The 547,102-nt window shown below is 43.6% G+C and overlaps 6 protein-coding genes, 1 long non-coding RNA gene, 2 other non-coding genes and 3 pseudogenes across 18 annotated transcripts; 6 read left to right on the top strand and 6 right to left on the bottom strand.

Moving 5' to 3' along the window:
- Positions 1-6,257: 6,257 nt before the first annotated feature.
- PDLIM4 (PDZ and LIM domain 4) lies at positions 6,258-20,474 on the bottom strand. The gene is made up of 7 exons (XM_056124467.1): positions 20,317-20,474; positions 14,836-14,987; positions 11,404-11,485; positions 7,649-7,827; positions 7,302-7,462; positions 6,680-6,797; positions 6,258-6,580 (listed from the first exon to the last, which is right to left on the bottom strand). The coding sequence occupies exons 1-7, from the start codon at positions 20,407-20,409 to the stop codon at positions 6,376-6,378; spliced, it is 990 nt and encodes a 329-aa protein (XP_055980442.1). The 5' UTR covers positions 20,410-20,474; the 3' UTR covers positions 6,258-6,375.
- Positions 20,475-70,383: 49,909 nt separating this feature from the next.
- On the top strand, positions 70,384-112,785 carry P4HA2 (prolyl 4-hydroxylase subunit alpha 2). 5 transcript variants are annotated; one of them, XM_056124643.1, is made up of 17 exons: positions 70,391-70,543; positions 70,969-71,090; positions 80,633-80,763; positions 82,295-82,391; positions 83,851-84,002; positions 91,274-91,411; positions 94,357-94,596; positions 97,209-97,402; positions 98,132-98,308; positions 102,389-102,459; positions 102,637-102,736; positions 107,490-107,543; positions 107,958-108,017; positions 108,067-108,132; positions 109,876-109,944; positions 110,312-110,408; positions 112,222-112,785. In XM_056124643.1, the coding sequence occupies exons 3-17, from the start codon at positions 80,676-80,678 to the stop codon at positions 112,290-112,292; spliced, it is 1,674 nt and encodes a 557-aa protein (XP_055980618.1). In that variant the 5' UTR covers positions 70,391-70,543; positions 70,969-71,090; positions 80,633-80,675; the 3' UTR covers positions 112,293-112,785. The 5 variants fall into 5 exon arrangements, 4 of the variants coding, with proteins under 4 accessions (XP_055980618.1, XP_055980616.1, XP_055980615.1 ...); XR_008793888.1 differs by lacking the exons at positions 107,958-108,017; positions 112,222-112,785 and adding an exon at positions 109,205-109,417 and having other exon boundaries at positions 70,384-70,543; positions 110,312-110,377; XM_056124641.1 differs by lacking the exon at positions 107,958-108,017 and having other exon boundaries at positions 80,657-80,763.
- Positions 112,786-143,511: 30,726 nt separating this feature from the next.
- Positions 143,512-144,092, bottom strand: LOC130032993 (60S ribosomal protein L9-like; annotated as a pseudogene).
- Positions 144,093-201,624: 57,532 nt separating this feature from the next.
- Positions 201,625-214,009, bottom strand: LOC130033061 (myelin protein zero-like protein 3; annotated as a pseudogene).
- Positions 214,010-215,381: 1,372 nt separating this feature from the next.
- CSF2 (colony stimulating factor 2) lies at positions 215,382-217,953 on the bottom strand. The gene is made up of 4 exons (XM_056124758.1): positions 217,792-217,953; positions 217,654-217,695; positions 216,886-217,011; positions 215,382-215,492 (listed from the first exon to the last, which is right to left on the bottom strand). Exons 1-4 carry the CDS (start codon positions 217,951-217,953, stop codon positions 215,382-215,384), a joined length of 441 nt encoding a protein of 146 aa, XP_055980733.1.
- A 48,153-nt stretch (positions 217,954-266,106) lies between these two features.
- ACSL6 (acyl-CoA synthetase long chain family member 6) lies at positions 266,107-333,395 on the top strand. Of its 5 annotated transcripts, XM_056124241.1 has the most exons (22): positions 266,126-266,264; positions 270,836-270,921; positions 283,537-283,757; positions 287,612-287,726; positions 288,213-288,277; positions 288,449-288,550; positions 289,002-289,101; positions 289,580-289,758; positions 290,703-290,735; positions 291,834-291,885; positions 298,764-298,837; positions 300,995-301,072; positions 302,247-302,381; positions 302,767-302,901; positions 304,131-304,226; positions 305,510-305,582; positions 308,072-308,160; positions 309,260-309,376; positions 312,267-312,410; positions 314,742-314,843; positions 315,740-315,811; positions 332,638-333,395. In XM_056124241.1, exons 3-22 carry the CDS (start codon positions 283,563-283,565, stop codon positions 332,773-332,775), a joined length of 2,094 nt encoding a protein of 697 aa, XP_055980216.1. In that variant the 5' UTR covers positions 266,126-266,264; positions 270,836-270,921; positions 283,537-283,562; the 3' UTR covers positions 332,776-333,395. The 5 variants fall into 5 exon arrangements, with proteins under 5 accessions (XP_055980214.1, XP_055980215.1, XP_055980216.1 ...); XM_056124239.1 differs by lacking the exon at positions 270,836-270,921 and having other exon boundaries at positions 266,107-266,264; XM_056124240.1 differs by lacking the exons at positions 270,836-270,921; positions 300,995-301,072 and adding an exon at positions 300,861-300,938 and having other exon boundaries at positions 266,107-266,264.
- Positions 333,396-333,992: 597 nt separating this feature from the next.
- LOC130032721 (uncharacterized) lies at positions 333,993-335,225 on the top strand. The gene is made up of 2 exons (XR_008793880.1): positions 333,993-334,588; positions 334,859-335,225. It is a non-coding gene; the product is annotated as an uncharacterized LOC130032721 (long non-coding RNA).
- Positions 335,226-340,191: 4,966 nt separating this feature from the next.
- MEIKIN (meiotic kinetochore factor) lies at positions 340,192-416,882 on the top strand. Its single transcript, XM_056124757.1, has 13 exons — positions 340,192-340,330; positions 340,471-340,537; positions 340,852-340,936; positions 343,617-343,677; positions 347,496-347,609; positions 350,113-350,232; positions 354,480-354,519; positions 370,458-370,525; positions 377,246-377,316; positions 388,780-388,860; positions 399,506-399,625; positions 405,772-405,889; positions 416,642-416,882. Exons 1-13 carry the CDS (start codon positions 340,192-340,194, stop codon positions 416,671-416,673), a joined length of 1,116 nt encoding a protein of 371 aa, XP_055980732.1. The 3' UTR covers positions 416,674-416,882.
- On the bottom strand, positions 366,078-368,722 carry LOC130033000 (nucleolin-like; annotated as a pseudogene).
- On the top strand, positions 404,123-404,316 carry LOC130033184 (U2 spliceosomal RNA). The gene has a single exon (XR_008793910.1). It is a non-coding gene; the product is annotated as a U2 spliceosomal RNA (small nuclear RNA).
- Positions 416,883-424,312: 7,430 nt separating the features above from the next.
- Positions 424,313-545,238, top strand: FNIP1 (folliculin interacting protein 1). Of its 2 annotated transcripts, XM_056124237.1 has the most exons (18): positions 424,313-424,476; positions 468,770-468,896; positions 489,652-489,786; positions 496,128-496,228; positions 496,409-496,483; positions 499,277-499,368; positions 506,671-506,754; positions 507,884-507,955; positions 509,440-509,575; positions 514,246-514,447; positions 518,004-518,089; positions 523,669-523,815; positions 524,801-524,970; positions 529,384-530,800; positions 531,528-531,696; positions 531,910-532,107; positions 541,972-542,087; positions 542,612-545,238. In XM_056124237.1, exons 1-18 carry the CDS (start codon positions 424,385-424,387, stop codon positions 542,688-542,690), a joined length of 3,498 nt encoding a protein of 1,165 aa, XP_055980212.1. In that variant the 5' UTR covers positions 424,313-424,384; the 3' UTR covers positions 542,691-545,238. The 2 variants fall into 2 exon arrangements, with proteins under 2 accessions (XP_055980212.1, XP_055980213.1); XM_056124238.1 differs by lacking the exon at positions 506,671-506,754.
- LOC130033252 (U6 spliceosomal RNA) lies at positions 519,173-519,279 on the bottom strand. The gene has a single exon (XR_008793953.1). It is a non-coding gene; the product is annotated as a U6 spliceosomal RNA (small nuclear RNA).
- Positions 545,239-547,102: the final 1,864 nt, after the last annotated feature.

The raw sequence follows: 547,102 nt of genomic DNA, 5'->3' as shown, positions 1-547,102 counted from the left end.
TCAGGATGACTCGAGTGAACAGTTTGTAGACGACAGACAATAGGCAGATTGGGCGATAGTTGCCAATGTCGTGGATGTCTCCCTTCTTGTATAGTAGTACAGTCCTGCTGGTTTTCCATTGGGATGGAACCTTGCATTCAGACAGGTAACGTGTGAAGAGCCGAGCCAATGTATTGATGAGTACTGATAGTAAGAAACAAAGAGCACCTGGCCCAGACAAGATCAGACCTGAACACCTGAAGAACTTACCATCTGGGGAACATAAAGTAACAAAATAGGAGACTAACACCCAAGAATGGCCGAGATTAGTACCAGGAATTTTGCTCCATGGCTTAGAGACCAGCCACACATGCTAGGGGAAAAGGGAGCTCAGATAGAGAAGGAAGCACCAAATAAAGGGTGTTGGGAGGATCCTCCCAGGATGGGAGATGCATGCTGAAAGTAGACTATAGACCAAACATGATTGCCACTCAATGCTTCTTTTGCAAACCACAACACCCAAAAGGAGAGAGAGAAAAGAGGGGAATGCTCTGCCACAGAGGCAGGGTGGGAAGGGGGGATATGGGGGGTGGGAGGGATACTGGGATCGGTGGTGGTGGGAAATGGGCACTGGTGGAGGGATGGGTATTTGATCGCTGTATAATTGAAACCCAAGCACAAAAATTTCTAAGTCTACAACTATACCTTATGGTGTCTCACTAATAAAAATTTAAAAATTTTTTAAAAAGTCAAATTTTAAAAAAAAAGAACTGGCAAGGACAGGTCTGGAACAACTGGACGTGGAGATGAGAGAGGAAGAGGAGGTAGGAACTTAGAGGTACATGAGTTGGAGAGAAGGTAATGAAGAGGATTTGGGATATTTTGCATATTGTGCCATCCCAGTGAGTGCACACAGTCTCTCAGTCTCTGTCTCTCTCAGTGTCTCTGTCTCTGTCTCTCTTTCTCTTCTTCTCTCAGGACTCAAAAAAAGTTGGTAACAGGAGCAGCCAGGACATTCCATTTACAGGATCATGACCTGATATTAGGGGCAAGTTATATAAGATAGGGAAAGCAGGGGGTGGGGAGTGGGGGTGGTAGTGGGTCACACATACCAGAGTTTATGATTAGGTCCTGTGGGCACCAGTCAGCCTTGCTTAATCCAAGGCATTAGGGACATCTTGATTTCACCTAGCTTCTTATTTCTTTCTTTTTCCTTTGTTTTGGCGTCACACCAGCAGTGCTCAGGGGTTACTTCTGACTCTATAGTTAGGGGTCACTTCAGGTGGCCCTCAGGGACTATATGTGGTACCAGGGATGGAACCCAACTCGGCCACATGCAAGGCTAGCACCTAACCCTTTGTACTGTCTCTCTGGCCCCCACCCATCTTCTTCATTCCATGCCCTGAGTGAGGGTTGCCTGAGGCCTGAATCTGCTCCTTGGACTATTCTGGGGAATTTGCCAAGCAGAGATAGATCAGCACCCTCCCAAAGTGGCCTGGTCAGAGTCTCAAGATCATTGGTAAAACACTCAGCGTCTCCAAGTGAAGAATGAGCACTGGCAATTGTCTTGAATATTCCTGACACTGATAGCTACGCTGTTTCTCAACCTTTCTTAGTGCATCTATAAAGTGAAGGGAGGACTCAGAAGGAGAAAGATCAGTTCCCTGAGGCTGTTGGAGGGATTAGTTGCTATTATAGTGATTGTCCGACCCGTGGCGCTTCTGAACCATGTGTAATCCCATGGAACCATGCCTGATGGCTGAGAATGCCATGAGGAACAGTAAGGCACCCTTATGCTAGCTAGCTGCTTCTGTGGGTAAAGGAGCAGGTGTGTGGTGTGAGCCTGGCTGAGCAGGTGTGAGTGGGATGCAGTCTTACACTGTATTCACGGCTGGGCTGAACAGAGTTCTGAGTCCATGTGGCTCAGGCCAACCCTAGACACTGCAGGAACAGAGGAGGCCTTTGGTGGCTTCTGGGGTTTCTAACTTTTGTCTTCAGCCACAAAGGCTCCATGTTAGAGAGGAGAAAAGATAAAACTTGATTTTTGAGAAAATCCAAATTGAGTTTTTCACCTGTGGTAGAAAGGACACAGGGACAGTCCTTAATCTGTTAGAGGTGGGGGAACCTTTACTAATCCTAATTCCTTTCCAGACCTCCACCTCCACTAGAGGCTGAGGAACAATGCATGGGAACCTATTAAATATCAGCTCAGAAAATGTGAGCTCAGGAAATTAACCAGAGGTGAGAGTTGGGCATGAAGCAGATTCAGAGACGAGCAGTTGTTGCCTAGGTTCGAAGCTGTCCTGGATGAAGCTGGAGGGCAGAGACGCGGGGTGGGGGGGGGGGGCCCGGGGAGGGGAGGGGGGGTGAGGGCAGGTGTGGGCAGTGAACAGAGGAATGTTTGACTCTGTGCCTGTGGCCTGATCTTCTGGGCATCACAGCACCTTGGGCATCAAGGGCCAAGGTGGGCCTATGGGGCTGGGTCCTTGGCCAGGGAGCCTCTGGCTTCTCCTGCCTACCAACTCCCCTTCACATGGCTTTACTACCAGGGAAGTAGGTAGGAGAATGAAGTTCGTCACATAGAGCAGTAAGACGAGGGACTGTTTTTACTCCGAGTTTCTTGCAGGGAAGGGAGGCAGCAGGAGCCTGGGAGAGGCTACAGCCCAGCACGACTGGGTTGGGGGCCAGGAGGCGGTGGTGGGCAGGGAATAGAAGCTGAGACTCAGTATGAGAGCAGCAGCAGCTCTCCTTGACAAGAGGCACAGCAACAAGAACTGCATTTGTTGTTTGTTTGCTTTGTTTTGATGCCATGCCTGGAAGTGCTTACTCCTGGCGCTGTGCTCAGGCTTCTCACCTAGAGGGGCCCGGGGGCTCCTCATGTGGTGCCAGGGTATTGAATCTGCAAGACAAGCGCCCTACCCACTGTATTCTGTCTGGTCCCAGGAATGCATTTTGAGAAGCTCCCTTTGGTGTTGTGTGGAGAAGGGACTAAGGGGCACATGGGAGATGGGAATGCGGGCAGGGCCTGGAAGGCTGAGGGCCTGGATGGGGGCAGGGCCCTGGAGGCAGAGCGAAGTTGGCTGGTTAGAGATTAGTTCGTGATAAAAGTAGTCATGCCTACTTCTACCTTTGCCCCTTCCCGTCCATTCTCTTTACAGCAGCTGGAGTGATCCTGGTTAAAAGAGAAACACCCAGATCACGCTGCTCCTCTGACTTCTTATCTGAGTGAAAGCCAAAATTCCTGTCAGTGGCTCATAAGGTCAACGCAGCCAGCGCTCTCGCTGCAGTTCTGTCGATGGCCCCATGCTCTGCTGCTGGGTCTTCCCAGGTCTTAGATGGTGAGCACTGGTCTTCCTGACCCAGCCTAGGCATCTGCTCCTTTGCCTGCAGTGTACTTTCCCCAAAGACCCACACAGACACACCCCAAAGCCTTGGTCTCTGCTTACATGTCAACCCTCCTGTGAGATCTTTCCAAATGCCTCTGGCATCCCAAATGGTGCCCTGAGCACCACCAGGAGAAATACCTGCGTGCAGAGCCAGGAGGAACCCCTGAACAGCATCTGGTGTGGTCCCAACCCCCTCTCCACTAACCCCCTCCCTAAACTCAGAGGTCATGTTTCTTCTTTAAGGTTAAGGTAACACTTCCTCCCCAGGCTCTCAGGCCCAAGCTGGACTCTCCTTCCATACACTAAGGTGACATATACTGGGAGAAGCCTATTCTGAATATCTTGGAAGAAACCTATCAGTCTGAAATTTTTTGCAGGGGATCCTGACCAGATCCTGGGTCTGGCATGTCCTCCTTGACTCTATTGGTTCTGTCTCAGACATAGGACCTTGGGCCACAGAGAACTGCCTCCAGGCTTTTCAGGCTCCACCATGTGTGGGTCCTGACAGGACCCCCAGGCAGCAATTGGAGCTTGAAGCAGAGATCAGGCTGGCCGCACAGGCCTCTCAGCTCCTGTCCCTCCTAGTCTGTGTCCACCCAAGGAGGGCTGCTGCTCTGGTAGTGGCACCAGGTAAAAGCAGAGCTTTTGGGTTGGCAGGTGATTTTTCAGTGCCAAGGTGGTCCAAAGACTCCCACCAGGGTTGGGGGTGGAGGTGTTGCAAGTCTGGGATCGGATCATCCTGGATGAGTCTAGGAGGGGCAAGGGTGGGACTGGGGCAGTATTCTTCCACCTGCTCTTGCCTCTTAATAGCCTGTCTGGCTGTCCATCATCCCCTCTATTTCTGCCCATGTCCTGCTGGGACTGGAATTTGCAGTCTGACAGAGAAGGCCAGGCTAGTCCAATGCCCCATCAGGCTCAGGTACAGCCCCAGTGGGGGAGGGGGTGAGTTAAAGTTGTGTGTGTGTGTGTGTGTGTGTGTGTGTGTGTGTGTGTGCGCGCGCGCGCACACACACCTACATAGGGCTCAGCTGCTCAATGAGAAGGAGACAAGGACTGGTGGATACAGAGTCATCCTAAGGATCCGGTTCAACCCCCTCTATTTCACTTCCTTTTGGGAGCTGGAGGAACTTGCTCACTGTCCCAGGTTTCGCTCTGGGGAGGGGAGGTTCCTGCAGGAAGGAACCTCTAAGGAGAAGCACAGAGCAGCAAAAGGACTCAAATGACTGAGCCCATGTTTTGCAAGTGGAGCTCCTGGTTTGATTTCTGGCCCACACCCCCCAGCACCACCAGAGTGACCCTGAGCACAACGGGATGTGCTACATAAATGAGAAAAAAAGAAAGAAAAAAGAAAATGGGAGTTAAGATATAGGAGGATGCCACGAAACACCCAAATAATGCAGGTCACTGTCTTCCCCTTACCTATTCTTTCCAACCTCTGGATTCAGGGCTACTGCTGTAACTATCCAAAGAAATTTTAGTTTATTTTTTCCAGAGACAACCTGACACACTGCATCTGAACACCAACAATTGGAAATGTGCAAGAATAGCCTTGACATGTTTGTAAAGGAAGAATAAGCAGAGGAACTGGAAGATCAAACTCTAAAACAGTAGTCATTAAACAGTGTGATGTCACCATAATCAGAAAATAGATCCTTGGAATAGAATTCAGTAACAAAGATTCTTATAAAAGCATGAAAAGGACCCATCACTAAGCAGTTTAATAAACCTCAGGAAAATGAGTAGAGAGGTGAAAGCCTCACGGATAGTTGGGGAAGATCATTCTTTCCCACCAGTGAGCAATAAAGGTTTGTTGAAGCAAAACTCTTGACTGGGAATAACAGAAACTCAAATTGAAACAAGAACAGAGCATGTTTTATGCATCATATTGAACAAAAAGGAAAACTATTTGACAACTCCTTGTGTTGGTAAGCGCAGAAGGAAATGGCAGTGTCCTATGCTGATGGTGTGAACAGGTGTCTTTGTGGTTAGTGATGTGACAAAATGGAAAAATAGCACAGACTGTACAACACTCACGGCTTGGCTAAATAAACCGGGATCATAAAAAGGGGCTGCTCCCTGCTCCAAGTTAACCACATGACCAAGGATCCCGGCTGTTATAGTGGGGTATAAACAGCCACAATTCTGACACTATTCAGGTATTTTTAGGTGGGAGTGTAAAAGGGCAATGTGCAATGCAAGATTGGCCTGGGGGAAGGAGGCTTGTTTATCCTTGAGATGGGAGAGAGAAGAAAGTGTTTGGGTTCCTTCACCGATTTCTCCCGCTTTCCCCTCCCCCCGCCCCCCCATGAGAGAGAGGAGAGAGAGAGAGAGAGAGAGAGAGAGAGAGAGAGAGAGAGAGAGAGAGAGAGAGAGAGAACGCGACCCACGTGGGGGTGGGGAAAAGGGAAAGAAAATAGGGATGCTGGGGTGGGGGTGTGGGAAGAAGTCGCTGAAAAAAAAATGAATAAACCTTGTGGGTTGGCAGAGGTATGAGAAAATACCAGGAGGCAGCTGCCAACCCCTCCACCCCCCATCCCCCATCTCTGCTGCGGTCTCCCCGTCCTGTCCCCTCCTCTATTCACGTTTCTCTGCCCACAGCCCCTCCCTCCGCTGCGAGCCGCCCCCCCTCTGCTGCTGGTGGCCAAACCGGGATTTTCCACTGGGCTTGGCCTTAGCCTCCCGGGGCACTGCTTTCCCTTCTCATCCCCGAGTTCTCCCAGCTAGCACGGAACCGATTCTACCCAGGTTAGCCCCCGGGGCTAGACGTGGCCTTACAGCACCCCCTTGTGACGCCTCCCGGGAGGGGACAGCCCCGCAGTGTCCGCGGGGCACCTGGACGGTCGCGGCGCTGGGGCGGGCGGGCCAGGGCGCGACGGCCTCGGGAGTGGTGCAGCGGGAGGCGTTTATTAGAGACGCGGCGGGGCCAAGGCGTATTTACAGGAGCCGAAGAGGGGGGTGGGGTGTGTCTGGGAAGAAGCGGGGGCGGGCCGGGCGTTGGGGGACGCGCGGCTCAGACGAGCTCCACCTTGGCGTTGGGGTACACCGCCACCACATCGTAGCCCTCGGGCGGCTTGACGCGCGCCTTGGCGTGGTTCTCGCAGTAGAGCCGCTCGTCCAGGAAGAAGTAGCCGCGCTGCTTGAGGTTCAGGCCGCAGTCGCTGCACATGAAGCACTCGGGGTGATAGAGCTTGTCGCGCGCCTTGACGATGGTGCCCCTGATGCGGGAAGGCGGGGAGGGCAGGTTTGGGCGACTTGCCTCGCCGGGGGTGGGGGTGGGTGTCACGGGCGTGGAGGGGGTGGAGGCGGTTACTCACACGATGCCGTGGCCGCAGCGGGTGCACTCGGGCAGTCCCTGGAGGCCACCCAGCGGGGCGCCCAACTTGCTCGCTGCGGGCTTGAGGTTCCGGGGACCACCGGGCCCGGGCCGCTCCCCTGAAAGCCGCAGCGCGGGTGGAATGAGCCAGGTGCGGCGGTCAGACGGGGAGGGGGGCACTTAACGCGGGATGTGGGGTTGGGCCACGAGTTTAAGGATGGGGTTTAAGGACTCAGGTGCGGGAGGGACCAAGACAGAGGGTCGTGGTAAGCAGATAAATGCTGGCTTGGGGTGGGGGGAGGGCAGGGTGATAGTACAGTGGGTAGGGCATTTGCCTTGCACACAGGAGGACCTGGGTTTGATACTCAGCAACCCATAGAGTCCCCCAAGCACTGCCAGGCGTAATTCTTGAGCACAGAGCCAGGAGGAACCCCTAAGCATCAGTAGGTGTGGCCTAACAACAACAAAACCCGAAACCAAAGAGTGCTGGCTGGAGGGAAGATGTCAGTGACAGGAGATGGAAGGCTGCAAGACAGAGAGCAGGGTCACAAGACAAGGCTGTGGGGGTCACCACAGGGTGTGGGAAGGCTGGGGTAGGGGCAGCCAGGTGGCCGAAGTCTTACCCCCCTCACCGGCCTCCAGCATGCCCTGCAAGTAGCGAAAGGAGCCTGACTGCTTGGGTTCTGAGGAAGGGGGCTCAGCTGGCTCCTGGAGCATCCGGTACACCTCGGAGCCCAGGTCCACGCAGTCACGGCTCCGTGAGAGGCCTCTGGCAGGGTCAGCGCTGCAGAAAAGAGATGCGGGAGGGACAGGGCTGCAGGACCAGGCTTAGCTCTGCAGGTGCAGGGCTTGGGCAAGATTTCCTGGGTCAGAATTGCCACCAGCAGAGCCCCAGGGATCAGGCTGGGACCTGGGGAGCTCTGACTGAGGACGAGGATCTTCCTGGGAGGCTCAGAGCTCTCTGTAGTACCTGTGGGGTGGTGACACGTGCAGATTGTTCATCTGGGCCAGGAAGGTGGCGTCGCTGCTGCCGTTGTGGGGGGCTGGGAGACGAGGTGGTTGCCCATAAGGGGAGCCCAGGGCTGACCTGCTGTCTTCAGGCCCAATGCCAGTGATGGAGGACCTCCTGCTGGTGGCTGGGCTGCCATCCTGGGAGAGAGGGGCCCCGAGGCACTGAGAGACCTGGAGCAAGGCTCTTCACCCCATCTTCACACATTGCACCCCACCTTACTATGTTAGGCCTTCCCTTTGTTCTTTAGCAGAGTCTCCTCAGTGGTGCTCAGTGGAACAGGTGGTCTCTCCTCAAGAAGCAAGGCCAGGGGATGCTTAGGCTGGTGCTTCAGGGCCCGGCAGTGCCAGGGAACTACCAGGGTTATCCCTAGTGATGCTCAGGGGGCCACGGGGGCCAGGAATGGAACTTGGGGCACATGCCAGGCACTTGCTCCATGCCTCTGAACCATATCCCCGGGCCTCTCCCAGGCCTTCTTGAGTGCTGTCTGGCAGTATCAAGGTACTTCCAGATGAACATGTGAGAATAAGAACTGGTGCTCCGGCACGCCTTTCTGCACATCTGGAGGTGCACACCTGAAATGGGGGGGTTAGCCTGGGATAGCCATGGTAGCTTTCATGGGGGACCAGGCTGGTGGTGGGGGCAGCCCAATTTTAGGGGATGGCTGAGGGTCCAGACCATGAGGTAGTTCTCAGCCTCAGCCTGGGAGGTGACATATCAGTGTCCGCTCTGGTGTAAACAGGGAGATAGGGAGGGGAGAGCAGCGAGGGGGATTCCAACACTTAGGCACCCCCCCCACCTCTGGTTCCCCCATGGAAGCTACAATGGCCATGCCTAGGATGCCCCCTTGTTCTGGGCGTGCACTTCTAGATGTGCAATATAGGCCCATGCAAGGGTAGGGTCTTGTTCTCACGTGTGTTAACTGGAAGCATCTGTGTGAGCTGTCCCCATGCGTGTTTGTAAAGGGGGGCAGCCTAGCCCTGACTTAGGCACACACACAACACTGAGGTCTGAGCCACCTTGTGAGGCTCGGTCCTGACCCCTTGCTTTGCACCAGATCTGAGCTGCCCAGGAGTCTGGGGAATAGGCAATCCAGCAGCTGGGTGGGGCCGTGCTCTTGTTTCCCACACTCCCCACAGACAAATAAGAGAGGTGTTCACTGCCCAGGTGGGCCCCCATCAGGGAGACAGCAACAGCAGCAGCAGCAGCAGCAGGAAAACCCTCATCCCGGTGGGGCCCAGTAAAGCCCCCGAGAAACCCGAGCACGCTCACACACAGGCGCGGGGCGGGCAGGGCTGGCCGCTAATGGGGACCAGATGGCCACGAGCAGTGGGGGCAGGGCTGGATCCTATGCATAGGCGACTCCAATAGGAAGGGGGTCTGAGGGACCTGGGGGATGGAGTCGCTCACTCACCCCATCTGGCCATGTGTGGGAGCCTTGAGCCCTGCCCCGCCCATGGCCACCCAGCCAGCTGCTCCTTCAATGACGAGGGTTGTGAGGGACCTCAGCCTTTTTTCAAGCCCCAGCTCCCTCACTCATTAACCAGGCAATTCCTTCACTTATCAGAACTTGTTTCTTTACCATGAAATGGGGAGCATCATGGCAACCCCAAGTTCCTTGAGACGGCTGCACACAAAAGCACCAAACACAGTGCCTCAATGTGACAGCTGCCTTGGCTTGACTGCCCTTCTCCGTGTGTGCCCAGGTGCTCCTAATTGGAGTGCCCAGCAGCTGCCCGTGTGGTGGCTGAAGCTCCAGTATGTTCTACGGAAAAATGGGAGCTGCTGCCAGTGTGTCAGTGCCCACGGGACTGCTGAAGGCAGGTGCTGAGTCCTCCCTAGCAAGTGGCTCCTCCTGAGGCCCCGCTCCAGCTCTTGGATGATGGGGAGCCAGGCTGGGCATGGATGGGGTGTGGCTGCACCCAGCCTACCTTCCCCACCATCCAGCTCTAAGCTCGTCCTCTTGTCCTCCCTCCATTCTGACCACCCTGAGCCCCTCCTGGGTTCCCAAGTGAGGCCCAGCAAACGGCCTCTTATTACCCAATTGTCCCTGAATCCCCCACTGCCAGACCCATCCCTCTTGAGGGGTGCATGCCAGGGTACTCTCAGCTAGTCTAAGGGCTAATTATGGGCTTTCTCTTCCTTCGATGGCTGCAGCTAAGCCCACCCCTTCTTCTTCCTGCAGAGGCTGGGAGCAGTGTGGGGACAATGGGGCCTGTGTCTGTTACCGAGGACACGGCCTGCAGGGGCTGGATGGGGGTGTTTCTGTTACCACCCAAGGAGCCCATGATCTTTTAAGTACAAAAGGGGGGCAGCAGCTGAGAGCGGGCTCACTGGCGCTGAGCCGCTCTTGGAGGACTGAGCTGAACTGAGCTTCACATTCCAAGCTCAGGCCTCCCGTCTGTCCACCCCGGCATTCACTCAGGAGCTCGGGACTGCAGGAGCCGCTCCCCTCTGCCAGGCCCATGTCAAGCCTGCCTGACTCATCAATGGCCCCTGCCTTGCCCCCACACGGCGTGGGTCCCTGGGACTGCTAGAGCAAGCTTCAAAACAGGTGTGGTCATGGAGCTCCACACAACAGCTGAGATTCCCAGGAGGGAGCTTTGGAGCTTCCTGACAGCCGAGTCACCTCATGCCTGACTGCTGCTCCCAGTCCCGGGGCCTTTCTGTTCTCTGAACCATGGAGCACAGCCTCGAGCTGGGTCTGGACAGGGTTCCGTGCTCACTCCTCCTCCCTGGCTCCCTTCATCCATCTCATTCCCTTAAGCCTTCGGGCCTCGACTTGGCTCTGCCTTCTGTGGGAAGTCTGCTTGGACCTCTTGGGAAAGGTACCTTCTTGGAACTCCTGTGATCTCTAGTTTCCAGCATCCACAAACCCTTTGGTCACCTCCCTCACCAGGATCGATGGACCCTGATATGTGGCAAGCGTCTGGCCTCAGGGCTGCCAACAAAGGCGATATGGAACAAATGTCAGAGCAAGCTGTGGAATGGCAAGGGAGAGGCTGTGGCAGGTCTCCCCGGCTCAGCGAGACTTCCCCTTTCTTTGATGGTGAGAGAGTGGACACATATGTGGGGGTCCACGAGCATATCATGGAGTAGGGTCTACCTTGCTCAAGCCCCATGACCTGAGAGGGACCCAGTCTCTCCCAGGCAGCCACCCCTCATACCCAGGGCCAATGAGGTCCTAGTGCAGCTGGCCCCCACACTCCCCTTCAGGCCAGCTCTGCAGTTTTAATCCCTGCTATGCCCGGAAGCGGCCCAGGCAGGCAGTCTTTGGTGCCGAAAGCCTCAGCTTTAGAAAGACAAGGAGGGGTTGTCCGGCCTAAGGTCAGACCTGCAGGGGATGTTGGCTAGGATGAGATAGAAGGGTAGCTTTGGGACAAACTCAGGAGCTCCCCACCTCTATGCCCAGACTGCCTGGGCTGACATCACTAGGCACCAGAGAAAACTGGACTTAGGGGTGTTGATAAGGGCAGGCCCCAGCCCTGCCTCCTACAGATTCCTTGGCCTTGGCATGCAGGACTCGCCAGGGTAGAGACGAGCCCTTCAGCTGGGGTGGGCTGGATGGGTATGGGCATAGCCCAGTGACGGTCTTCTGCATCCATGTCTGCCTTGGCATCTGAGACCCAAGGGCAGAACCTTCAGCACCAATGAACCTGTGGGCCAGGCTCTGCCCCGGCTCTCTGGACCAGGCCAGCTGTGTCCGTCATACATACCTGGGCCTCGGGATCGATGTGGATCCTGTGTGCCTGAGCCTTACTGTCCTCGGGAGCAGCGGGCCAGCTTCTGCCCTCAGGTCTGTGGTGGGAAATTGGATGGTTCACTGTACCCACCATGCCCGGAAACCAGAGTCAAGTCCAAGGCGGGCAGGGCTCCAGGCCCAGAGTCCCCCAGGGTCAAGCCTGGCACCCTGAGAAAGACACCGCCCAGCACTTTCCTCTGCAGCACAATGGTGGCCTTTGTAGTAAGAAAATACAGCTCCATATTCGTCCTGGAGAGGGGTCTCCCCAGCCCCCCTGCAGCTGTCCCATTCCTCTCCCTGTCCCTCTCTGGTCTGTTTCCCAGAGAGGTGGCAGCAGCAGGCTGGCGACTTCCCTACCCTTCCACCTCTGCGGCCACAGCAGTTCAGCCTAGAGGTTTGGCTGTGGGCAGGGCAGCTGTGGGCAGGGCGAGCCAGGCCTCACACAGTGCTCTGCGAGGAGTCCAGCCCTGCTGGGAGGGACTGGGGGGTGATGGGATGGAGGCAGAGGGGTGCGCCTTCTCCCCTGCACTGCAGGCAGAGTCATCACCAATGTCTGCCCAGCCCAGATGGGAAGCAGGCCATTAGGAAATTCCTGCTTCGCCATAGAAACCAAAAGCCAAACACCACTCAGGAGGGAGAAAAACATCATAAACCTGCCATAAGCAGGGCAGGCAGGGCTCAGCGGCCCCAGCCCAGGGCTGCCACTTGGTCGCCCAGCAAGGAGAGCCCTGAAGAAGCAATGATCCTGGATCAGCAGATGGGGGTGAGGTTGGGTAGCTCAGAACCAAGGAAATAATGTCCCTATTCTACCCCAAAAGGTTTCCTGGGGGTCTCACCCCTGTTCTAGCAGCTCAACCCTACAGAGCTCAGCTGGTTTTAACCTGCTGTCTACACCTGTAGTTCCACTCAGCTGCACCTCCTCACCTTCACTTAGTCTTCCCTGCAGGCTCTCTGTCCTCCCCAAGGGCCTGAGGTCCCAGGCTCTGCTGCGCCTGGACATCACCCCTGACCCCTCTCAGGTCTCAAGGGACCGGCCTAAGCTGCAGCTCCAACTGTGTCCTCCATACACTCAGAACTTGGCTGGGCGAGACCCTGGTCATCTCGTGAGGCTGTTTTGAATGAAGGTCTGCATGGAAGAAAAAAGTCCAGGTCTGAGGTCTGGAGGTCAGAGGACACCAAGTGCCCAGCACCATGGCAGTGGCCTGAGGGGTCAGTTCAGCCTGATGCATATCCACCTCCTTCCCAGGCCCCAATTCAGTCTGGGCAGGTGACACCCGTGTGCCATCTTCAGTGACCAAGGGTGGACTGAGCAGTGGGGGACAGGGAGCCCAGCCAGGCCCCTGGGCAGGAGCTGATGCTACAGGCACCATAAAACGTGGTCAGGAAGCACAGGTCAGCTCAGGCGGTTGGATGCCTAACTTCAGGCCCAGACAAAAATCAGCAGAGCCAAAAGGTGAAGACTTTAATTCACCTTTTTTTTTTTTTTTTTTGGCGTCACATGCACTCAGAAATTACTCCTGGAGGTGCTCAGGGGACCATATGGGATGCTGGGAATCGAACCTAGGTTGGCCACGTACAAGGCAATTGCCCTACCCCCATTTTTTTATTCTGTAGAGAGGTCTGAGGACTAGAGCCATGAGCCCCGAGAGGCAAGCAGGGAAGCAGGTCTAGTAGAGCTCAGGTGGGTGGGCACAGAGAAGTTCCTTCCAGCCAGCTCTTCATGCCGACACTCCTGAGCCTCGTGTGGAGGGGAGTCTGCAGCCCTGGCCTAGGTCCTGGCAGAGCAGGCTGAGGCCTTATGGGTGCGAAGAGGCCAGGAAAAGAGGCAGTCCCCGGCTTGCCTCCTCCCAGTTGAGTGTGGGTATGCAAGGCTTGGGGGAGGACCTCAGATTTCCCTCCTGACTAAGCAGATAGATTGTCATCATTGCTCGGGTCCCAGGTCATTAGACCCTCCCTATTTTGGAGATGAGGAAGTTTGGAGCTCTGAGGTCAAAATACTTGTAGGAGGACAGCATGGCTCCCAAGGGAAAGTTGGGACTAGAACCCCGAGGTGTGGCAGTAGAGAAAGTGTCCTCACTCACACCACCGCTAGCAGCATCTGGGGACCGACATGCCCGGAGTGGAACAAAGTGGGCCCGTGGCTCCATCCAGGCCCACATGGAACAAATGACCAGGGAAGGAAGGAAGGAAGGGGGACCTCCACCCCACCCACACTACCTTTCCCTGACATCATCTTCTCGGGGGACCTCCCTCCACAGACCCCCAGTGATCCCTCCATCCCGCACCCCTGCCCCCCACATCATTTTGCCACCAGGGCTGCCCTTGTTCAGTCAGAGAGTTAAAGCCGGAGGTGAGTCAGGGCCGAGGAACCCGGCCAAGTGGGGCGTCCTGAGAGGCCACTAGTGGGCCGGGCCTCACTGATGTTTCCTCCATCAGCCCATACCTCAGCCAGGAGGGGGAGGGAGGAAGCCCAGGCTCAAAGGGGTCACTCCAGAGTCTGGGCGCACCCAAACCTGCGCCTCCTCACTCTGCACCGCGGCACTGGCTGTGGCAGAGCCCACTTGGCAGCAAAGCACAACCTGGGCTTGGACCCACCAAGTATAAGGGCTCAGCTCCCACCCCGCCAGCTCCGAGGCATGGTTAGCGACACTGTGGTTTGGGGTAGCTTTGCCCATACATAGTCACAGTGGGGATGGGGGATGGGGGGTATGGAAAGTCCCTGGTAGCCTGAGCTGGCAGAGCAAGGCAGAGCTGTCTGACTTCTCTGGAGCTAGGCAGGTGGGACGGGCACAGACAGGGATGATCTGGCCAAGCATCATCAGAGCAAAACAGGGAACAAGGCTGGAGGCATATGCCCAGGACACTCTCTATCCTAGACCACTGATGAGGCACTGTCAGGGCTGGGTGCCCCCTACCCTATTGGAGGGTTCTTTCTCAGTCCATGGCAAGGCAAAGGCCTGGGCCTTTATGGGGGATGGCTGAGGCCCCACACTGGGGCCAGCAGGGCACTGGGAGTTAGAGAGACCCAAAGTCAAATTCTGTTTCCCTTCTCCCTTGCCAACATTAAACACCCTTCAGGGGTTCTGAGTCTGTTATCTCACGGACAAGAGGGGGCAACATAAGGTTGGACCTTATGAGGGTTACATGAGGTGCTGGACAGGACATGGCTTTGAAGTGTTTTGACTTGTACCAAGCAAGTCACTGAAAGAAGAAAGACCTGAAACCAGCGCCCCAGCGGCTCCCCAAGGACAGGCTTCAGCCCTGGTCTCAGGACTGCCTCTGCCTACCCTCTGTCAATAGAACACCAATGCACCCCTGCCTCGAACGAGTAAAGGGGGATAGCCGTGCCAGGATCTGTGCAGTGAGGCCCCCTCCCCGGCCCCGTAGCCCCTGCTCCCAGAGCTACCTGCTGACAGAGAGTGTGAGGCGGTCACGGCAGCCCTTGATGCGGTTCTGGGCCTCCAGATGTGTCATGAGCTCGGTGCTCTCCCCGTTGATGGCCTGGATGAGGTCGCCAGGGCACAGGGCGGCCAGGGCAGCCTTGCTGCCAGCATGGACCTGGGGGAGGGAGGGTGACAAGCCAGAGGGCCGTGCTCAGTTACTTGCTCCAAGCTTGGTTCTAGGCCCCCACTGACCTCAGAACCAGGCCAGGGCTGGTCAAGCCGGGATACGGGGTGCGGTGGTTCTCGGCAGCCACACTTTGGCTTCTGTCCTCAAAACTCCCAAGCCCAGCTGGATGTGTTGAGGATGCCTGGAGCTCCCAAGGGCAGCATCCTCTGGGCTGCGACAAGGGGGCTTGCATATGTGCCAAGGACACCTGAGGGTCACATAGGAACACAAGTGCTCTAGACATGTGGAAAGAGTGGAGACTTGCTCAGCAGAATAGCCCCCCACCTGACCCGATGTTTGAAACTTGGTGACCTTGTTCCCGTCCCTGTCACGACCCCACACTGCACCTCCACTCCCTGCTCTGTGCAGATCATTGCAGGTGTGTTTGTGTGTGAGTGTATATGAGTATGAATGTGTGTGTGAAAGTATGTGTGAGTGTGTATATGAATGTGTGAGTGTAATCTGTGTCTGAGTGTATGATTGTGTGGAGTGTGAATGTGTGAGTGTGAGAGAGTGTAGCATATGAGTGTAAGTGTGTGTATATGAATGTGTGAGTGTAATCTGTGTATGAGTGTGTGATTGTGTTGAGTGTGAATGTGTGTGAGTGTGTAATGTATGAGTGTAAATGTGAATGTAGGTATGCGTAAATGTGTGAAAATATGTGTATGTTTGTAAGAATGGGGGGGTGTTTGTGTGTGTGTGTCTCTGTGTGTAAGTGTATGAGAGAGAGAGAGAGAGAGAGAGAGTGTGTGTGTGTGTGTGTGTGTGTGTGTACTGGGGGCTCTGGGCACCAGACACCTCTCAGCTCCCACTTCTACAGATGCTCTTCTCTGGTCTTGGAGCACTCTGTCCTCTGACCTCCCATTCCCCATTCTCTCCTCATCCTCAGTCACCCCTAGAGGCCCCTCTCCTGGGAGCCACAGCATTGGCTCTCAGCACCCGCCCAGCCACCTTTGCTCCTGAAATGTGGTTGTTGCCTCATTCCGGCTGGGTGCCATCACCCCCACCCCCAGCTCTGGGTTGGCTGCTTCCAGTCTGGCCTCAATCAGGCCAGGCTGGGCAAGCCAGGAGATGGGGAGGTCCTCTGCAGCCAAGCTGCGGCCTCTGCCCCCAGCACTCCTAAGCCCAGCACCCGGATGCACGGGGCTCTCTCTGAGAGTATGGTTTTCTGTGCTGGGACACGGGAGGGCTGTCACTTTTGGCATGTGTGCCAAGGACATCCAAGGGACACGTGTGCTCTGGCTGCATGATCTCAATCTCACCTCTGCCTCCTCCCAGGACAGGCCACCCCAGTGTCACCGTGGACCCTGGGAGCACAGGTCAACATGCAGAGTCTCTTACAGTGTTGGTGAGGGCCCCAGGAGGTTTGGACAGGCTCATGGGGAGGCCTGAGGAGACATCCCAGTGGCCCACTCCCCATCCTAGCGCAGCGTTTGGAACTCCAGGTAACCCTTCATTCCAAGCCAGCCTCTCCAGTGGGGTCTGCCTGTAGCGTAGGAGTTCTCCATGACCCTGTTCCTTTCCAGGGGGGTGGGCACTCCTAGAAGCCTCATCAGACTCCACTTCCCTAGTCCTAGTAATGAGTGGACAGAGTTGAGGTGCGGGCAGCTCCTGGAGGCCTGTTGTGGGCACTGTCCGGGCAGATCTGCGCTGAAATCATAGGCTGCCCCGGGGCATGCTCTGGAGCATGGCTCTCTCAGCCAACTGGCACTCAGGTGGCCTGGGCACCTATGTCAGGCCATCCTTCTGAGCAAGGCAGCACAGGACACCAGCATCCCAACCTCCCTTCGAGGGCCTGCTTCAGACCTTTCTTCCTGGCGATGGGTTCTGTGACAGGTTTGACCTTGGCACTTCCCCAGGACATGGGACAAGCACCCAGCAGCCTCGAGACTCCAGGGAAACAGAAGCTGATCTCATCCCTATTTACTGATGAAGAAAGGCTTGGGGGAAGGGGCACCTCGCAGCAGTCCCCACACTAAAGAGGCATCTTATTCCTCAGGGGGGCGGTGAGCTGCAGGATGACTCAGCCAGTACAAGGGGTGCATTCAGGCCCCTGTGGGTAGAGGAAGTTCTCGAAAGTAGGGGTGGCTGGGACTCAGCCAGCTCTGCTAGCTCGGGGAATTCTGGTCAGAGAGGGCATAGGGCCAGGAAACCATGACTCTTGCGACAGCCTTGACACGCATTGTCTCATTAATTTCCAAGGCAAGCCCATTTCTTAGGTGGGGGAAACTGAGGCCCAGAGACGTGCAGAAAGACGCCAAAGAGATAAACGGTAGAGTGATTTCTTTAGATCCGAGCCAACTGCTTTCAAGTTTTCGGCACTTTTTCTTTCTTTCTTGACCAGTGGAGCCTGACCAGGCTTCTAGGAGTGTCCACCCCCATGGAAAGGAACAGGATCATGGAGAACTCCTACGCCACAGGCAGATTTGTTTTGAGACCACACCTGACAGCACTAGAGGGGTTACTTTCCAGGTTGGTGCTTGGGGAGGGGGGCATTTGGTGTCAAGGATCAAACCTGGGGCTCCCACATATAAAGCACAGGCTCCAGTCCTGGGAGCCATCTCCCCAGCTTGAGATTCCTCTGCTTTTAACTGCTTTCTTGCTTAATGGGGGTGAAGGGGATTCTCCGGGTAGAAGGGTCCAGTGAATCACAGCTCATCCTGAGGAGTGAGAGCAGCTCCTGGGGCCAAAGCCTCATTAGTGAGGGAAAGTGGAGTGGATGAAGTCAGAGGCACAGCAGGAGGCAGACCCATGGGCCTGTGAGAGAAGGGGTTTCTCCAGGATTGTGGGGAACCGGCACGGGTGCTGAGCTGGCAAGTCACAGGACAGAGCTGAATTCCGTCTCTACTGCTGAGTGCAGGAAACACAGGAGGAAGCAGAGGAGAGAAAGGGGTCAATGAGTGGCTGGGGCCCGGAGCCAGCCCCTCACCTCAAGCAGCTGCACTCACAGTCCTGCCCCCACTGCCAGCCTAGCCCCTGTGGCAGGCTGGGGGAACAACCAGACGGGCATTATGTCACCCCAACAGGTACCATACGCTCCATATGGGCCAGGGTTCCCGTTTCTGCTGATTCCTACTGTCTTAGTCCCTCGAGACTCAGGGTCTCCATCTATAATGGGCATCAGAGGGGGTCTTTACCATTTTTGTTTTGTTTTGGGTCCAAACCTGGCAGTGCTCAGGGGCTACTCCAGGCTCGGTTCTTGGGGGACCATGCAATGCTGGTATGTGCTCAGCCCACTGAGCTCTCTCTGGCATTTTGTGGGTTCTTCTAAGGGCTATTTCGAGGATGACTTGGAACTGCCGGGCCCAAAGCCTGAAGGGGTAGGGCAGACGGGGGGGGGGGGGGCTTTTTTCAGGGTACTGGTACCATGTGCTGAAAGGCTGATTCTAAGGCCCAGGTGGATAAGGCCTGGAACCTGGGAGCAGCTCAGCCAAATCAATGGAGAGGAACCCAAGAGCTCATACCAGGCAATTGCTTGGCCTACCCAGACCCAGGATGCCAGCAGCCTGGCTCCCTGGGCTGAGTGGCATTCCCTAGGGGCTAGAGGAGGTCCCGAGGCATGGGGGGGGGGATGGGTTTAAGCCTCCTGAGGGAGGACACTCACACATATCAGCAATGCCTGTAGACCTGCCCAGGAGGTACCTGAAGGGCAAGCTGTGGCCTGTGCCTCCCTTGCCCTGTCTATCTCCCCAAATCCCACCCAAACCCTGGCTCAGCCATCCTGGCTCCTCAGGCCTAAACTGCCGCCATGTGACTTTAGGGAACAAGAGGGGAGGGGTGGGGGGGGTTTCTTGCGGACAAACTCTCTCCCAGCCTGCTGGCCTGCCTGCATGTCAGGGGCCTGCATCCTGATGGGTCCCAAACAAGGCAAGCCTAGTGACGTGCAGAGGCCTCCCTGGCGGGCAGGCGGCCGCGTGGGCAACAGATGTCTCTGCTCCCTGCCGCCCGCGGCCATCAGCCGCCGCCACTGAGCCTGTCAGCGGCCTCACGCCCAGGGTGCCTGGCCCGCCGCCGCCCAGTGTCGCCCCCCCCCCTCCACTCACCAGCAGCCGGCCTGGGCTCACACCAGCATAACACACACCAGCAGCACAGACACAAGCACACCCCCCGCGCACTGCTCCCTGGGGAGGGGGAGATGAAAGGCACCCCCGGATGTGTGCAAGGCCCGGCCCATTCAGCCCGGCCACCAGAGCAGACGAGGGAGGCTTCCCAGGACAGCTGGGCCTGCCTGTCACCCAGAATCTCCACACAGGACAGAACTCCAAAGAGTCCCATCAGCTTGGTCCAGCCGCCACAACGAAGAAGCAGTAGGGGGAGAGGGGGCTCTCAGTTCTCCTGGCACAGACCCACTAAACCTGAGAAGCCCACTCGGGGGAAGTGATGGTCCTCAAATGGGACTAGCCCCTGCCCCTAGTTCCCTCTAGCTGAGAAGCCCACAGGGCAGGGCCCGGTTTCTCTCCTTCCTCCCTGGTTGGGACCCCCATGGCCAGGGACTAAGGTTTTTCTCTGCCCTTCAAACTATAGGATTGGGCGGGGGTGAGGGTTGGGGGAGGTTCTGACTCCCCCAGACCAGACACCCTTCTGACACCGGAGTGTTCTTATCTCTTCTAGTTCTCCATCCTTCTCAGATCCTCTCTTCCTCCTCTTCCTCCTCTGCCCTGTGGCCAGCTGGGCCTGGTGTGGACTGAGCAGGGGGTCCCATGACTATAGGGGTCTCTCCCTCCTCCAGGGAAGAACTGCCTCCTGCTCCTGTGTCCTTAGGACACCGAGGTGAGGGGACTGGAGACTGACCAAAGCCGGGACAGAGTGGAAATATAAATGGAGCTTTCGCTCTTAGGAGTCAGCAAGGACCCCAGAGTTCCTTAGGACCCCGTAATGTCAGGGGCTACTGACTGGGAAAGGAAGCGCTCAAGTCTCTTTGCCCCAATCTTCAGGCTGCATTCCAATGTTGTGGGGCCTGGCAGTGACTCCCCCAGTTGAAGCCAGAGAGAAGCTGGTGTGTGGACCTTTGGGGGACGAACCCCCCCCCCCCCCGCCCCCGGGAGGAAAGGGGCAGGCCTGGCAGGAGAGAGAAGATGGTAGGGGAGGCGCTGCCCAGCTGGAAGCGTCCTCGACAGTCCGCGGGTCACCCAGCCTACCCCTTGGCCTTGGAGCGTCAGGGGCGTCGGGGATCAAGGTCCTCGGGAGGACTGGGGGGAGGAGGAGCGGGACCGCGATGATGGGGGGGGGGGGTGGTCAGGGCCAGGACCTCCCCGCCGGTCAGGGCCCCCAGACTCACCCGGGAGATGGTGAGGGGCGCGCTGAAGTCCCGGCCGCCCACCAGGCGGAAGCCCCAGGGCGAAGGGCCGCGCAGGGTCACGGAGAGGGACATCGCGGACCGGAGCCGCAGCCGGAGCCGAGCCGGACACTGAGGAGCCGCCGCCGCCGCTGCTGCCTCCGCCGCCGCCGCCGGGACGCCGCGCCCCGCCCCCGCCGCCCGCCCCCGGCCCCGCCGCCCGCCCCCGCCCCCGCGCCCCGCGCTCCCGGATTGGCCCCGAGGCCCGCCCGACCCTCCCACTTCGGGGGGCTCTGAGGATCCGCCCCTCAGTCCCCGGCTGCTAGGAGCCCGGCGCCCCCCACCAGCTTCTTCTGGAGCCCCCCAGACGGGGCCGGCCCGACGGCCCCGCTCCCGCGCCCTAGAGACCGCCGTGGAAGCTCGGGGACGGGCTCTTTGAAGTCGCGGGGCGGCGCCCGGGTCCGGGGAGGGATGGGGGAGAGGGGGGCGGAGGGGTGGGGGACGGCCCGGATGGGGGATGGGGCTGCTCCTGCCTCCAAAACTTCAAGGTCCCGGCCGCCCGCGGAACCCAGGGCCCCACCCCTAGGGCAGCGTGCCTTCGCCACGGCCCCTACGGGGCAACCAGGCAGGGACCCCAGACCCAGGAAAGAGAGCCGGCGGCGTCAAGGAAGGAGGTGGAGCAGAAAGGTGCCCGCTCTAGTTTGGGGGGTCCGGGAAGTCAGGTGACTCCCGTGTTGGGTCTAGAAGCAAGTGAGGTGCCTTGCCTTGGGTCTCCGGCATCCTCGAACACCTGGACCTTCTCTGCCTGCCCTCTCCTCCTGCGATATCCGCCTGTCCTCATCCTCCCGGCCGGATATCTCCCTCTCTGCGTTCTCCTCTCTACATTTTCAAGGGACTTTGTATTCCCGGTTTCCTGGAACGGGAGCGGGAGGCTGGGCCGTTGTCTGAGTCTCCCTGAAGAGCGTCTCTAGTCTCAACTGCTCACCAGCTTCTTTGGGTGCTCCTACCCGCTCGCGTACTTGACCAGCATCCTGCCTACTCGGAGTCTGGTCACCTCAGGGCAGCCCTTTGCTCCCCCAGACCCTGAAAGGACCTGCATTTAGCCATTTTCACTTTTGGGGGGCTTTTTGGGTCACATCCGCCAATGCTCAGAGGTTACTCCTGGCTCTCACTTAGGAATTACTCCTGACAGTGCTCTAGGGCATATGTGATGCAGGATCAAACCTGACGTGTGCAAGGCAAATGCCCTATCTGCTGTACTATCGCTCAGGCCTCCAGCATTTACTTCTTCCTTCCTTTTTCCCCTTTCCTTCATTCTCTCCATCTTTGTCTCTCTCTATTTTTGTCCTGTGACTGAACCCAGGCCTTCTCATCCCTGGCCCTTAGGTGTCATTCCTTTTTTGTCCCAAAAAGCCCCCCAAAAGTGAATAATGACTACAAGAACCAATTCCTTGTAGTTCTTCCTGACCAACTTATGTTTTCATGTCCATCTCAAGTGATTCAAGGCTTTGAGGTGGGATGTGTCTGTGGGGTTTCTGACATCCCACAAGAGAAGGCTGCTTGAGAGTCACAAACTTAGGGTAGTCCCAGGAAGAGGAGTGCCCTCAATGAAACATGGTTGCCTCATCCCTGCCTTTATGGTCTCCACTTGTTCTCTGTCCACAGAGGGGATACTGTGGTGTGTTTCCTTGGCAGACAATGAGTGGGAGGTGGTGGTGGTGTGTACACGTGTGTGTTTTTGTATTTGTGGGATGAGGTGTCCAGATCTACAGAGCACCACAGAACTCTCTCCTATGAGGGGGAGGTTTCTGGACCCCACGTGGACAGAGAAGAAGGGCCTGCAGGAGATGGTCTGGTTGGCCTCTTAGAGACACACCCCAGCATGGAGATTGGGGGACAGCCATCCCATCAGTAATTGCCTGAGGTAGGTGGGCAGCATTGCCCACTACATCCCCTCTGCATTCCGGGAGCTGTAGTTCATGTAAATGGAGCACAGCTTTGCTGCAATGCTGGGGGACAGGGTACCCCAGAGATTAAGGAAGCTCCCATTTAAACAATCTGTAGCAATTCCTGCAACTCCTCCTTAGAGTGTACTTTTTTCCCCCAAGTAACATCCCTCTAGGAACTGCCCAGCCTCCATCCTCTGCAAGCCCTCTTTTCCCCTGTACTTTTTACCATTTGTGGAGCTCCCTCCAGAAGTGCTCTCCTAATGGACTCTGATCTGTGGGTCCTCTCTCTCCAAGTTCTCCCTCATGGGGTTGAAGGTAGGAGTGCGGGGAAGTTGTTCTGCTGCAATCTGGTGCTTAAATGTCCTCATTTCCGCCCCCGCCCAATCCCCATTTTTGGTTTTAGGTCCACACCTGACAGTGCTCAGGGGGACCATATGGGATGCCAGGAATTGAAGATGGGTTTGCTGTGTGCAAGGCAAATGTCCTACCTGCTGTGCTATCACTCTGGCCCCTAAATGTCCCCATTTCCTCTTGTAGTTTATGGGATAATTTGGGGGAAATACAGGAGTCCATACCAGGCAACCCCTCCCCAGAGGATTGTTGGTGATGTCCTTGACTTGAGCGGACACTAGAAAACCATATTTGGCAGTGCCCTTCCACAGGACAGTGCTCCATGGCCCAGGCTATGCACTTAGAAATTGGAGGAGTCCTTCATAGGGGGCACACTGTAGGTCTGCTCTCGAGGTGTCCTGGAAACTTCCAGCCCATCTCAAAAACCCCCTCCTCTGAATTTCTGTTTCAGTCTTAAGGACTTGTTCCTGGCGGGTTGCTGTGTGGTGAGTCTCTGTTGGGCCAGGCCTCCATGTTGTAGGTTCTGGGATCCCTCTGCATTGTGGGGTTGGGTGAGACTTCCACACACCCCACACACCCCACCAGGCATCTGTGCTGCAGGGTACAACCAGGCGGCTCATTTCACATAATTTTCATTCGTTCAAAAATAAATTTTGAGTATTGTATTTCCTCACACAATCATAACAGATTTTATGACAATTATTATTATTTTTTGTGAAAATATGAGGCTCAACCATTTATGTGAGACTTTAAAACGTTTTTTGGTGTTGGTACTGTTTTTCAAAAGGGTGCAACAATTATGTGGTAGAATAGGCTTTTCATAAGCCCTGGTCGTGTGGCTTGTTCAGGTGTGGGACTGAGCTGTCCAGTGGGGAGGGGGCAGGGGTTATCCATCGTATTTATTTATATTTCCCCAACACCAGCAGAGCCTGAAACATAGACGGTATTCAGAATCTTTGCTATGAACAATGTAATCTCTGCTATGGGAATTATTTCTTAGTCCACTCCTTCACCATAACCTGGAAAGAGACAGAAAAGGCCTGAGAGATACCAAGAGGGGGATGACCTCTGCCCTATTCCTTAGAGGTCACACCCCAGCACTCTGTCCTTCAGGAGAGTCCTTAGTGGCTCAGGGCCCTGTGCCCAGGCCTCTGTGTGTGGCCAAGCTGTCCAAGGACAGGAGAAACCACAGCTTTTTCCTCAATGGGTTGGCAGGTTCTGCAGAGCAGATGCCCTTGGGAGACGTCCTTGGGGCTGAGCTCACCAGAGGGGGAGGGAATAACTGAGAAACAATTTCAGGCAGACGGGAGCTCGGGGGACTGCCTGGAGGAGGGTGCAGCCCTGGGTGGAGGGAATTTGACTCTCTGCCCTGGTACACTCTTCCCTGGGAGGTGAGGGAGTAGGCTATCCACAGCCCTAGCCTGGCCCAGTGGTCCCTTACCTCTGGGTAAAGTGTCCACATTTGAGGTTCAGATCCTTGGGGCCCAGACAGCCTTCCTTGAAGGTCCAATATGCTGGGCATCTATATTCTTGATGGAGTCAATTATTTTCTTGGGGTGCCCACTCTGTAGTAATGACCATTGTAGGGTTCCAGAGGGTAGCCAACAAATGACTGAGCAGCCCCCTTCTCAGTGGGGTCTGTCTGTCCAGATCCCACAGTCTTTGAGTTGCGGTGAGTTGAGAGAGCAGTGTGTGTGTGTGTGGGGGGGGGGGGGGGAGTACTTGTGCCTCCCACAGCCAAGTGGGCAGGGTCAAAACTCTCTGAAAAGGGGTGACAGGAGTGTAGGCAGCCAGAAACACCCAAAAGGTGTTGGAGTCCTACAGCAGGACTCAGTGAGAGAGGTGACAGAACCGGCCTTTGAGGGAATTTGAGCAGAGCAGAGAGGAAGGCGTGCCAGCGACAAAGGGAGTTTCCCAGCTCCGGTTGTGCCATCAGTCCCTCCACAAACAGTGCTTGTCTGTGGTGTCTAGGCTGGACCTGATGAACCAGATTTGGAGGTGCACTGGGAACTCCTCCACCCGGACTCCCCAGAGCTGACAGATTGCCACTGGGGGCAGAGGTGTCAAGGAGTTAGAGCTTTTCTCTGAGGCTCCTAAACGGGAACATGGCTGAGGGCCTCATGATGGGCCTGGCGCCAGACTCCAGGGTCAAACAAAAGCAGAAGCAGTTCTGGTGAGTCCACGCAGTGTCCAGGCTGGGGTGGACCCTGTCTTGGTTGGCTAATGCTTCTCAGTCCCACCCTCACTCCTTCAGGCCTGCCTTGTCTCTGTTCCTCTGCAACCCGACAAAGGGGCTGCCAGGCCCAGCAGGGTGGGGGCAGGTTTACCCAGCTGAGCACAGGAGGCTGGGCCCTGAGGCCTGGGTGCGGACAGTGGGGAGTTTCCTCTCATCTGCTGGGCGGGGCGGGGTGGCCAGAGGGGGTGTGGAGGCAGCAGACAGGTGGGACAGCCAGAGGCAGCTCAGCCCAGCCCAGGCTGGGATGTGACAGAACAGGCTGACTCGGTGGCAGTGGCAATGGGGCCCATGAGATAGGATTGTGCAAGTGGGCCTCAGGGGCTGAAGCAGCCTGGCCTCAGCCTGGCCTCACGCCCGGTCCCCTCTTCCCCCTCTTCTCATTCAAGCTCCAGAGTACAGGCAGCCTCCCCTGGGCTCCCCAGCCTGCGGATCCCTGAGAGCCTCCAGGCTGCCTGCAGCCACTCCCCCACCCACCCCTGCCCTCCACACAACTGTCCCAGGCCTTCTTGGGTTTCTAGCTTCCTGCAGTAACTGGAGGCTCCTACCAGCACAAATGTGGAGAAGGCCCCACCATTCACAATGAGCACCGAGGACAGGGAGGGAAGGGGACAGTGTGGTCATGGGTTTGGATGTAGGGGTGCAGATTTCTTCCCTTCTCAAGGAGAGAGACCACCAGAGGTGCTACGCAGAGCGCAGGAGCCAGGGCCCGAGTGATACTACAGCAGGTGAGGTGCTCACCTTGCACGTGGCTGACCCGGGTTCTCTCCTCAGCACCACATATTTTCCCCCAAGCATCATCAGGAGCAATCCCTGAGCACAGAGCAAGGGATTGCTCAGGAATTCCTCAGGGATCTCTCAGGAGAAAGCCCTGAGCACTACTGGGTATAGCCCCCCAACACCCCCCTTACAAATAAAAACCACACAGAAATCCAGCATGGGGTCCAGTACAGCCGCTCACTGCAGCTCCGTGCCACCCTCATCTGTCAGCTTGGGACCCCCTGCTCTAGTTGCTGGGACACTGGCAGGCCTGGTCCTGCCCAGCAGTGTCTGCCTCATAGTCAGTGCTCCTCAGTGACCTGCCCAGAGCAATCTGGGCTCTGGCTCAGGAGCCCCCTCCCCACCACATCTCTTCTTCTGGAATCCACAGCTGATTGCCAGATCACTCACAGGGTCAGAGACGTCCAGCCCATTTCCATTTCTGGGCTGCCGGTGGGATAAAAGAGAAGAACATGAAAGCTGCTGTTAGAATCGTGGCGTAGGTGACGGAGGTGTTATTTGTTCTGTAACTGTTGCTGAGTGTTTTCTGGATGCGGGCATAGTTCCAGACTTGGATGCTTGATAATAAAATTTCTGTAACACATATAAAATGTCTCATTTCAAACTTCAAATCATTGAAATTGTGGACTGCTTGGCACTCCTCAGGATGGACCCTCTCTCCCTCCCGCCCACTCTCTGGGTCTCTCTGCTCCCCGCCAGGCCCTGCTTTCTCTCCTGTGCCCAGCCCTCCTGCCTGCAACAGCACCACCTTTGGCCGCTGATTGGTCCTGGGGAAGCGCCGGCCCAGTGATGCCCAGCACTACCCAGTGTGGCACAAATGGTGTCTCTCTGGGGCTGAGTCACGGGCTGGCGGGGACTCTGGAGGCTGATCTCACCTCCGGGTCTGGCTGTGAGACACCCCAGCTGTGGCCACCTGGTGTGAGGCTGGCCGTCTGTGCTGCTGGGAGAGACGGGCAGAGTCGTGCCACCAGGGCACAGCAGCTGCCAGCTGGCCCTGGCGTCTGGGAATCCAGGTGCAGGGGGCCATGGGGATTAGAGCAAAAGTACCAGATCCGGGGCTGGGAGGTGCAGCTGGGTCGTGGCTGCTCCCGGCCTGCAGGGAGAGTGAGTGGGCAGGTGCAAAACCCCCGAGTTAGCTTTAGAACCTGCAGGGCTATTTTCTTGGGGCCCAAGAATCTCCAAAATCCATTTCTATTTACATCTCCTCCCAAAGTTAGGCTCACAACTGTGCAGGCCCAGGCTGAGCCTCTGGGAATGGCGGGCAGGGTCGAGCTGAATTCCTTACCCCCCAGGCTTCCCAGATCCACCCACCATGGCAAAAGCATGCACGTGACTTGAGCCCGCATTGAGAGGATGCCTCTTGAGATTGTTTGTGGCTGTGAGATCAGAGAAAAGACAGACTTGCCTCAAGTCAGGTGGAGGGATTCCTGATCTCCACTGAAAGTCAGGATTGTTCCAAGAGAATCTTGATAAGCTGAGAGTGTTCCACCAGAGTGATCTCAGTTTAGGAGAGAGGAGAGGAAGTAGTGGGTCTAAAGTAGAAATGCAGTGGCTGGGCTCTGCGCTCAGTAGGTCCCCAGAAGAAGCTGTGTTTAGAATTGAGACAAGCTTGCCACAAAGAACTGTGACATCGGGCACTCAAGCATAAAGCATTGTTGGCACAAGCAGCCTCTGTTAGAGATCTGGGGTGTTGCAGAGTCAGAGGGAGAAGGAACGTTTCTGTAATCCTGTGAAATTCTGCTCATTATCTGAATGGAAGGACAGCCCCAGCAAACAAAATGGAAGAGCAATCTAATGTAAATAGAGCAAATTGACTTTCATGGTATGTTAAAACAGTTACAATCTGTTTTCTTTCTTCCTAGGATGATGAGTTTAACATCATACAAGGCGTTGATTGATTTAAAGGAAAAAAGAGACTGTGGGGGTGATTTTAAAAGATTTTTGAGGGTTGGAGAGAGAGTACAGAGGTTCAGGAGCTTGCCTTGCACATGTCTAACCCTGGTCTGATCCCAACATCGAGTGGATTGCTCTGCCAGGAGACACCTCTGTAAGCCCTGAGCACTGCTTGGTGTTCCATCCCCCGAAAAAGACATTTGAAAATTTTCATCAGCTTTTCTTATTAAAAAATTAGAAAATGACAAAGAGAAGAAAATGTTCTTAACATGTATTTTATGTCATTTTTTGGTTTGGGGACTTATCTCTGTGTTTAGAACTGATTCCTGGCAGTATTCAGGGAACCATGTGGTACTGAAATTCAAACTCAGGTCAGTCACAGGCAAGGCAAGTGCTTTATGCATTATGCTGCCTCTTGCCCCTCTTAACATTTTAAAAACATAAATTGGAAAACGAAAGGTAGTGTTAGCAACCTAAAACCCCCTTGAATGTTGGATCCAAATAATGTCACTTTCACATTACTATGTAGTATTTGTCTGGAAGTCGTAAGTAGAACAATTAGGAAAGAAGAAAAAAGCGAAAATAAAAGAAATAAGTAACTGAAGATCAAAATGATAAACTATTGTTAGATGCTATTTTGATTGTCCCTCATGAAATTGAAGAGAATTAATTGAAAAACTATTATGACTACTAGATGGGTCTAATTAAGTGAGGGGAAAAAACAAATTTAAACCTGTATGTATGATTTAATGGCTTTTAAAAGTGTTTTTCCATATTTAGAGAAAAAAGTATCATTTACAGTAGCGGTGACATACACATGGAAAAATGCCTAGCTCATTCAGGACTTGCAGGAACTATGTAAAAATTGTTATAGGCATAGATTGTTTATTTTTTTCTGTTTTTTGGGTCACATCCGGTGATGCTCAGGGGTTACTCCTGGCTCTGCACTCAGGAATTATTCCTGGCAGTGCTCAGGGAACCATATGGGATGCTGGGATTTGAACCCGGTCGAACGCATGCAAGACAAACGTACTACCCGTTGTGCTATTGCTCCAGCCCCTAGATTGGGTTTTTAATTTTTATTTTGTTGAGACCCATTGTAATTACAAGAAAACTCTTGAGCTTATTCGCCAACATGGTTTGGCGCATGCCTCCGGCAACCGCAAGCGAAACAAGCAGCGCAGAGATGCAATCAAGGAAGACCTCAAAGAGAGAAGAGCAGAAGTGCTGGTAGATGCGGCAGAAGCCGGGAAAAGTATTTGTAACACCCGCCTGTCCTTTGCCAACTACAAGAACAAGATAACTGCCCTCCGACGTCCTGATGGATCTATCACATCCTCCAGAATGGTAATGAAGATTATCCATGACTTCTACTCAAATCTCTTCGATAGCCATGTCCACTTGCCAACATACCAAATTCCACAGGATGGATATGTCGTTCCCAATGTTCTCCCTTTCGAAATCCGACATGCCATTTCGTGAGTAAAGAAACGAACAGCACCCGGCCCAGACAAGGTCAGACCTGAACACCTGAAGAACCTGCCGTCAGTACTCATCAATACACTGGCTTGGCTCTTCACACGCTACCTGTCCAAATGCAAGGTTCCTTCCCAATGGAAAACCAGCAGCACTGTACTACTGTTCAAGAAGGGAGACATCCATGACATTGGCAACTATCGCCCAATCTGCCTATTGTCTGTCATCTACAAGTTGTTCACTCGAGTCATCCTAAATAGGATTGGCAGAACACTAGATGAAGGACAACCATGCGAGCAAGCCGGGTTCCGCAAAGGATTCAGCACCATTAACCATATCCACATGATAACCAAGCTCATTGAGGTTTCTCGGGAGTTCAAGATGCCGCTCTGTCTAACATTCATTGATTTAAAGAAGGCCTTTGATTCTGTTGAGACGGAAGCGGTCATTGAAGTCCTAGCCAATCAGGGCATTCAAGCTCAATACATCAAGATCCTCCGTGAGCTGTATTGCAGATTCACTACCAGGATCTCACCATTCTACAAAGAAGTAATCATTGATGATAAGAGAGGGGTTCAGCAGGGTGATACCATTTCACTGAAACTCTTCAGTGCCACCCTCGAGAACATCATGCGATGACTGGAATGGGAAGGAATGGGAGTGAAGATAGATGGTCGGCAACTACACCACCTCCGCTTTGCTAATGACATTGTTTTAATAACAACAAACATCAGCCAAGCTGCACAAATGCTGGCCGACTTCGACCATGACTATGGAAAGGTAGGACTACAGCTGAATATTACGAAGACAATGTTTATGAGAAACAGCCTCGTTCCTGACGCCCCATTCGCTCTCAATGGAACGACCATCTCCGAATGCAACAGCTATGTGTACCTAGGTCGAGAAGTCAACATGACAAATGACCTGGCACCCGAGCTGCGCAGGAGGAAGAGAGCGGCTTGGAACGTCTTCAAGAGCGTCGAAGAAATAGCTAAGAGGACGAAGAACCTCTGACTCCGGGCACATCTCTTTGATTCCACTGTTCTTCCTGCATTAACATACGTCTCAGAGACCTGGGCCCTATGCAAACAGGATGAGAACGCTATTCGGGTCTCCCAAAGAGGAACTGAAAGAGCTATGCTTGGAATATCACGTTTCACTCAAATGAGAGAAAGAATCTGGAGTTCCAACATCCATCGATGATCAAGAATCAGGGACGCTGTCTCATTTGCCAATGTGTCAAAAATCAGATGGACTGGTCACGTAATGAGATTTAAAGACGACCGCTGGACTAGAGCTGTTACTGACTGGATTCCACGGGATGTCAAAAGACCACGTGGCCGCCCACCTACCAGATGGTCAGACTTCTTTGTGAAGATCATGAACGATCGGTTTGAGGCTCTTCAATTTCCTAGAGCGAACAGATGCCATTGGGCTACACTAGCACGTGACAGGAACAAATGGAGACGTTACTGGAGCCCACTCAAGCAAATCAACGATTAACGGGAAGTCAAGTGATCAAGTGATTTTGTTGCAGTGCTGAAGATCAAACCTAGAGCCTCACACATGCAAAACAATAGCTCTACTCTTGAGCAACATACCAGTACTCTTGGATAGATTTAAAATAAGGCAAGGGGCTGGGGAGATAGCACAGTGGGTAGGGCATTTGCCTTGCACGTGGCAGACTGGGGTTTGATTCCCAGCATCCCATGTGGTCCCCTGAGTACCGCCAGGAGTAATTCCTGAGTGCAGAGCCAGGAGTAACTCCTGTGCATCGCCTCAGGTGTGACCCAAAAAGAAAAAAAAATTAAAATAAGGCAAAATAAATAAAGGTATATGTCATGTTCCTGGTAAATGCAATATGTAGACTGATCAGTCTTATACAATTCTGATCACAGTTTATTTGGGTGAGGGAAGTTGAAAGGAAGATTCTGAGCATCTATTGAAAGGGTATCATTTGATCACTTGATCACTTGACATCCTGTTATTCATCGATTTGCTCAAGCAGGTGCCATTTGTCCCTATTGCGTGCTAGGGTAGCCCAATGGTGTCTGCTCGTTCTAAGAACACGAAGAGCCTCAAACCGATTGTTCAGGGTCTTGACGAAGAAGTCTGACCATCTTGTAGGTGGGCGGCTCCGCGATCTTTTGACATCCTGTGGAATCCAGTCAGTAATGGCTCTAGTCCAGTGGTTGTCTCCAAATCTCATTACGTGTCCAGCCCATCTGATTTTTGACACCTTGGCAAATGAGACAGCGTCCCTGATTCTTGACTGTCAATGGAGGTCAGAACTCCGGATTCTTTGTCTCATTTGAATGAAGCGTGATACTCCAAGCATAGCTCTTTAGATTCCTCTTTGGGAGACCCGAATAGCGTTCTCATCCTGTTTGCATAGGGCCCAGGTCTCTAAGGCGTATGTTAATGCAGGAAGAACAGTGGAATCAAAGAGATGTGCCCAGAGCCAAAGGTTCTTCATCCACTTAGCTATTTCTTCGACGCTCTTGAAGGCGTTCCAAGCCGCTCTCTTTCTCCTGCGCAACTCAGGTGCCAGGTCATTTGTTATGTTGACTTCTCGACCTAGGTACACATAACTGTTGCATTCGGAGATGTTCATCCTGTTGAGACCAAATGGAGCGTCAGGAACAAGACCGTTTCTCATGAACATTGTCTTCGTGAGATTCAGCTGTAGTCCAAACTTTCCACACTTATGGTCTAAGTCGGCCAGCATTTGTGCCGCTTGGCTAATGTTTGGTGTTATTAGAATGATGTCATCAGCAAAGCGGAGGTGGTGTGGTTGCTGACCGTCTATCTTCACTCCCAGTTCTTCCCATTCCAGTTGTTACATGATGTTCTCGAGGGTGGCACTGAAGAGTTTCAGTGAAATGGTATCACCCTGCTGAACCCCTTTCTTGACGTTCTTGAGGGTGGCACTGAAGAGTTTCAGTGAAATGGTATCACCCTGCTGAACCCCTTTCTTGACATGGATGATCACTTCTTTGTAGAATGGTGAGATCCTGGTAGTGAATCCGTAATACAGCTCACGGAGGATCCTGATGTACTGAGTTTGAACGCTGATTGGCTAGGGCTTCAATGACCGCTTTTGTCTCAACAGAATCAAAGGCCTTCTTTAAATCAGTGAAGGTTAGACAGAGTGGCATCTTTTCTTTTCTTTTCTTTTTATTAATTTTTATTAGTGAAACACCATGAGGTACAGTTGTAGACTTACAAATTTTTGTGCTTGGGTTTCAATTTTACTATGATCAAATACCCATCCCTCCACCAGAGCCCATTTTCTACCACCATGGATCCGCATTCGCGGCCGCGCGACATCTTAACAGAATGGACAAACTTGCAGGCTATCCAATGTAGCCTGCCCACAGGGCAGAGTCTGGCAAACTCCCCGTGGCGTACCAAATATGCCAAATACCAGTAACAATGATGGGTCTCATTCTCCTAAATAGCCTTGAATATAATCTCAGGGCTAGGATGAAAGAGACGTTACTGGGGCCTGCTCGAGGCAATCGACGAATAACAGGATGATGAAATGAAATGATGATGAAATGGATCCCAGTACCCCACACCCCCATCCCTGCCATCCCATCCTGCCTCTGTGGCAGGGCATTCCATTTTGTTCAGAGTGGCATCCTTATCTCGCGAGAAACCTCAATGAGCTTGGTTATCGTGTGGATATGGTTGATCATGCTGAATCCTTTGTGGAACCCAGCTTGCTCGCATGGTTGTCCTTCATCTAGTGTTCTGCCAATCCTATTCAGGATGTCTCAAGTGAACAGCTTGTAGATGACAGACAATAGACAAATCGGGTGATAGTTGTCAATGTTGTGAATGTTTACCTTCTTGTACAGTAGTACAGTCCTGCTGGTCCTGAAAGGGTATATGTGAAAGATACTACACTTGATCTTAACCAAAAGGCAAAGAAACTATGAAAGAAAAAGCAAAAATGACTGAATTAATGAGCTAATGAGGTACAATTGTTTTTCACACTTCAAAGTCTGATAAAGTAAAGTAATTAAAGGTGTTGAAATAGCTGTAGAAAAAAACTTTGAAATATATTTAAGAATCACAAAAAAATTCAAATCATGCAACAAAGAAAGTATCTTAATTCAGGGATAAACAGTTTATTTAATAAATTATATAGAGGTAATTTGTTATTTATACATAAAGAAAAGATTATAATCCTGTATAATATACTTCTCTACATCATAAAGTGAATTTTATGTAAATTTATGATTTATGTGTTTCCAACATGATACTTTTATAAACTAGTGTACACATAAACTATCCCAAGAGAAGTACATATTCAAAAGTAAAAATAATGATTTTCTCATAAACACAAAAGTTGAGAAAAGTCATCACCAGCAAACCCCCTGTACAAGACATCTTTTAAAAGTATTTTGTTGTAGTTATCTTTGAGAAAAGAACATTTGAAACTTGTATCTAAATACCAAAAGTATTCTATGTACATTATACAGTGAAAATAATTTCAATTTTTTAAATAAAGGTAGGAAGGACATGTTATATTCTAGTATTAGTCACCCTCGACACCCGTAAAATAGTATAGTATTATTGAAGAATGAAATAAGAATTCTTATAGTACATGTTGCAAAGTATATGGAGATGAGTTAATTTTTTTTTGCGGGGGCGGGGGAATGGAGACTTATAGCTGATGGTCAGAAGAAAACAGAAAAATATGAAGTTAAATTAAATTAAAAACAGAAAATGGAAGAATAAAAACACTCAGTAGAAGACAATTACAAGCATGGTAGAAATTAATATAACATGTCAGCAACCTCTTTGCTCCTTCATTGAAGATTAATTGCCTATATACCTGAAGACCTGTCTGGATTTTCAATTCTATTCCATTAATCACAGTTTTTATCTTCATTCCAATACCACACTATTTTGACTACTTATTGCTTTATTATAAGTTTGGAGTTATACTTGGAGTTCAAAACAAGAGTCTTCCGATTCTCTTTTATCCTAGAATTGCTTTGGCTATTAGAGGAGGTTTATTATTCCATACAAATTTTAACAGCATTTGATCTATGTCCCTTAAAAAATATCATGGGTAAATAAAGTAAGCAAAAAGAGGAAAAACAAACACAAGATGATATCACTTACATATGGCATATAGAGTAGTACTAGGAAACACAATGTTTTAAGGAAGACAATGATAGAGAATGAAAGAAATGGAATGGGGAAGAAGAAACAGAAGGGATGCAAGAGGGAGGGGACCAGGGGTCAAGGGAATACAGGTACATCAATGATGTAAAGGAGTTGTATAACTAAACAACCAAACCCACAGATTCAACAGCACTGATTAAGTGAGATCTAAATTTCAACAACCAAACTTTAAAATGTGCCTTTAAGGTGACAGGGTAGTGAGGGTGGAATGGAACCTATGAACATTGGTGGAAGGAGGTTGACACTGGTTGTGGGATATTGTGCTGGAACATTTTATGTCCAAAATTTGACTATGAATAACTTTGTAACTCATGATATCTTAATAAAGCAAAATTAAAACTATAAAAAAATAAAAAGGTCTGATAGAAAAAATAGGAATTTTTATCATCTGGTGATAAGAGGTATTTTTCTCATCAAGGCAAATTCTTTAGATAGACTTTCCTCTTTATATAGATAAAATATATCAGAAAAATCAAATGTAAACTCTCAGAAGTTTTCTTTGACTGGAGGAAGGGCCATACCTGGAATTGCCCAAGTCTTACTCATGGGTCTGTGCTCAGGGATCACTCCTGGCAGGCTCAGGGTAGGATATGGAGTGCTGGGTATTGAACCCAGATTGATGGCATATAAGGCAAGTGCCCTACCTACTCTACCACTGTACTATTGCTCCAGACCCAGAAAGTTTTTATTTCTGGTGAAAGCATTTTGAAAGGATTCTAGATTATGTATTTATACATTGTTTTATTTAGTATAAATAAAAGTGTATTGAATGTTATGTCACTTAACAGTGGGGCTCTACTCTGAGAAATTCACTGTCAGGTGATTTTGTTATTGTGCAATAATCACATGGTACATGTTATTCTCCAAACAGCACTCTATGTCATCCATAGAGGTGCTGGCCCGGGGCGGGCAGGGGAGGAGGGGAAGGCTGTATAGTGCCGAGGACTGGAACCAGAATCAGGAGCTTCTGGATTCAAAACATGAGCTCCAGCCATTGAGTAATCTCCAGATCCAAGAAATGCATCCGCCTCTTTGTCTCGACTTCAGCTCAGGTTATCAGATGTTCTCTGTGTGTGACATAGGCCTGGCTCAAACTTTTGTTCATCCCGTTGCTTTCTGTGAAGCAAGTTTTTGAACAACATTAATCACCGTTATGTTTTTCAATATCCTTTCTATAGTGGAATGAGACATGCCTGGCTGATGAGAAATAATCATCACAGATATTCATGTTCATCATCCTTCATCACTTTTAATTTTGCGGCCAGATTAGTCACTTCACCTGCTCCTTCTGGCAACATCTGTGGTGAATTTCATACACTTGGCTATAATGAAAACAATGTGAGAATAAGTGAAGTACAGAGGGAAATAATGCTATCAAGAGACGAGACACACACAAGGTGAACCAAGTGTTACCAGCACTAAACACTAACTTAATGGCAACTCCCAAAAGAATCACTAGCCTACAGGAGCTCAGGCATCACCATTGTATGGATGATCTGTCTTTGACTGGAACCTCCTCATGCTGCATGTATGTCTAGCCAGATAAATGAAGCGATAAAAGGAAAAATAACTAAGAAAAGAATAAATACTGACTTCCGCAGGGAGTGTCGGACCAAGTAGTCGCCGCCCCTCCCCAACAGGTCTGTGGACTATCATCTGGACTGGCTGGGGGTGTGAACATCACTGTAGGGGCATGGCCTCCTCAAAATTGGGCGTGGCCTTCTCCAGGGCAGGCAGCCACTTATGCGGCTGCAGTTATATTTTCCACTACCAGCACTCTGGACTCCCACCCCAGCCTTCATCATCTAAATCTGTGGAAAAAATTCTGGCCACCTAAACTACAATACAACAACAATCCACTGGCCTACTCCAATCCTAACAAAGGACCAGTACGCAATAAAAGCTGTATAAACCCAATATTAAAAGAGCATCTTCTACAAAGCTTCACTAGATGCCCGTCATAAGCCAAAGAAAAATGCCTGAGAGGATGCTCAGTCCCTAGAAAGAGAGAAGGGTGTGCACCATTGACCGGCCTTATACAGAATCCTTTCCCACAATAAGAGGAACAGTGCTTGTGAATTCCAGGGTTTTACCATTAGACAACCAAAACAACATGAAAAAACAGCGCAAATCTTCACTACAAGAAGAAGACGAAGAAAAGATCCCTGAATCCTCAACCGCGGTGACTTACAAATATGCTCTCTCTGATAAAGAATTCCGAGATGAAATGCAGAGGATGTTCAAGGACCTACTCAAAGAATCAATGGAGGAGATATCCAGAAAACTAAAAGAAGAAATGAAAGAAACAATAGAATGGTAGTCAAGAAAATACAGGAAGAAATGAGAGCAGAAACAAAAAATCTACAAAAAGAAGTGTCACAAATAAAGGATTTGGTAGACGAAATTAAAAACTCAAAAAGTACCCTTAGCAGTAGGATGAGTACAGCTGAAGACAGGATCAGTGAGCTTGAAGATGAGCAGTAGAAATCCCATAGGGAAAAACAAGCAATGGCAAAAGATCTCAAAATGGCTCTAAGGAGTATCAGAGACCTAGGGGATGATGTCTAGAGGAACAACATTAGAATCATTGGAGTACCAGAAGGGCAGGGAGGCAACCCCAATGAAAAAGCCACAGTCAAGGAAATTATTGCTAAAAAGTTCCCAGAGTTAAAGAATGCAGACATACAAATCCAAGGAGCCAGAAGGGTGCCAGCAAAAAGAGACCCTAATAAAAACACTCCAAGGTATATCATAGTCAGAACGATGGATGCTGTGGACAGAGACACAATACTACAAGCAGCAAGGTCAAAGAAGGAAATCACATACAAAGGAGCGCCCCTTAGATTTACAGCAGACCTATCAGAGGAAACCCTCCAAGCCCGAAGGCAATGGTGGGATATAGCGAAAAAACTCAATGAAATGAATACCTCACCAAGAATACTTTATCCAGCTAAACTCTCATTCAAACTCGATGGAACTATACACCATTTGGTAGATAAACAACAGCTCAGGAACTTCATAGACTCAAAACCAAATCAAAAAGAAGGAAGGGTTAAAGGGGCTCCTGTAAGATAAGAAGGAAAACACATAGAAACACAACAAACCCCTACAGAAAGATGGCACAAAATCCCATGACAATAATCTCTCTCAATGTCAATGGTCTAAATGCACCAATCAAGAGACACAGAGTGGCAAAATGGATACAGAAACTGAAACCAACATTCTGCTGTCTACAAGAAACTCATAACAATCAGAGCAAACACAGACTCAGAGTTAAAGGATGGAAAACAATCCTGCAAGCAAACAGCTCTCTCAAAAAAGCTGGGGTGGCCATACCAGTATCCGACAACATAAATTTCAGGTTGAAGAAGATTAGAAGAGACAGCCAAGGCCATTTTCTATTTATCAAAGGATACATACAACAGGAAGAAATCACACTCTTAAAAGTATTCACCTAATGAGGGAACAGCTAAATACTTAAAACAACTGCTAACAGATTTTAAGGAGGACATTGCTAGTAACACAATAGTAGTTGGAGACTTCAACATCGCCTTATCACCTCTGGATAGATCAACAAGAACAAAACTCAACAAGGAAACATTGGCTTTGAAGGAAGAAATAGGAGAGAGAGCTATCTAATAGACCTATACAGGGCTATATACCCCAAAAAGAAAGAATACACATTCTTCTCCAGTGCACATGGAATATTCTCCAAAATAGACCATATGTTAGTCCACAAAACATATCTCAATAAAATCAGGAAGATAGAAGTAGTATCAACAATCTTTTCAGATCATGATGCAATGAAGATCGAAGCAAATCACACAAAGACACCAAGAAACAAATCAAACACCTGGAAATTAAACAACTCAACGTTGAACAATGAGTGGGTCAGGAAGGAAGTCAAAGACAAAATCAGAAGATACCTGGAAACAAGTGAGAATGAAGACATGAGCTAGTAGAGCCTATGGGATGCAGCTAAAGCTGTGCTAAGAGGAAAATTTATAGCGTTGCAAGCATTCCTAAGGAAAGAAGAAAGGGCCTACATAGATAACCCAACCACACAGCTCAAGATTTTAGAAAAAGACCAACAAAAGGAACCCAAAATTGGCCAAAGAAAAGAAATAATAAACTTAGAGCAGATATTAATGACATGGAAACCAAAAAAACAATCCGAAAGGTCAATGAAACCAAGAGCTGGTTCTTTGAGAAAATAAATAAGATTGATAAACCACTAGCAAGACTCACAAAGAAAGAAAGAGAGAGAACCCTAATAAACTGAATCAGAAATGAAAAAGGGGACATTGTAACAGAAACCAATGAAATCCAAAAGATCATCAGAGACTACTTTGAGAGTCTGTATGCCACGAAACAAGAGAAATGGACAAATTCCTGGATTCCTATAATCTCCCAAGATTGAACCAGGAAGACTTGGGATACCTGAATAGACCCATTCATATCAAGGAAATTGAAGCGGTAATCAAAAGCCTTCCCAAAAACAAAAGCCCAGGCCCAGACGGTTTCAGTAGTGAATTCTTCCAAACATTCAAAGAAGACCTTTTGTCACTTCTCCTCAAGCTTTTCCAGAAAATTGAAAAAACAGGAACTCTCCCAAACAGCTTCTATGAGGCACATATCTCCCTACCTAAAGCAAACAAAGACACCACTAACAAAGAAAACTATAGGCAAATATCCCTGATGAACACAGATGCGAAGATCCTCAACCAAATATTAGCAAATAGAATCCAACAACTCATCAAAAAGATCATACACCACGACCAAGTGGGTTTCATCCCAGGGATACAAGGATGGTTTAACATTCGAAAATAAATCAACATAATCCATCATATCAACAAAAGTAAGATGAGAACCATATGATCATATCAATAGATGCAGAGAAAGCTTTTGACAAGATCTAGCACACGTTTATGATGAAAACTCTCACCAAAATGGGTTTTGAAGGAACTTTCCTCAAGAGAGTCAAAGACATCCACGACAAACCCATGGCAAGCATTATCCTCAATGGGGAAAGACTGAGGCCATTTCCTCTAAGATCAGGGACAAAACAAGGATGCCCACTATCACCACTGCTGTTTAACATAGTACTGGAAGTACTTGCAATAGCAATTACGCAAGAAAAAGACATTAAAGGTATCCAGATATGAAAGGAAGAAATCAAGCTCTCACTATTTGCAGATGATATGATACTATATCTCGAAAATCCTAAATTCTCTACCAAGAAACTCCTAGAAACAATAGTCTTGTACAGTAAAGTCGCAGGCTATAAAATCAACACCCAAAAATCCATGGCCTTCCTATATGCAAATAATGAGACAGAGGAAAGTGACGTGAAAAAAATAATCCCATTCACAATTGTGCCCCAGAAAATCAAATACCTCGGAATCAGCCTAACTAAAGAGGTAAAGGATCTCTACAATTAAAACTACAAAACGCTATTCCATGAAATAAAAGAGGACACGGGGAAATGGAAACATATCCCCTGCTCATGGATAGGAAGAATCAACATCGTCAAAAAGGCAATATTCCTGAAAGCATTATACAGATTCAACGCTATCCCTATAAGGATACCCATGAAATTCTTCAAAGAAATAGATCAAGAACTCCTGAAATTCATATGGAACAACAAATGCTCACGAATAGCCAAAGCAATTCTTGGGAAAAAGACATGGGGAGGCATTACCCTCTCCAACCTCAAACTCTACTACAAAGCGGTAATAATTAAAACAGCATGCTACTGGAACAAAGCCAGGGCTTCAGATCAATGGAACAGGGTGGAATATCCGTACACACGACCCCAAATGCATGAACATCTAATCTTTGATAAGAGAGCAAGAATTGTGAAGTGGAACAAGGAAAGCCTAACAGGACAACCAAGTGCAAAAAAATGTGCTTAGACCTCAACCCAACACCATGCACAAAAGTTAGATCAAAATGGATTAAAGATCTCAACATCAGGCCAAAATCCATAAGATACATTGAAGACAAGGTTGAAAAAACCCTCCAGGATATTAAGGCTAATGGTATCTTCAAAGACAACACTCCACTGACCAAGCAAGTGGAAACAGAGATAAACAAATGGGACTATCTTAAATTAAGAAGCTTCTGCACCTCAAAAGCTACAATAACCAGAATACAAAGAGAATCTACAGAATGGGAAAGGATATTTACCCAATGCCCATCTGATAAAGGGTTGATATCAAGGACATACAAAGCATTGGTTGAACTCTACAAGAAGAAAACATCTAACCCCATCCAAAAATGGGTTGATGAAATGAACAGAAACTTTCCCAAAGAAGAAATTCAAATGGCTAAAAGGCACATGAGAAAATGCTCTACATCACTAATCATCAGGGAGATGCAGATCAAAACAACGAGATAGCATCTCACACCACAGAGACTGGCCCACATCCAAAGGAAAGAAGCAACTGGTGTTGGCGTGGATGTGGTGAGAAAGGGACTCTCCTTCACTGCTGGTGGGAATGCCAACTCATTCAGCCCTTTTGGAAAACAGTATGGATGATTCCCAAAAAATTAGAAATTGAGCTCCCATTTGACCAAGCAATACTACTCCTAGGAATATATCCCGGAGAGGCAAAAGAGTACAGTTGGAATGACATCTGCACTTCTATATTCATTGCTGCACTATTCACAATAGCCAAAATTTTGAGTGCCCAAAAACAGATGACTGGTTAAAGAAACTTTGGTACATCTACACAATGGAGTACTATGCAGCTGTTAGAAAAGATGAAGTCATGAAATTTACATACAAGTGGTACTACATGGAAAGTATCATGCTAAACGAAATGAGTCAGAAAGAGAGGGACAGACATAAAAAGATTGCATTCATCTGGGGAATATAAAGTAACAAATTGGGAGACTAACATCCAAGAATAGCCAAAATAAGTACCAGGAGGTTCACTCTATGGCTTGGAGGCCAGCCGCGCATGCTAGGGGAGAAGGCAGCTCAGATAGAGAGGGGAGCACCAAGTAAAGGGTATTGGGAGGATCCTCCAAAGATGAGAGATACATGCTGAAAATAGACTATAGACCAAACATGATTGCCACTCAATGCCTCTTTTGCAAACCACAGCACACAAAAGGAAAGAGAGAACAAAAGGGAGATAGAAGCCAAGCAGATAGAAGCCTATTTTCTGTACTACCACTCCAACCCCTTTTCCATTATTTTGATGACATGAATGAAAGTCACACTTTCATGTATGAGTCTTTTAAAAAATTCTTTATTCTTCTTCATCTAGTTTGTTGCTAAATCCTTGTGCTGACTCTTTCTTTTTCAATTGTGTTCTTCATTACAAATTTGTTTCCAAGACACATGCAGGGGAAGAATTTTAGCCTCCAAGACTTTTGGAAAAAACTACAATAGGTCCACAGGTGTGAGTTACATCAAATGACTGCCTCTCAGTCAAATGCTTTAACAAAACTAAACAGAATACTTAAGAGAAAGAAAAAAAAATAAATACTACTCATGTATTACAAGCATCTTCAATAATGTACTTTGACTTACCTGCCCTTCCTTTGTACTTTTTTACTTACATAATTCTTAAAGTAATTTCCTTCCTTCCTTCCTTCCTTCCTTCCTTCCTTCCTTCCTTCCTTCCTTCCTTCCTTCGTTTTTATTTCTCTTTCTTCCTAGTGTCTTGGCCACACCCAGCAGTGTTCAGAATTTACTTCTGGCTCTGTACTCAGGGATCACTCTGGCAGGGCTTTGGTGAACACATGGGCTGCCTGGAATTTAACCTGGGTGGGTTCCATGCAAGGCAAGTTCCATGCAAGGCAAGTATCTCTCTGGTCCTTATTTTCTTGCTTTAAATGTTGACTTTTAAATAATTTGAGAAACATATTTAGTTGATCCATTTACTCAGTGTCATTGTTCTTTTATTTAACACTGAGTTTCCATCAGTTAACTTATTCCCTTTAACCTTAAGAACTTCCTTTAACATTTCTGGTAGGGTTTGTATGCTGGTTGTGGATTTACTCTGCATTTTTTTTTTTCCTTAAAACCACCCTTCCTTTTTAGAGGATAATTTCTCTAGTTTAAGAACTTGGGTAGACTTTTTTTTTTGGCTTTTTGGCTTTTTGGGTCATACCTGGTGATGTTCAGGTATTCGTGTCTCTGCACTCAGGAATTACTCCTGGTGGTGCTCAGGGAGCCACACAGGATGTCGGAGATTGAACCTGGGCCGGCCGAGTGCAAGGAAAATGCCCTACTTGCTGTAGTATCACCCTGGCCCGGGTTGACTTTTTTCTCATGGGTATATATAGTGCATCATTACATGTTTTCCATCTTGCTTTACTTCGGATGAAAAGTAAACTCTTTATTTGGTGGGAGGTGCTCCCAAGTGATGCTCAAGAGGTCCACGGACTCTTCCTAGAAATTCCTGGCCTACTGGGCTATGCTCTAGAGCCAGGTGGAAATGTACTGCGGCTGGCCACGTGCAAAGCAAGTGCCTTAACCCCTCTTTTATCTCTTTGGTCTCATCAATGACAGTTCTTATCATAGTTCTTCTTAATGTTGTGTACTTGTGTAAAGATATCTTAAAATAAGGATAGTTTAAGATATTTGACAAGCCTATAACTAGTTTTATTTGCTTTTATCCTGCTTGGGATTTTATGCTGTGAAGCTTCCTGGGCTAATGAGTGAAATTTTTTAAAGCCAAATTTAAAACTTGTCATTATTGATTTTTAAAAATTCTTCTAATCTCTTTCTTTTCTCTCCTTTTGGGACTCTTATTTTATTTGTTTATTTGCTTTTTTAGGGGGGTTCACACCCGGTGATGTGCAGGGGTTACTTCTGGCTCTGCACTCAGGAATTACTCCTGGTCGTGCTCAGGGGACCATATGGGAATCAAACCCGGGTCTTTTGGGACTCTTATTTTTTGTGTTATATGGTTCACTGTTGTTTGAAGATGATTTCACTAATTTTTTTAAAAAATCATTTTCCTTTCTAAGTTTCAACTAAAATTTCTATGTTTTGCTCAAGTTTAAGCTTGCTAAACTTTTCTTCTGTAGTGCTCATTAGTTTGTGCCTAAACCCCCATAGTATAATGTTTACTTTGTATATTGTATTTTTTTTTTTAGTTCTGGGATTTCCATAAATTTTTTGAGGCCACACCCAGCACTGCTGAATGGAGAGGCCTGAGGAGCCTAGGAATGGGCCGAGAGCCTGCCACCTACTAGGCGTGTGCTCTACCCTCGGCTCTCGGGACCTCATTTAGCTCTTTCCGTTTTTGGTTTTTTTTTTTCTTTTTAATAGTTCTTATTTCTTTACTGAAATGACTCATCTGTTCATTTTTATTTCCACCTTGGCAATTAAATTTTGTGAATAAGATTTAAGGAATGAAATTCATCGTATTTACAATGAATATCTTAATATACCCATCTACTAGTTCTAATGTCTTATTATTTCAAGCTCTATTTCTGTTTCTTTCCCTGACTGAGGATCATATTTTCCTGCTTTTCAAATGTCTGCTAATATTTAATTGTATGTTGGGGATTGTGGATGATACACTGTTGAAAGTCTGGATTATGCTGTCTCCTTTATAGAGTATTCTGTTTGTATCACTAGGTAGTAAATTTACTAGAAGGTTTATTGGAGCCTGTGGAGACTTGATTTTGAGCTTTGTTAGGTCAGGTGTGAAGCAACATGCAAACCAAATGGCTGGAGTGTTCCATCCCTAAGGTCTGGGCTTTCTAAGATCTTAATTAAATGCTCTGGTATTTCCATCATGGCTGACCAGAACCAAGTTTCAGCACTGTGTGACCCCTGGGGTCCTCATTTGGAGCACTGACCCAGGGCTTCCACCTGGCCTCAGGGCAACTTGCTCCTAATATGTGTTACACAAAACCTCCAGAGGACCCCATGTAGGTTACCAGGATCCTTCTAGGGACGTTCCTTATGGCCTCACTCCACAAACGCTGTCACCTCAGCACTTTCTATCTCTGATCCTCCCCCCAGTAAGCTCATTGAGCTCCTTGGCCTCCAGGTCCCTCTGCCATAGTTTGGAAAGTGCCCCAGGAAAAGAACTTCAGTGAATGTCTCTTTTACTTTCTGTGTTTCCCTTCTCTGGAGGATGAGGACTATTTGATGTGCAATGCCTATAATCACTTGCTATAAATGTTTTATCTAGTTTTATATTTGTTTACAGTGGAAAATTCAGTTTATTACCAATTACTCCATCATGGTTGGAAGCCAATAAACATTGAAGGAAAGATAACTAGAAAGCCCTAATTAAGGCTGTGGATCTGATGCCACAAGCAACTAAAAGAAAACAGTTGGCTGGTGGGCCTTGCCCTCTCCATATTTTTCTAAACTGGCATCAGAATGAGATTGTATTCAGATATAATTTTCACCTCTGGCTACAATGGCAGATTGTGTCAGACCAGTCCTCCTGCCAAAAGTAACTATAAAAGTTGGGCAAAATATATCAAACAATTATCTATAAAGGTGCTGGAGGGCATCCAACACAGGTAAGAATTCAGAAGGATGATCCTTGAGAAAGAAACAGCATGTGGTCTGTTTTCCTGGGAGCATTTCCCTGCCTTGCTTCTTTGGGGACTCAGGATCAAGCTGAAAGCATCAACCTTGTCGAACCAAGCATATAGGGGTTACAGTTCAAAGATACCGAGGACACTGAAATTTGAAGAGGGTTCTAGAAAGGAGGCAACAACAGAAAAGGAGCCTGATTGTTGCACTTTTTAATGAATGTATTGACCTACTTCTAAGCACCTAGTTGGAAGCTAAATAATTAAGATGAAGTTTTTGAAAACAGCAAAGAGAGACAAATTGGAGTTCAAGTTCTTTGTTTGTTTGCTTGCTTTTGTTGTTGTTGTTTTTTTGGTGGCAGTGCACAGAGATTACTCCCAAGTCTGTGCTTGGAGTAATCACTCCTGGTGGTGCTTAGGAATAGAATAGGGGTCGGCTGCATGCAAGGCAGTGCCTTACTCACATTGCAATCCACCAGGAGTAATCACTCCTGGTGGTGCTTAGGAATAGAATAGAGGTCGGCTGCATGCAAGGCAGTGCCTTACTCATTGTACTGTCTCTCTGATCCCTGAAATTCAGGGTAGACATTGGTAAACATCCAGATTTGCAGATGAGTCTAAGAGGGCTAATGCCCAAGGAGAGAACTACTTCCCTAAACTTAGAGTTATGGCATAGAACAACAACAATCACTGTATCACTGTCATCCTGTTGTTCATTGATTTCCTCAAGCAGGCACCAGTAACGTCTCCTTCGTCCTAGCCCTGAGATTTTAGAAAGTGCCACATTCGAGGCTCTTTCAGGGTCAGGAGAATGAGACCCATCATTGTTACTGGTTTTTGGCATATTGAATACGCCATATTGAATTATCCCCCAAAATTTGACCCACACTACCTAAAACAAAGCATAAAGCCAGGTCTTGGCAGGACATCAGTATCAGTATCTTGCCTGCCAGAGATGAAAGATTTTTTTTTTGATAAAGATAACTCCACCTAGAGCCTTTCCAAATTTACATCAAAGTGTATCTCGTCCCACAGAAAATCAGAAACATGTTAAAAACAAAACCAACCCCCAAACCAAGAAGGACCAAATGACTGAAAATTAAAAGAAAAAGCAAAAAAACAGAAATAGACCTACATAAATTGTAATATTAAAGACAGGGTCTGGAGTGATAGCACAGTGGGTAGGGCATTTGTCTTGCATACAGTCGACCTGGGTTCGGTCCCCAGCATCCCATATGGTCCCCTGAGCACTGCCAAGAATGATTCCTGAGTGCAGAGCCAGGAGTAGTAACCCCTGAGCTGAGTGTAACCCAAAAAGACAAAAAAAAAAATAGAAAAAGGGGAAAAGTCAGCGAAAACTGAAAGAATTTAAAAATAGAACTTGTATCACTTTTATCATTTGTCATCCCGTTGTTCATTGATTTGCTCAAGCGGCACCAGTAATGTCTGCATTTGTCCCTGTCGCATGCTAGCGTAGCCCAATGGCGTACTGGGGGGCTCTTTCAGGGTCAGGGGAATGAGACACGTTATTGTTACTGTTTTTGGCATATTGAATACGTCACGGGTAGCTTGCCAGGCTCTGCTGTGAGGACGGGATACTCCCGGTAGCTTGCCGGGCTCTCTGAGAGGGAGAAAAATAGAACTACAATATAAAAATGAATAAAATCAAATAAAACTAAAGCACGCTTTATCTGAAATTGAAAGCTCATCATGTAGGCTTAATAGCAGACTGCACAGAGAAGTTAGGAAAATTGAACAGAAGATGTTCAAACTAAAGCTCACAGATGAAAATAAAAGCAGAACAAAGGAGAGACTAAGAGAGCTGTGGAACACTGTGAAGCACACCAATGCTTGTATAATTGGCATTTAGAAGATGAAACAAAGATTGAGGGCAATGTTAGAATAAGTTACAGGGAAGAATTTGCTAAAATCTATAACATATACCAAGGCAAAGTTTAAAAAGCTAAAAAGGGCAGAGGCTGTAATGCTGGAGCACAAGGTTGCTTGCAGGAGTCATAGACTCACTCCCTGGCACAATAGGTCTCGTGAAGCATGTGGGGAGTGACCCCTGAGCACTGATATAGGAGTGGTTTCTGTGCATGGTGGGGTGTGGTCCCAAAGCCAAGAAAAACAAAGACAAAAGAACTACAAAGAGAACTCTACGTAGGTATGTCATAGCTAAACTGCTAAGAAACAAAAATCATAAAATTACAATAAACAGTCATATTTCTTTCCACTGAGCCATTATAGCTTCCAGGTTAGTGGACACATGGAGACTTGAGGAGACTGGTGTTCCTGGAGATGCTCGGAAAGGGTTCTACATTTGAAGCTTAGTATGGATGCAAATCACAAAAAATGTCTGGAGGATGCAAACTACAACTTGAGCAACTGCAACATCATTTGCCAGCCAACACCATTATCAACTAACTAAAGTCAGCAGTGAAGCAAACTGAGTTCATGTACTTTCTTGACTTTAGTGCCCTCCATATATCCTCAATAACAATGACAATGATGAGGATGACTTCTGTACAGTAAAGAATCAAACTGTATTCATAATTGACAAGATTTACTAATAAACTAAATATCCATGGAGGAATAAATAGATCAAAAAAGTGGATAATCGAAAAGAAGGAAATTCTGAACCTGGATGAATCTTGAGAACATTATGTTGAATCAAATTAGGACCACCAGAGAATTGTCGTTCCCAGTCCTCAAAACCAAGTATTTGCATCCTCCTGTCTTGGGAACAACAACAAAAACAAAGGATGAAACATTTTTTGTTGAGAAAGTCTGAATTGTTTTCCACTGGATTGTTGACGAGTTTCACAATTATGGAGGTGAGACCATGAGCTGGTTCACCTGACTAGTCCTGCTTATGCACATTTTGTTTCACATAAAAATCAAGATTTCCTTCTTGTAACTGAAAATGAAATAACTATCTATGAATCTTACTGCAGGGCTGGAGCGATAGCACAGCGTGTAGGGCATTTGCCTTGCACATGGGTGACCTGGGTTCGATTCCTCTGTCCCTCTTGGAGAGGCTGGCAAGTTACCAAGAGTATCCCGCTCACAAGGCAGAGCCTGGCAAGCTCCCCACGGTGTATTTGATATGCCAAAAATAGTAACAACAAGTCTCACAATGGAGATGTTACTGGTGCCCGCTCAAGCAAATCGATGATCAGGAGGACAGTGCTACAGTGCGACAGAGCCATTATAAAATGTTTCACTCTTTTATCAAAAGAAATAATTTGACCCCAAGAATTTGTAGACAATGGAATGAAATAAGATATAATTTTTTCAAAAGAAATAATTTTGGCCCTAATAATTATTTGGCCCCCCAAATTTGTGGACAACAGAATGATGTCTTCCAATTACAGATAGGAAAAAATCTACCAAGAGAAAAATTATTTACCCAGTACAATAAACTTCTGAAGGCAAAATAAACACAGTTCTGACAAACCAAGCCTGAATTTCTAAACAGTGGGTCTTTATTATTATAAGATATTCTAAATACTCTATCAGACTAGCTGCAACTATCCTATGTAGAAGCATAATATTATAGGAAGGAAATAATGAGTAACATTAGAAAGGATAGACAGTTGGGTAAAATTAATAGATTTTAAAATCTATTGTTTAAAATGAGAACTCAAGATCTAGAAATACTCAGGACACAGTGAATGCCATGAAGGCTTGAAGTCCTGGGTTTGACCCCAGCACCACCCAATACACGCTAATCACAAGCACAATAGCTCTGCTGTTTGGGATTCTTGTGTGATCCCCGGAGCACTGCAGCAGTATGTGCAAGCTCCCAGCTAGAGTGTGAGACCTCCAGTGAGCAACGAAACCAAAATGTGAGCAAGCTCTACAGGCAAACTGAAATCTGGCCAGAGCAAACAAAGAAACCAAAGTGTGTGACCCCTGGCAAACTACATAACAGGGCTGTGAGCACTGTTACCAACAGTGTGTGAACTCCCCCTCCCCCAGCATTGCAATTACAGAAGAAAAAAAGGGAAAAGAAGGGAACAAAAGAGAGAGGGACGGGAGAGACAGTATAGGGGTAGAGTGCCTGCCTAGCATGTGGCCAACCAGAATTCAATCTCTGGCATTCAGTACGGTCCCCGGAGTCCCACCAGAAATGATCCCTGGGCGCAAAGACAGGGGTAATCACCTGAACACTACCAGGTATGACTTAAAAGAAAGAGAGAGAAAGAGGGAGAGAGAGGGAGAGAGAGAGAGTAAGAGAGAGAGCAAGAGAAAGAGAGAAGTGTGTGTGTGTATGTGTGAGAGAATGCATTGTTTCACAATAATTCCTGAGTGTATAACATGTAGAATTAAAAGATGTGATGACAGTGGCACAAAGAGTGAGTAGGAGGGAGGCTTAATGGAGTTAATCTGTTGTACATTTCTTGTATTATTCAGGCAATTATGAATTGCCTGAATAATACAAGAATACTAACTTACTATAGACTGTAATAAGTTAAGTCTACATATTGCTATCTCTAGGGAAATTTATAAAAGAATAACAAAGAATAGCTAACTGGAAAGTTAATGGAGGAGAAAGTGGAAGAACAAACTCGCATGTGTCCAGTTTTTTGATTTGGCACAAAGGCACCCTTCATTACAGTGAAGTATGGGTGGTCTTTCCAATTATTAGTTTGGGGTCAAAAGGATAATCATGTCAACTTTGATTCTTCATTATATCACGTACAAAAACTTAATTCAGAATGGATCATAGACAGAAAAGAGCGAAAACAACCAAGTTTTTAAAAGAAACAATGCAGCATGCCTTCAGGACCTCTAGGTAGGTAGCAGAACATAAAAAGCACTAAACAAAACCCAAAAGATCAATTAAACTAGATTTATAAGAAGTTTGAGCCTTTTTAAAAATATCTTTTGGGTTGCACCCCGCAGGCCTCCGGGTTTACTTACTCCGAACTCTGTGTTCAGGGTTCACTCCTAGAGGTGCCTGAAGGATCATATACTTTGTGAGGATTGAACTGGAGTCGGCCACGCACAAGGCAAGTGTTCTATCTATTGTACTATTCTTTGGTCTTAAGAATTTAGGACTTTTGTTTCTCACTAAATAAATGAAATGTCAAATCACAGATTGAGAGATGACTTTTGCATAGCATATATCCTACAAAAGACTCACCCAGAATACATGTAGGATCCTACAAATTAAAATTAATAAGAACAGTATAGAAACCCCAGTGGACAGTTTGAACAGATATGTCATAAGAAATCACAAAAAATGTATGATAAAAGGTACTAATGCAAATAATCATTAGCCGCTAGGGAACCAGAGAACACTCCTTGCATACAAAAGGTCCTAGATTTCATCTCAAACACTGCATGGTCCTCGAGCACCACCAGATAACTTTTTAGTGATCTTTGGGCATTGTTGGCTCTAGCACTGCAAGGTGTGGCCTCACAACAAGTTTGCGGGGAGTCCAGGGCCCAGTCCTGGCCATTCTAGGGGAACCAGACCAGTGGTCAGTGCTAGGATATGAGGATACGGTGTTGCTTGGAACATCAGGGCTGCCTCCGATGCTTGGGAGTCTCTAGGACCACACCCAACAGTGCTTGGGGGGCCCATCATAATTATTTTCTTAAAGATGTAGTGAACTACACAGCATCACAAAAGAGATACACAGGAGCATACTATGCCTACACAAGTAGCAATATGAGTGTGAGAAACAGACACAGAAGAGTGTATAGTGCATAATTCTACTTCCACACAGTTCAAAATCTGATCAAAGTAATCAAAGGTGAAAGGAGGAAGTGTGACAGTCAAATTTAGGAGGCACTGTTAATTATGATGGGGCATTACAGAGTCTTTTGGTCTTGTGGATGCTATCTAACCCTAGGTGGTATATATTTATGTGTATTTGCATAAAAATACGCATTCTTGAATTTATATGTACACACATGTTGAGCTGTATATTAAGACATGTGTGGTTGGCTGTTCGTAAGTCTATCTTAATGAGCAGGTTTTCATGCAGAAGTTTAAAATGACTGTGGCTGGGGTGGTGAGAGGGATCAACAAGCGGAGCACATGCTTCGCATACAGGAGGCCTGGATTTGATTCCCAGCATCGCTTTCTGCCCTGAGCACCACTGGGAGAACCTCCCAGCATAAAGCCAGGAGGATCCTCAGTACACCTGGTGTGACCCCAAAAGTAAAACAAATACAAAACATAAAAACCAACAACCTTAATGAACTGAAATGACCCTGACTGTCCAGGCCACCCCATGCTTGTTCCCCAGGTCTGTGAGGTTCAGCCAGAGCTGCTGGCCCTCGGACGTGAGGTGAGTTCACTTTTGTACTTAAAGTTCATGGGCTGGAATGATAGCACACCTCGAGGGTAGGGCGGTTTCCCTTGCACGAGGCAGACCCGGGTTTGATTCCTCTGTCCCTCTCGGAGAGCCTGGCAAGCTACTGATAGTATTCTGTCCACAGGGCAGAGCCTGGCAAGCTCCATGTGGCGTATTCGATATGCCAAAAACAGTAACAAGAAGTCTCACCTCATGTTCCTGGAGCGAGCAGATGCCATTGGGCTACACTAAATGGGACAGGGACAAATGGAGACGTTACTGGTACCCGCTCAAGCATATCAATGGACAACAGAATGACAGTGCTACAGTGCTACTTAGAGTTCACAGGTAGGATTATATCAGCTACTGGCCACACCCTTTTCCCACTCATTATTAGTCTTCCTTTTTTTCTGTCTACCAACTTGCTCTCGCTACGTTTGTCCCAAGAACAGAAGAGAGTTTTCTGGTGATTTATGGGTTATGGCCTTTGAGGCTGGAGCAGTAAACTGAAGGTCATTCACTTTGTTTGCTTGGGGGTGGGGGATTTCTCTAGTGGTTCTGGGATCCTCCAGATTCCTGGGATCAAACACGGGACTGCACACACAGCTGCTTATGTGCGAACCTTTTGATCTACGTCCCCAGACCGTGAGATTACTTCTCTTTTTAGACCCATCTTACTAAGATCACACCACCCACTCTGGCTTGAGACCACATTATTAGCCTCTCTCTTTTTTAAATTTAATTCTTCCTTTTCTTTTCTTTTCTTCTCCCGGTTTTTGGGCCACACCTGAGGGTGCTAGGGCTTACTCCTGGCTCTGCTCTCAGGGATCACTCCTAGCAGGGTGGAGGACCATATGTGGTGCTGCAGAATCCAACTCGGGTTGTCTATGTGCAAAGCAAACACCTTATCCACTGTACTGTTTCTCTAGCCCTATCCTTCCCTTTTAAATTTTAATTAATTTAATTGTTGGGCTTTGGATCTCACCTGTTAGTGCTCAGGGCTTACTCCTGGTTCTGTGCTCAGGCATCATGCCTAGCAGACTCAGGGAATCATATGTAGTATTGGTGATCAAACCCTGGTCAGGTATAAGGCAAGTGCCTTACTGGCTCTGTTATCTCACAGGCTCCACCCTTTATTTTTAAAAATTTATTTATTTGGAGCAATAGCGCGTGGAGAGTGGTCTCAGCACAGTGGTGGCTGGTTCTGGAGGTCTTCGGCTGCCGGAGCCCTGGTCGGGGCTGGGAGGGAAACTCAACCCGCTCCCCTCCAAGGGGCCCCGGTAAGGACAGCCAGGAGCGGGGGCAGGAGACTCTGCGCTGTTCTCTTCTGGGAGCTGGGTTTTATAGTCTCTGAGTCTTGGTCGCTGATGGGATTACACGGTGCCAGGGGGCCAGTTGGTGTGTGTGACCCCTGCCTACTGGAATTTGAAGGATCTGGGTAGAGGATGCTCAGCCCCGATCCGAGCAGGCTTGGAGATCTCAGCCCCGGGACCCGCATGCCTTTGTTCCTCTGCCGGTACCTTCATGTGTGTGGAGAGTGTCGTGCATGGTGGTGGCTGGTTCTGGAGGTCTTCGGCTGCCGGAGCCCTGGTCGGGGCGGGGAGGGAAACTCAACCCGCTCTCCTCCAAGGGGTCCTGGCGAGGACAGCCAGGCCCAGGGGCAGGAGACTCTGCCACATGCATGAAGGTACCGGCAGAGAAACAAAGGCATGCGGGTCCCAGGGCTGAGATCTCCAAGCCTGCTCGGATTGGGGCTGAGCATCCTCCACCCAGATCCTCCAAATTCCAGGCAGGGGTCACACTCAGCAACTGGCCCCCTGGCACCGTGTAATCCCATCAGCGGCCAAGATGCAAAGACTATAAAACCCAGCTCCTGGAAGAGAACAACGCAGAGTTTCCTGCCCCCGCGCCTGACTGTCCTCGCCAGGGCCCCTTGGAGGGGAGCGGGTTGAGTTTCCCTCCCCGCCCTGACCAGGGCTCCGGCAGCCGAAGACCTCCAGAACCAACCACCACCATGCTGAGACCACTCTCCACACGCATGAAGGTACTGGCAGAGGAACAAAGGCATGCAGGTCCTGGGGCTGAGATCTCCAAGCCTGCTCAGATCGGGGCTGAGCATCCTCCCCAGATCCTCCAAATTCCAGTAGGCAGGGGTCACACCCACCAACTGGCCCCCTGGCGCCGTGTAATCCCATCAGCGGCCAAGACTCAGAGACTATAAAACCTAGCTCCTGGAACCGCGCGGCCACATTTGCGGCCGTGCGACATCTTATTATGACATCTTATTATTCCATTCCTACTTTGGACAAACTGGCAGGCTACCGAATGTAACCTGCCCACATGGCAGAGTTTGGCAAACTCCCCGGTGGTGTACCCACCCAATATGCCAAATACCAGTAACAATGATGGGTCTCATTCTCCTAACTCTGAAAGAGCCTTGAATATGGCACTTTTTTAAAAATCTCAGGGCTAGGATGAAGGAGACGTTACTGGGGTCTGCTCGAGGCAATCGACGAATAACAGGATGGTCGTGATCGTGATCGAAGCAATAGCACAGCGGGTAGGGCTGCATTTCCCACCACTAGAGGTTCTTGCACTGGAGTCATTCCTTATGGCCTGGAAAACATCACTATCTGCCCAGCAGCACCATTAGGTGACTTCGGACAAGTGTCAGGCAAACCCTTGGCAGTTTGGAGTGGTACAGCACAGACTGTAACGGCCCCTGGGAGCTTTCTGAGCAAGGCAGGAACTGCTTCTATAACTGGTGTTCCACCGTGCAACACATGCGTCCTCTAGTGGCCATCCTTATTTTTACAGCTGCAACTTGCAGGACGGGAAGGATGGGAACAACTTTCAAAGTTCAGCATGTTCCCAGGGACATGGATTAGCTCGTGTCTTGGGATGTAGTACAACAACAACAACAAAAAATCCGAGGTCTGGAGAGATAGTACAGGGGTTAAGGTTGTTTGTATTTGGATGATCCGATCCCTAGCACTGGGTATGATCCCCAGAGCACAGAGCTAGGAGTAAGTCCTGAGAACTGCTGGGTGTGGTGCCTCACAAAACAACAAACAGAAGAACCAAATCTCAGGTCTGTCAAGGGCTGGAGGTCAGTGGCATGCAGCTGTTGAGGTTAGAGCACTGCTTGTGCCCCCACCACGGAGGAGGGTGTGTTTGGCGGAGCCGACCGAGGCCCGCCTTTCAGTCGGGGATGAGTAAGCAGGTCACCTCTGCTTCCCTTGAGATGTGTCCTGCAGATGAAGGAGGTGAACATCTTCCTGATTTGGAGCCTCAACTAGCTGGGCAGGGTCAGAGATAAGTCAGATTCTGGTTCAAACTCAACATTAGGTCAAAGTCAAGGTAGCGTAGCATAAGCCTGACATAAGCTGGGCCTGGATCCAGTTCTTGGTCCCCCAAACATCAGGGTGGCCGGGTGATGCCCATCAGGATGCTAAGACTGCACCAATGCTTCATGGAGAATCACTGGGTACAGGGGGGAGGTGTCCCTCCCTCAAAAAATAAAGACAAACAATAAAAACATAGGGGAGCAATATTAGTGGGAAGGATGTTTGTCTTGCATGTGGCCAAACTGGTTTCGATCCCTGACACCCCTTATGTTCCCCCAAGTTCCACCAGAACTGATCCTTGAGTACAGAGCCAGGAGGAGTAAGCCCTGAGCTCCACTTAGTGTGTCCTTCCCCTCCCCCAACAAACAAACAAAATAAACAAAGATGACTAAGCTTCTCACAGTCTTACAAAAATGTTTGATACAGAAAGAACATGTGAAAAAACTAAATAAGGGTTATACTAAATGTTGACAAATGTAATAACACTATGTCTTGAAAGTTCATCTGTTGCAGCTCAGCCCTGGTTTTTTTGTTTATTTTTTTGTTTGTTTGTTTGTTTTTTGGATGGTGATCCCAAGCTGTGCTCAGTTGGTCTAGGGATCCCACTCTGATAGCCAGGCCTGCTGTTGAATGCAAGGTCCGGTGGTATTGGGGCTACCCAGGCCACCCGATATGACTGGGGGCTTTCAGAGCCACATCTGGTGACACTCAGGGGCCTGAGAGGCTGCACCCTGCCTGCTCGGGGGTAACCATGTGGTGCTAAGAATCAAACCTGAGTCCGCATTCTTTAACCACTGTTCTGTCTCCCAGTCCCTAGGCTGTGTTTGTGTTCATACTGGGTGATTTCATTGTTTTTCAACTTTACTGTAGTGTGGAAGTCACATTCCTGGAAATCGAGGTGTGATACTTTGGTGATGTAGAGCTGCTATAGCAAGTACGCTGCCCAGTCAGCATCTGTCCAGGTAATGACAGTGACCCCACTGTAAGTCAAGGGGGATTTGTTTGTTTGTTTGGGACAGCCACACCCTGCAGTTCTCAGGGCATATTCAGGAATCACTTTCAGTGGTACTTGGGGAACCATCAGGGATGACAGGGATCAAACCTGGGTTGTCTTCATGCAAGGAAAGCACTTTACTGCTCAAAAATCCCGCTGGCCCAAGTCAAATAAGGTCTGTAGCACTGTAGCACTGTCCTCCTGTTGTTCATCAATTTGCTTGAGGAGGCACCAGTAACATCTCTATTGTGAGACTTGTTGTTACTGTTTTTGGCATATCAAATACATCACAGGCAGCTTGCCAGGCTTTGCTGTGTGGGCTGAATACTCTCGGTAGCTTGCCGGGCTCTACAAGAGGGGCAGAAGAATCGAACCCGGGTCGGCCGGATGCAAGGCAAATGCCCTACCTGCTATGCTATATCTGTAACGTGCCTGAATAACATGGATCAGGCCAGTAAAGAGGTCAGAGTGCTGAGTGCATACTTGGCATGTGGAAGCCCAGGTTTTATCCCTGGTCAACCAAGCTCCACTGGGTTTTACCCCCACCCTCACTCCAGCCCCCAGAATATGAAGCACATTTAAAAGTAGGAGAGGGCCCGTCCCTCTCCAAGGGAACTAGCCCCAGAAGCGGAAAACCTCCATAATTCAATCACTGCCATGCTCACAGTTGCTCTCCACACACTCGGGCAGAGCCTCACCCATGAGCAAACCTATTCCTGGACATCTCATACCTCATACCACTCATACTCAAAAAGTAGCGCACCACACTTGATGGGGTTTAAAGTAGAAAGCAACCAACCTTAGAGGGAAATATATTTTTACATATATATACTAATATATATGTGTATATTCACACAAGGTTCAACTTTTAACAGCATATTAGTAATCTCTTATAGAAGAGCTCAATGGCCCCTGGGTGAAATACAACAATCTTCAAATACTCTCCCCTAAGGAAAGTTTTTTGGAGCATTTTTAGTGGTTTATTCATAACAAACAATACAAAATAAATTATTTCGGTTCTGCTTTGGGGCAGGGGTTGGGATTCGGGATGGAAACATCTGAAATATGATGATGGGAAGGTGTAATGGTGGTGGGATTGGTGTTCAGATAATAAACGAAATCAAATATTGTGAGCAACTTTATAAGTATAAAATAAAATTTAAAAAAAAAGATAAAAATAGGAGAGGGAGCTGAGTACCAGTGAAAGGAAGGGTAGGGTTAGTATGTTAGTATGGGAATTTTGCATGAGGGAACTTCTGTTAGGGAATAATGCCATGAAAAGGATTTGGAGGAATTCACTGCCGGTGAGAATTGTGTCTGGTTTGACCTGGTAGAAACAATACGGAGGGTTCTCAGTAAATTTAAAATTGAGCTGCTTTGGGTTATGTAAACCCCATGAGAGAAAAACTATTCATTCAAAAGGTCGTAAGCACACAGCTCTTCATGGCAAGACTCAGTAAAAGAGCTAAGATATGTAATCAACCTAGAGATTCAACAGCAGATCAGTGGATCATGAAGATGTTTGTAATATAAACGGTGTATATATACTACTCAGCTATGAGAGATGATGAATTCATGCAATTTGCCACAGCCTGAAAGAGAACTGGAAAATACTGTGTTAACTGGAGAAAGAGAGAGGAAGGATGAACACAGGATGATATCACTTATATGCGGGTATTTCAGAGAAACTGTTTGAGGAAATGCAATGTTTTCAAGGAGAGATGTTTGGATCCATGGACCCAGAGTATAGAGAGGGAAGAAGGATAGGGAGAGAAGAGGTAGATGAGACGAAAATGGGGCAGAGTTAAAGGGATCTCAGGTCCATCAGTGGTATTAAAAAGGAATGACGGAGCTAACTACCCAAACCACAGAGTTAGTAACACTGAAACTCCAAGACTCAAACTTTAATAACAAGATTTGAAAGGTGCCTGTCAAGATGGGAGGTGGGGAGTGGGGGACGGGTGTAGGAGAGAGAATCCGGAAACACTGGTGGAGGGATTGGTGATGGAACACTGTACATCAAAAGCCCCACTGTGAATAACTTTGTGATTCCCGGTGCTTTAGTACCGCACTGTCCTCCCGTTGTTCATCGATTTGCTCGAGAAGGCCCAGGAACGTCTGCATTTTGAGACTTGTTGGTCCTGTGTTTGGTCTATCGAATATGTCATGGCTAGCTTGCCGGGCTTGGCTGTGAGGGGGGATACTCTCGGTAGCTTGCCAAGCTCTCTCCGAGAGGGGCAGAGGAATTGAATCTGGCTTGGCAGGGAGGGCTGCGCACAAGGCCAACGCCCTACTACTGTGCTATCGCTCCAGCCTCCAAACCCTCCAAATCCTTTTCATGACATGATTCCCTCACTTCCTTCATTAAGTGGGCGGGCCCCTCACCACTGATGAGTCCCGCTGTCGAGGAAACCAGACCCATGATTAGCACTCCAGGCCTCTGGGCACCAGGAAGGCTGTGCTCGGGGGCGTGCCTGGTAGGTCTATCCTGTAAGTTCTTTGCTGCAAGCATTTTTGCTGCATAACTCATCAGACAGAAGGCAGTTTTTCCATAAAAGATCAAATAACTAGTTGACATTTGGTTTCAACTCACAAGTACTCCCATTTTTTGTGTAATATAAATCTTTGTCCTCATAACAGTCTGTAAAGTAGTAATTAGATGTGGTGATTTTAAACAGTGGGTGCTAATGGTGATGTGTATACTGAAAATATAGGAATTAGCACCAAAGTGGGTTGGGTGCTTGCCTGGCACATGGCAGACCTGGGGTTCAGTTCCCAGCACTCCATATGGTACCCCTGAGCACCACAAGGCATGCCCCTGAAGCAAAACAAAAAAAGGAAAGAAAATACAGGGATCTTGGAGTTATTGAGGAGCTGTTGTCCCCATCCTGTCACTGCAGAAACTGAAGTGATGTCGGTGGGCCCCACAGGTGGCTCATGTGAAGTGGGGAGGAGAAAGACGGTCACTTTCGCCTGATCCGCCTCTGCCACCTGGAACCCAGGTTCTTGTCTTGCCTCACAGAAAAGAATTTTAGGATTAGAAAGGCAGTAAAATTACAATTTTTATTTAGAGGTTTTGAAGGGAAGGAGGGAGAGAAAGTGGGAGAGAGTGAAGAGTAACATGCTCAAGAGAGAATCTGGGCTTCTCCAAGGGCAGGGAGAGCCCCTATATACATCCCAGCATTAGGCGTGAAACCATAAAAGTACACCTCTAAAGAGGGGAGATGCAGGTGCTCGGGCACCGCATGTACTCGGCCATGTGGGCGCAAGCAGCACATGGGCTTGGGCAGCATATGCCTGCTCTTCCTTTGTTCAAGGTGGCCTTTATAGGGTTTCTCCAACCTGCCTCTTTGTGGGGCTTCTACCTAGGTTAAAGTTCGATGCTAAGGAGGTTGTCAGGAGGGTAGAGTTGGGAGTGGTGATGGTCTTCTTTGAAGTTCCTTTCCTGGCCTTTAGTTCCTGGATGGAGTTTCTATGGGAGCAGGGTTCAGCCTCCTTCGGGTCTGTTAGGGACTGGCACCAGTTGTCCATGAGGGCAGTGCTATTACTTCCCAGGAAATTTACTTGCATTGCCTTGGAAGGGGGCCTTCCCTATCTGCCTGCCTGCCTACATCAAAAGGAGCCGGGCATGGTGGAGAGCTGGAAAGAGGCAGGTTTTCTGGAGGCAGCTCTGCCTGTGTTTACACTCATCATCGTAAAAGCAATAAATTTCATTTAATGCTTAACAAAGAAAAACCCCGTGGTGCTAAACCTCACTGGAAATATGAAGTATGAAGGCATAAAACCAGATTGAATACTCTACAAGAACATGATTACATATCAGTTTGCAAAATCCTCTCGTGAGCACAGTTTTCTAACTGGTCAAGACCAGCACATTAGGTTGAAAAACTGTAATTCTTAAACAATCATGTAAATCCAGAGTAGAGCAACATTTGATTCACAAAAATTTAATTTGCTTTAATTTCCTTATTTCATGGAACCTCTTTCACTATCTATTTGAGCAGTAATGCCCCATGTGTAAACCACACTTTATGGACTAGATGCATTATTGTTAGTGACCAGAGTGGTATTAGAAGTGGCAAATTGAATCATTTAATATCATTGCTTAAGAGCATCTAGGAAAGAGGGAGAGAGAGAGAGAGAGAGAGAGAGAGAGAGAGAGAGAGAGAGAGAGAGAGAGAGAGAGAGAGAGTGATATTTTTCCTGGTCACAGTTAATAAGACTCATGGCTAAATTTTCATTAAAAAGGCAAAAACATTCTTTTTTATAAGTGTTTTAGGTTTGGGGGTTTTGGAGTCACATCGGGTGATGTGCAAGAGTTATTCCTGTTCTGTGCTCAGGAATTAATCCTGGCGAGCCCAAACTATATAGAATAACAGTGATTGAACCTAGGTCTGTCATGAGCAAAGTAAGCACCCTACTCACTTTCTTATTGCTCTGCTTCAATAAAAGAAAAAAAACATTCTTAACAATTTTGTGTTAATGAAGAACTGCTGAGAAAGAGAATTATAAATCCTGGCACATATGGCCTTAATCATCTCAAGATGAACTTTGTGGCCTATGTAATTCACTTCTCTGTTCTTGTCTATGCTCTTTTTTTTTCTTTCTGAAAATTAAAACACAAAAGTAAGAAGAAAGAAAGATAGAGAAAGAAAGAAAGAAAAGAAAGAAAAAGAACCAGCACATTACTTTTTGGTCTCTTAGCTCACTTACACAGTTCAGCTCATTCTCTGATGCAGGCTTTACCGAATGTACTATGTTTATACTGGAGGCTCAAGAGGAATGAAGCTCCCCCTGCCCTCCCCAATAGACATGGTTACCTGCTACCTGGTGAATGTCGTTTCCAAACACTGGGATCCATATTTGTCACTGCATTTTGTCCTGCCTTGTGAAATGCTCTCCTCTGGGCACTTTCTTTTGTGTCCAATGATTCATGTTCCAAGTTCTACGGAAAATGCAGGTTCAACTCTGTATCTCTGAGGCCTCTTTTTCCTTCAGTATAGCATGTGATATTTTTGTTTGTTTTGGGGGGCTGTGGGAAACCCACTAGGGAGTCATCTGGCCATTCTCAGGAGGCCAGTAGGCGCCAGGGTCCTGGCAGTCCCTTGAACAGTTTCTCTATGGGTTGTAGCTTGTTTTGAAATGAGGTGCCCTGGACTCTTGGGACAGACCATTATCTCCCACCAGCTTGTAACATTGTCATATTACAATCCATAATGTTGCTAAAAGACTCTTTCACCCAGACTTGAAGCCAAACTATTAAATTTTCTCTTTTACAACAATAAGGTCTGATGGCCAAGAGCCCTGCAGAGAAAACACGGTGGCAAAGATTTTAATAGGTTGCTACCTGGAGTAACGGAGCTGCTCACTCTTTCTGTGCTGTGCTGCCTACAGGCTGCCATGGGTCCTCTTAGCAGGGCCTGTCCCAGGCGACAGGTGGAGGGAAGCGTAGTGAAGAGACCTCATTCTGGATGAGACACATGCAGCGTCTCACCTGCTCAGGATGCTGAGAGGAGCAGAACTTCAGTAAGTATCTGCAGAATGAGCAGGAGGGTGAAGGGGAACTTAACTGCTTTCCTGGTTCTTTTTTTTCAGGGCTTACTCTTGGCTCTGCGCTCAGGGATCACTCCCGACAGTGCACAGGGATTGAAGGCATATGGGCCTGATTCTTAAGCCCATCTCCTCTCCCTGTACATACTGAGCCCCCCATCTGCCATCTAAGCCCTGTGCTGTATACGAGCTCTACGCTGTGTTCTCTGTCACCTCCACAATCCCCTCAGTCTCTGCTTCCCTGTGGCAGGCAGCTGGGGTGCTCTTCCTAAACCCCCCAGTCGGCTCTAGCTCCTCCTTGGCAGACCCTCGAGTGGCTGCTCTGTGCCTTCAGCATTACATCCACATTCCCTTTTGGGACCCAGGAGGTTTGTGTTCTGCTCTGTGAACTCCTGCAGCCTCAAGTTTTGCCATCTCCCCTGACGTCAACTCATTTTGTCAAGGGCTGAAAAATAGCAGACCCCTGCACTTTCAGTGCCCCTATGCCCTGCCCTCTGCGGATACTGTTGCCATGACCAGGAAGGACAGAGATGTTCACTGGCATAGTATTTAATTGTGGTACTCTTCGGGGTCACCACACTGGACTGTGGTGCATCTGGAAATCACTCGTGACGCCTGCAGGCAGCAGCACCAGATGGACCGCACAGCCTCCAGCCTGCGAGGCAGGCGATTGGCCATCGAGCCGCCTCCAGGCCTCTTGACCACTCATCTTTTTCTTTTTTTTTTCTTAAATTTTTATTAGTGAAACACCATGAGGTACAGTTGTAGACTTACAGATTTTTGTGCTTGGGTTTCAGTTATACAGTGAGCGAATACCCATCCCTCTACCAGTGCCCATTCTCCACCACCACTGATCCCAGTATCCCTCCCACCTCCCATCCCCCCATCCCACCCTACCTCTGTGGCAGGGCATTCCCTTTTGTTATCTCTCTCCTTTTGAGAGCTGTGGTTTGCAAAAGAGACATTGAGTAGCAATCATGTTCAGTCTATAGTCTACTCTCATCACACATCTCCCATCCTGAGAGGAGGTTCTGCTCATCCTTTTCAAACTGTAGCAAAGACAGATACCCAAGGGCTCTCCTCAGCCTCCCCTCATGCTTAGCCCCAGGCCCTACCCAGCCCCACCTTGAGTAAGGCTGAAGGAGGAGGACTGGCAGCTGTGCTTAATAATAGTAATTTTTTAAAGCATGCTTTACACTGTGTGCTTCAAAATACCCGGTTTTCTAAGTACCATACTTAACTGACTCCTGGCCCGCCCCTAAGTTTTTCACTTTCCCAAGATGGAAGGGGAAGGTGGCGAGAGAGGGGAGTCACAGTCCCGCCAGTGTCTCTGTCCCAGACCTGCTGGGTAATTACAGCTTGGCTGGGACGCCTGTCTCTGTCCCGTAATCACAGCCCTTCTGGTGCTGGCTCTGCAACCTTGGGTGGCAGGGATCCATAGGGAGAGAGCTGGGAGGGGACTTGTAGCCATCTCTTAGGGTTTGTCTTGCTTCTTTTGTACAACAGTGTGCTCACGGATTTGGAGGTGTATTCAGGATCTCTGAGTTTTCTGTCAGTTTTCCTTTCTCCAGATCTTGACCACCTGGGAAGTTCTGTTTCTGGCCACCAGGGGGCCTCACTCAGTCTGCAGTGCCCGCGGCTCTGTGGGGAGGGTTGAATTCAGGCTCTACTCAATCAGGACACTGTCTCCTTAAAACCCTGGGGGACTGGGAATGGGGTGGGGTTACAGTGGGCATGTCACTTGCCTTGACTGTGACAGATCTGAGCTTGGTCGCAGAAACCCTATATGGTCCCCTAAGCCTGCCAGGAGTGACTTTTTTTTTTTTTAATGAATCACTGTGAGAAACAGTTACAGACTTACAAACTTTCGTGATTCAGTCATGCAATGATGGAGTACCCATCCCTCCACCAGTGCCCATTCTCCACCACCAATGTTCCCAGTATCCCTCCTGCCACCCCCTCCCCACCCCTCCATCCCCCACCTCTGTGGCAGGCACATTCCCTTTCACTCTCTCTCCTTTTGAGTATTATGGTTTGCAATACAAGTACTAAGTGGCCATCATGTTTGGTCCATAGTCTGGGAGTGACTTCTGAGTGACTTCCGAGTGCAGAGCCAGGAGTAAGCCCTGAGCACAGCTGGATGTGCCCCCGGCCAGTACCCCCTGTCTCTTCACCAAAAACAAACCAAAAAACAAACAAAAATCCACCCCACCAGAAATCCCAGAAGGGAGTATAGGCCCAGCATCCAGTGAACAGCTCTGTGAGGAGGATACAGAGGTGTGGCAGCTGAGGAGACTGCTCTGCCACACCGCTTGGCCCAGGCTCTTGGCTCTGGGGGATTCTATGGCAGGATCAGTATTCATGGGCCAGTGCTGGCAGGGCCTTCATAGGTCACCACTGGGACCTTCGTGGCCAAGCAGTAGCGCTCACTCCCCTCCACTTCCCCAGGACAGGAAGCACAGATGAGTGGAGAAACGGGGGCATACAGGCTAAGGAAGACCCTGTTTGGGGGAACACCCTATCTGTTCTCCACATACCCAATTATCTAACTCCCCAACACAGGTGATTTTTGCAGGGGCCACAGCAGGCAGTGCTCGGGGCTTACTTCTGTCTCAGTGCTCAGGGATCATTTCTGGTGGGACTCAGAGGGTCATATGGGGTGCCAGGGATCAAACCTGGGTTAGGCACGTGCAAGGCAAATGCCCCACCCACTGTTCTATTGTTCTGTCTGCCCAGCGCTCTGGTGTTTTGCCAGTCCTTCTGCAGGTCCTTTCCTAGGGATGGGCATGATGGCTGCACGTCTAGCCTACTTGAAGGACCACTGGTCGGGGATGTCATGGAGAGTCAGCCTGGGGAGTGACACGTTCATATGGCAATGCCTCTGGCGCACTGTGATCCAAAGTGGGGTGTATTCCAGAGCCTGAGGCTGACAGGGGTCTCTAAGGCTGGGGCAAGGTGGGCAGCCCCTCCTGCCAGAACCTTTACTGTGTGGAAGGTGTTGGGTCTTCCCTCCTGGTCTAGGTTGCTTTGCTGGCCAGTTTTCTGCTGGGGTTTCACCCCTTGGAACTTGAGGTTTCCTGAATCAGCTGTCAGCCTCAGCTGGTGTGTTCTTGTGGTGTTGGAGCTTGGTGGGCATCAAGAAGCCACCAAGGGAGGTGGGACTTAGCTCCCACAGCTGAGACAGGGGTGTGACACAGCTGTTCCACATGCTGATATGGTGCCTGTGTTCAGTGAGGGTTACTGGGGGCCATGGTGGTGGTGGTGGTGGTGGTGGTGGTAGTGTGTGTGTGTGTGTGTGTGTGTGTGTGTGTGTGTGTGTAAACACTCATGTGTTTATTTTCTCTACTTTCTATCCAGGTCCTGGCGGCCAGACCTTATGCTGAAGACACAAGGTGATCAGGCCAGAGCAGCCCCAAATGCTCAGCAAGACAAAGTGGGGAAGGTGTAGACACGAGTGAGTTCTGGTCGCGATCCTGAAACTCCTCTCCAAGTAGTTATGGTGCTATGGTAGAGACCTGGCTCACACTGGGCCCAAAGAAAGGTTTTGAAGGAAACAACTTTTGGGGAAAGGAGCGTTCCTGGCAGAAAGCAGGGAAAGACAAAGGCAGAGGTCGGGGCTGACACATGTCTGGGCTGACTAGAGCATCCAGTTGCTTGCTTTCAGTATTTCTGCCCCTTCCCGTCCTTATGCTGCTGTTGTTGCGTGTCCAGATGTCACACTGGGCTAGTTGTGGTGCTGTGATGCTCGTCTGGGACCACGCTCTCCTTTCGTTGTGTTACTCACATTCAGTCTGGTTGTACAACTTATTAGGACTGCAGCGCTGCTCCTCTGCTTGCTGGGAGTTGCACGTTTGGCCTTGGAGAGCTCATACATCTTCTAGTTTCTGTGCTTGCCAAGGGTCACACAATTCAGCTGTGGCATTTGCATACACGTAGTTAAGCTCTGGAGGTCAGACCTACTCGGTTAAGATCCCAGACAATAATGCTGCCAGGACAGAGCATGGCGTATGTCAGCAGCACTCAGGATCGAACTCATTGTCTCACAGCAAGCACCTTACCTGCTGTATGATCTTTCTGGCCCCCCAGTCTCCCTCGCGGTTTTGCCAGGCCTTATTCAGACACTAGATTGTAACCCTAGGGATGGGCGTGATCATTCACTGGGTAATTCACAGGGTCTCTGGAACATCCAGTTTGAGACAGTACCTGTTAGCAGTCATGAGAGTTGGATAAAGGGAACTGGCATCTCTGGTTTATCCTCTGAGCAATGAAACACTCTTGAGGGGCATTTAGGCACAACATGGTCTGAGTCTCCTGGTTAAAATATCCTGTTGGAGAGTTAAAGATAGAGGGGGCTGAGTGAAGCTGTGGGCCGCGATGGATCATCCAGTGGAGAGAGGGCCATATCTGGGTTGTGGTAGTGGAATGGGGCAAAGTTTGTGGGTTGGGAGTGATCAGGTAAGAACCACAGGGGAGAATGTGGTGGAGAAGAAAGTGGAAGTGATTTCCCCAAAGACACAGGTAATGCTATACCATAAGCAGTTTAGGTGGTGTGGGGGAGTGCACGGGGACACAGTAAGTTCACCTCCCAAGTAGACACACAGGAAAGGCCATACAGTTTTGGAAAAGCCAGAGCCAATGATTCAGAACTGAGAGCCGTGGATTTACATGAGCCCATGGCCATGGATTTATATGAATGTGACTTTATTGGAAGAGAGGAGACTACAAATCCAATTAAGGACTGTGAGATGAGATCAGCCTGATTCCCTGGATGGGTCCTAAACCTGCTATTAAAAGAGTCAGAAGAGAAAAAGGTGCAGATGTAGAAGAGAAGACCGTGGAAGATGGGTCCAGGTTGGAGGGATGCAACAAGCCAGGAAACACCAGGAACCACTGAGAGCTGGAAGAGGCTTGGGAGAGTTTTCCCCACAGCCTTCAGAGAGTGCCTGGTCTGTTAGCACCTTTGTTTCGCATTTCTAGCCTTTACAACTGTGACAGAAGATGTGTCTGAATTTTTCACACCTCATTTGTACAAATTTGGTTTGGCAGCTCTAGGAAATATCATAGTTTCCTTTTTGATTCCATTGGGATGGAATCAGAAGCTGCCTCATGCTAAGGGAAACTGAGGCCACGGAGGATGCTAAGCCAGACATGGGCTCTTCTGGATGAGATTAAGTAGGTTAAGAATATAAGAATGAGTGAATGAGTGAATGGCTTCTTCCTGCAAGGCAAGGGGCCATGGAGACCAAGGAAATGATCTGGCTTTCAGCGAACCCTGGCCCTGCTCAGGGCCTGGCATTCCCAGGAAGGCATCTGGCAGCTGATGGGGCCCTGAGCTTCCAGGCCCTACAATGCTGTGGGTTTCCCATCTCCACAATGAGTTCTATATATATATATATATATATATGTTTCTTTGAAAATATGCTAATTTTTATTGATATTCTGTAATTTACAATGCTATTAATGATGCTTTCTCATGCACATAATTCCAATACCACGTCCATCACCAGTGTACCCCCTCTCTCTTTCTCAAAGACCTTAAGTACCATCTCTCACAGGTTCCTCTGTTCCCCCTCCCCCCCAAATTAATTGTGTGGATCAGTTCTTCCATTATGTTTCCTTTGGATCCTTTTTGCTACTTTGCTGTGTATCTTTAAGTCCCATATATTAGAGAGATTCTATGTCTATCCCTTTCCTTCTGACTTCACTCAGCATAATATCCTCTAGTTCCATCTTTGTTGCTGCGAATTGCATGATTTTGTTCTCTCTTAAAGCTGCATGAGTCTGCAAATATTTACTGAGCCCTGTTCTATGGAGAAACTGAGAATAGGATGGTGGATAAAAACACACATAGTTTACATACTCGTGCAGCTGCCAGGCAGGTGGAGGGTCAGATATTAAGCAATCCCAACCTCATTTTATTATATTGACTGTGGCAAGCATTACAAAGCAGGTATGAGGAACTATCATAGGAAGATTTGACCTGGTCAGGGAAATGCAGAAAATCCCAGCTAAGGGGATCTGAAGAATTCAACTGGGAAGGAGGAACAATGTTCAGGCAGAAAAAACAGGAAAATACAAGGATAGAGGTGGGGTGGTGAGGGACAGTGTCCAATTAGAGGACATGGAGGGAAGACTGTGTGGTTAGAGAAGTGTGGGGTGGGGGTTGGCCCTTGTGGGATCTGACAGGCCAATTTAGACCCATGCAATTTACAAAGGTGGGGGTGATGGACACAGAGCTGCCCTTTGAGGCCAAGAGACAGCAGAGTTCAATCCTGGCACCATATATGGCCTCTTGAGTGATCAGGAGTTATTCCTGAGTATAGAGCCAGGATTAAGTTCTGAGAATAGCCAGTAAAGATCGCGTCCTTCCCCCGCCCCCACCAAACCAAACCATAAATCAGCGCTGCCCTTTGAGGAGACCACAGTGGACAGTGGCTGTAGTGTGGAAGAGAGACAGGGAGGAAACAAGAACAGAGTGGGTCGGGGTCAGGAAATGGCTTAAGCAGTAGAGCACACGCTTTGCACCTGTGAGGTTCCTGGGTTTGACCCCTGACACCACATACAGCCCCATATATGTTGAGCCCCAGTTGTTCCACACAGGCCCCTGTGAGTGTTTTCTCCACTGAAGCTGGGACATGGAGGTGCGGAGTGGGGCAGGGGAGAGAGCAGCCACTCAGGGTCACACGTGGAGATCCAAGCAGAGAAGGAGACTTATCTGAACACTGGAGGTCTGGAGCTCAGGGGTCAGACCAAGGGGAGGAGAGAAATCTGTAAGTCATTTGCGCAGAGGAAGGAAAAGAGGCAAAGAAAGCACGGGGACCAGAACTGTTCCCTTCCTGTTCAGGAAGCGGGTAGGGGGATTGAATCCAGGTTCCCAGGTATGCAAGCTGTGTGCTCTACTTCTGACTGCCCTGCCACAACCTCAGGCCAAGTCTGAATAGGGCCACACCTGTCATGGCCTTGTGGGGTGCTCACACTGTACCAGGTGCTTGCTCTGCTGGGGCAGGGAGGGGTCACACCTGGCAGTGCTGGGGGTTAACGGGGTTATGCCCAGTGATACCCAGGGTAGCATGTGGTGCCAGGGTTTGAACTCAGGGCTATACACATGCTAAGTATGCTCTCTTCCTTCTTGCCCCATTACTCGATTTTTATTTTATTATTATTATTATTATTATTTGCTAGCACAACAGGTAGGGCGTTAGCCTTGCATGCAGCCGACCTGGTCAACCCAGGTTTGATTCCTCCGCCCCTCTTGAAGAGCCCAGCAAGCTACTGAGAGTATCTCGCTCGCACGGCAAAACCTGGCAAGCTACCCGTGACGTATTCGATATGCCAAACACAGTAACCAGTCTCACAATGAAGACGTTACTGGGCTCACTCAAGCAAATCAATGAACAATGGAAGGATAGTAGTCAGTAGTCAGTATTTTTTTTTTTGCATCCAGGGGGTCCAACCTTGGGCTTCACACTTGCAAGGCAGACACACTACCACAGAGTCACATCCCCTGTTCCTTGAGTTTGCCTTCCTGTGTTTTGAGGAACTCCAGCCTTTATTGACTAGTGGGGAGGCAGAGAGGGAGATGGGGGTTAGGGCTGGGGCAGGCAAACCAAGGTGAGAAGACCAGATGGTGCAATCAAGGCAAGGGATGTTGGAGGGAAGCAGGTCGAAGGCTGCTGGGTTTTACACACTGCTGGGGGCTGCAGATGAGGACCGGCATGTGGCTATTGAATTCAGAGATTTGGAGGTCAAGGAAACGTAGTAAGACCTGTGTTGGTATTGGGGCCAGAGTGATAATACAGTGGGGAGGGCATTTGCCTTACATGTTATGACTCACCCGGGTTCAATCCCCGGCATCCCATATGGTCCCCTGAACACTGCCAGAAGGATTAGGAGTAATTCCTGAGTGCAGAGCCACGAGCATCACTGGGTGTGACCCAAAAAGCCAAAAAAGAAAAAAAAAAAAGACCTGGTTGGTGTGGGGTGAGCAGAGAGAGGTGAGTTTTCTGAACTTGAACTTGAGAAGAGAACACAGTGGGTGGGTGGAATGAGGGCTTTGTGTCTATAGTGAGACATGAATTTATTTATAGGCCATGGAAGAATTCAGCTAAGAGGGGAGGGTTGAACCTTCAGTAGATGAGCCACAGGACAAGCTCCTGAGAAGAGAGGCTGGGAGGGAGAGGTGGGCAGAGGGAGTTTACTGGGGGGGGGGGGGGGGGGGGTGTAGCAGGCTGTAGCACATGCTGGAAAATTTGTTTAGTTTAAGTCAAACTTTGCTGGTGTCTTATCTCTTACTCTGTACAACTTTCATTTTTTGTTTGGTGGTGGTGGTGGTGGGGTGTATCTTCTGGCTCTACACTCAGGAATTACTCCTGATGGTGCTTGGGGGACCATATGGGATGCCCGGGATCGAACATGGATCAGCTGTATGTATGGTAAATGCCCGAGCCTCTGTACTATCAGTTCGGCTTATGTGTGTAATTCTGTGTGTTTGCTTGGAGGTTCCCTAGCTGAGCTGCTTGCCTGGCTAGTGTGCCACAGGGAATGTCTGTATATGGCCTGGACAGAGGCTGGGAGCCTGCCATTCGGAACCAGCTCCCTGATGAGATTCTCAGACTTTTCCCCTTCATTTATGACCAGGAAGGTTCACAGAGCAGGCGTGGGAACCTCCTGGCCGCCAGGACCTCCTGGGGCTCACTGAAGTCTGTGGCCTCCCTGTCTTCATGCCCTTCCCGCCTCCACAACCAATGAGGTGTCACTGTTCTGAGTAGATGTTGGGCCCTGATGGAAGGATTTGAGTCAACCAGAGGTGGTTATGTGTCCCCCTTGCCCGCCCTAGTCTGACAGGCTTCTACCTCATTAATCCATAGCCAGAAGCACTTTGCTGGGTGCTGGAACGCTGGGAATCCCTCTGGGAGCTGGGGCGGTGGTGGGGCTGGGCGGTGGCATTGCCCCCATGTCCCCAGCCAACGTCACCACCGTCTTGTTATTATTGGAGGTGGCACACCCGGCAGGGCTCAGGGGTCACTCCTGGTGGGGCTCGTGGTGGTGCTCGGATTGAACCCGGGGCATCCACATGCAAGGCCAGTGCCCTGACCCCTCTACACTCCGACACCATCCCTAGTCGTCTTGAGGGGCTTCCCCACTCCCATCCTTTGAAACCCCGATTCCAAGTCCAGGGTGACCCTAGTGTTCTGTGGTCAGACGGTGCTGATCCGGCGGAGGGGGTAGGGGGAGGGTGTGCGTCGAGGCGGGCGCCCGGCAGTGCTTGTGGTAGCCGTCGGGCGGGCGCCCGGACGCCCCCGCTGGCCGGAGAGCCGCGGCCAGAGCTGGGCGCGGGGGCGGCCGCGGGCTGTGTACGTGCTGCGGGCGGTGGGCGGCTCCCGCCCGGCCCCGGCCAGCTCCCGCCTCCCCGCCGGCACAGCCCAGGCCGGCTCGGAGGCCCCCGTGGGTGACGCCCCCAGCCTAGGCTGCTGGGGGCCGCAGAGGGGCGGGAGGGGGGACGTGGCGGCGGCTCAAGGGGGCGGAGCGGCCGCGCGGGGGCGGAGCCGCGGGAGGAGCCGCCGCGTTGGCCCCGCGCCGCAACCGGAGCTTCTGGAAACGCCTGGACAGCGCGTGTCCAGGTGAGCGCCCCCGCTCTGGCCTCCGGGGGTCTCGGGAGACCGGAGGGGTGCGGGCGGGGGTGGGCGCGGGGCTCCGACTGGGGGGAGCGGAGGGGGGGAGGATCGAGGGGCGCAGTGAGAGCCACAGCCCCGCGCCCGCAGCCCCGGTTCCGAGGCGCCCGGGTTCCTGTCCCCGCCGCCCTTCCTGCCGGTCCCCGCGGCCGCCGCACCCTGTCGTGCCCCGGGCAGGGCGGCCTGGCCCCGAGGGCTGCCTGGTGGACGGCGCTGGCCGCTCGCCGTCCGGGAGAGCCCTTGTCCTTTGTAAAAGGGCACGGGGTCGTGGTCCCGCAGGGTTCAGGCTGGTGCCCGCCTAGAGGGGCTATGGGACGAGAACGTTATCCCTCCCTCCCAGGCATCCCTTACAAACTCGGCTTGTCTTGCCTTAGCTGCTGCGCGGAGAACCGTAGTCACGGGCAGAATCCAGCACACAGCCCTGGCTCGGGAGTCCAGAGAAGCCGAGGAACCGAAGATCAGATCCCGAGAGGCCAGACTCTAAACAGCGAGCGTGGTGAGTGCAGGGCTGGGAGGGAGCACCCGACTCTGGGTAGCATAGACCAGAGGGCTTCCAGCATTAGGACATCCCTGAGCTGGAACAAGGGTGATGCAGTCCACTGAAGCCTGTGGGGAAACTGGGAAACAAGACTCACTAGTGGACACAAGGTGATGGGGGACCCTTATCACTCTACCAGAAACCCAAAGCCAGAGGACAGTGTTCTGTGCCCTGGGCGGAAACAGGGCACAGTGACCGCAGACTTGCTCCCGTTTTCTCTGTTCCACTCCCATCCCGGGAGAAGAAGGTGTGGAGGAACATTTGCATCCCTCCAAGTCTGAGAGGTGCCTTAGATGGAGACCCACATCTGTCGCCCTCAGCCAGCTTGCAGGAGATGCTCACCCTGACAGTAAGAGTTGGGGGCTTCGTCACTCTGTAATTTAGGACAGTCCCAAGACTTTTTTTGCAAGCTGCTGCTTCTCAGCTTCCATCACATCTGGGGTGGCAGCTTCCATAGTTTAGTTCTCTGGTAAATGAACCAATATCTGATGCTTTCGTCCCTGGTATGTCTAGGGTGCAGTATCTCACCTTGGACCCAGCCTATCTGTTCACTTCTCCTTTTGTGAAATGTTTTGGCCTTGGATCATCTGGGGCCTTCCTGTTCTCAGAAGGCCAAGCCTATCCACTGTGGCCCAGCCAAGGAAGCCACGTAGCAAGGATGGAGGGAATTGGCAGCGGGCCTCATCCCCAGAGATGCCATAATGGGTCACTCTAGTTCTCTGAGAGTCCAGCAGTCAGACGTAGTGACCACTGGGCAGTGTCTGTGACTTCTTCTATTTTGTTGTGGGCCCTGAAATGGGCAGTTCAGTGCTTACCTTGTCACTGGTTCAGCCTGACCACAGTGAATCTTCTTGTGGTCCTTATTTCTACTGAGTGTATGCCAGGGACTGGAATGAGGGGGAAGGAGAGGAGGTGCCATTGGTAGTTCTCTTCTTGGCCCTGGGTACTTTATAATCCCTGAGATTGCTGTTTTATGCTGGCCACTGGCAGAAGACGGGAGAAGCCCAGAGCCTGAGTATTCATCAGAAGGAAAGAGTATGTGGGTACAGCCCTGAGGAATGAGTGGGGTGAATGATCTGGGGTCTGCTCATTTCCCAAGAGAGCCTTTCTTTTTTTGATTCTGTCCTCCCACATCCCTGGGAGGGTCTGAGGTTGGATACAAGCTCTTGGCTGATTTCTGGCCACGCTGGCCGATAGTGTGCAGAGGATGGTGGGTGTGTCCCTGGCCCCTGGGATCTGTCAAGAGTTTAATTTTATGCAGATGGAGTTGGCAGGAAGTGCTCTGATGCAGGCACGTGCAAGCCCAGACAGAGGCTGGAACAAGAGTGATACTTGGAAAAATTTGTTCAGACCTAGCAATTTAGACTTTTGAAGTGCCCCAGGGTGGTACCCAAACCTACCCTAAGGCAGAGAAGGCTGGTGACTCCTGTGGTTTCTGGCATTTATGGTGGGATGAGGATAGAGGAGAAGAACATTTTCAGAAGGAGCTTAGGGAAATGAAAGGTCTGGACTAGACTTTATGCAGTTCCGGAAGAGAGATTTTTTTTTGATCCAGAGGTGACCTTGCAGGGTGGAGACTGAACCATTTGAGTCATGAATTTTCCAGCTTAGGTTCAGGGGATCTGCCTGAACCTGGTCACTGACCAGCCCCTGCTCTAGACCTGCCAGGAAGTGCTTTCAGGAGTGGAGCCCGCTCAGTACCTGGCATTCCTGTGCCAAGTGAGGCCTTGTTCTTGATGCCTGGTCCTGATGTGAACTGATCAGAGGTACAGAAATACATGAGATCCTATAGTGTTGGTCCAGACTCATATATATATATATTTTTTTTTTGGGGGGCGGGATGGACTGGAGTGGTTGATCAGTAGCTATTCCTGGCTCTTTTTTAGGAGTGACTCCTGGTGATACTCTGGGGCTACTTTGTGGTATCTGGGGATTAAGCTGGGGGATCAAACTGTACAGTTTCTCTGTCTCTGTACTTCCACCTTTTGCTAGAGAATTTTCCTCATGAACTTGAGGATTTTTTTTTGGGGGGGGGGCACAACCTGGTGCTCAAGGTTTACTTTTTTTTTTATGTAGGAGTACTGCTATTTATTCAGCCACTGATTAGGCTGATTGAATTGGGCATGTACTCCACAAGGTTTACTTTTGACTATGCTCTCTGGACCCTAGAGTTGAGGATTGACTCGTCTCAGGGTTTTTCCATGACGGTCAGAGCTGCCTGTCTCTTCTGAATTAATATTTTATTTCTTCTGGGACTCCTATGTCTGGGTATTGGCCATATATTGCCTCAGTTTCTTCTTCATTGTCCTCAAAACTGACCTTCTAACTCCCTAGACATCAGCTGGACAGCAGGCCACTTCAACCCATGGGTCTTCCTTAGTGCCCTTGGTGCTGGTATGAATTGTGCTTGATCTTGGGCTGACCACTGCCATCTCATTGTCACTATAAGGTGGATGGGAAATGGCCTCGCACTGAGAAACTGTCTGCAGAGCTTGTCTGGAGATGTCCTGCTTTGCCGGAGTCTATGGACTCCGGCCAGCTTGTTAAAACGAGGCTTCCAAGAGACCCATCACCTGTCAAAGGTCACAGAGCCAGGAAGTGGTGGTGGAGCTGAGATTTAATTCTGGGGGTGTCTGCCCCCCATGACAGGTGGGCCTTTCCTTTGGGCTGTCCTGCCTGTCTTCTGCTGAGGACAGGAGGGGCCACCCCTGAGCTGGACCACTATGTTGTTGTCTTCTGGATCCATCTGCTGTCCTCCCTCCCTGAGGATGCAGTGAGGGATGTCCACAAGGCAACTTCGTGAATCCATTCAGGATTGTGGGATTGGCCTGGGCGTGGCCCAGGTGGGAGATCCTTATGTTGAAGACTTCACAGATAGTTCTTCTGAGTAGGACCAACTGACAGGAAGAGCTAATGGAAAATGTTTGGGGTTGAGTCTTGTTCTGTACTTGATTTGCTGGAGCATGTCAGGCAACCGGAAATGCTCAGCCTCAGTTAGTTTAGAGATCTGTGTGTGGAGTGGAGATGATAATCTAGGTTACAAAGTTCTGGTGAGGATTAGGTGGTAGAAATGAAAGATTTGGGGGATCATGAATAGTGGTTATCTTAGTTTAGAAAACAGAGCCTGAGGCAGTGCTTAAGTGCTTAATGCTTGACTGGATGGTGCAGAGATGGGATAGCCTGGGTGCGGCCCAGGAAACCTGCGGCAGAGCAGGAAGCTCTGACTAGTGGTGTATTACCAATGGACCAGCCGGCAGGGACACTCGCTGACTGCTCATTCTTGCAGCACTTTTCTGGGCCATCGCCACAGCGTCACAGGCAGTTCCTTGTTGCGAGGCGGGGAGGGATTTTATCTGCTAACCTCCCATTATCTGCTGGCCTCCATTGTCCTTCCTTGGCTGGAGTGGCCTCCTGAGGAATGAGCTTGTCTTCATGCCTACTCCTCTGTCCCCTTTTGTTGGTGTCTAGAAGTGGAGGAGGGTGCCGGAGACTTAGGGCCTCTGTGGTCCCTTCCATTGGGTCTGAGTCAGGACAAGTGGCCACATGCCCTGGAGACAGGGGAAACCCAGAAAGGAGGTGGCGGCAAGTAGGTCCGAAGTGCCCCTTATGTGGTTCCCATTCACAGAGGCTACCCGTCTTTGCCAACAGGTTGACTGGGAACCAACGTGGCCATTGCATGTCTAGTTACCAAAGCAGGAGAGTGGAACACGCTAATCACATGTTCACAGGTGGGACAGCAAGCATGAGGATCCATTTGGAGGAATTTGGCGGTGTGGTACATTATCAAGGAAGGAGCACAGTTTTCCTGTGAGGTCGTAGTTCTGAGCGAAAAGGACACGAAGCCTGACGATCGATTGATTGTTCAATCATTAGAAGATAGGACTGCAGGGGACAGCAAGGAGGGGTCACATGGAGTCAAAAGGGACTTGGAGCTGAGGAGTCCGGACTGTCCGCCCAGGGCAGTAGAGAACCTCTGGGGGACCCACAGTCAACCCTAGAGATGGAGTACGATGTAAAGTGGTGAGGACCAGAGGCCAGATGAAATGAGAGGCCAGTGTAGACAAGATCCAGAGGGGCTGCCGGAGGGATCGGGTGACTGAATGCGGGAATGACTAAGACATGAAAGAGTTGGGACACAGGGCTGGAGCCATAGCACAGTGGGTAGGGCGTTTGCCTTGCACGCAGTCGACCTGGGTTCGATTCCCAGCATCCCATAAAGTCCCCTGAGTACCACCAGGAGTATTTCCAGGAGTAATTCCTGAGTGCATGAGCCAGGAGCAACCCCTGTGCATCGCAGGGTGTGACCCAAAAAGCAAAGCAAAAAAAAAAAAAAAAGAGTTGGGACACCTGCTGCCCCTCCCTGGGTTGAGGGGGGCTGTTTGCTGCTCTGAGCTTTGCTAGCAGTGCCTCTGCTAGCAGTGCCTTTGCTAGCCATGCCTCAGAGCATGGGCAAGACTCCGCTGGGCACTGCCTTCCTATGCTTATTTATACAAATAAGCATGAAGAGTTGACCACCTGGAGGCAGAACCCCCAGGCGTGGGGGGAGTCCTGCTTAGACAGATTTTACTCCTTTATGGCAGATAGCCTCTTGTTCTGGCCAAGCCAGCCCAGTTTGTTCTGGGCAAACCCATGTCCTGTCTCAGGGCTGTTAGAAACATTGTTAAAACGCAGCCTGTTGCATTGGGGCTGCAGCTGGGAGCTTGGCAGACGTTCTTGCCTGATGAGGTAAAGGGAGAAGTTCAGGACGCTGCTGGTTTGCAGCTGGAAACATCTTCTCATGGCCATTTGGCCAGGTTGTAAATGTCTTTTCCAAAGAGCGCTTGTTGGGCCTCTGATTGTATATCTTGGAACTGGCCTGTGCTTAGAAACAGGGCTGGTCCCCAGGGCCATCACTGGCACTGGGCTTTGGCAGATTTTAAAGGACCTCCCAGTGGGGAACTTGCAGGGCTGCCTTGGACTCTATTTGAGAGCAAACTGCATTGTTTTCTTTTCTTTTAAAGCATATTATAAAATATTTTAAAAATTCTTTTTAGAATTCCTTGTAGAAAGATTTGGAAATACAAATAAGCATAAGGAGAAAAATGAAATTCCTCACTAAGACACAGCTAGATTTATGGCAGTCTCCTTGCACATGTGTGCCGTACAAGCAGACTTTTCTTGCAAACATGGAATCATAAAGTGTTCCTGCTCTTCTTGTGTCCTATTCTGCTCTGTTCTTCTCCTTGGGATAGGCATGCGGACACCTTCTCTGACCTCCCCAAGCTGACTGTGGGTTTGAGGTGGGATTAGCATGCTCAGGCAGTATGGGTTGGTCTCTCTTTCTGTCTCTTTCCAACCTGGCACTGAGTGGGTGACTATTATTTTTTAAAATTAAATTATTTTTTTTTAATGAATCACCGTAAGATACGGTCACAGACTTACAAACTTTCATGATTACATTTCAGTCATACAATGATCTAGCACCCATCCCTCCATCAGTGCCCATTTTCTACCACCAATGTTCCCAGTATCCCTCCTGCCACCCCTACCCCATCCCACCCCCTGCCTCTGTGGTAGGCACATTCTTTCTTACTCTCTCTCTCCTTTTGGGTGTTATGGTTTTCAATACAGATACTAAGCGGTCATCATGTTTGTTCCATAGTCTACTTTCAGCATGCATCCTGAGCGAGCCCTCCAACCATCATTTACTTAGTGGTCCCTTCTTTATCCCAGCTGCCTTTTCCCCCCAGCATGTGAGACTGGGTTCCAAGCTGTGGAGTGATCCTCCTGGCTCTTATCTCTGCTATCCTTAGGTGTTTGTCTCTTATTATGTTACTTTATATTCTACAAATGAGTGCAGTCATTCTATGTCTGTCCCTCTCTTTATGATTCATTTCACTTGGCATGATACTTTCCATATCACCCACTTACATGAGAATTTCATGATTTCATCTTTTCTAATAGCTGCATAGTATTCCACTGTGTAGATGTACCAGAGTTTCTTTAACCAGTCTTCTGTTCTTGGGTACTTGTTTTTTTTTTTTTTCCAGATTCCTGCTAATGTAAATAGTGCTGCAATAAATATACAAGTGAAGATGTCATTTCTACTATACTTTTTTGCATCTCCAGGATATATTCCCAGAAATGGTATTTCTGGGTCAAATGGGAGCTCAATTTCTAATTTTTTGAGAAATGTTCATATTGTTTTCCAAAAGGGCCAAACCAGTCGGCATTCCCACCAGCAGTGAAGGAGAGTCCCTTTCTCCCCATATCCACGCCAGCACCGTTTGCTTTTATTCTTTTGGATGTGTGCCAGTCTCTGTGGTGTGAGATGATATCTCATTGTTGTTTTGATCTGCATCTCCCTGATGATTAGTGATGGAGAGCATTTTTTTTTTTTTGCTTTTTGGGTCACACCCAGCAATGCACAGGGGTTACTCCTGCCTTATGCACTCAGAAACCACTCCTGGCAGTGCTCAGGGGACCATATGGAATGATGGGAATTGAACCCAGTTCAGCCGTGTGCAAGGCAAATGCCCCACCCGCTGTGCTATCGCTCCAGTCCCTGGAGAGCATTTTTCATGTGCCTTTTAGCCATTCGGATTTCTTCTTTGAGAAAGTTTCTGTTCATTTCATCACCCCACTTTCTGATGGGATTGGATGTTTTCTTTTTGTAGAGTTCAACCAGTGCCTTGTATATCCTTGGTATTTACCCCTTATCAGAAGGGTATTGGGTAAATATCCTTTCCCATTCTGCAGACGGTCTTTGAATTCTGGTCATTGTTTCTTTTGAGGCGTAGAAGCGTCTTAGTTTAAGATAGTCCTATTTATCTGTGTTTCTACTTGCTTGCTCGGTGATGTTTCATCTTTGAAGATACCTTTAGCTTCAGTGTCATGGAGGGTTTTGTTGACCTTTTCTTCAATGTACCTTATGGATTCTGGTCTGATGTTGAGGTATTTAATCCATTTTGATCTGACTTTTGTGCATCGTGTTAAGTAGAGGTCTGAGCCCATTTTTTTGCATGTAACTGTCCAGTTTTACCAGCACCATTTGTTAAAGAGGCTTTCCTTGCTCCACTTTATATTTCTTGCTCCCTTCTCAAACATTAGATGATCATATATTTGAGGGTGTGTGTGAGTTTATTCAACCCTATTCCATTGGTCTGTAGATCTGTCTTTGTTCCAATTCCATGCTGTTTCAATTATTACCACTTTGTAGTACAGTTTGAGGTTGGGGAAGGTGATGCCTCCCATCCTTCCCCCCCCCCCCCCAATTGCTTTAGCTATTTGTAAGGGCTTGTTGTTCTATATGAATTTTAGGAATGTTTGATCAATTTCTTTGAAGAATGGGGTGACTTTATTTTTTTAAAAATAGGATCCACACCCAGTGGAATTCAGGTGCCACCAGCTACACCCAGTGAAACTCCAGTGGCCATATGATTCTGGAAATAGGACCCAGGGATTTGTGCATGTGATGCATCTGCTCTGCCACGTGAGCATTCTCCCCAGCCCTGGATAATCTTTGCGCCAAGCCTTTAGCATGCAGAGACCCACAGATCAGGAGAAAGGAGTCTCCCCTGCTTGGGGTGACAGGGCTGATAGTGGCAGTCAGGGTGCTGCTCTGGGGTGTCTGGTTCTTTGGACCAGCAGACTGTGTCCTCTGCTTCCCAGCAGAGTGGGGCTGAGAGACCCCTGCTGTGTTGCTTCCCGAAGCCCAGGTTGTGGCGCACTGGGGCTTGTGGACTGTGGATGGGTGCCGCTAGCCCCGATAGCTCATTCCGGAGAAATGGCAACTGGAATTTAGGAGGCTCTGAGGGAAGCTGGCTGCTTCCCACCCTCCCCCCACCCCTGCCCCAGACCGCTGAAAGATGCAAACTATGGACAGCCTCTCAGGATGATCAGAAGGGAGTAAGAGGCTTTTTCTCCTCAATTTTGTCTCTGAAGATGCTTGGCTCTGCGTGGTGACACAGCTGAGAAGTGCTGGATCCCTCTCTTCCAGCTGTGTCCACTTTGGTCTCCAGCCTGACCGATGGCTCATTGGTTCCTCCATGTCTGCAACGTGGCCTCCGGCCCTGTGTTTCCCGTCGCTCCCTGAAGGAGCCTTACAGAAGGAGCCTTTTGCGTCAGACCTCTTGAAGTGGAAAGGGCAAGCAGGGCCTTCTGTGAGGACTGTGTAAGCATGAAGAAAAGTTTTCTGGAATCCAGGGTGGAGGCGCAGTGAGGGTGGGGGAGCACATGTGTAGCTCGACAGAGATGGCCATGACTTCCCCTTAGGGCTAATCTGGTGGTTTCCCATTTCCGTGACTTACTACCCCCCACTCCCTGGTAGTTCCCCGATCCTGATATCCCCTACCCTGGCAGGTTCTGGGATGAAGGATCCTGTCTGGGCATCTCTGGGCTCTCTGTGGACATGCTGGCTTTGAACATGGACATGGGGCTGGAGCAGGAACCAATAGAGCGTGTTCCTCTCCTCCTCTTCCAGCCTGAGGCATCTGTTTGGGGGTGGGCTGGGGTTGGGCATCTCTGACCTGGTGCGGCCATCCTGGGTCTGATTCTCTTCTGAAGGGTGGGGTGTCGGGTGTGTGGACACAAATAGGCGGGGCTGTCAGCAGTGGGTAAACTGGCATGAGCTGACTTAGGGTTCAGTCACCTCAGATGCATTGTTAGGGGGAGCATTTGTATTTCCTCCATATTCCTGGATTTCTCCCAGTAAAATTCCTTGGGAGCCCTGTGTGAGGCAGAGCAGGAAGGGAGGTGCAGGGCTGGGGTTGGAGCTGGGATTGCATGCTTGCACTGCAGGCCCGAGCAGGGGGGATGGATGTCTGAGCTTCCGTTGTGTACTTGGGTCCCCTGCCAGCAAGCATTGCTCCAGGTTGTGGCCGTGGCCTTGAGAACTGGGCTTGGCTATTTCTAGATGGGTGAGCAGACAGCGGCTGGCCTCTTCCCCATGTCAGCAGCTCAGCCCAGCCCGCCCAGGCTGAGGGCGTGTGAGTGGTTTCTCTTCAGGGAGGTCACTGACTTCCCCAGAAGCTTCTCTGTGGCTTGGGGCAAATGGGCAGGGGGCAGCTTCGCCCCTCTCCTAGCTGATGATCTCCTGTACAACTCACCTCAGGGGTTGGTCCCCTGGCACAATGTGCCCAGTTCTCTCTCTGTCATTACCTCTCCTGTCCCAGTACTAGACCAGTAGGCAGGGCTGTGAGTTAGATCTGGGTCCCATGCATGTGTGTTGACTGGAAAAACCGGAACAGACAAGTGCTGTGAAAGAAGCACTGGGCACTAGAGGTGATGGTCCCTCAGGGCTGACCAGCTTTCCCATGCTGAATTGGGGGTGGGTGGACAGAGATTCCCCCAGGGTCACGGGCCTCCCGGAGAGGGCTGGATAGCCACATCCCTGGTGTCATGCCCAGGCCACTTTTGGCCAAGACCCTGCTTATTTGCTGGCTTTGATGTGGTCGTCTCAGTGTGAGTGTATGTACACACATGATAGTCCCCTCATGGCATTTGCTTTCCTTTTGATCTAGGGACCATTACTGAATGCCTTGCAGGCGCAGCCCTCTGTGACCAATGACCATGAACCCTCGGGTGTCTGCCTTGCTGACGGCCTGGTTCAGTGTCCTGTGCTCCGTGCAGGCTGAATTCTTCACCTCGATTGGTACGTACCAATAGGATTGTCAGAGTCACCTGCACAGGTGCTGGGCAAAGTCGCTGCCTCGGGCTTGTTCTTGTTTAGGGCATGTGGCTTCAACTGCTGTTGTTTGTTTTTGAAATCCTCCCCCATTGTCTTTGTTGATATTACGATAACCAGGGACTTGGTATGCGCCTGGCTGCACTAGTGCTGAGCACTGCTCACGTGGTGCAAGTAGAGGTCTGCCCTCCTTTCACTCTGGTGCCCGTTGGGGTTTCGCTCTTTGTCGAAACATGCGGTTACAATGTGGAGCTTGCTGGGGTTTGCTGGTGCTCAGTTGGGATACATTTCACATCTTTTTTCAATTGCAGTAACCGGGTGTTGCACACCTTTTTTGTGGTGCTTATGTATGCTTAGGTATGGCTAGAAACCATTTGAGGTGCTGGGGAGCAAACAGACAGCAGAGCTCCCAGGATTGTGCTTAGCCCATATGGGACACTGAGGATTTGTTTTTCTGTTTTGCTTTTTGGGTCACACCCAGCAATGCACAGGGATTACTCCTGGTTCATGCACTCAGGCATTACTCCTGGCAGTGCTCGGGAGACCATATGGGATGCTGGGAATCGAACCCGGGTTGGCCGCGTGCAAGGCAAATGCCCTACCTGCTATGCTATCAGTCTAGCCCCGACACTGAGGATTTGGACTCATGACCATATGCTTGCACTGTAGGTGCTCTGAGCCCCGGCACTATTCCTGCATTATTCTGTTTCTCACTAGTTTGCAGGAAAGTGAAACTTGTAGACTTACCACTTTTCACATTTTTCTCCTTTGGTTTTTGGGACATACCTGGTGATACTCAGGTTTTTTCTTGCCTCTCTGCACTCAGGAATCACTTCTGGTGGGCTCAGCAGTCCATATGGGATGCTGAGGATCAAACTCAGGTTGGCCACGTGCAAGGCAAGCACCCTACCCTCTGTGCTATCTCTCTGGTCCCTCTGAAGTTCTTCCTGATGAGCTGAGTATGCTAGGGACCAGCTGTCTGACCCAGGGACCGTCCCTGGGAAGTACCGGCTACTCCTGGACTTCTTAGCTTTTCTGACCGTCTACCGATTCAGAGAGTGGTTTTGAGCAGAGAGCACTCTAGTAGATTCTTTCCTTCTCTCCTCACCTACAGTCTCAGAGCTTATGTCTTTGTGGTAAAGCCCAGAGATTATGCATGCCCCATGACATGCATGTACTAGCTGTGTAGTAGTAAAAGAGTGAGATTTGGTGCTCCTTCTGGAAGCATCTCCTAGTGCACTTACCTTAGTTTCTTACTACCTTTGCCCCTCCCTGAGACCAGAGACCACAACCACGTGAGTTCCTGGACTTCTTTTGACTCCAGTTCCCACAGCCCCATCTTTGAAAAAAAAAAACAACAACAAAATAAAACAATAAAAAACTGATAATGCTCTTGGCCCAGGGGACTTGCTTCTCTCCGGGCTGGGCTTGCCTGTTAAAGGATGGGATCTGGATATCCTCATTTATTCCTTCCTGACCCTTTCATTCTCCTTCGCAGGGCACATGACAGACCTGATTTATGCAGAGCAGGACCTGGTACAGTCTCTGAAGGAGTACATCCTTGTGGAGGAAGCTAAACTCTCCAAGATTAAGAGGTCTGATATCCTGTGTTCCCACCCTGCCCTGAGTCAGCTTATACCTTGCCCCTCTTCCCCGAAGAACCCTGAGTGTGCCCTTCAGAGGCTCTTGATAGGGCATGTGTGGCTGATCTGTAGCTTGTTTCAAGCCAGTTTTCCAGAGTAACTAAGTATATGGGCTATGGACTGAAGGCTTTTTGCAGACATTTAGTTTCTAGACTTTTTGCAGACATTTAGAGGACACTGACAGGGGCTGGGGACACTCTGATCATCATAATTCAGGGTGCTACTGGGATTTTGTGAGGAGGGGCCGGGACACTGCCAGACACTCTGCAATGCACAGGACAGCCCCTCCCTCCAAATAATCATTCAGCTCCAAACCTCAATAGTAATATTGTTTAGAGAACCTACTGTGGACTCTTTTTGGGGGGAGTGGTCCCCAAAAGGGCCCAGCGGCCTCGGGGGTCATTCCTGGCAATACTTAATCTGACAGAGCAAGCCTCACATTTGCAGTGCTTGGGAATATTGGGTGCCTGAGAGACCAACCACTGGTATTTGGGGTGCTGCATAGTGTCAGGGATCTAACTGGGGGCCAGGCATACTGTCCAACCCTTTGATCTGTCGGCCTGAACCTGTGGACCCAAACAGCTCTATGGAAGAAAGCCCTGGAGTCCAGTCTCTTCAACATGGTCCATGTGACCTCAGTAAAGGCTGAGTGAGGGGTTTGTGTGCTTGAAAACTATTTCCCAATGACTTTTGATGAAACCTAAGGGGTAGTGGCATGGGATGGCTCCTTAAAAGACCAGAGAGAGATGAAAAAAATCAGTCTACCCAGGCAGGACAGAAGAAGAATGTGTGGATATGTCAAGTGAACAACGAAGAGACTGTCATAGAGCAGGCCAAGGGGGTGGGGTGGTGAGAAGCCCAGGGTAGGAGCTTCTCAGCGAGGAAAGTTAGAAGTTAGGTGTGAGTGCTGGGGGGCTTGTTCCTGGCCTTCAGTGCCCTGGTGAGCTTCTTGCAGGAGGTGGTCTTGCTTTGGACATCAGGGACGATTGTGCATTATTTTGGTTAGTGGAACATGAGCAGAGGTGATATACCCTGGGGTCAGACACATTTAGGATTGGTGTGTGTTTCCTCCATGTGGGCAAGAGTAACCCACCTGCATGGCAGAGCCTGGTAAGCTCCCCATGGCGTATTCGATATGCCAAAAACAGTAACAACAGGTCTCACAATGGAGATATTACTAGTGCCCGCTCGAGCAAATCGATGAACAATGGGAGGACAGTGCTACAGGACAGTGCAGTGCTAGTTTCTTAGCTTTCATCTAGATGAAGGGGGGTGGAAGTATTCCGGGATGCTGGGGCTTACTCATATAGCTTATTGCTTTCTGATGAGAAGCATCCTGAATCTCACCACAGGTCAAGACCCCTGTGGGTAGGTGTGTTAATTGTCCTTTTTCAAATCCCTTCTTTCTCAGTTGGGCCAACAAAATGGAGGCCCTGACCAGCAAGTCAGCAGCTGACCCTGAGGGCTACCTGGCCCACCCTGTGAATGCCTACAAACTGGTGAAGCGGCTGAACACAGATTGGCTGGCGCTGGAGGACCTTATTCTGCAGGACTCTGCCGCAGGTGAGGGGCAACGAGCCAGTGCTGTGGTGAGCCAGTCCGTGTTTGTGTGCTTGTTGGGGTGTGGGTGTGTGTGGGGGGTCTGAACTGTTGGGTTCAGGTGTGTGTGGGCATGTGTAGTGTATAGCCATAGACCCGCAAGTCCCATGGATACTCCCTTTTCTGTGGGACTTGGCAATTGACTATCATTGTTTATTTAGGGTTTTTTTTTCTTTCTTTTTTTTTTGAGGTCACACCCAGCAATGCTCAGGGCTTACTCCTGGCTCTGGCTTACTCTTGGCTCTGCATTCAGGAATCACTTGTGGTATTGTTCAGGGGACCATATGGGATGCCAGGGATTGAACTCGGGTCAGTCGTGTGCAAGGCAAATGCTCTACTTGCTGTACTATTGTTCCAGATCCAGTTTATTTAATTTTTGTTTTGGGGTCATACTCAGAGCTGCTCAGGGATGCTCTGTGCTCAGGAATCACTATTTTTTTTTTTTTTGAGGAATGACACACCCAGTGTGCTCAGAGGTTACTCCTGGCTCTGCTCTCAAGAATTATTACTGGCAGTGCATGGGGACTGTTTGGGATGCCAGGATCGAACCCGGGTTGACTGCATGCAAGGCAAGCACCCTACCCACTATACTATCGCTCCTGAGATCACTCTTGGCAGGCTCAGGGGACTGTATGAAGTGCTGGGGATTAAACCTAGGTGGCTACATGCAAGGCAAGTACCTTACCTGTGGTACTCTCTTTCTGGCCCTTTTCTTGTTTTTAGTATGTGATAATGCCATTTCCTTGCCTTTTCTTGGTGTTTTTATTTCTTCTCTTTCTTTGGGGTTAACTTCCCCCACACCCCTAATTACATTTTAGTATACATGTTTTCACAAAGAATTTGGAAAGCACAAAAGCAATCAAGTAGAAATTACAATTTTTGTTTGTTTTAGCCCCACCAATCTGTGCTGAAGGCTTACCTGGCTCTGTGCTCAGGGATCACTGCTGACTGTTCTTGGGGGGACTACATGTGATGCTGGGGATCAAATTTTGGTCAGCTCAGTGCAATGCAACATCTTAATCCCTGTACTGTCTCTCCGATCTTGAAAATTGCAATTTTTGATAAAATTTCCTAGTGATAAGTAACATATAAAATGCTAGTAATTTTACACATGAATATTTATCTTGAGAAACAGTAGAACCATAGATATCTGCCAAGTAATATGAGTATACTGTTTTTGAAGGAGCAAGTGAATAAACAAAATGAGTTATGCACATGCAAAGAAATATAATATATCACATTAATACATGAAAAGACAAAAATAAATAAAATCTGAGAAAACATTTAACAGGACTCAGTGCCCAATTATAAAGATTCCAATAAATTAGGGATAAATGGACTATATATCAGCATAATAAAGATTGTATATCACAGACCTATAGTTAATATGATACTTAATGGTGAAAAACTGAAAGCATTTTCTCTATTAGGTACAAGGCAAGATTGTCCTCTCTAACATATTATTCCACATAGATTGACAATCCTCACTAGCGCACTTAGATAAGAAAATGAAATGAAAGGAATTCAAATTAGAAAATGTAAAATGGTCTCTGTTTGCAGATAACATAATATACATAGAAAACCCTAGAGTCGCCACTAAAAGACTAGAAATAGTATATCAGTATAATAAATTGGCAGACTAAAAAAATCAACATACAAAAAAAAAGTGTTGTCAGGGCTGGAGAGATGATACAGCAGGTAGGGCATTTGTCTTGCATTCGGCCAACCTGCTCTCATATGCTTTCTGGAGCCCTCCAGGAGTAATTCCTGAGTGCAGAGCCAGGAGTAAGTAACTCTTGAGCATGCTGGGTGTTGCCCAAAAAATTTTTAAAAAAGTGTTGTGTTACTATATGCAAGTAGTGAAATAAGTGAAAGAAATTAATAGAAGAACTTTATTTATAATTTCTTCAAAATAATAAGACATTGTTAAAGGAAATCAGAGAAGACACAAAACCCAGAATGATGTTCTGTGCTCATGAATTGGAAAATTAGCAGTTTTTGAGGGGTGGGGGGCATACCTGAAAGTGCTTAGGGGTTACTTCTGGCTCTGCACTCAAGAATTACACCTGGTGGTTCTTGGGGACCATATGGGATGTCAGGGATCAAATCCAGGTCGTCCATGTGCAACAGGTAAGCTCCTTACTTGCCGTACTATTGTTTTGGCCCCCAGGGAAGACTCACTGTATCACTGTCACTATCATCCCATTGTTCATCAGTTCGCTGGAGGAGGCACCAGTAACGTCTCCATTCCATTCATCCCAGCCCTGAGATTTTAGCAGCCTCTTGGTACTCATCCTTCCCAATGATGCTGTATTGGAGACTCTTTCAGGGTCAGGGGAATGAGACCCATTGTTGTTACTATTTTTGGCATATTGAATACACCACGGGGAGCTTGCAGCAGTATATACATTCATTTCAATTCCTATCTAAATTTTAATAGCAGTTATTAAATAAAATAGTATAAACTTACTGAACTTTGTCTTGATCTACAAAAGACCCAAAAGAGTCAAAGGAATCCTGAGAAATGTGTCTCAAATTCAAACTGTAATACAAAGCATTAGTTAGCGGGACGATATAGTAAGAACAAGGCAGAGTTAAAACAGACACATAAATCAGTGGAGCAGAATTGTGATCCCAGGAATACCACCCCCCTATACACACACACACACATTGACAGTTAATTTTTTTCTTCCTGAATTCAGTAAAAGCCTTTAGGGAAACAGAAAGGAAAGAACAGTAAAGCAGAGAAATATGGGAGGGTTCTCCTAAAGTGGGATTCCAAGTAAAGGCTGAAGCCTTTTCCCTTTTATATCTTTTTAACAAAGGTAGGTGGGTGAGCATTTCTTTATCATGTTTTAAGAATATGGGAGGGATAAGTCTGTAATGGTACCTCACGGTGATTCACCAATAAAAAATGAAAAAAAAAAGAATATGGGAAGGGGAGGAATGGAGGGAGGAAAAGAGGGAGGGAGGGAGAGGGGGAGAGAGAGAAAAGTGCCTAGAGGCAGGGGGATGGAGTGGGGGAGGGGAGGACAACTGGGGACACTGGTAGTGAGAAATACACACTGGTGATGGGATGAGTATTAGAACATTATATGACTGAAACCCAATCACGAGCAACTTTGTAACTGTGTATTTCACTGTGATTCAATAAAAAATAAGTAAAAATAAAAACTCAATGTAATGAATGGTGAAAAAAAAGAATGTGGGCTATAATCATGGGAGAATACGGTGAGATAATTATCTTCTGGTGTCTGGATCCAGCAGGGCCTGGGTCATCCAAGTTATTAGGCACCACCTAGGCCTCCATTGTGATCTTTCATACCAGGTGATTCCTTTTTTAAGGGCCATATTCCTAATCTTGCACTACCCATTCCCCTTGTCTCTGTCATTTCCCCTGTTCAGCAGAGACCTCCAAATGTAATAGAGGAATAGGGGGAAAAAGTTATCTGACTACTCCCTACTAAAAGGGGTCAATGTTTCAGGCTGCAGATGGAGCCCCCTTTGAAAAAAAAAATAGTATGACCATGGAAAAGTCACATGGAATGTCTAATCTGTGCTACATCAGCATCTGTATGTATGACAGTTAATTTATGTCAGAGAAGCTAAGAGCACATGGTGGCTATCACTTCATACCTGTGAGATGGCCTTTATCACAAAGGTCAGAAACAAGTATTGGTCAGGAGTGAAGAAAGGGAACCTGTACTTCTGGAGGGAATGTTAGCTGGTCCAGTCTCTTTGGGAATCAGTATGGAGGTTTCTCAAGATGCTAAAAATAGACTTACATTATTCAGAAATCCAACTCCTATGTATTTATCTGAAGAATTAAAAAAATGTTACTTCAGAAAGATGCATAGAGTCTTAGGCTTACTGTAGTGCTATATATTTTAATCAAGATGTGGAAAGAAGAGCCCAATGATGAATAACAAAATTATATATAAATACACAATGGAAAATTACTTGGCTATTAGAAAAGATGAAATCTTGCCAGTTCTGACACCATCGATGGAGTGGGAGGGTATTATGCTAAGTGAAATAAATCAGAAGGAGAAAAGACAAATCCTAGATGATCTCACTCATATGTGGGATATAAAGAAACAAAGTAAAAGAACAGACAAAACCAATCCAAAGCTAACTGTTGGACTTAGATCACAGAACTGCAGATGTGGGGGATGAACTCACTGCAAGTCAGGGGTCTAATATGGGGATGGAGGGATATTGGCACTCTGGTGGGGGTGAAGTGTGAAAAAGCCCTCCAACACATAGACACAGTGAGGTAAGCCAATGTTGCTTCAGTCTTAAAAATTGAGTTCAGTGGGTGGGTCAGTGGGCCCAGGTAAGGTCGATAACCCTGACCTCACCTAAATTCACTTCCATTCATGCATTTCACAAATCTGCTGTCAGCTATGTTTTATTTGTGAAACAGCCTATATCTTTTTCCTCTTGAATTTTCTAGTTTTTCTAAATTCCCACTATGTGTTCTTCTGTAATATCATAACCTGCCATCCTGAAATAGGATAAATGTCATTGGACTGGGGATTATTCTAAATTATCAACAGTTTTCTCATGGATTCATATCTGTAACCATCTCTTGATTATTTTATTTGTTTATTTTTTTGGGGGGCCCCAACCCAGCAGTGCTCAGGGCTGACTCCTGGCTCTCTGCTTAGGGATTATTCCTGGTGGGCTTGGGGGACCATATGGGGTACTGGAAATTGGCTGATTAAAAAAAAATTCTGGGCCTCTGATTAAAAAATAATTATTTTACTTGGATCACAGTGAGATACACAGTTACAAAGTTGTTTATGATTGTGTTCCAATACAATGTTCCAATACCCATCCCTTCACCAGTGTACATTTCCCACCACCAAATGTCCTCATTTTCCATACCCCCCTCCCATGTCTGATTATTTTTAAAATCAATCTCCAGAAGTGGTATCTGTTTGCAGATCAGAATATGTTTGTGTGTGTGTGTGTTTTTTTTTTCAGCCTGGGCTATGTTTGGACTTTTCCTGTGGTTGTATTTCCTATGTGCTGAAACTTTCCTCTGGACAGAAGAGGGCGGAATGGGCCGCGTGGCCCCTCCTGACCCTTCACTTCTTTCTCAGTCTCCTGAACTCTCTGCTTCTCCCTGCCATGGGAGAGATTAACTTTGGAGTAGTCGTCTCTGGCGAAGGCATTTCGGCCTGTGTAGCAGACTGGGCCGGGTTTGGCTGAGGGCAGGGAGGCCTCTGGGGAGGGCTTGTGAGCTCAGCCGGGCTGGATCCTTGCCCAGTGAGCTCACTGCCTCAGGAACCCTGACTGCCTTTCCCAAACCCCACCTCCAGCCTGGCCTGCGCCTGCCCGGAGCTCAGAACTGGCTGTTCCCTGTGTGGTGGGAGACTCAGACTGTCCCCAGATCTCCTCCTCACTAGCCCTGTTCTCCATTCCCCGCCCCTCCTGTCAACAGCTGGTTCCTTTGGAAAACTACCTGGAGGAGACAGCCCCGCCCACGGAGCGGGAGCTGCTTTTCCTTCTGTTTCTTACTTCTTCTTTTTTTTTTTTTCACAAACAAAATGATTTTTATTTTATTTTGGTTGACTTTTTTTGTAGAAGTTTTATTATTATTAATTATTATTATTATTATTATTTTTATTAGTGAAACACCATGAGGTACAGTTATTGATGTTGTGGCTTTTTCAGTGTGTGTGGGGGGTGGAGGGGGTATGGGGGTTCCGGGGCTGGGGGGGGGACTGGGGGGGTGGGGAATGACATGTTTTCTTTTTCCTGGATTCCTAGCTCATCAGAGCTCCAGACCTTGCAGCCTGGGCAGGATAGCAAGCAGTCTGGTGATCCCTGGGCCCCTGGGCGTGGCTGCGAGTGGGTTTTTGAGTCTGGGGGCAAGGGGAGTAGATGACCCTGGATGCTGCTGCTTGGGGGAAGAGGCAGAAGAAATGCCTTTGGAGGCTGTTCTTCACCCCTCTCCTCCACCCCCAAATTGTCAACTCCCAGCAGACTTGAAGGCGCTGATTCAGCGTGGGCGGCCCCGGGCCCCACCCAGGAGGTGCATGCCTTGCTTTGTAACTAAGGATCCAAAGTCCCAAGACAGCCCCTTGGGATCAGGAGCTCCTCTGGCTCCAAGCCATGGTCCTGGGAGGTCAGACTGGTCTAAGTGGGGGCGGGGGGCTCCCTAGAGAGGGGAGCAAGACCCAGTGTGGTCTCTCAGGGGCCTCTGCTGGACTGCACAGTGCTGCCTCAGCACTTGGCCTGGCTTGGCCCTGCGAGCCTCATGCCTGTCTCCCCTTCCCAGCCGCTGGGGGCAGCATTGAGCTCCCCAGGCCTGGCATCACTGTTTCTCTAGGGCAGACCTTCTGAAACTTGCCCCCTTGCCACCTCCTTTCACCTGACAAATGTTTACGCAGCCCTGGGTATATAAAATAGGCATGCAAACCAAACAGTTACTGATAATATATCAAAGGAAATTTATTTATTTATTTGGTTTTTGGGGCCTTCCCCAGAAGTGCTCAGGGCTTTCTCATGGCTCTGCGCTCAGAAATTACTCCTGGTGGGCTCGGGGGACCATATGGGATGCTGCGGATTGATCCCGGGTCAGCCTCATGCAAGGCAAACTCCCCACTACTGCTCTGGCTCCAGGAAATTTTTTCAAAAACACTTTAAACTTTGTGTGTGTGTGTGTGTGTGTGTGAGAGAGAGAGAGAGAGAGAGAGAGAGAGAGAGAGAGAGAGAGAGAGAGAGAAATAGAGACCTGACCCACAGTTTAAGTCACTTAGCAGTAAGGGCCAGAGGTCAGTGATGAGTTTCCAGCTGACCACCTCTGTCTCTTGGGCCACTCCACCTGAGAAGTGGCCTAGAGGTGGATGGTCTGGGTCCAGAGTGTCCGTGTTACTCATTTCTACTCAGGTATGCTTAAGTTCCTTCCCACCCCACCCCCAAGTCAGTCCTGTGCCCCCGGCAGTCAGCGTCCATGTCTTCTGTCCCTTCTGCTGCTGCCAGTTGTGACAGTGCTTGGAGCCAGAACTCCCAGACTCACGTGCTGCACTGCACGCAGAGTCTCTGATTGGTTCCAGATGCACTGCCCAGGCAGGCAGCACGGCAAGATGTGAGAGGCGCGTCTTGGGGTAGGGCAGGGGCAGTGGAGAACTGCCCTCACCAGAAACCCTCCAGTGGATGCTCTGGTCCCGGTGAGATCCACCGTGGCTGCAGGGTGACGTGTGGCCTCCTTCTCTCCTTTACAGGGTTTATCGCCAACCTCTCCGTGCAGCGGCGCTTCTTCCCCACAGAGGAGGATGAGGCGGGAGCTGCCAAGGCGCTGATGAGGCTGCAGGATACGTATCGGTTGGATGCAGAAACTATCTCCAAAGGGGAACTCCCAGGTACTCAGCCCTCAGGGGTGGCTGTCTCGCACGTGGCACTCAGGGTCCACACAGGGTTGGAGTCACCTCAGATTTGTGATCTCTGCCCTCAGGTACTGTGGCACCTCAGGCTGGCACTTTTCTAGGTTTCACATGTTACCAGTCTTCCATCATCCCCGTGCCAGCGGCCTCCCTCACCCCTGCCCAGCTGTTTCCCTCACATACGAGCCCAGAAACCTTCCTCTATCGCCTCAGAGAAAGCCAAGTTGCTGCTCCCCAGAGAAAGCCTCTGCACCTCAGGGCCCCACTGAGGTGCATCCAGACCCACTTCCATCTGCCCTTATCCAATTCCTTCCTGCCCAAGGCTGGTCTTTAGACTCACCGCCACTATCCCTGGCCCTGAACTCTCTGCATGCTTTCCCCTGAGTTCACACAGGCTCAGTTCTTACTCATCTTCCAAACACCTCCCTCTGAATCCAAGACCCTTTCGCGCCTCTGCTGTTGACCTGTGTGTCCCTCCTGCCTAGGCTTCTGAGGAGCGGTAGACACCCTTTCTCCACTGTCTGGTTTCTTTATCCTGAACACTCAGTCTGGCCTTCACCCCCTTACATCTTTTTTGTTTGCTTTTGGATTTTGGACCACTCCTGCCTGGGCTCATTTTTCTCTTTTCTTCTGGCTCTATACTTGGGGATCACACCTGGTAGTACCGGGGATCAGACAGGGTTAGTTACATGCTAGTCCCCTGCTTTAGACCCTGTTCTCTCTCTGATCCCAGTCCTCATATGTCTTTACATTGTCTGCTCTTCTCTCTCATCTCATACCTCCCTTCCCCACGGAGCCAGAGCCCTCAGGCTTGTGGAGGGTGCGTCTTCTGTTGTGGAGGCCCTGACTCCAGCCTCCTGGCCGCTCCTTTCTTAAGTGGATTATTAAAATATTGTTCTCTTCTTTCACAGCTTGACTGCTTACAATAATCCTCCATGTGGTCTTGAACTCCTGTAATTACTTGATTTCCTGATCCTGATCACGTGCTTCATATTCAGGGCCAATTCCAAGTTCCTTTCCCAGGAGCACTCTCTAGGGGGTGATACTCAATTTGGCTTCTGGGGAGGATGCCAAGTGCCTGGGACTATTCTCCACATTCTCTATATCTCTGGGGCATATTGATAATAACTACTGCTTATTAGCAGCCTGGGCATGAGAGGAGAATCTTTATGCATCATTATTTTGAATTCTTGGCACAAGTCCTTCAAAATTATCTCTCTTTGGAGATGAGGAGGCTGAGAATCAGAGAGGCTGAGGAACTCGTGCATTGTCACACAGCTGACGGGTGCCGCAGTGAGACCCGCATAGGCTGGATTTTGTCTCGCTTACTCCGCTGTGCCTCTCTGCCTCTGATAGAGTTCTGCGGCTGCAGAGCTAGAGATCTGTGGAGGTCTGTGGAGAACAGACAGGGTCTCAAGGAATCTTCTGATCTCCGAGCTGTTGATCCCATCTTGTGTTTATTCTCCCCAGCTTTTTTTTTGGGGGGGGGGGGAGTCACACCCAGTGATGCTCAAGGGTTTCTCCTGGCTCTGCACTCAGGAATTACTCCTGGTGGTGCTTGGGGGACCATATGGGATGCCGGGGGTTGAATTTGGGTTTGACTGTGTGCAAGGCAAACACCCTACCCTCTGTACTATTGTTCCAGCCCCTCTCCTCAGCTTATTAACTTTCATTATACATCCCTGGGTTCTCAGGGTGAGCTGACCTTATTCTTAGAGGCAGTCAGGCCCCTGGAGCTGGAGTTTCATCCTGGAGTGAACACCATAAGGACCCCCCTCTGTACCCAGCCGGCTGTGAGCAGACTGAGGGCACTCCCCTTGCTTTTCAGGGAACCTGCTGCTTCTTGTTCTCAGAGGAGTGCATTCCTAGTCCCTCCCACCTTACCCCGACTCAAAAGCTGCATCTTGTCATAGCTAGCATACCTCTCCGTTTTGTTCTTGATCTGAGACTGTCTTGCAGTCTCACTTTCCTAAGCTCAGCCCCCAACAGCAGACGAACAACAGTGACTGGTTTTACTGGTTGATGTTCCTCTAGGCTCCTGCCACCTGCTGGCCATAGCTGGTACTGCACTCCTGGCTTTCCTCAGCCTCTGACTCACTCACACTTACTCATTTTTCCACCTCATCTGTCCTTCTCAGTGTTCTTTCCTCCCCCTTTCCTTTCCTTTCCTTTCCTTTCCTTTCCTTTCCTTTCCTTTCCTTTCCTTTCCTTTCCTTTCCTTTCCTTTCCTTTCCTTTCCTTTCTTTTCCTTTCCTTTCCTTTCCTTTCCTTTCCTTTCCTTTCCTTTCCTTTCCTTCCCTTCCCTTCCCTTCCCTTCCCTTCCCTTCCCTTTTCCTATCCCTTCCCTTCCCGCTCTTTTTCTTTTACGGTTTTGGGTCACATCCAGCAGTACTCAGGGATTACTCCTGACTCTGTGCTCCGGGACCACTCCTAGCAAGACTTGGGAAACCATATGAGATGCTGGAGAGCAACCCTGGTTCTGCTATATGCTGTAGCTCCCTCCCTGCTCCCTCCCTGCTGTACTATGTGTCTGGGCATAACTCCTGTTTTTCACATTCATTTCATTTTTCTACCCTTCACGTGCACGTAGCCTCCTCCCCAGCAGTCACTTTCTCCAGTACGGACTTTCTTACTTTCCTGAACACTACTTCTTGGTGGGTTTGGGGGGCTTCTTCCAAACACAGGCTCCTTCCCACTTGGGAGAAAGGGAGTTGGAGGCAAGATGGGCTATGCCCCTCAGCCCAAAGCAGTGCCAGCCTCACTCTGCCCACCCTGCCATAGGCCCTTTGGGGGTGTGTCCTGAAGCCCTTGTGGGACACTGCCGTGGTCAGGCCCTTTGTCAGTGGCCCAGGCTTTCCTGGATGTGGGCATCTCTCCCTGGCCCTGAGCTTCTTTGGAACGTGACTGTGTTTCTTCTGCTGCAGGAACCAAGTACCAGGCGCTGCTGAGTGTGGATGACTGCTTCGGGATGGGCCGCTTGGCCTACAACGAAGGGGACTATTACCACACAGTGCTGTGGATGGAGCAGGTGCTAAAGCAGCTGGACACCGGCGAGGAAGCCACCACCACGAAGGCCGAGGCGCTTGACTACCTGAGCTATGCTGTTTTCCAGCTGGGTGACCTGCACCGCGCCCTGGAGCTCACCCGCCGCCTGCTGGCCCTTGGTAAGGAAGTTCTGGGGATGGTAAGAGGAGGATGGGGCGACTGGGACCATCTACTGGCCCTTTTCCTGGGGCTGGGCCAGGCTCTTCTGTCACCTGCTCTGTGATTAGTGCCTCACGGCGCCCAGGCCTGGGGTCGCTGCCAGATAGCTCTGTTCCCACCTCAGTTCTGACTGCAGAGCTACCACGTTCATTGCTCGAGACAGCCAGGCCTGTGTCACCCGGCTCCTGCGTGCCCCTCTCAGATCAGAAACCCGGAGCTGTAGGCAAGAGCTTTTGCATATCATGGGCAGTTCCTGAGTAGGGCAACCCGGCTGCTAGGGTGGCTGTGGTGACAGTGACCTGATCATTGCTTAGGAACCTACAGCCTGCCTGGTGGGACTTACCATGAGACGGGCATTGTAAACATCTTGAGCTGTTTTACTGAAGGCTCTGAAATGCACCCTGTCTTTAACCCCCAGAGCCCGAGGTCACCCAGCAGAGTTTCTAAAACTTTCCCCCTTGTCACCCCTCTTTGCTGAAAAATACATTATACTAGGGACATAGGTATGTAAAATAGGTACATAAACCATTAACTTTCTGATAATAAGCCACAAAGAAAAGAAGTTCAAAAAATTCTGATTTTTGGGTCATCCCAGTACTACTCAGGGCTTGCTCCCAGTTCTGTGCTCAGAAGTCACTCCTGGTAGTGTTAGGGGGTCCAGGTGTGGTGGTAGGGATTGAACTAGCATTGGCAAGTTCCTTAAATCCTTTTTCTCTGGCCCAAATACGTCTTAGATATAATTTTTTAAATTGAATTACCATGAGATATACAGTTAGAAAGTTCAAGATTGGGTTTTATTCATACAATGTTCCAACATCTGTCTCTTCACCAGTGTACATTTCCCACCAACAATGCCCCCAATTTCCCTTCTGACACGCCCCACCATCCTGCCTCTATGGCAGGTATTTTTCCTCTCTCTCTCTCTCTCTCTCTCTCATCTTCTCTGTCTCTTTCCCTTATGGTTTGCAATGCAGGCACTGAAAGGTTATCATGTGTACCCCTTTACCTACTTTCAGCACTTAGTTCTTATCCAGAGTGATCATTTCCAACTATCATTGTCATAGTGGTCTCTTCCCTATCCTAACTTCCCTCCTCCCACAATCCCCCCCCCCGCCATACTTGTGGCAAGCTTCTAACCATAGACCAGCATTCCTGATCCTTGTTTCTACTATCCTTGAGTATTAGTCTCATACTGTTTTTTTCATATCCCACATATGAATGCTGTCATTCTATGTCTGTCCCTCTCCCTCTGACTCATTTCATTCAGCATGATACTCTCCATATCCATCCATTTATAAGCAAATTTCATGACTTCATTTTTCCTAACAGCTGTTTAGTATTCTATCGTGTACCATAGTTTCTTTATCCAGTCATCTTTCTTGGGCACTCAGGTTGTTTCTAGATTCTAGCTATTGTGAATAGTGCTGAAATGAACAGAGAAATGCAGATGACTTTTCTGCTGTGTGTTTTGGGCCTCCAGGATATATTCCCAGAAATGGTATTGTTGGGTCATATATAGGAACTCAATTTTTAGTTTTTGGAGGAATGTGCATATTGTTTTTCAGAAAGGCTGGACTTTTCCACCAACAATGCATGAGAGTCCCTTTCTCCCTGCATCTGTGCAGGTTGTTCTTGTTCTTTTGATGTGTGCCAGTCTCAGTAGTATGAGATGATATCTCATTGTTGTTTTGATTTGCATCTCCCTGATAATTAGTGATGTAGAGCATTTTTTCATGTGCTTTTTTGCAATTTGAGTTTCTTCTTTGGGGAAGTATCTGTTCATTTCTTCTCCCCATTTTTTTTTTTTTTATGGAACTGGATGTTTTGTTCTTGGAAAGTTCTACCAGTGCTAATAAGATGGGTATTGGGTAAATAGTTTTTTCCCATTCCATGGGCTGTCTTTGTATCTTGTAGACATACTTTTCAGATATTTTTGAGACCTTCACATTTTGTTCTGCTGCCTCCTGATGGTTCACAAGCTGCAGCCTCAGGAGCGAGGAGCAGACAGGGAGAGGAGTATATGGTTTTAGTCAGCACTTTGCCCAGGGAGTCACATTCCTGTTGCCTGTAGCTTTTGATCAGTCTCTGATATCTTTGGACTTCAGTTTCCTGCTCTGAGGCGGGGCATGGTGGTCTCATCCAAGCCTTTGGTGTGAGGTGGCAGTGTCCTGTGACTGTGCTTGGTACTGCTGCTTTAGCCTGTGATGGTCTCCACAACAATGACTGTGCTCCAGAGGACATGTGTCACTGCACTCGACCAAGTGGGGAGGGAGAGGCGACACTTTGGACCAGTTTCCTCGAGATGCCCCCAGAAGGTGTGAGCAGGAACCCACAGTGGTAGCTGGTTAAGCATCCCCCTCTCTGTTGCTCCTCTCTCATCTCTCACCAAAGTGGGGGAAGCTTCTGCTGTCTTTTCCTCTCTGCCCAGTGAACCCCAGCTGAGTGCTGGCGAGGGCAGTGCTCTATGTGCAAGGAAGCTGCCGGGAGAGAAACCGCTTACAGAATAATTTCTCTAAGTGACCTAACAGATGTTTGTGGTTTCCTCTTCCTTCTCGTCCTTTTTCTTTTCTAGAGCCGAGCCACGAGCGAGCTGGAGGCAATCTGCGGTACTTCGAACGACTGTTGGAGGAAGAGAGAGAGAAAACAGTATTGAATCAGACAGGAGCCGAGCCTGCCACCCAGGAAGGCTTCTACGAGAGGCCTTCGGACTACCTGCCCGAGAGGGACGTGTACGAGAGCCTCTGTCGTGGGGAGGGCGTCAAACTGGTGAGTCACAGTCACTGGCTCAGGGGCCCAGACTGGGACCTAGATATTACCTCTGGACTCCATGGACTTGGAGAGCATGTTCCTTTGCCTTTAGGTCATTTTCCCAGCATCTTTCTCTGTTCCTTGCAGCATCTACTGAGGCTGACATGGGGTTATTCTCTGAGGTGGAGAATGGGAAGCTGATGCTTCAAGTAGAATTTCAGCCCTCTGAGTTATTCCTGAAACACTCCCTGCCCATGTGCCCGTTATGCTGGGTTCCAAACCATTAGGAAGAAAACTAGGGATGTGAGTGTCATGGTCCCTATCGGAATCTGTGGTCTCTATTGCAAAAAGCCAGCAGTTGGCAGAGCTTGCATGACCCCTGTCCTTTGAGGAACTTGAGTTCCCTGTGCCAGCTCAGGGAGGCTCAGGGCTGAGGCAGTGCTCAGCATTTTCCATGCCCGAGTCTCTGTGGCTCCCCCCGCAGTCCCCCACCCAGAGGCTTCCCCTTGCTGGCACCCCTCAGAGCTGGTCACGTCTCTGTGGAAGGGGTCAGTGACCCTCTGTTCTAGGGCCTGTGAATGGAAGGGATTCTTGGAAGAGAGAGTGATTTGTGGGGTGTCATTTCACAGTGGGATCACTGGGGCCCTTTTATTTCATTGGTGCCATGGCGGAGGGAGCAGTTGTTCGACTTGGGGTGAGGGTGAGAATTTGGACTCAGTCATGATCCTATTATTCTCTGCTCCCCAGACACCCCGGAGGCAGAAGAGGCTTTTCTGTAGGTACCACCATGGCCACGGGACGCCACAGCTGCTCATCGCCCCCTTCAAAGAGGAGGACGAGTGGGACAGCCCGCACATCGTCAGGTACTACGATGTCATGTCCGATGAGGAAATCGAGAGGATCAAGGAGATTGCAAAACCTAAGGTAGATGTCACTGCCTGCCCTTGTTCCTTCTTGTCCCATGCCATAAGTGGGTTTGGTGGCTCAGCCACAGTGTGACCCTGTGAAATTGTGCAGCATGTGCTGGAGTCAGGGTCCGTTGAGCTGACATGCGCAGCCCAGAGCTCTGGGGTAGGGCCACAATGAGAAGTGTAGCTGGCCTGGTTCAAGGGCTGGAGAAGATGAAAGGTTTTAGGGTGCTGCAAGGCAGGATCTGAGGCACTTCTGATGAGTTGCAAAGCCAAAACTTGGAGGGGGATTATCGTGATATTAGTTCTTACCTAGGAATATTTTGGTTTTCCCCATTTACTCATGACTTTTAAAATTTCTGGTGCTGGAGAGATAGTTTAATGGGTATAGCGCTTCCTGGCACATGACCGACCTGATTTGATCCCTGGCACCCTGTATGGTATCCTGAACCCTGCTAGGAGTGATCCCTGAATATACAGCCAGGGGTGTATTCCTGAGCACTGCTGGCTGTGGCCCCCAAACCAAGAAAATTTTCTTTTTAAATATCCTCCCTGACATTTCCTCTCTTCCTTTTTTGTAAAATTATTTTTTAGTGGGGTTTTTGGGTTTGCTCAGGGTTTACTCCTGAATCTACACTCAGGAATTACTCCTGGTGGTGCTCAGGGGACCATATAGGATGCTGGGGATTGAACCTGGGTAGGCTGCGTGCATGGCAAATGCCCTACTTGCTATACTATTGCTCCGGCCCCATCCCTAACATTTCTTGATCCATTTTATTTCTATTTAGCTTTCTGTTACTGTCACAGGACTTTTTTTTTCTTTTTGGGTCACACTCAGAGATACACAGGGGTTACTCCTGGCTCTGCACTCCGGAATTACCCCTGGCGGTGCCCAGGGGACCATATGGGATGCTGGGAATTGAACCCTAGTTGGCTGCATGCAAGGCAGCTACCCGCTGTGCTGTTGCTCCAACCCCTGCCACAGGACTTTTTTCCTTCATTATATTTTTACTAGTTATATTGGTTTACTTTTCTATACTCATCTGTTGATATTAAACCATATTTCACAGAGATAACTAATATTTGTCAACTTAGGAGTGAAGAACCTGTTCTGAGTGCTAACTATTTATTAAAAATTGAGTCTTTTAAGCAGACTCTGCCATTATTTTCTCCATGATGAAGTTGTGAATTGTGTGGGACAGGGGTAGCTGTTGAACTCACTTATTCCTCTTTGAGTTTTTGGGTTTTTAGGTGATTTATTTAGGTTGTCCAGAAAATGAAGAACTGCAAATAAGGACAATTTTGTCTTCTTCCTAATAATTATAGTTCTTTTATTTATCTTACCGTACCACCTGGAGATTCTGGAGTATTGTTACAAAAGGCATCCTCGTCTTGTTTCAGAATTTCCTGGAAATTCCTCTAGTATTTCACTCCCAAGTATGCAGCTGGCTGTTAATGTTATATATATATATATATATATATATATATATATGTATATATATATCATTATGTTGTAAAGCTATTCTATTTCTAGTTCATAAAAGATTTGCTACCATTTGGCGTCTTTGAAAGACACTACTTGCTGTTATATCCCTACCCTTCTCCTATCACTGGTGATTAGGAGGGAGAATTTGGCATGATCCTTTATTGCTTTGTACATAATAGAATTGTGCTCAGAGAGCCCAGAATTGAAGGAGAGACCTAGTACAGCTTCCAGCCTCGGCCCCTGGACCACATCTTAGAATGACCTTGACTTGAGTACTAAGATTTCAAGCCAGTTGGTGGCATCATTGATGTGACCGAGGCATGTCTGAACAAGTTGTGTGCAGATGCAAAGCAGACCCGCATTCACCTCCAGGTCAGTTCCATCCAGGGAAGAAAATTGCTTTCCCCCGGCTTGACAGTCTTCTGGGATACCTCACTGCCCCTCAGACACAGATCCTGGAGAAGGTGTGTGTGTGTGTGTGTGTGTGTGTGTGTGTGTGTGTGTGTGTGTGTGTGTGTACTCTGTGTGTGTGTTTGCGTATTTGCACATGCTTGCAATATTTGCGGTGGGTGCCTGTTCACACTAGTGTGTAATGTGACAGTGGGGGGCAGGGCAATGTTGGAAAAACTTGTCTTTGAACAGAAGCCAAATGCAGAGCCACGCATGCTTACGAGCTGACCTCTGCCTTCCGGAGTCTGTGAAGGACAGATGCTATTCTGGCTTTGAAGTAGGGCCCATGGGCTTAGTGTGGCCTGTGTGGAATGCCTGGCAGCTGCCTGTGTGTCCCCAGCCTACTTTCAAAATAACCCGTCTGTCCCCAGGAGCCAGGCCCAGCTGCCCAGAGCTGCCTGTGGGCATCAGGCCAGCACTCAACTCGGGTATTTGGAGGGGCTCTGGCAGTGGCTGCAGTTGTCATCTGGGAGAGGCCGGCCTGTATTGAAGTTTAGCACGGGCCTGGGCATGGCTCAGGGATCCCGTGGCATCATGTACCTGCCATTGTACCAGAACATGCAGCCCCAGCTGTGTCCAGTCAGTGTTAGCCCCTGATGCGTTTTCTCTTGTCACTCCTCCCCAGCCCTTCTGGTGCTCCTGCTCTGTCCTGATCAGTTTGTCCCTGACCTCTGCCTCATCCTTCTCATTGTCTTCTTTGCTTTGGGGGTAGGGCTGGGGCCATACCTGGTAATGCTAAGGGGCTACACTTGGCTCTGTTACCAGGTTTGAGTCCTAGGGGAACCATAAGTCGGGCTGGGGATTCAGCCTGAGTCGGCCACATGCAGGGCGAGCACCCTAACCCCTGTGCTAACTCTACCCACCAATATTCAGATTCTAAATGTCCCTTGCCAGCATCCCTGCTTCTCACTGGCCGAAGGTTGGATCCAGGCCACATCCCCAACCTGCCTCTTCAGCCTTTCTTTCTCTTATCTGAAGAGAAGTCATGTACCTACCATTCTGACCTACCCGCTTTAAGCGATTGGTTTAGCCTCAGCCTTTAGCACTGTTCCTTCCCTGTTCTCTCATAGCGCCCCTCCTTGGCTACCTCTTTCTTACTCCTCCACTCTTGGCTGAATGGTTCTCTCCTTTTGAAATCATCATTGGCTCTACAGACTGTCCTTGCAGGAAGCTGGTCCCCCCTCACTCAGCTTCCTCCACTCACTGAATTCTGGGGGTCAGGGTCACATCCTGGTCACTCAGCACAGTGTCAAATGCATAGTAGACATAGTGCACCCATTGCAGTGAAAGGAAGAGCTGTTGAGGTGGGTATGTGGCCCACCCGTGTGTCAGGAGAGGACTCAGCTGGAGCATCAGGGTGTCTCTCGGGAGCTCAGGTAGGTAGAGGCTATGTAAGCGGGTTGGGTGGCTCCCAGAGAAGCTTTTGTTGTTGTTTGATTTGGGGCCACACCCGGCAGTGCTCTGGGCTTACTTCTGACTCTGCGCTCAGGGATCACTCCTGTACGGTTTGGGGGACCAGAGTTGGTGCTGGGAATGGAACCCAGGTCGGCCATGTGCAAGGCAAGCGCCCTCTCCGCTGTACTGTCTCTCTGGCCTCCAGGCAAGCTCTTGTGTCAGCATGTGGAATGCTTCCTTGATTCTGAGTGAGAACTGTGTGCCTCCTGTACCCACCCCTGGCAGCTGCATGATCTCCTGTGAGCTGAGAGGTGCAGGAGAGGGTGTGGGTAGGATTTTTGGGAGGGGAAGGATGATAAGATGGTTGAAAGGGGTGTCTCAGAGATTGGCTCAGGTGTCAGCACAGTCTGGATGGGGTGAGAGCAGTCAGTGAAGGTGATCCTAGGACCTGGGTTGTAAGAGAACTTGGAGAGAAGGGGCTATCCAGGCAACTGGGTGGGGGGCAGAGAAGACACCATTGGCACGATTGTCAGCCAGCAGAGAGAGGGTGTGTGGTGACCATTCTGAGTCAGGAACTGAATTGTTTGGGCCTCTGACTAATGACATGGCCTGGCTTGCATAATTAGGAGGCTTTGCCCCAGCCCAAGCTGTGAATCTTCCTCCCCCATGCCCAGATACATAGATAAGCCTTTTCTTATCTATGCATCTGGAGGAATCACCTCTCAAGACCATGCCATTATCCTCTGCTCTCTTCTTGTCTTCCAGCTTGCAAGAGCGACAGTTCGTGATCCCAAGACTGGTGTCCTTACAACTGCCAGCTATAGGGTTTCCAAAAGGTGAGCAGAGGAGGTGATGGGGTGTTGTTGGGGTCTCCTCAGGGAGGGTAGCGTGGCTTCTCCTGCCTCTGCTTCTCCCCCGCGCTGTCTGTTCATGTGGCCCCGGCTCTGGGGAGAGCCTGCAGAAGCTCACCAAAGCCTGCCTTCTGCACCTGCCTTTCTCTCCTTTTGGCACAGCTCCTGGCTGGAGGAGAATGATGACCCAGTTGTGGCTCGAGTGAATCTTCGGATGCAACACATCACAGGGCTAACAGTAAAGACAGCAGAATTATTGCAGGTATGGCTGTTCCAGGCACCCTGGCATGGGAAGGGGGGTTCTGGCTCAGTGGGGCGCCACAACTGGGCCAGTAAACTATATGCCTGCTTAGTGCTGTGAATATGGGTGACCCTACATTTGGAAACCAGGATGAAGCATGCCCACTGACATACTTCAATTAGCATTTGACAACTGGTGACAGAGATTCTGAACACCAAAGTGTCATGCTAAGAGACAGGGATCAGGGATGGGTTGGCTCCTTTCTATCTCCTCTACTCCAGAATTTCTGAGTTTTCCCAGGGACACCTCTAAGCGAGCTATAAATATTTTCAGAGATCTTTGTCCTGAGTCACAGTTAAATGCGCTTGGAGATACAGTGTTTTGTTTTGTTTTAGATTTTTATCAATAGGTGCTACTCACAGCAGAACTTGTCTGGTGCCAGCCAGTGGTTCTTGGACTGCTGGTGCTTGGGGGTCATCAGGGCCATACCCAGACCACACTGGGTAATGCTTGGAGTGGGGTGCATGCAGTGCTGAGGAATTGAACTAGGGTCTTGGTCATGCTGGGCATGTGCTCTGCCTCTAAGTATCTCCTCAGCTCCTTGGAAACACTGGTGGAAGTGAGATTGGAACCAGTGTCCTGGAGAACGTGGGTGCGCTTCTCTGTTACTCCCTGAGGGACACCTGGCTTCTTGCCTCTATTTCCGGGGTGGTTGTGAAGACACATGGCAGCCCAGTGTTGAAAGGTTCTGAATAAAGCTCCTGATAATGTGCTGCCTGGTCTATTGAGTTGAAATCAACACTGACTTTGCTCCTTTCTGAATGTCATTGCTCATGGGTTACAAAGTGACATCCTGAGACACTGCCAGAGAGTCTTCACTGGCATTTTAGCATTTTTCCAGAGTCCCTAAATGTGAATTTAAGGAGCACACCCTTTGCCTTTAGGCTTGGGTGTGACCAATCACACTTCTCATTAGATTATCAAAATGAAGATTGCTTGCAAAAGATTCTTTGGACCTTTTTCCTGGATGTACCCATTTGCATGGTTTTTTTTTTTTCTTTTTGGGTCACACCCGGCGATGCTCAGGGGTTACTCCTGGCTCATGCACTCAGGAATTACTCCTGGCGGTGCTCAGGGGACCATATGGGGTGCTGGCAATCGAACCTGGGTCGGCCATGTTGGCTGCGTGCAAGGCAAACGCCCTACCCGCTGTGCTATCGCTCCAGCCCCTTGCATGGGTTTTTGTTTGTTTGTTTGTTTGTTTGTTTTAATCACTGAAATCAGAAAATCAGCTTTGGGGGCTAGAGAGTTAGTATAGTGGGTAGGGCACTTGCCTTGCGCATGGCTGACCTGCTTCAATCCCCGGCACCCATAAGGTCTCCTGAGCACTGCCAGGAGTGACCCCAGAGCCAGGAATAAGCTCTGAGCACTGCCAGGTGTGGCCTGGAACACAAACAAAAAGAAGAAGAAAAAAAGAAAACTAATTTTGAAAGGTGATCTTCATGAATGTTGTGATGCTCACCAGCATTTTAAATTACTCGATCCCATGGCCTGTTGCCCTTTTCTTCCCTTTTGTTGCTGCTGCTGGTGGTGGTGGTGGCCATGGTCACCATGGTACTTAACAAACACCGTGGTGTTTGGTACTTAACATAGGTTCCACTCATTTCAGTTGTGGTGCTCATGCACAGTATTATTGCAGAGTTTGCCAGGAATGACTGTGGCATTTACAACTGCCCACTGGGTGCCACACACTTCAGTTGCTGTGTTTGCAGACTGCATGCCTGAGATCGCACACTCTTGCAGCTCTGGCTGCTAGCACCTTTCCCAGAACACGTGGGCCTCACCAGGGATTGAAGTCACAGCCTCACTCTGGAAATGCAGGTGCTTTTATCCACAAACAATCCCCCAGATCCCCCATGCAAATAATGCTATGCAATTTTTATATAATAAAATATATATTATATATTTATATATAATATTTTAATTTCCAACAATATTGCATTTACTTTATTTCATATAAATTTGATGTTTGGGTCACATTCAGCTGAGCTCAGGGCTCATTTCTGATTCTATGTTCAGGGTTCCCTCCTGGTGGTGCTGAGAGTCCATATTTTGTGCCAGGACTCAAACTGGGGTTGGCAGTTTGCAAGGCATGTCTGGGTGGGCCAAGAGCCTGGATTTCAAGCATTGATCTCTCTCTTTTTTATTATTTGGCCTTTTGGGTTATACCCGGCAATGCACAGGGGTTACTACTGGCTCATGCACTCAGGACTTACTCCTGGCGGTGCTCAGGGGACCATATGGGATGCTGGGAGTTGAACCCAGGTCGGCTGCATGCAAGGCAAATGCCTTACCTGCTATGCTATTGTTCCAGCCCCAGCATTGATCCAGCATTGATCTCTTAAGAGGTCCTGCTTATGGGCTGCTGGCGTTATGATCCAATACCATCCTAAACACCAGTGTCAACAGCACTCTAGGGTCTCTGTGTAACTGTCAGAAGGCTTCTGGTAAAGAACTGTATTTTTTGCTACCAGTCAACACTTTCTTTCATCTCTTTTCCCTCCCTTTTTTTTGGGGGGGGGGCACATCTGGCAGTACTCAGGGCTTATTCCTGGCTCTGAGCTCAAGGATCACTCCTAATGGGTTTGGGGACCATATATGGTGCCATAGATGGAACCTAGGTAGGAAAGTTCCCTACCCCTAGGTAGGCATATGCCGTACCCCTGTGCTGTCACCCCCCCCCCCCCGTCCTCTCCCCTACATCAACACTTTCAACTGTAGTTACACGTTTGCTATAGATCGTTTGGAAGATTGGCCTTTGAGACTTTCCTGTGAATTGGACAAGGGCCTGCTAGATAGAGGAGGCGCAACTGCATTCTCTGATGCACGTGGACTGAAGACACTCTGACTCAGTGTCATGACCTCTCTGACCTCAGCACTGTAAACACCCATTTCTTTCCACTGACAGACTCTTCTACTTTTGGTATCACAAATGTATAAATATTCAAATAAGTCATTACTCATAGGAATCAGTATTTTGGGGACAATACTATGAGGTCTAGCGCCTCCACCATCAATGCTCAGTAAGCAGCACCAGCGGTTCCAGACAAGGGTCCTGCAGTGCTGGGATACACCGGTCATCCTAGTGCTGCTGGGGGCTCTGTGCCTGCACCCAGCTGTGCTCAGGAGCCTCCAGGATGCACCTGATGATGCTCAGGGGACCTTGTGTATGGGATTCTGGGAATCAAACCTGGATCCCTGTCATGCTAGACATGTGCCCTAAGTGCCTCACTACCTGGCTCTGGGAATCAATTTTGCTGCATCAATCATCATTCTGGGGACTGGTACCATACCTGCCAACTTGATAGCTTCAAATCTGGAAGTTTTTGTGCTGTTTTCACCATTGGAAGGGAAAGAATTAAATAATGCAGAACAAATATCAAATAAAGCACAAATTCTTCAGCACCATGTTCAAGTATAGTTCCCCAAACTGTGTTGAAAAGTGCCAGCTAAACACTGCAGATTATTTTGCTATCTGGTGTCTGCAAGTTTAAGCTTTCTATCTGCAGCCCAAACAACAGCAGTGAATGAACTGTCCTGGGTTCATGCTATTAATCGCAATCGTGTTTAATGGGGGTGAAGGGTGGTGGCTCAGTGATTGAGCATATGTATCACATGTGTGAGGCTCTGGGTTCAATATCCAGCACTGAAAAAAAAGTAAGTAAGTAAGTAAAGTAAAGGCCCTCCCGTTGATCATCGATTTGCTCGAGCGGGCCCAGTAACATCTCCATTGGAGACTTTGTTGTTACTGTGTCTGGCATATCGAATACTCTCGGTAGCTTGCCAGGCTCTCCGAGAGGGGCGGAGGAATCAAACTCGGGTCGGCCATGTTGGCTACGTGCAAGGCAGACGCCCTACCCACTGTGCTATCGCTCCAGGGCTGGAGCGATAGCACAGCGGGTAGGGCGTTCGCCTTACAAGCACTGAAAAAAATCAAATAAAATTTCCTCAAAGTTCTTGTTAAACTGAAACCAAAGAAAACACCTGTCATCCTTTAAGCCAGTCCAGCACTTCCCTCCTGGGGTGCACCCCAGCCCTCTGAGCCAGGTCTCCTAGTGCCGTCTGCAGGATCTCTGGGTCTTTTGGACACAGGAGTCTTGAAGACTGAATCATGTTTTCATTCAATGATTCTTTTTATTTATTTTTTGGTTTTGAGGCTGAATTCTTTTTTTAGAAACTCTCAGTTTCGGTTAAGACATATATCTTAAAGGGCAAATGCTTGGCATGCACAAGGCCCAGGTCCGTTCCCTGGCACTGCCTGGTACTCCCCACCCCATCCACCAGCATTTCTGGGTGTGGTCCTTCAAAAACAAATCCTAATCTTGAATGTGGTGTTGGTGGCTTCCTTTGGGAGTGCCTCCTCATTATCTCCCAAACAAATAGAGCCTAGTCCAGGGCTTGGCTCTGCTGCTGCCTGAGGCCCCTGCAGGGCTGGAGCTCGTCCACAGGGACCCGACTGCAGTTGGCCCAGTCTCTCTTGTTCTGTTGGAAAGCCACATTGTGCGCAGGGCACTTTCTGGCACAGCTGGGCACACGTTGGCAGTATGTGTTCTGCCTGTGGTGGCAGGGCATAGTTACTCTCCCTTTTAGGAAGGCTGTTCTTGGAGATTCTGACTGTTTGGGGGTCCAAGTTATTCTGGTTGTTACCTGGGGAGATGCTGTTCCAAGGAGATGGTGTTGTCTCAGGGCTGTTGACGCTGCTCTCTCCCGCCAGGTTGCTAATTATGGAATGGGCGGCCAGTATGAGCCACACTTCGACTTCTCCAGGGTAAGGCCTGAATCTGGGGTGCTTTTGGAGGGTCCCCCTCCAGCTGATTTCTTGAAAAGGCTGGAGCGTCTCGGAGCTCTTCAGCCTCTACATCAGTCCCCTTCCTGCCTGGTCTCTTGACTGCTGGAGAAGACCCAGTATGAAATGAGGGGCCTGCGGAGTTTGGAGTGTTCCCTTGGCCCAGCCCCTTGACTCAGCCCCGACTCTGCACAGGAACTCATGGGTCTTTGTGAAAGTGGTTCCTGCCCCTCGTCCTCTTGTCCCCTGCCCCGGGTTTCCTCTGAGTCTGGACTGGTGCTCTGGCCATTGGGTGACATGCATGCTTATTACCCCTTCTGGACCTTTCTGACCCCAGTTCTGCGGGTGGCGGGTGAATCAGTTGCAAAGTTGGGTGAAAGTTATTGTTTGTTGCAGCGACCTTTTGACAGCGGCCTCAAAACGGAGGGGAATAGGTTAGCAACGTTTCTTAACTATGTAAGTATCGGGTCCAGGCCCGTCTGTTCACTCTCACTTAATTTTATAGAACGATGAGCAAGATGTTTTCAAGCATTTAGGGACGGGAAATCGAGTGGCCACGTTCTTAAACTACGTGAGTATGATGTGTGCAGTGTCTGGCCTGAAGGGTCACCCATACTTGTGGGGTGATCCATCAGCTGTTGCTCACTGGCCAGGCCCTTCAGCCCTCAGCTTCCTTCTTAGCTTGAGTAGAGAGCTGGTCTCCATTCCCAACTGTGGGCCCCTTTTCTCCACCCCTGCCACTCCCCACCTCAGGCCTTTCACATTCTTATTCCTGCCTCCTTTCTGAGGGCCCCAGTGCTAATCTAGACCTTGAGGGCAGTGGAGGGTCCCGTGACCTTAGCACAGTGATGTGGGTGCTGTGAGGAGCTCTTAGATGAAAGCCCCCTTTGTTTCCCCAGAGCTTGTTGGCTGCCTCTCACCTACTACCTGTGCCCCAGCCAAGTTAGTGGGGCTCCCCTCTTACCTGAGGAACAGTTTCCTCTTCTTGAAAGAGCCAGCCTAAGGAGCACAGAAGCTGTCAAGCAGCCAAGAGAGTGAAACCCGTGTCCAGTTTTTCCTTGGTGTCTCACTTCAGTTTTCATGGTGTGGAGGTTATATTGGGAGATTGGGGGCGCACAGGGACACTGCCATGAATGCTGCTGAGGAGGACCTGGGCGGGATCTCCTGTGGGTCTGATGGGCTGAAACAGGAGCTTTCAGTTAAATTCGGAGAGGGAAATTAGTTACCATGGTGACTTAGCACTTTGAAGAACTAGCTCAGGGCTGGCGGCTGGCTCGAAAGGAGGCCTCCCTTGGGAGGTAACATGTTAGTGGAGTCTTGAAGGTGGAGAGGAAATTAGTTGGTGGAACATGCCTTCTGGTGGTGCTGAGGATGTCTGGAGACCGAGAAAGGAGCTTGAGATGTTTGGAAAAATAGAAAACGAGAGTAGCTCAGAGGCAGCTTATGAATTGAGAGGGGCCAGGGAGGTAGGCGAGACTGACAGGATCTTTGTTTTCTGGAACAGTCTGGGTTGGATCTCTAGAGTCGGAAGTCATAAGAGGTTTCCATCTTATTCATTTTACTTTATGTCTGTTGAGTGCTAGTCTGTCTGGAATGTGTCCTGTGGAAATACTTTTTTAGCTCCAAATTTTATTACACTATAGGTGAAAAATACCAAACCAAAACACTTAAGAGAGCCAGATGAGAAAGAAGTGCTGGCTCAGGCATGAGTTGAGGCGCGCTCTGCGGGCAGGAGTGCAGCCTCACCACCGTGGAACTTGTGTTCCGTCTCGTCTGAGGCCTCACCGCAGGAGAAAGCAGGGCCTCTGGAGACACGCGCCCTCCCCGCCCACCCTGGAGGAGGCTGTCCTGGGAAGGTGAGGGCATGACTGGAGCAGCAGGTTCCTAGTGTCAGGAGAAGCAGCTCTAGTGAGGACCACAGAGAGTGCTGGAAACAGCAGGGAGCACTGGTCAGGGCAATGCAGTGCGGGGACATGGCCCAGACTGGATGGGGAGAAAGGGGATTGGGGTGCAGGTGGCATTTTGCAAGTACAGTTCCTGATTGTCCCCAGCATTCAGAGGACATGGGACAGAGGCCACTGGCAAGCCTGTAGCTCTTCCTGAGTCCTGGGCCTGGAGACTGTTGTGTGGAGACTCACAGATGAGGCAGGACTCAAGGCCCCCGGTGAGGGAAAAAGCCTTCTGGGCTCTGGTGCAGAAGCAGAGCCTCTGTGCATTGCCCAAAGTGCCCAGGGGAGGGCACTCTGCAATCTTGTCATGGTCTCTGACTCGAGTGCTCTGAGAGTCTTGGGTAACTTGTGTTTTGCATTCCTAGATGAGTGATGTAGAAGCAGGTGGTGCCACTGTCTTTCCTGATCTGGGAGCTGCAATTTGGCCAAAGAAGGTATGTTCTGGTTCTGGTGGGGCAGAGGTTGGAATAGGGCCCAGGCCTGTTCCATGCCATCCAGTTGGGCGGCCCCACCTGCCTAACTCTCACTGTAAGATGGCTGCGCACTTCTCCTGATCGTTATGGCCCCAGTTTCCATCTGAGAAGCACTTTTGGGTGATGATGGTGGGATTCTAAACATGTATGCCATCGCGAGGAAGGGCAGAGGCCTGCTAGGGGAACTGCTCTGTTCCTGGAGTCCCAGAGCACAAGTTCCCATCTGGGCATGGTCAGCTTTTCCTCAGGGAAGGCTCTCTGGAACTTGGGGTTGAGTCCTTGAGCCATCTCTCTAAGCGCGTTAGCTGACAGGTTGTCTCTCTCCCAGGGCACCGCTGTGTTCTGGTACAACCTCCTGCGGAGTGGGGAAGGGGACTATCGGACGAGGCATGCGGCCTGCCCCGTGCTTGTGGGCTGCAAGTGGGGTGAGTGACTTCCGGCGTGGTGCTGACCTTGGAGGCCTGGGTCTAGGCTGTGTTGGTTCTCACAGAACCCATGCTGGGTGGCAACTGCTATCTGATTTTCACAGAACTGAGACTATCCCTTTCTGAGGTGTTCCTACCCTTTCCCACTAACTGCTGGTCTCATCCAGCTACATGTTTATTACCTGGGGTAAGACACCTGGTTGGGAGCACTCTAAGAGAGGCCCAGATTGCCAAGGAGGCCCTGAGGATGCATAGTGGTGCCTGCATCAGGCCTCGGAGAGGTCCCTATGCCGTGGGCTCTAGTGAGAGTTCTGCAGGGTGGTGGGGACAAAAGTTGACACCAGAGGAGGATGTCCTAGACTAGCAAAGTCCACATAGAAGAGCTCAGCATCACAAATGTTGGGACTGGCTGCATTTGTCACTTGGATAAGGAGAAGTCTTGATGTGGAGGCCAGAAGAGATTGGAAGCTGGGACTGACCCCAGAGGCTTGAGTCTGAGTCTTGTTATGGGCAGATGTGAGGAGCCGTGGAAAGGATGTGATAGGGTGTGATGGCAAAGAGATGAATTTATAGCCCTCCGGAGAGTTTTTGGGATAATAATGATAAGATCACAGAAAAGCAAGCAATAGAAAATAAGGCAAATGCCTATTTGAGGAAAAGAAAAAGTTGTACAAAAAATCTGTAACACTGTAGCACTGTCCTCCCGTTGTTCATCAATTTGCTGGAGCAGGCCCAGTAATGTCTCCATTGTGAGACTTGTTGTTACTGTGTTTGGCATATCTAATACCTCATGGGGAGCTTGCCAGGCTTTGCCATGCAGGCGAGATACTCTCGGTAGCTTGCCGGGCTCTTCGAGAGGGGCAGAGAAATCGAACTCGGGTTGGCCATGTCAGCCGAGTGCAAGACAAATGCCCTACAGCTGTGCTATCGCTCCAGCCCTTACAAAAAATACTTCAGTATAATTTAGGTGACTCATCATTTAAAGGACACATCATTTGTATGTCATAATAATGGAAACACTGATAAATTTAACTAAGATTTGTGACTGAATTATATTGGAAGCCTAAGGGGGAAATAAGGATGAGGTTTGGGGATAGTATAAAAGAATTCCAAGATGGAAAATCAATAAGTAGCACTATAAACTTGTTATTTAGAAATATGAGTTAGAATATCAGAAGAGACAACAGAGGGAGTTAAAAGGTCTCTGGAGTGGGGATTGGAGGCGGTGTGGGGTGTGTAGGAAATTGTTGTTTATTATTGTAAGTTTTGTAGACAGTTTTGATTTTTTTCAACTAGGAGTGTGAATTGCTTTGGATTAAATTATATTAAAAGGCTCTGTGGCATCAGCGGTGTGTGAGGATAAATTTGTTTTATTCATTATGAGTGTTAAGGAATGAAATCATGTTTAGCAGGCAGTCAGTGCAAGTCCAGTTCTGCTGCTCTGTCCCTGTAGTGCACACTTTGCTACCCGAAGCCCCCGGTGTGAGTATGCAGGGATGCCCAGATTCTTCACAACACCCAGGCTTCCTCGTGTACTTCTTTGACCTTCAGTCCTTGCTCAACACATCAGGAATAGAAAGTTTCTTAGGGTAGCTCATGCTTTGATGTTTCTCTCCTGACCCACTTCCCAGACTCCCAGGGTACAGGACCTGTTGTGGTCTCTCTGTCCGCTTCCCTGGGTACCTCCTACTCAGCTTCATGTCCCAGCCAGGAAGGATTCTTCTCCTTGCCCCTGGTTTTGACTTTGTTTTCATGTACTTTGGGCTGCTGAACTAACTGACAGGATTATAACATGCTTTCTCTCTGTTCACAGTCTCCAATAAGTGGTTCCATGAGCGAGGACAGGAGTTCTTGAGGCCGTGTGGATCAACAGAAGTTGACTGACATTCTTTTCTGCTCTGCCCCTTCCTGGCCCCACAGCCCATGTTGTCTTCAAGTTCAATCTAACAGACATCTTTGCAGGTTCAGGCCTGGTCAGGCAGGTCTGTGGAGGAGTGAATGTTTGGAACAGAGAGTGGACTGGGGAAGGTTCTAATTGACGTGGGCCCCAGTCTCACTGGTCACCCGTCCATCTCTGACTCCCAAAGACAGGGTTGGAGTGGCTACAGCGGACTCAGGCTGTGTAGAGCACCGCACTCAAAGGTGCCTTTGTACCTCAGATGTTTTTGGTGTGAGACATTTCAGTGAACCAAAGTTCTGATAATTTGTTTACATGTTGTTTCTATGACATTTCTGTCAATGTGGCTTTAACCAAAAAATAAAATGTCCCTGCCAAAAGCCTTAAAGAGCCTTATTTGGAGTATTTTTGAGATGGGGAGCTTTTTACCAACTTCACCACGTCCAGTATATCTGTTCTGTGCGTGCACAGTCTGCTTAATGAGCTCTAATACACAAAACCCTGACCTTGGGTTTTAGACCTGGTTCTAATACTTTTGTCTCCTCCAAACTTTAATCTCTTTCTGGAAAGTGAACCTCTCTGCTTCCCAGTGAATGTAGGGTGAATGTAGGAGATATATATTTTATGATGGTAATGCTTTCATAGTTCAGACTTTCATATTTTTAAACTTTGAAGTGTACACTCAGATGTATATGCTTGGGACACATATTTTATGACCTAAAGAATACAAAGGTCAGCGTAGGCCCCATTTCACAACCACCCTGGGAGAGAAGAGAATGTTCCCCGATCTGCATCTCAAGGGGACAACTCGATGGTAACCTTTGTCTGGTGGTTTGTAGTGGGCAGATGCTTTGCTTTTTGGGGGTAGTTTCACTACGCATGTCTACATGTCTAAGTAGTTACCTTGTTTGTGCTGATTTTGAACTTTTTACAAATAGAGTCACTGTATTCAGGGAAGGTTGATGGCTTTTTTAGTTTGATGATTGTTTTTAAGACTCATGCATATTGAGTAGCTGAAGTTTGTTTTAATTTTTATAGTTTGTTCAGTCTTCTAAATGTGTATTTTTAGGGTAACACCATAAGATAGCAAACATATTACTGATATTCTTTTAATTTGGTTTCAGTTTTTGAATATAGTGAATAATACCACAGTAGCTTAATTTTTTAAAAATTAGACTGTAGAGCTAATATAAAGTGTAAGACACCTGCTTTGCATGTGACCAACCCCAGTTTGATCCCTAGAACCTCATATGGCTCCCTGAGCACTGCTAGGAGGGATCCCTGAACACAAAGCCATGAGTGGCCCAACACCTCCCCCCCAAAAAGTTAAATTTTTCAATTGGGTTAAAATAGTTTATACATGTTAATGCTTTTGCTTTAAGTATACAAAGTTAGTGCTCCTGCACCAACACTATCCTTATTATCAGCATTTTTATACATGATCCTGGTGTACATAAATGGAATTCCTCTGAATTCCTTTGAATAACTGTAACTGGAGATGTTGGGTCTTTGTAGGTGAATCCTCAACTTTACCATGTACTGTATTCCATAGTAGGTACAAATTCTCACAAGAAGTAAATGAGAATTTTTTTGTTTGATTGATTTTTTGTTTGGAGGCCACACCCAACTATGCTCAAGGCTTACTCCTGGTTCTGCACTCAGGGATCACTCCTGGGCAGGGCACAGGAGACAATATGGGATGCTGAGGATTGAATCCAGGTTGGATGCATGGAAAACAAGTGCCTTATCTCCTGTACTATCTCTCCGGCTCCATAAATGAGTCCTTGCCCCCCCCCCAACCTTTATAGGTATTGTCAAACTTTTGCATTTTAGCTAGCTTGTTAAATGTGGAGCATAAACATGATTATTAATGACACTGAGCACCTTTTGTATGTTTCATCAGTCTAGTTTCTTCTTCGGTGTCATGTCTTTACTTGAAAAATTTTAATATATTATGGATTGAGATTTGTGTTGATTATATGCTTTACAATATATGTGTTCGGTTCGTCTTTAAACTATCTATTGATGAGCAGCTCTTAAGTTTTGTTAAATATATCAAGTTTTCCCTTTTTTATTAGAGCTTTATATATTTTGTTTAAGAAATTCTATATTATCCACAGTTCTTTAGGTAATTAAGATGATGAATATATTTCCTACGTTCTTTTCTAAAAGCATCAGAGTCTTGAATTTTCCATTTGTGTCTTTAATACATCTGGGTTTTATTTTTGAATGAGGTCCAAGGATCTGCCTAAAAATTTTTTTGTGTATTTTATTCCTCTCCTTTCCTGGACTTTTCATTTCTGTAATCTAGGACCAAGGGGAAAATCTTGGTTTTGTTTTTCCCTAGAGACTTCCAAGATTTCTGCTAGTTTCCTTACCTCTAAACAGAGATTGGGTCATTTATCTAGATCCACAGTCTCTTATCCCATGTCTAGAATAAAAGAATAACCTAAGTGTAAAAAAGGCTACAGATTTTTGGTTCACTACCCTGAGATTCATCTTTTCTTAGGATCCAGCATTCGTGGTTATTTTTGACAAGAATTTTGGTTTACTTAATCGTGGCTGGAATTGGAAATCAAGTGTTCACTTGATTTTCAAGTTCTTTTTTATGTGAAATAAAAAAACAGAGACAGAAAGCCTTGTCTGATATCTTTCTTTGTTATCTGTTATAACAAGATGTTCTGCATTCATCTTAAATCTTTCCTGCATTAAGCATAGAGTCAACCTCTAAGGAATCTGTTGTATGTGGTTTCCTGTCAATTTCATTGCAGCTGGAAACAAAGACAGGATAATCTTAGATACAGGAAATTATTTTCAGTAATCTTTATGAACTTATTTAGTTTTGCAATAATGTGTTTGCTATAGCACCAAAGAATTGAGCATTTGGTATACATTTGACAGGGTGCTAGGGATATTATAGCCTGTCATTTTAAATATGCAGCTCTAAGTAGGTAATTAAGATACTGCAGGTTGGAAAGGTTAGGTAGGTAATATAACTGAAGTCACATGAGCTCTCATTGCTGGTCAGTGAAAAGCCTAGGAATAAAACTCTGATCTGGAAACTTTCCAAAGCCTTTGCTCTAAAAAGAGTAAATGATACTTTCATGCATTCAGTAGTTATTAATGGTCAGATGAAGAAAGAAAGCTAAATTAATTTCTTTTACCTTTAAAGAATCTAGAATAATTGTAGAGATTCTTAAATGGATGTGTGAAATGTGAGAAGTCTTATAATAGTATCCACGAAGCATAAGAAAGTGAGGGTATATCTTAACTAGGGACATTTGCACTAGAGTAAGCAACATTAAGCCTGGGTCTTAGTGTAAGTAGAAATGTGCCATCTCTTCTTTCTCGGTTGAAATAACATGTGCATGTATTAAAAATCAGGGAACAGAAGAGTTGTCCTCAGAAGAGGTAAGAAGAAGGAATAATTTCCTTACCCTACTACTACTTTCTAGCTCTAATGACCTTTCCTTCTACACACCTCCATCCTCAGTTTAAAGGGTTGAAGAACCACAGTACTGGACTCATATGTTAATTTAATTTTATTTTATTTTATTAGGGACTGTAGAGATAGTATGAAAAGGGGGCTGCAGAGGTAGTACAGGGTTGAGGCACTTCCCTTGCATGAGGCCAACACAGTTTAATCTTGGCAGCCATATGGTCCCCCAAGTCCTGCCTGGAGTGATAACTAAGTATAGAGCCAGTTTCTTTTGTGACCCCATACCCAAACCAAAACAACAACAACAACAAAAACCCGCATATGAGGACCTAGGAAATAAAGGGTTAGAAGCACATGTTTTCATGTGTGAGGCCAGAGATTTAGATCTCTGGCATCACATGATCCCCTTCAGCACTACTTCACTTTTGTCTCCCAACCACCCCTGGGAGGGCCTTGGTGACACCTAACACTGGTAGGGCCAGCAATCACTGCACTGTATCACTGCCCCCAAGCATCAAACCAGGCCTGTACTGCCAGGTATGGAATATTATTGAGAGGGGTCCCTTGGGGCTCCAGCACAGCTGGGAATGACCTGCACCCCTTTCCAATCCATGTATGAGGGGCTGAGGAGATAGCTAAAGGTGATGGAGGGCATGCCTTGCAATCATGAGGCTCTGTTAAATCTTCAGCACAGCAAGGAACTTGGAGCACAAAGGTTGTGGTCCCTGGTTGCCCCAACACCACAAGGCTTGAGCAATAAATTGACAGACCTGCACCTCCAGGCCATGTGTGACCCCAGGCCCCTGAATACCACTGCATAGACCACTCCTCCCAATGAATAAGTAGAAATAGGCCTCCTTAGGTTTATAAAGATCAAAGTCAATCAAGGCACTTAAAGCAAATTAAAGATATCTGTCAAATATTAAAAGATGTAATATCAAATGATGAAGTACAATATAGTTAAACAGAAATAATCTTGATGCAAACACAAATTCCTATGTATTGTATTTATGGAATGATAATTCACCTAAGATAAATGTAAGGGTTTATTCTTTTTAAAAAAAATTACTATATACAAAATTGTTTGATGTAAGTCTTTGCTTCTAAGAAAGGAGAGCAAATACCTTGCTTTTGTTTTGTTTTGAGGTCATACTGGTGGTGCTCAGGGCTTACTTCTAGCTCTGTGCCCAGGGAACACTCTTGGTGGGGCTCTGGGAACCATATGGGGTACCAGGGATTGAACCCTGGTCAGCCATGTGCAAGGCAAATGTCTTCCCTGCTGTACTATTGCTCTGGCCCTGAAAATAACTCTTTGATTAATCTAAAGCTTTAGCAAAAGATGTGAATATACCTACTGAATATGAAAATTAGAAGAAATAAAAATGCTAAATCAGTGAGTGTATCAATTATTATAAGAAGAGGTTTATTAAATACTTAGTAAAAGTATTAAGTAGAGGTTAAAATATAGATGTCTTAAAAATGGAGATAGGAAAAAGCAAATGAAGTATCTTCAGACATTTTGAATTTTTACTGGGAGAAAAGTTATTTTCTATAAATACTTATGATCGACAAAAATAGAATCTGATGATTTAACTCCTGTGGAAATGTCATCTGAAGTAGTTTTTAAGTTTTTTAAAAAATTTATTGAAATAGCTTTATTGTGTACCCCTACCCTTCCCTCTTCTTGTTGTGACAGCATTGGGTATCATGCACTTTTGGCTCTGGTGCCCTTTGGGTCCACACATCAGATGACAATGCTCACACTTTGGCTGTAGTGCTTGCTAAGAGTCACACACCTTTTGCTGAGATGCTCAGGCATATTTTCTGGTTGTAGTGCTTGCTGGGGGGTGCTGTAGAGCTTACACATGTTCTACAGGGGCCCGTCCCAGTGATGCTCACGCATCTTTTACTTGTGCTTTGGGGAATCCCATCACTTTAGTTATGCTAACACACACCTGGTTGTGATGCAACTAGAAATCACTTGTCTGAGACCTGGACTCTCAGACAGCATAGCTTCAGGGTCTCCCAGGGCACATGTGGCAGAAATTAGAGGCTGCCATCTGCTGGGCCAGTGCTTTAAGTCTTTGGTGATTCCCCACCCCGTCATCTGAAGTGCTCATCTTCAGCAGCATACAATAGCACGATCACGATCATGATCACGATCCTCCCATTGTTCATCGATTTGCTCGAGCGGGCCCAGTAACATCTCCATTGTGAGACTTGCTGTTACTGTGTTTGGCATATTGAATACGTCACGGGTAGCTTGCCAGGCTCTGCCGTGTGGGCGAGATACTCTCAGTAGCTTGCTGGGCTTTCCGAGATTTATAATATCAAATCAGCATTGAAGCCTATATAATACTATATGGCAAGTTTATTTCAAAAGTATTGTGTTTGGATTTTCTAAAACTGGATCACTCTGTGTGTGTGTTTGTGTGTATTCATTCAAATTTGGAAGTATATTAGGGAATTTTTAAAAACCACACTAGTTGGGAGTATGGTGCTGCCAGCAGGTCAATCTGTACCTGTGAGGAGAGTGCATCAGCAGCCTGATGGCACCTTCAGACTTCCAGATACCCCAAAATTGCTGCTGTGCCTTTGGCCAGGCCCCAAAAACTTGGGACAAAGTTTACCAAGAAAGTAAATGGCCAAAAGTTAGGTATGTGGGAAACACACCCGCAAAACACCTAGGGCTCAGCTATATAATTGGAGGCATGTACTCCCTGATTCCTGATTGAACTGCTTAATGGCCATGATCCCAGAGACTCACAAATAAATCTCAAAAATGCAGCAGCTTTTGACAGAAATGTATCTGGACCACGCAGTAGGTTACTGGCGCTGGGCCAACCTAGGTGGGAATATGTTTCGTGCCTTGGCATGTTCCCCCTGGCAGCCCAGTGGCCGCCATCCTCCAGAGGCCACTTGGACAGTCAGGTTTGGGCCTGCAGTGACGAGACACATGGGGCCTCATGGGATGGGGGTGGAGCGGGTCCTGTCCTCCCTGTCCTAATGAGACCCCCAAGTCATCGCCCACGAACGGCCTCTCTGGCTCTTGATCAAGCTGCTTAACAGCCATGATCCCAGAGACTCAGAAAAAAATCTCGAAACCCAGCGGCTTTTGGCAGACATGCTTCCTCCCGTTGACAGTAATGCAGTAGGTTACTGTCGCCGGCCCACCGCAGGGGGGAAAGGGTTCTGTCCCTCCACCTGCTTCCCGCTGGAGACTGTGTGGCAGTCATCCTCCAGAGGCCATTGGACAGTCACGCTTGGGCCCGCAGTGATGAAACTTGTTGGGCCTCACGGGATGGGGGTGGAGCCGGTCCTGTCCTCCCTACCCAATGAGACCCCAAGTCATCGCCCACGAGCGGCCTCTCTGGCTCCTGATCAAGCTGCTCAACGACCATGATCCCAGACTCAGGAGCAAATCTCAAAACCCAGTGACTTTTGGCAGAAATTCCTTCAGATTTAAGTGTTAAAATTTCGGAATTTCAAAGTCACATGGCCCTACTGCAACCACGTGACATCATATGTTATTCATAACCAGCAATAGAACACAAATTGTCTACTGATGCCTTTTCAGCAGATCTGAATGTTGGGATAAAATCTCAAATAATAATGGTGGGTCTGGTGTCAAAATATTGAATGTGATCAAAGTAGAGAGAGTAATGTGGAAATCGGCTGCTCTACAGGTAGGGGGAGGGTGTGGTATGGGGGTATACTGGGGTTGTTGGGGGTGGAGAATGGACACTGTGTACGAGTGTTTCATTGTATGACTGAGACTTAAACCCAAAAGTTTTGCAACTACTCTCATGGTGATTCAATAAATAAAATTATAAAAAATGAAAAAAAAGTAAGGTGGAGTTCATGCCCAATTCAATCAGCTAAACAGTGACTGAATAAATAGCAGTACTCCTACATTAAAAAAAAAAAACACTAGTCATAGCAGCACTCTACAAAAGGTTTCAGTACCCTAAAGTTCACTTAAAATGATTGAAGGCTATCATTTGATCAAAAGTAGATTTGGGAAATTTTTTCAGTTCATCTGATTACATTGTAGGAAAATAATATTTGCTGCAATTTATTAGTGTATAAGCAAAATATTTAAACTGTGAATTTTAATCTACCAGTTTTTGATATTTTCAACTAATTTAAAAACATTCAAAAACGTGTTACAAAAGGCTCTAAATCTCTGCTATGGACTGACACCTGTCTGCTTATTTCTAGAGTGGGCACCTGAAGACAGCATTAGGCTAGCAGTTTTTTTGTTTGTTTGTTTTTTGAGTCATACCCAGTGATGCTCAGGGGTTACTCCTGGTTCTGCCACACTTGATCCCTCAGGACCAGCACTGGTCCCTCTGGAATATTTTTCTCTCAGGTAAGTAGAGTTTCTGGTCTCCTTCCCTTTAGATATTGATTTAACAGACACACCTTTTTGGACTACCTGGAAGACCTGCGCCCCGCCCGCCGAGTTCCCCCTAATGTTTTACTTCACAGCACTGCTAAGTGCTTTGTTTATTTGTGGATTAGTTTATGATCTGTCTCCCCAGACTGGACAAGAAGTGCTTAGAGGGAAGCTTCCCCCACTTCTCTAGCACCAATAGCCCTTAGTGGCAAATTAGCAATTGTTCTCGAGTCACGTGAAACGGACCTTCTGGGAGGGCGGGAGGGAGTGTAGTAGTCGGGTGGGGATTGGTGGGAGGAGCCTGCAAGGGCGGGACATGTGGGGGGCGGGGCGGGGTGGGGCGGGGCCAGAACCTTATGGAAAGGCCAGAAAAGCACGTGAGTGCTTCCGGATTTCCTGCTGTGAGCTAATGGGAGGTGAGGAGGTGGTTGCGGGAGAGACAGGTATGTTTTAGCGGGGTGCTGGCTATCACTGTCCCGCTTTCAGATTTCTAGCTGAAGATTTATTCCGGGCCCAGCCCCTCAGGATCGGCATTGAAAAGTGTTTCTGGGGCTCTGACCTTTTAAGGGGTGAGTGTTGCCCCAGCGCTAGAATTGGTGACTGGCAGAGCAGGATGCAACCTGAGGGCGAGGATGTGGGTGTGCCCAAAGATTTACTAGAAGTCACTTCCAAAACCCAGGCTACTTTGAAGAGGCATTTAACCTTTGTAGGGATTCTTAAGTGTAAATGCCAGGAAATAACATTTTTCCTCCTTGTGTTAACTGTGGGAGCCCCCTCCAACGCAGTGTTGGGGGCAGGGGTGGGCACAGGGGTGTACCCTGTGGTGCTGAGGGCAAAGGCTGGATCAAGTGCAAGTTTGAGCCATAAACTCCCCCTCGCAATAATTTCTTTCACGGCACGTTTGGAAATTGGGTGTGTTAAGTGATACAAAAAGGTCAGGGGTGTTTGACATACGTCAAGTTCAGTGTTTTGAAAGAACTTTGCTGTGTTTTTCTGAAAGTGCACTACTGATGTGGTTCATCTGTGGGTCCCCAGGTCTGTGCCTGGTCTCTGGAAAGTGTGCGCTGTCCTGGTGGCTAGACCCTACAGACACTTGGACTTGTGTTTTCTTTTGTGTCAAGCACTCCATGATGCTTGATTTTCCTTTTCCACTCTTCTGGCAACTTCTCTTCTTGGTCCACTTTTCTCCTGTATTAATGTGCCCTTCCCCGGTTCCTTTTCACAGTCCTGTACCGAGTCCTGGGTAAGAGGAGACGCTTAGCAACCCTAACTGCTTAGCAACCATTTATATGCTCATTGTATGATACATTAAATTCTGTGCACTCAAATCTTTCCTTCTTTACTCATTTTCAACTTCCTAGTGGTCATAACAATAGTGAGAACAAAGAGAACAATAGTGACGGTGACTATTAACCTTTGGAGTGACAGACCCTCTCAAAAAATCTTTTGAAAAATCAAGAACTTTCTGCCCAAAAGACTCATGCTAATTTTTGTGTATAGTTAAAGGAACTTCCCAGATTCTCTGATGTTTAATAACTCAAAAATTTGGGTTAGGTTTTCCTGAAATGATAAAATGAAAATGTGTCTTCATAGACATAGAACAAATTTAGAACAAATTTTGCAGTGATTTAACCTCCATGGACATAAAATGCCTGAGAACGATTTATGGAAACTTGGTCTTCAGAAATAGCATAAAAAATGATAATCTGTAGTAAAGATTAAAGGGACTGCAGTGCCTCTGATCTTTTTTCTTAAGATTGCTTTGGCTATTCTGGGGTTTTATGGTTCCATATGAATTTTAGAAGTATTTGTTGTTGTCTTTGAAAAATTCCATGAGAATTTTGATGGGAATTGTATGGCATCTATAAATTACTTTGGGTAAGATGGTTTTTAATTTTTTCAACACATGAATAAGGAGTATGTTTTCATTTTTTAAATATCATTCAAAGGGGTTTTATATTTTTTGTTTTCTATCATTTAAAGTGGTTTATAATTTCAGTAGGCCTTTTAGTTCATGTGTTAAGTTGATTTCTAACTATATTCCTAAGTAGGCTTTTGAATTTTACCTGTTTTTGTGAATGGCAAAGATAACTGATCATTTTTCCTAGCCATAAACTAAGATGTCTACCAGGATCCATCTTTGGTCCCATTGCCCTTAATAATTCATGTAACTTTCTTTTCCCCAGTACATTAAAAAAATTTTAAAATAGGCTTATCCCCCCTCCACATCCCCCCCCCCCTTTGTTGTTGCTGTTGTGGCATCCAGGGTTTGCACTTATTGAGTTGCAGGGTGTTTGAGGTCACACACTCGATATGGCACTGGAGATCACCACGGAGATGTAGACCAGAACTAGAAATTGAATTAGTGGTCTCAGGTATGCAAGACAAGAATGTACCACTGAGCAACTTTACTGTGTGCAAACTAGACTTGCTTTAAAATTCTTAATTACATAAAGAACTACTGTATACTGTGTTCTCTCTAAATAATTTAGGCAAAACAAATAAAATGTTCGTTTCTTCCCATTCTCCATTTTTCCCCTATCTCTCAACAGCAGTGTTGCTCATATGGAACATTTGGCAAAGTATGAAAAGAGGCTAGAGCTGCTGGTAAACATCTGTGGTGTACAGGAGAGAACCCTACAAGAGAATACTTGCAGTTGGCAAGTTAGTAGTTCTGAGGTTGAGAAACCTTACTTTGGAGGTAATCACTATATATTTATATAATTGTAATCGGATTGTTCAGTATTACATACACTAACCATAAGGCTGTTCATTTTGAAGGTAATAGAACTTGACAAAAATTTAGTGCCTTAGTCTTATTAACTACATTTTAAGTGCTTAATGGACAAAGGAGGCCATTGAAATGAATAGAATAAATAGTAGAATGTATTTATCACCTTGGTAGTTTTGTTGATCAGTGCTTGAGTACATATGATGTATATTCACAAAATATGTGTGGACTCTCTGACCACGTGCATTCCGTGGCAATAAGCCACTTCCCCTCCCTGGCCTGCCGTTGTCATCACCAACAGATGTGTGAAGGAGGGAACAGGGCCTCCAAGCTTGTTGGTGATCAGTCGTTTATTCCAATCTCTGTCCCGCCATTTATTCCATTCTCCCCATGCGCCTATTCCAATCTCACACTGCACTCATTCCCATCTCCTACTTTCCCCCATTTGGTGTCACTCTGCTTCCAATTCATGTCTCACAGCCTTAGTTAACAATCAACAATCAACAACAAGGGCTAGGGGTAGCAATTCCACCTAGGTGAGGTAGCACAATCAACATATGAAAGCCCTTCCTTCTGGGGAAGCTCTTCTAAGACAAAGGTCTCTTCCTTCAAGGAGATCCTCTCAAGGGTGGAATTTCATCTAAGGGAGTATTTTCTCCTTTCCTAAGTCCATAACCATTTAAATAGTCATCTAAATTTACTTCTTAATATTTCTAATCATTTTATATGGACACAGTAAGAGATATATTAAGCTTAAAGGGTGAAAGGGTAGAGGAGAAAGGACAAACCAATGTTATTTTACAATAATGTAAATATATTATATGATTTTAAAAAATAAAATACTGTTCTATTGCTTTTGTTATGTTGTGATTTTTCTCTTTTATTTTTAAATTTTATTTTATTTTTATTTATTTTTTCCTTTTTTATTTTATTTGTTGAATCACCATGAGAGCAGTTACAAAGCTTTTGGGTCTAAGTCTCTGTCATACAATGAAACACCCATACCTTCACCAGTGCCCATTCTCCACCACCAAAAACCCCAGTATACCCCTATCCCATACCCTCCCCCTACCTGTGGTGCAGATGATTTCCACATTACTCTCTCTCTACTTTGATCACATTCAATATTTCGACACCAGACCCACCATTATTATTTGAGATTTTACCCCAACACTCAGATCTGCTGAAAAGGCATCAGTAGACAATTTGTGTTCTATTGCTGGTTATGAATAACATATGCTGTCACGTGGCTGCAGTAGGGCCATGTGATTTTGAAATTCCGAAATTTTAGCACTTAAATCTGGAGGCATTTCTGCCAAAAGCCACTGGGTTTTTGAGATTTGCTCCCGAGTCTCTGGGATCATGGCCGTTAAGCAGCTTGATCAGGAGCCAGAAAGGCCGTTCGCGGGCAATGACTTGGTGTCTCATTGGGGTGGGGAGGACAGGACCGTCTCCACCCCCATCCCGTGAGGCCCAAAATGTCTCGTCACTGCGGGCCCAAACCTGACTGTCCAATGGCCTCTGCAGGATGATGGCCACTGAGCAGCCAGGGGGAAGCAGGCGGGGGACAACACCCTTTCCCACCTCGGGTGACCCAGCAACAGTAACCTACTGTGTGGTCCGGACACATTTCTGCCAAAAGCCGCTGGGTTTCGAGATTTGTTTCTGAGTCTCTGGGATCATGGCTGTTAAGCAGCTTGATCAGGAGCCAGAGAGGCCGTTCGTGGGCAATGACTTGGGGTCTCATTGGGGTGGGGAGGACTGGCCCAGCTCCACCCCCATCCTGTGAGGTCCAAAAAGTCTAGTCACTGCGGGCCCAGACCTGACTGTCCAAGTGGCCTCTGGAGGATGACGGCCACCGAGCCGCCAAGGGGGAGCAGGCAGAGGGACAACACCCTTTCCTCCCTGGGGTGACCGGGTGACAGTAACGTACTGTGGGACCCGGAGGCATTTCTGCCAAAAGCCACTGGGTTTCGAGATTTGTTTCTGAGTCTCTGGGATCATGGCCGTTAAGCAGCTTGATCAGGAGCCAGAGAGGCCGTTCGTGGGCGATGACTTGGGGTCTCGTTAGGACGGGGAGGACAGGACCGGCTCCAGCCCCATCCCGTGAAGCCCCATGTGTCTCGTCACTGCAGGCCCAAACCTGACTGTCCAGTGGCCTCTGGAGGATGGCGGCCACTGGGCCGCGGTGGGGAACAGGCCAAGGCATGAAACCTATTTCCACCTGGGTTGGCCCAGCACCGGTAACCTACTGCATGGTCCGGATGCATTTCTGCCAAAAGCCGCTGGGTTTCAAGATTTGTTTCTGAGTCTCTGGGATCATGGCCATTAAGCAGTTCAATCAGGAACCAGGGAGTCCATGCCTCCAATTATATAGCTGAGCCCTAGGTGGTTTGCGGGTGTGTTTCCCCCATATCTAACTTTTGACCGTTTACTTTCCTGGTAAACTTTGCCCCAAGTTTTTGGGGTCTGGCCAAAGGCACAACAGCAGTTTTGGGGTATCTGGAAGTCTGAAGGCGCCATCAGGCTGCTGATGCACTCTCCTCACAGGTACAGATTGACCTGCTGGCGGCACCATACCCCCATATTTTAAAATTTTAAATATTTTTGTTTTTAATGTAAGTAATCTGGGTTTGATTCCCCCACCCCTCTCGGAGAGCCAGGCAAGCTACCGAGAGTATCCCACCTGCACGGCAGAGCCTGGAAAGCTACACGTGACGTATTCGATATGCCAAACACAGTAAGAAGTCTGACAATGTTACTTGGCCCGCTTGAGCAAATGCATGAACAATGGGAAGACAGTGACAGTGAATGTAAGTATTTAAATTTAGTAATCTTTTATTACTTGATTTTAAAAATTATTTGCTTATTTTTTATTGAATCTTCGTGAGATATAGTTGCAAAGCTTTCATGATTGAGTTTCAGTCATACAATGATCGAACATCCATCCCTTCACCAGTGTACATTTTCTACCATCAGTGTCCCCACCCACTCCCTTCCTTTTTGGCAGACATTAAATTTAGTAATCTTGTTAATTAATTCTATTTATAATTTAGTAATATTTTGCTTTAGCAATATTTAATTTTTTTTTCTTTTTGGGTCACACACCCGGTAATGCTCAGAGGTTCCTCCTGGCTCTGCATTCAGGAATCACTCCTTGCGGTGCTCAGGGATATGGGATGCTGGGAATCGAACCCGGGTTGGCCGCATGCAAGGCAAATGCCCTGCCTGCTGTGCTATCGCTCCAGCCCCGCAATATTTAATTTTATCCTTTAAAAAGTTTATACATGAGGAGCTGGAGTGATAGTACAGTGGGCAGGATGCCTTCCTTGCAGATGACCAAGTTCAATCCGTGTCATCCCATATGGCACCCAAACATTGCTAGGAGTAATGCCTGAGTGCAGAGCCAGGAGTAACCTCTGAACATTGCTGGATGTGGCCTCAACCCCACTTCTTCCAAAAAATGTTTTTACATGAATTCTACAGTATATATTTCTATTGTATAGTTTAACTTAATATTTTTTAAAGTTATATTCTTATTATTTTTGTGTTTTTGTGTATCTATTCATTTTAAGTGCTCTATGGTATTCCATTAGATGACTATATAATGCTTTATTCATTCTATTATTGATGCACATTTAAGTTTCTTTTTTTAGAGTCCGAAGTCTACCATCCCTCAAGGACAGAGAACAGAGCCGATAATGCAAATAACATAGCGAGGTTTATTGTTCCAGCTAGCTGGGGTCCAAATATTGACCTGATGCAGCTGGTTTCAACAAGAAACTCAGGCACTAAATTCAGAGAGTTCTTATACTTTTTTTTTTTTGACCCGTGACATCCAGCCCACTCCCTACCAGTTACATTCTGGAGACATTTTGGGGATGTAATCTTTGACAAAAGCATGTGGTTTTTCTGCTTTTCTTATTCCTGGAAGAAGCCTAGGTCACTCAGAAGGCCACAGAGCCTGTCATGGCAGTTCTCCGGCTAAGTGCTCCGGCTAAGTGGGTCCTAACATTCCCCCTTTGGTTATTCATAATAAGGAATCATCCTCATTCTGACCACTCAAGTGTAGGCTCCCCAGGTTTGGGAGCTTCTGGTACTCCTGCCTGAGAACCATCAACTGTATGGTGTTTATCCTCCTTAACAAAAGACACCAACTTATTCAGGATGCAGAAGCCCGTGGTCAGGAGCAAAAGCAGAAATACTAGGGGTCCCAGCAGGGGATGGGATCAAGGTGACAAGTTGACTTTGCCAGCTCTCTTCCTATAACAATATTCTTGTAGCACAATCTTTACCCTTAAACACAATTCAGGAGGACTGGAGTTGGCAATGTAAGAAGGGGACAAGCAAGAGAGTACGTGCAAGACAATAGGCTCAGTAGTTCCCTGAACAAACACACGTCCCAGTGTAGGTCATAACTGGCACAGATTCAGGTTAATTCTACTTGTCTGAGTATCAGAGAGTACCCAGTGCCAAAACTGGGAATGTAAGGAGCTCGCTCTGCAGCTGTCACTGCAATCATGCAGAAATAGAGAATAATCTGTGACCTTCCCATTGGTCCTTTGAGCCACTTTCTTCAGTCTTATCTGGAGTGGGGTCATCTACCATTGTCCGGACATGCCACTGGTCGGTGTCATTCTATCTCCAAACAGGGAGGCAGCTTTTACGTGTGTAGCATGGACCCGGGTCTTGATTCCATCCACCTTCAGAGCAGTTGGTGTGGTCAGGATCATGGTGTAAGGACCTCGTGGGTGGCAGTCTCATGTCGCCTAATTCAGGCCAGATCTCCCAATGTGTATGGATGAGAAATTCAGTCTGGTAGTGTGTTCCTGCATGGAACTGGGCCTTGATACCTGTAGGGCCAGTAATGACTGGAGAAGAGAGAGATCATACACTCTAGCCTACAATTCCTTTTTCAAAGCTGAGTTGGAATAGTGGCAGTTGACCGAAAAGAATTTTACAGGGAGCAGAGTTCCTCTGTAAAAGGGGTTTGCACTCACAACAGACAATTGGGATTTTCAGGGGGATGGGTGGGGAGGCTTCCATAATCTATCTACCTACATTCCCCAAATGTGAGGGTATTCGAGGAATTTCCTTTCATGGGGAGGGGTCCAGTCTCCTCAGGGTCTGCTGCTCAAGGTCTTATCTGTATCCGGAGTGGAACAACTGTAGAGCTTTTCTTCCCAGGAATCTTGTTGACCTAGGTTCCATTGCTGAGGGCCTTTTCCTGTCTACCTGCCTACATCACACTCCCCACTAAAGATTTAACCACCTTTAATCTTCAGGGGAGAATGGTTGCAAGTCCATCTTCTGGAGTTGTATCATGCTGACAAAAGGGTGCTGACTCTGCCTGCACAAAGTGAAATCTCATGCTACCTTAGTTTTAATGGGCCCCAGGCAATGAATTGGTTTGGTTCCTGAAGATATCTGAAAGAAAAGATCACTTTGAATGATTAGACCTTGGAGGAGAAGGTCCTTTCTGATCTAGTAAGGACAGAGTGGTTTGCTGTCTTAGAAAACATAAGAGTTAAAGCAACAGCATACCCATTCCTATTATAAAAATGGAAAGAAGTAACTGTTTCATTCATGGTTAATAGAAAATGACATCCTGTGTTCAGATTCTATGGACACAAACACCAAGTCACCTCTGCCTTTTTCATACAGATTCGAAAAGCTTCTCCCCATCCACTGAAGCTATTAATACCTTGAACATTTGATCATTTGATCATCTGTATGAGATCAAGCTGCCTATCCTCCTCTGCATAAGGTGTTCCTTGATGCTGAACAGGTCTTAGGAAAGGAGGCCCAAAATTTTCACTAGGTTCATTAATGGCACAGAAATGGCACTCACAGTTCTGAGTTACTTTTCTTACTCTGTTATTTCAGTCCTTTCAATATTTCACTGTTTTAGTCTAGGGGTCAGTAATTTTCCATTTCTTTTTGGAAACCTCGTTCCAATGCCCATCTGTTATCTTCTGCAGAATGTCCTGGCTTAGAGGTAATATTCTCTAAATGAGAAGTTAATCCCATGATAGAATAATTGAGAGTTGTTAAAAAAAATCTCTGTTCTTTCCAAATGACTATATATATTAACTAAAAATAAATACTTAGAACCAGTTTAGATGTCCACTCTCAGCACTTTAGCTAATTGTCAGTCTGGGGGAAACAATTGATCCTGCTCTTTAAGCTGAGGTTCTCCCTGGTAAAACTCTGGCTTCCGATACCCTGGTCAGGCTAGTGACAGCATGTACAACATTGAATTCCTTTATTGGCTAGCCTGCTTTCCTACAACCAGTAAACCAAGTTTTATCTGAATTTCCCAAAGAGGGTACCTTTTAAACCAAGATTAGAATACATTTATTCAATCACCTCTGTAGAATTAGAATCTGATTCTTACAAAAAGTAAGTTACAGAAACAAGGTTTTCTCTCCACCTTCCTTTTAAACTTGCCAGATGGCTTAACAAACCTGGCTCGTTCTTTTGCATAAACACAGCAAGATTAAAGAACTCTCCATTTGGGGTACCCCATTATTTACTGAGAAGTCCTGGGGGTTGGCTAAAGACAGGAGATACACCAATAACGGCATTAATTTTATCTGGCACATCAGAGTTACCCAGACCTGGCCATAAGATGTCCCACAATGAACTGGAGGTGCCTCAAACCTTCAGGTTAAACTGGATGTGACCTTGGGCCTCATTTTCCACAGAGATGACCTGGCAGAAAGGAGTCCATCCCATCCCTTCTTCAGGGCTGGGAGAGGTCCTGGTTTCCAGGTTTTTTTTTTTTTTTTTGACGCTGAGAGTAGGCCCAGGCTGAGTTAAGTCACTGTAGATTCTCTGATTCCTTATTCTTCATAGCAGAGATAATTTCCAGTCTTTCCTTGATCTGGCCTGTCTCTAGGATTCCTCTGAGGTTTGTTGGTACTTGAAACAATACCATACCTGTTTAATACCTGCTCCTGTCATTTAGATCAATAACTTGACTGTTTCCCTGGAAAAGGACTTTGGGGTCCCATAGCTGGGTTTCCTGTCTGTATGAGGGGTAGACCCTATTACAGAGAGGAAAGACTTTTATCTGGATTTATGCAAACCAACATAGTGCCATGAAGCATCAAATATATACTGAAGGTACAAAGAAGAGAAAAGCAAACATTTCACTTTTACTCACAATGAGATATTAAACACCTGTTTGCTGTGGGTCCTAGTCAAAAGAAGCTAAAATATGTAGTGATAAAGCATACAATTTAGCATCATGTTTAAACCTTGGTTTCCCATTATCTAAGAGCACTGTACCAGAGTCCAGTGTATAGTTTAACATGTATAATTCGTTTAATCCCATATTGAAAAACTCTTGATTTCCTGCAAGGTTCTTTTGAAGAATTCAATGATATAAGAGCACTGTAATAGAAGTCTGGACATTCTGTTCAATATCTTTTTTTTTAAATAATTTTTTTACTTTAGAAATTAGTTCACAATATTTGATTACATTTAATATTTAAACATGTCATTACGTGGACACTACTTCCACTACTCAGCCGTCGCCACACTCCAGAACGCTTTCCAGACCCGCGCGGCAGCTCCGGCCGAGACCCACGCATGACTGAAGACCCACAGAACAAGATAAGCGGAACTCTCTGAGACCTTGGACTCCAGGCTCGGCGGACCCAGGGACAGAGCTTCTCTGCTTGCTCCCACCACCACAGGTGACAAAGCGGCCGCGCGACAAATCATAAGACACTAAATACCCATCTTCTGGAATTGTTGTACCATATTTGATAGGGTTCAAATATGGTAACACCTACAAGGGTGATTAGAGGTCACCCCAAAAGCCTCTATCCCTCTCGGAAAGACTGGCAAGCTACCTAGAGTATTCCGCCCACACGGAAGAGCCTGGCAAGCTATCCGCTGTGTATTCGATATGCCAAAACCAGTAACTACAACTGGTCTCATTCACCTGACCCTGAAGGCTTCACCGACATGGCAGCACTGAGAAGGATGAGAAAGGACAGGCCAACAAAATCTCAAGGCCGACCTAGGCTGCCACAACGAAGGAAGACAAAAATGATCGTCTGTACTTTCAATGCACGTACGCTAGCACCAGATGCATCCATCGAGGACCTGATGGTACAAGCGCGAATGATCAAGTACGACATCATTGGTCTGACCGAGACAAGAAGGCACGAATCTCACCATGCCGTTTTCGACACTGGAGAAGAATTGTTCCTCGGAACATGCGATAAAAGAGGTGTTGGAGGCGTCGGTGTCCTTGTCAACACAAACTTGGCCAAGAGCATTGATTCATTCGAATGCCTAACAACCCGAATCCGGACGTTTACATTTGAATAGATGTGGCTCACTGCCTGCAGTTTCTATCTTCGTTGCCTATGCACCAACATCTCATTATGTTGAAAGAGAAATCGAGAAGTTCTACATGGAGCTAGAGAAGTTCTATAAAGAAGAGTGTTAACTAGAATTCATCTGCCTCACAGGCATTGGGAAGAGTGGAGGGTGGGGGTTTATTGGGGTTCTTCGTGGTAAAAAATAGGTATTGGTAAAGGGAAATGTGTTTGATATTTGCATGACCGAGACCTAAACCTGAAAGCTTTGTAACTTCCCACAGTGATTCAATAAATAAATAAATTATAAAACAAAAAACAACAAAAAAAATACAACCTCAAACCTTCTACACAATCCTTAACATTCATTCTATTTTTTTTCATGTTTTTATAATTTTATTTATTGAATCACCTTGAGAACAGTTACAAAGCTTTTGAGTTTAAGTCTCGGTCATACAGTGAAACACCTGTACTTTCACCAGTGCCCATTCTCCACCACCAAAAACCCCAGTATGCCCTCATCCTACACCCTCCCCCTACCTGTGAGGCAGATGATTTCCACATTACTCTTTCTCTAAGCGGGTAGGGCGTTCGCCTTACAAGCGGCCAACATGGCTGACCCGAGTTCGATTCTCCGCCCCTCTCGGAGAGCCTGGCAAGCTACCGAGAGTATTCGATATGCCAGACACAGTAACAATAAAGTCTCCAATGGAGACGTTACTGGGCCCGCTCGAGCAAATCGACGATCAACGGGAGGGTCTTTACCTTTACCTTTACTTTGATTGCATTCAATATTTTGACACCAGACCCACCATTATTATTTGGGATTTTACCCCAACACTCAGATCTGCTGAAAAGGCAACAGTAGACAATTTGTTTTCTATTGCTGGTTATGAATAACATATGATGTCGCGCAGCTGCAATTTTGAAATTCCGAAATTTTAACAATTGAATATGGAGGGATTTCTGCCAAAACCTGTCGGTTTCGAGATTTGTTCCTGAGTCTCTGGGATCATGGCTGTTAAGCAGCTTGATCAGAAGCCAGAGAGGCTGTTCGTGGGCGGCGACTTGGGGTGCGCTGGGGTGGGGAGGGAAGGGCTGGCTCCACCCCCATCCTGTGAGGCCCCGTGTGCTTCATCACTGCAGGCCCAAACCTGACTGTCCAATGGCCTCTGGAGCATAGCGGCCACTGGACCGCCAGGGGAAATAGGCCAAGGCACGAAACCTATTCCTACCTGTGGTGGCCCGGCGCCAGTAACCTACTGTTGGAACTGGACACATTTATGCCAGAAGCCATTGGCTTTTGAGATTTGTTTCTGAGTCTCTGGGATCATGGCCGTTAAGCAGTCCAATCAGGAACCACAGAGGCCATGCCTCCAATTATATAGCTGAGCCCTAGGAGGTTTATGGGTGTGTTTCCCACATACCTAACTTTTGTTCATTTACTTTCTTGATAAACTTTGCCCCAAGTTTTTGGGGTCTGGCCAAAGGCACAGCAGCAATTTTGGGGTATTTGGAAGTCTGAAGGCGCCATTAGGCTGCTGATGCACTCGCCTCACAGGCACAGATTGACCTACTGGCAGCACCATACCCCCGTTAACGTTCATTCTGTCCTGAAACTTTCCTTCATCCCGTTTCAAAACCCACGTCACTTTAACAAGATTCCTTTCCTTGTTCCCACTGATGATATCTCCATCCATTATGTTTCTGATTTAAGACAAAAATCTATATTAGCACAATATGATCTCTCAAGTTTAGACACAAGTTACCAATTATCTCACTTAACATGACTAAACTGTACTCTGCAGTGCTATTTCAAAAGCCTTAGATCAGTTCTATAGATATTCAAAAGGCCTTAAAAAATGCTCACAGTTAAAATTTTTACAATGTATATTCGCTGGGCAGAAGTTCACTTCACATTAGAAACTAACTAGAAGACATCTTTAGAATTCTGATCTCTAGGAAAGCACAGATATAAAAGGATTAAAACACTCATAGATTACCATGAAACAGTAAGGATTTCATACTTGTCTGAAGGTGAGGAATAGGTTGATACCTGGTGACAAAGCTTTGCATGAAATAAAAGTTATAATAATACCATGCATTTTCACATACTGGACAGACTGATTAACAATATAGTCAGGAAAAAGTTGACTAGCTATTTTCCCACATTTTCCATGAAATTCTCCATTCTCAGAAACTATTACAGCAGGCTCACATCTGAGATTAACCCATTTTACATCTCTTTACTTAGTAGTTCTAGAAATTTTTCTCAGAGATCAGATAGAGCACTGGTAGGATAAGTTTCATAACCATTTTTACGACTATAGAAACTCATGATTAAACTAAACCATTACTTTTTGAACCTGTTTTTACCACAATTATCTAATCTAATGCAAATACATATGTAAATTGACATAACAGCATAAAACCTTTGAGCCATCAATTTTTATGAAACATGAAAAAAACCTTCTTTTAAACTTAATTTCAAAAGTTCTTGTACCTTAGTTATTTCAAACCAAGAGCTTTCTACAGCAGATACTATTAACAATTTCACAAGAATACAAACATGCTTTACACAAAAGTGGCCCTTAGTTTTTACCAAATTTTGATATAAGCATAAGAAAACACAATGAACTGCCAATGTTTATTAAAAAAAACATGAGAAAAATGTATTTTGATGTCTCCTATGTCTCTGTTATTTGTAAAAAAAAAACCCTAAATTCTCATTAAGGTTATCTCTGCACTGTCTCACAAAGCTCTTATCTCTGCTGCTTTTGGCTCAAGCTCCTGGCCCTTTTTAAATACAGGTCCTGGAGCTGAGAGAACTTCAGGGAATCCAGGAACTTTTAATTCTTTCCAGTAAGATCTAGATTGAGAATTTCTATTTCTTTGTATGCTCAAGATTCCTGACAAGAAATCTTTGTTTAAACCTGGTCTAACAAGTTCTAAAACCACTTAAATCTTTCAAATTGCTGGATTGCATACTCTGACCTCTCATGATGATCCTGCTTGCCCAGGTCTAAGAATTTCTACTTCTGATTTCATCAAACCTGACTCTAACAGACAAAAAGACAATGAACTGACTACAAACAGTCAATCCTACGATCTTGCATTTTCCTGCCTCCTCTGCTTTGATAATCCCATTTCTTTTACTTCCTGCAAAAAGATCGAACTGCAGTATGGTCTGATAATGCAAACTGCCATTCACTGGGTGTTACATAGGTTAACAAGATGCTCCTTATTTAAACTGCCTAGTTGGAAGCTTCTCCGATGTTTTAATAAGCAACCTAAAGGAGAATCTTTGGGTATTCATGTAGAATTTCCCGTATTTCCTGAGTGCCATCAATGACTAATGAAAAAGGATGGTCCTCTGGCAAAACTTTGCCTTTCTTAGCTTGCTAAATCTTCACTGCCTTTTACTCTTTTTTTTTTTTTCTTTGTCTAGAGCTGTACCTGCTGGCTACCTCCATTAGAATTTCAGTTGACCCCTAGCTGATCTAGACTGGGTAGGGCAAGGATCTCTACTTGGGAGCTGGTCTGCTTTAGTTTCCCTGAATCTTCTCACTAGTGGGTTTTCCTCCCATCCTTCCTGTAGTGAACAGTGATGCGAAACAGACAAAGGAGGGGTGCCTCTTTGCAGAGACCACTGAGGTGCTTGCCTGGCCAGTGGAGGACTTAGCCATAATGGTTCAGCATTGTGACTTGTGACCGGCATCTATGCCAGTGCCACCCTTGACTGTATGTCCTTTGTGTAATTTCAGGCAGCCCACTCGAGCTCCGTGAAGTAGAGGGACTTAAAGAGTGTCAGGTCGTGGAGTCACACAATCACGCCCTATCAGAGGACCTTTCGGGGTACTCATGCACACACACATTCACACAGTGGTTATCACATTCCTCCCTTATCCCCCCTAGAGATTTTAAGGGAGCATACCTCGACGGCAGATTTTCCACAGGTTACCTCCTTCTTCGTGGATTTCTTAACTGCATGGTCCCCAGATCAAAATTAGTTAAGAGGTCAGATTTCGGGGTCAACTGGGCCTGACCCATAATGATCAGGAGAAAGGACAAATTAAAAAAACAAAAAATAACAGAGACCCTGCACCAGTGAAATAGATTCACACTAAGTCACGACAAAGGGATGGATTAAACAGAAAATAACAACAGAGACCACTCCATCCGTGAAACACATTCACACTCAGTCACTCAACACACACACACCAGCTGGTCAGACACACTACTCTCACAGACAAATTATACCACTCACACCCAGATCAGGATCCTTACCAGAGTTCAGTCCAAACAGCGTCCACTGGGGACAGCGTTCTGACTCCTGACGTCAGGGACACTTAACGCGTCTCGACTGACTCCTGACGTCGGGGATGTCTCACATGACCTCTAGCAGTGGAATCTCCAAGGTCTCCAGCCCCTTCATTCTCTACCCAGATGAGAATTGGGGACCTCCCAGTTCCCCCCCCCACCCCCCGACAGAGGTAGCCAATTCACCTTACCTCAATCTTGTCCCTAACAGTTTAAACCTTGTTATTGGGGTTGTCTGTTCTCGAGGAGAGGGTCATTCACTTTCGAGCCTCCAAATGTTAGAGTCCAGAGTCGACCACCCCCAAGGATAGAGAACAGAGCTGATAATGCAAATCACATAGTGAGATTTATTGTTCAAGCTAGCTGGGGCCCAAGTATCAGCTCGACACAGCAGGTTTCAACAAGGAACTCAAGCACTAAATTCAGAAGTATTACTATAGCTTTTAATGTAGGAATCTTACACTTTTGTTAGTTATGTTTCCATGTACTGTATTGTTTTTTATTCTATCATTAATGGGATTGTTTTTCTTAGTTTCACTTTTCTATATTCATTGTTACTGTTTGTAAATTTACCTTTTTTTCACATATTCAGCAACTTTGCTAAGTTTTTTTTTAAAAAAATACAAGTTCTAGAGATTTTCATGTGATTTTGTGGGATTTTCTTTTCTTCTTGTTTTTTTTTTTTTGTTTTGGGGTCACACCCAGTGATGCTTAGGTGTTGCTCCTGGATCTGTACTCAGGAATTATTCCTGGCAGTGCTCAGGGGATCATATGGGATGCGGAGTCTCAAGCCAGGGTCGGCCTTGTGTGAGGCAAATACCTTGCCCACAGTACTACCTCTCCAGCCCCCAAATTTCTTGGGATTTTTCTATCTTGTATATTGTAGCCTATTTTTGTGGTTGAGCTTTGCTGTTTTAGGTGACTATAGACTTTTCACCAATTTAGTGTTTTGATTTGGTTTTGTTATGAATTTGTGTGCTCAGTTTTGATCATGTTACTTCTAGAATTTTTTAGTTTCAACATTCATAGCATACTTAATTTGTGGTTCCCAGTATTCAGGTCATGTTGTTTATCCTGGAATTAAAACATTCCATGACCTACACCCATTACTTTCTAACTGGTTGCTCTTCTACTGCTTGCTTTCCTAAAGAAGTTTAGGATACAGAAGTTTCTTTAAGTTTTTAACTTATGAGATATTTATTTGGTTTATGTTGGTTGCTCACAATGCTACTTTCACTTCCATTAGTATAGACGAGAGCAGATAGTGTTCATTACAAAAAATCCTTAGTTCTCAGTGTCAGGTATGGCTTATTAATTTTCTATCAGGGCATAAAAATCTTATTCACATATTTTCACTCAAAATTCAGAGACAGAGTTTAAAGAAAAAAGTTTTCAGAGGGCTCCAAAGATAGTACAGCAGTTAGGGCATTTGTCTTGCATATGGGTTTCATCCCCAGCATCCTGTATGATCCCCCGAACCCTGCCAGGAGTAATCAAGAGTAAGCCCTGAGCACTGCTGGTTATAACACTACTCCCCCACAAAAAAGTTTCCAAACATCAATACTCTTTATTTTGCAGACCATTAAAGGCACTTGAGTTCAACAATCTAAATTTGTTTTTCTTGAAAACAGGAGTTTGTGGTCTGTATCTCTTTTGTGAGGTATATTCTTTAAGCTTTTTAGAGTGCTTAAACATGAGTCATAGCCATAGTACAGAGGGTAGGGCTGCTTTCCTCGCATGCAGCCAACGTGAGTTCTCTTTCCAGCATCCCATATGGTCCCTTGAACCCTCCAGGAATGATTCCTGTGTGCAAAGCCAAAAGTAATCTCTGAGCACTGCTGGTGTGCCCCCCACCCCCGCAAGAAAGAATGTTCAAACATGTTTTATGGAATGTCCGTGATTGTAGACCTGGGAAATTTCTCTTCCGTACCTGAAATTTCAGAGTTAATTCCTATGTATTGAAGTAGTTTTATCCTGAGGAGTTCGCATACTCCACAAAATGAGATTTCCCTTTAGATGAGAGGATGAGAGAAAATTTTCTCCCAGATAGACTTAATTCTGTACAGTTCAGTCCTGATCATCCCTGTGAGAATCATGCATTTCTTTCCTTGGAGCCAAAGAATAGAAACATACTAACAGATTTCAACTCTAAGACCCAGTGATTTCAGTAAAGGCAGTCTGGAGAAGACTTGGCTTTCAAAGGAATGTTTGTCCAGTGACAAAAGCTGGGAAATCATTTGTTCTGTTGTGGTGACCCTTTCTTTTATCCCCTTGTAGGGCGCATGACTTATTTGATTTTTGTGGCAGAACAACTGGTACAGCCTCTGAAAGAATAAAACCCTTTCAGATGGAGCCAAACTCTATGATGAAATGGTAAAGGTTATCTTTCATTCCCATATCCTTTGTAGAACCTGGCCTTCTCTTACTCTCCAAACATAGAAATTAACATGAATAAGAGCCTCTTGAGTGCTCACAAGAAGTAAATGCAATTTTTTCTAACAGAAAGCTCTTTAAATTCAGGCTACAAGGCTTTTCTGATCATGAGTTTATAAGCATAAAATATAAAAACAATTTATTATGAGTATCAACACAAACAGTAGAGGGTTGAGAGATAGTACAGGGCTTATAGTCCTTGTCTTATACCTTACTCACCCAGTTCTAACCTTGGCACCACATATGCACCACAGATGTTAGGATGATTCCAGAACACAGAGCAAGAAATAACTGCTGAGCTCTGCCAGGTATGGCTCAACCATTTCCTCCTTCAATAAAAACAATAGAAAGGAAAATTAAAATTAAACTCCTAAGGGACCAAAATGATAGTATAAAGGGTAAAGTACTTGCCATGCGGCTGACTCATGTTCTATCCCTGGTATCCCATATGGTCCCCCGAGCCTTGCCAGGAGTCAGCCCTGAGCACTGTTGAGTGTGGCCCCAAAACAACTTGATCACTTGACTTCCCGTTAATCGGCGATTTGCTCGAGTGGGTGCCAGTAATGTCTCCATTTGTCCCTGTCGCGTGCTAGTGTAGCCCAATGGTGTCTGTTCGTTTTAGGAACACGAAGAGTCTCAAACCGATTGTTCAGGATCTTGATGAAGAAGTCTGACCATCTGGTAGGTGGTCGGCCACGTGGTCTTTTGACGTCCCATGGAATCCAGTCGGTAATAGCTCTAGTCCAGCGGTTTGGTGTTATTAGAACAGTGTCATCAGCAAAGCAGAGGCGGTGTAGTTGCCGACCATCTATCTTCACTCCCATTCCTTCCCATTCCAGTTGTCGCATTATGTTCTCGAGGGTGGCATTGAAGAGTTTCGGTGAAATGGTGTCACTGTGCCGAACCCCTCTCTTGACATCAATGATTACTTCTTTGTAGAATGGTGAGATTATGGTAGTGAATCCGTAATACAGCTCACGGAGGATCCTGATGTATTGAGTTTGAAGGCCCTGATTGGCTAGAACTTGGATGACCGCTTCTGTCTTAACAGAATCAAAGGCCTTCTTTAAATCAATGAACATTAGACAGAGCAGCATCTTGAACTCCCGAGAAACCTCAATGAGCTTGGTTATCGTGTGGATATGGTCGATGGTGCTGAATCCTTTGCGGAACCTGGATTGCTCGCATGTTTGTCCTTCATCTAGTGTTCTGCCAATCCAATTCAGGATGACTCGAGTGAACAGCTTGTAGATGACAGACAATAGGCAGATTGGGCGATAGTTGCCAATGTCATGGATGTCTCCCTTCTTGTACAGTAGTACAGTCCTGCTGGTTTTCCATTGGGACAGAACCTTGCATTCAGACAGGTAGCGTGTGAAGAGCTGAGCCAGCGTATTGATGAGTACTTGACGGCAGGTTCTTCATGTGTTCAAGTCTGACCTTGTCTGGGCCGGGTGCTGTTCGTTTCTTTACCGACAAAATGGCGTGTTGGATTTCAGAAGGGAGAACATTGGGAACGACATATCCATCCTGCGGAATTTGGTATGTGGGCAGGTGGACATGGCTATTGAAGAGATATGAATAGAAGTCATGGATAATCTTCTCCATTGCCCTTCTGGAAGATGTGATAGATCCATCAGGACGTTGGAGGGCAGTCATCTTGGTCTTGTAGTTGGCGAAGGACAGGCGGGCGTTACGAATACTTTTCCCGGCTTCTGCCGCATCTACCAGCACTTCTGCTCTTCTTTCTTTGAGGTCTTCCTTGATCGAATCTCTGCACTGCTTTGCGAGCTCCGATGTTTGCTTGTGGTTATGTGAGGCAAGCGCCAAACCACGTTGGCGAATAAGCTCAAGAGTTTTCGAAGACAGGCTTTTTTTGTGGCTATCTCTCTCTTGGCGTTCCTCACACAACCATGGAGGTGCTGAAGCAGTCGATTGTATTCCTCGTCAATGTTATCGACAATGGTATCTTCCCATGTTGCCGCAGTAGTGCCAAAGAACTCCCAGTTGGTGGTCGTTCTGGGAGTTCTCTTCTTAAACTTTGAAACCCTTTCTCCCCACTCTGTGAAGTAGAATTTTGCACGAAGGAGATGTTGGTCCGATCCCATTTGGAATTTTGGGACAACAGCGACATCAGTCAGGCAAAACCGTCGATTGAATAGGATGTGGTCTATTTCGTTGTGGAACCGTCCACCAGGAGACTCCCATGTCCAGTGTTTAGATTCGGCCTTCTGGAACTGTGAGTTACCATAGATGGTCTTGGTCGACATGATGAACTCAGACAGTCTCTCACCCTGTTCGTTCCATTCTAGGTCATGGGTCCTGATGTGGAGTTCTTCGGTTGATCTTCTCAGTCCTATCTTGGCATTAAAATCACCCACAATGATCTTGTAGAAGGTGTGGTCTTTATAGAACTTCTCCAGCTCCACGTAGAACTTCTCAATTTCTCCTTCATAATTGGATGTTGATGTGTAGACAACGAAGATAGAAACTGCAGACAGTGAGCCACATCTATTCAAATGTAAATGTCCGATTCGGGTTGTTAGGCATTCGAATGAATCAATGCTCATGGCCAAGTTCATGTTGACAAGGACACCGATGCCTCTGACACCTCTTTAATCGCATGTTCCGAGGAATAATTCTTCTTTAGTGTCAAAAACGGCGCGATGAGATTGGTGCCTTCTTTCTCAGTCAGACCAATGATGTCGTACTTGATCTTTCGCGCTTGTACCATCAGGTCCTTGATGGATGCATCTGATGCTAGCATACATGCATTGAAAGTACAATCATTTTTGTCTTCCTTCGTTGTGGCAGCCTAGTTCGGCCTTGAGATTTTATCAGTCTCACCTTCCTCATCCTTCTCAATGCTGCCATATTGGTGACGCCTTCAGGGTCAGGGAAATGAGACCCATTGTAATTACTGGTTTTGGCATATCAAATACACAATGGAGAGGTTTCGAGGCTCTGCTGTGCGGACAGAATACTCTCGGTAGCTTTCCAGGCTCTCCAAGAGGGATAGAGGCTTTTGGGGCGGCCTCTAATCGCCCTTGTAGGTGTTCCCATGGTTCAAACCATATTTGAACCCTATCAAATATGGTACGGCAATTCTGAAAGATGGGTATTAAGTGTCTTATAATGTGTCGTGCGGCCGCTACCGCTACCTCCACTACCCAGCGGCTGCCATGCTCCAGGACGCTTTCCGGATGCTCTGGCCGAGACTCACACACGACTGATGCCACATAGAACAAGATAAGCAGAACTCTGAAACCTTGGACTCCAGGCTCAATGAACCCAGGGACAGACATTCTCTGCTTGCTCCCACCTACCACAGGTGACGAAGGGATTAAAATCAGGAGCCCCACCCTACCCTGTCCTGTCTGCTTCCACCAACCCCCAGAGACCCAGGGATTGGATTGCGTGCAGAAGACCCACCCTACCCCTACAGTACCAGATAAATACCTCACCGGCAGACCTCCACTACCTCCACTATCCAGCCACCGCCACGCTCCAGGACATGACACAGATATGCAATGGCAAATATATAATGATATATATATTTACATTATAATATCACCCAGAATATTTAAACTGTCCTGAAAATTCTTTATGCTCTCTCTGTTTGCTCCTTACCACCTTGGAAACCGTTGTCTGTAAAGTTTTGCCTTTTTCAGAATAATATCATATAGTTTGAATCATACTGTTTGTAGTCCTTTTATGTTTTTTTATGGCTTACTAGTGTGTTTAATTTAATGCTGAATAATATTTCATTGTCCTGATATATCACAGTTTTTCCACTCACCTACAGAGTGGAAGGACCTCTTAGTTGTTTCCAAATTTTAAAATTAATGAATAATGACTAGCTATGCATGAGTAGGTTTTTGTGGACATGTTTTCAACTCCTTTATGTAAGTAAGGAACATCATGACTTCACTGTATAGTAAACACGTGTTTAGGGTCAGGGAAAAGACTAAAAGGTATTTGTATGCTTTGTATGCATGAGGCCTCAAGTTCCATTCTGACATGATTTAATATTGCTGTGAATGTCTATGTGAACAATGCTTGGGAAGCCCCTATATAAAAGGAAATATTTGATTTTTAGTTATATATCTAAATATATGTGTATCTTTAGATATATAGATATATACGTAGTTATATAAAATGTAGATTTTTATATTTCCACATTCATATTTAGTTTTTGTAAGGTCAGTTGTGTTCCAAAGTGATTACATAATTTTGCATTCTTACCACTATATGTGGGCTGGAGCAATAGCACAGTGGGTAGGGTGTTTGCCTTGCACTCGGCCAACCCAGGTTCAATTCCTCTGTCCCTCTTGGAGAGCCTGGCAAGCTACCGGGCTATGAGTATCCTACCTGCAGGGCAGAGCCTGGAAGGCTCCCCATGGTGTATTTGATATGCCAAAAACAGTAACAACAAGTTTCACAATGCAGATGTTACTGGTGCCCGCTCCAGCAAATCCATGAACAACAGTGCTACAGTGTTACCACTATATGTGGGTTAGGGATTGAACCTAGGTCTACTTCATGCAAGGCAAATGCCTTACCCATTGTACCCAGTGCATTGTCTCTCGGGCTCCATGATTTTCTTCTTTCACCTGGTAATAGTTATTGTTCTTAAGTTCATCTCGATGATATTAGTCACCAGTTTTCTTTTGATTTTTATGTTATGATTATATTACTTTTTTAGAGAAGTTTTTGGGTTCCAGAAAAACTGAGCAGACAATATAGAACTTCCTATTTATTTCCTTACCAACCCCCCCACCCCCTGGCCTGGAGCGATAGTACAGTGGGAAAGGCGTTTACCTTGCACATGGTCGAACTGGGTTCGATTCCTCTGCCCCTCTCAGAGAGCCCAGCAAGCTATTGAGAGTATCTCGCCCGCAGGGCAAAGCCTTGCAAGCTACCCGTGATATATTTGATATGCCAAAAACAGTAACAAGTCTCACAATTTGTAGAGACATTACTTGTGCCCGCTTGAGCAAATCTATGAACAATGAGAGGACAATGCTACAGTGCTACCCCCATCCCCCATATACATGGTGCCTATAACAATATCTCTTTTTTTAAAAAATTTTAAAATATTAAATTTTTTTTTGCTTTTTAGGTCACACCCAGCAGTGCGCAGGGGTTACTCCTGGCTCTGCGCTCAGGAATTACTCCTGGCAGTGCTTGTGGAACCATATGGGATGTTGGGGATTGAACCAGGGTCAGCCACATGCAAGGCAAATGCCTTACCAGATGTACTGTCGCTCTGGCCCCTTATATCAGCATCTTCTAATAATGTGATATATTTGTTCATGAGCAAATATAAATTGATTAATGATTTTAGTTTATAATAGGATTTATTAACATCGTACATTATGTGATACATTTGTTATGGTTTATGAACAAATATAAATTAATAGCCTTATTTTTTTTGATGGTAGTCATGCAGTTTTATTGTGTCTAATTATCACAAATAGGTGTGAAGAATCATCCTGTATATTCTGCTTTCTGTTGGCAGAAAACTGTAAAAAAGAAATAAAGAAAACTTGAATCTTATTCATTAGCCTTCTGTACTGTTCCTTCTTCAGAAACATAGATACCATCCAAAAACTTTTGGGCATCCTTGTTTTTTACTGTTGTGGCTTGCTGAATCAAAGCGGCTGAGTTTGATACAAGTTCAATGTCATTTCCTTCACGAATCAACTCATCTTTCTGGGCCTGAGAGACAGAACAAGCAACACCTGACCTCATACGAACCCTGGGGATATATTTTTCACCGAGGAAATTTCGGATTTCAACAAGAGACCCATTCTCCTAAACAACCACGTTAGGAAAATGGGCATACACAGACCTCATCTTGTAGCGAGAGCCCAGCATGACACCCTTGATCATGTTCTGCACATGACTGCAGATGGTGCAGACCATAGCCAGTTCCTTTCGATTGCCCCACCATTTGTAAACCCGGAGCCTCTTCTTCTTGCCAAGGAGGCTGAGCTCCACATTGATGTGGTTGAAGTCCCTCTGCAAGCTGCCTCGGGGGCCCTTCACGATGACCGTGTGGCCCTTGAGGGAGATGTCCACATTCTCGGGGATGTCCACGATCTGGTTGCTGAAGATGGTCTTCATCCTCGTAGTAGATGCAGCAAAGAGAATGGCCTTATTTTATAATAGGATTCTTTGTTTTTGTACCTAGCATGTGCAATACCCTGAGTAAGATCCCTGCTCTGAATACTCTCCTGTGCATCAGCTGACCTGAACACTGCACTGGAAATTCTGAATTTCCGGCTTGAGCGTTAGGAGTAGACCTTGCCCCTGGGAGTGAACCCCCTGGGAGTGATCTTTATAAAAAAGCAAATAATTTTAAATAAACTATTTTTGTAGTTGATTCCTATTTGTCCTACTTGCTCTGTGCTCCTTTTAAATTTTTTTTCAGCTCACTTTTGGATGAATCAGTTTTGTTACCCCATTTTTATCTCCATTATTTCCCTATTTGTGATTCTTTATTTATTTATTGCTTTTCGGGTCACACCGATGCTCAGGCGGTGCTCAGGGGTTATTCTTGGCTCTTCACTCAGGAATTACTCCTGGTGGTGCTCAGGGGACCATATGGAATGCTGGGATTCGAACCCGGTCGGCCACGTGCAAGGCAAACGCCCTACCTGCTGTGCTGTCGCTCCAGCCCTGCTATTTGTGATTCTTAACACAACTTTTCCCTTTTAGCCAGAACCACCAGCGCCCAGTAAATCGCAAAAATGACCAACACAAAAGGAAAGCGGAGGGGCACCTGCTATATGTTCTCCAGACCTTTCAGAAAACAAGGAGTTGTTCCTTCGACCACATACATTCGTATATACAAGAAAGGTGATATCGTAGACATAAAGGGAATGGGCACTGTCCAAAAAGGAATGCCCCAAAAATATTATCATGGCAAAACTGGAAGAGTCTACAATGTTACCCAGCATGCTGTTGGCATTGTTTTTAACAAACAAGGCAAGGGCAAGATTCTTGCCAAGAGAATTAATGTCCGCATCGAGCATATTAAGCACTCTAAAAGTTGAGACAGTTTCCTGAAACGGGTGAAGGAAAATGATCAAAAAAAGAAGGAAGCCAAAGAGAAAGGAACTTGGGTTCAACTGCAGCACCAGCCTCCTCCACCCAGAGAAGCACACTTTGTAAGAACCAATAGAAAGGAGCCTTTCCCTATGAATTCATGGCATGAGAAGTGTTTGTTTAAAAATAAAGAGACTCCTGGACTATAAAAAAAAGACTTTGTGGTTATTTTAGAGTTTACGTGTACAATTTATCCTTGAGTATGATTTTGAACTTATATACAGATTAAAGAAAATAGTTGGCCCTACATATTGCAAGCTTTGCATTTATGTGTTTGTTCGGTCAGAGTTTGTGAAAACAAAGACTGACTCTCAGAGACTTGAGAATTCATGGATTTTGTTTTTCACCAGAGTTCCTGAAACCAGTCCCTCTCAGAGACCAAAGGATGACTGTAGTTAAGTTTTCAGATAATTTAAAATTAAAAAAAGGATACTTGAATTTTTTTACTGATGAGAGATTAATTTTCAGTTGCTTGAAGCTCAGTGCCCCTTCATGCATGAGGCTCATCCGAACGTATGGAGAGTGGTCTTAAGAATTGCTGTGGCTGGAACCGGAGGTCTTCAGCTGCTGGGGCTCTGCTCAGGGTGGGGAGGGAAACTCAACCCACCCTCCTCCGAGGGGCCCCGGTGAGGACAGCCAGGCGCGAAGGCAGGAGACTCTGTGCTGTTCTCTTCCGGGAGCTGGGTTTTGTAGTCTCTGGGTCTTGGCCATTGATGGGATTACACGGTGCTGGGGGCAGTTGGTGGGTGTAATGCCTACATACTGGAAGATAGGGGATCTGGGTGGAGGAGGCCCAGTTCCAACCCTAGCAGGCTTGGAGATCTATGCCCTGGGTCCTGCAGACCTGGGTTCCTCTGCTGGTTCCTTCATGCTGACTCTGCAGAGGAACTCCTGCCTCCGAGCTTGGCTATCCTCACCGGGGCCCCTTGGAGGAGGGTGGGTTGAGTTTCCCTCCCTACCCCGAGCAGAGCTCTGGCAGCTGAAGACCTCCGGTTCCAGCCACAGCCATGGTTAAGACCATTCTCCACAATTTCAGACAAGCCTCACGCATAAAGGAACCAGCAGAGAAACCCAGGTGTGCGGGACCAGAGGCATAGATCTCCAAGCCTGCTCGGATTGGGACTGGGCCTCCTCCACCCAGATCCCCCATCTTTCCAGTATGTAGGCGTTATGCCCACCAATTGTCCCCCGGCACTGTGTAATCCCATCAACGGCCAAGACCCAGAGACTATAAAACCCAGCTCCCGGAAGCACGCGGCCGCACAACATCTTACTATCTAGTTCTTACTCTGGATAACCTGGCAGGCTACCAAAAGTATCCTGCCCACACGGCAGAGTCTGGCAAACTCCCCGTGGCGTATTCAATATGCCAAAAACCAGTAACAATGATGGGTCTCATTCTCCTGACCCTGAAAGAGCCTTGAATGTGGCACTTTCTAAAATCTCAGGGCTAGGACGAAGGAGACGTTTCTGGTGCCTGCTCAGGCAATCGATGAACAACAGGATGACAGTGATACAGTGATACAGTGCCCCTAATCTTTGTTATTCAAGTGTCAACGTAGACTTTCAGTTAATCACAGTCAGGGCATAGGATTTTGCTTAACTGAGAGAACACATATTGGTTTGATTCCTGGTGCTGCGTGGCTCCCTAAGTATCACTGGTATGACTCTGTTGTCCCCTGAGCAGTGTTAGGAATGCCCCCAAACCCCAACAACCACTAGAAGAGGTCTTTATAATGGAAAAAAAAGAAACAACCTGAGAAAATCCCAGGGATAGCAGTCTTTCTTGTGAGCACCCAGTGAAGATATGTGGAGATCATGTAAGGGGTTTTAAACTGTACTTTCCTTTTAGAAATTAAAAAAAAAAAACTATGACTTCTTTTTATTTGCTTAAATGGTGCCCAGTGTTTTTTTCTTTTGTGCACTGCCATAGGTAAACCTTGGTTCATGTTACATCTCTTATCAGTGGCATCTAATTTTCCTTGGAATATGCAGAGCAAGGATCTAATTTAGGGCCTTTTAGACTTTTTGATTATCTAATGACCTCAGATATTTGATAGGTTCAAGAAAAGTTACAGTTTTGTAGTTTATTTAGCTATTGTTGGTGTTGCAGTGTGAGCAACTTGCTATATCCTGGAATTCTTCACTTTTTTAAAAGGGGATTTTTGTTGTAATCCATCTCATATGTATTTAATATATATTATGATCATTCATATTTCTTTTTATTTAAGGTATGATTTATCTTTAACCTAGAGTTTTGTAGAGTTTAAAAATTTTTTTAAGATAGTGAGATTTTGATTTAAGCTTTTGTTCTTTCTACTGTTAAAACATTATAGCCAAAGAATGAGGACAATTAAATATTTGCTTAGGGAAATATTTTTAAGTGTTTTAATGACTTTTTGACCAGAATGTACATCAATATTTTTATGGTATGATGTTTACTATCTCTGTTAATCCATACTTATTAATGATTAATGATAGCCATTTTATATCTTTATGTACATATGTATTTATTATGTGTTGGGTGTCCAGCTTAGGGCCTCCCACGTATGAGCTATGCACTCTATCACTGAGTCAAATTTCTGGTCTATTATATCCTTATTTATTTTCCTGCTTGATCTGTTACAAATTGAAGTAATTTAGAGGTATCCATTATTTTATCACAAATTAAAATTTTTTATTGATTGAAATTCTGTAATTTACAATACTGTTTTTAAATTTTGTCTTGCTTGTTTTGGTTTGTTTGTTTTGGGACCATACTCGGCTCTGCTCAAGGTTTATGTCTGACTCTGCTCAGGGATCACTCCTAGTTGATCTCAAGAGAACATATGGGGTTCTGAGGACCAGACTCAGGTTGGCTATGTGCAAGGCAAGTGCCCTACCTGATGTACTGTCATTCCAATCCAATTTACAGAACTGCTAGTGATGTTTCTCATTGCCATAATTTCAACACCACATCTATTACCAGTGTACGTGCTTTCCTCCACTAAGGACCCCAGTTCCCCTCCCCATCAGCACCCCTCCCCCAACTTGATTGTGTGAATTGGTTCTCCAGTTGTATTTTCTTTGACTCTTTGTTGCTACCTTGCTGTTCTACCTATGAGAAGGTTCATTCTGTGTCTTTCCCTTTCTTTCTCACTGACTGTACTTGGCATAGTCATTTCATCCATGTTGCTGAAAATGGCATGATTTTGTTCTTTCTTAGAGATGCATAGTATTCCACTGTGTATACATACTACATCTTCCCAATCTATTTACCTATAGTTGATTAATTGGGTTGTTTCCATATTTTGGCTATTGTCCTAAGTGCAGTGATGAACATAGGTGTGTATCATATCCTTGCAGTGCTCAGGGGTTACTCCTGGATCTGCACTCAGAAATTACTCCTGGTGGGGCTCAGGGGACTGTATTGAATGCCAGGAATCAAACCCAGGTTGGCTAAGTGCAAGGCAAACAGCCTACCTGCTGTATTATTTCTTTGGCCTGTTTTTATCAATTTGTATTAAATTGCCTTTACTCCTGATTAGTTTTTTGATAATTTGTAACGATATGTGTGTATGAGTAAGTAAGTAAAGGCCCTCCCGTTGATCATCGATTTGCTCGAGCGGGCCCAGTAACGTCTCCATCGGAGACTTTGTTGTTACTGTGTTTGGCATATCAAATACTCTCGGTAGCTTGCCGGGCTCTCCGAGAGGGGCGGAGGAATCGAACTCGGGTCGGCCATGTTGGCCGCTTGTAAGGCGAACGCCCTACCCGCTGTGCTATCGCTCCAGCCCCGTTCGCCTTACAAGCGGCCAACATGGCCGACCCGAGTTCGATTCCTCCGCCCCTCTCGGAGAGCCCGGCAAGCTACCGAGAGTATTCGATATGCCAGACACAGTAACAACAAAGTCTCCAATGGAGACGTTACTGGGCCCGCTCGAGCAAATCGACGATCAACGGGAGGGCCTTTATGGCCTTTATGGTATGCTATGTGTGTATGAATGCATTTATTTGGGAGGATTACAAGAAAAAAACGACTTTAATTTAATTTAATTTTTTCTCTCTGTAGCTATTGCTTTTTTTTTTCACGTTGGCGGGGCGAGGGGGTGGTGTTTGGAGGCCTCACCCAGCAATGCTTAGGGTTTATGCCTGGCTCTGCACACAGCTGGCAGTGATTGGAGAACATGGGATGCCAGGAATCAAGTCCAGGTTGGCTGTGTGCAAAGCAAGCACTCTACCTGCTGTACTGCCACTATAGCTGTTGCTATTTTTTTGTTTCATATATCTTTGCTCACTTCTTCATTTTTAATGTGTCTGCTTCTATCCCAGCTCCAGTGTGAAAACTCCAGTCCAAATTTATTGTCATCCTTAATCTCAACTTAAAATAGGTTCTTTGTTTTTTTTTAAATTTTTATTAGTGAAACACCATGAGGTACAGTTGTAGACTTACAATTTTTTTTTTAAATAGGTTCTTAATTGGTGTTCTTGTTTTCACTTTTACTGTGCCACAATTCATTCATCAGCCAGTAGCCAAAGGATTCATTATCCAGTTGAAAGGTCACCCATGGCTCCTCTCATGCTCAACATACTACTTTTGCTTTTATTATGTAACCTACTCCCAGAGCAGCATTCTAACCTCATCTCATACCTCTTCCCTTTGCTAAATATCTTTTAGCCATTCTGGCCTAACGTTTTTCCTTAACCATGCCTTTGCTTGTGTTAGGTCCTTTGCAGTAGATAGTAACTCTAGAAGGTATCTTTTCATGACTAATGACTTATTTAGGACTAAGAGCATTTGTTACTGCAGAGAATTCCTCCCTGATCACCTAATCTAGTTATTTAATTACCAAGCCACACATTTATATATCTAAAATATACTTGACTATTTGTATATTCAGAAAAGAATGAGTACCCTCTGTGAGCTGTCTTCTGCTATATATCCTGACATTTGTATCTTTGTATATCTTAGGGAAGTTTTCTTCAGCAGGTTCTTTATTCCTTATGTTTTCATCTATTCAAAAATAATTTTATTTTATTTTTTAATTGAATCGTCATGCCATAGAGAGTTACAAAGCTGTTCATGGTCAGTTTCAATCATATAGTGTTCCAACACCCATTCCTCCACCAGAGTACATTTCCCAGCACCAGTGTCCCCAGGTTCCCTCCAATCACCCCCTACCCCCGCCTGTCTCTATGGCAGGCACTTTTCTTCTCTCTCTCCCCCCCTCCCACCGCTTTTGGACATTGTGGTTTGCAATATTGATACTGAAAGATTATCAAGAATATCCCTTACCTACTTTTAACCCTCAGGTCTTATCAGCGTGATCATTCCCAGCTATTGTCATAGCGGTCTTTTCTCTATCTTACCTACCCTCAGCCCCCCACACACTTGTGGTTAGTTCTAACCATTGACCAGTCCTTCTAACCCCTGTTTTTCCTGGCCATGGATATTCTTCTTCTTATATATATTTGATATATTACAAATGAATGCAGTCATTCTATATCTGTCTCTTTCCTTCTGACTCATTTCACTCAGCATGATACTCTCTTTGTGCATTCATTTATAGGCAAATTTCATGACTTCATTATGTAACCTCTTTTTAATTTGTTTAATACTGTTATTTGTTTATCTTTGTGTTGTTATCTTTACCAGTATATTAAAATAATTGACTACACCTCTTGTTGGGTAACATATCCTGGAGAGTGCTGCCAGTGTTTTCTTCAGTGTATTTTATGGATTCCTGGTCTTTAATCTTTAATTCACTTTGAGTTAACTTTCATATAGGGGGTGAGACACAGATCCAATTTTTTTCTTTTTTCTTTTACCTTTTATTTTCTCTTCTTTCTTCATGTGGCTATCCAGTTTTTCCAGCCAATCTAAAGAAGTTTTTCTTACTGTACATTATGTACTCAGCTCCTTTATCATAAATGAACTGTTTATGCATCTGAGGGTTTGATCACTGGATTCTCAATTTTATTCCACTGGTCTGGTAGTCTCTTTATTCCAGTGCCACACAGTTTTGATTACTGTGACTTTATTGTATAACTTAAAGTCAGGAAATGCAATACCTCTGTCTTCTGTTTTCTCAAAACAGCTTTGGCTATTTCAGGAGTTTTATGATTCCATACAAATTTTCATAGCGTTTGTTCTAAATTCTTGAAAAATGTCATCAGAATTTTGAAGATAATTGTATTGAATCTGCAAAATTCTTTGGGTAGGATGATCATTTTGACAGTGCCAGTTCTTTTAATCCATGAACATAGAATATTTTTCTATTTTCTGTGTCTTATTTATCTTAATGAAAACATAGTTTTCAATATAGAATTATTTCATACCATTTGTTAAGTTTATTTCTTCTGCTATTTGTGTTTGGGAACACATTTGAAAATTAGTTAACCATTTTTATTGAGGTGCTGTCACTTTTAATACTGTTAATTATGGTTGCTGTGCATTCATTGTTCCAACACCATGCCCATAACCCGAGTGCTAATTTAAGGGGCACTATTTTATTTATTTGGTTTTGGTTTTTGAGGCTAACTCCTGGCTCTGTACTCAGGACTTACTCGTGACATTGCTCAGGGGACCATATCGGATGCTGGGGATCGAACTCAGGTCAGCTGTGTGCAAGGTAAATTCCTTGCCCACTGTAATATCTCTCCAGCTTTATGACACTTTTTAAAACAATAGATTAGAAAAGTCTATTTTATATTGGTTGAAAAGTAGAAGTAAAAAAAAGACTACTTTCTCTTGGAAAGGAGAAGAGACAGAAACTTCCCTTGTGGGAAAAGCTTAGTATAGGACTAAGTTAAATAGGACTCATTTTATGGATTTTTTAAAAATAGAAAATTGGGTCTTTGTGTTACTTGTCAAGTGACAAGAATGTTATAGAAAATGCAAGGGTTTTATAGTGGTCTGGATAGGTTAGAATCTTTTAGGTTATTTGTTTGACCATTTGCCTAAGCATTACCCATTATCTCTTAGTTTTCCGTGAGCCTAAGATCTGGCACAAAATTTGTGGTTTTGGGAAACTGTTAACTTGTCATTCTCAGAAAGATTCCAAAATTTTGCAGGAATGTGTAAAGTGTGGAATGGAGACGCCAAAATAAAGCTGCTCACAGCAGTCAATAAGGAGAAACTGAGGCATACTCTTTTAATTTCAAAGTATTTCTTAAACCAAACTATGTACTGCTAGAAAAGTCTCTCTCTCTCTCTCTCTCTCTCTCTCTCTCTCTCTCTCTCTCTCTCTCTCTTTCTCTCTCTCTCTCTCTCACACACACACACACACAAACACACACACACATTCCACATATATCTGCACTTTACCTAGGAAATGTCATTCCTGTTGTTTCTAGAGATTCTGAAATTATATTATGCCCAGAAAAAAAATCCCTGGCATATACTTGGTATTTCACTGCATACACCTTGTATTAAGCTCCATTTTCACTTGTTATTTCAGTGTTTATTGCTCCCCTTCCAAGTTTGTTACCCTTTTTTTCCCTGCCCCCATTTTAGTTAAACACTGTAGTTTACAAAGTTGTTCATGATGACTTGTTATAGGCATTCAATATTCCAACACCAATTCCACCACCAATGTTACCTTCCTTCTACCATTGTCTCCATTTTCCCAATCACCTCTCAAGCCTGCCCCTGTAGCAGGCCCACAGTAATTTATTTTATATTGCTTGTTACGACTAGATGACTAATGGAATGATCAATACATATTTCCATAGAAGAAAATTGGTTAAAATTGTTGTATCTCACCGTGCGGACATTAAGTCCTTGTTTGGAGGGTTTACTAAGCTGTTGTTGCAAGTTAACCTTCTGTGTTTTTTGTTACCAAGATTGGTTGGATTCTATCTTACATTCCCATTCAATCTGGTGTGATACTACTGGGATGGAAATTCTGTAGTGTTTAGAGATGTTGCTTCAGAAAATCCAGAATATTTTACTGGGTAGTCTGGAGAGAGGCATGTGTTGTGGTGGTTTTGGGGCATGAGAGTGACTGCCAGGGTTTTGGTAAGGCAGGAGCTGGCCCACCTCCTTCCCAAGATTACCCAAGAAGTCTCAGCCAGAAATGGGTATCCAAGAAATACTGGGGGCTAGTTGATTTCTTTTGAGATTATTTATAAGTCTTTGGAACAAGGCCGGGGGGCATTATTTTAAATAGTATTTTTTCACCTTTTTGATTTGTTCTCTTCCAGTTCATTATTTGCATGTAGAAATGTAACCAATTTTTGTGTATTGATTTTGTAGTCTGTTATTTTGATGTGTTAGTTTATTGTTTCTAAGGGGTTTTTAAGTGGAATCTTTAGGTTCTATGTATGTCATCTTCTCATCTGCAGGTAATGGTAGTTTAACTTCTTTTCCAGTTTTTATTCCAAGTATTTCTTTTTCTTGACAAAATACTATGGTGAGGACCTTCAAAACTATATTCAATAATAGTGGAGGGGAGCTGGAGTGGTACAGAAGATATGTGTATGGAGGAAGGGGATCACGACAGTTCTGGTTCCTGGGGCCAGGCAGCTGTTCCTGAAAAGTTTTTTTTTTTTTAAAAAAAAAACATTAATGGATACTGAATCTTATCTAAAGTTTTCTCTACATCTGTTTATATAGTCATATGATTTTGTCTTTTCTTTTATGGTATGGTTTTTACATTAATTGATGTGTGAATATTGAATCACACATCCCTAAAGTAAGTCCTACTTGTATGGTCCTTTTGATATATTGTTGAATTAGGGTGACTGAGATTTTTTGAAGATGTTCATGTTAATCATCAGTACTATAAGTATATGATTTTCTTTTTTAGTAGTATGTCTGTCTGCTTTTGATACGCAGGTAATGCTGACTTCATAGAAGCTATTAAGAAAGATTCCTTTTCTTTGATATTTTGAAAAAGCTTCAGGAGAATAGGTAAGTTGTCTTTAAAGGTTTGGTAGAACTCACTAGTGAACACACCTGGACCATAGGTGTGTTCTTGGGAAAATTTTTAATTACTGTTTCAATCTCTTTACTTGCATTCAAAATTTTCAGATTTTCTACTTCTTCCAGATTTAATTATGGGAGGATTATGATTCTAATTAATTCATTCATTTCCATTAGGTTCTCTGTAGTAGTGACATGATTGTTCATAGTAACCTCTTTTGTACTACTGAGGTATTGTAATTTCTCCCCTTTCATCTCTGATCTAGTTAATTTGGGTTTTCTTTCTTTTTTCCTCATGAGTTTAACTAAGGTGTTGCCAATCTCATTTATTCTTTTAGGTATTTTTACTTATTTTTAGTTTTGGGGTCACACCCAGTGATGCTCACAGGTCACTCCTGGATCTACACTCAGGAATTAGTCCTGGTGGTACTTGGGGGACCATATGGGATGCTGGGGATGGAACCAGGTTGGTCACGTGCAAGAAAAATATTTTACCCACTGTACCATCCTTATTTATTTATTTAAAAACCTGGTTTTATTTATTCTTTGTATTGATTTCTTGATTTATATCCCCCTCTGGTTGGGCTGGAGTGATAGCACAGTGGGTAGGGCATTTGCCTTGCATGCGGCTGACCTGGGTTTGATTCTTCCGCCCCACTCAGAGAGTCTGGCAAGCTACTGAGAGTATCCCGCCCGCACGGCAAAGCCTGTCATGCTACCCGTGACATATTTGATATGCGAGAAAAAAATACAGTAACAACAAGTCTCACAATGGAGACGTTACTGGGCCTGCTCAAGCAAATTGATGAACAACAGGAGGACAGTGCTACAGTGCTATATTTCCCTCTGCTTAATTTGGGATTAATTTTCTTTTCTCTGAAGCTATGAGGCTAGGTTGTTTTGAGATTTTTTTTGTCTGTTTTTTTTTAAAATTTTGTTTTATTTTTATAAAGTTGTTCACAATAATTACTTATATTTACTATTTGAATGGCAATCCCCCAACCATTATACCTTCCTACCACTATATTTTGAATGTTTCCATCCAAAATCCCATACTCTGTCCTGAAATCAGAACCAAATTAATTTATTTTTTAAATAAATTAAAAGCAGAGCCATATTTATTTTGTATTACTTTTTTTGAGTAATTCACTAAAAATTTTCCCCAAAAAAGTTTTCTTAGAGGAAAGTGTGTGAAGATTGTTGTATTGCACCCAGGAGCCATTAAGCACTTCTATAAGAGATTAGTAGCATGTTGCTAAAGGTTGCTCCTAGTGTGCTTTCATATATCTATATCTATATCTATATCTATATCTATATCTATATCTATATCTATCTATATATATCTGTGTAAATAAATTTGCCCCAAAATTTTGTTGCCTTCTACTTTAAACCCCATCATACGTGGTGTGCTACTCTTAGCATATCAGTGGTGTAAAGTATGAGATGTTGTGTGGCCACATTTGCTGCCGCGTGGTCCAGGAACACATTCACTCATGGATGAGGCTCATCTGAGCCTGTGGAGATTGGCCGTGAGCATGGCAGCAGTTGAGTTGTGGAGGTTTTTAGCTTCTGGGGCTGGCCCTGTTGGGGTGAGGAGGAGAACTCACTTGGCCCCCTCCCGGTTGCCTCGAATGGAACAGCCTGGCATGGGGTCTGGAGGCATCTCTATGGCATTGAGGTAAGTCTGTCTTGCTATGAACTTCCCCCTTAGTCTAGCTTTTGCTGTAATCATAGATTCCAGTAGTTTGTTTCTTCATTCTCATTTGCTTTTAATAGTTTTATTTTTAATGTAGGAGTACTGCTATTTATTCAGCCACTGATTAGCTGATTGATTTGGGCATTGAACTCCACCTAACTTTTTTTTCATACTTTTATTTATTTATTTATTTTCTTATATTTATTTATTGAATCACTGGGGGAAAAGTTACTAAGCTTTCAGGTTTAAGTCGGGTCATACAATGATCAAACACCTCTCCCTTCACAAGTACTCATTTTTCACCACCAAGAACCCTAATATACCCCGCCCACATCTTGTGTTATGGCTGTGCTGGAGAGCTGCTCGTTGGGGGGCAACTCGTGACCTTGGTAGGGCGTGAAGGATGAGCCAGTACCGACCCCCTTCCCATGAGACTGAGTTGCCCCGTCACCACTGGCTCATACCTGGCTTTCCAATAAGCTCTGAGGTGGTGGCCACCTTGCTGCCGGGGGGTAGGGGGAGGAGAAAGGTGGAAGGAAGCAACACCTGTTCCCTCCCGGGGAGGCATGGCGTCATAGTTTAACGCATGGTCCATTCAGTTTTCTGTCACAAGCTGCTGGGCTCTGGATTAAGTCCTTTTGCCTCCAGAGCCATGGCCGTGCTGGAGAGCCGCTCTTGGGGGGCAACTCGTGACCTCGGTAGGGCAAGAAGGACAAGCCAGTAACTCCCCTTTTCCCATGAGACTGCAGTTGCCCTGTCTTTCCAATAAGCTCTGAGGCAGCGGCCACCTTGTATGCGGTGCAGATGCATTTCTGCCAAAAGCCACTGGGTTTCGAGATTTGTTTCTGAGTCTCTGGGATCATGGCCATTAAGCAGCTTGATCAGGAGCCAGAGAGGCTGTTTGTAGGCGGCGACTCGGGGTCTCGCTGGGATGGGGAGGAAAGGGCCGGTTCCACACCCATCTGGTGAGGCCCCGCGTGTCTCGTCACTGCAGGCCCAAACCTGACTGTCCAGTGGTCTCTGGAGGATGGTGGTCACCGGGCCACCAGGGGGAACAGGCCAAGGCACGAAACCTATTCCCACCTGGAGTGGCCCAGCGCCAGTAACCTACTGCAGGAACAGGACGCATTTCTGCCAAAAGCCTTTGGGTTCTGAGATTTGTTTCTGAGTCTCTGGGATCATGGCCGTTAAGCAGTTCGATTAGGAACCAGAGAGGCCATGCCTCCAATTATATAGCTGAGCCAAAGGTGGTTTGTGGGTGTGTCTCCCACATACCTAACTTTTGGCTGTTTACTTTCTTGGTAAACTTTGCCCCAAGTTTTTGGGATCTGACCAAAGGCACAGCAGCAATTTTGGGGTATCAAAAGTCTGACGGTGCCATCAGGCTGCTGATGCACTCGCCTCACAGGTACAGATTGACCTGCTGGTGGCACCATACCCCCTGCTTTGAATAGTGTTAATTTCTTCACTAAACTAATGTTATTTAACAATATGTTGTTCAGTTTTCAAGTATTGGAAGTTTTTGAAACTCTCTTTATGTGATAAATTTCTACCTACATAGCATTGCAGTCTGAAAAAGATACTTGATATGGTTTTGTTTTTGTGACTTTATGGGCAATCTCATTGCGCCCCTGTGGGTGGTCTATTCTGGGGAATGTTCTGTGTGCACTGGAGGAATTTGTATTCTACTTTTTGTGGCTGGAGGGCAGAGGGTACTGCTTATGCGTATTTCCATTTTCTTTTTTAGGTCTTTTGTTTCTGTGCTGATGATATTCCTTCTAGTTAATCTGTCCATTGATGATAATTTAGCTCTCCCATTACTATTTGCTGTCTTTGATATATGTTATTTTTATTATGGTGCTTGCTTTAGAAATTTTGTTGCCCTTTCATTTGGTGCATTTATGTTGAGTAAAGTTCTCTTGGTGTGTTAGTTCCTCAACTAGTATGTAATGCTCATTCTTATCTCTTATTAAACTCTTTAGCTTGAATATGTGTGATATAGGTATAGCCATATTTTCCTTCTTTTAGTATACCCTTGATGTGTATGACTGTTTTCCATCTTTATACTCTGAGCCTATGTTTATCATGAGAGTTCAGTTGTATCTATTGTGAACATCAGAAGGTTGGATTTTGTTCCTGATTTAGCCAACCACTTGTACCTTTTTTTTTTGGAGGTGGTAATTTGAGCCACACTTCGTGGTACAAGGGGCTTTCTCCTGGCTTTGATCTCAGAGGTCACTACTGGTTGTGCTCCGTATACTATATGGGGTGCCATGAATTAAACCTGGGTCAGCTGCATGCAAGGCAAGTGCCCTACCTGCTTTATTATTGCTCTGCCCTGCTTTGTGTCTTTTAATAGAAGAGTTCAGTCCATTTACATTCAGAAAATTATTAATGTGAAGATATTTGATGCCATCTTCCTATGAGGATTTTTTTTACCGAAAAACAAACAAACAAACAAACAAAAACACACAAAAAAACCCCACCCAAAACATTACAGGAAGGGGCATTTCAGAGGAGGGAAGGGTCAGCTATTAAAAAGGAAATATTTCTGAAACATTCAGTGTTTGTTTTTGTCTTTTGTTTATTTTTAGGGAAAGTACTAACTCCTGGCTTCATGTTAGGAATCCCTCTGGGTGTCTGCTACCTGCGGTAGCCTTGGGATGGTAGCTTCCAATTGCCTTTTTGGGAAAAGCTTCTCAAAATTGTAGCCTAGGTACAACTGTGCCCTGCCTGTGCAATACTTGTACAGGCACAAAACCGAATCTTTTTGGATCATTTGCACTCAGTTTAAACTTGAGATTAAGTCTGATCTGCCCACTTTAGGGGAGTTTCCTCTGGTTCTCTGCTGACTCCAGCTACAAGGCTATCAGATTTCCTGAAGGGTAGACCTGGGACTGGGAACCTGTTTGGGTGGGATGGTGGCTGCAGTCTATGCATGGGTAGATGTGGTCAAGACTTTTTTTGCTGGACTTTACACGTCCCAAGACTCTAGAGCTCCTGCATTCCAATTTAAAACTGATTTCTGTGGGGATAAGGCAGGACAATCAACTCAGACAGCAAGTCTGTGAGGGATTGGGCAGTGGGCTGAGACAGCAATCTTTTTGGGCATGGATCACCTTGGAAATGGTTGCTCCAGGTCAGAGAGTGGCAGCCCACTGCGTTGGATTCAGCAAGCCCAGAGTCTGTTTTAACTTAGCGAGGGCTGGTATAAAACTGATGCAGTTTTAGTCCTTTGGCCTAGGTTGGTGTTTCTCTCTGATACTGGATTACAGACTTGCTAGGCCCCTTTCTCTTTCTCTGCTTCTCTCTCCTCCCCACCAGTCCCTTCCAGTCTGCTTCTCTCTTCTCCCCACTCCTTAATGCTCTGTATTTACCTGCTGTTCTGTCTTCTATAGAGCGAACTTCAAGGCAGGAAGAAAGAACTATGGTTAAAATTTCTTCAGAAGCCCCCTAAGTACTTTCTAATGGTATGAGAAGGACAGGAAGTATGTCTTCTCTTGTGGTTTTTTCCTTTTTATCTCATTTGTTTCTTTACTCTCCCTCCAGTATAGATTATTTTTCTGAAAATTTCCAACTCTCGTTGTTATAGTGATAATTTTCCAATATGTCCTAGATCATTTTCAGCTATCACTGTCCTAACTGCTTCTCTGTCCCCCTCTTGTGGCAAGCTTCCGATTATGGACCAGTCCTCCTGTCCCTTGCTTCTACTTGGTTGAGTATTAGACTGATCCTATGTTTTTTTATATCCCACAGATGAGTGCAGTTATTCTATGTCTGTCCCTCTCTTGCTCATTTCACTCAGCATGACACTATCCATGTCCATCCATTTCACTATCATCCTATTGTTCATCGATTTGCTTGAGCGGGAGCCTGTAACATCTCCATTTGTCCCTGTCACGTGCTAGTGTAGCCCAATGGCATATTGGAGGCTCTTTCAGGGTCAGGGGAATGAGGACCATCATTGTTACTGTTTTTGGCATATTGAGTATGCTACAGGTAGTTTGTCAGGTTCTGCCATCCAGGCGGGATACTCTCAGTAGCTTGCCGGGCTCTCTGAAAGGGATGGAGGCTTTTGGGACAGCCTCTAATCACCTTTACAGGTGTTCCCAGTCAGGCAAATATGCGTCCATCCATTTATAAGCAAATTTTGTGACTTCATTTTTTCCTGGTAGCTGTGTAGTATTCCACTGTGTAGATGTATCATAGTTTTTTTTAATGCTTCTTTATTTGTTTTTAGGCCACGTCTAGTGATGACTGGGATAACTCCTGGATCTTCATTCAGGAATTGCTCTTGGCTGTGACTGGGAGACCATGTGGGAATCCAGGACAGTCACTTTCAAGGAGAATACTATACTCACTGTTGCTGTTGCTTTGGTCCCATACCATAGTTTTTTTTTTTAATCCATCTGTTCTCATGCACTCAGGTTGTTTCCAGATTCTGGCTATTGTGAATAGTACTTCATTGAACAGAGAAGAGCAGATGATATTTCTGCTATGTGTTTTTGGGCCTCAAGGGTATATTTCCAGAAGCTGAGTCATATAGAAGCTCAATTTCTAGTATTTTGAAGAATGCCCATAGTGTTTTCCAAAAAGGCTGGACCAGTCTGCATTCCCACCACCAATGCATGAAAATCCATTTCTTCCTGCATCTGCACCAGCACTGATTGTACTTGTTCTTTTTGATGTGTGTTAGCCTCTGTGATGTGAGATGATATCACATTATTGTTGAGATATGCATCTCCCTGATGATAAGTGATGTAGAGTAATTTTCATGTGCCTTTTGTCCATTTGTATTTCTTCTTTGAAGAAGTTTCTGTTCATTTCTTCTCATTTTTGGATGGAGTTGGATGCTTTTTTTTCTTGTAAATTTCTACCAGTGGCTTATATATTTGTGATGTTAACCCTGTATGAGATAGGGATTGAGTCAATAATTTTATTCCCATTCTTTGTGCTGTCTTTGTATCTTGGTCATTGTTTTCTTTGAGGTGCAGAAGCTTCTTGGTTTAATGTAGTCCTGTTTGTTTGTCTATAAAATATGATTTTTTTATTTTGCTTTTTGGGTCACACCCGATGATACACTGGGTTTACTCCTGGCTCTGCACTCAGGAATTACTCCTGGCAGTGCTCAGGGGACCATATGGGATGCTGGGAATCAAACCCAGGTCAGCCACATGCAAGGCAAATGCCCTACCTGCTGTGCTATCGCTTCAGCCCCTATAAAATATGGTTTATAATGAGCCAAAGGACATTGAGTGACTGCTATTTCCCTGCTCTGTTCTGGGTACTGAGAAAAATTCAGAAGCTCATTCCATACCTAAACTGAGCCCAATCTCTGGGGAGTTTTTAGTCATTTGAAGAATTAAGTGACAAAAGAAAGGAATTTCTCAAGAAATCTAGTTGTGCTAAAAGAAGTGAGAGCTCTCTCAGAACTGGTTAGCTGGGGAGTCTTCCAGAAGAAGACTGTATTAGCTAAGTCTTAAAAAATAGTTGGAAAAAGGAAGGATGTGGTCAAGATGGACTAGGTGGTGGGTGTAGTTGGTACAAAGATGATGTAGAGGCCCTAATCAGCATGATATGTGTAAGAGTATAAATAAAGGATCAGTTTGGGCAAAGAAGGCAAACGGGCTATCAAGTTAGGTATGCACTGGACCAGTTAACCTGGACCACATATATGACTGCAGGAAGATGTTAGAGAACTTCAAGGCAGGAAGAAAGAACTATGGTTAAAATTTCTTCAGAAGGCCCCATAAGTACTTTCCAATGGTGTGAGAAGGACAGGAAGTATGTCTTCTCTTGTGGTTTTTTCCTTTTTATCTCATTTGTTTCTTTACTCTCCCTCCAGTATAGATTATTATTCTGAAAATTTCCCTGGAGTGACTTCTGATTTCCACCATCTTAAAAAACAGGATAAGGTTAACACCATACACTTTTCTTTCTAGGAGCAATTGCAGTCTGGTTCCTGAAAATATACTAGATTACAGCAGAGATACTAGAGTTTTTAAAAATGAATCCTGCATCCTCAACTCTGACTTAGGGTCATAAAATGGATCCTCTATTTTCATCATACTATTTATGAAAAATAGATTTTAAGGAAAGAAATAAAAGTAGAAAAAGTTTATATTGTTGCTCCTGTCTGGGGGACGGACGGGGAAGAAGGAATATTGCATTTACTGATTATCAATATTTCCAAGATATTTTGAATCATGTAATGAACTGCATTGCATAAGTTGCCCAAGAAATATTCTTATAATATAATGATTAGGAAGTTAAGGACTCACTCAACCCATTATTTCATTTCTTAAGTCACTGAAAGCAAGAGAGACTTTCTAGAATGGAACACAAAGGAATTAAATCCCATCATTATGTCCGGTGGGCCCAACGTGGTGCCTTTGGCTATTTGCCAAAGTGGAACTTCTCAGTAATGGGAACGGACGTAAAGGTTTCACCTAGTATCATCATGATTACACTTGATTATACACCATTATACCAGTCTGAATTTGCTAAGCCTTTTTCTTAATACTCCATTTCATAATATATCCCCTTTTCTTGGACCTTTATGAAAATATCTCTGATACAAAGAATTTTTAGGGGGTAGAGGGAAGTGGAAAGTACTCCCAAATTGTGCTCAGTATTGCTCGGTACTACCAGTGATACTTGGATGAATCGTTGAATATTAGAGCCTGATAATGTGATAGTGCGCAGGCTGAGAAGTGCTAGGGTCACCAGACCACATCTAACAGTGTTCAGGGGCCTCTAATATCCGATAGTGCTTAGGGGTAGTCTGTGAGTTACCAAGGATGAACTCAGGTTCTCATGCAGAATATGCTCTCCCTCAATGTTCCCTAAACTGTATCTCTAATCCCTAGAACAAGGCTTTTGCCTAAGTAGCAGACGCTTGAGAAGGTTTTATTGAAAGGTTGTGCTCAGAAGCTAATCCTGGCAATATTCTGGTGGTCATTTGTAGTGTTGGAAATAGAACTGAGGTCAACTTCATGGAAGGAAAGTGTCTTAACCCCTAGGACTATCTGGACTCTGCATGAGAACATTTGAGGTGCTAAAGGGTTTTATGTTGCTATGTGATTTTTCCTTGCTTCATCTGTCATGAGAGCTTTGTTTCTTTTGTATTTGGCAGTGGTTTTTGCTACCAAATTCTATCTTTCATCCTTTGGAAAATTCTGCCCCTAAATAAATAGGGGCAGAATTTCCAAATTCAAGCTTGGACTATGATATCCTATGCAAGAGCCAGTTATCATATAAAACTATTTAAATATTAATAATTAAAATATAATAAAATTTGGGCTGGGGAAATAAAACATAAGTTAAGAACCTTGCCTAGCATGAGGTTGCAGCTTCAGCTCTGGTTGAAATCCTGGCATAGTATATGGTCCTTGGTTATAGAGCCAGGAAATTTAAATCTTTAACTACCTTAATCATGTGATTCCTAATTATATGTGCCTAAAGGTTCTCATGTTGGACAGATTCATCATAGAATGTTTGACTGGATAACTGATTGTAGAATAATATTGCTAGATTCCAGGAGCACCGTCCAGGGTAGATACTCAAGTTTAGACAGATTCAAGTTCTTCTTTGCCACCATGTGAAGCAAAAATAGCTCTTCATTATTCCAAATAGGCTTATGGCAGTGAGTTGGATATAGTACAAATTAATTTTTTTAATGTAGGAGGGTAGGGAATTTGCCTTGCACGCAGTCAACATGGCCAACCCGAGTTCGATTCCTCCGCTCCTCTCAGAGATCCCGGCAAGCTACCAAGAGTATCTCGCCCGCATGGCAGAGCCTGGCAAGCTACCCGTGACGTATTCGATATGCCAAACACAGTAACAATAAGTCTCACGATGGAGACGTTACTGGGCCCGCTCCAACAAATCGATGAACAACGGGAGGATCGTGTAGGAGTACTGCTATTTATTCAGCCACTGATTAGCTGATTGAATTGGGCATGAACTCCACCTTACTTTTTTTCTCATAGTTTTATTTATTTGTTTAGGGCTGGAGCGATAGCACAGCGGGTAGGGCGTTCGCCTTACAAGCGGTCAACATGGCCGACCTGAGTTCGATTCCTCCACCCCTCTCGGAGAGCCCGGCAAGCTACCGAGAGTATTCGATATGCCAGACACAGTAACAACAAAGTCTCCAATGGAGACGTTACTGGGCCCGCTCGAGCAAATCGACGATCAACGGGAGGGCCTTTACTTTACTTTACTTTACTTATTTATTTGTTTATTTTTCTTCTTATATTTATTTATTGAATCGTTGTGGGAAAAATTACTAAGCTTTCAGGTTTAAGTCTCGGTCATACAATGATCAAACACCTCTCCCTTCACCAGTACTCATTTTTCACCACCAAGAACCCCAATATACCCCCCTCCCACCCCTCCCAATGCCTGTGAGGCAGATGATTTCTACTTAACTCTTCTCTATATTGATTACATTCATTATTTTGACGAAAGATGCACCACCATTATTGTTTAGAATTTCCCCCCACCCCCAACAATCAGAATTGCTGAAAGGCATTGTGAAATACTGTTTTCTATGGCTGGTTATGAGAATCATATAATGTCTGATTTTGGATTTCTGCAAAGAGCCAGATAATTACAAAATTGATTTCTGTGTGACTGGTGTTATGACTGTGCCAGAGAGCCGCTCGTGGGGGGCAACTCGTGACCTTGGTAGGGTGTGAAGGACGAGCCAGTACCGCCCCCCTTCCCATGAGAATGCAGTTGCCCCGTCACCTCTGGCTCATACCTGGCTTTCCTATAAGTTCTGAGGCGGTGGCCACCTTGTTTCCAGGGAAGAAAAAGACGGAAGGGAGCAACACATTTTCCCCCCAGGAGGCATGGCACTGTAGTTTAATGCATGGTCCATTCACTTTTCTGCCACAAGCTGCTGGGCTCTGGATTAAGTCCTATTGCCTCTGGAGCCATGACCGTGCCGGAGAGCCGCTCGTGAGGGGCAACTCGTAACCTCGGTAGGGTTTGAAGGACGATCCAGTACCATCCCCCTTCCCATGAGAATGCAGTTGCCTTGTCACCACTGGCTCATACCTGGCTTTCCAATAAGCTCTGAGGCGACAGCCACCTTGCTGCCAGGGGGAGAAAGGCGGAAGGGAGCAACATCCTTTCCCTCCCGGGGAGGCATGACACCGTAGTTTAACGCATGCTCCTTTTCTGCTGCAAGCTGCCGGGCTCTGGATTAAGTCCTTTTGCCTCTGGAGCCATGGACATGTATGCAGTTCAGATGCTTTTCTGCCCAAAGCCAGTGGGTTTCGAGATTTGTTTCTGAGTCTCTGGGATCGTGGCCGTTAATCAGCTTGATTAGGAGCTAGAGAGGCCGTTTGTAGGCAGCAACTCGGGGTCTCGCTGGGATGGGGAGGAAAGGGCTGGTTCCACCCCCATCTGGTGAGGCCCTGTGTGTCTTGTCACTGCAGGCCCAAACCTGTTTGTTCAGTGGCCTCTGGAGGATGACAGTCACTGGGCTGCCAAGAGGAATAGGCCAAGGCACGAAACCTATTCCCATCTGGAGTGGCCCAGCGCCAGTAACCTACTGCAGGAACAGGACGCATTTCTGCCAAAAATCTTTGGGTTCCGAGGTTTGTTTCTGAGTCTCTGGGATCATGGCCATTAAGCAGTTCGATTAGGAACCAGAGAGGCCATGCCTCCAATTACATAGCTCAGCCGGAGGTGGTTTGTGGATATGTCTCACTCATACCTAACTTTCGTCCGTTTACTTTCTTGGTAAACTTTGCCCCAAATTTTTGGGGTCTGACCAAAGGCACAGCAATCATTTTGGGGTATCTGAAAGTCTGACGGTGCCATCAGGCTACTGATGCACTCGCCTCACAGGTGCAGATTGACCTGCTGGTGGCACCCTACAGTACAAATTAATTTTTTAGTCAAAATATTCTAAAGAGGAGAATCATTTCCAAATTTCTTCATAATTTACCACATGATAAAATTGTTAGTTCATGTTACTCTACATAGAAGTCTCCTCTTTTAAATTGTGCCTGTCATAAATAAGAAATAAACCAATTTCTAAACCTCTCTTACTTAATGGCAGGTCACTCAACTATAAAAGAATACAATATAAACTTTTCCTACCTATTTCTTTTTTTAAAATAATATAGGGGTTTTTATTTGCTTATTCATTGTAAAACACTGATCATGGCATGAATTCCTGGGGAAGGGGCTCCAGCAGCTCAGGCTCCTTCCATTGGTCCTCAGACATTGTGCTTCTTTGACTGGGAAAGGCTGACATTTCACTAATCTCAAGTACCTTCCTTCTTTATCTGATCATTTTTCTTCATGTTTCAGGAATCCAATAGCACTGTAGCACTGTCCTCCCATTGTTCATCGATTTTCTCAAGCAGGCCCAGTAACGTCTCCATTGTGAGACTTGTTACTGTTTCTGGCATATTGAATACGTCACAGGTAGCTTGCCAGGCTTTGCTGTGTGGGCGAGATATTCTCGTTAGCTTGCCAGAGGCTAATCTCAAGAATCTAATATGCTCATTAATTCTTTTGACAAGAATATTGCCCTTGTTGGCATTCCTTGCTGAACAGTGCCTACAGTGCCTATTCTTTTGTATCTGCTCTAGCATCTTCCTTCCTTCCTTCCTTCCTTCCTTCCTTCCTTCCTTCCTTCCTTCCTTCCTTCCTTCCTTCCTCTTTCTTTCTTTCTTTCTTTCTTTCTTTCTTTCTTTCTTTCTTTCTTTCTTTCTTTCTTTCTTTCTCTCTCTCCTTCCTTCCTTCCTTCCTTCCTTCCTTCCTTCCTTCCTTCCTTCCTTCCTTCCTGCCTTCCTGCCTTCCTGCCTTCCTGCCTTCCTGCCTTCCTGCCTGCCTTCCTGCCTTCCTTCTCTTGCTTTATTTTTGCACCTGGCAATACTCAGGGGTTACTCTTGGCTTTGTACTCAGGAATTACTCCTCATGCTGCTTGGGGGACCATGTGGGATACCAGGACTCGAACCTGGGCTGGCCACATTCAAGCCAAACACCTTATCTGCTGTACTATCATTTCAGCCTATATAGCATCTTTCTTTCAGACCTACATGTCTATAACCAAAGGAACAACTCCATGATTTCTAAAAGGTCTAGAGAACATACAGCAGGGGCTTTTCCTCTTTCACTTTGTGTTGGCCATTTTGGCGGTGTACTTGAATGTTGGTAATTGGGATGAAAGGCATCTATTTCTTTTGGGGGGCATAGTCACTTTCCGTCCTTCTCCTTCCTTCCTCCTTTCCTTCTCCTTCCTTCTCCTTCCTTCCTTCCTTCCTTCCTTCCTTCCTTCCTTCCTTCCTTCCTCCCTCCCTCCCTCCCTCCCTCCCTCCCTCTTTTGGGCCACACTTGGCAGTGCTCAGGGCTTACTCCTGGCTTTGCACACAGGGATCACTCCTGGAAGGGCTCAGAGACCATATGTGGTGCTGGGGGTTGAACCCAGGTTGGCTGAGCAAGGCTAGTGCTCTACCTACTGTACTGTTGCTTCAGCCCCCAGGGAATCTATTTCTTTTAACAGATTGGTGAAGTATTCACCTTCTCCTCAGTCTCTGGGGAGGATTTATGGGTAGTATCAGGGAGTGAGCATTAGGAAGACTTTGGTAGATGTTATATAGTCTTTATTACTTTATATAGTCTTTATTACTTCACACCTATCTCTAAAAAGAAGTCCTTATTTTACCTGGCATGGAGAACTTTAGTTCCACAACTCATCTCTGAGGTCATTGTAGAGTGGGTGGAGGGAGGTGAGGATGAAGCTTTGGTTTTAACTATTTTCATAACCTTAAGAGTGGATTTATAGAAACCAAGGGTTTTTTCCTTCATTACCACAACACCCCCAGGATTCCATTTCCTGTAGATGTGGCAACAGCACCTCTAGCCACGGCCCAGTCTTTCGGACCTTGCCTTGAGAGAACTCTGCCTCTGCCTTGAGTTCCATTTGTACCTTTCTATTAGAAATCGTTATTTTATTTGCCTTAGCTTGATGGCCAGGATATCCTCTGTTAAAGTGGGAATTAGAGTTGCCCTATGGGTAAAAGACGTTTTGTTTTGTATTAGAGAAAGAGATAAGTAGAGGTTGCTACCAGTACTACCCAAAGATATGAAAAAAATTTTGCTCCTGAGGTGAACCCCTGCCTGCTCCTCTCCCTGACCCTTTCTTCCCTTTTACCCTATTTTCATTTTTGCCGAGCTCTTTTTCTGACTCTGATGCTATTTCAGACCACCTTCCCTCGGTCTGCCACTATTCTACCACTGAACCAGACTTCACAGAGCTTTGAGGAACAGTCTCTCAAAATCTGGGCAGAGACTCTTGGGGTTCGTATGCTGTTGAGAAGTGGGCTGTCTTTTGACTTCTTTCAACAGAAGAGCTCTCCCTCAGACTGTTCAGTACTTTGTGCCCAACTCTCTCCCTAATTTGTAGGCATTAAGCTGTTCTGTAGGAGAGAGCTGGCTCATATCCCCATCTGCAGGAACCACAGTGATCCAGCAGTGATGGTCTAGAAAGAGACATGGCAGCAAGTCAAAGATATTTGGAGTCAGGTCACCCATGGACTGAAGAGCTCTCTGTGTAAGAAACAGTCTTCTTTAGCCTTTACTTGGGTTCTTGATGATTTTATAAAAATTAGTTCTATTTTGTAATTACTCAGGCGATGCATGAATATACTCCCTTGTAGTATCTTAAAGGCACAAGTATATTTTAAAATAATAAAAATAGAGTCAAGGAAATAGCTCAAAGTGATAGAAGTATTGTATATGCCAGCTCTATGTTCAATCCCCAGTACCTTGTTTTCCCTCGAGCACTGTCCATGTTTCCCCTGTCCCCCTTCCCCTTCTCTTCTTCTTTCCTTCCTTTCCTCCATCCTCCATTTCTTTTAATTTTATGGCAGTTTGTATTTTTTATTTTTATAAAGATGATCACAAAGTTTGATTACATTTAATATTCAAACACAAGTCCCATCACCATTACACCTTCCCACCACCATATTTCCATCCCAAACCCCAAGCCCTGTCCCCAAAGCAGAACCAAAATAATTTATTTTGTGTTGCTTATTCATGAATAATTCATTGAAAATTAGAAAAAGGTTTCTTAGAGGAAAGTGTGGGAATATTGTTGTATATCACCTAGGAGCCAGTTGGTGGGTGTGACCCCTGCCTACTGGAGTTTGGAGGATCTGGGTGGAGGATGCTCGACTCCAATCCGAGTAGGCTTGGAGATCTCGGCCCTGGAACCCACGTGGCTTTGTCCCTCTGCCGGTACCTTCAGGTGTGCGGAGAGTGGTCTCAGCATGGTGGTGTCTGGTCCTGGAGGTCGTTGGTTGAGCTTTCCTCCCCGCCCCGACCAGGTCTCCGGCAGCCGACGACCTCCAGGACCAGACACCACCGTGCTGAGACCACTCTCCGCACACCTGAAGGTACCGGCAGAGGGACAAAGCCACGTGGGTTCCGGGGCCGAGATCTCCAAGCCTACTCGGATTGGAGTCGAGCACCCTCCACCCAGATCCTCTAAACTCCAGTAGGCAGGGGTCACACCCACCAACTGGCCCCCTGGCGCCGTGTAATCCCATCAGCGGCCAAGACTCAGAGACTATAAAAATCAGCTCCCTGACATTTTATTATGACATCTCATTCCTACTTTGACAAACTGGCAGGCTCCCGAATGTAACCTGCCCACACCGCAGAGTCTGGCAAACTCCCTGTGTCGTACCCATTATGCCAAATACCAGTAACAATGATGGGTCTCATAAAGAGCCTTGAATATAATCTCAGGGCTAGGATGAAGGAGACGTTACTGGGGCCTGCTCGAGGCAATCGACGAATAACAGGATGATCTGTGATCTTGATCTGTGATCACCTAGGAGCCATTAAGCCCTTCTATAAGAGATTAGTATCATGTTGTTAAAGGTTGAGACTTGTGTGCTTATATCTGTATCTCTATAAATATATTTCCCCCTAAGATTGATTCCTCCTCTCTTATTTCCTTCCTCGTTTCCTCCTCTATCCTTCCCTACCCCCTCCTTTTCTTCCTTCCTCCTTTCTACTTTCTTTCCTTCCTTCCTTCCTTCCTTCCTTCCTTCCTTCCTTCCTTCCTTCCTTCCTTCCTTTCATTCTTCCCTCCCTTCCTTCATCCTCCCTTTCCTTCCCTTCCCTCCCTTCCTTCCCTTTTTACTTCCTTCACCCTTTCCTTCCCTCCCTCTCTCCTCCTTTCCCTTTCTCTTTCCTTACTTCTTTCCCTCCTTACCTCCTTCTTTCCTTCCTTTCCGCATGCTTTGTGTTATACCTATTCTAGAAGTTATCAGTCAGTAACATCTCTTAGAAGTTTCACAAAAGATTGGAGCCAAGCAGGTCACTGCAGAGATGCCTCCAGACCTTGTGCCAGGCCAATTTCACTGGGGCGCCTCAGATGGGAGCAGGCATTGTCCCTTCACCTGTCCCCTAGGAATCCCAGAGGCCACCAATTTTCAGAACCCAGTGAAAAGCCCAGGTATGCGGGATCAGTGATGGCAAACTCCATGCTTCAAGGGATTGGAGATGGGCCTCTCCTCACCCCTTGGGACCCTGGATGTTACACCCACTAACTGCCTCTGGCAGCAATTTAAGCTCATTAATCCAGAGACACACAAAAGAATCTCAGAACCCAGCAGCTCACTGCAGAGATTTCTCCAGACCCTATTTATATAAAATTTTAGAATTCTAGGAGCATGTGGCTACAAGAGTGGCCACACAACATCTCATGCTATTCATAAAAAGCAATACAAAATAAATTATCTAGCATCTGCTGTTCAGCAGGTTTGAGTTGTAGTAGGAAAATTCAAAATAATGGTGGTGGTACTGGTGTCGAAATATTGAATGTAATCTATTATTGTGAACAACTTTGTGAAAATAAAATTTTAAAAAAGGTTTCATGTTGGTTCAGAGTCATATGAATTTTCCCCTTTATTTAGACACTGTGGCTTACACGGTTGTTTATGATGCATTTGTTACCTGCATTCAATTCCAGTACCAATCTCACCTCCAGTGTGACCTTTGCTTCACCATTGTCTTCATTTTCTCCACTACCATTGTCCTCATTTCCCTAACTAAGTCTGCACCCTTAGCAGTCAATAATTTATTTTGTATTGCTTGTTACAACCAAATGGCTAATGCAACTATTAAAAAATAATAATTAAGTAAAAGAAACACTGTCCTCCCATTGTTCATCGATTTGCTCTAGCAGGCCCAGTAACGTCTCCATTGTGAGACTTCTTGTTACTGTGTTTGTCATATTGAATACTCTTGGTAGCTTCCAGGCTCTCCAAGAGGGGCGGAGGAATCGGCCGGGCTGGCTGCGTGCAAGGCAAACACCCTATCTCACCTCAGTCTTTGAGAGTTTAGAGCCTTCTGTATTAATGTTTTTGTTTATTGAGCTTAGTTGGCTTCTTTGTTACTTTCCCATCTCTTTTGTTGTGCTCCTACTGGGATGTCAATGTTACAGAGTTTGGAGGTATCACAGGAATATGTCTGTGTGCTTCAGAAACTTCAGAATATTTAGCTGGGGAATAAGTTTACAGGAAGCAGTTGTAGGATATGTGTATGGCTGCCAAAGCTTCCTGAAGTACGGGGGAGTGGGGAGTGAGGGAAGCTACCAGCTCCTACTCGGAGAAGACCCCAGAGTTCTCAGCCTGACGACTGTGGTACCTGAAACTTTTGATGGTTTGGTGTTTCTGTGAAGCTCAGTCATGATGACATGGAGTTGTGCTGTTGGCATGGTGGCAGCTATGGGAGTGTGAGTGCGACTGCTAGGGCTTCGGCAGGGTGGGGACTTGACCCAATCCCTCTTCTGAGATTGCCCCAGAGTTTTCAGCTGGGAGACAGGTGTATCTGTGAATTTTTGTGGCTAGTTGTTCTCTTCTGAGATTTAATCATGAGTCTGTAAAGCTGGGATTGTAAATGAGTTTACATGGCAGTGGTTGTGGGATCTCATGTAAAATTTTTTAAACTGTAACTTTTTTTTTTTAGCATGAACATACTACTCCAGTTTATTTACTCATTTCTGGTTGATATACGTTTTATGTGACATCCCAGTTTTTGCTGTTAAACTAAACTCAAGTGGGTAATCCTGTGTATGCCTTATTGAGCACATAAGCGTCAGAAATCACATCAGGGGTGTATATAAAGACTGCCAACCTGATATTCGGAGAACAAATTGGACCCACTAGTAGTAACATTACACTCCCCCTGATAGCTTAATGAAGTCATTGTCTTGATGGTATCAAGTGTTGCATGCCAATTTTTTGCCTGTTTCATCTCTTAAGTTCTTTAGTGCAATTTTCTAAAAATTGGTTATCTCATATTTTAGTGTCAGTTTTAAAACTTACAGCCTTTTCTCCAAGTTTAATTCCCACGGTTGCCATTTTCTTCAAATTTCCCACCATTTTAATTAAGATACCATGATTTAAAATATCATTTTTGATGATTTCATGCATATATTTTTCCAACACCGTATGCACCACCTGGGTGCCTACTTTCCTCTGTGTCCCTAGGACCCCTTCTTGTCTCTTCTTTCCTCCTAGGTATACTCAATTCTGTAGACTAACTTTCCAGTTTTAAGTTACCTTTGGCTATTTTTGCTCCCACATATCAGAGAGAGCATTCTGAATGTATCCCTTTCCTTCTGACTGACTTCATTTAGCATGATACCATGTTGTGGCAAGTTGCATGATTTTATCTTTTCTTATAACTGAGTAGTATTTCACTGTGTATATAGACTACAATTTCTTTATCCAGTCATCTATTCGTAGGCACTTGGGTTCTTTCCAGATCTTGACTTTTGTTTTGTTTTCCCCCTCCCCCTAACCACCACCCCTGCTTCAGTGCCACTCCCAGTAGTTCTCAGGGTTTACTCCTGATTCTTTGCTCAGGGATCACTCCTATTGGAGTTCAGGGGATCATTTGGGGTGCTGACGATCGAATTCAGGTCAGTCATATGCAAGGCAAGTGCCCTACTCACTGTACTATTGCTCTTGCTTTATTCTTAATTTTTTGAGGCATTTTCATACTGTTTTCCATAAAGGTTGCCATTGCCCCAGTTCATAATCTTAGCAGTGTTCCTTTTTCTCCGCATCCTTGCCGACACTTGTTTCTTGTCTTTTTGATGTAAATGATTCTCACAGATTCAGGTGATTACTTAACAGTGATTTGGATATTTATTTCCTAATGATAAATGATGATACACATTTTTTTACATGGCATTTGGTAACCTATTTCTCTTCTCTGTAGGAGGGACTTTTAATACTTTGCCCATTTTTTGATTGGGTTGTTTGATTACATCCATTTGTTTGATTGTTTTTTGTTTCCAGTGAGTCACTGTGAGATACAGTAACAAAGTTGTTCATGGTTGGGTTTGAGTCATACCAACACCCATTAAACCTTCACCAGTGTACATTTCCTGCTATCAGTGTCTCCAATTTCTCTTCCCCTCCCAGTCTACCTCTATGCAGACAGTTTTTCCTCCTGCCCCCCTTTTCCCTCTCTCTCTCTCTCTCTCTCTCTCTCTCTCTCTTTCTCTCTCTCTCCTTTTAGGCACTGTGATTTGCAATACTATTACTGAAAGGTTATCATGTATATCACTTGATCACTTGATCACTTGACTTCCCGTTAATTGTCGAGTTGCTCGAGTGGGCGCCAGTAACGTCTCCATTTGTTCCTGTCGCGTGCTAGTGTAGCTTGGGCGTCTGTTCGCTCTAGGAACATGAAGAGCCTCAAACCGATCATTCGTGATCTTGATGAAGAAGTCTGACCATCTGGTAGGTGGGCGACCACGCGGTCTTTTGACATCCCGTGGAATCCAGTCGGTAACAGCTCTAGTCCAGCGGTCGTCTTTAAATCTCATTACGTGACCAGCCCATCTGATTTTTGACACGTTGGCAAACGAGACAGCGTCCCTGATTCTTGATCGTCGACAGATGTCGGAATTCAGGATTCTTTCTCTCATTTGAGTGAAACGTGATATTCCAAGCATACTCTTTCAATTCCTCTTTGGGAGACCCGAATAGCGTTCTCATCCTGTTTGCATAGGGCCCAGGTCTCTGAGGCGTATGTTAGTGCAGGAAGAACAGTGGAATCAAAGAGATGTGCCCAGAGCCAGAGGTTCTTCATCCTCTTAGCTATTTCTTCGACGCTCTTGAAGGCATTCCAAGCCGCTCTCTTCCTCCTGCGCAGCTCGGGTGCCAGGTCATTTGTCATGTTGACCTCTCGACCTAGGCACACACAGCTGTTGCATTCGGAGATGGTCGATCCATTGAGAGCAAATGGGGCATCAGGAACGAGGCTGTTTCTCATAAACATTGTCTTCGTAATATTCAGCTGTAGTCCTACCTTTCCACACTCACGGTCAAAGTCGGCCAGCATTTGTGCCGCTTGGCTGATGTTTGGTGTTATTAAAACAATGTCATCAGCAAAGGGAGGTGGTGTAGTTGCCGACCATCTATCTTCACTCCCATTCCTTCCCATTCCAGTCATTGCATGATGTTCTCGAGGGTCGCACTGAAGAGTTTTGGTGAAATGGTATCACCCTGCCAAACCCCTCTCTTGACATCGATGATTACTTCTTTGTAGAATGGTGAGATCCTGGTAATACAGCTCATGGAGGATCTTGATGTATTGAGCTTGAATGCCCTGATTGGCTAGGGCTTCAATGACCGCTTCCGTCTCAACAGAATCAAAGGCCTTCTTTAAATCAATGAACGTTAAACAGAGCGGCATCTTGAACTCCCGAGAAACCTCAGTGAGCTTGGTTATCGTGTGGATATGGTCAATGGTGCTGAATCCTTTGTGGAACCCGGCTTGCTCGCATGTTTGTCCTTCATCTAGTGTTCTGCCAATCCTATTTAGGATAACTCGAGTGAACAACTTGTAGATGACAGACAATAGGCAGATTGGGCGATAGTTGCCAATGTCATGGATATCTCCCTTCTTGAACAGTAGTACAGTCCTGCGGGTTTTCCATTGGGATGGAACCTTGCATTCAGCCAGGTAGCGTGTGAAGAGCCGAGCCGGTGTATTGATGAATACTGACGGCAGGTTCTTCAGGTGTTCAGGTCTGACCTTGTCTGGGCCGGGTGCTGTTCGTTTCTTTACTGACGAAATGGCGTGTCAGATTTCGGAAGGGAGAACATTGGGAGCGACATATCCATCCTGTGGAATTTGGTATGTTGGCAAGTGGACATGGCTATCGAAGAGATTTGAGTAGAAGTCATGGATAATCTTCTCCATTGCCATTCTGGAGGATGTGATAGATCTATCAGGACATCAGAGGGCAGTCATCTTGGTCTTGTAGTTGGCGAAGGACAGGCGGGCATTACGAATACTTTTCCTGGCTTCTGCCGCATTTACCAGCACTTCTTTTCCTGGCTTCTGCCGCATTTACCAGCACTTCTGCTCTTCTCTCTTTGAGATCTTCCTTGATTGCATCTCTGCACTGCTTTGCGAGCTCGGACATTCACTTGTGGTTGCCTGAGCCAAGCGCCAAACCACGTTGGCGAATAAGCTCAAGAGTTTTCGAATACAGGCTTTTTTTGTGGCTATCTCTCTCTTGACGTTCCTCACACAATCATGGAGGTGCTGAACCAGTCGATCGTATTCCTCGTCAATGTTATCGACAATGGTATCTTCCCATGTTGCCGCAATAGTGCCAAAGAGCTCCCAGTTGGTGGTCGTTCTGGGAGTTCTCTTTTTAAACTTTGCAGCCCTTTCTCCCCTCTCTGTGAAGTAGAATTTTGCATGAAGGAGATGGTGGTCTGATCCCGTTTGGAATTTTGGGACAACAGTGACGTCAGTCAGGCAAAACCGTCGATTGAATAGGATGTGGTCTATTTCGTTGTGGAATCGTCCACCGGGAGACTCCCATGTCCAGTGTTTAGATTCAGCCTTCTGGAACTGTGAGTTACCATGGATGCTCTTGATCGACATGATGAACTCAGACAGTTTCTCACCCTGTTTGTTCCATTCTTGACCATGGGTCCCGATGTGAAGTTCTTCAGCTGATCTTCTCAGTCCTATCTTGGCATTAAAATCACCCACAATGATCTTGTAGAAGGTGTGGTCTTCTTTATAGAACTTCTCCAGCTCCATGTAGAACTTCTCAATTTCTCCTTCACTATAATTGGATGTTGGTGCATAGACAACGAAGATAGAAACTGCTGGCAGTGAGCCACATCTATTCAAATGTAAATGTTTGATTCGGGTTGTTAGGCATTCGAATGAATCAGTGCTCATGGCCAAGTTCGTGTTGACAAGGACACAGACGCCTCCAACCCCTCTTTTATCACATGTTCCGAGGAACAATTCTTCTCCAGTGTCGAAAACGGCATGATGAGATTGGTGCCTTCTTGTCTCGGTCAGACCAATCATGTCGTACTTGATCTTTCGCGCTTGTACCATCAGGTCCTCGATGGATGCATCTGATGCTAGCGTACGTGCATTGAAAGTACAGACGATCATTTTTGTCTTCCTTCGTTGTGGCAGCCCAGTTCAGCCTTGAGATTTTATCGGCCTGTCCTTTCTCATCCTCTCAGTGCTACCATGTTGTTGAAGCCTTCAGGGTCAAGTGAATGAGACCCACTGTAATTACTGGTTTTGGCATATTGAATACACAATGGATAGTTTGCCAGGCTCTGCCGTGCGGGCGGAATACTCTCGGTAGCTTGCCAGTCTTTCTGAGAGGGATAGAGGCTTTTGGGGTGACCTCTAATCGCCCTCGTAGGTGTTACCATATTTGAACCCTATCAAATATGGTACGGCAATTCCAGAAGATGGGTATTTAGTGTCTTATGATGTGTCCGGAAGCGTCCTGGAGTGTAGCGGCGGCTGGGTAGTGGAGGTAGTGTCGGTAGTGGAGGTCTGCCAGTGGGGTATTTATCTGGTCCCGGTAGGGGTAGGGTGGGTCTTCTGTGCGCAATCCAATCCCTGGGTCTCTGGTGGTTGATGGAAGCAGACAGGGCAGGGTAGGGTGGGGCTCCTGATTATAATCCCTTTGTCACCTGTGGTTGATGGGGGCAAGCAGAGAATCTCTGTCCCTGGGTCCATTGAGCCTGGAGTCCAGGGTCTCAGAGAGTTCCGCTTATCTTGTTGTATGTATATCACTTTACCTCTTTTTTAGCAGTTGTCCAGAGTGAGCATTTCTAATGATCATTGTCATACTAGTCCCTACTCTTCCTAACTGCACTCCCCCACAACTTGTGGCATGCTTCCTACTATACCTGTCGTATAGGCCCTCATTGCTACTGTCTTTGGGAATCATTATCATACTATTTTTTTAATATCATAAGGGTTGTTTGATTTATTTATTTATTTATTTAAAAAATTTTTATTAGTGAGACATCAATTGTAGACTTACAAATTTTTGTGCTTGGGTTTCAATTATACAATGATCAAATACCCATCCCTCCACCCGTGCCCATTTCCCACCACCATGGATCACAGTATCCCTTTTACCCCCCATCCCCCTATCCTACTCTGCCTCTGTGGCAGGGCATTCCCTTTTGTTCTCTCTTTCTCTTATTGGGTTTTGTGGTTTGCAAAAGAGGCAATGGGTGACAATCATGTTTTGTCTATAGTCTACTTTCAGCATGCTTCTCCCATCCTGGGAGGATCCTCCCAACACCCTTTATTTGGTGCTTCCTTCTCTATCTGAGCTCCCTTTTCCCCTAGCATGTGTGGCCGGCCTCCAAGCCATGGAGTAAAATTCCTGGTACTAATCTCGGCCATTCTTGGGTGTTAGTCTCCTATTTTGTTACTTTATTTTCCTTGATTTTTTAAATGAGCTATATATTTTGGATAAAAACAAACAAACACTGTCCTCCCGTTCTTCACCGATTTGCTCAAGTGGGCCCAGTAACTCTCCATTTTGAGAGTTGTTGTTACTGTGTTTGGCATATTGAATTCGTCACGGGGAGCTTGCCAGGCTTTGCAGTGCGGGCAAGATACTCTCGGTAGTTTGCCGGGCTCTCTGAGAGGCGCGGAGGAATCGAACTCCGGTCGGCCATATTGGCCGCTTGCAAGGCAACCGCCCTACTCGCTGTGCTTTCGTTCCAGCCCATATTTTGGATAGTAATCAGATAAAGTTTGCTGATATCCTCTTATTCATTACTTTACCTTTAAATTGTGTCTTTCACTATGCAGAATATTTTTAAAATATTTTATAGTTGTATTTATTTATTTTGCTTCTACTTTCCTGCCATTGGCATAGAATTTCCAAAGACATCTTTAAAGCCAAGGTTAGTGAGCTTTTCACTTTTATTTTTCTCATATGTATTGTATATGTTCAGGTCTTGTTTATATTTTATAGTTTTAATCTTTTTTTGAGTGAATTTATGTGTATGATTTAAAGTAGTGATCTAGTTCTATTCCTATCCAATGGTTATCTAGTTTTCTGGCATTTACTGAAGAGGCTTTACTTTCTCTGTTTTATCCACTTAGCTCCTTTGTCATATTTTAGCTGCCCATATTTGTATAAGTTTATATCTCGTCTCTCAGTTATACTTCATTGATCTGTGTATCTGTGTGTCTATTTTTAGTCCAATGCCCCAATGCCATACTGTGTTTTGATTTATACAGCTTTGTAATATATATATTGAAATTGGGGAATGATACTTTTTTTTTTGGAGGGGTCTCCCAAACAATGGCCGAGGAGGCCCAGAGTCTCCTCTTGGTGATTCTCAGTCAGCTAGGCCAGCATTTTATTGCAAAGACTTGAAGATGCAGTGCTATTCAGGCCCTGAAGATACAATGCTACTCAGGCCCTATGGTGCCAGGGATTATCCAAGTCACCCTGGTAGTGCTTAGGGACCTCCAGGACATCACCTGGTGGTGCTTAGAGAACCATGTGGTACCACCATGCAAAGCATGCACCTTAACTTATGTAACATCTTTCTAGTTTCCACCTATTTTTATAATATGTTTTTCTTTATATTTTGGCTTTATTTTAAAATATATTCTTTTGTGAAAGTTTTGAGTGGGGATATAGCTTTATATACATCTGTAAGGGATGACTATGTGTAAGCTTTATTGTCTTCTTCTTCCCTTTTCCCTTGCTAACAGAAGTCTGAATTTCCCTGCTGTATGATTGTTTTGGGGGCACACCTGATAGGACTCAGGCAAGATCACTGAGTGCAGAGCTAAGAGTAAGCTTTGAGGCACAGCTGGATTTGGCTCCTTCAAAGAAAATAAACAAATAAAGTATTTTAAATAAAGGTAATAGAAATCAGGTTGTAACTGACATGGATTGATGAAATCATTCCTGTTCTGAAATCTTAACTACTTCTTTTATGCAAGTCTTTAAATTTTCTTTATTGTTTTAAGCAATTTGAATTTTCTTTTATGTAAAACTAAAAAATTCCTAGTCAATTTCACAAATGGGCTGGAGCAATAGCACAGTGGTAGGGCATTTGCCTTGCACGTGGCCAGCCCGGCCGACCAGAGTTCGATTCCTCTGCCCCTCTCGAGAGCCTGGCAAGCTACCGAGAGTATCTCGCCTGCACGGCAAAGCCTGGCAAGCTACCCATGATGTATTCAATATGCCAAACACAGTAACAACAAAGTCTGTTGATGGAGACATTACTGGGCCCTCTCGAGCAAATCGATGAACAGTGGGAAGACAGTGCAGTATAGTGCAATTTCACAAATGCCGATCTCAGTATTTTTTATTGAAAACTTTATTTTATGTCAATGTTAGACACCACTTGTGGTTGACTCAGAATTGCTTATGGAAAGACTTAAGATGAATGTGAACTGATAATACCAGATACTACAGCTGAGTATAGATGCAATTCCTAAAATGATAGGAATAAGAATTTTCTATAAGATACATTTTAGACCTGTGTGACATAACTTATTAAAGACCAAGGTTAGGGGCCGAAGTGATAGTACAGAGAGTGGGGTGTTTGCCTAGCATACAGGCGACCTAGATTCGATCCCCAGCATCCCATATGGTCCCCCAAGCACTGCCAGGAGTAATTCCTGAGTGCAGAGACAGGAGCAACCCCTGAGCATTTCTGTGTGTGACCCAAAAAGAAAAAAAAAAGACCAAGGTTATTATTGCTTTATTTGGTAAGCTATTTTTGGTTCTGATGTTGACAGGATTATAAAAGGCAATGACTTCTCTTCTGGGCTCTTCTGATCTGGCAGACAGTTCATTCTATGCAGATTTTCATCTCATTGAACTTGGGGCTTCATTTCTAAGGAAGCAAGAAAGTATATGGGAATCCATAGCTCTCACATGTATCCTCAGAAATTTTCTTGGCACATCTAAATATTGGTTACATCAGAATTAAAAAAAATAGAATAATCCTGAACAGAGTCAAAGTTAGCATTCGCAATCTCCCTGAATATAGATTTTTATCTCACTCCACAAATTCCACAACTATGGATCTGATTCTGAACTCTTCAATCTGAATCATTGATTTCTTGTTTATACATCAGTTTCCCACTTTGAATTCTTGTCGCTTTATAACATATTTTTTGAGGAAGGGAAAATTGATGCTCAGGGGTTATTTCTGGCTTTGCACTCAGAAATTATTGCTGGCAGTGCTTGGGGGACCGTATTAGATACCAAGGATCAAACTCAGGTCAGCCATGTGCAAGGTAAGCACCCTACCCACTTTATTATCTCTCACGTCCCTGCCTTGTAACATATTTTATTATTATTGTTTTTTTGTGTGCTATGCCCAGTGATGCTCAGAGGTTACTCCTTGCTCTGCACTCAGGAATTATTCAGCACTGAAGCTGGGTTAGCCCTGTGCAGAGCAAGTACTATCATTTTGTTCCTGCTTTGTTATATATTTTAATGTCATATAAGGAATGAAAATATTTTACCATAATTCTTCCAAATGATCTAAAATATTATTTTATGTGAATTTTAGAATCAATCAAGATATATTAGATGTTCTGTAGGAATTTTTATTTTGGTTGAGTTGATGTCGAATTTATCAACTAATTGATGGAGAATTGACTTCTGTAGCACTTATTAAAATTCTTATTTTTAGTTGTTGATCTTTTATCTGCTCACATCATTCAGCGCCTGGGTTTTCAATGTAGTCTCACAAGATCAAAATTTAATAAAATGGTGTAGTGATTAAAAGTAGTAATAAAAAATACTGAAGTCTGGGGCTGGAGAGATAGCATAGCGGGTAGGGTGTTTGCCTTGCATGTGGCTGACCCGGGTTTGATTCCCAGTATCCCATATGGTCCCCTGAGCACCGCCAGGAGTAAGTCCTGAATGCAGAGCCAGGAGTAAGCCCATGTGCATCGCCAGGTGTGATCCAAAAAGCAAAAAAAGAAAAAAAATACTGAAGTCATTGTTGCCAGGACTTAAATTCTGGTTCTGTCATTTATTAGTCAAACAATTCAAAATCTCTATAATTTGATTTCCTCATTTGTAAAAATAGGGAGTAATTTTTTAGGATTAAACAATCAATATGTCAAAGATAAAATTATAGCAACCAGTGAAGTCTTCATAATCTTTTATTTTAAGTAATCAAGTTTAAATGTTTATTTAATCTTCATAAATAGTTTTCTTATTTTTATAGGAAGGACTTCAATGTAATATTGAATTGTAGCACAGATAATGAGTACTGTTGCTTTATTTCTTGGCAAGGTGTCTTCTAATGCTTCACTATTAAAATGTATTTGTTGGCCCAGAGAGATAGAACATGGATTAAGGCACATGCCTTGCATGTGACATTTCAGTTTGATCCCTGGGATTGCATCCTAGCACCACCACAGAGAGAAATACTTAAGCACAGATCTGTAATAGATCATGAACATCATTGGATGGGGCTCAAATCTCCCTTCACCATATATATTTGTTATAGATTTTTGTATAACTTGTTTTGTTTTGGCCATCTGGTGGTGCTTACTCCTGGCTCTGTACTCCTGGGTCTGTGCTCAGGATCACTCTTAGTAGTGCTCAAGGGACCAGATGAAATGCTGGGAATTGAACCCAGGTTGGCCATATACAAGGCAGGTATCCTACCTGCTTACTATCTCTCCAGCCCCATTTCTGGTATAATTTTTTATTTTATGGAGGGTGCTTCCTAATATTCCTAGTATATGAAGAGTTGGTTTAAATATTGAGTAAGGATCAAGAACCAAGCATGATGGAACTTTGTAAGAAAAGTAGAGATCAGGTTTCAGGTGCTTCAGGCAGGCAAGACACCCACTTTGGTGAGTCCTGTGCTTAGAAGGTCATGGCAGGCAACAATGTGCTTGGGCTTTACCTACAGAAGATTCTGGCTGATGTGTACATGTATGTGCAGGAGTTATGTATATGTGTATGTGTTCTCATCATGCTTTGTGATCCCCACAATAGCAGCTTTAGGTAGCCCTGTTAGCTTCCTTTAAAGTAGGGAAGATGCGTTCCTGTCTGTCATGTCTCTTGGATAGTCATAGTTTTCTGCATGTAGCACTCCTACTTTATCTTCCCCCACATCCTAGAAGCAGGCAGGGTGATGACTTAAACACAAAACCTGTGGTTTCCATAACAGGAAGTGATTTAGATGCTGAAAGCTAATTTTAGATGAGTTGATAGGGGTTTTTAAAGAATGTTTCAGGGGTGGTTTCAGACTCAAGGCTTGTCCCCTGTTCTTTCATTTACAGGGTCTGACAGTTTCCCACTGTCATTAGCACTGTCTAGATGGGTGAGTTCATACACAATTGGGCAAGGTTCTGGGGTGGAAATGCAGGGCTGGTTTTCCCTGGATTCCAGACTGCCTGACTCATTGATTTAGGCCTTGAGTCCCATGCAGACTTCTGTGAGTCAGCATAAGTTGGCTCTAGGCCAGGATGACATAGGATCTCTTATTCTTGCTGAAAACTGTCTGGATGCTCTGAGTGTCCTGACATTCACCCCATCTAGGCTGAGGCCTAGGCCACAGATAAAGTAACTTTTTGTCAAGGAAAGTGCCATTTGAATGGTAGGCACTGAAGTAGGGTGGGGGTGTCCTCCATATGTGCCCCTTTCCAAGTCTTTGTAGGGAGGGCACTCAGACTCAGAGGGCCCGCCCTACCTCAGAGATCCTATCTCTTTTTCAGCAGTGAAAGAGATGGAAGGAGCTACTGGTAGCAGTAGACACAAGAGAGAATAGACACAGAACTCAGTGAGTTCTGTCCTTCTGAAGCTGAAGCTCTTTGCACTTAGAGACCATTGGTTTCTGTTTCCACCAAGATCTGTGCACAGAAAACATAAACTTAAGGCTCCTTGCTCATCTGAATAAGAGTCTTCAGCCATTTTTATATGCTATCCCCTTTCCTAGGCTTCCACAGAACCTCTGAAGCAGATAAGGCCTTCCCTATTCTCAGAAAAGAATCCAGGCCTCCCCAGGATTACATAACTAATACAAGGTGACATCGTAGCCAAGACTGACCTTTGTACCAAACTGCCAGTGGGATGCCCAGTGTTCAGGAAAAGAGCTTTATATATGTGATCCAAGCAGCAGTCAAAATCGACAATAAGCATAATTGATGTCTCTATTCCCTTGAATGATTTTGAGGTGAAGTGTAGCCTGGCATGTGAGATCTTGGTTGGTTTGTAGGGGGAAATACTCCCAATCCAGACAGACCATACATACAGACATTTCCAGAGGCCGACAACATCCAGCCTTCTCTTTGACCTCTGTGACCATGCAGACCCCTATGGAGATTCAAGCAGGGCAGGACTAATGACTCAAGCAGTGCTCAGACCCAAAGAGGAGGAGATTGTTATCAAAAAGCCCCACTGTTTGCAGTCTCATAAATAGAGTTGGATGCTGCTAGCTAAGCTCTGCTTTGAGAGTTCCATTGAAGATGTCTCTCTTTTTTTTCTTTTTTCTTTTTTTTTTTTTTTGCTTTTTGGGTCACACCCAGTTATGCACAGGGGTTACTCCTGGCTCATGCACTCAGGAATTACTTCTGGCGGTGCTTGGGGGATCATATGGGATGCTGGGAATTGAACCTGGGTTGGCCGTGTGCAAGGCAAATGCCCTACCCTCTGTGCTATCACTCCAGCTCCCCATTGAAAATGTCTTTGACCTATTTTCAAGGGCTGTGGTGACAGAAGGAATTTTGGGTCACATCATAGGGTTTTGTGGTCATTTTTGACAGATCTATCTCAGGATGTTGTAATTTTCCACAATTAAGTTATTAGTCATAAAAATTATCCCTGCCCCCAGCCCCTGGTTCTTACAGTCCAGCAGGTTGACTGAGGTCTGGAGAAACTTGTGTCCGTAGTTTAAATCTCAAAAGTAGGCTCCAAGAATTGGAGACCCTGAGCTCTTGACATTGTATCCTCTGTTGCTCATGTCAGTTGTAAAACCATAGCCCCTCTCCAGGATTCACCCATCTTTTTTAAAAAAAGAAATTATTTATTTTATTATTGAATCACCATGAGATACAGTTGTAAGCTTTCGTGTTTGATTACTGTTGGGGACTGGCCTTGGTAGCCCCTACTTGTTTTCCCTGAGAAGGGAATGAGCAGGGGAAAACTTGGCGTGTGAGAGCGCCATGTCCTGGTGGTTGACCCTGTTAAGCGGGCCAAAGGAAAGGCTGCACCTGATCCGCCTTGCCCAACCAGGAGCCACATTCTCATTCCTGTCCTGTTTTGCAGAGAAAGTTCAAGAAACTGCCTGCATACACAGCTGCAAAACAGAATAACAGATTACAATCATACAATGATCAAACACCCATCCTTCCACCAGTGCACATTCCCCACTACCAATTTTCCCAGTATAACCCCCCTTTCCCACCTCCCCCTCCCTCCACGGCAGACAATTTCCCCATAATCTCTCTCTACTTTTAGGCATTATGGTTTGCAATACAGATACTGAGAGGTTATCATGTTTGGTCCTTTATCTACTTTTGGCACACATCTCCCATCCCAGCTGATCCATCCAACCATCATTTTGTTAGTGATATCTTCTCTATTCCAGTTGCTTTCCCTACCTGCTCATAAGGCAGACTTCCAGCTATGAAGTAATATTCCTGGCCCTTGTGTCTACTGTCCTTGGGTGTCAGTCTCATATTATTTATACTCCACAAGTGAGTGGAGTCCTTCTATATCTGTCCCTCTCTTTCTAACTCATTTCACTTAGCATGATACTCTCCATGTCTGTCTACATATAGGCAAATTTCATGACTTCATCTCTCCTAACAGCTGCATAGTATTCTATTGTGTAGATGTACCAAAGTTTCTTTAGACATTCGTCTGTTCTCGGGCACTAGGATTGTTTCCAGATTTTGGCTATGGTGAAGAGTGCTGCAATGAACAGGTACAGATGTCATTTCTACTGTGCTTTTTTTGCATCCTCGAGATATATTCTCAGAAGTGGTATTGCAGGGTCATATGGAAGCTCAATTTCTAGTTTTTGAATGGCTGTCCATAGTGTTTTCCAGAAAGACTGGACCGGTCGGCATTCCCACCAATAGTGAAAGAGCGTCCCTTTTCGCCCACATCCACGCCAGCACTGGTTGCTTTTTGTTCTTGTGAATGTGTGCCAGTCTCTGTAGTGTGAGATGATATCTCATTGTTGTTTTGATTTGCATCTCCCTGATTATTAGTGATGTGGAGCATTTTTTCATGTGCCTTTTGGACATTTGTACTTCTTTTTTGAGGAAGCGTCTGTTCATTTCTTCTCCCCATTTTTTGATGGGGTTGGTTTTTTTTCTTGTACAATTATACTAGTGTCTTGTATATCCTGGATATTAGTCCTTTATCAGATGTCACCCATCTCTTTGAGCAGTTTGTCCTCCACAGAGAATTGGGGGCTTAGAAATCTTTTAAGAGCTCAATTAAGGGTCAGAGAGATAGTACAAGAATTAAAGTGCTTGCTTTATAATTCTGCCAAGCCTGGTTTAAATTCCAGGCACCATCTGTGGTCATCCAAGCAAAGATGAATCACTTCGAACACTGCTGAGTGAGACTCCAAAATAAAACAACAAATATAGCAAGAAATATCTTAGTTAAGTGTTGTTAGTAGAAAAAAGTTCTGAGAAAGTCTATTATATGGGGAGACCCATGCACTCTATGGTCTTGATTAACTATGAGAGCTCAATCTATGTCTTTTCTAGGACATTATTGTTTTAAGAAATGTTTTTTTTAAAGGAAATAATATCTTAATCCAAAGGAATACATCAATGTGGGTATTTCAGAAAACCATGCAGGATTTCAGAGTGCCTTGCTAACTAGATAGATGTTATGTAGAATTTTACACCTAGACCCATAGAATGGGCTTCATTAAAGTTCTGGATGCTGCCGTGATTTTAGAGGGGCCAAATTTTGGCTCAAGATTTCAGGTGTTGGGGCTGGAGTGATAGCACATTTGCCTTGCACGTGGCTGACCCGGGTTCAACTCCCAGTATCCCATATGGTCCCCCGAGCACCACCAGGAGTAATTCCTGAGTGCATGAGTCAGGAGTAACCCCTGTGCGTGTGTGACCCAAAAAAGAAAAAAAAAAGGAAAAAGATTTCAGGTGTTTGGGAGCCTCTAAGAGCCCTTTTCTTTTTTTTTTTCCCTTTATTTTATTTTATTTTTTTTACAGTTGTAGATTTACAATTTTTTGTGCTTGGGTTTCAATTATACAATGATCAGATACCCATCCCTCCACCAGTGCCCATTTTCCACCACCATGGATAATATCCCTCCCATCCCCATCCCCCCATCCCCCCCTGTCTCTGTGGCAGGGCAATCCCCTGTGTTCTCAAAGAGCCCTTTTCATATCTAGTAAGTGACACAGCTCTCCACTCACCTCCAAATTTTATTAGTCTATTTTTGGACCTTCCAAGTAATACTTAGAGGGCTTCTCATAATGATATTTGACCAACCGGGCCAGCAGTTTAATGTGAAGGCCCAAGGAAGAAGTGCTTCTTGGCTCTGCAGTGCTGAGCACCATCAGGGCTACCCCCACAGTACTTGGGGGTCTTCTGTACTACACCCAGTGATGCTTGAGAGGCTGCACGGTTTTGGGGGTCAAGCCTGGGTTGGATACATACTTGTTATTGTATTATCTTCTGGTCCCTCCTTCCAAACTATTAGCTTCCAAACTTTGAACTATCTTGTCAGAAAATTCAGGAAGAGGATGGCTTCTCACACATGGGGAAGTAGGTTTAGCAAGAAAGCAGACACTGCATGCAAGAGAAGATTAAAATTAGGCTTGTCAGGTCAAAAGTCATTAGGGACAAACTTTAGACAAGAAACCAAGAAGACAACTGATACGGGTGAGAACACCATGCTGCCTTTAGAAAAATAGAAGTCTGAGATCTTTGGGGAGTACAATAGGGCAAGCCCAGACATTATTCTAAACCTATCTAGCAGTTCTTTTCATAGCATTTTTCATTTCCCCACCTTAACCAATAGTGTTTACCACAACCTAGGCTTTTAGGGGCAGCTCAGGAGCTGTCGTTCATTGAATCTAGCTAGGATTGCAGGTGCAGCAGCAGGTGGGACCAACCCTGGATGGGCAGTAACCCCTCAACATCCTATCAGCCTGCCATTCAAGTTACAGTTCTACAAGTCACTTTGCTTTTGAATTCTGTGTCTCATCTTTCTAAAGAGCATTTGGTAGCAGTTTTAGTTCAAGAGATAAGACTCCAATTCCTGACTCTGCCACATAGTTTCTAACTTTCCCTATTTCTTCAGTCAACATATATTACTTGAATATCTATGTACCAGGTACTAGTCAAAGTACTTGGGAGTTATCCTAGAGAAAACAGAAAAGTACTGTTGCCTTCAGAAATGTGTGTCACAGCTTGTGAGACACAAAATAAACAAACCCGATAGCATGTAAGATAGAAAGTACAATAGAATAGAGGAAATGTGGGTGGAGAGACAGAGGTGCTAGGAGTGGTGCAGAAGGGGTTGAAATCTCTTAAGAGTAGGAAGAGCAGAGTTCTAAGAAAACAGATTCAGAGGGCCAAGTAAATAGTACAGGGGTTAGGGTGCTGACCTGGGTTTGATCCTCAGGATCATATGTCTTCCTGAGCATTGCCTGTATAGTCCCCAAAGCTCCCGAACATTGTAAGGCATGACCCTGGAGGTCTCTGAGAACTCCAGGGATGGCCCTGGGATCCCCAGAATTGCAGAACATAATCAGCATTGCATTCTTGGGCCCAAAAGTTGAAATGCCAGCCTGAATGGTAGAGTATCACTGAACATACTACCAACTCCTCTGAGAATCACTTGGGTGGCCTTCCTACCCCTGAAAACAAAAAACAAAAAAATAAAATAACATCTGGCCAAGGAGTTAAATTGCTCAAGGGAGAGGATAGAACCTGTATTATACAGCCTTGAGGCTGGTGAGTCCACGGAACAGCAAGGCAAGTCTGGAGCAATGTAATAAGGAGGGTGGGAAAGACCACGGGGTTGATGTCAAACTGGTGATGGAAATATGAAGGGGCAGATGATGTCAGTTTTTAGACCATTGTGGGAACTTTGGATTTTACTCTGGTAAAACACAGAACCACTGGAGAGTTTTCAGGCAGGTAGCATAATTGTACTTATATTGTAACAAGATTTCTGACTGCGGAGTTGAAAATAGAGCAGGGCATAGGTAAAAGTAGGGAATAACATAAGTGTCTACTGAAGTATATTCTGGGAAGGAGATAATAGTCACTTAAACCTCTATAAAAGCAATGGAGATCGCAAGAAATGTTGGATCTAGATACATTTAATAAGGGGAAACATTAAGATTTGATGATGGATTAGATGTGGAATGTGAGTGCAAGCATTGTTAGTGGTGATTCATTCCACTTTGCTTTGAGCAGCTGGAAAGGACTTGTCATGAACTGAGATAGGAAGGCTACAGATGGAGCAGGTTTGATTTAATGATCAAAAGTTCACTTTGAAATATGTAAAATGAGTATATGACTTTCTGAGCATTGCCTGTATAGTCCCCAAAGCCCCCCGAGCATTGTAAGGCATGATCCTGGAGGTCTCTGAGAACATTACAGGACTTGTGAGGATTCAGTAAGCTAGTATGTGAAAGTGTTCAGCACCAGCTTATAGCTCTCGGTACATGTCACTTTCCCTTTTATTTTTGCACACAAGTGGAAAAGCATGAGAATTAAGGGTCTTCAAATCCAATCTGACAAATTGCCTTTTTTGTTGAAATAGTGAGCCAATCGAGACCAAAATAGTCTTTTAGGTGGTTTTCTCGCCCTTCAGAAAACTTTCATTGTTGCGAAAAGGGTCTTTTGATTTGTCAGGGTTTCTTAGTTTCATGTCTTCTTCACAGTGTTGACACATGGATGAGATAATATGTTTCTGCTTCAGTGGCATCTGGGACCCAGACAATCAATCATCTTTTGCTCTGTCTTTCCTTTTAAGTCAGTCTGTAGGTGTCAGATGAGTGAGGAGGGAGACATTTTCATAATAGTGAACAGAGATTGAGAAGGGAAGGAGTTTCTTCTCCAGAAATGATGCTGTCCTCTATCCGAATATACCTGGGCCACGGAGATAGCTCAGTAATCATGAGAGCACAGGGACATGAGTTCAATCTCCATCACTACATGCTTTCTGAGCACTGTCAGAATAGCCTTAAAAATCTCCCTAGCCCTCTGAGAGTAGTTTTGGTGGCTCTAGTGGACCCCAACATCACTGGGTTGGAATGACACTGCATCCTCAAGCTGAGCATTGAACCATCTAGCCTGGTTGGCTAAGTATTGCCAGATGTGGCTCTGGGATCCCTGAACACTGCTTGAGAGTCCCCCAGATACCGCCTCTCCATAAAGGAGACAGTTATCGCATATAACATTAAGTCACAATTTTCTCTTGGTTATTTTTCTTATTTGTTTCTGAATAAGGTTGTTGACATATGGCATGTTATAGTTATGTCCACTGTCCACTGTCCACTATCCTCCCGTTGTTCATCGAGTTGCTCAAGCGGACCCAGTAACGTCTCCATTGGAGATTTTGTTGTTACTGTGTTTGGCATATCAAATACATCACGGGTAGCTTGCCAGGCTCTTCCGTGTGGGCGAGATACTCTCGGTAGCTTGCCAGGCTCTCCGAGAGGGGCGGAGGAATCGAACTCGAGTCGGCCATATTGGCTGCATGCAAGGCAAACGCCCTACCGCTGTAATGATCAAAAATTTAAAAAGGTTTTGACATGTATAGTAAGAAACATTTTCATCAAGGAAATGAATGTAGAAATGAAACCTGTATAGGTGGAAACAGATAAGTGTTTTAAGGATGCTAGCCATCTCTGGAAATTGAATGACTTTTACTTGTTTGGGGTTTTAAGAACAAACTTCTATAATACCTAAGACAGTATTAACTTTAAAAGTGTCTAAAATATTCAAGAAATATTTATGTTGTATTTAGCACAGCGGGTAGGGCGTCTGCCTTGCATGCAGCCAACATGGCCGACCCGAGTTCGATTCCTCCGCCCCTCTCGGAGAGCCCGGCAAGCTACCGAGAGTATTCGATATGCCAGACACAGTAACAACAAAGTCTCCAATGGAGACGTTACTGGGCCCGCTCGAGCAAGTCGATGATCAACTTGAGGGCCTTTACTTTACTTACTATCCATAGTGTGCATAGGTTTTTTTAGAAGAATCTTTGTGGTGATATTGCTTCATCTGAGGAACTGCCTCATTTGGATAGCAATGGGATAGGCCAGAGGCGCATAAATTGGGAACAGCTTAAGAAAATAGACAATACTTCCTCAAAAGTGTCCAAAATTTGAGGCTAGAGAAAAAGTACAATGGGTAAGGTATTTGCCTGACATACTGCTGACTCTGGTTGTATCCTCAGCATTTCACTTGGTCCCCTGAGCACTGCCAGAAGTAATTTATGAGTGCAGAATTAGGAATAATTCTTGAGTACAGCCAGGTGTGACCTACCCCCCTCCAAAAAAAAAAGTGTCTAAACTTGCCTCTTCTGTTGAGGTTGGTGATTGCCAGATGTGTACTTCTTATTCTCATATTCCTTACTCAAAGAAAGCACCTTCATTGCAGGAAGAGGTGAATGGATTATGGCACTAGGTTTTTCCTGTGCTTCAGATAGTGAAAGAGCTTCATGTGAACATGGGAAATTGTTGGCAGCTTTGGGATAGCAGAATCTTTGTGTCTAGAAGTTGTACTTGAGGGCCACCTATTGGACTGGCATATATAAGAATGGCTGTCTTATCCCTATATGCTTAAGTTCTGGAGTTTTGATTTGTGTGAACCTGCCACTGGGCATTAGTAAGTGAATCCAAAATACACAGTCTTTGTTAGCTTTTAGAATAGCTCAAGAGTCAGGTTAAGTCCTGTCTTAAACTGTTATAACATGGTCTTTCAAGAAAGTTATCGAAATATTCAGAGCTTTTGAGTACCAGCCTTTGAGTTGGGATCCTGTAGTTATAAACCCTAGTATTACCCTGATCTAACTTGTTTTTCTGAGTTCAGAACAGCCTCATTCTGGAAAAAATGATATAGTTCTTATGCTCTCTTGACCCTAATATTCCATTTTTAAGGTGTTAAATTAGATCGTGATGAATGTCACTTAATAGGTCAAAAGTATCATCCTCTAAGCTTCTGAAGTATACTGATGGGGGTAACTTTAGTGAACCACATTTTTTTCCATTGTGAATGTTCCCATAAGAAATCTGCCTCATCCAGCTATTGCCATTCTTATTGCAATAGCCCCTTCTTCTATTTATGCCCCCTTCATATTGACACTACCCATTCTTTGGTATCTTTGGGGCTTGGATACTAAATGCAGATGAGAACTTTCTATGGTTCCAAGAAAGATGTGAGTAAGTGGTGAATGTGAATTCTACTAACCACTGTCTATTCCTCCTGGCAGATGTTCTCCTCTAGCGCTACATTACTAAGCCCTGTCTAACACTTTATCTGTGACCAGGATATCAGAAGCTGTTCCAGATGCAAAGGGGTGCAGCACTAGCCTCCTCATCAGGCAATGGTGTACATGTTGGGGCTTAGTGGGTTTCAATCTTGGTTTATCAGCCAGGATCATGGTCAGGTCAGAGTGCAGAGTGGCAGACAGTTACTGAAAATCACTCTGGCCTCTATTCCTTAGAGTTTTAGCATTTCAAACACAAAAGCATCAAGTAGAAGAGTACTTGTAACATCTCAAGTCCTATTCCTAATATGACTGGAATCAGGAAACTTTCAGAGTGAGGATCAGGCCTAGGGTTCCTTACCAGCTGTTCATTACCTGGAATTTTTGAGCATTGTCCAAGAGCATTTGGCAGAGGTCTCTGAGTCCGGATTACTGAGAAGTGAAGAGTGGAAAAGTTGAGAGCTGGAACTTCTTGTCTGGAGTTGAATACTGAATCTGGTCTCCCTCTTAGGAGTCATCCTTTTTTTCTTTCCTATGATCCCTTTTTTGGTTGATTTTCCCCTTGTTTCTTCTTCACCCTGATCCAGTTCAGATCCTTACCCTGGAACAATCCTCCTTGACACATTTAGCACAGTGACCTGAGTGATCCTTTAAAAATAATAAAAAAAAAGAGGTGTGGGGGCGACTAAAACCTCATGGGAAGGGGGGCGTTCCGGTCCGTCCTTCACACCCTACCGAGGACACCAGTTGCCCCCCACGAGCGGCTCTCCAGCACGGCCACAGCCCCAGAAGCACAAGGGCTTAATGCAGAACCCAGCAGCTTGGAGCAGAAAAGTGAAAGGACTATGCGTTAATCCAGGCCATCATGTCTGCCTGGAGGGGAAAGGGTGTTCCTCCCTCTGGAAAGAAAGATGGCGGCCACACGGGAGCCTTGTGGACAGCAGGTATGAGCTGGGGGTGTGGGGGCGACTAAAACCTCATGGGAAGGGGGGCGTTCCGGTCCGTCCTTCACGCCCTACCGAGGTCACCATTTGCCCCCTGCGAGCGGCTCTCCAGCACAGCCACAGCCCCAGAAGCACAAGGACTTAATGCAGAACCCGGCAGCTTGGAGCAGAAAAGTGAAAGGACTATGCGTTAATCCAGTCCATCATGTCTGTCCGGAGGGGAAAGGGTGTTGCCCCATTCGCCCTTTCCTCCCTGGAAAGAAAGATGGCGGCCGCATGGGAGCCTTGTGGACAGCAGGTATGAGCCGGGGGTGTGGGGGCGACTAAAACCTCATGGGAAGGGGGGCGTTTCGGTCCGCCCTTCACGCCCTACCGAGGCCACCAGTTGCCCCCCACGAGCAGCTCTCCAGCACGGCCACGACTCCAGAGCACAGAAACCAATTTCTTAACTTTCTGACTTTCAGTAGAAATACTTCCAGGGTCAATAAGTAAAATAGCAGAAATCCAAAACCAACATTTAATTCTTGAACCCAGCTGTAGAAAGCAAATCACTTCACAATGCTTTTTCAGCATGTCTGATTTGGGGGGGGGGGTAAACTCTAAATAATAGTGGTGAATCTTTTAATGAAACAATGAATCTAATCAAAGCAGATAGAGTGTTAACTAGAATTCATCTGCTCACAGGGACTGGGAGGGGTGGGGGGTGGGGTCTTATTGGGGTTCTTCATGGTAAAAAATAAGTATTGGTCAAGGGAAATGTGTTTGATATTTGCATGACTGAGACCTAAACCTGAAAGCTTTGTAACCTTTCCCTCAGTGATTCAATAAATAAATAAATTTAAATTAAAAAAAATAAAAAAAGAAAAGAAAATCCATCTCCTTTTCAATTCTTAGCTAAATATCAACTCTTCATAAAGATTATAATTGACTATTATTAAAATCTCCATGTAATCGTGTTTTATTCTCTCTATTGTTCTTGATTTCTGATATTATCTGGGAGATAATTTTTTTAATAGACACCAAACCTAATGTTGGTTGGGCTGGGGGCAGCAGGACCACTCCTGGCAGTATGTAGTGCCAGTTATCGAACTCATGGCTTTGCATATACTAAGTATGCACTCTACTCTACCATTTGAACTATCTCCCTGACCCTAGGAAATTCTTTTTTTTCTGTTTTGCTACTTAGCCCCTCACTAGAAATGGGGTGCATACTGATATACACTGAGTAGATGTTCAATAAGTATTTATTGAATGAATCAAACTATCCATCTATCCTCCAAAAGAGGCCACTTTCTAATCACTATGCTGTTTGGCTGTTCTTAGAAGTACCTGAATGCTGTGGAGAAGAGATAGCCTCTTCCTGCAAGGCATGAGCCTGTCATAACCCCAAGGGATGAGGCAAGGGCCTTTTGGCGGGGTGACAACAAGCCTGTAAGTGGCAGGAAGCCAGGCTCTGGAGATAAGAAAGTATGACTGTCAGTGTAATAAATGTGGGAAGAGGGCAGAGAGGCGGGGTCAGCCAGGCTCCCCTATACCACTCCCTGGGGATGTCCAGGGCCTCTGTGACAGTCCATCCAAAACCACATGCTTCCTGTGTGGAACAAAGAGAGGACATCCCCGTTAAAGACCCTGGAGTTGGGGCTGCCCCAGTTATCTTAGTTTGTCCTCACTGAGGTGGCTGTGACAGAGGATTGCTTTTACTGACATTTCACACACATCACAAAGAACAAAAACAATCAGTATGGATGTGGTGGGAAAAGGGACCCTCACTCACTGATGGTAGGAATGCTGACTGGTTTAGCCTTTTGGAAAACAGTATAGAAACTTCTCAAAAAAAAAAAAACACAAAAAAAATCCTAGGAGTAGGGCTATCATTATGATCCAGCAATTTTTCTCCTTGGCATCTACCCTAAGGACCCCCAAATTCTATTCAGAAAAAACATTTGCTTCTATGTATATTGCAGCTTTAGCCAATAGCCAAAATCTGAAAACAATCCAGATGCCCTAGTAGATGACTATATAAAGAAACTGATACATTTGCACAATAGAATACTACTTAGCTATAAGAAAAGATGAAGTCATGCAATTTGCTGCCATGTGAATGAGTCTGAAGTGTATCATACTGAGTGAAGTTATATAGACACTCTCTCGTATGTGGGATACAAAGAAAAATATTAGGGGTATAACAAATGCCCAAAGACAATAGAAACTGAGAACTGGTTTTCAGCAGGAAGCTTACCACAAGGGAGAGAAAGTGGGACAACGGTGAAGGGAAGTGGAAACTCTAGTGAGGGCTGTGGTATTGGAATGTGTTATGCATGAAACCCTATTATTAACAGTATTGTAAACTACAGCATCAAAAATCTTTTAAATGTATAGTTACATATATATATATATATAACTTTATATATTCATATAAGAACTCATTATATTCTCATTTCACATACTCTTAAGGAATGCCATAGGGCAGGTGTACTCTGTTTGACCCATGGAGATTTGACTTTGTCCGAGATTTTTTTTTTTTTTTTGCGTCACACCCGGCAATGGTCCTGGCTCTAGACTCAGGAATTAATCCTGACTTTGTTTGGGGGACCATATGGAATGCTGAGGATTGAACCCAGGTTGGCTGCATGCAAGGCAAATGCCCTACCCACTGAACTATCACTCTGGTCCTTGGCCCAACTTTCCATGCTTCTCTTTTTTTTTTATAAACGACTCTACCAGTTCTGGCAGTTGTGAAGGGCATGGGAGATCTTGGAGAAGTGTCTATCTAAGTGGGAATGTGGCTACAGAAGACCAATGTATGAGGTGCGAGAGACTAGCAAAAGTGGTGAAAGGATCAGATAAGATACCCATTGACCAAAATCTCCATAAAATCATCTGTTTTCTTATCAAGGTCATGTGGCAGACATGTGGCCAACACTTAGAGGACCCACAGGATAGCTAGTGTACTGATGATACTTATTATAGAACTAGCATCTTTCAGCATCTTATCTTACATTCATGCTGTATGCAGGGATTATTGGAAGAGCTCCTGACAAAGAGCCTCAGAGATAAGACTCTAGAAGTTATTTCTAAATTCAGTGCTTCAATTTGCCACTGTGAATTGGGGGGGGGGGGGGGAGAATGATATGTTCTCTCTCTCTCTCTCTCTCTCTTTCTCTCTCTCTCATGATTGGTGGTGAACATAAAACAATGTAATACATTTCATTGAGTTCAGACTTCAGCTCTCCAGTCCTAGCAGAGCTTCTTTCTAGAATGGATATGATAGGAGTGCTGTGGCTATAAACCAAGGAAGCCAGAAAACGCTGTCCTGACTCAGTGTCTTGCCCCATCTTGACCTCTGATCTAGATTCTGGGGACCTGAGTCAAGGGATAGGGGTTGAAGATGGGGTTTCCCTGTAGATCCCATGGGATAAACAGTATAGCTCAATGGAAAAATTCTTTAAATATCTGGAGATAACCCTGCCTAAGAAGAACTCAGAGTTACCAGACCAGACGGGTGGACCCATTTGATTTACCTTCTGGGAAAATCCAGGCATGAGTTGACCCCTAGACCTGAACAGTTCCTGTTCATCCTGTTCCAGAGAGACTCCAGGAAAAGCTTGTAAGGGTGGCCCTCAAGCTGTGGGCTGCTGTCCTCTGAATCCTTCTTGACATCTCACTATACAAAGTTTTATTTAGTCCCCAGTGCCTGAATTGTCCAGGCCTTTCCACTCACTTCATGTCCTACTCCCCATTTCCCCCTCATTCTAGCTGCTCTAATCTAAGACTTTGCCAAAAAATGACTCATCACCCCATACTAACTTGATTTCATCGGGATTCAGGTTATTTTCTGGCTTCTTGGTCTTCCCTGTTTCCATAAACCACCACTCCTGGTTCCTCTGTCTACCGTCCAGGTTTGCAAATTCTTTAGATCTAGGTTTTTTTCTTGGGGACTAGAGAGATAGTATAGATAGTATAGTATAGAGATAGGTAAGGCGCTTGCCTATCGATCTGGGTTTGATCCCTGGCATCCCATTTGGTCTCCCGGGCCTGCCAGGAGTGATTCCTGAGTGCAGAGCCAGGAGGAACTGCCGGACACTGCTGGGAGTGGCCCCAAACCAAACAAAAACAGATCAAGTTTCTTTCTCTGTTTTGTTACATTTCATATCTCAAACTTGTGGTTTAAGGATGAAGTCAGGACATGCACCCTCTAATTTGGGTCCCTGTCTTTTCTTAATATGCTTCTCCATGAATAACACTTAAAACTCACTGTATTCTCTAAACATGCTTCTGCATGTTCTTATTTAGAGAGAAATTCCACTGTTATGTAATCACCCTAACTGTGAATGAAGTAACTGGAAACATGTTTTTCTTATCTGGCTTCATCCTCTATCCCAATATCAATTCATCTTTATCATGGCCTCCTGGCATGAATGAAGGACTCCTTCGAAGGCATCCATTTGCAAGCACCATTATTCCCTACCTCTTTGTCACCTTCAAATGATTCTTCAACCATATTTTAAAGAATGCCCAGAACTTTCCCAAGGAACTCTACCTAAATCTACCCCCTGACCCAGATGTGATTGAATTTGCTCATTGTGTTATCATGTGTTCTTGGCACCTAATGGCTGTGATACTATTAAACTCAATATTAGAGAGGAAGGGGGCATAAAACCATTTTCCTAAGAAAATGGGTTCTTGATTTTTTTTTTCTTTTTGGGTCACACCTGGCGATGCACAGGGGTTACTCCTGGCTCTGCACTCAGGTGTTACTCCTGGCGGTGCTCAGGGGACCATATGGGATGCTGGGAATCGAACCCGGGTCGGCCGTGTGCAAGGCAAAGGCCCTACCTGCTGTGCTATTGCTCCAGCCCCGAAAATGGGTTCTTGAGAACAGTACAATGAGACCCTTCCCTGGGGGATCTCTGACTGTTGACCTGTTTTGGTTTTATGCATGGTATTTTGAAGGTGGTGTGGTTTATGCTATGTATAAGGTCCTTTATGAATAAGGAATAAGGAATGTTAGTCTGTTAGTATGACTACCATCTGTTAGTATGACTACCAAAGACAGCGTCAGCATTCTGGGGCTTGCCTCTGCTAAAGAAAATTCCTTCATGTAAGGTCATACCTATTTTCAAGGGAAAGTTTATGTCTAGTGACTGATAAAGGTGAACATAAAAAGTGTGGATCTCTTGGTCCTTTAAGAAAACTTTGAGGGACATCCAGGAGTCCTCCCTTGGGCTTAGTTGAAACCTTTGATGGAATTGTGTCGCAGTTCAACCTCCCTCTGCCTAATCTGGTTTGCTGCCTCTCATTTCCACAGATGTCAATTAGATAACCCTAATAAAGATCCTGCTTTCCAATTTTGACTCATCACACACTTTTCATATGACCTAATCTGTATAATTTTGTTCTTGGAGTGATAAAAAGGGAAGCTAAACTGGGCTTTTGGAATTGGATCACTCACCATCTGGTTGCACGTGAGCACCAATCCCACCTCAGGTGGCAGGACACCTAACCAGTGCCTTCAAGCAAAGAGTTAATCTGAAGCTAAAATATGTGTGGATTCTTGGGACTGGCAAATGACTTGGCAGGTCGGTAAGGAGAAAGTAGGAGAAAGGATAAACATGGAGGATTCTGGTGCTATGGGAAGTGATTCTATAGAGAAATGGGTTTAGAATTTAATTCACTGGGTAGGACAGGATGATGTACTAACCAGAACATCCTTCAGAACACCCTTATTCCCTCCACTTAGGAGTGCTACTAGGACCTCTTTTGGATTTCCTCAGATGGAAAAAATTGCTATCTAAAGTGACATTTAGAAAGAAAGATGGCAGCCGCTTGGGAGCTTTGTGGAAAGTCAGGAATGAGCTGGTTGTGGTGGGGCGACTCATGGGAAAAAATCTCATGGGAAGGGGGGCATTCCTGGCTCGTCCTTCACACCCTACCGAGGTCACCAGTTGCCCCCCACGAGCGGCTCTCCGGCACGGCCATGGCTCCAGAGCACAGAAACCAATCTTTTAATTATCTGACTCTCAGCAGAAATACTTCCAGCGTTAATAAGTAAAATAGAAATCCAAAACCGCACAGCCACTATCGCGGCCGCATGACATCATTTAATTCTTGAACCCAGCTGTAGAAAGCAAATCATTTCACAATGCCTTTTCAGCATGATTTGGGGGTGTAAACTCTAAATAATAATGGTGCATCTTTTATCGAAACAATGAATTTAGTCAAAGTAGATAGAGTGTTAACTAGAATTCACCTGCCTCACAGGCATTGGGAGTGTTGGGGGGTGGGAGTTTATTGGGGTTCTTCGTGATAAAAATAAGTATTGGTAAAGGGAAATGTGTTTGATATTTGCATGACTGAGACCTAAACCTGAAAGCTTTGTAACTTTTTCCACAGTGATTCAATAAATAAATAAATTTTAAAAATTAAATTAAATTTAAAAAAATAAAGTGACATTTACCAAGGACAGTTTACGTTCAATTATTGATCATCAGGAAGAAATAAATGTGTCTCCTACTCACCCCAAATTAGAAAACTCTAAAGGGGCATTCAGTTTTTAACTCCCTTTTGAGTAAGTTGGGATTTCTGTTGTGACCACATAATTCCAGCTTCACCTTCTATTTAATCTTCCTTCCTGTGTCTTCCACAAACAATCTCAGCAAGCTAATCTGTGTCTTAGCATTTACTTCCCAGGAACTTCAGTCCACTGAGCATGAGGTACAAAACTTCATTCAAGGGAATACTATGCAGCTGTCAGGAGAGATGAAGACATGAACTTTGCTTATAAATGGATAGACATGGAGAGTATCATGCTAAGTGAAATGAGTCAGAAAGAGAGGGATAGACATAGAAGGACTGCACTCTTTTGTGGAATATAAAACAACATAACATGAAGTTGACACCTAAGGATAGTAGATACACAGGACAGGAAGATTGCTTCATAGCTGAAAGTCTGCCTCATGAGCAAAGGGGAGAAGGCAACTGTAATAGAGAAGGGATCACTAAGAAAACAATGGCTGGAGGAATCGGTCAAGATGGGAGATGTGTGCAGAAAGTAGATAAAGGACCAAACAAGATGGCCTCTCATAGCTATATAGCAAAACAATGCCCAAAAGTAGAAAGTGAGTATGGGGAAAATTGTCTGCCAGGGAGGCAAGGGGAGGGTGGGAAAGTGGGGGGTATACCAGGGATATTGGTGGTGGGGAATGTGCACTGGTGGAAGGATGGGTGTTTGATCATTGTGTGATTGTAACCCAAACATGAAAGCTTGTAACTATCTCACAGTGATTCAATAAAATTTAAAAAATTTTAAAAAGATTAAAAAAAACTCCATTCAAGGTAGGAAAGTCTCAGTCCTTCCTAGGACTTTTGTGGCCTCTATAGATTTAGAGCTAAGTGGGTACTAATATGAGTTATGTGTGCCGTCTCTGTTCCTATGGAAAGGGCTCAGTGCCTCATGCTCTCCCCATGTCCACAACCATTTAGGTCTCCAAGCCCTGGAAATTCAGGGAAGCTGATCAGCTGAAGCTAAACTTCCTCTGATAAGCACAGAATATGGACTGCACCCTCAACCTTGCACTGACTAATGTGCCCAGAGTCTGGACTTACCGAGGTCCCAAAGGGCTGTGAGTAGGCCCTAGGAGTGATATGGAGAAATTCTCCCTGCCCCTAATACTATAAGGAAAAAAAGATCCAAGAACAAGATTCTTGGGATGGAGAGATAGTACAGAAGGTAGGGTGTTTTCCTTGCATACAGCCAACCTGGATTTGATTCCTGGCATTGCATATGGTCCCTTGAGCCATCCAGAAGTAATTTCTGAGTATGAATCCAGGAGTAACCACTAAACACTGTGGGGTGTACCCCCTCAAAAAAAGATTCTTGTAGCATGCGGAAAGTGAACTATAGACTAAACATGATTGTCACCCATTGCCTCTTTTGCAAACCACAACACCCAATAAGAGAGAGAGAACAAAAGGGAATGCCCTGCCACAGAGGCAGAGTGGGATGGGGGGGGAAGGGGGGTGGGAGGGATACTGGGATCCGTGGTGGTGGGAAATGGGCACTGGTGGAGGGATGGGTATTTGATCATTGTATAATTGAAACCCAAGCACAAAAATGTGTAAGTTTGCGACTGTACCTCATGATGTCTCACTATTAAAAAATTATTTTTATTTTATTTTTTCTTTTTTTATTAGTGAAACACCATGAGGTACAGTTATAGGCTTACAAATTTTGTGCTTGGGTTTTAGTTATACAATGATCAAGTGCCCATCCCTCCACCAGTGCCAAGATTCTTGAGTCTTGCTTTAGGAATAGCGAGGGGCACAGCCTGCTTCCTTCCTGAGAGGTGAAGGCAGCACTGTGGCCGTAGAAGTTCCTCAAAGTTTCTTTCTTTCTGAAGGATGGGCCACAAAAATGATCTCATTGTTGCAAACATTTGCTTAAATATACTATTCGCCCCTTGGGAACTTTCAGAGAGTTTTTCTTGCCTGTCATTTGAAAAGTCAAGAAGGATCCACACACCAGACAAACAGAAGACAGTAAAATAAACTGTACCCAGTGAGACAGAAAGAATCCCCCCCTCCCTTTCCTTCATAGTCCATTAATGATACATAACACTTTTAAAACCCAGTCAAGCCACTGGCCTGCCAAATCCTACAGAGCCTAAGGAAGCATGCCGGGCGCTCCCCGCAGACCCATGAGTACACAGTGTGAGGCACACGTGCTCATTCATGGCCACTAGTGTGCAAGAGGCACATGACAAAGAATACTTTTCCCCAAGCAAACATGTTCAGTAGCACATCAGGAAACAATAAATGCTCCGCTTTGTAACAAAGAGACACAGAACATTGGCACCAGCAGTGCGGCCTGTGCAGGGTCCTCGCTGGCATCACAGAGAGAAATTGTGGCACGCATTCGAGGGCAAAGCCAAAACAAGTGGCATCCTTTGGGTCGGGAGGAGGATTCCTCCCTTCAGGTCAAATATTAGTTACCCAGAAGGGTCCGGGTGTGTCTCTTCTGAGCACTTTAGAAGTGTTTATAAATATGAAAAGAAAACTTCTTCAATAAATACATGGGTGAGTCTTTGCTGGTGACCTCCGGGGTCTGCCGCTGCTGGGGCCAGACCCACTCTACTTCTTGGAGACGTCAGGCAGGGTGCAAATCCCGGGAACAGAGGTCTCTTCCTCAGGAAGGAGGCGTTGATCAGTAGGTCTCTTCGTAATCTGAGTCCAGGTACTCAACAGAGCGAACACAGAGTCGGGCCATGCAGTCATGCTCCTCCTCCTGGTCAATGTCATTTGAAACCTTGATTGAAGACTTCTTGTAGCTGGACTTGCTTCTCTTCTTCAGCGCCGCAGACTTCCCTTTCTATCGGCAGGAGCAGCAGGACGACCACCACTGCCGAGGGGATGAAGCCGAGGATGGAGAGAAGAGCCACAGAGGAGAGCATGGTGCCAAAGCCCCGTTCTGTGATTGTCAGCTCCGTCACTGGAATATTATGGTGCACATCTGGGGGATTCTTTATGGCACAGCTGAACGTTCTGTTGTCCTTGAAGGTCGGATTGCTGATGCTTATAGACGCGTCCCCTTTGTACAGGTCTCCAGCCCAGGAAATTCAGTCCCGAAACGTTTCTGCTGTGGTTGGGTACTGGAAAGACTGGTAATAAAAAATACTTGCTGATTCTGTATGGCTGCTGCTGGGCGGGTGGTACATCCAGTCTATGGTGAGCTTGTCACTAACAGATGCCATTGACTTGAAGGTGCATCGCAGTTTGATCTTTTCTCCCATGTAACCTCGGACATGGGCATCCACTTTGATCTCCAAAGAAAGGGCCACGTGAGCACCTAATCAGAGCAAGCCAAACACTGATGAGGGAAGCACAGGCTGGGGATACAGCGAGGTGAGGATACAACCCAGAGACACTCAGTTCCTCAAAGTTTCTGATTGCGGTGCCACTAGGGAGGGACTCCAATATCTTCTGAGACTGAGCTTGAGAAAGAGCTTTTATATTTAATTTTTAAAAAAAAATTTGGGGTCATACTCTGTAGGATAACACTGTTTTGTCCTTCCTGCATAGCCTCAGGTAGTTTAGGTATATTGGGCTGCTCCCATCACAGTGCTCCCATTCCTTTGTGTTTATGTGTACCTTTTTTGTGCTCTATTGACTTGTAAATATTGTTTTTCTCTTCTCCCTAAGTCCTTTGCATGTTTATTCAGAGCAATGTCCTTTTTGTATGGACACAAGAAGATAGTATATGCTATGCTTTTGTGATGTGACTCTCAGTGATATTTCCCTCTTGGGCATCTGTACTCTCACCTAAGCCTCAGCTGCCTTTACTTCCTAGTGCCCCCAAAAGCAGGGTCCTGATGAGAGACTGGATTGGAACCAGGGCAAGCGGTAAGCTATGTACTACCCTGGCATCGAGATGGGCCTGGCCAAAGCGCCATAATGCTTAACTATAAGTTAAGAGCTTAGTCATGGACAAATGCAATCATGATCCAAAAAGTAATAATTAGATTCGGACCCTGCTAGGGTTAGGAATGATTAATCTGGCCTGAGCGCTGCTGTAGTCTGATTCTGTGGCAAGATGTTCCTAGGAAAGCTGCCCTACAAGGCTCAATGTTATCTCTTACTGTGTCTATACAAAAATAACTAGTATTGAGATATTGGTAGAGTTATTGGACTGAGGGAAGGAGAAAAACACTTAAAGAGGTATTTTGCCTGGGGCAGTCAGGAAGGGCTTTGGAATACCTTTTAGGTGGTGTTTCCTTTGAACTTGGTGGGCCCTCAGGAAGGACTTTCTTATGTTGATTTGACTACCTGACTGGGTGCAGTGTCAGCCCAGAGTGGGGGAGGGGGGAAGAAAACCCAAGCTTTGAGATGGAGTGTGGAGAGATAAGTGGGAGAGTCCAGAGGAGACAGGAACGAGGGGCAGTGTGAGACTAGGATGGGAGGCTCAGAGTGACTGGGGCAGGCGAGTGGGGAGAAAGGAATAAACGGCAACCGATCAATCAACTGGCTTGGACTCCCCATTTGGTGCTCAAAGGTAATTCCTTGCAGTGCTAGGGGATGCAGTTCCAAGGATTAAACCTCAGCCTCTGGTATGCAAAATAATGCAATCAGCCCTTTGAGCTATGTCCCTTTCCCCATAAATGACATCTCTCTCCCTGACCACAGTCATCAGCTGCATCTGTCCATCTGCCACGAGTCTCAACCTATCTGCCTCTATGTCATTTTGTCACCACCACTGTCCCAGCTCGTCTCTCAGTAGCAAGGACTGTTCATGTCTTTCCACTTGTCACTGCCAGGAGCCCTGAGCAGTGTCAGTCTGTCACTGTTGGAACCCACGGCCTGCCTATGACTCCTGGATGTTTGCATTGGCAGTGTCTATAGGAAATACCCTGCCTGAGGTTTCTGGTCACTAAGGAACCTATACCCTCTGCTGGTTTTTTTTTGTTTTGTTTTGTTTTGGTTTTTTGGTGTTTTGGATTGTTTTGGAACCCAAAACTGTGTTTCTCTCTCCCTGACAATCTTTAGTTTGACTATGACCCAGGGCATGACCTGAGGCTTTGATAGTTTCTCCTAATTTCTGCTAGGTTGAAGTGCATTTCTAGGGGTTGGGTTTTTTGGGGGGGAGCAGTGGGGAGTGTGAGGTTTTATATGAGTCATAGATCTACTGCAAATCTGGGTTGGGTGCTGCCTGGCTGCAGCCCTGGCTGGGGAGGGCTAGAGTTTCTGTTTCAGTTGAAGACCTGAAGGGCATCAGTAGCTGATCCAGAGAGTGCCCCTTAGGCAGAAGCCTGGAGGCTGAAGGGTCAGTAAAGGAGGGCTTTTTGTGTGTGAGGGGAAAGAAGGGCTAAGTATTCGTAGAGTCCAATGAACCGGTGACTTCAGCAAGACTTACTATTTCCCTGGCCCCTGGTCCTAGCAGATGAAATAGCCCCACCTTGATTAGCCCTGCTGGCGGAAGAGGCTTGAGCCAAGGCCCCAGTGGGGTTTCCCCAGGCTCTGGGCAGAAGGAAGTATGACACAATGCCAGAGAATTGGGCTTCCCTCCCTCTTTTGAGCTTCTTTTGAGATGGTTCCCGAATCTGTCAAGTGGGAAAGGGAGCAGGCAACTTTTTCCCAGCTCCCCTTCTGAGTGGCCCAAGGTCACCCTCCTTGGCTCACATCTCACATGCCATTGTTGATGAGGATAAGGGTAAGAGGACCCTTGGCTGTGTATTGAAAACAGTGTATTATAGAGTGGTTTTGATCTCTGCCCCACAGAGTATTATCTCAACTTTGAAAACTCATGCAGCCTTTCCATGTCAGCATACCTTTTATGATTTGCATAAAACCTTGCATTAAAAAGTTTTTGACTTTTTGAGTGATACCTGCAGTACTCAGGGGTTCCTCCTGGCTCTACACTCAGGAATTACTCCTGGGAGGGCTCAGGGAACCATATGAAATGCCAAGGATTGAATCGGGTTGAGCATGTGCAAGACAAGCACCCTACCCTGCTGTACTTTGGCTCGGGCCCCCCATTTAAAAAATTTTAAAGAAAAAATTCGGGCTACTCCCTCTAGTACTCAAGAGCCCATGTGGGGTCAGAGATTAAATCCCTGACCTTATACATTCAGGACATGTTCTCTGAAGTGAAAAAAGACTCACTTTCTTCAGACCCTGACATACAGCTATTGCTGGCACAATGCATTGTGTTTAGGGTGTGCCTCTCCATACAGGGAATCTCAGTAGCTCAGAGCGAAGACCCCCATACCACTGAGTACATAAAACAGTATACTTGGGAAGCTCAGAAAGAGTGCCAGCAAACCTGAGAGAGAGACGTCTCAGTAGGGAACACGCCCATCTCCTACTATTCTACCGATTGTAGGATAGGAGAGGTGGGAGAGGACAGCCACTGGCTGGGGTATATTCCAGCCCTGAGATTAGGGGATAAGAGGAGAACTGTAGCTATTTCTTATTCCTGCAGCCCACAACTGTTGTGTGAGACAGATGGCTGTGAACAGTGAGGTGTGGGGTTCTGCAGGAGTCTTGGGTGCTAGAGTGGCAGGGTTAGGTTTGACCAAATGAAATTCATTTGGTCAAAAATTCATTAGGTCAGACCAAATGAAATTCATGTGAGCCTGCAAATTCCCTGAATGTAAGCATCTTGAGGGCTAGATTCCTTTCAGGGCCAAGAAGAGTTCCTAATACTCAATATTAGGACTCCAAATAAGCATTCAATAAATACTCGTTTGAATAAATTAATGGGCACAAGAATCCACCCAGGCTATATGGTGGAGAGAAGTGGAAGAGGTCTATGTAGAAATGAGTTCTTGTGGCATTTGAGATGGTTATGTAGGAGAAGTGGGCTAGGTCAAGACAAAGCTGTAGGATTGAGAGAAGTGGGAAGATTTGAAAGGGATCAGGAGGGCCAGGGATGTGGCTCAGTGTTAGAGCACTTGGCTTACACGTGTAAGATCCAGGGTTGGATCATTATTACTATGAACAAGGAGGGGAAGTACACAAAAGGGGGCAGAAACCCGAAAGCTTCAGGTGGTAGAGTGTTGAAGGGATGGGCACCAAGATGAGCCAAGAATACTCTCTGGAGCTGAGTCTCTAAGAACAGGTAAGAACAGTTCACTTCAGTTTCTTGGGGGCCTCCCAGAGTCTGTGAGGCCAGAGTTACGACAAAGGACACACTGCACAAAGTGCTGGTAAAACACTGTCCACTTTCATGTCAGACTAGGCTCTTTTGGACCTACTTCTTCACAAAGGAGATACTGGATGTGGAGGCTTCCATAGTTGTGGAAACCCAGCGGGTTGGCTGTACCTGCTCTTATCAGTGAGCAGCTTTCACTGCTTCACTGCTTCACTGCCACTGCCCAAGGCAGGCACCCTAAGGGAAAATTTATGGCCATTTGAGCAAAGTCTAACTTCAACCAGGCTTACTGACTTGTCAGGATGTGGACAAGTTGGGCGACACTTGATTTTTGATATAACATTTGGAAAGCAGCCTCAGGTGTTGTGAGGGGAAAGGAGACAACCAGTGTCTGATGAGCATGCAGTGTCCACTCAAAGCAGGAAAAACAACAGTGCTGTTTATGAAAGACTTTTCCTTGGAAGAATATTTGGTACCACCTACTAATGTTAAATACATGTGCTATGACTCAGTAATTCCAAACCAATCTAATTTTTCCAATTGAAATACATATATGTACTCTTCAAAAGATAAGTACAAGAATAGTCATAGTAGCATCATTAGTATTTGTCAAAAAGAAGAAATAGTTCTTACTCTATTAGCAATAGAATGGGAAGTTATGATACATAATGTGATACTGCACTGAAAAGGAAAGAACAGCAGGGGCAGGCTGGAGCAGTAATACAGTGGGTAGGGCATTTGACTTGCTTGTGGCTGACTCGGGTTCAACTCCATATGGTCCCCTGAGCACTGCCAGGAGTAATTCCTGAGTTCAGAGCCAGGAGTAACCCCTGAGCAATATTGGGTATATCCCCCAAACAAACAAAAGCAATAGCAGTTACCTGAAACAACTGGAAAGAATTGTATAGGCATACAATTGTTGAATGGAAGAGATTAAATAAAAGACAGTGCAGTCCATGGTCATGCTCAAGAAGAGGCAAATTTATGGATTTATAGTAATAGATGTCGGAATATTGACTGTACTCTGAGGGCACATACTGCATAAGAAGGAGAATTGGAAATGCTGGACTATGTTCCATGTCTTATTCTGAAACTGATTATATCAGGATAGACATCTAAAGATTTATCAAAATTTTTCCACTAAAATATTTGTGTATTTCTGAGGCGAGAGATATAGTATGAGATTTAAGGTGCTTAGGTTAAGGCTTTGCACACAACTGACCCCATTCAAATTCTAGCACCGCATATGATCCTCTGATCATTGCTGAGAACGATCCCTAAGCACAGATCCAAGAGTAAGCCCTGAGCACAGCTAGGAAGACTGAAACAACAAAAGAGTTGTGCATTTTGCTATGTAATAACTCAATAAAAATGATAATAAAGTTTTAAATGTATTTTGGGATATATCCAGTGGGTTCTTGGGGGACCATGTGGTGCTGGGCACATAGCCCAGGGTTCCAGCATGTAACGCAGAGCCTGTTGAACCATCTCAACAGTCCTAAAATATTTTTAAAACGGCTTTCCCCCAGCTCCAAGAAGAACAGCTGAGTATCAGAAGATAACTGGGTGAAGGACAAAATATTATTTTGAGGGTGGAACCTGGGGAATTTGTGCTGATCTTTCCTTGAATTTGAGAAAAAGTAAGGGGTTCAACGAGTAGGTTTGGGCCAGAGATAACATCAGTGGCAGCAACATGAAACTGTTTCACTGGCCTTATCTCAAACCACAGTGTAGCTAACTGTGTCGATAACTCATGTAGCTGCATCTTTCCTGAGCTCTAGCTCACTGTGAGGGTCCCCTCACAGGAGAGAAATTGGTCATCTACTTTTGAGAGCAAAATGTGTGCCTAGCAGCCCTTTGGAGAGCCCGGAAAGGGACCAGACTTAAGGATTCTGTTTAACTAACCTCTTGTGTGTAAGCTACAGGCCTTTCTGGAACCGAGGACCAGGGACCTTCCACTAACCATGGTGAAATAGTCCTTCTTCATCCCCTGCTCCTGTCTTGGTGGTTCACCCTGCTTTGTCCTGCTCTGCAGATGTGTATGCAGGAGCAGCATTTTGCTCAGAGAAACAGCAGCAGCAGGGCACCCTCCATCTAAAGGTTTCCCAGCACAGTCCTAGGTCTCGCAGTAAAAGGGGTCTGTGTCCATGTATGCATCTGTACATCAAGGTGAACCTATCTAGGGCCTTTCTGACTCTGCCACACCCCTCTCACAGATAAAACTGAGACCCTGAGACAGCACCCCTCCCACCTGCCAATTTTTTTTTGTGAAGTCTATAAAAAGATGGGAGGGTGTAGGGTAGAAACTCCTGGTGCCAAAATGACTAATAATTTACTCAGAAGTGACAAGAAGAGCAACCATATGTGCCTGGTCTATGAAGTCCCTATGCTCTGCTTCCATTCCTCTCCACCCGAACTCCCAAGCACATACATGTGCAGACAGTTAGGAAGCAAGAGCAGCAAAGGCTCAGGAGCACAGCTCACCTGGTTTCCTGGGGCAAACCTGCCAGACAAGGCAATCCAGGTACAGTCCAGATGTGTATTCCTCATCTGTGACTCCATGCTCTATATAAATGAGGTCAGTGAAAGATTTTTTGGCTCTACCACACAACTTCCAGGCCCACTTAAGAATTGTCTGCCTGTAAGGAAAGAGCAGGACCTCTTCTGTGGTCCATCACTGTATCACTGTCATCCTGCTGTTCATCGAGTGCCTCGAACAGGCCCCAGTAACGTCTCCTTCGTCCTAGCCCCGAGATTTTAAAAATTGCCACATTCGAGGCTCTTTCAGGGGTCAGGAGAATGAGACCCTTCATTGTTACTGGTTTTTGGCATATTGAATACACCATGGGGAGTTTGCCAGACTCTGCCTTGTGGGCAAAATACTTTTGGTAGCCTGCCAGATTCTTCATGTGGTCCATACTATCTCAGGAGGAGGGTGAAATGCTGCCCTCGTTTTTAGTTAATGGCCTGCATCTTGGCTTAACAACCATCTTTGGAAATCAGTGAATGCAGCACAGGCTCCACCCAGTACACTCATGTAGCTGGGGACATTGAAGATACAAATTTTGTCTAAGCATGGGAACCGCATGATGTCCACTGATAATGGCATATAGCATTTTTCCTGCCATTCAGTCGTGGCTTCATTGCACCTGTCACAGAGTTGAAAACCGAAGTGGATGTTTACCTGCATTGCACCATTCAACTCATCATCCTCATTCTCTTCCAACCTTTGGCTCATCCAGAATCATCTCAACCTTGAGCCCATTCTGGATCTTCCCTGATACTCTGCCATGTTGCTATTTTAGCTTCACATTTGTCATTTTCTGGTTCTGTGGAGAAAGTGTTGCTCTTTTGTCTCCCTTAATATGAATTCTGAGTCTAAGGAAGTGGCATACTAAAGCATGTGACAGTTGTGTCATGTGGCTCCCATGGGCACTCTTCCAGTTTTTAAGTCCTTGCAAAGGGAGAGGCTATACTCTTAGATATCTTTGATACCTGCTTCCAACCTGAATGCTGTTGATTTGAAGGTTGGGAGGTGTGTAGGACCCCAGAATTCAGAAGATGAGATTGTTGAGATGGTCTTGAGGAGGCCCCTGAGAAGTGGGGCACTGTGTCTGCTGACCTGGAAAGTTTTATACTGTGTTGGTGAATTTATTTCCTTAGGCCACGCAACCTTGTTCTCTCTTCTGGTTTAGAAATGGGCCTAACAGAATCAAGGATGTCTCTTCAAGACCAGAGTTCTCTCCTTCTGGAGGATATAACTTGGTATTATTATTATAATAATTATTATTATTATTATTATATTTTGGGTCACAACCAGCGTGCTCAGGGCTTACGCCTGGCTCTGCACTAGGGATCACTCCTGGTGGGGCTCAGGGCACTATATTTCGTGCTAGGTATTGAATCCAGGCTGGTTGCGTGCCAGGTAAACACCTTACCTGCTGTACTATCACTCGGGCCCTGAAGGATATATTTTGGACCAATTTCTCAAAGGGGTGTCCAGGGCCAACCGCAGCCCCAACCAGTTGGTTGTCACGGTAGTGTCTTTTGTGCCCAAGTGCCCAGGAAAAAGCCCCAACCTGTATCAGATTTGGGTTTTTTTCGTTTGTTTTTTCTTTTTGCTTTTTTTTGGTGTTGGGGGGCGGGGGGATGGTGGTCACATCCAGCGATGATCAAGGGTTGCTCCTGGCTTTGCACTCAGGAATTACTCCTGGCAGTGCTCGGGGGGACCATATGGGTTGCTGGGAATCGAATCTAGGTCGACTGCGTGCAAGACAAATGCTCTACCCACTGTGCTATCACTCCAGCCCCAGATTTTCTTTAAATCCTGAGATTTCTTTAAATCTGCTTTCAGTCCCTGCCAGACTTCTTTGCATTAGAGTCCAAATCTAAGCATGATTTTTAGGGAAACAAGGACACGTGGGGAATCCTAGTGACTCCCACTGCTCTGTCTCTTTATGGGTGACTGTTTAGTCAACTTTACCAGGACTTAAGGCTGTAAATGTAAATGAGGGTAGTTATTCCATATGTATAGTCACTTTCTAACCTGTATCATGTCAACATTGCTATTTACTAGAAGAGACAGCAGAAAATCTCTTACCAATCTCAAGTTCCCTAGTATTGAAACAGAAGCTCTGAGAGTTTCTATCTTGACAAAAGCTATAGTCTGTGGTCTGACCTTGGGGGCTAGACTATACCCTGACTTTGTGGACTGTGGCTAAGAGACTGAAGTACTTGTCCAAAGTCACACATCAAGATAGTGGCAAATCAGGCTTATGCATGCCCTGTTCTTCTGACCATGCAGTGGGATAACAGGATGTAGATGCAAGCCAGTAACTATTTATAGGTGTTGCCTCAGGCTAAGAAGAGATTTAACCAAGTGGTAGGTTTTCCTGCCCATGCTCCCCAGTGTCCCCACCCTGCCATGCTGGTTCTGCTGCTTCTGCAGAGAGGAATGGCCTTGAGAACCCCATGGTATCTGTGCGGTCGACCCAATACAGGGATCTACTGGCTTCTAGAAGCCATGCTCTGAGCTGTCTCAGGGCTGAAATTGCTCTCAGCCCCAGATCTCAACCTGAATGAGAGAGACACACTCCATGTTCTAGGATAAATTGGCAACTTAAATTGGTCACACCTGCTGGCCTGCATTCTGATGTAACATCTCCAGGGGGAAATGAGTAGAGAGGGGTCTAGAATTCCCAGGGCAAAGGACAGGAGTGAGCAGTCCATGCGTACTGGCAGGAATAGTCTGAGGCTTTAGAGCCAGGCAAGTCTAATAATGAGTAGATGTTGCAGACATTCTGCAGGTCTGCCCCAGGCCAAATTGTGGTTACTGCTAGAAAGCCCATTAGACTCAAGAACAATAGATCTTTATTCTGGTTTGGTTCAGAAAATCATGTTCTGAAAGCTTTGTACTGTTGGAAGCTGTTTGGATTGCTGTTACCTTCAATAAAATGTTGAAAAGGTCAGTTAAAGTGAGAATTGAGGGTAGGGAATCAGAGTTTAGCAGCCAATATGGCAGCATATTAGGACCTGATCAACTACAGGATTTAACATAGACAAAAACCCTATTCACAGGGTGAGGAATGAGAGTTTTGGTAATGGGGAGAGAACAGTTATGTCACTTAGACATGGAGGGAGTTATGAGGCTTGGTGAGTGGCTCTACTTTGAAACGACAAGGCCTTTGTTGGTCTAGAAGAAAAGAGGGATTAGATATGTCCTAGTCCCTGTCAACCCTACTGCCCCGATCTAGATCCCTCCCCTCACTGTGCCCAGTCCTGTGATTAGCTACAAACTCCCCATTTTCCTGAGTTGTTTACTGGACCTGACACATCTGTGGTACCATTCTTGGGCCCTGGGGCATGTGGAGGATGTCGGGCATAAGTTAGACTAGTTCTCTAGGAAACAGAGGAAAAGCTACAGCCCTTAATCCTTAAGTCTTAACCTTGAATGGGCCCCAATGGAAGCTGGGGAGGACTTAAGTTCTGAAGGCCACAGGAAGAAGGGTATAGTAATAAGTGCACAGACGTTAATGAAGCTCTTGCTGTGTCACCACCGTCATTGAAGGTGCAGCAAGTGATAGGTGATGTGAGGTTTCCACTCACTTTCCTCAGGGGACACCCCCTCCTCACCCTCTAGCTCAGGAGTCTGAGTTATATGGGGCTACCAACTCCACACACTCCCCACACCCCTCCTAGTATATCAAGGCCCCAGGGAGTCTAGATTTGATGACATCTCTCTCTCTCTCTCCACCATTTCAACACCCTGGTTTTATTGCAGCAATAATTACAGAAGTGTTTCCTCAGGCATTTTGCCTCCCTTCCCCACCCTTGCCTTCATCTGCTGACCCAGAGCCAGCAAACTCGCATCCCACCCCACCTGTGCGTTGTTTTGGAAGGTCCTTCCGTGCCATTTCCTGTGGTTCTAACCACATACACAGGGCTTGACTGAGAGGATGGGGTCCCAGAGGCTGTCTCTCATCCTTTGACAGGATGTCCATCCTTCTATGTACATGACAACATCATGTAAGGCCTTCTTGAACTTTGAGAAATCACTCCTTTCAGTAATACAGTTCTTAGGTGATTCTGTTGGCTAGAAAGAAAATTTTCTTAGAAAAAAATTAAACTGTAAACCCCTCTCTTGGCAGTTCCCTGGATAGACCCTCCTCACTGTCTGCACAGGACACTGGTTGCCCTCCGGGTGTGGGGAGGCCTCAGAGCTTCCAGAACAGAACAGGGAGGAGAGGGGTGGGAACTCAAAGACATAGGGCAAGAAGTAGAGAGCGGGAAGTCCTTAGTAATGTTCCCACCACCATTGCCTTCCATGCATTGTGAATTCCCACGGAACTCCATAGTTCAGAAGTGAGCAAACCAGAGCCATCTTGGATGGAATGCCCTTGCCTCCTGTGCTGAGTCCATCACCAGCCCTGCTTTGACTTGCTTCTGATCTGGTGTGCACACTGACCCTGGGGATAGCCACAGCCCAAATGGCTTGAACCTGTCACCCTTCACCCCAGCCTCTGCAGTGAGTTGACTTTCTTTGAATCAGAAAGTAGTACCCAAGGTCTCACATATGGTGAGTGAGGGTCCTTGGCCCTGCTGTACCCTGGCTGTGGAGGCAGAGAAATGATATCAGGGGTTCTTCTAAACATAAACGGTAACTTACTTTTAGTTTGGAGCAGATTCTAGTTAGTATTTTCATGTTCTTATAAATCTTTTGTATGTGAATGTCTTTCTGGTTATAGTTCATAAGTTTCTCCAGGGTGGCGATGAAATCCTTTGTGAACTGGCCGTAGCAGTGCTCCTGAAATGGGGCAGGGACGCTGGGAAAGTGGGTTATATAACAGAGAAGCAGCAGACTCATCCCAGTATCCCCCACCCTGCCTCATCATCTCAACTCATTCCGGCCAGATGCTACCCAGGCTTCCAGTGCAGCTCAGTGTGGATTCTCCCATGGAGACCTGCAAGCTATGCAGTGCTCTTCTAGGGACAGGCAACTCTGGAGCTCAGAGGAACCAGTCCTGGCCATTGATTTATTTGTTGGCTGAGCTATAGGCTCCCTCCCCAGACTCTGCTGCCTGGAACCCAGATTTCTCATTCTAATGCCCCATATTATTATCTCTGCTCTGGGTGCCCAAGGGGTCACTGCTCCTTACCTCAGTGGTGTTCTGGGGCTTTGTGAAGGAACCCTGGAAGCAGAAGTGTAAGTCAGAGACATAAAGGGCCACTGAGAGCAAAGTGATGTTTGCTGAAGACCCAGGCTTACATTGTACTTAGTGTTTTCGGCTGAAAGTTCTCTCTGAATCTCAGCACAAACTGCCGTGTGGTTGTCGTAGGGAGATGCGCTGCCTATCTCTGTTGGAGCAGAATGGCTTCCCAAGCTCCAGAGCACGCAAGCCAGGAGCATATACAGCTGCATGGTATCTTGAAGATGGCTCCACATTGATCCGAACTCAGAGCTTGGCAGCATTTCTATGGGGAGGGGTACCTATATACGTTAGGCTAAGGAAATGCTCTATCTCTTATCAGTCATCACTGGCTTACGAGGAAAACAGAGAGGACCTTATCACTGGGCAAGAAGTGCTTTTCATGCGTTTTCTATGACCACAGCCCACTTCATGGTGTCATGTTTTTGCTGAAATTCAGGTTTGGTCTATGAATTACTATTTGTAATGACATTTAGAGTCGCAACCTTTTTAGCCTGGTAGGGTCAGACCTCTGGCCTGGACTATAGGCAGGTGCTGACCAGAACATGGAGAACAAAAGGAAAGAGCCAGAAAGGGCAACAGCTGCATTTAGCCAGTGTCTCCATGCCCAGTTGGAGACATGAAAGGATGAACGCAATGCTTGCCTGATAGTAGGGGACACACCTCTTTCCTCACAGTATCCAAATGGACCCCAGGGTTTAGGCTTTGAAGCAAAGATGGAAGCTCTGCTGGTAAAGATATGGGAAGGCAGAGAGCTGCCATTTTCTTGGGCTAAAGGTCATGGATTTTAGGAGAAAGTTCATTGCATGCAAAACATCAAAAAGAACTAAAAACCACCTCAGAAAAATGCTATACTAGAATTTTGTACTAACAGATTATTTTGACTCTCCAAGAATAAGACATGCCCACTTTGGGGAAACTTGCCAAGTATACTGAACCCTGCATTCGGTACTTTTTCTTTGAATTCCTATTCTGTGTGCTTGCTCTCCTGAGGATACTTGAGAGTGAGGGGCCAGTGTAGCCTGAGGGTCCAGGTCTCCTGATAGTTCAGTTAGTGACTGGCTAAACCGCAATGACCCCCTGGTCCTCCAGGATGGTGATACCCTGTCTATGGAGCCAGGCTCCTTCTGGGATTTCCAAGCAAACCTGGAAAACTCTCTCATGGTGGGAGCCCTTGAGAAGCAGGGAGAAGTAACAACACTGCTCCTCAGACAGTGCCCACTGGGGCCCTGCCCGAGGGGTCAAAAGCACTTTCTACATTTGCTCATAGCTGCAAACAAAGTGGAAAACTGCACCAATAAAACAGGCTTTTAATAATTTATTATTATAGTAAAATATCTTGAATAAATATGAACCATAACTTTTAAATAAATAAATAAATAAATATTAAAATACATAAATATATAAATAAATATTACATTTCTTGACAGTGGAACAGCCCTGTCCCCAATTTTGCAGCCATGTCTGCCTGAGGCTCAGTGTGGTTCAGAGCAAGTCTGTGTCCCTGAACATCATCCTGGTCCTTCCCAGGGGAAGACCCTCATTTTGGCTTTGTGAGGGTGGGGGCCAGCACGCTGGGGGGCGAGCCCCTGAGGCAGAAGTGCCCTGTCAGTCTTCTAAACTGGATTTCTTGCAGTCAAAGGCCACTTCATTGAGAAAAGATTTCAGGTCCTCTTTGAAACCTTTGTAGGTGATTATCTGGGTTTCACAGGAAGATTCCTTAAAAAAGAAAAGAAAAAAGAAAACGTGAATCCAGGTACATGAGTGAGTAGCATGGGGAAATTACTGGTTTTTCTTGCTATATCTTAGAATTGAAGACAAAAGGGCTGGCTGGAGCCAGCCTGCTGACCTGGGTCAGGTGACATGTTGTCATCCATGTGTCACCCACAGGGTATATGGCTGTGCCAATGGCAGGCGGGGCCAGAGGCCTGACAAAGTGCCAGCCTGAGATTGGTCTACTGGGAAGGCAGTGCACCTCCTCTTTGGTCCCAGGCCAGAGCAGTAGGGCTGAGGCCAGTTCCGGGAGCTCAGAAGAGACAGGAGTTAGGACTAGAGATCTTATTCCCTTTCCTTGCTCTTCTGCATTCAGGCACCCCAGATGAGGCCAGCCAAGGGGAAAGTCCCTTTGAGTTGTGCCAGTTGGGCCCTGGAACTTCCTTTGGACCTTAGGCAGAATCTGAGTTTCCTTAGGTTTGCTTCAACTCTGATCTCATTAATGAGAATGATCACAGCGACAAGAGCAGCGTCAGCTGCTACTGGGGACTTCTCTGGGCACCACAGCTCCATGGGTTTAAATCTTAGAGATAAAGCTAAGAGCTGGGCTGAGCTGGGCTGCCCTCTCTCTGGAGGCGTTAATCATTACAAATCAGGTTTTTTTTTTTTTTTTTTTTTTTAGCACAGTGGTAGGGCGTTTGCCTTGCACGCAGCCAGCCTGGCTGATTCCTCCGCCCCCCTCGGAGACAACGGCAAACTACCGAGAGTATCTCACCCGCATGGCAAAGTCTGGCAAGCTACCCATGACGTATTGAATATGCCAAACACAGTAACAACAAGTCTCAAAATGGAGGTTACTGGGCCCGCTTATGCAAATCAATGAACAACGGGAGGATAGTGTTCATTTGTAAACAAAGGTCACCGATAGTGATGTGCAAGGGCCCCAGAGCCACCTGGGGGCATGCGGTGTTGCAGATCAAACTCAGGACCAGGGCTGGAGAGATAGCACAGCGGGTAGGGCGTTTGCCTTGCATGCGGCCGACCGGGGGTTCGATTCCCAGCATCCCATATGGTCCCCTGAGCACCGCCAGGAGTAACTCCTGAGTGCAAAGCCAGGAGTAACCCCTGAGTGCAGAGCCAGGAGTAACCCCTGTTCATCGCCAGGTGTGACCCAAAAAGCAAAAAAAAAAAAAAAAACAACTCAGGACCTAGAATATTCTGGCCATGTGCTTGACCATTTGTGCAGTCTTTCCAGCCCCTCTTTACAATTTTGTTAACACAGAGACCCTTTGGGGTCCCAAATAGTGATGACTTAAGACCTCCCACCCCCGACCTTTCCCAACCCCTCAGCCTTTTCAAGTGAGACCTTCCCACTTGGGGCCCTGACATGGGCACTCACCGGGATGAAGGAGCAGTGCTGCTCGTAGTAGCTGGCGATTAGAGCCAAGTGACCCCTGAGCCTGGTGAGGCTGCCTCGAAGGCCCTGCTGGTACAGCTTCAGACGGGTCTGCAGGCATGTTGGCTCCTGGAAGAAATGATAATTCCTCTGTGAGCATTAGCCAAGAGCCTAGGGACACGGGACAGCACGCCAACATTCCTTTTTATTCCTATTGCTGTTTTCTAGGAGTAGGACCTGGTGGGAGACAGGGGTAGGGGAGGGATGACTTTCTACTTGACTGAAGTGGGGACCGCTTGTGCATACTGTCCTATTTCCCTGTTTGCTGTGGGCATGAGTTAGATACCTCCTCAACCCTCAGCAAGCCCAGCCACATTCCTTTGACCTGGCATTTTAAGAAGGTCCCAACCCCCAGGAAAGGAGAAGGTGTGCCCAGAGCAATGTGAGTAATGATCTATCCTTGAATCCCTCTGTGCTCCTCAGTAGCCACCATCCTTCAGCAATAAGTGCCTATGCCCACAGCGTCTGTCTCACGAACAAATCACTGCATACCCAGCAGAGCCCAGGTGACCACTGGCTCCTTGAATATTAGGTCTGTCCATGGCTGCTCAGCTAATAAAGGCTCACATGACAGGGGCAAGGCCTGAGCAACCCCCCTCTGGTAGCCAGGTGACTGGAGAGAAAGTGGATCATCCTGTGAGAGGCGATCTAAAATGGACCTCCCCCAGACCAGAGGACACCGGGAAGGTGTGTCGGAGAGAAGCATCTTACCTCCGAGTCAAATACTTCAGAGACGACTTCTACTGTTTCATTCTGTAGAGAGGGAAAAAGTCATGTTTTCAAGCTGACAGGAATGACCAGCGCTGAGTGGCAAGATGACCCAGGTACAGCCCACATGCCCTCACTCACCATCACAGCATCAGTATCATTATTCTGTCTCAGAATGCTCCTGGCCTCCTTGATGGCAGCCACATGCTGCTGTGAGGTCTGGGTGACAAAGTGGGGTGGGCGGCTGGGTGCAGAGATGCTGCAGACCACAGTGCCCAGGAGAAGCAAGTTCTGCAGCCACATCCTCCTGGGGACTTTAGCCTTTCTCTCTGAGTACTGGGCTCACTGGCAAAAGGGCTCTTATATACACAGTTAGAGGAAATGATTAATGGTGACCACAAAACGCCTGGGAGGCGGGGGAACTACCTGAACTGTGGAATCTCCTGGCCCTTATCAGCTACACATGGGAACGTGAGCCTTCCTCCCAGGTGGTCAGGCTTGGGGGTTTTTTATTAAAGGGCCCTTCCAAGAACTAGCAGCCCACCTACCTACCTCCTTGAAACTCTCCAGCTTTCTCTGGGCTGGCCAGGCTCTCCCTCCCTCATAAGCTCACCCCCCACACCCCCACACCCAGGGCGTGCAATGGACTTCCTGGCTCTGGAGTGGCTGAGCAGGTGGGCGGGGCCTCGGAGACACTGGACCAGCTCCCATTCCCAGGCTCCCTGTTCTGTCTGTTAGCTAGCGGACTTTCCCGGGGCAGTGTCCACCCTGACCCATGCTTACCCCATCCTTCTCTTTCTCTTTCCCAGGCCCTCTACTCTGATCGTAGTAAGTGATTGGAGTGAGTGTGGAAGGAACTGATGTGTCCATCCCACTGCCCACCTAGAAATAATCCAGTCAAGTAACATAGTTTTTTGACTGCTCATCTGTGCCCTCTTCCCACCCCGGACCCAAAGCAGTCAGCAAGTCCTGCCCAGCCAGGGGCATCTGCCCCTGTGAGCACTGGGAATGACAACCAAACACAGTCTAGTTAGAGAGACTGCTCTGGAGTCCTTCTTGGTGAGAGCCCACCTGACAGCAATAGTTGTGTCTACATGGCTCTGTTCAATGCCCAAGCTGTAGAAGTGGGTCAAGAATCAGAGTTCAAATTCTGCTTCACTACCACATGTAGTACCATGCTGAGTGACTCATCCCTCTTAGTTGTATGAGCTTCACAATCCTTGGCAGAGCCAACTGCGCCTGGGATGTGGGCACTGCATTCCTACCTGTGATTCCTGGCAGATATTAGGGGCTTCAGGGACTGGCTACTGGCTTGTGACTGCATCCCCTGCCCTGATCAGGGAAAGCGGCTTCTCAGACAAGTCTTCCAGCTTCATTTCCTCTAAGGTTCCTGCCAGCCCTCTCCTGTTCTAGAGGCCCCTTTGTGGAACAGGAACCACAGACTTTTGAGAGGCTCAGAAGTGTTTGATTTTCACAATAGAATTTGAAGAGAACAGCACGAGTTGGTGTTTGCACAGGCGAACCAGCTCAAGCTGGCCCGTGCCATGAGTCCTGAGGCCACCAGAATATGGGTTTATGTGTGTCAGTTTCTTAGTGTCTGTGCCAGTGTGATTAAATGTAGACATAATAACGGGTGTGTTGGGAGGGGGAGTTGTTTAACATAAGGTGCCTCCTTGTGAGACCCCATGCCTGTGCAGGTGCTCCTCTGCTTATGGGAGAAGCTCCTCACCCTGGGTATGAAGTTTCTGGACTCCACAGGCTGATTTGGCTTGGTCTGATGGGTTGGCTGCATCAAGTGAGGACATTTTGCTCAACTCTAGCATAAGCCCTTGAGATCAGGTGGAATCATTGTCTCAGTTACAGTGTCCTAATCCTAGGCAAGTTTTACTACACAGAGGGGCTTGGGGAAAGTTTTGAGGAGGAGCCTATCCTTGCACAGGGAGGTGAGGCTTTAATCCTTCAGACTGGGTGTCTGAAACTATGAGGGTCTGTGACCAGCTTTATACCCTTCTGAGCCAGGTAGGGACAAAGAATTTAGCACGCCCCTGTCCTGATCCTTCATACTCTCTGTGAGGCCTCTGTTTGGGAGGCACGGGGAGGTTAAGGACATTAGACAGGGCAGAGAGAGAGAGAGAGAGAGAGAGAGAGAGAGAGAGAGAGAGAGAGAGAGCACGGGGGCTAAGGCATTTGCATTGCATGTGACTGACTCTGAATTGATCCCCAGCACCACACATACTTCTCTAAGCACTGCCAGGGCTAATTCTTAAGCACAGAGCCAGAGTAGCCCCCAATCATGGCATGCTGTGACCCAATCCACTCCCCCCCCCCCCCCCACACACACATTCACTCGCCAACTCCCGCAACCTGCCAGAACACTAGATAGAGTTGCCACTCCCAGTAGAAGTCTTATGTCAGTCTAGAAGGTTGGAGGTAGGTTATTGGGAGCCACAGGCAGCAACTAGGCAGGTGGCTAGAGGAGCAGTTCCTCTTAGAAGGAAGGCCATATCCCTGCAGTAATCAGTTGTCAAAGCTCAGTCAACAAACTTTCTAATCAACAGATTGTGAGAATCAGGAGAGAGTTTTGGGCATAGAGAGGTAGAGGGTTTTTATTTGATATCTTCTTAAATTTTATTTTGCTTTTAGGACCACACCCTAAAACCAAAATAAAATAGTGTTAAGGGATTCTTCTTGGCTCTGTGCTCAGGAATGACCCCTGGCGGTGATCAGTGGACAGTATCCAGTGATGGGAGTCAAACCAGGGTTGGCTGCATCCAGGGCAATTACCTTATCCTCTGTACTATCTCCCAAGCCCAGAAGAATTTAGGAGTATGTATGTTGAAGAGGGAGCATATTCCAGAGAGATTTAGGACTATATTATTGATGGGACTGAGTGATGTCGCAGGCTCATCCATTCAGTATTCACTGAGCCACCTAGCAGGTTACCAACAAGAGAAGGGACTACAAGGATGAGAGGAAACAGACAGGTCCTGCCTTTATCAGTTTTGTAACTCAAGTATGGAGGAGCAGTATTAATCTGATACTGTGTTACCTAAAGTGTGCTTTTGAATATAAGTAAGAGGACTTAGTATTCTCTCTAGATGCCTAAGGTCAAGCCAGGATGTGGCCTGCCCATGGACACTCAAGTTAGGAGGTGGAATGTAAAAATCTGTGGGTTTGATGATGGGGTTTGTGGGCAGCTCCACAACTCCCCCCTGACACCAGGGCTGAGTCCTTGACATGAGCAGACATTCCTAGATTTCTCTGTGTGGAAAGAGCTAGTAACAGCATCCAACAGTGCCAGTGTAATGACTCAGGCCTCCCTAGGACTGTGGGAGGGTGGGTGTGGGGATTATGATGAACCTGTTGGATAACTCATCATTGGTCCCATTCCCACAGGGCCAGTAGAAAACGCTCTGGAAGAAGTTTCCTGTGAGTATCTCTCCCACAGGTTCTGGACTCAACTGGGACTTGTGGCCACCTTGTACCCCATTTCAAAAGGAAGTTATCACAGTCAGATGGAAATAGGCCTTGATGTGCATAGGATTCTGCCAGACATCAGAATTTTGGCTTATCTCATCTTCCTGGGCCTGTCAATCTTTGGGGCAGAAGATGTCTCTGTCTTTGCTTGAAAACTGAGATCCTGGATACTAGTGGCTGGACCAGTGCACACAGTGGTGGCAGGGATAAGGTATGAACCCATATCTGTACCAGTTCCCCTAATGTCCTGCTACCTCAGAGATCATAAAACCAGGATATATTTTTCACCTGGCAAGCGTAGCATAGGCCATATCCCCCTCAGGGCAGTGGGAAAGGGAAATTTCTACAGTGTTGGCAGGGAAGCTGGAATGACTTTTGATTGGCCTAAGGAAGCCAGAAATTCTGTTTTGGTTTGTTGTTTTTGTTTTTGTTTTTTGCTTTTTGGGTCACACCCGGCAATGCACAGGAGTTACTCCTGGCTCTGTGCTCAGGAATTACCCCTGGCGGTGCTCAGGGTACCATATATGATGCTGGGAATTGAACCCGGGTTGGCCGCATGCAAGGCAAATGCCCCACCCGCTGTACTATTGGAAGCCAGAAATTCTGAAGGCAGAATCACAGCAGCATCACTGCTGTCTCACATCTTGGTCCGAGGCTTGGAGTCTTTGCCTCTGCTTCTGAGATTACCCAAGAAGAACTTCCTCTGAGAAAACTCTCCTGACCCAAGAATATTAGTGGGGTGTCCTCTGGGGGGATAATTTGTGGTTCAACTTTCTCCTCACTTTAGGAGGTTTCTAAACCCCAAACTGGCCAGAGGACCCAGGCTTGCTTGAATTTCCAGGTATAGTGGCCCCTGTCCAGCCCAGAGTGCTTCATTCTGAGTAGCTGCAGTGAAGGTGAGCCTCCACCCAGATTTGGGGCTTTTGTCGTCGGACATCACTCTTGGGAGACTCTGGTATAGAAAAAACACCACGAATGACTTATCTTTCTCTAAGACGGGGTCCTGGTTGGTTATTCTAGGCTACACCAGATAAAAGGCAAGAACCCTGACCTTTGTGCTTGTAGCTTCAGGGACCCTTCCACATCTCCAGAGGTCTGATTCAAAAAGACCCCCAAAGAACTCCAGTTCTAGTTCTGTTGATTGGTATCCCCCAAGACCATGGCTCTCATGTGTCCTGACCGGACTAGAAGGACCTGATGGGGGTTAACCTCCAAGTGTGGACTCTGTGTCCAGCCAGCCGTGCTTCCTGGAAGGTCTTCCATGACTGGTGACCTCACAGACCTCTTTGATTAGAGCTCATATCTAGTGGTTAGATAGGTTATATTCGGTGCAAGGAGGGACAATGGGGCCTACATTATCAGGTACAGAGCATCCCAAAAAAATGTATGCAGGGAATGAACAACCTGGAAAAGGGATTGTGAAATGAACGTAAAAGATTACATTTTAAAAATATAGGGGGCCATTGCATTCATCTGGGGAACATAAAGTAATAAAATAGGAGACTAACATCCAAGAATAGCCGAGATAAGTACCAGGAGGATTACTCCATGGCTTTGAGGTCAGCCACACACACTAGGGGAAAAGGCAGCTCAGATAGAGAAGGGAGCACCAAATAAAGGGTGTTGGGAGGATCCTCCCAGGATGGGAGATGCATGCTGAAAGTAGACTATAGACCGAACATGATTTCCACTCAATGCCTCTTTTGCAAACCACAGCACCCAAAAGGAGAAAGAGAACAAAAGGGAATGCCCTGTCACAGCGGCAGGGTGGGATGGTGGGATGGTGGGTGGGAGGAGTACTGGATCAGTGGTGGTGGAGAATGGGCACTGGTGGAGGGATGGGTATTCAATTATTGTATAACTGAAACACAAGCACAAAAATTTGTAAGTCTACAACTGTACCTCATGGTGTTTCACTAAATAAAAATTTAAGGAAAAAAATAAAAGACTATGACAAGTTTTAAAAAATAAAACACTTAAAGAAAGAAGTAAAATTATTTTCAATTTTATGCCTGATAAAAAATATATATAGGGGCCATGTGGTACGCTGGTCCTCACCAAGGCCACACCCAGCAGTGCTATGGGATGTTCTTGAGGAATCTTGGAAATGTGATTTTGGATTGGGACAAGAGGTGAATGAGGGGTCTCTGATTCTTGGGGTTCTTGCTTAGGAATTGAATGGACAGTAGGATCATTTGTTATGAAGAAGGATTCAAGGTAACAGAGAAATTTGGGTAGTTAATCCAGACTAGACTGCATGCAGTAAGTTTGAGAGGTCAGAGCCTCTCTGTTGTAGCTCAGAGCTTAACCAGAGATGGCTTGAAGCCATTGATGAGGAGAGAAAGTTCCCTGTATCAGAGATCAGCAAGGAGGAAGCCAGACCATGGGGACTGCCTAGAGATACCAAATTTTAAGGTTGGGTCAAAGATAATGATATCACCATCTTTGCTTTGTATCTCACTTCTTGAGGCTTCTTTCATGTTTCTCCAGGACTTGGCAAGTCTGCACTCAGACTAATGGTTCTTCTGCACACAAACACTCCCAGTATAAGAGAAGGAAGCCTGCCCTCCATACTGCCCCCTTCCTACCTATGTCTCTTATCAGTGCAGCCTACTTTCTCCAGGACAGAAAATGCACCCCAGAAGGGACCACCACCTTTATCTCAGATACAGAGCATCCAAAAAAATTGGTATATTGGGGACTGAATTAAACATGTTTTTTATTTGTTTGTTTTTTAAAGGAATGGGCTTGAGATAGTTCAGGGGTTAGCAATATCTACCTGCCTTTGATATGCAAAGACCCAAGTTTGACTCCTTGCACTTCATGGTCCCCAAAACATGTCTGGGTATAGCCTGGTGGACCCCTGCACTACCAGACCCAGCGTGGCTTGACTGGGCTAGTATCACTGAGAACAGACCCCAGGTTTCCTGAGCACCACTTGGGAGGTCTCCCTGCCAAAAAAAAAAAAAAAAATACAGAGAGAAGCAATCATCAGATCAGAAACCTTTATTTTTAATTTTTATTTTTTATTGAATACTGTGATATACAGTTACAAAGCTTTCATGATTGAATTTCAGTCATACAATGATCAAATACTCATCCCTCCACCAGTATACATTTTCCATCTCCAATGTTCCCAGTATCCCTCCAGCCACCCTCACCTGACCCCACCCCCTACCTCTGTGGCAGACAGTTTCCTTTTTACTCTCTCACTACTTTTGGACATTATGGTTTGCAATACAGATACTGAGAGGCCATTATGTTTTGTCTTTAGTCTACTTTCAGCATATATTTCCCATCCCAGGCGATCTCTCCAACCATCATTGACTTAGTGGTCTCTTCTCTATCCCAGCTGCCTTCTCCTCCAGCTCATAAGGCAGGCTTTCAACCATGGAGCAATCTTCCTGGCCCTTGTCTCTACAGTCTTGTTAGTCTCATATTATGTTATTTTACATTCCACAAATGAGTGCAGTCATAAACTTTCTACAGCCCTGAGGGTGCTTCAGCTTCCGCAGTCCTAGGGTGTCTGTCATAGCCCTCTGTATGAGGCTGAGTCCAGGCCAAGGTGCTGGGTGGGGCTCTGGCCCAGCTCCCACACTCCTACTGCTGGAGCTGGCAGGCCAGATCAGCACGTGGGCTTTCTGTGTGGAGACAGGACAGGTGGTTCTGGAATGAATTCCTTCAGGACTTTTCTGATATACCAGGGCTTCCTCAGACTTTCCCTGGGGCCGTATCTGGGCAGGTACATTTCTTGCTTCCTGGTTCATCAGGTCTGAGAAGGCTGGCCTCAAGCCTCCACCCTCTGCGTAGGAGGGCTCTAAGTGTGAGAGTAAGGGAATACCTCCAAGGGGTACAGGAGCTCCCTTTGTGTTGAAGACTTGTCTTCAAGCCCAGCCAGCCCCTTTTCTCTCTGACCTTGGGACACAACTTCCACCTCTCAGACCCTTCCACTGTACTCCTCATCCAGATGGGTTGATGCCCATCTGCCCTTAGAGAACCTGGCCATGTGGAGGGCTGCTTACTTTTTAGGATTGCTGGATGTCTCCTCTGCAAGCCTGTCTAAGTTATTTAAGAGAAAGTGATAGGGTGGGTGGGATCTTTTTTAAAGCCTTTACATGCCCTGGAGGTAGGAGTAAATTTAGACTTTGTTTATGTAGGTGGATTCCTTGTGCAGACCCATCCCAAAAGCCAAACATCTCCATCCACCCAGTCCCAAGAGGAGGGCCCCCGGGCAGCCTGAGTCTGAGGTCAGCTGAGTGGGAAATGACTCAGTAACAGGGTTTTCCTGAACAAAGCCAAGCCAGGACAGGGACTATCTTCCCAATTCCTACTCTGGGTTTCTACTGGGCGGAGACAATCTCAGCTTCCAGAGGCCCAAGATCCTGCATTGTAGAAATAAGCAGCCCTTGAGTTGGCCCTCAGACTGTGGAGAGAGGAACTGAGAAGATCATTGATGGAGTCCATGAACCACGGGGATTAGGGAGGGCTCACAAGGGGAAGTGAGCCTGGACTCGAGGAAGTAATTGAGTCTGAGGTCTCGAAGGAAAGACTTTGAGTGCCAATGTAGACAGAAGATGGCACGAGTCTCAAACTCCATGAACTCTGGGGCTGGGGAGACCTGGACGGAGCACTGAGAGCCAAGCTTCTATGCCCCATTGCGTCTGTGGAGAGAACTGAAGAGGAGAGACTGATGGGCACGTAGAGGGTTTTGGTGAACGTGGGGGTGTTTGTGAACAGACCCTGGAGCTGAGGCACAGAGACGATCCACTTCTCTCTGAGACTGAAACCAGCAAGTAACTATGGAAGCCAGAGTCAATCAAGAACTGATTGAAACACGGGCTGAAGGAGGCAGAGACACTGAGCCTCAGAGGTACAAGAGGAGGATCTCCAGAAGTAAAATAGGGGTAATTGTAGGGTTTGCTGAGCCACTGAGGGGATTCTCTGAGTCCCTCACTTCAGCAGTAATTTGCCTGATTTATTACTTGTCATTGCCTCTCCCCAACCCACAAAAGCCTGATGAGGTTTTTGGAGGAAAATCGAGTCCTCAAGCCACATTGCGAATACACGAGACTCCACTCTGGTCCCCACATCTTCTGCTTCCCTCCTCCCACCTTCGTTCCAGGGAACCCTCTCAGTTTCACTGGCCCTTCTTTCATCCAGCATCTCTTCTGCCCTGGCTCCTTCTTGTTAGGATTAAACACTATGGCCCCGACCTACCTGACTCTTCCTTGCATATACCCACCACTCCTCCAGTCAGCACAAGATTGCCTGGGCTGCCATAGAGTCAAAGATGGGGTGTTGGGGAAGGAGACCAAAGATATCTAGTTCCCAGGGTGACTGTGACCCAAGAACAAAGGCAATGACTGGGGGACCTGGTACCATGGACCACCTGCTGTCTACACTCTATAGTCAGAACATTCTGCAAACTGCTTAGACCTTCCTGTGTTCCTTGCTTATGTGAATTCTTAGCCCTCTGTGCCCATGCTCCCCAGTACCATCTACCTAACACCTCTTCCCCGCTCCCCATGATCTTCTTTTTCTTTCCCAGGCTCTCCCTCCACAACATGTGCTGTGGGAAGCACATCTGATGAGATCCCCCCTTTTCCATCCAGCAACACTCTCCAGAACAACACTTTATTACACTGCTGGACCAACTACATGACAAGGAGACCTCCCCATCCCAAAGCCAGACCCAGTGTTTTCCCAACTCCCTGGCCTACCCTGGATAGTACTCAAAGGGTTTGATGAATGGAGTTGAATGCGGATGGGAGACCTGGGTAGGAGGAGCAGAGTGGCTTTCACAGAACTATGGAATTTCCTCTTCTTAGGCTCATGCCTTTCCAGTGATTTTTTAAATTAATTTTTTATTAAGGTATCATAGTTTACAGTACTGTTAAAGTAGTTGTTTTACAACTGTGGAGATAATACACCAATCCCTCCACCTGTGTTTTATGGTCCCTCTACCATTACCCTTCCCCCTTTTCCTCCCTGCCTCAGCACCTTTTGCCTTTCTGGCAATTTCTCTTGGCACTGGTATATATACGTAAATATATATACACATATGTATATATTATATATAAAAATTTATATATAGTATAATATATTTTTATATATATATTGGCAGAGCCTGGCAAACTCTCCATGGAGTATTCAATATGCCAAAAAAAGTAACAAGTCAAATTGATGGAACAGGAGGACAGTGCTACATATATATATATGTTATATATATATATATATATATCCAAGATTTTATAGACCTGAATGACAAGTAAATAAGTAAATGTTAATCCTCATCACAGTGAGGGAGGAAAGAGTTTGAAAAAGGGAAACACCAGCACTGTGAAGATCTGGAGACCGAACTAGACTGAGAACATTTACAGAACACGAGAAAGCCCTGTGACCTGAGTGCATTCTGGTTAGAATTCCACTATTCCTTCAGTCCAAATGAGCGTATATATGCTCTTTTGTTGCCCTATCACTAAAAATCAATAAAATGAATAAAAATTTATTTTAATATTGTAAAAATTAAAATTCCTGATTAGGTCTTCTATTTACCTTGGATTTAGAACAGGGAGGGGGTGGGATTTAGAGTGGCGCATTGCTGCTCCCTGGTGGCAAGTGAGTTTGTGAACAGCATCAAAGCAGGGAAGAGAATAGCACCCCCAAGGGACCTCCCATTCATTGAATCAGGGAGTTATCCGCCTAGCCTAGTCCCTGCAGGAGACTTGATCATGAGATTAAAATGCCCCATCCTGTCTGGGAAGTGACCAGTCAGTTCTGGGCCTTTGGACCAGACTCATGGCCAGACTACCTGCCCACTCATGCCTGCCTCTGTTAGCCTTCTGACTGACTCAGGCTTCCCTGCCGAGGAGGGAAGGGAGTGAGACTAAGGAGAGTTGTAAGATCCAGATCAGAATTTGCTCCTATCACAATTCTTTGTGGTATTTTGTGAGTGTTCAATCGCCATTTCTTAGCCCTGCTGGAAATTCTCTGTCCTGAGCTCCTTTTTCCCTGTAAAGAAACAATGTGGATGTAAAGAAACAATGTTCTTTCTATAACTCAATGTTCTTTCTGTAACTCCTTTTGATGACATCACTATATTGCGCCCTTTAGAGGTACTATGATCTATATAAGGGAGATTTCAGGGCTCTGGGGGGGAGGGGGGGACACGTGCATCAGTATTCTATATGCCAAAGATAAGTGAGATCATCTCGTGTTTGTGTGTGTGTCTGGCTTGCTTCTCTCAATACGATATCTTCCAGTTCTGACAAGGTTGCAGCAAACGGTATGATTTCATGATTAATTCCATCATAGTATTCCGTCATGTGTATATACATGTTTTCATAGTCCATTCATCTGTTGTTGGAACACCTAGGTTGATTCCATGTCTTAGCTATTGTACTGAGTGCAGCAAGGAAAATGATATACACATGTTCTTTTGAGAGAGAGTTTTTATATTCTGGGGTAGATGCCCCAAAGTGGGATTGCAGGTCATACAACAGTTCAATTTTAAGTTTATTGTGAGCTCTCCATACTGTTTTCCACAGGGGTTGTACCAAACATTCCCACCAGCAGAGAATGAGAGTTCCTTTTTCACCACATCTCCTCCAACACAGATTAGAACTAACAAGTTTTAAAAAAGATTTAGCCGCTGTTTCTGTGAACCATTGTGAGCTGGTTCAAGCCACCACTGGCTCTGGTTCTCTAGAGACAAGGTGTGGGGGAAATGTGGCTAGACAGGCTCAGTGCCTTCTCTCCACCAGCCCGACTTCAAGGCTTGTCTATGTCCCAGCAAACCTCATTCCAGTCCCCAACTCTGTGACACACCTCTCCCTTGTGGCATCATAAGAAAGTACAGCTATTTCCTAACTCTTTCCAAGATCAGCCTGAGTTGTCACAGTGGGCCGGGTAGGAGATAGGGGGGGGCAAGTAAGAGAAAGCATTTTTTTAAAGAGCATTGAAAAAAATTTTTTTAATTTTTATTAGTGAAACACCATGAGGTACAGTTGTATACTTACAAATTTTTGTGCTTGGGTTTCAGTTATACAATGATCTACTACCCATCCCTCCACCAGTGCCCATTTTCCACCACCACCACGGATCCCAGTATCCCTCCCACCCCCCATCCCCCCACCCCACCCTGCCTCTGTGGCAGGGCATTCCCTTTTGTTCTCTCTCTCCTTTTGGGTGTTGTGGTTTGCAATAGAGGTATTGAGTGGCAATCATGTTCGGTCTATAGTCTACTTTCAGCATGCATCTCCCATCCTGGGCGGATCCTCCCAACACCCTTTATTTGGTGCTCCCTTCTCTATCCAAGCTGCCTTTTCCCCCAGCATGTGTGACTGGCCTCCAAGCCATGGAGCGAACCTCCTGGTACTTACCTCAGCTATTCTTGGATGTTAGTCTCCTATTCTGTTACTTTATATTCCACTGATTAATGCAATCTTTCTATGTCTGTCCCTCTCTTTCTGACTCATTTCACTTAGCATGATACTTTCCATGTAGAACCACTTGTATGTAAATTTTATGACGTCATTGAGAAAGCATATATTTTGTAGAAAAACAATGATTTGTTAAGAAGAAGGAAGTCTTCCTCCTGTTCTGTTTAAGCTACTGAAGTCTTCCCTATTCATATAACCTTAGCAGAGGAGTGGATCAAGATGGGAAACTGAAAAAGAGGGAGACAGGACCAGTACCTGTCAGCACAACAACCTTCATGAGATTTGTGAGGAATCAGGGTGACATTGATGCTTAGCATGGTGGCAAGAGAGGATATTTTCTTCCCCACATCCCCAGACTTCACTGTGTATCCAGCTATGGTGCAGGGTAGGTAGAGGGGGAGCACTCAGCCTCATGAGTTGGTGGATCGAAGCTTCTCAGTGATGATTGTGTTGTGTCAGGCCTCACTAACTATTCTCCTAGTGGGTCCCCACTAACTCTGCTATTTCAGAGAAGTGTTAATTCCTAACTTTAAGATAGGCAGTATTTGAGATGGCCTCTGAAGGAGGAATTTGCCATGCTGGATGAGTACAGGTGTGCAAGCCTGAGGAGACTGTGGGCCAAATTTGAGAGCTGTGAAGAGAAGTGTGTGGTTGGTCTTGGAAATCATGGTGCTCTTGTCTGTACCACAGAGGCTGGCAGCTAGATAAGTGAAGAAATAGAAATTGGTGGAAACAATTTTTGATGCTAACTTGAAGATGTGGGTAAGGCCTTCATTTTATGGAATTGGAAAATTCATGTCAGCGACCAACCTGATCAGATTTTCAACTCCTAAAACACAGTCTGGTTTCCCAGTAACACAAATTCACAAGTTGTGGGTCTAGGGGCCAGTCTTTTGGCAGGGAGACCTGAAGTGGGTTGGAGTAGAGGTGTACTGCTAAATCATCAGGCAGGAGAATGACCAAGATCTGAATCAAAATGAGAGACCAGCGACAAGGCACTTATTAATAGTGTGTGGTTTATTTTCACAGATATATAGAAAACATTTTAATGCCCAAGGTATGTTAGTGAGCATGCCCAGGAACCACATCCTGAGTCTTGTTCATAAGGTATAAGATATGATTCTCTGCTAAAATAAAAACATTTTGCATTTCATAAGGCAATAAATACATAACATACGTACATATATAGCCATAATAGGAGAAAAGAACATAATTGCAAAAGGCCAAATGGGAATCACACATTTCAGAAATTAGGTAATTAACAATTTATCTGATTCCATGGGAGAAAACAAAAATCCTAGCCACCCTGGATTGTGTTAGATGATGCCAGAAATTTCAGATAGCTGATTTTGATGTTCATAGATCCACTGGTGAGAAAACAGAGATGGAGCTGAATGTCAGACTGAGGAGTCTAGGTTATTTGTATCAGAAAATTTTGTTCGTATAAGAAAATTGCAAAAGCCTTGCAGATAGATCTCCAACTTCAGCCTAAAATCATCCCAGTCATCATGGACATAGATTGGTGGTTCCTGCAGAGAAACCAGGAAGTTGGCATTAGACTGGTTGTAAGAGGAATGATTAGGGGTGATGTCATAGCTGAGGGCACTGTGCAGGTGTGACTGGGGGCAGCTTACCGTGGAGGTGAGGTTGGGGAGGTGTTGCCACAATTCCTGTTGGAAGAGACCAGAGCCAACAGTCAGACTCCCCTGGGGAAGAAACCCACCAATCCTCCTTCCCAAAGGGCGAGGTCAGGACAGAAATACAAAATTTCTCAATGGTTTCACACACCTTAAGATTTTTTTCGATCTGTGATATTTTCCCGGGAAGTCTTGTGGTAATGTTCAGAAATGCGTCCATATTTTTCTTCCGAAGCGTGTCTTCCTTAAAGTGACAACAAATATGTTAGTCCCAAGGGGTTGGGAAAGCCCTTCCCACGGCCAGGTCAAAGTCATCACCACTGTTTTCCAAGCCTGGTTTAAGGGACTTCCTTCTTCTTGTCCTCTTCTTCTTCATAGTCCTCTTCTTTGCCCAGGTGGGTTCTTGGTTGGACCCCAGAGGTCACACTCAGAGGAGAATGAACACTCCGGGCCAGGCCTTTGTTTCCCAGCCCCTGATCATGTGTGTCTCATCAAGGGCTGGGTGAGTCTCTGTGCTCAGAGAAGAACTTGCCCCAAAGAAATTGCCCAAGGCAGAGGGCTGGCCAAGGGAAATATTTGCACTTAAGAGGCCACATAAAGAGTTAATGCCTTGACTGAACCAAGGACTTCTAGAAATCAGGAAGAAAATCAGAGAGATCACAGCATGGAAATGAATACAGCATTTGAATCATGAGTTCCAAAAGAGAGAAATAAAAATGGCCAATAAATTCTAGAGAGAATCAGTCTCTTATTCGACACAAGAACTGCTCTGCAGGCTAAGGTGTGCTGATCACTCCCTCCAGAACTGGAGAAATGTCTGGGGTCAGTCTGAATGCACATCATTCTTCTGTGGAAAAGGAAGCAGGCACATGGGGAGAGGGGCATTTTAGTCTCCCAACCTGGAGGCTACTCCATTGGAAATAAGTTAACAAGATTAGAGGTTTTGGTATTGTTTCTCTAGAGCTGCCTTTTTATTTTGTAATTTAAAAAAATATCAATTGGTTTTATATCCATGACTGGGGAAACGAACACCTGTGGCTTCCAGACACCAGTCTGGGAACTTTATATACAGGTGCCATTTAATTCTCCCAACAATCCCCGCAGAGACAGCTTCTAGGAAGTCTATTTCTCATAAAGAACTAGGGCCAGGCAAGGACAGTGACATGGCTGAGTCACCGAGGCAGGAGGGGCATTGGGTCCCAGGTGGGCCCCAGTTTGGGGCTGAGCTCTCACCGAAAGGGTCCATCTGTCCATGTTGTCCAACTTGTTCTGTGTGGCAGAGGGAGAGAGTCAGCATGAGTTCAGTTGCCTGAGGTTTACCCAAGCCCTCCCTGCTCCCAGCCAAGCTTATCTCAGATACTCACTGGTGAAGGTGAAGTTGAGTTCTTTAGGATGGTCCTAATTTCAGTAGTCCTCTGTAAGCAGGATCCTAAGCTAAAAGTCCCCTGAACCTGAGTCACATGAAGTCCAAGAACGAGCAAGAGAAGTCTGGGAAGGCAACTCATGTTTAGCCTGGTAGGACTATTCTCTTTTCTTCTTGGATCCTGTGTCATTCTGAGATGTCCAGGACAGCCTCCCATCTTTTATAAGCAGTGACATGCCCACACTAGGGGCAAAGAGGGTGGAATCAGAAGAATCCTTATCTGACATGGAACTTTCATTGCAAACCACAGGCTTATTCATCACTTTCTAGTACTTGAGATCAGTAAAACCTGGTAAAATATTACTCAGGACATATCTCTTCATCTTACTAAAGACTGTGAGATGGACTGACCCCTGGATAGAGGACCTAGGTAAGAAGACCCTCAAGTGAGAGGCAGCCTAGCTCTGAGCTCCTTCAAGCCTATATCAGCTAGGGCCTGGAATTCCTTTCCCTGAAGGCCCTTATCCTCTGGTGCCTACCTATCCCAGTCCTGCATGTGTGGGCTCATCCACTTAGAAACTTATCTCTTGAAGCCCCTTCACAGTCCTCAGGAGGTGATCTCTTGAGCTCCATCACCTGTCCTTGGTGGATGTCAGGCAGAAATTGCCCAGACAGCGGATCCCCATTTTGAATCAGTGTGATCACAACACAGACTGACCATGCTGGTCCTGTGGGGTCTTAGCCCTGGTGGAGCTTGACTGTACTCTCTGCTTGTGTAGAGATCCAGGGCAGGGCTCCTACCCTCAGGGAGGATTCCAGTAGGAATCTGTCACTGCAGGTGGGGAGCGGGCTGGATGGGGATTGGGCTGGGTGTGGAGAGGGTTGGGTGGGGGTGGAGTGGGTGGAGAGAGGGCTGGGTGGGGAGAAGGCTGGCCTGAGGCTCTGAACCTAAGGTTGGATTCTACCAGGAAGCTATCACTGCAGGTGGGGAGAAGGTTGGGTGGTGAGAGGACTAGTTGGGGAGAGGGCTGGCCTGGGGTTTTGGACCTCAGGGAGGATTCCACCAGGAAGCTATCACTGCATGGTGGGGAGAGGTGTGTGGGGGCATGTGCGTGTGGCCTAGACAGGTTGGTTTGGGGCAGGTGGCAGTGTCTGAAGGATCAAAGGAGGAGAAGGAGCCTCACTGGTTCAGGCTGGCACTTGCTCAATGGAGACTGGTCCAGGGAGAGTGTGTGTTTCATGTGTCTGAATCTTATCCATGCTAGAGCAGGGGTTCATTGTGTGCAAGCCCAGATGGAAGGGTTTGCAGAGCAGAAAAGAGAGAAGGGATGGACCAGACCAAGGGAGATTTCACAAAGAAGTGGAGAAGCAGCAGCCAGAAAGGAAGCAGGAAAACTGGACAGCAGCTGTCCCCCCCCCCCCCCCCCCCCCCCCCGCCCCGTGAATGTTAGATCCCCTGCCCCATGTGGTGAGTCAGGTCATCCAGTGACAAGAGTGCAGGGAGGGTCCTTTGAGACATGGAGTAGGAAAGGGGGTGCCAGAAGAGAGGCAGAATGGAGAAACCAGGAGTCTGGGTGTGGTATGGTATGATCAGCACACCAAGGGGATAAAGGAGAGGAGGTTATGCTGAGGCAGAGGAAACTGGGTGGTAGGTTTCCAAGCAGGAGCAAATCGACTGAAGAGACTGCTAGCTGAGGTGGTGCAGTGAGATCAGCCAGAGGGTACCCTGGATTTTAAGCCAGCAAATGGAATTATCTTAGGCACAGGGAAGTGGTCTCTACTTCTTGGGAGCCTCAGGACTGTTCACCCATAGGTACAGTTGATTCCACAGACCTGTATTAAGCACCTGCGGGTTTGGGCAGACGTGTTTCCTTCAGAGCAGTCTTTTGGGGAAAGACATCTGGAAGGCTTGTGTCCTTAGTGCTGACCTTCCACCTGGGGCTTCAGCATTGTTTGGAAGTGCATAGCAGTGCAGACTTTTATGCCTCACCCTAGGCCTTCTGAATCAAAATTTTAATTTTGATATGGTCCATAGGTGATTGACAAAACATCTATAGCACTTCACTGGGGTAGGAGTGGGGGTTCTGTACCCTGGCCCCAGTTACTTCACTCAGCCATGGTTGGGTATTACCTTCTATATAAAAGTTTTAGGAATTTGTCCACCAAATAGTGTTGTATTTTTATGGAATGAAAATAAATGTATATTTTAAATGTCAATATCATTTTAAAGCTATAAGACTGAACATTCTCACAACTGTTTTCTTAAAAGCCCTGACCCAAAAAAGAAAAAAAATTTGAGTAGCCTCATTGCTAATCTTGGCATTTGTATTTGTCTCTTGTTTAAAATATAATTCTAATTACTAAAAGAGAGGAAGCTTAGCCCTCATGCTAGGAACATTAGTGGTGCTTTGGGAGCTGGGAGGGATGTGATCTCTAGAAGGCTTGGGCCCCTGGAAGCCCAGTCTAGCTCCTGGAAGGAGATGATGGGGAAGAATCAGAACAGCAGAGTGTCCGCAAAGGAGGGGAGTTTTCTGGGCTCCAGATTGATAGAGTGAATGAGACTGACTCTGGGGACTGAGAGAAAGGAATGGAGACAGAGACCATCGGGCAGTAACTCCCACTGAGCAGCATTTACTCTTCCTGGCCCCATGTTTTGTTTTGTTTTGTTTTTTCCTAAAGTGGGGAATTATGTAAAACTTGTTCTACCACCGAGCTATATCCTGACCTCCTGGCATTATCTGTTCATGGATTAATTCATTTACTCCACACCGTGAACCTATGAGAGAGGTATTACCCCCATTTAACATATGACAAAGTAGAGGCTCAGAGGCTGTTCATGCAGCTAGGACTGGACCAAATGATCGCAGGTCTCTGACCCAGATGCTGAGCACCCCACTGTGACAGTACTGGAAAATGATAGATTAGGGGGTGATACAACTGATGGGAGGGAGACAGTAGGGTGGAAAGAAGATGTGAAGACTGGGACCAACATGACAGGCATGGAGCCTTTGGGTATGCAATTTTATGTATGTGATGTGGGCAACAGCTGGCGCTGATGGACTGAGGCAAGTAAGGAAACTAGATAGAAGAGTCTGAAGTTTCATTCTAAGGGGGGGAAAAGAGAAATTGATAATTTGGGGAATACAAATTTTCCAGACAGGGAAGTCTGAGTATTCCTTCCAGTAGATGGATCATGCGTCCAAGGCAGAGTCCTAGAGTGGACCCCCAACATGAGGTATCATGTGCCTGCTGAACAGAGAGGTAAGATAAGTCACCTGAATGTGCCCAATCCTTCCTGCCAGGTGGGGGAAGAGGCTTGGAGCCTTATGTCACTGGCTGTGCTCACTGTGAAGGAAAAGGCAAGTGAGCCTCTGGGGTTTGGGGAGGTGCAGAGAGAGGCATGAAGAGTGGCTTGGCTGGGGTGTCTTGAGCTGACTACCTGGGGAAAACCATGAGCAGCTCTGAGTCTAGTTCTCTGATGAGAAGTGTGGGAGAATCTGTGGCCTCCTGGACCAGAGGATAGAATCTAAGATCCTTGAACACGGTGTGTGACCAGGGAGGAGGCAAATAGGACAAGGAGGGTAGAAGCAATGCTGGGGACAGAAGCCTTCAGGAAAGGCCCTGGGAGTACAATCCCAGACAGAGTCACAGTCCACAAAGCAAGTGTGATTTGGGGTTAGTGAAGAGCACACCACCATCACAATTGCACCCTCTCAGGGGAAACAGGTGGAACTAGTTGGCATGGGTTTAGATGAAAACGTTTGCCTGAATATTGATACTGTACTCTTAAACTTTCCTGATACTTCTTTGTGCAATGGGTCATGAGTTTTCAATCAACTTTTGCACTCTGAAAACTTTTTCAGGTGTAGCTATTGAATCATAGATTTGTCATTCCATGGAAGGTGTACTGTATTCCGTGAAGAAGTGGATTCATAATATTCACATCCTCAAATGATCACCTTTCATTTCTTGCCAGATTTCTGTGTTTAACCTGTATCACAGGGTCATGAGTCCATTGTAACAGATAGAAATTACACTTGAGGCATAGAAATCTCCCTTTTGTGGGACTGGAGCTATAGTACAGTGGGGGGTGCGGAGGGTTGAGGGAAAGCATTTGCCTTGCATGCAACTGGCCCTGATTTGATCCAGGGCCAGAATATATAGCCCGGCAAGCTACCGAGAGTATCTCGCCCGCATGGCAAAACCTAGCAAGCGACCTGTGATGTATTTGATATGCCAAACACAGTAACAACAAATCTCATAACGGAGACATTGCTGGGCCTGCTCAAGCAAATCAATGAACAATGGGAGGACAGTGCTACAGTGCTAAGATTGGTTGCTTTCTACTTTCAAGCCCATCAAAGGTGGTGCATTACTCTTAAATATGAGTGGTGTGAGGTATGAGATATCCAAGGATAGGTTTACCTGTGGGTGAGGCTTGGCCCGAGTGTATGGAGAGCAGCTCTGAGCATGGTGGCGGTTGAGATCTGGAGGTTTTCGGCTGCCGAGGCTGGCCCCTTGGGGTGGGGAGGGACCTCACCTGTCCCCCTCCGGAGTACCTTAAACAAAATCGCCTGACCCAGGGTCCAGCAGTATAGCTATAGTGTGTCGTTTTATGCTCTCTTCCAAGAGAGAAGGACAATGAATCTCTGGATTGTGGCGTTTGATGAGATTATCTGGCACCAACCAGAGGTGGCTTGTGGGTGTAACCTCGTTTTACCTTTTAATGCCTGTAGAATCAGTAATTATACCCTGCTACTGGTTATTAATTCTTATTTTATTGGAGTTTTGAGCACTGTTTTACTGTATTTAGAACACCAACTTTAAGTTTCATTGATCAATTTTGAACCATATGCTCATTTTTAATTTCATTACTTTATACTATTTTTTAAAATATTTTATTTGGTTTAATTTTGAATTTTTAATCAAATTTTTATTTGTTTGTGTTGGAGCCACCACTGGCAGTGCTCAGAGTTAACTCCTCGCTCTGTGCTCAGGAATCATTCCTGAAGGTACTCAGGACATGTCAAAGGTCAAACCAGGTTTGGTTGTGTACAAGGCAAGTGTTTTAACCCCTGTACTATCTCTTCAGCTCCAGTCAGTTTGTTTGGAATTTCTTTTAGATTGACAGAGCATGGTTTATAATAGTATTAATATTTATGCTTTAGACATATAGTGTTACTGCAGCACAACTATCACCAAAGTGCCAGTCTCGCTTTATCATTGTCCCAAGATCCTTTTTCATCTGCCTTTTCCCTCCCCAACCCACTACTTCACAACCTCCCCACTTCATGAAATCAGTTTTGTTGATGGTCCAAGACCTTGTTTTTGTTGGCCGTTATCTATTCTTTTGCTTTGTTTCTTTATATCCCTCATATGAGTGAGATCATCCAGTATGTGTCTTACCCTTACGACTTACTTGCCTTTTTTTTTCTTTTTGGGTCACACTGGTGACGCACAGGGGTTACTCTTGGCTCTACACTCAGGAATTACTCCTGGTAGTACTCAGGGGACCATGTGGGATACTGGAAATTGAACCTGGGTTGGCCACGTGTAAGGAAAACACCCTACCCACTGTGCTATCGCTCCAGCACCTGACTTACTTGACTTAAATGACATCCTCAAATTCTGTATGTGTTGTAAAAATGCAAGATTTTATCTTTTCTTCTAGCTCATTAGTATTACACTGTGTGTATATACATATATGTATTTATGCATATACATATGTATGTGAATCACTTAATCACTTAATCACTTAATCCCCGTTATTCATCGATTTATTCGAGCGGGTGCCAGTAACATCTCCATTCATCCCGGTTGCGTGCTAGCGTAGCCCAATGGTATCTGTTCGTTTTAGGAACATGTAGAGCCTCAAACCGATCATTTAGGGTCTTGACGAAGAAGTCTGACCATCTTATAGGTGGGCGTCCACGTGATCTTTTGATGTCTCGTGGAATCCAATCAGTAATGGCTCTAGTCCAGCGGTTGTCTGTAAACCTCATTACATGTCCAGCCCATCTGATTTTTGATGTCTTGGCAAATGAGACAGCGTCTCTGATTCTTGAGCGTTGACGAAGATCAGAACTCCGGATTCTATCTCTCATTTGAGTGAATCGTGATATTCCAAGCATAGTTCTTTCGATTCCTCTTTGAGAGACCCGAATAGTGTTCTCATCCTGTTTTCGTAGGGTCCAGGTCTCTGAGGCATATGTTAATGCAGGAAGAATAGTGGAATCAAAGAGATGTGCTCGTAGTTGGAGGTTCTTTGTCCTTTTAGTTATTTCTTCAATGCTCTTGAAGGCATTCCAAGCCGCTCTCTTCCTCCTGCGTAACTCAGGTGCCAGGTCATTCATCATGTTGATTTCTCGACCTAAGTATATATAACTGTTGCATTCGGAGATGGTGGTTCCGTTGAGAGCGAATGGAGCGTCAGGAACAAGGCTGTTTCTCATAAACATTGTCTTCGTAAGATTCAGCTGTAGTCCGACCTTTCCACACTCACGGTCAAAGTCCGCAAGCATTTGTGCCGCTTGGCTGATGTTTGGTGTTATTAGAACGATGTCATCAGCAAAGCGGAGGTGGTGTAGTTGCCGACCATCTATCTTCACTCCCATGTTTTCCCATTCTAGTCGTCGCATGATGTTCTCGAGGGTGGCACTGAAGAGTTTTGGTGAAATGGTATCACCCTGCCGAACCCCTCTCTTGATATGGATGATTACTTCTTTGTAGAATGGTGAGATCTTGGTAGTGAATCCGCAATAGAGCTCACGAAGGATCCTGATGTGTTGAGTTTGTACGCCCTGATTGGCTAGGGCTTCCATGACCGCTTCCGTCTCAACAGAATCAAAGGCCTTCTTTAAATCAATGAACGTTAGACAGAGCGGCATCTTGAACTCCCGAGATACCTCAATGAGCTTGGTTATCGTGTGGATATGGTCGATGGTACTGAATCCTTTTCGGAATCCAGCTTGTTCACATGGTTGTCCTTCATCTAGTGTTCTGCTAATCCTATTCAGGATGACTCGAGTGAATAGTTTGTAGATGACAGACAATAGGCAGATTGGGCGATAGTTGCCAATGTCGTGGATGTCTCCTTTCTTGTATAGTAGTACAGTCTTGCTGGTTTTCCATTGGGATGGAACCTTGCATTCAGACAGGTAGCGTGTGAAGAGTCGAGCTAATGTACTGATGAGTACTGATGGTAAGTTCTTCAGGTGTTCAGGTCTGATCTTGTCTGGGCCAGGTGCTTTTTGTTTCTTTACCGACGAGATGGCATGTTGGATTTCGGAAGGGAGAACATTGGGAACGACATATCCATCATGTGGTATGTGGTATGTGGGCAAGTGGATGTGGCTATTAAAGAGATCTGAGTAGAAGTCATGAATAATCTTCTCCATTGCCCTTCTGGAAGATGTGATAGATCCATCATGATGTCGGAGGGCAGTCATCTTGGTTTTGTAGTTGGTGAAGGACAGGCGGGCATTACGAATGTTTTTCCCAGCTTCTGCTGCATCTACCAGTACTGCTGCTCTCCTGTTTTTGAGGTCATCCTTGATGGCTTTTCTGCACTGTTTTGCCAGTTCGGACGTTTGCTTGTGGTTGCCTGAGGCACGTGCCACGCCACGTTGGCGAATAAGTTCAAGAGTGTTCGAAGAAAGACGGTTTTTTGTGGTTATCTCTCTCTTGGCATTCCTTGCACAATCATGGAGGTGCTGAATCATTCGATCGTATTCCTCATCAATGTTGTCAGTGACGGCATCTTCCCATGTTGCTGCAACAGAGCCAAAGAGTTCCCAGTTGGTGGTTGTTCTGGGAGTCTTCTTCTTAAACCTTGCATTCTTTTCTCCTCGTTCTGTGAGGTAGAATTTTGCACGAAGAAGACGGTGGTCTGATCCCGTTTGGAATTTTGGGACAACAGCAACATCGGTTAGGCAAAACCGCCGATTGAATATGATGTGGTCTATTTCATTGTGGAACCGTCCATCGGGAGACTCCCATGTCCAACGTTTAGATTCAGCCTTTTGGAATTGTGAGTTACCATGGAAGGTTTTGGTTGACATGATGAACTCAGACAGTCTGTCACCTTGTTCGTTCCATTCCAGGCCATGGGTTCCAATGTGGAGTTCATCGACTGATCTTCTTGGTCCTATCTTGGCATTAAAATCACCGACAATGATCTTGTAGAAGGTGTGATCTTCTTTATAGAATTTCTCCAGCTCCATGTAGAATTTCTCAGTTTCTTTTTCACCATAACTGGATGTTGGTGCGTAGACAACAAAGATAGAAACTGCCGGTAGTGAGCCACATTTATTCAAGTGTAATCGTCCGATTCGGGTTGTTAGGCATTCAAATGAATCAATGCTTGTGACTAAGTTTGTGTTGACAAGGATACCGACACCACCGACGCCTCTTTTATCACATGTTCCAAGGAACAGTTCTTCTCCAGTGTCGAAAACAGCATGATGGGATTGATGTCTTCTCGTTTCGGTCAGACCAATGATGTCGTACTTGATCTTTCGTGCTTGTACCATAAGGTCTTCAATGGATGCAGCAGATGCCAGCGTACGAGCATTAAAAGTACAGACAATCATTTTTGTTTTTCTGCGTTTTGGCAGCCCATGTCTGCCTTGGTGTTTTATCAGCTTCTCCTTCCATATCCTTCTCGACTCTGCATAATCAGGGTTAGGGAAATGAGATCCATTTATTACTGGATTTGGCATATCAATTTGGTCTATTTGGCATAGATCACGGATAGCTTGTCAGGCTCTGCCGTGTGGGTTGGATATTTAAGGATATTTAAGGTATCCTGAAAATTATTAATATATGTGATTATTATGTGTGTATATATGAATACATATATATATTTATGCATATACATATGTATGTGTATACATATATGTGTGTATATATGCAATATATGTGTGTATATGTATATGTGTGTATATATATCACAATTTCTTTATCTGTCATTTGGCACTTTGTTTCCAGACCTTTGTTATTATAGTTTTTGGTTTTGTTTTGAGGTGTTAACATATGGCAGTGGGGGTGGGAAAAAACAGGTCTTCTTCATGCAAGGCAAGTGCTATACCACTGAGCCACATCCCCAACTCTGGTTATTTTAAATAACACTGCAATAACTACAAGTATGCATATATTTTTTTCAAAATGGAGTTTTTGTGTTCTTGGGGTAGATACCAAGAAGTGGAATGACTAGGTCATATGGCAGTTCTATTTTTAACTTTTTTAGAAGTTGTCATGCATTTTTTCCGTAGAGAGGCTGAACCAGATGATTATCCCAACAATGAATGGGGTTTTCTTTTCACTTGCCATCGTTGGCTGTTCTGTCATTTTTTATGTAAGCCATTCTCAAATGGTGTGAGGTAGTCATTTTGTCATTTTGATTTGCATTCTCTGATTACCAGTGATGGTGAACATATTCTCATATGGCCATTGATGTTCTGTATATATTTTAAGAAATGTCTGTTCAGCTCTTCTTTCAAATTTGTATGGTGTTTTAATTTTTGTTGTTGTTAAGTTTTGTCATTGCTTTATATATCTTGGATATTAACTCTTTGTCAGATGTATGGTATGCAAACAGTTATTCCTATTCAATATGGTAATTTTATTTTAGCAATAATTTCTTTTGCAGTACGAAGAATTTTTTCATTATTTTTTTTTTAATTTTAGACACTGTGGTTTACAAAACCGTTCAGATGAATAGAGACACATCTCCCCACTGTCACTGACCCAATTCTTGGCACACAGGATCCATGAGGTTGAAAGATGAGCTGTTTTCTGCCAATAAATTATAGTATTGTTGGAACTTTGGAATATCCTGTGGATGCATGTGGTCCTGAGGGGAGTTTTTACCTTTTTATTATACCATTTGTTTCTGTTATTGTTTTCTTTGTCAAATCATTGAAGACACCTGCTAAGTCACATTATGGAGAGAGCTGCCTATGTTTTTCTCAACCCATTTTTATGGATTCAGGTATCATATCAAGGTTTTCAATCTATCAAAATATATTTTGGTGGGTGTGGAGACAGGAGCTATACTGGCTGTGTGCTCAGGAGTAAGCCCTAGCGGTGCTCCAGAGACCATATGTGGTGCCAGGGAGTTGGACCAGGGATGCATCTGCTGCAACTGCATACCAGACAAGTGCCTCACCTCTTGTACTATTTCTCTTGCCCCTTGTATAAAATTTTATATATGATATGAGATATCTGTCAAAGTTTTTGATATAGGCACTTCTTACTTTCTACTGCTCTTTAGTTTTTACATGTATATAAGTCACACACACACACACACACACACATATGGTTTAGGGAACTATATGTTGTGCCAAGGATTGAATCGAGGTCAGCCATATGCAAGGCAAGTACCTTGCCTGTTGTACTATCATTATGGCCATCCTTACTAATATATGTATTTGAGCTTTAAACTAAAAACAGTCACGGTCACAGTCACAGTCCTCCCATTTTTCATCGATTTGCTCGAGCGGGCCCAGTAATGTCTCCATTGTGAGACTTCTTGTTACTGTTTTTGGCATATTGACTATGTCATGGGTAGCTTGCCAGGTTTTGCCATGTGGGCGAGATACTCTCGGTAGCTTGTCAGGCTCTCCAAGAGGGGTGGAGGAATCGAACCCGGCTCAGCCAGGCCGGCTGCGCACAAGGCAAATGCCCTACCCCTGTGCTATCGCTTCAACCCAAACTAAAAACAATAATTTTTTTCCTAAAGAAGACCAGAACCAGAGAGATTGTGTATAGGTTAAGGTACTCATCTTGCATCTTAGCCCACCATCCCACAAACCCTGGCTCAAATCCCCAGCATTGAACATGGTACCCCAAGAAGTGATCCCTGAGCACAGAGTCTGGATAAACACTGAGCAAAGCCTGGTGTGGTCCCCCAAATAAACATTTTTAAAAGTTAAAAGACCAAAAACTAAAAGTTTGGGGATTGTCAAATCTCTAATAACTACTCGATTCAGTCATAATAGCATGAAAGCAGCAGTAGGAAATACATAAAAGAATGAAAACAATTATTTTCCAATACAACTTCATGTGTAAAATTCAACTTTGTACTAGATTTGGCTTGGAGTTGAATGTTGCCAACATTGACTGTAAACTTTGTTCTATGCACTGCTTTAACAATATTCTACAACATTTAACCTTTACCTATTTAATCTTGTATTTTATTTTATAATTTTGATGACATTTAATTTAACCCTCTACACTCAAATACTTGCTTTAACAAGTATTGTTAAATACTTGTTTTAACATGTAATCAATATAAGCATTACTTTTTTATTTTTTTTAAATTTATTTATTTATTTTTTTATTGAAACAGTGTGAGAACAGTCACAAAGCCTTTCAGTTCAAGTCTCAGTTGGTCATACAATAATCAAGCACCCGTTCCTTCACCAGTGCACATTTTCCACCACCAAGAACCCCAGTATACCCCCCCACCACCCACCCCCGGCATGTGTGGCAGATTTCCACTTTACTCTCTCTCTCTCTCTACATTGATCACATTCAATATTACGACAGAAGACCCAACATTGTTATTTGGAATTTTCCCCAACATTCAGACTTGCCACAAACACATCATTAGAAAATTTGTTTTCTGTTGCTGATTATGAAGAGCATATGATGTCGTGTGGCCACAATAGTGGCCATACGAATTTGGATTTCTGGTATTTTAGTAATAAACCTAGAGGGATTACTGCCAGAAGCCCCTGGGATCTGAGATTGGTATGTGTGCCTCTGAGATCATGGTCGGTCAGAAGCCGGAGGAGGCATTTGAGGATGGCAACCCGGAGTATTGTCATGGCGGGGAGCAGGGCCAAATCCACCCCCATTCCATAAAGCTCCATGTGCCTCCTCAATGCAGTCTCATACCTGGCTGTTCATTAGGCTCTAAAAGATGCAGGCCAACATGTCGCCGCCACAAAAGGGGACAGGCTGAGGGACTGACACCCTTCCCCTCCCAGGGCGGCATAACACCATAGTTAAATACACAGTCCAGATGTATTTCGGTTGGGTACTATCTTTTGCACAGATTTTCCCACCACCACACAAGCCTGATTTTCTGGGACAAATGCTAGATCATTTTCCTTCCATTGATAGCTTTGCATATCAGGAACGCGGCTGCGTGGTTCAGAAAAAAGTCCTGGTACCATACCAGAGCCATGCTTGTAGAAGCTCATGGTCACCGGGATTCCATCTAGAGAAGGCGGGGAGACAGCACCTACCCCATCTGGGACCTCCCAGTGATACTGGCTCTGGATAGGGCCCGGAAAATTCCCCAGGAGCTGTGGGGCCCTCCAGCCAGTTTTTTTCTTTGCTGCTGTGTGTCAGCATTACTTTTTTAAATGTAGGAGTATTGCTATTTATTCAGCCACTGATTAAGCTGACTAAAGTGGACATGAATTCCACATTACTTTTTTTAAAAATTTTTAAAATTTATTTCCATAAAGTTGTTTACAATAATTATTTACATTAAACATTTCAACACCTATCATGTAAACCTTCCCACCAACATTATTTCAAATTTTCCCACCACCACCCAAGTCTACCTCATATGTAGATGCTAAATAATTTATTTCGTATTGCTTGTTATGAATAGTATGAGATGTCACATGGTTGCGAAAGTGGGCCCACGCTCTGGGAATTCTAAATTTTTAAAAAAATATTTGGGATCTAGAGGCATCTCTGCAGCGTGCTGCTCTCTTCTGAGGTTCATTTGTGAGTCTCTGAATAATGGCCATTAGTGCACTTAAGTGGCCTGATGTTTATCTCTTTCAAGATTTATTTATGAGTCTCTGAAGCCAGGCTGATAAATGAGCTTGTACAGTTGAGCCGGAGGTAGTTTATGGGTGTGTCTCCACATGCCTAACTTTTGGCCATTTAATTTCTCGGGAAACTTGGTCCCAAGTTGTTGAGGTCCAGTCAGAGGCACAGCAGCAATTTTGGGGGATCAGGAAGCCTGGAGGCACCATCAGACTGCTGATGCACTCGCGCCACAGCTACAGGTTGACCTGCTGGGCAGCACTGTACCCCCTAATATAGCACTGCACTGTAGCACTGTTGTCCCCTTGTTCATCGATTTGCTTGAGCGGGTGCCAGTAACATCTCCGTTGTAAGACTTGTTGTAACTGATTTTGGCATATTGAATATGCCATGGGGATCTTGCCAGGCTCTGCTGTGTGGGTGGGATACTCTCAGTAGCTTGCCGGGCTCTCCAAGAGGGGCAGAAGAATCGAACCTGGGTTGGCTGCGTGCAAGACAAACACCCTACCTGCTGTGCTATTGCTCCAGCCCAACCCCTAATATAAGCATTATTAATAGCATTTTATATTCTTTTCCCGCTTACTCCGCACCAGGCTGTGGGGCAGGTGAGAGCCCTCCCTGCCCCAAAGGACCCAGCCCCAGCAGCCGACCTCCACTACCCAACCACCGCCATGTTCCAGGCCGCTTTCCGGATGCTCATGCTGAGCCTCACACATGAATGAAGTCCCCTGGAACCCAGATAATATAGAACTTTGTGACCTTTATTCTGGACTCAATGGGACTCCAGAACAGAGATCCTCTGCCTGCTTCCCCCAGTGTCTGGTGACTCAGGGATTACACCCATAAGCCACACCCTGCCAATACCAGATAATCTCCTTATCGGCCACACTCCAGAACTCAGGATGCTCTTCCCAAACGAGAGTATAAAAGGAGGCTCCCAGAACAATGCCACCAGACTCCATGCCAGGCTGTGGGTTAGGTGAGAGCCCTCCCCATCCCAACGGACCCAGCCCTGGAAGCCGACCTCCACTACACAACCATCGCCATGCTCCAGGCCTCTTTCTCGACCGCGTGGCCATGAAGACACATTATAAGACACTTCCTACCCATTTTCCACAATTACTGCACCATATCTGATGGGGTTCTGCTAAAAATCTCAGGGCTGGGAGGAATAGAGATGTTACTGGCACCTGCTCGAGTAATTCGATGATCAATGGGATAACAATGATAGTGATTTTTTCCCATTTTTTGCGTTGCCTACATTTTTATAGTCCAATCATCTTAGGAACTGTCCTATTTCCAGTTCTCAGTGTGTGCCTGTGGACTGGCTTTGGCTCCACTTTTCCCAGGGATCTTCACTCTCTACTTGGATTTCCCTACCCTAGACTCTCTTCCACCAATCCAGAAAACCTTTCTTGAGTTGAGAAAGTTGCCTGGCTTTAAATTATCTTGCATTCACTTCCGGTGTTCTGAATTTCATAAGAGTTTAGACTTAAAACTCAAAAGCCTTTTAAAGTTTCCGAGGTAATTTCTCTCATTGGAAGTTGCTCCCTCAGATATCAAGCCAGCAGTTACTAACCATGCCACCTGGGTTATGGAGCTTCCACCTTGGGAAAAGTTGGGATCGGGAGAGTGCCTAGGTCTGTGTCTTTGAAACAAAGACCACTTTTACAGGATAGTCGCTGAGACAGTGAATGTGGCTTCTGAGTCAGATGGAAGCAGGAAACTGTGGCCAAGGCCCCAATGACAGCATTTGCTCACCTAAAAGGAGAAAGAAAGTGCAGGCTGTGAAATTTGTGTAGCAGCCCCTCCCCATCCTAGGCATGGGGGGCCTTAGTCCACAGAGTCACAAGTCTCACCAGTGCCTGTGGTGATAGCTTTGTCCACTTCCTCCCAGATGTTATCACCCACATTCAGAAGTACTGTGGCCAAAATGTTTACTGGGCACTGGGAACTTTGATCTCAGAAGATGTAAATGATCAAAGGCATCGGGATTACTTTTGACCTCCTAACATCATACCTCAGGTCTACTATGAGTTGGGGTTTCCTGTGATTTTACCCATAGAGGTTTCTTAGCTAACTTTTTCCATACAATATTTGGGAACTGATGTGTACCACCATCAAGATTTTTCGATCTCTGAAGGCATAATGGATTCTCCCCCTACACCCTCTTATCCACCTCCACACCCCTACTTTGCACAGAGGGGGTGTGGAGAACCCTAATAGAGAACTTTGGGCTTCCATTGTGCTGCAGCAGTGTCTCATGTTAGCATGGCCTCAATCATCTTCTACAATGGCTGAAAATGTTACTAGAACTCACACTGTCCAAATATAATGTTAGGTCATAAGACAGAGTTGTGAACAAGACTGAACCTGTCATCAAGAAACCCTCAGAAGAAGGGGAGACAAACAAAAGCAAGAGACAGTGATAGAATTTGGGTGGGCACTATGAGATTTAGTTCTTGTGCAAAGAAGAGGGTACAGCTTCCTGAGGAGGGTACAGCTGAATTCAGACCTGGATGACAAGAGGAAGTCATAAGAGGAGTGGGGTACATTAGAGTAGTGCCCAGGCCTTCGATGTTTGTGTGGGAGTCCTTGAGAATAAGGAGGCCAGTATAGTTGGGGAAGAGGCTATGGACAATGAGAAAGATATGCAGGTCTAGATCACACATATTCTGTTGTCCTAATCAAAACTGTATGTTCTGTCCCAAGTTAAAAGATTTTTAATAAAAGTATTGACATGAACTAATTTAGTTTTCTTTTCAAATATTAAAAAATATTTGACTGCAGTGACAGTGAGCAGCAGCGGGACAAGAGTAGACTTGATGGACTCTTCATGTATTTTGATGGTAGATCTAAAAGTTGCTGACAGAATATGGAATATAAGAGTAACAGTGAATCCAAGGATGAGTTGAAGGATTTTGCTGAGCCACTAAAAGGATTAGAAAATGGAATGGGAAGATCACAAAAACTCATTGATGGGATTGTAGGACTATGAGAGTTCTGTTTTGCTCTTATGTGGCACATGATGGTCTAATTGATAAGTAACAGAAAGTACAAGTAAAACTGATTTAAACAGCAGGGGAATGTATTGACTCTGATAGCTTCCAAGTCCAGAATTTGGCCACGGTTTAATGCTTCAAAAGATGAGCAAGATGGATGCTACAGCTCCAGGCCTCTTTGATAATAAAACACTTGATTTATATTTGGGTGGATTGATTGTTGTAAGGGTAGCAAATATAGAAGTTCTATAACAGCTCTGGTTGTGGAAAAGAATCTTTACTACCCATAACCTAGACACTAGAAGGAACCTGAAGTGACAATATTTGATGAAAGAGAATAAATGATCAAGTAATAGCTGATTTAAACAATTCTAAAGGGGGAGTCAGAGAGATAGCACAGAGTATCCCTAGCACCACATACAGTTCTCCAAGCACTGTCAGAGGTTATTCCTGAGCAGAGTCAGGAATATTCTCTGAGCATCACTGGGTGTGGCAAGAAAGGAAAAGAAAAAAGGAAAAGAAAGAGAGAGGTAAAGAAGGAAGAAAGAGAGATTAGGAAGGATTGAATTGAATTAAGGCAAGTGAACCTTTCTGTCTGTGCTGTCTTAGGGGAAGCCTGGCCTTCAACTCTGCCTGGGGAGAGAGGACACTGACTCATGGAAAAGATTAATAAGGATCTATACAATGTTGTGGGGGAAGATATTAGTGGAGAACCTATAAAATGTTCCTTTGCCTGCACTTCTTCTACCTCCCACCGCTCAGCCTGGTTATCTCAATCCCACATCCCGCTCCTCTGATAGGGCATTCCCCAGTGCCCACTTACCTTCATTCCAGTTTAACAAGCCCCAACCAATCTGTATTCTCTACAGCAATGAACATTGCATTTACAGAAAAATTCAGTGATAAAAAAAATCCAGCTATTCTTATGTCTCCATTTGCGTTCTTTCAAAAAAGTAACTTTTTTCTTTCTGGGTACAAATATTATGTACGTTCACTATAAAAAGTTTTAAAAAGCCACCCTCCAATCCCAAACTAAGGCTATGACTTATTTTTTTACTTGCCAGTTTGTGTTTTTCTTTCTCCCCTCTCATAGTAGTTTTATAGATGCTTTATTTTCCAGTTTTATAATTTCTGTGAAAAATGATTGTTGGCAAAAATAAGATGATTTTTGCCAAAATATTTTTAAAAAATTGAATCACTGTAAATTACAGTTACAAAGTTGTTCATTATTATTTTCAGACATCCAAATGTCCATCACCAATCCCTTCACCACTGTCCATTTCCCTCCACTGATATCCTCAGTTTCCCTCCCGCCCCTCAGCATGCCTTTATGGCAGGTACTTTCCACCTCCACCTTCGGCCTAGTAGTCCCTTCCCTAACTTATATCCCTACACCACTATCTTAGTGGTAAGCCTCTCATTCCTACTGAAGAACAGTTTGTGTTTTTCTGACTCCCTTCTGTCCAAACATCTTTTTTTATTTGGAATCATATCTTATGTTTCAGCTTATCAATTTTATATGGAAAAGAAAACTTCTATGAGAAGCAGGAGTTTTATCTATTTTTTTTAGCATTGCTGTTTTGTTGCGCTTGGTAGTCTTCTAACTATAAATAGTTAGAAGAATGGATTTCATAACCTGTTTCCAGTGTAACACTTTTCTGTTATTATTTTGTATTCATTTAGTGATTTTTTTTCATGACCACATAGTACTTTGTCCAATATGCATATAATTTTCTAATGACTGTTATTAGATATTAAAGTTGCTTTGAATTTTTATTTTTTATTTTTATTTTTTTATTGTGCTTTTTGGGTCACACCTGGCAATGCACAGGGGTTACTCCTGGCTCTGCACTCAGGAATTACCCCTGGCGGTTCTCAGGGGACCATATGGGATGCTGGGAATCAAACCTGGGTTGGCCACGTGCAAAGCAATCCTACCTGCTGTGCTATTGCTCCTGCCCCTGTTTTGAATTTTTAAACTTAGGCCACATCAAATAGAATATCTGAATATTTATATGTATCTACTTATACACATTATTTCTTTTTCTGCCTTTTGTTTTTGAGCCTCAGGCAGCAGTGCTCAGCACGTATTTCTAGCTCTGCATTCAAGAACCACTCCTGGCAGGTTTGCAGGACCATATGGGGTGCCAGGGATTGAACCTGGATTGACCATATTCAAGACAAGAACTCTATCCCCTGTACTATTGCTCTGCTTCCAGAGGAGTTATATCTATTTTTTATAACTTGGTGATCAGTGAGTTTTCTTGAGTACTATCAGCAGTTTCTAGAAAATTAATTGAACCTGAGGAGAGGATTGTAGGAACCTCTTATTTGAGGCCAATTGGTCAGAAGTCCTGGGCTAATCTGGGCTTGGGTCTTGTAATAAGTACTGGTCAGGATCACAGTTAACAGCCTGGGCTTGGGACTTACAGTTGAAGTGAAGGGCACCTCGGAGGATGGACCCCTTTAAAAATTTTTTTAATTGTTTTAATTTTTTTGTTAATTATTTTTTAAATGAGATACACAGTTACAAAGTTGTTAATGATTGGATTTCAGTCATACAATGTCCCAACACCCGTCCCTTCACCGTCTATGTTTCCCACCACCAAAGTTCCCAAATTCCCTCCCGCCCCTCCCCCATCTGCCCCTATGGTAGGCACTCTTCTTCTCTCTCTCTCTCTCTCTCTCTCTCTCTCTCTCTCTCTCTCTCTCTTTCTCTCCCCCCCCCCCCTCTCCCCCAACCCTTTTCGAATGGAGCCCTTTCCTTGAGGAAGCTGATGCTGGCTCCAGGTAGATGGTGTCAGGAACAAACTGCATTTTTAACCAGCAGGCTGATGTCTAAGAAATTCTTGTTGGTGAGGGGATGGCTCCACAATACCCACATAGGAATCAGATCTAGGACTTTACACACTTAGCCCAGAATGTCCATTCTCTTATTTTCTTAGGACTTTTCAATCTACAAGGTAATTAAAAAAAAAAATGGTTTGTGTGGGGTGGGGCACAAGAATGCAGGGTGCACTGGTATTTTGGGTGGATTCCTTGATGATGTCATTACTAGATCTTGTGGTTGACTTTCAGTATTTTACAGATGCAGGGGATATTCTCTTTCCTTTTATCTGGGGTTTGCTCCCACATAAACCACAGGGAAGCTTTTAGTAGCTTCGGGGATGAGGGCAAATACGGGGGTAACATTTTAGTCCTCTCTGTTCTCTCACCCCCTCTCTCACATGAAACAAAATAGTTTTCTTGAACAAAACTTAGAGAAGAGTGAGAGGAGAGAAATAGGGGAATGTGTGTTCAAGAGAGAAAATGGGCTTCCATGTGGAAAAAGCCACATTTTTGGTCTTATCAACTAAAGAATATATTAGCTCCTGAACTCAAGTTCCCTATTGTTTAATTCTTGCTCTACCCAACCCAAATTTAAGAGATTATATTAAGAGAAGATTTTGAATTGCAAGCTCTTTATACGATTCTTGTCAATTTTCTTTATAGTAGGTACAATGATATTTTGGACAGACTCCTTTCTCTTCTCATGAGCCCCATAGAAAGCTCAGTGATAAATGAGTTATTTATCTCTGTTTCTTGCCTCTGCATATCTGAGCATACTTCATTTATTTCATTTGAAAATATATACTCTCTGGAGGGAAGGATTGAAATTCCAGGTTCAAATACCCAGGGAAGAACTATGATGGGTGTAGCCATCAGATTAGTTATTGGTCATCTGAGCCCATTGTTGGTACCCAGGGGACAGAATCAGTGTATGAACATGGCAACCCCTGTTGTAAAGTTGGAAATGAAATGAAGGGCAGAGTAAGAACAACAATTTTAAGGAAGCTACAGCAGCAGACATTATCCTAGTATCTTTATACCTATAGCTGCTGGGGGTGAAATATGAGCTCCACAAGATGATGCATAGTAAATATTTAGACTGCAAATCAAAGCCTTTGACTGTTTGGTTCATATCAGGCTGATGTCAAAAATAGAGTCTGTTTTTTTTTTCTAGTGAAAAATCTACTTACAAAATCTATATGTTGGGGCTGGAGCAATAGCACAGAGGATAGGGCGTTTGCCTTGCACACGGCCAACCTGGGTTTGATTCCCAGCATCCCATATGGTCCCCTGAGCACCGCCAGGGGTAATTCCTGAGGGCAGAGCCAGGAGTAAACCCTGTGCATTGCCGGGTGTGACCCAAAAAGCAAAAAAAAAACAAACAAACAAACAAAAAAAAACCTATATGTTAAAATTTTTATTTTGGAGTTTTTGGTTTATGTAAAGGCCCTCCCGTTGATCGTCGATTTGCTCGAGCGGGCCCAGTAACGTCTCCATTGGAGACTTTGTTGTTACTGTGTCTGGCATATCAAATACTCTCGGTAGCTTGCCGGGCTCTCCGAGAGGGGCAGAGTAACAACAAAGTCTCAAGCTACCAAGAGTATTCAATATGCCAAACACAGTAACAAGAAGTCTCACAATGGAGACGTTACTGGGCCCGCTCGAGCAAATCGACGATCAACGGGAGGGGCCTTTACTTACTTTGGTTTATGATTATATCTGTTATTGGCCTACTTTTAGATTTCCACAATTTGATGTCACAGAATATTGATTTTTGTCTCTCTATGATAAATTGAATTAGATGACAAATCACATTCTGCATAATTTCAAATAATTTGTATTACATATAGGTTAGTTATGTTTTCAAATTGAAAATACAAAAATCTCCCTTTGGGGGAATGAATGGTACATTAGATTAGGAGAGTCTGAATGCCCAAGACTACTGGTGAAAGGAGTGGTGTTGAAACATTGTATGTCTGAAATCCAACCATGAACAACTTTGTAACTGTGTATCTTACTGTGATTCAATATTTTTTAAACACACTGTACACACTGTCCTCCAGTTGTTCATCGATTTGCTCGAGTGGGCCCAGTAACGTCTCCATTGTGAGACTTCTTGTTACTGTGTTTGGCATATTGAATACTCTTGGTAGCTTGCCAGGCTCTCCGAGAGGGGTGGAGGAATTGAACCCAGCTTGGTCAGGCTGGCTTCGAGAAGGCAAATGCCCTCCCACTGTGCTATTGCTCCAAGGCTAATAAGTTTACAATTTCTAGCTAAAAAAAAAAAAAAAGGAATGCCCAAGACTTAGTGTTTCTCTTGAATTCCTCCCTCTTATTTTTCTTTCCCTCTCTCCCTTTCTCTTTCTTTCTTTGCTTCTTTCTTTCTTTCTTTCATTCTTTCTTTCTTTCTTTTTCTTTCTCTTTCTCTTTTTCTTTCTTCCTCTTTCTTTCTTCCTCTTTCTACCTTCCTTCCTTCCTTCCTTCCTTCCTTCCTTCCTTCCTTCCTTCCTTTCTGTGCTAGGAATCAAACCCAGGGGTTTGATGGCGTTAATTTTTGCATAAGAAGTGTGAATTCTGTAAATTCACCCATCTTCACAGACTCAAGACAAGCCCCTCACACATGAGAATGAATCTGCTGAAAAACCCAGGTATGCGGGTTTTGTGACGGAAACTTCCAGGCTTGCATGGAGTAGGGAATGCCCCCCTCCCTCCCCCCACTGAGCTTCTGGTGGCCTGGCAGTAATGTCCACGAACTGCCTTTGGGCACCATAGCAGCTCATTAATGGTCATGATCCTGAGACTCACAAATAAATCTCAGAAAAGAGCAACATGCTGCAGAGATGCCAAGTGAAATCAGTCAGAAAGAGAGGGACAGACAGAATGACTGCACTATTTGTGGGATATAAAGTAATATAATATAAAACTAACACCCAAAGACAGTGGAGATAAGGGCCAGGAAGATTGCTCCACGGCTGGAAGCCTGCCTCATGAGCTGGGGGAGAAGGTAGCATCACTAAGTCAATGATGGTTGGAGGGATTGCTTGGGATGGGAGATGTGTGCTGCAAGTAGATAAAGGACCAAACATGATGGCCTCTCATGATCTTTATTACAAACCATAATTCTGAAAAGTAGAGAGAGAGTAAGAAGGAAATTTTCTGCCATGGAGGCAGGGGGTGGGGTAGGGTGGGGGTGGCTGGAGGAATACTGGGAACATTGGTGATGGAAAATGTACACTGGTGGAGGGATGGGTGTTCGATCATTGTATGACTGAAACTCAATATTAAAAGCTTTGTAACTATCTCACAGTGATTCAATTAAAAAAAAAACACCTTAACTCCAGCTCTAGCATCCTATTTAAAATTTTAGAATTCCTGGGACTCACAGCCACTTTCATGGCTGTGCATATCTCATATTTTATGCCACTAATATACATTTGATGGGGTGTAAAGTAGAAAACAACCGATCTTGATAAAACATGATATAATATATATATATATTTATATATATACACATAAGGCTCAACCTGTAACAACATGTTAGTCATCTCTTATACAGGGACTTACTTAATGGTTCCAAGGGGGAGATACAATAATTTCACATACTTTCCTCTAAAGAAACTTTTTGATCATTTTTAGTAGATTATTCAAAACAAGCAATACAAAATAAATTATTCAGCTTTGGGACAGGCTTGGGTGGTGGTGGGGAAATTCGAAATAATGGTGGTGGGAAGGAAGGTGTAATGGTGAGGAGATTGGTGTTGAAATATCGAATTTAATAAATTATTGTGAACAACTTTATAAAAATAAAATTTAAAAAAATAATAAAGAGGTGTGAATTCTATTGTTGAGCCACATCTCTGGCTCTGTCTTAATTTTCTATGTGACCTTGAGGAAGTATCTATCCTTTCTCATGCCTCTCTAGGATTAGGAAGGATGAACAGCTAACTCTGAGTTCTCTCAGCCAATACCAGCTTTAGGCTATCATTTGGCTAGCCTTTCTTGGTAATCAACCACTGCTCCTCGGCAATATGTCTTTGACAGGCCCCTTTACACCTTTCCTCTGTCCTTTAGGAAACTTATAGCAGTACTTTTTCCTCCACTTTTGCAGTGGCTATGTTGTGATTTTGTTCTTCCTCATATACTCTCTTAAAGTACTGTTAGTGTTTTCCTGATTTAATCGCACATGGGCAGAGTCTGAGGGATTGATTTTTTTTTTAGTTCCCTCTAATGAGCACTGAGAATGAGAAGTAGCCTGCCTACTCCTGGGATGCACCACCCTTTCCTGGACTTTCTCTTCTCCTGTGACTTGACTCTTTAAGAGATCCTCCCTCCACCTCTAAATGCATCTGCCTTTTCATCCCTACCCTCTCTCCACAATGTCTTCCTGGGCAGATACAAGGCATTCATTTGGAAGGTCCTCATGGCCATCTCCAGGCTTGAGTCACTCCCCAGTCCCACCTCACAGCTGACTTCTGATGTCTACTAAGAAAGAGGAAGCCAGGGGCAGATGCTGAGAAACCACATAACCAAACATGGCAAGTCTGGATAGTGTAGGCCCTCTACTCACACCCTGTGACTCATGTCATGTGACCTGTTATTTTTATTTTTCTGGTGTTTGTTATATGATATCCATCTTCCTCCCTTTCTGAACCAAGAGTACACTCTGGGAATGAAATTTTATAATAGATTTTTCCTAGTTACAAAAATGTCTATTCAGGCCAGTGAGATAGTACAGAGGGGAAGGTAACTTGCCTTGCATGCATTTGACCATTTGACCTGGTTCTATCCCTAGCATTTAGTCCCTGGAGCATCACCAGGAGTGATCCCTCAGGGTAGAGCCAGGGATAAACCCTCAGCACCTAAAACAAACAAACAAAAAGTCTCTCATTGCTAAAAAAAAAAATACATTTTTTAAAAATTTTATTGAATCACCATGAGATAGTTACAAGCTCTCATGTTTGGGTTATAATCACGCAGTGATCAAACACCCATTCCTCCACCAGTGCACATTCCCCACCACCAGTATCCCCGGTATACCCCCCTTTTCCCACCCTCCCTCTGCCTCCATGATTCCCCATAATATCTCTACTTTTGGGCATTATGGTTTGCAATACAGACCCTGAGAGGCTTTCATGTTTGGTCCTTTATCTACTTTCTGCACACATCTCCCATCCTGACCGATTCCTCCAGCCATCTTTTTCTTAGTGATCCCTTCTCTATTCCAGCTGCCTTCTCTCCTTTGCTCATAAGGCAGGCTTCCAGCTATGGAGCAATCTATCTGTCCCGTGTATCTACTGTCCTTGGGTGTCAGCCTCATGTTACATTGTTTTATGTCCTTCACCTCTTTGGTTAATCTGATTCTGAGGTACTTGATTTTCTGAGGTACTATTGTGAACGGGATTTTTTAAATTGTCTGTTTTTACTCTTTTGTTATTTGTATATAAGAAAGCCATGGACTTTTGGGTATTGATTTTGTAGCCTGCCACTTTACTAAACTGACCTATTGTTTCAGAAGATTTTCTGTAGAATCTTTAGGGTTTTCTAAGTATAGTATCATATCATCTGCAAATAGTGATAGTTTGACCTCTTCCTTTCCTATCTGTAAAAGGTAAAGGTAAAGGCCCTCCCGTTGATCGTCGATTTGCTCGAGCGGGCCCAGTAACGTCTCCATTGGAGACTTTGTTGTTACTGTGTCTGGCATATCGAATACTCTCGGTAGCTTGCCGGGCTCTCCGAGAGGGGCGGAGGAATCGAACTCGGGTCGGCCATGTTGGCCGCATGTAAGGCGAATGCCCTACCTGCTGTGCTGTCGCTCCAGCCCTTTCCTATCTGTATTCCCTTGATACCTTTCTTTTGCCTAACTGCAATGGCCAGGACTTCCAGTACTATATTGAATAGGAGTGGCAAGAGTGGGCAACCTTGTCTTGTGCCCAGTCTTAAAGGGAAGGCTTTTCGTTTTTCCCCATTGAGAATGATACTTGGCGTGGGCTTGTGGTAGATGGTTTTGACTATATTCAGGAAAGTTCCTTCAATGCCTATTTTGGTGAGAGTTTTTATCATAAATGGGCGTTGGATCTTGTCAAATGCTTTCTCTGTGTCTATTGATATGATCATATGGTTTTGATCTTTTCTTTTGTTGATCTGATGGATCATGTTGATCAATTTCCAAATGTTAAATCATCCTTGCATCCCTGGGATGAATCCTACTTGTTCATGGTATATGATCTTTTTGATGAGTCGTTGGATTCTATTTGCTAATAGTTTGTTGAGGATCTTTGTGTCTATGTTCATCAGGGATATCGGCCTATAATTCTCTTTCTTTGTGGTATCTCTATCTGTTTTTGTATCAGGGTGATATTTGCTTCATAGAAACTGTTCAGAAGTGAGGAAAGGATACATTTAAATACGGATACATTTAAAGAAGAAAAAATTCTTATAATCAATCCCATCAATCATTGATAATCACTATTAACCTATTTTCTCATGAATAAATACATATACTTAAACATAATTAGAATCCTACTAAATCCATCATTTCATAACCAATTTTTTCAGTGCCCTGCACTTCTCTTTGGTACATTGTGTAGGCTCCTGCATTGTTGGGAACTAACTTCAATAAAGGAGAGGGACAGGATGAGTAGTTTATGGGACCTCTAAATCCAGAATGCTGGTACCCTGAGGCGCAGGCAGAAATCTGCCAGGACAGGGGTCCTATAGCTGCTTTATCTCTGCTCCCTCCTGGAAGAATCTCCCCATGAGAAAGCCCATTACAAAGATATTCGTTATGATAGATTAAGATAGTCATTTGACCAAAGAATGTTGTTCTTCTCCTTCTGTTGATTACTGGTTTTAAGCAGTATTGCTTAAAAAATATAGTGTGTGTCCGGCAATTGAGGCTCTCAGTTTACGGCTGTCCCATGAGCCCATGCTTTTTCTCTCATTCTGTTTCTTTTCTTAATTCTTGCAGTGTCCCTGCTTTAGATTTGTTCATACAGAGCTGTTCCCTGGCACTTACGCCTGAACAAGGACCTGAAGTAATTGGAAGTGTCCACCGAGAGAAACTGAAAAATCACAAGGACCCAGAACTGTCAGAGGGGGATCCTTGCTGAAAAGAAGAGCGAGTATAGCTCAAAGGGTGAGTGTGTTCTGAATTTGTTCAGGGTAATAATAAGGCAGAGAGCTTCCCAACACGAGAAGTACATTGAATTCCTAAAATTGCTAATGTGTACATCAAGAGTAAAAATAAAAAGGGAAGCCTTTTCAACAACTATTTCAGGCTACTTCGTAGTACTGTCCTTGGCTGCCTTCACAGGGAACATTATTTTATTTGGCGAGGTGGGGGGTAGTGGTGAGGCATAAACCCTGACCTGTATTGAGATAATAGTATGAACTATGATACATTTTCTGGAAAACGCTCTCTTTCTCCGACTCTGTGTCTATCTCTGTCTCTGTCTCCATCTCTCCCCCCCCCCCTTCCCTTCTTTCCCATGGAATTACAAATTTATTCATGATTGACTTTCAGGCATACAATGTTTTGACACTGATACCTTCATTAATGTTCACTTTCCTGAACCCCACCCACCCCAACCTCACAGGGCATTTTAGATTCAAAGCAGTGGGAGACATTGATCTCAGACAAGGCCATTCATACCTGATTCTTTGTGGTCCTTTTATTACTTGGTCTTATTAGCGTTAGAACCATTACATTTAGAAGAAGAATAGCAGAAAAAAGAAGAAAGTTAAGAGGAGGAATTAGAAAGAGACATGGACAGTTCTAAGAAGGAACAATCTGAGGAGGAGGCCAATGGTCCCCCCCCCCCCTTTTTTTTTGTCAGTCCTGTTCAAAAAAACGAATCAAAGGGCCAGAGCCATACTACAGTGGGTAGGGCATTTACCTTGCACGTAGCTGACCTGGGTTCCATCCCTGGCACCCCATATGGTTCCCTGAGCACTGCCAGCAATAATTCCTGCATACAGAGCCAGGAGTAGCCTCTGAGTAATGCTAGGTGTGACCCAAAAAGTAAAAAAAAAATTTTTTTAATCTAAATATTAATTCCCCCTCCACCCAATCCCATCACAAATGTTCCTTAGGAAATTTGGTAAAGCCTAAAGAAAGGTAAGGAGAGTGGGGAAGGGCTTTGGCCTCCCAGATCACTTCCTCCTCCCTCTGTTCCTCCAGGAAAAGGGATAACAGTGGCAAAAGGCTGCTTGCTAACCTTGTCTAAACTTCAATGAATTTCACCAGGCTCAGTTAGAAGGGACCACAGAAGCTTATCTGTACCCAGTATTATTCCTGTCTGTTATTTCTATGTCCCAAACTATGGATTCCTAGAGAAGACAGGAGCATATATGCCTATTCCTTTGTCATTTGAGACTAAAGGAATTGAAACAGGCTTGAATGCAGTATGGAAATGACTCTCTCAGCAGAGCAACCACCGTCCTCTGAAGGTACAAAACAAGAACCTATCTTTACTGTTGGTGCTGGTGGCTTTATCAGTTCCAACAATTAGTCCTATAGATTCAGAACAATTTCCAAGGGCTTTTACTTAGTCTGTGACTCTGGATAACTCTGTAAACTCCAGAGTTATCTATGTAATTATTTTCTGTTTAGAGAAAAATAATCTGGTTGTGTTTGTCTGTCTTGTTAGCTAGTCAGAGAATCGTCTCTGGAAAGAATCCTCCCTAATGAAGTAGACTACTTCACACTGACAGTTGGGTACTGGCATTCCCACAGAGCAAGTGTGTTCAGATGCATCTTACAGTGCTCATATAGTGCAGGCTTATATGCTGCCTTGAGCCCATGTACTGCTTGCGCCCAAGTACATGTGTCGCCCACATCTCCCCTCTTGAGATGTGTACCTTCATGCTTTCTATCTAATGCTGGGATGTGTGTAGGGGCTTTCTCCACTCTTGGAGAAGCCCAGATTCTCTCTTGAGCATGTTACTTCATTACTTTCCATTCCCTCCCACTTTCTCTTCCTCCTTTCCTATTTTCCTTCAAAACCTACAAATAAAATGTTTTACTTCAAAAAAAAAAAAAGAACATATTGAATACCTGGCATATACTTGTTAACTAATTGAATCCATGAATGGCCATTTATATCCTCTTTTTCATTTAAAAAAGATTTGTTAAAATGGCAGAATACTTAAATGGTCAGGTTTTATAAAGAAACATCACAAGCTATATCCATCAATTCATATATATTATAATTGTAAGTTAATAGTGTAGAAGTTTTCTAGTGTAACTGAAACAGAATACCACAGTGCTGGCGTGGATGTGGTGAGAAAGGGACCCTCCTTCACTGCTGGTGGGAATGCTGACTGGTTCAACCCTTTTGGAAAACAGTATGGACGTTTCTCAAAAAATTAGAAATTGAGCTCCCATTTGACCCAGCAATACCACTCCTGGGAATATATCCCAGAGAGGCAAAAAAGTATAGTCCAAATGACATCTGCACTTCTATGTTCATTACTGCACTATTCACAATAGCCAGAATCTGGAAAAACCCCAAGTGCCTGAGAACAGATGACTGGTTAAAGAAACTTTGGTACATTTACACAATGGAGTACTATGTAGCTGTTAGAAAAGATGAAGTCATGAAATTTACATACAAGTGGTACTACATGGAAAGTATCATGTTAAGCGAAATGAGTCAGAAAGAGTGGGATAGACACAGAAAGATTGCATTCATCTGGGGAACATAAAGCAACAAAATGGGAGACTAACACCCAGGAGTGGCTGAGATTATTACCAGGAATTTTGCTCCATGACTTGGAGGCCAGCCACACGTGCTAGGGGAAAAGGATGCTCAGATAGAGAAGAGAGCACCAAATAAAGGGTGTTGTGAGGATCCTCCCAGGGTGGGAGAAGCATGCTGAAAGTAGACTATAGACCAAACATGATTGTCACTCAATGCCTCTCTTGCAAAACACAGGACCCAAAAGAAGAGAGAGAGAACAAGGGGGAATGCCCTGCAACAGAGGCAGGGTGGGATGGGGGGATGGGGGAGTGGGAGGGATGCTGGGACCCGTGGTGGTGGAGGATGGGCATTGGTGGAGGGATGGGTACTTGATCATTGTATAACTGAAACCCAAGCACAGAAATTTGTGAGTCTATAACTGTACCTCATGGTGTTTACTAATAAAAAAAAACCCCAGAAATTTATTTCTCACAGTTACAGAGGCCAAAAGTTTTCTAGTATATTATATTATATTTTATATTTCTATTCCAAAACTATTATATTTCTCACAGTTATAGAGGCTAGAAGTTTTTCAGTGTAAATGAAACAGAATACCACAGACTGTTGAACAGAAATTTATTTCTCACAGTTAAAGAGGCTGGAAGCCTCTGAGGTATTGGTAGGGTTGGTTTCTGGTGAGGTCTCTCTCCTTGGTTTACAGATGTCATCTTTCTGCTAGACCCTTGTACAACCATCTCTCTTTGAGCACGCACTCCTAATGTCTCTTGTTATAAGGTCACTAGTTCTTCTGGGTCAGAATTCCACCCCATGTCCTCATTTAACCTTAACTATCTCCAGAAATGCTGTGTCTCCACAGTAGTCACAGTGGGGATTGGGACTCCAACAATATGAATTGAGAGACACAATCCAGTCCACAACACATATGCAAAATGTTTGATAATAATGCCTGACACATGCTAAACACTACTTGAAATGCTACTGATGAAAAAAACCCAAAATTTATCTGGTCATTATCTTTTGGTAATTATATTACACATAATTTGTTTGTATTTTCCAAACATTTATACACTGAGCAATTTTAGTGATCTGGGGAAAACATTCAGTAAAAGACATGGTTGGACATTATTTACAGCTCTTCAGCCATTTCATAGTATTCTCAACGCCTTTACTCTTGTTAGTTTTTAAATTCTTGGCTTAGCTTTCCAGATTATATGTCATAAAAAAGAGAAATGAAGATCTGTTTTGATGCAGTCCTACTAGCCAGAGCTTCTTCCTCCTGCAGCGGGGGTGGGGAGGGGGATGTGTGACCCAGCCCCATATCTATAGCCTCTAGAAGGATGAAAAGGCCTTTATTAAAAGGACAGTGGGTCAGTCTGGGTTCTTGATCACAAACAACAAAATCCATACTGATTACTTGGCTGCTCACAGTATTGCTTGGAAGGCTGAAGAAATAGGCTCAAATCTTGGCTTTTAGGAACAATTCCCCAAATCAGCCACAACCAACATTTTAGCTACCAGCCTGTGTCAGCAAGATGTAGGCCACATACAGCATTTCTCCTGCTCATTGCATGAAGATGCATTCATTGCCATGATCTAGGTTACCTATCCACCCCTTTTGAAAGGGAGTCTGGAAAAGATATTTTTCTTGATTGTACTTGGTAAGGAGGTACTTAAAGTGTGGGAAACTATCAAAATGTTTATAAATAATAGAATAGTAACAAATAATAGGGTCCCACTGTCAGGGATGTATGTCCAGATGTCCTAAGTGCAGGAAAACCAGAATTCAGATTAACTGAGCCCATTTTTTTTTAAGTTTTAATTGAATCACTGTGAAGTTGTTCATGATTAGGTTTCAGTCATAGGATGTTCCAGTACCCATCCCTTCACCAGTATACATTTCCCACCACCAGTGTCCCCAGTTTCTCTCCCATCACCATCCTCATCCCCCACCCCAGCCCACCCTGCCACTATGACAGGCACTATTTTTATCTTCTCTCTCTCTCTCTCTCTCTCTCTCTCTCTCTCTCCCTTTTCTTTTGGGTAATATCATATGCAATACGGTACTGACAGATTATCCCAGGGATAATCTTTACCTACTCCCAGTATGCAATTCTTGTCCAGAGTTTTCATTCCAATTATCATTGTCATAGTGGTCTCTTCTCTATCCTAACTGCCCCCCTCGACTGTGGCAAGTTTCCAACAGTGGACTAGTCCTCCAGACCCTTGTTTCTACTTGGATATTAGTTTCATATATGTTTTTTTCATATTCCACAAATGAGTGCAATCTTTCTAGGTCTCTCCCTCTTTTTCTGACTCATTTTGCTCAACATACTCTCCATATCCATCCATTTATAACAAATTTCATTTGTTTTTCCTGGTGGCTGCATAATATTCCATTATGTAGATGTACTATAGTTTCTTTATCTAGTTGTCTATTCTCAGGCACTTGGGTTGTTTTCAGATTCTGGCTATTGTGAATAGTGCTGCAATGAACACAGAAGTGCAGATGGTGTTTCTGCTGTGCATTTTGTGTTTCCCAGGGTATATTACAAAAAAATTGGGGGTTTTGTGGGGGAAGTTATACCTGGCAATGACTGAGCCCACTCTTGATTGACTCTTAATGTCAGTAGCAAACTGGGCACTGAGTGGAACTGGTGATGATGAAAATAGTTAACTGTTTTGTTCATGCCCATAAGTCCATGGGTCAGCTTCATTTTGTACCAACAAATAAAGAGGGCAGAAGCTTGCCCAGGTATTTATAGCATGACAGAATCAGAGCCAGGACTGGGAATGCCTGGTAAGATCTGAGCCTAACTTGAGTATTACCTCCTACAGAAAGTGCCCTGAGAGTAGGCTGGGATCGAGTGTGCTGTCACATTCACACTGAAATGTAATTACTGATTCTTCTAGATTTAAATCTCCTGCTCTGTCAAATGGGAAAAAATTCTCTACATTATCAGAGCTTGTGCCAGGACTGAAAACGTGATCAAGAGCCTGCCTGGCTTATTAGAGATGATGACTGACCTGTAAAGGGAGAGATTTAGCTGAGATGTGACTGACCTTGATGACTGAGAGAGAAGTCCAGGGACCCTGAGGCTTGATTTGGTATCTCTGGGCTTTTGTTTCTTTCTGGCTGAGTTAGGTCTCATGGCTTCCCACAGTGATATAGCTTGGATGCCTCAACAACTGTATAGGTCTTTGGATGACCCATAGATACAGAGGGAAGGATAGTCTCAGAATTCAGAACAGAGAAGAACATATTTCCTTATCCAATGATGGGAATACGCCCAATGAGGGGAGATACTGACCCATGAACCCCAAATCAGATCCAGAGCCTTCCTATCCTCATCCCTCTAGAGACAAAACCATGTTGGAAAACAGTAAAACGCTCAGCTAAGCTTTTATCAGTTACAGCTCAGCACCAGTTTTTGAATTAGAATATTCACAAGTAGCAGAGACATCTGTAGGAAGAATAACTGGATCTGACATCCTGCAGGAGGCCGATCTAAATGTGTCCCATGACATCACCCTGGAGGGGAGACTGCCAGGATGTGTATGGGGCCCGGAGCACTTCCGCAGCAGGGTGCAGCAGAGGAAGGCTAGGCCCGGGGCCTTCTGCATGGCTTCCAGACCTTGTGCTCAGCAAAGAAAGGCTTTGTTGGTCTGATGACCAATGAGCTAATTGTCTGTCCACTTTCCTAAGCCAATCCAGTCCTGGGAGATACTTTCTTTCTGTCCAGACTGTTTTACACAGAACAATTGAGCATCAGTAGGTCTTCACTTAATCAGCTGCCACAGGAATTGGAATGGGGTCTTGGGAGTGGGGGTGGGGTGTTTTGATAATTGTGTTGCCTTTTGGGAGGTATCTTGCCACACAGACTCTGTGACACCCTCTTGAGGAACACAGAGGATGCCAAGCATGAGCATGAAAGATTCCATCAAAGTCCTTGTCAGGCTTTGCCTGAATTCCATCAAGAAGTTTGGATTCTCTTAAGAGTTTGGATCCTTCAACAGAGAAGAAGGTGTAGAGTGGTACTCTGAAACAGGGGACACAGTTCAGAAACACCCCAGCACAGTGTGCATACAAGGAGCACACTGGCAGGCTGGGCACACACGTCCCATCCTCATCCTATAGGCACACACCCCTACACAACTTGTACCCCATCTGCTGAGCCATGAGTGCGCTGTACACAGAGTAGGTAGTCTCTGGAGGCCCGAGGAGCTTCTTGTTCTCTCATCCACTGTTCTCTGGTTCCCTGCCTTCTTCCTGGGTCAAATAGTGCCTGGCCAGGGAGAGCAGCCTGCAGACCTGGCTCTGCTGACGGAGCGCTGTCCTCGGTGCTGGAGGCCTAGTGGGACATGCGTTTGAGTGCCTGTGAGTTGGGAGGCAAACACCTCTAAGTCCAGGTGTAGGTCTCCATAGTGGACTAACAAAATGTCTACTGCACTCTTAAGGGGAATGTACAAGCCTTCCTCTTTCCAACCGCAGACACAGATACAGGTGTCCAACCCTCAGGTAACTGGACGGTGCTCCCAGAGGCTTCTCAGACCCAGGTGTCAGCCTGGGTTGTGTTTGAGACCTGGATTGTCTCCTCCCATCAGAGACACCTTTTACTCCGTGTGGTGTCCTGCGACCTCGTGACTACACGGAGTGTCCCCTGACCTTGTGGCCTCAGATGCTCAGCTGTCTTCCTAATCTGGGGTTGCCCGAGGATAGGACCGAGTAAACCTTCCCCGTCGTCTCCTGTCCTCTTTGGCTCCCAGAGGCTCCCCTTCTCTCTCTGCAAACTCTGGTCCTCGGGGCATTCGAGTCCAAGCCACAGGCGTGTGGTCTTCGTCCGGAAAGGGGACCCCGCGCGAGTCGGGTGCCTCCAGAGGCCGCAAGGCTGCTGGAGGTAAGCGGGGCGGCCGGCGGGGCAGGCTTGTGGCGGTGGAGGCGCGGTGCGCCGGGTCTCCGGCCCGCTTCACCCGAACGCCGGCTCCTGACGTTGGGGGCGGGTGCGCCGCGGGCAGCTCAGAGCTGCGGCCTGGCCCCTCCCCCTCCCGGGGCCTCGGCGGTTTGGAGCCGGGGGTGGGGTGGGGGGGGACGCCCTGGACCCCCGCCGGCGGCCGGGAGGGCCAGGGGCCCCGGCGCGCGCGCCGCGCCCTCCCCCTCCCGCCGAGCCTCCGCCGCGGCGCGGGGCGGGGGGGGGGGGGGGTGCGCTGCGGCGCGGGGGGCGGGGGCTAAAAATACCCGGCGGCGGCGCGGCGACTGCTGGGGCTGCGGGGCTGCCGGGCGGCTGGCCGCGGAGGCCGTGCGGGCCAGGCCGGGCCCGCCACCGACATGCTCACGTTCTTCCTCGTCTCGGGGGGCTCCCTCTGGCTGATCACGGGTGAGTGTCTGGCCCTTCCTTTTCCCTGAGCTCCCCCAGTTCCCGGCACGCGGTGGGGTCCGCCGGCCGGGTGGGGGTGAGTCCGCAAGCCCGGGCAGCTGGGCTGGTTCGTCGGGGTCCGGGTGTCCGCCTAAGTTAACCGCGTACCCCCCAACCCCTCCTCCTCCCCGATCAGCAGCACCCCATGCATAATTCTGAGGGACCGTGGGTCAGGTTTGGGCAGCAACTGGGTTTGCGGGAATGAAGGGCCTCGCTCTGTTCTTTAGGACCCCACGACCTCCCTCCTGTTCTCGCTCCCCCTATTTGGAGGAGGACCACCAGCCAAAAGGACTAGACCCGGAGTCCCCTAATGTCAAGTGCAGGGACAGGACATCCTTGGTCATTTCCAGGGTCCGGAATGCCAGGAATAGGCCCTGGAGGGCCTGCATCACAGGACAGTGCCCTAACCCTGCCTTCCCCACTCCAGTCAGCCGCTTTCCTCACACCGGGTTCTGCCTGTCCTCCAGCCTGAGTAAAGAAGCCCTAATCTGGCTCCCAACCCCAGGTTTTGGGCCCCCACTGCTACACAACCCCTTCCTCTCACAGGAGTGCCCCTCCATTTTCTCCAAAAGCAGGCAATCCCATTTGAATCCCTGTAGGCACCCTGTCTCCTTGCATCACAGCAGGGTCCTCCCCAACCACCACCTTTTTTGGGTGTTTTTTTGTTTGTTAGTTTTTTTTTGGTGCCACACTTAAGCATTGCCAGGGCTTACTCCTGGCTCTGTACTAAGGAATCTTTTCTGGTGGTGCTCTGGGGACCACAGAGGATGCTGGGTCCAGTGTGTGCAAGGCAAATGCCCTATGCACTATACTATCTCTCTGGCCCCCTCATTAGCAATTTCGCTGCTGTACCAGTCACTCCCCTCTGTCAGCCTGGGATTCCTCAGGGGTGCAGTACCATAACAGAGTATCCACCACAAGCAGATTCAAGCTGAATTATCATGTTAAGTGCTTGAAGCTTAAACTAGCCTTAAACCAGACCAGACCTCAAACAAATAGTCTCCAATGTTAATGCTTATAACTTCACATTCCAGCAGCAGCATCATAGGAGGTAAAAAGGTTCTTTCTAAACCAAAGAGGGTCATCCCTTTGAATTCCTTATGTGAAACTTACGTGGGTTTACTATTTACTGTTGGTGCACACTTAGTGAATACCTGCACAAATTCATTTTCAGACCAGGACGCATCCCAGGCTTCTGTTGGCTCTTGCTGTGTGTATTGCAACAAACCCTGCTAGGTTTGTTGGCACTATCCCATTTTTACGGAAGTTAACTTTCCTACTGTCACATGGATATCTGCAAAAGGGCTCTAGCTTAGGTTTTCATTGATTACCCATCGTTAAGCACTTAGAGGTAAGAGGTGGGAACCTAGAGGGTTGGTGTGTCAGTAAATCACTTCAGACCAGCTCTACCCACCCTGAGTCAGAAACTCAGCTGAGCTGGAGAGTGATTGAGACTGTAATCTCCTTCTGTCTGCTGGTACCTGAGACTGTGCACAGCCATTTTGGACCTCATGTGCATCCATCCCGGATACATGGTCAGGGCTAGAACTGGTGCCAGGGATGAGGGATAGGAGTTATTATCAAGATGGTGGTAGTAATGCCCATTGTTTATTGTTTTGTTCTTCTTGTTGGGCCACACCTGGCAATGATCAGGGGTTACTCCTGGCTCTGAACTCAAGAATTGCTTCTGGTAGTGCTTGGGGGACCATATGTGATGGTAGGGATTGAACCCAGGATGGCTGTGTACAAGACAAATGCCCTACCTACTGAATTATAGCTCTGACCCTGTGTTCACTGTTTATTGCCTGGGTGATAATCTCAGAGTCTCTCCAGTGTCAGAGGCCCTTTCTCCAACTCTCACGAGGCCACCACCCAGGCAGGGTCCCAGAGCAGTTGGACTTCAGTGGCTGCATGGAGATAACTGGAGGCTAAAGGAATACACATGGCAGGAACCAACAGAAGCCTGGGATTCATTGTGGTATGAAAGTGGAGTTGTGCTGGTTCTTACTAAAACTGGTCTTCAGTCCTGCTTCAGTATGGTCTGTTTGCTTTCCAAAGGTCAAGTTTCCCTGAGTGGGGAAACTTTCTTCATTGAGGGGCTATGGGAATCTCTAGGTGATCAAGCAGGGCGAATCTTAGTGTAGGTAGCAGCCACACTTCTCCGTGCAAACAGGAAATGCCTTCTAGAGGCCACACTTGGCCTAGGATGACAGGCTGATATTGTGGGACTCATTGATTGGAACACCTGAGCCACACACTGGGCTTTACCGGATCATGGGTGAACTTTGCTTTGGACTTTTCCTAGATCCCAGTCTCTCTCTGGGGACAGGGGGGTTTCCTGGGCTAAGACTGAAAACTTTTTCTGTCTTATAACTGCCAGGGGCCCATGACAGATTCCAGATCTCTCTGGGTCTGCCAGAATTAGAGGACCCTGGGGGTGATGGCACTTATAGAGAATTATGTGCTTATTGTTGTTCATTCTGGCCTGTGGAGACAGTAGCTGCAGGGAGAGAATAGTATGAAAGGGTAGCAGGAGCAATCTGGAGGAGGGATTCACCGGGGAAGCAGCCTTGTACTCTGACTCTTATCCGCCCTGCTCCCCACTGAGAAGACTAGCACCGTGTCCAGCATCCACCTGTATGCGGAAGGTAGTGAATACGAAAGCAAGTGAAATTGCTCCAGCCTTAGGCAGACGTTGTGCCTGGCCTTTATGATATGGGCACTCAGAGGACTAGGGAGCAATGGGTTGGCATCTCTGCTGCCTATATGGCCCTGTGTGTAAAGTAGGAATTCACCATTACCCCTCTCCCCCACCATTTTCTAGCTCATCCCTTTCTCCAGCCCAGTGTTTCCCAGAGTGCCCCTGCTGCCCTGAGGGGAGCACTGAAACAATCCAGAGGGACATTAGACACCTCTGGTGCAGTTGGGAAAACTTTGTTCACTTAAAAGAGGTAGATTTCTGTACACTGGTGAAGGGACGGGTGTTGGTGCTGAACATTGTTTTACTGAAACCAAATCATGAACAACTTTGTAATGATGAATCATAATGATTTGATTAATTTTTTTAAAAAATATATAAATAAAATTAACTATGGCGGTAAGGACCAGAGTGATAGTATTGGGGTAAGGCACTTAACTTGCATGTGACCAACTTCAGTTCAAATCCACAACACCATAATGTGATCCCTCCAGCATAGCCAGGAGTGGTCCCTGAGCACAGAGTCAGAAATAAGCCCCCAACACACTCATCTGTGGGATATAAAAATCACAGTGTAAGACTAATACCCAAGGACAGTAGGAACAAGAGCCTGGAGGACTGGTCCATGACTGGAAGATTGCCACAAGTGGCAGGAGGTCTAGGGGTGGTGGTGGCAGTTAGGTCAGAGAAGGAACCACTATGACAATGATAGTTGGACATGATCACGCTGGACAAGAACTGAATACTAAAATGTGGTAAAGAGATATGCATGATAACCTTTCAGTACCTGTATTGCAAACCATAATGCCCAAAAGGAGAGAGGGAGAAAGAGAAGAGAGGGGGGAGAGAGAGAGAGAGAGAGAGAGAGAGAGAGAGAGAGAGAGAGAGAGAGAGAGAGAGAGAGAAGAAAAGTGTCTTCTGTAGAGGTGTAGAGGCAGGTTGGGGAGGGGTGGTTGGAGGGAAACTGGGGACATTGGTGGTGGGAAATGTACACTGGTGAAGGGACAGATGTTAGAACATTATCTGACTGAAATCCAGTTATTAAAAGAAATTAAAAAATAAAGAGCTCATCACTGCTGGATGTGGCAAAACAAAAACAAAACCCCACAAAAATACCTAGAAGGATGATTGGGTCATAAGAAATATTTGCCTAGACAAAAGATACAAAAACTTAATTTTAAAAGTTTTACGTTTTACCACAACACCCAGAAGGAGAGAGAGAACAAAAGGGAATGTCCTGCCACAGAGACAGGGTAGGGTAGAGGGGACGGGTAGGGGTGATGGTGGGAGGGATTCTGGGACTATTGGTGGTAGAAAATGGGCACTGGTGGAGGGATGGCTACTTGGCCATTGTATGACTGAAACACAAGCACGGAAGTTTGTAAGACCGTAACTGTACCCCATGGTGATTCATTAATAAAATTTTTTTTTAATTTTTTTTAAGTTTTAACACATGTTTAGGTCCATATTACATTATAATTTATTATTGTTAGTATTATTATTTTGGTTTGGAGACCACACCTGCCTGTGCTCAGGGATGACTTCTGACTCTGACCTTAGGGATCACTCCTGGCAGAGGCCTGGGGCACCAAATGTGGTGCCAGGTATGAACTCAGATGTGCATTATGCAAAGTCAGTGTCTAACCCTCTGTACTATCTCTCCAGCCCTTATAACTTAATTTTTATATGTAGTTTGAAATAAAGATTTGAATTTATTTTCAAATGGGGGGAGATAAATTTATAGGGGACATTTTTCCAGAAAATGAGGCAGCAGGCTAAGAAGTTTGGGGAGCCAGCTCTAGGCGAGTGCAACCCTTTCTTTGTTCTTGTACAGAGTGCCTCTGCACAGACACACCCTGACGTTCGACGATCCGTGACAGCTGCCAGGCTCTGCAGCTTGCAGGCATCTGCCAGAAGCAGGTAGGCTGAGCTTCAGGTAGTTAGGCCAGAAAGGGGGTTGCAGGAAAGTGGGAGGGAGTCTTCACAGTCTTGAGCCTGGGTACCCTGAATAGTGGCAGGTGTGTGAAATCTGCACAGAAGAGTATTCTGAAGAAGGTTCTATTTGGGATGGGCAGAGGAGGCCTCAGTTTGGCTTCAGTGACCAGGCCAAACCAGGGGAGGAAAGTGGTGGGTGCCTGTTGTGCTGCTGTGACTGAGAATAGCTATGACCCAAAGGTGACCCACGCCAGGCCTATGGGAGCAGGGCCTGGCTCTGCCTGGGCTCTGCTAACTCAGCTCAGCCCCACCTGCTCCCCACCCAGGCTCCCTGGAGAATAGAGGCTGATAGGAGGTCTAGACCATCCCAGAACCCAGAAAGATGGTGGAGTTGCAGGCAGAGCGGTAGGAGACACACCCTTGCAGCAAGCTTGGATGACAGCATCCTGCATTGAGCCAGGGAGCACTCTCACCTCAGTGCCTTCACCCCTTCCCGGCCTAGGGGAGGTTACTGGGGCTTGACACAAGGGGGCAGCAGAACCCAGTCATTCTGCTCTCTGGCTGCCTTTCAGTCCCTTGTGATTAGAAAGGATCTCAGGTTGACCTTCAGAAGGCCTGGCTTGGCTCAGCTACAGACCCAGATGGGACCCAGGCTGTTCCCAGCAAACAGGATTGAGTGAGCATGAGGCTCTGGCTTGTTTGCAAGAAGAAGCCAAAGTTACAGGCTTTTACAATGCCTAGCACATAGTAGACACTCAGTCATTGAATCATGTACTGTGTATGTGTATATGTGTGCGTGTGCGTGTGCGCGTGTGCTGGGTTGCTCTGAGAGAGGGAAGTGTTTCCAACATGCTGATTTAACATTTCCCTGAAATGTTCCTATTTCCTACCATGTGTCAAGCTCTGTATTCTGATTCTTTGCCAGCTTTCCTTGATTCTCCCCACAACACAGTAGTGCTGTTACCGCTGTTTAACAGATGAGTCACAGAGTAAGGGAGGGCTGGGTAGCGGCCGTTTCGTAGCAAAGCAGTTCAGCTGTATGTGAGACCACAAACTCAGAACTGCCATCCATGGAGGACTGCAGGTAGTGTCAGCCAGGGTTTGAGACCCTCCAGCAGGCTTGTCGGAGGCATAGACCAGGCAATGGTCATTGTACAAGACTGTATTTTTAAGAGAGGATGCACATAGAGTGTCAAGAGCAGAGCCTGGCACATGTGAAAGGGCTCGTTAGATGTTTGCAAAGATAATACTGAGCTAGACCTTTCTTAGAGACTGATGCAGGACTCCAGAATACAGAGACGAAAGAAGGAAAGAGAAGGCATTTCAAGCAGAGAGAGCTGCATGAAGGGAGATTAGCAATAGAAATGAGCCAGACAGACCATTATGCTTCGCTAGGGATTTCTCCAGGTTGGCTTCTATAGGTCCTAGAATGCTGGACTGCTCAGCATGGACTAGATTCCGTTCGGTGGCTGCACCAAATTGGGCATGTGGTTGATCAAGGTGACACTATTTCTTTGCTCCACAAGCCACACGCATACTCTGGTGATACAGATTTTCCTGAAGTATAAAGCTTTGGAGCCCTGTGATTGATTTTGTTCATAGGCCAGGGATCTTCTCTCTAACGCGGCCCAGGGTCTGGCAGATGATATGCCTTGGTGCTTATTAGAGAAATAAAAGGTACCTGAATTTCCTGAGAGTAATTTATTCTAATATGATTCATAAGCTGTTTTCTCTCGACCAGTTGATTAGCAAATGGCAGGTCTTGAATGTGTTCCTCAGTGCCTGGGGGATGATGCCTTGTGTTGGAGCAGTCAGGCCAGCAGGCGAACCCACAGGCAGTGCCAGGGAAGCCCTCACCAACCTGAGTGCTGAGAATTCAACAGCAGTAGTTGCCCCAGAAGTGTTTGAATGAATGGATGGATGGATGAAGGAAGGAAGGAATTAACCCGAAGTCAAAGGGCTGTTTTGTGGAAAGTAACGTCTTTGGGTGAGTTCCTACTGTTTCCTTAGAGCCCCAAGTTTTCAGCCTCCTGATAGGCTGAGAGCTGTAGCCAAGCAAAGGTAAGAGGAGTCCCCATAGGAGGCTCCATTCCCTTGCTAGTCTAGTGTGATGGCCTCGTTCCCAGGTGACCAAAGATGCCATGAATCACCCATTGGGCCCCAAGATTGGATAGGGGGAGGAGATTTGGATTATTTTTCAGAATGTCAAGGGCTGGCCCTCCCCTGGTTGCTTAGCTGCTCTGGGAACCCTTGGTCTGTGCTCATTCCCCTTAGCCCCTATCTCATCCTTTGGTGTGCCTAATTCATGGGAGATTTGGGGTCTGTGATAGCTAAAAGTGGGTAGATAGAAATTAGGCTGGTCACACTGAGTTATCCTGAGACCAACCTATACCTCAGAGTACAAAGAACTCTAAAGACCAAATTTGTTCCTGTCTGCCCTTTCTGAAGACACAGTTCCTCTCTCAACAATTGGCTTCGGGTGGGTGCTTTGTGTGAAAGGTTGGGGGGTAGCTGGCCTCTGATTTGCCATCTTCTCATGCGTTCTGGGATAGTCATCTCCTGGGGTTTCAGAGCCCAGTCAGGCCAAGATGGTCCTGTGAGAGAATATTTAGCAGCTCAGTTTTCAGACCCTGAGATAAGCAAATCTGAGTTGACATTTGCTGGAGCCAGGAACAGGTCTAGTGATTAAGGACTGTTGGAGGACAGACCTGTGGGCCTGCTTGAATGGGTAGCTCTGATCAGTTCCAAGAAGCCTGTTCCACCCTCAGGAAGGAGCGAATGGGGGTGGGGTGATTCCTGGGAGTGGAGCAGAGCTTGGCCCTGCCACAAAGCCCTGCTTCTCCCTCGGGTGTGTGGTTGGTTGTGGGGCTAAGATTCCAATGGAATCGTCCTGACCACTCACCCCTGCACCAGCCGGGGCAATAGATTGTTCTTGGAGCCTGCTGCAGTCCTTGCTGAATAGGCAAAAGCCAGTGGGAGGAACAGTGAGGTTAGCCTAAGATTGAACAGCAAGGCCAGCTGGAGGTCCTGCAGGATGGACATATGGAGATGTGATGGGAAGGTGGTCAGAACTGGTGTCCAAAGCAGCAGATGGAATGTGGGCCACCTGGGAAATTGCAGGGGTTGTTGGCCAGAAGTGGGGTGATGAGAACCAAGAGCCTAACGAGAGGAAGGCACTTAGCAGTTTCGAGAAGGGGAACTCAGATGAGACCCATCGAAGCCCACAGTGACCCCTTTAGAAAGGGTCAGTGCCTCTAGCTCTCTGCTCTGCTCTCTAGAATGAGAGGATCTGTATAAAGCCACCTATACCCCAGGACCTTGCCTAGTGGCCAGAGAACTTCAGTTATGGTGACAATGCCTTGCGGAAGATGAGTTAGCTGTGCCTTCTGGGAAACATCTTCGACTCGCTTGGATTCAGCTCTCCATCCTGCCGGTAGGCTCTCCCACTGCAAGCCCTGGCTATGCCCGAGAGGGTGATGAGAAAGTTTGGGGGGAAGGGTAAGCTGGTGAGAGATGTGGGGGCACATGTCCCTGAGTTTCGTTTCAAGGTTTAGACAGTGGGGATGATGGTGGCTGAAGCCCCTTTTCCATCTGCATGAAAGTGTTCTCATGATCTCTCAGAGAAATGTGTGCCTTTCCTCTGGGCTTCATGGCACTCAGTGGTAGCCAACGATGGAGCATTAATGGACGGTCATCAGAGATGAGTATTTTTTTTTTTTTTGTCCCAAGGTACAGCTGGAGCCTGCAGGCAGATCTGTGGCTCAGGAGAGTTTCTGAGTAGTTTTGTCCTAGATTTCCTCTCAAGTCAAAGTCAGACAGTCTTGTGTGTGCTTGAGGTCTGGCTGTGTCCTTGTCTGCTGGCAGTGGTGATCTGGGTTATATCTGTGCTCTGGAGCCTTCGAGACTAATGCTAAGACTCCCTCCCTGCCCCCTAACCCCGGGTGTCAGCATAGCTGCCTTCCCATCTTGAAAATCTGAAGTCTTGATGTGTTCCCAAAGCAAATGGTTCCACATAGGGGCCTCACTCGCCCCTGCATCAGCACAAGGGTACCACTGTGGGCGAAAAGCAGAGGGTGCTCATGGCCTCCATTCCTCAGCCCTTCTCTCTGCCCAGTGAGGTCTTGTAGTACCACGTGTCTGTTTCTCATTCCTCTCTCTGTGTTTACCACCCATGCCAGGAGAGTTCCCCAAGTTCCCTCTTACAAAAAAGGTTGCCAGGGCCAGAGAGTACAGCGGGTAAGGCACTTCCCTTGTATACTGCCAACCTGGGTTTGACCCCTGGCAACCCATGTGGTTCCTCAAGCACCACCAGGAAGGATCCCTGAGTGCAAAGGTAGGAGTAAGTCCTGAGCACAGCCGGCTGTGCCCCCAAGCAAAAAACAAACAAAAAGCTACTACCCTAGACCCTGCCATTACTAATTTTGAAAAAGGACAGAGCCCCTATGAACTGTTCCTGGGACTCTTGACCTGACACCTGATAGCACTTTCCTCAGTGCCCCCAGAGGCCTCTGGCTTCCTTTGAACATACGGCAGTTAGTGGGACTCCTTCGATGGTGCTCTTGGCAGGTTTGCACAGAGAATGGCCAACAGCCTTCCTAGGCCAGCCGGGGCCTCGTTTTGCTTAAGTCTGAAAGAGATTTTTGTTTTCTGGTGAGAACAGCCTCAGCCTGGCCCAGTGCCTGGAACCAGCGGCAGGAACACCAACTCTTTCATGTGACAGCCCAGAGGGGAGATGCCCAGGCCAGCAGGGCCCTCCCCTTTGCGCTGTAGGAGGCGCTCATTTGCATAGTCCCCATTCATTCTGGCCTTGAAAAGGGGGCCTGAGTTCTCAGGGCTCAGCCTGGGCTGGACTGCCTGGCCTGGCCTTAACCCTGTGGCTGCCATAGGGTTCCACTGGTCAGCAGCAGTACTTGGAGGGTGTTAGGAGAAATGATTCAGGAGTTGCTGGGCCCTGTGGACTGCCTACCTTCCCGTGAGGGGAGTGGAATGCAAACTTGTTTCTTCTCATGGCTTTCAAAAGAGGAAGTCAAAGTCTGGGGAAGCCAAACGATGAAAGGATGAAATCACATTTGGAGAAAATTAACTTTTAGCCCATTGTCTGCTCTGTGAGAAAAATCCTGAGACCTGGGGTGGTGGGGAGAGAAACCTTGCCCATGTCACTTTTGTACCTAAAGTCCCTGGGTGTGAGACCAGGTGTGTGGTGGGTGCCACTGACTTGTGTGACTTGTCTGAAGACCGGGGGGCCTGAGGACAGCACCAGCTAAATGCAGTCCTCCCAGTTTTCTGTGGAACCAGGCCGCTGCTCTTGCCAAGAAGTCACAGCAGATCACAGGCTCCAGGTGACGGACCGATGCACTCTGCTGCTCTGTGTCCTTCTTACAAGCACTCCTTCCCACACTCCATGGAGCCTTTCCTTGCTTCCCTTTCCTGGTGGGGATTTGCCTATGCTTCTGTCCTTGATGTGCTTCCCCCACAGCGAGACTCCTTGTGTTCCTGAGGGAGCAAGTGGGCAAAGGTTTCCCTCTCCTCCTCTCCCCCCACCCCACTTCAGGCCCTGAGTGGGACCCTCCCTTTTTAAGGTGCTCTTCACTAACTGGAGGTTACACCATAAACTGGTTGTCCCCTGGCCTCCTGCACTGGGATGCAGAGAGCATGGCCCCACTGAGAATGGCTCAGGATCTCATTTCTGGGCTTGCCTCTGCAGCCATGTGTGTCCTCCAAGGGACTGGAGGTAGCAATGGATTTCTCATGGCCTCATGGCCCACAGCAGGGAGGGATAGTGTTGCAGCCACAGGCTCTGGCTTCCTGCACAGGGGGTTGGGCCAGAGGGTTTTCTTCTGCGTCTGTGATATTCATGGCCCTCACCAGTTCCCCGCTAGGCTTCTTGTCTACACTTCCAGAGTTTGGTGTGGAAGGTGGGAAGGTGAGGCCAGGGCTAATCATCCCCTGTAACTGTTTCCAAAAGGACCTCTGCCATTGCTTTAGCACCTGCTATGCCAATTTGCTGGGAGAATTTTGTGGGGCATGGTTGTGTTGAGGGCTACATTTATCTCAGAGCTTGTGAAAGACACTGTGTTTCTGTTTGCTCCTCTGTTCTCAAGGCTGTTTGAACTTTTAAGTTCTTGGAAGGGTTGCTGGAACCTAACTTCTTGGTGTGTCCTGAGGAAGGTGGGCCCGTGTTCCCTGAACTGGGCTTGGGGTGAGTGAAATCCTTGGCGAGGGGCTGACCCGTGGCTGTGGGGCAGGGGGACCCCAGAGGCTGCTGCCTACACAGGGTGGATGTTGGAAGGGGCACCTGCACAGGTGGCTGGAGTTGGGTCTTTCCATGTTCAAGAGACTTAGTTGAGCCTTCAGGTTCCTCAGGGACTCTCGACGACTGAACCACTGCGTCACCCAGCAACCCTGCAGCGTGGACCCGCCTCACGGGGAATGTGCTGTGGGTCTTGTCTGGTAATTCCCAAGCTGGGAAGGCCCTGGGCCTCATCTCTGCCCCAGCCGTCTGTGGTTTCTTTAAGTCTAATGAAAACCCAGGGGGAAGATGGAGGAAAGAGCCCTCTCAAGGCAGTGAGGTGCTGGCTAGATTCCCCCTGCAGATACCTAGAGGGCGGTGGGGTGGGGGCTTGGCCATGTGGGTGCTGCTTCAGTGTGTGACAGTACGGTACATGCTTGCTTGCTTTCTTAACCTGGTCACTGCCCACCCCGCTCCCCGCCTTCCTGGGGCAAAACCACTGCCTCGATGCCTTGCTCCTGGCACCTTGGCACTACCAGCCAAAACTTTGGTTGTGGTCACTTCATTTCCTGCTCCCAGAAGCTGTCCTGAGAAGCATTAAAGGAACCTTTGCTCTTATTTAAAGACATCTCCAAAAATCCCTGGAGAAAAGTAAGGGTGCTGCAAAAAGGAAGTGGAAGGGTTATTGTGGGTGAAGTGGGTCCTCAAGCATCCAAGTGGGTTTTGGGGGGCTGGGACCCCAATGAGGTCAGCTGATCAGGGAGCTTTCATGCCCAGCCTGCCTGGGAGGAGAGGAGAGACTCAGTCCCAGGGAAAGCCTGGAGGCCTGAGGGCTCTAGTGCGGCGACCAGGCAGTTTTGGCAAACAGGTCTGCAGAGAGAGGACACTGGACTGTGACCTGGGAGTCCTGCAGCAGAGGCCATGGGTGGGGCGGACATCCTCGGGCTGAGAATTGGTGAGCTAGTCTGGACTCACCTTCACTACCTTGCAGTGGCTGCTGCAGGTCGGTAAGGGGCCGACCGCATCTTAACCGTGAAAACCGGGGTGGGGAAGGAGCCATATCTGATGCGGGTCCTCACCCCTCTCTTTAGGGAAATGAGCATGCAGGATGAGCTCCAACACTTCAGTGTCCCTCAGGTTGTCTGTCCAATCAAGACGTCCTCATGGCCTCTGCTGCCGGACTCCCAGGCCACAGTCCCCCTCTCTGAAGTCCTGTTTGCCAAAAATGCAGGGAGTTCAGAGCTGGTCCCCATAGGCCAGGGTGTGGACTCAAGCTTCAAAGTGGCCAACCCCTGGGCAGCCAGGAAAGCATCTGTCTGAGCAGGTGTCCAGAGGGTCTGTGTTACCCTGGACTCCTGTGCTGGACATCCACTTGCTGGCTGTGACCCTTGCTCTACCTCCGCCTGTGCATCTCAGATCAAGTATTTTATCTCAGCTATCCTCATTTCCTTCTGTTGTGGGGAGGCTGGTTGGGATTTGTGGGGGAGGGGCTGGCAGGGTGCCCCTTGCCCTTGGAAATGCTCTGGAGAGTTGCATCCCCAGTGACTTCCCCTGCTCCAACATACTCTTGCTAGTGGCACATCCCAGTCCCTGTCCCCTGCTGCATGTGCAGAGGCTTTGTCCTTGAGCAATCCATTTAGCAGACTCCTGTCGGGGACTGAGACAGGGTGTGGGGCGAGAGGGGTGTGAATTGGCAGCCTGGCAGAGTGGGGGTTAAGGCTGGATGGCTTAGCTGTGAGCTGATCTGAGCCAGCCCCGCCCTGTGTGAACAGGGAGGGGGGCAGCTGGGGCCTTGAGGGGCCAGCAGCTTCTCATAGAGCTGTCCTGTGCCCAAGTGCCTGCCAGACCTGCGCTCCCAGCTGCCTGGGAACCTCCGCCACACGGGTCAAGCCGCAGCTCGGCTCCTTAGGGCAAGCGCTGTTGCCAGTTGCCATCGTTGCCACAGTCTGTCCCCTGGGCAGAGCCTCCGCTGCTTCTGTGCTTTGGTCAAGATGTGGTAAGCTCTCTCCCCAGCCCCACGTGCCCTTCTCAGAGGGAGGCTGACACACGTGGGAGCCGGGCTCAGCCTGCCAGTGCCAGGAGCCCGCTGGAAAGGTAGGGTGCGCGTGTGTGTGCCTCTGCAGGGCGAGTCTGAGCCGCTTGACTGGCAGGTAGTGATGTGCCCGCTAACTGCTCTGTGCTGCGTGTTTTCTCTCCCTGTGTGCCCAGCCTGGCACTCTCTCCCGGCATGTTGGAGATGAGACTGGGAGAGGTGGAGGAGGTGGGGAGCTGAGGAAGTACTTTAAACCCTGGGTAGCTGTGCTTTCTTTTCATTTTGTGCCAGCCTCAGAGGTTTTCAGAGCCCCAGAGCCCGATCAGCGAAACCCTCACCTCATTCCAAGATTTCTAGGTGATAGAGTGAGGCTGAGGTGATTCTGAAGTGAGGGAAGAAATGGGATCATGGGGGACCTCCCTGCTGCCATGAGTTTGAACTTTTGTCCTGTGATAGTAGGTTGCTCAATAAGACTTCGGAGCAGTGGCATGAGATGGTTACACTGTGTCAAGAGAAATCACTTGGTCCTCAGTGGAAGCATAGCTGAACAAGCTGGGTGAGCTGGGAGGGGGCTCGGGCTGCATTGCACTAGCTGGTGACCAGGCCGGGCCAGAGGCCCTGGGTGTAGAGAAGAGCAGTCAGATCTGAGATGCTGAGGTGGTCCTGACAGCCTGTGGCAGGAGAGTGAGCTGGTCCCTGTGTGTTGGATGAAGGGGTCGGGCCAGTAGTTGAACTTGGAGCTGAGCTAGGGACCTCGGGGCTTTTTATCACAGCCATCGTAGGAGCCAGTCTTCCTTTGCCTGGGCTCCCTTCCTTCCGTTTTTCTCCCTTCCTGGGTTTCGAGAGCAATGCCCCTTACTGCTCACCTTTCATGTGCTCTGAGCCAGTAGAGGACATGAGGAGGTGGGGTGGATGGTCTCAGCGCCCCTAGACTGTGCCACCGTTTGGTCGTCTGAATTGTTCTGTGCCACAGGGGAAGCGACTCTGCTTGCTTAGTGCTGAGGGTTGGGCGCTCCTGCCAGGTGAGTATTTACAAACACTTACAGCAGCTCACTTGGCAACACCAGCTCCACTGCTTCCCTGGGGTGCTTCTTGGCCCCCCTCCCCCATACCCATGCTGTAACCAGGAGAGCCTCCTGAGGCTGAGAAGGTAGCCATAGCTGGGCCCAGAGGGGTCAGAGGAGCCAGAGCCTTGGGAAATAATGAAATGAGAAGTCTGTGCGGCCACAACTCTGCCCTACCCCATGCCAAGGGCTCAGTGGCGCGGGCTGGCTCAGAGTCCCATGTCCTCAGAGGACCCATATGTGCAGCTCAGTTTGGTGGCCGCTCCCAGGTCTGAAGACTCATAGGATAAATGCTAGCAGTCTGGACTCCGAGCAGGACCTGGAAGAGTGACATCCAGTGGTGGCTGCCCAGTGGGGAGGAGCCCGGCCGTGGTCCATGGCTCCTGTGGAGGAGGGGTGCCCATCCCCCACTGTCACACCAGGCCAGTGGGCTTCCGGCTGTGAGGAGATGAAGGATTCTGGACTGTAAGGTGGTGACTGTGTGTCTGGGCCCTCCGAGCTGGCTCTCTGGGGGTTCAGAGCTGCTGTAAAGGAGAGCGTGAGCTGTGAGTGGGGATAGGATGGGGCAGCGCAGCACCAGGCAAAGGTGGGGATGCTGTAGTCTGGGCTGAGTCCCTGCTACTCCACTGACTCCCCACGTATTTGTGTATGGCAAGGAACTTCTGCAGGTGTAGCAGCAGGGCGAGTGGGCACAGCCCCCCAGCACCAGGACCTCTCTCTGTCAGGTCCGTACTCCCTTTCCGGGCACTGGGGAGCTTTGGGGATAAAAGCTCAGAATGTCTGGAAGCCAGCCTGGCAGATTTGCAGCCTGCAGCCTTGTTTATGATTTCTTGGGTTTCTGATACTGTTTCCTGGACAGAATATTCCATTTGCTAAAGGCTCTCTGGACTCTCTCAACTCCAGCATCTGTATTTGCTTGGGACACCTTTCCCATTGGTCTTTCGGTCTCAGTATCCACATCTCACTTCCCGCTGAGAGTCTGTCCAGCGTTTCCTCTGGCTCCCCCAAGCCCAATCTTTGCTCAGCCCTGCTTTCTGCCTTGTGGGTCTCCCATGGGCCAACAGCAAGCCTTCATCTGAATGAGCAGGGGTCACCTGAAAGTCTCGGGGTTGGCGTGTCTGGAGGCAGCTGGGTAGATGACCTGGCCACTCTGGCTGTTCTCTGTCAACCCGGCTGTGACTTAGTGTCTCCATGTACAGCTTAAGGAAGTGAGTCCTCAGGAAGCCAGCTGGCCACTTGCCTAGCACCATCCCCAGAGCAGTTTTTCTTGGTGAATTCACTGTGGGCCCTAGCTGGGCTTCTGCTCCGCTTATGGAGAATTTTAATTTGATCAATATGCCTGGAGTGATTTGTTCCTGTGGGATGGTGTCATAACTGTCCCTGCTGTAGGAGGTTGCCAGTAAAACTAGAATTCCCACTCAGACACTCAGCAAGCAGGCTCTGGCCAACTGAGGGTTCACTTTGCTTCCCAGGGAGCACCACACCCCCATCTCTGTGGGTAGTTGATGAGTGTTCCCAAGATTCAGACAACCTGTTCGTAGAATGTGGAGACCCACAGTGTCAGGGCCCTGTCACCTCTGCCCAAAGTGGGGACCAGCTTGGATTTGGGTGCTCCTGAGGACTGACAAGCACACCCCTAGTTGTTTCTCTGGTTCATGCTTTATGTGCTTAATGTCTTCATTGTAAAGTTGGAGAAGCAGAGGCCCAAGGAGGGGGGAGTTTATTCAACTGTGTGCAGCCTGTGAGAGAAAGAGGAGGAGTTTGAACCATGGGATTTTACTGGCCGCCTTGCTGTGCGGTGATGCTGTTGTTCGTGCATGCCCTTCGCTGGGACTCTGGCAGACCTCTCCTGTCAGGGCCCAGACTGTCGCTGACTGTCCCTGGACTGCAGAGTTGCTACTGCTCAGTTTCTCACCAAGAAGGGAAACCCCAGCCACGCTTGTGAAGGTTAAGGGCTGGCAAGGAGTGTGGTTGATACTCAGCGGCCTGGAGCCTCGTTGCCCTCAGCAGTCCGGCAGACCCCTGGGTGTTGTACAGCACTGCCAACCTCTCTCCAGCTGGGCAGTGACACGAAGGAAATCCAGTGCAGTAATAGAATCCAATGTGCAGCCCCCACTACGCCTCCTTTGGTTCTGAGAATGTATGGATCCTTGAGCCCCAATGTACTTAGCTGCTAACAAGAGGCCATGGTAGACTTCTCTGGAGAATTCTCTGGACACCAAAGTCAGTCACCAGTGCTTCTCAGAGAACACTCCCACTGCCTGGCCAAGGCATCCTCCATGTCCCCATGATGGACACTTATGCCCACTTAGCTGCAGTGGGCAAGTATGGCCCCTGAGCACAGAGCACAGATTTCCTCAGAGGAGGACATGGAGCTTAGCTGATCCCTTTCTCTCTGACCTTGGTCCTTCCCTCTGGTTTAATACCTGCTTCTATGCCCCCTCTCTTTTCCTGAACATTAGCTGGTGTGTCCCAGGTAGAACCACAGAGCGCTGTGCTGGTAATGGGGTCTCTGGGAGCTTAGTTTGGGGTGGTGCAGAGCCATGGTGCACAGGGGCCAGCGGGGACAGGTGACCCCACCCAGGCTGCTCCTGGGAGCTCCGCTATTTGGCAGAAAGTTGGCCCCATCATCACCTCTGGCCCTGGATGCTTTTTCTGTTCTAAATTTTCTTCCAGGAGAGTCCATGGTGGACTTGAGGGTAGTCTGCTGGGTGGCAGAGTTGCTGCACTCATGCGTACAAGCTCTACCCCTTCCCTGCTCTGTCTCCCTTGAGACAGTCTTAATCAAGTTTTAATCAGTCTTGGGGTGGAGATCCTTTCAGGAAAGTAGGATCCTGGACATGTATCTCCACTTAATCTGGGCCCTGCGCTTGGCATTCTTGCTGCCCTGCTTTCTCCACACCCAGGAGCAAAGTCAAGCAAGTAGACTCAGGAGAGGCAGAAGCACACAGGCCCTGGGCTCAGGAGCTTTCCGCACAGAGCTGTCAGAGTGTGTTCGGGTCCCCAGAAGGTTTGGAGGTTGCTGCGGTCATGGCACAGGGCCTGAGCATTTGGTTCTCCAGGAAAGTGGGCCGATGTCTATCTGCCAGGTGTGACTGCTCAGGCTTCTGGCCTCTCCCTGGAACAGGCCCTTCCAGGAGACCAGCTTTCACTTCACTTCCGTGACCAATGCTTGGCCAAGGTCAATGTGTTGCTAATGATCCATAAGGACAAGCCCCGACTCTCTGTACCCAGTCAGCAGGCCTCAAGCCTCATCTCTCTCCTCTTTCCTGCAGAGTTAATCCTCTCACTTCTGGAGAAGATGCAGACACAGGAGATCCTAAAGATACTGCGGCTGCCAGAGCTGGCTGACCTGGGCCAGTTTTTCCGCAGCTTCTCAGCCACCACTCTCGTGAGTGTGGGTGCACTGGCAGCCCTCCTCGCCTACTGGTTCACTCACCGGCCCAAGGCCTTGCAGCCACCATGCGACCTCCTGATGCAGTCAGAGGAAGTGGAGGTGAGCAGGGTGGGGAAGCAGGGTTGTGCAAGGTAGCAGCTGGAGGACAGGCGTCCTGAAGGCAGAAGCCATACTTGGAATTTATGTGACTACAAACACTGTCCTCCCATTGTTCATCAATTTGCTCGAGTGGGCCCAGCAACATCTCCATTTTGAGACTTGTTACTGTGTTTGGCATATTGAATATGTCACGGGTAGTTTGCTGGGCTTTGCCGTGCGGGAGAGAAACTCTCGGTAGCTTGCAGGGCTCTCTGAGAGGGGCAGAGGAATCGAACCCGCCTCGGCCGGGCTGGCTGCGCGCAAGGCAAACGCCCTACCACTGTGCTGTCTCTCCAGCCATGTGACCACAGAGAAACTTTTTTTTTTAAAAAAAGAAAACAAAACAAACCAAAAAAAGCAACTCTCGAGGCCTATCTAAGTTTCTAAGGAGCTGCCAGGTAAATCCCACCACCCCACTTCAAATTTCCTACCCTTAGCTCTGACCTGGGACCCAGAGCTGAGTCCATGCCAAACCTTTGTGCCCTTCTGAGCACAAGGACTACCAGGGTGATCAGGGTGGTCTGGCTGAGTCTGGGAGGACCTGTGAGGGCCTCACCAAACTGACTTGTCACTGTCACTGTCCTCCCGTTGTTCATTGATTTGCTCGAGAGGGCCCAGTAATGTCTTCATTGTAACAATTGTTACTGTGTTTGGCATATCAAATACATTATGGGTAGCTTGCCAGGCTTTGCCGTGCGGGCTAAATACTCTCAGTAGCTTGCCGGGCTTTCTGAGAGGGGCGGAGGAATCAAACTCGGATCGGCCATGTTGGCTGCGTGCAAGGCAAACGCCCTACCCGCTGTGCTATCGCTCCAGCCCCACCAAACTGACTTGGTTTTTAAAAAAAAAAAATTGTCTTTTTTTTTGGGGGGGGGGGCTACACCCTATGGTGCTCTGGTGTTACTCCTGGCTCTGCACTCAGAGATTACTCCTGGTATTGTTTGGGGGACCATATGGGATGTCAGGGATCTAATCTGGGTCAGCTGCATGCAAGACAAGCACTCTACCCACTGTATTATCTCTCCAACCCCCCCCCCCATTTTGTTTTTGTAAACTTTATTCATTTTGAATGGATAACATTTACACACTTTGCAAGAAAATGGGCTAAAACATGGGCTTACTTACCTTTTTCCAAGCTTCCCAGTTCTTCTCCCCTCCCATCCCCCTGAGAAACTGTTAACTGGCCATGAGCATAGCATGAATCCTGCTTCCTTTCCTTTTTGAAGGACACTGAGGTTCAGCATGTGTCTTTTGCTGCTGACAGTGCGTCTTGGCCATCGTGGACATGTCTGGGCAGTGTCCAGTGGGAAAGGCCACAGGCTGTCAGCGGGAGGGACATGTGAAGAGCAGGAGGTGTGAGGGCCCTGGGAAATGATGCCTCAAGGTAGGGGGTGCTGGGCGATGGAGAGGGGCTGCAGAGGGCTGCCAGACATGGCCTTTGGTGACGCAGCCCTGGGTTTGAAGACTGACTGTTTCTCATTTGCTGTGTGCTCCTTGGCAGTTCCCTTTCTCAGAGCATCAGGTTCCTCGGCTCCCAAGTGAGTGACGGAGTCCCTGATTCCTGTGGGCAAGTAGGGATGCAGGGAACAGACTCAGAGGAAGCACCCGGATTCCTTGTTCTTGGAAAGCTTTTCATTTAGCGCCCTGGCAGGAAACTTGGGGTGGGGAGCACAGGCTTATCCAGGGGTTTCAGTGATCAGGAAACACAGGAGCCTATTTGTGCTGTGGAAGAGTGGTCATAGCAGAGCCAGACGTCGAAGAGACACTGGACCCAGGAACTAGAATTGACTGAATTGATAGAGGCAGAATGGGGAATGGCTGTGCCTCAGGGTGGGGACCATAGAGTCACCTTGTGGCTCTGGCTGGGAGAACAGGACACAGGACACAGCAAAGTTCTTCTTCCTGAGAAGACTGATTCCTCCTTTGTCTCATGCCTCAGGAGCACAGAAAGTCAGAGCATGGCAGTGAAGTAGGTAAAGGAGAGTGGTAGGAAAAGGGAGGAGAGAGGAGTGAGGGGGCCTGATCATAGAGGTCCCTGCAGTGTTTATTCTGTGCTGTGTGCCCAGAGTTCTAATTCAGATCTTATCAGTCATCCTCGCTACAGTCCTCCCCAGGCACCCCATTGTCCCCGTTCTGAAGTCTGGAAACCTCACTTTGGTCTCAGCTTCCCTGGCCTCCTCTCTGGCATGAAGGCCCAGGAGTTGCCTGGAGTTCCCAGAGTGCACTTGTGCCTTCTGCCCCTGCATTTGCACTTGCTGTTGCCTCTGGCCAGTCTGCCCCGAGCTCTGCCTGCCCAACCCCTTCTCATCCTTCTTAGTTGACATCAATAACACTAGACACTTTAACTGTACCCAGTACTTGGGCTAAATAGAACTAGCTGCCACTACAAAATGGTTGAGAGCTAGGTGCCTGTGGTTTTGAGTTTGGCTCTCTGCCTTGTGGCTCTCACCATGTTTTCCTCAGACCTGGTGTTCCAAGAGATGATGGTGATCAGCCAGCACAGTCCACACTGCACTCAAAGAAGAGTAGCTCGAGAGAGCACTGGGAATGGGGCCTGGGAAGTAGTGACTTAATGGAAGGGAGGATGCAGGAGAAGAAGTCCATCTCATTTCCTGACCTGCCGGGATCCCTGCCCTCTGCCCTCCACTGCCCTCCAGGCCTCTATTTCTTGTAAAGCGCCATCAACCCAGTCCTCATTATGTGAATGACGGATGTCAGCCTCTTTCCCTAAAGACTGCCTCCTTTTGTAGGGAATTCTTTTGTGTAGGTTTCCCCAACAGTTCTCAGGCCCATGGGCCACTCCCAGAGACACTCAGAGGAGGCATGTGGTGCCAGACATATAACTGCAAGTGTTGTACTGTGCCCCATTGAGCTTTCTCCTGAGTCCCTAGAAATGATTCTCACACAGACCTTAGCAGAGTCCATGAGGGGATGGCCTCCTTGGCTGCCCGATCCTGATGTGTGCAGGTGGCCTCGCTCTAGCCAGACTCTCTACGCCATTCTATGAGTGGACTAGGAGGCATTTGTGGAAGCTCACCTGGTGTGTGGATGCTATATATGAATCTGGGAGACTGTGGACTGGCTTGTGTGCATAAGCCAGCTGGTTTTGCGTGTGGATGCATATGGGGCGCATTTGTACTGGCTGTGTGTGTGTGTGTGTGTGTGTGTGTGTGTGTTTGAACAACTATAGAGGAGATATATGGAGGGTATATAAATGTGGCGGTGATGTGAAGGTCTATAGAGTGAAAATGTAGTGAGGATATGAAGGTCCGTAGAATGAATGAATACATGGAGGAGATGGAAGGTCTGTAGAGAGAGGATATGTGGAGGGGAAACAAAGATCTTTAGAGCAGATATATGGAGGGAATTTGAACATCTGTAGGCGGATATGTGGAGGAGATAGGAACATCTGTAGAGTGGATATATGGCATGGATATGAAGTTCTATAGAGCAGGTGTGTGGTGGGGATATGAAGGTCTATAGAGCAGATATATGGCAGAGATATGGAGTTTGATATACCAGGTGTGTGGTAGGATATGAAGGTCTATAGAACAGGTGTGTGGTGGGGAGATTAGCAGATACATGGAGGGATTTGAACACTGTAGAAAGGTAGGAATATGATATCTGATGAGCAGGTATGTGGAGGGGATACAAACATCTGTAGAAGGAATATGTTTTAGGCCGTGAGTATAACTGCACATCACTGTCCTAGCTGTGGAGCATCCACACTGTGGACAGCCTGGGACCCACCAGTGCCCTCTCCTGAAACTCCTGCCTGCCTCAGCCAGTTTCCCTGGCCTTTGCTTGCCTCCTAGGACAGTGGTGGGGCCCGGAGATCTGTGATTGGGGATGGCCCACAGCTTCTGACCCACTACTATGACGATGCCCGAACTATGTACCAGGTGTTCTGTCGTGGGCTTCGCATCTCAGGTGAGAGCAGGCCAGGGCCTTGGGAAGGTCTGGGGAGGGTGTGGGGCAGGCATGGAAGGAATGTGGTGTCCAGCTTGAGAGGACAGAAGCCACTCTTGGCCCTTCTATCCAGTCAGAGAAGTGACCAGAGGACTCACCTCATTTATACAATCCTTAAGACTTCCTGTAGGCCAGATCTCACTCCATACTCTGGCAGCTCCAGCAGCCCCTGGTGAGCCAAATTTCCCAGTGACACCCTGAGGTCCTTGTCTTCATGGGGCTACTCACACCAGCCCCAGGTCGCTATAGGATGCCCTGTCCATCATAGTGGCCCTCTAGGGCTTCAGAAGGTTAAGCAGACAGTAGGGAATTGGTGTGGGGGGAGGGGAGAATTGCCCTCCACTTGGCCACAGTTTGGGGTGTCCATCCAGGTGCCTGATGGACCATTTAGGGGGTAACCCCACCCTGCACTCCACACTAGCACAAAGCCTACTTGTTTCTCTGCAGGGAACGGCCCCTGTCTCGGCTTCAGGAAGCCCAAGCAGCCTTACCAGTGGCTGTCCTACCAGGAGGTGAGTGACGGACACTTGGGGGGACTTGTGGACCTTCCCCTGACCTGTGTGACAAGATCTGTAAGCAGCCTGGACAGAGATTTGGGGAGATGTCCCCTGACCTGTCAGAGCCCTACCGGGGACCCTCAGAGTACTTCATTTTCCCATTGCTTTCCTTATGATCATTTGCAGGTGGCTGACAGGGCTGAATTTCTGGGGTCTGGACTTCTCCAGCACAACTGTAAAGCAAGCACAGATCAGTTTATTGGTGTTTTTGCACAAAATCGGCCAGAGGTGAGCATCTACCTAGACTGGTTTTTGAGGTGTCAGTGGAGTGGAGGGTTGGGGAACCCTGCTCCCAAATCTTGTAGGGCCTTGAATAGGAGTGAAATGGGAGACCATGTTCCATTCCTTTCCCACGTCTGGGTTTATCTCAAGTCAGGAGCTGCATCCTTTCCAATTCCCATTTGCACCCCACTGGCTACCTGCTGCTACCCTTGAACTTTGAGGGTGAAAGTTCCAAGGAATGTAAGCCCTGGGAGTGAACTTGCAATCCACTGGACATGGAATCTAGGGATGCCAGGATTTCCTGAGTGAGCAGCATGACCCAGTAACCTCCCAGTGCCTTACCACTGACTGAGCTCTGTAGGCACAGGATGCAGATCAGGACCCCTGACTGCCAGGGCTGAAGAGAAGATTCTCTTCCCTCTGTGCTCCCGCAATCCCCACCCATGTGTCTCCACAGTGGATCATCTCGGAGCTGGCCTGCTACACATATTCCATGGTGGTGGTCCCGCTCTATGACACCCTGGGCCCTGGGGCCATCCGCTACATCATCAATACAGGTGAGGCCGTGCCCTGCCTGCCACTGGCTGCCTGCTCCTCTCTGTCACTGACACGCCAGGGCTGCAGAATTGGCTTCCTGAGTTCAACCTTCCCCACTGGGACCTCACCTACTGCTTGGGTTCAGGGGGCTGCTGTGCATCAGACACTCCATGGCTGCCAGCCCTTGAGGCCCAGGGGAGGTGCTGGGAGCCGCTCAGTTCCCCACTCAGAGCTGTGAGGCTGGGACTGAACCTGGAGCACTGGAGCACCTGAAATACTCCTGGCACCCTCATCTCTCTCCCTGCCCCTGGAGCCCCTGCTCTCATCTCTCTCCCTGACCCTAGTGCATGAACACACACACACACACACACACACACACACACACACACACACACACACAGTGGCACATGCAGCTTACTATTCTGCTGACCTGCTGTGCTGCCCACAGTTGTGGCTTGTGCCCACACAGCCTGACTTTCCTTGCTGGCCCCCCCACAGCGGACATCAGCACTGTGATTGTGGACAAGCCTCAGAAGGCTGTGACTCTGCTGGAGCATGTGGAGAGGAAGGAGACTCCGGGGCTCAAGCTCATCATCCTCATGGAACCATTTGAGGATGCTCTGAAAGACAGAGGGCAGGAGTGCGGGGTGCTCATCAAGTCCATGCAGGCTGTGGAGGTGAGGGGCAGTGTCTGGGATAACCTGCAGGGCTGCAGCTGTCTGGCCACCAATCAGAGCTGCCTCTTACCCTCAGGAGACTGCTGAGGATACAGATTATATGGAGATAGCAGACTTCACTATGTTTGTGGTAGTGGGTTGGTGGGGGGAGGGGCGTTCAGGTATTCACTGGTAACCCTAGGTGATAGACTGACATGGTTTCTGACACAGGCAGCCAGAGGTGGATGGAGTCTCTCACCACCTGAGAGACCCATTTCCAGCTGACGGCAGCCTGGATCTTCTAGACAGATAAGAGGTCCAGAAATTGGAGAGGTGCTTGCAAACGTGTCCCAGATCCCCAGTAGCCAGCACCTCTTTTCAATGGCTTTTTTCAGTACCTGGCTTCCCATTGACTTGCTGCTGGTAGTTTGTGGCCTGCCAAGATGATATAGGACATCCCACCCGCCAGGGCTTCATGCAGCTGACCCCCTGGACCTTCTAGACATCGGCCCACATACCCTCCTGTTCTTCCACCTCCCTCCCTACTCTTGTGCCCTGTCCACCATACACATGCATTTGCATCCTCAGTGACTACATCCATCCTGGCAACTCCTTGGTTCCCCAGCCCTGACCTCTGGAAACAGCTTCCTCCCCTGCCACTGTCCCAAGGTTCAGTTCAGGTGCACCAGGGACATGTCAAGCCATCAAGTTGTCTTCCCTGCCGGGTTTCTGGTGCCCACCCTCTCCCGAGCTTGACAGTCCTGTGTGCAGTGTGCAGGGAAGGAGGCCCTAGGCCTGGCGGGAATCAAAGAGAAATTACTCAGCAGCACTGCAGACTAGGCAGTGTCTGGCCAGGAAATCCTCAACACTGGGGTTGGCACCAAGAAGGCATACAGCACTGTTCACTTTGACTCTGTTTTGCTGAGAACTTGTAAGCATTTAAACACGGTGTTTTCTTCTTCCAGGAGTGCGGCCAGCAGAATCGTCATGTTCCTGTGGTAAGCTGCCAGCAGGTGTTTGTGAGCACACAAGGATAGAGCTGTCCCATGCTGTGTCCCACCCCCCTCTCCCCCCCAGCATGCAGCAGCCTCTTGGTCATTCAGCTGCTCCCTGGGTATCCAGAGTGTGGGGAAGTGCCTTTGGCCAGTGAGGTGTCAGGGAGGGAGGAGAAAGGGCAGGGAATCCTTTCTAGGAAGTCGAATCCTCTCTATAGAGAGTCGTACTGGTTCCTCTGAGTATGGTAAACTGTCCCAGATGGACAGACAGAAGCAGTGACAGATCCAGACGTGGGCCCTGGGGTTAAAGAGCCTTGTGGCATCTCTTCCCTTGTTTCTCTCCACCTTGCGAATCCAGCCACATCCCTGCTCCCTAGGACCTTTCCTGGGGAATCCCAGGAAAGTATCCATCTCTCACACACTGTGCCCCAATCTTAGAGCTCTCTCTCCTCACCCCTCAGAGCTCTTGTGTCTAGGGCCATTTTATCTTCTAGCCCCCACCATCGCATAATCTGGATAGACCTCACTTGTCTCACCTCACATGTCACCTCCTCTGGGAAGCCGTCTCTCTGTGCACGTGACAGGGCGGGCTCCTCCCAGTGAACCCAGTGCTCTGTGGCGAATGAGGACCAGATACAGAGCAGTCTTGGTGGCATTGTGGCAGCTTCATCCCTGGGTTGCATCACCTGTGTCACATCCTAATATCAGACACTGGGGAGCAAGCAGGAAAGGCAGAAGGAGCACGGCCACTCACAGAGGGGTGGGCTCCGCTAGAGGCCACCATCACCCAGGCCTCCCTGGGTGTACCTCAGTTGTGAGTTGGGGAGTAGGGCTGGTGAGACTGCTGTGAGGTTGGTGGTGCAGCTCAGTACCCAGACCCCCATTTGGTTCTCTCACATCTTTGCCTCTCTCCGGGGAATTTGCCTGCTTGCCTGTTAGACTGCAGCCCCGGGGCACACACAGGAAGACCGGGACCCCCCACCCACATAAGATGGGCACATGCCCATGCAGAGAGGAGTGGGCTGGTGCAGAGGCCCAGGCACTTTGGCCCTGGCTCCCCACGCCAGGTCTCCTCAGCTCACCCTCTTATCACCTCTGCAGCCCCCAGAGCCCTGCGACCTCTCCATTGTGTGTTTCACCAGCGGCACCACAGGTAAGCAGAGTCCCCCAGATGGTGAGCTAGGGTTGCCCACTCCTCTCCCAGCTGCCTGGGACAATGACTGAAAGGGACTCAGGCTCTCTGTGGCCCTAGTACTGGGACTTGCTCCCTCCACATGTTGGGTTCTTTCTCCTGCTCCCTGTGTTTGGCATGAATGAGGTAGCCCTGGGTGGCTGGACACTGTGGATGGGGAGATCCAGGCTCCCTCCTCCTGGGACTTGTCTCTTCTTAGAGCTGGGACAGGGGAGATCCATGTGCTGGGTCAGAGCTTTTGCCCACAGGGGTCCCTCATCCTAGAGAAGCAGCTCCCTCTGTGCCTGCCTCCCTGTCTGGCCTTTGTATCAGGGGCCGAGGGCTGAGTGTAGGCATCTGAGAACCTGGTTTTGAGTCCCTCCCCTACCACTTGCTGGGCTGCAAGCCAACCCCCTAATTGCTCTGTCTTCCTGACCCCAGTTCCTTACCTTGTTGGGACACGTAGGAGGTGGAGGATGTATAGAAGGTTGACGCAGCTCCTCCAGGGCTGGGACTGACAGGCAGTCAGGAGCCTACCATGTGGGGGCTGACAGGGCCACAGTGACTGGGGTACAAGTGAGGAGGTATTGCTGGGGAAGGAGAAAGGACAGCACTTCACAGTCTGCCTTTCCACCTTCGCATGGCTCTGGGGACTGTCCAAGAGGACACCAACATATGGAAGCACTTCTGACTCCGGAGCCTGCCCCTGCTCCAACCTCATGGCTGTCTCCATCTCAGCAATGACTTGGAAAGCCACTCACCTATGCCCTGTGGACAGGCAGTGTCCAGCAAGTTTTTTCCTAGGCAGTAGACTGGAGCTCCCCATGCTGCTACAGACATAGCTTTTATGGTGTGTAGCATACACTTGGCTAGCCCCATGAACAGGACACTGGGTGGATTGTGAGAGATAGCGCTTACTGAAGCCAAATGGGCTTTTACGATGAACTCAAGTGATTTTAAGAATACCCACCACACTCTGCTAAACCCTGTCAGAAAAGAAACACCATGGTCCTCTCTCCCGTGGAGTTGACATCCACAGCCAGCCTAGAATTCAGAAATGCCCTTCAGAGCTCCTGCTTTTTGCCGTGGTTTTCACTACATGAATTTTTGATGTTGTGTCCCTGCCACCTGGGCAGGGGAGCAGGTCGTGGCTTTAGTGTTTCACTCTTGCCTCCCAAGAGTGCCTTCATGTTTTTAGAGGGTCCAGAAGTTATAGATGCTAGATACTTTCCCTTTATTCGGAAAAGGACTTCCCATTGCAAAAATGTTCACTGTCCAGCTGGAGAAGGGCAGGCCTTAACACCTGTGCTTTGTCAGACCCTGGGATTGAAATCAGAAGCCAAGCCTTCCCGCCCTAACTCTGTGTGGTAGCAGAATATATGGGGCTTAGAAAATGGATCCTTCCCGAAATGGTCAGGATTGAGGCAGAACTGAGGAACAAGCGGGATTCTCTCCGGCTGTCATCTGATTTCCTGGACATAGGCCTAAGCCTGGTAGTTATCCTCGGGCCCCACACATCAGCCGTGTGTGCCTTCAGCTTGCCTTCCATATTGAGCATCCTGGCTCTTGGGCTCATCAAGGGCCATGGAAGGTGTTTACTATTGTTGTTTTATATTGTTGTTTTATACTGTTGTTTATTTTTCCCACTGGAGCTTGGTATTGTTTGCATAGGTAATTTCAGTGTGAAAAAAATCGTTTTGAGTTTTATCTGGTCATCTTTCTGTAATACATTGCAATGTGACATGAAGTTTATTTGAAAAAAGGAAAAAGAAGAAGTATTACAGAGTAATGACAGCAAAAATGGCAGCTGGTAGAGGGGAGGGTGGAGTTTCTGTTGTTTTCTCCACAAATAAGGTTGTTTTTTTTTTTTAATAGCTGAGAAGGAGCAGTGAGAGATAGAGCAAAGGGGGTGGGGGTGATGCTTCATGGAGCAAAGTTCCTCCACCCCCGTGTTTGTTTTGGGTTGGGAGAAAGAGAAATTTCCAAGTAGCAGGAAGATGTCCAGATGTTAAGAGGAGGGGAAAGAAGGTGGAGCTGCGACCTCTGCAGAGTAGCAGTTGGGCCAAGGAGGGTGGAGTCATGAGAAATTATAAGTGGCACCAGCTGAGGATTCTGTGGGGAGGAGCCTAGGCTTTGGGGGCTCATGTTGTGGGAAGATGGAAAGGCCCATGAGGCTGTATTGGCTTGGTGGGGTTATGAGTCGGGTGCTCCAGGGAAAGCCCTGGAGAGTGGCTGATCTGAAGGAGTCAGAATCCAGCTTGGGAGAGTGGGGAGATGGGAGATGGGGGGAACTCAGGTGTCTGGAATTGCAGCAAAGGCTCTCGGCCTTGGGGAGTGGACCAGCCAGGTCTATTCCTAGTGAGGGTCTGGACCTGGTAGGGGAAGAGAAGGTGGTGGCAGCAACAATTTGGGAATCTTCTGGGTTCTCCTGAGAGATAACCAGAATAGCCCAGTCCTCAGCACATAAATGCTCATCAACCCTAGAACTGTGGCTGGTCAGAGGCCATTTCTAGAGGGAAAATACTCCCCTTCACCTCTTTGTTTTGTGCCGTTCAGTTCCAGGCTTGTGTGGTCATAACTCATAAAACCACATCTCAGCCTGGAGAGAACATGGCTATGTCCCAAGGAGCATTTCTTCCCTAAACCTCATTTTCCTCGTTTATTAAATGAATACATGTAGTACCTATAACATAGGATTGTTTCAATAAATAATCAAGCTCCTGGGGTCAGAGGGAAAGTACAGTGGTTACTTACTTTGTGTGCAGCTGGCCCTGTTGATCCCTGGCACCGGGTGTCCTCTGTGTTCCCCCATCAGGAGCAACCTCCAGCTGGGAATAGCCCCGAAGCACCACTGGGTGTGGCCCAACGCTCCCCACAAATCAAGCTGCCAAGAGAAAATGTCTAGCAGAGTGCCCACACTAGGAATGTCTAGTAATTGCCCAAAAATGCAGTTAATATTTATATTACTCTGAATTGTCAAATAGGACTTTAAAAATTACAGCGTTGATGAAATTACAATTCAGTCTAAAAAAGGGTTAGGAACCTTTAGCTGGAAGACAAACATGCTACGTGCAGTATGAAACTTTGAGAGTTAGAGTGCTTGTTCCCAGTCTTGTTTGTGACCCATCTTTATGTGAAAGCAGAAACAAGCAGCTTGAGAGCCCAGCGCTGCCCACAGCCCCCACGTCCACCCCTGCAAGAGAAACCTGGAGCTCAGCGCCTCCCCGCTGCTGCTTCCTCCCATCCTGTCCAGGACATTTCTTCACCCAGTGACCTGCCTTCCACTTGAGGGGCAAGCCCATAAACACTGGCTGCAGGCAAAGTGTCACTTCCAGAATCTGAAGCTAGGAGAGTTCCCCACCTGACCGGCAAGGAAGCTGGATAGCAAATGCCAGACAAACATTGACAGATGTGGATGGGGGAGATGCCAGGGCCTGGGTGGTGGTGCTTCTCATAGATGTTGCACACACAAAAAAGGCGAGCCCTGAGCAGAGATCCCTGCTGGAACTTGGTGTGCATGTAGGCCTAGTGGGATGTGCTTAGCATCTTCTCCATGAGAGAAACCTGGAAACATTTCTGTGTTGTGTTTAGGAAGAAATTCTGCTTGTCCTGAGTCAGCAAAGCAAACAGAGCCTGTCTGCCTCTCAGCACTGACCTTCCTGCTAGGAAAGGGAAGGGATGCTCTTCTCGGATCTGTGCTCAACACTCACTTCTCCCCTGGGCTTTGGGACCACATCTAGAGATGACTCTAAGTAATTGGAACAGTCCTGGAAGCCCTTTAACATTTCCATAATTAGAGGCCCAGGGATGTTGCTCCTTGGCAGAGAACTTGCCTTGCATGTGTGAGGCTGAGTTCGATCTGTGGCACCTCCTAATCCCCAACGCCACCATCACTGAGTGTGATCCCAGTGCATCACGTATGTGGCCCCCTGGACATCACAACAATACAGGCGACAAATGGGAGGGGATCTCAGTGGTGATGGGTGTGTGACTTGCATGCACAGGGACCTGGATTCAGTCCCTGGTGCCATCTGAGTCCCTGAGCACCTTTGGGTGTCCCTGAGCACTGCTGAATCTATGCACTGCACTGTTCAGTTCAGTTAGTCAAGTATTGTCATGAGTGACCTCTGGACCCCCTGAGTACTGCTTGAGACACCCCCCTCAAAAATAACAAAGGGAAGGGTAAAGGGAAAATTAAAAATGAACATTTTTTAAATTCTATAACTAGTTTATAACTTTTTATTCATATCTAAAGAAGATGCTTATTTTGTTTCATTTTTAATATTTTCCCCTCCCTTTTTGTTGTTGTTGTTGCTGTTGTTATGTTACCATGATCCAGCTTCTCTTGCATTAGTTGCGGTGCTCATACACACTTGTTTGCGGTGCACTGAAGACCGCACATCTTTGTTGTGGTGTCGGGATCCCGAATGGCAATGCCTCTTGGATCACACTCGGCTTGTGGGGCAGTCCGGGGATCGAACTCGGGGCCTCACACCTGTACCACAGGCACTCTGCCACTGAGCCATCCCCGAGCCCAGGAAGACATTTGTATTCAAAGGTAAACTTTTCTTGTCATGTAGGAGTGGAAAAGGGCTTGTGTAAGCTAAACAAAATCGAATACTGTTACTGTATGCCTCTGGGACTTATTTAGAAACCTGAGAAATTTTTTATCCATGAAGATGATGTTGTCAGACAATACACTCTCATGTTGTATTAGGCACCAGTGACTTGTCAAGTAGAAATCAAGCTCTCTATAGCACAGGACTATATTTGTGCCAGTTCTGATTTCGTTTCTAGTGTTTTGGAAACATTCCTTAAGAAAATTTTTGAACCTTAGAATTCACAGGTAAAAGTTTCCAGATGACATTTTTTGACATAGTTTGTGGGGGTCTGTGGGATTTGTGTGTAGGAGATGATATAGGGAAATTTCCTAATATGGACCTGGGTTTAAGGAGAGAGCCTGAGGCAGAAGAAAGATAAACAGAGGTGAGTCAGAGCCTATGGAGAAGACTTTAAAACAGCTATCTATTATAAAATGCAACTTTTCAAAGCTTTTAACCTTCTCTGTGGCCCAGGTCACCTCTGTGATTTGTAGTATGGGTCTAAGTGTCAGAGCATAGGGTACAAGTGTACATCCAATCAAACCGTGCATCCATGTCAGACCATGATGGGGCCATTTCTGATTCTTTTTCTCTGACAAATGGGTCACCAGCAAGTTGAGCAAATAGGCTTCGTGGTGTATCATGAGAGCAACTTGATTTTCATCTCCCTCTGTTCCTTTAAACTTGCTCCTTGGGGAAGTTATTTTCCTAGCGCGGGATAAAAACAAGCATGTCATGCCTTTTCTGGTCATTCTCAGATAATTATAAGTCACTGCAAATTACAAACACAGTCTTAATTCAGAATTAACAAGTGGCAGTTCCAGATAGGAATTGTTCACTTCATTAAGACTCCTCTCCGCAGCTGCGGGTGTGTTCTGCAGGGAAGGCTCTCTCTGCCTTCCCCTTGCCTCCGGTTTCACCTCCATTTCCTGCTGGGGGGAGTCGTGCAGGGAGAATAAGAAAGTGGGACCTGAAAGTTGAAATATGATTTTGGTCAAAGGTTTAAAACTAATTCTTCTTCACAACACTTGCAAGGGTCCTCCTGATGCAGTTGTCTGTTCCACACTTTCCTTCAGCTTCTGTCTCAGTTTCTGTCTCTGGGGTGCAATTGTTTCTCCCTAATTTTGAAGGAAGCTAATCCTATTTCCCTGGTAAACTGGCTTTTGGATAAGGTCAAGTTTTTAACCTGCCATTCCTCACTACCCCCGTTAGACTAACGCTCTTTCTGCAGATTACATCCATACCCAGTCCCTGGGATTTATTAGTTTGGAGCAACCTGATTTCTTCATCTTTCTCATAGGGTCCCTCCGCTCTACGATACAAAATGAACTCTCCCCATAAGGTCTAAATTAGATTAGATTTCAGGATTGGGTTTGGGAGAAAGGACTCCTTTCCTTTTAATAGTTTCTAGGGTGCTCCCCAAAGCAGGTCTCCCTACAAATTCATTCAACTCTATTCCTCTTCCTCTTTCATGAAATTCACCTAATTTGACTTGGTGAATTTGAAGGAGCAGTTTACATTTAGTATAATGCTTTCTAATCTCCACCTGTTTAAGCAGGTGAGGGTTGCTAGGCTAATACACTGGCCTATTTGCTGTTTCCTGGGTAAACTCCTCCCTTGTGGAGTATCACAGCTACTGTGTCTGCTCTCAGTGGGAACTTTTGCCTTATAATCCTTGTACTCAGTTTCTATCCTTAGACGTGAGAGAAGCCATTTCCCTGTCTCACCAGTATGGCAGTGAGAGGAGAGACGTGGCTTGCTGGCATTGTGCTGACCCCCAACATGAAAAAGGAACCAAGATAGCCTCCCTGCCAAGCCTGCTGTGTCCCGGTCCCCACCTGATTTCTGGCATTTGAGTTACCTAGGGACCCCAGGCTCCATCATGAACAGGAATGAAAGTTGTGTGAAAACCAAGAATATCCATATAGCAGGCACGGGCAGGTGCACTACCCAGCATGGGGGGCTCCAGCCATTCCTCTCTGAGAGCAAGTGGAGGACAACTTCTTGCCAGCAGAGTTGGATGCAGCTTTCTGTGACTAGCCCTGCTCAGGGCCAGAGCAGCATAGGTTATGGGGTAAATATGATCAATGGAGGGGACTCTGTACCCTCAGTGGGGGCATGGGGAGGCCAAGATCACAGCCCCTCAAGCCCCAGAGCTCGGGGGTCAGAGATGGTACTGGGGATGACTGGCTGGGGCGCTGTTCTCAGGGAGGACTCTTGAGTCTCCAGCTAATTTATCTTCTTGCTTTCTCTTTTCAGGGAACCCAAAAGGTGCGATGCTCACCCATGGGAACGTGGTGGCTGATTTCTCAGGCTTTCTAAAAGTGACAGAGGTGAATAGAATAGACTCACTAATGCAGGTGTCTCTTGAGGACATCTTCAAGCCTCAGAGGTTTTTTCACTTGTTTGCTTTTTCCCCCTGATGTGATCTGGGCTGCCACAGTGCTAGTCACAGGCAGCCATGTCTGTTCTCATTAGAACAACCTTTTTTTTTTTTTTTTTTTTTGGCTTTTTGGCTTTTGGGTTACACCCAGCGATGCTCAGGGGTTACTCCTGGCTTTTCATTCAGAAATTTCTCCTGGTAGTGCTCAGGGGACCATATGGGAAGCTGGGGATCGAACCCGGGTCATTCACGTGCAAAGCAAATGCCCTACCCACTGTGCTATTGCTCCGACCCAGAACAACCCCTTTCTTACAGACACTTCCACCCCCAGATACTGAGATGATCTATACCCACAAGCAAATTCATTTGATTTCTAAGAGTGCTTGATTCTCTTCCCCACCAAATCATGTAATTCCTTTAATTCCTTTTTTTTTTTTTTTTTGGCAAGAGTGGTGGACTCCCCCACTGTACTCAGGGATCCAGAAACCATTCCCAGCTTTACATTGCCCAGTGCGGACCCTATAGTTCAGTGCTCAGGCCTCCATGTGGTACTTCTTGGGCCCAGCAGTGCTGGGGGTCACCAGGGCCACACCGTTGTGTTGAGAGACTGGGAAGGGCCAGTGATGGGCCTTGGGCCTTCCCACCATGCAGCGTGTGTGCGTCTTCTCTTGGAGCTATCTCCCCAGCCCCTTATTTTTCATTTTTACCTTCAAAAATTGAGACACCTATGGGTTGTGTTTACCTTTATTTAGGAAGTATTCTTAATAACTTTTTTTTTTTAGTAAGGGTTTAATTTAATCGTTTTGTGTTTAAGGACTACTAGAGTCTGAGAAACAATGGCAACTGCCTATTTATTTATAAAGCTGTAGTTTAAACCTAAAATTTTAAACAGCTTGTTATCTGGGCCTGATAAAAAGCTCGTTAGCATTTTGTAACCATCTAAGAAAGGAGGATCTTTTCCTGTGAGAGGTGAGTATCCGAGTGTCCTACAGCTTCTCAAGGAGAAAAGAATGTATTAAGTTAAGCCTTTTCTCCACAATGGAGAAAAATCTGTGTCTACATTTATGCTATGTGACATTCTGGAACACTTGCCCCAGACAGTCCCAGAGTTGAGTAGAGAAGTGTCAGAGGCTGTGGGCACTCCACCCTGGTCAGGAGCCAGGAGCCAGCTTCTGGTATATTCATCCAGAAGCTAGTCCAGGAGAAAGGAGACCTTGACCAAGGCTGGAGTTCCCAGAGGCCTAGACTCTGAGGCCCATCCCACCTGTGAACTGTGGGCTGGGGCCCTTCTGTGCTAGGGGAGCTGCAGACTGCCCCAATGCCCCGTTTGCCCAGCTTGTGGTTTGGCCTTGCCCGCAACACTGTCAGGGCTCATGCCTCAGCCACAGTTGATGTAGACTTAGGGTTCTCTGGGCCCCTTTCTCTGGAAGGTCTAGAAAGTGCCGACAAGACGAGGCCCTCTGAATCCCTGCCCCGGTGGCCAGAGCGTGGGGAACGGAGCCTCCTGGTCCTGCGGCTGCAGGGAGGAGGGTGGAGAGCCAGGCTGGCGCCTGCTGACTGCAAGTGAGATCAATCCCCAAGGAGACTTCCCTGCGGAGCTGTGCTCTGCTGGTTTCTATGTGCTTCATTTGGCTCTTTGCTTCTGCAGATAACCTAGACCCACTGGCGCTGCGACCTAACACTCCGCTTCCTATGCTGCCCTGTCTCTCTGTCTTTTTTTCTCTTCTCTCTTTTCTTCCCTTCGCTTCTCTCTCTTCGTTTTCTCATGCTCTCTCTTTCTCTCTCTCTTGCTCTTCCATCCTTTCTCTCTCTCATCTTTCTTCCCTCTCTATCTTCCCCCTCCTCCCCATTCCCCTTCCCTCTCTTCCTATTTGCCCCTCTAGGACCATTTTCTCTTTATTGTTTTATGACTCTCTTGTTGTCTTCCTGTCAGTGTTTCTTTCCTTTCTGTCTCCCATGCCCGTCACCTGCAGAAAGTGATCTTTCCGAGACAGGACGATGTGCTCATCTCCTTCCTGCCTCTGGCTCACATGTTTGAGAGAGTGATCCAGGTAAGACGCCCGCCTGACTGACGGGCCTTGCCCGGGCTCCTTGTGTTTTCTTGCAGAGCCAGTGGGCTCCCACGTGTGCGGATGTGCACATTTCCTATTTGCCTTTAGCACACATGTTTGACCGAATGGTGCAGGTAAGGCCCTGGTTTCAGGGAGGCACAGTCTGTGCCCCAAACCCAGAATCCCAGCAGGGTGTCCTGTGTCACTGGTGACTTAGAACTAATGTGCCCTGTCCTTAGAAGGTACCAGACCTGCCCGGGGACCTTGGTTTCTCACCTGGCCTTCCTGGAGTGTTGCTCCAGGGAAGCACCTTCACTATGGCTTTGACTCAGAGAGCACTGCAGCCTCCTGGAAGGTCTTGCCCATGTGGTCTGTGTGCGGTACACTTAGAACCCCAAACAGTTATATTCCATGCCTTTAAAAATCATGGACCCCTTCAAAATAAGGCAGTAAAGTTGGGGGTTCAGATGGTGATGGTCTGTCAGTGGGATTGGTGTTGCCCCTGAGAAGGGCCACATGGGGGGGGGCACAAAGGGAGTAGGGAGCAAGAATATACATGTAGGTGTGGGGGCGAAGAATTCCGCATGTTTGCATCACTCAACCAGCCTTGTGAACAGACTCCTGAGCCGCCCCCATCTGACCGTGGCAGAGAGAAAGCAGGTGGCACAGGAGGCTGCCGGGCCCTGCTATGATTAGGCATCATTAGCACATGACTCTGGGTGACTCCCTTTGCCACATACCTGAAACTAGAGATCAGAAGTGGAGAACTGCCTCTCATGGGCTTGCCATTAGCTGTCGGGGAGGAGTGCAGAACTCGCCCCTGGCATCCGCTTAGTCCCACAGGGAGCCAGTCAGGCTTTCCCAGGACTCCCTTCAGACTTACCCCTGGCCAATGTTAGCAACATTTCGTGTCTGCTGGGGCCCTGTACACCCTTCCAGTGTTTTGGGGTGTCTACAGAGAAATCTACAGGCCCAGAGCAGAACCAGTGATGAGCGGTAACCTGGTGTAGCTCAAAGATCCAAGTCTCCAGAGTTTGGGGGTCCATAGGAGGGGTGGCTACCAGTGAGACAGACTGCTCCAGGATCTTCCAGAGGCACAGCACCCCTTATTTGTTTTCTCCCCTGCCTGGTGGGACTCGGTGGGAAGGTGGTGAGGTGGGAGCGGGCAGAGGGTCACTTCATTGTTTTGTGGAATCTGCCAGAGCTCGGTGGGGGGGTCACGGTGGGGTGCCCCACCTATAGTGAAGCTCTGGACTGCAGCTGGGGGCCACTCTCTGAATGATGTTCCTTACTGTCTGCTTCCTCCAGTCTGTCGTCTACTGCCATGGAGGACGCGTTGGCTTCTTCCAGGGAGATATCCGTCTCCTCTCAGATGACATGAAGGCTCTGTGCCCCACTATCTTCCCTGTGGTACCACGCCTGCTGAACCGAATGTATGACAAGGTGAGCCTCCTATTGCCTCTGGTCAGGCCCAAGGACTGCAGACCTGTTGGGTTGGTTGGGTCAGACCCAACTTTTTGTTTGGCCACCATAGTCTTGGGGTTGCTCCTCTTGGCAGTCCCTGACTTTTACTTCTCCTGCTCTTGTTTTCTTCCTATTCTTTAAAACCCTGATGGGGAAATTTCTATTCATTCCCTACACCTGTAACCCCACACTCCCATCCCCTTGTCCGGAAGTTGCTATTCCTTGAACAAGTGCCACGGTATGCCCCAAATCTGCTTCTCTTAACTGTTAGTGAGTGAGATGTCACACCTCCTGTGATTCTTAGGGAGACAAAGGGGAAGAATGAGGCCTCCAGTCCTCACAGCTATTTCTCACTGTTCCTCAGATCTTCAGTCAGGCAGACACACCATTAAAGCGCTGGCTTCTGGAGTTTGCTGCGAAGCGTAAACAGGCTGAAATACGCTGTGGAATCATCAGGAACAACAGTATCTGGGATGAACTCTTCTTTAATAAGATTCAGGTAAGAAAATAAACAAGTGATTACAAATTAGTCTCCCCAGTGTCTCATGGAGGTCTTACAGAGTTAGAGAAGTTCATCGTAGTGACCGAAATTTAATGAAATATGTCACTTGTTCATAGTCATAAAGCTTCAACTTAACACCATTAAAATTCTAAAGGACTCATATTTGTTCTTTAGAGAACAGCAACAACAAGGCCTCCTGAAAAGTAAGTAGTTCCCTTGACTTCCTCAGGCATTGCACAACTTTGCCCTAGCCTTCGGGTTCACCAGGGAGCCAGTAGGACATGAATGTTTTTTCTCTCCCCACGCTGGAACCTTGGCCAGGGAGAGCAGAGGAGGTTTTCCCTCAGTGTTTGGGTCTGTCTAGCCAGATGGCCAGGGATCTTTTTCTTCCTCTTATTTCCTATCCCAAACTAGGCCAGGCTTAAAGTAATCATTTCTAAATCCTCACTGAAGTTTTCAGACACTACATGACCCAAGGAATTTGTCACTAATTAGTAGAACTACTCATCTTCTCTTGGCATATTTTTAGCTATGAAAATTAATATTTAAACTCTCAGCTCAAGTTACAGAAACAAAGTGTTTAAAGAATTCTTTGTCCTCTACAATGCATAGCAAATAGAGCATGATATTGATTTCTACATGGAGAAAAAATTATTATGCCATTAAGCTGGAAGTGGGAAGAAATTGTCCTAAGTAATTGTTTTGGATGCTTGCAGTGGCAAGAGAGTAAGGGAACAATAGTGCACATTAAAAAAAAAGAGAATCAAGATGGTAGGATGGTCCTCAGGTCTATGCGTAGATCTCAGAGACATAAAAATGTTGGCTGTAATATGGGTTGAGTTGAAAAGTTGATTGGTGGGGCTGGGGTGATAGCATACTGGATAGGGCATTTGCCTGGCTGACCTGGGTTCAATTCCCAGCATTCCATATGGTCTCTTGAGCACCACCAGGAGTAGTTACTGAGTACAGGCCAGGAGTAACCCCTGAGCATCACCGGTATGACCCAAAAAAGCAAAAAAAAAAAAAAAAAAAAAAAAAAAAAAAAGTTGATTGGTTCTTGTGCAAGAAGAAGGGACCTTCTCAACTCTTTGTTGAATAGCCTCAGGCCTCTTTCCAGATCCTCAGCCTGGGGTCCAGTTAATTGAGTATTGATGTCACCTGAGACCCAGATAAGCTAGTCTTTCTTGAGCCATTAATGCAGACTTGCAAGTTCTCTCTTCCCACAGGCCAGTCTTGGCGGGAGCGTGAGGATGATTGTTACTGGAGCAGCCCCCGCTTCTCCAGCAGTCCTGGGATTCCTCCGAGCAGCTCTGGGATGCCAGGTATTGACATTAAGTAACTGTTTCTGGGGCCAGTGGGGAGTGTTAAGGAAAAGCAGGAAACCAACTATATCTTTCACTGTGCAGGGAAAGATCCTGGGGATAAAACTTAGTGGGAAAAATCTCCCTCCTCTGAGGATGGAAAAAGGCCAAGAGACCCGTCAACATTCTGGAAAATCCACATATATTCACAGTGAGGAAAGGATAGGAAAAACTGGAAAGTTCCTCAGAGTGCTATGGGACCTACCTCACACCCCTGCTGCTTCTCCACACCCTCATATCTACAAGAGGAGCCCAGGGCAGGGAGCGGAAAGTCCTTTTTAAAAATATTATTTTTTTTTTTATTGAATCGCTGTGCGATACAGTTACAAAGCTTTCATGTTTGAGTTTCAGTCATACAGTGATCGAACACCCATTCCTCCACCAGTGTACTTTTTCCACCACCAATGTCCCCAGTATTCCACCCCTCCCCTTGCCTATATGGCAGATAATTTCCCTCTTACTCTCTCTCTACTTTTGAGTATTATGGTTTGCAATACAGATACTGAGAGGCCATCAGGTTTGGTCTTTTATCTACTTTCAGCACACATCTCCCATCTCAAGCGATCCCTCCACAGAGAGTCCTTTTAAGTTATGTAGTTTTATCCAGTAGATTTTGTCATATGTGAAAACTGAAGGAATGAAGAAAAATTCCTATATTTATCCATTCAGTTGGCATTTATTTCTTCCATAGATGTGGAGCGTAGTGACATGGTGATTCTTATGGCTCAATTTGAAGTACAGTAAGCACATCTGGTTTATAATGTGCATGCTTCAAATTTTGCACCTTAGAAACTGTGGGCTTCTTATACTGTTTTCCTGTTCTGTACCAACATGGCCTGACCACACCAGTGGCAGAGTATCCCACATGGTGTTTTCCTGTAAAGAGATGGGATGTTAGAGGGGAATAATCTACAGAGACAAGATAAAATTTATAATGGATTTTTAAAAGATTTGTCAACACATATTGAAATGGAAAATGAAGTAAGTAGTTAAAATATGTCAGAAATCTTTACCGAGACCACGAAACATTGTCTTCTGGGTATCTCTGGTAAAAATAGACCTTCTTCCATGCAAACACCGGTTGTCTGTGTAGCTTCATTTGGAATTCCCTATCTCTAGACCAAGTCCCCTTCCACTGTTCTGGGCATGGAGCAGGTCAGTGGGCCGGTAGCTGGCTGGAAATGGCAGCCAACCACCTCCCGGAAGGTGAGTCCACAGTTTGGTTTCTGTGTTTTGCTTTGAAGGTTTATGAAGGTTACGGCCAAACTGAGTGTACGGCTGGATGTACCTTTACCACACCCGGGGACTGGACCTCAGGTAGGATGGGCTGGAGAAGTGGTAATGATTTACATGGGCACTTTGCAAACGAGTCAAAGAAGTAGTCAAAAAACACTCATATTATGTTTGGGTATAGATCATGCTATATGAGTAGTTATTCTTTGTTACATACTTTTGTGTTTTGCTATTTCTTTTGTAGATAAATAGAAATTGTGGGGGGAAAAAGATTGACTCACAATTCAACTCGAAGTGAAAAAAAACACTTAGGATATTAGTAAATATCAGCATATTACATTTGATAGGTTCTAAATACCACACACTCTCCCTGAATGATATTATAATACGGAGAGCTGCTGTGAAATGGGTATGATTCAGGGGAGGAGAGAAATTTGGAGTGGCCAGAGCACTGTTTCTAAAGGGCCATTATGAACTGTGATATCAATTTCTATCCTGTGATATCAATTTCTAGAAGCTTGCAGATCCTATCCACATCCTAAAGCCTGAAAAGACTCCTCTTTCAGGGCAAGGAGGAAGCACTAGGTTGCACATGGACTGCCCATGACCAGGTATAGACTAAACATAGAAAAAAAATCTGAAAACAGCAGAATCCTTCAGGCTGCCAACTTCTTCTGTGAGCCAGAAGCCACCTTCTATGCTTAAGTTTGCTCAACTATGCACTAGAAAACTTGAGATGATGTACATGCAAAAGAAATATGCACAGTAATGAAATACTATTTTCAGGGCACCTCGAGGAAGTCAGCAGAAACATGATAGGTGGATTCTAAGCTGAAATCGTATTTGGCCAGTTATAGAAGTGCTTCCATCCTCCACCACACCCCAATTTTATTTCTTTAAGCTCTAACTGAATAAAACCTCTTCTGTATATGTTCTTTGATCTATCTAGCACTGGCAAATCTATCAGAACTGTCTTCTGAAATCCTGGTTCATTCATTTATTCATTCCTGTTGCTGCATCGTGTTATTTCCCCTCATGCCTCCCCTCCCTTTGGACTCTTTTTTCCCATTTGTATCATCCTCTACATTTTCCCATCTAAGATTTTTGAGATTTGTCTTTGTCATTCATCCTTACCATAAAACGTTGTAAAGGCTATTGAGCTTGAGGACGTAGATGCCACTTCACAATTGTGCAGGGTTTAGCAGCCTCTCATTTAGAAGAAAAATCAAATTGTCACAACATTTATCCATTTATGAGCCACATAATGCTTCACAACCTGCCTTAAATCTCTCTACCTGGCTAGTGAATTTTGTGAGAATTATTAAAAAATGACATAGACGTCATTGTAGTTGGAGTACATAAGATCAAGAAAATTTGAAGTCTTACTTTTGGGGGGAAATTGTCCATTTGTTACTGAAGTAGAATGGGACAGATCTGTCAGCATCTCTTGAGACCTTGAGATATGTAGAATCTCGGTTCTGGGGAAATAGCTGAAAGGTTGGAATGCATTTCTGGCATGGAGGAGACCCGAGTTCAGTGCCTAGCACCATGTGCCCCTGAACACAGCCAGGTGCAGGGGAGGATGCCTCTAGACACCACTGGATGTGGACCCAGAGGGCCCTGAGCATGACCAGGGTGGCTTAGGTGGGCCCCAGTATCTCAGAGGTACTGAGGCTCACCTAAGCTCTTCTACTTCACCCCATTTTGAACTATATGGTACACATAGCTGGCTGAGTACCACTGGGAGCCTCTACACCCCTGAGCCTTGCTTAGGAGCCCTTCTCCTACCCCCCCACAAAACGTAGACTTTCAAGACATATCTTGGGACCTAGTGAATCAGAATCTATATTTTTAGGGAGCCTCCCAAGTGGTACTCAGGGGATCCAGGCGCCACTTCCAATGATACCTAGCCAACTAGGGTCAGTGGTTCAATGCCAGGGTCTAAGGATGTAGTGCTGCTTGGACCCCACAGTGCCAGGGAAACTGAGGACCACTGGCAGTGCTTGGGGCCTCCAGGGCTAGTCAGTGATTCTTGGAAGGCCATGTGGAACCAGAGATTGAACCCATTTGCTGCTAGGCATGTGCCCTAATTAGAATTTTATAAGAATTTTAGATTAAATACTAGTGCATTGATCAAGTATCTAGAAAAGCAGAATGGAAAGGGAGTAATGATTATATTTTATCATTTCTCCCCTCCCTACCCACAGACCAAATTTGTGATCTGACAGTGGGGAAATGTTTTAATATGACCACTATTGTAAAAAAAAAACAATCATGATTCTGCTTGGTTTTGGTGTTTGTCTGCCCCCACACAACGCCCACCAGTGAGTCTGTGTGGGTTGGTACTGGGCCAGGTGTGTCTGCCTGGATCTTTAATTTAGATTAAAAAAAAAAAGGTTCAAAAGAGGTGGCCTCTCCTTTCTCCAGAATTTTGTTTAGTCGTCAACTCTTCCCTGTGGCATCACTTTCCATCTATGATTCCGAACTTTGCTTGCACTGAGGGAGGGAGGGGGATGTTACAGTTCTGAAAAAGATCTGAAATTGACATTTGCCATTTTGCTCTGGTCTTCTAGGACATGTTGGGGCTCCCCTGCCCTGCAATCATATCAAGCTGATTGATGTGGAGGAACTGAATTATTGGACCAGCAAAGGTGAAGGCGAGGTAAGCTTAAGCATTTGCTGTTCATATCTGTGGATGCCACGTGCTGTGAATAAAACAAAATAGCACAATAATGGAAATAGGATTTAAAAAAAATTTTTTTATTGACTGAGGTTCTGTGATTTTCAATACTGTTAATGATAGTTTACCATGTACATAATTCCAACAGCACACCCATCACTGGTGTACCCACCTCCCAAGGACCCCAGCACCCCCGCCCTTTCAACCCCCCCCCCCCCCACCAAACTCAGTTGTGTGGATTAGTTCTTCCATTGTGTTGCCTTCAGTCCTTTGTTGCTGTCTTGCTGTGTATCTTTATGTGCCACATATGAGACAGATATAGAGTATATATATTTTTTCATCTTATGTGTCAAATAAGTTTATGCACTGTTTTTTGATTTCCTTTTTGGGTCACACTCTGTGGTGCTCAGGGCTTCTCCTGACTCTGCACTCAGGGATCACTTATGAAGAGGCTCTGTGTACCATGTGGGGTTCTGAGGATCAAATCCAGGTTTATTTAGTCAGTTTAAATTACTAATTATAAGACTGAACCCAACTGAGCATTTTATTTCCTCTTTATGAAGCAACCTTTCAAAAGGCAGGGACTGCACTGGTTTAAGTCAATTTGGAATTCCCAAATCCATCTTTTCCTCTGACTTATGGACTTCACTTCATTTCTGACCTAGCAGAAACATGACCATTTGCAAATCCTCCAGATGGAGTAAAGAGAATTGGTGGTAGCACAGTTTGGTAGAATATTTGCCTTGCACACGACTGACCCGGGTTCGATTCCTGGCATCCCCTATGGTGCTTGGAGGACCAGGAGTAATTCCTGAGGGCAGAGCCAGGAGTAACCCCTGAGCATCGCTGGGTATGACCAAAAACAAACAAACAAAAGTGTTTTTAAAAAGACGGACTGGATACTGCATGGAGAGGGCAGGAACACTTCAGCAGCACTGGCTGTTCCCACTCTGTGTCCATCTCTGCATTTCCCCAGATGGTTCCCTGAGGCAGTGTGTGTGCTCTATGCATACTCCTCAGAGCATCACATCAGGATTCCTTAGGCTGTGGGCTTGTAGAAACTGGGTGTTTGTCCCTACAGATATGTGTGAGAGGACCAAATGTATTCAAGGGTTACTTGAAAGATCCAGAGAGGACAAAAGAGGCCTTAGACAGCGACGGCTGGCTTCACACTGGAGACATTGGCAAGTGGCTGCCGGTGCGTATGTTGGGAGCCTTGGGGGGCTGTACATTTTGATGGTGGCAGGTGTCTAACCCAATTCACTCCTGAGGAGAGGTCTTCTCCATTTTCTCTCTGGTGGTCATTCGGGGGCACCTCACCTCCATCTTCAGCTCACCAGCCTCCTGCTAATGAAAGTGGAAGGAATCTTTGCAGGAGGGTAGAGCTGGAGTTTGAGACCCACTCCCTATTCTGAGTAGTTCCCAGAAAAAGATCTGGCAGTGCTGTGGGATCTGATGATGTGGTACAAAGAACAGGGGCTCCATTGCTGTGGGAAATCTGAGAAAGGCAAGACCTGGGATCCTGCAGACACTGACCCCCAGCTGAGATGTGGTGTGAGCAGCAAGAAAAGCCTGGAGTGGGGTGGAAGGATGATTGAGCCCCTTTGGCACGGCTGGAAGTTACTCCTATGACCTTGATTAAAGCATCATCCCTCCCTGGAGCCCTGCATGATCCACTTGTAGAATCAGAGAATAAGGTTATGTGACTTGCTTTGGCTGCTGCTCCCAACTTTCAGCCAAAGCCAGTAATTGTGCCTCATTCCATCCCTTGTAAACTGGGATGATAACATTGCTTACCTCTGTGGTTATTGTTGTGAGGGATAAATGAAATTATACTTTCAAGCATTTTTCAGAATGCCTGGCACATCAGAGACATGAAGATGGAAACCAGGATCATTTACAGGCTGTGTCACTGACACCAAGAGCCCTTACTTGATAGAGCCATTCCAGTGGCTCTCCTCTGATTCTCTGAGGCTGCTTTGGTTCTGATTAGAAGTTCTGAGATGTTGAGTTTATCAGGCTTGTGAGTGATGTCAAGCCCTCGTGGGCCCTCTGGGCTGGTGACCTGATTTGCCTGTGTGTGAATCTGTATGCTTCCCTTTGAGAACTCCTCATTTCTTCAGCAGTACAGATGTAACCCTGTTGTATACCCTTGACCAGAGACTCCGCCAAGTGGGGAGATAGGTTTCTAGACACTTTCCATCCTAGTGTGAAAAGCCTGAACTGAGGTCTGAGGCCTGAGCAGAGGACAGGGATCTGAATCTTAGGGTATGAGTCATGTTGGAAGGCAGAGGAAGAAATGCTGGGAAGGACAACTGGAAAGGGCAATAAATAGCATGTGTGGAATCAAGAGACACTGGAGGTCTGAGCTGACCCCACAGGTGTGTGTGTTGGGGGAGGGGAGTGATGGGTGGGAGCCCAGAGAAGCATCAGGCTCTGGGTGCCAGCAAAGACTGGGCAGTCCCGGCAGCTCACAGAGCTCAGGCCCTCACCTTCATGGACCTCTTTGAAGGCCCTGCACTTCCATTTCCCTTCAAGAGTCCTTTAAAATTGGATAACACCTGGAGCCCCTCAAAATCTTACATCTGGGGCTAGTGCTCTGTAGGTTGAATAAAACCCTAAAACTGTAGTCCCAAAAGTTTGTACTTTTAGTCAGTGATAAACCCATGGTAAATTAATAAAATTTCACTTAAAAACAACCAACAAACCCCACCTTGCCTGGTGTTGTGAGAAATGAGTAATTTCCAAGAAACATCTAGAACTTGAACTGACAGACAAAAAGCAGGGAGTCTATAGAAACCCATAAAAAATATTGTCATTTACAAATAGTATTAGATATATAAAATAAAAGGTATAAAATTCTGCTCCAAATCCCAGTCCCCACTACTGCCTGTGTGGTTTTAAGGTGTTAAGCAACCTCTGATCTTCACTTTAATCCTCTGTGAAATGGAAGTGATGATATGGCGTATGTGGGGCGATGGGGATCAGAGATGCCGGTGTCAGGGAAGCAGCTGATAGTCACCTGGATGTAGTGCATGCAGGCTGCCTTTGTTCTCCATCTGGTGGGTCAAGCAGAGGGAGAAGGGGTGCACTGATGCAACTCAGAATGTTGTCAGTAGATGGTTTTGATAGAGGAGGTGAATGTGAGGACAGCTTCCGAGTGAGGACTGATGAGCCTGACTCAGCAGCCTGAGAGTCCCAGGAGGGGCAAACAGCAAGGCCATCTCCAGGGTTGGGGCTTGGGAACTCGGACAGGCTTGAGTGGGATGGCAATGAATTTCATTTGAAGCATGTTGTATCCTACAGGTTACTGAGCCTGGGCTCTGACACGCTCTGAGGGCAGTTAGGTTCTAGACTTGGAGCTCAGAGAAGTTTGACTGGGAGCGTGGACATGGGAGTAGACAGTCATGAGATAACTGGCAGTTACATCAGGGAGCACTGCCTATACATGTTAGGAAAGCTCCCTCCTTCAAGGGTTGAGTCAAAGGAGAAGGACCCACTTATAACCTCAAAACTCAGGAATGTCAAGGGGAGTTGGTGGTGAGTTGGGGGTCCTCGGGGCCAGGGGCACAAACATTAAATGCTGTGGAGGTCCCTGGGGAGTAGCCAACCATCCTGGAGGGATTATGACTTTAAGGCCACCTGAGATGTCAGGTGGAACTCAGTGGGGGCCTCTGCCAGTTCTGTGTCATGTCGAGGGGTGAAGGAGCTGCTTATTTGGTGTGGAGACAAGAGGCCTAAGCATGTGTAAGGGAGCAAATCTGAAGTTGCTGTTGAGCACAAGGAAGGCTGGATCCAGGACCTAGGTGAGGTAAGAGCATTGATGGAAGGCAGGTGGTCTTCTGTGTAGGACATCTGTCACCAGGCCTCTGGTGCATGCAGGGATCCATGCTGGGGAGTAGGGACAGAGAGCAGAGCAGGGAGCCTTCCACCCATGTGCATAGGGCCGCTCCCATCCAGCCCCATGTCTCGGCAGAGCACAGATGTCAGTTCTGGGGAAGCAGCCCCTGGTAGGGTCTGCAGCAGCATGGGGCAGAAAGAGGGGCTTGGGATAGCCATCTTATGATGCTCTTTGTCCAACTCCATAGGCAGGAACTCTTAAAATTATTGATCGGAAAAAGCACATATTTAAACTCGCTCAGGGAGAGTATGTGGCACCTGAGAAGATTGAGAATATCTACATCCGCTGTGAGCCTGTGGCACAAATCTATGTACATGGGGATAGCTTAAAGGTGAGTTTCCCTGCTCAGGACAGGGTGGAGGGTCTTGGGAATTTTACTGGTGGTGAAAGTGCAGTAACTTTTGTTCATTAAAAGCATGAATACTAATGAAGCATGTTATCTCAACTACAATAAAGAGAAAGGTGAGTAATTTAAAAGAAATAACCAGCATGTCCCCGATTCTCTACCCCTCCCCTGTGTATAGGAACTGTTGAAAAATCTAAGAGTCATCTTGAAATCATTTCTTAAGTGTATGGTTTTGGATTAAAATGGTAAATGTTTATTTCCAGTCAGTCGTCTGTATTCTCCAACACATATATCTCATATTCTCATGAGAGAATTTTCTGTTTTGTTTTGGTAGGGATACGATGTTGCTCACTCTTTGAGTTGCTCACTCTAGAGTTACTCAGGCCACCCAAAAGTGCGGGGCACCTCTAGGATCTCACCCACCAGGGCTTGGGAGCCTCCAGGGCTGTACCCAGAAATGTTTGGGGGATATCGTGGGGTGGGGCAAATCGAGCCAGGTTGACCACACGTGCCTTAATCCCCTGTACTGTTTCTCAGACCCCTAAGTAAAAAATGTAACGGTGACAGATTAATTGCAGATAGCTTAATTTGGTGAATTGTAGTTAGGTGAGTTGTTTAAAGGAATGATAATAAACATTCCTATTACTTTTTGGGGGGTTAGGGGTTTTGGGATCATACACAGCCATACTCAGGAGCTACTCCTCGCTCTGTGCTGAGGGTCGCTGTTGGCATTGCTCCTGGGACCTCGAGGTGCTTGGGGATTGAGCCCAGGGCTCCTGCCTGTAGAGCACGTGCTCCCGCCTACTGAGCTCTCCTTCCAGCCCGCATCCCCACTCCTTTTACCTAGTGCTCTGCCTGCTTCCAAGAGAAATTTTGAGGTGTGATGCTAAAGCAAAATTCAGAATTCCTGCTGTCTTGATTTTGAAGTAAGTAAGAAAGTGAATTTTAAAAATCAGTGGGGACAACAAATAGGTATTTGGATTAAATTATTTGGAAAAGATTTATGGTTTGCTTTCATTGTCACATTTGAAGTCAGAAAAAGTGTGGGGAGCATTCTATGCTACCACTGGATTTATATAACTAAATATTACTAATTTGATGAGAGGGTGGTTTTGAGCCATGCCTGACTGTGCTGAAACTTTGTTCTGACTCTGTGCTCAGGAATAACTACTGGCAGTGTTCAGGACCCTAAGAAAAAAATGTAACTGTGACAGAATTTTGTGTGTTTTAGAGGGTCGGGGTGGGGGTGGCACTCCTGGCAGTCCTCAGGGCTGGTTCTGTACCCAGAGACCACTTCTGGTAGGGCTTGGGTGACTATATGGGGTGCCAGGGATGGAACCTGGGTTGACTGCAAGACTTTACTGTCTCTCCTGCCCTTAAATTATTTTGCTTGTTTTTGTTTTGGAGCCACACCTGGCTATGCTCAGTGCTTACTCCAGACTCTCTGCTCAGGGATCACTCTTGGTGGGGCTTGGGCAACCATATGGGATTCGCAGGATTGAAACAGGCAAGTGTCCTGCCCACTGTACTGTAGCTCCTGCTCCACCTTAAATTACATTTTTAGAAAATGTTGGGCCCCCAAACAATAGTATAGTGGGTAGGATGTTTGCCTTGCATGCTGCTGATCAGGCATCCTTTATGGTCCCCTGAACACTGCCAAGAGTAATTCCTGATCACAGAGTCAGGAGTAATTCCTGAGCATCACTGTGTGTGATTCAAAAACAAAACAAAACAAAAACAGAAAAAAAAAGAAGAAATGATGTTTTAAAAATTAAATGAAGTTCTTCATGAATGAGTACCACATTAATGAAATAATTTCAAAACGGTCTGGAATTCCATGAAATATACATGTTGTGTGTCATAGATTTGATTAACATTCTAAAAATGATGTCATTTAAGACTTTCATGAAAGGGATTAGAGAGATAGTACAGGGGTTAAGTCACTTACTTGCCTTGCGCATGGTCCCTGACACTGCATCAGAATATGGCAAACTCCTCTAGGAGCAAGCCCTGAGCACAGCCAGGTGAGGTCCAACCCCTTACTCCAAATATTTGCACCAGAATCAAAGATACATATTCATTTAGCTTTACTGAATCTTAATCTCCCTAAACTTACTATTTTGCAAAAGTCAGGAAATTATGTTAGAAAATAAACTCAAGTCTGTATGATATATTGGTAGAAATGTTTCATAAGCATATACCTATTTTTAGAAATGGGTGGAGTCTGAAAATACCAAGAGATTATTTTTAATGTGGACCATAAATAACCACTTTAATAGCTTTTACTATGACTCTTCCCCTTTGGTGGTTTTACAGGCCTTTTTGGTGGGCATTGTCGTGCCTGACCCAGAAGTCTTGCCTTCCTGGGCCCAAAAGAGAGGATTTGAAGGGCCATTTGGAGACCTTTGCACAAATAAGGTTGGTATTTTGAGACTGTTTCCTCATAAGTGCTGAACTATTTATGAAACTGCATAATGAAGGGAAAGAACAGTGGACCTAGTGAAACGTGAAGACAGGGAAATCTCTAACATTTTATAAATGGTGGGAGTGAAGCCAGAGGGTCTGCTTCTTTGGAATTGTGATGGAATTCAATTTTTCTTCTAGAAAGGTTTGATAAATCATTGACCTTTAGCGCCAGGGAAATCCCAGAAAGCTTGTCCAGCCCTGTTCGTCCAGCTGGTGGGAGAGTCCAGAGAGGGAAGTGCTTTGCCCTGGGCCGCACAGCTGCCTGCGGCAGTGTCCACTATAAACACACGCCTTTTGAAAGATGAGAGTGGATTTTGTTTCTGCAGTGCTTAGAGAAATACTCATGGGAATGGAAAAGTGGCTCGTTGTTCCTCCCCAAGCATCAGCCATTCACATCTTTCAGAAACCAACTCATGACACACGTAGTGTTGTGTGGAGAAGGAGCACTGTACGCTGGCTCCGCTGCAGCCATCCACTCCAGCTCTTTCACTCAGCCCCGGGCTCCTCTGAGGTGACAGTCCAAAGATCTCCCCTCTGAGTAGAGGGCCACTTAATGTCAGCCTGTCCCTTGCCCTCTTTGTGCTCCCTCCTTTACCCCATATTAGCCTTTTTGTGCTTCTTCCTTTGCCCCATGCCTGACTTTTCCTTCCCAAGGAGAGGTGAGGACTGGGGTGCTGCCATGACAGGGCGTGGCAGCCCCAGTTGAGAGTTGCAGTGAGGGTGGGGGGTGGGGTACAGCACGGATCTTGTGCAGGACTTTGCTCAAGCTCATAGTTTCCCCTCTATCTTGAAATGTATTTTTTTTTTGTTTGTTTGCCTTGTAATTTTATCCCTTTGATTCACTTCAGGAGCTGAAGAAAGCCATCTTGGATGATTTGGTGAGGTTAGGAAAAGAAGGTGGACTCCATTCTTTTGAACAGGTAACTGTTGCCTCTCTTGCTTCTTAGACTTTTGTAAGAGATGATGAAAAGGAAATTAAATTAAGTTATGGTAATAACTTAATTAACTGATCTAGACTCCCCACCCTCAGCACTGTGGCCAAGACCTGTTCTGTAGGCCTCTTCCCAACTGACTTTCCAACCACCTGCTTCCTGAACTTCATATGTTGAGTGAATCTATGCTTTTCTCCTCATTGTCAGAAATATTTAAAAGCTGAAATAGTCCTTTGCTGTCACTAATCAATCTTGTGTGTGCGGTTGTCTCCAGGCTGCCTTCAATACCCTAGATCAGTATCTTGTCTTAGTTTTTATTTTTATGGAGTCTGTCTTTTTGGCTGCAGCAGGGGCACCTTGCTGGCTTGGCATGGGAGTGGTTCAGCTGTCCTCTTACAACTTTTTGCCTTTGCTCAATTTCTAGTTTTTGAAGGACTGTCCATATTGTTGTCCAGAAAGGCTGGACTAGTGGGCATTCCCACCAACAGTGAAAGAGTGTCCCTTGTCCCCCACATCCATGCCAGCACTGGTTGCTTTTGTTCTTTTGAATGTGTGCCAGTCTCTGTGGTATGAGATGATATCTCATTGTTGTTTTGATTTGCATCTCCCTGATGGCTAAAGGTGTGGAGCATTTTTTCATGTGTCTTTTGGCCATTTGTATTTCTTTTTTGAGGAAACTTCTGTTCATTTCTTCTCCCCACTTTTTGATGGGGGTGGAGGTTTTTTTCTTGTACAATTCTACTAGTGTCTTGTATATCCTAGATATTAATCCCTTATCAGATGGGTATTGGGTAAATATTCTTTCCCATTCTTTGGGCTCTTTCTTTATTTTTGGTCACTGTTTCTTTTGAAGTGCAGAAGCTTCTTAGTTTGATGTAGTCCTACTTGTTTATGTTTGCTTCCACTTGAATGGTCAGTGCTGTTTCATCCTTAAAGATGTTTTTAGCTTCAATGTCGTGGAGAGTTCTGCCTACATTTTCCTCTATGTACCTTGTGGATTCATGTCTGATATTGAGGTCTTTAATCCACTTTGATCTGACTTTTGTGCCTGACCTTAGACAGAGGTCAGTGTTCATTTTGCTATCCAGTTTTCCCAGCACCACTTGTTGAAGAGGCTTTCCTTGTTCCACTTCACATTTCTTGCTCCTTTGTCAAAGATTAAATGGTCATCGGGGTCTGTGACAGAATATTCAACTATTAGATATTCTTTTTTGTATAAATTTTTGGGGTTTTTTTCTTTGCTTTTATTTATTTATTATTGAATCAGTGTTTTTGTTGTTTTTTAAATTTTGATAAGCTGAAAAACATTTTAAAGCCATGTTAAACATAAATTCCAGTTGTAGTAATTTTAATTTAACATTTCTGTAGTTGACTTTAACTTGTTGCATTTGGGACTGAGAAATTTAAACATTATTTAAACATTAGAAGCTTGAGGGAATTGTTTTGTTTTGTTTTTAATTTTAAAATGTGGTTTTACCCTTATCTGATATGTCAGCATGTATGGAAACAAATAAAACCTGGATAAATAATTCTTTATTTTAACAAGTTATAAAATCTAAGATATTTAGACAAGTTGCATTTATTTTTGTGAATGCAAAGTTGGTTCTGGAATAATTATTTAAATTTCTGAATTTTCTAAAGCTGACTTCATTGGCAGTTCTAGATTTTCTGTCTTGGAAATTGTATGACTGGATCGTCTTGAACAGGGGCCACACTGGGTTGCTCTGGGCCTGGGTGGCTCTGCTCTGAATGACTGAGAGGGCTCTTGGAATGCAGTTAAGCTGATTAACTCCTGGGAACATCCTTTTGCACCACCAAGGCTTGCACGCCCCCTGCTGGTGTCATGTCACATGATCGGCCACTGAACTTCTGGAAAATCTTAACTAGATTACTCCTTATGAAAAAGACTGCCAACTTTCAGTTTATACTTAAAACTTTGAAGATTTGATTAAGTTTCCACTGCTAACCATGCTCTAGTTAGAGCTTTTACTGAGACGAGATGTATTCTTGACTTTCCATACACCTAAAGAACTTTCTGCTCTAATAATCTGCCTTCACCATGGTAACATCAAATACAGAGAAGTCATGTGGCATCCCAAAGGCTTGAGTTTTATTGCCAAGGTTGTCACCTCTTCATTTTCTGTGTTCTCATTTTCCTCTTTGTGGATCTGTGGCATCTCCACCCCCTCCTTGGCCCCTCCACTGCCGCCCAGCTAATGTATGCCCTCAACTGACCACAGGAGTGCAAAAACCAGGCCTAAGGGGAATGTGTTCCCAAATCTGTTTAGAGCTCAACGTAATTATGAGTTGATCTGCGTTTTGTGGTCAACTTGTCTTTTTCCATTTTTGTCAAAAAGTAGTCATCAATTTGGCTTCAATACTAATTTTTTAATACATATACACAGATATCTGAACTCAAGACTCATTTGGTTAATAACTTTGGGAGTTCAGGCTTACTAGACTGGACTGATCTGTGTCAGAAATTGAAAGTTTAAAATTTAATATAATTTCCAGAAACAGATAATTCTAGAACTAGGTAAAATAAACTAATTAAGAATAACTTTAAGAGTTAAATTTTAATGAGTAGATAGAAAAAATGAAAACTATTTCAGCAAAAATTTAAATATGTAGGTACCTTGGGAGTAAATGAACATGTTCTATCATAATTTTAATTATTTTCTGATATTTATATGCCTTATTAGTTTGCATAGGCAATTCAAAGTGTGACTTTGATTTTTTTTCTTATTTGAATTAGTGAAGTCCTCACTAAAAGTACTTTATTATATTTTCTTTCACTGATCTGAATACTTAGCTAACCAGTTGCCTTTAAATGGAAAAATGAATTGAGCATTTTCCTAATTAAGGTATTTTTAGAAACTTGATCTCTTCTTCCTAAGTTATTCACTCCTTGTTTACTATCTAAAAGTACTGGTGTGGCAAAATGTCTCAATGAAAATCTCAAAATACTGGTTTTTTCAAAATGATGAAAATTTCTGGGGCCAGGGAGATATTGTATAGAAGGACCACTAAAAATATTAAAATGCTGTTTCTTCAAAATTGTGCAAATTTCTGGGGCCAGAGAGATAGTGTACCGTGGGTAGGGTGCTTGCCTTGCATGCGGCCAACCCAGGTTCAGTCCCTACGAACCCATGTGGTTCCATGAGCCCATCAGGAGTGATCTCTGAGGACAGATCCCTGGCCCCCAAACAAAAAGTTACAAAAATTCCTGTTCTTCAATGAGTTGTCATAAGTTGATACTTTTGAGGTGTTTTATTCCAGTATAATCTTTTTAAGTTACAATATTCTGAAGTGTGTGTGTGTCTATTTAGAATTACTTTTCATACAAGAGAGTAGCACTGTAGCACTGTCCTCTTGTTGTTCATCGATTTGCTCAAGTGGGCACCAGTAATGTCTCCATTGTGAGACTTGTTGTTACTGTTTTGGGCATATCAAATACGCCACGGGGAGCTTACCAGGTTCTGCCATGCGGGCAGGATAGGAAAGGAAGCTGGGACTGGAGAATTAGTATGGCAGGTGGGGTACTTGCCTTACTGGCAGCTGACCTGGTTTCAGTCCCCAGCACTCCATGTGGTCCCCAGAGCCTCACAGGAGTGATCCCTGAGTGCAGAGAAAGGAGTAAGCCCTGAGCACTTCCTGGTGTGGGCAAACCCCTTCCCGCCCAAATAATCTCCTTCTTTCTCTCCTTAACCAAAAATTGTGCCTGCTAAAAATTGGATAGCAGGTATCTTGGTGTGTTATATATAAAGGCTAATTATTCTTTTTTTCTTAGTAATTTTAGTTTTATGAGAAACTTATTTTGTGTATATAAAATCAGAATAGGGCTGAAGAGATAGTAAGGGGGTAGGGTGCTTGCCTTGCATGTGACGAATCCCAGTTCAATCCCCATCACCACATATGGCACCTTGAGCAGCACCAGGAGTAATCTCTGAACAGAGTTAGAAGTAAGCCCTGCGCACTGTTGAGTGTGCCTTCAAAACTAATAATAAATAAGTCAGCTTATTTATTGGTTCCTTCTGAAAGCCACTATAGGTTTGGCATCTGCAATTAAGATCTATTAGATCAGAGTTTGATGCACATCAGGTTGTTCGTATTTGAGTGTCTTTTTGTCACTCATGGACCGGAGCAATAGCTCAGTGGGTAGGGCTTTTGCCTTGCACATGGCCGACCCGTGTTCGATTCCTCTGCCCCTCTCGGATAGCCCGGCCATCTACTGAGAGTATCCCACCAACATGACTGAGCCTGGCAAGCTACCGGTGGTGTAACAAGTCTCACAATGGAGACATTTGGTGCCCGCTCGAGCAAATCAGTGAACAATGGGATGACAGTGACAGTGACAGTTTGTCACTCATGCAGCATCCTGGTGTTTTTGTGAAAGAATTAATTTTGATTTAAAAATATTTTAGCTGGGGCTGGAGTGATAGCACAGTGGGTAGGGCGTTTGCCTTGCATGCAGCCGACCCGGGTTTGATTCCCAGCATCCCATATGGTCCCCTGAGCACCGCCAGGAGTAATTCCTGAGTGTAGAGCCAGGAGTAACCCCTGTGCATCGCCGGGTGTGACCCAAAAAGAAAAAAAAAGATATTTTAGTTGAAGAAATGTTGTTTTACAAGACTGTGTTTTATTTTAGGGGCACAATTTCACTTATCCCTCTTCTGAATATATGTATGTTACCGCACCATACACACTACCCACATTCCAGTGACCTTTGGGTCCCCTCCCTGCTTTAGTTCTCCTCCCTGCTGCCCCTCCCTCACTTCTGAGGTCAGAGTCCAAAGACTTGTTTTCATTTGGGTTTGTTCTTCATGGAAGAAATAACTCTTAATTTTGTTGCAATTTTTGCTGTGCTGATTTTAGTTTTGCTTTGAGCTCAGAACCTCTTCCATGGGAGGCAAGTCCTCTACTTCTGAGCTATGTCCCTCCTGGTCCTCATAGAAGAATTTAAATAGGTCTCAGAATTTAAATTGTAGATCAGACTGGAGCAGGGACTGTTGACCTGGCTTTATTGCTGCTTGGAACTGTTCACTCTGAGGCTTAGTTGGTGAACTGAATACTATTGGACTTCCTGCGAGACTGTTTAAGGATGTTCTCTCTTCTCAAGCAGTGACTGGTTTGTATTGAACCCCAGTGAACTGTAGTTGCCTCAGTCAGTCCTTTTGGCTTGATACAGGATAGCTGGGTTAACAGATACTCAAAATCTCCTTATTTATGCCATCCTTTGTCTTAAGTTCGTAGGGTTTTCTGTTACCTTCTACTTACAATCTAAATAGCACTATGTATACCTATAAAGTTTATCTTCCTTGGACTTGCTTTCTGAAGGCATTTGTATATTCAGTTGTGCAGATCCTCTGTTCATAAACTTGGAAGAATTTCATCAGCTTCGTCCTAAATTTTACATGTACAGACATAGTAACCAATGATTAAGTCTTTACAGTAGGGTGTTGTTTGTTTTCTTTTCTTTTTTTAGGTTTTTATTTGTTTATTTAAGATTGTATTTTTGAATCATTGTGAGATAGATAGAGCTTTATAAAAGCTCTTTATAATTTGGTTTTAGTTATAGAGTGTTCCAGCACCCATCCCTCCACCAATATACATTTCCCAGCACTAAGGGGCACTTCTCTCTCTCTCTCTCTCTCTCTCTCTCTCTCTCTCTCTCTCTCTTTCCCACCCTTTGGGAGAACTTTTAAAAAAAGTTATTGGTTTAAATTTTTCATTTTTAAATTTTTCATTTATCTCTCCCACCCTTTGGGCATTGTGTATATCCCTTGACCTAATTTTAACACTCACTCAGTACTTATCCAAGTTGATCATTTCCAGCTTTTATTGCCATCCTGGTCCCTTCTCTGTCATACCTACCTTCTGCCCCCCATACACTTTTGGTTGATTCCAATACTGACCAGTCCTCCTAGACCTGTTTTCCCTGGCTGTGGATATGTCTTCTACTATATATATATATATTTATATATTTTATATATGGTCTGCACTTTTTTTTAATTGAGTTTGCTTGTCATAGATGAATTTCAAAGCTGTTAACCCAAACTTCCTGTAGTGAGCATAGACTCCTGTTCCAGTTACACAATGTTCTCTTAAGCTGCTAGGAACTCAAATGAACTGAAACCCAGGCTGCAAGGACACAGTTGAAATGCATTGTGGCATTTTTCTCCTCTTTAAATTTTTTATTCATTTCATTCACAGTTGAAGGTGCATAAATGGTTTGCACTTACTGAAAGTCTTTATGAATTACTGTTTTTGTCAAATGAGAACTTTTTAAAAAGTTTATTGGTTTAAATTTTTCATTTTAATGTCAGTAAACACAAGTTGCTATGTTAAAGGACTGTCTCTAGGAATGTTAGGTTTATATTTTGATTTTATTTTCTTTAAGCTGAATAGTTTTATTGCTATATAATGTGATTCCCAACTTATTTTAGTAGTCAAACTGAGATCTAAGTTGAAAGTGGAGAAGGCATAAAACCAATTGAGTAACAGCAGTCTGGGAAGTTGGGGCTTCTGCAAACTGACAGTCCCTGCTCCAGTCTCAGCTCTTTCACTATGGCTCCTGTTCCTCATCCCTCCCCAAACTCACTTCTACAAAGCTCTGCCTCTCCCCCACCTCCCCACACCTTGACCCATGCACAGCCTGCCTGTGTAGCTGTTTCTAGTTTCCATACCACCCCCAGCAGTGGCTTCTGCAGGAGGCCTAGTTTCTAGTGCCCATCTCCCCAAGACACTTTCCATTTGACACAAACATGGGGGGAGGCAGGGAGTATGCTCCAGAGAATACAAAGAATGACAACCCTTGTTCCTTTACAAATCTTGGCTTCTTTGAATGTTGAGAACACTGAGTTAATTACAAGAATGTTGATTTTTTAAAAAGTCTTGCTAAGAGCCTCAGATTTCCAGCTCTTTTTATATTAAATATACAAATGGGAAGGGATCCAACATGTGAGGTAAAGTTGAGGCCGTCACCTATAATGTTAGCTCTTGTTTGGGTTTAAAGTTTCCTCAACCCTCTGGATGGACAGACCAACTCCACCCACCAAAGGTTCAATGTGAGGAGCCAAGGATGCAATGCTTCTCGGTTCCTCCAATGCCTGGATAAATTTGCAGTGCTCTGGGGTGTCCAGGGCCATTTTTGGTATTGCTTTTGGCCCCCAGACTTGCACGTGCAATGCTTAGGGGACTGTGTGGTATGAGTAAGTGAATGGGGATCAGCCACATACAGCTCATGAACTAAACCCTGGTGCTATTTCGACAGCACTAAAATGTGCTTTTTATTGCAGAAGTAAATCTTTCATTTGAAGATAATTTCTTGTTGTTGTTTATTTGTTTGTTTGGGGCCACATCTTGTGGTGCTCAGGGCTTACTATTGGCTCTATGCATAGGGATCACTCTCAGCAAGTTCAGAGAGCTATATTGGGTGCGGGGGCATTCAACCTGGGTTTGTCATGTGCAGGCAAGCACCCTACCCACTGTACTATCACTCAGGTCCCTCATTTGAAAATATTTCTAGGGCACAAAGATTACTCTGATTTGTTAATATGCTTATTTAAATATTTTTGCATTTAAAAAATTTTTATGTAGGAGTACTGCTATTTATTCAGCCACTGATTAGCTTATTGAATTGGGCATGAACTCCACCTTACTTTTTTTCATAATTTTATTTATTTATTTTTCTTATATTTATTTATTGAATCACTGTGGGAAAAGTTACAAAGCTTTCATGTTTAAGTCTCGGTCATACAATGATCAAACACCTTTCCCTTCACCAGTACTCATTCTTCACCACCAAGAACCCCAATATAACCCCCTCCCACCCTTCCCAATGCCTGTGAGGCAGATGATTTCTACTTAACTCTTCTCTACATTGATTATATTCATTATTTCGACAAAAGATGCCCCATTATTGTTTAGACTCCCGCCCCCCCCCCCCCCCAAACAATCAGAATTGCTGAAAAGGCATTGTGAAATACTTTGTTTTCTATAGCTGGTTATGAGAATCATGTAATGTCGCATGGCTGCAATAGCAAATTTCTGCAAAGAGCCAGATAATTACGAGATTGGTTTCTGTGCATCTGGTGTTATGGCTGTGCCGAAGAGCCGATCATGACCTGAGGCAACTCGTGACCTCAGTAGGGCATGAAGGATGAGCCGGTACCTCCCCCCTTCCCATGAGACTGCAGTTGCCCTGTCACCGCCGGCTCATACCTGGCTTTCCTATAAGCTCTGAGGCGGCAGCCACCTTGCTGCCGGGCGGGAAAAAGGCGGAAGGGAGCAACATCCTTTCCCTCCTGGGGAGGCATGGCGCTGTAGTTTAATGCGTGGTCCATTCACTTTTCTACCGCAAGCTGCCGGGCTCTGGATTAAGTCCTCTTGCCTCTGGAACCATGGCCATAACAGAGAGCCACTTGGGGGGGGGGGGCAACTTGTGACCTTGTGAGCTGCTATCATCCCCCTTCCCATGAGACTGCAGTTGCCCCGTCACCGCTGGCTCATACCTGGCTTTCCAATAAGCTCTGAGGCAGCGGCCACCTTGTATGCGGTCCAGATGTATTTCTGCCAAAAGCCGCTGGATTTCGAGATTTGTTTCTGAGTCTCTGGGAATCATGGCTGTTAATCAGCTTGATCAGGAGCCAGAGAGGCTGTTTGTAAGCAGTGGCTCAGGGTCTCCTTGGGATGGGGAGGAAAGGGCTGGTTCCATCCCCTACTGGTTGAGAACCCGCGTGTCTCGTCACTGCAGGACCAAACCTGACTGTCCAGTGGCCTCTGGAGGATGGCAGTCACCGGGCTGCCGGGGTAACAGGCCAAGGCACGAAACCTATTCCCACCTGGAGTGGCCCAGTGCCAGTAACCTACTGCAGGAACAGGACACATTTCTGCCAAAAGCCTTTGGTTTCCGAGATTCGTTTCTGAGTCTCTGGGATCATGGCCATTAAGCAGTTCAATCAGGAACCAGAAAGGCCATGCCTCCAATTATATAGCTGAGCCGGAGGTGGTTTGTGGGTGTGTCTCCCACATACCTAACTTTTGGCCTTTTACTTTCTTGGTAAACTTTGCCCCAAGTTCTTGGGATCTGGCCAAAGGCACAGCAGCAATTTTGGGGTATCTGAAAGTCTGACGATGCCATCAGGCTGCTGATGCACTCACCTCACAGGTACAGACTGATTTAAAAATTTTAAGTATGGGTTTCAAAAAATGCCAGAATTTGTTTTTACTCTTAAGTTGATAACTTAAATAAACAAAATAGCTATTTTGAGAGTTCTTTTGTTCATTATCTGAAAAATAAGTAATTGCAACAAAGTGTTCTCTGAGCAAAGAATTTTTTGTCTTAAAATACCCATCTGTCAAGGTACTAGATTGCTAGTATCAGAGATTTTGAAAACAGTCATTGATAATACTGAATTCTGTAACCATTTACATACATTGATTTTTTTCCAGTGTTTCTTCTTCTTGTGATAAAATATATATAATATTTTTTCATTTTAACCATCTTAAAAGGTAATAGTTTAATGCCACATTTCAGTAGTATTAAATATATTTGTAATACTGTGCAACTATCACCATCGTCCATCTCAGTAGCTTATCTTATAAAATTTAAAGTCTCTAAACTGTCACTGTCCTCCCGTTGTTCATCGGTTTGCTCAAGCAGGCCCAGTAACATCTCCATTGTGACACTTGTTACTGTGTTTGGCATATCAAATATGTCACGGGTAGCTTGCCAGGCTTTGCTAAACAATAAGTCCCAATTCCTCTTTCCCCTAAGTCTGGCAAACACATTCTACTTTATCTTTCTATGGCATTGATTACTTTCAGTGGAATCATATATCAGTTAGTATCATATCCTAAGGGGTTATCCACTTTATAGCACATTTTAGGATTTCCTTCTATTTTAAAGTGAGTTATTATCAGGCTGGAGCGATAGCACAGCGGTAGGACGTTTGTCTTACACGCAGCCGGCCCGGCTGAGCCAGGTTCGATTCCTCCGCCCCTCTCGGAGAGCCAGACAAGCTACTGAGAGTTTCTCACCCACACGGCAAAGCCTGGCAAGCTACCTGTGACGTATTCAATATACCAAACACAGTAACAGGTTTCACGATGGAGACGTTACTGGCCCGCTCAAGCAAATCGATGAACAACGGGAGGACCATGACCATGATCTTGATTATCGCTTACAGTATATACTCCAGTTTATTGATACATTCATGTGTTGATGGATATTTGAGTTGCTTTCATGTTGTAGCCAATGTGAAGAATACTGCTATAAACATGTATGCAACAATATCCCATTGAGGCTCTTCTTCCAGTCCTCTTGGAGATATACTTAGAAGTGGAATTGCTGGATCATAACGTATTTTTTTAATTTGAGGAACTGCCATATTATTTTCTGTAGTGGTTGCACCATTTTATATCTTCCATCATTGTGTACAAGGACTCACATTTCTTTATATCTTACCAACACTAAAACTTTCCTATTTGGGGGAAATAAAGTAAGTGTTATATGGTATATACATTGGCTTTTGAGAGAAGTTATTTCTTGATTGTGTCCACTGATTTATTCATCTTTCCTGTATCATGGCAGCATTCCACACTTAACCTCTTGTTATTGTTTCCTGTCTTTTGTAATCCCTAGTCTGTTTCCTTCTTACTCTCCAGGTATCTGTCTCAAGCCCAGATAGTGTGAGTTCTACACACTAAATGTCCAATATCTAAACATCATGGGTTATCTCAGCAGCATTTCAAACTTGACATGAATACTTGATCTTCCCACCTCAAAATTTTGTCATGTGACTGCTCCAGTTTTTCTGCTCAAGTAAAACTTAAAACCAATCCTATTTATTCTCCATTTTTTGGCCATTTGATCAAACCAGTTGTAGATTCTGTTCTTTCGACACCCCCTCCTCACTCATACCACCCCGCACCCTTCACTAAATCAATTTCTATCTCCACAGCCAAGTTGTAGTACAGATCACCATTAATTTTTGTCTTTTGGCTGGTCTTCCAGCTTTTAATCTTACACACTTCAACCCATTATTAATAAAATAATCTTTCAAAGAACCATTCTGGTTCTGTTTTCCCATGTAAGGAGTGAGAGGAAGAGGAGGACTAGAAGTTACCTAAGGACAGTGGTGGAGGATCATGGGCACTGAGGTATTGGTGGAGGTGCAGTAACCTTCTACATCAAAACCAATGACAATAATGTTATAACCATGTTACCCTAAACAAAGATAAAAATTTAAATACTTTCTTTGGGAGGACCTGAGCCATAGTATAGCCAGTAGGGTATTTGCCTTGCACACAGATGACCTGGCACCCATATAGTCCCCTGAGCAGCTCCAGGAGTGATCCCTGAGTGTAGAATCAGGAGTAAACCCTGAGCACTGCTGGGTGCTGTCCAAAAACCAAAAATAATTTAATTAAATATTTACTCTTTTAAAAACTTCCAAAATTGTTTAAAGAATCATGTTCAAACTGCTGTGTTAACACTGTTGATCCTGTGTACTTTACCCCAGTCTGAATCTACAGCCTCATCACTCTCCTTTATTTGTATCATATACTTCAGCCCACACTTGTAATATTTCATGTGTGCTTTGGTATCTGTTGCCTGTGCCTAGAGCTCCCTTCATTCAAGTGCCCTTCTCTTAGCCACCCTCCCTTCCCCTTGCTGTTTTATTTTTTAAAAAATAATTACTTCAGTCTTTATTTATTGCATTTTTCTTTTTATTATTATTAATTTTTTAATTGCATTAACAGTGAGTACACAGTTACAAAGTTGTTCATGATTGGATTTCAGTCACGTAATGTTTGAACACCCGTCCCTTCTGGTTCTGTTTTCCATGGTTTCCTTTCCATCCCTTTACCAGTGAACATTTCCTATCACCAATGTCTCCATTTTTCCTCCTGTCACCCCATCTCTGCCTCTTTGTTCATTATAGCCCTTTGCTGTTTTCATCTCACCAAACCATTTTTTAATTGTCAGAGTTCTAGGCAAGCCCATTTTAGTAAATTCTGTTCAAATATGAAGTCTGTCGTGTTTTAGAAATGTGTTCAGCTACAGTAGAAAACCTCACCTACAGCAGGTATTTTTGTTGTTTTTCCTCTCAGAGGAGAAGTTCAGAGATAGGCAGTCCAACACAAGCATAGGTTCTCAGAGAACTAGGCCTTCTACTATCTTTTCTGCCGCCTGTCTTTCCACTCTCTGTTTTTAGTTTGCTGGCTTATCACCTCATGGTCACAAGGCAGCTGCTACAGCTTTGGACATTGTCCATATTCAAGGAAGGGGAAAGGACAGTGGGCGGAGACAGTTATGATGGACTCCTTTGATAGGAAAACAAAAAAGTTTCCTTCTTACCAGTCAAAAGTGAATCTTATGGCTAACCCAAAATTGCAAAGGAAAGTGAGGATTGTCACAACTGACATAGAATATTTAGCATCAAACCAAGTCAGGGTTCTATAAGGCATGGAAAAAACAAGGAAAGCAGTTGACATGCCTGCCAAAGGTAGTCCTTCCAGTGTTTGTTCCACAGAAGGAATATCATATTGCAGCATCTCTCATTAGATTGTAAGTTCCTTGCAGGGGCAGGGGCTGTGTCTTGATCTCCTTTGTATTCCTGGTGACTGACACAACTCCTGATTCACAATTGTTGGTCAAAAAAGGTCAGTTATACAAAACAACAAATATATTTTATATATAGTTACATATATGCATCAAAATTATATTTTATGTTTAAAAGTCAATTCATAACCCTATTTACTGTATGATGATATTGGTCTTGATAGCTGAACAAAAATCATTTAGACCCAGTTGTCAGTCAGGACTCAATTTATTGCTGACATTATCACTCCAGGAATCAGTGCAAGCCCAGATCATCCCATTATCATAGAACTAATAGTGACTGATTATACTGGAACTATCCTCCTCCTGTCCAAACCTTCCTGGGGTAGATCATCTATCTCTTCACTACTCCATTCAGCTTTACAAAGAAACTCTGAGGCCATCTGGTCCCAGGGAAATAGTCATTATGTACCCTAAGTCTGATCCCTCCAAACAATAGTTGTAATAAAATGCCATGGAAAATCTTTGTTCAAATTTATGTTCAGCATGTCTCCCCTGAACTTTATTGTCCCCCTCCGAATGGCACCACTATCTGTGCAACCAGGGTATAGGTTCTCAAAACTTCTTTCTTTTTCTCTGAGTTATTCTTAGAACTGTTACTGTTACTGTTTCTGACATACCAAATGTGCGACAGGTAGCTTACCAGACTCTGCCATGCAGGCAGGACACTCTCAGTAGCTTGCCAGGCTACCCGAGAACATGCGACAATAGAGGTATTGGTGGTGTTGGTGTCCTCATCAACATGAACTTGGCCATGAGCATTGATTCATTCAAATGTCTAACATCCTGAATCAGATGCATATACTTGAATAGATGTGGCTCATTGCTGGCAGTTTCTATCTTTGTTGTCCATGCACCAACATCCAACTATGATGAAGAAGAAATTGAGAAGTTCTACATGAAGCTGGATAAATTCTATAAAGAACACACCCTCCACAATATCATTGTTGGTGATTTTAATGCCAAGATAGGACCGAGAAGATCAGCCGAAGGACTCCACATTGGGACCCATGGCCTAGAATGGAACGAATAGCACGAGAGACTGTCTGAGTTCATCATGTCAACCAAGATTATCCATGGTAACTCACAGTTCCAGAGGCCGAATCTAAACATTGGACATGGGAGTCTCCCGTTGGACAGTTCCACAACAAAATTGACCACATCATATTCAGTTGACGGTTTTGCCTGACCAATGTCGCTGTTGTCCCAAAATTCCGAACGGGATCAGACCATGGTCTTCTTCATGCAAAATTCTACTTCACAGAAAAGGGAGAAAGGGCTGAAAAGTTTAAGAAGAGAACTCCCAGAATGACCACTAATTGGGAACTCTTTGGCACAATTGCAGCAACATTGGCATCGATGAAAAATACAATCGACTGCTTCAGCACCTCCATGATTGTGTGAGGAATGCCGAGAGAGAGAAAGCCACAAAAAGATGCCTGTCTTCAGAAACTCTCAGCTCATTTGCCAACGTGACTTGGTGTGAGCTTCAGGCAACCACAAGCTAATGTCTGAGATCTCAAAGCAGTGCAGAGAAGCTATAAAGGAAGACCTCAAAGAGAGAAAAACAGCAGTGCTGGAAGATGCGGCAGAAGCTGGGAAAAGCATTCACAATGCCCGCCTGTTCTTTGCCAACTACAAGACCAAGATGACTGTCCTCTGACGTCCTGATGGATCTATCACATGTTCTAGAAGGGCAATGGAGAAGATTATCCATGACCTCTACTCGGATCTCTTCGATAGCCACATCCACCTGCCCATATACCAAATTCTGCAGAATGGATATGTCATTCCCAATGTTCTCCCTTCCGAAATCCAACATGCCATTTCATTGGTAAAGAAGCAAATAGCACCCAGTCCAGATAGGGTCAAACCCAAACACCTGAAAAATATCCTATCAGTATTCATCAATACATTGGCTCGGCTCTTCACACACTACCTATCTGAATGCAAGGTTCTGTCTCAATGGAAAACCAGCAGGACCATTCTGCTGTACAAGAAGGGAGACATCCATGACATTGCCAACTATCGCCTGATCTGCCTTTTGTCTGTCATCTACAAGCTGTTCAGTTGAGTCATCCTGAATAGGATTGGCAGAACACTATATGAAGGACAACCATGCGAGCAAGCCGGGTTCTGAAAAGGATTCAGCACGATCAACCATATCCATACAGTGACCAAGCTCATTGAGGTTTCTCAGAAGTTCAAGATGCCACTCTGTTGTTCATTGATTTAAAGAATGTTCATTGATTTAAAGAAGGCCTTTGATTCTGTTGAGACTGAAGCGGTCATTGAAGCCCTAGCCAAACAGGGCATTCAAACTCAGTACATCAGGATCCTCCATGAGCTATATTACGGATTCACTACCAGGATCTCACCATTCTAAAAGGAAATGATCATCGACATAAAGAGAGATTTCGGCAGGGCGATAGCATTTCACTAAAACTCTTCAGTACCACCCTCAAGAACATCATGTGATGACTGGAATGGGAAGGAATGGGAGTGAAGATAGACAGTCGGCAACTACACCACCTCTGCTTCACTGATGACATCGTTCTAATAACACCAAACATTAGCCAAGCGGCACAAATGCTGGCCGGCTTCTACCGTGAGTGTGGAAATATTGGACTGCAGCTGAATCTCACCAAGACAATGTTCATGAAAAATGGACAAGTTACTGACTTTCCATTTGTTCTCAATGGAACAAACATGTCTGAATGCAGCAGTTATGTGTACCTAGGTCAATAACTCAATGTGACGAATGACCTGGCACCTGAGTTGTGCAGGAGGAAGAGAGCAGCTTGGAATGCCTTCAAGAGCATGGAAGAAATAGCTAAGAGGACAAAGAACTCTGGCTCTGGGCACATGTCTTTGACTCCACCATTTTTCCTGCATTAACATACGCCTCAGAGACCTGGGGCCTATGAAAACAGGATGAGAACGCTATTTGGGTCTCCCAAAGAGGAATTGAAAGAGCTATGCTTGAAGTATCATGCTTCACTCAAGTGAGAGAAGGAATCTGGAGTTCCAACCTCTGTCGACAATCTAGAACAAATGCTGTCTCATTTGCCAAGGCATCGAAAATCAGATGGATTGGACACGTAATGCAATTTGAAGACGACCTCTAGACTAGAGCTGTTACTGACTGGATTCCACGGGACGTCAAAAGAATGCGTGGCCGCCCACGTATGGAATGGTCAGACTTCTTCATCAAGACCCCGAATGAATGGTTTGAGGCCCTCGTGTTCCTGGAGTGAGCATATGCCATTGGGCTACACTATCACTCGACAGGGACAGATGGAGATGTTGCTGGCGCCCTCGAGCAAATCGATGAGTAATGGGATGTCAAGTGATCAAGTGATTCTTAGAACTGCTTGCTTCTGTTGCTCCCACTGTCCTAAGTTTTCTCTCTTATGGATTCTATTCTGACCGTAACTGTCCTAACAGTTGTTTTTGCATTTCTGTGGGAGAGATCTTTCTGAAATGTTCTGGATTAACATGTCATAGTCCTGCATAAGACTCTTCAGTGCCTTTCTGCTCCCTTCAGTGGAGTTTGAGTCCCTTCCGAACTGTCCCATCTACCACTTCAGATTCCTCTCTTCATCTCTTTACTTCTGACCCTAAGTCACTAAACAAGATTTCATTTGTATTTTCTTTCCCTCATTGCCAAGTCTTCTCCCCTTAGCTTTATTCTTGGGGTTATCTCTGCCTTAAACTCCCTTTACATGCCTCACCACCTACCTTAAATGCCTCACCACGTACTTTTCCTCCTTTCCACCCACACTTACTCTCTTCCCCGACTGCTCTTCTCTCGCCTTTCTCATAACTGAGTTAGGTGTTCTTCACTCTGTATATACTGTAGTGTCTAATAATTACCCAGTGTATCTGCAACATGAAATGCAAATGAGCACCCCTTGATGACAAAGGTACTCATTTCTCTGTTTTCTTAGTGCCTGGCACTGGAAAAGCAACCAGTCATTTCTGGCTAAATGAAGGAGTGGAAGCAAGGGTGAGGGTGGGTAAAGGGGGGTGGGTGACTTTCAGATGTGCCAAATAGGCTTTTGACTTTTAAGCATAGTGTTTTCATAGCAATATATCTATTCCCATATGCCTGTTCATTTTATCATTTATACATAATTGCTGTGTTATATGCCTGATAAAGATATATTCTGCATTTGGTTTTTAGGTTAAAGCCATTCACATCCACCGCGACATGTTCTCAGTTCAAAATGGCTTGCTGACACCAACACTAAAAGCTAAGAGACCTGAGCTGAGAGAATACTTCAAAAAACAAATAGAAGAGCTTTACTCAATCTCCATATGAAGTTCAAGGAAAGTTCTTCTCAGTGTAATGGACTGTGTAGCAATATTATAGTTACTCCTGAAAGTAATGAGTCAGCTTAATGGTGCAGCTGAAAGTGAATAAGTACATGACCATATGACAGCCTTTTCCTGTCCCGAGAGGTCTTTAACAATATTTTCTCTATCATCACTGAGTACACTTTATTTTTATTAAAATGGATTGTAGTGAGCTGCTAAAATATTGCAAATGGCAATGTAAAAATCAAGACTTTTCTCAAAAACTGTGTACCACTAAAAGTAATATATTCTCAATGTTCACAGAACTATTAAACATAAAGAAAAAGTAACTGATATATTGTACTTAATTATTTGTGGAATAAGTAACAGATACAGCAAATACATAGACAATATGGACTACCTCATTCAATAACTGATTGTCAAATTGCAATGAATTCAGACTTAAAAAATTAAAAACAGATGTACAAAATCATGCTAAAACAAAACATGATAGCTCACTCTCTAGAATTTGGATTCTTTAAATATGACAATCCTTATTGATGTGAAAGTTTTCGAATTTTTACTTTCATCCCTGAAAAATATAAGTTCAGATGTTATTAAAACAACTGTGATGCTAACACAGCACTTAACAAAATATTTTAACACATTTTCTCATCTATTAATTTCAGTTAGAATTCATAAATTACATAGAAAAATATAACACAAAACTCAAGGATATGGGGCCAGAGCAATAGTATAACTGATAGGATGTTTGCCTTTCACATGGCTGACCCTGGTTTGATCTCCACCATTGCCTATGGTCCTTTGAGTCAGTCGGGGGTGATTTCTGAGTGCAGAGCCGAGAGTAACTCCTGAGCACCACCGATATGACCAAAAAAAAAAAAAGTTAAACAAACTTGACATGATAATATCATATTCATGGACTTCTGACCACAATAAACTCTAAAGGATATCTTTTGACTCTCTTGTTGAAAGGACCTTTGGGGAAAATGGAGAAGAAACCCAAAATTATTTCTCAGTTTGGGTAGCAATTAATGTATTAATATTCCTCACTGGCTTGTACCAGTATTCTCTTCTTAATATGTCCATGCCACGCGTGAAAAACTCAGTATAACTATAATTCTGAACAATTTCACTTTCTTGCAGTAACACCATCGGGTGTTATGCATATTTGGAGGAAGAAATGTTAGTTTCAAATAAAATAATTTTTTAGCAATGTAACTTTGACAAGCCTCTTCAAAATACCCCTAGAAAGCTACTTAAGCCCATAGATGTTCTTGGACCTAGGAGCCACTAGTCTTATATAATTAAAGCCAACATGGACAGCAATTCAGTTTCAAGCTACCGATTGTACATCTGATGGAGGAACAGTCCCTAGGACAATTCTCTTCAGTAAGGAGAAGACCCTGAAGGCAGAGGTGAGGTACTGTTCACAGAGTAGAGAATCTTTCCACTACAGTAAATCTGAGCTGTTAAATAAATTCTGTTGGTTAAAAACTGCATCCAGCCACTGGATGAAACTACATCAGTAATATACAATTATTTTATTTCTAGAAAACCACAGTTTTTTGATGGATTTATTCAATAATTTACAGTTGCCTCTGGTGCATTCTTTCTTCGGATCCATCACTTGTACTTACAAATTGCATTTTTAGTAAATGAGCCAGTTCTATGAACATTAATTTTAAAGATTTCAAAATGGATACTAAAAATGTCTGAGGACACATTTATAGGACATTAGTGTTTTATGTTTACTATATGTTGAGTAATCAAAAGAGAAAATGCTTAACTGAATTATTTAGACATACTGTTTCAAGGTGGGCTGGAGCGATAGCACAGTGGTAGGGCGGTTGACTTACGCGCAGCCAGCCCGGCCAAGCCGGGTTCGATTCCTCCGCGCCTCATGGAGAGCCCGGCAAGCTACCGGGAGTATCTTGCCCGCACGGCAAAGCCTGGCAAGCTACCTGTGATGTATTCAATATGCCAAACACAGTAACAACAAGTCTCAAAATGGAGACGTTACTGGACCTGCTCGAGCAAATCGATGAACAACAGGAGGACAGTGACAATGGACAGTGTGTTTCAAGGCAGGTATTTTTCCATTTCAAAAACAATGGAACTGTTACCTGTAATCTTTCCATTTAACTAAAGTTTCATAGTTGGCTTTGTTTCCAAAGGTACAGGGTAATATAAGCAATCTAAAACAACAATTTTACTTGACTCATGCCTCATAGTAGTTAGAAATGAAAAGTCATGGACAATTGAACATTTCTTCTTTTTCTCACTTTAAACTCTTTGTTTCCACTAGTGATCCTGACCCACGTGAAAATCATCACATAGGGGCCAATAAATAGGTTGTGATGAGAGAAACAAACGTTGGCCCCAAATATGTTGCATGTACGTTATTGATTTCTCTGTTTAACGCCACTAATTTTTTAATAAAGGAAAATTAAACAATATGTGTTAATGAAAAAATCCTTCTTCAGATTTCCCATTTTTATTCTGGGGAAAAGTTTATTTCTTTTGGACCATTGTAGAAAAAGGTTATTATGGATATAACACATTTATATTCCTCTTGGATATCAGTTCCTATTTATGTCTAATGAAATCAATTTCTAAAGCATAAACATGTTCTTAAATGTTTGGTCTTTTATCTGTTACATTTAATATGCTGGCAATCCTCATAGTTCACAAATTAATATTTATATTATAGGATATATACTTCTTTCCTTTCATGTAAAGGATATATTTATATTATATTCCCTTCCAGATGAGATAGGACTCTGACAAGGTATAATGCATAGGCTTAGCTCCACATATTAGAAACTTCACAAACTCAAAAACCCAAGGAGTCAACATACCATGTCTTGCTTATATGAGCAAGTTAATCTATTCTTCTATATTTAGGTAAATTTGCAAGCATGAGAAAAATAGACATTCCCATTACTATTTGTATAGTGAGGTTATATTATAACCCCTTAATTTTATTTTATAACCATACAATAAACCAGTGCTTTTTCCAATTAAAGAAAATTAATCATTCTTGAAATGGAAATTTGGCTTAGTAGTAGAGATCATGCCTCTTACATAAAAGGTCCTGGGTTAAATCCCTGGCAACACATGTGCACACACACATGCTTACATATACATACATGCACACATAGACATGTGCATGAAGAATTCCTTATTTTCAAAAATACAGAGCACCAATGTGATATAGTTTAGAACTTAAAATACTGTGAAATGAATGTAAAGAATGGGGAAATGTATTTCTGCATGAAAACAGACTACCTAAAGATTTGCTTAATATCTCAGGAAAAAAATGAATAATTATATGCAATTAATTTTTTTCCTGTTTTTATTTTTAAGAAAGCATTTACACACAAAAAATTATCCTAGTAGTCTGAACTTCCCCTTAAGTATGTTCCAAGTTTGTGTGAACCTAGTATTCAATGCACTAAAAAAGGAAATTAGCATTCAAGTGAAGAAAAAGTCCTAAATGAGAAACTCTTCAGTTAGGACACATGAATGGTTATAACCTATAGCAATACATAAGTACCTGAAAGCATTTCTAAACATAGAACCAAACTCAAAAGATTTTCATGAAGTGCAGAAACTATTAAACATTCATTTGATTGATTAGTCAATATTTTATTGTTATATCATCACAAAAACTGCATGGGGAAATGCATATTTTTTTTAAGAATTGCTTATTTCAATTTTTTAAATTGATATTAAAAGATTACTTTTAAAATATGCATAAATTATCTTCATGTAATTATATTTTTAGTTTTATTATGGTAGCATGCATATTAAATATAAAATGCATTTATGAAAACTTTTGTAAAAAATAAAGACTTCTTTCTCAAAGTTGTATACAATTACTGCAAGATATGTATTTATAGAGCATAATCCTATAATGCTAGTAAGTTTGTTATTTAAATTCTTTGAAAACATGACCTCATTATACCACCTTATCTTATCCTAGACCCTCTCTCTCAGAAGGCCACCCAACCCCCAAAACTTGATTTTTCTAGAGAGGTTTTCCTTTGCTTTATACATTCCCTATTACCATATGTGTCCTAGATTCATATCATTTTTATATTTTTAAGAGAACACATTTTTCATAATGATGATTTTGAAAGAGTGTCCTTTAAGTCTTTTACCCACCAGCAAGTTACGGGTCTGGAGAGATATTACAGTAGGTAAGGTGCTTGTCTTGTATGTGGCTAAGCGGGATTTGATCCCTGGCACCCCATATAGTCCCCTGAGTCCTGCCAGGAATAATCCCTTAGCACATAGCCCAAAGAAAGCCTTGAACACTGTCAGGTGTGGTCCTAAAACACAACACACATACACACACACATACACACACACATCCACCTGCAAGTTAACAGATACATCTTCCTTAAAAGTGCATACCTAAATTATGCAAATTATCAGAGATAATTTTTATAATTCATTACTAAATCATGCAAATCCTACTTCTCTCATTGCTTTTAGTTTCCTTGGAGTCATTCATGTCTTGTCTGGATCATTACAGTGCCTTTCTTAGTCTTCCTGGTTATACCTCCAGCTTCTTCAAATTTCACCGTCCTCGTTTTAGTCAGGGCATTGTTTCTAAATTGAAAATCTAGTCGTGCTACTCTCCTGTTTAATATTCCTCTGGTGACTTCCCATAGTTTCCAGAACAAAGTTCAGACTCCCTGATTCAGCACACAGGCCTTAGCTCTCTTCTGCCCTTCCCCCATGAAGCCTTGGCTCCAGTCATACCAACTATTTTGTATAGTGCCTTAAAAACATCATGCATTTCTGTTTCTCCCATGGCACTGAGTCCCCTTTTCTTAAAACACCCAGTTAATTTAATCTCCTCCCTTCTGTTCAATTCCTAAATCTTAAAATGAAGCTCAACAATCCTTTACTGCGAGAAGCTTCTCTCATGGTTAACTTATTGATTGTCCCTCTGAGTGGCCTGATGCTGCCACAGGTGCAGGTGATCTGGTGACTGCTCAAGAAACAATTAAGAAACAACAACAAACGCTGGTCCTTTTTAGATGTTGCATACCACTAATATTATAATATCTGAAGTGACTTTCCTTATGCCACTGATTTTTTCCATTCTTGTCAACTAAGAAATACTGGTTTTCAGTTAGATCCTAAAAAACAATCTCTTCAAAATTTTGAATTTATTTCCCCCCTGAACTTAGTAGCTCCATGATCATTCCAAATTTGATCAAATCCATTTCATGACTCAAGAGAAATGGTAGAAATTCTGAGTCTTGAAATTCTGAGAATTGATTTAAATGAAAGAAAACATTCAAATGAATACTTAGGGTTAAATGTGTGCAACGATGTTTGTGTATTTGAGAATGGAGTTAGGAGAGACAGCTGAGCTGGAATATCTCTACCAACTCTACCAAATGTAACTCATCCAACTGTTCCTTCCCATTTTATAGGATGACTCTATGTGAAGCTTTTAAACAAAACAACTCTTTCTCATTCCTTCCCCTAGCCTTGCTATCAAGGATTCTGGGCTCTTTTCCTTGCTCCTTTCCTGCATGGGAACATAACAAGTGTACTAAATAAGTATCAAGAGACTCATGACACCTGTGCCAACCACCTTGCATAATGAACGTCTTTAAGATGTGATTTCTTCAGCCATAAAATGAGGGGTAAACTAGGTCATCTTCTCAGAGGTTCAAGAAATCACAGGGAAGACCATTCGTGGTTTTCAGACTTTATATGTTAACTCCTATAAATTGTTACCAGATGGCATGAATCAGTATAGTAACAGAGTTTTAGGGAACAGGGTTACAAAAGGGCAGATTCACTTGTGTTTTAAGCTGTTTTCCTTTCACTCGGTATTTCTTTAATTTCTAAGCTGACTTTCCAAATGGCCTTAAAGAATCAAGTTTTTTCACATCTTTTGCTCACAAAGGGAAAAAGTGGAACCCAGAGACTTGAAACAGTGAACTAGAAACTATCACATATTATGAATGTGACTAAACAAAGTAACATCCAAGTGTATGAACAGCTTTAATATGCAACAAAACTGATTTTTTTTAAACTGAGATTCTTGATCAAAAGACCATTTCTAATTCACTTCTGCATCTCTAGGACCTTGCCTAACTAGAGTAAGGAGGTATTGATTCAGTGACAATGCACTATCTAATCAGGTAAGAATTCCTACTGTCCTTTACAAAATTAAGTTTTAATGATCACATTATTCTCATTCGTTCTAACAAGGAGGTTTAAAAAATCTTCATGAATTTAAAAAATTGTGGATGAAACTATTATACAGATACATGCGCACACAATGTTGGTGTATTACTGAAAAGCCTGAGGTTTTGTAATTTTGTCTTTGGAGGGATGGAGGGATGGCCCTCCCGTTGATCGTCGATTTGCTCGAGCGGGCCCAGTAACGTCTCCATTGGAGACTTTGTTGTTACTGTGTCTGGCATATCGAATACTCTCGGTAGCTTGCCGGGCTCTCCGAGAGGGGCGGAGGAATCGAACTCGGGTCGGCCATGTTGGCCGCTTGTAAGGCGAACGCCCTACCCGCTGTGCTATTGCATTTTTAATGTCATGAAATGTCATTTTTGACCTGACATAGGTCTTTTGTTGTTGTTTTTTTTTGTGCATATTATCTGTATGAGATGAGGCCAGATGGTTCAAGCTGGGTGGGTGTCAGGGAGGTTATCCCTCCCGTTGGGCAGAACCCCAGGGCACTAGGAAGGAAGCCATGTTGGAATTCTCTTCCTTTACTACAAAAGCTGCTCAGATGACTAAGGGTGTCTACTTGTCTTTGGAAAGAAACTGCCTATAAAACGTCATTCATATGATTGGTTTGATTCACAAATACTAAACCACTCCCCACCCCACCCTGCCCCCAAGTAATTTGTGGCCAGGGAAACAAGCTGATTGCTCAGGTGGATGCTTCACTCTTCTTTGATCTTGGTGCTGCCTCTGTGTGCTGCAGAGATCCAAAACCCCACCTTTAGAGTCTTCCATTAATATTGTGATAAGGAGAACTGCAGAGAACAGCAGTACTGCGTGTTGGGCCCATCAGTTGAGAATCAAGGGCAACCACCTGGACTAGGAAAGCGTTTCCAAAAGCTTTCCCTTAACTTGAAACAAGTAGCCCGCCAAAGGTCATCAATGATCACTGCATACCCTAGGGGGCAGTGCCATAGCCGCAGGGTTACTGCTTCTTCCCAGACGCCCTTGCGCGGCTTGGCCAAGATAAAAAGGCAGGAGCACGGGGAGCCGCTCCAATCCAGCGCCGCTGGGCGTCCACCTCACCCGGTTCCGTAGGCTGCGCCTAGACTCCGCCCCGCACTGACCCGCCTCGGCTCTTCAGCGAAGCCACTTGGCCAGACTTTTTCCAGGGTCCAAGGACCCCCCCAGACCTGAGGGTGGAATGGCTGTGTGGCTCCGGGCCTACACCCGCAAGAAGCGGGCTGGCCAAAGGCTCAACCTAACCCCGACGCCGGACCTCGGCGCCTGGGCCAAAGCGGAGGAGGCCCCGCCGGGCTCGGGCCTCAGGGGGGCAGCCCGGGGTGAGCCCGCCGATCCGGGAGGGCACAGGAAGGGCAGGGCGCGGGAGGCGGGTGGACAGAGAGCCCGGAGGGCGGGGACCCCAGGGTTTTCGCCCTCAAACGTCTGACCTCTGGCCTGCAAGGAGCCGGCAAGGGTCGAGGATTGCGGAAGATCTCGGAGAAAGCGGAGCGGAGCCCTCAGGAAGGCGACGGCTCAGCGCTGCTGAGGTGCGTCGCCCTTTGACCCCTTCAAATACTCCTTCAGCGCTGACTCTGCCAAGAGGGGCTGTGCCGGTGTCGCTCTGGGAGCGGCTTTTTGGGGTGGGTTGATTGGTTGGTTGGTTTGAAGTAAAGGCTGTCTTGTCAAGATATGCAAAAGCAAGTGATGTTAAAATCTCCAGAAAAATCATTCGTACCATCAGCACCCCCCCATTCTGCTTCTACTTTTCTTCTAAGATGTTCCCAAAGAGCCTTTCAGAAGCCGAACAGTGAACAGGAGTCAGTCATGACCGTGCAGACTAATCGTGCTGTTTGTTTACCAGCCCTCAGTTAAGATTTACCAGAGAGAACAGCCTGGAAGAAACCAGCGCCAGGGAAGAGACTGAGGAGAATGCCGCGCTGTCGAGTGTATGTATGTGCCTCCCGTGATCCCCGACACACGGAATCCCCAGTGGCACCCCACAACTCTGCATATCAGTGTTCAGTAGAGATGTTATAGCTTTCTAGAAATGTATTTTTAAGAACCTTTTTAACAAATAAACGAACATTTTTCTGGTGTCATTAGTGAAACCGTGAATTTTTTTATTCTGGCATTTTCATTTTTTCCCCCTTGACAAAGGAAAAGATTCATTACTGTCAAAATAGCATATAACTTCTTGATCTGCTATAGTTAGTGTAGATTCCTTTCTATGTTTTTAAAAGTAGGAATTGAGAGACCAAGATTTTAAAAACTGTAGCTTGTCTGACATCAGAAATAAATTTGATAATTGTACTGTTTTAGCTTTCTTATTCCTCTATAAATTTTTTTTAGAGTGGATGAGAGCGGTTTCAACAGAAGGCATTAAATTTTTTTAAGCAGTTATGTTTTGGGGGGAGGGGATTGCCTCCCAAGCAATGCTCACATATGTCACTTCCAGCAAAGGCCAAATAATTTAATTTTCATTCCAGCAATCTGATGCTGCTTAGGCCAAACCTCACGTGGGCATGAAGTCCCTAGGAGTGGTTGACACCTCCAGAATCATACCTGGTGGTGCTCAGGCATGAGGTGTTGGGTATTGAATTCAGTGTCTTGTGCATGCAGAATATGTGCTCCTGAACTTTGAGTTATCTTCCAGGCCACAAAAAAAACTTTAAAAAAAAAGTCTTTTACCCCAGATCTTAAGTGTTAAGTGTTCCTTATAAATGACTCAGGTTCTGCCCCCCATCCAAATATTTAAATAGCTTCTTTTGATTTTTACATTTTTCAGTGCCTTTTTTTAAATTTTGCAGATTGTTACTCTGTATATTCCTCTCATTGAGTTATCTTTAAAAATATGGAGGGTATTTTTTATTTTTGTTTTGTTTTGGGCCACACCAGGCAATGTGTTGTTACTCCTGGCTCTGCACTCAGGAATTATGCTTGGCTGGGCTTAGGGGACCATACAGGATGCAGGGATCAAACCTGGATCAGCTGAGTTGCAAGGCACATGCCCTATCTATTCTGCTATCACTTAGACCCCTAAAAATATGGTTTTTATTATCTGCATAGTGTTTAGTCTTATGGACAGATACAGTGTAATTTGTAGGGGGTGGGGTGAAGTTTGAGCCACATCAGTGAAGTTCAGGCACTGCTCCCAGCTAAGTGCTTTGGTGGGTGTTGCTCCTAGGGGATCATATGAGGTGGGACAACAAAGGCCCCTGCACAGAGAGCATATGCTCAACCCCATTGAACTAGCTCTCTGGTCTGAGATATGCTGTTATTTTATAACTTTTCCTATGGGTTGTGCATTGAGATTGTATCCAAGATTTTGCTGTTGTAGATATATGTAGACATCCTGATGGAGAAGTTTTGTATCACAAATCATTACCCTAAGATATATACTTTGCAGTGCATCAAGTGTTAAATTGTATTTTAAAACTTCTGTTTTTGGAAATTGTAGCATCTTACTTGAACATAAAAATATATATATATTTGGTTGATTAAAAATACTGTATTGTGGGGCTGGATGAATAGTACAGTGGGTAAGGTGTTTGTCTTGCATGTGACCAACTCAGGTTCTATTTCTGGTATCCCATGTAGTCTTCTGATCCTGTCTAGGAGTAATCCCTGAATGCAGAGCCAGGAGTAACCTTTGAGCATCATTGGTATGGCCCCCAAACCAAAACAAAAGTAATATATTGTTTTACTTTCCATTATTTGAAAGCTGGTACAGTTGTTTTTTGTTTTTGTTTTTTCATTTTATTGACCACTATTTTTTTGTCTTTTATTTTTGGACCACACCTAGCAGTGCTTAGGGTTTACTCCTGGCTCTGCATTTGGGGATCACTCTGTTGGAGCTTGGGGGACCACATGAGGTGCTGGGGATCAAACCTAAGTCAGCTTTGTATAAGACAAGCACCCTATCCACCATGCTATTGCTACAACCTGCCTTTTCTGTTCTTTTTTTATGAAATATTCATTGTATATTGAAGATGGACATTTGCACACATGCAAAATATTTTCATCTTTAATTTTATTTCTGATATTTTAAGTTTATTAATATTTAGTTTTTATAGTTGGTCTGAAAAAAAAAGCCCTCCTTCCATAGGTGGTCTGAAAAAAAAAAAAGCCCTCCTTCCATAGGTGGATCAGAAATATATAGTTACTGGTTGATCCAACATTATTTAGTTGGCAAGTATATTGTTGACTCCCAAAGATAGGCCCTTAATATTATATTTTCATATTTATTTTGTTTTGGGGGGCCACAATTGACTGTTCTTTGGACTTACTCCTTGCTCTCTGCTCAGGAATCATTCTTGGTGGTGCTCAGGGAACCATATGTGGTGCTGGAGATCAAACCCAGGTTTGCCGCATGAAAGGCATAAAGATAAGGAATAAAGGCACTTGCTTTACATACTGTACTATCTCTGTGGCCCTTAATATTTATTATTAGATGTAATATTTAATATCAAATTACATCTGTGATATATGAATCTGTTACAAATATGAAACTAATTTACAAAATCAATATTTGTTCATTTTCAAAACAACCAAATCGTTGTTGTATTATATAACAAAAATATTCAATCTCATAATTTGTACTATGTCTTTAATTTTTATTTCATATAGGAGTCAGAAACTGATGGCCTCCAGGCTGACAGTAGTTTATCAAATAGTGATCTAGTATCAGGTAAGACTTTTGTCGGATGTCAACTTCTTTTTTATAATCACAAAGAAACCATTTGTAACTGCCCCTTTTTTCTGAGTGGAAGAAGTGTTTTTGTCTTCTCCAAAGTGTTTCTTTATGCTTGTGCTCTGGGTTTCATTCTCAGCAGTTAAGCACACACCAGTAAATATGAATTTTAATTTGTGGTAACAGCTGCAAAACAGATGGACTTTAGTGTAATTGAGTTTCTTTGGAATGATTTGGAATGACTTATAAGACAGATTGGATATTGAGATCTGAAGAAGGGAAGAAATTGGCTATGCAAAGAAATGATTAAAGAGGACTCCATAAGGTGAGAAAAAAAAAAGTGAGAGGACCTGAGGAATAGCTCAAGAAGTAGAGCATGCACTTTGCATGTGTGAGACCCTGAATGTTTTTTTTTGTTTTTGGTGGGGTGGGGGCACACCCAGCAGTGCTCAGGGGTTATTCCTGGCAGGCTCAAGGAACCATATGGAGTGTCTGGGATCTAACCCAGGTTGGCCATGTATAAGACAAGCACCCTACCTGCTGCAGACTCTCCGGCCCCAAGACCCTGAATCTGATTCCCAAAACTCAATGCCTTCTAGCATACCACCAGGTGTGGCTCAGGTGACACCCAGGCACTTCATGACTGGGCTGAACATTGTCAAAAATAGCTTCCAGAGCATTTCCCTACCCACAGGTACCACTGCAGGTAGCCTTTATTTAAAAAAATAATCAGTTAAAAAAAAAGAGACCTCTTGTGATAAGGAATAATAAAAGTTTGAAATGTATGTGAATTAATCATAGCTGGCCTAATAGATCCAAGAAAATATAAACAACAAAACTGGGGAAAAACAAAGCAAAACCTGAAGCTAGGTGGGCAAACCAAAAAACAAACTGATTTACACTTTTGATTAAAAAAATCAGAGATATTACATATTCTTAAAGAAATGAGTATAAATATTATTGACAATAGATGAGTTTGGGGAAATATTTAAAAGTAGCAATTCATGCTTTGTTCCCTCCCCCAACATTGTGTAGCCAGACAACAGCTTGTTTTTTGTTCGTTGCTTTTTGGGTCACACCCAGTGATGCTCAGGGATTACTCCTGGTTCAATAATTCAGGAATTATTCCTGGCAGTGCTTGGGGAACTATATGGGATGCTGGGAATCAAACCCAGGTAGGCCATGTGCAAGGCAAATGCCCTACCTGCTGTACTATTGCTCCTATCCCAACGGCTTCTTGTTTTTTTCACTCTGGCATTCCAGAAACATTGAAGCAGAGAGTTTAGACTGAGAAAAGCTAAACACGTCAAAACAATGCTAAATAAAGCAGTAAGAAATAATGCAATGCTAAAAGTTAGCAGTAATGGGGCCAGAGTGATAGTATAGGAGGTAGGATGTTTGCCTTGCATGTGGCCAACCCAAGTTCAATCCTGGCACCCCGTATGGTCCCCCAAAATGACCAGGAATGATCCCTGATCAAAGAGCCAGGAATAAACCTGGAGCACCACCAGGTTTGGTCCACAAACGAACAAACAAAAAATAGCAGTGGAGTGCCAGGAAGAAAGGAAAGGGATTAAGTAAAGTCTATATAGTAAGTGATGAAACCCACAGGTCACTTATTCACTCAGGGCAATTGCATCAAGTAGATTGAAGGATTTCTCTTTTGGAAATTTTTCTGCCAGGAGAAGACCTATATCTGGCAGTAATTACATGGTCCTGTCTATTTTTCAGTAAAAACCACCATTTACAAAGTCCTTCTCATGAATCTAGAGTTCTTTTGATTTTATTTTTTAAATTATTTTTTATTTTCTAACCTTATTAAGCCATCACTTTAGTTACAGACATTCAGTGTTCCACCACCAGTTCCATCAATTCCACCACTATGTCCACCTTCCCCAAACCATTATTTCCAAATTTCCCAATTACTGCTTAAGTCTGCCACCATAGCAACCCTAAATTATTTATTTTATATTGCTTGTTATAAATAATTTGCTGAAAGTATGATAAAAAAATGTTTCCTTAGATAAAAATTAGTGAAGATTGTTGGAGCCATTAAGTCCTTATATAAGAGATTACTAAGATGTTGTGTAGGTTAAGACTTCTGTGTTTATATTTGTTAATCAAGATTGGTTGCTTTCTACATTATATCCCATCCAATCTGATGTGTGATTCCTGGTTTATCAGTTGTAGAGTTTGAGAGTTTGCTCCATGGTGTCCAAAGTTTTTAGCAGAATGATAAAGTTGGAGTTAAATTTTTACCTAGGTGGACTAGATGGTGGCTTAGGGGCATGTGACTGACTGCTGGGGCTTCTGGCAGTACAGGGAAATGGGGGGAAGTGACCCATCTTCAACCCCGTGAAAGCCTGGAGATTTCAGTCACAAAACCTGCATACCTGAGTTTTTCAATGGATTAATTTCTTGATGAAGCTTGTCCGAGCAATGGAGCCTGGCCAGAAGTATGAAGGTTTTCAACTGCCAGGGCTCTGTTTGGGTAGACACTGGGTTCCCCCCTACCCCGGGGTATCCCATATAACTCAGCCTTTGTGTGGGGTCTGGGACAAATTCTGTCCTTAATTGATATTTTAGTGCCTCATTCTTGAACATTTGAAATTTATCAGGCATTTAAAGCATTTCAGGGGCTAGAGAAATGGTATTGGAGTTAAAGTATTTGTCTTGTGTGGCTGATCACCCCAGTTTGATTCCTGGTACCACATGTAGTCCCCTGAGCAATGCCAGGAGTAAACTCTGAGCACCACTGGATAGGCTCCCATAAAAATGAAAGACATCAGCAATGTTGATTTTTCTAGCCCATGAATGCAGAAAAATTTTCTGTTTCTTTGTGGGTTATTTTTTTCCATTTTCTTTCATTAGTGTCTTACAGTTTCAGTGTAATCTTTTTTACCTCCTTGGCTAAATTTATTCCTAGGTATTCAGTCTGTAGTTGTAATTGTAGATGTAGTTGTAAATGGTATTGACTTCTTTTTGATATTTCATTTTTCATGTACAAAAACAAATTTTTGTACACTGCTTATTCTCAGCAACTTTACTGAATTTGTTCTGACAGTTTTTTTGTGAAGTCTTCAGGGTTTTCTTTGTGAAAAATCATGTTATCAACAAATAGTAACAGTTTTGATTCTTCCTTTCCAGTTTGGATGATCTTTTGTTTCTTTTCCCTGTCTGATGCTTGAGCTAGGAGTCCTATTATTATGCTGAGTAAAAGAGAAAGAGTGAGTGAGCATCCTTGGGGATGGGTTGCAGGGGGAACACCCCAGCAGTGTTGGCTCTAAACTTCTATCAATCCTGGTGGACTGAGTGGGCAGGGAGCCACACGGGATGCCAGAGATCAAACCTAGGATGACCATATGCAAAGCAAAGCCCTATCCACTATACTATTATATTACTCTGGTACCTGATAAGCTTTTATAAGTAAAAGGTCTTTACATTTTTTAGCATACAATTGCATCTACATTAGTATAAATTTGAATGCTTAAAGTTATGATTGGGCTGGAGCGATAGCACAGCAGGTAGGGTGTTTGTCTTGCACGCAGCCAACATGGCCGACTGGAGTTCAATTCCTCCTCCCTCTTGGAGAGCTCAGCAAGCTACTGAGAGTATCTGACCTGCACGGCAAAGCCTGGCAAGCTACCCGTGATGTATTTGATATGCCAAACACAGTAACAACAAGTCTTATGATGGAGACGTTACTGGGCCTGCTCGAGCAAATCGATGAACAATGGGAGGACAGTGATATAGTGAAAGTCATGATTCTGTTTTCTATAGAAAAATTTTATCTTTTTTGTTTGTTTATTCAACAGGACTAAGTTTGCAGGATCATAATTCTCTTCTGAACTGTTCTGCCATGGACTCTTCTAAAGAGAGTTTAAGTAGCTTCCCATCACCTGAAGTCTTCCGAGGATCAGATTATTTTGGTGAGAAAGTAATTTTAAGCATCTGTTAGTCCACTACAGAAGTTGTATATTTGCCTAAAATTCCCTAGTGAGTAATGTTTCTTTTGAGAGGAGTACTATCTTCCTCAGTGTATCACCATCTCCTGCCCATTGTTCCTGTGATCCATGCTTACTCATATAGGACTATAGAGCAAGATCCCTAAGATCACAGAAGGATGAAGAGATTTATATATATGTATAATACACAGCCATAGGGCTGGAGCAATAGCACAGCAGGTAGGGTGTTTGCCTTGCGGCCAACCCAGTCGACCCAGATTCGATTCCTCCACCCCTCTCAGAGAGCCTGGCAAGCTACCGAGAATATCCCACCTGCACAGCAGAGCCTGGCAAGCTCCCTGTGACGTATTTGACATGCCAAACACAGTAACAACAAGTCTCGCAATGGAGACATTACTGAGCCCGCTCAAGCAAATTGATGAACAACGGGAAGACAGTGCTACACAGCCATAATTAAGTTTTGTAAATAATGTATATATACTTGTTGTTTGAACTGTGAAATATTTTTATTTCCTGTTCTTGTCTTAGAGCAAAAAAAAAACACACCAAAAGTAAACAAAACAGTGTCAAATGTTATTCCCTGCTTAAATTTTCTCTACAAATTGTTATTTATATATTCACTATACCTACAATTAGGAGATGTCAGTTAATGATGGCATATTGAATGCATGCCTTCCTCCACAGCTTTCTCAAATGTCAGAAAATGGCCTTTTGAAAAAACACATTAGGGTAAAAATAATTGAACAGACTTAGACATAAGGTTAGGAAAAATAGCAAATGGTCTGACAAAGAAGACCTGAGAAAGTCAAGATTTAAATCAATAAGAATATCTCAGAAACAAGTGAATTTGTACTGCAGCATCCCAGAAAAACTTGAAATTTGGCAACATCAAATACTTGTAAAAGGATATGGTAGGAACATGAAAGATGAGTAACTTCTTTTCACCATCAGCCCTGCCACTACTTAGCACAACACTATACACTTAGGGAAAAAAAAACCTATCTCCCAATTTCTTCCTAGAGAGGAAAATAAAGGACTGAACATATATCAAAATTTATAAAATTATAAGAACTCTTTACAATCAGGATACTCTCTTGCCTGACTAAGGGACTTGACATACTTTAGAAACCTCAGGAAGACTGAGAACAAAGCTGGCATTTTGAAGTAGAATACAAGCATTCCCCAGAGCTTCTCACTAGCTTAACTACCAGCTAAGTCAGTAGGGACTACCCACAGTAAAGGCTATAATTCTCTTTTACCTGTCTTGGAGAACCAATGGGACCAAGATATGAAGAATAAAAATATTGGGTTGGAAGTAACATCTACTTTTAAAAGCTAGAATACATGTTTTGCATGTGGAAAGCCTGGGTTCAGTTCCTCAAACTGCATGTTCCTCTGAGCACTGCCAGGAGTGACCACTTAGAACACCAACCTTGGAGTAGCCCCTTTGCAAGCAAGCAAGAAAGGAAGGTTGGTTGGACTGGCATGAGGATTTGAGGATTCCAGAATCTTTAGTTTGGTGAAGATTTAAACCTGTATAAGGATAGCCAGAATCTATATGAGAGTCTGATTTTTGTCTGTGTTTGTTTTGGTTTTGTTTTATTTGTGGGTCTTACCAGGTAGTTCTCAGGACTTATTCCTCGCTCTCTACACTCAGGCTTCAGGATAATATTTATCCAGTTTTATTAACTTTGAGATTACATCATTGAAAAAATATAGTGAAGTAGAAATAGTTTTTTAAAAATTTTCCAGGGAGAACATATGGTAGTTAGGATATACCAGAAAAGTAATAACATTTTTATTATAACTTGCCATCATAATGTCTATAATGGATACTGGTCTGACTAAATATACAGTATTAAGATTTAAGGCTATGGAAAAGTAGAGTGAAGGGTTGGAAAGGCTAGCATGAGAGATGTTAGTGAATAACCTCATCATTCCGTAGAGGGATGTCAGTAGAATATGTAAAAGTGACAGTAAGTAATAGCAGCATGTTATTTAGTGATGGGTTGGTTAATGGTACTTAGGTGTACATTTTATAAAATATATAAAAATATAAGAGCCAGCTTCCTGTATGTGCTTTTTTTGGGTGGGGGAGTAGACTTGGTGGTACTGAAGGATTATTCCTGGCTATGCACTCAGAAATCACTCCTGATGGGGACCATTTGGAGGTGTGGGGAATTGAACCCAGGTCAGCTCCATGTAAGAGAAGCATCTTACCCACTGTACTATGGCTCAAGAGCCATACTTTTTTACTGAGCAAACATTAATGAAAGAAAGTGGATTAGAAAATCAAGTAAATCAAATATTTTTGATTATGCTAAAGGCATTAAGGTTTATCTAATGCCAACTAAAACCTTCAGAAACCATAATCTGGTATGGCTAGGCTCTTAAGTTAGTGGTAATGGAGAGGTAACCTGCTTGTGTATTGTTCAGAGTTTTGTGCTATTTCTCCTGTTTGTTTTAGATTGGGCATGTCCCAAGTTGGAAGAACACATGTTATGCAAGAATTCTACTCTTCTGGATACCAGTAAAGCAGTAGCAATAGAGAAAGCACCATTGTTTCCAAACCTCTCTGCAATTTTAGGTGAGTTTTGCATTCTGGTTTTCTATATGTCATAGGGGACACCCTCAGCTACATTGTAAAGACAAAGTAATTTTTTTATGTAAGAGTACTGCTATTTATTCAGCCACTGATTAGGCTGATTGAATTGGGCATAAACTCCACCTTACTTTTTTTCCCCATTTTTTATAATTTTATTTATTGAATCACCATGAGAGCAGTTACAAAGCTTTTGTGTTTAAGTCTCAGTCATACAATGAAACACCCATACCTTCACCAGTGCACATTCTCCACCACCAAAAACCCCAATATACCCCCATCCCACACCCTCCCCTTACCTGTGGGGCAGATGATTTCCACATTACTCTCTCTCTACTTTGATTACATTCAATATTTTGACACCAGACCCACCATTATTATTTGGGATTTTACCCCAACACTCAGATCTGCCGAAAAAGCAACAGTAGACAATTTGTTTTCTGTTGCTGGTTATGAATAACATATGATGTTGCGCAGCTGCAGTAGTGGCCATGCGGTTTTGAAATTCCGAAATTTTAACCATTAAATCTGGAGGGATTTCTAGCCAAAACCTGCTGGGTTCTGAGATTTGTTTCTGAGTCTCTGGGATCATGGCCATTAAACAGCTTGATCAGTCAGAGGGACTGTTCATGGGCGGCGGACTCAGGGTCTTGTTGGGGTGGGGAGGAAAGGGCCGGCTCCACCCCCATCCCATGAGGCCCTGCGTGTTTTGTCACTGAGGGCCCAAACCTGACTGTCCAGTGGCCTCAGGAGGATGGTGGCCACCGGGCCACCAGGGGGAACAGGCCAAGGCACGAAACCTATTTTCGCCTGGGGTGGCCCATCACCAGTAACCTACTGCAGGAAACAGACGCATTTCTGCCAAAAGCCATTGGGTTCTGAGATTTGTTTCTGAGTCTCTGGGATCATGGCCATTAAGCAGCTTGATCAGGAGCCAGAGAGGCCATTTGTGGGCGGCAACTCAGGGTCTCTTTGGGGTGGAGAGGGAAGGGCCGGCTCCACCCCCATCCTTGAGGCCCCATGTGTCTCGTCACTGTGGGCCCAAACCTAACTGTCCAGTGCTTCTGGAAGATGGCAGCCACCAAGCTGCCTAGGGGGAGCAGGCAAAGGGACCCTTTCCCCCCTGGGGTGGCCTGGCGACAGTAACCTACCGCACAGTCTAGACATATTTCTGCCAAAAGCCACTGGGTTTCAAGATTTGTTTCTGAGTCTCTGGGATCATGGCCATTAAGCAGTTTGATCAGGAACCAGAGAGGCCATGCCTCAAATTATATAGCTGAGCCGGAGGTGGTTTGTGGATGTGTCTCCCACATACCTCACTATTGGATGTTTACTTTCTTGGTAACTTTGCCCCAAGTTTTTGAGATCTGGCCAAAGGCACAGCAGCAGTTTTGGGGTATCTGGAAGTCTGAGGGTGCCATCAGGCTGCTGATGCACTCACCTCACAGGTACAGATTGACCTGCTTGCGGCACCATACCCCCAAAGTATTTTTCTTTTGAATGGTTTCCAAGTTAAGTTCATAAATTAGGGTTATCTTTGTGTATATCTAATATCTAATAGTAGCTTAAGCATGTATAGATTTACTTTAATTTGGTTTGGGGGCTACTATCCACAATGTTCAGGGCTTACTCCTGACTCCATACTCCTCACTCCTGGCTGTGCTCAAGGTTCCATGTGCAGTGTGAGGGATTAAATCTGAATCAACCATGTGCTAGTCAAGTGCTCTACCTACTGTACTCTCTCTCTAGCTCCGATTTTTTTAAAAATGATTTTTATTTTGAAGTAAGTTTAGACTGTCATAGAGTTGTAAAAATGTCTAGAGGGTTCCCATGTACCTCTCACCCAACTTTCCGTAAATCTATTCTATATAACTATATAGGATGCCTTTATATTATCTGTAGCACAAACATTATCACTAGCTATTACGATAATGGAAATTTAGAATTCACCAATATAAAACTATTAATGAAATTATATACCTTATTCACATTTCACCTAGTTTTCTACAATATTTTTTTCTGTGTAAGGATCCTATTGAGGATCCTGCATTGCATTTGATAGGTATTTCTTCTTTCATCTACTGTAACTTGATAATTCTGATTCTATTGCTGTTCAGTCATTTTGTAGAATAACTCTCATTTTGAATTTGCATAATGTTCTCCCTTGTTTTAAATAGGTTGTACAGTTTTAAATAATGCCACAGAAATACTGCTGCTTTCTTTATAGGGAGGCTATGTTAAGGTGTGTTAAGTATTACCATGATTCTACAAGCTGTAGTTATACAAAAAAAAAAAGTTCTCAGGAATGTTTCACAATTTTCTCATCCTTCCTTCTATTCTGATCCCATTTTCTCCTTATTAGTATCTCTTTCCTATCCACCCATTTAAGTAATGTGTCTCAAGATTATGGTTTATTCTTATACTTCTTTTGCATAGATGAAACAATGTCTATGCAATTTCTATATTCTTCCATGAAGAAAAAAAGTTATTTTACTTTTCTTTTTCTACTTAATATGTACTTACTGGGATGGGAGGTAGTTCATCTGGCCAGTGTGTATGCATGTTTTCATGCTGAAGGTCCAGAGTCAGTCTCCCATGTCATTAATCTCTCAAGCACTGCTGGGAGCTACCTCTGAGAAGCACATTGAAAGTAACCCTTCATCCTCACCATGTGTGGCCCCAAAACAAAAAAAATATGTACTGGAAATTACTCTGTATACAGAGACCTTTCTCTCATTTTTTAATAGCTGTATCAAGGTTTAAATAGAAATTTCCCTCATTTTTATAGTTGAATTGTATTTTAATTCAACTATAAAATATGGGTATATATTCATTTAATAAGTTACTCTTATGGTTTGATATTCATATTTTCTTCAGTGTTTTGCAATCAAAATGATTCAATGAAGAAACTTGTGATATACATTTTGATTTTATTATTTTTTCAATATTCAAGGTAGATTCCCGGAAATAGGATAACTGGCTCCAAAGATAATTGGACACACATGAAACAGGAGTGGTAACTTTATTTCACAGGATTACTGTAAGAAGTAATTAAATAAATAGATGTAAAATGACTTAAACATTTTTAAAAAATTAGTCTGAAAGAAGTTAGTAGATTCCTGCATCTCTAAAATTTTACAATTTTGTTTTTTTTTTTTTTGGTGGAACACACCCAGCAGTTTTTGGGGACTACTACAGCTTGTCTCTGGAGTTGCTACTGATAGTGCTTGTGGGACCATGCAGTGCTGGGATCAGACTTGGGCCTTTTGCATGCAAAGTGGGCACTCAGCCCCTTGAGCTATCTCACTGATCTGTTTCACTTTGGCATTTGGATGACCTAATTTAGGAGGCAGTATCATGCTAAGCGAAATGAGTCAGAAAGAGAGGGATAGACATAGAAAGATTGCATTCATCTGGGGAACATAAAGTAACAAAATAGGAGACTAACACCCAAGAGTGGCCGGGATTAGTATCAGGAGGTTTGCTCCATGGCTTGGAGGCCAACCACACATGCTAGGGGAAAAGGGAGCTCAGTAGAGAAGGGAGCACCAAATAAAGGATATTGGGAGGATCCTCCCAGGATGGGAGAAGCATGCTGAAAGTAGACTATAGACCAAACATGATTGCCACTCAATGCCTCTTTTGCAAACCACAACACCCAAGAGGAGAGAGAACAAAAGGGAATGCCCTGCCACAGAGGCAGGGTGGGATGGGGAGATGGGAGGTGGGAGGGATACTGGGATCCATGGTGGTGGGAAATGGGCACTGGTGGAGGGATGGGTATTTGATCATTGTATAACTGAAATCCAAGCATAAAAATTTGTAAGTCTACAGCTGTACCTCATGGTGTTTCACTAATAAAAATTTAAAAAAAAAGAAATAAACGAACACAGTAAACCAATACAATTATAAAAGCAATTTTTTTCCACAGTGTATTTTATTTTATTTTACTTTTGGGTTTTGTTTTTGTTTTTGAGCCACACCTGGAAGTACTCGGGGGCTCTGCATTCAGGAATTACTCCTGGAAGGCCCAGGGAACCATATGGGATATGGGGGATCGAACCCAGGTTAGACACGTTCAAAGTAAATGCTTTGCCCATAAGCTGTACCACTATTTATTTTATAGGAAACATTTATTTTTTTCCTCTAGAGTGCTTTTAGCCCCTAGTCTCAATTTGAATGATGTATTTCTAATAGATTTCTTCCCTCCCCCTTTCCTCCCTCCCCCCCAGGTACCTCTTCAGAAGACTACCAGAAATGCCATAAAAAAATGTAAGAATTAACATCCTTTGTATTAATTTGATGTTTTGCTTTTCTAAACCCTGTGATCTAATAGTTACATATAGATATGATTGTTAGTTAACAAATTTAGATGTTTATTATTCAGATTTTGAGGATTTAAATGTTTCAAAATTTTAATTGATGTGTACATAGTAGACTAAATTGGTTAAAAACAAATCTTTGGAGGCAGGAGAGATAACTCAGTGGGCTAAGCATGCAGGCATGCTGGAGGTCTGGGTTTGATATCTGGCACCCCAAGGTTAAGGTTATTCCCCTGAGTGCCACTACCAGGGGTAATCCCTGAGAATTGAAATGGGGGTAGCCCCTGAACATTGACCCTCAGACACAAAACAAAAAACAAATCTCTGAGGCCAAGGAAATAGTTCAAAGGCCTAGGGCACATGCCTGTCATGCACAGTACCTCTTAAACACTGCCAGGTGTATCTCTGGTGAACCCAGAACCAGTGGCAAGCTCCCCTTCACTGAGCTCACATTATAGTTCAGAGAGATTGACAGTAAACAAACAAGTAAAATTTCACTGTTACACTGTAATGAATATGATGGAGAATAAGAAATCAGAGGGCAGAGAATAGTAGACTGAAGATCTGTTATTTTTAAGTACTATGGTCAGGAATGTTATCATTGAAAAGGTAGCATTTGAACAGCTATCTAAAGGAGACAGTGCAAGCTAATTGTCTCTGGGGAAAAGAGAATCTAAGTGTAAGGAATATCGGGAGTCCAGGCTTTGAGACTGGAAGGCTTGGATATGTGGAGTGGATAGAGAAAGAAGATGAAGTGATAGAAGAAATGAGACCAGAGCGTGTAAGGCATATAGACTAAAGGGTAAGAATAAAAAGAGACAGTACTTCTATTTATGGAGGCGGTCACAATCTGACCATGAGTGTTAGTTAAGGATTGTTGTATTTATTTATTTATTTATTTATTTATTATTTATTTATTTTTATGTAGGAGTACTGCTATTTATTCAGCCACTGATTAGCTGATTGAATTAGGCATGAACTCCACCTTGCTTTTTTTTTCATTTTTTATAATTTTATTTATTGAATCACCATGAGAGCAGTTACAAAGCTTTCGGGTCTAAGTCTCGGTCATACAATGAAACACCCATACCTTCACCAGTGCCCATTTTCCACGACCAAAAACCCCAATATAAACCCTACCTGTGGGGCAGACGATTTCCATATTACTCTCTCTCTCTACTTTGATTACATTTAATATTTTGACACCAGACCCACCATTATTATTTGGGATTTTACCTAAACACTCAGATCTGCTGAAAAGGAAACAGTAGACAATTTGTTTTCTATTGCTGGTTAAGAATAACATATGATGTCGCATGGCTGCAGTAATGGCCATGCGATTTTGAAATTCTGAAATTTTAACACTTAAATCTGGAGGGATTTCTTGCCAAACCTGCTGGGTTCTGAGATTTGTTCCTGAGTCTCTAGGATCATGGCTGTTAAGTAGCTTGATCAGGAGCCAGAGAGACCGTTCATGGGCGACGACTCAGGGTCTTATTGGGGTGGGAGAAAAGGGCCAGCTCCACCCCCATCCCTTGAGTTCCCCGCGTGTCTTGTCACTGCGGGCCCAAACCTGACTGTCCAATGGCCTCTGGTGGATGGCGGCCACTGAGCCGCCAAGGGGGAGCAGGCGGAGGGACAACACCCTTTTCCCCGTGGGGTGGCCCTACGACAGTAACCTACTGCGGGGACTGGACACATTTCTGCCAAAAGCAGTTGGGTTTCGAGCTTTGTTTCTGAGTCTCTGGGATCATGGCTGTTAAGCAGTTCGATCAGGAACCAGAAAGGCTATGCCTCCAATTATATATCTGAGCCAGAGGTGGTTTGCGGTGTGTCTCCCACATACCTAACTTTTGGCCGTTTACTTTCTTAGTGGGCTGGAGCAATAGCACAGCAGGTAGGGCGTTCACCTTTCATGCAGCCAACATGGCTGACCCAAGTTTGATTCCCCTGCCCCTCTTGGAGAGCCCGGCAAGCTACCAAGAGTATCTCGCCTGCATGGCAAAGCCTGGCAAGTTACCCATGATGTATTCGATATGCCAAACATAGTAACAACAAGTCTCACGATGGAGATGTTACTGGGCCCACTGGAGCAAATCGATGAACAACGGGAGGACAGGGACAGTGACAGTGACAGTGACTTTCTTAGTAAACTTTGCCCCAAGTTTTTGGGGTCTGACCAAAGGCACAGCAGCAATTTTGGGGTATCTGGAAGTCTGAAGGCGCCATCAAGCTGCTGATGCACTCACCTCACAGGTACAGATTGACCTGCTGGCGGCACCATACCTCCTGTTGTATTTATTTTAGCCTGATGTCAATAGAAGCCTCTAACGATTTTCAGTAGGACTAAATATAATAAAAAATGTTAACACAGTAATTTTTTTTTGAGGGTGAGCCTCACCAATGGTATTCAAGGCTTTAAGGCCCCTCCAAGAAGTCTCAGCTAGTCATCAAGAGATTCAATATGAGAGCTCAAGGATGTAGTAGTACCTGGACTTTATGGTGCTGGGGACTGCCCATTCTGAGGCCTCTGGGGCTACACCCATTAATGCTGAAGAACCAGGTGGTGCTGGAGATCGAACCAGGGTTGGCCATATGGAAGACATGTGCTTTAACCCCTATATTCTCTCTCCAGCCCAACTTATTAAGCTAAAATTTTTTGTTGTTATTGAGGTAACATTGATTTATAACATTATGTAGATTTCAGATATACATGTTTATAACTGATCTGTATGTTCTTAATGCATTAAGTATATCTTTGAACTTAATATATTAAATTCACCACTAAAAGTCTAATTAGATTCTTCCACTCTGGTAAACATGAATATGGTCTTATGTTCATATAGTTCATAGTGAGGGTTTTTTCCCCCTCTGTTTTACTTATTTTGTTAAACACAATCTCTGGGTCCATCCATGTTGTTGCCAGTGAGAGAATTTTACTGTGTGTGTGTATTTGTGTGTGTAAATGAGCGCGCGTGTGTGAGTTATGAAGGTTGAAGGAATTTACAAACAAATTTTTAAAAAATAAGTCCAGTTACTGTAAAGAAAGTGAAAGAAAGTGAAGGAGCTAAAGAGAGAATACTGTGGGTACAGTGTTTGCCTCACACACAGACAATGTGATTTCGATCCCCAGAATCCCTGAGCCCATCTGCAGTGATCCTTGAGCACAGAGCCAGGAGTAAGCCCTGACCACTTCCAGGAGTGGTCCCAAAACAAACAAAAACTTGTACGTGAATGTTCACTGCAACATTATTTATAATAGTCAAAACAGTGGAAACTATATAAATGTTATCTGCTATTGATTGAATGAAGAAATATGACATACTCATAATAGAATACTATTAAACAATGGAAAGGAATTACGTGGTGATAGTTGCTACAATGTTCTTGTACTCTGCAAATATGCTAAGAAATATGAAAGAAACCAGTCGTTTAACAAATATGCTAAGTGAAAGAAATAACCACAGATTTTATGGTTATATTCATATGAGGTATTCAGAGTAGACAAATCTTAGTTACAGAAAGTTAGTGATTGTCTAAAACTGAGAGGTTGGAGAAGAAATGAGGGTTGACTGGGTACAAAATATGAACTTCCTTTGACAGTGGTAAAAATGTTCTTAAGTTGATTGTGGATGATAGTTGCCCAACTCTGAATATACTTAAAGCCATTGAGTTGTACACCTTTTTGTTGTTGTTGTTGAGTTGTACACTTTAAATGGTGGAGTCTCTGGTATGTGAAGAATATCAATAAAATTGGAGGGTAAACAAAAATTTTATCAAGAAAATAAATTTTTTATTTTAGTTTTTGGGTCACGCCAAGCTATGCTCCAGGCTTACTCCTGGTTCGCTTAGGAGACCATGTGGGTTGCCAGGACAGAACCTGGGTTGATTTTGTACAAGGCAAGCACTCTATGCACTGTACTACTGCTCTGGCCCCCAAGAAAATATAATTTTTAATAGTAGATGTAAATGGAAAAGGGAATAGAACAATAGAACAAAATATGGTTCATAAAGTTAGATTAGATTATTTATTTGAGCTATATTTTGACTGAGCCGCTGTTTCTTTTGCTGTTCCTTGCTACAACAAGGCAGAAACTATTGCACAATGACTTGTTCACTGGGTGAAGGAACACAGAGAAAAGCAAAGGTGGGTTGGGAGTTACAAATGATTTCACTTTGGGAAAAACTGAGAAGGGGGTCTCTAGCAAGCAGTTGGATAGCACATCCTGAAGAGCAGGGGATTAGGTTCTGGACTGAAACTTAGTTGTCCTCTTGGGAAAGTATGTAGAGTCAAGATCTACATTATTGTGATGGTATCTTATATAATGCTTATATTTAACTGGTGAGAAGTTTGTTAAGAAAATAGAATCTATTACTGTTATTCTTGGGTCAGATATTTGTTGGTGAATAGCAGCGAAAATTCTAACGATAAATTATTAAGTCACCTGAGAAAATGATGTTCTCACTTTTGAAAAACTCTTTATATATTTTTCAATGCAACATATTTTAAAAGGGAAAGAGTCATGGTGCTTTTATTATAAATGATACTAGTTGTGAATACCTATTACGTACTAAACAATTTATTATTGTTTTAAATTAAAATGTATATTCTAAACTTTAAAAGCTTACAACTTTGAACTGGGATAGTAGCTTTGTGATAGAGTAACTTTCCTTACATGTGTGGGGCTCTGAGTTCAATGCCCAGTATTGAAAACAAAAAAACACAATCCTACTACTTTGATTAAAACCTAATGAGGAAAGAGAATTTTTTTTTTGTTATTAGTAGGGCGTTTGCCTTGCATGCAGCAAACATGGCCGACCTGAGTTCGATTCCTCCGCCCGTCTCAGAGAGCCCGGCAAGCTACCGAGAGTATCTCACCCGCACGGCAGAGCCTGGCAAGCCACCCGTGATGTATTTGATATGCCAAACACAGTAACAACAAAATCTCCAATAGAGATGTTACTGGGCCCGCTCGAGCAAATATAATAATACATGACTATTTCCTGTGTATTGAAATGAATAAAATCTAGGTGCCAGGGAGTGTTCAGTGGCAGAAGTGCCTGCGTTGGAAGCATGAGCCTGGGAATTCCATCACTTTCCATATGTATCATTGTATCACTGTCACCCTATTGTTTATCGATTTCCTCGAGCAGGTACCAGTAATGTCTCCTTCATCCTAGCCCTGAGATTTTAGAAAGTGCCACATTTGAGGCTCTTTCAGGGTCAGGAGAATGAGACCCATCATTGTTACTGGTTTTTGGCATATTGAATATATCACGGGGAGTTTGCCAGACTCTGCTGTGTAGGCAGGATACTTTTGGTGGCCTGCCAGGTTCTCCAGAATAAGAACTAGATGCGGCCATGCGCTTCCGGGAGTTGAGTTTTATAGTCTCTGGGTCTTGGCCATGGATGGGATTACATGGCGCCAGGGGCAGTTGGTGGATGTAACGCCTGCATACTGGAAGATGGGGGATCTGGGTGGAGGAGGCCCAGTCCCAATTGAGCAGGCTTGGAGACCTATGCCCTGGGTCCCACACACCTGGGTTCCTTTCCATATGTTCTGAGCATATCTCTTTTCTCTCTGCCATTGGAACACCTGGAGACACAAGAGAGTGTGTAATCTCTGATGCGGGACAGCTAGTTATATGTGGGCACAATAGTTACATGTATGTTTTCACTAAAGCTAGGCTTGTGGCCCTCAGTGAGTACATGTGTAGTTTTCACAACTGAAATGTACAACTCCTTGCAGGCACAGCAACCGAGCTTGTATATGACCTCTGGTCATTTCAGCAACAAACCATCAGCAAAAATGGGTAGGCATTCCGGAGGTAGCTTAAAATGATTGAATGGAGTGAATGTCTTGCAAACATAATGTCCTGAGTTAGAGTGTCAGCAGTGTAGAGATACTGAACACTATAGACCAATCTGAGCAGTGAAACTTCATGCCTGATCCACCAGTTTAGCATCCCTAGGAGTTGCCCTGGTAACGTCATCAAAACCACCCCCACGCACTTTTGGGAGATACCTATGAAAAAGGGAGTGGAGAATTTGAAAGATAAAAATATAAAAATAATGAAATAGCACAGGAATAGAGAGATGCACAGAGGTTAAGGTGCTTATCTTGCATGCAGATGACCCCAGTTCAGCCCGTGGTACCACATATGGTTTCTCCAAGCACCTTCAGGAGTGATAGATGAGAGAAGAGCCAGGGTAAGCCTTAATCACCACCTAGTATGGTCCCAAAACAAAAACAAATTTAAAAATATGGAGCAAATATTAATATTTTATTATATATATATCATATCTTATTTTCAATATCCCTTAAATGATACCCCATCTTAAGAAAATAAATCCTACCACTTGGATATGCAAATAAATATAGCTTTATTTTTTATTTAAAAAAATTTTTTGGAGGCCACATCTGCCTGTGTTTAGGACTTATTCTTGGCTCTGTTCTTGGGGATCACACCTGATGGGCTCAGTAGATTATATTTCCTTTTTTTCTCTCTTTTTGAAAGAGAGATTTACATATTGCTTTCCCTAAAGACTGAACCAGATAACATTCACACCAATAATAGATGAACATTCCTTTCTCATCATAACTCCACCCATACTGTCTCTAGACTTTTTGATATGTACCATTTCTCACTGGCATGAAATGATATCCTAATGTTGTTTTGATTTGCATTTACCTAATTATGAGTGATGATGAGCATTTTTTTCTTTTTGTTTTGTTTTTTGGGCTACACCCAGTGATGCTCAGGGATAGTTCCTGGCTGTACATTTGATAATTACTCCTAGCAATGCTCAGGGGACCATAAAGAATGTCAGGGATTGAACCCGGGTCAGCAGTGTGCAAGGCAAACACACTACCTGCTGCACTATCTCTCTGGCCCCGGATGAGTACTTTTAATATGCCCAGAGGTATGTTTTAGGAAAATGTCTATTTATTTCCTCTCCCCAGTTTTGGATGAAGTTGTCAATTTTTTTGTTGTTGTTGCTGAGCTTTGTGCATGCTTCCCTGAGCGTAGATCTTGGATATTAGACCTTAATCTGATGTATTGTTTGAAAATATTTTCTTCCATTTAGTCAGGTATCTTTTTATTATGTGGACTGGAGTGATAGCACAGCAGATAGGGCATTTGCCTTGCATGTGGCAGACCATCTTTTTATTATAGTTTTGGTTTCTTTTGCTGTGCAGAAGCCTTTTAACTTGATGCAGTTCATTTATTTTTTTGTGAAGACGCACCTCAGTGATCATTTTCCTAGAGAAGTCTTTCAGTGTTTTCTTCAATGTATGTTATGGATTCTGGTCTAATCTTAAGATTTTTGTTTGCTTACTTTTGGGCCACAATTGGCAGTTCTCAGGGTTACACCTAGCTTTGCACTCAGGGATCACTCTTGGAAGTGCTCAGGGAACCAGATGTAAAGATCAAACCCTGGTTGACCACACAAGGCATGCACTCTATTGGCTGTATGATTTCTCCAGCTCCAACTTTCTTTTTTTCCCTTTAGGATATCTTTGATTATTCTGGGATTTGGATTCCATACAAATTTTAGCAGAGCTTGTTCCGAGTTTTTGAAAAACATCATTGTGATTTCAATGGGTACCAAATCTGTATCATACTTCGGGCAGTATGATTATTTTGACAACATTGTTCTTCCAGTGCAAAAACAGGGAATGTCTTCCAATTTCTTGGTGTCCTCTTCTGTTTTACTTCAGCAGTGACTCAAAATTTTCACTCTGTAAGTTTTTTACTTCCTTTGTTTAGATGATTTTTAGGTATTTTATGTTTTGGGACACTATTTTGAAAGGGATAGTAAATAATTTCTTTTCCATCTTGTTCATTATTTGCATACAGGAATTGTGCTGTATATTTCTAGATGGTTCTATACCTTATGGCCTCTACCAGTTATTGATGGTTAACTTATAGCTTCATTTGGGATAAATACCCAAATTTGTGAGGGAGGCCCTCCTATGCAGTGCTTAGCAATCTCTGGGGCTAACAGGTAAAAATATTAGAAGAGACAAAGAGAAATCCAAAAGTTGCTAGGTTATGTGCCATACTCCACTTAGAACTCTCGTATTTGTGGCTATTGGGAGAGAAATCATTTTCTGTAGTCTAGTGCTTAGTTTCTAAGATTCTCTCCCTGTTTTCTTTCCAATTTATCTTTGTTGACATCCTCAGTGATTTATATTGTCTATGGTTAATAGTAAAAGTTTGGTTTTGCCCACTGACCAAAGATATACATCTGGGCTTTGAGGAATGTAGCAGGATGGTAAATATGATGTTAACATAGTCTTACAGTTTAGACCTCAGTAGATGAAAATAATAAAAATGAGCAAATCCCATCAGTTCATTTGTAGAAATTTTTGGGTGATATCAAAACATAATTCTTCCAACACAAATCCCTTAAGGAAAGGCCAAGAATGCACTGAAAAGATAAAATGTTTTTGTCTTTGAAAAACATTAATGGGGGTCTGAGTGGTAGTACAGCAGGTAGGGCATTTACTTTGCATGAGGCTGACCTGAGTTCCATCTCTAGCATTCCATATCATCCTCATGCACTGTGAGGAGTAATTTCTGAGTGCAGAGCCAGGAGTAAGCCCTGAACATCACCAACTGTGACCCCCAAAACAACAACAATAACAATAATAACAACAAAAGTGTTAACAGTGTTAGTTGCAAGGAGACAGAAAGACAAAGAAGTTTCCCTCTTTTCAATACAGGAAAGAAGCTCCAGGATGAGTATTTGAATGGTTTTGTATTTGTCTCCTAGAAATTTTATTTCTGACTCAGCTGAAAAGTCTAAAGGCAAGAGGATTTATTAGAATATTTAAAATGGCAGAATATAAAAAGGAAGCTAGAAGCACTTCCAAAGTTTGGCACAGAAAAATCTGTGCATAATACCCATATGTCAGACAGATCAAGCGGAAATGAACTTAGTTATGAATTACGTCAAAAGGCATCTTTAACAGCATGACATCCTGCAAAGGAGAAAGTAAACTTATTTGAGAGAGGCTGGACATTCTCTCTCTGAAGCCAAGAAGATCATAAATAGCAGCAAGTGAGAAAGTCTGACAGATAGGAAAATCCTGTAACTGAACCCTTCAAAATACTTTAGGTTTGAAAGAGTCAGCATTTGGTTATCAGTTACATACAAAGATCCAAAGGGCACCAATGACATATTATAATAGTACCCGTAGGCACTTTTCTTGTCTCTTTCTTCAACTCCTCACTCCTGCTCCAGTGCCAGAATATCTCAAAGAGCAGTTACCAAAAAATGGAGGTGAAGGGTAAGGATGGCAGAAACAGCCAGGATTACTCGCCTCACTGCATATTATGAGTTTAAATAAAGCCTACCCTGGGAAAAGAACTTTATTATATAACAAGAGTTTGGTTTCATAATAATATATTCTGGGCTCTTTATTACCTAAAATTCTTTATTGTAAGAGAGTAACACAAAAACAATGAAATGGATATACCTGAAATTTCAGGTAGTAAAGTTCTGTTTCATTGGGATGAAGTAAAGGGGGGAAAATGAAAGAATAAAATTTTTAATTGTTTTTTTTAAAATGTGTGTGTATGGAGGAATGCTGAGAGAAAGAAAGCCATAAAAAGACGCCTGTCTTCAGAAACTTTCGAGTTCATTTGCCAACGTGGCTTGGCGCAAGCCTCAGGCAACCTTAAACTAATGTCCGAGCTCACAAAGCAGTGCAGAAAAGCGATAAAGGAAGACCTCAAAGAGAGAAGAGCAGCAGTGCTTGCTGATATGACAGAAGCTGGGAAAAGCATTCGCAAACTGTCCTTCGCCAACTACAAGACAAAGGTGACTGTTCTCCGACATCCTGATGGATCTATCACATCTTCCAGAAGGGAAATGGAGAAGATTATCCATGACTTCTACTCAGATCTCTTTGATAGCCATGTCCACCTGCCCACATACCAAATTCCACAGGATGGATATGTCGTTTCCAATGTTCTCTCTTCCAAAATCCGGCACACCATTTCATCAGTAAAGAAGTGAATAGCACCTGGCCCAGACAAGGTCAGATCCAAACACCTGAAGAATCTACTTTCAGTACTCATCAATACACTGGCTCAGCTCTTCACATGCTACCTGTCTGAATGAAGGTTCCATCCCAATGGAAAACCATCAGGACCTTTCTACTGCACAAGAAGGGAGACAACCATGACATTGGCAACTATTGCCCAATCTGCCTGTTGTCTGTTGTCTACAAGCTGTTCACTCACGTCATCCTGAGTAGGATTGGCAGAACACTAGATGAAGGACAACCATGCGAGCAAGCCAGGTTCCAAAAAGGATCCAGCACGATCAATCATATCCACATCATTGAGGTTTCTCGGGAATTCAAGATGCCACTGTGTCTGACGTTCATTGATTTAAAGAAGGCCTTTGATTCTGTTGAGACTGAAGCGGTTATTGAAGCCCTAGCCAAACAGGACGTTCAAACTCATTACATCAGGATCCTCCTTGAGCTGTATTATGGATTCACTACCAGGATCTCACCATTCTACAAGGAAGCAATCATTGATGTTAAAAGAGGGGCTCACAAAAGGAGAGAGAGAGAGAACACAGGGGATTGCCCTGCCACAGAGGCAGAGGGGGATGGGGGTGGGGAGGATATTATCCATGGTGGTGGAAAATGGGCACTGGTGGAGGGATGGGTATCTGGTCATTGTATAATTGAAACCCAAGCACAAAAATTGTAAATCTACAACTGTACCTCATGGTGTTTCACTAATAATAAAAAAGAGGGGTTCAGCAGGGCGATACCATTTCACCAAAACTCCTCAGTGCCACCCTCGAGAACGTCATGCGACAACTAGAATGGGAAGGAATGGGAGTGAAGATAAACAGTTGGCAACTATACCACCTCTGCTTCGCTGATGGCATCATTCTAATAACAACAAACATCAGCCAAGCAGCATAAATGCTGACCGACTTGGATTGTGAGTGTGGAAAGGTCAGACTGCAGTTGAATCTCACCAAGACAATGTTTATGAGAAACAAATTTTTCCTGACATTCTATTTGCTCTCAATGAAGTGAACATCTCTGAATGCAGCAGTTATGTGTACCTAGGTCGAGAGCTCAACATGATGAACGACCTGGCACCTGAGCTGCACAGGAGGAAGAGAGCAGCTTGGAATGCCTTCTAAGAGCATCACAGAAATAGCTAAGAGGATGAAGAACCTCTGGCTCTGGTCACATCTCTTAGACTCCACCATTCTTCCTGCATTAACATATGCCTCAGAGACCTGGGCCCTACAAAAACAGGATGAGGTTTTTACTCTGTTACCTGATCAATGACAGAGCCTTCTGAGGACATTCCAAAACAGTATACAGTCCTGTGGTCTACTTGGAAATCAGAATAGATAACATTTCAAGGGAGAATACTGTTGGTTTTGACTGGATATTCATATAAACTGTTTAAAGAGATGAGTGATAGAGCTAACACTTATCTGAACTAATTTGTGAGTAAAAACCTCAGAGTCCTTTCAAATGGAAGGAAAAAATGAGAGATAGAATAAACTATTCAAATTTCATCTTCTTTCCTTGTGGTTTGTGATCTCCTCCTCCTCCTCTGACTTTTCGGAAGCCTTCTAGGCCTCCAAAACTTCCTCAACCTCTGCCACCACCTTGGTCGCCAAAGCCACCTTGACCTCCACCACGACCACCAAAACCACCTTCACCCTTAGGCTTGGCCCAGTCCAAAGTAACTTTGTTTCCATCAATCTCTCCATCTTCCTTGGCCTTCTTGGCAGCTTTGGCATCTTCCTCACTGTTGAAATCTACAAAACCGAACCTTTGAAGGAGTCAGTTTCCCAGTCAGCGACTATTCTTGCCCTAATGGAGCCATCAAACGACTCTTCCAATGTCTCCTCTGTGGTTTCCTCAGATTAAACTTTGACAATGTTTTGGATGGATGACCTCTTGAATTGGGTGATCCCCTGGGTCCTTGCAACTCCAGCCTGATTGCTCTGCCCTCAATTTCTCTTTTATTATATGAATTTAAAGCTTCCTTAGCATCTTCAAATGAGGCAAGCTATAAATGTATATGGTTTAGATTTGCCATTTTGGTTTTGGGGCACTTTGCTAAAAGTTGCCTTCTCAAATACTTCTTGAAGTGTTTCTTCTGTTATGCTATAGGAAAGGTTGCTTAAAACTAGGGTTTTGGACTCACCACTCCAAGTGCTATTCTTTCCACCTCTGTAGTCCTGATTTTGACCCTTTTCTCCAGTGTAGTAGAGGGAAATGGACCGTCCATCTGTCTCTGTTCCCTGTTTTTGTAAAATGGTCAACAAATACACAAAAATGCTCAGATTACTTCTAATGTTTTCTCTGCATCAGCTTCTATTTTAAATTCAATGTAAGCAATCCCTTTACACTTCCCATCTTTGCTGACTAGTCTGATCTCCATAGCATCTTCAAGTATTTCCTTTAATTCATCCTGAGTAACTTTGTAAGGCGGATTTTTAGCCAGAAGTGTCCTTGCATCTTGATCTTTCTTAGTGTCTTTTCCCTTTGGCTTTTCTAGTTTAATTTCATTGCCAAACATTTTTAAACCAGTAAGTTCCAATACTTTTTCCCAAGTCTTCAGCAGATTCAAAATCCACATAACCAAACTTCCTAGATACAACAATTCTGACATCTACAACAGCAAGGTCATTTTTAGCAAAAAGATCACTGATACCAGTCTAACTCAGGGAGTGGCCATACTTTTCTGTATCCTTCTTATAAAACAACTAATCTTCTCAACATATGTGTATAATATTCACTTATTTGTGAATGTGTAAAGGAGAAAAGATTCGTTAAAAATATTATGTCCTTCTGCACTTGTTTGTTCATTGCAGCACTCTTTACAATAGCCAGAATCTGGAAAAAACCTGAGTGCCCAAGAACAGATAACTGGTTAAAGAAACTTTGGTACATCTACACAATGGAGTACTATATAGCTGTTAGAAAAGATAAAGTCATAAAATTTACATACAAATGGTACTACATGGAAAGTATCATGCTAAGAAAAATGAGTCAGAAAGAGAGGGATAGACATAAAAAGATTGCATTCATCTGGGGAACATAAAGTAACAAAATAGGAGATTAATACCCAAGAATAGCCGAGATCAGTACCAGGAGAATTACTCCATGGCTTAGAGGCCAGCCGGGCATTCTAGGGGAAAGGGCAGCTCAGATAAAGAAGGGAGCACCAAATAAAGGGTGTTTGGAGGATCCTCCCAGGATGGGAGATGCATGTTGAAAGTAGACTATGTACCGAACATGATTACCACTCAATATCTCTTTTGCAAACCACAACACTCAAAAGGAGAGTAAGAACAAAAGGGAATGCTCTGCCACAGAGGCAGGGTGGGATGGGGGAGGTTGGGGGTGGGAGGGATACTGGGATCCATGGTGGTGGAAAATAGGCACTGATGGAGGGATGGGTATTTGATCAGTGTATAATCGAAACCCAAGCACAAAAACTGTACCTCATGGTGTTTCACTAATAAAAATTATTAAAAAAAGTATAAACACAAAAAAATTATGTCTTGCCTAAAATGGTAAACAAATACATGAAAAATGCTCAAATTACTTGTTATCAGGGAGATGAAAATTAAAACTATAATAATTCTCACATATATGAGAATAGACTACATCATAAAAACCAGAAACAACAGATGGTTATGAGGTATGGAGAAAAAAGGAAACTTTCTAGTAGAAATGTAAACTTGGAAATCAGTATAAAAATTTCTCAGAATGCTAAAATAAGACTTAATATATGATCTAACAATTTTAATTTTAGATACTTATCTGACTAATATAAAAGTATTAATTAAAATTAAGATATGCATTTCCTTTTTATTGCTGCATTATTTGCAATAGTTAAGCTATGTTAGCAGAGAGAGATAGTACAGGGATTAGGTTTTATGTTTTTAAAATTTTATATATTGATTTTTTAAATTGATTGAGGTTCTGTTGTTTACAACACTGTTAGTAATGGCTTCTCATGCACATAATTCCACACCACACCCATCACCAATGTGCTCATCTCCCTCCCCCAAGGACTTCAAGTGTCCTCTTTTCTAACCTCTCCCTCACCAACATAATTTTGTTGATCAGTTTTTCCATTGTGTTCCTTAAACCACTTGTTTTGCACAGAGCTAGTGTGGTTCAATCCCTGCACCAACACATTGTCCCCCAAGCCTAACTACAAGTTATCCCTGGGCACAAATCCAAGAATAAGCTCGGAACACTGCTGAATGTGGCCCCCAAACCAAAAATAAACCAGTAGTCAAGATATGAAACAAACCAATTACACCAACATTGAAAGAGTAAAGAAGATATGTGTATATACATTTGTATACATGATATGCTACTTAATTATAAAATGGATAAAATCCATAAATATGAAATAACAAGGATGAAATTAAAGGTTATTGTGCTAAAAATAATAAAAGAAATGCCAATTGATCTCACTCATGTTGGATATAAAGAAATAAAGCAAGGGAATAGAAAAGTAACACTTGAATTCATGCTTCAGAACTGAGATTGATAAAGGTAGAGAGTGTGGGGGGGGCACAAAAGGTCGATGTGGGAGGGTCTAATAATTGGTGGATTTTTGGCACTATGGTGGTGGACATGCTATAACAGCTTTTGAAGAAAGTGTGAATAAGTACTCATAAAACATGTGACCATGATGAAAAACACCCTTCCTAAAAAACAGAAATACAGCAAAGAAAAAATGTCTCCCAATTACTTGTGTTTTTTATAGTAAGAGTCTGGAAAACAAGATTGTTGTTTCTTGATCTTTTCACATAAATGAGGTAACCAGGATTCAAGGCAGGCTTAGTAAATTTTCCAATGCCTCTTCAAGTGTCAATAGCAAAAATGGACTTTAAGTCCAGTTCTGTAGGTAAAGGGATATACCAGCAAACTTTTCAGGATTGGATACCACAATGCCCAAAAGGAAAGAAAGAATGAGACAGAGAGAGAGAGAGAGAGAGAGAGAGAGAGAGAGAGAGAGAGAGAGAGCCTGCCAAAGAAGCAGGTGGGAGGGAGGCGATGGGAGGGAAACTGGGGACACTGGCGCTGAGAAATACACACTGGTGGAGGAATGGATGTCACTGCATGCCTGAAACCTAATCATGAACAGCTTTGTAAAGATCTGTCTAACAGTGATTCAATAATCTACTGTTCACTGTCCACTGTCCTTCCATTGTTCATCGATTTGCTCGAGTTGGCCCAGTAAGGTGTCCGTTTTGAGACTTGTTACTGTGTTTGGCATATTGAATACATCACAGATAGCTTGCCAGGCTTTGCCGTGCGGGCGAGATGAGATACTCTTGGTAGGTTGCCAGGCTCTCCAAGAGGGGTGGAGGAATCGAACCAGGCTCCACTTGGCTTGCTGCGCTCAAGGCAAATGCCCTACCGCTGTGCTATTGCTAATGGAGACGTTACTGGGCCCACTCAAGTAAATTGATGAACAACGGGAGGACAGTGACAGTGACAGTGTGACAGTGATGGCAGAGTCTAGGAGATTCAATAATAAAATCTAAAAAAAAAAAAAAAGGACTTGGTTAGAAAAAAAAGGCATTGCATTTATTATTTTTTTAAAAGTCCAATTCTTTCTGATCCAAGACATTTTTCTTTGTCCTCCATATATGTTGCATCACACTGAAAACTGCATAAATATATTGCATTTTATTACTAAACTATTTTGTCATCAAGAAAATACTTTTTCCTGACCAATTTTGTTTTTTTTTTCAGGATAATTGATTGCATATAACTGACTATATTTTAAGTACATTTGAGAATTCTTAAAAGCTTCTTAAAATTAAGAGAATACTATTTGTTCTTATTTTAGAGTGACAATAACATTGGCAGACCAAAATGTTTCTTCAAAACCAAAGAGTACTTCAAATCCTGAGTCAGGTAATAAATAACAGCATTAATCATTTTCATAATTTTGTGTTTGTTCTTGCCTCTATAGTATATAGAAAATTGGTAATTGAGGAAACTGGGTACATTTTAACTTAATTATCCTTTAAAAAAAATCAGCACATGTGGTGTTAGAAAGTGGGTCTTGAGGCTGAGGATGTGGTTTAGTGGTAAAACTCATGCTGTGTATACATGAGACCTGAGATCCATCTCCAGCACTGAAAAATAAAAACTAAAACAAGAATGAGTTAGGGCTGAAGATATAGCTCAATGGGTTGAGCACATGCTTTGCATGCGGGAAACCCAGGTTCAGTCCCTGACACCAAATGTTTCCTTGGGTCCTGCCAGGAGTCACTTTTGACTCCGTGATTCATGATGAATATGACCCATATACCCAAAGAAACAAAACTACAAAGTGGGTCTTCATAATCCCCACAGCACCCATCATAAATTATATAATAAAGAGTTACAGAGTGTGAACTCTATTCAAGGCATTACTACATATACCACTGGAGAGTGATATATTTCTCTGCCCCCATAGGTTTCAGTTGGAGGACAGGAATATAGTAAGTAGAGTATTGGAGATACAGGTGATGATCGTGAAATAAAAACATCAACAAAAGTGATTTACATTTTAGGCACTTTATTATTTAGTTTATCTTTAGAATATATTAAGCATAATATTTGTATCCTTTAAAAACAAAGCTCAGGGATGGAGCAATAGTACAACAGGTAGGGTGCTTGCCTTGCATGAAGCTGACCTGGGTTTGATCCCTGGAATCCCATATAGTCCCCTGAGTTCTGCCAGGCATGATCCTTGAGCTCAGAGATAGGGGTAAGCCCCGAGCACCTCTAATTGTGGCCCTGATACAAAAATAAAATAAAAAGACACTCATATTTTATTAAAAAATCGAAGCAAGTTTTATAGCATCTATTTTAGAGGATAAATGAGGAATTTCTGATTTTGCTTCTGATTCCTTATACGCAGCTGCCTTCTGAAGCTGCTACCTATAAGGTCACACAAATTGTAGCTGCTGAGGAATGTGAAAAAGTCCTTGCCCTAACGTAACTTTTGTTATAGTTGAGTAAGAAATGGATAATGGGCCAGAGTGAAAGCACAGCAGGTATAGCACTTATATTGCATACAGCTTACCTGGGTTTGATTCTTGGTACCACATATGTTCCTCTACTCTCAACCAGGAGTGATTTTTGAGTGCAGTGCCAGGAACAAGCCCTGAGTACCTCTTTGCATGGTTTCCAAACAAAAACAAACAAACAAAAGTAATAGAATTGTAAATGAGTAACTGAATTAGAAATAAAAGTTATAAGAAGGAGAGGATAGTCTGTGTAAGAATTCTGGGGTAGAGCAAAGGGAAAAAAATGAAAAGGGGAGGGAATATGCTTGATTTGTTTGAAGATGAGGAAAAAGGTTAATGTTACTGGAACAAAGTGAATAAAACAATGAATGAATGAATGAATGAATGAATGAAACTCATTCAGTTTGAGGTATTCATATGTCATGAGTCTTGTGTTCCATCCTAAGGCATAGATTTTATTCTAAATGTGCTGAGAAGAATAGAGGACAAGAACATCTGAATATTTCAGAATAGACTAAGGAAGCAAGAGTGGAAGCAATGACAACTTTTAGATCTCAATTGTCAGATAATGGTGTTTGAGGCTAAAATGGTGGTAGTGATCTTAGTTCTGAATATCATTTGAGGACCAATTTTCTGATTAGATTGAATATTGGATAAGAGAAAAATAGAATTTGAAGATGCATCTTAACTTAATGGTTTCAATAACCAGATGAATGCTGATTATCATTTCTTGAGAGATGAACATTACAGCATAGAACAAGTTGGGATAACAATGAAGAGAATTGGTTTAGACATACTTAGTTTGATCTGTAAGCTCGTGTATATATCTTTGCCTGAAAGACTGCAGTCACACATATGTATGTAATACAAATTAAATACATATGAAGTTCAAGAACAGGAAAGAATCTTCAGGGTTGTTGAAGTCAAAATAGTGGTGATTTAGGAGGATTACTCCATAACTTAGAGGCCAGCCGGGTATCCTAGAGGAAAGGGCTATTCAGATAGAGAAGGGAGCACCAAATAAAGGATGTTTGGAGGATCCTCCCAGGAGGGGAGATGCATGTCGAAAGTAGACTATGGACTGAACATGTTTGCCACTCAATGCCTCTTTTGCAGACCAAAACACCCAAAAGGAGAGAGAGAACACAGGGGATTGCCCTGCCACAGAGACGGGGGGATGGGGGGATGGGGGTGGGAGGGATATTATCCATGGTGGTGGAAAATGGGCACTGGTGGAGGGATGGGTATCTGATCATTGTATAATTGAAACCAAAGCACAAAAAATTGTAAATCTACAACTTTAAAAAAAATAAAATAAAATAAAGGGAAAAAAAAAATAGTGGTGATTTTTGGAAAAGTAAGTGCTAGTTGGGATAGAATGTATAAGAAGTTTCTGGGGTGTTGAAAATATTTGATATCTTGATATGGGTGATATTATATATTCATTTGCAAATTATTCCCATTTCTACATGGTGGAATAATTCAATAAATATTTTATTGGCATAATTCAATAAAATATTTAAATAAATCAGAAAAAATATTTAAAAATTGAGATACTCTGTATTCCTGACATGTGGAAGCCCCAAGTTCTATCCTTGACATAAATATTCTCTCAAGCACTGCTGAAGGTGAGTAACACTGCATCACCAGGCCTGAGCATTGAGTCCTGTGGCCCAGTTCGCCAGTTATATCTGGGCTTCCTTTAGTATTGCTTATGAGATGTGTCCCCTCCTCCAAATCAAGAGTTTATGCATCTTCAAGTAAGGATGTCAAGAAAGTAATGTGTGATAGAGTCGAGTTCAGAATCAAGATTAGGGCTATATGTTTTGAAGCCGTAGACTAATAATGCTACCTAGGCACTAAAATAAATGGAAAAGGTACATGCAAAAATGATGTAGGAACCAGAGAAATAGTACAGTGGGTAGGGAGTTTGCCTTGCATATGACAAGGATTCCTCACCCCATATGGTCCTCTAAGCCCATCACGAGTGATCTCTGAGTCCGGAGTCCAGAGTAAGCCTGGAGCACCATTGGTTGTAGCCCCAAAACAAAAGAAAAAAGTTATAAATGGAACACTCCAAATTTATAAGTAGCTATAATGAAAGTTACCAAGAAGTAAATATAACAAAGAGCTGAAAAATGCCATAACCAAGTCCTAAATTAGACCTTTTCTGTTTTCTGTCATAGCAGATGTAGCTTAGCAAACAGATACTTAGAAATCATTCTCAGCACCTTCTTTGTTGATTTGCATATCTAATTTATTATCAAATATTGATGCCCATTTTATCTCCTATGGACCTCTCACATCTATTGTATCTCTACCTTGGGATCTGAAGGTGAGAGGAGTGACTAACCTCAAGGATAAACAGATTTAGCAGCAAAAAAAATTGAGACTGTTCAGTTAAATTTGAATTCAGGGAGTCAGAGAAATAAGACAGGAGGGGATGCACTTGCACTACATGTGTCTCCCACTGCTCTGACTCTGATATATCTCTGGTATTGCATAAGTTCCCCTGAGCACTGTCTCCAGGGTCATTCCTGAGCAAACAGCAAGGAATAACCATCTTTCTTCACTACCAGGTGTAGACCTCCAAAACACAAAACCTAAAACAAATGTGAATTTAGATATGTGCCAATAATTTAAAATATATGTCCCAAATTTTATACAGATTTTTACTATCACATGGGTAGTACATATTTAAATTTTTTTTCTGAAACTTATATGCAAAGACAGAGAAAATTAAAACAATACAAGGATTGAACAAACAATTGCAGATGTCACTTCGACTATACCTTTTTGCCTCTCTGGGATATATTCCCAGGAGTGCTATAGCTGGGTCAAATGGGAGATCAAATTCTAATTTTTTGAGAATCGTCCATACTGTTTTCCAAAAGGGTTGTACCAACCTGCATTTCCACCAGCAGTGAAGGAGGGTCCCTTTCTCGCCACATTCGCGCCAGCACCTGTTGCTTTTGTTCTTGTGGATGTGGACCAGTCTCAGTGGTGTGAAATGATATCTCATTGTTGTTTTGATCTGCATCTCTCTGATGATTAGTGATGTAGAGCATTTTCTCATGTGCCTTTTTGCCATTCGGATTTCTTCTTTGCGAAAGTTTCTGTTCATTTCCTTGCCCCATTTTTTGATGGGGTTGGGTGATTTCTTCTTGTGTAGTTTAACCAGTACCTTGTATATCCTTGATATCAACCCCTTGTCGGATGTGTATTTGGTGAATATTCTTTCCCATTCTGTAGGCTGTCTTTGTATTTTGGTCACTGTTTCTTTTGAGGTGCAGAAGCTTCTTAGTTTAAGATAGTCCCATTTGTCTATCTCTGTTTTCACTTGCTCGGCCAGTGGCGTGACATCTTTGAAGATACCACTAACTTCAATATCGTGGAGAGTTTTGCCAACTTTGTCTTCAATAAACATTATGGATTCCGGTCTGATGTTGAGGTCATAAATCCATTTCTATCTTACTTTTGTGCATGGCGTTAGGCAGAGATCTGAGCCCACTTTTTTGCATGTAGCCGTCCAGTTTTGCAATTGTTTGTTCATTGCAGCACTCTTTACAATAGCCAGAATCTGGAAAAAACCTGAGTGCCCGAGAACAGATGACTGGTTAAAGAAACTTTGGTACATTTACACAATGGAGTACTATGTAGCTGTTAGAAAAGATGAAGTTATGAAATTTACATACAAGTGGTACTACATGGAAAGTACCATGTTAAGCGAAATGAGTCAGAAAGAGCGGGATAGACACAGAAAGATTGCATTCATCTGGGGAACATAAAGCAACAAAAAAGGAGACTAACACCCAGGAATGGCTGAGATTAGTATCAGGAATTTTGCTCCATGACTTGAAGGCCAGCCACATGTGCTAGGTGAAGAGGAAGCTCAAATAGAGAAGAGAGCACCAAATAAAGGGTGTTGTGAGGACCCTCCCAGAGTGGGAGAGACATGCTAAAAGTAGTCTATAGACCAAACATGATTGCCACTCAATGCCTCTCTGGCAAAACACAGTACCCAAAAGAAGAGAGAGAGAACAAGGGGGAATGCCCTGCCACAGCGGCAGGGTGGGACGGGGGGGGGTGGGGGCGGGGATGGGGGGTGGGAGGGATGCTAGGACCCGTGGTGGGGGAGGATGGGCACTGGTGGAGGGATGGGTACTTGATCATTGTATAACTGAAACCCAAGCACAAAAATTTATAAGTCTATAAATGTACTTCATGGTGTTTCACTAATAAAAAAATGATTAAATAAAAAAAAACAATACAAGGATTATAAAACATTAGGATTTGGGATGCCAAGATAATAGCTTGAATTTTAATCTGAGAGCAGTGAAAAGCCTTTAAGCAGAATAGCTTTAAACAGATGATAATTAAATTTCTATTTTAGGTTTACAGTGTGGGTGGTGGACTAAGGAGGGAAATGAATTACTATAGAAACTAAAGGGGAAAACTGTTGTCTGTTTTAGTCTTTAAATACTGGCATTACAGAGAATGGAGAGGAAGTACAGAGGTTAAGGCACTTGCCTTGAATATGTCTGACCCAAATTCAATCCCTGGCACCATATGATCCCCAAATATCACCAGATACAGCCTGAAGGCCCCTGCCAGGGTGGTCCAGGATAATCCCAGGCACTGCTGGGCCTGAGCAGGACCATATCTTCTGCCCTCACAATGGACCACTGGCCTAGTCCACTGAACACCTTTTGGGAACCCAGAAAAAAAAGGACTGATGATATAAATAAAAGTCAAATTTGCAATATTAAGTACATATGATAGGTTAAATTTTCTACAGAGTAAAAACTGGTTGAAGTTTTAGTAAAAACTTGTTGAAGATTTTTGTTGAAGATTTTATTGAAGATTGTTGAAGATTTAGAAAAACTTGTTGAAGATTGAAGGGAAAAAATCAAGAATAAAAGAAATCCATAAAAGGGTTAGAGAGGGAAGGTACTCATTCCTTTTAATCTGAGGGCCAGTGATGCTGGGGATGCAAGGGATCTTCTGCTTATTTGGAAAGAACTGAAAGGGTTCTCTGCAGGCAGCATATTGTCTATTGTTGTAGATATTAAATGAATACTACATTAGTGTACTTGGATAGTTCTTTGTGGAAGCTTGTCCATGGACAGGAGCAGAGTTGGGATGTCACAGAAAGGGTCATGAGGTACAGAAGAAATTGGTTTTATGTTCGTTTTTTAAGTATGGAAAACTTCTTGAATTTGCATGTTATCCTTGCGGGGGTGTGCTTATTTTTTTTTTTGTATGTCTATTTTTAGTATATGTACTGCTAACGTGAGCCACAAATGTAGTTTTTGGTAAGATGAGAGAGACCTAAGTATGTTTAAAATGCTAGTAAAAATATTGCAAAAAAGAAAATATTTTCTATATAATTTATTCCTGTGAAAACTGGTGCTTTTAAAAATATTTTAATAGTATAATTTTGTTATTAAGTCACACTATTCATCACACATTTAGGTTTTTCTTTTTAAAACTACTACAAAGGCACAGTCATTAAAGTCAGACTTTATTTTGTTTTAAATTATTTTTTCAAATTTGAGTTGTTTCTGTACTTAGTTAATAACAGGTTAAATCGACTAAGAGATATTTTTATTTATAGATAATGCAGCTTGTGAAATTTTACTTGCTGAGAAACCATGCACTTTAATCCCTGAAAAATTGAAGAGAAAAGCAAGTATTGAAGCAGAATAAATAAACTATAAATTTCATATATGTAGTAAACATTTTTAAACAAGTTTTATAGGAATTATTTTTTAGCTATTTAAGTTAATAATTTAAAATATTTTATAAGGTAGCAACTAGATAACTCACTTGTTCCCTGAAAATATACTCTCTATATCTTTAATGAAAGATAATTCAAACATTTGCAGCTTTTATAATTTCCTTTTTATATAATTGGTTGTCTATTAAGCATTCATTTAACTTAAAACATTTGCTATATAACCAGTATAGTGTTTTGTACTGAGGAATACTTGTGAATTTGTAAGTGAATAATTAAGTCTGGAATCTGGAGATTGCTTGAGAGTAATTCTTTTGGTTTTGGGACACACAGAGAAGCACTCATGGATACTCTTTAGTTTGTGCTCTGGGATAACTCCTGGAGGTGTTTTAGGGACCATATGTGGTACTAGGGATTGATCCTGGGTTAAAGGAAGCACCTTAACCCTTGTACTATCTCTCTATCCTCTAGGGGAGGAATTTTGACTTTATTTTGTATATAACAGGAACTGTTATTTTGAGTGGCTACATAATAAAAATTATTCTAAAACTTTTATTAATTATATCTTTACATTATCCTGTCAGGAAATTGGTTTTTTTAAATTTATTTCATAGTTGAAAAAATGAGGTTTGGATGTAAATCAATCACTGAAAAACTTGTGGCAGTTTGTTGTGGATTGGATCAAAACCCTATATTCTTTATTTTTTTACAATATATATATATATTTTTAAGAATTTGAGAGTCAGTTAGAAGGGGCTTCCTCAGTCTGCCGAACCCAGGAAGAGGAAGAACTCTGTATTCTTTGTTGCAAGATTGTTGTGGTTTTGACATATTAGATATATATGTTGTATGAGAGAAGGAGAAATACATACAAAACGTAAAGATCAGTTTTGCCTGTGGATCTCATTGTTTTAATGTAAAGAATGAATAAGTGAGACATTTAAATTTGAAGAAAGACTTCTAGGGTTTTGTCTTAAGCATTTTCGGTGGACGTATGTGTGTTTTAATGTGATAGGAAAGGCAGGAGATCTGAGGGTACATGAAAATGAAAATGTTGAAAGTGTTTTTTTGACTATCCATATGCAGGTCAAACAAACAGATAAAGGGTGTACAATAATGTAAATAATTTTATAGAAATAAAATTATTTGGAAAGGGTATATATAGAGTGAAGAAGATGCAGCTTTAAGGCCAGAGTGATAGTACAGCAGATAGGGTATTTGCCTTGCATGTGACTAACAAGGGTTCAATCCTTGGCACCCCACATGGTCCCTTGAGCCTGTCAAGGATGATCTCTAAGCATAGACCCAGGAGTAATCCCTGAGCTTACGTATTACCAGGTATAGCCCAAACCCAGGAAAAAAAAGGAAAAAGAAAGGAAAAAGAACTGCACTAGGAAAATTTGGAAAGTAGGGGCTAGAGGAATAGTACAAGGTTTAAGCTATAGATAACTCCTGGATAGTAGTACTTTATAATACAGATAGTAAGGATACAGTTCCTTGTGTTACAGATAGTAAGGATAATACCCTACATGCAGCTCAGTACCATATGGTTCATTGGTATTGCTGAGTGTGGCCCAAGCACCAGGCCCAGTTGACCAAGAATTTTGGCAGGGGGTGACCCTTGTCCACTGAGCACCTTCGGAAGTTCCTTCCCTCCCCGCCCCCACCCTCCCACAAAAACCATTGTAAAATAATGCTTGTAAATCTCAGGAAAGTCAGCTAGGAAGGAAAGAGGTGACCAGAGTGAATAAAAATATGCAAAATATTATAACATTTAGACTAAGAGAGGAGTGTCTTCTCTCTTAGGGGCATAGTCAACAATGCAGAATATTGTTTAGAAGCCCAGTGTCTTAAACCATTTTGAAAATAATTAGAGGACTTAACAGTTTCCAGTCTAACATTTAAGAAACCTACAGATCACCCACCACTTTATCCCAATAAGAAGTGAAAAACTGAGAAATGAAAAATTAGTAACTCTTTTTATATGTCAGTCAGAGAGGAAAAGTTACAGAAAAAAACTTGCAACAAAACTTGGAAAGACAGGTGGAGACAGAATGACTTACCACATGGAAAATATGAACAGAAATGTCCCTGAGAACCTGTGCCAGCTCAGGAACCCAAAAATTTGGTTGAAAATTGTATGAACAATATGAGAGTTGAAAACTCAAAGGAACTTGATCATCACACATCATAGGCCTCTACCCTTTTATGAGTTTTAGCTTCAGGAAAATTGTTGGATCCTCCTATCATTGTTGGAGAAAAATCTGCTGTTTACAATAGTGGGAGGAGAAAAGGAATCAGAAATACACTTGACTGTTAATAATATCTGCCCTACAGGAGAAAGTATTTAACTAAAGTCTAAATTGCAGGATATTTATCAGAATCTAGTTTTCCTTGAGGATGGGAAAAACCGATTTCTAGTCACCTCTTCTCTCCAAGAGGGGAAGAAAAATATTCATATCCGGTTTCAACTGGTCATTGTGTTCATTTGGTGAAGGAAATATTGAGACACATTGGTGAACTTTCTAGTTCATGGGCACTGGCTTACCAAAGAGACCTAATAATCTAGATGCAGAACATTGTTCATCTCTCTCACTCAAACCTTATAATACTTGACTAAAAGTCCCCTTACATTATGTCATTTTACTTGGAATATCAAATTCATTAATTTTGTTGTTGTTGATTTGGGTCATACCCAGCTTTAGTTTCGGTTTACTCCTGCCTCTGTACTTAGGCATCACTTTTAGCGGGATTGGAGGACCATATGGAGTACCTGGCATAAAACTCAGGTTGACTGTGTACAAGCCAAGTACCTTAATCCCTGTACTATTTTTCTGGCCCCATCATGTCCACTCTTTTTTTTTTTTATCGAATCACTGTGAGATAGTTACAAGCTTTCATGTTTAGGTTACAATCACACAATGATCAAACACCCATCCCTCCACCAGTGCACATTCCCCACCACCAATATCCCTGGTATACCTCTTCGCCCCCCTTCCCACCCTCCCCCTGCCTCCATGGCAGACAATATTCCCCATATTCTCTCTCTGCTTTTGGGCATTATGGTTTGCAATATCATGTCCATTCTTAAGCAAAGACTTACAAGACATACTAAAAGGCAAGAAACATGAAAATTATAGTACTTGTATTAAAATGATCAAATAATAAATTAAAATTAACTTATTAACATGGTAAAGTAATTAAAGGAAAAAGTGGGCAACATGAAAGGACAAAGAAGCAATATAAAAGAGGGAGAAACATACAAAATAAATTTTAATTTATTTAGTTTTGGTTTTGGGGTCACACCCAGGGATGCTCACGGGTTAGTCCTGACTCTGCACTAAAGAGTTACTCCTTGTGGTTCTTGGCGACCATAAGAGATACTGTGGGTCCAACCCAGATTGGCCATTTGCAAGGCAAACACACTACGCACTGTACTATTACTCTGGCCCCAATTTTTTTAAATACTAGAGAATTAAAAAAGGAACACTGACCAGAATGTAGAATGTATTTGATGATCTGATGAAAAAAAAAGCTTGAAGTAAGAATATCTGAGTTTGAGGATATGATAGTAGGAACTTCCAGAACTGAAAAAAAAAAGATTTTTAAAAAAACTCTGTAGAATATTAAAAAACTTTAAATGGGAAACACTTACAAAAAGTGTAATATACACATCATTAGAATTCCAGAAAAAGAAACAGAGAAAGTAACAGAAGCTACATTTAAAGCAATAATGACTGAGAATTTCCCCCAAAGTATTTAACAACAAAACAGAAATCCAGGAAGCTCAGAGAACACCATGCATTAGAGAACTTTATTGCCAACAAGTATGCTTCATGAGCAACATCAAAAGAAGTTCTTCATAGAGAAGGAACATATAAACAAATATGCATATACAAATATAACTGAAATGAATAATATAACTGAAATAGGAAGGATAGGAGGGAGGAATTAGAAATATTTGCTATTATTAGGAAATTGTACTCTGAAGTACTATACTGTTATTTAAAAATACACTTGAATTATTTATAAATTTTTATTGTAAATACTGGAACAACCATACAAAAAGAAGAAAACTCATATCTAGTAAACTTACAAGAGAGAGAAAATAGAATCATATGAGACACTCAAAACAACAAGGCAGAAAAAGAGTAGAAGGCAAAAACAGGAACAAAAAGTAAGGGGGTAAAAAAATAAACAATAGCAAATATGGTAGATACTTAAGTCCACTGTATCAATAATCACTCAATATCAGTAGTCTTAGTTTTTAGTTTACTTGTTAAAATGAGATTAGGCCAGGGATGTGGCTCAGCAGTAGAGTATGTGCCTTGCATGTGTGAGAACTTGAGTTTGATCTTATTCACTGCAAACTAACAAAGAAAAAGATTGTTAAGTGAATGAAGAAATATGGACCAACTGTATATTGTCTATAAGAAACCAGATTTTGAAAAAATGATTTTTTGGGGATAAAATCAACAGTTTAATTTTAATTGTACACATTGATGATCTTTTTCTAATGTTGGAATATTGCTAATTATTCAGACATTGATTAGGCTGATTGGATTGGGCATGAATTCCACCTTACTTTTTTTTTTTCCCTTTTTATAAATTTATTTATTGAATCACCATGAGAGCAGTTACAAAACTTACAGTTTAAGTCTCGGTCATACAATATGAAACACCTGTCCCTTCACCAGTGCCCATTTTCCACTACCAAAACCCCCGGTATACCCCCCATTTCACACCCTCCTCCCTAGCTGTGGGGCATATGGTTTCCACATTACTCTCTCTCTCTACTTGATTACATTCAATATTTTGACACCAGACCCACAATTACTATTTGGGATTTTATCCCAACACTCAGATCTGCCAAAAAGGCAACCATAGACAATTTTTCTATTGCTGGTTATGAATAACATATAATGTTACATGGCCGCAGTAGTGGCCATGCAATTTTGGAATTCTGAAATTTTAACAATTAAATCTGGAGGGATTTCTGCCAAAACCTGCTGGATTCCAAGATTTGTTCCTGAGTCTCTGGGATTGTGGTCGTTAAGCAGCTTGATCAGGAGCCAGAGAGGCTGTTCATGGGCAGCCTACTGGGTGGGGAGGAAAGGGTCGGCTCCACTTCCTTCCTGTGAGGCCCTGCATGTCTCATCACTGCTGGCCCAAACCTGACTGTCCAATGGCCTCTGGAGGATGACGGCCACCAAGCCACCAGGGGGAACAGGCCAAGGCACAAAACCTATTCCCCCTTGGGGTGGCCTGGCACCGGTAACCTACTATGAGGACTGGATATATTTCTGCCAAAAGCTGCTGGGTTCCGTGATTTGTTTTTGGGTCTCTTGAATCATGGCCATTAAGCAATTTGATTAGGAACCAGAGAGGCCTTGCCTCCAATTATATAGCTGAGCCGGAGGTGATTTGTGGTTGTGTCTCCCACATACCTAACTTTTGGCTATTTACTTTCTTGGTAAACTTGGCCCCAAGTTTTTGGGGTCTGGCCAAAGGCACAGCAGAAATTTTGGGGTATCTAGAAGTCTGAAGGCGCCATCAGGCTGCTGATGTACTCTCCTCAGAGGTACAGATTGACCTGCTTGCGGCACCATACCCCCAAACATTGATGGTTTTATCCACATGTACTGCAAAGTGATTCCTCTGTATAGTGAATTGACATTCCACTGCACATATTTATGTACTATTTTGGTGAAACATTTAGATTCTACCCTTTTAGTTAACTATACAGTATAGTTTTGTCAATTATAATCACCATAATTTACATGAGAACCTCAGACCTTATTTGTTAAGCTTGAAATTTACATTGTTTTACTGGTATTCATATCCCTTACCCCCCATTGACAATCAGTTTTCTACTCACAGTTTCTATAAGTTTGTTTGATTTAAAAAAGAAAGAAAGAAGGAAGGAAGGAAGGAAGGAAGAAAGAAAGAAAGAAAGAAAGAAAGAAAGAAAGAAAGAAAGAAAGAAAGAAAGAAGATTCTGTGTTGGTTAGAATGAGCCCTAAGTTGGGTGACCCCTAAGTTTCTACATACAAAGGATATATACTGCATCCAGCCTTTGAGCTATCTCTCTGGCCCATTCTTGTCATTAGAAGTCAACTGTTCTAACTGGTGTGAAGACATTTATCTTTCTGGTTTTGGTTTCCATTTTCCTGATGTTGATAATTTTTCATTTATCTGGTTTATTTTTGTCTTTGTAGTATGTCTAGTCAGATCCTCTGCCTAGTTTCTAATTGGGTCATTTTCTTTAGTTTTGTATGAAGTTCTTTGTTTTTTTGATATTAGCAGTTGAATGATTTGCAAATATTTTTTTCTCATTCTAAAAGTTGATTTTTATTTTGTTGATGATTTTCTTTGCTGTACGAAAGGGTTTGAGGTAGTCCTACTTATTTACTTTTTCTTTAAAAAAAATTTTTTTGTGCAGGAGCCAGAAAAATAGTACAGAAGGTAGGGTTCTTGCCTTGCACACAGGTGGCCTGGGTTTGATCATACTACATGTGGTCTCATGAGCACCACCAGGTGTGTCCCCAAAACAGCAACCACAAAAAAAGACTATGTAGTATTGGTAAAAAAATAGACTGAATGGAACAGAACTGTGAGTCCAGAAATAAACCCCTATTAGTATACATGATTGCTTTGTGTCAGTGTCCACTACAGTCCTACACTCTATCAGCTGAGCTAGTCTGGAGCAATAGCACAGGGGTAGGGCATTTGCCTTGCACGCAGCCAACTTGGCCAACCCGGGTTCGATTCCTCCACCCCTCTCGGAGAGCCCGGCAAGCTACCAAGAGTATCTCGCCTGCCCGGCAAAACCTGGCAAGCTACTTGTGACGCATATTTGATATGCCAAAAACAGTAACAACAAGTCTCATAATGGAGACGTTACTGGGCCCGCTTGAGCAAATCAATGAACAATGGGAAGACAGTGCTACAGTGCTACAGTATACATGATTAAGGTGTTGGTTTTTATTTTGTTTTGTTTTGGGACAAACCTGGAAGTGCTCAGGAGCTTCTTATAGCTTTGTGCTTGGAGGTCATTCTCAGCAGTGCTTGGGGACCATGTGGTGCCAGGGCCTGAGCAACTGAATAAGAAAAATCACTGATAATCACTGTCCTCCCATTGTTCATCGATTTCCTCAAGTGGGCCCAGTAACGTCTCCATTGGAGACTTTGTTGTTACAGTGTTTGGCATATCGAATATGTCACGGGGAGCTTGCCAGGCTCTGCCATGAGGGTGAGATACTCTCGGTAGCTTGCCGGGCTCTCCGAGAGGGGCGGAGGAATTGAACTCGGGTCGGCCATCTTGGCTGCGTGCAAGGCAAACGCCCTACCGCTGTGCTATTGCTCCAGCCCCGAATAAGAAAAATCAGTAGTCTAAAATTAAATTAATGCTGAAATTTTGTCAAAGCATAAAACATGGGAGAAAAGCAGACAGCCAAATCTAACCCTCTAGGCTCTACAAGCTAGTAATCTTATTGAAGTTGATCTGAATTTCAGTTATTTAGCTAAAGCAATATAAAATACCCCCACACTTTACATTTGCCCCCTTGCTTCTTCACGTCCTTACTACTTTATGTACTGTCTTCACTTCCTTCCCTACTTTATGCACTGTCTCAGTTTTACCCTCCACCAGTTCACACACGTGAACAAATATAAAAACACATATTTACACAAATCAAGTATTTCACTATTTAGGTATGCCACAGCTTACATTAAATGTCATCTAAAAAATACTTGCATACGCTCTGTTCCTTCTCAAAAACTGCTTTTATTAAAGGTCTCTTCCTGACTCTAGCATTGTGCTATCGGTGGTGCAATGCATCAAAATTTCTTCTTCTTGTAATAATTATAATATATTTATAACAAAACTAGAGCTTCTTCTAGAAGTAGTAGAAATGTTTTTTAAAGCATTGTGAAATGAATCATATCATTATGAATTTGTTTCAGCCTGAAAAATGTCCAGGAGAGAGAAGTTCAAATAGTCAAACAAAGTTAAGTTCTCATCACCTGAAAATGAAGGTTCGACCATCTCACCAGAGGTCTGTTCCTGAAAAAAATGCTGATGGATCAGTTACCGAAATTTTTCTGCCACAGTCCCTGAAACCTGCATTGGTGAGTACTGTCCTTTTTATTAACTAATTCTTTTAAAGACTAGAAGAAGAGGAGCTGGAGAGATAACACAGTGGGTAGGGCATTTGCCTTGCACACGGCCAACCCAGGTTCGATTCTCAGCATCTGTGAGCACTGCCAGGAGTAACTCCTGAGTGTAGAGCCAGGAGTAATCCCTGTGCATCGCTGGGTGTGACCCAAAAAGCCAAAAGAAAAAAAATAAAGACTAGGAGAAGAAAATATATATATTTTTTCATTTTGGGACACAGTTGGAATGTTCAGGGGTTACTCCAAGCTCTGCACTCAGAAATTACTCCTAGTGGGCTTGGGGAACCATATGGGATGCTGGGAATCGAACCCGGGTCAGCTGCATGCAAGGCAAATGCCCTACTGACTGTACTATCACTCCAACCCCCCAAAAAAACTTTAATTGGAATTTTACATATATATAATTTCTTAATATATCTAGGAAAAATGCAGAGAAGTTTTATATATTTGCATCTATACATAGGGAGATGTTTTTGAAATGCCTGATAGTTGAGAATCATTTCAGTTGGAACTGTTGGGAGGCAGATTTTGAGACAGAATCAAGAGATGAAGGGGCATATTGGAACACGTCATACTTGAGAAAGGAAACAATGGGGTTTTTTGTTTGTTTTTTTGTGTCTGTGTGATTTTTATTTTTTGCCAAGCAGGATTTGGCAGGAATAACGTCAGTCTTCAAAGATGATCTGACAAAAATGCTTTCAGTTAGGGTGTTCCAAAGCAAAGACTGCATTAGAGCATTCTTAGGTTGGGCTGCTGAGTACAGGTGCTGGCTGAGAGTTGAAAGAAGGTGATGGCATCACATGATAATCAGAGCAGATTCTAAACATCTTGTAGTGGGGGTGTCAGCTACCTGCTTTTTTAAATTTTTAGCAGAAGAGTAGCTGTTTTGTTTAAGGAGATCTGAGCAGTGCACCTCTTTGGCTGTCACAATAATAAAAATAGCTTCACTTTTTTTTCTACTCTTCAGATCCTATAGGTTCTCTTTAGATGTATTATTTTATAAATTATAAACAACTCATAGTGGTAGAATAATCACATGTTCAAATAAGTTATATGGATAGCAAATTAGAGAGCTGCCATATTCAGTGTACCAAGCAAATACAGCTATAAAATGTTACAAAAATGTTTAAGGCATTATGTTTTACAAAGTTATTAAGATTAGAGTTTCAGGCATATGATGTTTCAATACCAATCCCACCACTAGTTAAAATGTTTTTGATTAAGATTTTTTTTATCTCCATAAACTACTTAAGATGATGTCTTGATTTAAAAAAAAAACTAAGTTTTAAACTAAAAAACTAAGTTTGAACTCTTTTTTTGGGGTTTCAGACTTGGAATCACATAATAGATACCTATTCACAGAGAGTCAGTCTTTCTCTCCTTTTCTCTTTTTCTGTCTTCTGTATTCCTATCCTTCTTTCCCCATCTCGTCTCCCACTTATTCTCTCTACTCCATTCCTCTTTTCTCTTTCATCTTCCTTGCAAACATTTTAGTTCAGTATTCACTTTCTCTCTTCTGTCTCATCTTTCTTGATTTTACCATCTGTCACTCTTTGTATCTTCAAGAAAACATCTGCCCTACTTCATAATTTATTTAGCTTTCACAAATCACAAATCATCCTGTTATCCGTCGATTGCCTCGAGCAGGCCCCAGTAACGTCTCCTTCATCCTAGCTCTGAGATTATATTCAAGGCTCTTTAGGAGAATGAGACCCATCATTGTTACTGGTATTTGGCATATTGGGTACGTCACGGGGAGTTTGCCAGACTCTGGCGTGTGGGCAGGCTACATTCGGTAGCCTGCCAGTTTGTCCAAAGTAGGAATAAGATGTTATAATAAGATGTCGCGCGACTGCTTAGCTTTAATGTCCCATAAATAAAAATATTTATACATAAACATGCATCTTTTTGCTTTTATGATCACACTGGCAATGCACAGGGGTTACTCCTGGCTCATGAACTCAGGAATTACTCCTGGGAGTGCTCAGGGGACCATATGGGATGCTAGGAATCAAACCCGGGTTGGCCGCATGCAAGGCAAACACCTTACCCATTGTGTTATCACTCCATCCCCTAAACATGTATTTATAATGAGCTATCTTTGCTACATATATATTTTTGACAGCTTTAAAAATATTTTTTTTATTAGAAAGTACAATGATGGGGCCGGGGAGATGGCTTAAAGAGTTGGAGCAAATGCTTTGCATGTGGTAGATTTGGGTACAATCCCTGTACTTCAGAGTACTCTGAGACTGCAAGGTGCAATGAAAACTTAAATAAAATAAATAAAATAACATATGGGGCAATAGCACAGAGGTAGGGCGTTTGACTTGCACGCAGCCAGTCTGGCCAAGCCGGGTTCGATTCCTCCGCCCCTCTTGGAGAACCTGGCAAGCTACCGGGAGTATCTCGCCTGCACGGCAAAGCCTGGCAAGCTACCTGTGATGTATTCAATATGCCAAACACAGTAACAACAAGTCTCAAAATGGAGACATTACTGGGCCTGCTCGAGCAGATCGATGAACAACAGGAGGACAGTGACAGTGACAATGGAGCAATAGCACAGTGGTAGGGCGTTTGCCTTGCGCAACCGGCCCCTCTGAGCCAGGTTCGATTTCTCCGCCCCTCTCAGAGAGCCCGGCAAGCTACCAAGAGTATCTCACCCGCACGGCAAAGCCTGCAAGCTACCCGTGACGTATTCAATGTGCCAAACACAGTAACAACAAGTCTCACGATTGAGATGTTACTGGGCCCGCTGGAGCAAATCGATGAACAATGGGAGGGCAGTGTGACAGTGATTAGTAACTAATTGCTAAATACTTGTATTAGAAGATTGCTCGAGCGGGCCCAGTAACGTCTCCATTGGAGACTTTGTTGTTACTGTGTCTGGCATATCGAATACATCACGGGGAGCTTCCAGGCTCTGCCGTGCAGGCGAGATACTATTAGAAGATAACAAAGATAAAGCTTCACTTCCAAATTCAAAACTTTAGCATTTTTTCTTCTTCTAAATTCCTACCAAAGCATTCTCATATAGTTGTTCTGCCACATAGAATTCTTTGGGAAGTTATTTGATCTAGTTTAAGCCAGAAAATTCTTCAGTAATCTGTCTAGAGTTTAAATTTTTTTAGATTAGAATTTTATGACACATTATGCTACTAATTTTAAATTGTGTTTTTACTGTATACAGTGGTTTATTTTTTCTACTATTCTATTTTCTATTTCACAAACACTGATAGAAGCTAAATTCCAGTACTTCTAATAAGAAAAGCAAAGGCCTGCTTACAAGTACCCCATCCTCTCAAACAGCTGCTTTAGTGGTAAGTATTAGCATTAGGCATTTGTAGTATCATAGTATCTATTTTCTGGGTCCGCCACCCCCCATTTTTCACTACAGAGAAGTATAATATATAGAAAACCTAATTTTTTCTGTTGCACAGGTACTCTTTAACTTGATGCTGCTATATAAAGACAAAAACATTGCAACTAAGGTAGTAGTATTGATGGTTCTTCACTCCTTCCCTCTCCCCTCCTTCCTCTTCCTGTGGCAGAATTTACCATTTTAGTAACCTTTAAGTGTACAGCTCAAGTTCATTCACATTATTGTGCAGCTATCACCACCATGTGTATGCAAAAAAAAATTATATCGGTAATTGTCAGTGGTCCTGAGGGTCACACCTGGCAATGCTAAGTGGTATGTGGTGCTAGGGATTGAACTGAATTCAGGACCTCGTACAGGCTAGGCATGTGCTCTGGCACCACCTAATGGTGCTCAGGGTGTGCTCCTGGCTCTATGATCAGATATAACCCTGTCAGTGCTCAGGGACTGTATGTAGTACCAGGGATCAAACTGGAGTCAGTTGCATACAATTTAGTGCCTTATTTTCTATAGTACATGTCCTATCTTGCCCTCATCTTATTTTTGTTTTGTTTTGTTTTGTGTTTTAGGCCACACCTGGTGGTGCTCATGGCTTACTCCTGGCTCTGTGCTCAGGGATCATTCCTGGCAGGCTGGAAGATCATATGGGATGCCAGAGATCAAATCCAGGATGGCCATGTGCAAGGCAAATGCCCTACCCATTGTACTATTGCTCCAGCCCCTCATCTTCATTTTTAAAAGAAGGATGAGGGGGGAGAAAAGGAAAGGAAAACATGTTAAAGAGGAAATATGAGCTGGAAAGTGCAAGCAAGGGAGCAAAGAGAAATCATCTTCAGGAGAGAAAGTTTCTTATGTTTTTTCAAGTAGCTATATTTATGGATTTGAAATGTCATACTATTATGATAGGGGACATATTTGTTTATGTTATTTGCCCATTTTTAATTTATTTTACTTCTATAATTGATTTATTATGAAAAATATATAACTGAGGAACTTTCATGCTGTCTCCCAGAATGCCACTCTTTTCTAATCTCTGCATGTTCAACAACCTTATACTTTTGCTGCTTTGTGGAAGTTTCATTACATAGCCGTGACTGAGTAAATTACTGGAGATTTAGCCATCTATTTTCTGCCCCTTTTTAGGTACATTCCAGAGGTCATCTCATTTATCTATGAAATATGTCCTTTAGTCTTCCCTAATATCAGTCATTCCCTTGACATTTTAATTTATTTTTTATTGATATAACAATGTTTTAATAAAGTACAAGGTCAGAGAGATAGTACACAGGTAAGGTACTTGCCTATATACATCTGACCAGGATTTGATCCTGGCATGACACATGGTCCTCCAAAGTCCTCTAGGAGTGATTCTTGAAAGAAGATTAAGGATTAATCTCTGAGCACTGCTGGGTGTGGCCCCTGAACAAAAACAAAACAAAAACCAAAGAAATGTAAGCGTTTATGTTTGAGGGAGAACAATCAAACTACACATCCACCACTCAAATGTTGGTATCATCCATAGGATCCTTCATGTCATCCTTGCCCACCTTTCTACCTGCTTGGAACCTCAATTCTGTGGTGAAAGTCCTAGAGGTTTTTTTTTCCCCTTCTGGGTTTAATTTATTTCCTTGCTTCCTCTCTTTGCTTAATATGTTTGAAATCATCTAATATTTGTCTATGCCCTTCTGACTTAGATCACTTAGCATAACATCTTTGAGTTCTATCCATGTTGTAGCAAAATGCAAAATTTTACCTTTTTTTTTCTCCGAATTGTATACCATTATGTGTGTGTACTGTAGCACTGTAGCACTGGCCTTCTGTTGTTCATCGATTTGCTTGAGCGGGCACCAAAACATCTCACAACAAATTGTGAGACTTGTTGTTACTGTTTTTGGCATATCAAATATGCCACAGGGAGCTTGCCAGACTTGCCATGTGGGCGAATATACTCTCAGTAGCTTGCCAGGCTCTCCGAGAAGGACAGAGGAATCGAACCCGGGTCGGCTGCATGCAAGGCAGACGCCCTGCCCGCTCTGCTATCACTCCAGCCTGGTGTGTGTGTATACATACATACATACACGCACATACACACACATATTTATATATACATATATCATTATTTTTAAAATTTCTTTATTCATTCATTTGTCGTTGGTCACTTGGGTTGTTTTCAGGCCTTGCCTATTATAAATAGTACTTTTGGCTTTTTAAAAATCAGGTTATTCAGCCAAGAATGGCCAAGAGTAGTACCAGGAATTTTACTCCATGGCTTGGAGGCCAGCCACATATGCTAGGGGAAAAGGAAGCTCAGATAGAGAAGGGAGCACCAAACAAAGGGTGTTGGGAGGATCCTCCCAGGATGGGAGAAGCATGCCGAAAGTAAACTATAGACCAAACATGATTGCCACCCATTGCCTCTTTTGCAAACCATAACACCCAATAGGAGAGAGAGAGAGAACAAAAGGGAATGCCCTGTCACAGAGGCAGGGTGGGATGGGGGGATGGGGGGTGGGAGGGATACTGGGATCAATGGTGTTGGGAAATGGGCACTGGTAGAGGAATGGGTATTTGATCATTATATAATTGAAACCCAAGCACAAAAATTTGTAAGTCTACAACTGTACCTCATGATGTCTCACTAATAAAAATTAAAAAATAAATAAATGAGTTTAAAAAAAATCAAAGTGATACAAGGCACCTGGAAAAAAATCAGGTTATTGTTTTTGTTTTAGTGAATTACTTTTATGATAGTTGAGTTTATTTTATTTTTAATTTATTTTTTTGTAAAGTCTCCATTGTGAGACTTGTTGTTACTGTTTTTGGCATATCGCTCCACAGTGATAGCACAGCAGGTAGGGCATTTGCTTTGCACATGGCCGACCCAGGTTTGATTCCTCCATCCTTCTCGGAGAGCCCGGCAAGCTACATAGAGTATCCCGCCTGCAGGGCAGAGCCTGGCAAGCTACCCATGATGTATTAGATATGCCAAAAACAGTAACAACAAGTTTCACAATGAAGACGTTACTGGTGCCTGCTCAAGCAAATGGATGAACAATGGGAGGACAGTGCTACAGTGCTAATTTAATTTTTTAATAAAACTGTTTAAGATGATTTGTTACCTCTAATATTCCAACACCAATCCCACCACAATTGCACATTTCCACCACCATTATTTTCAATTTTTCCAACCACCCCCAAGCCTGCGCCTATAGGAGACCCTGAATAATTTATCTTATATTGCTTATTATAAATAATTCGCTAAAAATGATCAAAAATATTTTCTTGAGGGAAGTGTGTGAAGATTTTGAATCTAAGATTTTTAATCAACTAAGGTTTGTCTTATTCACTTAAGTAGTTTGAATGCAACCTGTCATCAGTACGGAACATGTTTTTTCTCTTCAATGGTAGCAGTTTATGTATTTTTCTGGGGAAACAAAGGGTAAATGAAGATGAAATTCATTATCTTTTGTAGTACCACACAGACATAGTTTCTAGGGTCCTTAAAAGTTGGAGCGATAGCACAACAGGTAGGGCATTTGCCTTGCACACGGCTTACCTGGGTTCAGTTCCTCCCGGTTCAATTCCTCTACCCCTCTCGGAGATCCTGGCAAGCTACCAAGAGTATCCCGCCTGCACAGCAGAGCCTGGCAAACTCCCCATGGTGTATTCGATATGCCGAAAACAGTAACAAAAAGTCTCACAATGGAGATGTTACTGGTGCCTGCTCGAGCAAATCAATGAACAACGGGAGGACAGTGCTTCTTCTTCTTAAAAATTACATGCCTAATTATGAATCCCTGTACTCAGGGAAACCCAAGGTGTAATGCCTTTTATAACATTCATTATAGTGCATTTATCATTTATACTGCTTTTATAACTCCTTAAATTTCAAATATTATCAATCCAGACACAACTTTTTGTTTTGGGGCCATACCCAGCATTGCTCAGGGGCTGCTTCCAACATGGTGCTCAGTAGTCTTTTTAGATGATCTAAAAAAGTCTTGTTTAGGGAACGATGAGGTGCTGGGAACTGAATCCAGAGCCTTAGTTGTAGGACAAGGGCACTTATAGGGCAAGTGATCTGCCTCTGAAATACAAACATACATTTTTTTGTTTGTTTTTGGGCCACACTGGGCAGTGCTCAGGGCTTACTCCTGGCTCTGTGCTCTGGTATCACTTCTGGTGGGCTGAGGGGGCAATTTGTGGTGTCAGGGATTGAACCCAACTCGATTGAGTGCAAAACAAGTGCCCTACTTGCTATACTATCACTCTAGCCCCTAAATTTTCAACATAAGCAATACTGAATGGTAACACCATTGGCATTCTTTTTTTTTTTTTTTTTTTTTTTAGAGAAAATTATTTTTTTTTCCCTTTATTTTATTTTATTTTTTTTAAGTTGTAGATTTACAATTTTTTGTGCTTTGGTTTCAATTATACAATGATCAGATACCCATCCCTCCACCAGTGCCCATTTTCCACCACCATGGATAATATCCCTCCCACCCCCATCCCCCCATCCCCCCTGTCTCTGTGGCAGGGCAATCCCCTGTGTTCTCTCTCTCCTTTTGGGTGTTGTGGTCTGCAAAAGAGGCATTGAGTGGCAAACATGTTCAGTCCATAGTCTACTTTTGACATGCATCTCCCCTCCTGGGAGGATCCTCCAAACATACTTTATTTGGTGCTCCCTTCTCTATCTGAACTGCCCTTTCCTCTAGGATACCTGGCTGGCCTCTAAGTTATGGAGTAATCCTCCTGGTGCTGATCTCAGCTATTCTTGGGTATTAATCTCATACTTTGTTACTTTATATCCCCCAGATGAATGCAATCTTTCTATGTCTATCCCTCTCTTTCTGACTCATTTCGCTTAGCATGATACTTTCCATATTGTACCACTTGTATGTAAAGTTCATGACTTCATCTTTTCTAAGAGCTACATAGTACTCCATTGTGTAGATGTACCAAAGTTTCTTTAACCAGTCATCTGTTCTTGGGCATTCAGGTTTCTTCCAGTTTCTGGCTATTGTAAAGAGTGCTGCAATGAACAAACAAGTGCAGATGTCACTTCGACTATACATTTTTGCCTCTCTGGGATATATTCCCAGGTATTGCTGGGTCAAATGGGAGCTCAATTTCTAATTTTTTGAGAATCGTCCATACTGTTTTCCAGAAGGGCTGAACCAGTGGACATTCCCACCAGCAGTGAAGGAGTGTCCCTTTCTCGCCACATCCATGCCAGCATCGGTTGCTTTTGTTCTTTTGAATGTGGGCCAGTCTCTGAGGTGTGAGATGGTATCTCATTGTGGTTTTGATCTGCATCTCCCTGATGATTAATGATGTAGAGCATTTTCTCATGTGCTTTTTTGCCATTCGGATTTCTTCTTTGAGAAAGTTTCTGTTCATTTCATTGCCCCATTTTTGGATGGGGTTGGATGTTTTCTTCTTGTGGAGTTTAACCAGTATTCTGTATATCCTGGATATCAACCCCTTGTCAGATGTGTATTCGGTGAATATCCTTTCCCATTCTGTAGACTGTCTTTGTATTTTGGTCACTGTTTCTTTGGAGGTGCAGAAGCTTCTTAGTTTAAGATAGTCCCATTTATCTATCTCTGTTTTCACTTGCTCAGCCAGTGGCGTGGCATCTTTGAAGATACCATTAGCTTCAATGTCATGGAGGGTTTTGCCAACTTTATCTTCAATGTACCTTATGGTTTCTGGTCTGATGTTGAGGTCTTTAATCCATTTTGATCTTACTTTTGTACATGGTGTTAGGCAGAGTTCTGAGCCTACTTTTTTGCATGTAGCCGTCCAGTGATGCCAACACAATTTATTAAAGAGGCTTTCCTTACTCCACTTCACATTACTTGCACCTTTATCAAAGATTAGATGAGCATATGATTGAGGAGAGATGTCAGTGTATTCAACCCTGTTCCATTGGTCTGCAGTTCTGCCTTTGTTCCAGTACCATGCTGTTTTAATTATTACTGCTTTGTAGTACAGTTTGAAGTTCGGGAGGTTGATTCCTCCCATTTTCTTTTTCCCAAGAATTGCTTTAGCTATTCGTGGGGGCTTATTGTTCCATATAAATTTCAAGAGTGTTTGCTCCATTTCTTTGAAGAATGTCATGGGTATCCTTATAGGGATTGCATTGAATTTATACAATGCTTTCGGTAGTATTGCCATTTTGACAATGTTAAGTCTCCCGACCCATGAGCAGGGGATATCTTTCCATTTCCTCATGTCCTCTTTTATTTCCTGAAGTAGCGTTTTGTAGTTTTCTTTGTACAGGTCCTTTACTTCCTTAGTTAAGCTGATTCCTAGGTACTTGATTTTCTGGGGCACAATTGTGAATGGGATTGTTTTTTTCATGTTGCTTTCTTCTCTCTCACTGTTTGCGTATAGGAAAGCCATGGACTTTTGGGTATTGATTTTATAACCTGCAACTTTACTATACGAGTCTATTGTTTCTAGGAGTTTTTTGGTGGAAGTTATTGGGTTCTCTAAGTAGAGTATCATATCATCTGCGAATAGTGAGAGCTTGATTTCTTCCTTTCCTACCTGAATGCCCTTAATATCTTTTTCCTGCCTAATCGCTATTGCAAGTACTTCCAGTACTATATTGAACAGCAGTGGAGAGAGTGGGCATCCCTGTCTCGTCCCTGATCTTAGAGGGAAGTCTCTCAGTTTTTCCCCATTGAGGATGATGCTTGCTGTAGGCTTGTGGTAGATGGCTTTAATTATGTTGAGGAAGGTCCCCTCTATACCCATTTTGGCTAGGGTTTTCATCATAAAGGGGTGCTGGATCTTATCAAATGCTTTCTCTGCATCTATTGATATGATCATATGCTTTTTATCTTTTCTTTTGTTGATATGGTGGATTATGTTGATTGATTTCCGAATGTTAAACCATCCTTGCATCCCTGGGATGAATCCTACTTGGTCATGGTGTATGATCTTTTTGATGAGTAGTTGGATTCTATTTGCTAGTAGTTTGTTGAGGATCTTACCATTGGCATTCTTACCTTTATCTGGTTCCTAGAAGAACAGAACCATGTGGTTAACCAAAGAGCAGTTTCATGCTAGGAAAGGGTTTTGGTAATACTCTGCTCATGTTCTTTCCAGTGTTATAAAGATAAGTAGTTTTCCCAGGAAATGAGTATTTTTAAATTCATTTTATTTAATATTTGGGGTTAAAATGTATCAATGAGGAATAGTTTATCATATGAAATTTTTGCCCTGAAAAACTAATTTGGTTACTATTTCACAAATATCAAACATTTTTTAATTGGTCTATAATTCATATTTTATAACATTCACTAGGCTAAAGTATGATTCAGTAGTTTTTAATATACTGACAAGCTTGAGCAACCATTATCACTATATAATTTAAGAACATTTTCATCATCCATTAGTAGTCACCTACCATTGTGCTCATCTCATCCTCCAATTCTTAGCAACTACTGGTCTTATGGTAATATTTATTTATTTTATTAAAGAGCTTTATTGAGGTAGTCATATGCCATATAGTTTACCTCGTGTAAAATTGGCGATTTTTTAATATTCACAGGCCTGTGCGATTAATTACTGCAGCCAATTTTAGAATATTTTTATTACCTCAAAGAAACCTCAAACAGTTTAGTTATTGGATTCTTTTTCCTCCTTCCTATTATCCAAGTCAAAGTACCACTTATCTATTTTCTGTCTTTATGAATAGCCTTGCTCTGGACATTTGTGTGAATGGAATCATTTAATAAGTTATCTTTTGTCACTGACTTATTAGCATAATATTTTCAAGGCTTATTGATATTGCAGTAATATCTGTACTTGTTTCCTTTACACGGCTAAATAATGTTCTATTTTGTTCACCAGGAATATAGCTTAGTAGTAAGAGTGAATGACTTGGGCCAGAGCAATAGTACAGCGGGTAGAGTGTTTGCCTTGCACGCGGCCAACCTGGTTCCATCCCTGGCATCCCATATGGTCCCCCCAGCACCACCAGTAGTAATTCTTGAGTGCAGAGTCAGGAGTAACCCCTGAGAATCGCGGGGTGTGACTCAAAAAACAAAACAAAACAAAACAGAAAAAGAGTGCATGCCTTACATATATAAGGTTCTGCATTCGATTCCCATCCCCACCCACATTTTATTGATGATCTTTTTTTGATGATCTTTTGAATTGTTTCTTTTGATTATTATGAATATTGCTGCTACAAGCATTCAGATAAAAACTTTTTAGTAGATATACCTTCCCATTTGTATTGGGAGCAAAATTCTAGTCTGTCAAGTAACTGCCTAATCACTTAAGGAGCTACTAGACTGCTTTCTAAATTGATTGAACTATTTTGCGTCCTTAGCAGTAATGTTGAAAACTCTATTTTGTTTATATTCTACTAGCACTTATTTTCATTTTATTTGGCTGACAAATGGTATATCATTGTGATTTTGTGCTCTTTGAATATCTTCTTTGGAGAAATGTCTGAGATTCTTTGCTTATCTTTCAATTAGCTTTTTCTTTATTGTTGATCTGCAAGAGTTCTTTAACTAGAAACTAACCCTTTAGCAGAGAGACAATTTGCATATATTTTCCCCATGATGTAGATAAGGTCACTATCTTTTAGAAATAGAAGTACTCTTAATAACTCATAATGGCTTAGCATTTTAGGTTCATATTTGTTTACCAAATAAATATAAGGCTGATTGCCCTTTAATTCATTCACAGCTTGCTGCCATGAAATGAAACGTGTAGATTTCCCTCCACTGCAAATTGTTCGACCTTGACCCGTTAAAGAAGGATAGCTGACTCAAGGACCTCGGGGAGGGTTTTCCCCCCAGGGTTTCACTGTAATGTGATCTTTCTAACACTATTCCAAGATTCACATGACTAATCATGACGTTGATTTGGCTGCCTTATTAAAAGAACAGGGACTACGCAACAACATACTCCCACCTTTTACTCTGTATAGCTGATAGTCTAGTATAGGCACCAATGCATGTCATGTCTGTGACCTAACTTAAATTCTGGTCAGATCCTTCTAGTAAGATCTAGTTGATCAACATGCCAAGTCTCAACCTCAAGAGAAGATATCATAAATCTAGTTTTAAATATTTGGTTTTGATGTAAAAATATGTGATTTCAGTAACCTAATAGAGGTATGGGTATAGTGCTCAGGAAAGAGTTCTGTGTTAGAGACAGAAATGACAAAATCTCTAGTGTTTGGAGCTGGAAAGATAGTACAACGGGTAGTAGCTCAGCTACCTACTGCTTGCATGCAACTGCCAGGACTTGGTGCCTGGTACCCCATATGGTCCCCTTTTCCCTCTGCCAGTGAGTGATCCCTGAGCTGAGAGCGAGAAGTAAGCCCTTGATATCATCAGATGTGGCCCACAAACCCACCCGACACCCCCAAAATCTTTGGTGTTTGGCTAAAGAAGAAGACAATAGTTGGGCTGGAAAGAAAGATGGCACTGGGGTGAAAGTATTTATCTTACAGATGGCTAACCCTGGTTTGATCCCCAGCTCCACATCTATTTCCATTACACTGCCAGGAGTGACCACTGGGGACAGAGCCAGGCGTAAGCTCTGAATACTGCCAGGTTGTTGCCCAAACATTCTCTCCCTCCCCAAAAGGAAAACAGGTCCCCCTCTCCTGACCCAGCACAGAGTCAGGAGTAAGTGTTGAGCACAGAGAGAGAGAGACAGAGACAGAGATAGAGACAGAGAGAAAGAGAGAGGCAGGGGGAGGGGTATGGGGAAGAGAAGGCCTACATTGCAGAGGCTGAAAATAAAATTAGGGGAAGAGTTAGTGGAATTTTTCTTTAATTTTTTTTAATTGAATCATCATGAGATACAGTTACAAAGTTGTTCACGGTTGGGTTTTATTCATACAATGTTCCAAAACTTTCACCAGTGTACATTTCCCACCTCCAATGTCCCCAGTTTCTAGTTTCCCTACCCCAACTTGTCTGTATGGCATGTACTTTTCCTCTCTCAGTCTCTCTCTCTCTCTCTCTCTCTCTCTGCCTTTCTCTCTCTCTCTCTCTCTCTCCTAGTAGAATTCTTCTAAGAGGTGTAGCTGCTGGATAAGTTAGTTTTATTTATTAGATACTTCATGAATATTTATTGGATTAATGAATAGGAAAATCATGATATCATAGAAAATAATTCATATTAAAAATAACTTTAATCTTGCTCTTCAAGTCTGTTCTTTCTTGAACATGTATCTTGCTTGCTTTTCTTTGTTACTTTGCTTTCTTATTTCTACTCTGGAGATGTCTGTGTTCTCTCTTGAATATGTACTTCTCTCTTTCCCTCCCCTCATGTCTTCCTAAGTAAGTTTCAATAAACACAATCTTGGTTCACTAAAAATATTATTATAATCTTATTTATAGATTGGTGTGTACCCACTTCTTCAAATAAATAACATCTCTCATCTCAAGAACTATATCTAAATGTCAGTAGTCATGTTAATTCAGATAAAATTGCTCAGATTTCAAGATCATATGAAAATATTTCTAATAAGATTTTATTTACTTAAAACAATCGGTTTTCCAACTTTAAAATTCTACAACAGAATATTATATTTTTTATAGATTGATTTATCATCAGTACAAAGAGCATCTTTTGAAGAACTATTCCCAAATGTCAGCAATTATGTTAATTCAAATGAAATTGTTCCTGTTTCAGGTTTGCAAGAAATTTCTTCAAATGAGGTAGTATTTCCAGTTTTTCTTTATTTACTAAAAGAAATAATTACTGGTACATGAGATATTTTAGGGAATCAGTAACATCATTTACATTACGAATCAACTATCATTTACATTCTCAGATAAAATATATTAAGCTGCCACAGCTCAAACACTACATAAATAAGACTTGGGGGTACTAAATAACTGGAAAAAAATATTACCCTACTTTGATCCAACTTCATCTTTTGTCTATGCATATGAATTGTGACCACCAATCTCACATTGCTAGGATTAATATGTGGTAATGATATGTTCATTTAATAAAGAAGACATAAAATTCTTTAATAAAGAAGACATAAAATGAGAGAAAGTAGAATGGGGCTGAGCTGAGAGAAGTGGGAGAGGGGAGGGAAAAGGGACAAGAAGGGAGAGAGACTGACAGACAGATAGACAGACAGGCAAGCAATCAAAGAAAAATGTAAGACAAAAAGTTAGGGAGATAAAAAAGTAGAGAGTGGTGTTTGATCATTGTACAATTGAAACCCAAGTACAAAAATTTGTAAATCTATAACTGTACCTCATGGTGTTTCACTAATAAAAATTTAAAAAAAATAAAAAGTAGAGAGAAAGAACTTTAGTAATGTGTTATAGTCCAAAGTAGCTGTACTTTTTCTGTGACTGTGGGGTGAGGGTAGTAAGTTGGGTAAGGAGGAGAAAGTTGTAATCAAAAGAAGGATAAGGACTGGAGCAATAGCACAGTGGGTAGGGCATGCAGCATGCCTTGCATGCGGCTGACCTGAGTTTGATTCCCAGCATTCCATATGGTCCCCTGAGCACTGACAGGAGTAATTCCTGAGTGAAGAGCCAGGAGTAACCCCAGTGCATCGTTGGATGTGACCCAAAAAGAAAAAAAAAAGGATAAGAAAGAAAAGAAAATGATAAATCTTCAAGGGTCTTGTGCTTTGTATTACACAGATTGAATTTTTTCCTGAGAGGACCCAAGAAAAGTTTGCAATGGATGATGATAGTAGAGTTTCTTTTATCAGTTCTTAAGAGTAATTTGGAGGAAGAGGAAGACAAAGGGAGGCAGAAATCACAGCAGACCTCTGTCCACAGATTTACTTGCATAATGTCTTCTAGGTTCGTCCATGTTGTCCTATATTTCAGGATATTTTTCCTTTTTAAAAGCTGAATAATGATCCAATGTATACTACATTAATTTTATCTATTTTTCTTTTGATGGAACTCTTAGGTTGTTTTTACTTTTTGACTATTGTGAATGATGCTCTGCTGGGAATGTTGCTATCTCTTTGAGATCCTGACTTAAATTATTTTGTGTGAATGTCCTGATGTAGGACTCCCAGCTCTCATAGTAGTTGTTCATTTTCTGTAATATTTGTGTGTTGTTTGTTACCATGGTAACAAACCACTTAAATATTTTAGCACTTGGGGGCTGGAGCAATAGTACAGCTGGCAGGGTGTTTGCCTTGCACATGGCCAACCCAGGTTCAGTCCCCAGTATCCCATATGGTCCCCCCAGCACCACCAGGAATGATTCCTGAGTGAGACCCAGGAGTAACCCCTGATCATTGCCGGGTCTGACCCAAAATGCCAAAAAAAAAAAAATTGGCAGTTAAATCAACACAACTTCATGTTTTACTCATGCAACAATATAGTAGCTGACAAAACAGTTATCTTTTTGAATAAAAATAGAAACTATGAAAGTGAAAAAGAAATATATGAAAGATCTTCTTATGTTGATGTTTAAATGTTCAGGGAGTGACAGTCATAACTTCTGCTCAAAACTCATTGCCCAGAATTTTTGATTGATTGTACTATAAACCTCATAAAATAAACTCTCATTGAATTTTTATTTTAATAATTTTATTTTTTGTTTCATAGAGTTCTTATTTCTTTTGTAAAACTGTTTTTCACTTTTTTTTGGGGGGGGGATCACACCCAGTGATGCTCAGGAGTTACTCCTGGATCTGCCCTCAGGAATTACTCCTGGCAGTGATTGGGGGACCGTATGGGATGTCAGGGATTGAACTCAGGTCAGCCACGTGCCAGGAAAACACCCTTCCCGCAGTACTATTGCTCTGGCCCTGTTTTTCACTTCTTAAAGTCTTTTGTTGCACTCTCACCCAGGGGATTTCACTAATTCTTTTTCATTTTATACATTATTATTTTATTCTGATTTGTGGCTTTTGATATGTCATGTTTCAGAACTTAAATTCATTGTTTGATATTCCTATATAGTCTTACACGTAGTAGGTAGTTTGATACCTTATGAGTTTGGTACTTCTTTTGTTGTTCTTGTGATGAAATTTTAGGAGGAAGTGAATTGTATTTTGCTTGTCATTTCTGTTTGTAACAGTTCTTAACTAGATCTTGAAGAATATTTGGAGACACTGACCCTGCCTCTGATCATTTATTTCCTTGATCTTATGTGTATGTGATAAGAATTCTATTATCATGAGGATTCCATCCTCTGAAGATTATTTGTTTCTGTTTTTACAGTAACAGTTATAGCTAGGGGTTGGTGTTAACCAGGAATCTCTTTAGAGCATTTACTTTATCTTGCTGATCCCTTTACAATGTTCTTATCTAAACTTATCACTGGGTCCTAGGAGCATGGAATGCATTGATTGACTAGGTTTGGGTCTTGTGAGCACCTTGGCCCTCAGAAGTATTATCACCTGTTCCTGACTGTATGATATGGTTCACCTTCTGAAGAACAAAAAATAAAGGCTGGGTAGAAAGTAGTGACTGTCCACCACTATGAATTTTCTAGCAGAAGAGAGTTTTTAAATTTAATTTTTATGGCTATCCTCAGCAGTGCTTGGAGGGGGAGGTGGGACTCAGAGCCTAATTCTTGGCCCAGCAACACTCTGGTGCTTGGAGACACCAGGGCAGTGTTGGGGACTAAACTCAGGACCTCACACATGCTCAGCACTCTGTCAATCATGCTGTTTTTCTGGCCCCAATAGAAGAGTTTTTCATATAGGCTTCATTTAAAATTGTAGGAGACCTTAGTAAATATATATCTCTATGTCTGAGTTCTAAAAAATAATATATATTATTTTTGGGGAATATAATATTCTAGAGAATGTCCATTTGAAGGGAAATATTTGAAACTACCTGAATTAGGAAATCAAGGAAATCTACTGTTTGATTCAGAATTAAATTTAAAATTTTTTAAATTTTATTTTTTAAAGCTGTTCAAATATTTGATTGCATTTACTATTCAAAGACCAATCTCACTACCATTACACCTTCCCACCACCACCATATTTCCATCCTGAACCCAAGACCCTTTCCCCCAAGACAGACCTAAATAATTTATTTTATATTGCTTGTTGGGCTGGAGCAATGGCACAGCGGGTAGGGCATTTGCCTTGCATGAAACCAACCTGGCCATTCTGAGTTTGATTCCTCTGCCCCTCTCAGAGAGCCTGGCAAGCTACCAAGAGTATCTTGCCCACACGGCAAAGCCTGGCAAGCTACCCATTGACATATTCAATATGCCATTCACAGTAACAAGTCTCACAATGTTACTGGGCCCGCTCGAGCAAATCAATGAACAACGGGAAGACAGTGACAGTGACATTGCTTGTTGGGCTGGAGTGATAGCACAGCGGGTAGGGTGTTTGCTTTGCATACAGCCGACCCAGGTTTGATTCCTCTGCCCCTCTCAGAGAGCCTAGCAAGCTATTGAAAGTATCCCACCCACAGGGCAGAGCCTGGAAAGCTAACCATGATGTATTCAATATGCCAAAAACAGTAACAACTAGTCTCACAATGGAGACGTTACTGGTGCCCACTTGAGGAAATGGATGAACAATGGGAGGACAGTGCTACAGTGCTATATTGCTTGTTATGAATAATCTGCTGAAAATAATTCCAAAAAGGTTTCTTGGAGGAAAGTGTGTGAAGACTGTTACATTTCACCCAGGAGCCATTAAGCCTTTCTATAAGAGTTTGAAAACATGCTGTTAAAGGTTGAGCCTCGTGTGCTTTTATATATATACATATATATCATATATATCTGTATAAATATATTTCCTCCTAAGATTGGTTTCCTCCTACTCCTTCTACTTTAAACCCCATCAAATGTGGTGTGTTACTCTTAGAATATTAATGATGTAAAGTATGAGATGTTACAAGGTCCAGGAATAGACTGACTCATGGGTGAGGCTTGTCCAAGTATGTGGAGAATAACCGTGGGCATGGTTGAGTTGAGTTGAGTTCTGGAGGTTTTCGGCTGCTGCTGGAACTGGTAACCTTACCCACCCCCTTCTGGGTTGTGCCAAATGAAACAGCCTGGCGCAGAGTCTGGAGGCATGTCTATGGCATATCATTCTGTGCTCTTTTCTGAGAGATTTATTATTGACTCTCTGGATCATGGTCATTAATGAGATTATATGGTGCCAATGACAGCTTGTGGACTAAATTTAAAATTTATGTTGTAAATCATGTAAACTTTTTCTCTCAATTTGGAGTGCTTGAAAATTAAGTGTTATCACTTTCAGGTCTTTTGGCTAAGATCAAGTGCAGTATCTGTCCTTATCAGTTTAATATCTGATAGATACTCTATCTGAGGACAATATATTAAATGGATTTTTGGAACGAAGAGTTGGAATAGAAGCTCGCTCCATCCACTGCACACATTGACCTGGTGGTATTGCAGTGCCTTCAGGAATGGTGCACAAGAAAAAAAAACTAAGTATTTTTTTTTGTGCTTAAATAAATTATTTAAGCTTTCTGAACTTTAAGTTTAATTTTTAAAAATAGGGATTACATGTTATATGTTGCCTTTTTTCTTGTGAGTATTAAGTAAGAAAGTGTTTTAAGGGATGGAGCGATAGTACAGCAGGTAGAGCAGTGACTTTGCAGGTGGCTGACCTGAGTTCGATCCTGACAACACATATGGTCTCCCAGTCTCCACCAGGAGTGCTCTCTGAGCATAGAGCCAGGAGTAACAATGACACTACCAAGTATGGCCCAAACAAACAAGCAATAAAATGTGGGGGGTTTTTTGTTTTTTTACTTTTTTGGGTCACACCTGGCTCTCCATTCAGGAATTACTCCTGGCAGTGCTCAGGGAACCATATGATATGCTGGGGATCGAACCCAGGTCAGCCGCATGCAAGGCAAACTCCTATCTGATCTACTATCACTCCTTTCCCTAAGATGTATTTTAAAACCAGTTATTCATAACATGATGCTCGCCATAACCATGTCACTGGACTCCATGCCAGACTGTTTCACTTGGGGCACCTGGAAGAGGGCAGGTGAGACCCTCTTCACCCCAAGGGACCCAGCTCCAGCAGCCAAAAACCTCTAGAACCCAGCTGTTGCCATGCTCACGATCACTCTCCACATGCTTGGGCAGAGCATCACACATGAGTGAATCTATTCCTGGACCGCGTAGTTACAAATACGGCCACACAATACTTCAAACCACACACCTTACCCCTACTCCAAGAGTACCGCACCACATTTGGTATGGTTCAAAGTAGGAGGCAACCAATTTTAGAGGGAAATATACATTATATATATATGTATATATACATATATACATTTTATATATATATAAAGCACACAAGCCTCAACCTTTAACAACATGTAAGTCATCTCTTATAGAAGGACTTAATGGTCCCTGGGTGAAATACAACAATCTCCACACTCTTTCTCTAAGGATACTTTTTTGTACCATTTTCAGTGGTTTTTCATAACAATCACGATCACGACCATCCTATTGTTAGTCGATTGCAAGTAGCTAGACAGTTACACCCACCAACTACCGTGTAACCCCAACAACGGCCAGGATCCAGGGTTTTTCATAACAGTACAAAATATATGATTTCGGTTCTGCTTTGGGGCAGGGATTAGGGTTCAGGATGGAAACATCTGAAATATGATGGTGGGAAGGTGTAATGGTGGTGGGATTGGCATTTGACTATTAAATGTAATGAATTATTGTAAACTTCTTTATAAAATTTTAAAAATTATATGTTAAACATTTAGTCTAGAATGAAGTAAGCATTGCATATATGGTTTATATGAATAATACCTATGAAATTTGGATATATAGAAATTTGCTTTTGTAATTAAACAAAATAAACATAGTTTCCAGAGAATTAAGCAATCTTTCCTTTCTTTTTCAGATTTCATCAGATGCATCAGAAAAATGTTGTATTGTTAGAGCATCACCAGGAATTAGAAAAATGGGCAATAGAACTCTTAGAAAAAAGAAATACTCTCCTCCCAAAGATATCCCTCAAGGTACTTTAGTATGAATGTAATTTCTACTTTTTGGAGGCTATATTACATATTTTTCATTGTAAATTACTTATATACTTGCAAAATTCAGTTATAAGTTGTATACTGAGAGTTATCTCAAAAAGTAGAAGTGTTTAAGTTATAAAAAATTTGAACACGAACAAATAATTTTTGAAAGATAATTACCTTATTTTTTTTAGTTTATTCCATTGATATAAAGTGTATTTATGTAGGACACTTCTCTCATAACTTTGAATTTTAAAAAACTTATTATTTAGGTATTGTGGTTGCAATAGTGTTACTGCTAATGATTTTATGATTTTCACCTACAAATTTGCTGCACCTTTAGGTCACCAAGACCCTTCCACAACTGTCTTTATGTTACTTTTAGGTTCCCCACCTACTGTTTGGTAGAGGTACCAGGAATCCAACCGAGGACCTCAAATACGCAAAGCAAATTCTTTACTGCTGAGCTCTATCCCTGGCTTTTTCTCATAACTATTTGAAATACAGAATTATTTAGTTTCCTTTTTAATAGTACTCTTTTTGTTCTCAGGGGCCTGGGTCCCACTCCTGGTGGTACTTGACCAACCAGGCTAGAAGGTTCAGTGCTTGGGCCTGATGATGGGATGGTAGTTGTGCCCAGAGATGCTGGGGTCCTCCAGGGCTATACTCAGGAATGCTCTGCTGGCATGCAGTGCATGCCATTCCATGCCTGGGATTAAACTGGGGTCCTTATGCACACAAAGCATTCATTGCCATTCCCCAGATAACATTGTTTTTAAAGATTAGGAGATATGTTTGTATTCTCTCAAACACTAGTTGAATACTTTCTCTACAAAAGGCACTAATGTCTCATTTATTTCTCACTATGTTTTTATGATAGAATATGTGCCATTATGCTTGCTTTGTATATTAAAAACATAAGACTTAAAATAATTAGCAGTTTGTCCAAAATCATACTGCTACCTAGTAGTGGAGAGAAGAGTTCAACCTTTCAAGACTTCTAAGCTCTCTAAGTTTAGCTTTTCCTTTTTTTTTCTATTTACTTCACAGCATTTCAGAAAGAATGTCTAATTATTCATTGAATCTCAGAAATCTTTTTGCTTTTTGGGTCACACCCAGTGATGCACAGGAGTTACTCCTGGTTCATGCACTCAGGAATTACTCCTGGTGGTGCTCAGGGGACCATATGGGATGCTGGGAATTGAACCTAGGTCGGCTACGTGCAAGGCAAACGCCCTACCCGCTGTGCTATTGCTCCAGCCCCTCAGAAATCTTTTTGAATAACAGGCAATCAAGCAATTAAAATGTAGTATATTATGTATAACTTTAATCCAAATAAACTATATACTCCTAATCCTTATTCCCATCTCCTCAACAGAGCCTGTCCTGAGCACTCAGTTCACAGAGATATTTTCATTTTTTGTACATTACTTGAATACTTAATTTATAGCTATTTATTTGACATGTAATATACTGCAACTGAATGATTTTTAGCGATAGCAGGGGCTGGAGCGATAGCACAGCGGGTAGGGCGTCTGCCTTGCACGCAGCCAACATGGCCGACCCGAGTTCGATTCCTCCGCCCCTCTTGGAGAGCCCAGCAAGCTACCGAGAATATTCGATATGCCAGACACAGTAACAACAAAGTCTCCAATGGAGACGTTACTGGGCCCGCTCGAGCAAATCGATGATCAACGGGAGGGCCTTTTATTCTTAAGTTATAAAGTTTCAAGGACAGAACAAACAGTAAACTTTCTGTTTCTATCTCTGATAATTAGCATGGTGAGAGAAAATATCAGATGCTATACCAGTCATAATTTTATAAAAAATTACAGAATTAGCAAGCTATATGTATACATGTATACATATATGTAGATGTATATGCATGTGTAAAGGTATATAAAGAGGTTTATTTGAGGAATTACATTTTAAAAGATTCTGTCTGAAAACTGTGGGCATTCTGTAAGCTCTTAGGCAGCTGCTGCTAATGCAATTTACAGGAACATTCTTATTTTGGGGGGGGGGGGGGAAGGTTTGTTCCATACTAGGCAGTGCCCAGGGGTTACTCCCACTCTGTGCTCATCAGTGACCCTTGGTATGATGCTCATGTGACTGTGTGTGGTGCCGGGGATTGAACTAGATCTGCTGAAGCAGCCACATGAAGTGCTTTACCTCCTATTTGAACTCTCTGAGCTCTGCAGGAGTAATTTTTTTTTTCAGAAAAACTTGTTTTGCTCTTAAAACCTTTAATTAGGGAAGTCCTACTCAGATTATCAAAGATAATTTTCTTTATTTCAAGTCATCCATTAAAACTGCTAACTAAATCTTCATAGCAACATCAAGACTAGTATTTAATTTAATTTGACATTAAATACATTCCTTGTCAACTGTGTGTGGACCTGTAGTTCCTTAAATCATATTTAGTCTACAAATACAAACAATAATAACACACTGTGTTTCAATATAACAAAAAATGTACTTAAAAAGCTAATTATTATTAATAATCTTAGATTATATGGGGATAAGACATGGAAGGAAATAAACATGTTTTGCTCAGCTAGTCTTGTGATTATAGATTGTATTTATTACTACCTTCATCCAGTACCCATTCTATAGTCTGTCTGCCCTCACTAAACCGACAACTGGTCATTGTTCTTTAACTGATAACTTTTCCTATAAAAATAAAATGGCTCTCCTTGTGTAATGGAAGTGGGCTAGTACAATCAATCTGCCACCAACAGCCAGCTGATCAGTCTAGGAAATGGTGCCATATTGGGAATTAAGTGTCAGTTTCTGTTATTGACAGACTGGAAACAGGAAGTGGTTGTAGCTAGATACCTTGGAGAGTGGAAGACCAGGCTTCTGAATCCATGTATGACCTCTGTACAGAGAAGGTAGTCTTATTCACTTGATTATTAAAATGCTCCCCTCCTGATACCATTTTTTTGGTGAGCTTAGGAGATAGATCTTTACTTTTTTTTTTTTGCAGTTAGGGAGGTCTATTTCTGTGCTTCTTTCCTACATTTTCTTGTCATCTCTTATTTTTTTTTCTTTTTGGGTCACACCTAGGGATGAACAGGAGATGCTCTGCACTCAGGAGTTACTCCTGGCGGTGCTCAGGGGACCATATGGGATGCTGGGGGGGGGGGGGGGGGGAGAGAGAGAGAGAGAGAGAGAGAGAGAGAGAGAGAGAGAGAGAGAGAGAGAGAGAGAGAGAGAACAGTTATACATAGACAGTGATAGGACTTTGCTCACCTCTACAGTGATTAATTTCAGGCCTCAAAAAAATCTCTGTTTGCCACTGACACTCCTTGGATCTGCTGGATCATATGGTACAAGTGGCAGATCTTTCTCTTGTTCTTGTACCTTCTTGAAATTATCAGTTTTCAGGTCACTTGATAAAGATATTGGGGTAAATGAGGAATATTCTAACTTCAAAATCTAAAAGGTCTTTGTGTCTCTTTCCTTTCAGTTGTAGGAGAAGACAAATAAAAGAACTTATCCTTCACCTTAGGAAACATATCTTTTATATAACTGACCACTAGAACTTCATTGAGGTAGAATGAGATGCAGAACTTACACTTCCCTGGACTTAGAAAAACTAACAGTTCTACTTTCAGGAATAGATTTAGCTGAAATGTATACGTATGTTCATCAAAAAATAGATACTAGTGGGGCCAGAGTGATAGGTAGGGTGCTTGCCTTGCACATGGTCAACTCTGGTTTAATCCCTGTCACCCCATATGATCTTCTGAGCCCCACCAGTAGTGATCCCTAAGCACAGAGCCAGGGGTAAGCCATGAGTACTGCTGGGTGTGCTCCCCCCCAAAAAACAGATAAATACTAGAATATTCATAGCAGCACTGTGGATATGGATAATAGTGCCAATCAAAAAAACTATCTGGATAGCTATCAATAATAGTGTGATGAATAAACTTTGGTATATTTGTTCACTGGTATACTATTTAGTAATGAGACTTTAAAATATACTACATGAACCAATATTGGCGATTTTCACATAATTAAACAAAAGAGAGTACATTTAATAGTTCTTATATCTCATATGAAACTAGGCAAAACTAAACTGTTATGGGAATCACCATAGAGAATGTTCTTGTTGGGCAGGAGATATTAACAGGAATGGGTTAGAATTCTCTGGTGATGTTGTTTCGTTATCTACATGCTGGCTACATTGTGTTTAAATTTGTGACAGCCTATCAAGCTGAATGTTAGAAATATGTATAATATTCTGTGTGAATGCTGTATTTTAATAAAAATTTAAAGAAAGTAGAGAGCAAGTCCTGGAAGATAACTTAAAGGACTGGAGCACATGTGCTGCAATGTGGGAGCTGTGGGTTTGATCTCTGGAACTGCATGGCCCCTGCTGTTGCTGGGAGCTGCCCCAAAGTTTTGCTCTGGGAATAGTTTCCAAATACTGCCAGTTGAGGCTTCAATCCCCCGATTTTAAATGAAAAAAAAAGTGAAATTTCTCTTAATTTTATCTTTATGGTCTGTCATACAGTTTATGACATCAGGTATGTCACAATTCTGGGTTTATGTATGCAATAAATCAAAACTGAAATGTGTCTGGGATGTTCTTTTTAGGCTCAGGTCAAACTTTATTGTGTGATTCAGAAAGAGCCCCCTGATGCATGTTAAACCAACTGTGCCACCTCCTGGCTTCTTTCTAGACCATCACCTAATTTAGCAGCTTCCTTAATTAAATACAATTCTCTTTCATTTTCTGGACACTTATGTGCCTTTCCTTTAGTAAAAATAGCAAAGCCCCAAGCTAACTGGTGTTCATATTATTTTAAATATGCAGCAGCCTATTTTTAGTTCTGGCTTTTAATGTTTTAGCTAATATGGCAGTAATCAAATCAAGACTGCGGGTGTAGCTCACTCTTGACAGCTTAGGACCCTTTTAGTATGCTGCTGCTTCATTAGAAATTGGCATTATGCCAATTAAAGACAAAATTTTGCTCACTGTGGATTTCTAGAAGACCCCAGAAGAGATGATAGAAAAGGTGAAGAGGGGTAAAGGTTCAAGAATGGCTATGGCTAGATGGATGCCTGATAGAAGAGGCCTTAGTCAAAGGTTTCTCAGTGTATGCGCTCTGAACACCTGCATCAGAACCACTGCAGACATGGTAAATTATAAGCCAAGAAGTGGCACAGGAACCTGCCATTTGGTAGGTTTTCAAGGAAATTATACTATGCATTAAAATTTAAGAAATATATTATGAACTAGTTACTTTTCATATATATAAATATATATATATAACAAAAAAATTACCTGGCCAGAGCTGTCAGTGACTTGCCTACATTCACACAACTAATTACAAGGTAGAGTCAGAACTGAGCTTGCTGGTTCTCAGTTGTTTGAATGAAAACTGTTAGGTGTTGGGAGGTAGAGTAAGCAGAAGTTTCAGTTTCTTAGCTCATCCAGACAGAGCAGTTTTTTTCTCATCCCATTACAATTGAACATATTTATTTATTTCACATTGGGGAGGTGTTGAGTGGGTTTTGGTCATACCTGGAGGATATCAGGTGTACTCCTGGCTCTATGTGCAGGGATCACTCTTGGTGGGCTCAGAGTACCATATGTGGTACTAGGATTGAACCTAGGTCATCTGTGTACAAGACAAGTGCCCTATTAACTATACTATTATTCCAATCCTATAGCTGGACAAATAGAAAAAATATCTCTGATAAATAGAGACTTTTTTTTTTCCAAGAAGTGACTTGGTCAGTCATTGCTTTATACTTTCTATGGTTGTACCAATAGATACCAAATATATTATTTTAATTCATTCAAGAAACATATTAGACACTGCATTATTGGCTAAGGACATGAGCATAATCTTATTCCTCTGGAGACTAAAATGAGCTATATCACAGCATTTTCTGTAAGGTAACAATCTATAAGTAGAAAATGGCATACTAGAAACAAGGATAGGATGCTTTAAATTTTGCTTTTATGTATAAGGCTAATATCAAGCTAATAATGCCTTTTGAATAATTGGATAAAACCTATTGCTATCCTGATAAGAAATTCTTAAGATTTGCTTTATGCTGGGGCCAGAGTGATATTATATCAGGTACTGCACATGCCTTGAAAATAACTGACCTATGCTTAATCCCCAGCACCACATATGTCCCCTGAGCTATCAGGAATAATTCCCAGAGCACAGAGCCAGGACTAAGCCCTGAGCACAACTGGTTTTGGCCCAACTCCACTTTTACGTTAAATTTCAAAAGAGATGATAAATAAAATATTTTAAATTTGTATCTTAAGTTAGTAGTATGTATATGTGTGTATGTACACAATGAGAAACTTGAGTTTATATGTTTTATACTCACAGATAAGAGTATCATTCAGAATAGGACAAATGAGATAGAGAAGTATTTGCACTCTGAAGGATGAGAGCTAATGGATGGTGGAGAAATCAAGGGGTCACTTTTGACTCTGCATTCAGGAATCATTCCTAGATGTACTTGGGGGAGAATTGGACCCAGGTCAACCACATGCAAGGCCTGTGCCTTCCCTGATTTACTATCACTCTGGCCCCAAGAGTGGGACAATCTTAGGTTAGAATATACATATTCTGTCATATGAGTAAATTTCTTTAAATCCTCTTAATGTGTTTTATCTATAAAATTTATATAATAGTAGGTCTTATCTCAAAGAGTTATTACAAGGATTAGAGATCTCAGGTGCCTGACTTAACAATATAACAATAATCACTGTGCACTAATTTTTTTCTATATAATTTTTGTTTCTATAGATTGGGTTAATTCCACAAGTCTAGCTCACTATATTTGCAAGCTTTGAAAACAATTTCTTTGTTATCATTAAATTGAAAAACCTTAGGGGCTGGAGGGATAGTACAGTGGGTAGGGCCTTGAACGTGGCTGACCCAGGTTCGATTCCCAGCATTCCTTATGGTCCCCCAAGCACCTCCAGGAGTAATTCCTGAGTGCAAAGCTAGGAGTAACCCTTGTGCATTTCCGGGTGTGACCTAAAAAGCCAAAAAAAAAAAAATGGAAAAACCTTAAAATATATTATGTGGCTGTTTTATTTTGTGGCAAATTTGGTTATGCCATATGTATAGAATTTATCACATAAGTAAATATAGTCTAGATTGAATATAAATGTTGAGATGATTATACCAGTCAGTTTCTGGTGTTTGGGTGCCTCTCTGTCTCTGTCTCTGTGTCTCTGTATCTCTCTCTCTCTCTCTCTCTCTCTCACACACACACACACACACACACACACACACTATTTTGCATTATTTTTGTTTGTTTTACATACCAGACAGTGCTGGAGGCCACTACTTTTGGATTGTTCTGGGGGTCACTCCTGGGAGTACTGGCAGACCATGCAGTGCCAGGATCAAATGTTGGCTTCCTATGTGCATCTCTTTAAGTCATCTCCCTAGTCCCAGGAAGTTTGGCATTTGATTGATTTAGCAAATATTCATTGAGTTTGACTGTCTGGTGCTGGAAGAAGTTTAATGCTGGTAATGTTAAGATAAGGACATCATTTTCTTACTGAAGTTTGTAATCTCCCAGAAAGTCAGAAATATTAAACAAGTTCAGTGAAGTCACAGTTGGATGATTTACCGGGCCATTGGGCGTAATTGAACTTTAAGAATTGAGTTTGAGAAGAAACTGAGGACCAGATTTTGAACTGCTTCCAACTTCCTATACCATGTGACCATGACTTTGTTTTAATTAAAGTGCTCTTTGTTGATGGGGGAGAGGAGGGATTAGTCCTGGCAGAGTTTAAGGGATTGTATGTGGTGCCTGAGGGCAAACCACTGTTGGCTGTATGCAAGGCAAGTACCTTAATCTCTATAGTATCTCTTTCTCTTCTCAAAATGCTTTTTTAATTTTAACTTTGTTTTGTTGTGGGGTCATCACCAATGGTGCTGGTGCTCAGGAATTACTCCTGGCTCTGCACTTAAGAATTGCTCCTGGCAGGCTCAGGGAACCATAAGGAATGCCAGGGATTGAACTCAGGTCGGTCATGTGCAAGGCAAGGGCCCTATCTGCTGTACTTTCTTCTCAGGCCCTCAAAGTGCTTTTTAATTAATTATTCTTGCAAGAAGTATGAAGTGACTTGAGAAGAAGTGAGCTTAGAAACAAACTATGAGTTGTGCAAAAGTCCCAAAGGGGAAATGTGAGAAAACAAGATTCTGATTTCAAATACCTCAAAGTGTAAAGCTCAGACCATCTGGGGAAATTTATAAGTAAAGCAGACTCCTGTGCTATTGTATCAGTGATCTGATTCAGAGTTTGTGATATTTAAGAATTAATTTAAAGGGGGGTATGGTGCCACCAGTAGGTCAGTCTGTACCTGTGAGGTGAGTGTATCAGTAGCCTGATGGCAACGTCAGACTTTCAGATACCCCAAAATTGCTGCTGTACTTTTGGCCAGACCCCAAAAACTTGGGGCAAAGTTTACCAAGAAAGTAAATGGCCAAAAGTTAGGTATGTGGGAGACACACCCACAAACCACCTCCGGCTCAGCTATATAATTGGAGGTATGGCCTTTCTGGTTCCTGATTCAACTGCTTAACGGCCATGATCCCAGAGACTCAGAAATGAATCTCGGAACCCAAAGACTTTTGGCAGAAATGCATCCTGTTCCTCCAGTAGGTTACTGGCGCTGTGCCACTCCAGGTGGGAATAGGTTTCATGCTTTGGCCTGTTTCCCCTGGCGGCCTGGTGACCACCATCCTCCAGAGGCCACTGGACAGTCAGGTTTGGGCCTGCAGTGACGAGATACACAGGGTCTCGCCACATGGGGGTGGAGCCGACTCTTTCTCCCCATCCCAATGAGACCCTAAGTCGCCACCTACAAACAGCCTCTCTGGCTCCTGATCAAGCTGATTAATAGCCATGATACTAGATATAGTGGAGACTCAGAAACAAATCTTGAAACCCAGCAGCTTTTGGCAGAAATGCATCTGGACTACATACAAGGTGGCCGCCGGCTCAGAGCTTATTGGAAAGCCAGGTATGAGCCGGTGGTGACAGGGCAACTGCAGTCTCATGGAAAGGGGGGCGGTACCAGCTCGTCCTTCATGCCCTACCGAGGTCATGAGTTGCCCCCCACAAGCAGCTCTCTGGCATGGCCATGGCTCCAGAGGCAAAAGGACTTAGTCCAGAGCCCAGCAGCTTGAAGAAGAAAAGTGATTGGATCATGCATTACACTACGGTGCCATGCCTTCCCAGGAGGGAAAGGGTGTTGCTCCCTTCCGCCTTTTTCCCCTCTGGCAGCAAGGTTGCTGCCGCAGCCTCAGAGCTTATAGGAAAGCCAGGTACAAGCCGGCGGTGATGGGGCAACTGCAGTCTAGTGGGAATGGGGGCGATACCGGCACGTGCTTCACGCTCTACCGAGGTCATGAGTTACCCCCCACGAGCGGCTCTCCGGCTTGGCCCTAACACCAGACACACAGAAACCAATCTCGTAATTATCTGGCTCTTTGCAGAAATCCAAAATTGTGGCCGCGTGACATTATATGATTCTCATAACCAGCTATAGAAAACAAAATATTTCACAATGCCTTTTCAACAATTCTGATTGTTTGGGGGGAAATTCTAAACAATAATGGTGCATCTTTTGTTGAAATAATGAATGTAATCAATGTAGAGAAGAGTTAAGTAGAAATCATTTGCTTCACAGGCATTTGGAGGGGTGGGAGGGGGGATATACTGGGGTTCTTGGTGGTGAAAAATGAGTACTGGTGAAGGGAAAGGTGTTTGATCATTGTATGACCAAGATTTAAACCTGAAAGCTTAGTAACTTTTCCCACAGTGATTCAATAAATAAATATAAAAAGAAAATAAATAAATAAAATTTAAAAAAATTAAGGTGGAGTTCATGCCCAATTCAATAAGCTAATCAGTGGCTGAATAAATAGCAGTACTCCTACGAAAATAAATAAATAAATAAATAAATAAGAATTAATTTAAAACAAAAATGTTTATTTGTGTAATTGTTAGGGCTTAGTGACTGATTGCATTTTGGTATTGGATAATGAGATGAAGCAGTTAGAGGATGACTCCCAGACCTCTATTATTGTGAAGTTTCAGAAATGATGCATTCTAGGTGATGTTAAAGGAATATATATATATATACATATATATATACATATATATACATATATATATAGAGAGAAGGCTGAGTAGGTTAAAGATTGGTGAGATCAGGTCTTCGGGGTAGAGTAATTACCCACTTGGGAAGTTACTTAGAAGTTGATGTCGAAAGGATGAATGTGACCCCATTTTTCATCTTTAATAAATGAAATGATAGCAGGTGGGTTCAGTAAAGACAGTGGGGGCAGGGAGTAGGCTAACCAGTGCTTCCCAAAACTTAATGTGCTTTTTAATTGCTTGAGGATTCTTGTTAATATGTACTGAGACTAGACTAAGACCCAAGATTGCACACATTTAATGAACAAGTCAATTCTGAGTTACTGGTCCAAGTATCATACTTCACATAGCAAGGATACTGATATCTGGTGTCCAAACTTATTCATCAGGTTTTCCTGGATATTTGAGTCTTTTTGTTTTTTAAGGCTGATGGATTTTGTTTTTAAGTCATGATGGGATAAAACTAGATTGACTTAGGCAACAAGAGCTGTCTACCTCCGAGAACTGGTAATTAATAACACAAGTAATAATTACCGGATACTGGTGTGTGATGTATATAAAGTAACCTTATTGTGTTTTTTCCAGATATTATAATAAAAACAAATGGCAGGATGTAGCATCTATCACCGAACTTTCCGCATTTGAAGATATGAATGTGAAGTCAAAGTCCTTAAAGCAGCATTCTGCCTGAAATTATATGAAACTCAAAAGTTTAATTTTTTTCAGTTACTTGTGATATGATATGTGCTAGTGTGAAAATTCTATTGAGATTCTTGTATTTTTTGTAAGATAAGAAACTTTCTGTATTCATGTAAAACATATGTATTTGCATTGTAAAATAAGAAAAAAAATAGTTTATGTTAGAAGACCGTTCATTAAATAGATTGGTTCAGCCAACACCAGGGATTTAAGTTATTTTTCCTGTTTTTTTCCCCAAAGTTTATCCTTTGTATGGATTAAATGTAGTGAAGTTGTTGAAGCACTAAAATTAAAAATGCTTACATTACAAGCTATTTTTAACAGAACTTAATTGAAACCACATGAGTGAGAGACCTAATTTCAGGTCTGACTGAAAGAAACTCTATACTCAAGGTTTGCTGAAGCAGGGAATGTATAATATGTACAATTAATCATACACTATTAGCTCATTCCTGAATGACAACATTTAATACTATCTGTAGGATTTTTGGTGGTTGTCTTTTTTGGGGGATAGGGGGCATATTATAACTTGTTATGGAATCTTAACAATATCCTTCCTAAAAAGCAGTGGCCATGTTCCCTGTGAACATTGTACACTTGTGAAATTGTTGGTGATAGTTTAACTGTGACTGGTTTGCTAATGTTATACAGAAAAGTATATACATCTAATTTTCAAAGCTGCTTCTCTATGAAAGAAAATCCCAATATTGATTAATTTAAGGTTATTTAACCTGAATAATGTTCTTTTTCTTTTGGGGAGCACACCTGGCAATGCTCAGGGATTACTCCTGCCTTTGCACTCAGGGATCACTTCTGGCTATGCTCAGGGGACCATATGAAATGCTAGGTATTGAACCTGGATTGACCACATATAAAGCACGCACCTTGCCAGTGCTATATTATCTCTCCAGCCCCATGCATAATATTCTTTTTAAATAGCAGTTCTATGAAGATATTCTTATAAATGATTTAACAAGGCCTTAACCTTTGTTGATAAAAGCTATTTGTGATGCTGTTTACATTTTTATCTGGAGATGAAATATGGGAAAGTTGTTAGGAGATCATTAATGATGGAACTGAGACCCAATTTAGACCTATATCAGTACTCAACTAAGTCAGCAACTCTTGTCATAGTTTTAAAAGCAGAACTATTATAATCAGTGGAGAAAGAAGAAATGAAATAGAAGGACTATTCTACATCTGCAAGTTTATATTCCAAGGAACTAGTATAGTATTAAGGCCTTGCACACAGCTGACCTGGGTTTAATCCCTGGCAACACAACAGTTGCTCAAGTACCACCAGGAGTAATCCATGAGCACAGAGCAGGAGTAAGCTCTGAGCACAGCTGAGTATTGACTAAACCCCCACCACCCCTCACAATTAAGGAGTTTATAATCAAAAGGGTAAGAGAAAGAAAGAGAAAAAAATATTGGATGGTTTCTAATCAGATGGTAGGTTACTGTGAGAAAGAATGATACCTGATTCTTAGAGCCTGGTATGACTGAAGGAGATAAACATCTCATAGTTTTGTAATGCTGATAAGGAAAGTATAGCTAGTTCAGAGAGGTAAACAGTTGGCCAGTCAGATATAATTTAGAAAGACAGAGAGTCAGAATTTGACAGCAGGGCTATTTTGAGACTAATAAAGGTGGGATGGAGATGAAATATGGGAATACTATTAGGTCAAGTGAAGGTCAATTTAAAAGTCTCAACTGGTGTCCAGGTCTTGGAGGCTGGGGAGGGGGGAGAGGGCATACATCTATTATGGTAAGAGGAAAGAAGTAAAAACATCTATTCTCAAAGTAGACATAAGAAGTTTAAAGACGACTCTTTTTGGCAAATGGCAGAATGTTGTATTCTGATATTATACCTGAAGATAGGTCTCTGAGAACTCTCAGAGAACTGCTCTGAAAGAGCCTCCAGAAAGGATTGATTTCTTTTGGGGGGAGGGGGGTGAGAGTATTCCATAGTTTGCATCGCATTTACAAAGTAAACTGTGATCTAAAGTTCAGAACGGGATTGAACCCTGTTCAGTATTTCACATACTGAGTATCATTATTAAGCATTAAAATTATACTTCATGAGGAAAAGTCTCCATTTAGGGACAGAGAGATTTCAGTAGTGGAGCACATGCTTTGTATGCTGGAGCTCTGGATTCAGTCTCAGGTCCCACATGGTACCCCAAGCACCATCAGGAATGACCCCCAAACATCAAGCAGAAGTATTCTCCAAGTCCTGCCAGTGTGGTGGCTTAAAACAAGTAAAAGATGTCTTAGTTCATAAGAACTCATAAGTACTCAAAAAATCCAATTAGAAATGGTATAAAAGGTTAGTCATGACATAATTTCCATTAAATTTTTAACTGCAGTACTTTGTTTATGGTTTGACTAGTTATGAATACTCTCTTCATACTATAAATATATGTATGTATATGAAATGTATGTGATATACAGATTATAGATAAAAGCTATTTTCAGCCTCTTTTACTTCTCTCTAATTTCTAACCTGCATTTTAGGATATGCACATTTTAAATACCTCTTGATTCTGCATGTTCTTCTACCTGCCTGTTATGTCCATATTTTCTAAAATCTTTTCCCACTGATTTACTCTTCAACTCATCCCCCATTCTGTCTACACACACACACACACACACACACACACACACACACACACACACACACACACCCCTCTATGAAGTATTTGAAGTATTTTTCAAGTTTCATTCTTTCCCAGCCAATCTAACTGCAGTCTAGTACTTCCTGAAGTTCTCCAGTAAGGAATGTCTTCTCTAAAGTCTTTCAAAGTTTTAATCACATCTCTAGTTTTTTTTCTTTTCCATTTCTTCTGAAGTTTCACTTTCTTTTGTTTTTTTAAAATTTTGGGTTTTTTTTTTAATTTTACTCCAGAACTTGTGTTGTACACTCTCATTCTGTTTTCATCTTGTACAATCTCATCTAATTCAGGTTTTAGTTATCACCTTAGTGCAGTTGACCTTAAATATTTGTCTCTAGCTTCCATAGACAGTCATTATGGATGTATTTGGTGGTTATTTCTGTATCTATTAATTGCCCTTTAAGTTCAAACTAATTGAAACTCAAATTTCTAAGTCATAATTTAGATGGGATTCACCCCAGATTTAGTTCCTGGAGTGGGTATTGGGTGTGTGTGTGGGGGGGCTTTAATTAGGTTAGTTTTTTCTTTTTTCTCTTGAAATCCCTCAATAGACAGCATTCCAGTTTCCTCTGGAGAAAGCTTATAATGTATTTTACATTGTTTTCTTTCATTTTTAAATTGTTGTCTTTTTGGGCCACACCCAGCAGTGCTCAGGGCTTACTCCTGGATGTGTATTCAGGGATCTCTCTTGGCATGCTTGGCGGACCCTATGGGGTGCTGGGGATTGACCCCAGGTTGGCTACACGCAGGGCAAGGACCTTACCCACTGTACTATCTCTCTGGACCCCCCCTCCCGCATTGTTTCCTCAATCTTGATCAACTTTACTACCATATTATGTTACATTATACTCTATTGCTTCTGAGCCCAACATGCGCTGCTCCATCTGTCTGTCTGTCTGAAACATACCCTGCACACTGTTTTCTTTATATACCCAATTTTTTTTGCTTGTTTTTTTGCTTTTTGGGTCACACCTGGCGATGCTCAGGGGTTACTCCTGGCTTTACACTCAGGAATTACTCCTGGCGGTGCTCAAGGGACCATATTGGATGCTGGGAATTGAACCTGGGTAGGCCGCGTGCAAGGCAAACGCCCTACCCACTGTGCTATCACTCCAGCCCCTGTATACCCAATTTTTAATCCCTATTGAGCGATAGCAGCGCGGTAGGGCATTTACCTTATGCTTGCTGGTCTGGCCGAGCCGGGTTCAATTCCTTCACCACTCTCTGAGAGCCCAGCAAGCTATCGAGAGTATCTCGCCTGCACGGCAAAGCCTGGCAAGTTCCCTGTGACGTATTCAATATGCCCAAAACAGTAACAACAAGTCTCACAATGGAGATGTTATTGGGCCCACTCGAGCAAATCGATGAACAATGGGAGGACAGTGCTATTCTTTCATTCAGAGTACCTTCTCTAATTCCCAGAAAAAATTAGTTGTCTTTCCTATTTCCGTTCTTACCCTTTGCTAACCTTTTTTTGTAGGGTTAGAAGCAGCCAGAGTAATCTTTCAAAATTATAAATTGGATTTTTCATTCTCCTGTAATAATCCTCATCACTTTTTAAAACCTCCTTCCACTGACTTTCAAAGTCCTATATAAGCTGGCCTCTTATCTTTCTAATTACGAATCAAACTATTCCAGACTCTATGTCTGTGGCCTTTGTTTTAATTTAGACAGTTCAAATCTATTTCTAATTTTTTACTTTTTTTCTTTATGCCAGAATGTCCTTTACTATCTTTTTCCCGTGACTGGTTTATTTTCATTCTTCAGACCTCAGTTTAAATCCTTATGTTTAGAAGGCCTTTCCTGACCACCTTATCTATTTAGCCCATTTGGCTGCCTTTAGTTGCTTTATATCCTGCTATTTATTTTTTAGCTTCTAGAACATTTTTAGACATTTCTAAACATGTTCAGAGATCACTCCTGGCAGGGGAACATAATGCAAGTGCTGGGAATCTAACCAGGTTGACTGTGTGCAAGGCAAGCTCCTTAACCCCACCTTACCATAATCTCTCTCTGGCCCCTTGCACACATCTTGTTTATTTTGAACTATTAAGAACTATGTGTCCTACAGTAGGGTCTATCTTGGTGAGCCCCAAATCCCCAGTGTCTGAGGCTTTGGAAAAACTCAAGAAATATCTCATATATTAATTTTTCTTGTGCCTAAAATCAATACCATTCTCTGATTATGCTGCAGGAAATACCATTGGCTTAAGTGTTCTTATTTTTGTTATCTTTTTTAAAGGCAATCTCAGCCATGCAGTGCTGAAGATCAAACTCAGGGTTTCAAGACATGGTAGGCATGTGAACTGTCATGTGAGCTCTCTCTTTGCCCTAGTTTGAGTTTTTAAAACTGAAGTATCTTGATTCCATTTAAGTGTCAGGAAGTTTCAGTTGATTTTTTTCTTGTGTATGTGTAGAGATTGAATTGATGGCCTTATACATGTGAGACGTGCTCTATTGCTGAGCACGGATTTACTTTATTATCTTGATTCTGAATGTCATGTTCTGAGATTTATCAATGACAATTTGTTCTAGGAAAATTTAGCACAATTAAGGTTATACCTGTTGGCATGACTGTTAAAGGAAAGAAACTGCCAGTTTTATTGCTCTTTCCCCCTATATTTTGTAACAGTGAATGCTGTAATGAAAAACACCCTTTTTGTGTGTCATTGGAAGCAGATGAGCAGAGACCTTAGGCAACTGGAGTTTCAAGCACAAAAATTTGTAAGTCTACAACTGTACCTCATGATGTCTCACTAATAAAAATTAAAAAAAAAGAGGTTGAATCTTCTACTAGACTAAAGTGTATCCTTCGGTCTTATCTTTATACAGTTCTGATATTCAAATATTATTAATGGATAGTTTACCTTTTTTTCCCCCTTTGCTGACTCCATCAACTTAAAAAAGCTACACAAAGACATCTTATCTTTTCTGTGGCAAGAGATTAAAAAAAAAGTTGATTTTGAACTTGAAAATATTTTTAATTTAATTGGAATACTTTTATACTGTAGTAGCAAACCTTTATAATTTTTGTGATCTGATTCTATGATTTAAGTATTATGCTAGAACATAAAGCAAATGTGAATGATAAATTTAGTTTTTTATCTACCTTTCAAAATTAAATGAGACTACCAAAATGACACCATTACATAATTAGAGAATACTAAAAGTACTTCTTATGCAAGCAGTAATATTCTTTCCTTTGCTATTCATATCCAAAATTATCCATGAGGTAAGCACACAAGGTTAGTATATTTGGAAATTACTTGAGGGGACCTGAAATTATTGTGTCAGATATGGATCAACAATGAGGGCTCAATGTGTTTGGTCTCGATGTAGACAAGCTTGAAACTGTTTTTTTTTTTTTTTTAATGTATATGTAGTTTGCTGCCATTAAAAAACTTTCCAAGGGCTGGAGCAATAGCACAGAGGGTAGGGTGTTTGTCTTGCACACGGCCAATCCGGGTTCTAGTCCCAGCATCCCATATGGTCCCCTGAGCACCGCCAGGGGTCATTCCTGAGTACAGAGCCAGTACCCCTGTGCATGGCCAGGTGTGACCCAAAAAGCCCCCCACCCCCCAAGAAAAGTAAGAAAAAACTTTCCTAGATGATTTATTGATTTATCATTCATTTTTTCACTTAAAGTTTTCATTTTTTGCTTTATAAGGATTTCATTCCACGTCGATATTTTGCATGGAAAAAATATACCATAGACTATCGTGTCATTTTAGAAATCTTTCAGTGTTTAGTACCAGAGTCCAGAATCAAGATTAAGTTTAGAGGTGAGCATGTCGCTCTGATCTGTATTGCCGTTATTTTTGGACCTTGTGCAATGTACATAGGAACGCTGAATGAATCCTAACCTGAGCACCTCAAATGTCAGAGGTGCTTAAGGCTTGTTCCTGGCGGAGCTGAGGGACCATAGACCGTGTCCAGGATTGAACCAGGTCAGCGGCTACAAGGCCAGCGCCTTAACTACTGTACTATCTCGCCGGGCCCCAATTTTTCTTCTTTGGAAATCGTTTTTTTCCGGTCAAAGTCAATCGCCTCCGGTTCCAGTTGCTCTCTCCTTCCCCACCAAGACATTAAGACTGGGCCTCAAGGATGGGAGACCGTTAGATTTTCGGTTCCGCAGGGTTCCCAATTCCCCCCGCTCCAAATTGGGTCTACATTCCGTCGCTTGCTCTTCCCAAGAGTCAAGTCCCGCTCGAGAACTCTGGGCTGGTCTCGCTGCCTCTGTCGAAAATGGCCGCGGCGGTGCGGTCGCGAGGGTCCTTCCTCAGCCCCCGGGAGCGAGTCCGCGGCTCAGGCAAGGGCCGGCCCGTGGCGGGAGCTCCAAGTCCAGCCTAGGCCCGGCCCCACCCGTCCTCTCACGCGCCCTCTCCGCTCTGCGGGCGGCCGGGCTCCTCCGGGAGCCGAGACTCGGTGCCAAGCCGCCCGAGGCCGAGGAGAGGCAGAGGGGGTTGCCCTTGGTGCCCTCAACGTCGCTCGGGGTGGGGGCGGGGGCCGAAAGCTTCTGCACTCCAAAGTCCCGGGCGTCGTCCCCGCGCCACCCCGCCGTCGCCTCAGATAGCAGCTGAGCGCGTCACGGAGAAACACGCCACGGGAGCACGCCTCCCCCCGCCCCCCGCGCCTCTCCCCGCTCCCCGGCCCCCTCCCCCCGCAGCCCCGCCCCTCGAGCTGCCACGTGAGGGACTCCGGGCGCCAGCCTATGGCCGGCGGCCCCGCCCCCCCCCCGCCTCGCCCCCCCGCCCCGCGCGCCGCCACGTGATGCGGCTCACCGCCAGCCAATGACCGCCGGCGCAGCCTCGCGCCCCGCCCCGCGCGCCGTGGCCGTTTGAAGTGACTAATTTCTGTCATATGACTGAGGCGCTCATGGGGGTGGCGGCGAGGCTGTAGGAACGGGGGCCTAGCTAGCGCCCTGAGGAGCGTCCTCAGCCTAGCGGAGGCCAGCATGGCCCCTACGCTGTTCCAGAAGCTCTTCAGCAAGAGGAATGGGCTGAGCGCGCCCGGTCGGGACGCGCGAGACCCGGATTGCGCGTTCAGGTAGGACGCTGCGGGATTGGGGGCGCGGAGCCCGACGGCCTTGTGGACTCCGGGGCGGGGGTGGGGGTGCACGGGGCCTTCAGTGTGGCCGTCTCGGTCGGGCCGCTCGTGGGTCGGCCGTCGGGCGTCGGGAGGGGCTGGACTCGCGTTTGAGGGTGCGCGCGAGGTGCTTTTTTTCCTACCCCGCACCCGCTCCGCTGCCCCTTCCTCCTTCTCCGGGTCGGTTTGTTTACGTCTTGGCGGTGGCCACGCGCGGCCCAGCCCTTCGGGACGGGAACCGTGGCCTGGACTGGGGGTCCACAACGCCTCGCTCTTGGGCTGGTGGGAGCCGGGGCGGGTCGTCCCGCCGCCGCCCCGGGGCAGAGGAGTTCCCCACCTCCTCGCGACCAGTTAGTTGCCCTCGGGGTCTTCCCTCGCAGCCCCGCGGTGGTGTGCAGAGCTGCACGTTAGCCCCGGCTTCTGGCGCTGGAGAGGCTGGGGGAGCTCGTAGGCAAGGCGCCAGTCTTAGGTTTCCTAGAGACCAAAATCAGGGGCGTAGCGGGCCGAGCGGCCTTTTTCTCTTTGCGAGGGAGAAATGTGAAAATCTCCGACGATTTTGGTTCTGGTTCTTACCAGATTGAACAGCCGGGCCGAATCAGACGAGGCATCCACATCCCGACCCTGCGGGTGGTTATTGAAAAGAGTGTTTAAAAATCGAAAACGGTAGCAAAACGTTCTTTAGCTTTGTTAATTTTTGCCTTAAGTATCTGGATCCTGGTTTGAAAAGGAGGACTTTTAAAAAAACGTGTAATGCGTAATATAACGTAAAAACGGAATTCGAGGCAAATTTCGTCGTGGAACTGCGTTTGAAGAAGAGATTATGTCATCCAGACAACCTTCATACTTGTTGCAGTGTGGTAACTTAAATATAACTAGGCGAAATGTCAAATATCACTTAAACCTGGTAGGAGAGCGAAGAGCCCGGCCGTACAGTAACAGTAGGGCAAAGTGGGACTCCAGTTTTGCGCAGAGAAAGATGACGGTACTACCTTGGTTGAAAAGGTTTCGATATTTATAAAATTTCTCGCCCTCTAATGCAGGCCACTTTAATAAACATGCAGTAAAGCATATGGAGTGTAGTGTTAAATGGAAAGAATCACCATCTTAATTTCAGCCTTTTCAGCAAGTGTTTCCTAAGAGAAAGTTTTCCAGGTTTTTGACTTTCTCCTGGGAAATAAATGTCTTGCCATGCTTATCTGTATGTCTTTAAGGGTTTCTATAGTGTTTGGGGCTGGAGCAATAGTACACCGGGTAGGGATGATAGGGAGCTTGCTGCAGCAGACAGGGAGCTTGCATTGCACACGGCCGACCCCTATTGGATTCCTGGCACCCCATGTGATTCTGAAGCCCCACTAGGAGTGATCCCTGAGTGCAAAGTCTGGAGTATGCCCTGAGCAACACTGGATGTAACCCCAGATCAGCAAACAAACTAAAATTTAAATGTTTCTACAATGTTTTTACTTCAAAAAGTGAAAGTTTAGTATAGTGCAGGGGTTAGGACACTTGCCTTGCACTCTGCTACCGGAATTCGATCCTCAGCATCCTATTTGTTCCTGGAGCATCCCCAGGAGTGATCCCTGAACTTCGACCCAGGAGTAAGCCCTGAGCACAGCGGGTGTGGCCCAAATACAAAAAACCAAAACGAAGGCAAACAAACAGCAACAGCAACAAAAAATACCCAAAAGAAATGATAGTTGAAGTAACACTACATTGAGCTGTCTGGTAATCAGTAGGAGAAAGCAGGTTTAGGAGGGGATATTAATTTAAAAGGTGAGATTTGAATGCTCTATTTCTGATTGGCTTTGAGAACTCAAGTTTCCAAGAGTTTCAAGTCACTCCTATTAAGAAGAAACACTTTCACATCTATTTATAAAAAATGTAAAGTCTGCTGTATAGTTGTGTAATACTACTTTTGTGTTCCCAAAGCACTTTCTCATCAGTTATCTCATGTGATATTTCACAACTTTGTTAAGTAGGGCAAGTTACAATATAGATAATTGTGGTCCATTTTCCTCTAGAAGTAAGAATTTTATGTAAGCCCAGAAATTGCATTACAATATATATGATTGCTTTAAAAACAAAATGTAGGTGTTGGGGAAATGTATGGGGGTTCAGGTGCATGTCTTGCATGCTACCTACTTGGATTGATCCCCAGCACTATGTGATTCCCTGCAGATTGCAGGGTGCAAATCTGGAGCCTTCCTCCTCCTCCCCCCTGTACCCCAGTACTGTAATCTCTGGCATTTGTACAGCATTCTTGGGTTGAACTGCCTGTCCAGTTGGCCGGGGATTTCCAGGCATCTCCTGAGCACTGCTTGGGAGCCCCCTCCCAAATAAGCAAAATGTATGCAACTCCGTGTGTGAGAAAATAAAAATTGGTGGACACCTTGTAGCTAGTAATATGCAGCTCTAATCAAGGTTTATTTTTCAAAAGCAGCTTAATTAAGCTATAGTTTGCAAACAAAAAAAAGCCATTTTATATAAGTTTTTGTGTTTTGTTATGTAGAGTCAGTCATGTACTCTCTAGCCACTGTAGTCTTAGAATACTTTCATCATCCAAAACGTTCTGTTATATTGCTTTGCAGTCTTTCTTTAACCCCTCCTCAACTTGTTCTAATCACTGATCTGCTATCTAAAGACAAAAGTTTTGACTTTCTAGAAATTCACAGAAATGTAGTCATACTGTTAACTTATTTGTGTCCAACCTATTTTAACTTACGGCAGTGAATTTGAGAGTCATCTGTGTTGCATTTCCCACTGGTTACTTCCATTTTATTCCCAAGTTGTATTTGGGAATAAAATGGAATATGTATATGTCACCTTTGGTTCATACAATTTCAGTTTGCAGACTTTGGGCTGTTTCCAGATTTAGCCTGTACAGTGTTGCTGGGGACATTGTGTTTCAGTCCTTATGAGGATATATATTTTCATTTATTTGGATGGATACCTAGAAGTGGGATAGCTGGTATTAATACTAAGTATATCTTAACTTTAAAAATGTTGCCAGAGTTTTTCAAAACACTTGTCAGGAGTTCACTGCATGCAAATTGTGTGTTTTTCTCTGGAGCTATAGTCCTGCTCCCACCTCCCCCCCCCTTGTTAATCATTGTTTAGACTTTTTGATTCCAGCCATACTCGTGTGTAATGTATCTTGTGGTTTCAATTTGTGTTTTCCTAATAAATTGAGTTCAGCATCTTTTTATTATGGAACTCAGGTTGTTGAGTAGATTAAGTTTAGTGTTCATTCAGTATACTTTGCTTTCTTTTCTGGAATTCTTGTTAGGTTTGATTTGGTTTTTATCAACTTATGTTGTTAAATTAGACTTGGCATAGTTAGCCATTAGCCTCTGCCATTTTTGACTTTTTTTTTTTTAGCCGCTCCTGGCAGTGCTCAGGGCTTACTTGGGATCACTCCTGGTGTGACTCAGAATACCACATGGGATGCTAGGAATTGAACCTGGGTTGGCCACGTGCAAGGCAAGTGGCCTATCTGCTGTTGTCTCTCCAGTCGTCTATTTTTTTTTTTTTTTGATTGAGGTTCTTTGTTGCCTCTGGCTTTAATGCATTCTGTAAGAATCAGTTTCTAGAATAAGCAGTATACTGATCAAGATGTAGTGGTAGTAACATTTAGAACTGTAGCACTGTCCTCCCATTGTTCATCAATGTGCTTGAGCAGGCACCAGTAACGTCTCCGATGTGAGACTTGTTACTGTTTTTGGCATATTGAATACGTCATGGGGAGCTTGCCAGGCTTTGCCATGTGGGCAAGACACTCTCTCTAGCTTGCCAGGCTCTCCAAGAGGGGTGGAGGAATCAAACCTGGGTCAGCCTCGTGCAAGGTAAACGCCTGATCAGCTGTGCTATCGCTCCAGCCCAGTAACATTTACGCATCTGTTATAGAGGAAATTTTCTATAAAGAAGCAAATTATTCGGCTGGAAAGTTAGTGTAGGGGTTAAGGCACATGCTTTGATCCTTAGCACCTCATGGGTCCCCTGAACATATTGACATGTGGTCCTTGAACAATGCTCTTTTGGTGAGCCTGGGCGATGATGGGTCCTCCACTAGTTGAGAATCACTCTAGGCCTCCTGAGCATCACTTGGGATATAATTTATACTTTATTGAAAACAATGTCAGTATTCATCTTTTATTTCTAATGCATGAACATTTGTTTTCACATTGATTTGTTGTAGGCAGGAATTCTTAAAAACCACCTGATAGGGGTATAGGTGGTTATCTTGCATATAACTGACTCTGGCCATGATTTGGGCTTCCAGAACCCAGCTCGGGAGACCCTCCTTCTCTCCCACCCCCTAGGAAAAAACAAACCATACCTAACAACAAAACATTTTAAAATGATCTCTCAATTGGTCACTCTCCTGTCTTTCCCTGGACTGCTATCAATACTAGTGCTTTTCGTTTTTTTTTTTTTTTGTGTGTGTGTGTGTGTGTGGGGGGTGCTTTTTGGGTCACACCCAGCAATGCTCAGAGGTTACTGGCTCTGCAGTGCTCGGGGACCATATTGGGTGTCAGGGATTGAACCTAGGTTGTCTGCGGCAAGGCAGATACCTTACTTGCTGTATTATTGCTCCAGCCCATAATGTTTTCCTTTTTTTTAAAAAGCAAATTCTGATCTTGATCAGGTCAAATGGTATGGAGTTTAATATCTCCATTATAGAGTTATTTTAAGGATTAAAGAGATAAGTCATGTAAAGTACTTAATACTGTGCTTTGCACATGGCTTTAAGGAACCTAATAGTTACTATGATAAAGTCTTGCTTGTGTGTCAAACCATTCAGCACAAACTTAAAGTGTTGCATTTGTGTTACTTTTGCATTGTTTAGCTTCAGCCTTTATTTTTTTCTTTCCATGAGTTTATTTTTTTATACTTATTATTATGCTTAAGTTGACAGAAATTCCTTAATACTTCTAGTTTCAATCTGTATATTCAGATTTTTTTTTAGTTGTCTCAAGCTGTCTTATAGTTTTGTTTAAGCTACAATTTTGAGTCTCTGATGTATTTGCATGGTGCCTCATAAGTAATTTTTCTTCAGTAATAACCCTCCCTTCTAAACATATAATACGTTGTTGAAATTAGGTCATTTTCCTATAAAATTGCCCATATTGTGTATGTGATTGGTTGTTTCCTTATGAATTTTCCTTTAATGCCGAGTTTCTTAAAGTGTGGTTCACAGCCATAGGTGGTCCATTTAAGTGTTAAACAACTTGTTTAAAAAATAAAATTATTATTATTAGAAGATGTTTGATGTGTGTATGTTTTATACAGACCTATTGGTATTGCATAACATTTTCTTGGGTAGAAAGGAGTCTCAAGTGGAAAAATTTAAGAAGTCCTGCTCTCCTTCATAGATTTTCAGTCATCTGTTTCACTCAACCCCTTTCAGGTGATTCTGATTCTTAAGTTTCAGAACCACTGCTATAACTTACTCATTTCCTGAAAACTATTAAGATACTTAACTTGGTTCAGGTTTAGTTTTACTTTTAATTAAAATATCCTATAGATGCTGTTATGTATTTTAGAATGACATAACGTTTGATTATCCCAGTTTTTAGTGATCCTAAGATTAGTTTTAGGTGGTATAAGCCTTATTTTTATTTTATTCATGAAGCAAAATAGTTTTATTACAGGAAACAGATTTGTGGATAGACAAAAAAGTGATATGTGCTCAAGAGAAAACATGGGCTTCTCCAGAGTGGATAAAGCACTTATTCTATAGTTTTAAGGTAAAGATTACCATTGATTGACGGTCTTTGTCACTGTCCTCCCATTGTTCATCGATTTGCCCGAGCGGGCCCAGTAACGTCTTCATTGGAGACTTTGTTGTTACTGTGTCTGGCATATCGAATACATCACAGGTTGCTTGCCAGTCTCTGCCGTCTGGGCGAGATACTCTCGGTAGCTTGCCGGACTCTTCTAGAGGGGCGGAGGAATCGAACTCGGGTCGGCCATGTTGGCTGCGTGCAAGGCCAACACCCTACCACTGTGTTATCGCTCCAGCCCTGATTTACAGTATTGTAGAATTTTAGGAGTTTCATACTTCCATACGGATATAATTGTCACTATTCCTATCACCAAAGTTCAGTGCCATCCTACTACTGAAAAGATCCCTTGACTCACTCTGTCTACATTCTCTCTCTCCTTTCCCTTCGGTAATCGCCATAGTTTTCACTGGCATAATCACCTCAAGTTCTATTCATTTGTCTCAAAAGGCAGGAATTTGATTTTTTTTTTGTTAAAGGCAGAGCAATAGTCCCTTTGGTAATTGCCATAGTTTTCACTGGCATAATCACCTCAAGTTCTGTTCATTTGTCTCAAAAGGCAAGAATTTCATTTTTTTTTTAAAGGCAGAGCAGTAGTCTCTTAATCTTGTGTGTGTGTGAGTTTTTTTTTTTGTGTGTATATGTATATGTACTGATATATAGCTGCTGTATATGGTCATTTGAGTCCATGTTTTAATGCTTGTGAATAATCTTGCTGTGAATATAGGGGTGCAGATACCCATAGCACAGTGGTAGGGCATTTGCCTTGCCTGCAGCCAGCCTGGCCGAACTGGGTTCGATTCCTCCGCCTCTCTTGGAGAACCTGGCAAGATACTGAGAGTATTCAATGTGCCAAAAACAGTAACAACAAGTCTCACAGTGGAGACTTTACTGGGCCCGCTCGAGCAAATCGATGAACAACGGGAGGACAGTGTTTGTTTTGTTTCGATATCCTTTGGATAAATGCTAAGAATGATATTACTAATCATGTGGATTTCTCCCTCCCTCCCTCCCTCCCTTCCTCATTACCATTCTTCCATAGCAATAAATCTTCCTTTCGTTGTTGTAGAAGTCTCCTTTCACTTATCACTTATGGTTTTAGCAATTTTTTTGTTTTGTTTTGGGTCATACCCAGCAGTGCTCTGGCCTTATTTCTGGCTCTGTGCTCAGGGATCACTCCAGGTAGGGCTAGGGAGGCCAGGGATGAAACCTGGGTAGGCTGGGTGCAAAGCAGGCACCCTCCCTTTTACTATTGCTCCAGTCTCAGTTTTAGCAATGTCTGGTGATTATTTCTGCATCCATTATTTTATTAGGGGCTGTGAAATAATGATATCCTGGTTCTCTCATTCTTGGTGCATATTTTTTTCCTGAAAATTTTTCTTGTGTCCCTTTTTTCTTCCTGGAAAGGTAGTGTAAAAATCTGATTGCTGGGGTTGGAGAGATAGTGCAGTGTAGATAAGATTCTTGCCTTGCAGGTGACTGGTTCTGTCCTTGGTCAACTGCAGGGTCTCCAAGAGCCCTTCCAGGAGTGGCTTCTGAACTATTGGAATAGTCCCTGAGTCCTCAGATGAGACCCAGAGTTCTTTCTCCCTCCTTCTGGATCTGATTGCTTCTCTTGATCATTTTTCAGAATAATTGACAATGAGTTTACTAATGGTTTTCATTTTAAATGTATATTTTTTATTATTATCATGATCTCTTAGATCATAATATATTTTAATCCATCCAGTCATATGTTGTCTCATATTGGGCCAGTGGTAGGTAGCATTTTTCTGTTGACCTTTGTGGCCCCTTGATTTCTTGCTTTCTTATGGCCTTGTTTTAATTTAATTTCTTTTCACCTTTTTCTTTCTCTCTCTTTTTAAACCCTTGGATATCTTTTAGGTTCTAGGATATGTCAAACTATACTTTGTTTTTTGCATGGTCATTTTTACCTTTCTTTTAGCTTTTTTTTTTTTTTTTTTTTGGTCCACACCCAGCTATGCTCAGTGCTTACTCCATGCTCTGCACTTAGGAATTATTCCTGGCTGTGCTTGGGGAACCATGTGGGATGCTGATATCAAACCTGGGCTGACCATGTGCAAGGCAAACTCCCTACCCATTGTACTATCTTTCCGGCTCTTGGTTGAGTATTTTCTAAGTAAACATTTGTAGAACCAAAATATGAAATAATTTTAAGGGTAGAGGCAGAGATTGAAAAATTCTGCCTGGAACGTTTGGTTTAGTTTTAATGGCCATTGAGATGTTCATTGAGGATGTCCAGTTGGCAGCTTAATAAGTAAATTTGCAGTTTGCAGTAATTGTAGCAGTGACATAAATTTAGGTTTATGGTTAGTATTAAAACTAATGGACTATGAGATCATCTAGGAAAAGGGTGTAGGAAGTTGAAAAGAACAGGGCTTTGCCCTTAGGAAATTTGCAAGAGGAGTCGAAAGAGAAGACAAAATTCAGAGGTAAATAGTATTAGGGAACCCTAGAAAGGAAAGTGTTTCCAAAGTGTTTCCAAAGTTTTGTTTTGTATGCCAAGTCTTGCACAATGAGAAACACATTTGTCAACTTGGACATAATTCATGAACTTAATTATTTTTATTTTGTTTGTATTGAGAATGTAACATTTGTGAGAGAAAGGGAGATGTGGAGAAAAGGAGAGCTGGGGAAACAGTTTTTAGGTTAAAACTTTAAAAATTTTTCAGTATTCTGGTCTTGCATCACTCTTTGATATTGTGAAGTTTTATTTTAATTAATTTAATTTTTTAAAACAGGAGCCAGAGACCCCTAGTGACACCAAGGCCACTCCCTGCTCTGTGGTACAGTCCTGAGAGTGATTGTTCTTGGAACCGCAGGCCCACACCCAGTAATGTAGTTTAGTGCCAGTGATGGGAAATGTAGCTTTGGGGGATCGGCACTGTTTCAGGGCTGTGGGCATGGTCATCATGTGTTCTACTACTTGAGCTGTCTCCTTGGCCTAACTTGTAAAGTCCTTTAAAGTTAATTTAATACTGTAAATATTTGTAAGTATTCAGTTTTAGAAAATTTTTCTCAGTATGATTTTTATTTATTTTTGGACTACACGCTGCTATGCTTCGGGTTTATTCCTAGCCTTGTATTCAGGGATCACTCTTAGGGGACCATATGGAGTGGATTGAACCCAGGTAGGATGTAAAAAAATGTAAATATTATCATTTTTATCGTTAAATTGCTTTATCACCTCTTAAGTAGTGGTACTACTGTCATTGTCACTGTCCTCCCATTGTTCATCGATTTGCTCAAACGGACCCAGTAACATTGTGAGACTTGTTATTGTGTTTGGCATATTGAATACATCACGGGTAGCTTGCCAGGCTCTGTGGTGCGGGTAGCTTGCCGGGCTCTCCCAGAGGGGTGGAGGAATTGAACTCCGGTTGACCGGGTCGGCCGCGTGCAAGGCAAACCCCCTACTCGCTGTGCTATTGCTTTAGCCCAGTGGTACTACATGTTCTATATGTGTTTAAAACCGTAGTTTTTGAAAGAAAGGTTGGTGAAAAATAGCTTCAGTAATCCATTTGTAAGATCAGAACTTTATTTTTTACTGATGAAATAATTATTGTCCTAAATACTGCTAAGTGAAATTTATCTTTCAGAAAAGAGATTTAAAAAAGCTCATTTGTAAAATGTGACACAAGAGAAGTTCTGCACATTTCCTCCTCACCCCCCAAACCTCCATTGTTGTTGTTGTTGTTGATAATAATGTCACTGTGACAGGGGCCTACACATATGCCTGGTTGTGGTACTTGCACGTGTTTGGCTTTGCTGATTGCCAGGGATTGCACATCAGGTTGCAGTACTTGCACACTTGACTGTGGTTTTCCCCATGGTTTTTTGCTCCTTTAGATGTGGTGCTGGCATATGCTCTCACTGTTAAGACACATGTTATAATTGTGATGTTTACCAGGGGTTGCTGCACTCACACATGCTTGTTAAGGGTTGTACCTGGCACTGGCATGCATACATTTTAGTTGCTATGCTCTTTGTGGGTTGAACTCCTGTGCCAAAAATCCCCTGCAGTGATGAGATCACAGCAGAGTTGTTAAACTCAAATAGCAGTACTACTAGAATCATGCTCAGCACATGTGGGACACTGGGGATTTGAGCTCACAACCATACTTGAAACCTCTGCACCAATCCCTCTCTCTCCCTCCACCCAAACATTAATTATTATTCTTGGCACCCTCATTCTCTCAGTCAGCCAAGTTGAAACTGAATCATCTTATTTTTAAAATGAATTTTTATTGATTTACCATTAGGTTTGTAATAATCATTTTGGGAGTTGTTTCACACTGTAATAAGTATATGCCTCACCTGCCCATCACAGAAGTTTTAGTGCCTTCACACTCTGAAACTGCTGAGTAACATCCTTGACCACATGTCTTTTAGAGTTAGTGTTTTTATGTATGTATAAATGCCTAGGAGTCATGATGCTAGATCATATGGTGTTCTCTCCTTTTCCTCCTCCACAAAGGCTGTAAAAATTTTCATTCCCACTAGCAGTGTATGACACTTTTTCTTCATACCTTTGCCAATACTTCTTCTAGTCTTTTTGATATAAACTATTCACACATGTGTGAGGTTCTATTTTATTGTGGTTTGGATTTGCATCTCAATAATAAGTGGTATTGAGTATTTTCTCATATATTTGGGCCATTTGTGTTTTTCTTAGAGAAGTGTATATTCAAATCTTATACTGTTAAAAAAATTAGTTGCTTTATTGCGTGTGTATGGGGAGAGGGTCAGTGGGCTGGGGACTACTCCCAGCAATACTGAGTGGACCAGTCATACCTATTCAATGCTGGGACCTGAAAATTTGATGCTGCTCAGGATCACCCTATATAGTGCTCAGGGGCTTCTGGTCATGCTTTAGGGCCTTTAGGACTACTCCTGGTAGTGCGGAGACGGGTATTGGTATCAGAGTGCCCCACACATAAAACATGTGCTTCCATCTGTTTGCTCTATCCCTTGGCTCCAGGATTGTTTATTTCTGTTGTGTTGTGTGAATTTTATTAAAATATTATTTTAGCTATTATAATGGCCTTGTTGGGATGTATGATGTGCAAATATCTTCACATTTGGAATCCTGCCCTTCTTTGTTTTTGGGCCACACCTGGTGGTGCTCAGGGCTTACTCCTGGCTCTGTGCTCAGGGACCATTTCTGATGGGTCTCAGGGGAGCATATGTGGTGCTGGGAATTGAATCTGAATTGGCTGCATGCAGGGCAAGCACCCTATCATCTGTACCCTCTCTGACTCAGAAGGTTGACTTTTTGCTTTTATGTGTGTGTGTGTATGTATGTGTCTGTGTGTGTGTGTATATATATATATAGTATATATATATATATATTTTAATGAGCCTCATCTCACAGTACCAGAGACTTGGGGCCACTCTCAGCAGAACTCAGTCATCAGTGCTACTCATTTTACAGCACCACCATGGCTATATCCAGTGGTGCTGGGAATTGAGCTTAGGGCTAAGCATGTGCTCTGCCACTCAAACTATCTCTCAGGCTCCTGTGATCCTTTCTTTCACATTTTAGTGACTTTTTAGTTTCATGTAATCTTATATCTTAGTTTTGCTTTTGTTCCGTTTAGAGTCTCCAAAGACAAGGTTCCAATTGATGCCCAGGAGTTTTACGAACATTTTCTTGTATGTGTTTCATGATTTTAAATTATTTTTGTATAAGGTGTTAAAAATAATCTAATTTTCTTCCTTTTTCTTACCTCCTTCCCTCCTTCCCTCCCTCCCTCCCTCCCTTCCTCCCTCCCTCCCTCCCTTCTTTCCACCCTTCCTTGTGGCTGTTCAATTTTCCCACTTGTTGGAGACTTGACTTTTCCCATTGTGTGATCATTCAGCAGTGCCATAATCTCATTTAGACTTTCAATACTTTTTATAACAATCTACCATAACTTTTCCATTTTGTTCCACTGGACACCATTCTGCTAAATTGATTTTCTTTCCTAAGCTATAATTCTTATTAAAAACAAAGTTTTAAGTCTTTGCATATTTTAAGTTATTACTCACAATAGCTTTATAAAGTAGATTTTCCCTATTTTGTTTTTTTTGTGTTTTGGGAGTCACTTCCAGCCATGCTTGGCCCAACATTGCTGAGGCTTGGGCTCAGTAATGCAGTACTGTTAGGTTCTTGCTGTCCTGGGGGCTACCACGGTCACATGGAGGTGCTGGGTAGACACTTGGTGCATGGGATTGAACTCAGCCCTCACACATATTAGACATCTGCTCAACTATTTGAGTTATCTCCCCATCCCTATTTTAGATGGCAAGAATGGTCTGAGGTTAGATTCTTCATTCATACCCCTCACAATACCTTATAATTCCCCCTTTTTTTGTTTTTGTTTTTGTTTTTGGGAGTGTCACATTTACTTCTGACTCTGTGCTCAGGGATCACTCCTGATGGGGCTGGAGGATCATATAAAATGCTAAGAATTGAACCTGGGTTGGCTTCGTTCAGGGGAAGTGTGCCTTACCCGCTTTACTGTTGTGGGTAGTTTTGCCCCATGTTCCTCTTCATTCAGAATTTGTGTGACTATGTTTACATGTATGTACACCTGGACAACTTCCTTGACATACTGAGTATTTGTTGAATGGGTAAAATAATGAATACATTTAACAAATGGAATTGATTTTCACTGTGAAAATCAGGCAGATAAGAGATATTTTAGGAACCATGAAATTCCTTTCCCATTTGAGCATCCTGGGTCCTGTAAAATTGTTAAGTAGCTCTTACTGGGAAGTCCAGCAACAGTTTAGTTCTTTGGGGAAACAAGCTCTAGGGACTGTTTTGTTTTTGGAAAAGCAACTCACCACTATACCATCGATTCCACCTGGGATTTATTCTTTTGTATTCTGCCCAGATATAGAATTATTCCTTAACATAACAGTATTTATTCCAGGTCACACCAGAGGTGGGTAGCCACTATCATATTTTTAATTTTTTCTCATCTAAAATTAGTAGTCGAAACGATATCTACTGAAACAGAAATGCTAGAAATGATTTCAAGAGTGTGTGGGTAAATAAGCATTTTTGTGTGGGATGCCATTTGTAGGATGCAGCTGGTAGGCTTTTTAGTTCTTAGTTTCCTTTCTCACTATATGTGCATTGTTATATAATTATTATTATTTTTTTTGCTTTTTGGGTCATACCTGGCGATCACAGGGGTTACTCCTGGCTCTGAACTGAGGAGTTACTCCTGGTGGTGCTCAAGGGACCATATGGGATGCTGGGAATCGAACCTGGGTTGACTGCGTGCAAAGCAAACGCCCTACCCGCTGTGCTATCTCTCCAGCCCCAAATTTTTAAAATTTTCTATATCTATTAAGAAACTAGATTGTGGAGAGAATTAGGTTGGTAAAACAGAGCTAGCCAGGTCTCAGAGATATTTGCAGTAAGTTTTATTGAGTTCTATTTAATGAAGTATGCATTTTACATTTATAATACAGAAATAGAATAGACTACATAATAGGTACTTTTGTATGATATAAATGTTTCTGATTTGTTTTGGGGCCACCCTTGCCATGATCATTTATCACTCCTGGTGGGATTTGATGGACCATAAGTGGTGCCAGGGATTGAACCTGGGTTGGCCAGGTGCAAGGCAAGGATCCTGCCTGCTGTACCATCTCTGAGGGCCTGTAGCTGGTGATTCTTTGAAAGTTTTCCAGGATAATAAAGAATTATAAATGATTGGGATTAAGAGAAAACAATTATTTTTAAATGTAGGAGTACTGCTATTTATTCAGCCACTGATTAGCTGATTGAATTGGGCATGAACTCCACTTTTTTTTTTATCTTTTAAATAATTTTATTTATTAAATCACCGTGAGATCAGTTACAAAGCTTTCGGGTTTAAGTCTCGGTCATACAATGAAAAACCTGTACTGTCACCATTGCCCATTCTCCACCACCAAAACCCCCAGTATACCCCCATCCCAAACCCTCCCCCTACCTGTGGGGCAGAAGATTTCCTCTCTCTACTTTCTCTATTACTCTTTCACTACTTTGATTACTTTCAATATTTTGACACCAGACCTACCATTATTATTTGGGATTTTACCCCAACATTCAGATCTGCTGAAAAGAAAACAGTAGACAATTTGTTTTCTATTGCTGGTTAAGAATAACATGATGTCGTGGGGCTGCGGTAGTGGGCACGCGATTTTGAAATTCCGAAATTTTAACAAATAAATGTGGAGGGATTTCTGCCAAAACTTTCTGGGTTCTGAGATTTGTTCCTGAGTCTCTGGGATCATGGCTGTTAAGCAGCTTGATCAGGAGCCAGAGAGGCCGTTGATGGGTGGTGACTCGGGGTCTTTGTTTGGATGGGGAAAAAAGGGCTGGCTCCACCCCCACCCAGTGAGGCCCCACGTGTCTCATCACTGAGTGCCCAAACCCGACTGTCCAATAGCCTCTGGAGGATGGTGTCCACTGAGCCGCCTATGGGGAGCAGGTGGAGGGACAACACCCTTACCCCCTGGGGTGGCCCACCTGACAGTAACTTAATGTGGGGTCCGGATGCCTTTCTACCAAAGCCACTGGGTTCTGAGGTTTCTTTCTGAGTCTATGGGATCATTGGCCATTAAGCAGCTTGATCAGGAGCCAGAGAGGCTGTTCGTGGGCAATGACTTGGGATCTCGTTGGGGTGGGGAGAACAGGACTGGCTCCACCCCCAATCCGTGAGGCCCCACATGTCTCGTCACTGCAGGCCCAAACCTGACTGTCCAGTGGCCTCTGGAGGATGACAGCCACTGAGCCGCCAGGGGGATCAGGCCAAGGCACGAAACCTATTCATACCTGGGGTGGCCCGGCGCTGATAACCTACTGCAGGGACTGGACGGATTTCTGCCAAAAGTCACTGGGTTTCGAGATTTGTTTCTGAGTCTCTGCGATCATGGCCCTTAAGCAGTTCAATCAGGAACAAGAGAGGAGGCCATGCCTCCAATTATATAGCTGAGCCGGAGGTGGTTTGTGGGTGTGTTTCCCACATACCTAACTTTTGGCCGTTTACTTTCTTGGTAAACTTTGCCCCAAGTTTTTGGGGTCTGGCCAAAGGCACAGCAGCGATTTTGGGGTATCTGGAAGTCTGAAGGTGCCATCAGGCTGCTGATACACTCGTCTCACAGGTACAGATTGACCTGCTGGCAGCATACCCCCTAAGAGAAAAAAAAATTTTTTTAAAGGCAAACTTCAAATCCTTAGAAGAATTTTCTTCCTCTTGTCTTTATCTTCTAAAGTACCTGAAGTTTCAAATACCTTTACTTCTTAGGGATTCTAAGAGGATAAATCCTTTAGTTCATTGACGACCTGATTTACTGATGCTCGTTTGTGTCACTGTTTTTGAAAAGCTGCTTTTCAGTTTTTAATTTTTAAATATTTATTGAAATCTTTTGTGTGTGTGTATTTCATTTGCAGGGTTTTGAGTGTATTGGTGCACCTTAGAATGATTCTAAAGATCTTTACCTTTAAAATTTTAAACAAAAAATAGAAATAAACAATACCCAGCTTTACCAACATTCAACATTTTGATTTTTTAATTTTTAAAAAGAATTTTCTCTTCCAGCTTATTTTAAATAGTAAACAATTCTCTTATTTTTGTTGGTATTGGTGTATTTGAAAGTAAATGAAATATCTTGTTTTATGTGTAAATAATTGAATATGGATATCTAAAAGATTACTATTATTTCCCAAATGAATTAGGATTAATATTTAATACTCCATGTTCAGTGTTTTTCTGAATGTCTCAGAAATGTCTTTTTTGTTTTCGGGTTACACCTGGCAATGCACAGGGATTACTCCTGGCTTTGCACTCAGGAATTACTCCTGATGGTGCTCAGGGGACCATATGGGATGCTGGGAATCGAACCTGGGTCGGCTGTGTATAAGGCAAATGCCCTACCCTCTGTATTACCGCTCCAGCCATCAGAAGTATCTTTTTAGAGTTAGGTATTTAAAGTAGTTTCTCCATTAAAGTTCATGTATTTTTTTGGCTGTACAATGTTCCATGGTTTGGATTTGGATCTGATATCTTCCTGTTTCCTTTGCCTTGTTTTCTTTTTCCTTATTTAAATTGTATGTGTGTGTGTGTGTGTGTGTGTGTGTGTATACACACACACTTTTTTTTGGGGGGGGGGATTCATACCCAGCAATGCCCAGGGGTTACTCCTGGCTCTGCACTTAGAAATTATTTCTAAAGTGTTTGGGGGACCATGTGAGATGCAAGGGACTGCACCAGGGTCAGCTGTATATAAGGCAAATACTCAGGCTGCTGTACTATCATTCCAGCTCCAAATTGTGTTGTATTTAGAGACTCAATAGGATTTAGGTTCAGGGTTTTGTGTGTGTTGTTACTATAGTATCAGTGTGCTATCTACATTATTTCTTATTGCATTTTACCAGTAATCACACAGTGTCTGGTTCTTTCCACTTTTCAGTTGTGCTTAGGTTGATCAGTGGGTTCTGGTAGTGTCAGTCTGATCCTAAGACCTTTTATCTAATGGGATTAGCATTTACTAATCGTGGTAACAATAGCTCAAACTTTAGTGTATATCAGTCCCAGTGAAAAATGGCTGTGTGCCTCCTCTCCCCGCAAGGATTTCTATCTCTAATAATTTCTAGTTAGTGCTTGTATTATTGGATGGGACCACACTTTGGAAACTAGCGTATTCATTAGGATTTATAACTGATTTACTATCTCAATTCTTATGTGGTTTGTGTAGTAAATGTAATAAAGTGTTTGGTTTACCAGTTTTCCAAAAAATGAATTTTAGTGACCAGGGAGCTAGTAGGGTGACCTGTGTGATGGATCACATGCCATGCACAGGAGACTGGCATGTAATTCAATATCCCAGTACCACTGTGTGCGGTTTCCTCTCCCCAGCATGGCTGGGTGTGGTCTCTTCTCTGCAAACAGTTGCAACCAAAACAAGAAGATTTAATTTTTCGGGGTACTTTCTTTCTTTTTCTTTCTTTTTGTTTCTTTTTGGGTCATACCTGGCGATGCACAGGGGTTACTCCTGGCTCTGCACTGAGGAGTTACTCCTGGCGGTGCTCAGGGGACCATATGGGATGCTGGGAATTGAACCCGGGTCGGCCGCGTGCAAGGCAAACGCCCTACCCGCTGTCCTATTGCTCCAGCCCCTACTTTCTTGTTCTTTTCTTTTCTTCTTTTTTTAAATTTTTATGTAGGAGTACTGCTATTTATTCAGCTACTGATTAGACTGATTGAATTGTGCATGAACTCCACCTTACTTTTTTTCCCCCATTTTTTATAATTTTATTTATTGAATCACTGTGAGAGCAGTTACAAAGCTTTCGGGCTTAAGTCTCAGTCATACAATGAAACACCTGTACCTTCTACCAGTGCCCATTCTCTACCACCAAAAACCCCAGTAGCTCTTATCCCACACCTTCCCCCTACCTGTGGGGCAGATGATTTCCACATTACTCACTCTCTCCTTTGATTATATTCAATATTTTGACACCAGACCCACCATTATTATTTGGTATTTTACCCCAACACTCAGATCTGCCGTAAAGGCAACAGTAGACAATTTGTTCTCTATTGCTGGTTATGAATAACATATGATCTTGTACGGCTGCAGTAGTGGCCATGCAATTTTGAAATTCCAAAATTTATTTTATTTTAATTTTTTTTATGTAGGAGTACTGCTATTTATTCAGCCACTGATTAGCTGATTGATTTGAGCATGAACTCCACCTTTTGTTTTCATAGTTTTATTTATTTATTTTTCTTCTTATGTTTATTTATTGAATCACTGTGGCAAAAGTTACTAAGCTTTCAGGTTTAAGTCTCGGTCATACAATGATCAAATACCTCTTCCTTCACCAGTACTCATTTTTCACCACCAAGAACCCCAATATACCCCCCTCTCCCACCCCTCCCAATGCCTGTGAGGCAGATGATTTACACTTAACTCTTCTCTACATTGATTACATTGAAATAATTTTTGACAAAAGATGTACCATTATTTTTAGAATTTCCCCCCCCAACAATCAGAATTGCTGAAAAGGCATTGTGAAATACTTTGTTTTCTATAGCTGGGTATGAGAATCATATAATGATTTTGGATTTCTGCAAAGAGCCAGATAATTATGAGATTGGTTTCTGTATGTCTGGTGTTATGGCTGTACCGGAGAGCCACTTGTGGGGGGCAACTCGTGACCTTGGTAGGGCGTGAAGGATGAGCTGGTACTGCCCCCCTTCCCGTGAGACTGCAGTTGCCCCGTCACTGCTGGTTTATACCTGGCTTTCCAATAAGCTCTGAGGTGGCGGCCACCTTGCTGCTGGGGTGGGGGTGGGGGGAAGGCAGAAGGGTGCAACACTCTTTCCCTCCCGGGGAGGCATGGCGCTGGAGTTTAACGCTTGGTCCATTCACTTTTCTGCCGCAAGCTGCCGGACTCTGGATTAAGTTCTTTTTTCCTGTGGAGCCATGGCCGTGCTGGAGAGCCTCTTGTTGGGAGCAACTTGTGACCTCAGTAGGCCGTGAAGGACCAGCCTGTACCGTCCCTTTTCCCATGAGACTGCAGTTGCCCCGTCACCGCTGGCTCATACCTGGCTTTCCAATAAGCTCTGAGGCAGCGGCCACCTTGTATGCGGTCCAGATGTATTTCTGCCAAAAGCTGCTGGGTTTTGAGATTTGTTTCTGAGTCTCTGGGATCAAGGCCGTTCAGCAACTTGATCAGGAGCCAGAGAGGCTGTTCGTGGGCGATGACTTGGGGTCTCGTTGGGGTGGGGAGGACAGGCCCCGCTCCATCCCCATCCCGTGAGGCCCAACAAGTTTTGTCACTGAGGGCCCAAGCCTGACTGTCCAATGACCTCTGGAGGATGACGGCCACTGAGCCGCCAAGGGGGAGCAGGCGGAGTGACAGCACCATTTTCTCCCTGGGGTGGCCCGATGACAGTAACGTACTCTGGGGTACGGACGCGTTTCTGCCAAAAGCCAGTAGGTTTTGAGATTTGTTTCTGAGTCTCTGGGATCATGGCCGTTAAGCAGCTTGATCAGGAGCCAGAGAGGCTTTTCATGGGCAATGACTTGGGATCTCGTTGGGGTGGGGAGAACAGGACTGGCTCCACCCCCAATCCGTGAGGCCCCACATGTCTCGTCACTGCAGGCCCAAACCTGACTGTCCAGTGGCCTCTGGAGGATGACAGCCACCGAGCCGCCAGGGGGATCAGGCCAAGGCACGAAACCTATTCATACCTGGGGTGGCCCGGCGCTGATAACCTACTGCAGGGACTGGACGGATTTCTGCCAAAAGTCACTGGGTTTCGAGATTTGTTTCTGAGTCTCTGCGATCATGGCCCTTAAGCAGTTCAATCAGGAACAAGAGAGGAGGCCATGCCTCCAATTACATAGCTGAGCTGGAGGTGGTTTGTGGGTGTGTCTCCCGCATACCTTACTTTTGCCTGTTTACTTTCTTGGTAAACTTTGCCCCAAGTTTTTGGGGTCTGGCCAAAGGCACAGCAGCGATTTTGGGGTATCTGGAAGTCTGAAGGTGCCATCAGGCTGCTGATGCACTCGTCTCACAGGTACAGATTGACCTGCTGGTGGCACCATACCCCCGAAATTCCGAAATTTTAACAATTAGATCTGGAGGGATTTGTTGCCAAAACCTGCTGGGTTCCTAGATTTGTTCCTGAGTCTCTGGATCTTGGCCGTTAAGCAGTTTGATTAGGAGCCAGAGAGGCCGTTCGTGGTCCAGGGTACTTTAAAGTGATCAAAAGAAATTTTTACAAATGAGGCTTTTGCAGTTGATGGTATTTAATGTTTAATATTTGATTAAAATCATTATGCCTCTGGAAATAATTATTATCTATGTGGTTTTGCCATCAAGTGGGTGAATTTAACAGTTTTCTTTTTCATATCTTAGAATAGGTTTTTTGTTTTAAATTCTAAAATATGTTATACACGATTCCAAAGTCAAAACCATTTTCCACCCCTCGTTTTGGTTTCTGGACAACACCCGGCAGTGCTCAGGGGATACTCCTGGCTCTGCACTCAGGATTTACTCCTGGTGCTCAAGGGGCTATATGGGATGCCGGGCATCAAACCCTGATTGAATATGTGCAAGACAAGTGTGCTGCACTTTTGTACTATTTCTCTGGCCCCTAAAATTTCCTTTTTTTTTCACATTTATTTTTCAAAGTTTTGCAAATCATATGATAATTATATATTCATCCCTTATAAAAATACTATTAAACATGATTTTGTACTCTCTATTTTATTTTTGGTGTTTGGGATTTGGTGTTTGGGATTGAACCAGGCCTCACACTGATGAGCTCCAAACCTACCCTGCACCCTTTTTTGGGGGGTTGCTGGGAAGGGGTGTGGGTTCTCATACTCAGAGATGCTCAGGAGTTACTCCTGGCTCTGCACTCAGGAATCAGTGCTGGCGGGCTTGGGGGACAATATGGAATGCTGGGGATCGAATCCGGGCTGGCCACATGCAAAGCAAGTGCATTACCCATTGTCGTATCCCTCCACTCCCCTTGTTTTAAAAAATATATTGCTATTAATATGCAGAAGATTTTATTATTTTAATAGCAATGGAGTAATCTGTTGAATGAGAGTAATGGCTTATTTAACAGGTTTCCTACAGATCTTGTGGCTTCTTTTGTTATTGTTGTTGCTTTGTTTGTTTTATATTGGTTATTTTATAAGCGAAACCCAGGGATGCTCAGGGGTTACTTTTGGCTCTGCATGCAGAGATGATTCCTACTGGTCTGCGGGAGACTATATAGGGTGCTGGGGATCAGATGGGTCGCCGTGTGCAAAGCAAATGGCCTACCCACTGTACTATTGCTCTGGCCTGTGGGTTGCTTCTTATCCTTAGCTATTCTAAACAATACTGCAATGAATGACCATTTATTTTCCCTTCTGAACACACTTCTTTGATTACATACATAATTTAGTGGTACTTCTCAGTAATAGCTTACTTTTTAAATGATCCATCAAAGTACTCTTGGCTCTTTCTGCATTTACTTTATGAAATGTAATCTTTGCAACATCATAAAAAGTGAATATTGTTAAAATGATTGATTTTGATGTGCAGCTGTAAATTCCTTCCCTCCACCTTGACTTACGTTTGTTCAGGATAACCACTATCATGACTTTTAATTATAGATCAGTCTGCTTAAATTTATGTAAATGAATCATACTGTAATCACAAACTCTTGTGGCTAATTTTGTTCAGCATATTTTAGGTTTATATTGTTGTATCTAGCAATAGTAGTTTCTATTTAATATTTCATTTGTGAAAAAGTAATTATTTATTTATAATGAGGTTGTTTACTACCAACAAGTGTTGTAACACCGCAGAATAGTTGAGATGAGTACCAGGAGGTCTGCTCCAGGGCTTGGAAGCTGGCCTCACATGCTGGGGGAAGAGGCAGCTCAGATAGAGAAGGGAACACCAAGATGCGTGCTGAATGTAGACTATAGACCAAACACGATAGTCACTCAGTACCTTTATTGCAAACTGTAACACTCTAAAGGAAAGGGTGAGCAAAAGGGAATGCCTGGCACAGAGGTGGGGTGGGGTGGGGGAGATGGGGTGTGGGGGCGGGAGGGCTACTGGGACCATTGGTTGTGGAAAATGGGCCCCGGTGGAGGGATGGGTACTTGATCATTGTATGACTGAAACCCAAGTACGAAAGTTTTTAAGTCTACAACTGTACCTCATGGTGTTTCACTAATAAAAATAAATACATATAAAAATAAGTAAAACTAAATAATGAATAAATAAACCCATGTACCTAAAACAAAAAAGAAAAATGCTATTCTGAATTTTTTGGGGGGATGGGGAACACACCCTACTGTCATAACAGCTTACTCCTGGCGCTGCTCAGGGATCACGCCTAAAGGGGCTCAGGCAACCATACAGAGTGTTGGGAATAAAACCTGGGTAGGACTCATGCAAGGCAAGCACCTTACCCACTATCTTTCTGGCCCCTGCTCTGATAATTCTTGTATCTTTTTTTTTTCTCTCATAAAGGTAGTGTTTTCAGTATTTTTTGAGTACAATTTAATTTATAGGGTTTAATGATTCCCATACTTCAATTTAAATCAAACATTCAAGAATGGATTTAACTACTCTATTTTTTTATGGAAATATAAATCTTTGAGACAAATGAGAAGTTAATTGCCATTTTTAGTTTATAAAATTAATATTAAGTATAACTTACAGTCTTAAATTGTTTATAAACATTAGAAAATTTGAAAATTTTAGTAGCTCATGCTGATTACCCAGATAACATCTCTTTTGATTCCCTGCTTAAAGCTTACATTATAGGACAGTTTCCAAGTTAAACAATTTGTATTCCTAAATGTGTTATGCAACACAAATTGTGGATAAATTGGAATTGCAATTTTGACTATAATTATGCAGTATGTTTATTCCCTAGTGTGAGGAGAATATAGATGGAACCTTTCCATGTAAAATATGCAGATGTACACCAGTTTTTATATAATTGCAGTTTAATTCTTCAAATTTACCATTTTAAAATATGTCAAACCTGTATATAAAGATGAACATGATGGCTACCAGTAGATGAAATGATGTAAACAAATTTAATTTTACATTGTGCTGAGTAATTTAAGTGCCACAAAGAATGCATGTTTGGCTGGAGCAATGGCACAGTGGTGTTGTGCTTACCTTATATGATCATCCTGGGTTTCACCCCTGGCACCATATATGGCCCCCCAATACCCACTAGGAGTGATCTCTGAGTGCAGAGCCTGGTGTAAGTCCTAAGCACTGCCAGACAAACAAAACTGTGAACATGTGTCTACTTACTAATAGAAAATAGAAACGTAAATTTTTTTTTTGGGTGGAGAAATAATTTAACATCATTCTCACACTTGAGTGAAAATAGCTGTACTCTTATTATGCATATGTGATAGTACTTAACGCATGCAAGGTAAGTAATGTGTACTTGTTTATTTTATTTTATTTTTATTCTGAGTTTTGGTCCACTTTTCTCTATGTGCTCAGGGGTGACCCCTGGTATTGTTGGGGGTGGCAGACATATTTAGTGCCAGGTGCCTTACCATTTTTTTTAATTTTTAAAATTTTTACTAATTTTTAAATTTTTTAACAAATCACCGTGAGATGCAGTTACAGACTTACAAACTTTCGTGCTTATTTTTCAGTCATACAATGATCTAGTACCATCTCTTCACCAGTTCCCATTCTTTACTGCCAGTGTTCCCAGTATCCCTCCCTGGTCCCCCATCCCCCCATCTCTTATCAGGGTACTATCTTATCTCTCCAGCCCTATTTTTTTCTGAATTAAGAACTTAAGAATTAGAGGTAGTGTTTCAGAACTCAGTGACTAGAAATATTTCATATAATTATGATAAAAACAAACTTAGAATTACTGGCATAAATTCTGTACCAGAATAGTACAGTGGGTCAGGAGCTTGCCTTGCAAATGGCTAAACTGGGTTCCACCCGTGGCATCCTCTATGGTTCCTGGAGCACCACCAGGAGTGATTCTGGAGTGCAGAGCTGGGACCAATTCCTGAGCATGACTGGGTGTGGCCCTAGCTCCACCCCCCACTCCCTGTACTTATCAAGAAAGCAAAAAGATCAATAATGCCTCTTATCAGAAAGCTCGGGGCTGGAGCGATAGCACAGGTAGGGCGTTTGCCTTGCACTGAGCCAACATGGCCGACCCGATTTTGATTCCTCCGCCCCTCTCGGAGAGCCCGGCTGGCAAATCGATGAACAACGGGAGGACAGTGATGACAGTGATGATCAGGAAGTTCAGAAACAATAAGTGATGATGGGTTTGGGTGAGTAGGGGGAGTAGGAAGACTAGAGAAGAAAAGGAACTTCCATTCACTGTTTGTGGGAAAATGATTTGGTCTAGTCTCTGTAAAACCATAAAGTAAAGTAAAGTAAAGTAAAGGCCCTCCCGTTGATCATCGATTTGCTCGAGCGGGCCCAGTAACGTCTCCATTGGAGACTTTGTTGTTACTGTGTCTGGCATACCGAATACTCTCGGTAGCTTGCCGGACTCTCCGAGAGGGGCGGAGGAATCGAACTCAGGTCGGCCATGTTGGCTGCGTGCAAGGCAGACGCCCTACCCGCTGTGCTATCGCTCCAGGTAAAGGCCCTCCCGTTGTTCATCGATTTGCTCGAGCAGGCCCAGTAACATCTCCATTGGAGACTTTGTTGTTACTGTGTCTGGCATATAGAATACGTCACGGGGAGCTTGCCAGGCTCTGCTGTGCGGGCGAGATACTCTCGGTAGCTTGCCGGGCTCTCCGAGAGGGGCGGAGGAATCTAACTCGGGTCGGCCATGTTGGCTGCATGCAAGGCAAACACCCTACCGCTGTGCTATCTCAAAAAATAAAGAACAGGGCCAGGAGATGATTTAAAGGGCTCTAGTAAATACTTCGCATGTGGGAGCCTTTGATTAAGTTCCTGACTCTACACAGTCTCCCATGAACTATTGGTAGTGACCCTGATACAAAAATAAAATTAAAAATAAATCTGGAGCTTGCTGGATATAACTCAACTTCTATGCACCCATAAGGTTGAGAATTTAATCCCCAGTGCTGCTACATGTACTAAGTTCACTTAAGATGGTTAGAGTGGATACGTTGCATGTGCGAGCCTTTGGTTAAATCTCTAGTTCCACATAGTCCCCCAAACACTGCTCTAACCTTATTACAAAGTAAAATTAAGAATAAATTGGATCCCAATGGACTTAGCTGCAAGGCAAGCATGAGGTTAGAATTCAGTCCCCAGTGCTGCTGCATGCATTGTGCAGCTAAGATGTTTTTGATTTCTTGTTTTGTTTTGTGTGTTTTTGATTTTAGATCTGGTAACTCCGCTCTGAATGACCTCCAGTTTCACAGGCAATTTCTGACTGCACAGAAACTGAGTACTGCGGCTACAGGGTTAGATGCTATTACAGAACACAGAAAATACATGTGTGAATAGGACTGCGAGGAAGTGACTTTTAGAGGACACCACTACCAGTTTCGTGTGTCCAACCTACAGTCATTGCAATAACAGAGGGAAGAGCAGGGTGGGGAAGTAATAAAATAGAACCTCCATATAGAACAGTATTTCTGTCCCTAATTATCTATGCAAAGAACACAAAAACACTACTTTGAAAAGATTTCTGCACATCATTGTTAATTGCAATACTGTTTACAATGGCTGGAGCGATAGCACAGCGAGTAGGGCGTTTACCCTGCAGGAGGCTGACCCGGGTTCGATTCCTCCACCCCTCTCGGAGAGCCCAGCAAGCTACCAAGAGTATCCCACCTGCACGGCAGAGCCTGGCAAGCTCCCCGTGGCATATTTGATATGCCAAAAACAGTAACAACAAGTCTCACAATGGAGACGTTACTGGCGCCTGCTTGAGCAAATCGATGAAAAACGGGAAGACAGTGCTACAGTGCTACTCTTTACAACAGCCAACTTGTGGGAACTACCCAGTGCTCAATAACAGATGAGTAAATAAAGCCGTGGTATTCAAACACAATAGTATACCATCAGCCATTAGAAAATATGAAATCTTTAGCTACAACATGGAGAACTAGAGGGTGGCATATTAAATATAGTTAACTTCACTTTTGTGGTATTAAAAAAAGAAACAAAGGCAAGGGAAGATGCATTGTTCAAGTAAAACTAACCCTTAGACTCTGACTGTAGAATTGAGATTAGCAAGGAATGGGGTAGTGGACTGAGAGGATTCTGAAATGAAGTGGGGTGCTTTTGTGGATAATGGATATATATTTGTACTCTTGTAATTCAGCATGACAATAAAAACTAACAAGGAATTCTGTCTTAAAAATTATGAATTCAACACAAAATTATTAGATATTTAACAGGCTTTTAAAAATCTTTGTTTTGTGTACAAAAGATATGTTGGGATTTTATGATTTTCTTTTTGCCAAATATTTTCATTCTGTATTAAACTTCACTTATATATTAATTTCTAAACTCAGGAAAGATCACACAGCTCTCTGAAAACATAGCATGCATAATAAAGTGACTGTTTGCCAGGAGGGAAAAAAAGGCCTGTTGTCTTCTAGTACCAGCTGGTATTAATGTAGATTTGTTTAGTGTCTCATATTTTATTTATGGTAGTTTGGAACTAGATTGTAAACAAAGACTAATGTTCCATTGTAGCTTAACCATGTATTAGAGGCTTTCTTTAATGGTAATTGTTTTATACTTGTTCACTTCTGCGGAACTAGGAATTTCTGAGTAACTTCATTGAGTCTAGTCCTTTTCTGTTGTATACCTTAAGGCAGAAACAATAAGTACTACATCTAAATCATTTTAAAAGATACTTATAAATGCCTTGTAGCATTATTAGTAACTTATAAATTAATAAAATGAATTTAAGGATCGTCAATATTGGCAGTAAAAAAGGTAAAAAAGCATGAAGAATTATGCCAGTATTATTTGTAGAAACTTCTTAGACTCCTTCTGTATAGCTGTTTCCCTTACTGATTGATATTACCCCATGGGACACTGGAAGAATGGGAGGGCATTGTAGCCTCTGGTGAAATGAGGTGGGGGTGGGGATGGGGTGTGTCTGTGTTATTCTGTGTGTTCATAGACTGTGGTTTAATTAACACAAATTGTGCTTGTATAAATAAGTAAAGGTAAATTTCCAGGGCCACTGAATACTTTTGTTTCTTTAAAAGTAGACAGTAGGCCACATCACTTTGGAAACTTCATAACTATAGAAAAGAGCTTCTGTTGTGAGCTATCTCAAATCTGTGACTGTTCCAGATATGAACTAATGTTCTGAAGTGCTAGGAAGCTTTTACAGTTGTTTAAAAGTAATAGTACTAGATAATTTCAGTTCTTCTAATATTTTTTGTTGATTTTTGTCTGACCTTCAGTGTGCAAACTGCATCAGATTAGAATAGCTTTATTTTTATTATTATTAGAATAAGTTTATTTATAGTGATAGTATAGGGTAAATTACGGTACATGCTGAGCTTGTGCCCAATCCAAATTCCCTATCTGTTACCACATAGACTTTTGAGCCTCTCCAGGTGTTGCCCTCCCCCGCAGAAATATCTGGGTGGCCCCAGTAATCTCTGGCACCTTGTTGGCTGGGAATGGTCGTAACACCCATCACTCGATTCATGCTTAGTGTAAGAGTGATACTCATTTAAACGAGTAATTATAGCAGAAACCCTAGCTGAAATTTTTGTCTTATTCATCTTTGCATGATCTTAATCTACAATACCAGTAATGTTAAGTGGTTAGACAATAATGTGTTCTAATAGAACTATACATACAACTCCAGTTGTGTCTAAGGAACAGTTACCTCTAGTAAGCAGATATGTTACTATTAGTGTTGTACTGAACTGTGCCCTAAGTTTATATACATTGTAATTTAGCTACAACTTGTTAACCACCTCACTCACCACTCCTCTCCCTCCTTCCCTGGGCATTGCTAGGTGTAGCCCTAACAGCCTGGAGCACCATTACACCTACTATGGTAGGCTGTTAAGCACTACAGTGGAGGTGGTCCAAAATGTCAGGTTAGGGCCTTATTGGAGGGATGAAGAGAGGGAAAAAGAGAAAGATACTTTGGGAGGCAAATGAGTGGTTGTGGAGGTGAGGAGCCAGGGACACATGACGTTTTCCAGACATAGGGTGGAAGAATAAAGAGATTACTAAGAATTCTGGGAAGTAATATGTAAGTTAATACCTTAAAGCTAAGAGAAATTGCTCAAACTGCTGTGATCTATGTATATATATATAAACATATATCATTAAGTACTAGGAGTATTAGAATTAATTTGCTCGCTCGATTTGCTCGAGCGGGCCCAGTAACGTCTCCATTGGAGACTTTGTTGTTACTGTGTTTGGCATATCGAATATTAACATATAAGTTTAAGTGGGACAAGAAAGCATCATAATTTGAAAAGATAGTTAAATACAGTAGCCTGTCAATAATTCACGAAATGTTTTAAGGGTTGAAGAGAAGAAAACACTGTGGCCATACCAGTCACAGATCAGGAATTGAGGACTAGAGAAGTTAAGCCTTTTTTTTTTCTTCCTTTTTTGTGTCACACTCGGCAATGCACAGGGGCTTCTCCTGGCTTTGCACTCAGTAATTTACTCCTGACGGTGCTTGGGGGGACCATATGGGATGCTGGGAATCGAACCTGGGTTGACCACATGCAAGGCAAAACCCTACCCGCTGTGCTATCGTTCCGGCCTTGAGAAGTTAAGGCATTTTTTAAAAAAAGATCACAGTAGTCCGTAAAATTGGTATTTGAATCCAATTTTTGAATTGAATTTGAATCCAAACCTTGCTGATTCAAAGTCCCTTCTGTTTCTGTCATGTTAAAGGTGGGGAACTATTCTTGGTCTTAGTAACGTTGGGCTGGGGCAATAGCACAGCAGGTTTGCCTTGCACGAGGCCGACCTGGGTTCCATTCCTCCGCCCCCCCTTGGAGAGCCTTGAAAGCTACCGAGAGAGAGTATCCTGCCGGTATGGCAAAGCCTGGCAAGCTACCTATGACGTATTCAATATGCCAAAAACAGTAACAACAAGTCTCACAATGAAGACGTTACTGGTGCCCGTTTGAGCAAATCGATGAACAATGGGAGGACAGTGCTATAGTGCTACAGAAGTTAACATTGTATGTGAGATTGTTCAAGAGAGTGTTCAGATTAATACACCAGTGTACATATTAGGTGCTGTGAGTCCGGGATCATTACAGTTGCTAATCATTGTAATCGAACACAAATTACACAGAAAAGAACATTGCTGTTTTTCTGTTTAATTTTTTCTTGAATTCCTCATACATGGATATTGTTGAAAAGTTGGGGAAAATTCTAGCCATCACCCCTGGTTCATTCTGTTCAGGACTAACTTTTGAAACACTTTAAAACCAACCTTGTTAATGGTCCTAATCTGCACTCACTTTCAGGATAGCACTTTACAATTTGCAGAATATTTAGATTGATTTTCTTTTAGTATATGTTTATAGAAGAAATAACAGAATTAAAAAGCAGTTAACAATTTGTTTCTGTAAAAATCCCAAATGCCTACTGAAATAAGAGTAGGATAGGCTGTTGCTTGTGCAATGGAGAGCTGAATAGATGGAAACTTTTTGCAAACATCGGTTTTTGTTAAGGACAGTAGATTTGCTTTGTTTTGATTTTGGGCCGCACTTGACAGTGTTCCTGGCTTACTTCTAGCTCTGTGCTCAGGGATCATGTGGTGGTGCTCAGGGAACCACATAGGGTGCCAGATATTGAACACAGGTCAGCTGCATGCAAGGAAAGTGTCTTACCCATTGTGTGATCCTTCTGCCCTACAATCACTGTCACTGTCATTGTCCTCCTGTTCATCAAGCGGGCACCAGTAACATCTCCATTGTGAGACTTGTTGTTTTTGGTATATTGAATATGTTATGGGGAGCTTGCCAGGCTTTGCTGTGTGGGCGAGATACTCTTGGTAGCTTGCTGAGCTCTCCGAGAGGGGCAGAGGAATCAAACCGGGTTGGCTGCGTGCAAGGCAAACACCCTACCCACTGTGCTATCTCTCCAGCCCCTGCCCTACAACAGATTTTCAAAATATTTTTTTAAATTAAAGAACTGTGATTTACAAAGTTAATTATGGTTGAGTTTTAGGCATATGATATTTCAACACAAATCACACCACCAGCGTCAACTTCCCTCTACTTGTGCTTGCATATTCCACTCCCACCCCAACCACAGCTCCATCCCTCTCCTGTCAACTTGACAGGCACCAGGCACATTACAAATTTCTCGTGGTTGCAGCTTAGATCTCATGTTTTCAGCATTGAATCTGTGTTTTAGATATATGGCTATATGCAATAGATTTCTTAAGGGCTCCCAGTCCAGTTGTACTTGTTTTTGTTTCTTCCCTTTCCCCCATTGCTAGGGTTAAGCTTTTTTTTTTTTTTTGGCATTGCAACTTTGAGAGGCTTTTGAGTTAAATTCGGACTTCTTGGTATGTCACCTGACGATCTTGTGGTTTCAGATGAATATGGTTCACTGCTATTATTAACCTGGGTTGGCAGTTGTGCATAAGTGGAAGTTTTAGGGATTTTGAAAAGTGGAGCTGCTTAAAATAGAGTCCACTAAGGTAAAGCTTAATTCAAGATGTTATTTTTAACTGTTGATCAGAGCTGATCCAAATATAGTTATAACTTTTATAGTGATGTTTGATATATCTAATGTAAAAAATTTTAATGCTGGCATTTTATATGTTCTTATTTCATGAAACACTTATTGAAATTTTGGTGATAAATTTAATTAGAATTTAGTGAGAAAATTTTAAAAATTATTTTTTAAAGTAATCTGGTTTGTAAATACTGGATGTTAGTTCTTGGTATTTAATTTGTGACTCTTACTGAAACTGCAAGGTATGTTTAGTCAGAAAACTGGCAACTTACACTATTTGAGAAAATTTAGGGCTGACCTAGATTTCCCTTTCTCACCTTTCTTTCTTTACTCATTGGGAAACTATTTCTAAGAAAACCACAGGACAAAAGTAATAATGCAACGGGCTTCTTTAAAAAAATAATATAGATAGATAGTACAGTGGGCAGGGCACTTGTGCGCATGCGACTGACCTGAATTTCATCCCTGACACACTATGTGATCCCCCAAGCACCAATAGGTCATATATTTATATATCACTGTCACTGTCCTCCCGTTGTTCATCGATTTGCTGGAGTGGGCACCAGTAACATTGTGAGACTTGTTACTGTGTTTGGCATATCGAATACGTCATGGGTAGCTTGCCAGGCTTTGCTGTGCAGGCGAGATACTCTAGGTAGCTTGCTGGGCTCTCAAAGACGGGCTGAGGAGTCGAACTCAGGTGGACCTGGTCAGCTGCGTGCAAGGCAATATGTAAATGTATAACCATATATATATTATTTATATCTGTGTATATGCATGTATATGTGTATATATATTATATATTTGTTTTCTGGGAATTGCTTTGTTGACAGACAGTGGAAGTAGGTGGATTGCTGTAGGGTTGCAATTATAGATGCCTTCTAGGCTACGATTGATCGTATGAGGTGTTGGGGATTGAGCTAAGAACTGCTTCCTGGCTTCAGAAACTCAAGAATTTTATTAGGATTTCATTGAAGAATAGAGTGAGGCAAAGGGCAATTTAAATATGCTCAACTGGAGAAGTCTCTGTTAGTGCTAATGATGGGTGAGCTGGAGGCGAAAGGAAGAAGCACTATAAAGTAGAAGAAGGAAACTCGAAAGTGTAGGCTCAAAAATAACCAGCTTTTTACCTTTCAGATTTACAATAGAATGCCAACATTTTATTTTATTATTTAGTTTTTTTTAAATTATTTTTTAAAATTTATTTAATTTTTTAATTTTTTATTTTTGGGCCACATCCAGCAATGCACAGGGGTTACTCCTGACTGGCTCTGCACTCAGGAATCACTTCTGACAGTGCTTGGGGGACCATATGGAATGCTGGGGATCAAACCTGGGTCGGCTGCATGCAAGGCAAGTGTTCTACCCACTGTACTATCGCCCAAGCCCTATTATTTAGTTCTTGAGCCACACCTGATGGTGCTCAGGGCTTAGCCCAAGCCCTATTATTTAGTTTTTGAGCCACACCTGATGGTGCTCAGCTCCTGATCCTTCACTTAGGGATCACTCCTGACAGGGCTTGGGAGACTCTATGAAGTACTGGGGACCTAACCATGTCCCTTAGCTCAGCAGTATGCAAGGCAAGGGCTCTACTTGCTATACTGTCTTCTAAGTAATTTGACATTCTCACCAGGATGCTTAAAAGAATTTTTTTCTGAAATAAAAGAGACATATTAAGGTACTTGGGAAAGAAGATGAGATATTAGGACATATGGAAAGGAAGATGGAAGGTGGCTAGAGAGATAGTACAGGGGTTAAGGTGCTTGCCTTCGACGTGGATGATCCGATTCAATCACCAGCACTGCATATGATTTCATTGTGAGTAATACCTGAGCACAGGGCCAGAGGGAAAGGATAGCACAGTGGGTAGGGCATTTTTCTTGTGCACGACTGACTCAGCTCTGTCTTTGGCATCCTCTATGGTTCCCTGAGCACTGCCAGGAGTAATTCCTGAATGCAGAGCCAGAAATAAGCTCTAAGCATCTTCAGGTATGATCCAAAAAGCCCCCTCCCCCCCAAAAAAATCCCTGAACCTGGTGTGTCCCACCTCAAAGTATGATAGTCTTAAAAAAAAAAAAGAACATGGGGATATAAAGACTGCACAGAAATGAAGAACTTTGTGACAGTTAAGTTTTTTATGAATGACATGTAAGAATAGAGTTGATACTTGGGGACTGAGAAAGTGAAATGGAGGTCAAATATTAAATTATTTTAGAATTGAGAGTAAAGGGGAAATTAGCAAAACATTGTCATGTATTTATATATAGCTGAAAAGAAGAAAAGCTGTCATGTAAAGTGAAATTACTAACTAGAATTTAAGCACATAAAGAGGTTTAACATACCCCCAAAATAGTGATTAAAAATCACTAATTCTCCTTCACACCCTACCTCTCGGAGAGCCCGGCAAGCTACCGAGAGTATTCGATATGCCAGACACAGTAACAACAAAGTCTCCAATGGAGACGTTACTGGGCCCGCTCGAGCAAATCGACGATCAACGGGAGGGCCTTTACTTTACTTTACTTTACTAATTCTCCTTCACACCCTACCAAGGCCACGAGTTGCCCACCATGAGCGGCTCTCCGGCACGGCCATGGCTCCAGAGGCACAAGGACTTAATGCAGAGCCCGGCAGCTTTCAGCAGAAAAATGAATGGACTATGCATTACACTACAGTGCCATGCCTCCCCGGGAGGGAAAGCGTGTCTGTCCCTTCCCTTCTGCCCCCCCCACCCCCAGCAGCAAGGTGGCCACTGCCTCAGAGCTTATTGGAAAGCCAGGTATGAGCCAGCAGTGACGGGCAACTGCAGCCTCATGGGAAGGGGGGCAGTACCGACTTGTCCTTCACACCCTACCGAGGCCACGAGTTGCCTCCCACAAGTGGCTCTCCGTCATGGCCATGGCTCCAGAGGCACAGAAACCCAATCTCATAATTATCTGGCTCTTGGCAGAAATGACTCCAGACTTAATTGGTAAAATATCAGAAATCAAAAATCGCGTGGCCGCACAGCCTCATATGGTTCTCATAAGCAGCTATAGAAAACAAATTATTTCACAATGCCTTTTCAGCAGTTCTGATTGTTGGGTGGAAACTCTAAACAATAATGTAAACAATAATGGTGCATCTCGTTGAAATAATGAATGTAATCAAAGTAGAGAGAGAGGTAGAAATCATCTGCCTCACAGGCATTGGGAGGGGTGGGAGGTGGGTATATTGGGATTCTTAGTGGTGAAAAACAAATACTGGTGAAGGGAAAGGTGTTTGCTCATTCTATGACTGAGACTTAAACCTGAAAGCTTTGTAACTTTTCCCACAGTGATTCAATAAATATAACCCAAAAAAATCACTAATTCTACAATGTACATTATCATGGAGTAGTTATTTTTCTTTTTATTTGAATTTCAGGTTTTATTTAGACACTGTGATTTAGAATACCATCTATAATCCTATAAGTTTCAGGCATAAAATATCCCAGCGCCATACCCACCACCATAGTGTCAGTGTCACTTCACCAGTGTCTCAAGGTTTCCTCCCACCCTCAATCCACCCCACCCAACTCTTCTGGTAAACTCAGTTGTAGAGACTGACTCTCTGGGGTTCTGTTGTCATTGGCCATTTGTTATTTCCTTACTGTGTGTTTTAATATTCCATGTATGAGAGAGATTATTCTGTATTTGTCTTCTGATGGATTTCATTCAGTGTGATACTTTGTAGTTCCATTCATATATCTGCACATTGCACGATTATAGGTGAATATTATTCCAGAGTGAGTCATTTTTCTTGCCAAGGAGTTGGTTGGCTAGGTGTGCTTTATTTTTACAATGAATTTAAATTACGCAGATAGTCTGAGTGGTTGTTTTTCCTAATTAATAGAGGTAGCTGGCTTCAAGTTATCCTTTGTGTTAGTCTTCCTAGGTCCTTTCACCTGTTAAAGTGTGCTTGTAAATTTAGGCCTGGAAAAAAAATTAAGGTCTGATATGGAGCTAGAGTACAGAGAGTAGGGAAAAAAAATTTAGGTGTGATATGGAGCGATAGTACGGAGGGTAGGGCACTTGCCTTGCACATGGCTGAACTGAATTTGATACTTGGCACCCCTAATGGTCCCCCATGCCCTGCCAGGAGTAAACTCTGATCACCACTGGGTGTGACCCCAAAACAAAACACAAATTTATACCTGACTGCACACATATATTCATATATAACGCATATCTGAAATCATATATGCACACATTTGGAAGATAAGTAATGAAAATCAAAAAGAAGAATTTTTTTTCCTGATTTCTTTTTGTTTTCTTTTTGAGTCACACCCGGCGATGCACAGGGGTTACTCCTGGCTCTGCACTCAGGAGTTACTCCTGGCGGTGTTCAGGGGACCATATGGGGTGCTGGGAATCGAAAATGGGTTGGCCATGTGCAAGGCAAACACCCTACCCGCTGTGCTATCTCTCTAGCCCCTTCCTGATTATTATTATTATTTTTTTTTGGTCACACTTGATGATGCTCAGGGCTTACTCTTGACTCTGTGCTTAGGGATCACTCTTGGCAGGCTCAGAGGATCATATGGGGTGTTGGGGATTAAACCCGGGTAAACTGCGTGTAAGACAAGTGCTCTACTTACAGTTCTATTGCTCTCGCCCCAGAACAAAATATTTTTGTTTACCTGTATTTGTTAGTATTCTGGGTTTTTTTCGTTTGTTTTCCTTACTTAGAAAACATCATACTACAATTTTTAAGAGTATCACTAAACTTTTCTAAGCATACTTACTCTATTATTTTGAATGTGGCCTCCTTAAGATCTATCAACTCCTGAAGTTGGGGCAGAGTTATTAAATCAGATTCTTAACTACATAAAATCATTAAGACTCTATAAACTGAATATTAAGTAATGTGTGCTATTTTTCAATTATGTATATAGATGTTCTTTTGATTACTATTTTACTGAATTTTGGTTGTAGCTTTCCATAATATTTCCTGTTACTGGGTGCTAATTATTAATTAGCATTATTATTTTTGCTTTTTGGGTTATACCCAGTGATGCTCAGGGGTTACTCCTGGCTCTGCACTCAGGAAATACTCCTGTCGGTACTGGGGGGACTGTATGGGCTGCCGACCTGGGATTGAACCTGGGTTGGCTGTGTGCAAGGCAAAACCCCCTACTCTCTGTACTATCTCTCCAGCCCCTATTTATTTATTTTTTAAGAAATTGAGTCCAGGGAGGTAGCTCAGATGTCAGTTGTGTATACCTTGCATGCACAAGGCCTCTGTTCAATCCCTGGCAACGTATGGTCGAGTACTTGTGACTGTAACCCTGGAGATCTTTGAACACTGCCAAAGTGACCTTTGAGTCTTGGAGCACTTCGTGGGTGACCATGGTGACCTCTAGCCCTGCTCACTTTAGTAGTATTACATTGCTGGCACTAAGCATTGAACTGTCTGGCCGAGTTGGCTGAGTTTCATTAGGAATAGCCACTGAGCATCCTAAGCACTGTGCTTGGGAGGCAGGCCCTCTTCAAAAATAAACATATGTAAAAAGGTGTTCTTTTTCTCGAAATGGCTGAGAATTGCTGCTGTCTACCATGTGCTCCCAATTATTTCTTAAAATGAGCAGCAAATATATTAAAAGGAAAATCACAGGCTTTCTTTGATATGGTTGAGTCTTCCCAATTTTGGGGAGAAGTCAATGAAAGTAGCTCACTTCATAACTTTGCATGTGACATTTAGTTTTAGAATTAAAACATATATATATATACACACACACACACACACACACACACACATTAATTTGCTAATCCTTTGTTGTATTATGTTTTATAGCCAGAATGGTGTTCTTTCTGCCAAGTTACATTAAGGAAAACATAGCAGCTAATTTTTCTAAAGCAAAATCTTTTCACAGGTTTTATTTTATTTTATTTTTTTGTAATTTGGACAGTTTTGTCAATGTATAGAAAATATAAATATTTCTCCATTTGACTATGATATTTTTGTCTGGTATTATAGGGTTCTTATTATGACCAGTTCTTGGCTTGCTGCGTTATGTTGAGAGAGCTTGTTTCTTGCCCCCTTGGTTTTCTCCTTTCTTCCTTCCCTCCATTTATTTTTCCCTTCCCCAACAAGTTGTCTTTACCAGACTCACAGTATTTTCCAGTACCAAGGACAATTTCTTTAGTTCTACATGCTTCACATTTGAATCTTGGCTGCCTTTTCTGTCCTTCTCTTGAAGGAACATACTTAACTCCACTGTCCCACAGGAGGAACATAATGGTTTCTGAGAGCCAATATATCAAATCCTGCATGTTTCCATATTGGTGATTAGACATCCATGATGGTTAAGAATTGGGAAGAACAAATAAGGTAGTGTCAGTTACATAGTAGACACTAGATGCATTATTATTTATGAAACAACTTAAAATCTTTAAGTTAGAGAAAAGTATACTATTTATTCTAGGCTCTTTGATCCTAAGTAGAAATGAAAGTGTATCCTAAGTCGAAATGAAGATGTATGTATGATCGTTTGAAAGTAGGGATAAAGAAGAGAATAATTAGTATTAATCAACAATATGAAAATTTAAGATGGTCAGTGAAGCAGAAGAGATATTAGCCAAGTAGAAAAAAAAGTGAATTACTTCAGTGTTTTCTTCTAAGTGTAACCGTTATCAATATGCTGAGATATAAACTTGTTTTTCTAAGGAGAAATCAAAATAGTTTTTCCTTCCTGCACCCTTATCCCCATGACATTTTAATTCCATGGATATTCTGTCTATATAACCCTCCCTTTACAGGGGGCATACTCATTACATACAATTTTTGATCTCTCTTCTCCCTCCACAAGAACCAAATTTGTCTCTTACCCTCATTAATATCTTGCCCTAACTGAGAATATGATATAACTTTTAATTTATTAGCCAGAATCATGTGCTATAGGAATTAAGGATCTCTTTTTATTTTTTTATTAATAAGTAAAATTAATAAATTTTTAAAATTTATTCACTGTGAAATTACAAGGTTATTCATGATTGGTTTTTAGGCATACAGTGTTTTAATACCCATCCTTTCATTAGTTTACACTTACCTCCACCAATGCCCTCCACCCTCCCAGTTTGCTTCTCACCCACCAGTCTTGCTCCTATGAGAGGTGCTTTAAAAAAAAAAAAAAAGAAGTTTTTGCACTGGATTTTCAGTACTGTTGCTTTTTTTTCTTATGCATACTTGGGTTTGATTTTTTTCTTTCAGATTTTCCAGAGAAAGGCTTCCCTTTCAAAATTATAGTAAATACATATAAAAATGTGAAGTCATTAAAATTCTTTCAATCCCGTCATTAGAATACATTTTATGAATATCGATACATTATCATTTCATAGCACAGCGGGTAGGGTGTTTGCCTTGCATGAAGTCCACCTGGCCGACCCTGGTTCAATTCCTCTGCCCCTCTTGGAGAGCCCGGCAAGCTGCTGAGAGTATCTCGGCTGCAAGGCAAAGCCTGGCAAGCTACCTGTGACGTATTTGATATGCCAAAAACAGTAACAACAAGTGTCACAATTTGTTGTGAGATGTTACTGGTGCCCGCTCTAGCAAATCGATGAACAACGTGAGGACAGTGCTACAGTGCTGACAGGATTTCTTTCATATTTTACCACCTTTCAGAACCACCTTCTCCAGGTTGAATGCTTTCTGCCAGCATAGGCCTCTACCCCTCCCTGTTCTATTTCTCAGCTCACAGGGTCTTCTGAGGTACTTTGTCAAGAGTATGAAAGGAGATATGTGTTCCAGCCTGTTTATTTTATTTTATTTTTTGTTTGCTTTTTGGGTCACACCCGGCGATGTGCAGGGGTTGCTCCTGGCTCCGCACTCAGGAATTACTCCTGGTGGTGCTGGGGGACCACATGGGATGCTGGGGATCGAACCTGGGTCAGCCGCATGCAAGGCAAATGCCCTACCCACTGTACTATCGCTCGGGCCCTAAGCATGTTATTTTCTCTTAGCATTCTTTGAAGGTATCAGATGGTAAGCATGCAGAGCAAGTATAAAGTAAGTAACATCTGTGTAGGTTTTTAAAAAACTAAAGATTTTTATTACTGATTTTTTTTTCTTATTCTTAGTTGAATACTAACTATTCAATTAGTGAATCACAATCACAATCGTCCTCCCGTTGTTCATCAGTTTTCTCGAGCGGGCCCAGTAACGTCTCCTTCATGAGACTTTGTTGTTACTGTGTTTGGCATATCGAATACATCACGGGGAGCTTGCCAGGCTTTGGCAAGCTTTCTTGCCATGCGGCGAGATACTTTCAGTAACTTGCCGGGCTCTCGGAGAGGGGCGGAGGGATCGAACTCGGGTCGGCCATGTTGGCCACGTGCAAGGCAAACGCCCTACCACTGTGCTATCGCTCCAGGCATTCAATTAGTATTCAATTTAATATGCTATTAATACTGAACATAATACCATAAAAGTAAGAAAAAATTGTGATAGTATATTGATAAATTTTGTGTTTGTGTTAAGTGCCTTTTACCATTGCATTGTTTGATAACAAATCTATATAGTCAGTTCTGTGTCTATACATTTCAGAATGTACAGCTTTTCAGTGAATCAAAACTTATTAGTAAACCCTCCATTTCAAAAACATAGTCTGCATTTAAGTTTCAAAGCTTTTTAGGGGAAAGCAGAAGTGGCACAGTGAATTTCTAGGGACCATTGTAAAATCAAAAAACTTAATACAAGATTACACTTGTGAGGACTGCAACTTCCATCTAATCTTATCTTATTTGGGTGTGCCCCAAAGTTTAAACCTCTGCAAATATTTAATCTATCTCACCTGCCTTTTTTCCTCCACCTAATAATGCCTATACTGCTCTTTCTCTGCATAACTAAGGACCCGTTTCACATTTTTTTTTCTTTCTTCACAGTCATCTACCATGTACTAAGGATTACCTAAAAATTCTTCCCTTTTGTCCTTTCAATAAGGAGGATATTTATTTTTCCATAGACTGGCCAACACTGGGCTTGGTAATTTTGGTCCCTATAGTTGCCTGGAGACTGTTCCTTGTTCTCTCCTGAAATGTCTTCTCTTTTGAGATCTGTGCCTTTGCTCTATTTTGTCGTTGGTGTCCAATGATGATTTCCTTGTATTTCACTCTTTTTAGTCTCTTTCCAGGTCACCTTTTATCATTATCTTGGACAGCCCACACATCTCCTATTAGGTCTCACAAATTTCTTTTACCTCTTCCTTGATCTGTTCTTGACTATACCTTGAAGTTAAGTAGCCTCCTTTTTTTTTTTTTTTTTAAGATCTTTCTATTCTGATCACAGCTTAACTCTTATACATCTTTATTCCAACTTTTTTTTTTTTCTGTTTGACCACACCCAGCAATGCTCAGGGGTTGTTCCTAGGGGTGCATGGTACCATATAGGATGCTGGAAATTGAATCTGGGTCAGCCACATATGAGACAAGCATCCTACCTGCTGTACTATCTTTCCAGTCTCCAATTTTTTCTTTCCTTGTCTCTCTCTCCCTTGTGCCCTCTTTCTCTCTGCTATTGCTGATACACATTGCTTGTACTAACATTTTCTTTAACGATCTTTGAACTATATAACCCTGCCCCCACCCGTTTTTCCTCTATTCACTGGACTTCACTGTAGCACTGCCCTCCCGTTGTTCATCGATTTGCTTGAGCAGGCACCAGTGACATCTCACAACAAATCGTGAGACTTGTTACTGTTGTTGGCATATCAAATACATCATGGGTAGATTGCCAGGCTTTGCCGTGCGGGCGGGATACTCTTGGTAGCTTGCCACGCTCTCTGAGAGGGGCGGTGGAATCGAACCTGGGTCGGCTTCGTGCAAGGCAAACGCCCTACCTGCTGTGCTATCACTCCAGCCCCACTTCATTGTGGATAAATCTAACCTTTCTTTCTGGTTTCATTAATGTCATAAGCCTTACCCTGTTTTTCATTGCTGCTACTTAGAGATTCTTCTATTAAATCCATTACTACCTTGCCACTCTGCTTTCATACTTAAACTTTCTTGATGGAATACAGGAAATAGTTCTCTCATAAAGTTATGTTTGGGACTAGAATGATAGTATAGGGGGAATGGCTCTTGCCTTGCATCTGGCCTACCTGGGTTTGATACTTGGCATCCCATATAGTTCCCTGAGCACTTCCAGGAGTAATTCCTTAGCACAGAATCAGGAGTAACCCTGAGCATCACCGGATGTGGCCCCCAAACAAATGAAAAATAAATTTATAATTTTCAACTTGGACCCTTAAGATGACTTAACAGTCTTTCTGCTTTACATAACTATGCACTTTCGCCCATTTTTTATTGATAACTTTGCCAGATTTCTAATTCTCAAACTGTATATCCCAGTTTAGTCTCCCATCTCATACATATGTATTTAACTTTTACTTTCAGAAAAAAAAATCAAATCTAAGGAATTAGTTTTTTTTTCTCTACAACATGTAAAGCTACCTGTAGTAATTTTACTTGAAGGTGATTTTTTTCTGACTTATCAAGTATATACTGCAGTTTATTAGGTTTATTCAGGATTCTTTGTCATAACTTGTTGAGGATTTTAGTCTCAACAATTCAATATAGTTAGCAAGAGTAAGATCAGAGAATCTTGCTCTGAATATTTCCCATCAGTTTGGAAAATAGCATAATTTTTATTTCATAAAATAATATATAAGATATATACTAATCGATAGCACAGCGGGTAGGGCGTTCACCTTACAAGCGGCCAACATGGCCGACCCGAGTTCGATTTCTCTGCCCCTCTCAGAGAGCCTGGCAAGCTACCGAGAGTATTCGATATGCCAGACACAGTAACAAAAAAGTCTCCAATGGAGACGTTACTGGGCCCGCTCGAGCAAATCGACGATCAACGGGAGGGCCTTTACCTTTACCTTTACCTATAATATGTACTAAAATATTATATATGTATATATCTTCCTCACTACTGCTGCCTTTTTAGGGTAACCATAGTTCTTTGTTACCCACGATCATCTAAATACTCTTGAGTATTTAGGCCGCCCCTTTTACTTTAGAAACGGAGCAGTATATATTGTTAATATTATCTTATAATATATTGTTAATAATCTGATCACACTCATCCTCTGTCTTTTTGCACAGGGACACCTTTCTAAATAGTACATGCCTATTTCAAATAGTATAAATCTCATTTTCTTAGCTGTTTTCCCTTCAGTTTATTGCTGTTGCTATTTTCAACCACCACTCCACTAAAATGGTATTTATTTATCTGCTCATTGTTTTTCTATGCCACACCTCTGGTAGTGCTCAGGGACAATTTTTGCTCAGGGGTGACCCCTGGTGATGTGTTGGGGACTATTTGTAGTACTGGATTTGAAACCAGTGTTGCTGCATGCAAAGACAAGCACTGTACCTCCTGTCATATATCTCTGGCCACTCTGAAATGGTCTTCGCAAATACCAAAGATTAAGAAATAAGAAAGGTGAACAGACACTTGTAGTCTTTATAAATCTTGGCTCTGTGCACGATTCCTTCCTTTCTGCTTTTCTTCTCTCTCCCCTCTCATTTCCCTTTGTCCTTACTCCCTTTCCCCTTCCCTCCCATCTTTTTTCATGGTGCTAGGGATTAAACACAGAGCTTTACACGTATTACACATGTATTCTACTACTGAGTTCTATCCTTAGCTCCTTATGTGACTTTGAAATAGTGTTTTATCATGGGTTTTCTCATTTCCCTTTCTACTTACCTGGCTTTTTTGCTGCTGTTTTTTAATTAAAAAAAGATATCTCTATATCACTGTCGTCCCATTGTTCTTCGATTTGCTCGAGCAGGTGCCAGTAACGTTTCCATTCATCCCAGCCCTGAGATTTTAGCAGCCTCTTCTTACTCGTCCTTCCCAATGCTGCTGTATTGGAGGCTCTTTCAGGATCAGGGGACTGAGGCCTGTTATTGTTACTATTTTTGGCATATCGAATACGCCATGGGTAGCTTGCCAGGCTCTACCATTAAAAAAAAAGATATATATATATATATATATATATATATAGTTTATTTGTTTGGGGGCTGTACTTGGCAATGCTCAGGTTTTGGCTCTGTATTCAAGAATTATTCCTGGCAGTGCTTGTGGGACCATATGGAATGCTCAGGATTGAACCTGTGTCGGTCATGTGCAAGGCAAATGCCTTCACCCACTGTACTACTGATCACCTTCTCTTTGCTGCTCTTTCTGCCCTTAAAATATTGATGTTCCCTAAAATTCTAGTTTAATGTTTTTTTTTTTTACTTCTATTTTCAATTAGTATTTTCTCTCTGAATGTTTTGATTTCTACTATGTGTCTGTAAACTCTGTGTATAGAACTCTAGTCAATGTTTCTGCTGAGCTACAAACTAATTTTTTCATAAATTTGTTGATAATTTTCTACAGATTTCATATGATGGAATCTGGTAGCTTGCCTGTCTATGAAATGCTTAATGCTCACCTTTACTTCAGACTTTATAGTTTTATTTGTCTACTATGCTTGGAACTTGCGATTTAAAGGTGAATAATTGCTCCTTCTGGAGTTTTCTTTCCAGTAGAAAAAAACAGGTATATATGTTAGTAGGTACAGAATGTAAGCAGATATAATACAATGCATATAATCCTAAAATACTATTAAAATTATAATAGAAAGTAAGTTTAATCCCAGAAATCAGCAGCTAACTGCCTTGAGAAATTAGTAATCACTTTCAGGTGGTGACATTTGAGCTTTATCTTTAAGAATGAGTAGGATTTTGGGAAATTGTTCTAACATCAAAGCACAATTCAGGAAAAGTAGTTCATTGGAATGAAAATTAGTGTGGTCCAAGGATAAAATCTCTAATTTAATGTAAATTCCAAGTGTCATCTTTAATCAGTTCCTAATACAAATATTTGCTAAGAATTCAACAGGAGAAAACAAAAGTTGTTTTATTGTTAAAAATCTAGGAAGGATGTTTTATATTGTTAGTTATAGATCATTTCATGTGCGTTAATAGTGTTGGCATAAGGAAATGAAGGAATCTTGACAAAAAATCATGACTGACAGATTGTGAAAGATTGACCATTCAACCATATCAAACTACTTACAAACAACTCCTGGTATAGCAGGTCTCCAATTTTTTTTTTCTTTTTGGGCCACACACAACAGCACATTGGCTCAGGGTACTATGTGGTGCTGGGTATCGAACCTGGACTTAACACGTGCAAAGCCTGTGTGATCCAGCTCCTTGAGCTTTCTCCCCAACCTCAATTCTACTTCTTAGCAATTGTCCTTAGTTCTTAGTTGTAGTTCGTTCATTTCATTAGACTATTTTAACCATCATGTGGTTCATACAGTTTTAAAGATTAAATATGTGTTTCTAGATAATGTGTTTTTAAACTTACCTGTTTAAAACCTTTGCATAATGTGTATGTATGTTTTGGTGTCAGTGTGTATCATTGTCCAATGTGCTTATGGCCCACTCATGTTTCTGCTTATTGCTGAAATTCACCCATTATGTCCGTCCGTCCTTCCTTCCTTCCTTCCTTCCTTCCTTCCTTCCTTCCTTCCTTCCTTCCTTCCTTCCTTCCTCCCTCCCTCCCTCCCTCCCTCCCTCCCTCCTTCCCTCCCTCCCTCCCTCCCTCCCTCCCTCTCTCCTTCCCTCTGGGCTTCTGTCTCTGTACTCAGGAATCACTTCTGGTGAGGCTTGGTGTGTCTATTCCTAAATGGGGTGATGGGAATAGATCCTCCATTGGCTGCATGTGAGGCAGGTGTCTTACCTGCTGTACTATCTTTCCAGCCTAATTTATTCTATTTTCTGATATGGATAAAATGCAGTAATTTTAATCTTTTCTACTGTTGATGGACATTTGAATTGTGAACTATCACGAACAGTACTGCTATGAGCACTATTATATAATGGAAAACTTTTCTGTAATGAAATTGCCAGGGTCAACTTGAATTCTGCTGGATTTTCTAATAAATTTTTGTGTTCTTATATTTTATTACTAGTCATTTTTATATTCATATGAGTCATGTATTTTATATATGCTGGATCATACTTTCCACTACTTCTGTTTTAACTTTTATTTTTACTTTTTAATTTAAAATGTCTTAGTATATAAGTTTTCAGCTCTTAACTAAGTATTTATATAAATCTGTTATGTATTCTTTGGTAACTACCACTCTGGGTTTTATTATATAAGATTCATTTCTAGTAATTTATGTTCAGTGTTTATTAAAATAACTCTAATGGATCCTTATTTTTTCTTAAAGTTGGCCTTTGCCAGAATTTGATCCAAGCCAGATTCGACTGATTGTATATCAAGACTGTGAAAGAAGAGGGAGAAATGTCTTGTTCGACTCCAGTGTTAAGAGAAAAAGTGAGGACATATCAGTATCGGTGAGCATCATTATTGGTTCAGTTGAAATTTAATGTTCAATCAAGAAATAATGAGTAAAATGTTAAGTATAGCAGTTCTGTCAGTATAAAACAGTTTTACTAGGTTATAAGAATTCTAAACTCAGATTAGGAGAATTTGTTTGCTTTTTGGGTTATACCTAGTGGTGCTGGGGGCTTATTCCTGGCTTGCAGTTCAGGTATCACTCTTGGTGGGGTTTGGAGCATGGTATGGGTTGTCAAGGATTGAACTTGGGTGTGCTATTTGCAAGACAAATGCCCTCCCTACCTGCTGCTCTATTCTCCCACTAATTTGGAGAATTTTAAAATCATATATATATATATATATATGTTTTTTGGGTCACACCCGGCGATGCACAGGAGTTACTCCTGGCTCTGCCCTCAGGAATTATGCCTGGTGGTACTCAGGGGACCATATGGAATGCTGGGAATCGAACCCGGGTTGACCGAGTGCAAGGCAAACGCCCTACCCGCTGTGCTATCACTCCAGCCCCCTGGAGAAGTTTTAAAGGAAATGACACTAGTCTTAATAGACATTAGCCTAGTACCACAGAACATTTTAGTTTGACATATATTTCATTCTATAATTGTGAAATATGACTAGAATTAAAGGGATTTCCCTTCCCCCACCCCTTTGGTTTTTGGGCTACACCTAGTGGTGCTTAGGGCTTACTCCTGGCTCTGTGCTCAGGAATCATTTCCGAATGACTTGGGGTCTGTATTGGGTACCAGGGATTGAACTCTGGTTGTCTACATGTAAGGCAAGCATTCTACCTGGTGTAATATCTTTCCAGCCTCTAGAAGGATTCTTAAGAGTATCTTATCCAAACTGCTCATATTTGTGAAGCATATGACCTAAAGAAGTTAAACTTATTTGTCTGAAGGTACAAAAGCAAGTTAAAACTGAAGTTGGTGCATAAAACATCTTTTAAAAAAGTTAAATTAACTGTATCACATCCAGTGATTTAGAAATATAGTGAACTAAAGGAAAAAAAGGAAGGGTGGCTTGGCTTGGAATGTTATGAAGTAATACGTAAAGTATCTAGAAATGAGGTTGGAGAGAGTTGGACACAGTCAAAGAGTTTACAGGCTGCTAGATTTCTGGGTTAGGAGTTTAAATTTCATCCTAAATGCAAAGAGAAGCCATTGAAAAATAACCATGGACATTTCAAAAAATCACTTTGATAGAGAGCCTATAAATAAACCCATGCATCTATGATCAATTAATTGTGACAAGGGAAACAAAAACATACAATGTGGAAAGTGTAGTGTTTTTTAAGTGGTTTTAGAAAAACTGGATAACCTTCTATAAAAGAAAAAACCTGGACCAGACAAAAAAGAAATCAAAATGAATTGCACTGCACTGTAGCACTGTCGTCCCGTTGCTCATCGATTTGCTCCAGCGGGCACCAGTAATGACTCCATTGTGAGACTTGTTACTATTTTTTTTGGCGTATCGAATACGTCATGGGTAGCTTGCCAGGCTTTGCCATGCGGCCGGGATACTCTCAGTAGTTTGCTTTGCTGAGAGGGCGGAGGAATCTAACCCATGTGCGTCCCTCCCGAAGCACGCCTGGTCAAAGAGGATGACCTTCCCCGAATAGAGATGGACCTGTCTTCTGTCGCGGGTATACGAGTAGCTGCGCTCCTCTGCTAGAACCTCCAAACAAGTTCTCAAAATGAATTAAAGACTGAAATATAAGACATGAAACCATAAAATTCCTAGAAGAAAATATAGACAATAAACTTTTTTAAAACTTGAAAATCAAGTAAAGGAAACATGCAAACATTGACAAGTGGGACTACATTAGAGCAAAAGTTTTGACACAGCAACAAATACCATCAATGAGATGAAAAGACAGGTTACCAAATTGGAAAAAATAGTTGGCAATTCTGTATCTGTTATCCACAAATTTAAAGAACTCATAACAACAACAACAACAACAACAACAAAAAACAGTACTTTAAAAAGGACCTGAGGGATTAAATATATATGTATGTGTGTGCGTGTATATATGTATATGTGTGTGTGTGTGTGTATGTATGTATGTATTTCCCCTCCCCCTAAGAGATAGATGTAGCCTAGGATATATAAAAGGGTGCTCAACATCATTAGAAAAGTGCAGATTAAAACATGGTTGAAATCCAAGGCCAGCTACAAATGTGATAACTGTACTTTGTATTTAAACTGCTGAATGCCCATTTTGTTTGTTCTATGTGTTCTTATTATAAGTGCTAGTTCTGTTTCCTAATATAAAGATTTATTTTCTTTCAAGATTCAATCACAAGTTTGAACGTTTCTGGTCTCCTAGTTATAGTGGTTTTTTTTTTCTTTTTGCTTTTTGGGTCATACCCAGCAATGCTCAGGGGTTCCTCCTGGCTTTTCCCTCAGGAAAAACTCCTGGCGGTGCTTGGGGGACCATACGGGATGCTGGGGATTGAACCCAGGTTGGCCATGTGCAAGGCAAACACCCTACCCATTGTGTTATCACTCCGGCCAGTAGCTTCATTCATTTCATGTTCACTGCATCTTTTTATACTGTCCTTTCCTCTTGTGTTTCATTTAATCTCGTGTTTTGTGGCTAAGTGTACAAAATCCACTGCTAATGATGCCAGTATTAGTCCTCATTAAGTAAAACTTTGTCATTGCACAGGAGTCAGGCATTTCCATTTCACCTCACCTACAGTCTTAAGGAATGAAAGAAAAAAGTGATGGAAGTTATAGAGGATCTGCTTCTTGAAAGCAGTTAAATCAACAACAATTTGTGAAGCTTGTATATCAGATACAAATAAACTTCTAATCAACTCACTGAAGACCAGATACAGAAGTATATTTATCTCATCACCATAATGATAATAAAACAGAAATGTTTGTTTAGAGAGAAAACAGATTATGATGTTGAATATCCTGAGAGCTTTAAGTGATTAACAAATAATTAGCACATGACATATAACTGAGTGGCAGCTAAAAATGTTTTAGAAGCTACTATGCTGATTATAGGGGGAAAGTTACTTGTCAAAATCAATCTTACGTATGAAACATCCCTATTTAGCAGCTGATGTTTGAAAGGATTTTCGTAGTGAAGGAAGCCAAATCAGTGACATGTTTCAAGGGATTTAATTTTGGGTTTGGGACCACACCTTGTAGTTTTTAGAGGACCATGCAGTGCTAGGAGTGAACGCAGGGCTCTCAATGCCAAACATGTGTTCCAGTCCTTTGAGCTATCTCTCCATCCCCCAGGTTTAAAGGTTTTTAAGGATAGAATGATAGCTTTTCTTGGGAGCAGTGTTGCAGGCTGCAAATGAAAACCTTTTGTGGTCTGGTAAACTGTAATACCATAAACACACACTGCCTACCTTAGCAATAAGATTTTATGGATGTCCAGTTTCTCTTCCAAACTGTCTTCCTAAATTGTTATGCTTGTAAAATGCAAAAGTACTGTTTAGAGAATAGTGTACCTTTAAGATTTGTTTATTATTGTTAATCTTCCCAGATATGCTTTTATTGGCATCTTTACCCATTATTCTTTTTTTGGCGGGGGGGGGGGGGGGCGGGAGTCAAATCCGGTGATGCACAGCGGTTACTCCTGACTTTGCACTCAGGAATTACTCATGGCAGTGCTCAGGGAACCACATGGGATGCTGGGAATCGAACCCGGGTCGGCTGCATACAAGGCAAACACCCTACCTGCTGTACTAGAGCTTCAGCCCCGGCATCTTTACCCATTATTAAAGTGATGTTTCTCCTTTGGAGAAATTTTGTTGATGTACTTAAGATAACATGTTTGCAACAGTGTTGACATTTCCTCCCCTTGTTCAGCCTTAGCCTTTCTAGAAAACAGTATGAGCTTTCTTTTTTAGCCAGTTCTTCGTTGAACAGGTATCTTGCTTGCTAGTTTCTAGGTCTCTGCTTGCTTGTTTGCTTGTTCTTCGAAGCTCATATTTTCTCAAACAGGAACACATATTCCTTTCCTTCTGTTCCCCACCCTCATCTTTCTAAGTAAACTTCATTCAATAAAAACTATCTTGATTCACTAAAACAAACAAAACAGTAAGAAGGATTTCTTGAAAACAAACACTAACTAAAAAAATTCCACTTTAATTTAACTAATGGACCTTTGCCCAGGCTATTGCTATAAATGAAAGAACACTGAGAAGACCCTGATGCAATTCTGAAAAATTATACAACATCTAAATTACTTCAAGAACCTTAACTTGGGCTTGGGGTGATGTCACTTAGGAGTATATGATTGTCATCTGGAAGAAGGCACTGAAGAGGTTCATCCATGTCTTCAAAGGATTTAAAAGGCTTGGAGAAACAGTAAAATTGCCAAACACTCTATGACATTCACACAGTGATGAAATCACCTTATGATGCTTTTCTCAGAACACATTCCCATTGTTAAGCTATATGTGATTGTATTTTGATCAATTTTAATTACAGTTAGGAAGTTAATTATCACAATTCTGTAAACACTTAAATGAAGACTTCACATGTTCCCTTTGAACACTATAGAGTACAGTGAAATAACCTCCCATCCACCTCCAGTTGCAAGCTATTTATAGTTTAAGTGATTTTTTTCTCCCAATTTTATTTATTTTTTTATGCATGAGTTTTTAAAATTATTTTTAGTGAAACACCTTGAGGTACAGTTGTAGATTTACAATTTTTTGTGCTTGGGTTTCGATTATACAATGATCAAATAACCATCCCTCCACCAGTGCCCATTTTCCATCACCATGGATAATATCCCTCCCATCCCCATCCCTCCCATCTCACCCTGCCTCTGTGGCAGGGCAATCCCCTGTGTTCTCTCTCTCCTTTTGGGTGTTGTGGTCTGCAAAAGAGGCTTTGAGTGGCAAACATGTTCAGTCCATAGTCTACTTTCAACATGCATCTCCCCTCCTGGGAGGATCCTCCAAACACCCTTTATTTGGTGCTCCCTTCTCTATCTGAGCTGCTCTTTCCCCTAGAATGCCCGGCTGGCCTCTAAGCTATGGAGTAATCCTCCTGGTGTTGATCTCAGCTATTCTTGGGTATTAATCTCATATTTTGTTTCTTTATATTCCCCAGATGAATGTGGGGAATATTGATACTTTCTATGTCTTTCTATGTCTATCCCTCTCTTTCTGACTCATTTCGCTTAGCATGATACTTTCCATGTTGTACCACTTGTATATAAATTTCATGACTTCATCTTTTCTAACAGCTACATAGTACTCCATTGTGTAGATGTACCAAAGTTTCTTTAACCAGTCATCTGTTCTTGGGCATTCAGGTTTCTTCCAGTTTCTGGCTATTGTAAAGAGTGCTGCAATGAACAAACAAGTGCAGATATCACTTCGACTATACATTTTTGCCTCTCTGGGATATATTCCCAGGAGTGGTATTGCTGGGTCAAATGGGAGCTCAATTTCTAATTTTTTGAGAATCATCCATACTGTTTTCCAGAAAGGCTGAACCTCCCAATTTTATTTTTATAAAGTGGTTCATAGTAATTTATTACATTCAGTATTCCAATACTAATCTCATCACCATAACACCTCCTACCACCATAATTTTGAATTACCCCACCACCACCCAAGTCTGTCACAAAAACAGATCTTAAATAATTTTATTTGTATGGCATGTTATGAATAATGCGTTAAGAATGATCCAGAAAAGTCCCCTTAAAGGAATCACTGTATCACTGTCATCCTGTTGGTCATTGATTGCCTCTAGCAGGCTCCTTCTTCCTAGCCCTTGAAAAAGTGCCACATTCGAGGCTCTTTCAGGGTCAGGAGAATGAGACCCATCATTGTTACTGGTTTTTGGCATATTGAATACACCACAGGGAGTTTGCCAGACTCTGCCGTGTGGGCAGGATACTTTTGGTTGCCTGCCAGGTTCTTCAGAGTAAGACCTAGAAAATAAGATCTCGCATGGCCCTGGCAGTTGGTGGGTGTAACGCCTGGAAGATAGGGAATCTGAGTGGAGGAGGCCCCAGTCCCAATTCGAGCAGGCTTGGAGTTTCCTTCATGTGTGAGGCTCGTCCCTTAAAGGAATGTGTGAAAATGTGTGAAGAGTTTACTAACATGTTGTTACATGTCGAGCATTGTATGCTAATATTTATTTATTTTTGGATAAGATTGATTGCCTTCTACCTTGACCCCATCAAATGTGTTGTGCTACTCCTCGTACATCTGTGGAGTAGAATATAAAATCTCACTTAGCCACAAATGCAGCTCTACTTCAGGGATTCTGAAGTTTTAAATTGGGTAATGTGTAAACTCAAAAAGAGCACAGCAGCTGCAGTGGTCTATCTGTCCCGCCGCCAGCGTTCAGTAGTCTCAGGCCGCTTCCCCCACCCCGGGGAGGTCGATGGCGATGGGCAGGCAAAGGAATGAACGAGGGCCAGGCTGGTTGATGTCAGTTGCAGTTTATCCCAGTCTTCTCTCCATCCACTCCTGTCTCTCTCCTCTGCCTCCCCTGCCCATTCTTACAGTCTCATTATATCCCCCAGCATGAGGGATTGGGTAACGATTACAAATAGGTGTGGTCATAATCAGTAGGGGTAGAATTCTTTCCCTCTGGGAAATGGAATACCCTGGGTGTGTTTCTCCTCTCCTTGTCCAGCAAACATATAAGCATATATAATATAAATCGTTTTGTATGGATACAGTAAGAAATACCTTAAATTTATAGAATTGCTCTCTTAGGGCCATCTCAATCTCAGACTACAGTGCTCAGGTCAGATAGTCCTTCCTATCCCTAGCAGGGTCCTGGTCTCGTTGTTACTTTTGGATCATGACAGCATTTATCTATGATCAAGCTCTTAACTTATAGTTAAGAATCGTGGCACTTTGGCCTGGCCCATTTTGATGCCAGGGTAGGTCACTGCTTGCCCTGGGTCCATTCAGTCCCTCGTCGGGACCCTACTTTTGAGGTGCTAGGAACCAAGAGCAACTGAGGCTTAAGTTGAGAAAGCAGATGCCCGGGAGTGAATAATATTCAGAGCCAATTAAATTCTAAATTACAAAGCATAATATTAGCGGTCTTCCTGTATCTATACAAAAAGGGCATTGCTTTAAAGTAAGCTATTCAAAAGACATAAGGAGAGGAGAAAGGCAATATTAACTTATAATACAATTTCAGTGTCCTAGAAGGATCTGACCTTAACAAATAATTAACAGATACTGATTAGGGGAAAAGCTGATTAACTGGTTGGGGAGGAGAATATAGGGAAGAATTTACAGATAAACAATGGAATGGAAGTTCCTCCTGAGCACTGTAATAAACCTGAGTTTCTCGTGGCAAGGGGGAAAGGGCAAACCAAAGTTAAGCCTAAAATATTTGGAGCTATATTCCAACAGGTGATGCACCTGGAGATGACTTTGGGGTTTTGAAGCATTCTGCAGCTTGTGGCTCTCCTGAGATTTATTTTTATCTCTGGATCATGGCCGTTAATAAGTTTATATGGTGCTGGAGGTGGTTTGTAGGCATGGCCACCAGGCTCCTGGGAAGACAGTGGAATGGCTGGGAGGTCACCCATTCCCAGCTCTGTGAGCGTCTGGAGATTTGGGTCACAAAAGCCACACACCTTAGGCTTTCAGCAGATCATTCTCATGTGTGAGGGGCTCATGGAGCCTGTGGAGATAGGCTGTTAGCATTTTTAAATGATTTTTTAAATCTACCTTATTGTGCCTAAATCTTAAAAGGTCAAATTATGTGAGATCTATATAGGCAGAGAGGGAATATATATGTGTTGATTTTAACTTAAAAATTATTTTAAGTTCATACATAATAGTGAAATAGTTTAGTTCTACCAGTTTCCTGAAAAGATAAGTCATTTGGTCAAATTGTCTTTTTATAACAGTGTTCTATTTTCATAATCTAAAGTAGTCTGTAAGAAGTGAATAAGGATTATAAATATTAGCTTGTGGTTGCTTGAGGCCATGACTCCAATTATATAGCTGAGCTGGAGGTGGAGTTACGGGGCAACAGTGACTTTGGTCAGGAAAACCGTGGATTGAACATAATGTGGTTAATTTCGTTGTGGAACCGTCCGCTGGGAGACTCCCGTGTCTAACGTTTAGTTCGGCCTCCTGGAACTGTGAGTTCCCATAGATGTTCTTGGTCAACATGATGAACTCAGATAGTCTCTCACCCCTTTTGTTCCATTCTAGGCCATGGGTCCTGATGTGGAGTTCTTTGGCTGATCTTCTCGGTCCTATTTTGGCATTAAAATCACCGACAATGATCTTGTAGAAGGTGTGGTCTTTATAGAACTTCTCCAGCTCCATGTAGAACTTCTCAATTTCTCTTTCATCATAATTGGATGTTGCTGCGTATACAATGAAGATAGAAACTGCTGGCACTGAGCCACATCTATTCAAGTGTAATTGTCCGATTCGGGTTGTTAGGCATTCGAATGAATCAGTGCTCATGGCTAAGTTTGTGTTGACAAGGACACTGACACCACTGATGCCTCTTTTGTCGCATGTTCTGAGGAACAGTTCTTCTCCAGTTCAAAAACGGTGTGATGTGATTGATGCCTTCTGGTCTTGGTCATACCAATGATGTCGTACATGATCTTTCGCGCTTGTTCCATCAGGTCCTCGATGATGCATCTGATGCCAGTGTACGTCCATTGAAAGTACAATCATTTTTGTCCTTGGTTTTGGCAGCCTACTTCGGCCTTGAGATTTTATCAGCCTCTCCTTCTTCATCCTTCTTAACGTTGTATTGGTGGCTCTTTCAGGGTCAGGGAAATGAGACTCATTGTACTTACTGGTTTTGGCATATCGAATACACCTTGGATAGTTTGCCAGTCTCTTCCATGCGGCGGTATACTCTCAGAAGCTTGGCAGGCTCTCTGAGAGGGATAGAGGCTTTTAGGGTGGACTCTAATTAGAAAAATAAAATAATAATTCTGTTTGCTGTTTAGATAGCGTGGTTACAGTATGATTTTTCTGATTTTGTGATTTTGATGTATAAACTGCACCTTCATCACCACCAATGTCCCCAACACCTGCTACTGTTCTTATGTCTCCTTTAGTCTGACTTCTTTTCCCACCCTCGCCCACTGCTGCAATCAAAGATCAAGGGTTTGTCCTCATTCAATAATGTTCATTCCTTTGTTTGTTTTTCTGTGTACCATGGGTAAATTAGGCCACCCAGTATTTGTTCTTATCCCTCTGACTTACTTCACTTCACATGACACTTTACCATTCCATCCAAGTTGCTGTGAATTTCAGTTTCATCCTTTATTACAGTAGCCTAATATTCTGTGATGTTTATGTACCACAGCTTGTTTATTCATCCATCTGTGGTAGGACATTCACATTGTTTCTATATTCTGGCTATTGTACTAAGCACTGCAGTATATATAGATATGCATATATCTTTGTGATTAATGTTTTGGAGTATGTGGGATAGATGCCAAAAAGTGGAGTTAACTGGGCCATAGAGAAGCTCTATTCTTAACTTACTGAGTAGTCTTCAGTATTTATTCTTTATTGTTTTCCATAGAGGCTGAAATAGACAACATTTAAAAAAATTTTTTTTAAATTTTAATTTTGGCTTTTTGGGTCACACCTGGCAATGCACAGGGGTTACTCCTGGCTCTGCACTCAGGAATTACTCCTGGCGGTAGCTCAGGGGACCATATGGGATGCTGGGAATCGAACCCCGGTCGGCCATGTGCAGGGCAAACGCCCTACCTGCTGTGCTATCACTCCAGCCCCAAGACAACATTTTTTTAAGTGTTTTTTTTTTTAATTGAATCACTGGGAGATACAATAGTTACAAAGTTGTTTATAATTGGGTTTCAGTCATATAGTGTTCTAACATCTTTCCCTTCAGATGTGTGCATTGCCCAACACTAATCTTCAGTTCTCCTCTCACCACCCCACCCCATCTGCCTGCTTCAGGCAGGAACTTTTTTCTCTCCCTCTCTCTCCTTTCCCCTATCTCTCCCTCCCCTTCTCCCTGCTTCCTATTTTTCTTCCTCTCCCTCTCCCCTTTAGAGCATTATGGTTTGCAATACAGGTACTAAAAAACTATCATGTATGCACCTCCGCCTGCTTTAAGCATTCATTTTTTGTCTAGAATGATCATTTCCAACTATTACTGTTATAGTAGTCCCTTCTGTATTCTATCTGCCCTCCCTGCTTCCCCTCATCTTGTGTCAAGTTTCCAACCATGTACCAGTACTCTTGACCCGTTTCTACTGTCCTTTGGGATTAGAAAATGGACAACATTCTTAACAGTGAAAGAGGGTTACTTTTAACCACATCTCTACCATCTCACTGGTTATTCCAGTTTTATAAATGTCATGCCTACTGGTCTGAGATGATACTTCACAGTCACGGTCACGGTCCTCCCATTGTTCATTGATTTGCTCGAGTGGGCCCAGTGAAATATCCATCGTGAGACTTGTTACTGTGTTTGGCATATCGAATACGTCACGGGGAGCTTGCCAGGCTTTGCCGTGGGGCGAGATAGTCTCGGTAGCTTGCTGGGTTCTCTGAGAGGGGCGGAGGAATCGAACTTGAATCAGCCATGTTGGCCGCTTGCAAGGCAAACGCCCTACCGCTGTGCTATCGGAGTTGATACTTATTGTCATTAAACTTACATTATCATTAATTTACATTTCTCTGATAAAAGTGATAGTGAACAATTTTCATATGTCCTAACCATGTGTCGATTTCAGGGAAATATCTCTTCATTTTCTCTTCTGATTTTTACATGGGGTTCATGTTATTTTGTTGTTGAGTTTTGTGAGTTCTTTGGGTATTAGCTCTTATCTGTTTGTGATAGGCAAACATATTACATATCAGTAGGGTATATTTTTATTTTAGTTCCAGTTTTTTTTTTTTTTGCCAAACACTAGTTTAATGTGGCCCTATTTGTTTGTTGTCTTTGCCAGTGAAGTTTGATAGATGTACCTCTAAGGTACAAAGGCATGGGGGTTCTGGGGCTGAAATCTCCAAGCCTGCTTGGATCAGGGCTGAGCATCCTTCACCCAGATCCTCCATCTTCCAGTAGGCAGGGGTGATAGTTACCGCTAAGGTTTATATCCTAGAAAAGTGTGCCAACATTTACCTCAGTGTGTGTGTGTGTGTGTGTGTGTGCGCGCGCGTGCGCGCATGTGTATGTGTCTGTGTGTCTGTCTCTCTGTGTGTTTTGGATGAGAAAGAAAGGGAGTCTGCTTTTCATCCAACCAGGCAGAGATTTTAATATGAGGACCTGCGGATGTGTTGTTGCTCAGGCCCTTTAGGACCTGGGATTCCTCAGGCCTCATTGGTAATGTTGTGGGTGGAGGCTCCAAGGCTGCACTTGATGATCCTCTGGGGGTCATGTGATGTCAGGGATAGAAGTGAGCCAACTGCATGCAAGGCCTGCACTGAACCCATGTACTATCTCTCCAGTCCCTTCAGTGTATTTATGGGTTCTGGTTTAATTTTATGGTCTTTAATCCACTACTCACTTTGAGTTGAGTTTTATGCATGGTATGAAGTTTTGGATCCAGTTTCATTTATTTGCACAGCGGTAGGGCGTTCACCTTACAAGCGGCCAACATGGCCGACCTGAGTTTGATTCCTCTGCCCCTCTCGGAGAGCCCGGCAAGCTACCGAGAGTATTCGATATGCCAGACACAGTAACAACAAAGTCTCCAATGGAGACGTTACTGGGCCCGCTCGAGCAAATCGACGATCAACGGGAGGGCCTCAGGGGCCTCAAGAGCCTTGATACTTATAAACATATGAATTTGTAATATACAAGCAAATACAAATAAAATTGAATCAATTTAGGAATAAGATTGTGAAACAGAGCATGTGGTGACCCAACCATGCTCTAGCATTCTTGAGAGACAGGACTTTGTATTTTGAAGAAAACTGAAAATTCAGAAAAACTACAAGAAATTGACTTGGAGAGAGAAGGCCCAAACTTCCCAGAAATTCTAATTCACCGACAGATAACCAGATCATCTGAAACATCTCTACTTAGTTGAAAAGACTTAGAAAAGAAGGGCGAATTAGAAAAGTTGGCCAACCTTAGTCAGAAGAACAGGTCAATCAGGCTTTGTCTGAAGAACATTGTAGCATTGACCAGCCTCAACCTGAAGAACAACTTGATGAAAGATTTAGCCCTGTTATTATTCTAAAGAGAAAGCAAAAGTAGACATCAAATCAAAAGGCACAGAAAAAGTATGAATGGGTATAATTGCTACCAAGAAAAGAAGAATTTAAGAGAACAAAGGAAGAGAGAAGCAAATCAGAGGCTCCACAAAAAGAAGAAAATGGACGTGTTCAAAATATTGAGTAAAAAGACTAAAAAGAGCCAGCCAAACTTGAATTTACAGGTGGAGTATCTTTTTTTTTCCCCATTTTTTCTTATCACTTGACTTGATCACTTGACTTCCCGTTAATCGTCGATTTGCTTGAGCGGACGCCAGTAACGTCTCCATTTGTCCCTGTCACGTGCTAGTGTAGCCCAGTGGCATCTGTTCGCTCTAAGAACACGAAGAGCCTCAAACCGATCGTTCATGATCTTGATGAAGAAGTCTGACCATCTGGTAGGTGGGCGGCCACGCGGTCTTTTGACATCCCGTGGAATCCAGTCAGTAACGGCTCTAGTCCAGCGGTCGTCTTTAACTCTCATTATGTGACCAGCCCATCTGATTTTTGACACCTTAGCAAATGAGACAGCGTCCCTGATTCTTGATCGTCGACGGATGTCGGAACTCCGGATTCTTTCTCTCATTTGAGTGAAATGTGATATTCCAAGCATAGCTCTTTCAATTCCTCTTTGGGAGACCTGAATAGCGTTCTCATCCTGTTTGCATAGGGCCCAGGTCTCTGAGGCGTATGTTAATGCAGGAAGAACAGTGGCATCAAAGAGATGTTCCTGGAGCCGGAGGTTCTTCGTCCTCTTAGCTGTTTCTTCTACGTTCTTGAAGGCGTTCCAAGCCGCTCTCTTCCTCCTGTGCAGCTCTGGTGCCAGGTCATTTGTCATGTTGACTTCTCGACCTAGGTACACATAGCTGTTGCATTGGAGATGGTCGTTCTGTTGAGAGCGAATGGGGCGTCAGGAACGAGGATGTTTCTCTGTTTCTCATAAACATTGTCTTCGTAAGATTCAGCTGTAGTCCGACCTTCCCACACTCACGGTCGAAGTCGGCCATTTTTTTATAATTTTATTTATTGAATCACTGTGAGAACAGTTACAAAGCTTTTGGGTTTAAGTCTTGGTCATACAATGAAACACCCGTACCTTCACCAGTGCCCATTATCCACCAAAATTTCGGAATTTCAAAATCGTGCGGCCACTAACAAGTTGTTTTTTTTTTTTTAAGTGAAACACCATGAGGTACAGTTGTAGACTTACAAGTTGTTGTGCTTGGGTTTCAGTTATGCAATGATCGAGTACCCATCTCATCACCAGTGCCCATTCTCCACCCTCACCAATCCCAGTATTCCTCCCACCCCTCCCCATCCCCCATCCCACCCTGCCTCTGTGTCAGGGCACTCCCTTTTGTTCTATCTCTCCTTTTGGGTGCTGTGGTCTGCAGAAGAGATACTGGGTGGCAATCATGTTCGGTCCATAGATTACTTTCAGCAGGCATCTCCCATCCTGGGCAGATCTTCCCAGCTTTTCTATCTGAGCTGCCTTTACTCCTAGAGTGTGCGGCTGGCCTCTAAGCAATGGAATGAACAACCTGGTATTTATCACTGCTGTTCTCGGGTGTTAGTCTCTTACCTTCTTAAAAAAATATAAGAAAAAATTTTAAATGAGACCTTTGTCTTAACCACGGGTTGCTATCAGTTGTCTATTTGTTGTTTTATTTTGTATGTATAAAACAACTTCCACAATAAAATTTGTTGAGATAAACTATGCTAAAAACCAAAAACAAATAAAATTGAATCTCTTATAAAAAAAAGAATAAATGGAATTGACTAACAAAATCCCTGACTCCATACTATTATGGCCTTCAATTATGTTAGCTCACTATTTTTAGATTATTTTTAATAACTACAGATATGTAAGCATATGCTCACTTATCACTTAATCACTTAACTTCCCGTTAGTCGGCGATTTGCTCGAGCGGGCGCCAGTAACGTCTCCATTTGTCCCTGTCGCATGCTAGTGTAGCCCAATGGCATCTGTTCGCTCCGGGAACATGAAGGGCCTCAAACCGATCGTTCATGATCTTGACGAAGAAGTCTGACCATCTGGTAGGTGGGCGGCCACGCGGTCTTTTGACATCCCGTGGAATCCAATCAGTAACAGCTCTAGTCCAGCGGTCGTCTTTAAATCTCATTACGTGACCAGCCCATTTGATTTTCGACACCTTGGCATATGAGACAGCGTCCCTGATCCTTGATCGTCGACGGATGTCAGAACTCCGGATTCTTTCTCTCATTTGAGTGAAACGTGATATTCCAAGCATAGCTCTTTCTATTCTTCTTTGGGAGACCTGAATAGTGTTCTCATCTTGTTTGCGTAGGGCCCAGGTCTCTGAGGCATATGATAATGCAGGAAGAACAGTGGAATCAAAGAGATGTGCCCGGAGCTGGAGGTTCTTCGTCCTCTTAGCTATTTCTTCGACGCTCTTGAAGGCGTTCCAAGCCGCTCTCTTCCTCCTGCGCAGCTCGGGTGCCAGGTCATTTGTCATGTTGACCTCTCGACCTAGGTATACATAGCTGTTGCATTGGAGATGGTCGTTCCATTGAGAGCGAATGGGGCGTCAGGAACAAGGCTGTTTTTCATAAACATTGTCTTCGTAAGATTCAGCTGTAGTCCTACCTTTCCACACTCACGGTCAAAGTCGGCCAGCATTTGTGCCGCTTGGCTGATGTTTGGTGTTATTAAAACGATGTCATCAGCAAAGCAGAGGTGGTGTAGTTGCCGACCATCTATCTTCACTCCCATTCCTTCCCATTCCAGTCGTCGCATGATGTTCTCGAGGGTGGCACTGAAGAGTTTTGGTGAAATGGTATCACCCTGCCACACCCCTCTCTTGACATCAACGATCACTTCTTTGTAGAATGGTGAGATCCTGGTAGTGAATCCACAATACAGCTCATGGAGGATCCTGATGTATTGAGCTTGAATGCCCTGATTGGCTAGGGCTTCAATGACCGCTTCCGTCTCAACAGAATCAAAGGCCTTCTTTAAATCAATGAACGTTAAACAGAGCGGCATCTTGAACTCCCGAGAAACCTCAATGAGCTTGGTTATCGTGTGGATATGGTCGATGGTGCTGAATCCTTTGCGGAACCCGGCTTGCTCGCATGGTTGTCCTTCATCTAGTGTTCTGCCAATCCTATTTAGGATGACTCGAGTGAACAACTTCTAGATGACAGACAATAGGCAGATCGGGCGATAGTTGCCAATGTCATGGTTGTCTCCCTTCTTGAACAGTAATACGGTCCTGCTGGTTTTCCATTGGGACGGAACCTTGCATTCAGACAGGTAGCGAGTGAAGAGCCGAGCCACTGTATTGATGAGTACTGACGGCAGGTTCTTCAGGTGTTCAGGTCTGACCTTGTCTGGGCCGGGTGCTGTAACCAGTAACTACAACTGGTCTCATTTACCTGACCCTGAAGGCTTCACCGACATGGCAGCACTGAGAAGGATGAGAAAGGAGAGGCCAACAAAATCTCAAGGCCGACCTAAGCTGCCACAACGAAGGAAGACAAAAATGATCGTCTGTACTTTCAGTGCACGTATGCTAGCATCAGATGCATCCATCGAGGACCTGATGGTACAAGCGCGAATGATCAAGTACGACATCATTGGTCTGACCGAGACAAGAAGGCACGAATCTGGAGAAGAATTGTTCCTCGGAACATGCGATAAAAGAGGTGTTGGAGGCGTCGGTGTCCTTGTCAACACAAACTTGGCCAAGAGCATTGATTCATTCGAATGCCTAACAACCCTAATCGGACGTTTACATTTGATTAGATGTGGCTCACTGCCTGCAGTTTCTATCTTCGTTGTCTACGCACCAACATCTCATTATGATGAAAGAGAAATCGAGAAGTTCTACATGGAGCTAGAGAAGTTCTATAAAGAAGACCACACCTTCTACAAGATCATTGTGGGTGATTTTAATGCCAAGATAGGACCGAGAAGATCAGCTGAAGAACTTCACATCGGGACCCATGGCCTAGAATGGAACGAACAGCGTGAGAGACTGTCTGAGTTCATCATGTCGACCAAGACCATTCATGGTAACTCACAGTTCCAGAAGGCAGAATCTAAACGATGGACATGGGAGTCTCCCAGTGGACGATTCCACAACGAAATAGACCACATCATATTCAATCGACGGTTTTGCCTGACTGATGTCGCTGTTGTCCCAAAATTTCGAATGGGATCGGACCACCGTCTCCTTCGTGCAAAATTCTACTTCACAGAGCGGGGAGAAAGGGCTGCAAAGTTCAAAAAGAGAACTCCCAGAATGACCACCAACTGGGAACTCTTTGGTACTATTGCGGCAACATGGGAAGATGCCATTGTTGACAACATTGATGAGGAATACGATCGACTGGTTCAGCACCTCCATGAATGTGCGAGGAACGCCAAGAGAGAGATAGCCACAAAAAATCGCCTATCTTCGAAAACTCTTGAGCTAATTCGCCAGCGTGGTTTGGCACATGCCTCAGGCAACCGCAAGCTAACGTCCGAGCTCGCAAAGCAGTGCAGAGATGCGATCAAGGAAGACCTCAAAGAGAGAAGAGCAGAAGTACTGGTAGATGCGGCAGAAGCCGGGAAAAGTATTTGTAACGCCCGCCTGTCCTTCGCCAACTATAAGACCAAGATGACTGCCCTCCGACGTCCTGATGGATCCATCACATCCTCCAGAACGGCAATGGAGAAGATTATCTATGACTTCTACTCAAATCTCTTCGATAGCCATGTCCACTTGCCGACATACCAAATTCCACAGGATGTATATGTCGTTCCCAACATTCTCCCTTCCGAAATCCGACATGCCATTTCGTCGGTAAAGCATATGCTCATTTTATTTTTATTTTTTACTTTCTATCTTTTTTTAAATTAAAAAAAAATTTTTTATTAGTGAAACACCATGAGGTACAGTTATAGACTTACAAATTTTTGTGCTTGGGTTTCAGTTATGCAATGACCGAGAACCCATCCTCCACCAGCGCCCATCCTCCACCACCACGGGTCCCAGCATCCCTCCCATCCCCCATCCCCCGTCCCACCCTGCCTCTGTGGCAGGTCATTCCCTTTTGCTCTCTCTCTCTCTCCTTTTGGGTTCTGTGGTTTGTAAGAGAGGCATTGAGTGGCAATCATGTTTGGTCTATAGTCTACTTTCAGCATTCTTCTCCCATCCTGGGAGGATCCTCCCAACACCCTTTGTTTGGTGCTCCCTTCTCTATCTGTGCATATGCTCATTTTAAATAGGAAGCCTTGTATGTTTATTTGTATATTAATATATAAACACACGTGTGTGTGTGTGTGTGTGTGTGTGTGTGCGTTAAAAAGTGTTAATGTGTTAAATTACTTGCCCATTTGGTATGGTTTTTCTGTGTGTTAAATGAGGTTTAGAGAGATCAAGTAACTTGCCCAAGCCACTAGGATTTTAATGTACTTCTCTTTGGTTTTAAAATCTCTTATTTTTTTTCCACTTAAAAATTAAACGTAGGGGCTTCAGTGATAGCACAGTGGGTAGGACGTTTGCCTTGCACGCGGTCGACTTGAGTTCGATTCCCAGCATCCCATGTGGTCCCCTGTGCACCACCAGGGGTAATTCCTGAGTGCAAATTTAGCAGCAACCCCTATGCATCGCCAGGTGTGACCCAAAAACAAAACAAAACAAAAATTAAATGGCTGCCTTTTACATATTTATTAGCAATTAATTTGAAATTACTAGTTGTTCCTTTTTATAGCACCTTCGGGTGATGTTGGCAACAATGAAACGGTGTTCAAAAAGTTGTGGTTTCTGTCAGATTACTGCTTTGAAAACCCACCTAGATCTTTAACATGGAAGAACATACTGATAATTGTGACAAGATAATAAAATACTTATGAAAGCTTAAGGAACCACGTGAATAGCAATACTGGGAGTTGTGATCAGGAAAATGTTTTGAATGTCTTGGGAAGAAGGAGCTTGCTGTCCAGATCCTTCTTCCCGGCTCAGGCTCCGCTTCAGGCTGCAGCACTCGGCGAAGAGGCAGTAGAGGCGCGGGTAGAAGATGTAGCCGGTGAGGACGCCGGCCAGGGTCAGGCCCAGGCTGATGGGCTCAACTGCCCACACTGCGCTCAGCGCCAGCAGCAGCAGCAGCATAGACAACTGGAATGGGAAGGAATGAGAGTGAAGATAGATGGTCAGCAACTACACCATCTCCGCTTCACTGATGACATCGTTCTTAAAACACCAAACATCAGCCAAGCAGCACAAATGCTGGCCGACTTCGACCTTGAATGTGGGAATGTTGGACTACAGCAGAATCTAATGAAGACAATGTTTATGAGAAATGGTCTCGTTTCTGATGTTCCATTAACTCTCAACGGCTGAACATCTCCGAATGCAACAATTATGTGTCCCTAGGTCGAGAAGTCAACATGACGAATGTTACCTGGCACCTGAGTTGTGCAGGAGGAAAAGAGCGGCTTGGAACACCTTCAAGAACATCGAAGAAATAGCATAAAGAACCTCCGGCTCTGGTCACATCTCTTTGATTCCACTGTTCTTCCTGCATTAACATATGCCTCAGAGACCTGGGCTCTACGAAAGCAGGATGAGAACGCCATTCGGGTCTCTCAAAGAGGAATCGAAAGAGCTATGCTTGGAGTATCACGCTTCACTCAAATGAGAGAAAGAATCTGGAGTTACAACCTTCGTCGACGATCAAGAATCAGAGATGCTATCTCGTTCGCCAAGGCATCGAAAATGTGATGGGTTGGACACGTAATGAGATTTGGAGATGACTGCTGAACTAGAGCCATTACCGACTGGATTCCACGGGACTTCAAAAGATCTCCTGGCCGCCCATCTATGAGATGGTCAGACCCTGAACGATCGGTTTGAGGCTCTTCATGTTCCTGGAATGAGCAGATGCCATTGGGCTACATTAGCACGTGACAGGGATGGATGGAGACGTTGCTGGCGCCCGCTTGAGCAGATCGATGAGTAACAGGATATCAAGTGATCAAGTGATCAAGAGAAGAAGGAAAGGAGAAGAGGAATAGAAATAACATTCTTCTTTTATACTGAAGTGTACAACTGTCTATCCATAAGTTTACTGCTCATTAAAATTAGTTTTTCAGGTGCTTTAGAGATATAGTGCAGGTATTAGGATCTTGCTTTGCATTTGGACAATCCTGGTTTGATACCTGGAACCACATATGTTACCCCACGAACCTCCATGCGTGATCCCTGAGTACTGATGGATGTAACCCACGGTCCCCACAACCATTTGTGAAAAACTTTTTAATACATAAAATAGTAAACTTACGTATATGTGTATATATATAGAGATATATAGTTGTATTTTTATAATGTACATACATATATACATACATAAAAGGTAAGGTAAAGGCCCTCCCGTTGATCGTCGATTTGCTCGAGCGGGCCCAGTAACATCTCCATTGGAGACTTTGTTGTTACTGTGTCTGGCATATCGAATACTCTCGGTAGCTTGCCGGGCTCTCCGAGAGGGGCAGAGGAATCGAACTCGGGTCGGCCATGTTGGCCGCTTGTAAGGCGAACGCCCTACCTGCTGTGCTATCGCTCCAGCCCATATACATACATATGTATTGTAAAATGTAAGTTTTATTTGCCTTTGTATTTTCATTCAAACATCTCTCTCAAAGATTATTGTACATTAAAAAGATTATTGGGAGCTGGAGAGATACGTCAATGGGCTGAAGCCTATGCTTTGCATGCAGGAGAGCCAGGCTCAATTCCTGTTACTGTGTGGTCCTTCTAGCACCAAGTTAGGAGCACTGCCATGTGTGGTCCGGAAACAACAGAAGATATGTAAATTTGTAGTTGTTGTATATTTTTAAATTAAATTTTCTGTTTTAATTTCTAAATGGGAAACTATAGCTATAACTCATATATACAGAGGCTTTTACAGCTCTCAAATTTTAATAATATAGAGATTTTGATACCAGATAATTTAAAATGGCTCCAGTATATTATTAAACCACTAATAGTGAATACTATGTAATCTGTGTAATAGGAAAATTCCCATCATTTAGTGACGTTAGGTGGAAGAAGACATACAAACTCCATATTATAGTCATGAGATAAAAGTAAAATATAGGGCTGGCTGGAATGATAATACAGAAGTTAAGATCTTTACCTTTCATGTGGCCAATCCTGGTTTGATCTCCAGCACTATATGGTCTCACAAGCATTGCTGGGAGCAACCTCCAAGTACAGAGCGGAGAGTAGTCCTTAAGCACTTGCTGGTGTGTGCCTCTCAAATCCTGCCACTCCAAAGAGAAAACAACACTAGAGAAAATACAATAAAATGTGAATAGTCATGTTTAGATTTTATTAATTTAAATTATTCTAATTTTGGTTCTTCCAAAGGTTTTTATACTATTGCATATAGTAAAAAAAATTGTAAACATAGGATTGGGAAGCTGGGACTATGTGCATATTCAATCCTGTGTTTTATCTTTTCTATGGTCTACCTGAACACTGCTACGTGTGGCTCCTATAACAATTAGAAATATAGATGAATGGAAATAATATCTCTGTTTCAGAAACTTTGTAGTGATGCTCAAGTTAAAGTCTTTGGAAAATGCTGCCAGCTGAAACCTGGAGGTGACAGTTCTTCCTCTCTGGATAGTTCTGTGACTTCAGCTTCTGATGTAAAAGACCAATGTCCTAAGTACCAGGTAAGATCACTGACATCATTTATTTGTTTATTTCTTTACTCACAAGCATTTTTGATCACCTATCTTGTGTCATGCACCTTCTTAGAAAATGGACATATCACAGGAACTAGTCCTTACTCTCTGATGTATTTATATTGTGCTGGAGAGACAAGTAATTAAACAAGTAATTTATGGACATGATGAATCTTATTTTCTTCTGTGTGCAATTCAGAGGGGTTTTTTTTTGCTTCCAGAATAATTTATTTTATATGCTTTAAGTTATTAATATATAAAGGTAAATATAAAATAATGCATTTCAGGTATAACATGAAATCAGAGCTTAGTTGGAAATACATACAGTTAAATGGACATTTTTTATTTTTCAAAAGTAATGTAGCTTTTCTTTTAGAATACAGAATTAGTAACTACATCAGAACTTCTATATAAACTTTTTTTTTTACGTGAGATCAGTGGTTGGTTTTATAATTGGCAGATGTCATCTGATGTGAATTTATCTCATCCAAGCTAGCATGAATGACTCATAAATATTTTATATTTAGCAGAATCAAAATAGAAACCCAAGCTTTTTGATTATTTGTAATTAGGTAATTGTTTTGACAGAAATTGACCCTTATGCCATAACAATGTGACAGTTTATGCTAAAGATCGATGAAGTTATTAAGAGCCAGGTATTAGGAAGTGTTATATATTTCTACCATCTTCCTCTTTCTCTACCTAAGTAATAAATGATACTATGACAAGTTCCTCAGAGAGTAGAATATCTTCCTACTTAATTCCAATTTGGATAATTTGGAAAGTTTCTAACTTCATCAGTTGTACAAGCATAACTTCCTAATATTGCAGTGAAAAATCTTTATAATATATAGATCCAAATTGCAGGAACACTGAAATGAGTAATTGTCTCATTTTGCATCAAAATCTCTAGAGATTTTCTTAAACAGTATAGATTTCCAGGTTATATTTCAGATATTCTGATGGTATTTTTAATATGGTTCTGGAAATCTGGCTCTTTTTTCCCCTATAGCAGGTAAGTATTTAATTACTGTAGCATACAGTTCACTAGATGAAATGTAATTCAGTAGATAAAACATGTATTTGATTTTCAGAGATTATTTCAGATAACTAACTTTCAGTGAAAAACACTTGCAACACATTGATCTTTTTATAAAAAATGGTTTTTAAAATGTTTGAAAGAGGGATTGGAGTGATAGTACATTGGGATGGGCCTTTGCCTTCTTGTCCATTGATCACCTGGATTAAATCCCCAGCACTCTATATGGTTCTGTATACCCACCAGGAGTAACTCCTGAGCACAGATCCAAGAGTAACCCTTGAGCACCACTGGGTGTGGCCCTCAAACCAAAGGAAAACAAGTGATTTTTTTAAAAATTTATTTTTAAATGTAGGAGTACTGTTGTTTATTCAACCACTGATTAAACTGATTGACGCGGGCATGATCTTTTTAAAAAATGTCTTTAATTGAATATCCGCGAGATAGACTATTACAAAGCTGTTCATAATTGGGTTTCAGTCATGCAATGACACACACCCATCCCTTCACCAGTCTACATTTCCCAACGCTAATGTCCCCTGTTTCCCTCCCACCATCCCCCAACACCCCACTCCCACCCACAACCTCCCTCTATGTGAGCTACTTTCCTTCTTGCTCTCTCCCTCCTTTTCCTTTTGTGCATTATGGTTTGCAATACAGATACTAAGAGGTCATGGTGTTTGTTCATGGCATTCAGTACTTTTATCGGGATGGTAAGGCTGGAGTAGCTTTTCAACTGGGTGGCAGCTTTGGGGTGTGGATGTGACTGCTGAGACTTCCAAAAGGGCAGTGAAGTAGAGGGGAGGTAGCCCATCCTAACTCTGAGAAAGCCTGGAGGTTTCAGTCACAAAAGCTGCATACCCGAATTTTCAGCAGATTATATCTTGGTGAAGTCCATCCCTAGGTGGTGGAGTCAGGCCTGGGGGATATAGCAGAGATTTTGGATTGTAGAAGCAAGTGGCTGCCAGGGCCTCTGCTTGACTGGGCACCAAACAAACCTGCCTCCCTCTGATTTACCCCTGTCTGTATAGCCATGCATGGGTCCAAGATTAACTGTGGCTTTTGATTTCTTTCCTTTCAAGATTTATTTATGTGTCTCTGAAGCAAGGCTGGTACTAGAGCTTATCTGGTGGCACTTGAGTTGACTCATGGGGGTGATTGCCAGTGCTTCCAGGAATATTGCAAAGAGAGGGGAGGTAGCCCATCCCACCTCTGAGAACACCTGAAGATTTCAGTCACAAAACCCTCATACCTGAATTTTCAGCAGATTATATCTTGTTAAGGTCTATCCTGAGACGGTGGAGTCAAGCTGAGGGTATGGCAGTGATTTTGGAAGCAAGCAACTGCTAGGAGTTTTACTTGGGCAGGTTCCAGGCTGACCCACCCCCTCTGATTTTCCCCTGTCTACTCAGCCATGTGCGGGTCCCAGATTAATTGTGGCTTTTGATCTCTTTTGAGATTTATTTATGGGTTTGTGAAATAAGACTGATAAATGAGCTTGGATAGCTGAGCAGGAGGTGGTTTGTGGGTGCAGTTCCCACATACCTAACTTTTTTTTTTTTATGTAGCAGTACTGCTGTTTATTCAGCCACTGATTAGCTTATTGATTTGGGCATGAACTCCACCTTGCCTTTTTTTTTCCCCATAGTTTTATTTATTTATTTTTCTTCTTATATTTATTTATTGAATCACTGTGGGAAAAGTTACTAAACTTTCAGGTTTAAGTCTCGGTCATATCATGATCAAACACCTCTCCCTTCACTGGTACTCATTTTCCACCACCAAGAACCCCAATATACCCCCTCTCTCACCCCTCCCAATGCCTGTGAGGCAGATAATTTCCACTTAACTCTTCTCTACATTGATTACATTCATTATTTCGACAAAAGATGCACCATTATTGTTTATAATTTCCCCCCCAACAATCAGAATTGCTGAAAAGGCATTGTGAAATACTTTGTTTTCTATAGCTGGGTATGAGAATCATATAATGATTTTGGGTTTCTGCAAAGAGCCAGATAATTACGAGATTGGTTTCTCTATGTCTGGTGTTATGGCTGTACTGAAGAGCTGCTCATGTGGGGGAACTTGTGACCTCGGTAGGGCGTGAAGGACAAGCCGGTACTGCCCCCCTTCCCATGAGACTGAAGTTGCACCATCACCGCTGGCTTATACCGCTCTGAGGTGGCGGCCACCTTGCTGCCTGGGGGGAGGGGAGGGAAAGGCAGAAGGGAGCAACACCCTTTCCTGCCCCCGGAGGCATGGCGCCGTAGTTGAACTCATGGTCCATTCACTTTTCTGCCACAAGCTGCCAGGCTCAGGACTAAGTCCTTTTGCCTCTGGAGCCATGGCTATGCCGGAGAGCTGCTTGTGGGGGGCAAATCATGACCTTGGTAGGGCATGAAGGACAAGCTGGTACCGCCCCCTTTCCCATGAGACTACAATTGCCCCGTCAGTACTGGCTCATACCTAGCTTTCCTATAAGCTCTGAGGCAGTGGCTACCTTGCTGCCGGGGTAGCAGGTGGGGGAGGCGGAAGGGAACAACACCCTCTTTCTCCCGGGGAGGCATGGTGCTGTAGTTTAATGCATGGTCCATACACTTTTCCGCTGCAAGCTGCCGGGCTCTGGACTAAGTCCTTTTACCTCTGGAGCCATGGCTGTACTGAGTTTCTGAGTCATTTTGCATAACATGATACTTTCCAAGTAGTACCACTTGTATGTAAATTTCATGACTTCCTCTTTTCTAACAGCTACATAGTACTCCATTGTGTAAATGTATCAAAGTTTCTTTAACCAGTCATCTGTTCTAAGGCACTCAGGTTTTTTCCAGATTCTGGCTATTGTAAAGAGTGCTGCAATGAACCAACAATTGCAGATGTCACTTGGACTATACATTTTTTGCCTCTCTGAGATATATTCCCAGGAGTGGTATTGCTGGGTCAAATGGGAGCTCAATTTCTAATTTTTTGAGAATCGTCCATACTGTAGCACTATTCTTTCATTGTTCATTTATTTGCTGGAGTGGGTACCAGTAATGTCTCCATTGTGAGATTTCTTGTTACTGTTTTTGGCATATCGAATATGCCACTGGGGGCTTTCCAGGCTTTGCTGTGCGGGCAGGACATTCTTAGTAGCTTGCCGGCCTATCCGAGAGGGACGGAGGAATCGAATCTGGAAATAAAAGTAAATAAATGAAATGAATAATGTCTCCTGCCCCCGTGCCTGGCTGTCCTTGCCAGGGCCCCTTGGAGGGGAGCGGGTTGAGTTTACCTCCCTGCCCCGACCAGGGCTCCGGCAGCCGAAGACCTCCAGAACCAGCCACCACCATGCAGAGACCACCCTCCACACGCATGAAGGTACCGGCAGAGGAACAAAGGCATGCGGGTCCTGGGGCTGAGATCTCCAAGCCTGCTTGGATCGGGGCTGAGCATCCTCCACCCAGATTCTCCAAATTCCAGTAGGCAGTGGTCACACCCACCAACTGGCCCCATGGCACCGTGTAATCCCATCAATGGCCAAGACCCAGAGACTATAAAACCCAACTCCTGGAAGTGCGTGGCCGCATTTGCAACATCTTATTATCTCATTCTTACTTTGGACAAAATGGCAGGCTACCGAATGTAACCTGCCCACATGGCAGAGTCTGGCAAACTCCCCGTGGTGTACCAAATATGCCAAATACCAGTAACAATGATGGGTCTCATTCTCCTAAACCTGGAAGAGCTTTTAATATGGCACTTTTTAGAAAATCTCAGGGCTAGGATGAAGGAGACATTACTGGGGCCTGCTCAAGGCAATCGACGAACAACAGGATGGTTGTGATTGTGATCGTGAATTTTGTGTCTGGGTAGGAAGCTCATAGGATTACACTGCATAATTCGGATATACAAGCTTCTCTCACCCAAACTGTGTAGTTCTAGCGCTTAGCACTGTTGGCCCACATGACACCATATTTTTGGTTTTGAGCACTGAACAATCAGAATCAGGCCTGCACTAAGTTCAGCACTACCTCTGTAGTTAAACAGCCCACCCCAGCCCCCACAACCATTAGCTTTAAGTCTTTATTAAAGCAAAATTAAGGCAGCAATGCAATGTCCAAGTAGTAGCCCATATTGATCAGTACACAGTAGCCCACATTGATCAGTACACAGTTGGCCAAGAATCACCAGAAGTGGCCCCTGGACCCTTTGAGCATCACTTGAGAGAAACCCCCCCCCCCCCCCCACACACACACACCGTACAAAACCCAAACACATTAAAAATTTTAAGTTATGTTCATTATTCTGTAACTGCCCTTATATGTTATCTACCAAATATTCATTGTCTACTTCTGCTTTCTTTTTTTTGAAGTCTAATTTCTTTAAGGGATGCTATATGCCAAAGGGAGGATATGCACTTCAGAGTCTTCCTTGAAGATAGATATTTAAAGTGAGTTTCTACATTCAGAGGCTGAAACTGATGATTAGAATATGATGATTAGAATAGCAATTTTGAGAACTATCCATCAAATGCATTCAACAGAAGATTGGTCAATAAAATATAAATTGAAGTCAATGAAGATGATATATTAGGACTACAATGGAGCAAGTATGTATTAACTTGCCTAAAGAGAAATAAAAGATGTCTCTGAAGCTATCTAGAAGCATATATATGCCTTACTTACAGACTTCTTGTCCGTGTGAGGAAAATACCTAAGACACTGTTCAGAGGGTAACCCAATTCACAAATCATACAGTAGAATAATATGATAGTTCACAATAAAGATGACCTAAATGACTACTAACATGGTAATAAGGGTTTCTCATAAATTTCATTAAACCATACCATAATGAAAATAAAAATTGGAGAAGTTTCTTAGACCAAGTGAAAATCACAGTGATGACCAAAGGGAATGAGGAGTGAGGAGTGGGGAGGAATGAGGACAAGGCTCTTTGGGTTGTGGAATGGCACTCAAACTTCAGTAGTCATCAGATCTTATAAAACAGTGCAGTGAAAAAAAGTAGGCCCAGGATTGTATACCTAATGAAAGCACTTTAAGAAATGCAATATATAGGATAACTACAGCAAAGTAACTTTAATGTGAATCAGTTTTCAAAATAATCATAAGGGACTTTTTCCAGGCTTGTTCTCTCTTGAACATGTATTTGTCTCAGAATCTTTTTTAGCTTTTTCAACTCTGGAGAAGCTGTATTCTCTCTTGAGTATGTAAAGCAAAACAAAATGAAATGGTCATTTTGTTTAAATTATACTTTAAATTATATAATTTTGCTAATGTTACCGTCTTTTTAGGGTTCACGGTGCTCCTCTGATGCCAGTATGCTTGGAGAGATGATGTTTGGCTCTGTAGCAATGAGCTATAAAGGTTCCACCTTAAAAATTCATCAGATCCGGTGAGTGATTTTCTGAGTTTTCTTAATTCTTTTTTGAAAACTTAAAAATTTTTTAAAGAGAATTTCATACTTTATGGCAAATGCTTGATTTATGATTATATAACTATCTGTGACAAACATTTTATATATAATAAAAAGGTAATTGTGTTTTAATTTCACGATTTCTCTGTCTCTCCATAGTTCTCCTCCACAACTTATGCTCAGCAAAGTTTTTACTGCACGAACAGGCAGCAGTATCTGCGGAAGTCTCAATACGTAAGTGGCTATGGATACAGAGAAAGTTAATTACCGTAGATGATGAAGTAGGAAAAAATATTGATTTCAGGATTGAAATATAAATTCAGATTTCTTTCACTTCTTATATTTGAAAGTTTGTGACCACCAATTTCTACCCTCCGGTTTTTTTTTCTTTTGAGGTATACAATTTAGTGCTAAGTCAGTTGTACAGGGCTTTTCCATCATTGTGGTCCTGGGAGCTGACTGGGCTGCACCCTGTGATTCTCAGGAGGCTGAATCAGCCAGGGGATCAAAACAGAGTCAGGTGTACTCATTTTCTGGTCCTTTGATCTCTTTCTAGAAGTTATGAAAAAAAACCCCAAATATCGATTTTAATTTCCCAAATGTTGTTGAGTACCTTTTCATTTGGCCTTTGGTCATTTATGTTTTCTTCAGAGAAATGTCTATTCAGTTCTGGATATTCAGAGAACCTTTCATTTTTCTTTTTCCCAGTTGGGTGGTTGTTTTCTTTTTTACTAATTTGTATGAGCCTAAACCCCTTTTCAGACAGAAATGATTTGCAAATATTTGCTCCCATCTGGTAGGCTCATTTTGCTGATGGTTTCTTTTGCAGTGAATCAGCTTTTAAGATTGATATAATTTGGGCTGGAAAGATAATATATAGGTTAAGGCACTTGCCTTGCATCCAGGTCACCCTGGTTGATCCTCAGCACTACATACTTGTCATCTGAGCACTTAATAGGAATGATCCCTGATCACAGAACCAGAAATAAGCTCTGAACATTGCTGGGTGTGATCCAAAAACAAATAAAAATGAATGATACAGTCCCTTTTGTTTATTTTTGTTCTTTGTACCATTGTATTATCTAGGAAATTAGCTCCAAGACTGAAGTCAAGAGACTTTTCTCCCTATTATTTCTTCTAGGATTTTTTGTGATTTCAGTCTTATGTTTATAATTCTTGAATGCATTTTAAGTTCAGTTTTTTTTTTGAGTCTTTGTAAGATTGAGGTCCAGATTTATTCTGCATTTTTTGTAGATTTTTAAGCACCATTTATTGAAGAGACTATTATTTACCCATTGATTATTCTTGACTTTCTTATCAAATATTAGTTAACTGTATATGTGGCAACTTACTTTGGAGCTTTTATATTCCCCCTACAGATTTATTTATGTTTTTATGGTAGTTCAATACTGTTAAAATTATGAAAACTTGGTGATATAACTTGAAATCGGGAAGTGGGACGCTTCTAGCTTTTTTTTTTCTTTTTCATGACTGGTAGGACATTTTCAATTGGTTAGTGCCGTGATTATTGCACTATATATTGAATTGAAATAATGGCAAGTCTGATACCAGTATGGTGGATGAATTTCATGCCTTAAACGCTGTGTTAGTAAATCACAAAAATGGATTTTGTAGGTGAACATATTAAATTTTTGGTTAGCCAAAGTTGCAGGAGGGGCCTGAGAGATAGTACAAGAATTAAGGTGCTTGCTGTTCACTTGGCCAATCCTGGTTTGATCCTGGCACCATGTATACAAACTCCGCCAGGAGTAATCCCTGAACATAGAGTCAAGAGTCAAGAGTAAGCCCTGAGCTCCACTGATAGTGGCCAAACAACCAATCTCCAACAGTAACAGGAGGTAGCAATCTTCCTACTTGAAACTAGAGAAATTCTTAAGTGCCCCTTTCAGTTATAAAATCCTCTAAAAAGTCTTCGGAGGCTTTTCATTAGCTGAGTTTCTAAAAACTGTAACTCTGTTAAAGGAAAGAGAGTAAAAGAATTCCCCAAAGATAGCATGAATACTTTTTAAAAAAAAGTAAATGTCTGGAGCGCCTGCTTTTCCTGTGGGAGCCTTGGCTCAGTCCCTGGCTCCTTATTTGATATGGTACCCCAGACACCATCCTGAGGTGAGCGAAAACAAGAAGAGAACGACAACCGAAGTGGAAAAAAATGGATGCTGAAAGTATTTATATATAAGCAAGAGGGCTTATGGGGTTGGAGAGGTAGTACAGTGGTAGGGCACTTGCCTTTCATGCAGCCAACCTGTGTTCAATCCTGGCATCCCATATGGTCCCTTCTGAACACACCAAGAGCACCAAGAGAGATTTCTGAGCACATAGCCAGGAGTAATTCCTGAGCAGCGCCAGGTGTGACCCAAAACAAAACAAAAAAAACCCCAAGATAAATGAGGATTTAATATTAATATAGAAATTAGAAATTCTACACTGTATTTACTCATTTGACTATAATCCTCTGAATTTCTTATTCTTTTTAAAATTCTGGTCATAAAATCTCAAAGTTTATACTAACAACATAATGTTATTCTTATTGTTCTGAATCATGAAAATATAAGTAAGTTAAAATTATATTCTTAAAGAAAATTTTTTTAATTAACTTTTTTGATTGTGGTGCCAGAGATTGAACTTGGGTGGATCTCCTTATTATCCCTCTGGCCTGGGAACTTTGTATTTTAAATCAGGTTTAGTAAACTTTTTCTGTAAAAATATGATAGTATTCTCAGTTTCAGGGATAAGGAATTATGGTGCGTTTTTTTCAGCTCTTGCTTATAGCATGAAAGCAGATATATACAATTCATAAGTGAGTGGATATGTCTTTTCTGATAAAGTTCTATTTACAGAAACAGGCCGCAGGCTAGATTTAACTTTCAGTTTACAAACTCATAGTTTAAATGGTTAACTTAGTCTGAATTAGAAAAACTATAAAAATCTGGAATTTCAGTGGAATATGTGAACAGTTACTATTTAGAATGTAAAATGAACTCAGAATATTTTTCTTTTCCCTCTTAGGCTTCAGGACAGTCTTGAATTTATCAATCAGGATAACAATACATTAAAGGCTGATAATAACACAGTTATTAATGGACTACTTGGAAATATAGGTAAAGGTTCTTTTGGTTTTATAGGTTTAAAATGGATTTTCATTTTTTTAAAATAATGTAGATCTAAGACCAAAGAACTTTCATAATAAAAGTTCAAATGTAGTTTAAATTTGTATAGTATTTGTTTTTGAAAAACATGTTTAAAATATGAATAACACTTATTTTGTCTTCTATCCAAGTACTAACCTTACCTACTTAGCTCTGAGATCAGGCACGCTTAGGCTTGTATGGCTATGGACATAACACTTATTTTATGTTTGAGAAAAAACTGCTAAAGATATATCCATTTTTTACAAAATTTTAGTACATCATAGATACCATCATTGGTATAAAAAGATTGACTTTGTCTCTAGAACATTTCAGTTGGTATTACACTTTCTCCTTTCTTTCCTGTCATAATAATAGTTTTAAAAAATGCTTATTTGGGGGTTAGGGTGCTGGGGTGGTGGTGGGCAGGCTCATTTTTGTAACTTCCAATTCAAATGAGCTGATTTGGAGCTTTAAAGAGTTTAATGTTTAATAATATTTATAGAATAGGAGCCTATGTAGTACTATTGTCATTGCTGCTCCTAAAAGGCAACATTTTGAAGTGACATACCCTCAAATTTCTGGTCATTTTTTATATCCTACAATGCTCAACTAAATAGTTGTGGACCATATATCCAGTGCTCAAAAATAATTTGTTATCTCAAGAGAGTAAATAGTAATTAGAATAGGATGAATAAGTCATTTCTGTTAAGTGTGAATTTTTATTTGTAATTTTAATAAGTATATGTAAGTTACTTCTATTGTAGATGTTTTCTGGTCTTGAGAGGCGTAATATCCTTTTTAAAAAAATCATGTGGAGTAAAATGAGTGACTATTAAGTTTCTTTTGTGGGCTACTTACAGTGTTGTTAGGCATTATATTTTAGTAGTATGTATTTTGTTTTGTATTTTGGGGGGCAACGGGGAAATGGGCCACTCCTGGTGGTATTTAGGGGTTGCTTTTGGCCCTGCTCATTGAACCATGTAGTATAGGAGATTGAACTGGGTCAGCCTTATGCAAGGCAAGTGCCTTAATGCCTGTACTATCCCTCCAACTCAGAAAGTGTATTTTGTAGAAAAATTAAAGTTTTTGCTTTTTCTTAATTAACTTGATGATTTATTGATTTTAATAAAGTCAAAGACTGATAAGGAAGTAAATTTAAAAAATGACAGTTTTTTGAGTTCAAGGGTCTCATGAAAAGCCTCATTTATAAAGTAAATTATAACCTTAGAAGCTGGTTATGTTTTTGTTGTTTAAATATAGGATAAGAGGTTGATTCATTTTAAAAAGTCTTTAATGAGGGGCTGGAGTGATAGTGCAGTGGGTAGGGCGTTTGCCTTACACGCGGCCCATCCGGGTTGGATTCCCAGCTTCTCATATGGTTCCCCGAGCACCACCAGGAGTAATTCCTGAGTGCAAAGCCAGGAGTAACTCCTGAGCATCGCTGGGTGTGACTCAAAAAGGGGGAAAAAGAAAAAAACTTGAATGATTAGCTGTGACTTATACTTTAGATGTCTTTTATTTCCTTTATGTTTTCAGTTAACCAACTTGTGAAGCACCTATTATATGTCAGTCATTCTGTTATATCTTGATGGTACACACAGTTCTTGCTATAACAGATTTAGCACTGTAGCATTGTCCTCTCATTGTTCAATTTGCGCAAGCGGGCACCAGTAACGTCTCCTTTGTGAGACTTGTTGTTACTGTTTTTGGCATATCGAATATGCCACGGGGAGCTTGCCAAGCTCTGCCGTGTGGGTATGATACTCTCGGTAGCTTGCCGGGCTCTCCAAGAGGGATGGAGGAATCGAACCCGGGTCGTCCTTCCTACCTGCTGTTCTATCACTCCAACCTATAACAGATTTATATTATATAAATCATACAATACCACGTTGTTAACTTTTGAATTGAAGTAAGAGGAGGGTATGACAGAAATGAGGAAGGGCTCCTTTTTTCATTCCTGGAGAGTCAGGGAAGATTTGGGAAGCGAGTTTTAAGTCTGATGGCTGAAAAAAGAACTATTCTAGGAAAAGTTATGGAAAGAGATCATAGAATATGGAAAAGCAGTGAACGAGTCAGTGTGGACAGAGCACAGAATAGGAGTTAAGGAAACGAAAAGGACCTAGAGGAACAGATCATGAAGGGGATCTGTATGGAGCAGCGAGGAACCTTGAACATTAGTTTGTTTCCTCTACCTGTTGGGTTATTTATTTATTAATTAAAAAAAACAGGATTACACAGGCAAGGATTAGGGAATTGTTTGTGTGAGAGATAATGAGGATAGAACTGGGAAAGACCAAGAGAGCTCTCAGATTGTGGTTAGAAAATCTCACTGTACAGTACACAGAAGGTTTGGCCAGTATATTTACAAGTGTTTGAATCAGAGTTTACTATTAGAAGTGACCAGTGTCTTTCCAAAATGGTCTGATTTACTAATACCTGTTTCATTCAGTAATGAAATTGACTGAGAGTATTTCTCACGGTGTACAACTTGACTGAATTTCAGAACACTGTAGTTGGTTGATTATTTAGTTTCTCAACCAACTAGTACCGGGTACTAGCTTAGCTGGAGGCCTTTTTTAGAGCATTCTCAAGATACCTAAGAGAACTTTTCAGACTATAGAAACATCATATTTGTAAGTACAAAAGAATATTCTAATTGTGGATTTATGTCAACAAGTTGGATTGAAGAGACTTTGCCATTAGAAGGCTGTGATGACAGTTGTTGAGACGCTCATTAAAATAGAGTGGAGTGGATTTAGTGATTTGAAACATGAGTTGAAGTAAGAGATAATATTTGTCTGTATGGTTATAATTACATGGATATGAAGAGGAGCAGAAGAAATTGGAATTAATGATTTTAGGTGTAGGCATATTGGAATTGGAAATATTGCTGAATTGCTTTAATAATGATACTCATTACATTTAGTATGTGAGTCTCTGGGTTCCATCCCCTATCATCAGCAAAAAATAATAATAATAAAAAAAGTGGTGCAAAGAGATAGGTCAAAAGTTGGTGGGAGGCTGAGGTTTGATCCCTGACACATCTTGATTTCCTGGGTGCTACCAGAAGTGAACCCCCAGTACTGCCAGCTATGACTCGGCCCTCCTTCCTATCCCCACAGGGAAGGAGTCAGAGAGATGGCTCAGGAGTCAGAAGCATACATTTTTTTTTTTTTTTTGCCTTTTTGGCTTTTTGGATCACACCTGGCAATGCACAGAGGTAACTCCTGGCTTTGCACTTAGGAATTACTCCTGGTGGTGCTCAGGGGACCATATGGGATGCTGGGAATCGAACCTGGGTCGGCTGTGTAAGGCAAACGCCCTACTCGCTGTACTATGGCTCCAGCTCCAGAAGCATACATCTTGAATGCATAGTTATCTACAATGCTGCATGGCTATCCCCAAGTACCACTGAAGGCCTGGAGGCCCCTGAGCACTACTGACTTTGTCCTGGTGGCCCCTAACAACTATGCGTCCGAGACAAGTTGATTGTCACTGGGAGTGCTCACCATCCCCCAAAGAGAGGGAGAGGAGAAAGGGGTTGACTTAAATAAGCCCTTAGTACTCTGCACACAGAGTTGAGGATACCATGGTGTATAGTGAGTGGCTACAAGATTAACTGGTGTGGTGCATTCTACCCCTAAAACATAAACATTTATAGTCTCCATAAAAAAAATGAAAAAAAAAAGATTTTTTTTCAGTTGTGCTATATGAATAGCTGTGATATAATGTGATATAAATAGGTGTGATTACCAATAATTCCCCAGACCTCTACAATTATAGATTTTTTTTAATCTCTTATTTTGATTTTGGACTGCGCTCAGCTGTGCTCAGGAGTTACTCCTAGCTCTGTGCTTAGGTATCACTCCTGGCAGGCTCTTGAGACTATGTAGAATGCCTGGGATTGAACCTGGGTCAGCTGCGTGCAAGGCAAGTGCCCTGCCTACTGTACTATTTCTCTGATCCTGATCCCCTTTCTTCTTTGGGTTCCATTTTCTTCAACATTACTGCTCAACTGTATGAAACTCGTGGAAAGGAATTGAGTATACTTTGTATGTGACTGACTCTGTTTAGAACCCCAGTACTACAGGCTGCCTGAGTATTGGAAGGGGCAGCTTTGGAGATCCTTGAGCACTGCTAGGGTGGCCCAAGTAATGCGTGACACCACAGGACTTGAGCATCATTGCATTCTCTGACCCTTGAATTGAACCACTACACTAGTTGACTGAGAATTTCTGAAAGGGGTCCTGTACCTCCTAAAAGTCTCTTGGGAGACCCTCCCAACCTCCAAACTAGAGTATTATTGGAGTTTAGAGAAAAATTTTGTAAGTGTAACACTGTAGCACTGTCCTCTCGTTCATTGATTTGCTCAAGTGGGCCCAGTAACGTCCAGTAAAGTCTCCATTGTGAGACTTGTTGTTACTGTGTTTGGCATATCGAATACATCATGGGTAGCTTGCCAGGCTTTGCCGTGCAGGCGAGATACTCTCGGTAGCTTGCTGGGCTTTCCAAGAGGGGCGGAGGAATCGAACCCAGCTTGGCATTGGCGTCGTGCAAGCCAAACGCCCTACTGCTGTGTTATCGCTCCCATCTTTGTAAGTGTAATATAATTAAAAATACAGTAAGATGAAAGTAATATGAACTCTGCGGGGTGGAGCGATAGCATAGCGGGTAGGGCATTTGCCTGGCTTGCGGCCAATGCCGAGCCAGGTTCGATTCTTCCTCCCCTCTTGGAGAGCCCGGCAAGCTACCAAGAGTATCTCGCCCACACGGCAAAGCCTGGCAAGCTACCCATGACGTATTCGATTTGCCAAACACAGTAACATGTCTCACAATGTTACTGGGCCCGCTCAAGCAAATTGATGAACAACGGGAGGACAGTGATGAACTCTGCAGTAAGCAAGAGGAAGGTTTTTGGTAACTTGTCTTGAGCCTTTTCAGTGAGGAGAATTGAAATCAGAGTCAAGAGATTAATTTTCTTTCCAAGATAAGAGCCATAGTGAGTTTACATTGGTCTTAGGATTCTTTTGTACATTTAGAATAATAAAGAAATTTTGTATATGTGAATTATATTTGATATACACAATTAAAATTTGATATCACTAATTAAAATTTAAACTTAGATGTAAATATTATGTAGTGGCCCTCCTGTTGATCATCGATTTGCTCGAGCGGGCCCAGTAATGTCTCCATTGGAGACTTTGTTGTTACTGTGTCTGGCATATCGAATACTCTTGGTAGCTTGCCGGGCTCTCCGAGAGAGGCAGAGGAATCGAACTTGGGTCGGCCATGTTGGCTGCATGCAAGGCAGACGCCCTACCCGCTGTGCTATCGCTCCTAATTTATTAAAAATTAACACTAGGCTAGGGAGGTAGTTTAGCAGTAAAAAGCATGCCTTCCATACCAGAAGATCAGTATGTACAGTAAAACATAGCACTAATAATATCCTTTAATGTTGCCATAAGTAATATGTCTTACAATAACTGTTTTTCAAGGTAAAAGCATCTAGTGAGAAGAGCATCATTGCTTTACAATTTGCAGTTTACCTGTATGTCAGGCTTAGTAGACAATGACAGGTTTCTCTTTTTTGTTTGTGCATATAGTCTCTTGTGTATATTGTTTTGGATATAGATATTAAAATTCAGCCTCACACAGATATGAAGTTGGCAAGGGTAAGTTCTCACAGGCTAAGTCCCTGAAAAGGTCATAGTGATCTCCTGCAGTGGTCTTCAGACTACATTTTAAGAATCACTGGGTTCATAGGATTGCATAAGTGAAGAAAAAGAAGAGTTTTGACTTAAATTATGATGGGGAAAAAGATTGTAAGAAAGATTAAGCAGTTACATTATACTCCTAAGATATTAGTAATTAACACTGTTACAAATCATGATACCTCAATTTGAAAAAACGTAATGCTACCAATACTTTATTTTTAAAGGATGAAGTTAGTGGTTGAATTGGTAGAGTTGGTTTTTAAAGATTGTAGCTGACTTACATAAAAATTTTATAAATTGAGGAAAGGAGGACATAAGAATTTACTGAGTGGGTTTCTGGCATAAGGTGAATTTGTGAATAATGTTCCCTATTGTTACTACTGAGACAAGAAGGAGGCAAGGGTGGGTGAAAGTTTGATTAAGTTTGAGGTAGGAAAACGAAGGTTTTTGTATAGTGTGTGTATGTATGTATGTGTATGTGTTTGTGTGTGTGTGTGCGCCTGTATTTATCTGCTTATACAGATTCATGGTGAGAATAAGAAAGAGGTGGGTAAGGAAGAAATTTAAGGATAGTAGATAAAATTTTGAAATAAATGTGAAAATCAAAAAAGGAGCTTAACAGTGAAACATGAAAGTCTATTGCACGTGCACCTTAATTACAGAAATTCTTAAAATAGCAAAAGCTCTGTTAACAAGTTGAAAATATAATTTGTATCTTTTGTTACTTTTCAAATTAGAAATCCTCTATTCTATCGTGGTTTACACCACTTACTAGCTATTTAGATTATCTTGAAAAAATGTGGCCAAAAGGTAACCCAGCTTGCTTACTTCCAAGCTCTAACATTGCCTCTTTTTTAATTTTTTTTTAAATTTCCTGACTATGGTATCTACTCTTAAATGAGCATGTAGCAACCTCTCCTCTTGGTCAGTCTTGGGAGTCTGGTCCTGATGGGCTGCATTGCTATTCCTGTTTCCCTAGTGGCTGAACCTTGGTCTAGAAACTTTGCGTTCTTCTGTTTGTAACTCATCACAAGGCTGGAAAACCTCTTTTTGTATTTATTGTCCAAACTATCCTTTTCTATATTTGCTCTGTTTTATGTTGTATTCTGTTTTCTCAGCCAAGTGTTTGGGTAATATTTGCCATAGTATGCAGATGCAACATAATCTTAAAAGCAAAATTTTGATAGATGAAACAATTGGCAAATGTCAGATTATGTAAATGTCAGTGTACTTTCCTTGATCTTTAAAAGCATTGTATTATATTCAAAAATGTTCAATATTTAAAGTGATTTTTACCTTGTATAGGGGAAGTTTTTACTACTATATATAGATTTGTTGGTACATCAGCATGAAATTGTATGTTTGAGATAAATCATGACCAGAAGGAAATAATTTTGTTTTAAAAAAGGGAAACCAATTTGAATTATTCTTATTTGACTTAAAAGTTTCCATATCTGTTGGTCTGCTTTTGTGCTGCCTAGCTCACCTTTTATTCCTGATGCATTGTGGCTTCTCTAACAGCCTTCTTTCATGTGTATTTTACGTTTTTGCCATGTAGGTCTTTCACAGTTCTGCAGCCCCAGGCGGGCATTCTCTGAACAGGGTCCGCTCCGTCTGATCAGGAGCGCCTCTTTCTTTGCAGGTTTGCGATGTGCTGTGTGGGTAGACTAGTTGGTGTGCCACAGTGGCTAGAATCTGTAGTTAAGTTGTGGAAACAAGAGAGTAAATAAGTGCAGTTGGGGTAGGTATGGTTAAAAAAAATTACTAAGAAAGTATAAGAAAGAACTTGATTACTTTCTATTGAGTAAATACTGGTAAGGTTTCCAGAAGTGCAATATATTGATATTTTCATGAAATTTTTATTCATTTTTATTCCATTATGGAGTTTGGAGTTTAACTTTAGAATTCTAAGTTAAATTTTAGTTTGAACATTATTTCCTATTACACCAATTGAAAATTCTCATGTGACACTCTCTTGTTTCCATGGCTAAGTAGCTTTGTATGATAGTTCACCAATTATAGAAAATATCCTGTCTAATTATCGTAAAATTTTTGATCTACACTGTTCCATAAAGATGATTTCTCTTAGAGCTAAGATTTAGATGAACAAGCACCATCATAGTGCTCATTAAAGACATACAATATTGTTTGTGTTTTAAATTGATGCTTATAGAATGTGTTCATACTTCAGTATCCAGGAATTTGTCTATAGGTTCTTGTTTTAATTAATATACATTTTTCTTAAAATATGAGATAAAAACAGTACATAGTGTAGAAAATTTGGAAAATATAAAAGTGGATGAAAATATATTAACCACCTTGCCAGCCAGAAATACCTCCTTTTTAAAAAACAAAAAAAGGGATAGTAATTATTTTTCTACAGCTGTTATTAAGAATTTTAACATATAAGTAGAATAGAATCATAATCTACTTATAAGAGCCCCAGCTACTATCATTTTTATTGTTTAATATCTTTTTATGTAATGTATTGTGAGTTTTCCTACATCATTTACTATACACCTACAACTTTTATCACCTCTTATTTCCTTAGATTTTATATCACAGATTATATTCTTATTATATGTCAAATCTTCAGATTGATGTCAAAGCTTGTTCAACTGAGTAATAGCTCTTGGTGTTGGGTTTGTGCCATGCTGTTGAAAATTAAAGGAATGGAAAAAATGAGCATGATTTAGTTTGCGATTTCAAAGAAGCAATATCAACCAAGAAGTGGTATCTTTTACAACTAACAGTTCTGTCTTAATTCACAGTTCATAGCAACCCAATGGACATGCCTGGAAGAGAGCTGAATGAAGACAGAGACAGTGGCATAGCACGTTCTGGTAATGCCAAGTTCATGTATTGTTTTTTTAAATGACATCATGTTAGCAGGCATTAATTTTCTTTTATATCGTTGCTTTACCATTCAATTTTTTGTATATAGTTTGCTAATATTGGTATTAATTTTACAAAAGTTTGTAGAAGTAGCAAATACTTAAAATTTCTTATGTTTACTATTTACTGTTCTGGAAAAGCATGGCCTGGATGAATGCACATTGGATTAGACTTAGTACAAGAATTAAAATATTACTCAAAAGAATGCCTAAATACATAGTAAAAAACATTAATTGCTTACTTTCGTACTTCTAACATGAGTTTTAAATAGTCACATTCTAAGAAAAACTTATTTTAAGGAATCTTTAATTTCTAATTTCATCTTTAACTCACTTCAGTCATTTTTAGTGATATCCTTAATACGTTTTGCTAGTGTGTACCACTAGAGAATTGCACTTGAATGTGGTTTAATTAATACAAATTACCCCACTTTGTCAGCATGGATTCATATTTTCAAATATAGCCGGTTTGGATCATACCCATTGTTTGGGAGCTACTCTGGGCTCAAGACTCTGGAGTGTACTCTGAGCAGTGCAGGAGATCAGATCAGATCCCAAGCCAGTTCTCTGGTCCCTTAAACTATGTATCTTCCTGACTGATACCTTTTTTCCTTAAAATTCAACTGCCATATTATAGTTGTATCACATCATGTTTTCTTTAATGTAAAATCTAAGGGTTCAGCTAAGCCAGAAAGCAGGCTGATGACTAAAAGAATATTTTAATGTAGCATTTTCTTCTGAGTTGGGGTATAGATAAAGTCAAAAGCTATATTCAGTCTTGTCAACACATGCTGTTAATACATGACTTTCATCTTCAGGGGACCTTGTTCCATCAGTGATGTTGTTTTGTTTTGTTGTGTTTTATTTTGGGTGCTCAGCAGGTTCAGGAACAACACTAGCAATATTTTGCCAACCAGATCATTAGTTAAGTGAAAAAAAAAGTCAGAGGATTCGACTTTTATTCGACTGCAGGCTTTGGGTTACCTGGGCCAATTAGTTATTGGGGCTCCAGGGCTGAACTGATGATACTTAGACCATGTATTACTTGGAAACAAACCCAGGTTTGGCAAATGCTAGAGATGCACCCTAACCTCTGTAATGTCTCCTGGTCCCCAAAGGTGTACATTTGTTCTGTTTTGTTTTGGTTTTGGGCCAGAGTTGGCTATGCTTAGGGCTTACTCCTGGTTCTGTGGTCAGGGATCCCTCCTGGTGGGCTCAAGAGACCATATGGGGTGCCGGGGATCAAACTTGGGTTACCTGCCTTCAAGGCAAGTGCCTTACCTAAAGTACTAATAATGTATTTTTTTAATGGAAAGTTTGGAGACTTAAGAAACAAATGAAAAGTTTGACTCGTTACTCTTAAATTTGCTAAAAAGCAATTTATACTAGTTTAATTAACATACATTATCGTTCTTCTTATTCTGACTTGACAGCATCTCTCAGCAGCTTGTTTATTACACCGTTTCCTTCCCCAAACTCTTCACTTACCCGAAGTTGTGCCAGCAGCTACCAGCGACGTTGGCGAAGGAGCCAAACAACAAGTTTGGAAAATGGGGTATTTCCTAGATGGTAAGTTCTAACCTTACAATTTAAAAATTTCATAATTTTGTAGGCTAAGTATCTTGTTTATCCCTTTATTACTCCCTTTGCTTATCTTTTATTTTACTTCTACAGTCAAAAGAAAAAACAGCTAGCAAGGAAGAGGTTATATATATAATTCAGGCATTTTGAGGTTGATTATGTATTTTTTTCATTTTTTATAATTTTATTTATTGAATCACTGTGAGAGCAGTTACAAAGCTTTCGGGTCTAAGTCTTGGTCATACAATGAAACACCCGTACCTTCACCAGTGCCCATTCTCCACCACCAAAAACCCCAGTATACCCCCATCCTATACCCTCCCCCTACCTGTGGGACAGATGATTTGCACATTATTCTCTCTCTACTTTGATCACATTCAGTATTTCGACACCAGACTCACCATTATTTGAGATTTTATCCCAACACTCAGATCTGCTGAAAAGGAAACAGTAGACAATTTGTGTTCTATTGCTGGTTATGAATAACATATGATGTTGCGTGGCTGCAGTAGGGCCATGTGATTTTGAAATTCCGAAATTTTAACACTTAAATCTGGTGGGATTTCTGCCAAAAGCCACTGGGTTTTGAGATTTTCTCCTGAGTCTCTGGGATCATGGCCGTTGAGCAGCTTGATCAGGAGCCAGAGAGGCTGTCCGTGGGCAATGACTTGGGGTCTTGTTGGGACGGGGAGACGAGGACCGGCTCCACGCCCATCCTGTGAGGTCCAACAAGTTTCTTCACTGTGGGCCCAGGCCTGACTGTCCAATGGCCTCTGGAGGATGATGGCCACTGAACCACCAAGGGGGAGCAGACGGAGGGACAATACCCTTACCCCCCTGGGGTGGCTCAGTGACAGTAACCTACTGCGGGGCCCCAACGCATTTCTGCTAAAAGCCGCTGGGTTTCGAGATTTGTTTCTGAGTCTTTGGGATCAAGGCCATTAAGCAACTTGATCAGGAGCCAGAGAGGCCGTTTGTGGGCAATGACTTGGGGTCTCGTTGGGGTGGGGAGGACAGGCCTGGCTCCACCCCCATCCCGTGAGGCCCAACAAGTTTCATCACTGTGGGCCCAAACCTGCCTGACCAATGGCCTCTGGAGGATGACGGCCACTGAGCCGCCAAGGGGGAGCACGCGGAGTGACAATGCCCTTTCCTCCCTGGGGTGGCCCGGTGACAGTAACGTACTGTGGGATACGGACGCATTTCTGCCAAAAGCCACAGGGTTTTGAGATTTGTTTCTGAGTCTGTGGGATCATGGGCCGTTAAACAGCTTGATTAGGAGCCAGAGAGGCTGTTTGTGGGTGATGACTTGGGGTCTCGTTTGGGTGGGGAGGACAGGACTGGCTCCATCCCCAATCCGTGAGACTGTGCGTGTCTCGTCACTGGGGGCCCAAACCTGACTGTCCTGTGGCCTCTGAAGGACGGCAGCCATTGGGTCGCCAAGGGGAATAGGCCAAGGCATGAAACCTATTCTCACCTGGGTTGGCCCGGCGCCGGTAACATACTGCAGGGACCAGACACATTTCTGCCAAAAGCTGCTGGGTTTCGAGATTTGTTTCTGAGTCTCTGGGATCATGGCCATTAAGCAGTTCAGTCAGAAACCAGAGAGGCCATGCCTCCAATTATATAGCTCAGCCAGAGGTGGTTTGTGGGTGTGTTTCCCACATACCTAACTTTTGGCCGTTTACTTTCTTGGTAAACTTTGCCCCAAGTTTTTGGGGTCTGGCCAAAGGCACAGCAGCAATTTTGGGGTATCTGGAAGTCTGAAGGGACCATCATGCTGTTGATGCACTCGCCTGACAGGTACAGATTGACCTGCTGGCGGCACCATACCCCCGTGATTATTTATTTTGATTCCATACTTTCTTTTTGCAGACACTGGGGAGTCTTTCATGAGTGCCCAAAGGTCTGGGGGACCACTTGTGGTTGTATTCTGCCAGCCGCGATAGGACAGTTCAGTACTTGGCCTAGTGGTACTGGAAACACTAGGGTCACATCTACTGGTTCTAATGGTTCCACATGTTGGTGGGAGATTGAATTTGGTTTCCATATATAAACCACACACCCCTGAACACTGGGTCATCTCTCTATGGCTTCTGATTATTTACATTTTTAGTGACATAATTGAATGAAAAGTAGTCCTAATCTCTTTATAAATTTATTTCAACAATGTGTGTATAGAGGAATAGCCAGTAGATTTCTCAAATAAAAAATTGACAGGGGCTGGAGAGATAACACAGCAGGTAGGGCGTTTGACCCGAGTTTGATTCCCAGCATCCCATATGGTCCCCTGAGCACTGCCAGGAATAACTCCTGAGTGCAGTGCCAGGAGTAATTCCTGTGCATTGCTGGATGTGACCCAAAAAGCAAAAAAAAATTGACGTAATTTTTACATTTACTAGATAAGATAGCAGTCATTTACTCTACATTTAGTAAGAAATTCGATTGTAGGGCCCGGAGTGATAGTACAGTAGGTAGGATTTTTGCTTTGCTTGAGGACCACCTGGGCTTGATCCTTGGCAACCCATATGGTGCCCTGAGCACTGTCAGGAGTAATTCTTAAGTGCAGAACTAGGCATTGCTGGTTGTGACCCAAAAAGCCGGGAGGGAGGGAGGAAATAAATTGGATTGCAATTTTATTTTATGTATTTTTCTTTTTTTTTTTAATTGAATCACCATGAATTTAAAAGTTACAATGATATTTATGGTTCAGTTTCAGGCATATATTGTTCCAACACGAATCCCTTCACCAGTGCCCGCTATTCTCCAACAATATCCCAAGTTTCTCTTCTGCCCCTCAGCCTGCCTTTGTGGTAGGCACTTTCCCCCTCCCCCGTTGTCTTAGTGTTCTGTTCCCAAGCTTATCCGTCTTACCCCTGCCCTAGTGCCAAGCTTCTTAATGAAGAACAATTCTCCTTTTTGTTTCTATTGCCTTTGGGCATTTGATATTCTCCTACTAAGTTTCTTTATATCACACATATGAGAGAGAGAGAGAGAGAGGGAGAGAGAGAGAGAGAGATTATTCTTATTCTTAATGTGTTCCTCTCCCTCCAATTGTTTTCACGCAACATGATACTCTCCACATCCATCCATGTTGCAGCAAATTACTAGTTTTTAACTTTTCTTACAACTTATGTGTAGTATTCCCCGCTACTAGTACATATGCTATATGTACTATAGTTTCTTTGTTTTTTTTTTTGTTATTTTTATCATTTTATTTTTATAAAGTAGTTCACAATAGTTCGTTACTGATAACTTTCAAATGCCCACCCCACCAGTGAGCATTTTCCACCACAATAAGAGGGAAGTGTTTGAAGGTTGTTGTTTTTTATTCTGGAGCCATTTAAGCCCACATATGAGAGAATACAAGCGAGAATGTTAAAACCAAACAAATGTGTGCTACTTGAGGTATATCAATGGACTAGAGTATAAGGCTTGAGCGGGCCCAGTAACATCTCCATCGGAGACTTTGTTGTTACTGTGTTTGGCATATCGAATACTCTCGGTAGCTTGCCGGGCTCTCCGAGAGGGGCGGAGGAATCGAACTCGGGTCGGCCATGTTGGCCGCTTGTAAGGCGAACGCCCTACCCGCTGTGCTATAAGAGGTTGCATGGCCTTGAATGCTGCTGCGCACTCCAGGAAATACTGTGTAGCTCTCTTCCAGGAGCTTTACTTTATAGTCTGTGGATCTTGGCCACTGATGAGATTACATGGTGCGGAGGGCAGTTTGTGGGTGTGACTGCCAAGCTACTGGAAAACTGGGGAGCTGGAAGAAGCCCAGTCCCTATCAAAGTAGACTTGGAGATCTCAGCCACAGGTCCCACATACCTGGGTTCCTCTGCCGGTTCCTTCATGTGTGAGGCTCGTCCGAGCATGTGGAGAGTGGCCTTGAGTATGGCTGCAGCTGGGTCCTGGAGGTTTTTGGCTGCTGGGGTTCTGCTTGGGGTGGGGAGGGAACCTCAGCCTGCCCCCCTCTCTGAGGTGCCCCTGTGAAGACAGCCTGGTGTGAGGTCAGGAGATTCTGCCCTACCATAGTTTCTTTATCTGGTTATTTGTTTATTGGCATTTGTGTTGTTTCTATATTCAGCCATTGTATATAGTAATGCAGTGAACTTAGGAGTTCGGGTAGGTATCTTTTCTGCAGTGTGGTTTTGGGCCCTTAAGGTAACATTCCCAGCGATGGAATTAACTGAGTCAAATGGAAACAGACATCCATATTGTCTTCAAAAAGACTGGACCAGTCCACATTCCCACCAGCAGTGAATGAGGATCCTGTTTTTCTCCACGTCCTCGCTAACACTGGTGGTTGCTCTTTTTGATGAGTTCCAGTCTCTGTGGTATGAAGTGATACCTTTCATACCCCAGAGATGACTTTTATGTGTTGTGTGTTTAGATAACTAGAGTTAGAATGTCGTTGTATCCTCTCTGGGAGATATGATGAAGTGAATGCTGACTGACCTGAAGGTGAAATGGTGTGGTTCCAGTTTGGAGTTCTTGGAAGTAGAGTTGGGCCTTTGCAGGCCAAATGTGGCTGTCTGGAACACTTCCTGGGATCCTGACTGACCTCAGGGCACAATGGCACAGTTTTGAATTAGATTGTAATTTTAATGGCATTACTTTTATTACACTTCTTTTTCATTGAAATATTTATTTTTAAGGTCAATAGAAGAAAGTTTTAATCTGTCAGATGAAAACTGTGGCCCAAATCCAGGAATCGTGAGGAAAAAGAAGATTGCTATTGGGGTAATCTTTTCATTATCCAAAGATGAAGAAGAAAATAACAAATTTAATGAATTCTTTTTTTCACACTTTCCTCTTTTTGAAAGTCACATGAACAAATTAAAGAGTGCAATAGAACAGGTAAGCATAATCATGTTGTAGTTAATTTATATTGCTTAATTTTCTTGAAATCTTATTTTTGTTATCAGCTTAATGTCTATTGATTGGTCGGAAAAAAATTGTGGAGTTTTGGTAAGGTGCTTTGGTACTATGTGATACTGGGCTCCAGCATGCACTCCAGACAAATATTTGAGGACCTAAAATTTGGCAGGCACTGTTACAGCAACTGTCACTGTCACTGTCCTCCTGTTGTTCATTGATTTTCTCGAGTGGTCCAGTAATGTCTCCATTGTGAGACTTTGTTGTTACTGTGCTTGGCATATCGAGTACGCCACAGGGAGCTTGCCAGGCTTTGCCGTGCGGGCGAGATACTGTCAGTAGCTTGCCAGGCCCTCTGAGAGGGACGGAGGAATCGAACTTGGGTCGGCCATGTTGGCTGCGTGCAAGGCCAACGCCCTACCCTCTGTGCTCCAGCCCAACAGCAGCAACTGAAGATACAAAAAAAAGCAGTACCACGTGGCTCAGCAAATAAACAAATGGATGTTTAAGTAAATTTTAAATTAACTTAAATTAATGTTAAGAGTTTAGGTCCTAATACCTGCTGTGAAGAATAATAAAACAGGGAAAAGATTATATGGAATGCGGGGTGAAAGGATTCTTGGGATCTGTACTGAGAAATGCTTGTGAGGTGCCAGAGATTGAACTGAGACTCCCATGTGCTCTATACTCATTTCATTGAGCTATTTCTTTGACAGATTCTTTTCTTTGTTTAGGTCTCACCCAGTAGCACTTAGGTCTATTCCTGGTTCTGTATTCAGCATCTGCTTGTAGCAGGGGCTTAGGGAACCAGCCAGTGTCATAGATGCATTTGCAATGCATGTGCTCAGTCCATTGAGCTATCTCTTGAACCCCTTTTATTTACTCTTCAGAAGGATGGAAGAGCCAGAGAGGTAGTACAAGGGTTAAGGCATTTTTCTTTCACTTGACTGACCCCTCTCCGTATGGTTCCCGAGCAACTCTGGAAGTGATCTTTGAGTCCAGCTCCAGGAGTAGCTCTTGAGCATCACCAGATGTGAACTAAACTACCCTGTTCTGTTCTCCTCCAGAAAGACAGATGGGAAACCTTAGAGAGTTTTGAGTGTAAGAATTACTCTTATTTTATTAGGATTACTCCTACTCCCGGTAGGGAATAGATTTCTAGAGGCAAAGATGAATGTTGGGGCTGGAAAGATAGCACAGCACAGAGGGTGCTTGACTTGCATGCAGACAACTCAGGTTCAATCCCAAGCACTGGCAATGGTCCCCCAAACTGCCAGCAGTGATTCCTGAGTGCAGAGGCAGGAATAAGACCTGAGCACAGCTGGGTGTGGCCACAAAACAACAAAAGAATTGTGTGGCACTAGTTAGAAGATGTGCAATAATTCAGATGTGGGATGGCAGATCAAGCCAATTTAGAGATGGAATTTATAAAAAGTGGTTGATTCTTTGAAAATATAGCTGAGACAGATATTCAATAAAAAAATTACAAAAAAAAAAGTAATGTGGAGTTCATGCCCGCCTCTGTTAGCTGAATCATTGGCTAAATAAATAGCAGTACTCCTACATTTGAAAAAAAAAAAGGAAACTGAGAGTAGTTGATAAGCTGAATTGGGATATAAGAGAAAGAGAACAATTTAGATTGATTAAAGATTTTTCACTTAAACAGTAAGAATGTGGAGTTGCTAGTACTAAAATGGGAAAGACCCCAGAAGGAACAGTTTTGGTGGTAGAAGGAAGGGAACTAGAGGTAATTTCTGAAGATCTATGTTGATATGAGTCTAGAGTTTTTAAAGTGCCAGGATAGAAAGTTGCCAGTATATAATACTTATATAAACTGATTGAGGGAGAGAGGAGAAGAGGCCCTTGATCTATATTTTGGAGCATTTTAGTAGTTCAGAATTCGAGATTAGTTAAGAAGAAACTAGTAGAAAAGAGACAGAGGACTGTTCAACTCAAGTAGGAGGAAGGAAAATAGAGTACTTTTTGTTTTAGCTCCCCAGAACTACTCAGGAATTGGAGGTGGGAATATTTAGCCCAGCAGTGCAAGGCCAGAGGCTTGGTGTTTCGCCTGCTTATGCAACATTACTTGGGCCTAGTGTTGCTGAGAACTGCCAGAGCCACAACCAGCAATGCTAGGGTCCTTGGACATGCAGGATATGCACACCAGTCCTTAAAAATTTAACTGTTCCCTGATTCCAAAGTACTTTTGGGAGTAGCCAAATAAAGTATTGTAAAAATTGGGAGTGACAAATTGTGTTAAGTGCTACTGATAATATATAGGATAAGTGTATGTAGAATATGAAAATTATTAAATATACACTGTAGAACATAAATGCTACTGGTGGCTCAATAAAGTAGGGGGGCAAGGTAGGTTGACTTGAGAAGAATACTTTCACCTCTGCACAACCCACCTTGGCCACTTGCACTCGGGGAATTTCCTGTTGTGTGTCAGGTCTAGTAAAGTCTGCTGGAAGCACATGAAAAACATACACGTTCACCTCCTATCAGCCCTCAGAGGCAGCCATCAAGCTGTGCTTGCAGTCCACTTGTTCTGCTCAGCAAGGGAGATGATCCTGGCACCTGGAGTACCACCTGGTGTGGCCCCAAAATGAGAAAAATAAAAAGAATTGCTGATAAAATTAAAAATGTTGCTCAAGTCTAAAGAATATTAACTTGTTTTTAGATAGGGATTGTGTCAGTAGGAACTTAAAGTTTAATTTTCACTCTGTGGATATACATGGACATAATTTATGATATTGAAATTGTCTGAAGTTGTCCTAAAATATACACTTTTAATTTGTATTTAGTTTTGTTTTGGACTACATCTGGCACTGCTCAGGGCTTATTCCTAGCTCTGTGCTGAGTGAGCACTCCTGGTTGGGATCGTATGTGGTTCTGGGAATTGAACCTGGCTTGGCCATGTGCAAGGCAAGCACTGTATGAACTTTCTGGCCCCCTAAATAATATATTTTTAAATATTTTAAATCAATTTTAGTTACTTATAAGTAGTACACAGAATTCTTTTAAATTCTTTTAGAACCCTCCTTATTTTTGTCTCTAATACTGCTGCCCTCCTTCATTCCCATGCCTACAGGAATAGTATCATCCATTTTGGGAAATTGAGTTTTTCAGTTTATATTTTTAAAAAAGCAAGCATTACTAATAACCTGAGGTATTATTCAATAGATCATATTTTAGAGTAATAACTGTTGGCTATAAAATAGTATACCATTTTCTTTGTCGTAAGTAATTAAATACAGTAAGTGTTGTGCTTTTTAAATTAGTCATTCTATATAATTGAGAAGCTGTCAATAGTTTTTTTTTATGTTGGCATTCTATTGTTTGACAGTATCAATAAGATATTTAAATACAATTTAGAATTTTGTTATAATCGTTACAAAAGTATGCAAAAGGCAGCCACTGTAAATATTTGTGTTTTCTAAAAAATACATATTCTGGATAGAGTGGTAGCATTGTGGAAACTTTTTCATACTTCCCCATGATTAATATAAGAATTAACTATTTTATTGCTTTCAAGGCTATGAAAATGAGCCGAAGATCAGCTGATGCCAGTCAGAGGAGTTTAGCATATAATCGAATAGTTGATGCCTTAAATGAATTCAGGTACATATCTTCATCTTCAGCTTTCCTTAATATAGTTATTTCACATGTGTAAATGAGTGTTTCTTTAACATGCTCTAATAAATTTTAATTTTAAGAATTCCTTAGTTTTGTATTCAGGCGAGGCTTTTATTTTTTAGACCTTGGATATTATGTAATGAAATATCAAATATGCTTGTATTCAGACTCATTTTGGGAGCTTACGGTATTACAATGTTAGTTTTCTTTCTTTTTTTTTTTTTTTTTTGCTTTTTGGGTCACACCCAGCTGATGCTCAGGGGTTACTCCTGGCTCTGCACTCAGGAATCACTCCTGGCGGTGCTTGGGGGACCATATGGGATTCTGGGAATTGAACCCGGGTCGGCTGTGTGCAAGGCAAAAGTCCTACCCGCTGTGCTATTGCTCCAGGCCCGTGAAGGGTTTTTTGTTTTGTTTTGTTTTGAATAATGTTAGTTTTCAGTCACTGGATAAGCATCCTGAGCAGAAGTAACCATTGTTACAGCAGAAATGGCTTTTTTTTTATAGCTTCCCAGTTATACGATATGGTTAAGTGCTATTTAATCACTGATGATAATGAAATATTTTTGGAAGGTGGAATACATAGATAGGTATAGATTGTATGAACTTGTTTCAAATAATGCACAGCAGATAGTCTTCTTTGTGTAGTTTCTGGCACACCAGTGTTTGTTACAACTCTTATAATTGTACTCTGATTATGGCAAGGAACATATTGTATTTAAACTTATGTTGAGATCACACTCAGTGGGTGATATGTTGCTAAAACAAAAAGATTCAGTTTTGTTTTACTTCATCCTCTTGGTCATTTTCATTGGAAATCTAAGCAGATAGGGCACAAACATAGACTTATTATCTGGTAGACAGATAACCTTACTTAGTATCTGGTAGACAGATAACCCTGGCTTTCTCTTTTACTAACCCAGGAATGCAAAGTTTTAGTGGCCTTACCCATATCCGCAGATAAAGCTGATTAAGTCAGTGCTTTGCCTTGTTTCAGCTCTCATTTTGTAAATAAGTATCCCTTTTGGCATCTATTTAATGTCTCTTCTTAAATTTTCTTTTTTTTTTTTTTTTATGGAATGTTTCATGAATTTGCGTGCCATCCTTGTGCAGGGGCCATGCTAATCTTTTCTTTATCATTTCAATTTTAGTATATGTGCTGCCAAAGTGAGCACTTTCATGTGTTTTTATTATTAAAAATGGCACTGAGCTTCGTGCTTAAATGCTGTCTACTATTTATAAGTGTAGGTGGCTATGATGTGTTTGCTTTTTAGAAATAATACATATTAAGTTAGCTTCGTTCAGGCATGAGTCATAGTGATGTTAGCTGTGAATTTAGTGTCAATGAGTGAATAGCATATTAAACAAGGTTTCTTTAAACAGAAACCCACATAAAGCAAGATTATGTAATTGATGGGATGATGAAAATGTGACCAAGGGCTCACAGGAACCTAACTTTGTATTTCCCGTAGGAGCAGTTATTTATTACTCACTAATTCAATGTTTGTACCAACTTTATAGAAAATTACTGTAAATAATGAGAATCTGTCACACTTAAAATTAAGTTATTATTAAAATTAGCAGTGGATGTTTTTAAAGTATGTTTTTGAGAACAGATGATTAGTGAATTTGGGTTAGTTTAGAAGAGGAAGGAAATGATTCATTTGAATATGGAAGCCCTGAAACCTTGAGAAGTGGGAGGCATGTTTAGTTAGTACTGTTGCCTGACAGAGTTGAGATCTTTGCATTTTTATTTAGATATCACATATATCAAAGCTGGCTAAATCATGTCCACAATTCCTGTCTAATAAAAGAAAATCTTTACTTCCCTAAAAAATAGTTTTTGTTCTCAGAACAGACCAGGAAACATAAAGCGTTAGAGGATTGAAAATATGTTGGTAGGATATAATCATTAAGCCCTATGAAAGCACTATTTATTTATGACAAATTATTTTGTCACCTGATACATTTAGATCATGGTATGCATTCTTAAACATCGTAACACTAAATAAAGCTAATGTCCTCAGTAGACCCCTGTACTAAAGTTAGTATAGTATTGACTCTGACCCATGACATAGAACCTTGTAGGCATTAATGTACTAAAGAAATTTATGAAAAATGAATTTCTTAATTTTTTTATTTAATCACTGTGAGATAGACCATTACAAAACTGTTCATGATTGGTTTTCAGCCATGCAGTATTCCACCTCTATCCCTCTACCAATGTACATTTCCCAGCACCAGTGTCCCCAGGTTCCCTCCTCCCATCATTCTTCACCTCGAGGCAGGCACAAGAAAAATGAATTTATCTGTCCATTCATTGTGGTTCTTTTATCAAAAAGTATATTAATTGTTCAGATTAATAAGTAAGCAGTCAGGGAGATCTTACTGACTAAAACTAGAAAGACTCTTGCATGCAGCTGGTTCTAGGTTTTTTTTTTTTTTTCATCATATATGGTTCCTTGAGCACTGCCAGGAGTTACCCCAGAGCACAGAGCCAGGAGTAAGCCTTAAGCTCTGCCGGGTATGGCTTCTAGATTCTAAATAAAATAAGATAAAATCAATTAATTTATGAATAGGGTATTGGGAAAAGGACTCAAAAGGCTGAAGCACATGCTTTGTGTGTATACAGCCCTGGGTTCAGTCCTTGATGCAGTATAGTCTCCTGAGTACTAACGGGAACAACCCCTGAGTGCCAGGCTTGGAGTAAGCCCCAAGCACCTCCGGGTCTGGACCTTTTCACAAAAAACGAAGAAACAAAAGAAAAATCTGAAAGATTTAATGATGAGACAAAAATAAGTGTAGCATTCTTCTCCCAATTCCCATTCTTATTTCCGAAGACACTCTTTTTTAACTCTTTCTTGTATTTTACCTCTGTTTTAATTGAGTAGTACACTTAACACACTGTTACTTCTTTCTTTGTTTTGGGGGCCATACTCGACTGTGCTCAAGGCTTATTCCTGACTTTGTGCGCAAGGATCACTCCTGTCAGGGCTCAGGGACCCTATGGTGTGCCAGGAATCAAACTGTTTGTGCAAACTGTCTGTTAGTACAAAGAAGTACCCTACCCACTATACTGTTGCTCTGGCCCCAATAGGTATTTCTTGATTTATTAGCTTTGTATTTTCTGCTTTGAGTTTATACTTGTTCTCCAATTTTTTGATTATATTATTATTATTATTATTATTATCTCAGTGTATCTTTAATACTACCTTGTCTTTCAACTGTTTTTCACTTTTCTTTGATAATTTTTTCCCTTTTTTCTCATCAGTTCTTTTTGTTAACCTATTGATCAGCTTTCTATTATTTTCTTTCATGTTTTTCTCTTTTTCTCAAAGTTGTTTTTTTCTATGTAATAATTTTGTGTATGTTTGTGTGTGTGTGTGTGTGTGTGTGTTTCTTTACCTTTCTCCTTGGAGGCATGTTTTGGTTGTAATTTAAAGTGAGGTACCAAAATATAGTTTGAGAGCCCTATGCTTGATTAGATTTCTGACTGGAGATCTCCACTTTAGGGTAGTCTTCATTTTTTTAAAATTATTACCCCTGAGGATTTTTAAAAAGATTTTCTCCCTTAATCACCAATCCACCAGCACCCAGCAGTGCTTAGTGTTTATTTTTGATGTCTTACCCTGTAGACTCACTCTAAGCACCACTCTACCCATGAAAATTTCATTGCATGAGATTTATTGTGTATCTATGTATATACTGTGAAAGAATCAGATGTCAGGAAGTGTCTTGGAGACAATGTTTCTCTACACTAATCAGTTGCTGCATACATGCTCTATAGTTATTTTGTAAAATATGGGGTAAAGATCACTAGAAATTTAAGGGCCCTGAATTAGTCTCCCACTTAGTTACTATATAATTAAACCCAGAGCTTCCTCTTCAGTGCTGTACTATCTCTCTGGCCTGCTTTTCCTGTTTTTGAATTTCTAGTTACTGAATTTTGCTCAGGTAGCTGTATGAACTTGTAGAGATTTTAGAATTTCTTAGAACTGTACTATAAACTGTAGTAGCTGCTAGTTACTTGTGATTATTTAAATTAATTTAAAAAAATCTGTCTCATCTCAGTTCAAGTGTTGAATAAAGCCCTGTATGACTTAACGGCTTAACATAGTGGACAAGACAGATAAAGAGCATTTCCATCATGCCAGATGTTTTATTAGATAACATTGTTATAGAGTATGGGACGTCATTTTCTATCTTCTGAGAGATATATTGTTTATTAAGCTTTTCAGAAAGTGCTTAGTCTTAGGAATATAGACACCATTTTTCTGCTGAGGGCCATTTGGATATTTATAACATTATTGGTGAGCTCTAAAGTACAGAGTGGCATGCTACAGGCAGCAGATAAGAAGTGTATGTGTCAGTTCCATCACGTAAAGCCAACTAGACCACCAGATTTCTTGTGACTTACATGCCTTTAGTTTGATGCTTTCCCACCCCTAGTTTAGTGAGTAAGTAGGACTTCGCAAATTTACGTGAGTCATTATGTAGGCCACATATAGATATTAGTGTGAAAGAAAAACACTATCTAAATGGTATCCTTGGAAACCTTCAGGAGATATGAGAGTCACTGGAGTAGCTACTGTTTATTGTAGAAGAAACAGTCAGAAAAGCACTTTCATAATTGTGGAATAGCCATCCCCTGTGTTATTCAAGGAAGAATGTCAGAAGGTTGAGTTATAAAAAAATATTATGCACATTGAGAGTCCTGTCTTTCAACACTTTTTTTTTTTTTGGCGGGGTGGGGGACAGGCATACCCAGTGATACTCAGGGGTTACTCCTGGCTCTGTGCTCAGGAATTACTCCTGGTTGTGCTTGGGGGACCGTATGGGATGCTGGGGTTCAAATCTGGATTGACTGTTAGCAAAGCAAATGCCCTGCCTATTGCACTGTCGCTCCTGCCCCTCAATACTTAGAGTTTCAACATAAGCAGCAAAATAATGCTGATAAGCTATTGAATGGACACATGGATGAACTATTATACCACTTAGAATATTTTGCTGTTCTTAGTACATTTTTTACAGTATAAAAGTAAAGTAAAGGCCCTCCCATTGTTCATCGATTTGCTCGAGCGGGCCCAGTAAATTACAGTATATTTATAAAAAATGTGTGGGTGTGTGTAATGTGATAGGAGGCCTCCTAAGCAGTGCTCAGAGGTCCAGCCCTCATTGTGATTCTTGGCCAACTGGATTATTGATTCTGTGAGAGAGTCTGTAGATGCTGTATTACAAGGGTCCTGCAGTGCTAGGGATTACTCAGACCACTGTGGTTGCGCTCTGGGGCCTCCCAGGTTGCCCCTAGTGGTAGCTTTTGAAATTATGTGGTTATGGTTTCATTTTACACTTGAAGAAGATTGAAGTTTGAAAAAATTGATCCATGGGAATACTGTCTTTTCGATCTGAGCTAATATCACAAATATGATTGACCTCATATGCTCAAGTTCATTTTCCAAACTACTATTCTGGTGATAAGGAAGGAACAGTAATAGTAATCTAAGTGTATGAATCTCATGCCACTTGGAAACTGTAAATTCCATGTTTTTTTTTTCTCTTTTTAGAACAACAATATGTAATCTTTACACAATGCCACGAATTGGAGAGCCTGTCTGGCTTACAATGATGTCAGGGACTCCAGAAAAGAACCAGCTTTGTCATCGTTTCATGAAAGAGTTTACTTTTCTAATGGAAAATGCTTCCAAAAATCAGTATGATTTACTTTTATATGTTTAAATTATCTCAGTGTGTTTTTCTTTGTTATGACTAGATATCTAGATTGTAATTAATCTTGATTATAAGAATGAATTTTAGCCATTATCTCTAATATTGGTTATATTAAGCTAATCAAAACAATTCTCAAAGATAAGCAAAAGATAATGGAAGCCACAATTTGAATAAAAAGTAGTAGAAATATCTTGTATTAAGTTAAAATTCTTGACATTTTACAGTGTTCTCTAAGACCAGTTTTTAAGAACTGTAACATAGTTTCATTTTGTAGAAAGGTAAACTGAATGAAGTTTTAGGATTTCAATTACACATTTTAATTTGATATCTTAAAATGTCTTTTTTTACCTTTTTTGGTCTTGTTTTTGGGCCATACTTGATGGTGCTCAGGGGGTTACTCCTGCCTCTGTATTCAGGGGTCATTCCTGGTAGGCTTGGGGAGACCATACTAGGTACTGGGGATCCAAACCAAGTCTGCCACTTGCAAGACAAGCACTTTACCACTGTATTCTCGATATGGCTCCCAAAATATTGTTGGGATTTAATAAAAATATTAAATTCTTAGAGGCCATATGAAATTAATTTTAATGTTTTTGTTCTCTCTGATAGTAGGCAAAATATATTTAATACTTGCTTTGTTTTCTTTTTTCCATTAAGCATTGGAATATACAGACCAGCAAGTTAATTAATAAACTCTGCATATGAAATACTTAAAGGAAATCCATAGTTTTCAAGTGAAATAGCATCTTTATGATTATCAAAATAGCTCCTTCTGAATCTCTCTTTATTTTAATGATTTTCTTAACTTTTCTTCAACTAAAAGATTTAATGTCTATGCCTGTTCTTTCTCTTGACCTCTTTATGCTATAAGTGCATAGGAGTGAGTGTTGTTTTTTGCGTTATGCTGCATTTTTACTTAAGGTTTTATAATCGTAGGTTTGATTCTGATACAATATGTTTTGTTTTCAGATTTTTGCCAGCACTCATTACTGCCGTTCTGACCAATCATCTTGCCTGGGTTCCAACCGTCATGCCTAATGGACAACCACCTATAAAAATATTTTTAGAAAAACATTCCTCTCAGAGTGTGGACATGTTGGCAAAGACTCATCCTTATAACCCTCTTTGGGCACAACTGGGTATGTAACTTGAAAAACCTTACATTATGTGTTACATATAACTATTGCATAATTATAATTATTTTATATAACAGAAACAAATTTTAATTGTTCTTTTACTTTTTTGTTCATTCTAAAGCACCTCTATGATAATACTTTATGTATTTTAGTGTTTCCACTCTTTTATTCTGAAGTCTTCTTTATTGTGCCATCATGTTTGCTAAATTGTTCTCTCCCTGTCTTATGCCAGATAATATTTCTTAGAGATAGCTATTGGAGCAAGGGGTGCAGGATGATGTTTGGTTTATTACTAACATCAAGATCTTCGGATTTTATTTTATTAGGTATCTTGTCTAGGAAGAATGAGTTCACAAAGCTACCTGTGGTAGAATAAATATAATTAAATGAGAACAGATTGCTAAGATTTCTGAGAATAGATGACTGGCTAAAGAAACTTTGGTACATTTACACAATGGAATACTACGCAGCTGTTAGAAAAGATGAAGTTATGAAATTTGCATATAATTGGATCAACATGGAGAATATCATGCTAAGTGAAATAAGTCAGAAAGAGAGGGACAGATGTAGAAGGACTACACTCATTTGTGGAATATAAAGTAACAGAATAGGAAATTAACACCTAAGGATAGTAGAGATAAAGATCAGGAGGATTACTCCATGGCTTGGAAGTCGGTCTCACATGAAAAGGCAGCTCAGATTGAGAAGGGACCACCAAGTGGGTCCGCTTGGAGGGTCCGCTCGGGATGGGAGATGTGTGCTGAAAGTAGAATATAGATTGAGAATGATGGCCACTTAATACATGTATTGCAAACTACAACACCCAAAAGGAGAGAGAGTAAAAGGGAATTCGCCTGCCACAGAGGCGGGGGGTGGAGGGGGAATGGGAGGAAGGATACTGGGAACATTGGTGGTGGAGAGTGGGCACTAGTGGAGGGATGGGTACTCGATCATTATGTGACTGAAACGTAAGCACGAAAGTTTGTAAGTCTATAACTGTACCTCACAATGATTCACTTTTTTTTTATTGTATCACTGTGAGATAGACACGAAAGCTGTTCATGATTAGGTTTCAGTCATACAGTGTTCCAATATCCATCCCTCCACCAGTATATGTTTCCTAGCACCAGTGTCCCAGTTCCCAGTTTGCAGTTTCCCTCCCATCACTTCCCACCCCCAGCCTGTCTCTTGTTCTTCCTCTCTCTCTCTCTCTCTCTCTCTCTCTCTCTCTCTCTCTCCCCTTTCTTTCTCTCTTCTTTCTCTTCTTTTTCTCTCCTCTCTCTTTCTCTTTTCCTTTAGGGCACTGTGGTTTGCAGTACAGATTCTGAAAGGTTATCAGGAATATCCCTTTACCTCCTCAGTTCTTGTCCTTTATGATCATTTGCAGCTATTATTGTCATACTGTTCTATTATCTATCTTACCCATCCTCTACCCCATATGCACTTGTGGTTGATTCCAGCTGTTGACCAGTCCTCTTCGCCCCTGTTTTCTGGACCGTAGATATTAGTCTTTATATAGCACATGCACGCGCGCGCGCACACACACACACACACACACACACAGAGCACTGTAGCACTGTTCTCCTGTTGTTCATCGATTTGCTCGAGCAGGCACCATTAACTACTCACAACAAATTGTGAGACTTGTTACTGCTTTTGGCATATCGAATACGTCACAGGTAGCTTGTCAGGCTTTGCTGTGCAGGTGAGATACTCTCGGTAGCTTGCCAGGCTCCCCGAGAGGGGCAGAAGAATTGAACTCGGGTCGGCTGCGTACAAAGCAAATGCCCTACCCGCTGTGCTAATGGATAAAATTATTTGACTTTTCTTTTCAAACTGACATCAGTAACAGAACAAAACTACTCAGTGTGATAGTCTTCAATTTGTTTACATTGTTATAAAAGTGATCGAAAGTTAGATTCCAAAGAAGAACATGTAAGAATGAATGAGTTAAAACTATCTGCTCTTCAATACAAATTTCCAAAGTGACAAATCCACCTGAAGAAAAACTGTGATCTGATTTTTATAATCACATAAACCTTATATAATTTAGATTTAGCTATCCAATGACAGGAGTTTTTCTCTCATGCTATCTCAGTTTGAATTCTCTTATAGCACTTACCCAAAGTTAAATAATTTGGACACAAAAATGATACAAGAATCTTAGGAATGAATTTAACTATTTGAATAGTCTCACCCTATAAATTACTAATTCTAAGAACATTAATAATTATTATGTGAAAAACATCTATAGAACATTCCATATCACAGATAACTGGTAGACAAATAGGTTTCTTATATTAGCAGAGTTGGCCAAAAATCTCCAAATATAAGCTTATGTGCTAGTCCTTTTGTCATCTAAAAATTAAATTGAAGAAAGGTATCTGTACGGAATGCAAAAACTGGGTTTCCGTTAATTTTCCTTTATTATTTTTTTCCACTCCTCTGTCAACATTGGTTATGCAATATCTATTTGTTAAAAATAAGCAAATAAGCTTATCAGTTTTGCAAGATCAAAATTAATTTATTTGACACCAAGTCGTGAAGAGACATTCCTTTTTAACCTACTTGATTTATTTCTTGGATGTTCCTATGGATTATATTTACTCAAGAAAACACACAAGGTAGTAATGCCATAGAAACTTTCCAATTCATTTATTTCCATACAGAAATCAATTCCTATATTATACAGAACCGAAAAGTTGTCCTTAAAAAAAAAAGTTGATGCTATGCTAGGGGTGTAACTCCTTATAAAGCAAGCATGAATGTGGCATTAAACTTAAGTTTGATGTATATAAGTATACTTATTGATGTATATAAGTATATAGAAGTATAAGGATATACAAGTATATATACAACTATATATAAGTATATACAAGTGTATGTCTATATAGGTGTATTTATGTATGTATATATGTGTGTGTGTATATATGTGTGTGCGTGTGTGTTTGTGTGTGTATATACACACATATATACCACAAATGAATGGAGTCATTCTATTGCTGTTCCTCTCCTTCGGACTCATTTCACTCAGCATGATATTCTTCATGTCCATCCACTTATAGGCAAATTTCATGAGTTCATTTTTCCTAACAGCTGTGTACTACTCCATTGTGTAGATGTGCCATAGTTTCTTCATCCATTCATCTGTTCTCGAGCACTCAGGTTGTTTCCAGATTTTGGCTATGGTGAACAGTGCTGCAGTGAACATAGGAGTGCAGATGGTCTTTTTGCTGTGTGTTTTTGGGCCCCTAAGGTATATTCCCAGAGGTGGTATTGCTGGGTCAAATGTCTTCCACCCTTTTAATGGTCATTAAATTCATAAATTCAAAAGTAAAATTGAACCATATGATAAATATGCTGTTATTTGTTTTCCATTTAGAATGAGTCTCATTTTTTCCGCTTTTTTTTTTCTTTTCTTTTTGCTTTTTGGGTCACAGCCAGCAATGCTCAGGGGTTACTCCTGGCTCTGCACTTGAAATTATTCCTTGCAGTGCTTGGTGGACCATATGAGATGCCGGGGATTGAACCTAGGTCAGCTGTGTCCAAGGCAAACACCCTACCTGCTGTACTATTGCTCCAGCCTCTGCTCTTTCTGATCTATTGTAATTACCCATTCCTTAGGTCAAAAGGTGGCAACCTTTTTATCTGCCAAAGTCCATTTGGATATTAATAACAACATTTCAGCTACCATATAGTATAGGCAGATGGATCACAGGCAGCTGACCAGAAACATACATATCTTCCTTCATATACCCACGCTAGACCACAGAATTTCATGGGCCTTATATAGCCTATGGGCTAGATTGTCCCCATCTTTGCTCTAGGATGCAGTTAAGGAACTAGTAAGCTCGAAAATAATTGGAGCTAGTGTGGAATCATGGGTAGGGCAGCAACAGTAAGATAATAGTTCAAGAATATGATTAAAGTCAAAGACAGTTCAGTGTTACTGTGATTCTTCCAACTCTTCTCCATTCCACTTATTACTCTGTTCTTCTCCTTGCCCCCTAGCAGATATTGTACAATTTCTCTTCTCTGTAAAGGATACAATCCTTTTGTACACAATACTTCAGGAATACATCTTCCCACTTAAGATGAAGTGTTCTGCTTTTTGTCTGGGATCTGGCAAGGAGACTATTCTTGAAAAATGCTTCTTTCAGAACTGGATCTTTGAGATTTGAGAACCATAGAAACTTCTTGAGGAAGCTAGGAAACCTCTCCATTCATCTTGTCGTTTAGTTATCTTGTCCTTTGGTTCAGAACATTTATCAAATTCTACTCTCCCGAATATTCACTGCCTAGTAAAGATCTAAAAGTGAAACCTAAATAGCCTCCATACAATAAACATAGGTTTCTGGTCATTGAAGTCGCCTGATGAGGAAAGTTTATGTTCATTATCTGAATTTTCCATTGCAGGGGACTTGTATGGCGCTATTGGCTCTCCTGTACGGTTAGCGAGGACTGTGGTAGTTGGCAAACGGCAAGACATGGTCCAGAGGCTGCTGTATTTTCTTACTTACTTTATAAGATGCTCTGAACTTCAAGAAACACATCTTTTAGAAAATGGAGAAGATGAGGCCATCGTTATGCCAGGCACAGTTATTACTACCACATTAGAGAAAGGTGAAATAGAAGAATCTGAATATGTGCTTATTACAATGCATAGAAATAAAAGTAGTTTGCTTTTTAAAGAATCAGAAGAAACAAGGACTCCTAATTGTAATTGTAAATATTGCAGTCATCCACTCCTTGGGCAAAATATAGAGAATGTTTCACAACATGACAGAGAAGATATTCAAAATGGCACTAAGGAAATGCTAGGAATTTCAGATGAGTGCCGAATAATTTCTCCTTCTAACTGCCAAGAAGAAAATGGTGCTGATATTAAACAATACAGAGATAAATTAAGAACTTGCATTGACACCAAGTTAGAAACAGTTGTTTGTACAGGATCTGCTCCAGTTGACAAATGTGCATTGTCAAAATCAGACACAGACACAGCAGAGAAAACATGGCAGAGTGAAGAGTTTCTGGATTCAGATAAGCACATAGGCAAAGTGTTGAGACCCACAGGAATGGTTGTGGAAAAAAAGCCTCCAGATAAGCTTGTCACTGCTGCATTTTCTTGTGAGGCAGCCCAGACAAAGGTTACTTTCTTGATTGGGGATTCTATGTCTCCTGACTCAGATACTGAACTCCGGAGTCAGGCAGTGGTGGATCAGATTGCCAGACATCACACCAATCCACTGAAGGAAGAAAGAGGGGCTAGTGATCAACTTCAAGAAATTCAACAAACAACCAAGGACCAATCTGGAGAGTCTGTTATATCAGACGTGGTTTCTGGAGAGCCCTGTGAACTTTCCTGTTGGAATCATTCAGACCCAGAAAGCATGAGTTTATTTGATGAATATTTTAATGATGATTCAATTGAAACCAGGACTATTGATGATATTCCAGTTAAAACAAATACTGACAATAAAGAACATTGCTGTATTTTAGAGTTTTCGAAAAGACCATGTATAAAAAATAACAAACAAAACAATGAATTTTGTAAATGTGTAGAAACAGTTCACCAAGACTCATGTAAAGCCTGCTTTCCTCAGCAGGACCAAAGAGATACTCTCTCTATTCTTGTCCCCCATGGGGATAAAGAGAGTTCAGAGAAAAAAAATGTTGGAACTGACTGGGACATTCCAAGAAATGAGAGTTCAGATAGTGCCCTAGGAGATAGTGAAAGTGAAGATACAGGCCATGATATGAACCGACAAGTAAGCAATTATTATGGAGGAGAGCAAGAGGATTGGGCAGAAGAGGATGAGATACCCTTTCCTGGGTAAGTAGGACATTTAAGTTATAATAGGTCCTCTCTGAATACCCTTCTTGTTTGATTCCTGAAGGTTGGTAGGAGGTGATTTTAAAAAATGAATAATTATAGTAGAAGAATTCTCTTTTATTTGCTTATACTTACCAAAACGACTAAAGCTAATCCCCTGGGAAGAAAGGTTTAATGAAAGCATTAGAGAAAAGTTATGTTGATATATAGATTACTACTTGGATAATTTTTAAGACATTTAGCAGCCAGTTAGACTTTCTCTATTCTGAGCCTAGTAACTGGGGAGAGATCATAACTGAGAAAGTAGGAAATGGTATTTAGAAATAAATTTGGCAAAGCCTAAGAGTGAAACAGGAAATGTCTTTCTGGTTAAATATACTAGAGAAGATTTATACTTGAGAAAATAAGTTTTGAATTTTTGAGGTATTTGCTTTGTTTTGGATGTTGATTTTTATAGTTTGGTTGTATTTTAAATGTATTAAGCATAATCAAGTCTTTTATCAAAGTCTTGTGCTCACTTCACTAGAATCTCTGTTTTGGATTGAAAGGTCTATTTTATTGCCTATTTGTGACCTTAAACTAGTTTTTTTTTTTTTAACTTAAGAATAACTTTACTTTTTAGAATATGATGGTACTGAAATTATGAAATAAGTGAGCCAAGCTTATTTTTTACTAATAAAATATGTTTATTATTAATCAGACATGACTTCTTTGGAACCTCTTCCAGGTCAAAATTAATCGAAGTGAGTGCTATTCAGCCCAACATCGCTAACTTTGGGAGGTCCTTGTTAGGTGGCTACTGCTCATCTTATGTTCCTGACTTTGTTCTTCAAGGAGTTGGAAGTGATGAGAGGCTCCGTCAGTGTCTGGTATCAGATTTGTCTCATGCTGTGCAGGTAAGTGATCTTAACTATGCTTGAATTATTTTAGAATAAATTATATTACTCATTACTGTAAAAATACTCTTTTACCTTGTTAGAATTTTATTACTGCTTTATTCTGTTTCTTTTAGTGTCTTTTTTTATTGCCTCATTCCATCAGTGTTATCTTTGGAAACTTTCTTTGCTTATTATAGATATCATAAGTGAATTTCTGTTTTTCTTTTTTAGCATCCAGTGTTGGATGAACCAATAGCAGAAGCTGTCTGTATTATAGCCGATATGGATAAATGGACTGTTCAGGTGGCCAGTAGTCAGAGACGCATGACAGATAATAAATTGGGAAAGGAAGTATTGGTTTCCAGTCTTGTTTCCAACCTGCTTCATTCCACTCTTCAGCTTTATAAACACAATTTATCTCCAAATTTTGTAAGTATGTGTAGGACTTGAATCTTTATGAGTAGTTCGAAAGGCAACTCAAATCTATTTAGTATATACTTATATTAAATCCCATTTTAACATCACCATTATTTTCATAAGATATTATGAGTTGAATGATTTTGATACTTTGAATATTTTCAAAGAATATTTTTACAGTAAAAAGTGAAGTAAGAGTTGACCTTGTACAAGAGGCACTGACTATCCACCAAACTCCATGCATAGTTGAAAGTTTACACTTAAGTTCTGACTCTCCCAAATCTTAACTTAATAAACAGTCACTGGCTAAGTCTACTTAACTTAGAAAAATAATCCATTCACACTTGAACATTTGCAGTGTTTGATATCATAATAATTCAGTGATGGACACTTATGAATGTATACAGTATATTTCACTAAAATTCAGTACCTTAACGTGGTGGTGTTTGGAGATGAGCCTTTGGGAGGCAGTTAAGTCGGGGTGTTTCTCAGTTAGTGGCCTTCTACCAAGATGAAACTAGAGGTTGAAGCTCATGAGGACACGGAGTGGCAGCCATCTGTCTGTAAGACACTAAAAGTTCTTATAATATTTACTGATGGTGATTTGAGCTTCCAGAACTGTGAGAAAATAATTCTCTGTTGTTTAAGCCAATGAATCTTTGGTACATTATTAAAGCAGTCCGTGCTAATTTAAGACCGAAGAGGATGAGTATATGTCTTTACCGTCTATTATTTTAGCAGCTCAAATTTAGTGTATGATTAGTATGAGGTAAAGTTTGCAGTGTCCTTAAATTTTGTACAGACGCTCATTGACAGGTCACGACTTTAGTGATCCTCTTAATAATACAGCTTCCTTCATAATGAATATATCATTTCTAATTTTTAAGGCTCTTTCATTTATTGATAGGAACACTATATTAATGCATAATTAAGATCTCTATACATCAGTATGATAAACTCCATATGACAGTTTTTTGTCTTGCAGTATATAAAGTGATGGACAATGAAACTTTTATTTTCATATGAGGGATAAAACATAGATACTAACTTTCTGTTTAACATTGTACTAGAAAATGTAGAAGAGTAGTTAGTTAAAAGAAATAAAAATACAGGATAAATTTAAGAAGGTAGCTTGTACATTGAAAACTACAAAACATTGCTGAAAGACGTTGAGGGAAATAATAATGAAAATAGATCCTCTATTCATTGATTCTTAGACAGACTTAGTATTATTAAGATGACAGTGTAACCCCTATCGAAAATTTCCATTCTGGGCTGGTGCGATATTACAGTGAGAAGAGCATTTGCCTTGCATGCGATGACTTGGGTTTAATCCACAGTACTACATGTGAACTCCCCCCCCCCCCCCACCCGCCAGGAATGATCCCTGAGCTCAGAGCCAAGAATAAGCTCTAAATTGTGCCAGGTGTGGCTCAAAAGCAAAAGCAATCCATTCTTGTTTTGTTTTGTTTTGGAGTCACACCCAGCAGTACTCAGGGCTTATTCCTGGCTCTGTACTCAGGGATCACTTCTGGTGGTTTGGGGTTCAGTATGGGTGTTAGGAATTGAACCCAGGTTAGCTGTGTGCAGGATAAGCAAGCACCTTACACACTTTACTATTTCTCCAACCCCATTATATTTGTTTGTTTGCTTTGTTTTTGTTTTTTTGAAAAATAGATTCATCCGAAAATCTGAATGTTACCATAAAGGACCCTAGAGAGGCAAATCAGTCCTGGAAAAATACAGAAAGATTTGGAGAAGTAAACTTAAAAGTGAAAATAATTTAAATAGTGAAAGTCATTAGGAAAAAATATTTCCCAGTAGAATACTGTATCATTGTCATCCCATTCGTCACCAATTTACTTGAGCGGGCACCAGTAACTTCTCTATTCATTTCAGCCCTGAGATTTTATTTTATTTTGTACAGATATTTTGTACTTAAAAAAGTACAAAAACATTTATGCTTTGGAAACCAGTGTTTCCTCATTCTTGTTTTTTAAGTACATTTCAAATTATTAAGCCACATGATGACAAAATAGCACACATCATAGAAACCTCATAAAAAGGAGGTACAGAGAGAAGGTTATTTTTTTTTCCTTTTTGGATCACACCCATCAATTCTTAGGGGATACTCCTTGCCCTGCACTCAGAAATTACTCCTGGCTGTTCTTGGGTGACAGTATGGGGTACTGGGGATTGAACTCAGGTAGTCTGCATTCAAGGTAAACACCCTACCCACTGTACTATCGCTCAGACCCCCAGAGAGAATTTCTATGTTTTTTCCCCAAAGACTTACATACTAGCCAGCCATAGGCAACAGTGAGAGTGCTTGTAGGCATATAGACAACCACTGCTTTCTGTCCATCCAGAGTAAAGTTCCAGGAAAATAAAGACAAGTAGAGATTGCTGTTCATGTGGCCAGTTGTGTTTTTCTCCCATGTACAAAGCAGTAACATATTTTAGACCCAGCATGGGTGATGAGATGTGACAACTCTTGGGACTGGAGCGAAAGTATAGCAGGTAGGTGCTTACCTTGCACACAGGTGATCTAGGTTCAGTCCCCAGCTCCCATGTGGTCCCCCAAGCCCTGCTAGCACAGAGCCAGAAGTAAGCTGAACACGGCTGAGTGTGGCTCCAAATAAACATTCAACACCGTGGTTAAATTAATAACTTTTTAGGAGGAGAAAGGATGCAGAGAAGTCAGGCCATCTGGGAGCACATGATCTGTTCTGTGAGCTTGAGAGTTTTGCACAAGGGAAAGAGGCAAAAGGGTTTTAGTTTAAAAGGTAATGCTCAGCATTGCAGGACCTGAGCAATAGCACATGTTTGAGTCCTTGCATTGAACCGTGGGTCATCTTGGCTGAGAATGGGCCAGGATGGCCCCCTATGACCATATCCTCCAAGCATAGCTTGGAGAGCAAACCAAACCAGACAAAACTATAGTACCTTATCACCGCCAGGATATAGAGGCTGATCCAGAGAAATGCATGAACATTTACAGCCCTACATTAATGCCACATGTTGTCTTTTTATAACCACACAAATCTCTCATCCTTTTCATCTCTGAGACTTAGTAGTTCAGTTGATATCATCTGTGTTTTCTGTAGGATTTTTTTTTTTTAATTTGCTCCTTTTATTTATTTTTTGCTTTTAGGGCACACTCAGTGATGCTTAAGACTTACTCTTGGCTCTGCATTCAGGGATCATTCCTGATAGGGCTCAGGGGACCACATGGTGTCTTGGGGATTAAACCTAGATTGGCCATGTGCAAGGCAAATGCCGTATCTGGTGTACTGTCACTCTGGCCCCTATTCGTATTATTTAAAATATTACCTCAATTATTTTCATCAAGCTTTGATTGTAACCAATTTTACAAAACAAAAATAGCCATATATTATAGGCATTCAATCTTGCATGAGAATTTATAAATTCAGTAACTTTCCTTATATTACTGGTTATCAACCAGTTGAGTTTTACTCTCCTCTAGAGAATGACCCACCCAAAGTGTTAGTGTTGAAGTGGAGGAACCTCTCTAGAAAGTGTAAGACCATTTATCCACTCTTACCCTTGATTTCTAAGCTCTCCTCCCAAATAAATTTATCTGTAATTTCTGTTTCCTGCCCCCCTCCACAGTGATTTAAAATATAGTTTTTGAGGTAGCTTAATACAGAGCATGGGCATAATTTGGAGAATTTCAGTTCTGCAGTGGGCTGGAGTGATAGCGCAGTGGTAGGGCGTTTGCCTTGTAAGCCGCTGGCCTGGCGGAGGGAGGTTCGATTCCTCCGCCCCTCTTGAAGGGCCCAGCAAGCTACCGAGAGTATTTCGCCTGTACGGCAAAGCCTGGCAAGTTACCCGTGACGTATTCGATATGCCAAACACAGTAACAATAAGTCTCACAATGGAGACGTTGCTGGGCCCGCTCGAGCAAATTGGTGAACAACGGGAGGACGGTGCTACAGTGCAGTGCTACAGATATTTTATTTGGTAATTCTGGCTAGATGAGAATAAATGGAAATTTTGAACATGAAGGAAAGAAAAAATAAAAGGCACATTTTTTTAGAGGTTATATTTATTTATTTTATTAGTGAAACACCATGAGGTGCAGTTGTTGACTTACAAACTTTCGTGCTTGGGTTTCAGTTATACAATGATCAAGTACCCATCCCTCCACCAGTGCCCATTCTTCACCACCAATGATCCTAGAAGTCCTTCCCTCCCACCCCCCCACCCCACTCAGCCTCTGTGGCAGGGCATTCCCTTTTGCTCACTCTTTCCTTTAGGGTGTTGTAGTTTGCAGTAGAGGTATTGAGTGGCCATTGTGTTTGGTCTATAGTCTACTTTCAGCGTGTGTCTCACATCCCGAGCAAGTCCTCCAAACACCCTTTACTTGGTTTTCCCTTCTTTATCTGAGCTGCGTTTTCCACCGGCATGTGCTGCTGGCTTCCAAGCCGTGGAGCAGACCTCCTGGTACTTATCTCAACTATTCTTGGGTGTTCAGCTCCAATTCTGTTACTTTATATTCCCCAAATGAGTGCAGTCTTTCTATGTCTGTCCCTCTTTTTCTGGTTCATTTCACTTAGCATGATACTTTCCATGTAGAACCACTTGTATCTAAATTCCATGACTTAATCTTTTCTAACAGCTGCATAGTATTCCATTGTGTAGATGTAACAAAGTTTCTTTAACCAGTCATCTGGTCTCGGACACATGGGTTTTTTTTTCCAGATTTTGGCTGTTGTGAACAGTGCAGCAATGAACATAGAAGTGCAGGTGTCATTTCGACTGTACTTTTTTGCCTCTCCTGGCTATATTCCCAGGAGTGGTATTGCTGGGTCAAATGGGAGCTCAATTTCTAATTTTTTGAAAATTGTCCATACTGTTTTCCAAAAGGGCTGAACCAGTCGGTATTCCCACCAGCAGTGAAGGAGGGTTCCTTTCTTGCCATCCGCGCCAACACTGGTTGCTTTTGTTCTTTTGAATGTGGGCCAGTCTTTGTGGAGTGAGATGATACCTCATTGTTGTTTTGATCTGCATCTCCCTGATGATTAGTGATGTAGAGCATTTTCTCATGTGCCTTTTTCCCATTCGGATTTCTCCTTTGAGAAAGTTTCTGTTCATTTCCTCGCCCCATTTTTTCATGGTGATGGATGTTTTCTTCTTGTGGAGTTCAACCAGTACTTTGTATATCCTTGATATCAACCCCTTGTTGGATGGGTATTAGGTGAATATCCTTTCCCATTCTGTAGACTGTCTTTGTATTTTGGTCACTGTTTCTTTTGAGGTACAGAAGCTTTTTAGTTTAAGACAGTCTCATTTGTCTATCTGTTTCCACTTGATTGGTCAGTGGTGTGTCATCTTTGAAGATACTGTTAGCTTCAATGTCATGGAGGGTTTTGCCAACCTTGTCTTCAATGTACCTTGTGGATTCTGGTCTGATGTTGAGGTCTTTAATCCATAGAATACTGTATCACTGTATCACTGTCATCCCGTTGATCATCGATTTACTAGAGCAGGTGCCAGTAACGTCTTTTTTCATCCCAGCCCTGAGATTTTAGCAGCCTCTCCTTACTCATCTTTCTTAACGATTGGAGACTCTTTCAGGGTTAGGGGAATGAGACCTGTTATAGTTACTGGTTTTGGCATATCACTACAGGGAGCTTGCCAGGCTCTGCCCGTGCGGGTAGGTTACTCTTGGTAGCTTGCGGCTCCCCGAGCAGCATATATTTTTTTTTCTCTCTATGATTTGTTGCCTACTGTCTAAACTCTAGGGCTAGAGCGATAGCATAGCGGTTGGGCGTTTGCCTTGCGCGCAGCCAGCCCGGCCAAGCCGGGTTCGATTTCCCTGCTCCTCTCGGAGAGCCCGGCAAGCTACTGAGAGTATCTAGCCCGCATGGGAAAGCCTGGCAAGCTACCCGTGACGTATTCAATATGCCAAAGACAGTAACAACAAGTCTCAAAATGGAGACGTTACTGGACCCGCTCGAGCAAATCGATGAACAATGGGAGGACAGTGTTTTGTTTTTTCGTTTGTCTGAACTCCATCTAACATGGTGTGGTAATTATGGAAAATGGGTAGGAAGTGTCTTGTGATGTTCCAGAAAGCCACCTGGAGCGTGGTGGTGGTTGGGTAATGGAGGTCGGCTATCGGGGCTGGATTCCTTGGGATGATGAGGGCTCTCGCCAGCCCCTCTTTGGGGTACACTGAGTGAAAACAGCCTGGTGCGGAATCCCAATAGAATACTGTAGTCTGGAAATAAAGCTTCAAATAATCAGTTACTTTTTTTTGTTTGCTCTTGGGCTATACTTGGAGGTGTTCATGGCTTACTCCCAGCTCTGTGCCCAGGGATCACTCCTGGCAGGTTTGGGAGAACCCCCCCGATAGGATATGTACAAGTCAAGTGCTGTGCCCTCTGAACTATTGCTCCAGTCTCCTTTCATTTGAGGGAAAAGAAGTCTTTTCAATAAATTATGGTCAGAAAATTATATATCGATGTATAAAAGAATGAAGCTGAGGGGCCACTGAGTATAGTAAGGCACAACTTTTCATATGACTGGCCTCGGTTCAACCCCAACACCACATAGGGTCCCTCAGGCACAGCCAGAAATGATCCTGAACACAGAACCAGGAATTTAACCCTGAACATAACAGGATGAAGCCTTAATAGAAACAAACAAAACAAATATAAAAAAGAATGAAGCTGAACCCTTATCTTTGGTCATATGTAAAAATGAACTAAAAAATTAAACTCTGGCTGGGTTATGAATATATATCTAGCATGTGTCAGATCCCTGATTGAGATCTATTCCTGGAACCACAGGGACCCCTCAGCACTTAAATATAGTCCTGGTGAGTGCAGAGCACTGCCTGATCAAACATTTCCAGAGTTTGCCCCTATAATAAAAAACTCACACATCAGTTTAAAAGTAAAACAAAACTTTTTGGCACTGGGGCAGAAGAGGAGCCTGTTCGGCATTTGTTTTGGACATTGCCTATCTGGGTTCAATCCCAGGACCCCATGCAGTCCCCTTAGCCTGCCGGGAGTGAATCCTGAGCACTTAGTTGAATGTGCCCCCAAACAGCTGAAATAACCCAAAACATTGAAGGGTAGGTAGGGAGATCACAACTGCCTGTGTCCAGGGCTTGCTTCTGGCTCTTTGCTCAGGGATTTCTACTGATGGGGCTTGAGGGAACTAGGTTCTCCTTGTGTGAATTGCCTTACCTGCTGTACTTTCTCTCCAGCCCCAAACTTAAATATAAACCTAATTGCTAAAATTGTAATATCTTCAGAGACTGGAGAGATGGTTCAGCAGATAAGGCACTTGCTTGCATGTGACCAACCTGGGTTCAATTTCTGGCTCCCCAGGTATCATTGGGAGTGATTTCTGAGTGCAGAACCAGAAGTAACACTAAGCATCACCAGGTGTGGTCCTAAAACAAGCAAAAAACAGAAAAATAAAAAGTTACATATGTGGGCTTATTCTTCCTTTCTGAGGAATGCTTGTAGAGCTATAAACTTTCTTCTTAATACAGCTTTTGCTGTGTTTCATAAGTTCTTGTAACTTGTGTCTTCATTCTCGTTTGTTTCCAGGACTCTTGATTTCCTCTCTAAGCCACTGCTTGTTCAGTAGTCAGCTGTTTAGTTTCCAGGTGTTTGATTTGATTTTCTGTTTGTGTGTGTGATTCACTTCTATTTTCAGTGTACCGTGGTCTGATAGAATCTCTATCTTCTTGATTTTATGGAGGTATGTTTTGTTGCCCAGCAAGTGGTCTCTCTTGGAGAATGTGCCATGTGCACTTGACAAGGATATGTATTCAGCTTTTTTGATATGAAGTGTCCTATATATATCTGCTAAACCCCTTTTTTCCACTTCTTCCCACAGATAAAGTATGTCCTTGCCAGTTTGAGTCTGGTTGATCTCTGAAGAGGTGATAAAGCGGTGTTGAAATCTCCAACTAGTATTGTGTTGCTATCAATGTCTTTCTTTAAGTCTATGAGTAGTTGTTTTAAGTATTTTGCTGGTCCCTCATTAAGGTATATACATTAAGGAATATGAGTTCTTCCTGATGTACAGATTCCTTAATCATTAAGAAATGACTGTAACTTTCTCTTGTGATCTTCTTTAGTCTGAAATCAATGTGGTCTGATACCAGTATGGCCACCCCAGCTTTTTTGAGGGAGTTGTTTACCTGTAGAATAGTTTTCCAGCTCTTGACTTTGAGTTTGTGTTTCCTCTGACTGTTAAGATGTGTTTCTTGCAGGTAGGTTCAATTTTCTGATCAGTCCTGCCACTCTGTGTCTTTTAATTGGTGCATCTAGCCCATGACATTGAGAGAGATTATTGTTATGGTGTTTTTCCCATGTTTCTGCCAAATATTGGTGTATTTGAGGGGATTGTCATCTTAAAGTAGCCTGTTTAGTTTTTCTTGTAATTATGATTTTGATTCTATGAAGTTCCTGAGTTGTTGTTTATGAAGTTGTGTGTTGTTCTTTCCAATATGAATGAGAGTTTAGCTGGGTAAAGTATTCTTGGTGAGGCATTTATTTCATTTGGGTTTTTTCACTGTATCCCACCACTGTGCTCGGGCCCTGAAGGTTTCATCAGATAAGTCTGCTGTAAATCTTAAGGATGCTTCTTTATAAGCAATTTCTTTCTTTAATCTTGTTGTTTTCAGAATTTTATCTCTCTATGGTTTTTGTCATTCTGATCAGGATGTATCTTGGAGTATTTTTATTTGGATTTCTTTTAGCTGCTACCCTTCAGGCCTCCTGAGTTGGCTTGCATGTGCTCTTCAGCTCTGGAAACGTCTCAGCAATTATGTCTTTGACAGTTTCTTCTTGATCAGGGTTTTCTTCTTGTTACTCTGGATTCCAATAATTCTTATATTATTCCTCTTGACTTCATTCGATTTTTTCTTCACATCTGTTGGTTTGTTTTGAGGCTCTTTTCCATTTTCTGCTTTTATTGGAGATTCTCTGCACCTCATCTTGGAGCTCACTTATTCTCCACTGAGTTTTTCATTTTACCTACCAGATTTTTCAGATATGTCATTTCTTTCTTTTTTTTTTTTTCTTTTTTTGCTTTTTGGGTCACACCCAGCCGTTGCATAGGGGTTACTCCTGGCTCATGCACTCAGGAATTACTCTTAGCGGTGCTCAGGGTACCATACGGGATGGCTGGGAATCAAACCCAGGCTGACCACATGCAAGGCAAACACCCTATCCTCTGTGCTATATGTGTAATTTATCATATTTTTAGGAAACCAGAAACTTCGTAGAATCTAATCTTTGGTATAAGCTAGAAAAAGATTGAGATTCTTAGGGCCAAATTGCATTTAACATATGCTCCCAAGTTGTTCAGGAGATAACTCAATTAGTTGAGCCCATTCCTACAAGATGTGAGTGTCTATGTTCAATTGCCAGCCCTGTTTGCTCCCCTCCCCAGCATCTGAGCATTGCTGTGGCATCCCTATGAGAACTGTGCTCCAAAGTTTAGTTTCAGGTTGAAATGTCACTGTCACTGCCACTCTCCTCCCATTGTTCATCGATTTGCTCGAGCGGACCCAGTAATGTCTCCATTGTGACACTTGTTACTGTATTTGGCATATTGAATATGTCACGGGTAGCTTGCCAGGCTTTGCCGTGTGGGCGAGATACTCTCGGTAGCTTGCTAGAGGTAGCTTGCCCTCTCTCTGAGAGGGGCAGAGAAATCGAATTTGGGTCGGCCGGGTTGGCCGTGTGCAAGGCAAATGCCCTACCCACTGTGCTGTCACTCCAGCTCAGGTTGAAATGACTAAATATAATTTCCCAGAACATTGTGCTTTAAAATTTTCATCACTTTGAGTTGGAAATTTTCTTTTCTTCTCCTTAACTGCAGTGTGTAATGCATCTTGAAGACCGGTTACAGGAGCTGTACTTCAAAAGCAAAATGCTGTCTGAGTACCTAAGGGGGCAGATGCGTGTTCATGTCAAGGAGCTGGGAATGGTTCTTGGGTAGGTTAATTTCTGACTTTGCTTTCTGCTTGCAAGCTCTAGATAATGTATGTTCTGTAGAATTGCTTTTTTCTTTGTTTTAAGTGTCATTTTCTTTATTTTTGCTTTTTGGATCATACCCAGCAATGCACAGGGGTTACTCCTGGCTCATGCACTCAGGAATTACTCCTGGTGGTGCTCTGAGGACCATATGGGATGCTGGGAATCGAACCTGGGTCGGCCACATGCAAGGCAAACGCCCTACCTGCTGTGCTATTGCTACAGCACCTTAAATATCATTTTCTATTTGAAGCTGAACACAATTAGGGTTTGTTAATTTTGTTAACACTGCATTTTATAGACATTATTTCATAAAAGTATCTTTTTACTTACTGAAAAATTTCTAGCTTTAGTTGTTTTAAATTCTATAACACCTTTTCTGTGGGCCACAAATGCTGAGTTATGATGACTTTATTGGTTAGTCAGCTATCCAGGTACCCTTTAGAACTAATGTCCTGAAATGAATTGTTGTTGTTTTATTTCAGGATTGAATCGAGTGACCTTCCTCTTCTGGCTGCTGTAGCAAGCACACACTCTCCTTATGTTGCTCAGATACTTCTTTAATATGCCCAGGTGTTGTTAAAAATAAATTTGGTGGAATAGGTAAAACCAAGGAAGCAGACATTATTTTCCCTACTAGTCTTCCATTTGAATGAATCCATTGCCTGGGTATTCTGAATTGCAGTGTGTATTTTGTGATTATTGGATTGTTGTTTTCCTTTTGATTAGGTTTTTGAGAGATAAGATTTTCACCAAGTGAAAATGATAAGCATAATTTTGGGGGAAAGCATTTGACAATATCAAAAGGTAAATGATAAATTGATGCAAAATAAACATTGAGGAATTACAAATGATATCTACGATATGTTGGTACACTGATCAGTAGCAGCTAATGACTTATGGTTAAATTGTGCGAAAATAGTTAGGTTTTTATTCTTTACTTTAGGGTATAGAGTTCTGTAAAACTGATTTTTTATTTTTCTGTTAAAAATAGCTACTTTCTGGATATTTCTCAAAGTATTTAAAACATTCTGTTTATTATAACACAGAATAATGAGTGTAAATGTGTGTTAACTTACCCACCTAAATGTACAGATATATCTGTTTTTAAATGGCAGAGGTAGAATACAAAATTGGTTAACGGTACCTTTTCCAAAAAAGTTACTAGTTTCAATTGTATATAATGTTGAATGTTACTTTCTGGTGATATTTCTGTTTCACTCACCCTAAGATATAAGGAAAACCAATTTTTTTTAAGGCTAAGGGCTGTAGATTCCTCAAATGAAAATACTACTTTATACCATTTGTTTTATTTATAAATACAATTCTTATAAATACTAATATTTACATACTCACTAATTTAATAAAAATTAGGGTTAAAAATTGCACCAAAGTATTGGCAAAAATACTACTATTTTAAAAGTGCTCAGGTAAATGAGGCCCTGTTTTCGGTACAAGTTCTTCTACAACTATAGGAACTGAATATTTGTTACACTGCTTCATTATTCACTTTACACAGCTAGAACTCATTAACTCTTAAAATTATTTTTTTTCTCCAATAGATGCTTTCTTCCAAAATCTGATTGTTTTAAAACATTACCACTTTTCAATTTGTTTTTTGTATATACTGTAGAATTTTGTCTGTAAGAAAGGCTAATATGGAACCAAACTCTTGTAAGTAATGTAAATAGATAGGTAGATACAGTTTTCAATATGCTCTACTACCTCAGTTTACTTGAATACTACATTATAGTTTGTTATTTAGCTACTTTAGGATACTTTTAATGCTAGAAGTAAAGTTGGTTTCTGCTTTCATGGAATATTTTCATTATAATTGATTGATTACCTTTATAAGTAAAACCGCCAACTTGTTCTGTTACTAAATATATTTACTGCATAATACATCTATTCTTGCTACTTAAATTTAAATAATTTAGATTTCTGTGGTTTGTAGTGTTTGACCTTGAATTTATAGCATTGGGTAACATTTTGTCTTGCTTATTAAGTATCTAAGAAATCTCCAACTAGACAAGGAAGAAATGTTTGTTTTAATGGAATGTAAGGAACTGAAATTGATATGCCTGCATTCTTATTGGCCCTTTTGTCCTATCAGCTGATCCCAGTCAGTACCTAAGTCTCCCATGGATGACGTGCTGCCAAAGAGAGTTCTTTAATTCAATTTTCTTAATCCATTCACTGGTGAAAAATTTTTTTTTTCCATTTGAAATTTTACGGATCAGTCTCTTTGGCAGAATTTATAGTATAGGACAGTTTTTAGTAGGCCATTGCACATTATTTTTCATTGTAGCTCAGAATGATTCTAATGTCTTTTTCTGTTTTTTTTTTATTACCAAATTAGCCCTGTTTGAAATTATAACTCCTAATAAATGATCATTTAGGACATCATCTTCAGTAAATGACCGACTCCCACTACTAAACTTTGTTTGAAGGAAATAACCTATAGTTTCTTACAAAATCATTCATCCTTTTAGAACTCCTGAGTTTCAATAATACCAAACTTCCTGTTATTTCTTCAGCCTTTATTATTGTCATACTTTTCTTACACAAAGCCCAAGAAATGAGCTGCTACTTCTTTAAAGTGTGGTCATTATGATGAATGTGAAGAATTTTGGCCTCTTTGAAACAAATTTTTTCAACTTCTTAAGGTACAGATAAATATATGCTACATATTTTTTAAAACCTGTTTGTTGTAATAGGAAATTAAAAAGGGATCTTTTGCATTATAGATTTAAAACTGGTATTTCCTTGTATATAAACTAATTGGTTTTAAATATTTCTCACCTTATTAATACGTCTTAACTTTGAGTTTGAAAATGTTAAGTGCAATAAACATACTAGTACAGATTTCATTTTGTTTCAGTTGGCATACACTGGGGATGATCACTTTTTAAAAAAAGAATTTACACAATGCCTACTTTGGTAGATGTCTTACAAGAATGTTTTGCGTTCTCTAAGTTATTTAGATGGTGGGACATGTAAAATGTACATATTTTTTTCTGTGTTCTGTATACATTTCTCAAATGTGCACCTGTATTATAATAACCTCCCAGTTCTGGGGAAATTTGTGCAATAAACATGTACATTAATTTGATAGTGATGTTGGCCTTTCTTTCATATGTTTATATGGTATCATTAATGATATGAAATCTGCTATCAGGCTACCTTGTTTTTCCCCAAATGTTACTCATCGGGGCATGTAATCTCATTCATAATGTTTGTCTCTAACCCTAAATTTCTGTATTGATAATGTATTAAAATGTATGTTATGAGGTTGTTTTGAGAATCAAGTAAAATAATATTAAGAATTTATCTTAGTGGTATTTTCCACTGCACTGCACTGCACTGCACTGCACTGCCCTCCCATTGTTCATTGATTTGCTTGAGCGGGCCCAGTAACATTGTGAGACTTGATGTTACTGTGTTTGGCATATCGAATATGTCAGGGGTATCTTGCCAGGCTTTGCCGTGTGGGTGAGATACTCTCGGTAGCTTGCCGGGCTTTCCAAGAGGGGTGGAGAAATCGAACTCGGGTTGGCCAATTGACCATGTGCAAGGCATATGCCCTACCCACTGTGGTATAGCTCCAGCCCAGGTATTTCCCAAAGTTCTGTAATTTGGGGCTGCTACTGTTGGTAGGTAATCTTGTCTTCCCTTTATACCCTCAGGTGGGAAGAATTTAACATATACCCTTGTAAATGAAAGAATGGTTATTAAAAACATACCTGCACGTGCGCGCGCACACACGTGACAACTGAAAAAAAATAAGTGATTTTATGAAAATAAACTGAAAAATAACCAATTAAAACTTAAAAGAAGGTCATGAAAAGTTTTGCAAAGGATATTGGTGGGAAAGGAATGATTTCTAAGCATGGAAGGGCAGTGGGCCACGTGGAGTGGGGTATGAAGGCTTAATAGAAAATACTGCATGAAAAGTGTTAAATTTCTACCCATGACTGATTTTTACTATTAAAATGAATGGGAAACTTCAGTGATGATTCCATTTGGACATAAACTAATTCAGTATAGTTTCATCTATTGAGTCTTAACATTCTTTTAAACATCTGTGAGGTATGCTGTTCAGGAATTTGTAGTGTGGCTTTTAGGAATTAGGCAGGTCCCAATCATAGTTCTTACATTCTTTGTAATTTCCCCATAGAAATTATATGCCCCTTATCATTAAAGATTAAAAGGGGCTAAAGGTCTCTTGTGGTGCTACTTTCTCAATAGGATACTAGATCCTACTCTCCTCTGGAGTTAGAAATCTCTTACTGTTTTGAAGACCAATAACCAACCAGGGATGTGGCTCAGTCGCTGAGCACAAGCCTTCCACATCCCCCAGTACTGCAAAATAAGTAACAACCATAGGTACCCAGGTTTTCATTCTGTGGAATGGACTGGAATCTTGTGTAAAAATCACTTTAACATGGAACTGTCATAGCTTGGGGGGGGGGGGGGGCGGGAACCTGATTTTATCAGGGTTTCTGAAGAGGCAGGGGTAAGATAAGAGTAATACATTAGACTAGTGGCCCAAGAACTAGAAAGAATAAGGTTCTTAGGGACCACATAGATTTGTCTGACCTTCATATAGAGGACGTTGTGGGAACTTCCTTGGCCAAAAGAACAAAGGCATTTAGTCTCTGTTGACAATTTTTATACTAAGAGATATCAGTTCTCAACTTCTCATCATTCTAGGTGATGTTCTCGTGCCAAATGGGTGTACAAAACCACATTCGTGTTTCTGAAGCTATTAATGGGAATTGATATTAAAAATCATCCAATTATTTGAAATTGAATTTCTGCTTTCAAAAATCCCTTCTCAGAGGTAAAGTAATAGAATTAATAGTAATTGGGATGTATACAGTACTGCATATGAGTTATCTGTAATTTTTAGAGAATTGCATAGAAATTACTAAGCTCACCAAATAATTTTAAGTACAAATAACTTATTAAAAACA

The sequence above is a fragment of the Sorex fumeus genome, unplaced genomic scaffold (assembly GCF_029834395.1).
Source record: "Sorex fumeus unplaced genomic scaffold, SorFum_2.1 ptg000051l, whole genome shotgun sequence".
NCBI lineage: Eukaryota > Metazoa > Chordata > Mammalia > Eulipotyphla > Soricidae > Sorex > Sorex fumeus.
This window is presented reverse-complemented; position numbering and strand designations above follow the sequence as displayed.

Coding starts and splice junctions, on each gene's coding strand:
- FNIP1 (XM_056124237.1), top strand. CDS start 424,385: ATGGCCCCTACGCTGTTCCAGAAGCTCTTCAGCAAGAGGAATGGGCTG. Junction 507,956..509,439: donor CAGTGGCATAGCACGTTCTG/GTAATGCCAAGT, acceptor CTGACTTGACAG/CATCTCTCAGCAGCTTGTTT. Junction 514,448..518,003: donor TAAAGAGTGCAATAGAACAG/GTAAGCATAATC, acceptor ATTGCTTTCAAG/GCTATGAAAATGAGCCGAAG.
- ACSL6 (XM_056124239.1), top strand. CDS start 266,216: ATGCTCACGTTCTTCCTCGTCTCGGGGGGCTCCCTCTGGCTGATCACG. Junction 288,551..289,001: donor TTGCACAAAATCGGCCAGAG/GTGAGCATCTAC, acceptor GTGTCTCCACAG/TGGATCATCTCGGAGCTGGC. Junction 302,902..304,130: donor TCTTCTTTAATAAGATTCAG/GTAAGAAAATAA, acceptor CTCTTCCCACAG/GCCAGTCTTGGCGGGAGCGT.
- PDLIM4 (XM_056124467.1), bottom strand. CDS start 20,409: ATGTCCCTCTCCGTGACCCTGCGCGGCCCTTCGCCCTGGGGCTTCCGC. Junction 14,988..20,316: donor CGCCCCTCACCATCTCCCGG/GTGAGTCTGGGG, acceptor TCCCTCCCCCAG/GTCCATGCTGGCAGCAAGGC. Junction 6,798..7,301: donor GCTGGAGGCCGGTGAGGGGG/GTAAGACTTCGG, acceptor TGCGGCTTTCAG/GGGAGCGGCCCGGGCCCGGT.
- CSF2 (XM_056124758.1), bottom strand. CDS start 217,953: ATGTGGCTGCAGAACTTGCTTCTCCTGGGCACTGTGGTCTGCAGCATC. Junction 217,696..217,791: donor ATGATACTGATGCTGTGATG/GTGAGTGAGGGC, acceptor CCCTCTCTACAG/AATGAAACAGTAGAAGTCGT. Junction 215,493..216,885: donor AGCACTGCTCCTTCATCCCG/GTGAGTGCCCAT, acceptor TTCTTTTTTAAG/GAATCTTCCTGTGAAACCCA.
- P4HA2 (XM_056124643.1), top strand. CDS start 80,676: ATGACCATGAACCCTCGGGTGTCTGCCTTGCTGACGGCCTGGTTCAGT. Junction 102,737..107,489: donor AGACAGCAGAATTATTGCAG/GTATGGCTGTTC, acceptor CTCTCCCGCCAG/GTTGCTAATTATGGAATGGG. Junction 108,133..109,875: donor TGGCCACGTTCTTAAACTAC/GTGAGTATGATG, acceptor TTGCATTCCTAG/ATGAGTGATGTAGAAGCAGG.
- MEIKIN (XM_056124757.1), top strand. CDS start 340,192: ATGGCTGTGTGGCTCCGGGCCTACACCCGCAAGAAGCGGGCTGGCCAA. Junction 370,526..377,245: donor TACTTCAAATCCTGAGTCAG/GTAATAAATAAC, acceptor TTTTATTTATAG/ATAATGCAGCTTGTGAAATT. Junction 405,890..416,641: donor TCCCAAAGATATCCCTCAAG/GTACTTTAGTAT, acceptor TGTTTTTTCCAG/ATATTATAATAAAAACAAAT.